General features: G+C 42.2%; 2 protein-coding genes across 2 annotated transcripts; one reads left to right on the forward strand and one right to left on the reverse strand.

The window, feature by feature from the left end:
* Positions 1–2,941: 2,941 nt before the first annotated feature.
* DSCAM (DS cell adhesion molecule) lies at positions 2,942–445,544 on the forward strand. The gene is given in 34 exon segments (XM_050332764.1): positions 2,942–2,999; positions 77,924–78,241; positions 82,491–82,637; positions 269,866–270,012; positions 275,146–275,424; positions 278,143–278,418; positions 280,977–281,273; positions 282,129–282,326; positions 282,329–282,403; positions 295,510–295,788; positions 305,618–305,737; positions 309,137–309,310; positions 341,649–341,845; positions 344,394–344,490; positions 345,902–346,030; positions 351,617–351,784; positions 355,418–355,488; positions 361,083–361,323; positions 362,988–363,134; positions 364,210–364,365; positions 373,092–373,225; positions 387,028–387,181; positions 393,417–393,534; positions 394,366–394,529; positions 397,738–397,836; positions 398,406–398,594; positions 400,893–401,183; positions 405,873–406,049; positions 412,037–412,067; positions 418,366–418,481; positions 420,810–420,959; positions 425,395–425,592; positions 428,272–428,574; positions 444,557–445,544. Coding segments are annotated over 34 exon segments (6,024 nt in total). The 5' UTR covers positions 2,942–2,956; the 3' UTR covers positions 444,898–445,544.
* Positions 445,545–483,779: 38,235 nt separating this feature from the next.
* Positions 483,780–535,721, reverse strand: PCP4 (Purkinje cell protein 4). Its single transcript, XM_050332901.1, has 3 exons — positions 535,628–535,721; positions 515,500–515,551; positions 483,780–486,213 (listed from the first exon to the last, which is right to left on the reverse strand). The coding sequence occupies exons 1-3, from the start codon at positions 535,634–535,636 to the stop codon at positions 486,086–486,088; spliced, it is 189 nt and encodes a 62-aa protein (XP_050188858.1). The 5' UTR covers positions 535,637–535,721; the 3' UTR covers positions 483,780–486,085.
* Positions 535,722–544,098: the final 8,377 nt, after the last annotated feature.

Raw genomic sequence — 544,098 nt, forward strand, 5'->3', positions numbered from 1 at the left:
AAAAATGGTGAGCACAAAACACTGAGAACTTGGAACGATCCTCTCATCATTAAAAAGAAAATACCTGTGCATAATCATCACATTTTAGCATTAAAATACATTTCTAGAAATTCAAGTTTGTTTGAATGAAAGGGTTTGCAGTAGAACTTCCAAGCCACATAACCAGGAAGCCAACAGCAAAGGTATTTAATACAAGAACAACAATGAAACCATCTGACAAGTTGTTTTTTTTGGTTTCCCCCACCCCCCTTTGCTGATTTATGAAGCCATTTTGATAATTTCGAATTGAGGGGAGAATATTTGTTTCACAACTGATCATTATTCCTTTTTGACAGAAGTGTATGTAAAATACCAAGGAAAATGTTTCTGGATACAAAACTCCTGCTATCCATCCTACAGTAAAGAAAATGGTATTGCTCCACAGAATTCTTGCTGGTTTTTTTTTTTTTTATTTAATTTATGTAAGAAGCAAGTGGAAGCCAAGCCCATGTTTAGAATCTTACTAACAATTAATTCAGTGTCTTTGCAGTTTGCCTTAATTTGAAAACTGGTGATTTTTCTTTTGTTTTTCTCCTTTTTTTCCCAACAGTTCTTTAGCAGGTATTATGAAACATTGCATTTGCTTGCAGGGCTACTACTAATATCTTCTCAGAAGAAGACTGAAACTCAGGGAATTCCACTGAATTTAATTTATTGCCAATGAAAATAAACTTTTCATTACTGATTTGGGTATTGAGAAAAAGGAAGACATTCAGCTAAACAAACACTTAGGGAAACATCTTTCCTCCCTTTCCCAAGAGTCAAGTTCAGTCCAGACAATTGTCCTCCAGCTTCTTAGTCTTCCCTCCCCTTGTCTAGCAACAGGTACACTCAGTCCCTTCAGTCATGCAATGGAGATTGGGGTCTGCACTTTGCAGGGGGGTTTGCCACTCCTTTTTATTTACTCTTTTCTTCTGTGGATCCTTCCTTCTCACTCATTTCCTCTGCTCAGGCACGAACTCCTGCGTGTCACCAGCATGGGGACACTCCCTGGTGTCCTCCCACCCTGCTCCCCAAATCCTGCCAGATATACCCATAACACGTTAAAGAGAGCACATGTAAATCATTTAGCTATGTCTCCAAATATCTTGTTGAGCAGCTAATCCTATTGACACCAACCATATCCATCTTTTCAGTTGTCTCTAATTTCCCTCCCCGTTCTCTGTCACTGCCAACATTTCCATCCTTACAGCTGCTCCAAGCCACACTTTGGAGTTTGCTCCTGACAACATCCTCTCCCTCAGCTCGTGGATCCAGAACTTGCTGCCTCTATTTCAGCATAAACACTATCTGCCCTTTTTTCCCCCCCATTAACCACATCATGTGTCCTGTTCTCCACTGCAGATATTCCATCACTGCAGGAGCTTACTCTCTGGCCTTCCAAGAATGTATGTACAGACCTGCTTCCTGCCAAAATATACCCCAGAAGATAATTTTCCCTGCCAGTCCAACACATAAAACGATAAATAATTCCATATTTTAAAAGCTTTGGTAACTTTGCACCTGCTATTTTGTCTTATTAATTGTTTCAACAACTACACTGTCCATATTTTTTTCTGCTGTTGCTTTATTGAGGAGTTTTATGCCTTTATCACAGTCTCTTGCTCAGCTCCCTGTATAACCACTTCAGCTTTTCTTTCATACAGCCTCTTCTGGGTAGTGCTGAGTTGGTGGGACTGGATGATCTCGAAGGTCTCTTCCAACCTTGAAGATTCAGTGATTCTGCATATCACGAAATTCCCAAGACCTGTCCCCTTTTGTGACCACTTGAAAGGTCAGTTTCTACCCTGTCGCCATCCGGGGAAAATAATTTTTAGTAATCTATTTACCTTACCCTGCTGCTTATCCGTGTGAGCAACAAAAGAGAAGATGTTTCATTTTTCCCATGCAGAGAGTGCCCTAAATGTCTGTTTGATCTGGGTTTAGGATCTGTGGTTTGGATCTCAAGCCTAACTAGTGCTGTCACCAGTCTAGGAGAAAGCACCACACTCTGGACAGCTCCAACACCCTCTCTTTGACTTAGAGTGCAAAATCAAGCTCTTCCATTCACTGAAGTATTTACAGCTCAGCAAGGATATGGCAAGTGAGAAAGGTCAGTAGCTGGAATACAACACAACACACACAATTTTGTATGACTGATTAAACGTCCTTTAAAACGAGTAAACACTGTTTTACACGTAATCTAAGCTAACCTTCCCACTGTTTCCTCCAGAGCGCCAGCCGGAATGTGCTGATCACGACGAGGAGAGCACTTTCTGGGCACACACTGACACTGTTGTATCGCAGCATACACATCACAACGACTGTTTCATTCGGTGCTGCCTTCCCTCCCCTCCCGCTGCGCGGACCCGGTGGTGCTTTAAGACTGCGGAGGGCTGGGGTTAGCGCTGCCAGGGGAGCTGAGCGGCGGGCTCAGAGCGCTCCGAGCCGCCCGAGAGCGAGGCAAGCCAGGACAGAAGGAAAGACAGAAGGAAGGACAGGAGGGGAAAAAAAAAAAAAAAAAAAAGAAAAGGAAGAAGATGTGCCCGCCTGCCCGCCCGCCTGCCGCCGGGCCGAGGGGAGCCGTGTGAGGAGCCGTGCGAGGGGCCGGCCGCCGCCGCCGCCGCCGGCGGGGATGCTCGTGTGGCCGCGCCGGAGGATTTTGTCACCTGTGGCCCTGCCCCCGCCGCCCTGCGGGCGCCTCCCCGAGCCAAGGACACACCTGGGCGCCGCGCACCCGCCTCCCGCCCCCGCCGCCGGCCGCCTCTTCCCCCGCCCGAGCGCCGGGCGAGTGTCGGCGGAGCCGCGGGGCTGCAGGCGGGGCTGAGCGCTCGCTGGGCGGACGAGCGGCCCCGCAGGCTCCGAGCAGCCACCAGCCGAGGGAGGAGGTGGTGGTGGAGGAGGAGGAGGAGAGGGCGAGCGGGGGAGCGGCGGGGGCATGTGGATGTTGGCCGTCGCCTTGCTCCACAGCATCTCGCATGGTGAGCCCCCCCCCACACGCCGCGGGGACCTTTTTTCCCTCCTCCCCATCCTCGCCCTCCCCCGGGAGAGGGGAGCGAGCGGGTCGCGGCGGTGCCTGTCGGGGTTGGACGCGTCGCGCTGGCTTTGGGCTCGCCCTGCGATCGTTTAAACTCGCTTACCCAGCGAAGTGACAGCCCCGCGAGTGAAGCGGCATCTCTGCAAACATCAGAGCAACCTGCGCGGGGAGGTGGGGGGGGGGGAGGCACTAAGGGCATCTTCTTCCCCAGTCATCCTCCCGTTCGTCCCCCCCGCATTTGGCAAAAGGACATGTTCTTTTGGAACGGGAGAAATAGCCTTCCCTGCGTCGTTTGCCACCCTGCACGGGATAGAAAACTAACGTATTTTGTATTTGGAAGGTCTTAGTTTGTATTATTAGTTTGTCTCCTACGTATCGGAAAGGTTATGTGTGGTAGCTGCGTGTGTTATTTCTGCTGGGCTCTAACACTTTGCTATTACTCCTTATATAAATGTATCTTCCAAGAAAATGAATTCAGAAGTAGGTTTTTGCACTCGTGGAAGGGTATTGGGTACAAGAAATCACTGGGGCAGGCTTCCAAGGCATGGGGCAAAATTCTGTTTTATGATTATGAAGTACTGACTTCTTGAGAATTCATGTCTTAATATTAACTACTGAAGACAAGTGAGATCTCGCCAATCCCTCATCACCACCCCCCCTCATCTTGTAAAGGTTGTTTAGGGGGATCTGATTATTACTTATGTGAGAAGGCTGTAACACTTGAGCTGGACATATACATGCAGGCATTTTGCCATTTTCCCACAAAGCTTTGCCAGCTCCCATCAGTCACGACCTGAAACAGCTGCTGATCACTTTGGAAAACTCCGAGTGCAGAGATTTGTCTGTGCCATGGGCTTAAAGTGAGGTCACCAGACTTCTTTGCGTATGTATCTGGAAGAAAATCTAAATAGAGAAATAATTAGAAAACTCGTCCTTAGAGTGAAGGTTTTGGTATGTGTATTAAAACTATTTGAAAGACAGAAATTTAGTTCTGTGACAAATGCTAACATGCTATAATTTCAGTTCTAAACTCACAGGAAAACTCCAAACTTAATATGGAAAAATCCCTTAAATTGCTGTGGTTTATCTTATTCTTTAACAATTGTTGTCATTTGAAGATTCCAGTCTAGAAACTGTATTGAAATTCTGAACTTATATGGCAGAATGTTTCAAACATACTGAATCTGGCTTTTTTCAAAAAGGATGTATTCTGCCAATTAACTTTTTGATCAGTCTTAAACTTGTACCTAGATATGAAAGTTAGTACAGTTCAGTAATTCAGCATCTAGCATTTTCTTTGGGTTACTTTTTTTTTTTTTTTTTTTTTAATAAACCTATTTTGATAGAATATCTTCTTGAGCCGTTTATTGACTTGTAACCCATTAAGCATAACTTTGCATTTTTATATCCACGTCTCTGGCAGGGAGACCAAAACAGTAAGAAGTTATTCTCTCAGCATTGCTGTGCAGGAAAGACAAGGAGATGTTATGCAAGACAGGTGTATCTCTTTGAGATTTCTAGCTTAACCTTCAGCTAAAAAAAAATGGCTTAAAGCCCATTGTGTTGTGGTCATATCGTTTCAAAGAAAGAGATAGCGGGAACAGACAGGCTCCAGATATACCCAACAGGAGTGACAGAAGCAGGAAGGAATTCTGTGTGAGAGGAATGAATGTAAGGTGGGGAGAGAGGAAACAGTATGCTCAAGGAAGAGATGAATCAGCAAGGATGTGATAACTGTGTATGAAACAGGATGTATGGAAGGTGCATCCCTGATCGCTCTGGAGACAAACACTGGCATTCTGTGCCCTGTGCCAAGTACCAAAGTCCTCCCCTCCCCCAGGACTGTGGCCTGCACACCCCCTCTGTATGCTGAGGGCTGGGGTTATTTTGTCTATAGTTCTGGAAGGACTATTCCAGAATAGCGGAGAAAATGCATTTACAGCCTACTTCCCACTCCACTGAAGCACAGTCCTCTCCAGGAAAGGCAGGTGAGCTCTTTTTACTCACCCATTTTGTCCCTTGCACGGATGATATTGATGCTGTTTACTCACTTTATGAGCACTTAAACTCAGAGACAACCCACCTGTGGTAACTGTTAGTAAATGTAGGCTTGTTAAATGAACCACCATTATCTAAAAATAAGTGTTGGTGGTGAAGAGATCACTTTTGACAGGTGGCTATACTTAAAAAAAAAATTAAAACCCCAACCAAACCCACAAAACAGTCCCCAAGGAAATGATCAAGAAGTACCACAGCAGCAGTCTCTGCTGGACTCAGATCAGCTTCTCTGTGGAGAATGGAGTCAGTGGTTTTGCTGCAGATCCAAGAGACTGACCTTGGGAGATCTACAGCAGCCCTGCTGCCCAAAGCAGAGCCAACTATGACAGCAGGACTGTGTCCTGTCAAATTTTAAATAATTCCAAGGATGGACACTCCATAAACTCTCTGGGATATCTGTGCCAGTGTTAGACCACCCTCATCATTAAAACAAACACATTTTATTTATATATATACGTACATATGGAGCCCCTGGTGGTCTAGAGGTAAAGGCGCCGCGCTATCACCGCGGAGACCCGGGTTCGATTCCCGGTCAGGGCCACTCCCGGGCAGGTGGGGCTCGTTAGCCCTTAAAGGCAACCCACCTACGTCCTAAGGACCTCGCTGCCACCGTCCAAGCTCGCTTGGCCCCGGCAGATGAACCTTAGGATTAAAGGGTGGGCTCAGTTCCGCGCACACTGTGTCTCACCTAAAAAATCCAATGCGCAGGCTGGAAGGTGGAAAGACCTTCCCTGGATCTTCGCTCGCGAAGATTGGCCATTATACGTACATATATATATAAAATCTTTTAAATAGAGCTGATTGATTCCTCTTTGTGTCTATTGCCTTTTGTCTTTTCACTGAATGCCACTGAGTCAGGCTACAGTTTCTTTACACCATCCCATCCAAGATTTTTGGTCTTCCTGAGCCTTCTCTTCTCCAGACTAAATGGTCACAGCTCTCTCAGCCTTTCCTCATGCATTGGATTTTCCAGTTTCTTAACCAACTTCATGATCCTTCACCGAACTCCCCCCAGGATGTCTTTGTCTTTCTTGGTCTGAGGAGCCCACAACTGGTGCACAGTGCTCCAGATGTGTTGGCACAGGTAATGACAAGACAATTTTGGTTTTTCTCCTTTAACCCCAGTCCAGTGTGCTGCTGTCATTCATGTTTACCCAGCCTTTCATTTTAAGGTGAAACCCTTCACTGGGCAGGATATCCCATTGTTTCTATATCACATGTTGTTCTTCTCCTCTGCTAAAATCCTCTGTAACACAGCCCTACCAAACTTCTTCTAGGAAGAACTTGGAGTCCTTTTCCACATCCAACCAACATATAAATTACCACTTGTTTGCCAAAGTTAGTCAAGTCCTTTTCAGCTCTTGTATAAGAATTTCCTCCCCAAGAATCAAGATCTCCATTAGCTGCCTTCAAATCCTGCCTGTGGGCTTGCTGCTATTTAAAAACTCAGCAACAGTTGGCTGCTGTGGACATTGCTCATCTCGCTTAATTTAAAGTGTTTATGGTGCAATTCACTGGAGCTTCTCCACATAATACATGGAGAGAGAGGAACAGAGGCTTCCAGGGTGCATTTTCTGTTCTACCTTGGACAGGTGCTGTAGGATGGGAGAAATCATCTCTTAAATGTGCTTACTCCTCCCTTTTGGTATTAAAGGAGGCACAGCTTCCAGATGAAAGAAAGAGAACTGTCTGCTTTATAACCTTCTGCATTTCTCTGTGTGACTCCATGACCTGAAAGGCACAGAGAAGGTCTTTGCACTGGTAAAATTTATGTTCTGTTCTCAAAAGTAAATGCAAATGCAGTTTGCAAAGTTTCCTGCATAGTTTTCTGTTTCTTTCCTCTGTAATAACAAACAATGATAGACTGTAGAAAACGCATTATGGAGACAGAATTATTTGTGCAGTGGTGTGTAAGCACACAGTTTGTTGGTGATCTGAGATAATGGGTGTAAAGCGTGGGCAGACAAGAAAGGGTCAGTGAAACAGGGGGATCACAAACAGATTTTTTGAGAGTGGACTTGAAAATGTTGAGTTGCACCAGGTAAGAGGCAGGGCACCACAAGGCTTTGCAGCTGGAACCAGCAGCCAGGTTTGGTGAAAGCTGTAATGTGGGGAATGGCCATGGGGAGCTGGGTTAGTGGTAGACTGTCCTTGCAGAGAGAGGCTTGGGATCTCTGAGGTCCACCTTCATAAAAGTCTTTCCAGTATATGTGTTCCGGCCCTATGAGCTGTCAGGAGTCTTTATTTTTGTATATTCCATCCCCTCTCTAACTGGTCTCCCCTCGCCAGAATAGCTGAAGGTTAAAAAGCTTTTAGGCTCTTGCCTCAACGTTCTGTGAAGGTTTCCTCCTCTACTTCCTCAAATGTTTATGGTCTCGCAGAATAGAAACAAGGATTTTATCTGGAGATAATACACAGGCTCCACTTGTCACATAGAAAGTCTGTATGGCATGAAGGGAAAAATACCTCCTGTACTTCGTGTGTGCCTCTGAGGCAAACGAGGGCACACCAGAAGGGATGTTGCTGATGGAGATAGGTGAAGGTCTGGCTTTCCTTTGCATTCCTGAGTCTTGGGGCAAGCTGTGAGGAGAACCCACGGCAGCCTGCTGCTGTTCCTGCTGTGTTATCCATGACAACAAGTTGGCAAAGAAAGTATTTCTTACGGCTCTCCCTCTTGCAACCTCCTGGAGGAGCCGACTGGAGCTCATGACGCAAGACACGCTTGTGGCCAAATCCCCTCGTGGAGTCCACACCCATAACTCAATGGAAGCAGGAAGAGAAGCAGATGGAAGGGCTACTGTGGCCCCACAGGAGCAAATACAGTTTATATCTGTTTCCCTTCCCCATTTTAACTCCCCCCTCCCGTGGTTGGCTGTTGCTTGGCAACCCTGCATCCTTGCTCCACCGCTGCTCTGCGGTGCTGCTGCTCCCCTCTGGCCCCCTCCTCTGCACCAGGGGTGGGAAGAGCCATGCTCTCACGAGCTCCCAGCAATCTGCAAGCGGAGATATTGTCTCTTCATTGGTGCTTGGAAGGAGGTGGGAGCCATCTGAGGATTCTGTGCATCACCTTTGGCATGGCCAGCTCTGCTCTTCTGGTGCCTCCCGTCTATTGACTCTGCTCAGGGGGGTATTGGCTCCCAAGAGCTCAATTCTTCTTTTGTTTGTGTGGTTGCTATTCTGTGTAAGCCACTGGCATCCTGGGCAGGTAATAGAAATCAGACTTTGGCTCAGGACCAGGGATAACCTTCTTCCCACATAATTACAGCACTTAATGGATTGCACTGTAACAATTATTACAGACAGGTCTGCAGGGGTTTGAAACCATCATTAATTTTTTTTAAAAAAGCCTTGTTGAAGCTGTGACATTCCTTCAAATTTTGTTTTTCCCAACTCTTCTTCTTAATAAGAAGCAGTTACGTGTATATATACATGCTCACATCCAAATCCAGAGTAGTCCTAGATGTCTTCTTAAAAGGTTCTGACTCCTAATCCAAATAATGGAAAATCAGATTTAAAAATGAAATAGTGCTCTTGACTCAGCCCTTTCATGCTGCAACATTAGGATATGTGCTGTGTGGCACAGCAATGCCTATGATTTCAGTATATGTAAATCATTCCATAATATCTTGGCATTACAATCGTTTAGTGCTGTGGTCTTTAATGTCTTGTCTTTACACATACATCAGACACACAGAGGGGTTTAGTTCATCTTTATTTGGAGACTTTTAAAGGGATATCTTCAGTGCCACAATGCTTGTATGTCATGTTATGCCACTTTCTCTTGTGAGAACCAATTAGCACGAAGAGTAGCCTTTCTGCCCTTCTGCAAGCCCAGGTTTTCACCCAAGACAGTTGTTTGATATGTTCTGTGCTGTGTCCCCTGCCCTCATCTTTAGCTATTTCACATGTCCCCCCTCCTTCCCCTGCCCCTTTTCTAAGTCAGGAACAAACTTGCCTGTATGAAGAAGTGAAAATTTAAAAAAAAAATAAAATATTTCTCCTGGCTTCTCCCTTCTGAAAGGAAATATTTTTCCTTTAGTTTACAGTTCTTTAAGCAGCGAGAATCTTACCTTCTCTGTTTGCTTGCAAGGTGCAATGCAAAAAGAAGTCTACACCACCAAAAAAAAAAAAAAAAGAAAAAAAAATCACTGCCCTATGTTTTGATGATGTTACTTTAAATAGAGAAATCTGGTATTCTCTCAAGAAAACATGAATCATACACGGGGCTTTAAAATCCTTCCCACAGACTGGATTTTTCCATGCCTTACTCTAGCATGGTTTTCTAAGAAACATCTTTGCCAGCTCCTCTCCTCCTTCTCTCTAATAACTTTTGAACCTGCTGTCCATTTTCAATCCATTTGTTTGTTGGGTGTAAGCACAATATAATTAAGTCATTGCTTTAATATGTGTGTAAGTGTATAACTATTCACCCGGGCAGAGGAGAGGGGGAGACTAATCCCACTCCAGCTTCTTGAAAGTACTGGAAAAAGTAACAGGCATCTGACTTAGGTCTTGAGTCTTCTGACCAAATATCCAGAGGAAATTCTTTTTTCCCCCTGTTTTGTGCTCACAGAACCACCTAATGGGGTAAGTTTGCTTTTTCACACCTTCCAGATGTTACTGGAACCCCGGGAATGAGCTGCACGAGAAAAGAGTAACTCCAGGCAGAGGGGAAAAAAAAAAGCAAACCAATCTCCATTTTCTGGTTTAAAGCTCACTGTGTATTAAGCCATCTAGAGTGTTTTGAAAGCTGCTGCTTTAATTCATGAGCATATCAAGACTGAATGGCTAATTGTGTGTATACTGTAAGAACAGGTCATGCGAGAGACCACATTTTTTTTGCCAGATAACAATATTCTTGCCCATTATCAGCTTGGAGTAGTCAGTGGTTTTGGATGAAGTATAAGAAGCAAACTGTACTTATTCCCTTGCATTTTTTGGGTGGACTACATAGGTAGCAGCAGCACAGATGCTTTAACAAGCAGTTCCATGCAGATGCCAAGATTTTGTTTCTCCCTCCCGAGTATTCTCAGCTTCACAGTAACAAACAGAGCTTTCCAACAGATATCTTCCTAATGGTACTTAGAGTACTAGAAATTCCTTTGCAATTCTAAAGTGTCTCATGGAAAATATTTAATTTTTGCAGCTTGCCCTGATAAAAATGGCTGACTGTGAGCTTATAGATATAAGCATTAAGCTTGGTAGCCAGTGAATATCAGAAGGTTTAGCGATTGGTTTTGACAAGCATTCAACATTTATCTGAATCTTTCCAGTATCAAATCGGGCATGAAGTCTTCTGAGGAAAACCTGTTCTCACAAGGCTTTTGATTCTCCTGTTTCCAGACTGATGGAAGCTACTGAAAACCTTTCCCACTTCTGCTCCTCTTCCCTTCTTAACTCCTGGTCTCTTAATCACTCTTTGAGATTATCTTCCTTTATTTTGGGTGCAGCGACGGGACTTTGGTTTACCTGAAAATCTGGGGGAGAGTGGTTCAAACTTGCCATCTTCAGCCTTAAAATAGATGTGAATCAGAAAGAAGACGGAAAATGTTTGGTTCAGAAGATTGAGATCTGAATGCTTTGGACTGTATTTCAGCCAAATATTCACAAATCCTTTGCATGACACATCTTTGCGTGTTTTTATTAAAAAGGGGGAAAAATTGTTTACTGAAATATTCCATGTTTTGTTGCTTTACTGTTATCCCAGGGTAATATGCTTCTTGCTGCTTTAGTTTTGTTTTTAAACTGACTGGGACTGCAACTCCTTTTTCAGTAGAAATGAAAACATTTTGTAGTCTTACTAAAATGAAAATTATGAATAAATGTAGGACTGAAGTCAGTTTACTTAGTTGATAGCCCCCAGTGGTTATCCTTATCTTGTCTACAAACCAATAACCAATATTTTCCTTTCAAATAACTGCTCTGCAAGAACATAGTCATGCAGACTACAGTCAGGGAACAAGGTCAATAATGAGGAGAGACAGAATGATTTAAAAACTGAGGGATGGCTGAGCCAAGGTATCATCTCTTCCAGACACTGGGCTGATCAGTCAGTTAGATTCTGATTTCATGCATGTTCATTTTTTACTATCCCCCCACCCCAGGTCTTCTGACTGTTGAGAACTTCCCAATGCTTTTCCCTCCACTTCCTCTCTGCTTCCCTCCCATTCTTTCTTCCTCCAGGTACTTTCAAAACCATTTTCAAAGCTGAAATTGCAAATGAGGGTTTTCTTTTTTTTTACGTCCTGAATGACAATGAAGGGCTGTGTTTGAATAGCTGAATGCTTCAATGGCAGATATTTGACCGAGTTCCCCAAAGCCCAAAGCCTATGAAACCATCCACGATCTGAATAGAACCAATTACTGCTGCTGCTCCCAGCCCGGCCTCTCCTTGGAAGACTCTTTTGTTTTTCTAAAGTCCCAATCAATGCAGGTTTATTGCAGACAGACCATTTTATCTTTTTCTTTGAAACAAAAAAGGAAAAGAATTTTCCTGCAAGACTGGTTACAGAAGTTAGAGACCAGGTGCATCATCTTCCAGTATGGGAACGCGAAACATTCAGCCACTTGGATCATCGCAACCCACTTAATTTTTCACAAAGTCATCTTTTCCCAAGGCAGCTTTTACTCGGTGTGTTGGTCTGCTGTGGCCATTCCTTGTGTGTCTGCTCAGCTAACATGAGAATATGACTTAGGTGCACTGGAAAGTTGGTTTGCAACCTCAACATTCAACCCTTTCCATGGTTTCCCCGTTGAGCTTTCTGCTCAGCTGAAAGCTGGTGACTGGGTGGATTGTTGTCAGACTGGTCATGCTGGGAATGTTTCTCGATGTACTTCATGCTGGTGGCTCAGGGGAGAACTGGAATATGTCTGTTCTGGATATCCCATTGGAGTCAGATGGCTCACGTGCATGAGGGTTTCAGTGAGGTCCTAATCCAGAAGTCTTCCCCTTGTGCTTCCTGCAGGATAATGTGAAATGCTGAGTGTCTGAGAAGTGTCTGAGATGTATTCAGGGTGATCATGAGCTGATGGGCACTGTTGCCATACCTCTGTTAACTTCAAAAGATGTTCCTCACAAAGTTTGTATGGTACCTGCAGAAAGCAAGGATGGTCAGCATGAGGCAGTCAACCAGCACAAGATCTAAACCCAGTTTAAGGACATAAATTTGGACTATTTTTAGATTTTCTACCCTTAATCAAAATTAATTTAATAATTCTATAAGATTTTTTTTTTTTTTTTCAGAGAAGATATAATTGTGTGCAAAGTCTAATTGAGATATCTTTCTGGAAAACGACTGAATTTGTTTTAGGGAGAATTAAATTATTTCCAGCCACTTAATTTAGGACATTCTCTTTAAATCAAACAAACAGCAACAAAAAAAGCATAAATTGGGATTCTCCTTGGTTCATGACCTTAACTAGTCTTGACTGCAATTGAAGCCTTGATTTTTCAGACTTGAAAAGTAGCATTCTGACTGATTTCATGTACTCTGTGTGGAAGTTATCATATAGTCTTCTTACTCCACTTTGACAGATTGTTTCATTTCGGTTTCAGTCAAGTTATTCTCTGAGCAGCAGAACCAGTGAACCCTGCTTTCATGCAAAACTGCATCCTGCCTTCCCCCTCCCTCCTTAAACCCAGCTCAAGACATTGGTTACACTGCCTGGTTGGCTGGCTGCTGCTAAAAAATGTTGCAAACCTGCTGAAAGTTGGTCCCTTTGCCTTTTGGTGCAGAGAAGAACAAATTAAAGTCTTACTCTTCTAATTTGCCACTGCTGTTGTTGTTTTAAAGGAACTGAAAGGCACAGAAACTCTGCTCTACGGGAAGCTGAAATTTGCCAGGGGCTACCAGAGTTATGTAGATGAGCAAAGGAGGTAGAAAGGTATAAGACAACGGCATGTTTATTCTGTGTGATAGAGCATTGTATCTCTTAAGCCCCAAACGTGTTTTGGGCTTCAAACAGGGAAAAACAGCAACCCTGAAAGAGCTGCCTGAGCAAATCTGTCATGAACTTCTCCAAAATGCTCTTGAATCTAGACTTAAACGTTTCTGCCAGTCACTAGCTCTTTTCTAAACAGAGATTAAAGTATTGTTATTTTTAACAGAACTTCTCTCCAAAGAAACTGAGATTTCTCTCCTTTTTTTTTTTTTTAAATTTTTTAATCTCCCTCAAGACATTTGTTCTTCTCTCCTTAACTTTTGTTTAACGGCATCAGAATCTATTTTCCCCTGAGCAGCTTCCCTGGTTACCCACACCTTTTCCTTAAGGGCAACCACGAGTCCCTGCCCAATACTCCTCTCATCTCTCCTATTCTCACTTCAGGGCTTCAGTCCCTCCTGGCTGATAGCCCAGTCCAAGTGAGATGCAGGGAGAGCTCGGCTCCTGCACGATGGCTTTCACTGGGCTGCAGCTGAGACTCTGATTTCCTCAAGAATTAGAACGAAGGGCCTTATGCAACACTCTGGGAGGGCATTATGATCTGCCCTGTATGGCTTTAGAAATGTCTCCAGACAGATATTCCTCCCTGTCCAGTTCTGTTGCTGTGCTTTCTGCTCATGTTCATCCCAATGTCTTTTTGGGGGACGTCCTTTCTTTGGGTGTCATTGCAGAGCACAGGGCAGGGTGTTGGCAGCGTGGCAATGTCTGGTGTTATACAGCATTTTTCAAAAAAAGAGTCATCTCCCAAATGTGAAGTCATCCCTTTGGTAACACACTGGGGATTCTGCAGGTTGAGATTCCTTATTGCTTTGTTGTGTTTGCTTTTCATCTTGCAGCTTAAATTCAGAGTTGCCCTAATGCTGTTATGTATTTCACAATATTGATTTTTTTCAGCTGTCTTCATTTAATATTTTTCCCTTTTTTCTTTTATTTTTTTTTCTTTTCCTTTTTAGACCAGCCTTCACATCATAGATGTGAAGAAAGAATAGACGCAGAAATTGCTTTTAGTTAGAGAGGCTGTAATTTACTCTTTCACTACAGGGGGAAAAAAATTTCTTTACCACAGAAAAAGATGCAGAAGAAAGGCCAAATAGTATCTGGATCTGTGTAAGCACTGCAAGATGTGTATGTGTATATATATATATATGTGTGTTTTCGTTCAGTTTTGCACAGACTCTCAGTCAATTATTTGATGTGCTCGCCTGTCTGGGCTGTGACCTTCTAGAAGGGCCCCCTCCTCCAGTCCCCCCTACACGACTTGTCAACACATTAGTCATATACAACTCAGCTGATGCCAAACGGCCGCAGTTCAGCCAACTATTGAGAGGCAGGGATATTCTGCTGCCTTCTTCTATTGGTCTTGGGTTTTTCCACTGTGCGGACCCGGTGGTGCTTTAAGACTGCGGAGGGCTGGGGTTAGCGCTGCCAGGGGAGCTGAGCGGCGGGCTCAGAGCGCTCCGAGCCGCCCGAGAGCGAGGCAAGCCAGGAGAGAAGGAAAGACAGAAGGAAGGACAGGAGGGAAAAAGAGGAAGATGTGCCCGCCTGCCGCCGGGCCGAGGGGAGCCGTGTGAGGAGCCGTGCGAGGGGCCGGCCGCCGCCGCCGCCGCCGGCGGGGATGCTCGTGTGGCCGCGCCGGAGGATTTTGTCACCTGTGGCCCTGCCCCCGCCGCCCTGCGGGCGCCTCCCCGAGCCAAGGACACACCTGGGCGCCGCGCACCCGCCTCCCGCCCCCGCCGCCGGCCGCCTCTTCCCCCGCCCGAGCGCCGGGCGAGTGTCGGCGGAGCCGCGGGGCTGCAGGCGGGGCTGAGCGCTCGCTGGGCGGACGAGCGGCCCCGCAGGCTCCGAGCAGCCACCAGCCGAGGGAGGAGGAGGAGGAGGAGGAGGAGGAGGTGGCGGAGGAGGAGGTGGTGGAGGAGGAGGAGGAGGAGGAGGCGGCGGCGGCCGGACCCGGTGCGCGCTGCCTGGCAGCTCCGGCCCGGCCGTGGGCGCGGCGGGCGAGGGCGAGCCCGGAGCGGGGAGCGGGGGAGCGGCGGGGGCATGTGGATGTTGGCCGTCGCCTTGCTCCACAGCATCTCGCATGGTGAGCCCCCCACGCCGCGGGGACCTTTTCCCTTCTCCCCCATCCTTCCCCTCCTGCCGGCCGGGAAGGGGAGCGGGTCGCGGCGGTGCCTTTTGTGTTAAAAAAAAAAAAAGCGTCGCGCTGGCGGTGTGTGTGTGAGATCGTTCAAACTCGCTCACCTCGCGAAGTGACAGCCCCGTCACCGGCCGCGTCCCTCCGCGTCTGCCTGCCTCGGAACACCGCGGTGCTCGGAGAGAGCGGGGAGAGAAGCGCTTTTTCTTCTCTTTTCTTTCTCATCTGGAAAAGTACAGAATTTCACCGAGTGCCGTATAAATCCGTCAGAGTACACGGGGATAATTTGAAGGGCTTTCATCCTAAGCGGTCGCATTGAGATATTGCTTCCTTTTACATTTTTTTTTTTTTTTTTTAAGTCGCCCTCTGCTTTCACATTACAATATTTTAAATATATATTTAAGAAGTTATATTTTAAATTTATTTCACTTTCATCATTTCACCGCAAAGGTACCTGCTCTGAAATTTTTTTTCCTCACTCATTTATGTAAAAATATGCACGGATAAGCATTACATCATCTGGAAATGTTGAAGACTTTCAGACAATTATAAAGTTAGGAAGAGGATATTAAGAGTGGGGATAGCATAAGGTTAAATCTGTTCTTTTTCTTCTTTTTTTCTTTCCTTTTTTTTTTTTTTTTTCTCCCTTCTTCATTCTGCCAACTCTTTGACTGACAAACGTTTATTGCAGTTTCTGGGTGTTTTTAGTAGTGGATGGGGGGTATTTTGGAACATTTAGATATATGTGATTGCAAACCATGGCATACGTGAAAATATGTTTAAATTGCTTGAGTTTTAGAAAAATGCACGTTAGCATTGCAGTTTTAAGGACAGAAGACGAATTATGCTGGGGTTCCAGCTATTCTATTGCATTGCCTCCTTCTTCTCAGACTGGAGAATGTAACGTTGCCTGTAATGCTTTACATCCTGACACATAAATCAGAAATATTAAACACACAGTTCTCCAAATAGGCAGAGCAGGTAGAATAGGAAGAATGTTTCTTGTATGGACTGAATGGGAGAGGAGCACAGGGCAAACTGTAAGATTTTGCTGTAAGATAGAAATAATTGAACCTCTGGCAGAGGGTGAGGAATGAATGCTGGATGAGGGTGCCTTCACATCTTCTTAAGGATACACTGGATGAGAAAACACATTGACAGGCATGGCTAGTCCAGTGTGAATAGCTGGGTAGGTCAGAAATTGGGAGGTGAATCTTAAGTGGGTATTTAGAGCGATCTTAAAACATTTTCGCGTTCTGCGTGCCATGGAATGCAAAAGGATCGAAAAAGCCCAGACTATGAACTTCAAAATTTTGGAATTTCTTTTAGCAGTAAGACAGCTGCAACAAGCTCTAATGTTAAGAAATTATCTATCTATTTATTTATCTATTTATTTATTTATTTATTCATGACAGGCAGCACTGTGCTTTTCTCTCTAACCTCTTCAGCCAGGTACCTCGGAGGGAGAGATTTGCTGGTTATAAGACAGAAAAAATCAGCCTGAAAGTGTATGCTCTGACCAGTGCTATTCATTTAAAACTAGATTTGCATAGGAAAGAACCCCTTTTCTTTCCAGAAATCTTATACTTAAAAAAAAAAAAAAAAAAAGGCATGTATTTTTTTCCTACTGTACTGATGCTATAAATTCATGTTCTAACCTAGTTAGTCCTCATTCCAGGGGTTTTTGAAGCACACTGTAATTTTTGCTTTATGAGGTTGAAATATTATGAAAATCACTTTCATTTATTCCTTGATCTATGAAGTCAGTAGTAATTTCACTTTCAGTTTCCATGTGTTTTTGGATCACAGTCAAACCTGAATTTGTATCCCAGAGATATAACAGTATAATGTGTACACGATGGATGCATCTGCATGGATGCTGTGCTGCCACACAGCAACATCTGTACATTTGTGACTCTTGGAGGACTAAAAGGAAACGTTTTTGTGTTTAGCAATATTCTACGATGAAAGCATCGTAAAAACATGTAGTGGGTGGTTCAATGATTCTTCGCAACTTTAAAAAGTGTGTTTGTTTTTGGCATCACACTTGATGTCAAAATGCATGTTTTTAGGGTCTTTTTAGAGGAATTTTTTTGAAAACAGCACGTACCTTCACGTTCAGACTCAAAAACATGGTTTTGTTTATTAGTAGTGCTTTTTAGGACTTTTTTAGGATCGTCGTATTAGAGTCAAGAGTCAGGGAACAATATTGTTAAAGGACTTCAGATTTTAATGCAATGCCATATCAGATATGTATCTCTTGGAAGGAAATGACTGCATATATAAATAGATATGTCACGTACACATTTATTTTCATTATTCTGTCTATAACTATGTCTGAACTCCATTGTGTGACAGCCACTATTCTTTTATGGCTTTATCTGGTGGTGGGGGGTGGGGGCAGGTTTCTGCTTGACTTCTACCATTGCCTTTTCTGAACCCCTTCTGGGGCCATGCTACATTTATTTAAAACATAAGCATATGTATAAGTAGTTTTCAATTATGTGTGACATCTCCTTCTAATTTAACTTTAAAATGTGTAAGTTCGGTCATGTTGGTCTTGGTTTTGATTTTTTTTTTTCCTTTTTTTTTTTTTTTTTTGAGGGGAGAAACAGCTTGAAAAACAATCCCACTCATTATGGTTTTAACTCTGCAGTTGTGGTCTTGGGCTAAATTTCTGTTGAAGATAATGGAAACCATCTGAATAACAATAGCAAGGTTGGCCCCCGTGTTTCCCTCCAGTCTCTCAGCACGAATTCATTTTGTCAAATTAGATATGAGCAGTGTCACTGGGTAGGCTTTATGTTTGTGAAATAGCTTCCTTCTGGGGACAATAAAATACTGACACGCTGTTACATCCAGTTAGTACTTCTGAAGCCTGAAACAAAACCTCCCCGAATAGCTGGCTAAAGTTTATATATTTTGTGAAGGCTCTAAGTTCTCATTGCTGTGAGTTCCTTAAAAACACAGGTAACTATTAAGCATGAATTCATTGCAGCCTTAGAGGGCGCGTGGGACGATATAGACATCAGTGGGAGCTCTGCAACTGAATTCACTACCTTGAAAGCCTGAGTCATGCAGTTATAATCCTGAGCAATGCTTCTGAGTTACCTTCAGGGTTACTCTACCTGCACTGCCTTCTGTGTTACTACACCTGAGTATTCCAGAAGGGAGCACTTCAAATGAACAGCAGAAGTCTACTGGTTGTAATTAGTGAGGGGGCATTTCGCTAACTGGAGCGAGAGGAGGAGGGCAGAAGGCAGGGCAGGCTGTGAGGGGAGAACGGCCTCCTTCAGAATCCTGGCTCTTCATTGTAATTACAGTGATCAAACCAGTCCAGAATTAGGCTGCTGTTTTCAGAAACAAGTGTCTCTCAGCATCATTCAGTCCCTGCTGTAGGTATGCTGAACCCATCTGCAGGCTTCTCTCTGGCTGCATTTCTTATGTGCCTGTTGTCCACGGATGCTCTGCTGAAATCAATTGAGCATCGGGAGGCGCCCAGTACAGCACAGATGACACTAAAAATAAATTTCCATTAAAATGATTTCCTGTTTGAATCCTTTCCCTGCTGTATATCTATCAATATGGGTTTTAGCAGCACGTTGGAAGGCTGAGGAGGATCACACTGCACTGAGAGCAGGGGCTGGGCTGGAGAATGAGGAGCAAAAGCTACCGGTGGTGCTATGATGCTCTCCAAAGAAAATGGTGACTCTCAGTGTTGGGGATGAAACATTTGAGGAAAAGAGCAAAGGGCTCTCTTTGTAGAAACATACTGTGATATGTACATAGCTGATGTGGAATTCTGTAACCAAATTTACCTTAGAAAGTTTAATGCAAGTGCAGAAAGCATTCAGCTTGGCGTGTGTTTGTGGATGGCAGTACAGCTGATGCTGTTTTTAATCTGGTGTTACTTGAGCTATGAATAGCTATTAATTAATCACCAAATGCCAAATAGAGAAAAAATTGTTATTGCTGGGCAGTCATTATCTATAAAAGGTGTGTTTCTCTTCTGCTCGGGGCGTACTGATCCAGCCCCAGGTTTTGGGGGTTGCCGGTGGGGATTCCTCCCTGCGGAGTGGGAAGAGTGCTCTGCCTCCTGCCTGGTGACACACGACACTAGTGGGCAGCAAACCACACGAGTCACAACGATCCTGAAAAGCTGTGGGAGCACAGGGAGCCCGGAGAGGCATTTTGTCCGTGTTTTTCCGTCAGTGCTCACTCAACTTTTAAACTGGCGGACGCTGCGTCTTCTTTCCACAGCGTGGAATGTCAGACGTGTGTGACGATGAAGGTGTTTTTGGCAGCGTTTTAAAGTGAAGTTGTCTTCCAGGAATGGTAAAAACAAAGCCATAAACACTGTTAAATAGGGTTTTATTAAAGCTTTTTATTTTATGTAATCGTGGAATTGTTTAGGTGGGAAAAGACCTTTGAGATCATAGAGTCCAAATGTTAACCCAGCACTGCCCTGTTTACCACTAAACTGTGTCCCCAAATACCACATCTGCAGGTCTTTTAAATACCTCTAAGGATGATGACTCCACTCCTTGCCTGGGCAGCCTATTCCAAGGCTGGACAACCTTTTCCATGAAGAAATTTTTCCTAATATCAAATCCAAACCTCCCCTGGTGCAACCTGAGGCCATTTCCTCTTGTCCTATCCCTTGCTACAACCACCTTTCAGGGAGTTGTAAAGAGTGAGAAGGTTCCCCCTGAGCCTCCTTTTCTCCAGGCTGAGCCCCCTCAGCTCCCTCACAAGACTTGTGCTCCACGCTCTTCCCCAGCTCCATTTCCCTTCCCTGGACATGCTCCAGCCCCACAATGTCTTCCTTCTCATGGGGAGGCTCAAAACTCAACACAGGATTCAGGGCGTATTTCAGTGGCATCTCCTTGGTGCTGCTGCATCTGGAAAAGTTTAGAAGTTGTTTTTTTAACATTACTTGCTCTCTAGTAAACGTTTGTTGTGTAATATACTGATAATCTGAATTATTTGGAAAAATCTCATGGGTTTTGATGAGTAGCTCATCCAGAAAGTTCCTCCAGCTCATGAGCCTCTGGTCATGGGAGAGGCCAGGCTCAGGTTGGGCCTTCAAGTTTTTGTCTTTTCCTGGATAAGTGTCTTAATAAATATGCTCCTCTCTTAGGTGGGGGAGTTGTTTGGGGTGGGTAAATAATCTCCTGTATTTAATAAATATTGAAGTGACAAAAAAAGCAGAAAGCAACAAAACTAAACATCTTTCTTCTTGTGGAAGGTCAGGGTAGTGGATTGAGGAGCAAAATAGATGGAGTTTTTTGCTTTCCCCTTAAAGTTTACTCTGGTTAACAAGTTAAGGTGTGTGTAGGACCAAGGCCTGTTTGAACACAACACTCATTTAGCCTTTGATTTTATTTGCTGCCATTTATCAATCTCTTGATCTAGGAGTCTTTCAGACTTCAAGTAGGAAAGACTAATTCCATCTTCTGCTTTAAAAGCTAAAGGAGGCAGAAAAAACACATTATATTCATCTTAATTATTCTAACATAAAATTTTTTTTTTAATGTTACTTCTTTTGAGTAATTGATATTCTAAACATACTACAAAAATCTATTTAAGCAACATAAGTCTGTAGATCAGAATACTTAATTATTTCAAGGTGAATATGTAGGTATCTGCAGTTAAATGACTTGTTTCACAATATATTTTGAGATATTTCACAGTCCTATTTAAACAGCGCTTTATTTTCATTGAAACTGATACGAAATCAATGAAATTAAGATTTCAAATTATGTTATTCTTCACAAGAAACCATATCTTCTCAGTGTTCACCTCCCCATCCTTTGTACGGATTTCATCAAACAATTGGTGTTTTCAAAGATAAAACATATTTCACAATAAAAGCCTTTCACAGCCCAATATTTTAGAGCACTGAAAAGAATACCTTTAAGAACAAGCCCCTGATTCCTCAGGCACTTGTTAGCACTGTGAGCTTTTCTTGTCATTGCTTGTCTTTTGATACTGCCATTCACAAAAAAAATCTCTATTACCTCATAAGTATTTTTTTTTTCCATCAGAGCATTGAATTACTCATCAGAAAAAGAGAAACTAGGGTAGATAAATATATGCCTTTCACAGTGCTGTGGGCAATGTTATGATATGTTCTGAGGAAAGAAAGAAAGAAAGAAAGGCAAATGGATGGACAGACAGGCTGACAGAGATTAGCAAGTCTTCCCAGCATCCCTATTTAAGCTATTTTTACTTAGAAGGCAGGGAGTAAGACTTAAGAGTGAGCCAGCAATCCTATTTATAGAAAGCCATTTTTAAATGCAAAGGCTCTGGGAGAGTCACCTCCATGCTAAACACCAGCCTCCCTGGAGCTTCCTCATAATTGAGGGAGAGATCAGCCCGGCGACCCGAGCTGCATCACTGATGCGCCTCTGCCGAAGCTTCCAGAAGGACAGAGCTTGCAGAAATCCAGGATATGGGGCCGTGGGGCAGCCCAGGAGCACACCTGGAAATGGCATTCTGCTGCCCATCGATGTGGCACACACCAAAGCACAGATCAGGATCCCCCGAGGAATTTTTTGCCTCTACGTTCATGGCACCGTGTGAGCCGGAGACCAACCATCCTGCTCATGTTGCTCTTATGCCAGGGATACAGTTCCTTCTGGGATTTTAAAATATATATATATATACAAATTTCTACACTGTACATGTAAATCTGGGATACAGTTCTTTGTGAGGTTTTAAAAGATACAGATATTTCTACACGCAAGTGCAGTGGCACTCTAAGGCTCAGGGTGTGACTCTTGGGGATGCTCCTGTGCAGGGCTAAGGGTTGGACTTGATGATCCCTGTGAGTCACTTCCAACACAGCCTATTCTGTGATGTATATATATGTGACTCTGTATAGCTTATAATTGCTTAAAAACTACTGTGTATGGAGAATTTGGCACTTGCTTTGCTGTCTGACTATACGCATGCTATTTCCTCCCAGTTAATTACACGGTAATCCCATGCAGAAGATTTGTGTCTTAAGATTTATGTTTGCACTGGGCTAAAAATTATTCTCAGTTAGTTTCTGCCATCTGATTTTTTTAAAAAAAATTTTTTTTTTTGAGTAATTTTGGGGAGCCCTTCAGTGTTTTAAGGATATCAGAAACATGATTCTCGAGATGACCGGGGATATTTCAATAAACCAGAATATAATTATGTGGCACTGCAGCTACAGATAGTTGCCTATCTACATAATCTACTCACAGTGATTCTATAGATAAGATTGTAGGGTTGCTCTGTCTATATAAATATCTGTTGGCGTGAAATCCTCTCGTGGTTTTGCAAATTGAGTGGCTTAGGCTGAGCCTGCACACTAAGGGAGTTTGTCTCTCAGATTTACAGGGTGCCAGCCCTCCATGGCTCCATTTTATAGGTGCCACAGAATTAAGGGGCTTGGTGGAAGGGTTTGTTTCCTCTTCTGCTCTTTAGAGGTGTCTCCCTGATAATAAGCTGTTGCTCAGTAGAGTTTTCCAGAGGTTCAGCTGTTATTGTGGAGTTCAAAGAACAAATGTCAGCCTTTGACATGTGGCCCTTGCTTAAGTTGGCTCTTGTTTTAGCTGAGAAGAGTCGCTGGGATGCTGAAATGTGCAGGCTTGGAGGAACCCATATGTTGTTGTTACAGTGTGTACTGGACTCCACAAATCACATGGCAGGATTTGAGTGCACAAAATGCTGGTTGGTTGCTTTTTCCCAGACCATGGAAAGGGGATGCACGGATTGTAAGCTCTGGCTGTTCCTAAATTCTCTTCTGCAATTGTTGTTCTATCAGAAATCGTTGTGTGTTGGGGGTCTGTTTGTTTGGTTTTGCTTTATGGTATTACCTTCTGAAGTCTTTGGAGTTTTCTGGATGAGTGTTATCAGGAATTTTGGCCCTGACTCAGGAAAATACTGTGAATGCATAAAGTCAGTCTCTTGATAATTAAGAGGTGAGCATGTGACACGCCGTTAGTCTGCTTCTGGCTTGAGCTAAGGACAGAGGAAGTCCTTGACAAAGTCCTTTTTGTTATGAAAAGCAGATTCTGGTGTCCCTGGAATGGGATGCTGGTAGAAAAAAATGTCATTCAGGCAAACCAGGCTTTAGGTGGACCTCAACTTAAACAGAAAAAACCCTCTTGTCATTCACCATCCAGAAGGTCCTGCACACACTACACATTCTCCAGCTGAATTTTTTCCTCCCATTAGGTGACTTTTCTGTGGGGCAGTTTAAAAGCCAGTCCACACGTTATTTCTAGGCAGGTCAACCATAATCTGTGTTGAAACTGCAGTTGGGAAGCACAAAGCGAAGCATTTGCTAAGTCATGATATGAAGAAAGTAATTTTGGAAACTGTCAGTTAAAGTACAAGTTCTCTAGATATGTCTGTAGACATCCAAAGTAGAGGGGATTTTTTTCATAGTTAAGACATTTTCAAATGTCTAGAGTAGTATTTGCATTTTATTAGTTCATGCTTATAGCTGTATGTATTTAGGAAGCTTTTCTTTGTATCTTCCTGGTTTTATTGTGTGACCTGAAGGTTTCTCTTCCACAGTGACAACTCTTCCACAACCCTGTTGTGCAGGGCTTCTAGAAACCAGATTTTCTGCATTTCAAGGAAAAAGATGAGAAGGATGCAGAGCAGGGTTCACCTCACTGTGGGAGCTGAGTGATGGGCAGTGCTTACCATGTTTTTTCTTGTGTCCAGCTCCCCACTGGAGAGCAACTCTTTGTCCTTACACCACACTGGAGAGCTGCTTGCTTAGCAAGTCCTGAGGAAGATTGAACAGTTAGGGTGGAAGCACAGCCTGGAGCAGGGAATGGTGGTTTTTTTTTTGGTTTTATTTGGTTTTTTCCCTGGGGAAGAAAGAAAGGTTTAGGTTTAGCTTTTCCATCCTGGTCTAGAGCAAAGATCTTGTACATATACCTTCCTTTCTTCCCTGTTTTTTGCCTTTATCTAGTGCATTCATGCTTGAGAAGGAGTAGGGTGACTTCAGAAAGGTGTGGCTGTCCTGGTAAAGTGCTACATGTGCTCAAGCTGTGTTTGTCCCACTAGTGACTGAGCTGGAGGCCTTTGGAATACCTTACCACTGGCACACCTGAAGGCAATGCAGAAGAAAAGAAATGCCTGTCTGAAGACACTCTTGCTGTAGCAGTTCAGTGCATATTTATTAAGTTCAAAAGTTAGTCCCTAGTGGATAAAAGAAATTACAGTATTACCACCACATCTCAAAATGCATTTCTATAGAAGAGCATAATGCTCATTTTTAGTAATTGCTAAAGGAGTTAATGAGGGTTTTTAAAAAACAATTCGCTAAATAATATTGGTCTGACTCCTACTTACTTTCAAGAATTTTTGAGAACTTTCGGTGTCAATAAATGGTGTTTCTCTCTTGCCTGTGTTCAAAGATAACAGCCTTGTTTGCCCACCACGTAATGCAGTTGCTCTCCTTCCCCACATTGTTTCTGCTGCTTTCAGTCCCTGGTGTGGATAAACATTGGAATAATTGGTGTAGGGGTTAAGGTCGGCTGAGCATCTCAGCTCTGGCATTTCCTAAGGCAAGTGCGTTTGGCCTCGTGCTCAGAAAATTTTATATCAAATAAGTAGCATGTATTAAATAGCTTTCAAGTGGAAAATGAAGGCATTATGACATGGCACAGTGCTGGTACCCTTACAAGTGGAAGACATGGGGAGCTGCACTCGTGACTGCAGCAGGGGGTGCTGCCATTTGACTCAGGATTGCTGCCCTCTCAGAGGGCAGGGAGAGAAGAGGGATTTTTAGGGATCACTTTGGGAAGCTGGCTGCTATTGTCTCGTGTTCCAGCCTATATCTAAAGCATGGTGTAGTCTCAAGCAGTGTTACCAGCTCTGTCACTCCCCTCTCGCTTTGCCATATTGCAGTTTTTGAGAGGTGATGCAAAATCTGCTGACTTTGCTTTTAAGTTGTTGCTTGGAAGGAAGCAGGCAGGAATTTAAAGCGAGATGTTTTAAACAAGCAACACATTTGAGAACCCATAACTTCTTAAACTTTAATGGAATTACTTTCACTTTTAAATTAGGTGGACTTCATGTAGGCTGGTATATGATCTCTTTCCTTGAGGCAGGAATGCTGCAGTGTGGTACTTCTACCTTTATGTCAGTGAGAAACAAATTTATTTCCTTTTAATTGGGGCTCTGAGGAGCCTGCTCTAGTGGAAGGTGTCCATGGCAGAGGATTGGAACTAGATGATCTTTAAGGTCCCTTCTAACCCAAACCAGTTTATGATTCTGTTATTAGTTCATTCATCAGTCACTTATTGAAAGTGTGACAGTGCTTTAAAGTGACATTCAGCTCTTTGTTGCTGGGATGTTTTCTGGGCTCATCACCTGCAATGGAGAGCTGCTGCTCTCTTGAGAGTTCCCAGACTCTCCACAGTGACTGCACACAGGAGGAGGTGCCCAGTGTGGACAAACCCTGGGGTAAATTGGCCCCGTGCTGTAACTGCTTACCTTATTTTATCAATGTACAGTCATTCTGAGGAGCTGAAAGGATTATTAGTAATAGCTCTGTAAGAAGGATATAATCAATTTAAATTAGCTCACAGCTGAGCCTGTATGATCTGGTGTCTTTAAAATGTAGGTAAGCAGCTCATCATTTTGCTTCCTTACATAACATCGTAGGAAACTTTTTCCAAGTCCAGTCTTGTGGCACGCAGGGACATGGGTTAGCTGTGGACTTGGCAGTGCTGGGTTTGTGATTGCATTCAATGATCTGGGAGGTCATTTCTAATCTAAATGATTCTGTCATCTTATCTATAAATGTTGCAGCTCATTACATTTAAATGTTTTTAATGTCCGGAAGAATTTTCCATTTGAAGACCTAAACAGTTATTAAGAGTAAGTGAATTACATTGTTTTGGGTAAAAATTCAAGCAAGAGACCCCTCTGAAGATCATTTTTCCTCTTCAGCTTCCTGCTTCTCCCCTTCCTCCTCTCCAAACAGTCGTCCAGGCTTCCTTCTGTCCATACATCTCTTCCTGCCCTCTCTCCAGATACAAGTGACATTTTATTGAATGGGTAAACACCAGGGGGGATTTTTCTGGTCTCTCCAGATTCCTGCTTTACAAAAGTGCTATGATTTTAGCAGGGAGGACAGACACTATTACAAAGCAAAGCTCCCTTTATATCTCTTGCTTTTCCATTCTCACCCGCTCCGAGCCAAAAAACCCAGCTGATTCAGACTAATTATTTCAAATGCAGTGTGTAAAAGGACACTAATACTTTGCTGTATCCCTGAAGGTCATCTGAGTGATCCATAGTTAAACATTCATGTGGGAGACTCTGGGGGAAACAGGCAGGGATGATTATAATGGGAACACAGTGGGCTGAAGTCTGTGCTCGTGCTCAAGTCCTCAAGAAGGCAAACCAGGGTAGTGGGGTGTTCCTGTCCTTCTACAACCTGAATCAACTGAATTCTGCAGACCCAACTTCAACAGCTCTGATGCTGGAGAACTGTGATCCAGGACACTGCTTTAAACTGCTTCTTCAGCGCTACCATCCTCAATCTCTGCTGTGTTTTACTAAGGAGAAAAAAAATTATCTGTGCATGATCTCGCGTCATTAAAATGTGCTGGGTGCCCAAGGTGTTTCTTCGTCTGCTCCTCTAGCAGCTTTTCCCCTCAAGTGATTATGCTAATTAGTGTTTGATCAGATGATTAAATTATAATTCGATTAATCCTACGTGCTAAATGCTCTGAATGCATTTCCATCGCCTCAGTGCCTTGTGCTTAAGCATTCCTGTTTGCAGCTTGATAGGAGGCTGCTGCCTTTCCCTGTATCTAATGGATTTTTCTGTATTAGAAACACTTTGGGATACAAAAGGAAAGGGCTTTTTGTTTTCCTACTCTACTGAACAGACCCAGAAATAGATAGGTTACCCCTAGATGATCTGAATGTTGCTAGGGATTAAAAATAAAGAATCCAAGCCTTCTCCCCCAACCCTGTTAATATATACAGACCTCATGTCCCATTCATAACTTGCCAAGACAAAAAAATTGTGGTACAGATAAATCCTCCATCTGATTCCATTCTGAGTGGTATTTTCCCCAAATGATTCCCCCTTTTTCAAAGCTAAAATGTGTTTTGGTCCAGGGACTCTCTTCTTTGCTGAACAAATTGTTCTCTCTCTGTGTGTAAGAGAGGAAGAGAGAAGGTTGTTTCTCCTCTTGCTACCTGCTCTCCCTTCCCTTTTCATCCAGGTTTATTTTTGCTTGTCATCTGTAGGAGATAATCTCCACAAGGGTGTAGAATGGAGAGAACACACTGAAATTCTAACCTTGGTGCTGCTAAGAGATTAATGCTTAGCTGCAGCATTGCTTTCTTTGTCTTTGGGGTCCTGCATTTTTAGGTCATCTCATTTCATATGACTCGATCCCACATACTGAAGAAAAACAATAATAATAATAGTAAAACTTGTAAAGAAAAGGTATTTTGGCTTTGAATATTAAATATGTACAGGTGTTAGCTAAATATGGTCACTGATTTCTCTGTTTTTATGGAGGTAGACACCAGTGTTTTCCTCTGTCAGAGGCTGTTTGATAGTAATGAGTGGCCTGAGCTCAGAGACAGGATGTTAAATTTAAATCCTTTGGTTTCTTTCCATTCTACAGTGCAAAAAACCACTATCGTGGAGCAACCTCCCTCCCTCTTCCCCTCTCTCCCTCTCCTGAATTTATCTCAGGGGAAGTGTGAGACAGATTGAACACAGGGTTGCCAAGACCTGTCTTGGGGGATTTTGCTGTTTTTGTACCCCAGGTGTGGGAAGGTAGAGCAAAGGGAATAGGGATGTAAAGGATGTTTTCCCTTCCTTCCCCCTCCCTTTGTTTAGCTTAAAAGCTGTCAGAGATTCATGGAGTTCCTCTAACATCTTATTTCACCCCTTTCAGACGGTCTAGGAAACAATTTTACCTGTGAGGTGACTGGCATCCTGCAATCTATTGCCAATTATAAAACGACATGGGGTAAATGAGTCCCTTTAATTAAAGTCACAGAGGCCAAAAGCACCTTCACGCTATTAGTCTTTAAAGTGCAGCTGTGTGACAGTTATGGGATATTGAGATCTCATCAAGCTTATAGTTTAAGCAAACCTATGCCTTGTCAATGAGCTGAGCCTCACCCATGCCCTGTGAGCCTTGTTCTCACCCTTGGCTCACCAATTTACACCTTTGCCTCAGTCAAGTGAGTATTCCAGGCAGTTTTCCCACTTTCCCTCCAGTCACACCGTGGGCAGATGTTTGTTCTGTACACATCTGTGCAGATACAAGAACTTACAGCCTATGCCTGGGGGGTGGGGTTATTGCCCCTGCAGGTCACCCCAAGTGTAGTGGTTTGTGTGAGTGATCCCTGGCCCCACGTGGGATGAATGCAAACCTCCTGGTTTATGCTGAGTTGTCTGTAAGCAGGACCACTGCCATGGATCACTCTGCTGTCATAGCTGTGTGGGGCAGGAACCTCCATCAGGAAGGCAGTGATGAGTAGCTGGAGGCAGTAATGCCTTCAGTTGCTCCAGATAAATAGATCTGGAAGCGGGCTTGTGTCACCATCCTCATTTTAGAACTGAAAGAATTAGGCTAAGCTGAATTAAGGCTCTAATTCTAAATGAAAGTGCTAGCTTAGGATGCTGCTTAGCTTCATTCTTTTTAAAAGTTTAATTTCAGATTCATTTCCTGAGTATCCCCATGTGGACAGGTCCTCAGACTCTGCCTGGCCCTGGGTAAGCTACTTAAGCTTGTGACCTCAGGACGTGGCTGCAAAATAAGCTAAAATGTGTGTGGGAAGTGCATTGGATATTCCATGGGAGTTAATTGTTTGCCTCCTTTTTTTTTTTTTTTCTTTATGGCAAACATCCTCCATGTGGTTCTTCCACAGCAGGCAGAGATCACCTGTGTAAAGGTGATCTTGGAGTGAGGAAAGCATATCCAAGTGGGACACTGGCAAAATAGCTGTGCAGGATGTGGTACTCCAAGTTATTCCCTTGAAGTCTTTAGCTCCTCTCCCTGTCTGTGTAACAGGAGCTCTTTCTCTGCCCGCTAGACAAATGCTCTTTTGGGTGGATATAAATATCTTTAGAGCCCTGAAATTCTAAATGTAGAGGAATTCATGTTGTGCAGCATGCAAAACCTTCTGAAAGTGCCATCTCTGTGTTACTGCAACATCCTTGCCCTTTCCCTGGGAAGTACACATGCAGATAGTCCAGCAGCAGAGGTCAGTGCTGATTTGCATTGGAGAAGCAAACCTAAGTTAAGAGAAGGAAGGGACAACCTATCCACCTCTACTGTGTACAAAAATACAACACTCTTCATTGCTACTCTGTCCCATGCTTAAGACATGTTTTCTTTCCTGTGATGTCTTCATATAAAAACTGGTAACTGTCGATGGGATAATGCTGTCCAGGTCCCCAAGATGAGCTGCTGCTGTTTTAAGCATATAACTCTTCCTAAATACATGTGAAGCAGAGCTCAGCATATCTGGGCCGTAGTTACTCTGACTTCTCACCTCCAGGTACCTACAAACATATAAGGAGAAATTCTGAAGAGGGTCTTCTTTGGGGGAGGGAGGAGGGAGACGTGGATGACACGCAGTTTTGACCTCAGTTAAAATCTCCTAAGTAACACACATACACTTGATGAACTTCCTCTCCTTTTTGAAGTTGGCATTGAAGCTTTTCATGTTCTTTGTTGCAGCATATGCTGAAACAACCCTTAGTACCAGCAAATTTCTCAGACCACTGGTGTTCTGCCTGACACACATATTGCCCTTTCTGGGAAGAGTCATGCTTCCTTGACTGGTTTTAATGGATGTAAACCTTTCTCTGCTGCTCTCCCTGACCTTCCCACTTTCTCAGTGTGTGTGGGTTGGCTTGTTTGTTTGATTCCAGCTGAGTGTGCTGTTTTAAAGTTGGCATCAGCTCAGTCACTTCAGACCAGGTTGTTCATAGTTGCTGGAGTTGTGGTTGGGGCTGCACACGGTTGCACCTGATAGTGGGGAGAGGAGAAAGGACAGGTCAACAAGCTGGGGCAGCCCCTTCCCTCCCATGACACCTAAAGTCATCACCCCAAGGTTATCCCACTCTCCATCCTGCCTGTATCTAGTCTGCATCATTGCTAAAAACTTCCCCCCCACCCCTCCCAGAAATGACCTCTCATGTGTTGGACAGTGTTTCTAAGCTGTGGTAATCTTAGAAAAATATTATCAGCTGCCTCCTTGTCTTGTTTTTGTATGGTTTGTATCAGGTGGAGCTGCAGGCTGCCCCCAAATCCTGTGAGTAGTTTGGAAGAAGCACATGCAGATCGTCCTGTCCAGTCTTACTCTCTGAAAACTCCCTGTACCTTTCAGGTGTCTCAGCTCTCTGCTGTTTGCAATACCTATTTTCTGTATATCTCAGGAGAAAAAGGGGGACAGGAGGTTATTAGGATGAGAAAATGATCCTCTGGCACTAACCTGGATATTTTCTTTATTAAAAATATAAAAAAAAAAGCCTGCAGCTTCTCCTTGGAATTGGGTCCATGAGCAGCTGACTATGCCATGAATGACAATTAGTAATGCCTAGAAACAACAACTAAACAGAGCAGAAATAAGATCGTCTGGGGAGAGGGAAAAAAAAACCCCAAAAACAAAACAAAACACCAAAAGCCACTGGATAACCCATATGTTATATTTTCAAAGTGGAATTAGTGAATTTAAAACTATTTAGCTACTTCATGCACTTAAACTCTGGGCCACCCATGTGTGGAAGATTTTCTTGGCTGGAGGGCAGGAAAATTAAAATTTCTGTGTCTTTTGCCTTTTCCCCTTGCATTAACAGCTAGTGCAGTACGAGCTCTCACCTCAGGAGGAAAGGCTGCTTCTTCCTTCTGTCCTCCCCTCTCCTGCCCAGGGCTGTCTCTGGTGCCATCTCACAGCACTCGTCAGTCCCAAAAAACTGGTTTGAAAGTGAGGAGAGCAATTTGCCTGTGTTTTAACTTCTCTTTCTCCTATTGTTCCCCTTCTGTCCTTCCCCAGTCACACCAGAAATGTAAATATTCGGGGATGATCCATCCTCACAGGTGACTAAAATGGAATAAAAAATTTGTCTTCAGCTCTGCCAGAGAGAAGCTGGGATTCACACACCTGGAGTGGCTTACTTTTATTCCTTCTTGGAAAAACTGACTTAATGAAAATAAATGTGCTTCTACAAAGTCAGTATTCCTTTCAAGTTCTGCTTGTGCTTTCATCAGCTGGGGGTGTGTATGTGCGAGAATGGTTAGAAAGAATATTCAGAAAAATGCTTTCTGGCAAAGGAAGAGATCACAGATCAGATCAATGAAAATTTCCACAGAAAAGAGAATTGGAGTGATTTAATTTCATCAACCAGGAAATCTTACCTCTGGGACCAGTTATGTTTTACTGGTGTCTCTAGCAAATAAACTTCTTTGAGAAAAATATCATAGAAAAATAATTTTCTGAAACCTCAAAAGCGAAGCCTGCCATGCAATTTTCAAAATGAACATATGTGCCTTTGTAAAACCAGGAACGTGAATGGCTTTTGATGGTGGCAAACTCTCAACAAATGGGGAGGTCCTAGAAAAGTGGTGTTTAATCAGTTGTGCTGGGGCACATGATGGTAAGTGTGAAAATGTTTGAGAAAAATGTGTCCCTTTTCACGACTAAAGTTTTCAAGGGACAAGTCGTGCCAACGCTGTCATTAGCAAAAGAGTGAAAAATGCATGTTTTGACTTAGTTTTCCTCACCAGTGAACCCAAACCATTTTAATCCTCTCATTTATGAGACCTTAGGCAGTTTATTGTATCTGCATTAGCTCTCCAACCCTTCACAATTTGCCCTGAACCCCGTGAGGACTTGGCCCCTAAAAAATTCTGGTTTTCCTGTGCTTCTCTGCCCCATCCATTCAGGAATAATAGAGTTATTCTGTATGTGTTGAGTAGGAGCAGTTGGGGGTGATCTAATCTACACTTTTTCTATGCATATAAACAATCTTTTGGGGCTTATTCCAGGACAAGAATGTTATAACCACAGCTAATCACCTGTAAGTACAAAAATTGAGACTCCCTTCTTGACAGTGGCTGTGGCAAATATTAACACCTGACAGACACACAATTGTGCTTCTGGAAAAAAGGCCTCTCTCTACAGTATTTTTTCCCCCCACTAAGAAATAAATGCAGATGGAAATGCTCTTCAAGTCCTCTTTGTATGTGAATTTTCACTGCTGACTTGTCATAGCTCAAAATTCTTTCTGCATGGAATGGGCAATACGCAGTTTATTCCACATCATGGAAAGCTGTGATGCTCCAGAACGCAGGAAACAGGACTGAGGGAGCATTGCAGTCTCTTGAGGTCTTACTAAATAAGAAACATTAATAAAGGCACTTGATTTTGTGCACTGGTGTGTTATGGAAACTCCTAAATATTCTAGTAGGCATAACAAGGATTTGTTTCTCTTGACTGTTGCTCCTTCCTTTTGGGCGTGGCTATCAATGAAATTTGCTGTCATAACTTCCCAACTGATTGGAAATGGATTGGAATATGCAACACCACATAATATAGTATTAAATAACAGCTCTCACTTCCTAGCCTGCCCTATTCTTCATTCAGGAAAAAAAAAAAAAGAAAAAAGGTCATCATTGAGTCATCACATTAGGTCAATAAACAAAAAAAAAAATTGTGCTATGACCATTTCATAGAACTATATATAAAAAAGAAGATACAGATTTTTTGCAAATTTGTGTTCAGAGTCTGTGGTTTAATGTATGTGACTGAAGAAAAACCCCATCATTTTATAGACTCCTGATACACTTTTAGACATTCTGATTGACAAGACATAAGTAGTGCTCCCAGCAACATTTTAGTTCTGTGGATTTACAGCTCATTATCACTTATGCTCTCTGGTAAAGATTTAAAACTGCTACATTTTTAGAACCTGAAACAGGAAAAAAAAAAAGTGAGTAGAATAATTACCTCTGAAATGTGCATTACTGGAGTTATCAAATCTTTATTTTAGCAGAAGGATGTATTGGTGTTTTAAAACTGAACAGCAATTGACTTAAAGTTTCAGTGGAAATATTTCTGCCCAGATTTTGAAACTGTGTTTGATCTTAATGGCTCCATAACGAGGCAGAAGAACAATTTTAGGTATTAGCTTGCTTAGAAGACCTAAGCTCAAATCCTTGCTTGGCTGTGTGTTTTCAGATGTGATGTCACAAAAATCTCCTTGGCTCTTAGGGGTGCTGGTTCCTCAAAACACAACAGTATAATTGTGCTCAGGAACATCATATGTTTACTCCGTGCTGGTGGTTGCTACGTGGAAGTCCGAAAGAAAACCCAAATTAATTTACTGTTGAGCGAATCACTGCTAAAGAAAACAGCCTGCAGAAATGCTGATTTTAAGCAGTATTAGTGCTGTTCAGCAGGCACTTCAGAAACCTCGGAGGGGAACGAAGAACAAGTCGTAGGGATGCAAATAAATCAATCCCCCCTGTGTGCTTCGGTCTGAAAAACGCAGCAAACCCGAGCTGGAGTGTGAGCACAGCAAACTGCAATGCAGCTCATGCTCCAAGAGGGAAGAAAAAAAAAAAAAAAAAGTGTTATTCAGGTGAGAAATAAGCTCCCAGGTATCAATTTTGGTTTGGATTTTTTTTTTTTCTCCCCTGGATCAAGGGAGCTCTTTCAAGGTAATCTGATTTGAGCGTGCCCTGCGAATTCTGCTGGCTGCCTCTGGAAAGCTGTGCTCTCCATGCCAGGCAGTAATTGCGTTAATCATCCATTTTTAAATAACTGCATTTGAAGTTAAGTTGAGAATTGCTTTTCAGATCTTTAATTTGCTTTGGAAAAGCGAAATAATTCCCACAAGGGTTGTGCTAATCAATATTCCGAAAGGCAAGTAACCTTTGCTAATACTTGAACACGGGGATACTCCATATTCTTCTGCTTAAAGAATTCTGGGGGAAAAAAAATACACTGATTCCATCTGCAATTTGGCAGGTTAATAACTTTTCTGACTGCCAGGCATAGGGGTTTTTAGTCAACAGGAGATTCATCAAGTACAAAATTGCATTGTATTATCTTCCTTTCATTGTTGTTGTTTTTATTTTAAACCTTCTTGCTAATATAAATGATGACAAATTGCAGGGCTGTAAATTTGAAAGTCCCTAAATGGCATTTTTGTCAGAGCCTTTCCGCTGAAATGCTTACTTGGAAAGATTTTTTTTAAACCTCAGGAGCTGGGGGAGGGGTTTTAATTATTATTATTATGCATCATGACACAATGCATTATGCATCATGGTTGTTTTTCTGCTTTTTAAACACTTGTTATGGATGGTGAAACTAATATAAATGGACATCCAGGGAGAGCTTCTGCAAAACCTCCTTATGATGTCATATTCTGTTTCTAAGGCATTTCAGTACTTGGAAACCAGAGGACAGCAAACTTTAAAAGGCACTTAGAAGCACCCTAATAATTAGCTGACAGGTAGTCATCAAGAGAAAGTCACCTTTTTTTCAAAGGTGCCCTCCTGTTAAGCTGGAAAACAAACTCATGGCTTAAAAACCAAAAATGATAGAATGGGGGTGTTGCTGTCAAAAGCCTGGGATTATTTGACCCTCCTTCCTTTGAAACCACCTGCAAATTACTCCTAATACTCAGAATCTGTTTTCTTTACCTTGTTTTTTCCCACCCAGACATGCACATTACTAAAAAATGCATTGCTAGTGGGACTTCTTGAGGAGCTGATGGGATACAACTGATGCAGTACTAGAACTGCTTTTTCTTCTTCCTCTCTCCAAGTAAACATCTCCTGTTCCCTTGAAACCAGCTTGATATTTAGGTTTCACACAAGTAGAAGAGGAGCAAAGGGGAGAATTGTGCATTCATTTCTTTAATAAAACCCATTTTTTAAGTAGTCACAGAGATTGGCTTGGCTGCATCCTGTAAAAATTAAGTGAGAGAGATAAAGCCTGAACAGATATTTAAGGAGTCACAGCAGGCAATGGGTTTCAGAGAGGGGGAAAAAAAAAAAAAAGAAATACTGTGCTTCCCCAGAAGGCAAGCAGAATCCAATATTTCATATTTCAGGGCTGGGGAAATGAAATTTCAGTGTCGTTGTGGACATTAAAGATGATACTGCTTGGTGACCCACAGACAATTGGCAACTGCATTTGTTTCCTGAAATACTGAGCAGGAGAAATAAGCAGAATTAATGCCTGGTAGTTGCACCCTGCTTTTGTAGAGGGGAAAAAAACCCCAACATTCTCTCCTCCTTTAAACCACCCGGTGTTTTTTACAGACTGCTTTGGTGCCACAGAGGCTGCTGCAGGGGGGGCATGATGTCAGTGGGAGGATGGTGTCATCCACGCTGACCAAGCTTCAGCTCTGGAGCTGAGTGCTGGTGTCTGAGGAAGGGCTGCAGGTCAGCCCAGGGCAGGGATGCCTCATGCTCTGCACCTCCAGGCTGGAACCGCTGGGTACAATGTGGGGGTTTTGCCACGAAATCATAAAGTAAATTTGTGTTGTTCTTTTTTCTATATTCACTCTTCCCAAATTATTTTTTCTTTCCACTTTGTGGTTACTGATTGATGGTTGCCTACTCCCCCCACCCCACGCTGCCCAAATTTATTGAAACAATAATAATAAAATCTTTGGTGTTACATTTTTGTGTCTCACCTATGCTGGGCTAGCAAAAAAAAAATTAATTCTAAGGTTCTATTATCAGTTGTTCATAGGTTTTGTGCCCTTTCTTCCCCTCTAATGTATATTTATAGAATCATAAAATGGCCTGGGTTGGAAGGGACCTCAAAGATCACCCAGTTCTACCCCCCTGCCATGGGCAGGGACATCTTCCACCAGCCCAGGTTGCTCCAAGCCCTGTCCAGCCTGGCCTTGGACACTTCCAGGGATCCAGGGGCAGCCACAGCTTCTCTGGGCAACCTGTGCCAGGGCCTCCCCACCCTCACAGGGAAGATTTCTTTCCTAATATCTAATCTAACCCTGCCCTTCTTCAGGTTAAGGTCATTCCCCTTTGTCCTGTCTGTTCATGCCTTTGTGAAAAGTCTCTCTCCAGTTCTCTTGTAGCCCCCCTTTCAGGTACTGGAAGGGGCTCTAAGGTCTCCCTGGAGACCTCTTCAGACTGAACAACCCCAAGTCTCTCAGCCTGTCTCCAGAGCAGAGGTGCTCCAGCCCTGTGATCAACTCGGTGGCCTCCTCTGGATTCTTTTCAACAGGTTCAAAGTTTTCTTGTGCTGGGCCCCCAGCTCTGGAGGCAGAGCTGCAGGTGGGGTCTCACCAGAGCAGAGCAGAGCAGAGCAGAGGGGCAGAAGCCCTCCCTCACCTGCTGCCCACAATGTTTCTGATGCAGCCCAGGATATGGCCAACACACACATGTCCCACCTCTCATCCACCTCCAAGTCCTTTCAGTCAGGGCTTGTCTCAATCCATTCTTCAGTCTTAATCCCTTATCAGTCATTAAGAGCTTTATCTGGGATGTTTGGAAGAGCCTTTGTCATGTCAGCTTATGGGTTGAACTCTTGGTGACTTCCACCCCACTGCTGGGTGATGGATGCTGCTGCTTTCTTTCCAGTCTGAAATCCCTGCTGCCACCAGGATGGAACCTCTTGCACCCTTCCTTTTATCAGGAATGGTGTTTGTTACCTTTCAGCAATTTTGCTCGATGCTGACATCCTTCACTTAGCCTGGGGTCTCTGAAGGTGTCCTGTACAAAACTTAAACCCTTATTGTTTTCAGCTACTACCAGCTGAATCAAAGGAAATTCTGATTCTGTGGAATAACTCATGCTGGATTTATTCCCTCTTTGTTGTGCCCCTGCTGTTTAAACATACCTTTTAGACATCTTTTGAGAAGAAAGTGCAACGAGGTTGTGTTGTTGTGCTGTTTACCCAAATCTGAGCAGGTTCAACACATGTGCCTTGTTAGTTTGGGCTCAGTCCTATTGAACTCAGAAGATTCCTTCAGTCAACTTCTGCAGGAGCTGGAGAAAGCTGCTGGTATTAAATGGTTTTACAAAGAGCTGTGCTGGTTTTGTTCCTCCTTATAAATATTTTATGGCATCGTGGCTCTGTAAAAACGCAGTAGTTTTGTACAGTGAACCTAAATAACAATAAGCCTGCACAAGGTATTTTTTTTTTATTTTGTGCATCAAGAGAGAAAAGAAGAGAAAGTTAAAATGCATAATGAGGCACAGCATGTTTCTAGTGCTGGGTAACCTGAATTGTTGTTATAAGATTCAGTTAGAAAGATTTACTAGAAAATATAGTATTCAGACTGAATGCTAACAGGGAATGTGAAGCTATTATTTGTATTTGTTATTCAGGCTGGTGATGGAGAGAGCTGTGGGTAGTTGCCAAAGATGAAATAACAAACTATGACTCAGATCACTTTTTTTAGCCCTTATAACTTTCTTTCCTCGGTCAACTCACCTTTTCCACTGCAAAAACTGAGCAAGACTTCCTGTGGTTATTCTATAGATTGCTTACATTTTTTGTTCTATTTGCCTCTTGTGGGTTTGGGTGGGTTTTTTTGTTTGTTTCTTTAAGCAGCTGGGAAAAATTAAGTTCCAGTGTATTCTTGCTCCTTGGTTACTTTATGACTAATGACTTTGTTTCAGAATTTACCTGTGCTGAGCACAGAACTGGGAAGTGAGGATAGAAGAAAGACTCTATCCAATTCTTTACCATTAAACAAAAATATTCACAAGACTTTCCTTTAAGGAAAAAAAAATAGAGACAAAGGAAACTATTTTGAAAAATTCCTATCACTTTTTGTTCAATTAGAAACTTTTGCTTTGGTGTGTGCAAAACAAAGCCTCCAATTGCTATTAATGCCTGACTGAGAACTAAGTCCCTCCATTTTAAGAATAGTTCCTGAAAGTTTCAGTCAGTTGAAAATGGCATACTGAACATAAGTGTTAAATGGGTTTTTACATAATTAAGAAATGAGCAGCAGGCTGTGACTTTGAATGTTTGCAGCACAGAATGAGGATTTTCCCATTGCTGAGGTTCTATTAAATTTGACAATGAGAGAATTCACGGTTGGCTTGCTCTTGGTGGTCTGTCAAGTCTGAAGCCAGTGCTCTTTATTGAGGTTTATAAACTCTTTACAGAAGCTAGGTATTCCTCTGCACAAAAACACTGTTTTTTACCCCCTTTCTGACTTATCATCTGTGCTGTTAATGTGTATGTGTGTTTAATACCATTAATTCAGCAGCAATGGCTTGTGAGCAAAGTAGCCACTGAAACAACACAGCTCTGTATTTTATTGAACTGAAAAGAAAAGGCTTTGGTAGGTGTAAAATGTTTGCCTGGGCCAAATATATCTGATCACATCCGGTTTGTCAAGTTAAACATAATGCTTTTAACAGGGGGAAGCAAATTTTCAGAGTGTAAAATATCTGGCTGCACTACTTAAGCAGACAAATGCTGTGAGAAAGTGGAGGAGAAACTGATATTTTATGAGATTTTCAAATCTATTTCTTATTGGAACATTTTGTCTACAGAACAAAAAAAGGCTTAATACTAATTTTTAATTTACTTTTGTGAAAGCCTTGAGGTCCTCTGCACTATATTCAAGGGCTGGACAATCTATCTACTTTCTGTTAATGATGAATTTTTCTTGTTTCTCAGATGTTGTAAACAGTTATAATTGAGCTGACATTTATTAGAATTTTATTTTCAGGAAATCTACATTTCCAATAAATCTAGATTTTTATTCTTCAAAATACAGTTCTCATGAATTCTATTCTTTATCAAAAGAAAAATTTTTCTTCTCTTCTTTCCTTGCACTTCCTTTCTTTTGATCTCCCTCCTCTTCCCTGGAGAAAAAAAGGCATTGAAGACGAAGTTAGAGGACACTGGTGTGGAATCTGAGGATACTGAATGAGCTACAAAGCAAACAAGATGAAAATTCCGTTTATATACCAGTAGCACAAAAGTAGTCTTCAAAATTAGAAAGGCCCCATCATGAACTTTGGTAAGACTTGAAGACACGGCTTGGTGTCTGGAGAGTGGGAGATGATGGTTCACCAGCCTCAGCACTCAGAGATCACAGTGTTGTTTTGTGTCCCTAACTCTGCCAATCCAGCTGTGTGTCCTGTCACCAGTTTTGACCTACAAACCCAATACAACTTGCACCTGCATCCTTGTCACCTGCCATGGGCAGAGACACCTTCCACTAGCCCAGGTTGCTCAGAGCCCCGTCCAGCCTGGCCTGGAACATTCCCAGGGATGGGGCATCCACAGCTTCTCTGGGCAACCTGTTCCAGTGCCTCACCACCTGCACAGTAAGGAATTTCTTCCTAATATCTAATCTAACCCTCCTCCCTTTCAGTTTGAAGCCATTCCCCCTTGTCCTGTCAGGATTTAACGTGAACCTTTCCAAAGGATGCACTGTGGTGACGTGTTCCTGCATGTGATGTTTTTTTTTCTGACAAGTATTTTGTTAGACTTAGGAAAAAAAAATAATGATTTTATGTATTTATATCCTTTTAACAAAATGGTATCTAAATTGCTGATGTTTTTATACTTTAAGCAAAATATTTTAAGCTTCTACCAGTAAAAAATTTTCGCAGCTTCCAAGTGTCAGAATGTGGCAAAAAGGTTTGGGTGGATTGATGCAAGAGAGAAGAGGAAGATAGGGTAAAATTGAGCTGTACTTTCGATTCACAGTAGCTAATTCAAATTATATATGTTCTGTAATTATGTTGCCTGGAGCTCACATTAATGTTGATGAGCTAAATGTATTTATCAGTGGAAAAACAGGCTTCGTTTTATACATCTAAATAGTTTAATGTTTTTAATGCAGATTGCGTGATTTGGAGAGGAAGTATCATGGGAAAATGACAAGCTGGATGAGGGATGTGGGATTTTTCTGGAGCCTGTAATATGCTGCCAATTAATTCTTTCTAAGAGTGACTCTTAGTAAGCTGAAGTTGTTACTGTGTGATGGAAAGTCACTGCTCTGCATCTTTATTTGTGGTCACACACATTGGTTGTGTGACTTTGTGGGTGCATCCTAAAAAACCAGGACAACTGGGAAGTTGCCTCTGGTGATAAAAAAAGTGTCCAAGGCCAGGTTGGATGGGGCTCTGAGCGACCTGCTCTAGTGGAAGGTCACTCAGGGGGTTGGAATGTGATGATCTTTAAGGTCCCCTCCAATCCAAACCGTTCTATGATGCTGTGTTGTTGTTTCACTCTAAAACAATGGAATTCTGAGTTTTTAAGTAGAAGTAAGAAAAAGGACTGATTGGAGTGTTGTGGTATTTTGAATATACTTGGGGGCAAGAACCTGAAGAGATACTGCCTTTTGTGGAGGAGGGGATTTCTTTCTCATCTTCCCTTGATGCTTTCCTCTCCTCTTCCTTATAATCACAGATTTTGAGCTGGTATGAAGGATATTCTTGTTTTTCATCACTTCAACATCAGTGGGAAGACTTAAAAACTGCCAGTTGTGGTCCCATCTGTACCTATTTGGACTGCAACTCAACTGTATGATCTAATTAAAACAAACAAACCAACCCCCAAATAATCAAATAAGCAACAAGGTTTTTTTATCTCTAAACTTCTCTAGGGTGGTGTCCAGGTAGGGGGGAGCTGTCTCTGCCTTCCTACAGGTGGTTTCTTATTAGAACTGGGCTATGTTCTGCAAATTTTATTCCATAAACAAAAAAGTTGATGCTGTTAAGCCTTTCTTGGCTGACTAAAATGGGCATTGACTTCCACCCCTGCCCTGTTCCCTTTACTTAAAGAAAATTCTCTCTTATTTTTCTGACTGAGAGATATGCTCTGTAAGTCTGAGGCAAATATTCAGACATAATGATTCAATTCCCCAGCATCATCTTCAAGTCTTTTAAAAAGTCAGCTCTGTAGGTGAAATAAATCTTGCACAACAGAGCGAACAATTACATTTTTCTTTCCCATGTGATTTATATTGTTCTATTAGTCACTGCTATTAGCTGTTTCATCATTCCTCAAAATTCATCAGGATTGTAACAGCATTTTGGATGCCAGAATTCCATGGCATCCCTTCTCCAAAGAAGAATTATCAGCAGAATAGATTGGGATGATCAGCTGGAAAATGACCTTATGGGAGTTCCCCATGTGAGAACTCCCATCCAATTGTTTTCACAAAGCTCAGAGTGGGGTTGTGGAAGTTTAAAGAGAAAATTCCACTGGGCTCCAGGAAATTAAGGAGAGGGAAGTGATTTCCCTGCCTTGTGCACCTTTCCCTGTGCTCCTCAGCATAGGGAAAACCTGAGGATTCCCTCAGCTCTTCCAGCTCATTCCGCTGAGGGCACAAGCCAGCCTGTGGAGGCTGCCCCAAAATCTGGATGCCACAATTCCATGGCACCCCTTCTCCAAAGATGAATTATCAGCCGAATGGATTGGGGTGATCAGCTGGAAAATAAGTTTGTGGGAGTTCTCCATGTGAGATAGCAGCAGCATTGGACACTACGTGGTCTTGCTCCAGCAGTTAATGCACTTCTTGCTCAATTCCATTCTAATTTCCAAAGATGCTTCCACCTGCGTGGACTCTGAAAGGTGCAGAAGGTCTCTAAGTGTCTATGACTGGCCAGTTACACAGCTTTATTTTAGTCTTTTATTATTTCTGTTTGAAAGTGGCTTTTAAAAAGCTGAGAAACGTAATATGGCATAAGCTGAAGTCTGGTATCAAATCACGAGATAACTTATTATTTTCCCTTCTTCCATCTTGCCCTCCATCCTTTTTTTTTTTTTTTTTTAATTATTTTTATCACGAGTGGCCGATCACCTTGAGGTGTCCCCCTTGTAACCACGGGATTATGTTTCTCATGTACAAGTCTGTGTAAAACATTAATCCTCTATCAAGGGCTACTTGCCAGGGAGTTGCTGGCAGAGAGAGGGAATCGTGAGTCTTTTCCCCCAACACGGGGTCCTCCTCGGTGCTCCAGGGTGGCTCCTGCAGCTCTTGGTAGAACGTGGGGTTCAGCGCCAGGCACGAAATCTGTGCCGGCAAAAAAGTACCTGCAAATGATAGGAGAGCACTTGAACTCCCTGCAGCGCCCTGCACCATCACCAGGCAGGCTGCCAAACCCACAGCTTTTCAACTAAACAAACAAACAACAGGAGCCCTCGGGCCAGGCAACAGCGAAAGTTTGTGCTTCCAACAAAGAAAAACAAAAATCGGTTTTGGAGAGGTAGGGTTTGTGCAACCAACCGAGCTGAAACATCGTAGTACCTGAGGGCACGGGAATCCCTGTGGGGTTTGTTGCTTCGAGTCTTATTTGCATGAGGATTTGTAAAACTATTCTTGACCTACATAATGCATCGACCATAATAAGGCTTTATTTTAGGAGGAAGGTTCAATAGAAGGTTGTCTGCTTTGAAAACATTTCTGATATAGTGAGGGGAACATCAAACAAGACTAATCAAAAGGTGAAATAGAGCCCCCCTAAGGGGAGGAAGAACCACATGCAACCCTATATAACTTTCATATTAGAAATAAACAGTGCAATACAGCAGCTTTGCATAGAAGGGCTGAAAATCATATTTAATTTTTGGGACAGTTGAATTGCTCTTGCATTTCAGGCATGGCAGTACATGGTGTATTGCTCCCCTTGGGTTCACATTTAATTGTGTCCCAGAGAGTTGTGTTTCTCACATTTTCACTGTTGCTAAAGATTCTGAGCTATCTGTGCCAGTAAAACACAAACTGTAGAGGAAAGATGGGCCCCCAAATATCAACTGATCTGTTTTCATTATCCTTCTTTTTATGTTTGGGTTGGTTGCTGACCTTTAGCATCCTGACACTCGACTGATCCACTCTACTCAGAGGATGTGTTTGGGAGGTGCATTAAAAGGTGATGGTGGCAGGTGTGTACTGAGCTTTCTCCCTCTCTGTTTTGGGGAGGGGTGAGGTTTGTCATTTTTTCCTTCTTTTTTTTTTTTTTTTTTTTTGGTTTTCCTGTGTGAGACACTGGTGCAGTGGAGCCTTTGCTGGCAGCAGCAGTCAGGGCTCCAAACTTCAGGAGCTCCCTCAGAGAGCACCCGTGAGAGCTTTGCTGAGCTGTGTCTGTGATGAGGAGCAGGCAGGGAGGAAGCTGAAGGAAGTCTTTTATTAATTACTTCCTATCAGTTCAGGTCCTGGGGCCATGGCAGTCTTATACAAAGGGCCTGGAGGTATTGTTAGTAAATTTTTAATGTCAGACAGCAGTGAGGCACTGAGGTTGCCCAGAGAAGTTGTGGATGCTCCATCTTTGGAAGTGTTCAAGGCCAGGTTGGATGGAGGTCTGAGCAACCTGATCTAGTGAAAGGTGTTCCTACCCATGGCAGGGGCTTGGAACTGGGTGATCCTTAAGGTCCCTTCCAACTAAAAGAATTCTGTCATTCTATGATGGAAAATATGTGTAGGTATGTCATTTACAGGCGTGGTTTAGTGGTGTGCTTGTCTGTGTTCACTCAGTGCTTGGACTCCGTGAGCTTAGAGACTTTTTCCAACCCAAATTCTCCTCAGATGTGCCAGGGGGGAGGACTGGGGATGTGTGCTCTCATGGAGCCAATACAGAGGTGATGTGTGTGAAAAGGAGCAAATTCTTCCCAGGACACAGTAACTGGAGGGGTTCAGAGGGATGGCACAGGGAGTGCTCAGGTTATTGTGTCTGTGGGCTGGATTTGCAGTGCCAGGGTCCCTCTGGGCTTGCTGCCAGCTGAGCCCCCAAACTGAACCCTGTTCTTCACACTTCCCACAGACTGCTCTGTGCTCCAGAGCTCAGTGTGCTGCCTGGGGCTGTGAAGGACACCTTCCAGCTACACTGGGATACCTGCCTGCAGCCTCCCTCAAGCTGGGAGTACACAGGGATGCTGCAGCTTTCCCCCTCAGCTCAGATATAGGATGAGACAGCTCAGTCCTCCTCTCTCCTTCCTTGCAGCAACACAACCATCCTCCTGTGCACCAGCTGGAGCCTCCCCTTCCCCGAGTGCTTGCAGCAGAGGGGATTGCACCTTCCATCTCACCCCATCCATTAATTGTGTGTCAGTCCTACGTGACTGGCAGGTTTATCTCCTCAGAGCAGTGGTTGTGCACGGTTGACCTCCTGGTGCAAAGAGGGAAACAGCAGCACCAGCACAGTGAGACTGTTGGGGCTGTGCTGCTTTGCTGTCCCTTCCCACTCCTCCTCTCTCTGCTCTTGCTGTGGCTCCTCGTGTTGTTTTATAAAGCTTGGTAATTCTTTATGTGTCCTCTTTTCTATCTGCTGTAAGACATGGCCATGGGGATCTTTGTTATTGGTTTTGGAGGTTATCTTAAAATCCTGATATCCTTCCCCTCGCTCCCAGTGCAGTGGTGAAGATTTTAATACAACTCTCTATTATTCTATTATTAGGTGAAAGTCTTATTGGTTCTAAGTGAACTGTAAAATTCAGGCAAATAGAAAATATAGAAATATCTCTATATGAAAACTAGGGTGTTAATGTATGCTGAGATCCTACTGTCTTTGCAGTGTTTTTTGCTTTCTTGACACCTCACATTTTGAGTTTAGTGATTTATACAGGAGCCAATGCAGCTTTTGTTGCCCTGTCATTAGATGCCTTGGGAGAAAATGAGGTTTAACAATTTCTTAAACTTTCTTTAAAAATAATATATTTATGAAAATTATCCAGTACTAAGGGCTGGTTTTTTTGGTTTTTTTTTTAAAGTTTCTCCTGTTTTTATAAGTGCAGCAGCTTTTATTTGTCTCCTAGAAAAAACCCCAAACCTTCCTAAGATGCCTTGGATTTTACTGCACGGTGAAATATTTTTTTCTTTTCCTTGAAAAGTCCCACCTGTGTGTGGAGCCCTGCAATTACATACATCGTGTAAAAAGAGGGATTTTTCCAATCTTTGAGACCAGGGAAGAAATCTTAAATATTATAATTTTTACTTAGAATTTTAAAGCTAATAATTTTAAGCTGGGACAAAAAGAGACCTTAAATTTTTTTTTTAAATTTTTTAAGATGTCACTCTGGGAGGGTTTTAAACTCTTCCTCCCTCCACTTATTCACCCAACACCAGTGAATTAAAAACAAACAAACAAACAGACAATAAAACCCCCTCTCTCTCTTTTCTTCCATCTATGATATGGATATGGTTTTCTTCCAGAACAATATGGAAGACTTGATTTTCCTTCCTTTCCTACCTGAAAGGAGGTTGGAGCCAGGTGGGGATCGGCCTCTTCTCCCAGGTCACAAGTCACAGGACAATAGGAAATGGCAACAAGCTGCACCAGGGGAGGTTCAGGTTGGACATCAGAAAGAATTTCTCCATGGAAAGGGTTGTTGAACATTGGAAGGGGCTGCCTAGGGAGGTGGTTGAGTCCCCGTCCCTGGAGGTGGTCAAGAAATGACTGGATGTGTCACGTCTAGACCATAGGCTCTACATGACAGGACAGTGATCAGTTAAAGGTTGGACTTGATGATCTTGGAAGTCTCTTTCAACCTAAATGAACTTCTGTGATCCAGAAGTTCTTGTCTCCCATGCTTTTTGTAAGCAGTCTCCCCTTCATTCCTGGATGAAGAGAAGAAATTGCTTTCCTTGCTCAACACCAGAAACGTCCCTGGGGGTCTGTTCACCCTGTTAACTTTCTCCTCTTGTCCTTCAGTGGAGATGAGGAAGATAGACTGGTGTTTAACTGGGATTGATCCCAGCCTTGTCCTCCTCACCTCCACACCTAGAGCAGCTCATACACGTGTGGTCTGGCACGTGGCTCTGCCTAATGTCCCTCTCTGGAAAGGTTCCTGCTGTCATCTGGGTCTTGAGAGGGTTAATGCATTAAAGCTGACCAAGATGTGAATGGGAGTTCTCCGAATCTCTAGAGCAAACAGAAGCAAGAGTGACATGAGAAGAGCAGTCATCCATTGTTGCCTGATGATAGAGAAGTTTTTAAAAATCAAACGCTCCAGTATAGCCCGACTGTGCGCAGGGAAAAACCTAATTAATTATAAATAGGAGGGATAAATAATTTAAATGTATCACTTATTTCTCCTTTATAGTTTAAGTCATGAAAAAATCATTTCAATTAGAAATTTCAACTCAATCTGAAATGCAGAGAAGCATGATGGTTCAAGATGGATGTGAAGCCCTTTATGAATTTCTTTCAAAAATGTGAGCTGATTCTTTTTTTTTTTCCCCAACTTGGGCGACAAAAAAGAAAAAGAAAAAAAGATTGCTGAGACAGAAAAAAGCAAAATTTCCTTTGATAGGATAACAGAATGTATTTTTAATTTATGAATTAGTAAGTGTGTTGTGAGCGATGTCCAATTTGTCAGAAATGTCTTGGTTCCCTTGGCATTCATGTTATATGCATGGAATGGATGCAGTTTTCCCCATTAATTATAATATCCCATTTCCTCAAGAGTAACGAAAGATGATTCATTCCTCTCCTCTGGCCCTAACTGGCTCCTTGGTATTACTGATGATGGGTTTTTCCATTTATTTTTGACCTTGTGAAACTATTTATGTTGGACTCAGTCATGATGGATGGAGTGGGAATTGGGTGGTTTAAGGGTGAGAACATGGAATTAGCAGGTTCTTGTCCCCTCTGCTCAGTGGTACCACCTCACATATCACTCTTAGTACCCAAATACACCCAAGCTGACTCTGCTCTACTGCAGCATCTTCAAATTTAGAAATTATGTCAGTGGTCTATAACTATAAAAAAATAATTGTTCATGCTGATATCCCTGATGTTGATTTTTTTACCCCCTCTCCCCTAAAGTCTTGCTTCTAATAACTTCAAGGGTTCTACATTTAGGACTGTGTTTATTTCTCCATAGATCTATGTTTTTATGTCTTTTTATTTGTTTTCTTCAAGTTTAAAGAGGTATATATAGTATCTGTATGCTGATGGCTCTCATCTGAAGCACAAAATATGTCCTAATTGCCTCAAATTACTGCTTTTCCTTCCAGTAAATAGTCTCCTGTTTTGTTTCAGTTTCTGCTATGCAATTTTCCTGTTCACTGGAAACTACCACTATAGGATATGTGAAATATGTATATGCTTACATCTGGGGATGGTTGCAAATGAGATCTATCGAATGTGGTGTGGAACAAAGATTTTATTAGAACTTGATTGGAGCAATGTCAAGATGAGACCAAAATCAACAGAGATGGAGTCAGAGCACGGGAGGGACGTGGAGCTGTTGGAGTGAGTCCAGAGGAGGCACCAAGAGGATCTGAGGGATGGAGCAGCTCTGCTGGGAGGAAAGGCTGGGAGAGTTGGGATTGTTCTGTAAAGGAGAAGGCTTTGGGATTACCTGATTGTGTCCTTCCAGGACCTGAAAGAGCCGACAAGAAAGATCGAGAGAGACTATTGACAAGGGCCTGGAGTGACAGGACAAGAGGGAATGGCTTCAAACTGACAGAGAGTAGGGTTAGATGGGATATTAGGAAGAAATCCTTCCCTGTGAGGGTGGTGAAGCCCTGGCACAGGTTGCCCAAGGAAGTGGTGGCTGCCCTATCCCTGGAAGTGTCCAAGGCCGGGCTGGACAGGGCTTAGAGCAATCTGGAATGGTGGAAAGTGTCCCTGCCCATGGCAGGGCCTTGGGACAAGATGATCCTTTAGGTCCCTTTCAACCCAAACCATTTTGTGATTCTATAACTATGGTATCTCTGAAAGCAAGATGAATTAGCTGTGCAGCTGACTTGAGGGCAGTGAGCGATTAGCAGACAGACACCTACTTGAGTTAAATTTAAACACCAGTCCTATAGGCATTAGTTTTTCTATTGCTATTTCCATTAGCAGCAGGAGTGAATACCTCAACCATTGGTTCTGTCCTGTGTGACCCTACGAAACAGAGACTCGTTTGTCAGTATTGAAGAATATCATTATTATTAAAATGATTTTATGGTTACTTTGGTAAAACTCTTAGAAACCAAAGACTTCATGGCAAAAAATATTAATATTCCAGTTTCCTTTTGAATTCTGTTTTATGTTATCTCCTCATGATACATGGAAATCCTGATGCCCAACAGGCCAAATGTGCACATCTATGTTTAATGATTTGATAAACCTCTTCCACCTTTTTCTCTTCTGAATTTCCCAAGGAGAGCTTGTGAGTATGCATTTCTGATGAAGCATTTGATGGAAAAGCATTGTGATTTTTTTTTTTCCTTCCCTTCCTCATTCAAAGTACATTTATTGTGCAGATCTGGAAAGCCCAATTTTCAGCCTAATAAAAGAATCAGACAGGGGATGGAGGGAGAACAAGGTTTTAGAATTAAATTGAGGCTAAAGGTGTACTGGAGGAGAAGTGCTAAAGAAAAGAATCTCTTTGCTGTTAGACTTCCTTACACTCTTATCTGTTCAGTTGAGGCTCTTAAGAGGGTTTGAGGGGCTTATTTTGTTACTTGGATGTCTGAGATTTTAGCATTTTCCCAAGGCTGTGTTATGGGCTCATGGATCATGTGTTAATGATACAGGCATTTTGATTTGTGGCTAATTATTCTTGTGTCACTTATGATAAGTTACCCCATTAAATACTGTGGGCAGCACAACCAGGGCAGTGATTGTCCCTCTGTGCTGGGAACTGGCGAGGCCACACCTCGAGTGCTGGGTCCAGTTCTGGGCCCCTCAGTTCAGGAAGGACATTGAGGGGCTGGAGCGTGTCCAGGGAAGAGAATGGAGATGGGGAAAGGGTCTGGAGCACCATGAGCAGCTGAGGGAGCTGGGGGGGCTCAGCCTGGAGAAAAGGAGGCTCAGGGGAAAACTTAACACTTTCCACAACTCCCTGACAGGAGGGGGGAGCCGGGGGGGGTCGGGCTCTGCTCCCAGGGAACAGGGACAGGAGGAGAGGGAACGGCCTCCAGCTGTGCCAGGGGAGGCTCAGGTTGGACATCAGGAAAAAATTTCTTCACTGAGAGGTTTGTTAAGCATTGGCAGGGGCTGCCCAGGGAGGTTTGGAGTGCCCAGCCCTGGAGGTGTCCAAGGCAGGCCTGGCCGTGGCACTCAGTGCTCTGGGCTGGGGGACAAGGTGGGGATGGGGCACAGGGCGGACTTGATGACCTTAGAGGTCTTTTCCAACCTTTATGATTCTGTGATTTCTCTAGTTCAACATCTGCTTTTATGCCCTCTGACAGTTGTCTTAGCCCCTGTTACTACCTGGTGCATGAAAAGCTGCAGAAGTACCAACAGGCTGCAATGTGGGCATGGCTTTATTTTGTGATAAAATGTCTGGGGAAGAATTTTCCCCTCTAATAATTCCTTTGATTGCAGGATGGGAAGGGTTGGTTGTTTTTAGTGTGGGATTTTTTTTGGTGGTTTTTTTTTTTAAATGAAGAAAAATAAAGGAGATAAAAAAAATCTTCATGGAAGAATATCTAAATCCATGTAGTAGAAATGTTTGTTATGAATTCATTTGCAACCCTGGTGAGCGCCTCAGTTACAGAGCTGGCCTCTTCACTTTTGAGTTCAATAATAATTTCTGATTAGCTCTATTTGATAACGAGCCTCAGCTGGTAATTGACACAAACTAAAGCTCATCAGTCTTGCAAATCTAGTCAAGTAGTCCTAATATGGCAAGTCTCCAAGTGGAATATGATCAAAATGTGGTGGAAACCAGTGATTTGTAGCTGCATGTTGAAATTTTGCTATTAATAATAAACACTGTGATCCTGCTAAATTTCATAGGAGAATCTTCCAGCAGACTGAGACAGCAGTGCTGGTTACACTGGGATAGATTAATCAGGACAAAAATCAGGAAAAATCTCCTGTGGATATTTTTTTTTTCCCCTCCTGAACATGAACCACGAACTTCAAAGTGAGGGTGGGAAAAAAAAAAACAAACCAAAAAACAAAAACAAACAGGCAAAAAGGTTCTGAGGAGAGTGTAAAAACGGAATTGTCCAGGCCAAAATATTTTCTATGAGAAACATTAAAACTAATGTCTAAAATAAGAATGGAGCAAGATTAGATCAAATTAAATCCAAGCACTTGGGAAGCTGGGGATAGGTATAGGAATAAATAGAATGATGGGAAGATTTCAGACGTTCAGAAAAAACTACTAAGAAGGAAATATTAAAATCTTTTTCTCACCTTATCTGTTAAGTGTAGTTTAAGGATCCTGTGGAGAAAACCTTGAATGTCTGGAGATATTGTAGATCTTTGATAAAATCCATACCCAAGCTTCTAATCACTGCCATAACTCCCACATCCATTCTGGTTTTGGCGGTTGTTTTTTTTCCTTAACAACATTTCCTGTGTTTGAAGAGGTGAGACGACCTTTGAGTAACATGGTAAAATTGTGTTGAATGGGACTTTTCCCTAAGAGGGAAACTATTGTTTGTAGTGGCTGCATCCACAGGTGTTGCTGGAATAAAGCAGGGAAGCTGACTGCTAATAGGTAGGCAGATAAACCTATAAACTGTAGCCAAAATTTCTTCTCCATTGCAAAACAGATGGTTATCAGCTAAATACTACCTGAGGTTGGCATGTTAGTCCTACTGTGCTTGACCCCAGGCCCCTGGCACAGCATAAATGCTTGAAGTTATTTTTGCTGTTCAGGCTTTGGGTTCTTCCACAGGGAGAGAACAGAGCTCCTGAAACCTCTCAAGGAAATTTTTTATAGCTTTGATGTGAGGCTCTTGCATGTCAAAGGTGTGCAGGTTGGAGCTGCAGTCTTGGAGATCACTGCATATTGATTGCAGGCTGTTGCATATTCAGAAGTAGGTTCAGCATTGGCCAGACCCCATTAACCTCTTTGGTCTTGGAGATGAAATCTATTCATTACTCCTTTCCTTTAGTTTGTTTTTGCTTTGTTTTCCTTCAGGGAAGTGTGCCAGACTACTCACAGTTTATTTCTTCTGGTAGTGAAATGTTTGAATCTAGATTACTTCCTGCAGTGAGTAGTATGAACTGTGTCCTTATCCCCAGATTTTTGCCTCCTAGGACTTCCTGAAGGCTTCCTTTAGTCCCAACACCAACAGAGTTTCTGTGGTCATTTAACTTGTGACTGGTATCATATTCTTGTATGGTATTTATGAGGACATGAAGCTGGAGATGATTCCTGTTTCTTCAGCTCCAGCCCTCTGTGACAGCAGGCAATCATATTATCATCATATAGTCTTCCTCTTGAATTTACTGGTGGGGTTGTTTGGCCCTTTTAGCTGTATGGAGAGAACTTGACTTATTTTGGATATAAACCAGCCTTTTAATTTCCCACCATGAATATTTTCACAGCCAGCTTTGTTCTTCTAACAGTGTTATACTTCAACTTAAACATCTCTCCTACTCCCTCAGTGTGCACCTCTCTGATTTAATTATGCTTGGAGGAGGACAGTATTTATACATATCCATTAACTTCTGTGCATTAGAAATCAGATACAAACATAATTGAATGAAATTAGATGCACTTTCTTCCAAAGAGTAGCATAGAGTAAAAAAAATGAATCATTGAGCATTTTATTTTAGTTCTGTGTGGGATTTGCCTGGCACCTTTTGACACCCAATTTAATTTTGTTAAATTTGATATTGAAATATACACATGAAAATTCTTTGATAAAACACTGCTCTTCTCTGCTTTCTTTCAATCACACCTTTTATAAGAATCAGCTCTTTTGTGTGTATAACAATCCCCTTTAAAACAGCTGTTTCAAAATGCAAGGGAAAACACTCATTTCATTTAGCAGGAGGATGTAGATATACTTTTGTGGTTTAGAAAGGTATGTGTCAGTGCACTTGTAATCATTCCAGGGCTCATCCTGGCATTGGGACTCACCTTTTTAGTGCAGGAATGAATATATAACCTCAGGAAATAGGGTGGAAAATTTGCCTGTATTGCTGTATTAGCTGACATTCTAATCAGATAAGCAGTTCACCAGTGCGTGTTAAGGTAGTGGTTGATTTTTACCCAAAAATATTCCCAGTTTTACACCTTTTTTAGTTCCTTTATCAGCCCTCTACTGTTCTGCACTGCCCCTGACATGACCATTTGTTGTGCACTGAGAGAACCTGCTACAGCCTCTCTCTGCCTTCTCCTTGCATCCTCCAAAGGGCACAGATGCTGCAGGAGTCTGAGGAAATCTTCTTAAAGGTGAAAAATTATGACTTAAAATTATGTCATAAAATTATCACTCAAAAGCCATCCTGGTAAGATCATTCTACATCCTGGAAATGCGACCCCGTCCTTCTCTGTTCTCCCGTGTCACAACTTCAGTTTTAAAATAGCAGTAAATGTTATGTTCATATCTCCATTAAAATCACTCCTTAATGTCTGTGTTCATGAGAGTAAAATGCACCACCTTAAAACATCGCTAGCACTGAGCATTAACATCAGGAAAAAAAAAAGTCTAAATTCTACTTAAATGAATATTAAAAGCTGTAATATTCTTTTAAGACAGGCCATTGGTGTATATTCTTTTCTGGTGCTTTGTAGCTCCAGCAATTTTTGCTCATATCCTGCATTAAAATGAAGCTAAAATTTTGATCAGTTTTGCTGTTAATTCTGGAATTCTTGGGCATTCAGAGTAATGGGCCTGCTTGAAACTGTCTATTAAGATATTAGGCATAACATATGTTCATTATATCAGAGTAACACTTATCTTACCTTCATTATGCAACAGCATAATGGTATAATAATATTTTGTAAATCATAGCAAGATTTCTAACATCTACATGTAAATGGAATGATGAGTAGATGCTTCTCTTGTCTATGTGAGTGTTTCTGATGTTGTCTGATATTCTGGTTGACCTATATAAGTGTCCTTTCCTGTGGTAATCAAATTTCTGTCACTGTACATCTGCCATATTCATCCATGGGGCTGTACTTTATTGGAGCTCCTTTATTGAAGTTTGAAGGCTCTAATAAAACACACATATTTTTAAGATTTCCCAATTTTCTGCTTTAGAGAGGCGTGTAGTATTTCAGTCCCGAGTCCCTCCCAGTGGCAAGAATTCATGTGGAATAAAAGATTTGCAATGAAAGCTTTTTGAATTAAGATCTTTCACTGGTTTTTTACTTTTAAATTGTTGTCTCTGCACTTGGAATAACCTAAAAGCACTTGTTAATATTTGATGGCACGGTGAAAGCCCTATGTATGGAGATTTATGGAACTCACAAATGGCTCATCTGGGCTTTAATATTCTTTGTCCTTTATCCTTTAACCAAAGCTTGGAAGGTGTAAAGGCAGGGCAAACGTCCCTTAGAAGGGGATTTCCATACTGGACTCAATCTGATGAAAATATGCTCCACTGCATTCTTTTCCTGATAACTTGTAGGCAGTGCAGGTATGAAATAAAAGCCTTTGCATTTCATTGAGTGAGCATTACCAGAAAAAGGAGCTTTTTGGTACATGTGTGGTCTTTTCTTAATGGTTTGGCAAAACTTTGCAAGATTCTCTACAAAAATTCACCTGTTGCCTGAATTTGCCCATTGAAGGAGGGTTTGCTGTGGTTTGAACAGACAGCAGTAAGATCTGTTAGTGTTTTTGATGGGAATGCTCTCTGATTTTTTTAAGCTAATGACTTGTAAGAAATTAGATTTGGGATCTGGAAAATTTGGGTTAAGGAAAGGTCAAGGAATTAAAAGATTATTACAGGCAATAAAAACCAGATGGAGTACAGCATTATGCAGCAGAGAGGAATTTCTGGCCCTGGCAGGGCATAGGACAAGTGGAGCACCCAGGGAAAAAAAAAAATGAATGAAGGACATTAAAAAAGCCCTGACAAGCAAAGCAGCTGGTTTACACATAAAACAACCATGAGATACCGTCAGTCTTTGTTTCCTTTGTGTGGGTGCAGCAACTGGTCTCAGACTGACACCTGTAGCCATGCCCATTGCCACTGTGGGAGAGGAGGACAAAGGGGTTGAGGGAAAAGCGGGCACAGCACGGACAGGCAGCTCTGTGGGGCAGAATTCACATGCAGGCAGCACCAGCAGACAGGCAGCTCAGAGACAGACCCATTAATCTGTTCAACCTTGCTGCCTGTCAGAGATGAAAGTCAAACTTGCAGTGGGAGCCCTGCCAGACCGGGGTCACCCTCGTGCCCACGGGCTGGCCCTGGAGAAGATTTCGGCTTGCCCTGGGAAGATGAGGCAAGAGTGACACAATTATGTTTTTGTTCTGGCTGTGCTGCACAAAATATTGCCAATTACACATTTGTCCTGCTATTTAATTTGTTCTGATGATGAGGTGATGTGTGTTCCTCGTTCCTAATGGCCGTGTTTCCGTGGTGCTTCTGCAGGAAATTATTAGGACAGTGTCTCTCCAATTATGTAATGCAGGTTACTTAAGCCTATGTATGTGTTGTTGGCTGTAATGAGAGCAGGGATTAGAAGCAGCATGTGTTCCAGGATAAAGGAAAAGCTTTGGACTGACCCAGAAATAGTTTATTTTGACCTTATGCAGCTGTAGGAGAATTTAGGTAAAGGTGAACTTTCACTGGTGTTAACTTGTGGCGGCTCTACTGACTGACTTCTTACTTGGAAAAAGAGGTGTTACTTTAATCAGGAAGAGGGCAAACTGCCTAAAGAAAAATGTCTTGTTGCTATAATGGAAAAATCTATGGGCTAAACCCAAAGTATTGTATTTGTATACCTATTCATTTTAGTACAGGGAGGAGGTCCATGCTAAGGCTGGATCCACATCCCTGGCGTGCACAGGTTCGTGGAGGCATCTTGGTGGGCTGGGCTGTGAGTTGGGTGCCTGTGAGGTGGTTGGGTTGGGTATCCCGTGGACTTTTGTCATGAGGACAAAGGATGAAAACTCCTTTCACCCCCTCAATGCATGGCATTTGCTGCCAGTGCTGATGCTGAAGTTGTTCCCGTGGTTTGTGGAACACAAGAGGACAGAGTTTGGACTTCACTCCTCAAAACCCAGTAATGAACCTGGCAGGAACATCTTGGCATGACCATTTTCATGATACGAGGTGGTTTGTGGTGCTTTTGTGTAGGGTGGGGTTTTGTTCTGGGTTTTGTGGATTTTATTTATTTAATTTTTTTCAGTTTAGCAACTGCAAAACCTGAGGCAAAAGAAAATCCCTTTCATTACTGAAGCAAATACAAAATGTCCTTCCCCCCCATTGGACTGTAACTTTCTTTTCTCAGTTGTATTTTCTACTGAGACTTGCTCCAGGTGTAACATGTCAAAATTCCTTTTTAAAATGTAGAAAACTATTTTGATGAAATTCTAATTGAAAAACATATTCAGTAAAATTGCAATTTTTTTATATCACTTATTTTAAAAGTGCAATGAAAATTAGTGCAGCTGAACTCTTACATATGCTTTCAGAATAAAGTTAGGTCCTATTGTGTCATCTTTAATACAAAACTTCCTTATTTATTGCTAATTAGAATAAAACTGTTCTGAAGTATTTTTAAAATTTTTTTTAATTTCCTTTTCTTCAGAGAAAAGTAAAATTTTTCCTTTATACCCTCATTTGGGGAGAAGAATAAGTCAATTTAAAAACTGTTGTTGTCTCCTTCATTATTGAATAACTCAGGTTTATTTCCTGAGCAATCAGGTCTCCAAAACATGTTTTTATACTTCTTTTCCCCCTAAGATTCATTTATTTGATTTAAGTATATGTTATTTCTTGCTGAGTTGCCCTTTTGGCGTTGTGGCTGAAATGACTGGCACCTCCTCTGCTTGGAATGCTATGGCTGGAAAACACACCGTGCCTCAGCCAGGTCTCCATCACAGCTTAGTACTGAATATCTCCATATTTATTGCTTGAGCAGTCTCTAGGGTAAGATGAGCAAAAAATGAGTTTAAAATATATTTATTGCTCATTTTTGCAACAAAGAGAGGCCATACTTTGTGGCAGTCTTATTTTTCAGAAGCTTTTTTGAGGACTCTCAGGTCTGTGCTCGAGAAATGACAGTGAAGTAAAGGTTTTGGGTTTACTTCTGTTGGCCTGAGCCTGGAATTTTTGCCTGTTTTGGATTCAAATTCTGACAGAGATTCCGTATGCATTTTTATAACGACTCTTCTCTTACCCTGTTTTCCCTATTTTTCATCATCTTATTGCCCTCCCTTTATTCCACTTACATCTTTCACCTTTTTCTCTGTCTCTTCTCTGCTTGTTAACATCCCTCCTGCTTGTACTTACCTCTGCCGAAGCAGCAACAGAATCCAAATGGATGAACTGTGAGTTCTTCACAGTAAACTAAATGTTAGAAATGAGGAGGAAAATTTTTGATTGCTTTTTGTGGATGAGCTTCTGAGTTAACAAAAAGACAAAGTTAATTTGCAGAAGAAACGTTAAACACTTCAGCAGGACCCAGGGATTTACATATATCTGGTTCTGTTAAATGTTCCCTGACCTCATCCTCTTACACCAAGGGTAGGTCTTCCTTGCTCCAGCTTTTCTCCTTGGTCTCTGGGGGTTTAGAATTCCTAAAGGCTGGTCTGGCTAATAAAGACTGGGGCAAATAAAGCACTCAGTGCCCCAGCCTTTTTGAATGAAGATGCCAAAGTCTTTGACAGCCTTTTCCTGTCAATATTCAACTTCCATTTCAAAGTAAACATATTTTCAGGCAAACATCTTCATCTGGAAGATGTTTGTGGGTAGAGATTCTGCTGGAAAGAGGACACAGCTGATGGTGGTCCTGATGGCAAATCCTTTCTTCTCGTAAAGTAAAAGCATCTGCTCTGTTGTGCATTTGTTTTGGGTCAGGGGATTTTTTTTTTTTTTTATTTCCAGGATTTTTCACTGCACTGGAAGACTCTTAGGTGTGACACAGCCCAGATTTGGGACCTTTCTGCCTCTTCTGCTCTTTGTTTTTTTTTCTTTCCCGAGTTGAAAGCAGCACCTTTCTGACTTTTCAGAGCTAAATATAATGAAAAAGAATCCATCTGATCGCAGTTACTGCCTTTTTGTTTCCACTGCTAGTAAAATGAGGACATAGGTGCTAAGGGTCAATTTTGGCAAAAGAAGTGTAGCTCTAACAATGTGACCCTATTATTCTACTGTTGTGTTTATTCCCTATTAAATACATTTGTTCTGTTTTCTCCTAGTACCCATTTCCACTCAACTCCTTCCCATAATCCTATTTTCCATGTAAAATCTCTACCTTTTACAATTTTTCTGTAATGTCAAATGCACAAATACTTGGTTTTCTGGTACATTTGGCCTCTAAATCAGTCCCTCTGTTTTGTCTGTTCGTAGTGAACGGAGAGTTGCTGAGGTAGATGTGATCTACAGTTATGTGCATCCTATTATTTTTATTCCAGCTATATTCCTACGGACAGGATGTCAGATTTAGTGTAATGTGGTATGTTGTCTAATCAATAATAATAATAATGATGATGATAATACAGCTTTTTATCCTGGTGGCAGCTTCGTGGAGGAATCTGGAAACCTTTTGTTATCTGAATGGTGATATGCAACCTTAACATTAATGCCAGCTATGCTGCATGTTCCCTTCAAGTTTTTAGAGCTTCGTGTGTCACCTTCCATTAAGTTCTCACGTCATGCAGCTGTGCTTTAAAGAGCTTTATTTGTCCCTATGTTAGAAATTCGAGGCAGAACAATGTGTTTTGGCTTTCCCGTGCTGCCAGTGGGTTGCAGGAAGGATCCAGCTTTCCTCGGAGTTGTGTTCTAATTGCTGCTTATTAAAAATAATGAACTATCTTACTAGTTGTACTTTTCAGCTGCAGATTTAATTAGTGTTCGCCTCCCCTCTCCCCAACTCCTTTGCTGGGCTGACAGAGCTGAGAGGAGGGAAACTGAAGCAATTTGAAACCTTGTTAGAAATTTATGAAGTGCTAAAATGTTTTATTCCCAGAGGCTGGTTTGCCAGCTGTCACTGGTAAGCCATTCTCTGCCTGTGATAGCAGGGGGAGGCAGCAGGCCACAGCCAACACGAGCATGTACATCGTTTGGCAGATTATACACTCTGTAATTAGCAGGAAGTAGAGTGAAACTAATTATTTTTCTCCTCAATTGGGCCAATGACATTTGAGAGGAGGACGGATGTGATGCTGGATGGGGAGAGTTGCGGAGAGACCGCAGATTCCCCCTTCTTCCCAGCTGGGTTTCAGGCAAGGGAAGACACCTGTACATCTCCCTCCCCTGTTCACAGTCTATGGCCAGCAGAAGAAAAAGCTGTTTATTTGCTCTACAGACCTTTTTTTTGGTGTTTTGCACTGGTAGCGCTGGCCTGTGGAAATGAGCCCTTTTGACTGTGGAAAAGTTGGTCACAGTTCAGTGCTGTGGGTGGCTCCCTGGGTGATGCTGTGTGGGGCAGGATGCTTTTGCTGTCCCCTCATGAAGTCTTGAATGGCTCTGAACTTCCTCGTGAGAGGGAAGAGGAGGGGCAGGCACTGTTCTCTTCTCTGGAGTGACCAGGGACAGGACCCAAAGGAACAGCTGGAGCTGTGTCAGGGGAGGTTTAGGTTGGGTATTAGAAAGAGGTTCTTCCCCCAGAGGATGGTTGGGCACTGAACAGAGAAGTGGTCACAGCACCAAGGCTGGCAGACCTCAATAAATGTTTGGATGACACTTTCAGGCCCATGGTGTGACTCTTGGGGTTTCCAGTGCGGGGCTGAGGGTTGGACTTGATGACCCCTGTGGGTCCCTTCCAGCTTAGTATACTCTGACTCTCTGAAATGAGTGATTTGGCTACAAAGTGCACCTCCAGTAGATTATATTTAGGAAAGTCTGTTTGTGGCAAAGGGATAAGCAGTCTATTAGAATTTTTAGTTTCAATTTCCTTAACTAAAATGAAAATCAGTCAGCTTCCATTTTACATTTCTCATTTGCAAGCAATGCAGTCACCCCTTACCTGCACATGCAAGCTGCAGCTTGGAAACCAGATCTTTTTTCTCTCCCCTCTAAGGCTGACCTTTAAAGTTCATCTCTATCTGTGCTTTTCCAAGGGAAGACTTTTACAAGGTCAGTTCAAAGACCTTATTATTTAAGTGGAGTCACTTGAAGTACAGCGCACGAAAAGCACACTGCTAGAATATGAACCACTAGAAAATGCATTAAGGGCATTTAGAAGCACAGAGGTAGCTGCTGCTTTCTGCCTCTACCACCAGGTGAGCTTCAGTGTTTTTAAAAAACCCAGTTGTTGTCTTTTGGCTTTTCATTTTGTTTATTTCTTATATCTCGATAAAAAATGATGGTTATATTTTAGGTACTGGGCCTAGATTCTGTTCTCCACCTCCTGGGTAATTTGGTCTTGATCCCTTGAGTATTGCATTGATCATATTCTTAGCAGGTCTAATGACAGCCCCTCAGTTCCCCCCCCCCCTCAGCAGATCATTTCTTTGCCTAACTGCCCTTAAAGTTAGTAAAAGCCTAATGTGTGTAGCCTGATTATTTTCTTCCCCTCATTTGGTTTCAAAGCGTTTTCTCCTCATTATGCCAAATAGGACTGAGGAAGTTCTATTCAGTGAGATACTAAGACCGGGAAGAAGTGGGTGTTTATGTGTACTCAGTGAGGGAATTCAACAATAACAAGGCATTTTAGTGTCAGCTCTGTATAAATTAAAGTGCATGTTCTGTGTAGAGAATACACATCCTTTAAGAATGATCTATTTGTAAAAAAAAAGATTTTTTTTTTTAAGCAAGTGTCTTTTTAAAGAGCATTAGGTATTTCTTCAAAGTAACAAGGCTTTTGTGTGAAAAATGCTAGTTTTTGTTGACTCTACAAATCAACTGTGAAATCACAAAAGGAATCTGAGCCTGAACACATCAAACAGGTAATGCTGCATTTGCATTAGAATGATTTTCACTGGGCCTTCAATAGCCAGAAACTTAAAGTGTGCTTAAAAACCCCTTGATTCCTCCCTCTTTACCTGCCACTCTTTGTGTATTCTCATTTATGGACTGCTCTTGCCTAGTTTTCAGCTCCCCATGTTTGCCTTCCAGCTGCTCAGCAGGGTCCACAAAGGAACCCCGGGGCTCCTCAGCCGTGGGGGCAAAACTCTGGCACAGTGGGGATGGAGCTGGGAAGGCCAGGGAGAGTCGGGTTTGTGCAGTTTGAGGGACAGCAGGAGTGAAAGAGGAGTCAAAACTGTTCTTCTGGGGAATGTGCCTCCTCCTGGAAGCTCTTGGAGAAGGCAGTGCCACTGGATAGGATTGCTGGCCACATTTAGTGTGCTGTGGACAACAGTGCTGCCTCTACTCCTCTGGTTGAGAAAGCCCAGCAGTCCACTGGCGTGGCCAGAACAGGAGGGGAAAAACCCAGAAAACACAAAAAAAAACAACCAAAAACCTCCCACCCAACAACAACCGGCCAACCAAACCAAACCAAAGCAAATCTTCCTTCATGAGCCAGGGTGCAAGTGCAGACAAAGCACTGTAAGCAAAGGAGACCAAGTGGAGGTTGACAGCAGAAGGAGGGTTCATTGTTGGATGCTGTCAGAGCAGGAAATAGCACAAGTTTGAAAGAGTATGGTGTCGTGGTTTTGCCCCCCAGCCCATCCCTGGGGCTGAGGATGGTTTTGTCCAGGTGATTTCCGGACAAAAAACCAATCAAAAAGTTCAGTGACGCCTTTGCTAATTACATCTTTAAGAAAACGGAAGAGAAGGTTGTGGCGCAGTTGAAATTAAGAACAGCAACCATGTAGAAGGGTAGCGGGCCCGAGGAGGGCCAAGGCCCCCTCCTCCCCGGCTTGGGCTGGGGAGGGGGACCAGGTGCAACACTGAAACCTCTCTTCTCTCTTGTGAGAGAGTGAAGAAAAAAAAAGTTTAAAAGACGAACTGCTTAGATAAGAAACCGCTGCAGAAAAATTCCAGCCATGAGATAACAGGATTTTCAAGGTCAAAGCTGCAGTCGCAGGAGAGAGAAGAAAAATTCGAAGGGGGGAGAGCTGCTTTTTCTCCCTTCCGCTCTCCCTCCCTTAAGCAGGGTAAAGACTGAAAAATAAAACCCTGCCACCTGTAGAAGTTTGTTGGGGTGAAGAGACCCCCGTGTGGCTCACAGAGGAGCTTGTGGATGCACCAGAGATCTGTGACTTTAACAGAGAAAACCTTATGCTAGAGTAAAAGTGACTCAGATGAGGCAGAATCCTGTTAAAGACTTTGTGACCCTCGAAGGGATCGATGCTTATGCTGGAGCGAGACGGCTCAGATAAGCTTGGGATCTCAGTGAGAGATCCATGCTGCTGCTGTTGAAGATTTATGACCCTGACGGGTATTAGAACCTACACTGGAACACAAAATGGTTCAGGTAGGGATGTTGGGATCCATGTGTGGGATCCGTGCTGCTGGTGCTAGAGAGAACCTACGCTGGAGCAGAAAATGGCTCAGGTGGGATATTAGGATCCGAGTAAGGAATCCAGACTAGACCCATGCCGAGAAGTCAATCAAGGACTGTTCTCCCATGGGGAGGGACCTCCATAGGAAAACAGGGGTGAACTCTTAAACCATTATCCCCTGTAACCCTGTGGAAGAAGATCCATAGTAAGCAAGTGTCCCCTTGCAAGTCTATGGAAGGAGGCCCTTCAGGACCTGGGTAACCCTCAGCCTTCGGTTTTAACCCAGGAGGGGGGTAGACCCAGCCCTGGAGGCCAACACAGAATAAGAAAGAGATAAAGAAGTTCCAACTGTGACAAAAGTGCTGCAGAGTTACTGGAGAAAGAGAGAGCTGGAATTCTGAGAACAGAAAAAGACTACTTCTCCTCCTTGGACTGATATAAAGGGAAGTGGGGGGAGAAGTATCTTTTGTAAATACATAATACCTTTTACTTGAGTAGAATTGTTGTAAATATAATTCTTTAGTTTTAGTTTGTTAATAATAAATATTCATACTTTTTTCAATTCAGTCTCTTTTTGTCTACATAAACCTTCTCTCAACTGATAGTAATTGTATGTAGAGGTATAAAAGTAAATTGAGCCAAGACAAAACCACGACATATGGGAAATAATAACAAGTAATAAAATATGGGAAATAAAAACAAGTAATAAGACTGTAAATACTGAATGGTATCCCAGCACCAGTGAAACCAATGGCAGAACTCCCACTTGACTTCACTGAGCCCTGAATTCATCCAGCAGGGAATTTTGTGCACCCCGTTTCTAAAAGAAGTCCAGAGATACAATAGAAATGATTGAAAATAAAGGGACACTTCCAAGTGATGGGGAGAGACAGTAGGATGATTGCAGTTCTTCATTTGAAGAGGGGACTTGACCGAGGTGAAAGATGTAGAAAACTTATAAGGAATATCCAGTGGATTGCTTTTTCTTAAGAGCCAGGAAGAATAGGACACTGAAGGAGATGAAAAAGAAACACCTCTTTCCTCAGAATATAGCCTGCTCAGGCTCATGACCACAAAATATTGTGGAGGGAGAGTTTAGCAGATCCCAAAATAGAAGAGCTGGCTGAAAAATTTCTGTCAAAAATGAAGAACGAGGTAAGGCTATAGTATCTCGTTTTGTTTTCTGAGGGGATGGAGGGCATCCTAATCATCCTGACTGTGAAGACCCCAAATATAGAAAATAAGAAGAACAAAAAGAACTCAACCTCTAGACAGGGATAGGAAAAACCCACAGGTGTAAAAAAAAAAAAAGAAATACATCTCATAATTATTTTTTAATTAATCAAATTATACTTTCATTTTTTAATGGATATAACTGGTCTTCAAAACTGAGTTAAGTGAAGTATCCACCTTCACAGCTGCCTCTTCTGGTGGGTAGTTGTTATTTCAATAAAAAGATGCAGCTCCTGAGCCCTGAGGATTTTCCTGCAGCAGCCATAGAATCCTTCCTGCATATGAGCATGGTCCTGAGAGCAGCCTGTAGGATGTATAAGGAAATGTAGTTCTTAACACAGTTTCACTGAATGATCAAAATTCATTCTTTCCTCCTGAGGGTTGAAGTTATTTGGAGGTTTTCTTCATTTAGCACCCACATTTATCTGCATATGTTTATAGGCCCATAATTCAGATTAGAAAGGCAATCTCTGGAGAATCCTCCTACCTAAAATGCTGGGCTGGTGTTTGTGAGGATGCTCTGTCATCTTTAGCCTCCAGAATGTTTGGTTTGTGCCTCTATTGCAATGCTTGTCAAACACAGGATCACTTTATTTCCCCACTTCCAGGGTTAACATTCTGGGAGGCCTAAAAAAGGACACCCGTGCTCATGAAAACTGATACAAAGGTCAATTCACCCCCTTCCTCCCCAAAGAATCCTTCATGTAATTAAATGTGTGGTACTTGAAGTTTACCCTACTTGCTACTCTATTTTTTGTTGTCCTGATTAAACGTGACAACAGATCAATGGGAGAGTAAAAAACAGGCCATTAAAAATAGGTACAGGCTTAAGCCAAGTGTTGAGTTTCACTGTAGAATAATAAAGGACAATCAAAATGTTCAGAGAATATTTTTAATTGGAATAATCTGTGAAGTGTATATATAGGGTATGGGATGGAGTGGTTTGGCTGGGTGGAATATTGTTATTTTACTTTTTGAAATTTATTTCATTTTAAAGCAAGAAACCTTAGAACAACCAAAGAGGGAGTGACATTTCCTACTGGTAGAACAAATTTTGGAGGGAACACGAACTTTCAATTCTCCTGTGGTTTAACTACAGAGAAGAAAAAGGGGTCAAGGCCTGTGTGAGGGAGCAATGATGGTGCACAGGTGTCTTCTTGCACTCTCATCTCTGGCCATGCAGCACCACAGGTGGACCATCAGTTTGATCTAATGAAACAATTGATCTCATGAAATAATAATTTGCCTGCTTTACTGTAACTGTTTTACTGCTTGGAGTGTAGACCTTGGCAGTTGATACAGCAAAGTGAAAAATTCCAGACATTTTGATGAGGAAATTTAAGTATTTGTACTTTTTTCTGTGGTTTTTTGGTTTTGTTTTGTTTTGTATTTTCCTGTTTTGTTTGTTTGTGGTTCTGGGGGGTTGGTTTTGTTTGTTTGGTTTTATTTGTTTTTGTGTTTAACTCCTTAATAATTCTTTCACTAAGAAAGAATATTATAACTTCTTCCTGTCTTAATTTACAATCAGCTCATCTTATCTGTGTTTTCAGTTCATGCAAGGAAATGGCTTGAGATGATCATAACCATTAATGCTAGATACCTTTCTTTAAAATACAGATGAAGAAAGGGGAGAAAGGGAAAGATGAAAAAGAATTTGCTGGATTCACCCTCAAAACTGCTCTTTTACATCAAGAGCTCTGTATTAGGACAAGCAAAGAGGCCCTAGGGATACCTTGGTATTAGTGAGTGTCCTGAACTCAACTGGTGTTGCTGTACAGTCTGGTATTTCCAAAGATTACATGAAGTATTTTCTGATTCACGTGTCCTTTGTGTCCTGTCCTCTTCCCATGAAGTTTTGGGTGAAATGGCAGCCTGGAAATCAGTATTTTTCATCACTGAGCATTCCTGGCCTTTTATTTATTTTGTTCTTCTCGTGCAACTTTCTCGAGGCAGTCATGAAATATTAGTAAGGCCACGCTCAGGACTTGATGCCCTGGGAAATTCTAACCATGCAAATACTTGCTATCAAGAAACTTATTCCATTCAGTGAACTTGCTGCTGGTTGCAAACCCGCTGCTTGCTGAGGCCCTGATGATGGACAAAACCTCCGGTCATCCTTTGAGCTGGCCATGAAATAAAAGTATTTACAAATATACAGGAAGTTTAAAAGCAGATAGAATTTCTCCTTGCTTTCTTCTGCTCTGTCATGATTTGCTGCTCCCCAGGTCTGTGGGAGCAAAGGAGTCTCATTCTTCCTCCACCTGCCTCTCCTTTACACCTTTAGTCAGGGTTTGTGTGTTAGGCTGTCACATCTGTTTGTGGTTACCTCTATAAATATTAGGGGTGTGGATTTGTTTGGATGATGGGATAGTGGACTCCTATTGTAGCTTTCCAGTCTTAACCTCCATAGTTGCACAGAGAAGTCTGAAAGGATAAATATTAAAATCTCTGCCACAACATGACCTTCTCACATCCACTGTGAGATTGCATTCTGTGTTTGCAGCAGACTGACATGCTACAGGTACAGGTAAAGGCTGATGGTGATGTTTTGTTAAGCATTTGGGGCAAACACATAGTTAAAAAAAAAAAAAATAAAAAAATTAATAATATATCAGACACTTAAATTCACATTCCTATTCTAGCACAAATGTCATTAATCTGTAACAGTGATTACACATAATGACTACTTGATACTTTGATTTTGCTCAAAAGATCTCTTTCATCTCATCATTATTTACACTTTAAACTCGGCTTCAGAATCTACATTGCTGTCAATTTATATGATGCACATACTTAATTGGCTCTGATGAGGAGCAGGAGCGTGTGTGGGAGAAACTATTTTGCCACATACAGTTATTGTATTAAGTCTCAAATATTATGATTTAATGTGACTGGTGAATGAAAAAGGTGTATTTGCAGCTGGGTAGGGTTAGTTGGTGGGTGGGATCTTCCAGGGAAGGTCCTTCCTCTTGCTTTTGCCCTGGTCTGGCGTAGGAAGTTGGAACGGCAGCTGTGACATTCAAAAAAGCAACAGCAACACAGGAAATAGTGGAGAAAGACTTGCTTGAAATAGATTGGTTCAATAAAAGGTTGAATAGTAGGACCTCTGTACTCAGCCTTTTCTTGTAGGCTCCTGTATCGTGAGCTCAGCCCCAATAACTGAAGTAAAAAAAAAAAAATGGTGTTGAGAAGGAGGAAGATTGATGGGAGGAAAGGGAAATCTTTAAGTTGGGATCTCATACAAACCAAAACAGGACAAAGAAACAGATGGTTTGGGACATAAAGACAGGAGGAGCTGAAAGTTGTGGAGATGATTGGTAAGAAGTTCTCATGTAATTGGGGTAAACTTCCAGGGCTGAAATGTGGAAGAACTACCACGTTGAGTCCTTCAGTCTTGAACAAATGGTGATACAGTGATGGTGAAAAACAGTGAGCCCAGAAAATTCCCATATGAGTTAAATGTTTGAAAATGGGCATCTGGGACAAAGCATCTCGATCCCTAAGGAACTGATGCTAGAAAATTAATTTAGAAATAATTTTTAACACTCCTAAAAGGGCCAGATGTTAGATGTATTCCTTCCTGTACAGCCCATGTGAATGTGGTTCAGGAGAACACATAGGGCTATTAAAAGCATCTTTCATAATGTTTGTTGTATCCCAACAGTAAAAGAAGTTAATAAACCTTAGCAAGTGAAACGTTTGTTCACAGCAAAGCCACTAAAACAGATTTTGAGAAGTAGCTTCATCTTGTGCATAAAAGATCAGGTGAACCTGATAAAGAAGCAAAAGGAGTATTTAGGGAGGTATGAATTCAGATGAATTCTCTGTACCAGCCACCTCCTTGACTTTCTCGGTTCTGATTGTCCCACCAGCAGAGACGTTTTAAGGTTGGGGTTGTAGTGTACAGAAGATCCCAAACTAAACTTGTCAGAAGGCAGTTGGGAGGAATGATCCAAAACTGCATTGCAAGTGAAGGAAATTCTAGAAAGATCTAATCCACTGAATGCCAATGAATCACCAGCCATGGATGAGATTCCTTCAAGATTCATAAATAAAAATATGTGTATAATTACTCAGAGAAATGGTGACTGCTGTAACTTTTTGCTATTTTGCTTTGGGTACTTAATGTCAGGGGGTTTTGTTGTCTTAAAAGGCTAAGGTAGAGAACTACAAGCAGGTCTTATAAAAAATAAAGTTTTTAGAACATATAAGTAAATGCAATGCATTGGGGAAAGAAATCTGACACAGCCTTAGCAAAGGAAAGCCACACTTTATTACACATTATTACAATTTTTTTTTTTTTGGTAGGAAATCAAAACAAGTGGGCAAAGAAAATACAGTCAATATAACATAACTAGGTCTTTAAAATGAGTTCATCAAAGTGTCATGTGAAGTAGTATGGAAGAAAGAAGCCATGAGGTAAGGGAGATCCTCATGTAAATTAATTTTGGGCTAGAAAAGGAAAAGGAAACATATAATTGATTTTCATGCTGGAGAGAAAATGCTGTTGGTGATCTGTGCTGGTTTATGGGTTGGTGGACATAAATGAACTGAAGAAGGTTATAAATATTAAAGTCTTCTGGGGTAACACTATTCAAGATAGCCCAACATTCATAGGAAAGGGGCTGCAAAGAGTCAGAAAGATCATGCAATACTGGGGGTTAAAATACAATTAGGGAAGAAGATGAGAGTAGAACACTGGAAAAGAGCAAAGGTAACTCCAGTTGGGTGTGTGATATTGTGAGCTGTCACCACTAGGAAAGGATTGTGACAGACTCTTCCCCAAACATCTTTTATGAGCCACTGTTGGAGCACAGGGGATGGGTACATGAACATTTGGAATAACACCCTTTTCTACTGTTATGCAAAAAAAATGTAGTGGTTTTTTTTATTTTATCTTTTCTAAAAAAACCCAGAATACTCAAGAGTTCTTTTTCCTTTCACTAAGATTTATGTAGAACATTGTCATCTTCTTCCAAGGCCTGTCCAACCTGGCCTGGGACACTTCCAGGGATCCAGGGGCAGCCACAGCTTCTCTTGGCAACCTGTGCCAGGGCCTCCCCACCCTCACAGGGAAGGATTTCTTCCTAATATCTAATCTAACCCCGACCTCTTTCAGCTGGAAGCCATGTCCCCTTGTCCTGTCACTACATGTCCTTATATTACATACATACCCTTATGTTATATTATAATGTTATATTCAGTATTATTGTGCTGTAGAATTTGAGCTGCTCTGTGGCAGTGTGAGCCACTGTTTTATTTTGATGATTACTGGGGCCAAATCACTTCAGGAACCTTTCAGCAATTTCATTATTAGTCAGTATTATGTACAATTCTGCTTCACAGAAGTGAGACTGTCTGCTTACATCTATTGCTACTGGCTGCTTATGCTGACCAGAAATAATTGCTGTGTGGGTTTTGTGGGATTTTTTTCTCCTTTTCCTCCCTCTCTCCCTTTTTTTTTTAATTCTGCACTACTTGAGAGCCATCCCCTGAGCAAGCCAGGCAGCTGTGCCCTCTTCCCTCCTCTGCTGGTGCTGTTTGGTGCACGGGGAAGGGCTGCTCTTGTTCTGCAGTTGTGCTGTTGCTGTGACTCAGCCCGAGCCAGCCCTGTCTAATATGACAGGCAAACTGTCAGAAACAATCCAGTCAAGTGGAGAACTTGTCCCCATGGGTGGAAAAATCCAGCACAGTTGTGGAGCAACATCAGTGCAGCAAAACGTTTAAGATGTGCTGCATGTTCTACAGTGGCTGGAAATCCTGCAGCACACCAGGAAATCCAAATGCCAGGTGGTTGTTCTCTGGAGGGACTTCTAATCCAGGCAAGGCTTTGCTCCACAGAGCCTTTTCTAGAGCCCAGGTTTATCTCCCTTCAGAGTAATTCACAGGGGTATGTATTTTCTTGCCTGTGACTCAGGAATTTTTTCCATTCCTGCATCTTCAAGTACCCTGACCTCTTCCACTTCTGCAGACTTGTGGAATAAGGACTCTTTCTTGCTCAAATTGCAGTTAATTGCAGTTAAATCAGAGATGAAAAGAGAAGAATTATGAGAGAGAGCTGAATGAATCTTCTTGAATGGAAATGCACTTACACCACAATATTATATGATGTGTGAGACAAGTGATGCACCCCACTAATACAACATTTTGTCCTTGATGTGCTGGTGGTGATGGGGATGACTTGGGACTGTTAAGACTACAGGTTTTGTTTAACATTTCCTAATTAGGAAACATAGTAGAGTTCAGCACTGCTTGTCTCTTCAGCAGTTTCTGGCAGAGCTCTGTTTTCTCAGGCAGTGCTGCAGAGGTTGCTCTGCTTCTTCCCGTTTTCTGGGCAGATTTTGCATTTTCCTTTAGCAGGGGCTTCCCAGTGTGCAAAATGGTGTCTGTGTTGGAAATGCTGCACCACCAAAGCTCTGACCTCATTCTTCCTGCATTTTCTTTCAACACTAATGCATTTAGCAACGCTTCTGTGTGATTTCTTAGAGTAAAACCTTGTGCTCTGAATGATGATGGCTGTCAGCACGTGTTTCAGATTCTCAGGCTTGGATTTATTGGAGGAGCTCACTGATGGTGTCAGGGCAGAAGCTGTGCAGGCTCAGCCAAACTCCAGACCTCCATCCTTACCTTTCTTTCAGAGCAATAATTTTCTTTCCAAGGAGAACATACTTTTCCCCTCAAGTGGCTCAGCGTGGAAGGGGAGTGGGATACACTGGGCATCGTCCAGACCTTCCCCTCTGTTTTCCTTTCCCTTTCTCTCCTCTCATAGTTTTGGGACAGAGCTTTCTGTGGTACATGTTCAACCCTGCTTTGGATTTACAGAAACTTTTAACAGAGTCAACTGTCACCTGTGATAACAAAGATTTAACAAACATTGAACCTGCCATCGTTACTAGTGAGAGCTCCTGAAAGCTTCTTGAGGACATGAGAAGCACCACTGATCAGAGCCTCATCCAGCCTGGCCTTGGACACTTCCAGGGGTGGAGCAGCCACAGTTTCTCTGGGAAACCTGTGCCAGGGCCTCCCCACCCTCACAGGGAAGAATTTCTTCCCAATATCCAATCTAACCCTGCACTCTTTCAGTTGAAAGCCATTCCCTCTTGTCCTGTCACTCCAAGCCCTTGGAAATAGTCTCTCCATCTTTCTTATTGGGTCCTTCAGGTCCTGGAAGGACACAATTAGGTCACCTTAAAGCTTCTCTTGTCCAGCTGAACAATCTCAGCTGTCCCAGCCTTTCCTCCCAGCAGAGCTGCTCCAGCCCTGGGATCCTCTTGGTGCCTCCTCTGGGCTCTCTCCAGCAGCTCCCTGTGCTCCCTGTGCTGTTCCCAGGGCTGGAGCAGCTCTGCAGGGGGGGGTCTCACCTGAGGGGGTAGAGGGACAGAATTCCCCCCTTCCCTGCTGCCCACACTGCTTTGGATGCAGCATCCACCTTTTCATTCAATCTGTTATTGGACACGCAAATAAAAGTAAACTTTTAAACTGCAAACAGGTTATTCCTTTTTAGCTGATTAAGGGCTCCCATCACTTTCATCCATTGCATTTTCCACCCAGCATTTGTCTGTGCAGTGGGGTCTCTGCACTGCACTGCCCCAAAACCCCCCAACTTCTCCCCCTTCCAGAGAAGCAACTCATCTGTGAGTTCTGCTTCTTTCTACGGTTTCACCTGAGGACCTTTTCTTTTAATTGTGGAATCCTGCTTTGATTTAATGGAATTTTCTGTCCTGGGAGAATGATAATGGAACTCTGCGTGCCTTTTTTTTCTGTAGTGATTATTATTTGTAGGCAAAACCAACTGCATACTTAATTATCCTCATTAGTGGCTCTGATTTTGAAACTGATTCAGATGAATACCCCTTTGGAACAAAAGGTTGGGCACTGGCACTTTGAATCAGAGTAGCAATCTGAAGAAGCATAATTCATTTTTTGTTCCTTTTGGTGGACACCTCATAATTTTGTACTCTTTAGCCCTGAAATGCTGGCTGCCACTATACAGCACACTACATGGGAAATAGTTCTATCTCTCTAGTTCACTGAGAGATTATACACTGTGGAGAGAAATTTGCCTTTCTGAATGATACCATTTATGCAATCACATAAATTAAAACAGTAGAAAAACTAACCAGTACAATCCAGGTTTGCTAATTTTGACTTCTTTCCCCCCCCCTTTTTTTTTTTTTTTTTTACTGCAGTAGCAACTGGAACAATTTACAAGACTGCTTTGACATCAAAAAGTCAAACAGTCAAGAAATACTTCTTACTTGGAAATCTGATTTGGATATTTGTTAATCCAAGTCTCTGGGATGACCACTCAAAGTAGGCACCTGTTTGGGTGAAGTTGTCAGTGAATAACCCAATTTCTTTGTGCAGGTCCAGGTGCTGGACTTAATGATCCTTCTGGGTCATTCCCTCATTCTTGGGGCACCTTCTGCCACTGCTCCTGGATGTCAAGTCTGGGAAGAATTCCTGGCAGGGAGCAATAGGGATTTTAATGATAAGTTAACTTTATAATTTGGCTTCATCAGAGACTGTGATAGTCACCAGAGAGAGGAAGCAAGGAGTGTTTTAGCCAAATTCAGAGGTTTTGGGTTTCAGAGTGACCCTCTGAGGCGCAGTGGGTCAAGGACAATGAGCATTTCACCCACGCAACCTCCCATTTTCTACCTAAACAACTGGTGATAGAGATTCTTCATGCTTTTGCTCATTCACCTTTAGGAAGCCTCTGTAGGAAGTACCAGAGTAATTAATTTTACAGAGCAATGGATGCTCCAGCATTTGCTGCTGGAAGATAAATTTTTCCAGGGGAAACCAGAAAAAAAGGATCTTCTGCTCTTGGTTCTCATGAACAGCTGTGATCTGACCAGTGCTGAGTTACCTTCACTTTTGCAGGAGATAACAACTGCAGAAAAAATGTGGGCTGTTCTCCTGATTCTCTGAGCAGTTTAAGAGGCAGTAACATTGATCAATGAGATCAAAGTCACTGATAGCAAACAAACGTTTTTTCCTTGACTCTTGTGTTTATTAAATCTGTTGTGGGTGGTGGTGCTTAATTGGTGCTTTTGTATTTATTTTCTAGTGTGTTAGTTTAATACCCTCATCTCTTTGCTAATTATATTTGCAATATGAAATAATTTTGTGCGGTTGGCTTAATTTTGTTTTCCATATTTAAGTTATTTTGATTTTAGCATCCTCTCATCAATTTTTTTAACGTTATTTTCACTTTTCTTCATTCTATTAATCCCTTTCAGTAAGACTTGCTTTGGAGTCTGGTCAGAGCATCTTTCTCCAGTGCTGTTTTCCTGCTCTTGAAGTCACTTATTCCTTGTGTGAGTCGTGTTTTACCCTCCCTCCCCTCAAACAGCGAGGAATATCCAATCCTTGTTGATTTAGAGGGGCAAATAAAACTCCTGTCTGGAGTCAGAATCAAAGCCAAAGCTGTAAAAGGACGTTCCTTTTACCCTGACTCTAATAAAATTTACAATATTTATCAACCTTCCATGTTAGTCATTAGATAAAACCCCTAGAGGGAGACACGATCACAGATGGATTATTGTAATGCCTCATCACTCTGATCCTTCCACGGGAGCTGAAGCAATTTCTCTAGGTCACTTTGCATAGCCTGTTAGTGGATAATTGAGTAGTGATAACAACATTCTTGTTTGTAAGTGTCTAATCAGGTTTGGATTCTTTTAAAATAAGGGTCTTTTTTTTTTTTTTAGTTCAGATGTACTGGAGGAGGGAAAAAAAAACCCCAATCAACCCCCCCTCTCTTTTTTTTCCCCTTTTTAAATCTCAATCATGGTAATACAGTATAGAATCTTGAAAAAAGTAATAATTAAAAATCATTCTAAACAGGGGCATAACTCACTAGCATTGTACCCAGCTACTCACCCAGACCCTTTCTTTAGCAGTGTTCTGCATCAAGTAATCTGCATATTTCTGATTGCATTTGTAATGCTTCCACTCTTGGTTTGAAAGGCACGGCAATGCACTCTGAAATGTTTCATTTATCACTTCTCTGTGTGTGTGTGCTTATGGAAAAAAAAGATTCTCCTACCATAATGTATTGTTTGAGTGCCGACAGGGTAATTAACCTGTAGCATAATCCTGTTAATTCAGTTTCCTGAAATATAACTTATTGTTTAGTTGTCTTCAGTATTTCTTACAAATGTTTTGGGTTTGTTTGGTTGTTTTTTTTGGTTTTGGTGTTTGGTTTGGTTTTTTGGGTTTTTTTTGAGTGCTTTTTAGATGAATTCCATTAAATTGTCTTAAAAGATATTTGTCTTTAGAGTGAAAAATCAGTATTTTATTTTCCTCTGCTAATGAGGATTTCAGTGTTTTTCACTGATCACACGGAAAACGGGGCTTAATTTTTCTGCTTTATAAATTTCTCAATTGTTTTGCTGTATTTGGGGCTTTCAGTATATTTAGGTCTCCACCTAATAACCATATGTCTTTAATGGTTATGATTAAGATGATGCCTCCTTGCCTGCTTCCTACTCTGATTTCAGGCCAGTGAAAAAGGAGGTGTCTTGCTTGCATAAGATCTCTCCTGAGATGTGGGATCCTCAGGACTTCTTTTAAAGATCCCTTCTTGAGGGCTCCTTCTGACTTCCACCTTCCTTTCATTTTGGCAGATAATCTCCTTTATGCCTCCCTTCCCTACACTCTTTTGGGGGCGAAAGGGAACATCTTTGGGTTTTTTGCAGGGATTCTCCTATTGCTTTTTATGTGCTGCCTCCCCCCACCAAACCACAACGAAATCAACACCAAAAAAAAAAAAAAAAGCCTTGACTTTGAATTTTCTGAAAGAAAATTCTGGAGATGTGTTTAAGAATTGTTGGTGTCAGGACTGGCAAAGGGTGGGTGCTTTTAGGCTCGTGCCTGTGCCAGGCAGACTGTCAATATTTTATCGTTTTTCTTAAGCTTTGATTAGAGCTTGGTGCGTTGATAAGAATACCTGGGTTCTTAATCCCTGAAATACTTCAGGGAATGTGCCTCTGCCCCTGCTTTTTGTGGCTGAGAAGGTGCCTGGAACAAATCCTCCCGACTGGCAGAGCTGTCTTGTGCTGGAATGTGTCGTCCCATCATGGTACAAAGCATTCCCAGGCATCTGCCATTCCAGTTGCAGACTGCAAGTGTCAGCACTGGGAAAAACTTTCAGGAAAAGGGATGCTCTTGGATCACTGATTTCTGACAGACACTTTATTCTACGCTGTCCTCTTCCTATTTTCTTTTTTTTTTTTTTCCCCTCTGCTTTTATTGTACTCATTCTGTTTGCTTCTATGACTCTTGTGTTTAGGTGGCTGCATTTAACAGTGAAAAAAATATTAAATTTGAAGGTGACACCTTATGTAATCTGTTAAATCTGAAGAAAATGTTTGATTGTTGCCCAGTTCCAGAGAAAAGGAGATGAAATGTTGATGTCCAAGGCTGTGGCAAACCTGATGTTCCACTGTAAGACAGTCAAGGCTGTTGCTATAAACCTGCTGTAGTGCAGGAGAGCAGTCGACTGCTTAATTACATAATTTATCTTTCCTACTTTGATTTTTATTTTATCTAAATAATCTCAGTGGTCTCTTCGCTCCAGACTTTCACTTTGATTCATATCTTTTATTTTATCTATATAAATATTTCATGCTGGATTTGATTAATCAAAGGGATGAGAACTAATTTTCCTCCTTACTTTTGAAATTGTTAATTCATTTAGGACCAAACTTTCCACTTGCAAAAGCATTACAGGGCTAGTATTTAGCCCTTGAAATGGGCAGGGAAGGTGAATTAAATATAAACTTCAATTAATTGTTCACAGACATTGCCTTAATATTTTTGAGTATGCTGAGTTCTCTGTTGTTTTTAAGAACTGAAGAGAAAAATGGGGCTTAAAATGGACAGTTGCAGGATATGGGAAGAGGTCTTTGGAAGAACACAAGGCCCAAAAAGATAACTACAAAATCACAAAGGTGTTATTTAAACTTACTAAAAGGTGAAAGAGAACATGATGAAAGGGACGTGTACAACACCAAGTTCCTCCATTGCGTTCTGGCAATACAAAATATAACATTTCCTTCTCTTACCTGCAAGCTCCAATGAAGATTTCACTTTTGGTGTCATTTGGGTAAAGGTTCTTGCAGGTTAAGCAGTCTGAAGGAGGGCATAGAGAAGGGTGAAGGAAAGAAAAAACATTTATCCATCCCCTTCCCCCTATCCTTGCTTCCTCCTCCCCTTCCTCCCTTCCTGCTCTTGTATGAGGAGAATGATGGTACCTATTGAACCTTAGAATCAAGAAGTGTCTCCTGTCCTGTGTCTCTTGATCTCACAAACTGTTGATGTGCTCCTTTAACCACGCAGCTGAGGGCACAGATCTTTGTCTTCTCGCCCCAAAATTCTTGCAGGTGCAGACTGTTTGTCAGCCTCTCATTTCAGCTGGGGCATCCACTGAGCACTGCTGTGGTGCTTCCTCCTGTTTCTCTCAAGAATTATTGATTTAGTAATAAATAAACCTTATTTAGGAGGAATCTTTGCCTTTTCTTCTCTTGCACCACCAACCAGTGTCATCTGATGTCATCTCTGTCCAGGTCAAGTGCAGTCACTCGACTGTGAGCTGATTCAGTTCTGTCTTCTCTTTTATGATGACCTTTCATTTATTTATTTATTAACTTGGTTCTTCAGGTATTTCTCTTTTCTTCAGGTATTTCTCTTTGCTGTTTTATATCAGTAACTTCCATCAATTTCCTCTACAGCTCTCCCTTGCAACTCTTGGTCTGAGCTTGCTGGAAAACACCTTGTTTAGCTGGATCATATTTTACCATTAAGTAACATATAATTGCATATCATCTTTGAATTGTCTCAGTTCCAGTCAGGTTGGGATAAATCAATTCTTCTGTTATTCAGTTAATCACTTTCTTCCTATGGAACGTTACAGAGAAATATCTTTTTAATAAAAGGCTTCTGCAATTCAATGTTGTTGAATGCCTCCAAGTAGCTTACACAGTGTTTTCCACCACAAAATGCATCTGGATTGTCAGCACTGTGTTTATGTGTGTGCATTACAGCACTACAATTATTTTCCAGGGATCTTGGTGTGTTTGGGGCTGCCATGAAGATGAATGTGCAGCAGATGCTGCTTCAAAATGAAGCACTATTGTATAGGCTGATGGATGGAAAGTTTGTCAAAAGTAGTGAAAGCTTCTACAGGGGATGCAAAGCAGCTGGAAAAATTCATTGTTATGTGCTGCTGGTACGAGTCTCTAGTTCAGCTGTGCTGCATTTGATTAGAAAGTTAGATTCTATGGAAGTGTCAAATGGAGTTCCTGATATTCCCTAATTTTATGGCATTTCTAATTTGGTATTCACCTCTTTGTTCTTGGCCAGGGAACCTACTGGTTTTGCTTGAATACGTGTTAAGAAGCAGTACAGCATAATAAAAGTTGGCAAATGTGAATTGTGTTTATTACTTCTACACGACTGTCTTGTTGGCCAATGGAAATTAAAATGCCCTGTTGATTGTTTCATTTGTATTTGTGGAGAACGGCTTGAACAGCAGATGAACAATGCCAAATTCTTCTTTCCTTTTTTTTTTTTTCTTTTTTTCAGTTCTCTATTATGTTACCAACAATACTGTTCTCTGCTTCAAAGTACAACTATAATTAGAATTGTGATTATGTAAAAGTGGCACCATCTTATTCAGTCCTGCTTCTTCCTGGGCTTAGTCCTATCATGACTATTTTTGTTTTCCAGGTACCCAGCTTTCTCCTGGGGGGTGCACCAACTAGGTGGAATTTGTTTTTTGCAAGGGACTTTATTCTGTAGTAGCTCCTGTCTTATCTGTATGCAGGGGCTCAGCTCCAGTGCTTGAAATTCCTCATTTCTGAGTCTCCAAGTGCCTTTCATCCTTCTCTGTGGTGCTCATTTATCTGTCTGTCTCCTGCCTGCCAGACATCTTTATTTATTGGGGAGTGTCTCCCTTACTTTTCTATTTCTAGGGATTCCCAGAGCCAGCTTTGCTCTCTTTTGAGTCTCTCCCCATGGTCACTATCAAGATGATATTTAGAGGGCAACACCTTCCCACCTTATGTCTTCTCAGGATACCAAAAGAGAGAAGGATAAAACAGCTTATTTTGTGCTCCAGGTTACCATAAGAGGCAGAGGTAGACAAGGCACTTCATGATTTAGGATTGGGATTACAAGTTCTTTCTGCAGGATAAGAGAATCCATCTTGTGCAAATGAAGGCAAAACTGAAATATGTCTCACTGGGGCTTGTTGCACTATGGTCACCTTTTCAGAAACTTATTCCTTACCAGACTTGCTTTAGAAAATCATGTCAGAATCGACTGCATTCGAGATACATTCGAGACACAAGTTTCTGTGTTTGTGTCAAGCTAAACTGGTGTGTTTTTCACAAGTGAGCACTATTAGGAAATGTGAAGCAGAGTGGTGGTATTGGAATGTATCCTACCATTTACTGGAAAACAAAAATCATGTGTTATGCTGATGTGCTCTCAGACAGAGAAGATTGGGAAGGTAGTTTGGATGAAATATTGGGGAACCTTCAAGCCACCTGGAACTTTGAAGCCCTCTGGGTAACAGCAGAATAACCCCTGGCAGGAGTGTTCAGAGGAAAGAGGGCTAACCCTATGCTCTGAGCAATACAGACTTTTTTCAGTGCAATAGAATCCAAAGTTTCTGGTTGGGAGGAGGACTCCAGTCACATGGGTGGCAGAACCAAGAGCATCACAAGTGTGCTTTTTAGCCAGGTTTATAGGTCTTTGTTAGAAAGATCTGACCAAGTGATATAATCTATTTTTAAGCTGCATCTGTATTAAGTAGAGATATCTATAATAACTGAGGAATTATGGGGATCTCTTCCACTGTTGGCTCAGTTCTTTTTATTACTTTGTGCATCATTTTTGCCATGGAAAGACTGTAGAAATAATTTTAGAGATGCTAACAGAAACTGCCTGTGTTCCAGGCAGAAATTTAGTTGGTAGAAATATCATAAAAGTAGATTACTACATTTTTGCTGGGCTCACAAAAAGTGCTGCACCAGCAAACGCAAAAGCGAACGGACCTGTATCAGTTTACACTGAAAGGAGTTTCTCGTTTTACCTACACTTAGTGTGTTTAATCTGGTGATATTTCCTTTGAAAACAAGGAACATTTTATTAGAGCTTGCCTCGGGATCCAGATGCTTTGATTACCTTCTCTGGGCGTCACATTCGAGCTCGGTGTTGTCGAATTGTTTCGCGCGCGGCCGAAACTTCTTCGATTTTCAACGTTTCTTCTCTTTCTTTTTTTTTTTTTGTCTTGCAGTTTTCAGTGAAGAGCTACACGCCAGTCTATACTTTGTCAATGCATCTCTGCAAGAGGTAGTGTTTGCCAGCACCACAGGGACACTGGTCCCCTGTCCAGCTGCAGGGATCCCCCCTGTGACGCTCAGATGGTACCTAGCGACGGGCGAGGAGATCTACGATGTCCCAGGGATCCGCCACGTCCACCCCAATGGCACTCTCCAAATTTTCCCCTTCCCTCCTTCAAGCTTTAATAACTTAATCCATGATAACACTTACTATTGCACAGCTGAAAATCCTTCAGGGAAAATCAGGAGTCAGGATGTTCACATTAAGGCTGGTAAGGACAGTCATTTATTTGGGTTTGAAGGGGCTTGGGGAGGGGGGAAATTTTGGTGTTTCAAAGGGCAGCAGCAGCTGTAAATCGAGGGAGATTGGACAGAAATGTAACCTCTGAACTCTCAACAATATTCAGTAAAATCCTGGATTCTTTCCTCCTTAGTTTGAATTATTTTTGGGGTAAAAAGTTAGTTTTCCAGTGATCTTAATCAGCTGAGCACAAATATAAGGAAAAACAAACAGATAATGAAATCAGACCATGCTTACACATTACAGAGCTGTGAGGGGAAAAAGATGAGTCTTTGGATGTTTTGTAAAGGGGCTGGAAGAAAAGAGGGATGTTTGCCTAATCACATCCCTTCTCATTTGCCTGTAGTCACTTGTGCTCTATTTTGAGAGGAAAAACCTGTGTCCTGTGCAATGATTCAGCAACTGCTGTGGGTCCACGGGCAGTGCTTCCTCTTTAAGCTGAAAGATGCAAATGAGCACAATGGTTTTGCATTCTGTTTTCTCTACTGGCTGGGTCAGCCAGTGGGGAATTAGAGTGGGATCAAAATCAGGCCTTTTGTTACAACACATCAACACATGATTGCGTGGTTTTTGAAGATTTTTTCAGTTAAATAAAATACTCAAACAAACAAACAAAAAGTAGTCCGGGACTGACCCTTGGCAAATGCAAATCCACAGAACCTCTTTGTTGTTGTTGGAGCTAAGCTTGGCTTTTCCCAGGAGGGAATTATCTTTCCTTTGGAGATCTGTCTTCACAGGACTTTCACAGGGAAAACCATGGACACTTAGCAAGTAGATTTCCCCGTGACTTTCTTTTTAAATAGGAAAATGTATTCTCTTCTTCTTAACAATAAGTTAACATTCAGAGATCTGTCGTTTGGAGACAATGGGGAAGGCGAGAATAAAAACCAGGTTTCCATGAAATTCATGTCTCATTAAAATTTTAGTCTAGAAAAGTGGGTTTTCTTGCACAAGAAGCAAGTTATTGTGTTACATATATGGGGAGTTTCCATAATGGTCTGTGCTTCTTATGAAAATGTTCAGTTGTCCACAAAGAAAAGCTTGAAAATCAAAGATTCATAAGAACACGCTGTAACCAACTTAATGGTTGAAACTCACTTCTGGTTTTTGTGCTTTTGGTTTTACTTTCATGGATTTGTGGGCAAGTTGTCTCTCAGAATTACATTCAGAGACAACATAATATACTTTTTTCATGTGTGGATTTGTTTGTGTTTCTCAATTTTGAACATCTTTTGGGCATCAGTGTTTTTTCCCAGTATTAGTTTCTAATTTTTCTATTTCTTAGATAAATTAAGAGTGACGTAAAGGAGGCTAAAACTTGCAGTGTCTTGCTTGGTGTCCATTTAGGTGTAAAGCAGATGGTAGGGATGATAGGATGTAGCTCTGTTTATTGCCCAGCAGTGACACAGTGACCCCAAAAGAAATCTTGCTCTGTTTGAGAAATAAACTTTGCAAATAGAAAAAGGACCTGGAATCAGGGCTTTGCAGTAGCAGCTGTAGCTGCTTGACTTATAAGTTAATAACTTTTTTTATTTTTGGCCAAGTCAGAAATGCCCCTTTACCTCTTTTCTTTCCCTTTTTTAACCTTTTACCACTTATTTCTCCATTTGACTCAATTTCTCAGTTAATCTGAGGTTTGGATAACAAGTTAAACAAGTCCCCTTCCTTCATGCGGACTGAAACTTTGTGTCAGAGGTGTCATTGTGCCTGATGGCAGACAACAGTTATTAGTGAACATCTTTTCCAAAGGCTTGTGTAGCTCATCATTCACAGCAAAACACAACTTTGAGAGCCTTCAGTGCGAAGCACTAAGTGCATTTCATGCTCAGGTGATAAACCCTGCGCTGCCGAAATGTGGAATTACGAATTTCATTTGTTTATGTGGTGCTTTCATGAGAAATCTGAGCACTATTTCAGGTTGGCCCTGATCAGCATGATTTTGGAGGGGCCTTTTCTAATCCCTTCTCTATCTCCTCCTGCTTCCAGTGCCCCTCCAACAGCAACAGGGTTTCCTAAAAATGCAGCAGCTTTGTGGAGCTCCTGTTCATAGCTCAAAGACTGACACAGCTCTGCCCATTCTCACAGAGAGAATGGAGAAAGTCTGGAGAAAGTCTGAGCCTCATCTACCTGTTTCCCCAAGGGTATGGGAAGCAGATACAAAACTTCCAGCTCACAAATTATTGTAATTGTGTTTCTTCATGTAATTTTGCATGTAGTGCAACACACATCCCCACCCCCTCCAAAAACAAATCTCCCACACCGGTGAACCCAAACCCAACCCTCTTCCAGGCCTGTCCCACCTGGGATTAAAGGTGCATATCTCCTTTTTAACTTCAAGATTCCTTGTGCAGTCGTGGCAGGGAAGAGTATATTTTTTTTAGCAAAGAAATTCTCATATAAATTAATGACTTGGGGACTTGGGATTTAAAAAAAAATAAAAAATTTGAAAGTAAAAATCATCAGTTTATTCATGGGAACTGTCAAAACTACGATCTGGAAATAGCTGGGGGGCCTCCTAAATCATAGTAATGTAAATTTTTTTAAGCTAGGATGTGAATAAACCTCTCTATAGTTTTTGTGCTCCACATGGTTTCTGTGGTTTTGGGCAGATTTTCAAAATGGCCAACTGCTCTGAAAAGTACAAATACCTTTAGCAGTGTGTTAGGATATTGCTGCTAAACAGGCCTGTTCTGTAAATGATGGCTGGAGCAGGAGCCTTAGACAAAAGTCAGCCTCATTAAGATGATCTATGTGCCATTCCCTCAGTGTAGAACAAGATTAGGAGGCTGCTTCATCACAGGGCAGCCACTGTTGTAAAGTCGCTGCATTAAAGTGTTTAAAATATCAGTTTAACACAACAGGGTTAGGAATCTTAACCTTTGATTAAAAATAAATTATTTTCTTAAAAACTAGTGGTGTCTATCTTAAATAGAAAATGGATTTTTTTTTCTTTTAAAAAAGATATTTAATTTTTAATTGAATTTATTTTTATTAAATTTATTTTTTTAGTTAGGGCTTCTAACAGTTATGTTGTTACAGCAAGGTTTGGGGTGGAGAACTTCACTCTTCCTTCTTGCAGTGGTAGCGCTGGTCCTGAAAACTTGATGGTGTTTGCATTTGTGAAGTCTACAGCTACATCTTAGTACCCTGCCTTTTTTTTTTTTTTTCATGAAATGCATTGTAAATGGGGCTGGCTCTTAGAAATCCCAGTGCTCCTGGTGTATAGAAATGCTTTTGTGAACTCTGAAAAGGATTCACTGGCTTTGCCTGTCCTGTCTTACCCATTTACATGTTGTAGTGGACAACATCTGTCTTTTCACTGCTCTACCACCTTCTCCAACCGTTGCTCACAGAAATTTTCATCCCTTAATTCTTCATGGAATTATTTCCGAGCCAAGATTTTCCTTCTTTCCATTCTCCTACACCACGCAACTGCATATCATCCCAGCAATATTGGGATTTCTCCAGCTGTGCTTTTATCCTCTCGGTCCATCCAGCTGTGCTCTTTATTTTCTGTTCATTAATTTAATTCTTTCAGATGCGAGACAAGTAAGTCTGCACCTAAGTGTTTTTTGAATCGGGCTGGTTTTTACTATAACATGTTTTTACTTGCTGCAATAATGGTCTTGTTTCTGTTCTCTTACCATTATCTGATTTCTTTCAGGGCTGGTCAATTCAGTGTAGCTCTTACCTTACGTACTCTCATTTCTCTGTGTTTCTGAGACACTTTGGTTTTTCTCTTGCTGTCACCTCCATTGATTTTTTCCTTTGGTTCTCACTTCTTTAAAAATCCTAAATCACACTGACCTTCCCTTCTCCCCTCTGGATGTCTAATTCACACACAGAACCTGCGTGTTCCTCGTGCCCTTTGATAGGGCAGAAAACCCTTCATGAAGGGAAACATGGCACGACAAACTAGACAAGTGACAGGAGGAGGCATAACACCATTTACCCACATCCACACGCAGTTCTTACCTCAGGATGAGGCGGGGGAAGAGCACAGGAACGGTGACACGCACATTCTGAGGAAACAAAAAGCTCTGGCAACGCTTTCAACTACTAACTTTGCAAAAGGGTGTCCTTTTTACTGAGGCAGAAGAGCTCACAACCTGAGCCACCTTCTCGGGGGGGGGGTGGGGGCTTTGCGAGGCTGACCGAGGAGATGGATGAGGTGTGCGAGGGCAACTTGTTTAATGGCATCTCTTTTTCCCCCCCTCCAGTTTTACGGGAACCCTATACAGTCCGTGTGGAGGACCAGAAAGCCATGAGAGGCAATGTAGCAGTGTTCAAGTGCATTATCCCCTCCTCTGTGGAGGCATACATCACTGTTGTCTCATGGGAGAAAGACACAGTCTCGCTTGTCTCAGGTAGGCTCTTATGGTTTTCCTTCCCAGCTGGCACTGGCAGGGATGTTTCCTGGTTGTTTTTTGCCCCTCCTCCCTCCCCAAATGCCTGATGTTTCCTCAGAGTCAATTATAGCTGGACGGGATGTCATCCTTTCACTTCAGCGTTGCTGCGTCCCTGTGACTGGGTGTGTGACGTGAAGGCTTCAGACAGCCCTGCTTGAGGGGAAAATAACATGGTTTTTGTTTTATACCAGACATAAAACCAGCTTTCTGGTGCTGTGGAAGTGGGTTTGTGTTTTAACTTTGATAAAGGACTCCCACGTGCCAAAGAAATTTGAGTGTCATAAAACATGTGCTGGGTTGTAATTGGTTTTTTTTTTAACTTGCAATGCTACTCATGGATTAGAAGAAATCCAGAGTCTAAATTTGTTTGGTTATGTTTAAATGAGGTATGTAATTGATATTTATGCTTTCACAGCATTTCAATCCCAGATATCTTCACAGATAACACTGGAGGCTTCAGCACAGGGTAAACTGTGCCATAATCTGAACATATTGAAGTGAAACAATCTATGCTAAAGCAGTTATGTGCATTAATCTATTTACTGGCAAAGTGAGGAAATGTGAGGCATTTTTCAGGAAGTACAGGGAATTCAGGCAAAGAATACCTAACATTTTAAAGCACAAACATTCTAAGAAATTTATGGGAGAAGGAAAATGTGGGGATAATATTTTCAGTGCAGTACATATCTAAATTCTATGTGTTGCACACATGCTGCTGTTGTTACACATACAAATGATTTATGTGTGAAGAAATTGGAAATGTATCGGTCCAGGGTTATGCAGAATGGAAAAAAACAGTCTGAGTTAAATGTTGCTGCAGAATATATTTAAGAATACATTCGTGTTTATGATCCTTCAGTGTGTGGAAATGTTTTTCTAATGTCCTCAGGATATTAATGATCTTTTCTTTCTGACAAATTGATGGAAATATCTGTGTCTCTATTATGACTCATATTATAGATTTCATTCCTCTCTGTGTTTTATTGATTCCTGACATCACCTTGTTCTGTTTTTTTTTTTTTCCAAAACTGTGTTTCAAAGAGCTTTCTAAGGATTTGGTAGATATTTAAGTACCATGTAACTGATGATCAGTTGTTCTGCATTACTGGTGCACTGTTTAAGCCTGGTGAATTCACTTCCTTATTATGCTCTCAGATTTTAATAGGAAATGTTATTTTTGTCATTGGGCAACTGAAATGGAGTGTGTTCACGAGTCAGAGTTGTATTTAAATACACAAATAAGCTTTCCATTATTCTTTAAATAACGATACAGAAATGAGCTTGAGATTATCAGAAGTATGATTATTTAATGCAACAGTGGATGGATGTGGTTATTTTCCTTCATCTCAAAATAGGCTGCTACATGATGCACTTTTATCTGTATGTGTGAGTATTGGCTGGAGAAAAAAAGTGTCTGTCTGTGTGGTTAACTACCTTAATTTATTTTTTTAAAGTTTGTTCGTTATGAATCACAAGAAAAAAATGCATATTTTCTCAGTCAACATGGATGGTAACCTCTCAATCTGATTTTTTTTTAATGAGCTGAACTTTAGTACCTTGTACCTTTGTGATATCCCTGAGTGGCTCAATCCTGCCCTTCCCCCTGGAATCAGGAATAGGGCACACAGGTCTCTGTAATCCCTTCTTTAGGGAAGAAAATATGGCAGTTCTGCAGACCACCATGGCTTCTACTTATAGACAATTTCATTTTGATTGGATTATATTGGTTTTAATATGAAACTTTGGGGGATAAAACTGTATAATAACATTTAACTATATAGACCTAAATCTAAGAATTTACTTTTCTTAATGCAACCTCTGGCTGTGGTTGACAAGGCTACCATCATAAAACATCTATTACAAACTTTAACAAGTTTCTAATTATCTCACAATCCCTTAACTCTGCAGTTGGCAGAACCCTAAATGGAAATAAAACATAATTCATTACAACTGATGCTATTAAAAATTTCAGTTTATCCCCTTGGGGGTCATGTCACGGAAGAGATTTAGTTTCAGAAATGAAATCACAGGTTAGATGACAGGTCAGTGCTACCTGTCATGCCAGGGCAGGAGGGAGGCATCGCTCCCCTTTAACCACAGGGATGGCAAGATTTGTTTGTTCACCATTTAATACTCTGTGACTGCAGCTTAATAGTGAGAGCATTTGAAAACCCAAACCCACCCATGTTTCATAAAACAACTGGCTTGAGTTTTGCCCATGATCAATTTTGCAGTAATCTGGCCATGAACCCAAATGAGAGGTATTGATCAAGCCTGTCTTAAAATGCCAGTGCTGATGAATAGGATGCAAGACATAACATGACTATTGAGCTGTTTCCCTAATGATCAATAATCCAAGGAAATGCATATTCTTGCTTATACAGCCCCAGCTTGCATGTTTGGTGTGGTTTGGTTTTTTTTTCCCTTTGTGCTAGACCAGATTAATTAGTGTGCTTTTAATCTCACCATTAAATATCGGAAATATCAAGTTCTGATTTGTTTTCTTCTTCTTGGTCAATATAACTGATCTATTGATTATTCATTAGCATCAGCAAAAATGAGAGTCACCTTGAGGGGAAACCTCTGCCATGAAAGAGCAAGAATATAAAAAGATACACACTTGGAGAAGGATGATTATTGTGGTTTGAGGTGGACAAGACTTTTTTGGGAAAACAAGGTAGTCTTTATGGAACAACAAGAAAGAGCAAAGTCAAAAAAAGGTGGGGAAGAGGATCAAGATGAGAAAAATGTTTTCTGAAGGGAGCTGCAAGAAGGGTGGAGAGAGACTCTTTACAACAGCATGTAGTGATAGGACAAGGGGGAGTGGGTTCAAACTGACAGAGAGCGGGGTTAGATTGGATATTAAGAACAAATTTTTCCCTAGGAGGGTGGGGAGGCCCTGGCACAGGTTGCCCAGAGAAGTTGTAGATTCCTCATCCATGAAAGTGCCCAGTGTTGGACAGGGTTTGGAACAGCCTGGGATAGTGGAAGGTGTCCCTGCCCATGGCAGGGATGAGCCCTAAGGGCCCTTCCAACCCAAACCATTCTACACTTCTGTGATTTTCATTGGGATAATTTATCCATTTAAAATGGAAGACACAAGTAGCCCAGGAAGCTTAAACCTTACAGCAGGGAATGGAAGACCCCTATGGCAGGAAACAGGGAAGCTTTTCAGTGGGGAAGCTTTATAAGCAAGGGGACCAACAGAGAAGATTTTTTTTTTCTTTTCTGCATGACTTAAACTCCAATGCAATATTTCCAAGAACAGTTTAGAGTAAATATTTCATATACCTGTCTATCTGTAGTGCAATTCTGACTACTAGGATAGAGAGATCTGCAGATGAACCAGAATCCTTTATTGCAGCTGTTACTGATCTAGATACCAGCTCTCTTTTTATATACATGTAAAATTTTAAACAAACAAACAAAAAAAACCCACAAGAAAAGCAGTGTTTTTACTTTAATAATGTAAAAATATCCTACCCTTTTAGAAAGAGTGTTTGAGAAGGGTATTGCTTGATTAAAACAGAATGGTGTTTTCTGAGCATATCTGCTTTTGTCTGTATGCTTAATTTTCAGAGAGCACAATGATGTCCACAGTAATCAAAGTGTGGAAAAAAATAGAGCTGGGCAAAACCATCTTCTGTTTCCTGGCTGCAATTTTATGTCATGCCTCCAGGTTATTGTAAAGTAATTGGGAATTGAAACATATTAAGACCTACTGCTGGAGCATTTCCAAGGAGTATCCCAATAGGTCAGACTCCGTGTTCAATAAACGGGAAGGTGCCCATGTTTGGAGGTAGAAATATCAATTTTTATGAAGTCTCCATGTGCAAGGACAGCTGCAGACTGAAAAGGTGTGCATGTGCTCGTCTGTCTCTCAGGGGAACAGCTACATAATTGGAGTTTTGCTCCTACATTTTGTCTTTCCACGTGGCAGCAAATCTGAGGCCAAAAAGCTTTTCCAGGGTGTCCTCTAGGGGCCAAGGTAGCAAACAAACGAAAAAAAAAAAAGATTTTTAAAGCAAGGCAAAACCCAATTACTTGGATGAATCTATTTTGAGGAAAAGTGGAAAGCCCTGGTCTCCAACAGCAAATAATACACAAAAATATTTTCATACTGGAAAGTTCCATTTTGAATAATAATAATGAGATGAAATATTCAGCCATCTCCACTGCATTCAGCTGTTACAAACTCTCTGACAGAGAAGGACAACAGCAGACCTTGGCAGTTGTCAGTCTGCTCCAGATGCATCAAGTGAGTTGTATTTGCCTCTTTGTGTCCTCTAGCAAAAGCAGTCAAACTGTGCAGAGGTGCCTGTGCTGCCTAAGAAGCTGTGAGGTGTCAGCAAAATAGAAGGACTGATGGTAGTTCTGAGAAGTCTCAAGGGGCTCACAAAGTGCAAGTTTACTGCTGCACCAACCTCTGCAGCTGGAACTTCAGGCTCTCTTCTGAAAATTCTACTTTATTCTAAAGAGTTTGATACTGTCATTGGAATTGAGACTGGGTCTGAAACTCATTTGAATTATAACAGGGAAAGTAATGATGTGCAGTGTTCTCTTGGATCAGTAACCAGCTCTTATGTGTTTTCATTAGATGACACTAAACACAAAAGCTTAAATCCTCCTAGAACACTGTATGATGGATAGCTGCATAAACCTCGCTCAAAAGCTTCCTTTCCCTCTTACTGCTTTCCTTCACAAAGCATTCCCAAAGAAAAGAGACTTTTGGAACCAGCTTTGTGTTGACCTTGTAACAGTTGACAACAGCCAAGGTCCTGCAGGACCAAAGGATGCAGCAAAGAATGTTTTTGTAATAACAGCCATAAAACCAAGGAACAATAGTGTAGAAAAGTGCCACAGATTTTGTGCTTCTGCTCTCACTGAGCAAGTGCCAGGCAGGTGGGATTCTATTGCTTGGTTCATTCCTTCTTTATGTACAGAACAGTGAAGCTGAGCTAGAAAGGAAAGTAAAATAACTGCTGGTTCTGCTCTGCCTGGGTAAAAACAGAGAGCAGCGTCCATCCACGCCTTAATTAGTCCCGCAGAGAGCAAAGGATGGGTGTGGCTGTAGGGGAAGGAGAGCAGAAAGGCTTTGCTAAAGTTGAAGGTCAGCGTCCAGGGATCAGCAGAGAGCACAGAGCAGAACGGAGAACAGCTGTAAACAAAGAGAAAAACTGAAGAGTTAACACGGGTCTGTCACTACATACTGTACTTCTGTTATGAATCCCTCCTATCCTGATGCTGATAACTGCAAGGGATTTGGAATTTTTTTCTGTGTGTCTGAGTAGCTCAGTGCCAGGAGCAGGATCATGAATAGGTTCGTGCCCTGACCTTTCTGAATTGCCATGTTCCCGTCTAATGACATCTGATTTATACATGGAGTGTGACTGCTTAAAAAAAAAAAAAAAAAAGGCAGAAAAGGAGACAGACAGATAATATGGACTGTGCACAATGGCATAGTTGAGGCTGCACTGAAGGAGTAGCAGCTCTGAGGGAAGGTGGGTGAGCACGGACGGAATGGAGCTCCCTGAAGGGCTGTGACTGACGTGCTGGTGACAGCACATGAGCCTTCCAGCCGCGGTACTTCCCATCAGCCAGGAATTAGTCACACTGGACCACGGCTTGAGAAGTGTCACTGATGTACAGTGACCTACATTTGATGTAATGAATTGCATTATTTATTTACACACAGTTCCTCAAGTCTCGTCTTTAAAAGGCTCGGGGGCTCTTGGATCTCTTTTGTGCACAAAGGGCTCTTCTGAACTGCTGCAGTTGCCAGTCAAGCAGTCAGTGTTTGCCAGTAGTTATCACGTGGTGACATCTGAAATACAGCACTGCAGTTTGTGCTGGGGTTTGGAGATTACAGCAGAGGTTCAGCTCACACAGAGCAATCACTGTGTTTTCAGCCAAGAGGTTTGTACTTTCAGGAAGGAAAAGAAAATATCTCTTTATGTAGAGTGGTCTTGTGTGCAGAGTCCTGTGATCAGAATGAGATTGCTGTTGATGATCACAAGGATGAAGTCCAGCCCTTTGATTGCAACTGTGTCTACTCATGAGCTATGATCTTTCTTGCTTCAGTTTGACATCAGTGATGACGACCAGAGTTGCCAAAAAACAGGCATTCATCTTACATTTCACCCGTACCACTGAATGCTTTAGATGCAAGGTTTCTCCTGGTTCCACATGGAGTGAGATGAAGAGGACAATTTTTTTATGCTTAGGTATTTGAGCATATGTAAAATAAAAAAAATTCTGTATGTAAACTACCTTCTACCGGAAATTTACCGGAGAGGCTTAATTCTGCTATTCAAAGCTGTGACAGCACAGAATGTTTTGGTTAAAAGTACAACAACCAAACCCCTCCATCTGCTGAACTTCCTTGACTCCCTGGAAAGCTGCTGTGAGTGGCATTCAGCCATGCTCAGGTCAGGCTGTAGGTTTGCTGTTACAGTAATGTGTTTTCCAGGCTTCTTGATGACTTGCAAAGTGCACTTGCCCATCTCCAAAGACAATATATTGCTTCCTCACTTTCTCTTTCAGCAAGGTTATTTTCCTGAGGGACCCAGGAAGAAGTTATTTCCTACATTATTTAACAAAAGGCTGGTTTTCCACTTTTTTTTCCTGAGAGCTCTGCTCTTTTAGGACGACAGTGTCTTATAATATTAGAAAGTGGAAAGGGTAAAAACTTAGCACTTCTTGCTTGTGCAAATATTTTTCCCACTCTGTCTCATTGTAAACTAAAAATGTAACTCAGCAAGGAGCTGTGTTTAAAACTGCTCGTTGAAGGAAGCTGGAGTGAGGTGGGGGTCGGTCTCTTCACCCAGGTAACAAGCGATAGGACGAGAGGAAATGGCCTCAGGTTGTGCCAGGGGAGGTTTAGATTGGATATTGGGAAAAATTTCCTCGCTGGCAGGATGGCCAGAACAGGCTTCCCAGGGAAGTGGTGAAACCACCAGCCCTGGAAGTGCTAAAAACACCCGTGGATGTGGCACTCTGGGACACGGTTTGGTGGTGGACGTGGCAGTGCTGGGTTAATGGTTGGACTTGGTGATCTCAGAGATCTTTTCCAGCCTAAATGATTCTATGACTCTATGGCCTTTCCTCTGGCCACTCTGTGCTTCCTTCCTACTTCACTACATTGGAGTATTTTGATCAGGTGAATCATTTAAAAATTATGGCTGTGGTGTCCTCAGTGCTGGATTCAGCAGGGATTTCGGCAGCTTTATGGGAGGCAGGTGTTTGGAGTGACTTGAGGGGATGAAGGTGGAAAGCATCTGATCCACATGTCAAAGAATCACATTTTGATATCACAGAGGAAAGTGAGTGATGTTATTGTGGTAGAAGAGTGGTTTCTGATCCTTTAATCAGCGCAGGGAAAGCTTGTGGAATGGAGGTGTTAATATCAAGGAGACTGTTATTTTCCTGTGGAGGGAACTTGCAGATTTTCCTCCATGTGAGGGGTGTTTTGGCTGTTCTGAGAGCACAGAACATTGGTGGCTGCTTGTGAGAGATGAAGGAGAAAAGTGTCTTTGGGTGGGGTGTCTTGGTGCTTAAAATGCAGAAAGCCAAGATTTGCTCTGTGTCACTGTATCCAGAACTTTTAATTACTAATGGGATTTACAAATAATAGTAGTGGCTTTGGCATTTTAGTAATGAAGCATGTCTAAGAGACAAGTGTATCATAATTTTTCCCCCCTTCTGTCGCTGCTCAGTTTTGGACAGCCCTCCATTTCCATCACTGGGAGGGATTGTTTTCCTCTGCTCACTTCAGAACCAACCAAAGAAGCCAAAACCAAACCCAACAACCCCCTAGTGCTTTCTCTATTCTTTATCTCAACTCTTTAATTTATTTTTCTGTCTGTTTAAATTAAAGCATGTGAAAAAACTTGATTGGATTCAGGCCCTCTTTAGAATTGCTTTTGCCTTGTGAATTGAAGAGAGAGAGAGAGAGAGGGAGATTGCAACTCTGTATTCTGTGTTAAGGCTTCAAATATTTAATTTTTTTTTTTTAATAAAACATGCCTGGCTCTCCCTTTCCCTCTCTGTATCCATCAGTGTGTGTGTACAGATACATATACATATATATGGGCACTTATCACATCTCTCTCTGGGCCTGAGGGTCTGTTGGACCATGCATAACATTATCCAATCTGATGCCCAAACTGTTCTGTTTTACCACCTTGTTATTGATGTTGCCAGTCATGAAGAGGTTTCTTTCAGCATGGTTGAATCCAGTGACACAGTTAGTCTTTCACTGGAAATATCTGTGTCACATTATTTTCTCCCCAGATGTACTTGAAATTTCTTTCATTTTCCTGGCTGAATCCCATTTCATCGCCTGGCCGGCTTTTTCTGGCCCCTCCAAGTCCCTGCAATATTAATTCTCTCCGGGGGTTTTGCAAAACCTTCAAATAAATATGGCCTGCATTTTAATTAACTGGATGTTTACCAGATCTTTATTAAAGGTGAAATTAGAGCAGACTGGCTGCTAACCTTCCCAGGTGCTCACTCAACATTTTTCCATTTTTGTCTTTCCTCTTTGTTTATGATTTTTTTCAGGTGGTTTTTGGTGCATATACTTTTTCTTAAATAATTGAAGCAATATTTTTATTGCTTTAGTTTGATTGCAGGATTTTTTTTTTTTTTTTTTTGGGGGGGGTGGTGACTTTGTAGACAGCAAGGCTCAGATTTGGTATCAAAATTCTAGGAGCAGGAACACAGTTTGATGAATCACTGTGCTGATTTTAGGTCTGATTTTGTTATTTAATTTTTTTGCCTTTTGAAATAAATAATGGTTGTAGCATTTTCTTCTTCCTTATAAATCTGCTCTGCCAGCAGCTTGTGATCTTGTCACCTTCCTGAAGGCAGTGGATAAGCAGGTGACCACATTAAGCCGCTGTATGCTTGAGGTTTCCCATCAAAACTCTGTCTAACCCGAGCAAACAGCCAATGAGCTCTGACAGTTTTGATATGAGGGGACAAAATTGATGCGTGAGATCCATTTTAATGAGTTTGTGCCTTGCTACTGGGAATTCTTTATACCATACAGCCTCTGCCTGTGTACGTGGTTTAGCTGCACTCTGGGAGGACTAGAATGGCAAAACTGCCACCAGCTGTGATTTGTTTAGGTTATTTTTAATAACCAAAGACTTTTTATCACCAAGGAAATCTTTAGAGGTGACATCTAGAAGAAACAGAAATAGTCTAGTCTTGTGGGTTGTAACAAGTGACTGATTTCAACTAAAACAACATTGTGGAGCACGGTGCTATTAAGTTTATAAATCCCCATTTTTTTAGGGTGGTAGATTTGCCATACAGGTGCTCATTTGGTTTCTCTTCCCTGTTGAGAGTCCAATTTTAATTGAAAGACTCATTAGAAGAATGACTCGTTAGAAAGAACTGGAAATATATCTCTGGTGGAGATTGTTTCATCTGCTGTGGCATCAGTGTTGTACCTGGGTTGCTAAACTATAAAGGCATATTTTAGTTGCATGTATGTTTTCTCTTTGGAGGAAGGTTACAATGAGGGCCAGGTGACCTTTTAGTTAGAATAAAGTGCATTTTTAAAGCTTGTGATGTGGTGTGTGAGTTCGACCTGTGTAATGGTCGATGCTCCATCCTGCTGCAAAAGGTGGTGGATGCAAAGGCTAAACATTTTATGTTGTAAGCAGTTGCTGTACCAAAATGTCCAGAAAACTTAGAGCCAGTGACTTTTTCTTATTAAAGTGAGAGTACAGAAGAAGATAGAACTGTTGAGATGTCACCACCCCCATCAAAATTGCTTTAAAATTGCAATTACAGATATTTTTTTCACAGCAGAAGTAGCCCATCAGTTTGTTTGTTCACATTTACTTGGTTTAAACTAAACTCTGCATGTTCTTACCATGCACTTGAACGCTGTTGGTGTTGAAGGAGCCGAAATGTTTGCTGAGGGCCACGGAGACCAACGTGATGCCAGAGCAGTGTGATCCACACAGACCCGTCAACAAAAGCAGGTCAACAGGATTGAGCAAGAAAGGAAAAAAAAAAAAAATCAATAAATCTTTGAATTAATCATGCAGCTGCCAGAGAGAATTATGGGCTCGTGAAATGAAGGCTGTAGGTACATATCCACTTATTCTTTCCTACCTCGTTGTGTCCTTTCCTGTGCCTGCAAGTTTCCTTTCCCCTGCTGCCACCTGAGCAGCCCTGGGTTTGTTTGGGTGCCTTCATGGAATACTCTCCAGTCATTTTGAAGTAGTTGGTTCAGTTTTGATCCCAGAAATTCCCCTTTTCTCTCTCTCTCTCTCTCTCTCTCCACGCTGCCAATTCCTCACTGACTGTTGTGCGCACTCAGAGTGAATTAATACGGGGATTTCACCTCGGCGTAAAACTAAGATTGCACATCTTGTGCAGTGAATTGGACCGAAAGCAGCTGCTGCTTCGGTGAACACAGGAGGGAGTTAAAAATTCATGCTGGCTCTGCTGACATCTCAGGTGAGGGGATGCTCTTGCTGAGCCCTCGTGCAGCAGCATGGCTGGGCATTGAGCCCTGGTGTGAGGGATAAACTCCCCCTAACCCGGGCCAGATCTTCCTCCCTGGGGCTGACACCCACCTCTGCCTCACAGATGTGGCCAGTGAAGGTCCCTGCCAGGAGGGAATGTTTCACAGCCTGCTCTGTGAAGCTGGACAGTGATCAGGTGCAGCCTTGGAGAGGGACAGAGGAGGGGCAGAGGAGGGGCAGGCACTGAGCTCTTCCCTGTGGTGACCAGTGACAGGACCAAAGAGAATGGCCTGAAGTTGTGTCAGGGGAGGGTTAGGCTGGAATCTCAGGACAAGGTTATTTCCTCAGAGGGTGGTTGGGCACTGAACAGGCTCCCCAGGGCAGTGGTCACAGCACCAAGGCTGCCAGAGCACAAGAAGTGTTTGGATGATGCTCTCAGGCACACCGTGTGACTCTTGGGGATGGTCCCCTGCAGGGCTAAGGGTTGGACTCTGGTCCTTGTGGGTCCCTTCCAACTCAAGGGTACCTCAAGGTGGGGTGATTTGACCTTTGAGAGGACTGTGAGGAACCTGGACTTAAGAGGTGCATCCTGTGTGTGTTTCTGTGGTTTCAGCTCTATGTTTTGGTTTCATTCTCTCCTTCTCCTCAGAAGGATTTCTTTTTCCTTGTGGTGGCCTGGAGGGATTATCCTGTGCAGCTTCCCCATGCAAAACTTTACTGCTGCTCTGTGGGCTGAGAGCAAGAAAGGACAGTAAAATGAACACCTTGGCATCTTTATATCTTTATCTCCCCCGAAGAGGATGCAGAGGTCCCTCCTCTGTCCCAGCTTCACTCTCCAGCTGCAGAACTTGGTCGTGCACCAGGGCGAGGATGTCTCCTTGGCTCCCTGCCCGGGGATCAAGTCTGGCTCTCTTCCAGCTGGGGGACAGCCCAGTGCTGGATGCTTTCACTTTCACTGCAAATTCAAATTAATTTTTCCCTTTTCATCCGTGGCTTTCTTTGCAAAGGGACAGTGATATTCATAAAATCCCCAGGAACGATTGCCCTGCTACTTGTGGAAGGTCAGGGCAGGCTCTGTTCAGGGATTATATATTCCAGCAGGGAAAACAAAGCTGACATACACCACTGCTGTTTTTCAATTGCATGCCTAGGGACTTTTTTTTCCCTTTTTTTCCCCCTCCCTTCTCCATTAAAACACAGAACCAAATTCCTGACACACTCAGAAAAAAAAAGGTTGGGGTTCAGCTGTGGAAATTAATTTAATTTTTGAACTAGCAAAGAGACAAATAGATTCTAATTTTCTAGCAGCAGAGATTTTAATTTTTTTACTGCCCTCCCTTTGTAAAACATCCTGCCCAGCTGTAACTACTGAAATACCATTGTTTAGTAAACCCACATTTTATTCTTTAGGGAGACATAAACCATACAGAAGTAGCATCTTTTTCTTCTGATATTTCTCTTGCAGCTGATCCTCCAGGCAATACCTGAGTGATAATCATGTAAAAAATATTTCCCTCTGTTCTTTTAGACTTACATTTGTTTTGTGCCTGTAAGAGCTCTTTCTCAGTGCTGAGCACAGAGAATCCTTCCATGTGCTCTGTTTTCCCTTCCAATTTAAAGCTGTTTTTCACAGAAAACTGATGAGAAATGCATTTGTTTAAAAACTAGGAGGTGTATCTGAGATGAAAAATAAAATAATGGCACCAACTGAAATGCTAAAAATCACTATGTAGAAATACACAGCTGTGCTGTAGTAACCCTGATCCCTTAAATGTACAAAACAGTATGAAGATTTAAAGCTATTAATAAAATTATATAGATATATTCCATACAAGGAAATAGGCATTGTAGTCAGTGTGTTCTGAAAGCAAAACGTTTCTGTAAAATAAATTTTTAATATAGGATTTCACAAGAGTGCAGGAGTTTCAACAAGCATAAAAATCTTTACATTTATGTGCAGCAGAATTAAAAATATTTTCATTTGTTATGTATTTATCAAAAATATTTTGCAATAAATTCCTAATTACTATAAAATATGGAAGCAGCTGCTGATGTGAGGGGAGAGGTTAGGAAAAGAAAACAGGGGAACAAAAGAAAGCAGGAAAATAATAAATGCTAATATTGTATTGTATTTAAATGGGAAAGTCTTAAGGAATAATCCAGAGAAATACGGGGATTGATCATCTACATAATTTTTAATCTGCTTAAATTTTGGGTTTTTTTCAGTTTGTAAGTGTACTGGATATCATGAAATCTTTGCTTTTGTTTGTTTTTTTTTCCTTTCTGAAAACAAATAAGACATTAATTTTCTTGGAAAAATTAAGTTAGAGCAAGGAAAGCAAAACTGATCTTCTCTTCAAAGTGGACATTTATGACTTGCTGAAAAGCAATTTCAGGGCTGGGAAGCAAAAGTGCCCCCATAAATAAGCAGTGATAGGATAATGTGTGCTGTGTCACAGCATCCATTCAGCACTTCCATGGATGGAGTGAGGAAAAGAGAACCCCTCTAAATATCAGTGGCCCAATGAGACTTTGTGAGATACTCTGTGCATTTTCAAAAGGGATGTAAGATAAAGAAGTTATTCACTGGGTTTTGCTTTCCTTTTCTTTCATGCCTTTTCTCCTTTCTTGTACCAGCTCTATTTATTATTAGGAATTCTTTGCATCCTCCTCCATGGTTATTCATAGCACTTTCTAGAGCTGACTTGTTTTTTGTTTTTTTTTTTTTTCTAAGTGCTAAAGAAATTAAGTATTATCATGAACTCGGTTGAAAATCAAGGCAACCTTTATTTCTGCTTATTTTGAGATCTCCCTTTGTGCCAAACCCGAAGCCTCTTTTGGTTAATTAGAATTATCACCCATTTTATAGAAACTGAAAAGCAAAGAAGTTTCAAGACTTGCTCTGTTCCTCATCGAGGTTTCTGCAAACAGGGAGGATCCCCTAAAACATAGCCCTTTACTTGGATTCATGCTCTGTGTTTCTTGCCAAGTACTGAAATATGAAATGGCAGAGATTAAGTGTGAATGAAGTTTGGAACCCTTGATAATTTGGTGGGAATGCTTTATATATTACATATTATATGGTGATATTAATATATTATTTATAATAAACCTGTGTACTGCTGCTTCAGGTTTCTGTTTATGGAGCTCTTATTGCCTTGGTCTGGAGTTCCCTGTGTGGGGATGTAAAAGGTGAAGCTCAGTGGGAGAGGTGGGTTTAGTAAAACCCGACTTACAACCACGGTTAGCTGAGAGAAGATGAACTGGTTTGGCTCTGCTGTGCCACTTTCATTCAGATTTATTTTCTTACTACCTCTGATACTGATAATAAATTGTTGGAGGGAAACCACAGGAACAGAGGACCATAATTATGAATGCCCTAAATTTTCCAACTCCCTCTGCCCAAACCTTCGTGTTGTTTTAATTAATGAAAATTAATTGCGTTTGGAATCAAAAATCTCTTCCTCCTTACTGTCTTGAAGAAGATAAATTTTAGCCTCGCTAATGGTTGATATCCCTTGCTGTCAAATACTTTGTTGGGAAAAACGTGCACATATTTTGGCTAAAAATCATGTCTTCCTATTGAAAAAGTCATGTTTCAGCCAAAACAAACAAATACAAGCCTGCAAGGGATGCAGAAAAAGCCAGAACTTTTCCTTTCAATATTTTCAAAATTAAATATTTTCTTCTTTTCATTTGAAAGTGAAAACTGTTTGAAATTGTAATTCTTGTAATTCTCTAGGGAAAAAATATTTCTTAGGATAAAGAGGTTGTACGATTTTTGGTTGATTGTTTGATTCCATTGCCAAAATTAGCCGTGGTTTTTTTTATGTGCTACTTATTTTTCACTTTCCTTCATGAATTCCTGTTTTGGGAAAAGGAGTAGTGAGTATTTTGAGGTGTTTAACATATGGACACTAGCAAACACCTCTATCACATCCAGACAGGATACTTTCTATGGAACAAAATTGCCAGAGTTCAGAAAAATTTTGCGTGTAGCCTTTTAATGACACTCTTTATCTGAGATGCTCTTCTGAAATAAAATCAATGCTAATTTTGCATTTCCCTAATGGGAATCTGTTAAGCTGAGCATGTGAGGCATTTTTAACCTCAGACACATGGCAGGGCCAAGTCAGCACTGGATTCAATCTGGTGTATTAATGAGGAACTTTGGAATATACGATCCTGTGTCTGGGTGGCTTGTTTACTGGATTTTTAAGGACTTTCTGATGCTCTATGTCACTGGAGATTCTCATCTAGAGCATATTTTAATCCCTTCCCTCTCTAATACCTCACACAGTATCTCTTTGCCTACTTGACAGTTGTTATGGAGCAGCATTTAATGCTTGTGTTCAGAGTTCTTCACTTCTGGAGTTCATAGATGCCCATAAAATAATAATCTGGGTGGAAACTTGGCTCCAAATTATTTTAATTTGAGCAGCAAGCAATCTGTTAGGCCATTGAAGATCTGCTGGCTTTCAAGTCAATATGGATGGGAACTACAAAGCAGTCTAGGCTGGCTGTATGAGTGTATTCCATGGGCACAGAGTGGAGCAGGAAACTGGAAGAGCAGAGGAAGAAAAAGAGGTTTAGCTTTATTGTTATTACTTGTGAAGTGGCTTTTCAAAACAAGGAATAGAATAAGCAAGTTCAGAACGGACAATGTGGCAAAATGTGTGGGCCAAAATAAAGTGACTTTTTGCTTCCCACACTTTTGCAGGTGTCTCATGAGTTTTCCCCAGAAAACATTGGGGAGACACTGAGGAGAAAGCAATTAGGCCAGGTCTGAGCATAACCAGCTGCCTCTGACACAGTCCAAATGTGCCCATCTGTTCCCAGAAGGAGAGGGAATGTTCCTCTCCACTTCCAAAACACCGGGGAGGAGGTCAAGCCAAAAGTGCTGCAGGCTCAGAGGAGCAGGGGATTCAAATAGAGTTGTTTCCAGGTAAAACCTTTCCATTCAGAACTTCAATATTTAACAGTTCACACTCTCAAAAAAAAAAAAAAAAAAAAAAAAAAAAGAAGAAAAAAATCCCCATTTCTTTTTTGTCTCCTCTCCCACAATATAGTTTACCTCTTATACTAGCATAAAAGTCTGAATTTAAACAAAATTTGTTGTAAAATCACGCCCTAAGTAAGGAAATTTTAGAAATGGCATAATGTCTGCAAATGAGGAAAGAGAAGCTGTGATGGGGAAGGGGGTGGGAAGAGGAAACTGCACATGTTTTCTGTTGCATTCTGTATCTGAAAGCTAGAGGGGGGAGTTGGAATAAAAATCACCATATTATTATTACCCAAATTATCTCCCCCTTTGGGCGTGTGTTGTGGCTGGGAGAGAGAGAGAGTGAGGAGCAATGCTGGGTAGGGTTGAGGAGAACTTTCTGTGAATTATTTCCCTTACTGAACTCTGGTAGCCCTGTGTTGTTACCTGATGGCATCAGTTTGTTCTTCTTAAGTTTAAATATCTGGGAAATCTCTGACTGCCACCCCCTGTGTTAGAATGACTGACCAAAGGGATGAGGAGGCCAGTCTGAGTCAGCATGGGATGGAAAAGAAGGAGCTAAAACATGAAGTTCTTATCCATTTTTTGACAGCTTTTCACCCAAAGCGACCAGCAGGCATGTATCTTAAAATCCCCCAAAATAATAAAATTCAGTTTAAAAATGCTGAAACTGGTGCATCCCCTCAAAGTCCTGCATTGCTTAAACAGCACAGACTCAAGCAAATGAGTTGTGAGTCGTGTTAAAGAACTTTTTCAAGCTGATTCAGAACTTTCCTTCTTGCTGCTCTGTTAAACCAGCATATTTCATCTGCCTCTTCTCCTGGGCAACAAGTGACAGGGTGAGGGGAAATGGCCTCAAAGGATGCCAAGGGAGGTTCAGGTTGGACATCAGGAAGAATTTCTTCCTGGAAAGGGTTGTTAAGCATTGGAAGGGTCTGCCCAGGGAGGTGGTGGAGTCCCCAGCCCTGGAGGTGTCCAAGGCAGGCCTGGCCGTGGCACTCAGTGCTCTGGGCTGGAGGACAAGGTGGGGATGGGGCACAGGGTGGACTTGATGATCTTGGAGGTCTTTTCCAACCTCTATGAGTCTGTTCATTCCCTTTCCCTGCCACCCCTAGACACAAATGCAGATAACTCCTTGGACCTATAAAATGTTGAACTTGCAAAAACGTGAAAACGTTGTTGTGATAAATCACAAGCATCTTCCAGTGGCTCAAAGGAAACTAAAATGTCACAGCGAAGCAAATCAGCATTCTCATTCTTTATTCCTGTCTTTGAGGATACACTTTGCAAACTATGGAGAAAACAGATAGTTGTGTCTAGGAGTTAGGAGAGTCTGAACATTGCTGTACTGCAGTGACTATTAATGATATTTATCTCTCACATAAGGCTTTACCCTTTTCCTTTATAAATCTCTTCTTGTGCAGTAGTAATTCAGTAAGTGCTCTCTCCATTTTGCATGAGCACAGAGAAAACATCAAATCTGCTCCAAAGCTTTACTAGGTTTAAAGTTTGGTATGTAGGCATCATCTAGGCCCCCACTGTACGATTTTTAGGCTTTGTGTTCCAAATATTTCTCTCACTAAGTTTGTGTTTTATGTTTGATTCTGCTCTGTCTTGACTTTTGTCTCTTTTCGGATTTTACTTGGAATATTTTAAGGCATGAAAAAGTAAGAAATCACCTGTTTTATCTTGGTACTCATTTGCTCCCACCTATGAATTCTTATAATATTTATCAATCTGCCTAAACATTGCAAAATGCAAAGTAAGGAATTATAAAAAAGAGGCTAAACTGAGGGAAGAGGAGAAAATAGGCACACTAAGGAAAAATGGAACTATACTAATTTTAGCCATCTTCTTATTTGATTTGGAAAAAGTCAAACCTAAATAAACATTTCAAGGTTTTGAGAACGCTGCAGAAAAATCCTCAGCTCTTTGAGACAAAGGGTGACTTTTATGTTTTGTCAGCACTGTGCTCCCTAAACATAGATAACCACTTGTTTCTGTGGCTGCAGCCTAAAACCTGTTTTAGGACACAGCAGACTGACAGAGCCAAACTTAAAAGCATTTAAAGTGTTTGAAATTGGACTTCTGGAAGCTCCTCCTTGCACACTTTCATTATTTTATCTTTTTAATTACTCACATTTCCCAAAATAAACCAGAGAGAGACTATTTCAGAAGACACAAAAGAGTAATTTGCAATCTAACGAATGTCTCTCTATGTAATTTGTTTCTTTTAATCAGCACTGACCTTTTGAATTGATTGTCTGAGATTTACAGGAGGACCAATGAAAGACCACGGACACCCATGACTGAAGGGACTTAAATGACTTGCATTTCTAAAAGCAAACACTTTGTGATACTAATTGAAAGAGCTGCACCAGGAACAGAAAGCTGTGATTTAAAGTTTCTGCAAGTTGAAAAACATTCGATGTTGATGACTTTTTCTTTGGTTTTGTAAATGGTTTCACGTATTCCTTGACATTGTGGGTAACATGAATAATGACATCCAGTTTAGCTGAATTATTAGACTATAGATGCCCAGGCTTTTGGAATAGCCTTAGACTGTAAATAAAGATAATAAATCAAATTTTTGAATCAGCCTTCCACCTGTTAAACATCCTATCTAGGGCTACACTGGCTGCAGGTTGGAGATCTAGCAATGCCTAGATCAGAAAACGGCAATTTTTATTGCTGTAGCTGTTTGTCACTGGCCCTCAAATCCTAAATGGATGACACAGCTGCTCATTTTGGGGCACTTTTTATGTTTACCTGCCAGTCTGAGGGAAAGCAGCATGTTCTTTCAGTGTAGAATAAGGAGCCTTTGGGGGATATACTGAGTAACTGAGGTCAAAATGTGTGTGTCCCTGTAGACAGGTGCAAGTGTCTTCCTTGGAAATTCCCATAATGACAGAAGAAGCTCACTCCTGGCAAGTGAAATTCTGAAACTTGCCTTATCCCTTTAAAGTGGAAAGCACTTAGATCAGGAAGAAAACTGCCTGGTTGAGTTGGATTTTACTCTTCATCTACCTTGTTCTAAGTTGACTGTCTGTTTGGATGGTGCTCCCCCAAAATGTATTCTGCTCTCTGAGGAAAGGATATTGTTTCCTTACAAAACCAAAAATCTGGAATAGGAAAGAGAGAAAGGCACATTGAGAGCAGTGTTCATAAGATGTCCTGGGTTGGAAGGGACCTTAAGTATCATCCAGTTCCAACCCCTACCATGGGCAGGGACACTTTCCACTGTCCCAGATTGCTCCAAGCCCCGTCCAACCTGGCCTTGGACACTTCCAGGGATGGGGCAGCCACAGCTCTCTGGGCAACCTGTGCCAGGGCCTCAGCACCCTCACAGGGAAGAATTTAATTCTAATATCCAGTGTCAACCTCCTCTGTAGGTTTTGTATTCCCATTGCTCAGTAAAACTTGTAGGGAAACTGCTGATATCAGTGAAGGAGCCTAACATTTTTATCTGTAGTGTTCCTAATCTAATAGATTTACTTGTCTTGATTTCACACCAAATTTCTGCAAATATTATGACTAGACAGGAATATACAAAACACTATAATATAATACCTGTTGCTGATTAAGACTAAAAGCTGAGGAAAGTAAGTACCCCTGCATGTGTCAGAGGTCACTGAAAAACTGTGTTCAAGGCTGCTGATGTAAAGCAGCTCAATTTTCTGTCCTCTATGGATGTTTTTAAAAGCAAGTTGCTCTGTAATGGAATCCTCTTTTCATTGGACTGTCACCACTGACTGCTCTATTATGTGTTCAATTATGATATATTTTAAAAAATATGACTTGTTTTGAAGGATGATAGTTAAAAAAAATGGTGCCATGAAAGTTTGGGAAAATGTCATAGCTGTTACCCAATATGCCACCTGGCTTCCTCTGTTGTGAACCAGGGCAGTTATTGCAGGGTTCCTATTTTATGCAAAGGCACAGCTCTTTTATTTTGCCTCAAAGGATGGATGATTTCCATTTTAAAAGGAAAACATTCTCTTGACCTCTGTAGTTGTTTCGTGTCGGAGAAGACTGAGTCACCCAGATTTAGAGCTGCTGGTACTGCTTCCCCTTCCACAAACTGTGTGGATTCCTCCCTCTTTACAGCATGTGCTGCATTTTAGTTAGTGCATGACCAGACATCACATTGATTAGGAAAATTCACATTGGTTATGTGCAAGAGGAAAGAGGGGGACAAAAAAGAGCAAGGGAATTAGGTATAATGAAGATTTCAGCAAAGTGCCTGCCTGGTCTGGGTGCAATGCCATGCTGATATATAACCTTAATGATGACCCTGCCCATGGAGCCCCTTTTTATTTTACTGGAAATGTCCATCATTTCTTCCTGTGTGAAAGCTGTGATGCTTATTTTTATTATTTTTACCCAATTTCACCTAAAAAGATGCATCTCAAAACCTCCTCAGGTGCTTAACATTCGTGCTAAAACCGTGGTTATTAACCAGAGTGAAAATGAACAGAGCGGCCTCATTTTGCGAAGCTCCGCAATGCTGTACGAGGAAAAATAATTCCAGTGGTGTTTTCTCCCTGTAGGAATCATGGAGACAAGTTTTATTATTCACCACAGTATTCTGATGAGACAAGTCAGTCTCTGGGCTTCAGCAAATGCCGAGGGCAGAGACTGCCAGGAGGGCCTGAGTGTCCTTGGCCTCGCTCCCTGTTTTCCCACAGCACAGGCGAACCCTGGGGAGGATTTAGCAACAGTTTGCATTCCCCCATCACATGTGGCACTGGGGATCTGCAGTGCACACCTCTGCTTTTTTTTAATATCATTTATTTGTTTGTTTGTTGCTGTGGAAGGTAATAATCACTTTGTTTTGTTGCTGTGTGATGGGTTGGTCCGGATCAGGACCATCAACGAAATTTTTCTGGGCTCCACCAAGGTCTCAGTTGTATCAGGTGTGTTGTCCTCCACAGTTCCTGTAGGATTTCTCCTGTTTTTTTTTTTATCTAAGGAGCAAACACAACTTGCTGTTGCATGACCTTCAGGAAGGGAGCTCTGCATCGTACTCCGCTGAGCAGACCTTGAGAAAAATTACCTTACTAAAGATTGAGCACTGTGGGACTGTGACCTGTGTGTGTGTGTGTACAGATACAGGTAAAGGGAAGGTAGAGGAGAGAAAGATGAATGGGAGAGTGTTCCTTATTAATTGCTCCTTGCTGAAAAACCTCTACTTGGAGAGATGCTTCAGCCATAGGTGACAGCACCAGAATATGAATGGGGACAGTATGGTCTTTATGTTGCCCTTTGTAAATGGATTATTGCCTTCTGGCTGTGGTTTGCTGTCACTGGCATGTTCTGCTTGTGAGCAGAAGGTTGTGCCTTCCAAGCAATTGTCTAAAAATGGAAAATCTCTTTTCCGTATTTAAAAAAACCCACAGAGACTGTGGCTGGTTTTGTGCAAACAGAACTTACACAAAGGTAGATGGTGTCTTCATGTAATATGGTTATCTTTGAATTTTGCTTTTTGAAAAAAGCAAGCAGAATTTGGAACATATTTCAGTGTGGAGGTCAGAGAAATGTGTGTCTTGTCTAATGATAAGCAAAGGACATCTGGTTATACCATCCATCAGTCTATTGCCTAAAGCAAGAGATATTCAAGTTTGACATGTCTGTTTTGGGAGGGGGAGGGAGGAGAGCAGGGATGGCAGCCTGTTTTATCAAAATGCAGGAGCTGAAGTTGTTGGTTTCCTTTGTTTTGGTTTGTGGTGGTTTCCTCCCCCCATCCCCCCCAGAATTACTTTGAACTGTATTTACTGTGTTCACTCTTTTCGAGTGCTACCCCAAAATCTAATCACTTAGTGCTCCCCAAAAGATTAAAATACAAATTACCCAGAATATTAATTTAAAATACTTTGAACATTAAGAATATTTGAACACTACTTTGTTTTATTATTCTAGCTTTAGATTGCAAAGGATTCTAGAAGTAATAAGTTCCTTCTCATTAATATTCATAAAATATCCTAAAAGATAAAACCCTTCACTGAAAGATATCGACTATTCTCCCCTGGATTTGAGTCAGTCCAGCTTGCTTATGATTACAGTTACTACTGTATTATTGATTAATTCACTATATTCGTACTGTGGTGTTAATCTCAATAAAAATAAGAAATTAAAAATAGTTCATAATCAGTATTTTACGCTACTAAAATGTGTTTTTTTCCTAGCGTTCTGATATTTGCCATGCAATCAGTTCATACAGATTTCTAAATTTTTAAAATGGAAAAAGGGTATTGAGTAGTCTTTTTCTTCTTTAATTTTTCTTTTTCATTTTTCTTTCTCCTTCAGAAAATATTCAGGAATGTGTTACACTGTGACATTTCTTTCAGATCGTTACTTACATCCCTTTGACACTAAGAAAGTTCCTTGTTTGCCTGGGTTTTGTTTTCTTTACTTTCCTCTTCAGATGAAGAATTCCTTTAGAACAGGCTTTTTGGTTTTATATCTAAATCTCTTTGAATGCTCTTGATTTATTTTATGGATTTGCTTAATGCAGCCTGCTTAGAAACCTCAGTCCAGGCTGGATGGGGCTCTGAGCAACCTGGTCTAGTGGAAGGTGTCCCTGCCCACGTCAAGGGGTGGAACTGGATGTTCATTAAGGTCCTTTTCAACCCAAACCACGTGATGATTCAATGATCTTATGGTTTTTAGCTCCTCTGTGGGCTGCTGAAAACCTTCCATAGAAGGTTTGCTCAGAAATGTAGGTAATTGGTTTTTAGAGAGATTTTGTTATCAAATTTATTAGTATAATTTTTTTTTTTTTGCTGTAAAATCATTCTCTGAACAAAAGTGAAAACTTTCCTCTGAAGCTCAAACCTTCAGAACCAAAACACGTCTAGTTCAAGACAGATGCAGTTTAGAAAATCTTATTGTTTGAAGATAACTTATTTTTTTAACAGCTACAATTTGTTGTCTGTCTGTATATTGGTAGAAAAGGCAAATATAAGTTTGTACTTGAGCATTTAATAGAACTGCCTGTGGCAATGACTGATTTGGTTCTTTAATAGTAGGTGAAACAAGTCTGTAACTGGGCTTTTATTGCAGCTGCATGAATAATCAAATTTCTGTTCAGTTTGCTTACAAAGCCAAATAAATACATCAGTTTTTAAGGCTGGGTTTTTTGTTTGGTTGGGTTTTTGTTGTTGTTTTTTTTTCGGTTTTGTTTTTTGGTGTTTTTTAATCAATATGAATAAAAATCTGCCTTTCCCAATTTTTGGCCGAGATGTACAAAAGATATCAAGCTTCCTGCGAGCATCACAAAATATTTATCACACTGAAGGAAAACCTTTGTCTGCCCTATCAGCATATATTCAGCTAAAGCAATAAACTGCAAAGGATTAGATTTGAACACAACTGATTGATTTTGGTACCTAACACTGAATGTCTTACTGTATATTATGCTCTTCAAAACTGCACTTCTTCTGCCTCACACCCATTTGGAAACCTATTTTGAGCCATAAATCCCCTCTGGTTTCTCTGACTCCTTAGGCAGATGTCCTCTGTCTTTCCTCCTCCCCTGTTTTTTACAGCACTGATAAAACCATTCCCACTTTTCCTTTTGTATTGTAGTGAGCCCCTCTTAGTGCCTGCTGTGGGAACAGTTTCATAATCATAAATATTGTGGTCTCCTATTTTGCAGGTGTGAAAAATTTATGATAAGCAAAGAGCAGAACGAGTCTGTTTTGTTTCTGTTCACCACTTGCTACTGAGACAGGGATTTATAAAATCCCCCCAAAAGATAAGTAACTTAATTTCTGGCCTTTCAGAGCTTAATCGCTGCAGTTTAAATGCAAATGTTATTATTTCTTTTATATTTAAATGAAAATTAGCATTTCAATAACAGGTGCTGCTGGGGAAGTTGGGGCTTTTCTTTTGTTTTTGTGTGGTTTTTTTTTTGTTTTTTTCTCCCCAATGTCTAAAGTTACAGAACCAAAATCTTGTTGAAAATGGGTATTGGAAGCATCCAAAAACATTCCTGCTTCGTGTAGGTAATGAAGTTGTAGGCTTTGTGACCCATATTTTATGAGAGAAGAGTGATTTTCATTATACAATGTGTTTCAAAATATACATAGTTGACATTTTTTCCCCTTTCAGGGTTAAGCTGCTGGAAGTACAGCTTTTGCATTGCCCAGGATGTTGGTAAAGTGTAGAAACTTGATGCTGAATTAAATAGTGGAAGAGAGGAGTGTTTGTTGGTAGGTGGTTTTGGAGGACTTTTAAAATGTAATGCACTAATACATGGGTGAAGATAAAAACCCTGTAGCTGGAAAAAAAAATAAAAAAAGTGGGAAACATAAAGATATACCATTGGAGAGGTCATATAATCTTAAAATTTTGCCCCAAGTAATACATCATCCACTAAATTAAAGGAATTAAAAGCAAAACTCCGCTTACCACTCGGAAATATGCAAACTCTAAGAAAGACATTGGATTGGGCATTAGAGCTTCTGAATAAATAAAAAAAAAAAAAAAAAAAGAAAATCTCATTTCCAAGGGAAAACATTTTTCTGACCTTGTGTTACTTAGTGAATCAGAAGTGGTTTGCAGGCCACCCTTCTGTGAACTCGAAAATAAGAGCATCTCATGTGCTTATAAATAAATAGAAGAAAGCCTAGCGGTGCTTCATATTTAAGTAGTGCTCTTATGTTGCTACAAATGCACAACTAATTAGCACAACAACAGTGGCAACTCAAGGATTCTGCTTCAGTAATGGAAGTAAAAGCTGGAACCTCCAGGACCCAAAAAAGGTTGCCCTGAGCCTCACAAGTTCTCCTGGTTCCCTCTGACAGCAATATTTTGTGTAGGAAGGAAAGCCCTTCCCCAAACCATGAGCAGTTTTAGCCCTGTGTATTTACCTGATGCCCTCTGGCCTTAAATAAGTCAGCTCAAGTGTTGCAGCTGCAGTTTAGTTGCAAAAGAGGAGCAAATTCTTTCCCAAAACCAGACTTTTGTGGGACCGTCCGTGCATGTCAGGCTGAGGAGGAGTCTCTGAAGGACACGTGGAAGGAGGTATTAGGGCAAAAAGGATTGCAGAGCCCAGGAGAGGACAAAACCCTTACAGAGATGACCAAGGTGTCTGAGTTGGAGGTGTCTGGCAAGGGAAGAAAGAAGGAACATAAGCTCCAGACTTTGGATGAGGGGCCACTGATCATGGAAGGTTCAGCTGGATGCAAGGTGAGAAGGTAGCAGGGAGAGCGTCTGGGCTGAGCACAGGAAAAATGGAAACTCCAACCAGGACTGCAAACAATGCACTTTTAAAACAAAATGCTGATGCCAAAGTGTATCAGTTCTGTTTGCTTTGATGGAGACAGTGACAAAAAACACAGGTAGAGACACCAAGTGTGCTTACAGGCTTAAATCTGGCAGAGTTCTCTGAGGGTTCTTGCACTGAAATGTGTATCTTTGAAACTCTGTCACTGGTCACCAGAGAGAAGAGGTCACTGCCTGCCCCTCCTGTGGCAGCTGTAGACTTTCACATCTCTGAATTTTTAGTGAAGGCAGTTCTTGGGCTCTTTGTGCAACAAAAGCTGTCTGGGCCTAGGAAGCAAAATTTTTTTGGGGTATATTTGTTGGGAAAAATTTCGTCAAGCACAGTGGAAAGCACGGTTTATGAAAAAGCTCAGTGCTCTATGGAGGACTCAAAACTGAGATCCCTCTTTTTTTCTTTTAGTGGAACCATTCCTCCACTCCTACTAGAGCTGACACTGAGACAACACCAGTATTTTCCTCCCTTGCACTGCTACCCTTATATTTTAATAATTACATGGGATGTGTTTCATATTTTGAACTTACAGAACAAACAATCTCCGAAGAAAGATCTTTTCTTTTTTTTCTGCATTTTCCCCCCTGTGACAAATTTCAATTCTATTCTGCTTCTTGATGTGCTTTTTGAAATAGGAGAGGGAAAAGATGCACCTCACAGAAACACCTTGCCAGCAGCTAAATCATGCTGGACTTACTTCTAGTCCCTTCTGAAATTACAGGATTTATGGGTAGTTCTTGCAAGTCACCTCTCTGATGTGTAGGCATTAGTTGGGATTTTTTGTTCATTCAAAGGTGTGATCTGGTATGTAATTCTTTTTCTGAAATTGCCTGACCTATAATAGTGTAGGGAATACTTTGTTAGTTAAGTTTGAGGCATGTTCATAGGACTAGAAAAGTAGCTCTAAATATTTCTTAGGTTTTTTTTGTACTTTTTATGTTAATCTGCCTGAGGATTTGCTTGAGGTGGTGGGTAAAGAATGGCAGCTTTCAAAAACAAGCAAGGTGGAAATACCCCCTCAGGGGAACAACAAACTCAGTTTGTTCACCACAGGTTGATGACATGCAGATTCAAATCCTCTGTACCCGTCCCTTTCTAGGACCCCAAGTGCCTCAAAGGGATTATTTAGATATTTCCTACTTAAAAGCCTTTTCTGTCCAGAGATGTATGAATTATGGAGTTGGGATTGGATGTAACGTTTTTTACTGATTACTGTGAAGAAATTGAGCCTAAACTTTTGGGACTGTGGCCAGTTGCCAGCCCTTGCAGGTAATTGTGCATCCTTGATATCACTTGTCTAGTGACAGTATTTTTCTGTTCCACCTGAAAATTGACTTATGAAAAGCATTTGCCCTCTTGCTATTGTGCCTGGCAAAGAAATTCATATTCTTTGTCCCCTGATGCTTTGCAATCTCTGTTTTGTGCTCTACTTGGTGGTTTTTTTGTGATATCCAGGTGACAAGCAGTGCAGCTGCTGCAGACCTTTTATGCCATCAGGTTATACTATATATTTTAAACTCTCTTAATTCCCAAAGCTATGTTAATTCTTCCCTTGGCTTCTGCTCTAGTTCTTCCATGTTATAGGATCTGTTGATCTGTCTTATTTGGTTTTTGCTTACATTTGTGCCTCTGCACATCTTGTAGAGGCATCTCCTGGGAAACATCTTCTCTTTGTTCGTGTTTTAGTCTTGAAATCAGCCCTTGAACGTGGCTGTATTTTACAGATTGGTTATTTTGCTATAATTAAGCTTCATGAATATGAAGATTCATGTAGTATTCCCAGGGTGTCCCGGGAAGTTCAGTTGAGCAATATGATTTTATTTCATCTCCCTGTAACCCATCATCATGTCATTTTTTGCTAAATTGAAATGCCATATTGATTCTTGGGAAATACAGAGTGTGTGCTTGCCAATTTTTGTTTTTATTTTTAAGCCTAAGTAGATGAACTGTGACGACTGTTTTCTGGAGAGCCAAGACAGAAGTTTGGTGGGGGAGAGAAGGGGGGAAATAAGGTCAATGAAAGCCTTAAAATCCTTAAAATATTTTTTTTTTCAAATTTATCCTAATACTGAAGTTTAAAAAACCCTGTAATGGTAGATTGTGTAGTTTACTGAACAAAGCAATTGACTCCAAGTTTCGAGGCTTGACTGTATTTTTAGGACTGTCCTTGCTTTCTGTGTGTTTGTTTGGGAGAGAGGCCTTCTGTGTCTCTCTAAATTTTGCCTTGTTTCTGCCTTGCTCTCTGTCTCTATTTCCCCTCTATTCTTATTTATTTTTATTTATTTATTTATTTATTTATTTTTAAGATTTTCTGGACAGGTACCACCTTTCATTACGTGTGTGTACAGCAAGCAGTACAAAGGACACCAATCTCAGCTTGCTTTTGGGCAGCAGTGTCATGATAATAATACAGATAATAGGAAACTAAAAGAGTTTGTGGAAGTGTTTCTGTATTTCCTATGTGGTAGTTATTTGTTTATTGGCTGCAGCAGAAGAATGAGTAGAAATAAATCTAATCCAACTGGACACAGCTCTTAAGGTTGAATGAAGACATCTGATTTCCAACAGAAGTCTTGCTGGACCCTTGTTGATGATAAAATATAGGTTTATAATTATTTTTTTTGCCCCATTGCTTTGCCTCTATAATTATTTCCTTTGGGATGTACTCTCCTTGGAATGTATTAGTGATATATCAGAAGCTCTGACGTGTTTTCTCTCTACCAAATTTCCACTGAAGACGTGGCAATGAAGAAGGAAGAGGTTTAGAATTGCTCTCAAAATGCATCATGTAAAAGTGAAGGAACACAGTTGCCTTTTATAAATCCAGGTGTAATATAGTTATACATCATTTTATAAAAAGTTTTTATTTTCCAGACAGACATTGTGATTTAAAAAATTTGACCTTCAGCAAGCACTTTCAACCCTCCAAAATTAACTGGAGTATTCCAATGCTTGAGACAACCTGCTTTTTTTTTTTTTTTCCCCTTCCAATAATATTTCTGACTCAAAACCTGCTGTAATTAGTTAATAGATAATTATATGTAGTTCTGCATAACTTGCTGATCACTTCCATAAGTTTCATCTCGTTTATATTCCAGATACAGTTGTAGCTTTCAGCAAAGTGCAATCGCAGTGCACAATAGGGAGGTCTGGCACTAATCAGATTTACTCATTCCCTCAAAATATAGTACAGAACATTAATTTCATGCTAATTCAAAATGCATTAGCCAACTGCCAGTTCCATTCTGAATCACAGACAGGCTGATCTGGGAATAAAAAAAAAAAAAAAACAAAAAAAACTCAACAAAAAAGACCCCCAACCTCCCCAAAAAAACACCCCAAACTAAAGCACTGAAAGATGGAAATGTAATTTTCAGTTTTATGGACAGTATATTTTGTCAGAAAATTTGATCCTGCTGTGTTTTTTTTTTTCTTCTTTATTATTTTTTTTTTCAAATTCAGTGTTAGAAAAGGAGTAATGTGATAATGGACTGTAACATTAAGTAATCGACTTAGTGCCATGAAAGTAATTGAAAACATTTATCAGCATTAAAAAACTACACAGAACTTCATTAAATAGATTACAAAAACCACCCTCAGGCCACACCTCAAATTAATGTGTGCCACAATATTCCTTCACCTTTGGGTTCAACCTTAAGGGTCAAGCAGAGAGGGCAGAATTTAGGATCTGCTTCCTGCTCCATGTCTTGGGATAGTCCAGGGAATGGAAACTAGTGAGGATTTGCCATATGTGATGCGCCACCCTTAAGGGGAGGGGAGCACACGAAGTTTGTGGATGCTTGTGGTCGAAAGGAATGACAAAAGCCAGAGGATCTGCAGAATAAATGGTGTTTTATTGGTAAATTACATGCTAGGGATGGAAATTGATGTCATTTAGTCCCTTATTTTATAGTATAAACACGTGGTGGTGGGTTTTGAATAAAGGGGTAGGGTGACAGGGAAGAGAAAAAGGAAAATTAGAGAGAGAAAGAGAGAAAGGAAAGAAAGAAAGAGAGAGAACAAGAGAGAGAAAGAAAGAGAAAGAGAGGAAGGAAAGAAAAGAAAGGAAAAGAAAGGAAAAGAAAAGAAAAGAAAAGAAAAGAAAAGAAAAGAAAAGAAAAGAAAAGAAAAGAAAAGAAAAGAAAAGAAAAAGAAAAGAAAAGAAAAGAAAAGAAAAGAAAAGAAAAGAAAAGAAAAGAGAAAAGAAAAGAAAAGAAAAGAAAAGAAAAGAAAAGAAAAGAAAAGAAAAGAAAAGAAAAGAAGAAAAGAGAAAAGAAAAGAAAAGAAAAGAAAGAAAAGAAAAGAAAAGAAAAGAAAAGAAAAGAAAGAAAAGAAAAGAAAAAAGAAGAAAAGAAGAAAAGAAAAGAAAATGAGAGAATTTCTGTATTTTGGATTATGAAATGCCTGAGGCAGTCTAGAATATGATCTGGGTTTTGGAAAAAACTGTCTCAAAATGAGAGAAATGAAGGAGTTTACTCTTCAGCTTCTTACTGCTCATCAAGGCAGAAATTATTTGTTCACAGCTGGTAAGTATTGCCAGTGGCTAGAAGGACTGTGGTGATAAAACTAGAGCTAGTTACAATGACAGTGGGAATAAATGCAAGGTTTTCACAATGAAAACAATCCTTTACCAATTAGTGTTTATGTCAAGGTGCAGTGACTTGCAGAAAGATGTGCTGTAGCACAGCCAGAAATTATGAGCTTCGATCACTGGGGTAAATCCGTGAGCTGTGCTGACACAGATGATTATTCCTCTTCAGAGCAATAAATCGCCCTCTAAAAAGAGAATTAAAAAGAACTCCGGCATGGGTGCTGTCCAGGGTACTGATACCAGAGGAGTTAACATCATTAAATAGGAAAATGCTGTTAAAAACTTTAAATATGTCAGTTTAATATAGAAACACACATTGAAATATATATCACTCTCCCACAGGTTAATATATTTGCTTCTGAGAATATTTTTTTTATTATATAGCCCCCCACCTGTCCCAATCCCCCCCGATTTTCTGCCTTTCTCCATGGGTTGAGGTGTTGAATTGTGCTTGTAAACGTTTGTCTAGTCATTGTCCAAGCATGGAAAGATGCATAAATTGTGCAAAAAAAAAAAATTTTTCAAAATAATAACCTTATTTCTGTCCTAGAGTGAGCAACTTCTCAAGGACTGGTTTTGATGTATTATCCACGTCAGCTGCAAAGAAAGCTTTGCAGAGAAGAGATGGTCCAATCTGTCACGCTATATTAAAAATAGTTCCTGCTGTGATGTGCACTAGTGTTCTGCAGGGGTGGAGCTGAGAACCCTCCCCTCATTCTGCTCTTCTGAAGGTAAATTGTAAACTGGATTTCAGAAGTGCTGCCAGAGCTCTGAAATACCCATTTCAGGCAGTGATTTCTGCATGGAAGTTGGAATGCAGGATGAACCCCGCAGAATGTGGCAGTGTTACACGTGTTGTCCTGTCCTGCAGCTCGTTTTGCTGTCTTTGGAAAGTAATAACTTTGTTCTCTTCAGAAACATTTGGAAGAAAATGTTCTTTTACTGAGTTGGGATCAGACGTATTCTCTGCTTCTTATGTTTGGCTTTTGGCTTTGCTGTCTCCCTTTGGCTTGGGGAGTCACAGAATCTGAGAGCCCAGAGAAGGTCATGCCCTGGACATGTGTCAGCCTTGATTGCAATACCATGCTTCATTCTTGGCTTCTCTTTGCCCTGAGGACAGGCAGGCAGAAAGGCCATATTTAATATCACAATTAGCTCTCCTAAAGCAATCATGTTGGGGAACAAAAAAAAACAAAAAAAAAAAAACAAACAAAAAAAAAAAAGACATGGGCAATTGATGGTGGTAATATTGCAAAAATAAACTGCCCTGCTGTCTGAAAAGCGTGTGGAGGAAACTGCAGGAATTGTTCAGGCCATCTTTTTGCACTGAACTACATAATAATGCAATTTAGCTCAATCTTGTCAGCTTGAGGAGGTATTAAAAAAATAATGCGTCTCCAGCTTGTTTGACAGCCCAGTGACTGATGGAGTAAGTGGCAGTCCCTTTGTGCTCAGTGCACACCAGGGAGTGCCCAGAAACTTTGGAAAATGGACAGAAATGCAGAGTCATCAGCGGGTTTTGGAGCTGAAGGGACCGGTGGCATCACTGGGACATAAAGGGGGCAAGTAAGAATGAGCCTGGGGAACAATGAAAAAAACCCAAAAAACAAAAAACGACAATGGTTTTTGGTTGCAGATGAGCAACAGCCTGAGAGCACCATGTAGTGGCCTGAGTTTGATGTGACTGATTTGGACAGTCAGTGGCTGTGGATGCAGCTCAGAATAGCAGTAAAATAAATAGAAATAGGTTGTCTTCATAGCTGCTGAACTTATGAACCTGTACTTTAATGAAGGTATATTCCATATGCTTCTGTTCTTGTTTTGTTTTGTAGGTTTTGTTTGGTTGGTTGGTTGTTGCTGCTATTTTGTTGGTTTTTGTTTTGTTTTGTTTTTATTTTGGGTGACAGTTGAAAGAAAATAGACATTTTACTTGAAACAAAAAAAATAGGGAACTAAAATGAAGCATATTTGTTACAAATTGCAGAACCGTAATTTTGATAGAATTATTTTGAGAGATTTTGTTTTTCCTGCAAACCTTCTAGGCCCAAGCCGTAGTTTAAGTCCAGAACTTTCCAGGTTTCATGATACTTATTAAACTCAGCATGCAAATGTGCACTGAGCTCTATTACAAGATGTGTGACTGTGACAGTTTGTGTCACCTCAGGTATGTAAATGATGCTATTTTCCTTCCTCCTTGGATGGAAAGGGGCAAAGTTTAGTCACACAGACCTAAATACATCCATCAAAATGGAAGAGTTGGACAAGCAGGCTTCATACAGAGTGGAGAGAGCTTAGGTTTTCTAAAAATAAGATTTAGGCTGGGTGGGGATACCTCACAGACCAAAAGCAGGCCTTGTTCCTGTGGAATTTTCCAAGGTATTTGAAATCTGTCTGGGTAGGACTAGAGAGCCTTTATAGATGTTTTGCAGTGCCTCTGATGAGGCAGCAAAAAGCAGTTTTCCTTTCAGTTTGTTCCTAACCACACCTGGAGTCTGAGCCATTCCCAGCACATTGACTTGGAGTTTGATCCTGTGATCTGGTTACAACCCTAACAAACCTCTGAAGTGCTTTAAAGGACATTCTGTACTGCTCAGTGTTGGAAATGCATAATTAAGTCTTACAAATTTAAAGAAGTCTCTAAACAATCCTCATTCTTGGCTTGAAATATTAGTTTATATTCACTGTACCCAGTGTTTTTGTCATTGCATTACCAGTTAAATACATGAGGTCACTGAAGTGATGTGAGCTTTAGATTTGCTTCTAGAACTGAATTTAAACTCTTGTCCCTGAATTACCTGCAGATATTCTTATAAAATAGTTCAAATATAAGTATAAAGTCTAAGATAGAAGTTCATGTGTGATGGTGGGGGTTCAGTAACATTTAATTGATAGCCTTAAATGACAACTCTGCCTGTCCTTTGGACAGACACCACTGGAATCCTGACTCCATCTGATGTCCTTGATATTCTTGGTGAGATATAACCTTGAGAGTACAGGTCTGATGTTCTTGGGGGTGGGGGCAAAAGCCCAGAGGCCACTGAAAGGTGGGATAATGGTTGGCCTGGGGCTCCTTTTTCCACTGTCAGGTAGAGCGGTGATTTTAGGGTGGCAAAGGTTTGGAGTGTGCAGTGGGAAGGGGATAAGGTGCATGGGGTGAAGAGTGTGGTTTGGAAATTGTAGGAGGAAATGTCAGCAAGGTGCAGGCAGGGTTTACCCAGCTAAAATTTTGAAAGTTCTCACAGGGAACACGGCTTGGAGTTCCCTGTATTTACATGTGTGGTACTCCATCCTTTCTGCTTTACCTTTTGCATGCCTGGGATAATGGTATCACAAACAGTTGTCCCTGATGGGATGTTAATGGGAGCAGGCTAGTTTAACAGACCTATTTGTACTGTGGTAGTTCTGGGAAGTCAACCAGATTCACTCTTGCTGACAAATACTTACAAAAATCCACCCATAAATCCACAACACTCCTGTTTTCTGCCATCAGTTCAGTCAGGATATGTTATTTACCTGATAGTCAGCCTTTTTTTTTTTTTTTTTTCCCTTCAGTTAACCTTGTCTGTCTTGCTCAACTCTCTCCATATGAAATATATTTGAAAGCTGATTTATTCTGTACTAGATAGGGAGTACAAGGCGGCTCCAATTCTATGCATCATCCAGATTCTTTTTATTAAATCAACCACATACATCAATAATCGAAAGAAAGACAATTTTCCAATTCTGGGGACTGCTCAGCTGAGTCCTCAACTATATAATCCAGTCTCTGTGTTCAATTTCTCAGGCACTCATTGCCTTTGAAGCTGAGAATCCTTTCCCAGCTTTGCATCTTTATCTAATGTCAACCTTTCTTCTTATCCACAGCCCTGTTATGAAATATGGAATACACTTTGCCCTTTAAAATGGACTTTGTTTAGCTTGTCTGTCTCTGTGTTTCTTTAGACACGTATTTGTATTTACCCAGACATTTTCCAGGGAAGGCATTAACATACCAGTTCCCATATGGCTGACAGAGAACACTGTGAGCCATTCAGAAATACCAGATAAACAGCATTGTGTGGCTTTGCTGGCTCAAGGATACCACCTTGCTTTCATTTTTCTGTTAAGGTATGAAAAGGGTGTGATACCTCCCTTTCTTGATACGCTTTAAATCAAATTTAGTTGCCGCATTTTTATTTTTATTTCCAATTGCAACCTTCCCAAATCAGTTGCAAGCAGCATGACCTATGGAGAAGCATCTTTGCTTTTCGTCTCCTCGCTCCCCAAGTTCTCCTGTGACAGTCAGTCAGTGGTGAGGTGCTTGTATGGATGAGTTTTGCAACAAAGCTGTGGTTGTGAGCATTTCTACTGCACCCCTGTTTAAAGAAAGAACACTATGAAATCAGGGATTTCAGATCTTAATTTGACCGTGACTCTGACTTTGCCTTCCGACTCTTCGGTACAGAAAGCGTGGCTAAAATTCTGTTTGTGCCTGCCAGGGGAATTAAATGTTCACCCACAATTATTCTGTTCTAACCTTGAAGAGCAAACAAGTCAAATATATATAGATCTTCATGAAAAATCTCCATGGAAAAAAAAAAACATCTGATGATAATTTCTTTCTCTTTTCTGAGACAGGGGTCATAATTCAGTCCTTCTTTGGCTCTTCCTGGAGGAGTCGTGCACCTTTGACAAAGGACCTCATTTTATTTAATCGTGCTGGAAAGTTCACTTCTCAGGTTGCTTTTTGCACTCCAGGGCAGGAGTAGCTGGTTGTTTTTTCTTTATCTAAGAACACTTTGCTTATAAAATCACCCCCAAAATGAAATGACCTTTGATGCTCAGCAATATATTTCATGGCGGTGAAGAGCGTGAAACGCTGATCGTGGGGAAAATCTTCAGAGTCATTACCTGGTTCGGATCAAATCAGAAGATCCAAGCTCAGTTCCTGACTTTTCCACTGGTCTTCTCTACGACCTTTAGGCAGGGAGGTAAATAAATGGGACAGAACTAACTAACTACCCTCCAGGTATTTTGCAAACCCTGCTGGGTGCCAGCCTGTGTCTCTTAGGTGCAAGTAGGATGATGTTTCTGAAAGTGTTGGCCACCCCACCATGGGGCTCATTTCTCGTTGGGTTTTCTGTCTGTTCCTGTCAGGAATGTGCTGGCTACTAATAAGTGGAATGAAAAACGCCTCTGTTCTACATTTTTTTCCCTGTGTCTAATTATTTCTTTTACTTTTCTCACAGCAGCCAAGGGAATGAAATGCTCTTGTGTGTGTGACAGTGGAGTAGTTCATAATGAAGGAAGTTTTTCCAAATACCTTAGATTTTGACCAATTCTTTTATTTTACTTTTTTTTTTTAACCAGAGAAGGGCACGTTAAAATGCTTCTGCCTGGCTGAAAAGTCTAAGTAGTGTATTTGTCAGAAATTTCTGCAGGAACCTGACAGAACAACGGTGCAATGTGTGACACAGTACAATTAGTAACATCAATAACTTTGTATTAGCTGTTTTATGGTGTCTGGTTTAGAGCAGCTATTACAAGAGTCACTTGGCAAGGCAGCATCTGTTCAGCTTAATGTTCACCTTCAGCCAGTCATCTTGCTGGTAAAATTATATCTTTTCTTTCTTTAGTACTGTTTCCTGCTTCTTGTTCTTTTTGTGTGACACATATTAGTATAACCTGTACTTGTCTCTAAATTTACCTGTGCATAATTTTTGCAGGCCTTAAAAGCAAACATATTCACTGCTGGTTTTGTCCCTGTTCAGCACCCCTCTGTTCCTCACCATTCCCAGAGCTCTTGGTGGAAGACAAAAAGGGGGAAAAATATTAAAAAAAAAGGCAAGGGATCAAGTAGATCGATTTTTTATGAAGGAAAGCCTATTAAGTGATTATACTTGGAGAAAATGTGTTTTACATTTGTCAGTTCTACCAGAGACTCTTCTCATATTAAAAAACAAACAAAAAGCCCAAACAAACAAACAAACAGAAAAAAAAAAAAAGGAGGTCAAAATGCAGCTTTCCCTTGCTAATCTTCCCTCTCCCTCAATAGTAGACTGAAAAACTCTTTTTTTGGGGGGGTTGTTTTTCTCCTTGGCTTCACTCCATGCTGCACATTTCTAAATGTGAATTTTCTAAAGGAGCTGCAGTAAAAGCTGGCAAAGATTTTCCTCTGAGCAACATGGGCTAGTGGGAGGTGTCCCTGCCCATGGCAGGGGGGTTGGAACTGGGTGATCTTTAAGGTCTCTTCCAACCCAAAACATTCAAGGATTCTATGATATATTCATCTGGAGTGGCAAATAGGATTTGTCTCAATGGTGTTTCCACTTCAGCTTCTGGCCAACTATATTCCTGATATTAACTGCTCGTTTAAAATACAACAGATATATTTAGATGTATTAGTGCAAGAACTGCTGCAGACATGTTGTGCAGCACAGCCTGAATCTAAAGCTGTTAAAACCCTTTAAAAACCAGCTTCTAAACTGCAGGTTGAAATATCCAGGGTTAGAGCTATTACTTGAGATGATCAACAGAATTTGAAAGCATTTGAGAAGAATTTGAAAGATTATCACTAATGACCCTATTTTGTCTATAAAGCAAAACTGAAGGGCTCGTTGTAGTTCTTCTGAAATATCCTCCTTTAATCCCTCAGCATAAAGTGGGAGGAAAAAAATGGGAAAGAGTGACAGTCTCCTGAACCAGCAAGTCATAGCACAGCATTATCCAGATCTCCAAGGAGTTTTTGAATTTCTTCAGAAAGGCTTTCTGCTCTTTTATCTTGATGGTAATTAAATGTTGGTTTGGGTTGGAAGGGAGCTTAAAGATCATCCAGTGCCACCCCCTGCCATGGGCAGGACACCTTCCACCAGCCCAGGTTGCTCCAAGCCCCGTCCAACCTGGCCTTGGATGCTTCCAGGGATCCAGGGGCAGCCACAGCTTCTCTGGGCAGCCTGTGCCAGGACCTGCCCACCCTTACAGTACAAAAATTCTTCCTTGGGTCCAATCCAGGTCTACCCTCTATCACTTTAAAATCATTACAGGTCCTGGTAAAAAGTCTCCATCTCTCTTAAGAGCCTCCTTGTACCTTGTAAGCTTATAAATAATAAGGTTTCCCTGGGGCATTCTCTTCTCCAGGCTGAACAAACCCAACTATCTCAGCCTTTCTCACAGGAGAGGTCCTCCAGTGTTCTGACCATTTTCAGGGCCTTCTTCTGGATCCAGTCCTGCAGGTTCATGCCATTATTGTGCTGGGGCCCCCTGACCTGGAGGCAGAACTCCAGATGGGGTCTCAAGAGAGCGGAGTAGAGAAAAATCACCTCCCTTGACCTGCTTGCCACACTGCTTTTGATGTAGCCCAGGATAAAACTGGATTTCTGGGCTGCCAGTGCACATTGCAGACTCATGACCAATTTTTCACCCCCCAGTATCCCCAGGTCATGTAAACAGGATGAAGCTCAGCAAATCCTACCAACCAGAGGCATCTTGGCACCCAGGAAAATCGTTGAGGAAGAGCTGAGCTACTGCATCTACCAAAAGTTTTTCAATAATCCCCTCCATTTACTGAATGCACGAGTAACTTATGGATGCTTTTCCTCTCACCCACTTCATTTTAATTTTAAGAGGAAGACCTGAATAAATACCCTTAGGACGGAGTCTTTGTGGATAGTGCTTAATAAAGTTGACAAAGCACATTAATAAAACAAAACATTAATGGTGTTACCTTGGATCAATATTTGAAAGAAGTTGGCAGTGAAATTATGTTGGTCATCTGCTTCTTTAATAACTGGAGAAATTATTTCAGTCAGTGCTGAGTCAGAGCTGGGAAAGGGAATATGTGTTTTAATATTGGAGCAACAATTTGTTTAGTTTGCTCAGCGAAGAAGTTGGTGTTCTAGCACAGTCAGCAATAAATACTTGCTCTGAGCCCACTGTGAGTTTTGCTTAGAAGAGTAACGGGAAATTCAATTGTGCTGTGCTTCTGCTGAAGTGAACCTGCTTCCTAAATGTTATTTTGTTGATGAGCTCCTGTATTGTCTGGTCCTGCTTTTCTCCTTAAAAAACTTCTATTCATTAAAATTTTCACGTCATTTAAAGGGCTTTCCCACATAGTTGGATTTAAGATAAGCAATCGTATTTTCAGAGTTTGGGTTAGGAAGAACTTCTCCCTGGAAAGGGTGGTCAGGCATTGGAAGGGGCTGGGCAGGGAGGTGCCTTCACCATATATATATGTGTATATATATATATATATATGTATATATTGCCTTTACTATGTATATATATATATATGTGTGTGTGTGTATGTGTATCCAAACTTTTCCATCCTGCTCGTATCATCTTTAAAACAAAAAAACCCTCTGGTCAAAGCAGGTCACTCTTTATGGGCTTCTAATATTCAAGTTTATCCTCCAGGACGTAAGTGGGATATTCTAAAAATCACTCTGAAAGCCATTCAGGAATGCTATTCAAATGTTATATAACATGTAATTAATAATTCAGGCTCCTGTGGAGACCCTGATGGAACACAATTCTGAGGCTCTGAGAATCTCCACTTACAAAACTGCTCCATATTGGAGCAGGATATAAATTTGAGAGCTATGATCTGAAAAAAATAGATGAGGGGTCTGCCAGGTAACAAGAAGTTTGTCATAATTACTTCAGTTTTACTGAATGCTGTTTACAGCACTCAGTTACAGCACATTCACAAAAATTCCCTTTTTCTTTAACTATCCCTGTGTAGATCCAATTAACATTGTCCAAAATCTCTTCTTCTGCTTGGAGTCCTGGTGCAGAACCTTAATTAGGGGCGAAAAATAAAAGCTTGAAGCAAATGCCACAGGACACGACAGTCATTTAAGAGCTCTTTACCCCTCTGGGTAATGAATCTGTTGTCATTGTACTGATGAAGTGCAACAAAGAAGTGGAGCCCAGGTACAGATGTGCAGATATTTGAGTTGCCATGCGTTATTACCAAGGTTAAGCAACTCTCCAAGCCCTGCCTTTGAGATTTTCCACACTTACATGCACATTAATCATGTAAGTAGGAAAATCCTTAGGAGCCAAAGATGGAGAGTGCCAGGTGTAATTAAGCATGAGTAATTAAATATCATTAAGAGCACAGCTTTACAAACCAGGCAGAAATTCTCTTTCTTTCATCTGTTACCATGAGGAAAATGCTGTTTTCCAAATTTTATTTGAAAATGAGAAGTATGTAACAGCTAGTGGTTTTATTTCATTCCTTTTAGAGCGCAGCTAAAGTGAAATATCAACTGCAGTTATTATTCATTTAGGTTACAAAAATAGAGTGCCCTGACCTTGGTGTTGTATCTTGTGGTTGGCAGAAGGGTATTCCCAAGTGTTCAGGGAGTGAGTAACATTGCAAGGACAACTTTATGGTGGGAAGAAGCATGACTTGGTGTAGTGTCTCAGCTCTGCTGGATATCACATTGGTTCCAATTTCAGAAATCATAGAAACACCTGGTTTCCAGTTCCATCATAAAGTGGAATAAATACAAAATTGCTAAAGGCTGGACATGCCCCAGCTCATGGGCACTCATGGCCCAGAAACCTCCTGGGCTGCATCCAAAGCAGTGTGGGCAGCAGGGAAGGGGGAAATTCTACCCCTCTGCCCCTCAGGTGAGACCCCCCTGCAGAGCTGCTCCAGCCCTGGGAACAGCACAGGGAGCACAGGGAGCTGCTGGAGAGAGCCCAGAGGAGGCACCAAGAGGATCCCAGGGCTGGAGCAGCTCTGCTGGGAGGAAAGGCTGGCACAGCTGGGATTGTTCAGCTGGAGAAGAGAAGCTTTGGGGTGACCTGACTGTGGCCTTGCAGGGCCTGAAGGGAACCTGAAGGAAAGATGGAGAGAGACTATTTCCAAGGGCCTGGAGTGACAGGACAAGGGGAATGGCTTCAAACTGAAAGAAAGTAGGATTAGATTAGATATTATAAAAGAATTCCTGGCTGTGAGGGTGGGCAGGCCCTGGCACAGGTTGCCCAGAGAAGCTGTGGCTGCCCCTGGATCCCTGGAAGTGTCCAAGGCCAGGTTGGACGGGGCTTGGAGCAACCTGGGCTAGTGGAAGGTGTCCCTGCCCATGGCAGGGGGTGGCACTGGATGATCTTTAATGTCCCTTCCAACCCAAACCATTCTATGATTCCATGATTGATAGAACCCTTTTTTTTATTATTTTATTTTTTGTTTCCACAACAGCCTTATATGTAGGAATAGCCTTATGCACAAAAGCACCAGTGGCTTTCACTTTGTATTTTGCTACATCATCTGAAGTTCTCTATTACTGCAGTCTTCTCTCTTTCAGCAATTTTTGACACTTGCCATTTATTTGCCATTACTATTTCCTTGCTTTCTCCTGCTGCAGCAAACTATGGCTCTGCCTCACTGCTGTAGGAACATTAAAAATACTGTAATGATGGGGTTTTTCCCCTCACCATCTCTATCTTTAGGGTTTGTGGAGCCTCTATTTGGTCTTCCAGCTGGCAGTGTAGAAGAAGTATCCACTGCTCACTGCTCTGGAGAAAAACTTGAAGATGTAACTAAAGGGTAGTCAGAAATTACTTAAAATAACGTGCATTCAAAGCTGACCTTATTTTTCTGGGGAAGGAAACCTACCTTAGGGTTCCTGTATGCTTCAGGCCTTGCAAATGCTGCTTCATGTGATGGTGTGTTCTGTGGGGTTCATTCATGTTCAGTCTACTCCTGTGGCATCACAGGGAACACATTTCCTGCTGCTGAGAAAACCACTGGCCGTGAATTGCGAAAGGAGAGGTGGATGCAGCTCCTGGCAGCTTTGTAGCACACAAAAGGCCTGGCAGTAGGAAAACATTCCCAACTATAAGGTATTCCATGACAACTGGCTAATACAGGATTTAGTAGTCATGACGAAATTTTGTTGCTTTAAAGACGTAACCATGACTCCAGTAAGCTTTTCCAAGACATTACAGGTCTGAAGTAAATGGGAGGTTATCCACTGGTGCTTCATGCAAGGTTAGCAGCCACATTTCATGATGGGACTACTTCAGATTTTCTTGGGACTTCATTAGCACCTTAATTCTTTCAAGTGGTGTAGGGTTATGTGTGAGTACCAGTGAATTTAAATCATTTCATCAGTGATGGAACGTTCAAATCCCATGATATTTGCAGGGATATTTGCATTAGTCAACCTTTTTCTTCAGGTTTGTTTCTTTGACCCTTCATTTTTAAAGAACTACGTTTTAGAGAAGGAAGGGGGTGGTCAGAGGGTTGATAAAGAAAATTGTGCTGTAAATATCTGAAGCAAAACAGAGGATGTCTTCACATAAGTGTTTGTTTCGACCTTGATGTAAAGACCTTACAAATCACTGAATAGATTCCTGAGGCAAAGCAGGCTTGATGCACCTCACACTCCCTCACACCTTGTTACAAAGTGTGCTCAATCTATACTGTCAGAAGGATATATTGATATGAACATTTATAGTGCTTTTTTCCCTATCCACTGCTCTGTAAAAAACATCAACATTAGTGATATTCTGGAGTCTGATGCAGGGCAGGCAGGGGCTGTGCAAGCATCTCTGTGTGGGATTGGGGGGGACAGAACAAGTGAGCTGTGACCTGCACACTTTGGTGTGTTTTTCTGTTTGTGTTTCAGTTGGGATCTTAGAAAATCTTGTCAGGGATAGAAGTAAAATAGGAAGTCATTATCCTAAAGTATCAATACTTACAAATCTCTCCCAGTGCCTGGTTTACACTCTTGATACTTTTCTCTGCACCTCAGTCTATCCACAGGTGAAAGCCACCTACTCCCTTCCCCTGCACTATTCCCAGAGACTGGGAGCAAGGCATAGTTTGTGCAACAGAAAAGCTCAGAAATCCAGAATTAGGTAGGAAGGGCAGAAAAGCTCCAGTAATGTGGAATAAAGAAGGCCTTCCAGCCTCTTGTGTTTCCAGACCTGCTTACCTGGGCACTGATAATTCTCTGCAGCTCCTGCCCTGCAGGCTGTGATCCCACTCAGATGCCTCTTTACACTAAAGCCTTGTAGCTGCAATAAATATAAACCAATAAATATAAACCAATTAATGCAATAGCTCAGCAATATGGAGCAGTGCCCACCAGGGAAGCTGACTGTGACCCCGTCAGTGTTTGACTCAGCCCTTCTGGAGAGGGTGGCCTTTCCTGCCCTGTTTTATTCCACTTTCTCATCAAACTCCATAAAGTGCTGCCTCATTTCGAGTGAGATTTTAAAAAAAAGAGTGTGTTCATCTTGGAGAAAATGGGAGAAGAAATGGTTGTATCGCTTTAAAGATGCGAAAATGAAAAGGCTGTTCATTTCTTTCGTATTTTTCCTAGCCTGTAATTATTCCTAATCAAACTACAACAAACAGTAAACACTAAAAATGAAATAAACGCAGTGACAGTTTGCCAATAACAAGCAGAAAATGTTCCATCTGTCTAGCAGTGAGTAAAATGTGTGTAATTACTGCTCATTTTTCTTCTAATTGCTGAGTTATTAGTTTAAAGCTTACGCACAACTGGTGAACAGTGCCGACTACCCATTCTCTAATTACAGCCCTGCTTTGCTGTGCTTGAAATCAAGAAAAGCTAAAAAAAAACAAAAAAGGCAGAAAATTTGCATTTTAAAAGAGTTGTCTGAATTAGCCCCTCTGGTAAGAGCATCTTTTCAGTTTTGGCCTCACAGGTCAGACCCGTGGCTGACAGAATCAAGGTCTAGTTCTGTCAGCTGGAGGTTTGTGTCTCAGTAGAATTATCATGTCTCTCTCTTTTTTTTCCCCCACCCCCTTATTTTTTCCAAGCCTACATTATAATTTCTAATTTCGAGAAGGTTAATGAATGCTCTGAAGCGGACGGTAGGTCAAGGGAAGTAATTCCTGGGAGGAAGCAAAGGTTAGGACAGCCACGAGTCAGTAATACTTGCTGCACTTTGGGCTTCTTTTCCTTTATCTGATTATCTCAAAGTAGGTCACATGAGGGTATGTCTGTGCCCCAGCCTGCTCTTTAGCATGGAGATGGCTAAGCCACCTTCATCTGCTCTTCTTAGGCTGACTGTTAGAGCCAGGCTGGGGATGAGGTGACAGAGATCTTGTTGCACATCTTATGTGACACTTTTATCTCTGTCAGGTGTCAGAATCCATCCCTTCACAGCGGCTTTGGAGTCATCATGGAATCATAGCGTGGCCTGGGGTTGGAAGGGATCTGAAAGGTCATCTCATTCCAACCCCCTGCCATGGGCAGGGACACCTTTCACTATCCCAGGCTTGCTCAGAACCCTGTTCAACCTGGCCTTGGACACTTCCAGGGATGGGGCAGCCACAGCTTCTCTGGGCAACCTGTGCCAGGGCATCACCACCCTCACAGCCAAGAATTTTTTCCTAATACCCAATTTAAGTCTACACTCTGTCAGTTCAAAGCCATTCCCCCTTGTCCTGTCACTCCAGGCCCTTTTAAATAGCATCTCTCCATCTCTACTCTCAGCTCCTTCAGGTCCTGGAAGGCCAGAATTAAGTCATCTCAAAGCTTTCTCTTTTCCAGGCTGAACAATCCCTATTCTCTCAGCCTTTCCTCACGGGAGATGTGTCCATCCCTCTGATCATCTTGAGGCCTCCTCTGGACTTGCTCCAACAGCTCCATGTCCTTCCTGTGCTGGGACACATCTCCAGCCTCCTCATCCTCGAGATGACCCCACAGGGATTGGCTTACTTGCTTTGGGAAGTTCAGTGTGAGAGGTGAAGGACTGAGAACAGACCCAGTTTGTTCATTTTCAAAAGCCTGGAGACACTACTATGGCACACGATTTTGATCCTTAAAAATAACGGTAGAAAACAGAGAATGAAAAGAGGAAAAAGACTTGAGTCAAGACTCAGAAAGCTGAACAACAGAGCTGTCAACCTTGCAGTTCCTGGGATAACCCCCCTCAAAGGGATCTGAGCAGGACAAGGCAGATTTAGTAGCCAGTAGACTGAAACTCGCTGCATGGGATCCACACCTTTACTGGGTGACATTTAGGGACTCACAAACGGGCAAAGATTGAAAACTGGTGTGCTAAGCACTTGTAGCAAAGCCTTTTAACCACTTGCTGTCTTTTTAGGGTACTGGTATTGGGAAGCAGGATGAAGCTGCAGGTGAAAATTATGGAATAAGGTGCCAGAAAGATCTGATGCAGAAGTGTGACACTAATATTCATTTCCCAGTGTGAACTCCCAGTGGTTAGGATGTCCCAAGCCCTCTGGGACCTCAGTGGTATCGCAGTTGTGGCAGCAAGGACTTCACTGCAGATGGTAAAACCACTTCTGAGTACGTGTATAGGCTTCATGTTGTCCTGACCTGATTATCAGCAAGCAAACCATTTAGTCTGAAACATTCTATTTGAATTTTGCCCATGATTTAAAACCTCATTTTTCTCTAGCCAGTGTTATTGCTGGTGCACAAAAGGTGTGAGCTAAACCCTGTGGGGAATCCAACCAGCATAAAATACGACAAAAATCCAGCCAGCTGCCATTTCTTAATAGGATTCCTTGCAGAATTTTCAATCCTGAACTTTTAAAAGGTGCTGTTTCCAAAGAGGGGTTTTGGGGGGGGGACACATACCCACCCACACTCACATTCATTGAGGACTTCTGGCAGTGGAACAAAATACTTAAACAAAACTACACATCATAAAAGCTGAAGGCTGGGCACTATATTGAAGGGCTTTTCCAAGCTGTGGGAATATTATTTCGAAACTAGAGATGAATGATGCAAAGGATTAATTGCTTGGGATAAGATATCATTGAAAAAGCAGCAGTTGGGGTTTTTTTGTTGGTTTATTTTTGTTGTTTGTTTGTGGGTTTGTTGTTGTTGTTGTTTGGGTGATTTTTTTTTTGCAGCAGCAGCAGTTGTTTTTTTGTTTTTTTTTTTATTTTTGCTTTAGGTGTAGCTTCCGGGTTTAGAAGAGCATTTGCACATTTTTCATGCCCAGGAATAAGTTTGAGGAGAACGAATTATTCTCTAGCATTCCCAACTGCCAGTATCCACAAGCAGCCTTGTCTTGACGAGAGCCTGTAACTCTCACAAATGTCAGGGACAAAAAGATTCTGTACATCCATCTAGGGTGGTGTGTTTTGTTTTTTTTTTTCTTAAAAAAAAAGCATCCAGAAACCAGAAAAAAACCCAAACCTTTTCAAGTATTTATTGATTTGGCAGGGAGCAGGGTGGTTCTGGTGATGCTTTTAACCTTGCTGTGAGAACGGAGGTGCAGGTAGCAAGAGGCTGCGATTTGAGGAAAAGGATGGAAGAAAAATAAAAACTGTATTTAAGCCATTTTTTTTCTCCGTGGCTCGAGAACTGAAGCTTTCCTACTTCTTTTCAGTTCTGAATAAATGCTTCTGCTCCATGGGCTCACATGCATATTATGCATAATCCTTTAGATATGCTTGCCAGCTGTGTGGTAGAGATATGGGCTGCTGGGACTTTGCTCTGTTAGAAATGGTGGAGATATTTTACCAAAAAAAGAACAGGAGTGAAATAATTATTTGCATAATCTTTCTAGAGTCACCTAGATTTCTTGAAAGCAGCTTAACGTGTTTAGAATAATCTATTAGGGAAATATTAAGGGGGGAAAAAAAAAATGCCTCCTTTTCCTTCTGACCACAAGCATTTTTATTTCTCTCCCTTGGTCTAACAGATTGAAACTGCTTTATCCTCATTTTAAGAATGATTTATTTCATGAGAATGGCTCGTGTTTTAAATACTGGAGGTTCATTCTCCTCCTGCAGAACAGCAGGGAAAAATAAGGTTTTTCTGCCAAACGAGCTCACAGCAACTTATTTTCACCACACATATCGTGCTTCCAAATATTGTTTCTTTTCCACTTGGTGGATATGACATTTTGTTCTTTGCTGAACTCTTTGTGATGTTTTACCTAGAAGAGAACACCCAGGTATCTGCTGAATCTCAGGAAGAAAGACAGGGCTGTGTGAACATTATGCAGATATATATAATCTCCACTATATTTAGCTAATCCACTTTCTTGCAATAAGCACTATTTGTGTAAAGGTCTTTATTTTTATTGTCTGTTTAAACCATCATTCTCTCCCATGTTGTTTTGTCTTTTTTTTTTCTTCTTCCTTCCCTCCTCCCAGCAATTGAGACGAAAATCAAGTGGCAGAAGAAGAGATATTTTTTTCTCTGAGATTTTCAGATCCCTCTGCAGTTTTGGGTCAGAGAACAGCTGGTCTTCCAGAGGAGAAAAGAAATGCCGCATTTTCTAATATTCAGGGTCTATTTTTGTGCTTGCAATGTAAATATCCAATATTTACAGTCTAAATGTCCAGCAGAGCAGTGCAAATATCCAATGCAAAATCAAAATATACCTCACAGATGTTATTTTTTAATAAAAAGCAGTTCGAACACTTTGGTGAATTGATAAATAAAGACAAAATATTTTGCCTGGTGTTCCACAGAACAACCATCTCTTTAATCTCTGTTTCTATTGAACATTATGTTGTGGCATTGTATTTATATATTCCCATGAAAATAAGAATAAAGAGGGCTGGTAGGTGCTTTTTAATCATCTCAGTATGTTCCAAATCAAACAGCTCTTTAAGAGTCCTTGGAAGCACGAAACAACTGTCTTATCTCCATCAGAGGAGGCCTTTCTTGCTTTCAGGAGCTACATCACAGGCTCTCCAGCTTTGCTGCACCTGCTTTAATCTGTCAGGGTTAATCTATTCATGGACTGTAGTTTTGTTTGCCCAATAAAGTTGCATTTATTTTAATATCAAGCATTTTTATGCCCGTTCGCTCGTCCGATGTTCAAACCCACTTGAAATGTGTTTATTTTTGTTCCAGTTTGAAGTGATTCTTGATCACTTGGGAATGAAAAACCCCAAAAAACAACAAACAAAACTGATTTAAACTTGTATACAACTCCATGTTCCTTGTACTGGTTTAAATAAATCAGTAAGTAAAATAAAGTAAGTAAAAAAAAATTATAGTAGAAATCTATGAGATCATCCACTAAGAAGCCTTGAGAACACCTGTCACAGTCCTTTAGCACTACTGGAGACTGAGGAAATGAGGAATTTAGAGGCAATGAATATTCCTTAAAAAACAAAAACCCAAAAGAAATTATTCATTTCAGGCTCGTGAGATGGTGTTGCAAACCATCCAGCACTGAAAACAATAATAAAAGCTATAAAATGCAGCTCAGCGTCCTCATAAAACTTTAAGAAAAATAAATTTGCTGGGTAGTTAACATCCTTTATAATACAAAGATAATTATCACTTTTATTGTAGCTGTAACATATGTGAGGATGTTTGTTTAACTCCCCAGTTGTCAGACATGAGGTTGAAAGTTTTTAATCGCCTCTGGGTATCAAATCTGTAGCCTCAGGCTGCTGTTTGTAATTTAATGTGAGTAATTTATTATGAAGAGAGAAAAAACAAGAATTGCCCAGTAGCTATGAAAGCACATTTACATTATAATTATTAGGCACATAACAGCTCAGAAATAGATAAAAGGAATTTTAGAGCAGCACTGGCAGCAGCAATAGTATCATCTTGCTAAGATAAAGCAGGGAAATGTAGCTCTAGAGAAATTACTTGTGAGGGGAGCCGTGGTTGTAGTCGAAAGGTCATGCTTGTCTCAGCTGCTGACTTGGTTTTAATGCAAACCACTCATGGGAAGTTGTGTGTAACTTAGAAATATCATCTTTTCTGACCTCTCTGAGGCTGTGTGGTGATAGTTTCATGTTAGAATGAGTGGGGTTTTCAGGGCATACCGCTCTGGCATCAGTAGATCTGTAGGTGATTTCTAATTTTTCTTTTCTTTTGAGGGTTTCCACTTTCACTAAACTCAGTTTCAAAATGCAACTAATATTGTAAAGTATGTACTGGTCCTCCTCTGAAAACTAAATCCTAGGGAATAAATTTCCAGGAGACCCTGGCACTGAAGAGGATCCATCTGCATCTCAAGTTCACAAAGTCTGGGTGTTCACTGTTCTCAACAGGAGAACACCAGAAAAAAGTGTCCTTAATTGAATGTCTGTTGATGCTGATTATTCCCAGAGAGTTTTGTTGGCATTTCCATGTATCTTCTCCACATTTTATTTCCTCAAAAACTACAACATCACAAAACTAGCCATCTAGGTAATTAAGAAGATGTCAAAAGTTTGCTTTCTGTATTTGACACAGATTTACCTCATCTGTGGCATCTTAAATAATCACAGACATGTAGGGGAGCCTGAGAGTTCCTAGAGTGTTCCCTGTGGTGATTTGTCTCCTCTGCCACCCCCAACTCCCCCCTCTTTCCCTTGTCATTTCTCCCGTTAAGGACTGCCATTCATAACTTGTCCTGTCCTCAAAAGACTTGGAATGCCTGCTCAGGGTCCTCATTCATGATTCCTGTTTTGGAGGAGTTATATCCTGTCTTTCAGAAGTGCCTGGGCAACGCTCTCAGGGACATGGTGGAATTCTTAGGGGTGTCCTGTGTGGGGCCAGGAGCTGGATAATCCTTGTGCAACTGGTGGATTCTCAAGTTGATATTTTTGTCCTCTCCCCACTCCCCACCCTGGTCATGACACCAGTTCACTAGTGCCAGTCATTGCTGCAGGTCCGGCCTTCTGGAGCTGATGTTGATACCCAGAATTCAAGGATGGGATTATGGATTTCCTTTGCAATTCTGAAATGAGGTCTGGGAATCATAGAATCATGGAATGACCTGGGTTGGAAGGGACCTGAAAGATCACCCAGTTCCAACCCCCCTGCCATGGGTAGGGACATCTTCCACTAGACCAGTTTGTTCATAGCCCCATCTAGACTGGCCTTAAACACTTCCAGGGATGGGGCAGCCACAACTTCTCTGGGCAACTTGTTCCAGTGCATCACTACCTTTACAAGGAAGAATTTTCCCCTATTATTTAATCTTTCTTACCCTTCTAAGAAGTACATTCATCAAATCCATATCTCTACGACTTAGAGAGAAGGATATTGTGGGGGACCACACCAGAGGCTTTACACAAGTCCAGATAAATGACATCCATAGCCCTTCCCTTGTCCACTGATATAGTCCCTGCATCACAGAAGGCCACTGGGATGGTCAGGCAGGACTTGCTGTTGGTGGATCCATACTGGCTGTCTCAAATCACTTCCCTGTCCTCCATGTGCCTTAGCAGACCTTCCAGTAGGATCTGTTCCATGGATCCTCCCAGGCACACAGGTGAGGCTGACAGGGGTATTTTGCCAATAATTTGGGAACAGCGTGCCAGTTCTCCCCCCTTTCCTTAGAATGAGGCAACTGCCGTGAGTAGGGGCAGTTGTGCTCACAGGTGTGGGACCTGTCCATTTTTAGGATGGTTCTCCCATCCCTGGTGCCCCCAGCAGGTCACAGGGCTCTGATGGAGGCACTGCTGGCCATGCTGGCCACACTGCTGAAATAACTTCTGGGCTAAAACTCTGGGGTTTTTTTTTTTTTCTGTCACTATGAGTAGTGCAGTCTGCACGTACTTGGTCCTGTCAGGATCCTTCAGAGACAGCCTTGTAAGGTCTCAGGGTCCTGTGTGCTCCAGGATTTCTCAGAGGTGTGGTACACAAATGATATGTGGCTGTGCATCACCTGGTTACAACAGCAAAACAGACTGCTCGTTACCAAGGGGATTTCAGAAGGAAGGATCAAACCCATCCTTTACCAGCATAGCTCTTAATTTTGTTTTATTTTTGCACGTGGCCATGGACTTTCTTTTTAAGACTTGAAGAGCTCGAATGTGGCCATTTCATTCCTGCAGTGAATCTGTCTTTATGCAACAATGACTTAGGGGAAAAAAATATCCAACAAGGCAGTGAAATCTGCAAATACACATGTGGGGATGGCAAGGGGACAATAACATCCAAAATTACCAGAATAAAGCAGGAGGGCTGTGGCAGAAAGATGATGCATTGCAGTTCAATTCAGACTAAGGAGTGCAGTGAATCTACAAAGGAAAAACCAGAAGCAAATAAGATTTTTTTTTTAAAGATGCTTATCATAGCACCCTAATCAAGATAATGGGATTACTAAGCAAACCTTTTAAAACCGTTCTCAGAGATATTGCACACCACTTGTCACATCATTAAATGCAATTTGAAAATGGCTGTCAGGTATAAAGCAGGGGCTGTGTTCTCTGTCTACACAGAATTCTCAGAGGCTTTAAGTAGAAAAAAAAAAGAAATGCTTCTGTTAAGGACGTAGGATCAGACTTAAAGAAGCAGCTGTAGCCACGGCAGACACCTAAATATGTGCTTAAGTGCCTTTCTGCACTGGAGTCTTCATTCTTTAATTCAGTTTCACCTTTCTGAACAATTGTAAATACTTTCATCTACTCTGCAGCTTTAATAAGAAAATCCGAGTAGTAAAGCAAGCACATTGGACAAGAATTAAAGCATACATACTTCAGTTTAGGGTGGGTTTGGTTAGATATATGGAAAAAATTGTTCCCTCTGAGGGTGATGAGGCCCTGGCACTCAGGGCCCAGAGAAATTGTGGCTGCCCCATCCCTGGAAGTGTCCAAGGCCAGGTTGGACAGGGCTTGGAGCAACCTGGGTTAGTGAAAGGTGTCCCTGCCCATGGAAAGGGGTTGGAACAAGATGGTCTTTCAGATCTGTTCCAACTCAACCCGTTCTATGATTCTATGGTTTAGCATCAACAAATCACCTTTGGGACAGCTGGATTTTGGTTGCTTTCCTGATGGTGGGAAAGTCAACCATGACTTTTGTTTTATGTGTGCTGTGAGAAAGTCTGGAGCCACCAGTGAAGGATCTGCTTGACAGGGTGGTGTCTACAAAAATAACCCACTAAAATGATCTGTGACCCGCTCATTAGCATAACATAAGACTTTGTTTGGTGCCTTCTACAAAGATATGAGGATGGTTTCTGTTTGACTTCAGTTACAGGTCTGTGAGCATCTACTTGCTTTATACACAAGGTCATGGTATTGTTCTAATTGGGCCCTGCCATATAATTAGATGAAACTTTTTAGAAATACTGATGTCAAGTCTGTTGCTTGCTACCAGAAATTTGTCATTGCTGAATTTACTGCATAAAGCAGAGGAAGTTTTACAAAGGTAACCTCTATATTTCTGGTGTAAAACTACTTGAGACAATTCTGAGGAAAGCAAATAAGCTTAATTACCAAAAAATCAATTACCAAAAGAAGCACCTGGGTGCCCAACACAAAGTTTTAATGAAAAGGAAATTGTCTGGGTAGAAGAAGTCGCTTCAAATATGAGAAGATTTTTTTTTTTTAATGTGAATAGCTATGAAAATAATTTACCTGAACTAATCATTACAGGTCAGGATCAAAATGTGAGAGATACTTCAGAGTGTAAAAAAATAGATTAAATTATTAAAAAAGGAGTAATTTGTGTAAGAGCAGCTTGGGACAGAGGAAGTTGACTAATGTAATGCCACAGAACTGCCATTATGGGGTGATTGCTGTTAATTTTTTGATTACCCAGTAATAGAACAAGCAGTACAGTGATTAACTGGCTCACAGAAAAATAGAGAGCAGTTAATCTGAAGCGGTGCTGTCGTAAAATCCAGAAAAACTCTGAAGCTGGGTCGCTGCAGATCAGTAAGTAGCTGCTGCATGTGCTATGTAGGGCACATGAACGAAGGGAGCAGCTTCCAGCAAAATGAGTGTGGGCCCAGCAGGGACCCAGAGCAAAGGAATTAAACAAATAGTGCCGGGCCATTGTGGTGCATCGTTGTGTCAGAGGTTTTAAAGCAGCTGAGTGATAGGCACGTTTGGATGATCTTCCATGCCCACTGTTTTAATCAATCTTTTATTGCAGAACTGACTGGGTTGCACAGGCAGAGCTGATTCCTTTGGAAATCTGCCTCTAGGGCTCTTTTTGCACACTGGTCAGAAGCAGTAGGGCAAAATCAGGAACTCCTGCCTTGATAAGAAGGTTAGGGATAGGAAAGAGGAGAAGAGGTTTATTTTTGCTTTCTTTCACATAATCACAGGGTGGGTAAGGCTGCAAGGGACCACAGTGGGGTCAACTGGTGCCACCTCCCTGCTCCAGCAGGGTCATCCCAGAGCACATGGCACAGGATTGTGTCCAGATGGGTCTGGAATATCCCCAGGGAGGGAGACTCCACACCCTCTCTGGTCTCTGTTCAGTGCTGGGTCACTGCCCAGCAAAGAAGTTCTTCCTCCTGTGCAGGTGGAACTTGCTGGGCATCAGTTCCTGCCCCTTCCTCTTGTGCCATTGCTGGGCCCCCCCGAGCAGAGCCTGGTCCATCCTCTGCCCCCTCCCTGCAGCCCCCACAGACCTGGGGGAGGTCCCCTCTCAGTGTGTGCTCTGGAGGCTGAACAGCCCCAGCTCCCTCAGCCTTTCCTGCTCCCTTAATCACCTTCAGTGATTTGCTCCAGTCCCTTAATCACCTTTGTCACCCTCTCCTGGAACCACTGCAGGAGCTCCATGTCTCTTTTGTCCTGAGGAGCCCAGAATTCGACACATCACTGCAGATACTTTTAATTTAAGGAAATAATGTGTTTTGCATTAAGTGGTGTGAACTTAGATTATTTTTTTTTTTTTTTACTCTTTCTTTCAGTGTTGAATATATTTGTGTAGATTTGAACTGAATGACCATACATAAATCATTGAACAACAGTTAAGAAAACAACAGAATTCTCTGTATGCCAGAGGTGAACCATTCTGTTGACAATAAAATATTCTTGGTGTCTGTCATTCAAGCCAAACTGGTGGTGAGAATCACCTGAAACTACAACCTTCCCTGATTTGTGCACCTTGTGCAGTTGTTATTCTGTCACTGGCAGAGGATGTTGCCTCTTTCCTCCTCCCCTTTGTCCTCCTCACTGGAAGAGTACAGATAAATGCTCCTCCTCTTGCCACACATAATGGGATAATCATAAATCACTCTGCCCCAAATTTCTGCTGAATGACCGAGCCACTGTTGAAAATATCTCTGATATTCTCACCTCTAAGCCTGAGCTATGGGAATACAGCAGAAATACTGGCTGATGGTGATGCAAGCATGAAATATAATAATGAATATAATTCTCTGTGTCCAAATTCTCCCCAGCTCAGTGCCACAAACCTGCAGCAACTAAGACAATACCTAAGGCTCCCAAATGGGGGCAGAAGCCAACACTTCAGGTTTTGTGCTTCACTCACCACATTACAGATGCAGGTCTGAGTGGAAAGTGTTCTGTTAAATGGGCCCCACGTGGTGCAGAATTCCAAGGAGCAATGAGGACAGTTTAGGCATTTCCAGCTTCAGGGGTGTGTTACTCTCAGATGAATGTTGAATGCTCCAAAAATGGGCGGTTTGGATACTCCCAGTCAGCACCTGCTGGCAGCTGTGTGTGTGTGTGTTTATCAAGCACTGATACCTGTGTGCACTGGAGAGTTTGCTTGCACAAAACTCTTCTAGAAATAGTGCAAGACCACTTGTGCACAAAGGAAAGCTTGGCTTGGAACAACCTGGAAGTGTTTTGAGGTTCATATTTTGGTGCTATTTACTTTTTGTGGTCTTATATGAAAGCAAGATTAAGCATCTTTGATAATGTAATTTTTATAGCTTATCTTCTATCTTTCACTTTTCTACACTCTAAAATTTCCTTCAAAGAGATGATTCATTTGTTTTGAATGAAGCCTCTATTAATTTTTCCTTTGTTCAAATTAGATTCCCAGAAACTCATTCATTTTATTTCAAAGTAATGCAGAGTATTATGAAATATATACAGTACATAGACATTAACCTTTAGCAACTGCTCTATCTAGTAAATAAATGGAGAAGAAAATGTTATCTTCTAGCAAATCCTTTACAATATCCCTACCTTGCAACTTTTCTTGTTTATGATGCTCTAAATCTCTAGGCATCTCTTATTGTTCAAAATGACACTCTCATATTCCTTATTAATCCTGATAAGCTGCGATTTCTATCTGGAAACACCTTCAGGGCCTATTTTCACCATCTGCAAGGTAAAACAAAAAATCATGACAGTAATGAGCAAATGTTAAGACAAATGGTATTTTGAAGTACCAGCTCCCAACATCACGCTTAAATTTTGCTTATTTTAATGGCAAAAATTAAAATTAGGATGGAATTTTATGAGACCAAAGTGCCTTTGTCTTTCTAAATCTCATTTGTGTAGCAGAATGTATGAGAGATGTTCCTTCTCTTAACATTCAAAACCTGTACTCTTTTTACTGCTGGTCTGAGATTCTGCCAGCACTGCAAGATAGATGATGTTATTGTATATATCCTCATATCTGTTGGTTTGGTTTATCTCCAAAGTGCATCCAGCACTGGAGCAAGATTTTCTCCACTTTGGGATACCTGAGAAATGCAGGTAGTGCAGCACAATCTTCCTGAGGTAGTTCCAACTCCTGCCAGTGGTCATGTTCCTAAAATACTAAATAATAATAAATTTATTATTTAAGAACAATAAGAAAGAAAATAATAAATAGTCATTGCATTTTTATTGAATAAATTATGCTAGGCCAGGCAGGCTGATCCACCTGGGGTTCACCGATCGTTAAGTATTGCTGGGTGAGCACTGCCAGAGAGGATAAGTCACCTTCCCTTTCTGACCCAAAAGCCATCCAGGAGCCCATCACCTCAGAGGAACCACTGACCCACACTCCTGAAGCTCCCCAGGTCTCAGGGTCGTTCCTGAATTTCACTGTCAAGGAGTCAGAGTCAAGAAAACCCTCCCAATCAAACAGCATCTCTGTGCCTCCAGTACCCCACTTTGAGGAGGGCAACGTGTCAGCCTCTGTTGTCCAGGACCTGCATACATTGGAAAGGCTGAAATGTGCTTTGAACTTCCCCTGCAAACACAGAAGGAGAATTCGATGCTGTTCTGCCCTCCTCTGTTCCCTCAGACTGATTCTGACCATACTTTGATCACGATGTTGCACCTTTAAGCCCCACATATAATGGTTTTGGCACCCAGCTGCCAGTGCCAGCTGCATGTGGACAATCACAGAATCATGGAATGGTTTGGCTTGGAAAGGACCTTAAAGATCATCTCATTCCAAGCCTCTGCCATGGGGAGGGGCACCTTCCACTAGACCAGGTTGCTCAGAGCTCCATCCAGCCAGGTTGGCAGGGTTTGCAGTAACAGAGAAACCACGCGGTGGGTACATGCAGACCACGTAGGAATAGATAATTTTAACATGCAGTTTAATTACTTTATTAAGATAATAAATGGAAAATTAGTATAGGGTGAAAATTCAGGATGACACAGAAAACTTGGTGACCTGGCAAGTTTATATTGACTTGCTCAAGGGCTTTTATAGAAGGAGTTCATTGTGCAGTTCATATCGAACCAGTTGGAGGATCCTCATTTTAAAGGTGGAGGAGAAGGTGTATATTTTACAGTGCTGAGAATATGTTACCTGTTGAGCTGAGTGTAAACTGACCTTTTATTGGTGTGGTCACAGAGCAGCTGGGATGCCATCTGCATAAAGTAGGGTGGCAGGTGATCAGTGAGGGAAGAGCAAATACTCTGCAGCAGGAGCGGCAGAGAGGACCTTTCAGCTGTGTTTGTTCTACTTTTCCCGGCGTTTGTCAACAGCAGATGTGTTCAGGAAGCTCAGAAACTTGACTGGAAGACAAGTAGGGAGACTCATCCTGCAAAAAACTCAGCATAATAGGAGAAAAGTCAGGCTGAGAACACTGTATTCTTTATTATTGAGCTGTTTCTTTCATACTGCTTTTATATTTTTATTTAGGAGGAAGTCAGTGTTTATCATTTATTAGTTTTACCCTTTAAACCATGCTGTTTAATCTGTATACTGAGAATATCTTTTTAATAAGAGTTATTGCTATACATTTAATATTTTAACACATTTGTGTGTTTTAGGTTACTAAAACCACAGAGAGCACTATTAAAATCTTAAGAAAATATGTTAAAATAGACAATATTGTACCAATCCTTGAAAAAAAAATTGTATTAGCTGATATTTTCACCTCAGAGACTCTTTCAGGGAAACTCAAAATTCTGCAATTTCCTTTTAATTATCATATAAATTAGCTGTGCTTTTGGGAAGGGTGGAGTTGGAGAGTCAAATGGTAAAGGTTCTGGTTATTTCACTCCGTTGTTAATATTTTAATATTAGCTGCCATCTGTAGAAGAAAATGAGAGTGCAAATATCCCTGCATATTCGAATGCCTCAGGGACAGGTCAGGAAATAAAAATTGAGAAGATATTTAGCCATTGCAAGGCCGTGCTATAAATTGCAATATATTAAAAGGCACACTCTTCTTTGTGGCAAGGCAAGAGTAACATTAATACAACAAAAGTCTACTTCAGCATCTCGTGCTGCAAGCAAGGAAGTAAACTTTTCCCATAAAGTGTCATCAACTTTATGGAAAAGTTACCATTTATGCAGATTGTAGCACTTAAATTTCAATTTTCAGTAGTGCTAGGTAACCTCATTTAGAATAATTTGAACTGGGGTTTTGGGAAGGGGATCTATTCCTCTCTAAAAAACTTCAAAAAAGAAATAAATTATGGAAGGAAAGTGCTGAGCCTGCATCCTCTTAATGGTTGCTCCTCTGTATTAGAAGTGAAAATGTTACTTTTTTTGATTGTATTTTGCAACACAGCATCTGGTGGCCAAAGGATTTTCCTCTGTTCCTTGGGATCCACAGCAAACTTAACGCACAATCTGTGGCCCAGCTTTATTTTCCTTTTAGGAGTGTGAGGAAATTTCCAGCCACACACTTGGTTTGTTTGCTTTATTTTTGCAGTCAACAGCTGGTTAAAGCCACAGAAATGCTCCAGTCCCCCAGGGAAAGGTAAAAGGACAGCCTTGTGCCTTAGGGACACTATAAAACTGTCACTTTTTTTTTCTCCTCCCTCTGCCTCTGTCCATGTTTCTTTTTTTTTCTACCAGCTTCTTCCTCCAGCATCCTCTGAAACCCTTTCAAGGCAGCTGAAGGCTGATGGCGAAAAGGAAGCAATAGAAAAAAGGAAAAAGGAATGTGTAAGAAAGGTTTAAAAGGGGTGATGAGAACAAAAAAAATAGGCTAAACCAGTTTTCAGAGAGACAAGGGAGAGCAAAACCAAACAGATTTAGAGATTTCTTTTTTTCCTCCTGATTTATGAATTCCATGAGAAGGGTGCTATTTTAGTTTTCCTTTTGGAGGATGGCAGGAGTTGGTGTGCAGATGTCATGCCACCAAAACTCAGCAATCTGCAAAGCAGGATACTCCTCTGGACTGCCAGAGTGGGATTTAGCCCATCACATCCAAACATCTGCAGCAAGAAATGCCTATCTCCGAGCCAGTCATCTTCTCATTAAAACACAAGAGAAACAGATATTTCTAGAGCATGACTTTTCAAGAGTAAGAGATTTCAGTTTGGTTAGAAAAAACCATTCCCGAAAATCATGTGTGTTTATCCATTTGGTTTCAAGCAAGGCTGGACTGAGGAGCTTCAGAGGTAGAAATTAAAAGTGAAGACGTGGAACATTAGAAGAAAATCCTGGTTTTGCTCTTGTTTCTGAGGAATCACAATTGCCACATGAAGAACGGATCTCCTGACTCCCCTTTAATCATTGTGGGGGGTGGATAAAGGGACAAGAATTCCTGATTCTCTTTCTGGCCCCTCTGGGAATGCTTGTGCCAATAAGATTTATATGGAAAAGTCCATTACTCCAGAGAATCAAAGCACTGTGGAAAAAAAAAGTCTCAGCCTCAGCCTGCCTGTGTTTACATCAATAACTTGCTTTATCAGTAGTCCCATAATGAATGGCAAGGAAAAATATTTTGTCTCCCATACCACACTCCAGGGCTGCCCCAATTGCACAGGTTTTGGTAATGGCTACAGGTGATTTGAACTAACAAAGTTAGAGATGGCAATACTTTGTGAGGCAGCACTTTCCTTTGAAAGTGTAATTTGATTGTGTAATTGAGACACAGCTTGAGGATATTGAATTTCGTTGCTACTTTAGAATGAACTATGGGGCAACGTGGTGGCCTCAGGCCACTGTCATTGATTAAAAAAAATAAAAATTAAATTTACCTAATTCCCAGAAATTTTTAATGCATTGTGGTTATTCACAGCAGCTGGTTGTTTCCTTAGCAGTAGCTTTTAGGACATGGTTTTATTTGTAAGAGAATCTTGTGAGTAATGGAGTGGAGAAAAGGGATGTCCTGTTTCCTAATCATAGAATCATGGAATCATAGAATGATTTGGGTTGGAAGGGATTTTAAAGATCATCCAGTTCCAAACCCCTGCCTTGGGCAGGGACACCTTCCACTAGCCCAGGTTGCTCCAAGCCCTGTCCAACCTGGCCTTGGACACTTCCAGGGATCCAGGGGCAACTCACAGCTTCTCTGGGCAACCTGTGCCAGGGCCTGCCCACCCTCACAGTAAAGAACTTTTTCCTGATATCTCTTCTAGTCCTACTCTCAGTTTGAAGCCATTCCCTTTGTTGTGTCACTGATCTGCCATTGCTGTCAGTCATTGTGGGGTCAACCAAGTGCCTGCTACAGAAATCAACCACTTTTGCTCCTTGCTTTCCTACCAGGTATTCCAAACAAGCCAATGCACAAACAACAAAAAAAGATGCATTAGTATAGGTAGGGACAATCCATCAACGAGTATAACTGGTTTGGCAGACCTTTGGTAATTTGTGCTACCTCAGGATGTGACCTGCACTTTTTAAAGTCTCTGAAAATCTAAATAAAGCCTTGTATGTCAGATTTAACACTTACTTAATTTGAAAAATATCCTCGGCTTTGACACTCCTGGTGAGGGAAACACTCCTCCAAGCACGAGACCTGTGGAAGGCACAGACAACCTCAAATCCCATTCTGTGTTCAGCAAATATATTTGAATCTGCTGAAGCCAGATAGGATACATTTCCTCCCTCTTACCCATCCCTCGTGGGCAACCACCGAGGATTTAAATTTTTCCTCTTTTAAAGAAAAGGTCCTACATTAAAACCCCCCTTTCTTTTTAGGTTTCCTTGCTCTTAAGCTGCAAACCAACTCAAAGCAAGAGCCCTCCCATGCAGACAGCATTTGTTTGCAGAGAATAATCCCCTCCCCGGTGTTTGTCACATATTTATTTTGTCTCAGCACCGCAAAAAAAGGGCCTTGTTGCTGACTCAGAAGGAGCTCATTACAGAAAGACTTCACCTTTCAGTTGCAAAAGATGTTTCCTTGAAATGATAATGTAATGAGTGTTAGATCAGTGTTTGTAGCCGTTAGGCTCTTCTTTTGATCGGCTGGAAATGCATTTGTTAAAAAGCTACTTTATTGATTTGCTGGCTGGTTTTTGTGCTGTTTGGATCATCTGTGTATACACACACACACACACATCACATTTTTACCACTTCAAAGCAGTTAATGAATTCACACTACTCGGGAGATTGAACACAAAATGGAGTGAACCTTTTCTGTGGAGAACTCTGCTGTTCCACCTTTGATGGAAGGAGTCTCAGCAGCACACTGAGTGTCTCCTTTAAAATATTTTTAAAACAATCTACCACAAAGAGAAGAGCATAAGCTGAGGCGAAAGAATAGTGCTCCTGGGGATATAAACATAGTGAGGGGTTGTGATTAAGTTTTCAGTAAGTCCAGATGAGAAAACACTACCAAGCTTGTACAGGCTCCGTGCAGATCTTTCCTGCCAACCCATCCACAGTCACAATTTCCATTTTGTTGTTTCTATGATGTATTAGCAGGAAAAGTTTGAGACACTCTCAGTGTGGAAGTGAAACATTCTCTCTAGTTCAATGTCACAAAATCAGAATCACAGAATCATTTAGGTTGGAAAAGACCTCTAAAATCATCGAGTCCAGCCTGGTCACCACCTTGTCCCCCAGCCCAGAGCACTGAGTGTCACGTCCAGACCTTCCTTGGACACCTCCAGGGATGGGAACTCCACCACCTCCCTGGGCAGCCCCTCCCAGGGCTCAAAAACCCTCTCCACGAAGAAATGTCATGGACTCTGTGGGCCTTGAATCTCTCTTTTAAAAATGGGTGATTCCACTGAAGTGGGGATTTTGTTTGATGAAGTGTAAAGATATTTCATCTTTTTAATTTTATCTTTTATTATTTTGCTTGGGTTATTATGGTTTACTAACCTGCTAATTTTTTGAGATCAGAAACCTAAGCAGCCATCCTTGAATTATTTACATGAGCCCTGTGAATGGAAAACTTCAGGAACTCTTTTAACTGCTGTGTTGTAATTTGTCTTTCTCTGGCTGAAGACAATGATACTTCCTTTCCTCCCTCTGAATAGACTTATTAACCTTTATTTAATACCAAGATGATGCCAGGGTTAGCAGCAACTGTTTACACCACTGTGATATCTATGAAATGCAATCTACACCCTACCTTTGTATTTACCAGGCCATTCAAATGATCATGTTGCTTTAATTAGGTGCTTGGCTTTGGCTGTGTCCAGGATAGGTTAACAAACCACATAAGTTTCAAGGGGTTTTTTTAATGTGTTTAAATTAAAATTCCCAAACTGAAGCTTTTGGTCTCGTGAAGTTATTGCTGTTGTTCAGGTATGAAATTACAAACATGAAATTACCCAGAAGGACTTGAGGATATTTTCAGTACTTTGTGCATGAATCTCCACATATGTGCAGCACCCAGGGAACCTTCAGCACGAGGGATAGAATAGAAATATTTAACAGAAACCATTTAAATTTTGCTACCTGAGTCCTCTATCTATAAAACAGGGATAATAGACTTTCTTGCCTCTCAAAAGGATTGTGAAAATAAATATATTAAAGACTGCAAAGAACTGGAGTATTATGGTAATTGATACCATATGCCCAACTAAGATAGGCTGGAACAATTTCTGAGGAGGCAGGAGTTTTATTCACAGACTCCCAGAATCATTAAGGGTGTAAAGGACCTTTAGAATTCTCCTGGACGAGCTCCCCACTCAGAGCAGGGCTGGCAAATCTTCCCTTTCCCAACCTAATTCTGAGAATAGGAGGTATCTGACCTTGGAAAAGATTGAGGGTCATTAAACAAGTAGGGTTTTAAAATTTTGTTTCATTAGCAAAACTGAAACAAAGCCAGTTAGAATATAGAACACTGTTTTCAATGCAGGACAGAGTTTGATGTTTCATTTATTTGATTTGTAAAATCTTCAGTATTAAAGTTTTTAGACTAACAACTTGTTGAAATTTTTACATTATTAAAATGGGTTGTTTATTTATTCTTCATTGTGAGGAAAAGCTAGCCTGGTTAATGCAATCCCAGAGCATTTTGATGTCAACAAATCAGTATTTTGTCACTGAAAAATGAATGTATTTCACAGAAAAATATTGCCAGGTTCTCTCCATTTTTTTTGTCTTTTTCTTCTTAAAATAATTAAGATCTGTAATTTCTCGTTAACTGGATTTAGATGTATAAAATAGAATGAAGAAAACCACTGTTGCTTCTGAGAGAGGGGTTTTATCTCTGGACTTGTGGCAGCTTTTTAAGCAGTTGAATTTCTCTTTCTTCAATAGCATATAACTTGATCTCAGGAGTTGTATTTTAAAGCAGTCACAAAAAAATCAGATTAATATTTTCAGCTAGTGAATGGCTTTTTCCCAGTCAGTCTTTAAAGTTTATCCCCTTGACTATGTGTGGAGAGCAGAGAAGGGGAACTTGTTACCTGACTCCAGATCTCTGCAGATAACAATATATTTCATTCTTGGATGGAATGCAAATTTGATTCTTGATGATCTTTAACGTCCCTTCCAACCCAAAATTATTATATGATTCTATGAAGGAGACAAAGTGGATATGAGTTTTTTGTGCAAGCAGTGGTAAGGGCTTCAGACAGCTGCCCCATCTGTCAGTAGGTGAGGAGGAGGTGTGAAGGCATGAAACAAAAGATAAAAATCACTCCAACTGACTCCACATATGCTTACAAGTAATTTAGTTCTATAAATTGGTATTGATCTTGAGATAATTATATAATTATTGTTTATTCCTTAATATGTGGTGTGGTTTTTTTTTTTTATTTTTCTTAGTGTTACTTTTCCATAAAAGTTGCTTTTCTTGCCAGAGGTGTATCATGAGTGTAAGGTGTAATGGCCAGTCTTCGCGAGCGAAGATCCGGGGAAGGTCTTTACACCTTCCAGCCTGCGCATTGGATTTTTTAGGTGAGACACAGTGTGCGCGGAACTGAGCCCACCCTTTAATCCTAAGGTTCATCTGCCGGGGCCAAGCGAGCTTGGACGGTGGCAGCGAGGTCCTCAGGACGTAGGTGGGTTGCCTTTAAGGGCTAACGAGCCCCACCTGCCCGGGAATCATGAGTGTAAGGGGAAGTATTTGATCCCAAGGTGTGATTAACAACCCAACAATCTCTCTCTTTTGCGTGCATGGGGAAATACCCAGGCTGGGAGAAAGTTTTTGAGTCAGTCCTTCAAGGCAGAGAGGTTCATCAGCTTTGCCAGTCTACTCATCCAGTATATAAGGAATGGATGGCTTCATTCTGAGGCAAATGGTGCTCATGATCTAGTTATTATTATTATTATTATTACTGCTACTATTTAGATTTTTTTATTGTTGTTACTTGATGTTGTTCAGTCTCTTCACTGTTTGAACTGTGTGGGAAGTGCTGTGCATTTCCCCCTGGAAACAGAGCTGGTGTAAGGCTGTGTTATCTCGTGTTTGTTAAAACTACTGTCGGGTTTGTTCTGACAACTGGAAATCGTGATGTGTCTGATCAGGTTACAAACACCAAGGACTGTTTATGAATGTGTGCTGTGGCTTGGAAAAAAAGCAGAGGGAATGCTAAGTAGAGTTTCTGGTTGTGTATGTTAAGTGACAGAGAGTGGGAGGGAGAGAGAGAAAGAGAGAGAGAGAGAGGGAAGGTGCAAGGAGAAGGCAGCTGCCCTGAGTGATGTGTGATGACTGCTAAGGAGCTGGAAGGTGGCATGTTTAGCAATGCACCTGCAGCCCCCAAAGGTCCTGGATCTCAAGGGCTGCAAAGTTCTGAGTGCTCAGGAGGAGCTGAGAAATTAAATCACAGAAACATAGAATGGTTTGGGCCGAAAGGGGCTTTTCAAGGTCATCTGGTCCAACCCCCCTGCAATAAGCAGGAATGTCTTCAACTGCATCAGGCTGCTCAGAGCCTCCTCCAGCCTGACCCTGATTGTTCCAGGGATGGGGTATCCACCAACTCTGTGGGTAGCCTGTCCCAGTGTTTCACCACCCTTGTTAAAACTTTCTTCCTTACACCTAGGCTGGATCTACCTTCTTTCAGTTTAACACCATTATCTCGTGTCCTATTGCTACAAGTCCTTCTCTGGACCCGCTCCAACAGGTCCACATTTTTTTCTTGGACTGAGGACTCCAGAGCTGGATGCAGGACTCCAAGTGGGGTCTCATTAGATTAGAGTAAATGGGCAGAGTCCCCTCCCTCAGGAGACAATCTTTAAGTCTCTTCACTGATTTTTTCTGCAATAAAAAGGTTTTTCGATCTACCCTAAGTGCATTTCTGTTGCAAACATGTGACAGAGGAACTGCTGTTGTTCCTGAGCTGTTCCCAGGTACATTGAAATCAGTAGTCTACAATCAGCACTTGTGAGATCATGGCTGAAATGGCATCTTAGTCTCTGTGCCAAGGAGGGTGTGGCAAATTAGCGCTCAGAGAAAAGTGCTAAAAAAGCTCCGAAGTGATCTGACATTCTGAAAATGCACCTCACTTTATAGAAGTTAAAAGCAGGATCTATTTTGCTTATCAAAGACTGCTCAGCTTTCAAGAATGAATTTTCCATGATATAAGTGTGCACTCAGGGAGAAACTTAGCTAATTGCAGGGCAGTGCAATGAAATCTGGAAAGTGCAGACTTGGATGTTAGAGTGTTTAGAATTGTTAAGTTTTTAGAGCACCTCCTAGTTCAAAGGTAGCTTTGGCTGGTAACAGCATTGGAACACGTTGGGAAGTGTTGTGGTCATTTCCCTACTCTGTTGTCTCCCAGTCCACTTCTCAGGCAACCTCCAAAAAGGTATGTTTGGGACAGCTAAGAGGTAGTGAAGACAATGCCAAAATCACTGGGGCAAAATTTCTACACCCTGTGATAGGACAGGTGAGGTTAGATGTTGATAATGTTCTTGAGAAATGCTCTCATGCAGGTTAATCGGTTTTTCAAAACAAGGGTGAGAATGTTTCCTACTCCACCTGGCCTTTTTCCAATTTGCTTAATGTAATCAAAGTTGCACCAGAGTGAACAGAATGATTGCAGCCAACTTAAATGGTTGTTAGATAGGGCTCAGTGGCCACATCTCCACTGATAAATAAAACAGGAGCAGGGAGTGAGATGGAGCTCAGCCAGGCTGTCCAGTGCTGATGGTGCAAACGCTGCCCACTTGTTAGTGGGCTCTTGGGCATGGTTTTGGCCAGTGCCAGCCAGATCCCACAGCCTGCAGTGCTCAGGGGACACCATGTGCCTCCCAAGTACATAGTATGGACAAGACTGCACCAGGGATGGGTCCTGCCACTGGGCTCTGTCATCACCTGTGTGTGGAGGAAATGAGAACAGGTGGACCTTGGATACTGCTCAAAGCACGTGAAAAAAAATCCATTTTACATTTGTCTCACTGAATCCCATTTGTGGACTCCTGATCCCTGTAGGTGTTCCAGGCCAGGCTGAGTAACCTGGTCTAATGGAAGGTTCCCTGCCCACGGAAGGGGCTTGGAACTGGATGATCTTTAAGACCCCCTCCAACCCAAACCGTTCTGTGATTCCATGATTATCATTTATTGCCTAAATAGTAACATGGAAAGGGGTTACTAAAAAAAAGAAATTCCTGTGTTATTTTCATAGGAATCAGATTTACATGTGGCCCCCCAGGGCAGGTGGGACACTGCTAGTGGGCAGCAGAGCAGCATTTCCTTCAGGAGCCTTACCAGCCTATGTCCTGCTGAAATTCGAATACTGGGGCTGTTCAGAGGCTTGAAGGGAAGTCAGGCTTTCCCTCCATTTCTGTTTCAATGCTGATTTTCATATTCTGTCATGTGTGTGTGATTCAATGGTCAAAATGGCATCTTTTGTAAAACCTCTTTTCAGTAGCTGGGGCTGAGGCAGAGTGAGGCCTGGATGTTCCGTCTTGTTCCATGTAGTGACAGGACAAGGGGTAGTGGATTTCAACTAGCAGAGAGTAGATTTAGATGAGATATTAGGAAAAGATTCCTTACTGTAAGGGTGGTGAGGCCCTGGCACAGGTTGCCCAGAGAAGCTGTGGCTTCCCCATCCCTGGAAGTGTCCAAGGCCAGGTTGGACGGGGCTTGGAGCAACCTGGTCTAGTGGAAGGTGTCCCTGCCCATGGCAAGGGGTTGGAACAAGATGATCTTAAAGGTCCTTTCCAACCCAAACCATTCTATGATTCTGTGATCCTTGTCTCAGCTTTACCCTTGATAGTGTGATCCTTGAAATACCCCTTTATTTGCTGGGGTTTTGCTGCAGCTGGTGCTCCAAATGCAGGGCTGAGTTTACACTGTTGCAGGTTTGCTTTCTTAAAGGCAGTTTTTCCCTCATGCAGCTGGGCCCTTCCTGTCCCTAGTGTGGCCCATGCAGGGCAAGGCTGGCATTCCAGTGCTGCAGGATCACAGTGCTCACACCACCAGGAAAAGGGCTGCTTGTTCCAGTTGCCTGAAGTACTGCAGCGACACAGACTCTGTAAGCACAGCACTGTAAAATTTACAGCCTCTGCCTGCCCGGTGACATTTTGATAGAGACACCTCTACCAGTTCACAGGGGCAGACAGGCAAATAGCATTTTTTGTGTTTATTCAGCGTTGTCCTCCCTTTATTTCCTTGTGAAGGCGTTTCTTGCCGGATAAGAACCAGAGAAAGGATGGAAGTCTAAACAAATAGGTCTTAGGGGAGAGCAACCTGATGACTCAAAGGAGTTACCTGCAGTAGGTTTAGCAGGTTCTTTGGTTGCAAAGTGCTATTCATATCTGTCTTATTGCAACTTGGATGTTTTCCCCTCTGTTTGGGCTTTTTTTTTTTTTTCCCTCCTGTCTGAAGTCGGTCTTACAGGAATCAACACTAAAGCAAAAAGGTAAAATATACCATTTTTGTAAACAGCAAAACTGAGCAACCTGTGCCCAAAGAAGGGCAAGTGGTGAAGCTGAAATACCTCATTTAGAATGTCAAAAAGGCCCCCAGAAGAAATAGGCTAAAAGTGACTCAGGGAATCTGATACCATTTCACTATTCCATGGAGGTTTCTTTTGTTGGGGAAGATGGTTTATTAATGAATATGTGAAATCTTTGGGCACTCCTGTTTTTAACTCCATTCTCACATGTTCTTTTCACACACAAATACGTTGTAGATTTAGTTTTACCTCTGCCTTTCAAACTCATAGGAAGTGCTTACTGAAAAGAAAGAATAGAGCTCAAGGCCAGGAACCTGTCAGTATTATAATGAGGAGGTGTTTTGTGCTTCCTAACCCTTTCTGTCTCCAAGGGAATGTTTTCTCATCCAAGGTGAAATTTCAGAAGGTGTGTACCTGTGCATGTGCATGCACACACATGCTCATGGCAAAGACTCAGTGCCAAATTTTGTTCTTTTCCCCCACTTCCCCAAGGTGATATACACTGGATTAATAGTCTGTGTTCCCTGCAGTTCATATTTGCCTGGAAAACTGCCACCTGTAAGAATTCACTGACCCAGAAATGGGAGAAACAAAATCAATCAGTGAGTCAGTGATAGCGAATCTGATGGACCTCTGAGCACGGATGATGTGCTCTACTTGCAGGTCCAGCCTTAATGATAACACCAGGAGGGAGACAAAATTGGAATGAGTGTATTGTGTCTTTGCAGACTCTTTTCTCGTGTTCTGCAATCACTGGAACGATATCTGGGTAAATAAAATTCTCAGTGCCGGTTTATCTTGCTGGAAGGTTTGTAAAAGGTGGACAACAGGCCCTGTGCTTAATATCTTGAAGGATCAGTGAAATTAGGTGGCAGCACCCTCAACATCTTAATCTTTTCTTATTTTTCCTAATTTTATGGGGTTTATTTGTGTTCTGGTTTTGGTTTTGTTGGGATTTTTTTGTCTGTGCAAATGATTCAGAAGAGCATCTCATACATGATGTATATAGCACATATCATAGAATCAGAAAATTACTTGGGTTGGAAGGGATCTTTAAGATCATCTTGTTCCAACAGCTTTCTGTGGGCAGGAACACCTTCCACTAGACCAGGTTGCTCTGAGCCCCATCCAGCCTGACCTTGAACAAGGATGGGGGAGCCACAGCTCCTCTGGACATCCTGTTCCAGTGCCTCATGACCCTCACTGTAAAGAATTTCTTCCTAATATCCCATCTAACCCTACTCTCTGTCAGTTCAAAGCCATTCCTCCTTGTCCTGTCGCTCCAGACCCTTGGAAATAGTCTCTCTCCATCTTTCTTGTAGCTCCTTCAGGTCCTGCAAGGCCACAATCAGGTCACCCCAAAAGCTTCTCTTGTCCAGCTGAACAATCCCAGCTGTGCCAGCCTTTCCTCCCAGCAGAGCTGCTCCAGCCCTGGGATCCTCTTGGTGCCTTCTCTGGACTCTCTCCAACAGCTCCATGTGCTCCCTGTGCTGTTGTTCTGTGTGCACTCACAGTTCCAGAGTGGGAAGGCTCGTGTATCTTGTACCTGGGTATCTTTTTGTACCTGTTCCAAGCAGCCTTTGTGTGAGCAGTGATGCAATTCCATGCCCCTGTACAGCAAAGCATGGCTGGTGCCAAGGAGTCATCACACTGTTCCCTGGAAATGGAGGAACTGCAAGTAGTGAAATGACAGGCTGTAAACACAGAAAAGCCAGAAAATTTACCTGGCTCTTTGCCTGAAAAATAAGAGAATTATGCTGGCAAATTAAGCCATTAAAAGCCATAAAGAGGAAAACATACCTTTCTAAAAAGTCAGAGAGGTGTTTTGATGCAGAGAAATGTCCTCTCTAACTTCCTGAAGAAAATGCTATTGTGATGTGTTGTCTATGAGACTGGAATATATGGAATATGAACATCATGAACTTGTCTATGAGTTTTTTTCTCTCAGTGCCACATTCTTTTCTTTCTGCCTGTTTACTCTCATTGTTTGCTACTAGGACTGAAGGAGCAGTTGCCTTGCTCTGGTAGATGACCTCTGTACTCACATCTTTTTAATTTCTTTCCCTTGGTCTTATTTTTCTATGGTAAATTTTCAAGGAGGTGTGTTCTTTGCCCCACGTTGAGTAGATGTTAACACAAGATAAATAAAGAAACAACTAATTAACTTTGCAGCTTTGGTTTAAAACTGTTTCTGACTCAGTTGTTGGGGAAATGGAATAGATCCTCCTTTTCCCTTTCCCTAACTTGAAGGTGTTGATTCTTTTGAGGAGGTGAATACATCTCTATCTGAATATTTCAACTTTGAGGAAAAAAATTAACTGAATTGAGTGCCAACATAAATGTTCTCACATGAAACCGTGTGCGTGAACGTGCCAGGAAAATGCATTAAAGTGACAGTAGGTGGCTGACTGGATCAAAAGAAATCAGATTTGACATACACTGAATTATGATAGCAATGTGTTAACTTTTTATATTGTGACTGGAAGGGGAAGAGATCTATCAGTATGCAAATTGACTTCATGCTAAACCAAGCATCTTCTGGTATGCAAAATTAGGCTGTGTGTGGGGGGGTTGTAGTCCAATTCAGGTTCAAAGGGTTACTTTGAAGTAATGTGTGTTATATGAATGGGAATTGTCACGGGTGAATATTGAGCAAACATCTGCTGGTGCCTTGCAGGGAAGGCAGGATACGCTGGCCTGTTTTATTAAGAAGCAAATTAGGAGCAACTTCTGACGAGATAACCAGGTGCTGGTTAAAAATATAGTAATGTACAGAGTAAGATAACTAGAGGGAGTAGAATTGGGATGAGAAACAGAGCACTTCAGATTGCATGCCAGAAGTAGCTCTGTGTTCAGAAAGTGCTGCATAAACTGGCTGTGGTCATTCAGGCACAGGGGAATCCCTGTGTCCTGGGGCTTCATGAGCAGGGGATGTGGGGATGAAGATGGGATGGAGCAAGTTGTGTATCAAATGAAGATGCAGCAGAAAGAAGCACAGGAGCTTTTGCACTGCTCTGCCCACCTTTTAAATCACAAAGAAACAGAAATCAAAATGCCCTTTGGAGCTTTTCTGGGCTAGCTGATGCTAAAAGACAGAGAGGGTGTAGCCTTCCAGAGCCTGAATGTTTCTATTCTGAGGCTGGCAGGGAAGCGTTTCCTCTCAGCTTAACATCCAGGATTGCTGGGGAATGTTCCTGTGCTGGCAACTGACTGGCCACACGAAACATAGCCCAGAGCCACGGACCACAACTCTCTTTAACCCACGGAAGTTATTTTTGGACCTGTCACGGTGTCTGTCTCTTCTTATTCTTTAACCTAGTGACAGGAGAGTGGCTGCAGAGTGCCCTGTGTGCATGTTTTCCAGGGTGTCACTGTAGCATTCTCTGTGCTCTGGAAATCTCTCAGTGCCTCCACGGGAATGCTGCTCACTGGTGCTTTATTTTGCAGCAGTAGGTGAGGAATGCAAAATGTGGGTGACATCAGTGTAACACAGTGTTTTGCTTCTTCAGCTGGCCCAGAATCCCTGCTCTGTGTAGAGAAAGGAGGGCAGATGTGTCCAGCTGTGAATTTTAGAAGCTGCCTCTTAAAATGCGCGGGATGCTGAGTGGAAGGAACTTTGTGCAGCCTCAGTTCTGGGGCACAGCAGAGTCGTTGTCCCATTTAACTCCCTGTTCTGATGGCCAGGAATGCCTGTCTTTCCTGGTAATAACGATCTGTTTTTATGGCACCTGCTTTGGGAGGCAGCCAGATTACTCTCCTATTGCCAGCTGTAACCTCTGCCTCAATGTGCATCTCATCCAGGCATGAGGTTTGAGGTTTCTGTTTTCGTTTTTTTTTAAAAAAAAGAACAGCAAAGCATTCTGACATAATAATCAATTTGCAAGCAACAAAGTTATTAGCAGCTAGTGAAGTGCGCTGTCTTTTAGTTATTTCACTAAAAAATGCCATAGCTCTGCTAAGAATGATAAGGCCCTTCTCTCATTTTCTTTATTTATTTTTAGAAATGGCTGTATGCCCACTGGGTACAGGATCTGAGTATCTGGACTTGTGCCTCTAATAATTCACTCAGCCACTCGGTGTTTGAATTCAGCAGTGGCAACACCGAGTTAAATACAACTGGTGTTGGATGGTTTAATTTCCCTATTTTTCATTTTTCATGTTACTTGGCCTTGCATTTTAAATGGTACTGACAATGCAGAATATTGTCCTCCACATTTGATGGATGGTATTGCTGGAGTGATGTTTTGTGATCCAAGTAGAACTGACAAGAGCATAACAGAATACAGATAGAAAACAAACCTTCACTGACCACAAAATTGGGTGTGCAATTGTACAGTTTTAAGAAGGGAACCTTCTCTCTTGTTGCAAATGGTTTGCACATTACAAATTCTTTTGCCTAATGAAAAATACCTCATCAAACATGCTTTAGGTGCAAGATCAGTGAGCATTTAACCAAGAGTTAATTAAGTTAACAGGGTTTAGAAATGAACATAATGCACAGTTTGGAATTTTCATTCTGGCACGATTTACATTTGGCTGAAACACCATGTAATTGGCACTGGGAAGGTGAGTTGCTCTTCTCATGCTGTAAATTAATATTAACTGTGCTCAGGGCTTGGGAGGAATTCATTGGTTAATTTTTTTCTGGACATCACTAGAATTTGGGTGCGTCCAGAATTACAGAGGATCCAGCTGTGGAGGCAGTTAAAGTAAGAAGAAAAGAGGTTTCTGGGTTAAAAGTTTGGGGAAAGAAGGGAGGGAAGAGGTGCTGCATCTGTGTGTGTTTAGTTGCAGAGGACACAGTAAGAAACCAAGACCACTTAGACTAACCATTCAAACTGTCTCTTTTTACCAAGGGCCAGATGATACACCCTGATTGACTCATTAAATGAGGGTTTTTACTTGCCTTGGAATCACTAAATAGGCAAATATTGCTGGGGAACATTGTGCACACTTTGGGCAGATCTCCATAAGCCAGAGAATGTCCTTTTTCAGGCCTCTTCTCCCAGGCAACAAGTGACAGGACAGGAGGAAACAGCCTCAAACTCCACCTGGTGAGGTCCAGGTTGGACATCAGGACAAATTTCTTCATGGAAAGGATTGTTAAGCACTGGAATGGGCTTTCCAGAGTGGTGGTTGACTCACTAGTCCTGGAGGTGTCCAAGGAAGGACTGGACGTGGCACTCAGTGCTCTGGATTAGCGCACAAGTTGGGGATTGGGCACAGGGTGGACTCGATGATCTTGGAGGTCTTTTCCAACCTTAATTATTCTGGGATTCTAAACAGCACCTGTGCCCTTTCCAGGTGGGTTGCATTCCTGCTGCAAGGGTGTTACTGTCTAGGAAGAAGTATCTCCATCCCTGGGCAGGAAGAATCCAGGGTGGGGGATGTACCCTGCTGCTAGAAGGCTGAACAAGCTAGTTTGGAAGTCTCTGTGTTGGTATAGGCAGGAGTGAGTGCATCATGCTACATGTGTGGTTATATTTAGGTTTTTGGGTGTCTGAGAGCAGTTTAAAGGGTTTTCCCAGCATATAGGCTTGTAAAGTTGGGAAAAACCAAACCAACAAACACACAACACAACAAATCTCGTTCCAGGTGCAGAAACGCTATTTTTGTGCACGGGGTTCTGCCCATTTTGTCCTTCATCGTTTCCTATTTCTCTTCAGCCTTTTTATTTCTGGTTTCCTTTGTGTTTACGGTCTCCCTGACTGATTAACTCCGCAGTGCCATCTTGCTTTGCTGGTGGTGACAGGCTGTCACAGCGCTGCAGATCTCCCCGTTCCAGAGCCCCGTTAGTGACAAACACTGACTCATCGCCCGGCGCTGGGCCAAAACCACCACTGGGAAAATCAGGAATCCAGCCTTTGAGGATTACCCAAAACTCCTTCAGCTCTCACCCTCTGCTGTGTCTGTCTCTTCCACTCACTGCTGCTACCACAGCCACTGCTCCCAACGTGACTGGATCCCAATCCCTGGGCTGCAGTTCCGGCACCGTGTGAAGCTGCTGAGGGCTTGTTAATTTTTTTTCCTCCCTTTTTCCCAGTTGTACTCAATGCCTCTCTCCACCAAGCTGTGTTCTCTAGGAATACCACTGTTCCCAAAGCATTATCCTGTCGGGCACTTGGAGCAGACTGGAAGAGAAGGGTGGTGGTGGATTTTGCACGCCCCCAGGGAGGGTTACGGACAGGGGCATCGTGGATTTGTAGGGTGCGCTACAGCACAGAGCAGCTGGAAAAATCTGAAAGCTTCACTGCATTTAAAAAAACATAAATAAATCAGATGTGTCATTATTTCTTTACTGAAAGTTATGGATGGTGGTGGTACTGTAGTGGAAAACACTACATCAAGTTGATGGGAAGAACCCAGAGGAGGTGAACGGTGTCACTTGCCAGGGGAACTAATTTTATTTTCCAGAGAGGGAGGAAAAAGGAAGGTCATCCAGTACAAAGCTGGGAAGAGGCAGAAATTGCATTTTGCCACTTAATTAACAACCACCCATGTACAGCCTGTAGCTTTCCTGCAGACCCATAATTGGGAGCAGAACCCGTATTTTCCACCCCTCAGACCTCCCAACACATGGCACGAGGTATCAAGGAGTGTGACAGATTACCAGGGTGGGACACCTGTGCTGTCACATGTGCCACCCCTGGCTGATCACTTTAATTCCTTAATTAATTATTGATAGATTCTGAGGCCTCCATTGCTTTTATTTTTAAAATTTAATTTTAATTGATTAGTGGAGGAATGCAGTGGTTTATTTGGGGGGAAAAAAAAAAAAGAAAAGGAATAAAAAGAGCTTTCCTTAATTAAGTCTGTTATTCAGGGTTGGGTTTTTTATGGGAAAGCATCTGAATGAATGTTTCAGAGGACTTCATCTGGAAAAAAAAAAAAGAAACCCACAAAACACTAAGAAAGGGAAGAGCATTTCAATAAATGGATCCCTGTTCTCCTCAGAAGGTCTTGCTTCCTAACCTGCATCTGCAGGCAGCTCTGACTGGAGAAATGAGATGACAGCTTTTCCCTCCCCCATCTGACTCTGCCCCCGAGGACTCAAAGATGTTTAATTTGATCTGCTTTTGAGTCCTCCCCCCACCCTCCCAGATCTCCAGGGATATTTTATCACTCAACACTGTTAAAATTTAGGTTTTGTTAACCCACTACCTCAGCTGAGTTTGTCCTTGGTTTCTTTCCTCATAAAATGGTAAAGCAAGTGGAGCACCCAAAATATACACAGATCTAAGGTTTTAAATGCAAGCTATAAGCAAATATAGGTTTCAGGAAGCAAATGCTTCTGCAGGCTGCACATTCTGCTTTTCCATGGATCAGTGGGTTAACTAAAGCCTATGAGAAGGCTCTCGGTTGTGTGATGGTTGTGACAGGTATTAGATTGGAGGGGAAAATAGACAAAAAGAACTATCATTCAAAATGACACAAGGCTGGTGCTCACAAAATAGAAGAAAAAAACCTGAGCTTAGACAGGAATGTTCCCCTTGGTTTACTGTTGCTTCAAAGCATCAGTGGGCACCAGTAAATCAGTTTGGATGCTCAGCCTTTCCTTCTCAGTTTAAGTTTATTCATATGGTTGGTTTATTCATAGCCTAAAAATAGAGATTGCCCCCTCCTGAATGAGAAAAAACAAAGAGCTAAAATTAAACCTAATAGAAAGTCCTCTCTGGGTGATCATGAACACCTCCTGGTGTTTATAACTTTTCAGGACTATGGGAAATACTGTGAGATTCAGTGTATGAATTCCCTTAATGTTCTTTGATGAGCCAGTGTTTGGGTGGGCATTTCATTGCAAGAGGAGCTGATGGTAAAGAAGTGAATGATGTACTGCAAAAATAAGCTTAATGAAGCTGCCAGAAGAAGCCCCAGTTTTGAAAAGCTGGAAGAAACTTCCCTTGCTGCAGTCAAGGCCTCCTTGGATGGCAGTGGAACATCAACCCCATTGCCGTTGTTTTTAGTTCCACAGTATCCTGGCAGGAATGGAGAGAAAGCAGCTCACTGGGCCTAAGACCTGCATAAATATGTCTGTGTTTTGTGGTTTCCAGCTGTGGAATTTTGCCAGCAGTTTGTTTTACCTTGAATAAAACAGAGGGTGGAGGGCAACTGTGTAGGGAAGGGAGGAGCAACACCTTGTCCCCGTTGAGGTACCTGCGTGTTTCGTCCCACTCTTGGTGTTATGATTTCAGAATTCCAAGTCTCAACACTCCAGTGATTTCTCCCTGTTGAGAATGCACAGCTGACTGCTACAGAACCATGAGAGAAATCTGGAGATAGGGAACTTAGGGCTTTCCTTAATGGAGAAGGCCTTAATCAGCATGTTACTCCTGCTTTTGTGGGAACAGGTCATCAGAGATGCTCTGGCCGAGCTCACCTTCCACTATCATCTTTCCTCTTTAGATTTAGCACCTCAAAGAAGTCCATAAATAGTCATATGGCTGCTCACCTTAATGCAATACAAAGCTGAGATTCAGGTTAGCACAGGGGCTTTACAATTTCATGGTTATTTTTTACATTATCTACCAGATTGCGGCCTCCTTTCTGAATTCTGCTGTGGTCTCAGAAATGACACTGCCCGAGTTTATATTCACATTTCATTTTCAGGGCTGTGTTCACAGGCTAGAAAACAGTTAAATAAGGAAGCTTTTAGCTTCAGAGGCAGTACTGCTGTGGGGGAAAAATTCAGCAGCAAATTCTGCAAGCATGGGGTCAGAACATGAAACATTTTTGAGCTTGTGCCTAGTTTTGGGGAAGCATAGAGGTGTAGGAAGATATTCACAGTCCAGAGACTAAAAAGACATCTTTTATTTTATTTGTCTTCCATACTTCTATGAGGGGTTGAAACTAGGTGGATACGCAGGCTTATTTTTATTTAAAGCTCAGATGTTTAGTGTTTAATTGAATCAAAAGGCTATTTTGGAAACACATGGAGTGCAGGCTGCAACCAGCAACAGTGCTGGGGGGGGGAATGCAGAGAGAAAAAACTGGATTTGAATTCCTCTGGCTAAGAGACTCCTCAGTGTGAGCTGGTTGAGGTTTTTTTTTTTTTTTTTTTTTTGCTTTTTCCCTGGAACACTGCAATAAGGAACCTCTCTCCTTTTTTCATATGATTGACTTGCAAATGGATTAGTTTGAAGAACTAGGAATAAATGAGATCTGCAAAGGTTCCTCTTTCCTCTTAGGGTTAATCCTCCCCCACCACATTCATTTTCATGCTGCAATATCAACAAAGACTTGACTACAGTAAAATCAAAGCAGCTGGGGTGGGGAGAACAGAGGAAAACAAACAGAAGGTCAGTAGTTGTATTTATTCCTGCGCGTATTTGCTTATTTTGTCTCCCCTTATGCTTCCTTTACATGATTTTTTTAGCAGTTTCCATCAGGTAGCACACTATCTGATGCAGTGTCATTACACTGTAGAAATTGCAGCAGTTTTGCAGTTTCCTGGATGTCATTCTGCCAGATATGTGAGCCTACAGCAGTTTGCATTTGTTACCCTTTCTGGTGTGCTCAAAATATCTTCTAGTATTCATGTAGAGATATGAAAGATTGCTTCCCAGAGAGATGAATTGAACCAGCTTGTCACACCTATAAAAATCAATGTATTTTCAGAAAGGGGAGACATACAAGGAATAAACCAGAATCTGGGGATTCTCAGCTTCTTATAGTGCTGTCAAAACCCCTGAATTATTAGGATAGAAGGCATGGGTCTTAAAATGAGCATTTCCAGTCTACTCTCCATTTTGGTCGAAGGAGATCTCCAATTAGGGAAGGTGGGATTTGTGATTCCATGGATAATGTCTACATTTCATGCACACCTTGTGCTGCATGTCTTGTTCCGTGACACCTGGCTATGATTAATCACTGCCTTTCTCACGGCTCAGAAAGAAATACAAATGTCTGAAAAATAAAAGGTGCTTTTCTCTGCACTTCCCCCTCTCTCTTTAGGCCTTTGCAGAGCACGTAGGGCTGCATTTTTATTTTTTATATTTTTTTTTCAGTGCTGTGTTTTCTGTTCCTCCACACTGCTGCTGTTTTACAGGGGTAGTAAAGGCACAAACACTGCAAAGCACCTGGGGAAAAATCCTCACCGGCAGCAGGCTCAGCTAGTGCTCCCTGCCTTGCATAAAACCAGAGGCAAGCAGAGGAAGAGGAAATAAAGAAAGCAATGTATTGTACAGGAGAAGGCAGTTTGTTGCAACAGATATATCTCATTAGTGCAGTGATGACATTAGATGCCAGGATATTCCATTTTAACTAGATCATAAATTTGACTTTGCCTAAAGGATTTATCATCAGTGATGTCTCTGTTCCAGTAGCTTCTTTATGGTTTGCAATCTCAGCTTCAGCCTCCTTAACCAAGATGTGTTTTACCTAGAAATGGGAACTTGGTGCTCTTTTAAATTAGGATCGGAGTGCAAAGCTGGATTTTTGTTGCCTCCCTCCTGTTGGCAAATGTTCTTCCTTTTAATTTAGCAGGCTGACAAGGAAATGAATTAAACATTAGCTGAATTGGTGAAATAAGTGTTGAAATCCTTGTGAAAGGAGAAAGCATTTCACCTGGCAGGTGTTTAACAGCCATTTGGTAAGTCAAGATTGAAGGCAAATGGGATTATTTGGTTTTATTAAAAATGGAAGAAACCAGCAAAATTTTTCCTCGTCATTTTTTCTACAGCAATTTCTTCCCTTATGAAAATCTCATTCTCTATCTACAGCAATTACAAATGTCATTTTACACTCTTCAGGGGGAAAAGCGGAGAGACAGAGACATAGGAATAAATGCTCTGTGTAATTCATCAATTTAAAGAGAAGTGACATGGCAAAATGTTGGATACTGGTAGCTTTACCTAACTACTGCCACAGAGCTACTGATAAAATTCTTGAGTATTTATCAGAATTTTAATCTATCAAGTGAATCCCCTGCTAACACTGCTGGTTTAAATACACACTTGCTCATATAACTGCCTCCCAGGATGGAAATGAGGTTTATGGTAGGGATTTTCCCATGGAGTAGCACCTCACAGCACTTCTGTAAATCAAATTTGAGTAATTTCAGCTGATTGATGTCATAAGGTTCCCACTTCCCAAGTTAGATAAGTACAGACATGGACTGAGGTAGATGAAATATTGTAAATCATAAATAGCTTTACTCTCACCAAGCCAAACTGATTTTCATGGAAAGTTTCCCCTACACATGGGCTGGTTTTTTAGTACTGCAAAGATTCTGTTATTAATTTATTATTTTTTACATATCTTTACAGAAAAGTGTGTCAAGAGGCAAAATGGAAATGGTGAGGTTAGTAAGAGTAAGATGAAGATGCCAAATACAGAATCTTTTACTTCTACTCCTTAGTATAGCCGGATAATTTTAGGATCATGGATATAAGGGGAAAAAATACAACTGGAGTGATCACTTTCCAATTAATGAGCTCAGAACTCTTTTTTTTTTTATGCATGTGATGCCTTACTAGGGAGTTACTTGATGTACTTGCTCGTGATTCAGTGGGGTTCATTTTGGTTTGGTTTGTTCTCTCACCACTTTGGCAGGTTGGGCTCCTCCAGCTCCTACAGGCCCTTCTGATCTGGGAAATCCCAAGAGATTCCTTTGGAGCAGTGGCTAATTTTCACACCCTAACAATGCAGGGTAGTATAAAGGAATCTCTTTGAAGCACAGCCCATCAGTGCACGAGGCTCTGTGAATTAATGCTGTGGCACCCCCTTCACACAATATCCCTCTGCTGGGGCCTGGGGCAGGATTTCTCCCTGCAAGAAGGTGAATCCATGCCTTACTCCTCCATGGGCATATGTGAAAGGGAGGCTCCAATTAAGATATCAGACAATATTTCAGAGAAAACACTGATGTCTATACATAAGGGAGAGAGCTCTTGGCAGCTGAATAACAATACCTCCTCAGTCCATTGCCTTTTGAAAAGGAAGCACAACTTCCCTTCTTATCCTTATCTGAACTGTGCTTATGAGACAAGAAACATCCTTTCTGCTTTTATTTTCTCATGTACTCAGCATAATCTGATAAAAGTGAAAGAATCAAAATCCATCACCTGATGTGGAGAAGTATCATTTACTGCCTTATTGAGCTCTCAGTCTGCAGCTGCCTAGACAGGCTTTTCCTTGGGAGTTTTTCATCTGGGGCTGGCTGGTCTTTCCCCTCCAGGTGAGAGATGTCCCATGCTGTTTGGTGTGGAGATGCTGGCCTTCTAAGTACTGCTTCCTTTATGCATAGAATCATGGAATGGTTTGGGTTGGAAGGGACCTTAAAGATCACCTAGTTCCAGAACCCCTGCCAGGGCAAGGACACCTTCCACTACACAAGGTTGCCCAGAGCATCATCCTGCCTGGCCTTGAACACTTCCAGGCATGAGGCTTCCACAATTCCTCTGGGCAACCTCTTCCAGTGCATCACCACCCTCACAGGGAAGAATTTCTTCTGTATATCAAACTTAAATTCCCCAGCACGTGGGCTATTAAAAAAATTCAAATAAATTCTGTTCAAGAGTCGCAGAATATGCTGAGCTGGAAGGGACCCACAAGGATCATTGAGTCCAACCCTTAGCACTGCACAGGCCCATCCTCAACAGTCACACCGCATGCCTCAGAGTGTCATCCAAGCACTCCTGGAGCTCTGGCAGCCTTGGTGCTGTGTCCACTGCCCTGGGGAACCTGTTCAGTGCCCAACCAGCCTCTGGGGGAAGAACCTTTTCCTGAGATCCAACCTGAGCCTGCCCTGGCACAGCTTCAGGCCATTCCCTCGGGTCCTGTCACTGGTCCCCATAGAGCAGAGATCAGTGCCTGCCCCTCCTCTTCCCCTCATGAGGAAGTTGTAAATGCAGTGAGGTCTCCCCTCAGTCTCCTCCAGGCTGAACAGACCAAGTGACCTCATTTTCCTTGGAACAGGATTCTTTTAAAAGCACTTTCAGCTCTGAAATCATGCCCTGTTTTCTAGACATTCTGATGTTGTTATGTCCAGCTTTTGATGTATTAGTTACTTGTTGGTCCAGGTCAGTATTCTCAGCATTTTACCAATAAATCCTCACACTATATACCCAAATTTAGATATGTCTTCAGGAAGAGATGAAAAAGAATCATGTGGTTGTTGATGTCTGTAGTTGTCTCTGGTGTGGTCTTCAAACCTTGGCATGAAAGTCTCTGGATGCTGTTGCTTGTGCTTGCTGTGCATCTCAGCACAGAACTGCTGCTGCTGTGCTGCTACAAAACCATTTTCTTCCCAGAGTAGTGGTAACCAAGCAAAACTTCTTTTGGTACCTCCTGCTCTAATCAGCCTTTGGTCAGTGGCATTTTGATCTCTTGGCATGTGCTGTGGACTGTCTTAAGTTAATAATGATGGCATTTGTGTAAAATATTTTGTCTGACACCCTGTAAAGTGTGTAAATATGTCACCTGCCTTTGTTCTGTCTGTTCCCACTGGTCCAGCACTTAATGAAAAGCATTTTTTGTTCCACTTCTTTGAAATCTCAGATATTTTTATGTGAAAAGCCTCAAGATAAGGGGCAGAGCATATTTTGTACTAAACTGTCTCAACTGATCAAAATACTGAGGATGTTCATTACCTGAGATAGTCCTGGTTGGGCTCACATTCTCTTTTCCCCAATCTCCTGGTGAAAGACTTGGATCCATGTTTGTGTCTAAGAGTTTAATTTACAACTCTGGATAACTCCACCTGCCAGTTAAGCAGAGGAAGCTGAAAAAGGAAATAATGAAAAAGCACTTACTGAGGCCTGCTGGGTGATTAGGTGAGCCATAGACATGAATTAGATTTTAAACTCGTACTTTTAGAGCCTTGGATGTTTGAGTCAAGCCTGCCATGGAGATAAAACACTCTGTATCTCCTGCAAGACAGATGCTTGATGTTGAGAGAGGGATCATGGCAGTTCAGCAGGGAGTTCTTTGCCAGCCTCTCAGGAGCAGTCAGCATTTACTTGGATGACCAGCAGTCTGGCTGATAACCAGAAGTACGTGGGACAGAAAATAAAAGGTTTTCAGTGAGACTGCCTTTTCAGCTGACATGCTCTTTGATATGATGGGATTGTATCTCATTTCCAGAATATCTTCACTGAAAATAATAAAAATGCTTGAGTTTGGCTGCTGCATTCGCTGAACATTTCCCTTCACCATATATTTTTACACTAATATTTTATTTGATCATCTGCAAAACCTAATCCAGCCCTGGAAAATCAACGGCAGATGACATTTTGGCTGCTCTCAGATCCAGTGCCTTGCATCTCAAAAGGATGGTAATGCTGGAGCAAGAAGTGTTTGTTTTTGCTGTGGTTCTGCTATTGATAAATGTTCTGTCTTTTCATCTTGCTTCGGGAAGAAAGCATGAATTAAACATTAATTGAAGTGTATTGACTGCCAACATGTAGAAATCTTATTGTAGATGTTGGAGAGTGCAGAAGGCTGCAGGGCAGATCGTTGTTCCTTCATTGATTATCTCAGGGGGGGAAAAGACTTGTTGACAGAGTGCTCTTCTTATGTGAATATTTACTTCCCGTGGTATTCCTGCAGAGGTGAGAAATAGAGGAAAGACAGTGTGGAATATATGCCCTGTGTGACACTGTGGGGCAGGAAACAGTGATCTCACCTCCAACGCTTCTTTGCTTCTCATAACATTAATTTTTTTTGGCATTTCTAAGAGTAGGATATTGTACAAAATTAAAGCCTACAAATGTGAATTTTCTTCCTGTTTGCCCCCTTTTTTATTATTATTATTATTTATTATTATTTTTGGTTGCTGCTACAAATCTCTGTGCCTTTCCTTTCTCTTCTCCATGTACAGTAATAGGCTTTCCAGTACCCATAGTAACGGATAGTGGAGGTGACGGGCAAAGAATCCCAAAGCTGAGATTCCCAACCTCGATGACGGCACTGGAATTTAAACAAAACATCCAGTGGGCTCTGTATACAGAGACCCCTTAAGCACTAACCCAGGGGGATGAATGGAGGATTTTAAAACATGCTGTGACTTGAAGACTTTTTATAATGTGCCCATAGAAGGGGAATCTGACTAAAGTGATGCTTTTTTTTTTGCTTTTGGGGCTGGACAGGCATTGTTTGCAAAGGGCCTAAAAATAAACACGGCCCTGAGATAAACACCTGCCTGTGCTCAGAGCAGGTGGTCATATGCTTGCATAAAAAAAATATAAAAAATAGTGAAACCCCCCCAAAAATGGCACAAAAAGGCTTTTCAGGACGAAAGTTTTGCTATTTTTTTTCTCTGAGGGCTGTTATCATTAACCTTGTAGGACACATGAGCATTTTAAAATAATAAAGCACACACAATGTTCATTATTTCCCTCTGCAATACAGGCCATTAAATAATCCCTTTTTTTCCTCTATTATTTCTTTCTTTTTGACATAAATATGCAAGACTTAACACTAGAAATTCTGCAGGAATTTCTACTGAACATTTAACACCTATACTGACAAATCCTTTGGAGCTACAACAGGTACAAATCCTATTTTAATTTTCCATTCCAGTTGTGTTCATCATCACTTTAATTCAGTTTTAACAGTTGGTAACAAGTGAATAATGCACACTGTATACCTGTACATGCTTTTCATATTACTGAGACTGGATTTTTTTTGCTTCTCTCCTCCCTCCCACGCATTTTCTGATTACATTCCCTTCTTGCTGAGTTGCAAACAGTTGCTGTGAGTCTCAGGGCAAGGTCGAGGCAAGAATCAGTGGACTTAAATCTCCCTGTATGTCTCATGAAATCAACCCTAAGTGTAAGCAAACACCTGTAAGTGTAAGAAAGAAAGGTGAATTTCTCCCTTCATGTCAAAATTTAGGGAAGTCCATCTTCCAGGATTGCCAGTAAAGCTGATCATCAGTGGATTACTGATGTGGGAGTTCAATAGTTTCCTTCACGAAAGTGAGGATTCAGGCTTTGATAAGCAAGAGCTATAAGAAAGGGTGTTTTTGATGCCTTTTTGCAGGATACCTTGTGCCTCTTGCTGGATCCTTCAGGCATCAGGTGCTCAGCACAAGCGTGAAAATGGATTCTTGATTTTTGCATCATTTCGGACAAATAGAATGGATGCCTTTGAATAGAATGCCAGGGCCAGTTAATTTTTTTTTTTTTTTTTGGAGAACTATACAAGATATTTTGAAGTTGAATGTCCTTCTGTCTTGTGTCTTTCTCTACCAGAGGAGAAAGGGCACAGATTACAGGGAAATCCAAAAGCACCTGATGAAGACATCAGATGTCAGTGCACACCCAACTCTGCCTAAATCATTGCAGTCTCCTTCCTCAAAACATAAATCCTTTAATAATATTAAGTCATTTAGCTCGGATTAAAATCAAATGATAGAAATATAAAATCATTAAGCCTGGAAAAGCCCTCCCAGACCATCGAGTCCAACCTGTGAGCAATCCCCACTTTGTCCCCCAGCCCAGAGCACTCAGTGCCACGTCCAGTCCTTCCTTGGACACCTCCAGGGATGGGGAATCCAGCATTTCCCTGGATGGTAAGACCATCTAGAAGAGGTCTGAGCACTCTGAGCAGCAATGCACTGCCAGGTCTTCTCTCTGCTCCCATTTACCCAGGGTAGCTTTTTGTTTAGAAGGGGAAATGCAGTGTGAGCTGAAGACAACCACGACACCCTTTGCTGCCAACTACCCTCCTTATTTCAGCCTTTGCACTCACATCCCTGATGATCTTTACATCAGTATTTGATAAGCACTTTGCTTACTCTGACTCATAAAATGCCTGAGTTCATTCAATCAGACGTTATTTCAGTCCTCAAAAGATATTTATGTTGCAGATTGATTGTACAGTTTGCATTGAACCACCACTCTGCTGTAACCCCAACTGACAGAAGCAGCTGCTTTTAATTGTCTCTGATGGTGACCTGTCAAAAATTGATCCTCATCTTATTCTGAAACCACAGTGACTACTTGCTAATGTAATTACCCAGGTGAGGCCCAGAAAAGAAGATAAATGCCTGATTATAAATTCTAGCATACAGCATCAAGTAATTATCAGCGTGAAGCATAAAAACCTGAGCTGTCCTTTTCTTTTTTTTTATTTCTTGCCTATGTTTATGATAGAACAGTGAACTGTATGTTAAGTTCTACAGCAAAGACCATTTTTCTGTTTGAATGAGCAATATATACCTGCTGTATATCTTTGAAATCTTCAGTGTATGCTGAAGCATGAGGCCTTTTGAAAGCTGATGTTGCAATGTTAAAAATACAGTTATTACCTCTGTTAACTGCAAATACTTCACAGGAGGTTTAGAAAGGATGATTTGAATGCAAACTCACAGGTCTGGTTGCACTCTGGGCACGACATGTCTCTCCAATTTTCCAAAGTCAGCAATTCTGTGGTGCAAAGGAGTCTGGAAACTGAATTTTGACCAGCAGTAATTTTTACCTGAAAAGGTGTAATACCATACACTGTTATAGCAGCACCACTGGGCTCTGGTACTGGGCATAGTTCTTCGTATTGCTTTGAAATCTGTGGGATTGCTGTACTAATTTGAGAATAGATATATTTATCTTTTTTGGCGGGCAATTTTGCTCTCATTAGTCAAGATGTTTTCCCATGGTTACTATAAGAAAAGGTGGTAAAGAAATTATAAACATGTCACAGGGGGGAAAGGTTCCTCTTCAACTGCTCTTCCGCGTAGGCCATTTTAAATACATAGAGATGCATAATTTAAACCCAAATTATATTTGTTATAACTTACTAGGCACTGTTATTAATAATGTCCCTATGTTTGCATATCAGAGAATCATAGAATGGGTTGGAAGGGACCTTATAGATCATCCAGTTCCAACCCCAGGCCATGGGCAGGGGCACCTTCCACTAGCCCAGGTTGCTCAGAGCTCCATCCAACCTGGCCTTGGACACTTCCAGGGATGGAACCAGTCCTCTAAATCCATATTTTCCTTCTAAGACCTTTCAACTGAGCTCTCCAGCCTTCAGATTCTAGAAGCTGCAGAACTTAGTGTTTAAGAGGCACTGGACCAGTGAGCACTGAAGTTTGCTCTGTTTTTCCTTGTGCAAGGATGGATTCACCTTTTCACATCAATGCCATATTTGTATTTATTCCCTAATTAATTTAATAAGGCTCAAATACCAGTTTGTCACTATAATGCAATGTATCATTAAATATGAAAAATGGGAGGGAAATGTGCCTTGAAACTCATGCTTAGTAGAAATTAAATTAGTGCTCTTACATTATGCTTTTTGCATAGTCTGCTCTTTTTATGTATCTAATTGCTATTAATGTGGGTGGTTTTTGTGTTAGAAAAGTACAAACAGACACCTTATTGCAAACCCAACATTGATGGATTTTATAGCTCAGTGGAAAGCATTTGGCTTCAGTGTTGTTGAAATCTGTTCTCTTAGTGTCACTAATCTTTTAACCTATTTAGCAGTTGGAACATTCCAGAAAGCCATACTCTCTCTGCAATGAAAACATCCTTGTGCTAAGTAAATCTGCTTGCTATCAGTGCTTTTTGGCTCTTTTCCTCCCTTTTTTACTGATAACATTAAAAAAAAAAACAAACAAACAACTAATTTCCCATTTCTTATATCTCAATTTAGATATTCAGTTATTTTTGCATTTTGCTGTATATTCATTGCAGTAACTCTGCTTCATTCCAATGTTTCTGCAGTTTATTGTCACATCTTCCTATTTATTTGAAAGTAAAACATGATTTAAACCCGCAGCAGTCTTAATTGGCTAAATGTATTCAATTGCTTTGTCCTGAAACACCATTCTTTGCTCCCTAGATCAGATTCATTGCAGGTATCTGCTTCTGCCAGTGACAGCTGAAGCTTCCTGATCTTTCTTATATTTTTTTTCTCAGCAAGCCAGTGCTATTAAACCTGAGCTTGGTATTTATTTATATTTTTTTCTCCTTTTTTTTTTTTTCTTTATTTCATTTTCCAGGCAGCTTCAATTTGCAAAGGCTGAGCAGGTCAGTCCATTGTCCTTGCTGGCGGCCCAAGATGCTGCTGCCCTGCTGCACAATAGGCAGCCTTTGGGGGTCAGAGCCTGCATGTGGCTGATAACAGAGCTATTCCAGGCTGGAAAACACCATGATTAGTGAGCTCCAGTTCTGCCTCAGAGCGGGGCTGGAGCTCAGTGGCAAACCTGAAACGTGCCACGCTCAGGGATCTCTTCCATCACTTTCTGTAAGGGTGGAGGCTGCAAATTCTGGAGTCAAAATTCTGCTGCTTGGTTTTTAATATTTGTTTAAATTATTTTTATTGAAAGCTGTAATGAATAAGATTGAAACCTATAATAAATAAGGGGGGGGAACAGGGGGGGGAAAAGAGGGCAGATTTCAGATTCTCTGTCCCATCTGTACATGCAGCGTCTGCACAATTCTGCCTCTGACGAGTGGGAGCTGTGCTTCCCGATTTCCATCCACACAAACCCACCTTCCTCTCCCTGGCCCTGGGAGGGAACAGGCCTTTGGCAGGGCACAGGCTGGGGGTGGCAGGAAAGGCACTGGGGGTTGGAATTGCAAGCTGGACATGGGGCCACGGCGTGTCCTGGCACAGGTGGGTCCTACAGCAGGAGATTCCTGGGCAGGAGGATGAACAACAACGAGGAATGAGCCTGGATAGGAGGGAAAACCTTTTCACCCATGAGGGAAAACTTTTTCCCCATGAAAACATCTGAGTGCTGAGGTAGGTTATCCAGAGATCTTGTGCCATCTCCATCCTTGGAGGTGTTCAGGACCCAGCTGGAGCCTCAGAGTCGACCTGGCTTTGAGCGTGAGGTTGGACTGTAGATCATCTGAAGTATCCCATGTTCCTGATACCTTTTCCCTTTAGAGACAGTGTTTGGAGACATGATTTTGAAATGCATTTGAAATATTCATGTTGAGATACATTTGGAATATCAGTATATTTGAGAATATTTTAAATCCTGTGAAGACAGTATTGAAAATAATGACCTAATTAGTGCTAAAATTTAAAAAAAAAAAAAAATCTGGAAAGTTGTAATTTAGAATGTGGGGAAAAATTTATTGTTTCTACAGATTTAAAAGAGAGTTGCAAGTGCTCAGATTACTTACAGTAAGGTGGGAACCATAGAGAACCTTATAAATGGGTTTTACAATTCATGGCCACTTGCTGGATGACTCAAATATGGGAAATCATCCCTTCTTTTAGGTTTAGAGAGGGGTTATATCATGACCCAAAGAAGAGACACTTCAAGCATAGTTGGGACTATCTTGGACCTGCAAATTATAAATAGAATACCTGGTAAGAAATGTAAAATTTGAATGGCAGGAGCTCTAAGTTTATTACATGCAGGGTGACAAGCAAGACTGAACATCATAGCAGTGTAGGATAAGCTTTCAAGAATTAGAATAGGCAGAAATAAATATGTATAGGGAGCATGAGTGATGTAGTGTAAAGAAAGCATATTTTAGAGCAACTAAACTCTCCAGTTTAGTTGTTTGTATTACTAAAAAAGAAAAAAAAAAAGAAAAAACAGTAATAAAGGAACTTTATGAAGAGCTGTTTTGAAAGCAAAAGATAAAACAGGCAAGAAATCAAGATATGTGGTGAAAACAGAACAGAAAGAAATGGTTTTGAAGTCTAATGTTGGGGGAAAAAAAGGAGTATAGAGGAACAGCTTTTACTGGTGGGAAAAAGATCAAAAAGAAAAAGCAAAAAGATCAAAGAAAGATCACCATATTCTAGAAACCTACAAATGCAGAAGTATATCCTACAGAATAAAAATCAATCACTTCACATGAGCAAGCATGCCAGAGGAAAAATAAAGATTAGACTGAAAATAGTTCCATTAATAAAGGAAAAAGGTAAAATACTGATGGTTTTAGATGTTTAAGTTAATTAAGCACTTCAAGAAGTATCTTCACATGGAGTAATATGGAATATATACAAGAATGGACTAAGTGTGTTTAGTATTTTAGTCTAAGCTTATGCAAATCTGAAAATGTCTCTGTTTTGTGCCATTGACACATTGTAATTCTCTTCCCCACTTCCCAAATAAGGCTGGGTAACCCAAGGTCTCTTCAGGAGTGAATTCCCAAATTCCTCATTGCTCTGACAAAACCTACAGCCTATTCCTATTATACTATAAAGCCAGAGAATTAAACCTGGGGCCACACTGCTCAAATAAACAAGGGGGGAAATTGATGTTTGCTGGGTTATTACTGCTGGGTGCATTGTAATTTTAAGATGCGTATATATTTTCTTTGTTTTCCGTGCTCAATAAAGCTTCACCATCATAAATTAGAGGAAAAAAGAGTCAGGATTACTGCAGACTCCTCAAATTGAGGAGAGGTGGACTGGACAGAGCTTATAAAATGCTAGAAATGCTGAGAGCTGTTTAGCAATGAATAGAGCTGTAAAAGTAGAATTAAAAGATATTTTCTTCACAGAACTCTTGTTTTTATTAACACTTTTGCTACACTCATTGAACAAATTAATCTTGGGGGGAATTGAATCAGAATTTTGCAGCCAGTATTCTCACAGGAGCAATGTACATATGCATCCCTAGAGTTCTATGTTTTCAAATGCTGTGTTTTCTTTTGATTTTTTAATGATGTTTCATCTTCGAAAATGTTGATAAGATATGGTTTGGTGTGATTTGAAGTTGGTAAAAGAACAAGAAAATTAGTTACTCTTATGCAATTTTCTACTTATTCAAGTGAATGCTGGTGAACAGACAAGTACTTCTGTTTTTCTTGAAGAATAAATTCGGGGCATAATTCTTGTTGAGGCTTTTGGCTCTGTGTACACGTCAGAGGAAAGCGTGTTGTATAAACCTCAGTTGGATTTTTGTTAACGAGGATTTGTTAATGAACTCACAAAGAAGTGTTGCAGGTAGTCAAAGCCCTGGCACGAGCTCTGAGTAAGGTGAGCAATAAACAGGAAAGACATAGAGATAACAAGTAAGAAATTCTGGGATGACTTACAAAATTAGTCACTGAACGCTTCTTAGGAAATGGTGCAACTTTAATTAAATAAACCTTAGTACAGTTTCCTGAGAGGTCATTGCAATGGTGTGAATGGAAACACTGAGCAGAACAATTTCTCCAGTAATTAGACAGAAAGGCTGACCATCCCTGGGAGTGTCCAAGGCCAGGCTGGACAGGGCTTGGAGAAACCTGGTCTAGTGGAAAGAGTCCCTGCCCATGGCAGGGGGTTGGAACAAGATGATTTTAAGGTCCCTTCCAACCCAAACCAAATTCTGTGTTCCTCTGATCCCTTTCTATCCAATGAATTTACTCAAGTGATCCTTTCAGCCTTTTTCTCTAACATATAGTTCTGTTCTGGTTTAGTTTTATACCTTTGCTACTAGGCAGAAACCAAAACAGAAATTGTACTTTTTAAATCAATAGATCCTTACAGTTACTGAGTGGGTTATTTTCTATGTTGAATAGCAAATCCATTAGAGGTTCCTCTGAAGTTTTACACCTCTGAGGAGTTCTCATACACTGCCTGGTCACATTCCATCAGTGTCCTTTGTGTTCCCTGTCGAGAATCAGTAAGGAATGTAAATCCTATGTTAAACATCTCCTCATTGCATTCCACTTTTCCATGTTCTTTATTTGTGTTTCCAAAACAAGACATCTGCTTAAGGGAGAAAAAAAGTTGTGCAAGACAATTAAAAATTCTTTTAAATGGTTTCTTTGGAATTTCCAAGTTTTCCTTGAAATCAGCAAGTTCTCTGTCTGAAGCACTTAACCTGTGAGGAGTTATTGGGAAAATGCATAATAATATTAATAATATAATAATATAATTGCATCACATATAATATGTTATAATAATAATAATATAATAATATTAATGTTTAAGTAGAGTCTTATTTAAATAGATAAAACTAACAGTACTGAGTTAAGGGACAAACACTTAAATCATATCTAAATTCCTGGGAAATAAAGTCTAAGAGGGAAACAGCAGTAACGAGGGAAGAAAGTATAATACCTCCAATTGGTGCCTGACTATCTCTGATGAGCAATCTCACTATACTGAATTGTATCTGTTGAAAAAAATCTGAAGAAAATAAATTGTGAGGTGGATTTTTTTATGAGAGCTGAAAAAAAAGCAGTCAGGAAATGTTTTCTTGACTGTGTCTAAATAAAATCAGCACAAAATCTGTTCCAAGACCTCAACTGGATAATTATGGTATGAATTTATGAGTTCAAAAACCTCAGGTCTAATAGCAGAAGAACATAAGGCAAAGACCAGCTGGCATAATTTTGTTCTCCCTGGCACGTTTCTTTTTTACACTGTGCTCGTTTTATTTATTTCTTTAAAGCTATTTGCAAACAGTGACAAGTTTTAAGTTGTTTCCTAAGCACAGGCTTCCAGTTTTCAGGTGGATGTTTTGAGCAGAAAACAAAGATTTTTCTTCTGGAAAAAAAAATAAAATTCCTTTTTATGGTCCTTCAGTTTGGAGAAGGGTGAAAACCAGAGCTGTATGTGAAAGGAAAGCACTCACTGGTAGGACTGGGAAACAGATGCAGCAAATCTAATGTTCTAATACCCCTCCAGTTTATATTGTTCTTACCCTCAATAAATGTTTAGGTTCAACTGACACTTCAAATTTGTTCCTGGGTCAGATTCCACCCGACACAAATAATTTCTTTTGAATAACTGGAAAAGAAGGTTTCTTTCTATACAGTGGAAGGCTGGTGATAAAGCAAGAACAGAGAAGCTCCACATGATCACAGATGATCAAATGCTACTCCTGCCACGTTGCCAGCTAAACAGTTTTGGAGGTTAACTGTTTCTCTTGTGTGATTGCCAAGACAGGAATAGCAAAATTATTCCCTAAAATACCTAGAGATGTGTATCCAGGTTGGGTTCATTCTGTCAGCTGTTCACTCCTTCCACTTTACAGGCCAGCTCTGCATGATCAGCTTTGCCTGATGAAATTCCAAATATGAAATGTTTCCTTTTAAGCAATAATAAAAAAGCCTTGCTGCTGCTATAATAATAATAATAATAATAATAATATTATTAATAATAATAATAATACCATCTGATGGGGAGGATCTTCTAAACTGGATCTACCAACAGAGGAACTGTAATGTAGAAATGCCATTTGATAGATGTGGGAGGGGGGTGGCAGCAACATTTCAAGCTTCCAGCTCATCTCCTGTTTCTCCCTTATTGTTGGGTGAGTTTGTGTTTTTGCTTAAGATTCCCCCAGACTCCTTCCCTCTGTGAAAGTTATTTTATGGTCAGTCTACACTGTTCTTTCCCTCCCTGTTCTTCCCAATATTATTATAAAATAGTCATAGGAAAACCCCTGTGGATTGTTTGTATAGCGACAAGAGTTGTAGTAGCTGAAAGAGTTGTTTTAGGATGAATCCATCAGGTTCTGCTGAATCAAAACACACCTTTAGGGCAACAGCAAGACATATTAATTGCTACCAGCTTACATTTTGGAAGAAAATGTCAGCTATCTTTAATAACAGCTCTGATAACAACACCTTTGAGACCACCTTGATTGCCCTCAGAATTGTGACGGAAGGAGAGTCATCAAGAGAACTTCTGTGACTCACATCTCCTCAGAGCTATGTTAAAGTCTTTCTCCAGCACCCAGAGTAGGTTCCAATGTTTGTTTTACAGAAAATATTTTTGCCAAGTTTGCCTTTTATGAAACATGAGAACTGAATATCCGTTGTGTTTACGTTATCCCTTAAATCCTTGGGTCAGTCAAAGTGAAAACCTGCATAAAAGTCACTAAAATCAAGCCCCAAACTGCAGGCTTTATTCTCTTGTCTAAGGTGTTGGATTGGTTGTCATCTTGAGAAATGTAGTTGTCCTTTAGTCCAAACACCATTTTATGCACGTAATAAAAGTGATTTCTACCCAGTAGTCACATCCAGCCATTGGTTCATAAATTCTCACCAACCCCATCTTGTAGTCCCTGATGAAGGACGTTCCTTTACTTGAAGCCAAGAGCAATCAGGTATTAAAATCACTTCCAGCAGGCACTCACATGGTGAATTATGAAACAAACAACTGTAGGCACCAGAATTAACAGAGAAGAGCCGACCAGAACAGCTAAACCAAAGCAGACTTAGCAGCTCAACTTTTATCTTGCTGTGATGTCTTCTGAAGTAAAATATAAAGCTCTGCCTGTGCATACATATATAAATAAATGTATGTGCACATGAAAGAGCAGTGCTTCTCAAAATATTTCAGAAAATAATTTCTCTGTGAAAGACAGATGAAAGTCTTTCGGCAATTTTATTCGTCAGGGGATGATGAATAACCTCAAGCATTGCTAAACGAAGAGTGAAATCAGGTGATAGTAAATAATAATAATCATAGTGCAGACTGATTACTAGACAACTACTCAATAAACCTGGTTTATTGCAGCAGAGAAACTACTTTCCTGGAGCGGTTATGGCCGCTGCTAAATCACATTTCTAAGTAATGTGTCAATTCAGATTCCATAAAACCTTATTGCTCTGACTCAGAACACAGTGTTTTTTAAGGATGCAGTTAAAACATGGCCAGATAGGGCTGGCTCTCCCTGGAAGTTCTTGTAGGGTTCTCAGGAATTTAAATTGAGCTTAGAGAATTCTTACTGTCATTGCCTGAAGATGTACTGCATAAAAACAACGTGTAAAGTTCTTTTAGTGCTTTCTGCAGTGTGTTTTTCCACCTTAGGAAAGCACTTTGGAAACCTTGGAAGGGAGGAGTGGTTGCTGTGCTGGGGTAGAGGAGCAGAGAAGGAAATGGCACACGTGGAAAAAGTCCATCTGCTCCACTGATCCAACCAAAAGGAGCCACCTTGGTCTCCTCTCTCCAGTGAACTGCTGACTAATTTCACCTCCCTGATCTAAGGCACCTTCCTTAGAAAATCACACACCCCCTTTGGGAAAGGTGCCACTCTCTCCATCGATGGGATGGTGCCCACCTGACCACCTCAGACAGCAGAGCTGGAAGGAGGTGGATCTCATCCCACGTTTTTGAGGTGGTTCCCTGATGTAAATGCACACAAGGTCTGGTTGTAAGACTTTGGTCTGAACCACTTTGCTGGTGTTTTCCACGTCTGCAGTGTGGTCCTAGGCTGGTGGTGATGGATTTCCCAGGAATTTTGGCCAGTTAGGCTGCTCTCTTCCTCGGGGATGTTCAGCTGTCCCCATCCCCTGGTGTCATGTTTTGGTTGCCCTTGGTCTGCTGTCAGAGCAAGCAATCAGAGCTTGGTCTGTGCCCTTGATTCCTTAAGCCAGGGAGTCTTTTCTTCCATGTTGGACAGAAAAGTTAACAATCCCTTTGGTTACATAAATTCCCCAGCAGATGGATGGCAAGGAATGAGGAAGAACAGCTATTCCTCTGTTTTCCCACCTCAGTAATAAGCAACTCTTGAGGATGATGGAATGACACTGGTCCCTGCTCAGAAATCTATATCCTCTGAGGTCCATATCCTATTTAGGGAATATGACATAATTTGTTTGACAGATGTGACAGGGTCAGGGAGAGACAGAGAGAGTTATTGGGAGTAGAACTGTGAGTATATATATATATGTGGGGGAGGGAATTCAGTGCCTTGGAAGAAAATGCCAATACAGGTGGTAGATGAGTTGAAAAGGAATGGGAAAAGATGATTTGGGGAAAAAAAAAAAACAAAAACAAACAGAAAAGTGGTAAAACAAAATCTGAGGTAAGTAAAACCAGGAGGGGCTGCTGCAGAAAGGAAGAGTTTTAAGGAGGAGAAACAGCTTGCAGGATAATGACAGAAGTTCTTTAACTGAGGAGAAACTAACCTAAGGGTAAGTGATGTCTTATAAAAAGAAAGGAGGGGACCCTCACAGAAACTCAGACTAAATGGAAAGGAGAAATGAATGGAATTAAAAGGTGCCTTTCTAATTTGATAGAACAGTGAATACCACATTTTATAATAACTTGAAGTCTGTATTAACGTTCCAGGCACTGCAGAATTTCAGTGTCTTGACAAAATGCAAATAAAACTTCCCTAGACAAGATGTGTCTGACTCTCCTTAGTGCCTGGGTGTCAGAGAAGCAAAGGCAATCCTCAAATTTTGGCAGTCTTGTAGGGATCCCAGTTGTGGGTCATGATGTAGTTGAAGTTCAGACTGAACTCTTACACCTGACGGGATGTCCAGTAGGGAATCAATTTAGGGAGCAAGGGACAGATCCATTATATCCAGGCTTTAGCTTCCTCCAGGATTTATACCTAGGCTGATTGTTTTAAGCCAGTCAGGAGAAAATGATGACTTTTATAATCTGGAACCTTTTTGGGTTTGGTTTTTTGTTTGTTTGTTTGTTTGTTTGTCCTTTCTTCCTTCTGTGAGGGCAGAGGTGATATTCAGATATGGACTAGGACTCGTGAAAAAAATCCCAGCTGCTGTTTAAGGGCTGTAAACTCAGACTAGGAGCTAATCCCAGCTACTGGGGGTGGGGTTTACATTGGAACAGTAGTACAACCAGGAAGTTGGGATTGTTCTCTGTAGTTGTTAAAATAAGAGATGTTTCTGGCGGGCAGTTTCTGCTTTTTTAAAGATCTTATTTCTCGTGGTTATGGTGTTGTTTCATAAGAGTTTCTAATCAAAGGAAGAGACCTCTCGTTGCTTAATTTTTATAAATATCAACCTAATTTCTCCCTTTTGTTGCATTCAAGAATCTAAGGGATAGGTTAGGATTAATACAATGCAAGCAATCTAATTATTAAATTAATGTTCATGTCACTATATTGCTCTTAAGCAATATCTGAAAAGCTTCATTATGTAGTATTTTAGCCATAATAACAAATTCTCCACTGTTTGTCTCACACCTTTATTGTTTGGTAATATTTTAACCATAATAACAAACACTTCACAGTTTGTCTCAAACTTCACAGTTTTACATGTTTTTCCTACTTCTGTGCTTTTTGCTTTCCATGCATAAATAGTGGTTTTATTTCCTCAGGTCTACAAGATCAGTCATTTTATGACCTTAAATGTCTTTGCACAGCTGAAAACACAACAGGATCAGGCTGGCATTGTTAGTAATTATAAAGATTATAACAGTACTTCATAGTTGCAAGATTTAACTGTAACAGTTCAACCCTTTCAAGGTGTCCCATCTGTCTTTGAGGACCAGTTTTCCGCTCTGGGGAGGGAAGAACATTGTCATGAGTCAGCTTTGGTCATCCTGGGAGATGCATCCAGGAATCCAGGTCCTGCCTTGGAAGGGAAATGAGAGCCTGAACTGCCTCAGTGAAGCTCAACCCACTTTTCTTTGATTAAAATGGTTCAGTTGGTTTAGGCTTTTTTTTTTTTTTTAATTGAAAATTGGAGAAAATCTTTCATTTCGAGGAGCTTCAATGAACAGAAATTTTGGGTGGTTTTGGTGCTTTTTCCCCCCAGAGAATTTTCTGTTTTCCAGTCTGTGTTATTCTGCAGTCTTTGATGGTAAGCCAACGTTTATCTGAATTTTAGGGATGTTCAGCAGTCCTGGAGAAGCTCCTCTAGAATAAATGAGAATTTTTCACATTAGTCGCTGTGGCACCTGCTCTGAACCCCGGAGAAAAATTAGAAGCTGGGATTTATGAGTTATTCTTGGAGTTCCTGACCCACTTTAGGCAATCCAGAAAACTTGGAAGGTCCTTGATTTTCAGTAAAATGAGCAGATGTGCAGGACCCACTTTTACTGGTATTTTTATTTCCTTTTCCTCAGGGGCTGAGAGGGATCTCAGGAGTTACAGCTTGGAAGCCAAACTCAACTTGGTGTTGTGGCTCCCTTTTTTTTTCCCCCGTTTTTTTTTCTCTTTTCCCCTGTGGATTACAATTGTTTCATTGACAAAAGTGTGGTGTAACTTATGGGAACTTTAATATTAGTTGGGATAATTTGTGTGCAACATGTAGGACAAGAGTGAAGTTGCTGTTTGGGTTTATGTCAGCTTTGTATATTTGTATATATTCTGTATATTGTATATACATCTGTCTGTGTTTTATTAAACAGATTTTTATTTTTTTTTAAACTAAAATAAGTCAGTGAAGTTCAGTTAGAGGTACACAGTGGAACTAATAATTAGCACTGAAAAAAAATGCCTGGACAAAAACTACTCTGCATTATTCACTGTTTCATTTTTTTATAATGTGCAGCAGGCATGAAAAATGGAATTAATTATTAGAAGAAATGTCCTACAGAGCACGAGAGGTTCTTTTTGTTTTGTTTTGTTTCCTAAAGAGACACAACTTTAAAATTTATTTCTTGAAAATGCTACTAGGTACATAATTATCATCTTCTGTATTACTGATGGAATAGGATCTTGTTTAAAAGTATGGAAGTATAAACTTAAAAAATTAGCGTGATTCTACTGAAATGTCCCATTCAGGAAGCCCCATTTTGCCCAGGAGGTATGGAAATAATACACTTTTTTAACATATCTATACAGATTTGCCTTAAAAAGATTATTTCTCAGATCAGTTAGGCACGTGCACAGATATAAAAGAGGATAAAAAAATCAAATTAAACAGCTTCATTTGAGACAAAGGGGTTATGAGGCCACAGACATTTGCCCTGCAGGATGTGCTGCTTTGTGGGTTTACACATTGAGCCTTTATCTTTTAAAATGCAGCCTGGAATCTTAATTGGACTTACGAGATGGCAAAGCCAGTAAGGCTTAAGCACAGCGCTGAATCTCAGCACTAATTCTGAAATAATCTCCATCTCCATACTTGAAACTGGATCCCTGTAACTCTTCATCTTGTCATCTTTTCAAATTATAAGTAAAGTAACATTTTATTTCAATTGAATCTCATAGAGCTACCTGTGTTTAAAAAAAAAAAAAAATTAAAAAATGGTTCCTCTCTATTGTTTAAATTTAAAATTGTAGAACTACCCGTGCCTAAAAAAAAAAAAGATAACTAGAAATGGTTCTTCTCTAATTTTTGTTGATTTAATGAAAAACAAGTAGCTAAACTGAGAATAGAGATATTAACAACATCTGGTAATGAAAGTCTTTGGGGGGGGGGGAAAGGATGTCACCTACCATTTGTATGAATCTCTAATACATTGATCTTAAACATAACTCTTAACTGAGGAAATGCAGACATGGTGTTACTTACTGGTTGTCCAAGGTGATATTTAACATTCTTTTTGTGTTAGAAATAAGAAATGAAGCTCTAAAAATCTATATTTAAGACAAGCTCTTAATCTGGAATACAACTTTTGAAAGAACCCATTTAGAACAATCTGTGTGCCTTGTTGCTACTGCATTAAAAAATGTGCGTGTTTATTTTAAGGAGCTGGTTATTAGTTGCAACATCTTGCTCATATTTAAATATTTTACCAGTTATTTTTAAGGCACTTGCATTTAATTTACTGCATAAGAGATCCTGGGAGACTTGGCACTTAGAGGTTTTTCGGAGGTTTTGATATGTTTTTGAGGTGGGCCTCGGGCACAGGGTGGACTCCATGATCTTGGAGCTCTTTTCCTGTGATTCTGTGATTTCCTCCTCTCTTTCTCAGTTTTACAGCATTTCCTTTTTATGAAAATAATTACATATAACAATAAAGAATGAAGGGGGGAGTGGGGAGAAGGCAAAGAGCAGCAAGGGTGAGAAGCACTGTGGTCGCCTGTAAAGAGGAATAGAGATCTAAGAGAATAAAAGAATTAAAAGAAGAAAGAAGCCCCTAAAAGGAAATCTGAGGTTTTTCTCTTCTGCAGATATAGATTTCTTTGGAAGTTACACCAAGTGATGCTTTAATGAAGGGTGCTGTCCTTGGCTTGTAGGCAAAGTGCTGACTTTGACTGGTCGATGTTAGTTATTCATCTCATGAATTGTTATTTAATTGCATAATATTACTTTCTATCCAGTGATTGAAACAAATCACAGCCAGCAAATAGAATACATTAAAAAGAATGCAAGCACAGCTGAATGAGCAACCCCACTTGAAAACGATTTTGGAGCTGCTTGGTGTGTTGCAGGTATTCCTCAGGTGGAAACGCCACTCAAACCGAAGGCTCTGTGCCTGGGGTGACCCATTTTGTGACTGATGCTTTTATTTCTCCCCCTCCACCCAGCTGCAACCAAATCCCTGTCCCTCATTCACTTGCTGCACATGAAGCATGGTACGGAAAACGCCTCCCATCCTACTCTACTGGCCCAGTTTCTCCAGTTCTGGGAGTCAGTGGAGCAACTGGAGCTCAGCCCTTGGTCTTCTTGCCCCGCATGAACTTCAGGAGTAAATGTCAGCAAGCTCTTAAGCCATCAGTGGATTTCTCATCAAAGTTTAAGACCCTGGTAAACCTCTTACTGCTGCAGTGGCAGTGATCAAGATGCTCTATGTATTTCCATTTTAGAAGATAAACACAGGGGAACTGCAGGGAAATAAAACAAGTACACAGGAAGTGCTGTGATCTTCGCAGTCTTTACATTTCTCTGATATAAACTGGCCATAAGGAGCTTTGTCCTCTTAATCCTCGCTGGTTTTTAGACAATTTGTTGTCTCACAATTAAGTACAGATGGTTTGGAGCTGTAATGCTGATACAAGGAAAAAAAAAGGAAAAAAAAAAAAAAAAAGGTGCTTAGGATTGCTTCAATTTCCGGGTTGGATTTTAACAATAATCCATGTCTGAAACAGAAGAAATCTGGTTTTATCTGATCTTTAATGCTCGTTTACAGATAGCTGACATATTTCAGTGATTACAGCATGTGCATAAAATAATGCCATTATCATATTTACTGCAGGAATAAATCTGCAAGAAGGCTGTACAACAGCATCCAGCTCTTCAGTTCATGCTACCTGGGGCATAACTTGCTGGTTTCATTTCAGAGCACAAGGAGGGTCTTCTGACACTTCTCATCCAGGTCCGATTTTACATCTGGAAAAACACTGTCAGGAAACTGGGTAACACATGGGAAACTCTTCAGTGTAATTATTTAACGTGGAGGAAACAGCTGAAGACTCACAGAATGATTCACTTGGCAACATCTTTTTAGGAAGTTCTGTCCTTCTCTGCTGAAAACATGGACATGAGTAAACGTTGAAGTCTTAAGGCTGGGTAATATTTTTAGTTGCAACTCTTTAGTTGTATCTGAAGCAGGATGGGAACTCCTGATAAGTTTCCAATATTGCCTTTGCCCTGAGTCTATAAAGAGACATTTTAAGCTGTTAAAAGAAGTCCACTCCCTAGATAGTTGCTCCTTCAACTATAGACAATCCTTTCTCCCTTCATCCTCTTTCAACAAATACTCTTGGCTTGGCCTCTATTTGTAGCTGAGCTGATAGAGGGTAAAGAGAAATCAGCATTTTCAGCAAGCAAATCAGCCCAGCTATGAAAAGCCCTCAAGTTTGGATGTAGCTTTTGATCATGCTTGAAGGCAGCAATTCCCAGTGCTTGGTGCGTAAGTTAATAGGGATGAGGATTGGAATAAATGAGGATCCAAGCCACCATCTTCCTGTATTTTTATTCATGTTGGACCTTACCATGCACTGTGGATATTTAAATTTTCAGCCCCCCTAATTCCTCTGTAGGGCTTTGCAAGATAGAAGCTTTTTGTCAGCAGCACTGGTGTTAGAAACCCATTGCACACATGTTCAATGTCACTTGGTTGAAATTGTATTTTACTTGGGCCTGGTGGGTATAAACTTAGGCATAAACTACCTAAGATGGTAGAAGTTGATGCTGAATTAGTTCTCCTGTTCAGGACATTCTTTTGGTGAAATATCTGCATGGAGGTGTTGATGGAGCAAAAATGTGAGCCTTTTTTTTAGCTAAAGACAGCGATTTTTTTTTTTAATTATCATTAATTGAAGATCCTATTCTTTAATGCTTGGACATCAAAATTTAAGGGACTATTTGGTGTGAATTCTCTTTTATTCTTTAACTTGCAGCATTGATCTACAAGGAATTTTGCTGATGCTGCTCTAAGTGCTTTGACATCGGTGATTTAATAACATGTGAGGCCCAATTAGCCCTTTGAGCGCTTCTGGATGAGAAGGAGCAGGGATTTGCTCAGGGAGGGAATCAGCAGAGGACACTGCACACATAAACACAGCCAAGACCACTTTGAACAAGCTGTGATGGAGGATCCCTGCTCCCCGCCCTCTCCTGGCAGCTCTCCGCACTGCCAGGTGCTGAAAGTCCAGAAAATATGGAAGCTTTCACTGCTGCAGCCTTCCCTTCTAGGCTGGCTGGCTGGCTGAAGATCTCCTCCTGGCTTCCCTGCTGCTTTGGGCATTCCTGCTGGCTGCAGTTTTCCTGCCCTCAGCTCCAGGTCTGGACATCATTTGCAAAGTGGGGAAAGTCACCTTTCCCTTCATAAATCGTGGCAGAAATGATCTCTCTCACTTCTGTCTCCACAGGCAGGTCCTGAACATCTCTTTACTCCTCACCTCCAGTGTGTTTTCCAGCCTTTCACTCTTGTCCTGCACCCTTGAAGTGCTGAGGCTTTAAGAGTCAAACTGTGAGAGATAATGCCCACACAAATTAATGCTTTGCTGATAGAATCGAATACAAATGGGCACAATCTGTGTTTAAACATAATTCCTGTAAATAAACTCATTCAGAGCTTAAAATGCCCGCAGAAAGAGGTAGCCATGTCCTTCCATTTAAATGATTCTGAATGATTTTGTTTGAGGAAAAGAAAAAAAAAGAAAAAAAGAGAGTTCGCTTACCTGGCTTTGCTTTGCCACAAACAAACCCTACAATGTGCACAGGAGTTGACAGGTGAAGAAATGTGAGCTTAGTTTTCATTTCAGTGTTTTCAAAGGAAGGAATGGGCATGTTTGTAAAACACTCAAGTGCCCTGGAGAGCAAAACAATATAAAAATAAAAGCCTAAAGTTGAGGAAGAACGAGTTTCATTCAACTACAGTTCACACTTTCGGAGCCCGAGTAAATATTTTAGGAACATCCCTGGGTTTTGATGCTTGACAACTTTCCTTATAAACACAAATAACAGAAAATCAAAAAGGAGAAAAATTAACATTATAGCAAAATGTTGCCAGAGGCCTGCTACCACATGCATAATTCATAGGGATCTGCAAGAAGCTGCAGCTTTCTGCTCTCCTGTGAAGATGGTGAATCTGTTGTTTTGCACTCCTTTTACTTGGAAAGCTTGCATGTTTTTCCAACCTGATGCATAAACAAAACAGTGTTTTCCCCTCTCTATGTTAAATGGAAGTACTTTTGTGTAGAACAGAACATTATGAATAGATTTTACATTCTGAAACACAGTGGAAGAAAGTGCTTTTTTGCAACTTTCACAAAAAACCTCATTATGTTTATATGATTCTACGATGAAAATTTTCATTTTAAGTTCAGACCTACTCTTCCTTAAAGCCACTCTGGCCTGAATTTTGTTTCATAAGCCAGATACAAGTCCCAGAGGCACATTCACAGTGCCACTGGCTCTGGGATCACTCGCAGCGTGTGCTGGACAGCGCCATAGAAAGCACAGCCAGTGTCTGGTGTCGTGATTACTGCTCCAGTAGGATGTGCCAAAAGTGGGTTGTTTTCCCAGAGAAATAAGGTGAGACAGATCCCTTGGTCCCCTCTTTCAAGCTCAGTCAGAGCTGTGTGTGCTACCTTCAAGTTTAGATGGTGCCATGAGCGTCTACATCAGGTGTCCTTCCCACGGTTTGCAACAGCTCTTTGCTCTTCTCAGTGCTCTATTTCCCTCCTGTTTCTTGGTTTGCTGAGGGATTGGCACAAAGATACCTGTTGGGTCCTAAATTATTCCTCATTCATCTCTCATTGGCTTCTTTTTTTGGGCTTGGTGCCACTGTGTGTTGGGGACGGGATTCTAAGAACTGGGATCATCTTTTTTATCTGTAGCTGATTTGTTATACTGCCATGTCTCCAAAATCATACCTGGTTGTGCCATATTTTTTTTTTTAATTTCCTTTTTGAAAAGAAAAATCAGTTTAAATTCCTGTTTCTATGGACACTGTTGAATCTTTGGCCTCTGTCTTGCCCAGTAGCTTGAATTGTTACAGAATTAAATGCATCTGTGCCGACCTGTTTTAAGTCTTGGATATTTATTTCAAGGGAATGAATTGTTTTGTAGTGCTACTGTTCTACTACAGGTAGAGGTGGTGGAAAGAAATATGGGAAAGTAATTTGGAGGAGTATTGTAGGAAATGCAGGGTGTACAGAGTGTTGTAAATGTGAGAGACACAGCTGATGTGTTTGGGTACAAAGAGCCTCTTGTTTCGGTGTTTAATCTCTGCCTGTAGGTAATGATGGACAACTGAGCACAAGAAACAGCAAAGGAAAAAGGTTCTCCATTTCTTTTAAACCCATTTTCTAGTTCATACCAGAGAAGAGATTTATAACAGATCTCTTAACTTCCACATGCCTCGCTGCCAGGGAGATGCAAATCAGAGCCTGGTCTGTGCAGGCTTCAAAGCCAGGCAGGAAACAAGACACTGCATCTTTAAGAAGTGCTTATTTGGCATTTACTTATTTAGTTAAAGATCATTGCCAGGCAGAACTCCCGTGGGAGGAGTGGATGGTTCACTGGGCCTCATGGGGAGGGCGGTAATTAAACTCTGAAGGCAAGCAATGATGTTAAGCTAAAAGCTCATCTTTAAATAGTAATACACTTGCAATGTAAAGTGGAAGGCCCTCGGGTGCCTGTTGACACAGCGTTAGGAGCTGGCACTTTTTTATATAAAAGCTAAATTGAAGAAACTGTTATGAGCTCATCTGCATAAAGCAATATGATTCTGCCTGAGGGTGTGGGCAACAGGGAGTGATTAGCAAAACGTCTTTTTCCCTGCTACTCTGTTGCTCCGCTAACACGCCACTTGTCACCGAGAAATTTGAGATACCATATGCCAACCTGCATCTACAGAGACCCCCTTGCTGATTGCACATTGAAGAATTCCTCTTTAACACATGAGGAGCTGTCAAAAAGCATTTCTGAGATGGCATGAAACGTGCTGGAAAGAAAAACCTCACGTTGCCTTCCCGGTTCTTCCTCTTGTGTTGCATCAAGGCCTTCCTGGTCACAGTTTCAGATGAGAAGCAGAACACGTTTACACAGAAAGAACTGGATACTCTTTGCTGACCCTCATCTCATCTTCATCCCATGTGGTTTGGCCTTGCTTGTGCAAACTAACTTCAGCAGTGTGAGGCTCTAGTTCCCATGGAAAGGTATGAGCTGGCTTGATTTCCATGGAGATCTGGACGGGGCATTCGCTTTGCTTCACAGCAGCCTGAATTCCTCGTAGCTGTGCCTCCTGGGGCAAGGAGGGGATGCCCAGTGGAATGGTATTAATAATTAAGAGAAAATGAACATCAAGCAATAATATAATTTCCTGTCATGCCAGTGGCAGAGCTCAGTGACTCAAAATAACTGAGATAAGGAATACCATAGACTTTTGTTCAAGTGGCAATTTTCTATATTGAGGTAAAAATCACTTTTATCTGTCTTAACAAAACAACCCTAATTTTTTCTTTTCTTCTCAACATTTTGATTTAATTTTCTGGTGTTGAGTGGAAGATGTAATTAGTATGTGTAGCATGTGCATGTAAACACACATCAAACTTTCCAGAAATATAATGCATCCTGGCAGACTTTCCTGCTCACGTTTTGTGCCTCAGTGGAAATGCTGAAGTTGGTCACTTCTAGTTTTTGTTACATGGAAAGGAACTGTCTTTATTGCACTCCATACACCAAAAGTCACTTCCCAAAACCAGTCCCTTGGACCTGTGGAATGCCTTGTTTCAGAACACAAAGAAAACCACTCTTTTATCTGCATGAACATCCCTGCAGTTGAAATCCCAAACACGGCGTGACTCGGTTGAACAAGGATGCCTGGATATTCATCATTAACTCATTGATTCTCATTGATGGGGAGCAAACCCATCTCCATCTGCTCAGTACCAGGTGGGCAGTCTAAAATGAACCTGTCCATAGTGACAGGATGCCTGTATCTCAGATCTTGTATTTGTGATGACTGTTCCAGTAATTAATCAGGTATTGGCAGGGTGCTGCGGACAAACCAGGCTCTCATCCTCGGGAAGTTTGGTTCAAGCATTTAGCAGCAATTCAGAGAATTCAGGGCATGGTCAGTCTGAAAGGAATGTGAGAGAAGATCCCCTCATGAAGAGGACTGAAGGGGAGTGACAGGTTGGATTTGGAAAGCTGGTGTATCCATTATGCCAGCACTGTTTCAAGCCTCTGCATTGAGGGATTCAGTGCCCAAGGCTGCCTGTGTACTGAGTGGGAGGGGGAGGGTTGTTTATTCTTCTTCCCCTGTCATGCCACTCGTGACAAGAAGAGACATGAAAAGCTCAAGGGGCTAATCAGTTTTTAGGCTCTGACCCATATTTTGAGTTAGCAGTAATTATGAAATACAGGGATTCTCATCTTACTACACCCACGGAACTGCACCACTTCCAGTTTCTCTGGACTTAACTCTGCGTGGATGAGGAGGTAGCAGGCACTGATTTTTGAAAGAAACTAAACTGTAGAAAGGAGTGAAACGCAGGTGATCATGGAAGTGAAAAGATTCAGGGTTTTTTGTTTGGGTTTTTTGCTGGTTGGTTGGTTAGTTTGGTTTCTTAAGCTGTTCCAGGCTCACTGGAGGTTGCAGGGAAAAAGAAGACACATGCACAGGTTGACCCCCAGCAATTCCAAAAGATAAGACCAAGCTGTTTTTGGCAATGTGATAGAAGAGGCCTGATGACCTACATTCCACTCTGATCCATGAGAAACTCCTGCATCTCTTGACCTCTTGACCTCTAATGCTTTCACTGTTCAACACAGGTCTGTTTTGCACAGCCAAAGCAAACAAAAATAAATCCATTGCAATTCCCAATGAATGTCTTTGCTGAAATAGTAAAACTCCCCATTTTGTTAATCTGTAAAACTCATGTGACTGCAAAAAGCATGAAGACAAAATCCACAGTGATGTGGACTCACTCTCTAACTGTACCTTAGTCTTTTCCTGATGATCTCGGGCATGGGCTGAGTAGTCCTGAAGTAGGAGCAAAAAGTGCTCTCAAATAAGACAAGAAGGTTTCAGCTTTGTTTTATGCCATAGAACTGCTAATTTCCTCTCTGGGTAAACAGTGGGAAGAGGTAGTTTCTTCTGTGGCTTTTCTTTGTATGCCTTTGGAGTTGATTTTAAAGCAGATTGAGAAGGGCATCTGCTCATAGCACTTGTAAGCTTAGGACATCATATTAAAAGAAAAATATCCTTTAATGTATCATGAGACGAAGCTTAAAAAAATCCTGTTAGTGTCAGTGATGGTACTTATTTCTCTTGTCCTCCCTCTCTCTGTTCTTCTTTTGCTCTGGCGGCTTTGACCATTGATGCTAATTAGTACTGAAAAGGACATTTTTGGCAAGGCTTTTAAATACAGCTTTTATCTTCTCTAGCAACAGACAAAGTTGTATTTAATGGTATTTGACATCTAAGAGTGACTGCAAGGTCTTTTTTTTTCCATGTTGTTTTTTTTTTTTTTTTCTTTCCTAAAGGAGTCCCTTCTTCTTCTAATTTATTAGGAAATCAGATGTACTTTTATTCTCAACGTACTTCTATACTTAGCTGCGACCATGCTGTGTTTATGTGAGGGTGCAGTATTAAAAAGCAAATGCTAATTACGTCAATGTTCCACTGAGTGTTCCTTTTATTAGTTTTTCACTGCATATTCTGTTGAGCTTCTGCTTTCCATATACATATCTTTTAAAATAATGAAATTATGCATTTCCTTTTCTGAAAGGTTTTAAGGCAATTCCTCTCAGCACCACCTAGTTATTGGCCTGTATAGAATTGTTGATATACAGTTGCAAGAGACTCTTGAGAGGCAGCTGATCCAAATGGTTGCTGCAGGTATTTCCTCCTTGCCTTTGCAGTGGGGTTTTTGCCATAAATCACTGTAACTGTTGTCTTTGGAGGGGTATTTCTGTGTGAATGTTGATTTTGGCCAGGCAGCTCTACCAGATGTAACTGTGCCAATGCTGGATTACAAGTACTGCCACTGGATAAACATTTCTAGGAGCAAGTAGCAATGAAATTCCTACAGCCTTCAGAAACTGGGAACTGACTGGGTGTTTAAAAGGAATCCTGTTAGCAGACATTCTTCTCTTTCTGTTTCCAGATAGGACTGTCCCAAATCTAGGCAATCCACCATTAATTTGTCATACTTTTAATAATTTATTACATATGAAATCGTAACCTGCTGAACAGAGTGTAGAACACAGGATGGAAGGAGCATCTCCTGGTAAGACATATTTTAGATTCAGTAGGTGTGTGGGTCTAGAGTTGCTTGCAGGGTGGCAATCAACAATCTGCAGGAACAGGCGCCTTCTCCTTCGGTCATCTTCCTCTTCCATTGTCATAACTCTCCAAAACTGCTAGAGCTCCTGTTAAAACTGGGTTTGGGGATGCAGAGTGGGTGTTTTTGCAACTCTAGAGAAGGCAGTTCTCCAGCCTGGAAGTCTTTGGGACTGTTTTCCAGCTCCTTGCCCCTGGGTGTCTCCCGGGGTGCATCTGCCCAGACCAGGAGCCCGCGATGCCGGTGCAAACCCTCCCGTGGACTCCCGTGAACTTTTGGCTTGGGTTCTTGGCCCCCCAGGGGTTACAGCCATCTGTCAGCAGAGAGTGATCTAACCCACCCTGGCAAACTGGCCCAAGGAAAGGAAATCTGGACAGGAGCTTTCCCTCATTTTTTGCATTTCTCAGCTGCACAGCGTGCTCTGCCGCAGCCCGGAGGGATGATTACAGCCCGAACTGTTGGACTGAATCATGGATGTGGCATGTCAGCAGATCTCAGGATCCTCCCCCCACCTCCAATTCTCTGTGTGCAGGTTTGACTTTTGAGGCTGGTTCCACTTTCAGTTAAATTCTATTTATTTTTTTTTTTTTCAGAGCAGTTAAGCAGGACACGGTTCCCCAGCTCTGCACCTCCTTATTGTAATCACAGCCTGGATGTGAGCCCACAGGCCAGGCTTGTTTGACATCCATATTTCTCAGAAGACAGCAGAGATTTTATTCTGGTCAGAGATTTATTTGGATTACAGCAGATACAGCTAGATTAGAAAGCTGTGCACGGGAAATAATAACAATAATAATAACAACAATAATAACAATAACAACTACAATAAAATAACAACAATGAAATCAATAACAACAAAAACAATAATAATGCCATTCAACTCTCAACTTTTAGTTCCCACAAGGCAACATGTGGCCCCTGCTAAAAAAGATAATTACATTGCCTCTGGGAAATGCAACTCTACAAAGACCTGGTCTGTAGGTGAAAATGGTGAGCCAGACCTCAGCTCCCATAATACCTGTTCATATTTTTGAATGGCCAGAAAACAAGAGTTTAGAATCTCACCCCCTCCCCCCCCCAAAAAAAAATCCATCTTTGGGAATACTGTAATGTTTAATTTTGATTGGGATGTTAAAGTGACATAGCTCAGAATGTGGAACTTTTTTTTATAATGCCTTTTTTTAATACCTGTGCAGTGAAGAATATTGACACATCAGCTTTTAGTTCCCCCTCCCCCAAAAAAATTTAACAGATGCTGAAATGTGATCATTTCTCATGATCTGGAAATTCAGTATTTTGTTTGTCATCAGAAGTGGGATATTTTTTGTTAGATTTCTTTTTTTCCCCACTTTAAATATTTCTATATTAAATATGTGCAGCACCAGGAGCACATTCTAGCCAATGCACAGGCTAACTAATAATTGGCATGGTGTACATAATTGTTCACATACTGAATTAGATATACAATGTTTCCCATATGAAATGTAATTACTGTGACTCAATAATCAGTGTGAAAATAACTGTTTTCCCTTTCTATATATAGACCTTTTCTTTGGAGATGACAATAATGCAGCAATCAGCGTTTGCCAGGTGGGACAATCCCTCTGTTCTGGAATTGAAATTTGTAGCATTTCAAGTCAGCTCTGCTGTTTAAATGTATATTGCATTGCTGCTTTTGGGAACAGCAGAATTTGGGATAATGCTGTCACTGGAGTGACATTCTGTCATGTAAAACCTTTAAATTAAGCTTTTTGAGCCCAATCCAATAATCTAATTGAGTCTCTGAAAAGTCTCCCATCAAGTTGAATAGGCTTTGGGCCATTAGTTTTCAGAACCGCAGTCCTGTGCTGGAGCTTCTCAGGAGGGTGTGGGAGCTAAAAAATCATCTATTGCCATATTTTGGAGCCAGCTTTTCATCCAGTTTCTAGTCAAGATCATGTTTTCCAACAGGTGCCCAAAGTATTCATATGAAATTAGGTTGCAGAATAGTTTATATCCCTATTAAAATTTAAATAGTGAGTATGGGAAGAGTATGGGAAGAGTATGGGAAGATTGTGGGAAGAGTATGGGAGGAATGCAACCTCTTTTGAAGGCATTCAGGAATGTTTTGCAATAGGAAAATGTTGTATGTAATCTCAGGGAAGTATGTATATAAATATTTTTTGCCAGAAACACCTGAGTTTTTAATGAAGCCATCAAATAAAAGAGTCTAGACATACATTATTCATATACATAAGTTCATGTATAAAGTGAGAGGGAAATTAAATATTTTTTTCTGAGGAAAAAAGTCTTACTTTTCAAATTTTGTTAATTTTTTCTTCTTGCTGATTATACCTATTCTTCTTATTAGTAATGGAGTTATTGGCTTTATTTAATAACCAGGTTTTCTGCATAGATGTGAGTCAATCTATTTGACAAGAGAGGAAATATAGCAGAATACTCACTAATATCAGGAATGACTGGACTAGATTGAACAAGTAGTTGAGTTGAAATAAAAAAACCCCACCACCTTCTGCCCAGAGCCAGGGTATTATTTGCAGATCTTTTTGTTCTTTACAATTTTATCTCAGTGCTTTTCTAAATCAAGTTCCACTGCCAACGGGAGGTAATAAAAGAAAGTACAGAGCATGAAGGCCGCTGACATATCAATCAGTGCAATTAACATGCAAGAAAGAAAACACAAAACACGTCCTTTATTTTGCATTTCAATGAGGTAAACATTCCAAGGAGTCTGTGAGCAGCTTCTTCTGGATATGCAGTGTCACTAAAAGCTAAGGGAAAAGGGATGTGGTGGAGGGGAAATACATGAATATTACTGAGTACTGCAGAGCTGTTATTTCCCTGGGAAATGTGATGCCCTGGGATTTCCTGGAAATCCCACCAATTGTTCAGCTCAGTTACCTGCTCATACAGTCCTTGGGAAAGCATCAGTGGGTTGCAAAGTGACCTGTGCTCTGTTCTGTACACCAGGATCTAAGTGTGCTTCAGATGGTTGGGATGTCTTCCAGTTTGCAAGAATGGCAAGGAGATAATTCTTAAGGATCTTAAGAGGGAATCCCTGATGGTCTAATGAAAGGCTGGTTGAGACTGGTTGAGCTATAATCAGTAAAATTTACCATTTCCAGTAGATGTTACGCTCCACAGAGCTTGTTAGATCCTTGCTTTTAGAACCTGGACATGAGCAAAAAAGAAACAACAAAATCACACCAGCTATTCCTTCTCTGGCATTTTCCAACTTAGGGTTGCCTGCTTGCTTTTGTAACCCAAATAAATTGCCAATATACAATATACAAATTGCCATTTCCTACATGGAAAAGAATGCTTAAATGATATCTTTAGCATATGCATCAAAACTTTAGGTTCCCTGTGAATTATCAGTTGGGTTTTGGGTGTGTAGCTGCTCGGTAGCATTGTCCTTCAAGGAAAAGGTGGTAGGAAAAGGGTATTTTTCCTTATAGGGTTTCAGCAATAGGTGGGCATTAAGAAAAATTCTTTGTACCAGTAGTTTCAGAGAAGAATCTGTAGGTATATTCAAGTTCAGAGAGAGACCTTTCTTTTCCTATTATAGACCTTTTCCATCCTTGTTTCTTTTCTGGTTTTGCTGCATTTAGTTTTTGGTGGGGGTTTTTTTGTTTTTTTTTTTGCTTGTGCCCTTTCCATGATCCACCTGCTAGGAGACCTTCTGTTCTTCAGACCTCTTTATCCAGGTCACCTGGTTTCTCCCTTTCCTTCCACATCACCAGAGTGGGAGCAGAGTGGAATATCAGTTGCACAGATGATGGGGTTTCCACGTGACCTGCTGACACTTCGCTCCCCTGGAGGAGCAGGCACAGGAATTGCTCTGTTTGCCCCAGATTACAGAACCCTCAGTGCATTTTTGAGTACTGGAGGCTCTTGCCACTAACTTCTGTTGGCCACAGATATCTAGGTTTTGGTTTAAATACAGAATAACAAACATTTACTTTTGGTGGCAAAGGTATAATTGTAAATAGCAACCCTGAAGTAATTGTATTGCAAAATACTCTTAATTTCTCTGCGATTTTCCTATTTATGGAGAAGCTATTGCTGTGTTTCAGCACCCTAAGACCATCTTTTTGTTTCCTTGTGGCACTGCTACTCCATATCTGTTTGCATATTGTTAAGGACATGAACATTGCACACAGAGACACTTTAAAAAACCCAAAACCAAACCACTGCACAATATTTTCTTGCTTTCTTATTGCCTATACACAAATGTTAATTTTTGGGGTTATTTGCTAATCCAAAACTTATGAAGACAATATATGAGAGGAATGTATTATAGGAATGTATTATCTTACAGGAGAGAGAGGAGGGTCAGAGAGGGAGATAAATGAGTTGAACCCAACTTATATTCTTCCAGTTTAGTTTCTTTGTTCCTACATTCTATTCATGTTGCTGATGTCATTCTAATTGTCTTTGGTTGTCAGAGTAACTATCGTTTTGGGACATCCAGTCACATTAAATAAATAAGGATGTCAAGGAAAGGAGAGTCAAAGAAACTAGACTGGAGGGAGCATTAAAAAGTGAAATGATTCATATCAGTAAATCTGTCATGTGAACATTGATAATTTATTTGCACCAAGGTTGTGTTTTGCACCTGGATCTCTAGGATGCTTTTATTAGACTCTAAATGGATATCTTCGTGCATTCCCTGGTTTTTCTTTTCTATGTCATTTCTTAATGGGAGCCAAACCCAGTGATTCTTGCTACAGGTACAAATTACAGCCTTTAGTTTGCTCAGAGTCACATGACATCACTTGGGTCAAACAGTGCCAGAACTGTGGAAAACTGAGAGCAACTAAACAGCTGAAACACAAACCGTATTCTGCTTCTGACTCGTCTGGAGAGAGTTCACAATATCCCCGAGATGTTAATAGCTGTTCACAGCTTGGTTGTCACTATTATTTGTTTCCCTTTCACTTGTGAATGCATATGGTTTCAGAATGTCAAGCTTGCTCCTAAATGCCTTCCAGTTATGATGGCATTTTAGGAAAATTGAAGCTTACTGCAGAGGAGTGGGGACATTTCCCTTAGATCTTGTACAAGGAAACATGGCCAAGGTTATGGGGTAAAAAAACCCAACCATTAAGTAGGTCAGTTACCTATTTATTCCCATTCAGATTTTACTTGGGTTTCCATTCAGTTGGTTCAAGTCCTCAAGGTGGTTTTATGTTTAAGCCCCTGTTAGGAATGTTCGTGGTCAGGACAGTTTTGAACTTTGACCCAGAGGTTTTTTTGTCTTGAAAAAGTGCATATGTTTTTAAATGGGTAATATTTTAGATAGAGATCTCTCCATCTCTCTGTTGGTTTGGAAATCAAGTTGGAGATGCCAAGTACTTCCCTCCTTCTCGTGTCTCACTGAATCAAAAATGGCATTTAAGGGCTCCTGCAGAAGCCAATCTGATTCAACCCCCTATTCAGAAAAGATCAGGTTGCCATGATTAGTCAAACCTGGAACACCTCTGAGGACAGAGCTCCCACAACTTCCCTGGGCCTGCCTTCCAGTGTTTTACCATCCCCATGTAAAAAAAAAACAACAAAATTGTCAAAAATATACAGCTCCAGTGTCTGAGCGCTCTCTGATCAGAAAGCTCCAGATAGCACTAAAATCTCCTTTCTCCTTCTCTTTTCCAAGCTGAATGGGCCTCTTCTTCCAACCCCTCCTCACATACCAGTCCCTTGACATCCACTGGGCTCACCCTGGTATGTCAGAATCATTCTGGCCCTGGGGAGCCCAAAGCTGGGCACAGCTCTAAGAAATGCTTCCTTCCGTGGAGCATTTCCATCTCTAAATTCCTGCTGTGGAATCTTTCTGCCCTGGTCCTTAACACTTTTGGGCACCCCTCCTGACCTTTGTTTATCTGACAGGTTACAAGGTCATCTGGGAGGAAGAAAATTAAGACAAGTTGCATTATATATTGTCCACGAGCAGTATCTGTTGCCTCACAGCAACACACTGTCTGTGGGTGGAGTAAAGTTTTCTACCTGCTGGGAAAATTTCCATTGAAAGCTTCCAAGCATATGAGAATTTGCTGCTTTATTGCCATAAACAAACAACATCTCCTGCCTGGCAATCCTAATATTAGGACTTTGCATTTGAGTGCCAAGAGATGAATCAAAGCTTTACTGCAGTTTGATTTTGGAGGAGCTGATGGTATTCCAATGCTTTTCAGCTTTCAAGGGGACTGCTGCTGACTCCCACTTCCATCCTCTTTTTTTCTACTCAGCAGGAACTGTAGGTGAGTGGTGCAGAGTTTTGCTGACACACCAACACCTATAAAATAATATGTTGTACCGATGCGTGAAAAGCACTCAGCATTAAGTTCTTGAAATAATCAATTATTTAGCAGCTCATCACGTTTACTGTCCACTGAAGGATCTTTATAGCAATAATAAGGTCACTGCAATCAGGTTCTCTGCTTTTGGCATTTCATCTACAAAGCCTGCACACATCCACCAAAAAAAAAAAAAAGAAAAAGAAAAAAAATAAAAAAGAAAGTAAAAGACTGCAGTTTGGAATCTGGTCTGGTCTCAGCAGGAGATGATTGCTTTTTAATTCTCCCTATCTGGACTATCTGCTTGTGCAATAAAGTGCTCTGAGTTGTGAGAGAGAGGGATTTCTGGTCATTAGAAACAGTGTCTGGGTATTGGCTCCACTGGCCTCGGGTCAGACCTGTGGAATGGTGTTAGATATTCCTTGCCAGGTGGGGAAACTAGTTGGAAAATTGCATTCAAGGAGGTTTGGGAAGCAGCCTTTCTGAGTTAAAAAAAAATAATACCCTTTAAGCACTATATGGGGTATCTTCCCTAGGGGAAGAGATGCTTTTGGAAGAACAGCAGTCGGGAAATGAATCTGAAATATTGGTATTTACACATTTTATGAAAGTTATAGAGAATTCCCCTGATTTCTTCTCAAAGCAAAAAGGAATAAACTTCAAGGCTCTGTGATTCACAAGTGCTCTTTATTTTGCAGACTGCATCTACTGTTAGCGAGACTGCATGGCACTGGGTGGGTAAAGGATTACTTTATGTTAATTGTTAGATGAAGGGCATGAAAATCAGTGGAATTTGGGGAAGGTTTCTGAAATGACAGAGGCATTTGCAGGTGGCTGTGACTTTGTGCTTTTCTGACAAGGGAGGCTGGTGCAGAGGGAATATGCAGGTGCAGACACAGCTGAAGGAGTGACCGTCCTTCCTCACGGTAGCAGCCAAATTCTGCAGTCCTGCCTTCCTGTGTTACTGGTCCAAAATTCCTAAATATAGCTTAAGGAGCTGAAAGAATGGACATTTATGTGTTTTTTTTTCATCTCTTTCCCGTGTTTCCCTGCAATATATGAGGAGGATTTTAAACTTGTGGGATAGCTCTTATTCTTTTCACACTAGGGATTGAAGTGTCTGATGTGGCTTAAACTACTTCAAATACTTGATGCAGCTGGTTGATGACTGCAGAACTATCATCAGAATTGTGTGGGATAAGGAGATGGGGAGTTTTTAAACTGAGAAGAAGGAAGAAAAACAGGCATTATTGGAGTTACTGCTTATTTTTAAGGTACATATTTTAAATATCAATATTTAACAGATACTCTAGAGAAAAATAGTTGAGAATTTTCAGAAAAATCCAAGGAATTCCTGCAGAATAAGTAAAGCCAAAATTAGACCCTTTAAGGTTAAAAATGCAAGCAGAAACAGATGTATTAACTTGTAGTCAGGCAGGCTGATAGGTTGACAAAAAGTGTGATGTATGGTTTCAATGAGGATTCTGCATTGCATGTCAACAGAGAAATATTTATTGGCACTACATTACATTTATGGATGCAACAGCATACAGTGTCCTTTTAAAATACAGGGCTAGAACTCATTAAATACAAGTAGGATGTTTAAAATACAGCTCACTCTTAGAGATTTCTTGGTATTCACTAGTCCTTCATGTTAATACAGTATTAAATACAGGAGCTTGAATTCAAGTTCATCACCACAGAACTCCATGAAAGCTGATGAATTCACCATTTTGTCAAAGCAACAAGGGGTGTGATAAATGTCAGCTCGAGTTTGCAGGTCACAGTTCCAGAACTGAAGCAAAACATCTGTGCTGATCTGGGGAAAGAGTGACCTTGTTGATAAATAAATCTGAGATACTGTGGCTCCTGTCAAGGCCTGGAAGAATCTGAATGTTGCATAGATGTGATAAATGCAATCTCTTGTTACACACAGGGTCCTGGAAGGTCTGATCAGCAGTGAGTTGCAGATATATCCCCTCCTCAGCCTTTGCAGAAAGCAAAACCAGCATTAGAGTAGAAAAAAACTCTAGTGGCTTAAAAAATAATGATTTTAATTAGTACAATGTGCAGAGAACTTGCACAGATTTTAAACCCAAACTGGACAGAGAGGTGAGAGCTGCCCCAGCGATGCTCAGGCCCACTGCAGTCATGCTCTACTTTGGGCAGAGTCAGTGCCTGCACAGAGTTGTTTGTTTTTTTTTAATCCATGACAAAGTGTCTGAGAGAAAATTGAGGCCTCATTTGTATATTGGACTGTGGTTTCATCCTTTGCACTGGGAATATAAAAGAATATTATAGAGCCCAGCAGGAATGCTCATTTATGAGGGAAAATAAAAGCAGTAATGAGAACAGGGCTGGAATTCTTGTCCTGCTGCAGACTCCGGGCAGTTTTGCTGTTGATTCCAGCGTGACAAGGTTTCAATCAGAATCATAAAGGAGTCCATGAAAACTTTTCTCAGAGAAATATCCTTTCCTCATCTTTCTCTCAGTGTTTTCTGACTTGTGAAATCTTCTATCCCATTAAGCAAATCAGGTGAACACGGGGTCTGTCTAAATGCACGTAGGAACAAAATGATTTTTCCACGGTTTTAAGCTGAGGCGTTTCTTCTGGTATCAACATTAATCTTTAAGCCAAGGAGAGAGTAAATGGGAAGTGCTGGTGCATGTAGTTAAATATTTATTAAAGGAGATGTGGAACTAAATGAGGAAGAGTAATGAAAATGTGAAGACCTGGAGGGGCAACGGTGTTTAGATTTATCTAAATCTGGAGAATTTCAGCAAGAAACAAAAGCCTCATTTTCCTTCCTTCATTGTTTTCTAGCTGGTTAAGTGCTGGCAGTCAGTATATTGGAAGATTTTGCCTCTCCCCTCAGATTTGAGTGGGAGATGAAATTACCACAATAGGAAAAACAGTGGGATCTCAACTACACTAAAAAATCTCAAACCAATCCAGACCAACAAAACCCCCAAAATCCTACATGCTGTGCCACAAAGAGCTTATCAGTTGTTTTTAAGTTCTTATACAAAGTGCACAAGCCCTGCTGGCTTCTGGTAAGGCTTCTGCTTCTAATCTGTTCAGATGAAAATCCCAACCTGTTGTGGATTTGTTTCTCCCCAGCATCCCTGTCTCCAGAGAAATGTGCACGGGCTGGATCCTCTTAGTGCAGAAATAACTTCTGCTTAACCCGTGTATTTTTAACTTCTTACTGTGGTTTGTCTGTCTGCAACGAGCGTGATCCTGCTTTAGAGACACGATGAGTTCTTGGCTTTTTGTCAGGCTGAGGTAAATGCTGGAGTTTGCTTTTGGCTGAAGTCTTGGAAGAAGCACGGAAAATGAACAGGACTGATTGTGTCAGTGACACAGTCCTTTTCTGAAATCATCCCTCTGTGAAAACATGATTTGCAGCCCTTTTCAGTGACTTCATACTCAGGCAATTTGAAGAGTCCAGGGTTAACACAGTGTCTGATAAAACAGCAGTGATTACATGACTGGATGGAAACGTCTCCTGGACTGTTTTTAAAGATGGAGACAGGCTGGGGTGGGGAGGTCTCTTGTGGAACTGCATCATCTCGAGGCACATAAATTTCATTCCTGTTGTCATGCAGCTGGAGAGTCCTGCCATATGTTCTGCAGCATATGCAACAGCATAAATTCCTTTATTGCACATTTGTAAGCCTTATCTGCATTTATGACATTCTTTTATGCCCCAGATTGTGTTAATGAAAGCAAACACAACTGTCCCCACCACCTTTGGAAAGAGGCCCATTTTTTGTGGAGTTTGATTAATATGAAATATGCAATGGAAAATACATGGCAGTCAACAACAGACAAGGATTAAATGTGGGTTTTTATTTTGCACCCACTTCCCATTTGGGAAGAGAAACTCAAGTGGTTTGTTCACGAATGACCACTATCTGAAATAGAATGCAAATAGCTTTTGAGCTCTCTCCATGAGTCCTCCTTGTCCTTCATTCAGCTTTGAAAGATTCTTCCCAAAACAATTTCTCTGCAAAGGCAAGTCCAAATATGCAAAGACTGAACTACAGGGAAAGGAAAAAAAAAAAAAAGTTATTCTATTTCCATGGCAACATCAATTCACATTCTGCAGGTAAAACAGCTGCCAGTTAGTCCAGTCAGTAAATGAAAGCTCCTGAAGGCTCTTTATGCTGTAACATTTGGCCAGAAATAACTTGGCATGCCACAGTTTTCCCACAAACCCACAGAGAGAGTGAGATTAAACTGACTGGCAAGCAGACTGTCAACTCGTTCAGTGTCTTCATGCTAAGAGGAAGAAAACACTCTCTCTGAACATTTGAGAGGGAAAAGATGGGGTGTTTATGGTTGGCATGTTATTTTCATAGCCTAAAAGGTAAAATATTTATGCTGTTGAAGGGAATATGAAATATCTTCTGCCTCATTCACCCCAAGGGCACCAGGTAATTTGTTTTTCTGCAGAAAACTCTGGTTTAGAATTAATTAGCTTTTTTTTTTTCTTTCTTTTTTTTTAAGTTAAAGTGATAAAACTAGGCAGCTACTTGAAATTAATTCTAATGGAAGTAAACCAGCTTCCCTGAGTTGGATTTGGACTTTGAAGCGGTGTTTTCTGAGGGAGACATAAAATTATTACTTTCATAACCATTTCGTGATGAAGTTCTGTCAGTAATTAGATATTACCACATGGTACTAAAATTGGTATCACTGTTACCTGTCTTTAGCAGATCTTAATGTGAGGCAGGTGTTGCATGAGGCACGCCACGGGAGTTATTTGATATGAGGCAGGAAGAAAAAAAAGTAGGGCTTTTTTTGGCAAGTGCAGAGGAAGTGTTTAGACCTGTAATTACAACTGATTAACTTAATTAAAACTGAGACAGACAATCCTGAGCTGATTTTTCAGAAACCTGTGCAAATAGGCCATCAAGAAGGAGTTGCTGTGATTTTCTTTTTTTTTTTAAATGGTAGTTTTTAGAAAGTGCAAATCAGCTCCTGCTGGAGAAAAACAGTATGCATCATTTAAACCCAGATAGAAAGGAAAGGATTCTTCAAGGAAAGTGACTGCAATCAGTCTAATTTAAATTAGGAAGGGAAGTAATTTAAATTAATGATAGTATTTTTGGGGAGATTTTGCCTTCATTTATCTCCAAAGCTCGGGAGACCAGCCAGGCAGTTGAGTTTACTGGTGGGTTGTTGCTTTAGGAGGCAACTGAACTACCAGATGAGTTAGATTTGGGTGTAAATTAGATTTAGGCCCTCAAAGCAAGCAGAGTTAGGTTATATGGGAATTAGGATTTTAAAACCTCTCTGCTGATTTTAATGGATTCATACATCATTCACCTTAACTTTTGGATTTCTCACTAATTTTTGATAATGTTTGATGCTTTTAATAATGTAATTTTTCCTATGTAACAATAATTCATGCAATTTCTTTGGCTTCTGGCCAATTTATGTATATTTGAAGTTTTGCCTGTAACGTAGCCAATAACAGGAACCTCATTTTCATGTTTTGAAGATGCACTGTGCAAATATTGCCACCTAAGCATCATCAGATTCCCTGGGGAGTCTTCTGCGCTGGCACATCTTTCTGTGAGTGTGTTCCTTCGGGAACGCTGCCTGTGAAACTCTTCTCACACACGCCTTGGGAATGCACCCAGGAACACTGGAGTGCTTATTTTGTTTTTGGAGCTCAGTTATACAATGGCCACGTGTTTAAAAATTATGACTAACAGATATTTTGCTTGTGGCCTGTGCTTTAGAGAGCTCGTGATGTCTCCTTTATGTGAACACGAGGCACGCACAGGTGTGCCCTCAACATGGGCCTTCACAGGATGGCACCCAGTGGGCAATCCCTGGAATAGCCCTGGAATGCTCTTCCCATTAGGCAGGGAACATTAGCTTTTATCAAATCCACAAACACAGTGTGTGAGAGTAATATGGGAAAAGGGGCATAAGTGTTTCCAGGGAATCCTCACTGCTGGCAGTCTGTGTTGCTTCCATGACCTGTAAGCACCGCTCCTCTGTCATTTGAAGGAACATCAGGCATTTCCCATCTTGTTCACACCATTAGATGCTGCCATCAACCATTAGAACACACATCAGTGCAACCTGGCTGCTTTTAATGGGATCTGTAAATACAGGAGGAACCCGGAGAAGGCAGCTCACCTTCTGGTAATGTGCCATTAAACACAGAAAGAAGAATAATAGGGGGAAACAGCAGGGCCATTCATTCTCCTCGTTTTCATTAGGAAATACAGTGTGGAGCATCACTGGTCATTCTGAGAGAAAACAACCTGCTCAGGTGAAGTGTAGGTGTCTCACTCACTAAGAGGTAACTTCAATTCCACAGGGTGCTCAGAAAGCTGCAGCCTCTCTTTCTGGTGTCTGCAAACCCCAAATCTTTGTTTTGTTCTAAACTGTTTACTCCCTGTAGGAATTTTTGTATCCTATTTACCAGTAGTATTTGAGGGACCTTACTGCATTTTGTGGATTGAGTACTGGCATGTCATTCCAGTGTTCTGAGAAGTAGAGGTGAGCTGGACTGGAAATGCTTAATTGTCATAATAAATATTTAAGCCATTCAAAATGGTAGATAAAGAAAGGAAGAAAGACAAAGAGAAAGAAAGAAAAAGAAACAGAAAGAAAAAGAAAGAAAGAGAAAGAAAAGAGAAATAAAAACAAAGAAAAAGAAAGAAAAAGAAAAAGAAAAAAGAGAAAGAAAGAAAAAGAAAGAAAAGAAAGACAGAAAAAGAAAGGAAAGAGAAAGAAAGGAAGAAAGAAGGAAAGAAAGGAAGAAAGAAAAAGAAAGAAAGAAAGGAAGAAAGAAAAAGAAAGAAAGAAAGAAAGGAAGAAAGAAAAAGAAAGAAAGAAAGAAAAAGAAAGAAAGAAAGAAAGAAAAAAGAGAAAGAAAGAAAAAGAAAGAAAGACAGAAAAAGAAAGAAAGATAGAAAGGAAGAAAGAAGGAAAGAAAGGAAGAAAGGAAGAAAGAAAAAGAAAGAAAGAAAGAAAGGAAGAAAGAAAAAGAAAGAAAGAAAGAAAGAAAGAAAGAAAGAAAGAAAGAAAGAAAGAAAAAGAAAGAAAGAAAGAAAAAGAAAGAAAGAAAGAAAAAGAAAGAAAAAGAAAGAAAGAAAGAAAGAAAGGAAGAAAGAAAGAAAGAAAGAAAGAAAGAAAGAAAGAAAGAAAGAAAGAAAGAAAGAAAGAAAAGAAAGAAAGAAAGAAAGAGAAAAAAGAAAAGGAAAAGGGAAAAAAGGAAGAAAGAAATAGAAAAAAAAGAAAGAGGAAAAAAATAAAAAGAAAAAGAAAATGAGAAAAAGAGAAAAAGGAAAAAAAAAAAAAAAAAAAAAAAAAAAAAAAGAAAAAAAAAAAAAAGAAGGAACTCTCGGTAGTTACCAGTATTAGGAATTAAAAGAGTGGAAAGCCTGTAGGAAGGAGTTCACATCTGGAATACTTAGAAGTGGGGCACCTAGTGGAGATTTAGCCCCTGTAACATGTTCTCCCACTACCACCTCTTGGCTGGTGCTGTGCTCGGGGTCGTGTGAGGACCTTCTGCCTCCCTCTCACACGAATGCCAAATATAGATTTGCCACTACTACTGAGCAGTTTGCAATCTTTAGTGAGGGACTGACCTAGATTTTCATGTGGATCTTCCTGCACAGCATGGCTTAAAGACTGTAACCTCATCCTCCCTCCCCAGGCTACAGATCCCATCCTCCGTGAGGCAGAATGTCAGGCCGAATTCCTTTAATCTTCAACTCACAACTTTTCAAAGCTATTTTTCTCTCCTTGTTCCTCTGTTGCTATGCAGTTCTGCCTCCTCCAAACACAGGCAAGAAAATAAACATTCCAAGCCAGTGTACTTCGAAACATGTGAAGTGTTTTAATGGAATTCATGGATCAGAAATAAAGGTTATTTGGTGGGTCGTGTGGTACAATTTGGCAACACATGGAAATATAATTTCATGGCAGGTAATGAGGTGTTAGACAGCAGAAAGATAGAATGGACATATATACAGATAGGAACTTGTTCCATAAAGGACAATTGCCCCAGCAAAGGTGCCATTTATTTAAGAAATAAACCCAACAGCAAATATTTAAATATGTTTGCGTTATTAAACCTTAATAGCAACTTGAAGTACGTAGGTCTTAGGAACCCGAAATACTTGGTGTTCTACAGTCTCTTCTCCACCAAACCTCTCATTTCCCCTCAGAAAACATTTAATTTTGACTGCTATTTCTTTTGAAGTCAAATTCTTTTTTTTTTTTAACAGGGATAGCCTAGTTGTTGCTAGACTGGCATGCTGTATTTGTCCCATGGGATATAATAAAATAATCATAGCAAAGTCATAATAATGACACACATTCCCCAGAACAGTCAGGAGCACAGTTAATTTAAACACAGAAAGAGTAATCATAGGAAAGATGAAGTAAAATATATTGAACTATTAACATTCAGCATTCACTATTAACAGAGAGAAGAGTTGTTTTGGTTTTTTTTTTAATTTTACTGAAAAAATAATTGCAGTACTATATTGGCTTTATAGGAATAAAACTGGGTTTGTTACTGATTTAATATTATGTTTCTATTCAATACATTTCCAATATAGTCATCTGTTCCATAACAGATTGAAACAATTTTTCTTTGGAATCTAGTTTTTGACTGTGGAAAAAGTGAGAAGACCACTTCCTTTTATAAAATTTGTATCTTGGTAGTTTGTGACTTACTAAAACAGTATTGTCTGGCCTTTTTTGGACTCAATTCCAGGTGTCTCCAAAGTTCTTAGTTAGCAAAGTGTTCTCCACTTTGGACACATACACCACATTAAAGTTTGTGCTGATTAGATAATCTGATAAATTTTGCTCTCTACAAAGCAAGACTGGACTTGTAGGCTGTGAAACCTTGTGTTCCTGAAGTTCCCTGGAGTTCCCTGCATTCCCAGTGTGTCACCAGAGAGAGTTTGGGCATCTAAGTAAATTCCCTGTCTATGGAGTTGTACAAAGCCCATTTCGGTGTTGGCCCAGCCCACCCTGAATTTTGGCACATCCCTCGTGGAGACCAAACCCAAGAAGTGCAAATATGTGATAAGACAACCACAAGAGTTCAAATGCAGCCTGCAAGATTTGCCTTCCCCCTTTTTTTTTTTTTTTTTCTTTCCTATTTTGCAGAGCCACCACTTTAGGTGCACATTAATCTGATCTGACAAGGAATCAAACTGAAAAGAGTCCAAGTTATGAACACGGCCATTAAACCAAGTTCTCTGCAGAGCAGTGCATTCAAAAGTTAATTACAGCTGAATCTTCCTTGACCTCCGACCTTTTTACCTCTTGAAGTTTATGTTCATTTGTTTCTGGCCCAAAAGTAAGAAGTTAAAGAAACTGGTTAAAATCCCACAATCACAAAGTATCCTGAATTGCTTTTCCTTTGGGTTAAATATTTGTAGGTTAACCCTGGTGTTTGGTACTTGCAGTGGCTCATTAATGAAAAATACAGTCCCAGCTCCTGGAATACAAGATCAACTGTCTAAATGGAGTATTTTTAATTACTTGGAATATTCCTTTTCCCCCTTTCCTCAAGAGCAAATGCAGCGTTATTGTCTCAGTGCACAAGTGTTGGTGGTAGAGATAAGTCTGTAACAAAGCCCTGACAATACTCATTTGTCTTCAAGATTAACAGAGCAATTCTGCACGTTGGTTATTCATTAATGAAGCACAAGTGTGGGACCTTGTAACGAATGTTTCTCCAGCAGGCCTGAAAAGATGCTTTGCTGCAGCACGACTCCACTGGGTGTGGTTGTTTCCACTCACTGTGAGAGCCTGTCATAATATTCCTAATTTCTAGGATCACGTGTCCCCGTGAAATTAAGGCCAAATGTTTGTTATTACCTCTCCTCGTTGATTACAAATACCTATTTATCCCTTAATAATCAGCAAGGTGTGGCAGTAAAAACATTTTTCTCACTGGCCCCCGAGAATCTGCGAATGGCACTAGGAGTGGTTTTGGGTTTCTTTAATTAGAAGCAGTGTTTGTCACTGTCACTGGGCAGGCCCCAGGGGAATGGTTTAATTGGAAGGCTGGAAACCTGAAAGTTACTCCCTGACCACCATCTGTGTGTGTTTGCCTGCTTGTTGTTCACCAGCACAGGCTCTTGTGATTGCCGTAAAGGGGCGTGAAATGAGGGAAGCTCGGCCAGGAGAACACCGTTCCAGTCAGATTTTAGTGCTGTGAATTACAGCACCAGTGGAAACAACAACAACAAAAAAGCAGACGTTCCAGTCGGGAAGGCTGCCTTGTATTTCAAAATTATGGAAAAGCAATTTAGGTTAAGTCCCTTGTTTCTAAAGATTACAGAGTATTTAGTGTGAAGTTCATTAACAGCTTGGGGGAAACAGCTACCACTTTTTTTTTTTTTTTTTTTTTTTTTTGGCCCAAAGGATTTCTGCAAAGTATTGTAGCAGTAAGCAACTTTAAAAAATTAAAGAGGTGAAATCTCCACAACTTTAATTGAAGTTCAATATTTTCAGGGGTTTCTAAGGGATTTGACTTGCTGATTCCATCCAAAACTCTCCACCTAGTTTTAAACATTAAAAAAAATATAAAGCCAGTGCAACAATTTTTTTTTTTTTTGCTCAAAGATGATGTGATTTTTCTTCTTTTGAAAGAAGATCATTTCAGAAAGAATGCTGAATGATTCAATCACTGGTGTTGTGTTATATATTCAAACCTGCACTTCTCACCAATGAATATCACTCTGAAAGAGTATTTTCAAAATAGTGATAACAGGAAAACTGTGGCCTCTCTCCAGATGTCTTCTTAGAGCTGACAGATAATATAAAAATATACAGCCAGGTTATCACCATATCAGCTCTATCACTACTAACAGTATTTGGGGAATATAACTTGTTGCTCTCAGGTTCATCACGGGCACAACAGAGGAAAATTTCTCCTGTAATATGAAAATACTTTTAGTTTGTAGCTGGATGAATAAGACAACCTTTGGGAAGTTAGGAATGAGATACGAAATAGATGGTGAAAGACAAACACACCATCCCCCTATGATGGAATATAAGCTTCTGCCTTCCTTTGCCTTCATGACTTCACATGTTCACCAAAGTGAGACAAAGCCTTGATTTAGGCTGAAGAAGAGTTCATTGCTTTAAAGCAGATATCCATGGCACTAGGTATGTAAACAAGAGAGGGAAATACACTGTATCTGGGAAAAAGGCATTGGGAAAGTTCTTCTGCTGACATTAGTGGTTTTTTTTTTTGAATTGTGATGCCTCAAGCTTTGTTTTACTTCAGGCTTTGGAGCTGTTAAGTAAAGGAGAAGAGATTCAACCAAAAAAAGTCTCCTTCTCCTACATCTTTCACCTATGAGGTGTCTACAACCTTCCAATTGCCATTTCTGCAAGTGTAGGACATCACAGGGTTTTAAGCTGAATTGGAACTTTCTTTGGAAAAGTTTTCCACTTTAAATTTCGTAGTTCTTGTAGGTATGTGACATGCTAAGCATCAAAGCTCTGCTGGGTAAGACTAAAGACGTGTCAGCTCAATGAGAAAATGAGCAGTTGCTTACTTGCTTATTCTAGTTATTTTGTGACAGTGACAAGAGGCAGTGCTTTCATGTCAGAAATTTGTTAATAGTTCTCCTTTGGTAATTCAGGGTGGTTGATGACTAAAGTGACTGGAATTTGCCTGTCAAAGGTGTAGTCCCAGCCAAGCCTGCTGTGTCTGCAGGAACATGGAGGCAGAGCAAGTCCAAATTACTCTTGTAGTAAGTTCTGATGTAACAAGGCTGAAAACAGACAGAGAAAGGAGAAAAAAAAAAAAAAAAGAAAAAAAAAGATGAAGAAAAAACAATTAGATATTGTGATATGTGAGAGGACTATGTACTTGCAGAAATAGTAAAGGTAGAAGGAATAAATTATAATCTAGTTTGCCCTTACAGATGGCTGAAGACATATAATTTAATGCAGGTTTTGGTAACTACAGAGTTTAACTCAAGTATTGAAATATGTTTGTTTCCTTGACACTATTAGAGTTGAGATAATACTTGTATTTGCCTTCATATTTCAGGGTAATTAAGCTTTAATTTGCGTTTTCTAAGCTGTTGGATGGAAATATACCCAAATCTAACTTACAGCAATGATTAATGGCCAACTGGAAAAACACTGAAAGAAGGAAGAATTTTAGTTTCTTCCATGAAAAGTGCAGGAATTAGGACTGGGGAATAGTTGTCTCTTGGCTTGGCTGCAAACTTAAAAATGGAAGAGGAAAAAATATCTCCTATTGAAATGAAACTCAGAAAATTACCTGTTGGACTCATGTTGGAGTAGCAGACAGAGTAAAGTGAGATCCTGCCTTACCCAAACCTTTTGAGGCATGATATTAGAAAATAGGTCACGTTGATCTGAGTGGTAGAGAAACTTCATGTTTATTCACAACACTAAAGTAAGTGAAACAACAGGCAGATTGGAATCTCAGCCCTGGATGGGAATGGCAAAGCTTCCCTGATACCTGTGCTGCCACAGACAATGAATTCATGGAGGGAAAAACCCATGAGGGGAAGGGTCAGCCTGGCCTGAAGGGGCACAGACCCAGCACAAAGTGCTGTGGGCACGAAGGTTTTTCCATGGGCTACAGAATCCCAGAATCATCAAGGTTGGAGGAGACCTTCAAGCTCATCCAGTCCCATCTTCACCCAGCACCACCACAATCACCCCTAATCCATGTCCCCAAGGGCCACATCCAGACACCTCCTGAACACTTTCAGACACAGTGACTTCACCACCTCCCTGGGCAACTTATTCCAGTGCCTGACCACACAATTTTTTGCTTTTACAGCAAAAAATTATTTCTAATATCCAACCTGAACCTGCCCTGGTGCAGTTTGAGGCCATTTCCTCTCCTCCTTTCCCTTGGGATGTGGCAGCAGAGCCCGACCCCCCCTCCCTGCCCCCTCCTGTCAGGGAGTTGCAGAGAGCAATGAGGTCCCCCCTGAGCCTCCTCTGCTCCAGATGAACCCCCCCAGCTCCCTCAGCTGCTCCTCCTCACAGGACACGTTTTCTAGACCCTTCACCAGCTTCACTGGCCTTCCCTGGACTTGCTCCAGCACCTCAATGGCCTTTTTGAAATGGGGAGCCCAAAACTGAACACAGAACTTGAGGTGTGGCTTCACCAGTGCCGAGAACAGCAGGACAGGAGTGACCACTTGACATGTGCTTGATGGCAGAAAGGGAACTCCAAGAAAAATAAAGCAGAACCTTGAAAAGGAAACTGAAAGGGTCAGCTGAAAGTACAAAATCTTTGCAGGTGCCCTGGTGCTGCTGAAAGACCACATTTTGGAGGCAGTGTCATCTATTAAAAAGCTATCATCTATCAGATGCTGCTGTGGTCAAACAAGGGGGTGAGGGAGGATAACAGAAGGAAGAATTCATCCTTCAGAAATTTATTGTTATGTCCAAAAGAGGAAAATGGGAAATAATTTCACCTCTGGCAGTTTTTATTGTCTAGAAACATAACATGTCAGGCCACAGAGATTTTCAGCAGCAACTTGAAAAGGTAGTGAGAAAAGAACACATCTACTTACAGACACAGCAGCAGCAGAAATCCTGCCAGAGCATGCAAAGGGCCAGTAGATTTGGAATGTGGGAAAGGACTGCTAAGAGAAGATAAGGCAGTAACAAAAGAACCACAAAAGATCAGTTGCCAAAGAGGAGATCTGTGGAGCAAAGAGACAAAATGAATGTTAGCACGTTGCTAGCACTGCGCACTCACAAGACCCCAAATATAAATCAAACAAACAAACAGACACATGGAGCGCCAAAAAGCACCAATGTAAAACCAGAAACTGTTGAGGAAGAAGAGGATAGTTCTGCACCTGTATAAACACCTGCCTAAAAAGCAGGTCACAGTTTTAAGAGACCTCTTTGGGAAGCCACCAGCGAGAGTGTGAAAGGGTGTGAAGAGCGAGGCGACAGAGGCTCTGACAGTAGAGAGGGCTTCTGAGCAACATGGGTTGCTCAGAAATCAGGACAGATTCAGACAAATATGACACAGCTGGTTGTCCTGAATCTGCTTGTGCACACAGAAATATCATACATGACTTAATTACTATGGAGTGTAGACAGAGGATGACAAAATCCCAGGTGCCGTGGAAGATGTGGTAACAAATTAATATTCTCCTTCTCTCCCCTCCCTCCTCTCGCCCCCCATAAGAACAAGCCATCAGGTTGCATTATCTGGTGGTGGATTTGAATGAGCAGTGGGATGTAGGTCCTCACACCTCGCATAATTAAGCCGGGAAACTTATTGCACAGGATGTCACAGACACTACGAATTTACATGGATTTAAAAGGTGGTTGGGACAAATTCGTGACAGGAAACATCCCATCAGGGACTATTAGACAGGGAGGTCCCTAAGCTACAGACTGCTAGAAAATGGGAAGGTGTTCTGAAATATCAGTATGTGCTTACCCTGTTCTTACAGTGTTAGACCATCCACTGCCATTCACCATCAGAGAGTGGATGGTCTGATGCACTCTGGCTGCCTGTTCTTAATATATATTTTTTTAAATGAAAATTCTGGCTTTTATTATGTTGGGTTTTTTGTTTTGTTTTGTTTTGTTTTTTAATTGCTGAAAAAAAGTGTCTCTTTATGCAATAGAACAGATATAAAACATACAGGAGAAGTGGGTCCAGGTCATTCCTTGTCAGAATGGAATCAGACCCATATTGTTTACCTATCCAGGAGGAACACCACAGTCACACACCTGTAGGGTATATAAGTTCAGAGGAAGGTAAAATACCATTTTTGTCTTTCCTGTTGACACTTTCATGTCATATAAATTAGGAAATGTTCAGTAGGGCACATTCTGGAACCACTGAATCCACCTGAATGATTTCTGAAACTTCCTGGCCAAAGAATCCTACCTTCCCTCTCCCCTCTCTGCTTCAGGTGCTGTTTTGGTTTTCAAGACCAGTGTGAAGTCAGAGCCACCTTAACAAAATAATAACCCTGAAAAACCCCAACAGCAAGGGGCAGGATGTTTATTGCAGAAGTGAAAGAATTATCACCTTCATTTAATCAGTTATGCAAAGCAAAGGAAAAAAAAAATCCAATATGCTTACATGCTGCTAGTCAGGATACTCTCTAAGGAGGGGAAAATTTGTGTTTCAGGCTTATTTAGTCAGAAAAGAAATTGATTGTCTGTGTACTGAAGTGCTAAACCATAGTTTTGTGAAAATCAGCTTTTAACACCTTTTTTTTTTCATTCAGTTGAAAATCTGTGGTGAATTTCAAACAAATTTGCAACTAGGTTGAGTCTGACTAGATGGTACTTTCTTTGGTAAATATAACATTTTCTGAAAATCTTTGTTTAGATCTATTCAGCATTTTCATATTCAGTGGTTCAGGAAGAAAGAGTCTTTCTTTTATTTTATTATGGTTTGAATGCAAATCTCTGTTTTCCCATTTCTCTCAGAAGTCCAAAACAAGGCTGAGTGAAACTCTGGTATAGTTGTAATAACAAGTATAAATTTCCCTGGCATCTAAAATGTTCAAAGACATAAACAGGGGAAGTGAGTAATCTTGAGAATTATAGGCTCTCACTTGTAATGCTGATTTCATGGTGAGAAATTTGCTATCAGGTTCTTAAAGGGTTTTTTTTTGTTTGTTTTTGTGTGATCAATGCAAGGATTGGCTCCTTCATTTTCTTCAGCTGGCGTCTTAGGTTGTCAAAATATAAATGAAAGCAGAATTTGGCTTCAGGCAAAAGATAAATTATGTCTAATTTTTGATGGGGAAAAAAAAATCTCACCAAAATTCAGGACATTGGCCGTGGCTGCTTTGACTCTCCAAGATTAGCCAGAACAAAATCCCTCACAATCCCTGCCGAATTAAGTTTGAAATGGAATCAGACCTAAGGATAGGAAAGGACATTTTCGTTCCTCTGAGATTCTCTTTGTAGCAATGCATAATATCTCAGTCTGAAATTCTGTTATATGCTTTGTCAGAAATTGATAAAGTGAACGCTCGTACACAGAGCTGGACGTTGAAGTGCAGACTTTGTTCCATGGTAATTCCACAGGGAGCTCTCAAGGCTTCTCAGAAGGTGCCTGCTGGTGACAAACAATTCCTGCTCTATGGGAGTTGAGATCCCTCTGCACCCTTTGAGGGATTTCTGCACCCAAAGCGGGGTGGGCAGCAGGTGAGGGAGGGGATTCTGCCCCTCTGCTCTGCTGTGGTGAGACCCAACCTGCAGGGCTGCCTCCAGCTCTGGGGTCCCCAACATAAGAAGGACATGGAGCTGTTGGAGTAAGTCCAGATGAGGCCACTAAGTTGATAAGGGGACTGGAGCACGTCCCCCTGGAGCACCAGGACAGGCTGAGAAAGTTGGGGCTGTTCAGCCTGGAGAAGAGAAGGTTGTGTGGAGACCTCACAGCGCCTTTTGGTGTCTGAAAGGGCTACAGGGAAGCTGGAGAGGGACCCTTCATCAGGGACTAGTGATAGGACAAGAAGGAATGGGTTCAGACCAAGAGAGAGGAGGTTTAGATTAGATGTTAAGAAGAAATTCCTCCCTGTGAGGGTGGGGAGATCCCAGCACAGGTCGCCCAGAGAAGCTGTGGCTGCCCCTGGATCCCTGGAAGTGTCCAAAGCGAGGTTGGAGCAACTTGGGCTAGTGGAGGGTGTCCCTGCCCATAGCAGGGGATTGGAACAGGATGATCTTTCAGACCTCTTCCAACTCAGACCATTCTAGATTCTCTGACTTTGTCTTTTACTCCCACCATAGGACTCAGACCTCAGTGAGACCCTTACCAAGACTGTGCAACAGCCAAGCACTTTTGTAGGTAGTGTTTGTCTCTACCCAGTAGAAAGTGTTTTGTCCCTCTTTTTTTGAAAACTTGGAGAAAGGACGCTCGATTATAGCCCATGTAAATACTCCCAGTTGTTACAGGGGCCTGGAACTGATGGACCCTTTCCAGTGATGCAATATTTCCCTGATATAACTGGCAGTTTGTTCTTTAAGTGACTCAAAACCGCTTTACTACCTATGATTGTGTTTTTATACCGGTTCACCTTGCCAAGGAAGTGAAATAATGGACTTCTCATGCTACAAGTTCTGCAGGTGAGGAAAATGCAGGTAGGAGAGAGAATAAGCATGGTGGGAGTGGAAGAAGTGTGGATGTATGTGGATGTATGAAGGCTCTGCTCAGGGGAAGGAACATTTTTGCTCTCTGCTTCCAAAAAAGCAAACAGACTGTTCTTGCTAATATGTGGAAAGTTCCTTGAGAGATGCACAAATGTTAATTTCCTAAATAATCTCACATTACCACAGTAAAGGCTTGAAGCCTTTTCAGTAAAAGGAGTCAATAAAGAAGGCAAAGCAGAGCTTTATTTGCACACATGGACAGGCACAAAGCAGGGTTTTTAACTGGCACTGGAGTGATGAGGGCAATCCCTGAAGAATGCTTCCTCCAGACCAGTCCCTGAATATTTAATAGTGGTGAATTACCAGAACCCTTCAACCATAATGAAGGAATAAGCAGGCAATTAGAGCAAACTGCAAATCCCTTGCCCTAAAAACCCTCCAACCTTTTAACTCTCTCTGTGCATAGACCATTCCCTTCTGATTTCTTCCACTTACTTAAAAATCATAGTGAGAAAAGGCTTTTTACCACCTCTGAGAAACTCTCCTCCATCCTTCTGCTTCTCAGGAAGAATCAGTATTGGTATCTTCTGCAAAATTCAAAGCCACTGCTGCTTACTGAAGCTCCTGCAGCATCTTGAGTTGGTATCACAGCCATAATTCAGCAACCCACTTCCTTCTCAGTGCAATGTTTAATCCTTGCAGAATATCAGAAAAGCAACTCAAGTTGTCAGGAGCATCTGAGGACGTGAGCAGGCAGTTCTGTGTTGGCCTTCTTTCTGTTAGTTAGTAGTTAGTTAGTGTTAGACAAATCTGGCAAAGCTGAGAAGCAAATGATTTATGTGTGCAGTGATTGCTGCTTACTTCAAAAATATCTCTTAAATCCTCAAAAGTGAGGAGTAGGCTGAGCAGATGAATGAACATTTGGACCTAAACTTGAAAGCAAGCCAGAAGTTTCATATATATCATAGAATCACAGAATGGTTTGGGTTGGAAGAGACCTGAAGGATCATCCAGTTCCAACCCCCTGCCATGGGCAGGGACACCTTCCACTAGCCCAGGTTGCCCCATCCAACCTGGCCTTGGACACTTCCACGGATGGGGCAGCCACAGCTTCTCTTGGGAATTTGGTTTCAGCATCTCACTGCCCTCCTAGGAAAGAATCTTTTCCTAATATTTCATCTAAACCTGCTCTCTGTCCGTTTGAAGCCATTCCCCCTTCTCCTGTCAATCCATGCCCTGGTAAATAGTTTCTCTCCTTCTTGGTTAGTATCATCTTTCATCCCCTTGGAAGAAATAATTGTCCAGGGCATCAGATTTGGAATATTCTTCAATAGGATCTGACCCCCTGGATTGCAAGTCTGAAGATCTGCTGATAGATAGAAAGGATGGAAAACAAGCCCTTGTGGCTTATGGGTGTTACTGAAATGGAATTTAGAGCAAATAATGAGAAATTGCAACCAGACTGAAGGGGATTGGGATCATTTAGGTAATTGGGTCAACAGATGGTAAATAGTGTGGTATAGAAATATGTAAAATAATTAGTCTGGGAAAAAGAAACCAATCATCCAGTACACTGATGAGGAAAGAAGTGTTGATTATTGTGGAAAAGTCATTGGGATAATCAAGGCAGTGCACAGCAGTAGGGAACAATGCAAACAAGTCATTAGGCTGTTGGAGAAAGAGGATAAAGAGATAACAGGTGATCTAATTTCTGTTTGGAAGATCTGACCTTTGCATATGGCCATAGGATTAAGAAGCAAAATCATTATTTCGTTTTAAGTGGTGCTTAAGATCTTGTCTTAATAGAGATGGACTGCACTAAGTATTTGCTACTGAGAAGATGCAAATGCCAGCATAGGAAATTTTTGGACACCATCTAGCATTTTTATGTGGCAGTGCTCTGTGGGTGATAGGAAATATATTATACTCTTGGAATGACCATTTAATGGAACAGAGTAGCACAAATAATAGGATATTTTGCTATACACAGAAGTTACTGTAGTTAAATTTGTTCTGTGTGGCTCTAATTAAAGGTTGTGAGATATTCAGAATTGTGTTCTGTCATCAGAAATACCTTGGTTTTGACGCTGAAAGGTGTCAAACCTCCACATTTAGAGAAATACAAATTCAAAGCAGTAGTCTGACAATTGTTAGTATTTGCCCAACTCCAGATGGACTGAGCTATCTGATGTTGTAAATTCTTAAGCTGTTGAGAGGCTCTGTACTTTGGTTTAGCCAAGGCTTGGGCACTGTGCCCTTTGCCAGCTGCAGAGATGATAGTTTTTTCTAAAACATTCCTTTAAAGCTTTGTCCTTAAAGTCTGATTTCCTGCTGTGCTGAGACTGGATAACAGGTTAAGAGATCTGCACCCACAGTCACTGTCAAACCTTCTTGTTTCTCCACTTAACATGCATAGACATCCCCCAAACTGTACCAAATTGGGCTCCAGCCTGATGAAAACATGAAAATACACATTTAGATTATCCACACAGCTCTGAAAAGTCACTTCTGAGGGAGGGAAAGGTGGGGGAAGTTGGTGGGGAAGGTAAAAGGAAGGAAAACAAACATGCAGTTGTTGCACAACTCCCATGATAGGAACTTTGGGATTTGTGGCTCCTTATTGAACACATTTTAGGGGTATTGGCAAGAAACTGATGAGCAGACATGATAATATGCATTCTGTGCTTGAAATGAACTCCTTTTCACTGGTAATTGTCCAATACCTTACTCCAATACGTTATTGGAATGTTTGCCTCTACATCTGCCTCTCAGGGTCTTTGGATTTCTTCCCTCAGGGCCACTGTTCCACCAAGGGAAAGGGGTGTGTCTTTAGAAAACAACTGCCTTTGACAGGAGCTTCTGGATTATCTGTGATTTGCAATTACAACTTTTTGTGTGAAAGGACTTTTTGGAGTTCTAATTCATTCTGAAAAACCTGTGCAGGAGTTGGCTTAAACTGCAGGTTCTGTAGCCCAGAGAAATGCAAATAATGATGCCCATAAATTCCCTTTCTAATATATTACTTTCTGTTCTCACGTGATGCTGCATTTGCCGTGGTAGTTTGCAGAAAAGGAACATGGTAGATTTGGAATCAGAGAGAGTGATGGGATTTTTGGAAGCTTTTGCAGAAACTGAAGTGATAATATTTGTGACCTGGGTATTCCAAAGCATAGGCCACATTTATTAGAAATTAATCGAATCAGGAAGGACATTCCTTTAATTAAGAGGTTGGATTCTTCATCTGACACCATCCCACGTACATGAACCTTATCTACAACCTCCCATAAAATTAAGGGTTTTCCCTCCCTGCTCATTCAGCTGATCTGTAACAGTAAAACATATTTTAAAAGCTGTTGTTGCTGTTTTATTTGTGAATCTCTGTGTTTGCAGTAACTTTTCTAGACAGCAGATACAATTCCTTCCCCCTCCCTCAATCTATTAATGCTTCCCATGGGTTTACTGTGTGGTGTTATCTAAAATCACAGGGCTGACAATGTTGTTTCCTCTTGCTTTTATAGACTTCAGGGAACAAATTGTGTTTCACAATCCACTCTTCCATCTTCTTCTTTAGATAAGCAGTGGAATATGTTGGAGGTAATTATTTTGAAGTAACTTTTTATTGTTGTGGTAAAGAATTTCTAGTTCTTCTCCTGTTTAATCGACCTCAGTTTGATATCACACCATTGTGGTTATTTCAACACAGTTTTGTATGAGTATTTTGCTAGAAATTATATTCCATCTAAAATGTGTTTGTTCGGGGCTTTGAAACTCTCATGTGATGTGATGATTGTAATAACAGAAAGATAATCACTTTTACACATTCCTGGAGCTTGCTCTCATGTTGCAATTCCTATCAGCTTTCTTGCAGCATATTTAGATGTGTGACTGTTTCATTGTGTTGGCCATTAGGCACTGGAGATAGAAAGATTTTTTTACTGCTTTCCCTTTATTCTTATCCTTTCCATTCCTTTGAATAGTCTCCTCCTCAGAGGAGTTGTGAATGAAAGTGTAATAAGGAATAAAAACGCCATTAATGAAAATTGGTTCGTGTTGGCAACAACTCCAGGAGTCTCTTCTTGTTGCTTGAAATAAATCAATTGGTAAATCAGAGTACTGAGAAGGTTAATACTATTCTGTAACATTTTATCATCCAGTTGCTTGTTGTTTTTACTGATTTTTTTGGTAACTGGTCAGACTGGAATAACAATACTTAAATTGCAAGAGTCCTCCTATCTTCTCTTCCAGTGACTAACCTACTCTATGTAGTTATTTGAAATGTATTTGAAAGCTGATGAGGAGCAGGGTGCCATGGAACTGTAGTTAAAGGTTAAAAAATATGAGAACTTTCAGTAGCACAGCCAGTAGTGGCTCCACTGTGTCAACACAGTGACTTTAGCCAGCTGCGGTGTGACCTTGGACAGGTTGTCTTCTGTGTAATTCAGTTTTCTCTCTATTTCCCTCTGTCTTGTCCATTTATATCGTCCATTTAAACTCTCTGAATAAGATCTTGTGACAGGCTGTGTGTATATTTATACAATGTGGATGATGACATTGCCTTGCTTAACTGCTACAATGCCCAGGAGCTGTCCTGTTAAAAATACTAATGTTTTGCTTCCTTATGTTTTTAGAACTTACAAAAATAAGCGTGAGCTGATTTTTTTCCCCCCTCAAAAGGCTGCTGCAATTTAACTGGACACAGTAAAAACTAAGGAGAATAAAAATAGCTTTCTTGAGGCCCAAAGCAATGATGTCTAAGGCAGGGGAAGAGACAGAACGGCATGTGGCAAACTTGCAGGTCATGGCACACTCTGTTGCATCACTTGATTCATCTGCAGGTATATAAAAGTCTGGGGATCATAAAACTTCCTAGCACTCTGTGTAGCATGAGCTTCTGCAGCCTTTTGGGTTATTTTATCATCTCCTTCCATCCCCCTGCTGTGGGCAGGGACACCTTCCACTAGCCCAGATTGCTCCAGCCTGGCCTTGGACACTTCCAGGGATCCAGGAGCAGCCACAGCTTCTCTGGGCAACCTGTGCCAAAACCTCCCCACCCTCACAAGAAATAATTCTTTCCTAATATCTGATCCAAACCTACTCTCTTTCAGTTTGATGCCATTCCCCCTTATCCTGTCCCTTCAGTTCCTGATGAAGAGTCCCATCTCTGGGTATACCACACTAAAATATCTTTAAAACACTAATAAAGAAAAGGTCTTGAAGTCTGCCTTCGAAAACATTTGTAAAATGTTTGTCCAAGTGGAAGTTCTTGTTGAACTGATATACATGAACCTCAGGGAGTCCTCCTGGGAAGGAACATTGCCAGAATATAATTTTGCAAGGGAAGGGGATGGGGATAGCTCAGCTTCAGTTTTCACATAAAAATGGGATAAAACAACATGTCTCTATTCTTACTTTGGTAACCATGGTGAGATAAACTGATGGATTAATTATTAGCTTCATAACACTGAATAAAAATGTGTTGTACAGGTGGTCTGGTGTGGTTTTATATTAATTATAACATTCCAGCCCAATGATTGAGTGGCAGAGCAGCCAAAGGAATGTCTTCCCTGGAGAAGTAAAACCATAAATTTCAAAATACAGACTGTGCATTATGTTTATAAATTATATATATATAAATTTATATATAAGTACCACTGCACAAGAAATTTTGGGGTTTCAGTCAACAGAGTAACAGTGATTTTCTTATTAACACATGTAAATCAGGAGTGACTTCCTTACAGGCAATGGAGTTGTAGCAATGACCAGAGAACTGGCACTGTAAATGTTGACTTCAGTATCTAAAAGCGAAAGATTTATGTTAAAGATGGCAGTACAGCATCTAAATCCACTGAGTTACACAAAAAGAGAACTTTTTATTTCCTTTTTAGGTGAACAGAGCTTTCAAAATGGTGTGTTGAAGCCAAGGATGGAAAACTAATAATAGGAAATAATGTAGTACAGAAGAAATTTAAAATCTAGCAGTACAAAATATTACATTAATTTTACCAGGCTGCAGGCTTCAATATTTATTAAATAACATGCTTCAAATTTTTGACATGTTTGTTGAACCAAAACCTCATAATGCAGTAACAAAATATTTTGAGGAAAAAAAAGAGCAAACCATGAGTTGAATCAGAGTCAGCATCAGGTCATAAAAAGAAATTACCTCAATTTAAAAATTATGTAGAGGCTATAATTATTTTCTTTTCGTTAATATAAATGCTCTTGTAGCGTGTTTTATTTCCCTTCATTTGGGGAAGTAAAAGGAATAAAGGCAATAATATAAACAAGTGGGAAATATGTTTGTCTTTGTCCAGTTTGCTTCTCATCCATTCAGGACTCGAGGTGGTCAGCAATACTTCTCAAGAAGTGCTGTTACTCCTTTTTCTTCCCCATCTTACCCTTTTTTTTTCCCCTCACAGTGAGATAGGATATCTCCCCCCTGATCACAAAGAGATTTTCAGCTCGCTTTTTCTCAAACCAAACTTCCTGAAATTCAGCAGTGAAAATATTTTACATGTCTATATCAGGCACAAAACGCCTTTGCAGGATCCTGATCGTTCACAACGAGGAGGGAAATTTATGGTTCATTCCCTTCTATTTGTCTTCCTAAGTGCAATCTTGTATGGCAATATGGGGATAAATTATAATTGCAATGTACTTATCTACAAAATGATTCTTGAATGTTGAGGTTTTCTGTGCCATGAAAGGGAATTGTACAGACTTATAAGAAAACTGAAATTATTTTTATTGTGCTCACAGCAGAGAGCCCTAAGGACACTTTTCCAGAGGAATAAATCTGTAAATGGCTGATAATTAAACGTTGGGATTTCATAACCTGTTTGGCAACCTGGGCCATTGCTGTATTACTCTGTTATTAATTTATTTTTCCTAAGTGAGGAGTAACTTCAGTGAAGTGAACAGACTCCTAAGTGGGACAAATGACCAATGAACTGACACTAGAAAATTCATGTTTAAAAGGAAAGAGCTTTTGTTCAAGCCAATGTTGCACTGCCCAAGTCCATTATGTGACAGAAAATCAGTGAATCTGGGCACGAGAAGTCAGAAAAAGGTGACTGAGAATTTCCAGCATGGATTGACACCTGGGCAAACCAACCTTTTGTGGCCAACCTGGTTTCCTTCCGTGATAGGATACCTGGATTTGTGGGTGAGGAGAGACATTTACCTTTAACTTTATCACTGTTTTCAGCAATCTTTGAGAAAATATTCTTATATTCCAGTCAGGACATTGTGGTCTGAATGTGTGGGCAACTTCATGGACTGCAACAGGTACTGCTCTACATCTACCTGACAGGAGGGTCTAGCAAGGTGAGGATTGGCCTCTTCTCCCAGATAGCAAGCGACAGGAGTCTAGGGCACAGGGGTCTTCAAAGTAAGGCAAAGAAATAATTTCACCTCCAAGAGTTTGAATTTATTGAATTCTCAGAGTGGTTTATACTTGGTAATAAATTATCTTCTTTCCATCAACTGGATTTTATTCTGAAACTACAGAGTAATCAGCAGTGCACAAAACAACTGTGCAAGAAAATTAGAGTTTGTCTAAACTCTTTAGTGCATCTGATATCTTTTTGAGTATTTTATGTTTAGGGTCTCTGTTCTGACTGGTCCTTTAAAAAAGGTGCAGAAATTAATAACAGATCCCTGGCGTCAAGACTGGTCTAAAGTTAAATTTATTGATAAACTGTGACAGCAGTTAAGTGTTACCTTAGTCATGCCTTGTGAATAAAAAGAGCTGATTCACCACAGGGCTGGAAGAAGGAAAACAAACCCAAGGTACTTGCATTACACAGAAATAAAAGGCTGGTGCACTGTAGGTAGCAATACTTCAATGAGTTATGCCTAATATGGCCAAATTAAAAAGAACCCAGCATTCACTAGGCTGTCATTCCTCATCCATGAGGAATCTAAATTGGAATTTTTTGGCAAGGATCCCAACTGACTCCCTGTCCTGGAGCCGCAGTCGAAAGCTGTGAATGTGTGCAAAGATTTCTCTCCTCCTCTGCATTTTGTTCACACAATAACATTGTTTTTTACGCCAGATGCCCCTTTGAATCAGAACATTCTTCCAGGCAGACATCAAGCAGTGCTCTAAGATTGCAGAGCTCATTGGAAATACAGGAAGGAGGGTGGTTTGGTGCCATGGTAGGGTTGCCCCAAGGTGCCACTTGCCCACCGGTTTTGCTACAAATGAGGCTGTTACTGAGCCGTGAGAGATCTTGCAGAGAGATCTCATCTCTCTCTCTCTCTTGCAGTCACTCATCCTCATAAAAATTTGCAGGAGCCAGCTATTACAGATTCACAGAAACATTAATGTTGGAAAAGACTTCCATGGTCATCAAGTCCTCCCTGTGCCCCATCCCCACCTTGTCCCCCAGCCCAGAGCACTGAGTGCCATGTCCAGTCCTTCCTTGGACACCTCCAGAGATGGGGACTCCAAACCTCCCTGGGCATCCCCTTTCCAATGTTTAACAACCCTTTCCATGAAGAAAGGGTTGTTAAATTGTTAATTCCTCCTGAATTAACTCAATTACAGCTGAATGCTGAGAAACTAAATCCTTCTAATTTTATTGTGAGTTTAGTGATTTCTATCAACGGGGCCATATTCTTGTCTTGCAAATAGAAGTCATTGCCAATACAAACACATCTTGGTTTTGTCTCTCTCATAAAGAATGCAAGGAAGCCAATCTGGTAACACACATAACATAAAAAGTTGTGTTTCTATGAGTTACTCTTTGGTAAAACCAAGTAGTTTGCTTCACATCATAACAACGACACAAAAGATGCAACTGCATTTTCTCCATTAACGTATTTAGAATGTCATTTTTTTCCCCATGTCCAGATTTATTTCCATCTGCTTAATCCTGTCTTCCCATTTTCTGTGTGAAAATGTTGTCTGAGATAGACAGGATGTCTGTATTTACACAGAGAAAGTATTTAAATTTCAACACATCCTAAGAATTGTTAGATCATGCATCATTTATCCTATATAGATGTTCTGCTTCCTTTAGTAGCTCTTGGGGTGAGGGCTTTGTACAGAAGTGATTTTCTTTTCTTTTCCTTTCTTTTCCTTGGAACACGACAACTTACACTTGGAAGAGGGAAATTAAGTTACAGGAATCTTTTTTTTTTTTTTTAAGTCTTTTGAAACAAAAATATATTCTTTCATTCTGATTTCCTTTGGAGATTTTCAATTCCATTGTGATTTTACCTATAAGGGGAAATGCTTTTTTTTTATTTTAAGACATTTTCCTTCTCCAAATACAACAGGGGTAAACCCAGAAGTTTTCTAAGAGATCCCTGAAAAATGTAGGAAACCTTTGGGGGGATGTTCTTTCTGATATTTTGGATCAATTCATGCAAAATCCAGATTAAACAGAAGCTATCAAAGGAGTTTGTTGGGGTAGAATCACTGGAAAAATTACTGGTCAGGAGGTGTGAATCTCATTACCTGTAGTCTTCCATCTCAAGCCTTTAACTCCAAATATATTAAAAAAAAACACTTCTAAATTTTTTATCTGGCCTATTTAAAATGCTGATTTTGTCCCTTTCTCTCCTTGGCTATAAATATTATTGTGTTTGTAGCACCCCATCTGAACCAAAGCTTCTGCAAAATTCAGGACCACAGTTATCCGTTCATTTGTGGTTATTAGCTGGAATGGGAAATGCTGAAATAACTAGGAAAGATATAATTGTGATTGGAAGGAAAAACCACGAAAATCATATGTGAAAGATTAAAATAGACTTTGAATGACTATTGAAATGACTAATAGATCATAAACCATCTGCTGTTAATTTTCATTATTGCTATGTGGGGGGACAAGGGAAAAGAAGCTTTCCTTCCACTTGAATTTTGCCTGCTCTGAATTAGACAATGATAGAATTTATATTACATTATATTTATGTTATCTCTAAAGTGGTTGCATTTGGGATGCTTTAAATCAATCCCTCCCAGGTGCTTTTATAGAGCCTTATTTTTTCCTTAAATCTTTGGGCCACTCAATTAAATACTGCAAAACAAAGCAGAGAAGGTTTCCACATGTCCCAAGGTGAGGAGCAGGATTAAATGTGGGCACAGACATGTCGTTCCACATGATTCTCCTTTCTTTCCATGTTTTTAGCTGATAGGCCATCTGTGGAGCAACCTCAAGGTGTGCACGTAATTATTAAGAGTATTAAACAGACAAAAAATACATGGTTGTCTGTGTTTTTCCACCACTGATGTGTCCAGATGATATGAGATTTTTGGATCTGTAGTAAGATACCACAAGCATTTAGTGTCTCCTGTTGTGGAGGCATCCAGAACTGCCTGTCTCCATTATTCCTGCCTTCTGCCCATTTTTCCAGAACAATCTTAAACTTGGATTTGATTGACGGTCGAAATCCCCCCTGGCATGAAAGTGTTGATGGGGTTAGACAGGGTGCAAAAATTTACTCCTTATGGATAAGGAAATCAGGGGAGGAAATGGAAGGGTCACGTTTCAGCAAGTAGATCTTGCGTGTTTTAACACTTTCCAAAGAGATGCTGATGGAGTTCCTTGAGCACAGCAGTTAATGAGGTCACCATGTAGTGGAGGCCAAGGCAGTAAATGGATATTGAAATGGGAATGAAAAGGAAAAAGCAGAAGACCTGAAGCAGACACACAGGACAGCACGTGTCGAGGTGACAGCAGAGACAAGAGAAATGCTTTGTTTGACTTGGCAAGCAGTTTTCAAGGAAAAACTTCTGGGGATTGGGGTCAGCTATTTATCTAACCTTCCAAACCTGTGTCTTACATATGTGAGCCCCCCAGGGAAGATTGGACACTGGGATTAGATGAAAGGAGGAACAATGAGGAATTCTTACCATCTGCTTAAGTTTCTAGATCAGGGTTTCCTAAAGTAAGATCATAGAATAGAATCATTGAATCATTTAGGTTGGAAAAGACTTCCAAGACCATCAAGTCCAACCTGTGCCCAATCCCCACCTTGTTCCCCAGTCCAGAGCACAAAGTGCCATGTCCAGTCATTCCTCGGACACCTCCAGAGGTGGGGACTCCAAACCTCCCTGGACAGCCCCTTCCAGTGCCTGACCATCCTTTCCACAAAGAAATTCTTCCTGATGTCCAACCTGACCCTTCCTGGCACAGCTTGAGGCCGTTTCCCTTTGTCCTGTCCCTGTTCCCTGGGAGCAGAACCCGACTCCCCCTCCTGACTCCCCCTCCTGTCAGGGAGTTGCAGAGCCAGAAGGTCCCCCCTGAGCCTCCTTTTCTCCAGGCTGAGCCCCCCCAGCTCCCTCAGCTGCTCCTCATATGACTGACCCTCTAGACCCTTCACTTCCAGACCCCTGCTGTAAATTACTGTTGAATAGAGAGTGTAGGTTTTCACTCCAAGCAAGTGAGAAGTGCAAGGAGCCCGAGGAGGAAGCTGCTTCCTGCATCAGTCTCCTAGAAATCAGGTTCTAGTGTCTAACACATATTGGCTAATGCCAAATAGCATATGGTGCTAGTTACACTTGCAAATATAATTCAGTGGGAAAGAGCTGAGAGCACCTTTAGAGTTGTCACAAGCCACCTAACCTTATTATAAAATGTTGTTGTGTGTTTTGCAGCTTGTCACTCATCCAGCTTTTTTGTCATCCATGCCATCTTGTTTACAAAAATCTCAGACAATAAATGTGTTGCAGAGTGGCAAGGACTTACCATACAATGTGCTACTGAAGCACCCCAGAAATACCATGTGTTTTTTCTCAACTCCCCTTCAACCTGAAGTAATTACATAGATTAAAACATTTATATGACCTGGTAGGATCTTGACCTTTTTAAAGGTCTAGATTATATTATTCTGAAGCAGCATCTTGATCTGACACAGAAAGCCAGATATTCTCCTAATAACTGCATCAGCATCACAGCAGCTCTGCTTTAATTAAACCTTCACAATTAGACAGGCTTGTTATTGTATGTCATTAGTCTTCCTAATACCATTTTACCTATTATCACCTCATTTTCAAGCACGCATCTGTCGCAGGGAAGCTACTTTTCCACCTCACTTCATTGCTTACTGATTTACACCTAAAAGGCTTTAGGCAGTTATGTTAACAATTATGAATTGTCTCAGGGACAGACTAAGGAATGGGTAAAAAAAATGGGCTGGTGCAGCGAGCTGAATATAAACAGATTCTGGAATTCAGGGTGTTTTTTTTTTTTCCTGATGGGTCTTGCATTGCTGTTTGGCTTAATTATTAAAATTATTAAAAGTTCCTGGCAAAGTTATGGTGTCAGTTATAGAATCACACAAAGGTTTGGGTTTGGAAGGGACCTTAAAGATCATCCAGTTCCATCCCTTGCCATGGGCAGGGACACCTTCCACAGCCCAGGTTGCTCCAAGCCCCGTCCAACCTGGCCTTGGACACTTCCAGGGATCCAGGGGCAGCCACAGAAAATGTTTTCCTCATGTCCAATCTTAGTCTACCCACTTTCAATTTAAAACTTTCTGTGTCTTGTCCTGTCCCTCCATGCCCTTTTTAAAAGTCCCTCTCCAGCTCTCTTGGAGCCCCTTTAGGCACTGGGAGGGACCCTAAGGTTTCTCCAGAACTTTCTCTTCTCCAGGCTGAACAACCCCAGCTCTCTCAACCTGTCTTCATAGGAATCCAACTGTGTGAAGCCTAACAGAACACACAAGTAATTCACCTGTGAGATCAATTATTTAAAAAAAAAAAAATAATCAAAAAATCAAGGAAAATAGATGCCATTTTTGGTCTCTGTCACTGCTTTATCAGGTTTACCCACCTCCTCCTCAGATTTTATGTGTAGGTTAAGAACTGTGAGTTTTAAGAATGTCCTAATTTTTTAATTGCTAAAATTTAAATTCAAGTGGATTTGGATGCTTTGGTAACAATTAGAGCCTCTGTCATATCAGAATGGCTTCCAGCTGATATATAAAAATGCTGATAAATCTTCAAAGGCAAGATTTGGGCCTGTCTTACATCTCTTTCTTGGCTTTCTTCCTCTCTTAAATTTGAAACACAGTACTAAAAATACAATCTTTCTTATTTTTCTGGGCAATGTAGTAAGAAGGAATGTGGAAATCACTAACAGAATAAATAACCCCCCTAAAAATAAACAAAACAAACCACATTGCAACTAAAAAAATTCCACAAGGAGGAAATGACAAAACTGGAGGGAAGCTGGAGAGGCTCCATAATGATTTAAAATTCCACTCGGTCATAAAACTCCATAAAATGCAAAAGGAAAGGAAACATTCTTATTGTTATTTGCAGAAATTGCCATTCATTTGCCAGCAGTGGTGAACAACACCCTGCATTCCAGTAGTCAGGTTGTCAAAGTGACCTTTTTTAATGTCACATGTCACAGAATTTCATGTCACACTAAGACAACATGACAGGACAGAGCCAAGCCTTCCTGATGCTTCCCTTTCACCTTCTCACAAGTGCTTCCATCCTAAAGAAGGAGATGGGGGTACAGGATATTCATTGCTTGATGATTCAGTGACCACTCTGATGAGAAAGGTCAAGCAGCAAAACAGCTTGTGCATTAAAATTTCTTTTTATTTTTCTTTTTTTTTTTTTTTAAATAAAAAGAAAACCTACAAAATTGAAGTAAACTGGCAGAGCAGTTGTGGTGCTTTAACATCAGGTGACAAGCACAGACTTGAAATGTCAGAGCTGGTTTGGAATGTCACTCGGGTGCTCTGTGCAGTTCTCACTGCACATCTAACAAATGTAAACCAGATGGAAATGCCCCATCCCAGCCCCAGTTTGCGGCTGGTGGAGAACACAGAGGGACATGGACTGTGCAAATAACAGATTCCCTCTCAGAGACACACAGTGTGGCTAACTTGAGCCTAAAATGTGGACACTTGGTCTCCTGAAATGTGTCCCTGCCCACGGCGGGGGGATTGGAACTGCGTGACCTTTAAGGTCCCTTCCAGCCCAACCCATTCCATGATTTTGTGCTTCTATAAAAGCAGCTTTCACTGTGTCACTGAATAAAATCCCAGATATGAGGTTACAAGAATGTCCATTAATGATCTCTCAGATCTTCTTGTTGTTCTGCTTGAAACAGCAGTACTGAAGCTGTGACATGAAGAAGGCCCTTGATTTGGTACTTTTTTTTGTGTTCTTCATTACAGTGTAAATGCACAGCAGAAAATGGTTAAAATGAATAAAGTGATAGCAGATTTTTCCTGTTTTAAATGTAACAGGCAGATGGTCATTTTTATACATGATTACTATATACAGCATGACCAGTTCTTTAGTTAATATAAGAGTAGTTCATAATTCATGCCCACATGCATATTATATTTCTATTATCAAAGATCTGAATGCAAACAGATACAGAAGAGATAACATTCTTGATAGCATTTGATACCACTTTCCAAATTTGTGCTATTAAATTTTCTCAAAAAGGAAAAAACTCATCCCAGTCCAACTAAAAAACAAAGTGAAACTTGTAAAGATTAGCCTTCAAAGAAAAGAAGAACTATCTGTTCTTGTTGGTGGTATTTCCATCAGTGTCCATATCACAGAGTCATAGAAGAGTTTGGTTTGGAAGAGACCTTAAAGATCATCTCATTCCAACCCCCTGACATGGGCAGGGACACCTTCCACTATCCCAGGTCGCTCCAAGCCCCATCCAACCTGGCTTTGGACACTTCCAGGGATCCAGGGGCAGCCACAGCTTCTCTGGCCAACCTGTGCCAGGGCCTGCCCACCCACACAGGGAAGAATTTCTTCCTAATATCCCATCTAACCCTGCTTTTTGTCAGTGTGAAGCCATTCCCCCTTATCCTGTCACTCCAGGCCCTTGGAAATAGTCTCTCTCCATCTTTTTTGTCAGCTGCTGAGGGTAGGAATTTTCCATGGTTCAACTCCAATTAGATTCGTAAGAATCTGAATGGGAGATGGTTCCTGTGAATACCTAATTTCTGGGAGGAGCTTCAGTCAATAGTGATGCTCTGCTACCTGCCAAAGAAGTCAGCAAAAATAAGAAAGTTGGTTTCATTAGTTTTGCTGGTCAGGTAACAAATGGTCAGCTCTGGGGCTGTGTTTATCTTCTACTTCATGGACAACACACTCTTCTTCTTTTCCTCCATTAAAACCAGAAAGGACAGATTCTCTGATAATTCAAATTACCAGCAGGAAATTCTAACTGAAAAACACACATCTGGATCTTTTCTCTGGAAGGGTTCAAGCCCATTTTTCTTAAATGCCTGAAAGGATTATGTTGTTGTAGGAGCCCTTTCCTCATACAGGGTTTTATGTTCTTTGAGGGCAGTGACACAGCAGAATCTCATTCCTGTGGATCTGAGTAAAAGCAAGGAGTCTCCTCCCAACTGTGTGTCCTAAAAAGAGGCAGGGATAGCTGCTCATCACTATCCAGAGGCATGGAAGAGCAGAGGAGAAACCCAGAGAGCAGGAAATAACCTGGATGGTGACAGGTTGTTAACCAGTCTGTCAGAGGAGCTGGACTTGGTCTCTGTACCTGGATGGTCCTGACTGATGGAGTTTGGGGGGGATTAAACAAGACCAAAATAAATCAAGTAAGGCTGGCACGTAATTTGTATTTCCCCTGATTCTACCTGGTTTGTGGCTTGTTTGTTTGGAAAACCCTCTGGTGAGGTATGACTGAATTAAAGCTTACAGAAGTCAGGCTTGATGTTACAGGAGAAAATTGAAACACAGCAGTTGTAAAGACTAGAAAAAGAAGAACTAGAAAAAAAAATAGCACAGAATTATCATGTTCAGTATTAACTGAATATATTAGTTCCATATATCATTGGTTTATGTTTAAAATACTATCAGGGCATTTATTATATTATAAGTTTTCGTTAAAAAAAAAAACCAACGCACTTTTTTTTTTGAGAAGAGAGGAAGAAGCATTCTATGATGGTCGAGTTACAGCTACAGCTGGGAGTGAAAATGGTCACAAACTTCCAAGAATCTCTCCTAAATGTAAAGCCATGCCATTTTCATGGAGTGGTTTGGGTTGGAAGAGACCTTTGAAGATCCTCTTGTCCAACCCCGATCTTCTTTTCACTCGTTCTTTGACTGAATTATCATTCCCTGTTGCCTGTACTGCTCTCACTTTCCTTCCCACACAGCATTTTGGGATAGTCACATTGCCAGAGCAGAGGCATGGAGATGTTTTTCAGTCATAACAACTGGCTTCCAGCTGCTTTGCAAGGAGGGGTGCCTTCCTGCATGTTTATCCTTATTCATCCTGTAATTATAGCAGAAAGTACTACAGGAGCTTTCAAAAACACCAAAAAGGACCTTTTGCATGTGTAGCAAATAATTTGCAGGCTTTAAAGGGAGTAAGTTTAACGATCTTGATTGGAATTTGAACTTCAGTGTGGTAGTTAACAATTAAAATCTCAGAAACATAATGAATTTGAGTAGTTTTATGTGTTGAGTAATTTGCCTTGTTTGAACTAGGCTTGGCTAGAGACAGTTTTTAAAACATGTACTTTGTTTTTCTGCATTTCACCTTTAGCATCTGCATTTCAGTATAGATTGCACTTTATTTTGAAATCAATGGTACACCCTGGAGAAGCAGAAAAGCCATCATGTTTGTAAAAACTCACACCAAATTGAAATTATTCAGCAGTGTCTCAGCAAGGAGCCACAGAAGGCTGGATCTGCTTTCAAAAATTTGATTTCAGGAATAGATGTTCTGGGATCCTGAGGGCAGATCTCAGTGGGCTGATTGATCTCAGTCCATTGGATGCCACAGCCTGAGCTGCAGATGAGAAAAGGCTGGTGGTTGTGATTGCCAGGAGGAGCTTCTAAAAGTGTTTTTTATTTTTTTTTCTTCCTGTGTTTGCAACAGTGGACAGAAAAACTAATACAGCTCAGTAGTCTGGGTGTCTGTAGGTGTGTTCTCTCCAGTTTACTGTGGAACTTCATGCCTGTCAGGACCGTCAAGAAACTATTACAAGAATTTTTTTTACCACCCCCCTTTGCAGATGGCCATGGTCAGAATATGGACATTTGTAGGACAGGCTGCAGAAATACCATTGAAAATAAGTATTTACATTAGTGCCTGTAGTGAATTCACAAATCCAAACAATGTCCTTCTCTGGTCATTTCCATCAGGTCCTCAGAGCAGGTGCTGAATTTTTCCTCTGTTTTCCATCCCCACTAATTCAGTGGAAACTTGCCCTTGAAAGATGAGCAAACTAAGCCCTAAATCAGAAACCCCAACAGCTGTGGCAGCCAGAAGCAGGACTGGAAAGGTAATTTCAACCCTCTGTGCAGAAGCCCAAAAAGTGCTTTGAGTGTTAGATTTGCAAGTTCAGGGTTTCATTTATACCCTGGGATACTCTTGTAAGAACCAGTTGCAGCCATACCAATGTCCTCACACCTGTGTGAGTCCAAATTTCCCTCCTAATTCAGCTTCTCTGTGCTCATCTAAGGCTCAGCTGCCTCAGGGCTTGGATATGTCTCTTGCTGGAGTGGGATTTGGGATGTCGAGTGGCTGATGGAGGTGTAGCTTTCTGCTTGCTTGGGGGAAAATGCAATGCTAGTTTTCCAGTTTTTGTGTGAGTTCCAATCTGTTTCTGGATTGTTTCTCCTGTGCCACAGCTAAGTCATTCCTTTCTTGGTGATTTGAGGGGTTATTGCTGTCTCCCAGGGATACCAGCTCAGCTGGGATTCACTGATGGGTGCAAGGGTCTTGAATATAAAGAGGTGCAAACTGCTGGAAGGATCTTATCAGTCACTGCTTCCTCATCTTCCCTTGTTGTTTGAAGAGTCATAGAATCAGAGAGTCATCATGGAATGGTTTGGGTTGGAAGGGACATTACAGATCATCCCATCCCACCCCCTGCCATGGGCAGGGACACCTTCCACTAGTCCAGGTTGCTCCAAGCCCAGCCCAGCCTGGCCTTGGACACTTCCAGGGATGAGGCAGCCACAGTTTCCTTGGGAAACCTCTTCCAGTGCCTCACTACCCTCACATGGAAGGATTTCTTCCTATTATCTAATCTAAACCTGCTCTCTTTCAGTTTGAGACCATTCCCCCTTGTCCTGTCACTCCAGGCCCTTGGAAATAGTCTCTCTCCATCTTTCTTACTGGCTCCTTCAGGTACTGGAAGTTACAATTAGGTCACCCTGGAGCCTTCTCCTTTCCAGGATGAACAATCCCAGTTCTCTCAGTCTTAACCATAGAGTGCTAAATTTGCATTGCAATGTATAAAACTCAGATTTTCCCTGGCAAATTTCTGAGTTTGGACAAGGGGGAGCTTGAAAATGGAGGTTAACTCAGACAGTGTCTGGGATTCTTACCAGGGCAATCTGTGCAGTTGTAAAACTTGTGATAGAAGTAAGAATAAAAAAAATAGTAGGTGTTTGCGTTATGAATCCTCTAAAATCACTTTTTGGCCAATAATATTACTGTGCTCTCAGGATCCTGCGTGGATCTATTTCCCTTTATCCACAAGTGTTAGGAGGCTACTACCAGACAAAACTCTTTTTTTTTTACAAACATTAAAATTTCAGTCATGAAAGTAACCTTTTTTTTTGGTGCTGCATAAGCAGAGTTTGGTGAAATACATGTGTACTGTTCCATTTCCCTGTAATAAAAGCATTTCCCAAATAAAAGTGATGTGCAGAGCAGCAATGCACTGCTCTCTGCTGTGTTGTTTGGAGTAATGATGCCCAGCAATTCCTCAGTGGCTGAGGCTTTGCTTCAGTCTTTTGTGAGGGAGTTTTGTGCTCCAAGTTGAGGAATGACAACAAGACTGCCAGACTCCCAGGAAAAAAGAACTCAAAGCAGTCACTCCTGTGGGTGTCACTGTAGCTTGGAGGAAGCTTTAGGCACGGCAGTAAAGCAAGTAAAGCTGAATTATGCTGCTCTAAAGATGAGGGACCTGATTCACAAGAAGTGACTAGTGGTAGAAGGAAGGGGAAGGTGATTCCAGAGGGTCCTGAAAAGGTCTTGGTGCAGCAGGAGAGGAGGCAGGAACAAGGTTGGTCGGTGCATCCCTGAGGTTCCCCTGGGAGTTGACTCCCTGACATGAGGATTGGCAGCATCCAGCAACCATTTTTTAGCAAATTGGTTATGAAGGGCCATTGTTTTGCTTTAAAGAGGACCCAAAAATACATGAACATTATGGTTTTGGTCCCAAAGATCCTAAGATGTAAATAGACTTTACTAATATTATCTCTCAACCACGAGGCATAGCTGGATATAGCAATTCTAATTTTCCATGATACTGACCCAAGCCATTGGAAATGAATTCATGCTTTGTCACTTTGGTATCATAATTCTACAAGTGACATGAAAACGGTTTTCACTCATTATAATGTAACTTGGGACTGAAAATGATCAAATACTTTTTGGTATAAAATGTGGAGAAAGACATGGTGATGAAATTACATTGTAAAATTTGAGCATTACTGCCATTGCCATTTGCTTTCAAAGGCATTTGGATCCTTATTGCTCTTTTAAAGAGGGAATTCAAACTGAAAATCACAGACATTTCTTCCAATCCCATTTTTTTTAAGTGTTTCAGCTAAGGGAAAGAGAGTTCAGAGTCAAAAAAAACCCCAAAAGTTTATTTACTCCTTCCTTTTTAGTACATGCATATGTATAGGAACTTGTACTTAAACAGCTGAAAGGCTGTACTGTACTTCATGTGCCCTTCCTTTTTCTTAAGCTTTTAGACTTGCAGCAATCCATGAGAGGCAGCATGATGTCATTATAATCACAGAACAATTTTCTTCCTTCTGGAAAGAAACGTATTGTTCCCCCTCAATGAAAGAAAATTGAAGCTTTCAGTGTTGCAAATAAAACAAAATACATTCGAGTTGCTGTTTATCCTTAATTACTGCAGGTCTCTGAGAGGGAAAAAGTGTTGCACTTCAAAAGCAAATATCTTTCCTTAGTCTTTGTTCTGCCAAAAACTGTGGGTTTGGTGTTGTTGCTCCCCACCACCTGCCCAGGGTGTTGCATTTGTTTGTGTGTGTGTGTGTGTGTGCAGATATTTTGCTGTGATTTGGGCAGCACCAACGTGGCACCTGGGGCTCTTTCAGGTAGCAGGACTGACTGGTCCCTGAGTGGTTTTGGGTGAGGTATTCTTCGTCCCTGAAGCACCAAAGTAACTCCCTGGGGTGACACACGGCGTCTCATCAGCATTCCGAGCCGGTGCTGAGGAGGGAAAGGGAAGGGGGTAAGGTGGGGAAATCACTCAGAAGTAAGACAAGATGAAAGGAAGACGCTGAGAAGAGAAGGCAGTTGTTTCCTAATTGAGCTGGGGAGGAAGTGAAATGGCCTGTGGCAAACTCCCTCTGATCCATCCTGCCTTCACACGGAGGGATGGTGCTGTACCTGTGAAGTTGTCAGCCCAGTGATAACACGTAAGAACAATCGCAGCTGTCTTCTGTTGCAGATGGTTAGAAACCACGGTCATCCTTTGCAACATTTGCTATGCAAGCACCAGTGCACAGTGAGAGATTTACACACGTGCTGGAACTTTCTGCCTGGGAAGTTTCGTTCCTTCCTCAAGCCAGGACAGTGTTTGCCCTTGGTGCAGTTGGTGTGTGAGGTGTGAGGGGTTGGATCTCACCTTCTCGTGGAGCAGGGGAATGCTATGAGGAAAACTGAGAGCTCAGCTGTCCACGTGGTGATGTTTTGCTTTTCTCCCTTGATCTTAAAAGAGGTTGGGGAGCTGTGAGTAACCTTGTCCTTACTAAATTAGTGTAATTATTAATTCTCTGTGACCCTGATTAGGTTAGAGTGAGGTAAGGGCCCTGGAACTTGCTGCTCAGAGAATTTGTGGATGCCCCATCCCTGAAAGCGTCCGAGGCCAGGTTGGATGGGGCTCTGAGAGTACTCTGGTCTGGTAAAGGTTGTCCTTGCCCAAGGCAGGGGAGTTGGAGTTGGATGATCTTTAAGGTCCCTTCCAACCCAAACCATTCCATGATCCTGTGATTACTTGTTTTCTAACTGTCAAAAGAGGTCACCAATCTTGGAATACATGTTTCTTCGAGGCTGAAATTCATTTCAGGTCCACAAACACAGAACCCAGTGTTAGTTGCACATGGCAACTGCTTCCTTACTCCTTTGTTACAGCAGTGGTGTTGTGGCTTTTCTGGGCTGTAGTGGGTGTGTGAACACCTCTTGTGTGCAGCAGATGAAGATTAAGAACTTGGCTGCTTGTGCAGCACAGGGAGGGAGGGCTTTAATCCTAAAAGACAACGTGCATGAAAGCAGACTGGCTGAAAAGTTATTTCAAAGGAGGAAATAAGGCTTATTGTCTGCAAAAATTAAAACCTGCTTGCAGCAAGTTCTGAGCTCACTGTGAAATGCAAAGCCTGCAGGAAACACTGAACCGGGTGGAGAATTAGGACCTCGGTGGAAATAGCTTTGAATCCCCATTCTGTGAGTGGCCATATTAATTAAATCTATAATATTCTTTGTAAAACCAAAAAGAATCATGCTGTGCCTCAGCCAGGCCAACAGAGTGACTAGTTTTACATCAAGTGTGAAATTAGGTTTAGTGTGTCTGAATTTTACCTCTGGGGAAAATGTGCTGCAACTGCAAGTTAGTAGGGCACAGGTCATCTTGTGTGTGTTCCAAACTACACAGGACTGCTGTTCTGGCAATATAAGGCAACATGATTGTAGCTTTGTACTTGCCATGAGATACTAAGCTTGCCTAATGTACAAGGATCCACCTTCAAATAAAATAAATACCTCGGCTTGTCAAAAATGTTCGTGTTGCAGGGATGCTGGATTCAGATTTAGGGTAAGGAATGGAAAGTACAGAGTGCAAGAACATTGAATTTCTTGGGCCACATTATGTGGTATTATTTTGGTTAAATCCAGAAAACAAAATATGCCCCGATGATTGCATAGCACTGATTTATTTTCCTTGCTTTGTATTCAAATTCTGTCAAAATTCCAGTGGAATTGGAGGGTCATTTGTTCTTTGTTTGTCTGTAGGAAGTTTTGTGTAGTTGCACAAATGGTTTGCAAAACAAACCTATCATGAGATTTGCTTCAGTTTTATCACAGTGACTCGAATATTTCTGTCACACTGAAAATAATGTAATGTCTACCAGACAATTGTACAGAATTACCTGTTTAAATCAGGCTCATGTTTTAATCCCTTAGAACAGGTACAAAGGTATGGCACATTCAGCCAAGCCACAGAAACATACTGTAACTAAATTTCCAATTCAAAAAGACATGAAGTGCTTTGGTTTGTATTTTAATGGGTCTCTGAAAAAAACACTATTTTGTAATTACAAGCTCAAAACTGCTCAAAATAACTAAATGACATTTTCTTTCATTCTCCCACCCCCACCTTTTTTCACTTGAACTTACAGCTACACCCCTTTTCTTGAGACATGGTGGAAACACAGGACCTCCATCCCTACCTTAAAAGCCTTTAAAAAAAAAAAAAATGTTTTTAACTGCTTCCAGCATGGTGCACGTGCAATTCCAGCATCATTCTTGAATTTGGAGGGGGTTGTTTTGTTTAACTGCTTGGTGGGAAGAGAAAAGAGGGAATAAACATGCTTTTTTTGTTATTATTGTCTCCAAACCAGCCTGCAGACCTTCATTAGGAAGCAAGGAGGTTGAAAAGAGCTGGCTGCAGCAAGTTACTTGTTGCCTAGTGACACCATCAGACCTATAAACTCAGGGCTTTTTAGTTCCCTTAACCCTCTCCAGTCCAGAATCTGCATTTTATTTCCGGGCAGTTCCTTTTTTGACCAGCAAAGAACCTGCTTTTTTTAAACAAAAGCTGCACTGTGCCACTAGGTGCCAGTAAGAATCAGAGAGAGAGAGAGGGAAGGACATCTTGCAGGAGAAATTAAAAAATAATTCTTTGATGTAGGTCTAAGATAATTGTTTATGTCCTCTTCCAGCACAGCTGAACCTGAGAATGGAATAGAAATGTAACAAATAAATACAGGTGTGAAGCTGTTTTTACAAACAACATCCTGCCAATGAAAGGTGACAGGAGCACCTTTCTAGTCACTGGTTCGACTCCTGATATCTGTTAGTCCGTGTTTCTTTCCAGGTCATCTGTGAGATAAACTGTTTTCTTCTGTGGTTTCTGTTGCTTGGTCATAATGTGCCCATTGTTGATTTGGGTGAAACTCCTTTTCCTTTTGTGGAATTTAGCAAATGCACTCAAACCCCACCTAATTAATGAGTGGAGTGGATATTTGCTGGCAATTGCCAGGGGGAGGTTGCAAGGCAGAGGTGGTGTAACCGTGTTTCCTGGAGTAATTATTTAGTTATTTAATTACTACTACCACTGATAGTTATACTTGAGCTTATAGTAAGAAATAATTGATTTTATAGGATGTGCTTTCATATCAGAATAATGTTGGGAACTTCAGGTTTTGTGACTTTTTTTTTCTACTGAGCTGTGTTTTAAGAGACTGTAGAACATTTAGAACCATAACCAAAAGCTCATGGCTGAGCTACTTTAGTTGCTCAGATTACTATCTTTGTGAGCGATTTTTTAGCATGACTAACTGTTGCAGCAGTTAGATTTGGAAATTATTTAAATCTGAAATAATAAAAAAAAAACCCAACAAAATAGCACAGATACTGTAAGTGAAGTCTTCAGTCAGGATTGCCAAAAACAATGAGTTTTGGAAAACCTCTTTTCCTGACTCTACCACCTACCTGGGCAGCCCCTGCCAAGGCCTGACCACCCTTTCCAGGAATAAATTCCTCCTGATGTCCAGCCTGAGCCTCCCTTGGTGCAGTACCTCTGATAAGGTCAACCTCTGCCCTCCACCACCTCCCCTGAGCCTCCTCCAGCAGCCTCCTTTACCCTGAAGGCCTTTTACCCTTTTTCCCTCTCCTGAGGGACCAGATCACTTTGTTCCCCACGTGCCTCTCCATTAATTGCCATTCTCCACCATTTTTTGCTCAACACTTAAAGAGAAATCAGATTTCTAAGGTTGCTAAAGTGATGGGTCTGCGTGAATTGTTTTATTTTATTCTCCTGAAAACTTTTTTCCTGAGTAGGATTACTTGTGAAGAGGGGGTTTCTCTGGCTTTCCAAAGCACAGAGAGGGGAATTTCTGGTCCCTAGGGCTGGGTGAGTTACACCAGCACTGAGCCAGGGCTCGAAAATCATCTGCTTCACCACGCTGGCTCTCATCTGGAAGACATTCAGAGGCACTGATTTGGTGGTGCAGCTGTGATAACAGCCACAGGTTGGACACAGACAACTTTGGAGACCTTAAGGTGAGAGCAATAGGGAAGAAAACATTTTTTAACCCATCAATTTTTTTAATCCAGCCCAACCCAAAAGTGTGAAAATCCCAAATTTTGGCTTAGACTGGCTGAAAAAAAAGATACACCTGTCAGACTTATTTTTAATAGAATTACCTGTTCCAAGGGCTCTGAGCCTTCTGTAACTAAATGCAGTTTGCACAGATGCAGTTCAGATAGTAACTAAATGGAAATTAAACGTGAAAGAAGAGAGGAAACTGAAGCTTCTGCTCCATGAATTTTATTTTCTGCTTTTGTAGCCTGTTCTTTTTTGGTAGCTGCTAGTTAGCAATTAAAATGTGATTAGCATATAATGGTAACTGTTAATGTGGAAGCACTGAAATTCTTTGTCCCAGTGATTGCTTTCTCATTAGCAGCGAGAATTACAGTGTGTAGCCAAAGCTTAGGAGCCGTGGAATGCTGAAGTTTCCTTTCAAATCATGGAAATTAGTGATTTCTGTCACAGGATTTGGACCTGCAGAAGGAGAATTGTTGTGAAAAGCAATGTACAACTTCATTTGGAGTATAAATTCACATGGGAATAAGAGTAGAGAAAGGCCTACTGAGAGGAGTTAGGGATAAAGAAAGTTTCTTAAGAAGCCATGCTAAAAGTTTATTAATTAGATGGTTTAATTAGAATAAATATGTCAGGGAAGGGGGAAATACCATTTCATTCTCTAAAGAAAGTAATATAAAAGCATCAGAGAGGGTGAAAAGCTGTTAAAGATAAAGGAAAGCATCAATACAAATTGATCCCAAACACATTTAGCCTGGAAAATGGAAGAAAGCTTCCAGGCATCACCAGAAAGTAAGTTCTGAAACTGCCTTTCCAGAGAGAGCAGGGTGGCTGCAAAAGAGACCTGTGTGAGGCTTCCTTGATCTATCGAAAACTTTATATGTTGTTTCCTGCTAAAGCAGAAAGCCAGTGGTGGGTTATCCAAGAAAATATCATCAACTTCCACTTCTTTCTGAATAATCTTCAAAGAGTTGTGTGAACTGAAGGAAACTGAAATAAAGAACACAGTAAAGGTTCAAAAGGTAATTTATTGTTAAAATAACAAAAATAGTTGGAAGCTTGGAACATGCAGATTATACCATTCTTAAATAAGTGAACTCTACTGCTATTGCAAATTTAAGGTATGACTTCAAAGTTTCCATCCTGAGGTGGCTTTTTAAAGGACTTACTGGCATGGATCATAGGTTTGTGTGTTAATAAAGCCCGAAATTATTGATCAGGTAACTTCAATATTTAACTATGATTTTCCAGTCTGGTATTTTGTTCATTGTCATGATTATTTTCCCCTTTTCCTTGGCTACGTGAAATGCTCATTTGAAATAGGGAATAATTTTTATGCCCTAGAAAAACTCCAATTTAAAGTTTCTTCTCTCATCCTGCAGTAAGGTATCTATAGGATATACATCTGAAACAAGACTGGCTTGAAAGGTATATATCATGCCCAGCTCTCCACCCACAATATTTAAATAAATTACTACAGATATATGACATTTTAAAATGAAACAGCATTCTGAAGCACAGATTTCTGTTTAAAAATGGGGTATTTGGACAAGTTCAGAACACTTCCCCCGGAGGAAATAAAAATAAAGCTTAACCCATATCAAGTTTTCAAAGTTTCTTTTAAAAATTAATTTATTCCAGTGAAATACCATTTTCAGTACACAGTTGCTGACTGGCTCTGTCTATATCAGTGAACAACTCACGTTCCTCAAATAGTTCTGCCTTTTTTATTGTCTGGACCATCTGCTGTGCTGTGAGCAGCTACTATTTTGAGCCTCTTCCCTTTAAGTACAAGTTTCGGATTAAATAAAGCCTTTGTAAAAGCTGAAATTATTGCCAAAGCATGTTCTTCAGTGTTGATGTGCTTTTGTGGTGGTGGTTGTTTTTTTTTTTTTAAAGCCTTTATACAAATTTCAGGCAGTAATGATAGCACATCCCTTCCAATGATCACAGCGTGAGGGACAGGATGATGTAATCATTCCCTGAACTCTCTCTGAGGATGCATTTTAATTAGTTAGTTACAAATTATTTGTGTTTTTAAACAAAAAAAAGCACAACTTGCTGTGGTGTTGAGTAGAACACAACGCTCAAGGAGTCCAGTTATTCGTGTCAACATTACCATAAGAAACCAAAATCGGAGAAATTTAGGTTGGGGCAGCCCTTGTCCTGCATCTCTGATGTCACTGGGGCATTTGAAGGCCTCCGTGCCTTCCCCACACGCAGGAAATCATCTGGGACGAAGACTTTTGATGGATGCTGGTGGATGAGAGGCTGGACATGAGTCAGCAACGTGAACTCACAGCCCCAGAAGGTCAGTTGTGTCCTGGGCTGAGTCCAAACCAGTGTGGGGAGTGGGACGGGGGGGGATTCTGCCCCTCTACCCCCTCAGGTGAGACCCCCCTGCAGAGCTGCCTCCAGCCCTGGGAACAGCACAGGAGGGACATGGAGAGAGTCCAGAGGAGGCACCAAGAGGATCCCAGGGCTGGAGCAGCTCTGCTGGGAGGAAAGGCTGGCACAGCTGGGATTGTTCAGCCTGGAGAAGGGAAGGCTCAGGTGAGACCTGAAGGAGCTCCAAGAAAGATGGAGAGAGACTATTTCCAAGGGCCTGGAGGGACAGGACAAGGGGGAATGGCTTCAAACTGCCAGAGGAGCAGGGTTAGATGGCATATTGGGAAGGAATACTTGGCTGTGAGGGTGGGCAGGCTCTGGCACAGGTTGCCCAGAGAAGCTGTGGCTGCCCCTGGATCCCTGGAAGTGTCCAAGGCCAGGTTGGACAGGGCTGTGACCACCCTGGTCTAGTGAAAGGTGTCTCTTTTTCACCAGGTATAGAGAGTAGGTAAAGATACATTTTATAGGTGCAGTAATGGATTGATCATAACAGGGTCTGTTTAGGCAGAAGGGGAAATACATTAAAAGGAAAGAGAAAACTAAAACCTCTGAGTCAGTTAATTTTCAACTCTAACATGTTTTATTTTAGGTAAAACTGTAAGCTAGTAACCAGATTCAGGTGTGATAAAGTAGTGTTGTTGCCTGATTCCCAGTAGTATGACTAGACAATTTTTATTTCAAACCCAGTTGACTTGACTTGAGTTGTTCCAATAATGTCAGTGACTCTGGTAGAGAACTGGGATTTAAGGTCCCTTCTACACCTATTTTAGCCTCCATCTCAATGTAGCATAAACCCCAAACTTTACTTTTCAGATTTCGTTCCCTAATTCAGGTGTAGGATTCAAAAGTCTTGGTTTTTGCTGTGTGGTCTCTCTGTGGGGTGCTTCAAAATGAGGATAAGAGCACAGCCTCTGCTCTTCCCTCTTCCTTTGCACTTTCCTATTGTACCCAGAGGCAGAGTGAGAAAACCTGAACATGTGTTCTGAGAAATCACTGCTGTGGATTGTGTTTGGTCAAAGGTTGGACTTGATGATGTTGGAGGCCTTTTCCAACCTTAATGGTGCTATGGTCTGACAGGGCAAGTGAAACAGTGTGGAGGTTTTGGTATAACTGTTGTAGCGGGTTTTGTCTGAGAGGATACATCTGGATATGAATTTGAAAGTAAAATTAAGTGTTTGCTTTTCATTTTTAGCTCATATCCTGAGTTCAAATGGCATAAGCAGTTGATTTTAGAATGAAACAGAGGCAAATGTACTTGTTTTCCTGCTTACCCTTGGAAATGTGGTGTAGTGTAGCTTTGCAGCAGTTGTAACCAGAGGAAATGCTCACTGTAAATCACACTTACGGTTAATGCCCAACCCAGGGGTAAAATGATGTCAGCAGAATTGTTCTAATGAAAAGTGCTCTTTTTTTCTCTGCCAGGGTTTTGTTTTATTGCAGGTTCCCTTCAGATTTCTTCAGTACATATGTACGTGTTGATTGTCTTCTATTTGATGCATTAATCTAAAACTCGGAGAAATATTGCCTGGAAACAGGGTATATCCAGCAGTTCTTCCCTTGCTTGAAAACTCGAAGATTAAAACTGTGAATTACCTAAACAATATCAACTAATGCTTCTTTTAGCTGTCTATGAGCACTGAAACAGAGTTTAATTTATCCCTCACTACTTGAAAACTTAATGCATCGTGTCTTGCTTTATTTGCCCCATTTGTGAAATTGCCATGGAATGTTTTGCAAATAAAATGCTCTGTCACTGTGATTTCAATAACTTAGTGATGCACAGAAATGTAATGGAATTTTATCTGTTTTCTTGATTTATAAACCCCCAAAAAAATCCCAAGTGGGCAAAATATGCCAACTAATGTGCTTCTCAATAAGCCTGTTTTTAATATACGTAGAAGTAGGTTAAACTACTTCAGTATTTGTCATTAACACGGTGGAGATTAGTGCATTAAATCCACCAAGTGCCAGGGTGTGGGGGTTTTTTTTCTGGTATCTCAGCTCTGTTAGTGCTGCTCTCTTGCTGCTCACATGTGAGAGTTGTTGGTGCTGCTGTGTTGCTACGTCCAGGTGTAGGTGGAACACAGTTCTTGCAAAATCTGCATCCCTCAGCACTTCATCTGCTTCTCAGGCCTCAGCAGGAGTGGTGCAAGTCAGGACTTGAGAAGGTGGCTGTCGAAGGAAATCAGCACTTCTGCTCTAAGTAGAACGGTTGGGTTTGGAGATGAGTCGTAAATACTTGTGTTTCTAGACCTGCACTCCACCTAAGCGATGGGAGCTCATGGAATGCAGGGCCTGGGAGGGGCACAGCTTCAAGCTCACCCCCTTCTGGCTGATGCTGTGGGGCCCTCGTTGAAGGGATTAACTGCTCATCTGGTAGCTTTGCATTTTGTGATAGTCCACTGATTTTTTTTCTGATTTTTGCATCAGTTCCAGGTCCTACAATTTCCTCAAATGCTACAGTATTTGATTCCAAAGATATCCTGGCAGAAGAAGCACTTCTTCCAGATGACAACTCGAAAATCATGATGATTTTATTGGCATTTCTAATGCTAGATACAGTATAAAATACTAGTAATTTATTCTGGCAAGCCGTGTTTTGTTCCATCTAAATGCATCATTCCTTTAGCAGGCAGTTAAGGACTTCAATATCAGGTTATTAGGTATTTTCTGGGCATGATTTTGACTGTGAGACAAATAGATATGGATCTTGGGGCTGTACAGCAGAAAGAGGGAGCTCTTTATATTCTCCATTTCTCATGTGGTCTGTTAGTTTCCAGGTTTCCTTTCTGTTTGGCGGGTGTTTTTGAGAGATAATAAACAGATGATATCTAAGTAAATAGCAATGAGTGGCTCTTGACAGCTTTATTATGGCTATTATGTTTTGGTACATTAAGTTTTTAATGAAATAAAATATGGCAGATTGCCAAATTGTGTGATGATAATTTCAGGAAGCTGTAAACAGGTTACTCAGTAGTTCATAATTGCTGCAGGTAATTTAACATTCAGGAAACTTCCACCCACTGATAGTAATTAAGATTGCATTTTGGCTCTGTGTGTTGATTATGAGTATCTGATCAAGAGAATCTCTCTTTTCTCCTTTCATGTGCTATTTCACACTTAGTATTTTACTCTGCTGGCAGCAAATCTTGCCTTTTTTATTTCACATCCTGGAATGTGTCAGTGGAAAATATTGTAACAATATGCAATCTACCTGTGAATAACCTCGCTGCATGCGTCTGGACTTTCAGTGTCAGACAAAGCCGAGCTTCTGCTTAAAAGGAAATTTTCCTTTGTGGAGCTGCCTGGTGGAAAGCAATCCCCTGGAAAGGACACCTTTCAGCTCTGGTTTGGCCAACACAGAGCCTTCAGCATTTCCAAATCTTGTTTGTGGGAGAAAATAACCCGGCAGGTGTGCGGGGATGCTGTCAAAATAACCAGAAAAGGCAGGAATTTCCCACCTGCCGTGGGGCCTGTGGGGAGGTGGATGCAGGAGGGTTGGCAGCAGGATCCAGAGGGAACATCCCCAAGGTCACTGGTAACAGGGAAGCTGAGGAAGGCTTGAGCCTGTGGAATGGCACCCCTGGGCAGACCATCTCTGCCCCAAATCCAGCCCCGGCAATCCACGCATCGGTGGCATTAGATGATCCTGCACAACCCAGCTGGGGAAGAGGATAACTGGGTTACCCCAGCAGAGCATCCTCTGCCTCCCAGACTTGTGGAACTTGCTGGAGTTGGAGCCCAGGCCGGGAGAAGCGGTGCTGCCGCGTTGCCAGGGCAACGGCAGGGACCTGTCAACACCTCTCTCCCTAATAGTGACAAATGGTACTTATTACATCAGCACTAATTTCATCTGATCCCTTTCAGATGAAGATACTTAGTCCTTGCTGATCAAATTGTGTCGCTGTAATTACTGAGAACAGACCTTATTAAATGACAGCGCTCCTTACTCATTGCCTTGTCTCATGCCCGAGCTTATCACTTTGCCTGTTTCCCTACTTTTGATGGTGCTCTTGGCTGCCCTCAGGGCATGCTCCCTGCTCCCAAAGTGGTGTCATTTTGCTTAGGCCCAGGACAGTGCAGGTCCTGGGTGGGAGGCTGCATCTGGTTCTTGTAGGTTAATATGTACAAAAGAATCAGAGCCAGACCTTCAGAGGACACGAAGCAAAACTGCTCAGTGTGTGTGGAACTGCACAGTCCATGCCACAAAAAACAAAGCAAATGTGCTGGTCTATGTGTTTGTAGTAACTAACCTAACTTTAGGTGAGGATAATTGCATTTATTAAAGAGCACATGGCCACAGTTATCTTCTTATCACACTACTTGATGTTCCGAGTTTAACAAAAGGCTTCATAAAAGTGCAGAGAAATAATTATGGAAAATCACCGAGAAGGAGAAAAGTAGACTGGAAATCCAGAGGATGCAAGCTATTCTCCCTCACTGACCTGCAGGCTGGAGTCAGCTCCTGAACACACAGAGCTCTCCAGAGTCTGCAAGGCACTGGGAGGTCCTGTGAGGGAAAGGCAGTGATTTATAGGGCATCAGGAAGCTCCACTCTCTTACTAGAGACTAAGTCCTATGAGAAGTGGCTGAGGGAGCTGGAAGAGTTTAGTCTGGAGAAAAGGAGGCTCAGGAGGGACTGTCTGCCTCTCTACAACTCCCTGACAGGAGGGTGGAGCCAGGTGGGGGGTTAACAATTTGTGGCAACTAGTGTATGTCACAGCTAGCAAGAAGTGGGAGATGCCAGAAGAACTCCTTCCCAGGGTGTAGATAAGTGTATTGTTACTCATCCCAACCTTTATCAGATATCTTTTAGCAAAGTTATAGTTTGGGATGGTTGAAAAGTGTTTGTTTGTTCTCAGGATGATAACTTATCTGTGTCTGATTCCCCTATAAAGGTTAAAGGGTTATGTTAGGTCATCAATCACTTCTCTGGGGAACATGTTTCTATATCTGACCACCCCCTCAGAAAAGAAATGCTTCCCAATGTCCAGTCTAAATCTCCCTTGGTGCAGCTTTGAACTATTTTCACGTGTTCTGTCACTGGAGACCAGGGAGAAGAGATCAGAACCTCCTTCTTCACTTCCCCCACTCAGGAAGCTGCAGAGAGCCATGAGGTCACCCCTCAGCCTCCTTTTCTCCCAACCAGACAAGCCCAAAGTCCTCAGCTGTTCCTCACAGGACATTCCTTCCAGCAGCTTTGTCCTGCTCCTCTGAACACATTCAAGGACCTTCACGTCCTTCTTAAACTGCAGGTCCCAGAGCAGCACTCAGAGCTCCAGGTGATGCTGTGCCCACGCTGAGTAGAGCAGGATAATCACCTCAACCAGCTGGTGATGCCACGTCTGATGCACCCCAGGATGGGGTTTTTCCCACACACTGCTGGCTCATGTTGAGCTGCTGCCACCCAGCACCCCCAGATGCCTTTCTGCAGGGCTGTCCTACAGCTGCTCCTCTCCCAGTTTATCCTTGTGCCTGGTGTTACTCCGTATTCAGGGCAGAATCCAGTGTTTTGACTTGATAAATATCATACCATTAATCACTGCACAACTCTCTAATTTGTCTACATCCCTGTGCAAGGCCTCTTGTCTCTCAAAAGAGTCTACAGTGCTTCCCAGTTCAGCATCACCAGCAAACTTGCTGATGGTGCATCCAACTCCTGTGTCCAGACTGCTGATAAATATGTTGAGCAGAACTGGCCCTGGAACTGAATCCCAAGGGACATCCCTGGTGACAGTCACCAGCCAGTTGTAGCCCCACTAGAGCCCTTTGAGCTGTGCCCTGCACCCAGTTCTTCACCCACTGCACCATGAACCCACTCATCCCTCAGCTGCACAACTTGTCCAGAAAGGTGTTGTGAGGAACAGTATCAAAAGCCTTACTAAAATCTGTAAAACTCCATCCACGAGGTGGATGATCTTGTTATAGAAGGGTATCAAATGAGTTGAACAGGACTTTCGCCTTTGCAGCCCATGCTGACTGTGCCTGATGGTTGCTTTGTTCTTTAATTGCCATGAGTCTGGTGTAAATTGGGCCAGGGAGAGAACTTGGTGTTTCCAAATGTCTGGAAGATGGAATCAGCTGTGTTTTGCGTTAGGTCAACACTTGCAGAATTTTTATGCAGCTCATTTTCATTCACGTTAAAGGAAATTCTCTTGTAAGCAAAAGTGTACAGATAGTCCAGATTGCTGAATGCCACGAGCAGATTCCAGGCCTGCCATGTGATTTTTTTTTTTTTTTAGATCTTCATTTAATTACTGGAACATAACAGGGGTATTTTCAAGGCAATGACATTTGGTCGGTCCTCTGGGAAAACGCGGCCGCAAATCATCTCAACACAGGAGTAGGTCAAATGGTAATAATCAAGTCATATTCGTAACTCATTGGAAATAGACTATTCTGAAATTGCTACCTGATATAGAACTAATGCCTCATTAGTCAGAAATACATCAACCTAGGAACACTAGTTATGTCAGCTGGAATTATGAATGAGATTGCAGGGGATGCCGTGTGCAGGGCTGCATTTAGGTAGATGCAGTCTTGTGTGGACTTGCACATGCTTTGAGGACTCGTTTTCATCATGGAAATGAACCCTGAAGTACAGAAAATTATGTTGTGTAAGAAAGAAGCTCTGCAGCTTTACATGTTCAGTGTAAATAGCCTGAAAGAGGAACTCTCTTTGGGGTTTCTTGCAACACAGTGGATGATTGTTTCAAGTAAGTGAATCACAACGTCCTCCTTGTCACTGGAGAAAAGGGGGAGCTTAGCACAGAAAAGACTTCAGGACTGTATAACTTTTTAATATCTACACACACATGTTCACAAAAATATATATATTTGCCTAAACTGGCCTGCATGTTGGGAAGCGATTCTGTCCCTCTGCCCCCTCAGGTGAGACCCCCCTGCAGAGCTGCTCCAGCCCTGGGAACAGCACAGGGAGCACAGGGAGCTGCTGGAGAGAGCCCAGAGGAGGCTCCAAGAGGATCCCAGGGCTGGAGCAGCTCTGCTGGGAGGAAAGGCTGGCACAGCTGGGATTGTTCAGCTGGAGAAGGGAAGCTTTGGGGTGACCTGACTGTGGCCTTGCAGGGCCTGAAGGGGCTCCAGGAAAGATGGAGAGAGACTATTTTCAAGGGACGGAGTGACAGGACAAGGGGGAATGGCTTTGAACTGACAAGGAGTAGGGTTAGATGGGATATTGGGAAGAAATTCTTGGCTGTGAGGGTGGGGAGGCCCTGGCACAGGTTGCCCAGAGAAGCTGTGGCTGCCCCATCCCTGGGAGTGTTCAAAGCCAGGCTGGATGAAGCTGTGAGAGACTTGGTCTAGTGGAAGGTGTCCCTGCCCATGGCATGGGGGTTGGAATGAGATGATCTTAAAGGTCCCTTCCAATCCAAACCATTCTACAATTCTCTGTACTCCAGACCTTCCTTTTCCTGTGCTTTGGGCAGCACACAACTGCGTTGTTGTACACAAGCCAACCACCTACTGTGTTCACGTGTGCTGAGTTGAATTTAAATCCTCAACCAGTCAGCAAAACTTCATCTCCAGGCTCAGCAAAATTGCACAGCTTCCAGTTCAAGTGTGGTGGAAGTCCAAATATCGTAGAGTTTAAGTAATATTTTTATGTGCAGATGGACTCCTAGTGCTGAATTCATTTAATTGGTTGGTGTTTCAATCCAGCTCTGGAATACACCTCTGAAGTCCCTGAAGTATAAAACTTGCACTTATATCTATATATTTATTTAAAGTTTAGAACTACTGTTAGCTAATTACTATAGCCTTTGGTTTTAAAACCGCAGGAAGATCATTCCAGCTGTTAAGCACTGAAATAACAAATTCTTCCATTTCTTCATAAATTCTTTTATGGATGGAAATGTGTCATGGTGATGGACATGTATTAAAACAGTATAAATACTAGCATGGTCCTTTTGCAAAATGTGATCAATAAACTCATTTATTTTCAGGTTCAGCAGCAAAATTGATTATCTGGTTGTGCCATGTTAATGCTTCAGTCTTCCTACCAGTGCAACAGCATCAGAAATATTTGTACCAAAAATTAAACCTTCTCTAATTAAAATAATATTAAGCTTCTGATATTCCCATTACATCCCATTTCTTATGTATTTCTGCTTAATTATTTGCAGTACGAAGACTGTGGGTATTTTATCTGGAATTTTTAGTCTCTGGCTGCAAGTTAGTTTGCTTGGAATATGATACTATTTTTGGTAGAAGGAGGTAAAAGCAAGCCATGCTCCACACCTTTAATGCTGCTTTTCAGGATACAGTCTTTAAAAGAGCTGTCTTACTTGACAGTCCTTTTATGACACAAAAATAAGTGATTTTGGGATACCATTTCTAAAGAATGTAGTCCTTGCGTGTTTGAAATTTTGTAGCAATGGCTGCTTTATTTGTCAACCAATATTGTCTTAGTACCTAAGAAATTAAAAAGTTAAGTAGGACTGTAAAAATTCAGAAGTCCTGCTGCCTCTCCTCTTTCCCTCTTTATTTCAATTTAATATGTGCTTTATGCACATCCCCTTTATGAGCAGCATTTGAGAGGAAAAGGCATTATGTCTGGGAAATATGTAGTTTGTAAACTATATGTGGCTTAGTATATGTGGGAGAAAGAGGAAAGCACCTAGGGTAGATTTAAAAATGTAAAACCATATTAGAAAATATTCTGAATATGCTACCAGTTACCTGAATGAACAAGATGGTTGATCTGGATGGGGGTTGCCCTGAATTTATATGGCAACATATAATGTCATTTAATATGTAATCTAATCCTGACAGAGAGTCAAAATGTTAAAAGTAGTATTTTATGCCACAGGCATGATTAAAGGTATTCTATTGTTGAGGAACGAGAATCATTAATATTGCAACAGCTTTTAACACTACTTCACAAAAGAAGTTACTGATTAAGCATTTGCTAAAGGTCCTCAGCTCTTGTCATTTTTATTACACAGCTCTCAGGAGAATCCTCAGAGCACGGGAACCTTTTGTTTCAGGCTCTGAGTTGCCTGGTTTGTGCTCCATGGCACTGTCCAGCTGCCATAGCAGGAGAGGGGGATAAAGGTGGTTAAGGGACTGGAGCAAATCACTGAAGGTGATTAAGGGAGCAGGAAAGGCTGAGGGAGCTGGGGCTGTTCAGCCTCCAGAGCACACACTGAGAGGGGACCTCCCCCAGGTCTGTGGGGGCTGCAGGGAGGGGGCAGAGGATGGACCAGGCTCTGCTCGGGGGGGCCCAGCAATGGCACAAGAGGAAGGGGCAGGAACTGATGCCCAGCAAGTTCCACCTGCACAGGAGGAAGAACTTCTTTGCTGTGCAGTGACCCAGCACTGGACAGATCACCCAGAGAGGGTGTGGAGTCTCCTCACTGGGGATATTCCAAACCCATTTGGACACAATCCTGTGCCCTGTGCTCGGGGATGACCCTGCTGGAGCAGGGAGGTGGGAGCAGATGAGCCCACTGTGGTCCCTTCCAACTTGACCCAGTCTGTGACTCTTGGCTGGTGGAACATGGCTCTCAGTGCAACCAGCTGAAGAGATTTAGGTCTTCTTCTTGATTTAGAAACCTGTGATACACTGGCCAAATATGAGACTATGTCCTGATGTCAGAATAGCAGCACTGAACTTCACTCCCTGCAGTTCATGTCCACAGTCCTTATAAAGGATTCCCGAAACAATTTGTGTTTATTTGAAATATGCCATTTATGGGAAACATCTGTGCTGTAGGTCAGAAGGGAAGGCACTCTGATGTTGGGTTTCTCAGCAGCATTCTGTTGTGCAAGGGAAAATTTGCATGCAGAAGCAATGATTACTCTTATTAGAAAAGGAATTCAGTAAAGAAAAGAAAATTCTGGTCAAACCAGATGCAAAAGTCCTCAGTAGCAGGGGAAAAAAACCCTCTGACTCTCAACTTGCAGTGGAGAGGGGTTCTTCATCAGGAATTCTAGGGATAGGATAAGGAGCAATGGCTTCAAACTGAAAGAGGGGAAATTTAGGTTAGAAGTAAGGAAGAAATTCTTCCCTGTGAGGATGGTGAAGCAAAGACACAGATTTCCTAGAGGATCTGTGGATGCCCCATCCCTAGAAGTGTCCAAGGGCAGATTGGGCAGGGCTTGGAGCAACATGGGCTAGTGGAAAGTGTCCCTGCCCATGGCAGGGGGGTGGGACTGGATGATCTTTAAGGTCCCTTCCAACCCAAACAATTCTGTGATTCCAACTTTGTATTTGAGTGAGACTTTTTCCAACTCTGTTCATAAAAGCTGAGGGTCCATCTCAGACAGCTTTGACCATGCTGGGAGAAGATTCCGAAGTTGTCCCCCAGTGCTAGAGCTCAGCCAGCCCAAAGGAAGCCAAATGGAAGGCAAATATATTGCTTTATAAATGGCCTGCTGTGCATAGGACGTGGTCTGTGGCAAAGTGTCCATCAGCAAGAGAAGAGAAGAGGAATAAAAGAAGAACTTTAAGTTGAGAGACAAATACAGAAGATTCCCACTGCTCAATTTTTTACCCTGTCTCAGAGATATGTGCTGTTTAGACATCTGATTTGCTTAAAATCAGAGTGGAATAAATTTTAACTACTTACAAAGGATTACTGAAGCATGTAGCTTGGAAAAGCATCCTTAAAAAAAAAAAAAAAGTAGTTAAGAATAATTGTGCCACAAAATTAAGATCTAGTTTTCAGTACTTTAAAACTCAAATGAAGTTTGTCTGGCTTGAATCTAATCCCACATAATTTTCAAACCTCGTGAAAATCTTTTTGAAAAGAAAGGAGAAGACAAACCTTTTTATCTTTAAAGGGGAAAAATCATGAATAATTTCAAGCAAAAAGTCAGTTCTAAGACTGTGGGATCTTGCTAATGCATCGTGAGCAGAAAAAAACCAGCAAAATTGGATAAATAAATGATTTGTTATAAATTATTTGCAGGGAGTGGTACATCTTCTAGTTACCTGTCTATCTTGCTGTCTTGCATTCATAATGACTTTTTCCTGCTTTTGTTGCTGAGGGACCTCTTCATTTTCTGAGGATTTGTTGTGGTTTCTCAATCAGGTGAAAATAAATAAGTGGTGCCTTATATTCCAGTAATAGAATGTCAAACCACAAGAAAGGCATTGCCCACATAAATGAATGAGAAGTTGCTCATTTGTCTGATTGTACAATAGGAGCAGAAGGTAACATAGCTGAGAGCTGAATTTAAGAATATTCATTAAATGTTCAGTTTCCTACATTTTTAGTCAAAATTAGGCAGGTGGGGGTTGCTAAGCTTTTCACATTTATGTTTGGTGGCCAGTCCAAGCTCAATACTTATTGATATTCCCAGGTAAGCTGTTCCTGTTGGTAATTTTGTATGTTCTTGGAGTGAAGGTTGGTTGGAAGGAGACTCAACATCCAGGTTCAATTATAACTCTCTGCAGAAAATCATACACGTGCTGAGTTTGAGTTCCACAATCAACCTGTGGCAGACACAAAGCTTTTACCACTTTTCTACAACATATTTCCGTGGATGAACGTCATCTGGGAGTCATCCCATCCGCTCCTGGTCAGGCAGAAATGCAAAATTGGCCACAATGTCCTGCATAAAAGAAGGGTGTATGGTAGATACTGGTGGCACATTTTGATCCCACTTTAATTGTGTTTTTCCAAGCAACTGTCAGTAAATCTCTTTTTCACATACCACTAGAACAAGTACATTTTAAATATATAATGGGCAGACTTACAGAGAGGAAAGAGGAACATGTGAGCACATCTTTGAGAAAAGTTTCCCTAAATAAGGACGATTTCTGCAAATTTAATGAATTCTGACTTGTCTTGGAGTCTTAACGCCACAAATGCTATTCAGAAGTGTAATGGATCACCACACAAACACAGAAGCACTGGTGGGGTAGATTTCCATGCACTTGGGACCAAAAAAAGACACAGCTTTTCGATCAGACTAATGGCTTGGAAGTGGCTTCAGGAAGAGTGGCTGGTAATTGCATTTGACGGTGGGAATTGATGGCTGATGGCTCATAAAGGGCAAAGCGCTGGAGTGATTTCAGGGAGCTTTTAATAATGCTTAGCAAATGATCAGGCTGCACAGTCAATCACTTTGCACATGCCAATATTCTTTTCCCCCTCCCAGGCAGTTCAAAGTGTAGAAAAAAAAAAAAAACAAACTCAACTTAAAGAGTAAAATCGTGTACTTGGTCAAGATAATCCCACTACCCAGAAGAGAGACAAGCAAGAAGTCAGATTTAAGGAATAAGCTTGAGCTAGATGAGGAATAACTGCAATTTGCACTCGAGACTTGGATGCTACTTGTGGATTCTTCTAGGATCCAATTCTGTTTGTAGTTACACCAGGTTAAGTTTTACAACCTTCAAAATCTGAATTCTTGGCTGACATTAAGGAAGACACAATCCAAGAAGCATCACCCAGCAGAAGGTTGTTGAGGAATAGACTCCAATTTCTGCTTCTTGTCTGTGGGTGCACAGTTTGCAAGATTTTTCATGTCCTTCTCCTCTAGAGGCAAGTGCTACAGCTTGTGGAGAGTTATAACCCTTTAAAAGTAGGATCCAGCCCTTCTGTCTTCTCTCTCGCGAGGTCTGGGAAGAGCTTTTTCCCTTTTTCCATTCAGTTACTTCATGAGCAAAACTTCTTGGAGCAGCTGAAAAACCAAACCAAAGTAGGTCAGTGGCTCCTCCAGAAGATGCAAGGTCAAGAATATTTAAAACATTAATGATTCCTGAATGCCTCCAATTCGAGATGACTTGAAATACTCAAAACCACAATTTTTAGAAGTCATAACACTCACCAGGACACCAACTTAATTGTATGCATTATGACTATTTCATAGCACGCTTTGCTCTCACAGTCTTAGTTCTAACTTTTTTAAGGTCCTTGTTGCCAAGAGCAACATTAGAGAGACTTGCAGGTGCTTTATTACCTGTAGGGAATGGTTTGGAGAACAGCACTCAGGCTACTCAGCACAAAGTAGCTTTGGTAATATATACAACAGGTAATAACATTTTCATTTCTCATGTGTAGAAGGTAAAGAATTTTCCCAGTAGCAGAGATCAGCAAATTGGAGCATTGCCATGGAATGAGGTCCATTATTCACTCACCTGTGAACAGATGAGCCCATTTTCTGTCTTCAAAAATCAGCAGTACATGACCTAACTTTGTGAGTCATTATTGCCCCCAACTTATTTAGATGGTGGACTGCTGGGACATTACATATTAATTCTGACTGGCACCTTAAAGTATTTAAATCTTTTTGTGGTCATCCATTTTGTAATATTTTACAGCTTTGTTCTGATGATTCTGAGGGTAGAGGAGTGTTTTCTTCCAGAGGATTTCCTGGGTCCACTGTAGGTTCCAGTTTTCAGAGAATTGATTGTGAATATTTTTTGGATGTGAGACAAAACCAACAAGTGTTGTCCAGGAATCCCTTAAGAGACACCAGAGTCACTCGGTGTTATTGGTTTGTCTGGATAAATATGATATTTTACAGTCTGGTTTTACACATTCTCTGTGTCTCTGGAGCTCCAAGGAAACCTGAAGAACAAGCCTGTGTTTTGTTGTATTTGTCATTTTCCTGAGGTTCACATTTACATTTTGGTGATGAGATGCTGTAATTTCTACATCATCTGCTGTTCACCTGCATTTTCAGCAGATGCAGTGGCATTGGCAAAACTGAGTTTTAAAAAATAATACTGATTTTATTTTCCAATAATTTTATTTTTTTTAAGAGCTGAAGCATAGGGTCTTAGGGACATGAGGAATTTATTGTGGCTCTTGACTTCGGGGTCCTGTGTAATACAAGATGTATTACACAAAGAGAATTTAAATGAAAATCAGAGAAAGAAGAACCCTTAGAATTTTCTTGTACAAATAACCCTTCACCAAATCATTCCCTGCTGTCCTAAAGGCAGATCTTCAGCTGGTTTATGTTGTTCTTACCCCGTTGTACCCCTAAGACCAACACTACCCTACACCAACTGTCTCTTGGGAATCTCACTGTTTCCCTACTTGCCTGGAATTTCCCTTCCACCCTGTGATACAAAATAAATAGTAAATTCTTGTCTTCCCACATTTCTTCACTGTGCCTTACAGCAGTAAACCCAGCACATCAGTGCATGTTCATTTTATGTAACCTTCAAACTTGGGAAATTTACATTTGCTTTTCGTTGGTTTTGTTGATGTTTTTAGTGGTAATAGTAAGAATACACTCCAAATTTTTATTTTAGGAACAGTTCAAAGAGCAAATTGTTTTATTTGTCAATTGATTATATTTCTTAAAGGACAGTCCTGCATCTTAGTCTCCTTTACATAGGCATCATTTGTGATTAATATTCTTCATTCTAACTGCTCCTTAAAGTTGCCCACCTGCACTAAGAGCAGGGAGTGCAACACCTGACCAGCAGAAATATTCCTGTGGCTATTTTTTTTCAGTGACACTGTGACAAAAATACCCACAGTATCTAAGTTGTAAATTGGGAAAAAAAAAACCAATGGTCTTCACCAGGTACAGGCTCCTTTTGTGATTTGACAAACCCTGTAGTTTTGTAAAGCATGATGTAGGGCATGAATAGAAATATTATTTATAATCCTCCTTGTACTTAAACTTCACAGTACAGTCTTCATATGAAGACTTTCTACTTAATTTCAAGAAATACCAAACAGTTTAATTTTCTGTCTTCAGAGTGCATCACTCTAAACTTACTGCAACTAAATGCAAGAACTACGTCAAATAGATACAATAAATGTCAAATTAGACATTCAGTTTTTCTGTAAGAAAGTGAAGCTCCTCAGCTAAGTTCCAAAAGGGTCTAGTCCTTGTAATTCCTTGCACGGAACTGGAAAAGAAGAAAGAAAGTAAAACCTCACAGAAAAAAAAAGAAAATTGATCTTTCTCTTTATTCCCAGCTGTGAAACTTTCCATGGTCAGGAACTCAGTTGAAATGGGGACATAAAAGCAAAAAATAACTGCAGAATTTAGGAAAAGAATGACCTGGGTCATCAAGTTCCATTCCATGAACATAAATATATAATACCAAAGAGTTCACAGAACATCTATTCTTAATCTCCAAAAAAACCCCCCCTGCAAACTAAAAAGCGCACCCCGAACACTCCCTGAATTGATCTTGGAACATTTGGTCTACAGAAGCTAAATTTACAAAAAGAAACCAAACCAAACCAACCAACTCCAAACAATATGACACAGTGAAGAGGAGGGATGAACAATTGACACCCCACAAACTCCACGGCAGGATAAACAAACCACCAGGTGACACCGAGGAAAGGAAATAACCCAAGCGGGCCTTGCCAGTCGGGGGTTGGTTCCCAAATTAGGAGGCTGTCCATAATCCTGAGCATGCAAACAACAGATGCCAGCTAAGCACTTGAGGTTTTCTAAGCCTTGGAGAGTTGTTGCTCTCTGCCCATCGCCTGCAAAGGGAAGCAGCTTGCTCTGTGCTCAGGGGACAACAGGCATGTCAAAGAAGAGCCCAGGGGGGGAAGGAAACCTCCTGAACCCTACAATTAACGATCAGGTCTGAATCCCAGGATCAATAAAACATGAAGCATGCACAGAAACCTTAAGAAACACCGTTTTTTTTTGCTTTAATTCAATGCCCAAAACTTTACTTCACGAAGCCACAGGCTGTGTCACACAGTCACTGCCAGTTCCGTCTCAGGCTCCATCTTGGAACAAGTAGATTTCCCTGCTGCTCTGTTTGGGAGGCTCTCCATCTTCTCCCAATCTTCTAATCTTCTCCAATTGTCTAGACTAAGTTTCATTAATGGATGATTCAAAGCCATTAAATCTCATTCCTGTAATGCTCTTTAGGTTGAACAATTCTTCTCTCTCTCCGTGGTACATACACCCAAACATCTGTATTTTGTTATTTGCATTTTACATATTATTATTGTTATATTATTATTATTGACACATTTATTGCTACCTTTATTTTGGCAGCCTAAGTAAAATTACTTTTTTGAGTTCTCACTCCAAAAATAGTGTTTTTCACTACGTACTTACATAGCTGATTTTTAATTCTGATTTGAGATGTCCTTTGTGAAGAAAATCAACTTGGATTATAGATGATATCCTAGAGGGGCTATTCCTGCATCTTATTCAGTTGTATTGGTTTCATGTTTAACCTTTGGGTTCCTCTTACAAGCACAGGGAAGCGGGAAGGAATGCAGACAAGGTGGAGGAGGGTGGGTTCACATAATCTATTCTCCTTAAATTATCCCTACATAAATTTTAGATAGATAATAAACTGAATTTCACTCTAATTTTAATCTCTGGGCTGGAATCAATATTCCAAAATTCTCAGTTTTTTAAACCAGACCAGGGACCAAAAATAAAGGAGTGATTTCATAGTTTCAAAGTTAAGCTTTCCCACATCCAGGGCCAATGGTAGGAATTCATATTCACGGGAAACATCGAGGATGCTTTTGAGAAAGGGATTTAAGCACAAAGCACTTCTTTTTATTTGCACACATTCTCACAGAGACATCTGTGACCACTTCACAAAAAAAGTGAAGTGGACCAGCGTGGAAAAATGAGCAAAATGTGGCTTTATATTAACACAAAAATGACTTTTAAGTTGAAAAAGAGAAGAGGATTTATGCTTTTGTAATTAATTCTGAAAGAAGAATAGTAGGAAATCAGAAATACCTCTGCTAATTGTCTAATACAAGTTAGGTCCTAATCCAGACTGAAGCCAGGAATTACAGAAATTAGGAGGAAGACTGATCTGGATCTAAACTTAACATACGTTTCTCACCCTGATCCCTCCAAGTCTCCAAATAAATTGTGTTGAGGTTGTGTCACATGATGCTTGGATTGGGCTTTCAGCACCTCTTGACAGCAATTTTTGCTCTGTGAGAGCAAATTTTCCTCTGTATGGAAATTCTCACAGGAAAGAGAAAAGTTCTGCTTTTTTTTTCCTAAACAATCTTTCCAACTGCTTTGACCTCCCACATTTCTGTATGGAATGTACTGGAGAGTTCCTATGCCCACCTTGAAATTCCTGCTTGAACTGTGGTGCTTTTGTGAATACCCCATTGCTTGAATTTCCCATCTTCTCTCTGTCCTCAGTCAATTCTGTTTTCACCTTCTGATGGGGTAGGAAGTTATGTCTTGACCTGCTAATTTTAAAGTCTTCCCTCTCATCTTTCAGGCTATTTTCACTCTTCTTTATCAGCTCCTTTTTCATAATCAAAGGTCTTTACCACTGTAAAATTGGGCTTCCAGCTCTTGAATCATTCTTGAAGCTCTTCCCTGAATCCTCCCAAATTTTCAATATAATTTCAATGAAGTGATATTTACTTTTTTTTCCCCCCCTATTTTCCTTTCAGTTTCTTTGGTAGAAAAGGTTTCCACAAACAGAGCAGAGAAAGCTGCACAGTTATGGAATCCTCAGGTCTGTTTTTCTGAACTAAAATGTCAATTGTTTGCCACCTCTCTTCTTGCAGCTTTGAGTTCCACCCCCCCAGCTTCTTGTGTCTGAGTGATTTTTCCCGCTGTTAACTTTAATTCATATATTATACATTTCATCCATAATTTAGCATAAAGAGGGACCTTCTATTATTTATCACCTGCATGATGAGGACATGCATGTGCACACATGCATATATGGGGTATTTTCTTACATAAAACTAGAGATTAGTGTATGAATATTTAACAGGGGTTATAGTCTGAGCAAATATTGCTCCTAAAAGTTTTGGGAAATAATGTTTTTCAGCAACTCTGATATGTACCACAGGGTAGAGCCTGGTTAGAAACAGGTGATGCCTTTCCACAGTATATTATTTGTTTGAAAGGAAGAATTAAGGCAATATGAAATTTTTATCACCTTCTTAGAGGTATTTCTACCTCCATGTTTCCCAATTTCTTCTTCAGAACTTACTGTCTTTTAAGAGCTAGTCCTGACCTTAAACATAAGTCGTATTTTAAGAAGAAAGAGTTTTTTTCTAAGCACTGAAGGCTATTTGAATTCTACATGTGCTACAGTGCAGTGTTAGGCTGGGTCTAAAATACATTGAGAGGACCAGGACTGTCCTGAACAAACACATTCTTTAATTTAAGTGGTGTCTCTTGTCCAGAAGACAACCTATCAAACTTGAAAATATTGGCACTTAAATACTGGGCACTTAAAATGGTGCTCTTCCCTTATTAAAAGAACTTCAGCAACCAGAAATTATTTGGTACCCTCACTTTCTGTCACCCGAGTGTGGGGAGTGATGGTGAAACAAAGATTTATTGTGCCACTGATACCTGAGGGTTGCTGATGCAGAAAAAGCAGCATCTGAGCTAAAAGACCATGCTACGTTGAATTCAGGCTTTTGAACACGTTATGTCCCTATTGAAAATAAATGCAGATTATGTTCAAAATGGTGGTAATCACACAGATCACCTCTGAACGTTCAGGTGCTTGCAGTTTCTATTTAAACAGGAAATTGCTCTAGGAAAAGTAAGCTAGAAAGGATTTCAAATTAAGTGAGAAAAGAATTGGTTTGGTTTGGGTGTTTTTTGGTTTGGTTGGTTTTCTTAATTGTAGGAAGAAGTTAATTAGTGAATATCTGTTACCTTTGGTAATGTCACTTTCTTTTCCCATCCCTGTTTTTATCTGTTTTTTTTTGCTGGCTGCATGTCTATAATCGAAATGAAAAGCACTTTTTATAGAGAGCAGGCAGGCTTGGAGTATAGTCCTGTCCACCCAGGTGAGATCAGGTGTCTCCTTTAGCCCCTCTTATGGAGGGTTTCTTCTGTAGGCTCTGCCACAGAGGAAGAAATAACCAGGTAATAATCAAAAAAAAAAAAAAAAAAAGTGCAGAAGAGTTTCAGCTTTAATATCTCATTTTGAAAGATTAGGTGAAAGCAAGTCAATGTAACAGGTTGGCCACACAATCAAACCCCATCTAACCATTGACAATTAATTATTCAAGCCTGTCTTTGTGCTCCTGTCAATTTGAACAGCAGAGCTGTCAGCTGGTGAGTCTCTATTGAAGACCAGCCTCAGATCGTTATTATTGAGCTGCCCCTTCCCAGACTCCGGGGCCAGAGCTACTGTCAGAAAGAAAAAGAAATGAAACACAGGATATTGACTTTTTGGATCTGTGGGATTTTATTTATTTATTTATTTATTTATTTATTTATTTATTTTCCTCCTGCTTTCTGTGTTCACGGCACTCCCTTTGCTCCAGAAAGAACTTTAAGAAGTCCACGAGGCTCAATTTACAGGGATTGCATACATGTTCCACCTTTTTAATGGCAAAGCTCCCGGGGAGGGAGATACTGTGCCTCAACCGTGGTCGTGGTGTAGAATTCAAATCCTCAGGTCAGCGATACAAACTCCTGGGGCTCTGCCTAAGAGGATTGGAATGAGGAAAAATTGGCTTTCTCCCAGGAGATAAAGACTGTGAACTATGAAAGCAATAATGTTGACCCAAATAACAGTTGCTCAAGAGATTGAACCAGTGCAGAATTTGCTTAGAATAAATGCCATACAGCTGTCAGATTTTGCTACGTTAATTTTCTTCTTATAAGATTCATTTATGGCTGTTCACACGCCTAAGCCATTGGCTGCATAAAAGAGTATACCCAGATTAAAGTTGAGTCACTCAGGAAAAGAGAAGAAAAATAGTTTTAGTTCAGAGCTTTTTCTTCATTACTTTTTTGCTGCCTGGTTTTGAAAAAACAGGAATAATTGTTTTTAAATGTCCTTATATAAAGTGACACCAACCAGCCTTTTTTGAATGCTCACATAAAATGTCAAAACTGCACTGTGTGTTCTCAGGAGAAAGAAGTGCATCGAAGCAAATTGGGTGAATATCCTTACTTTAGATTAATTTGCCCAAAAAAAAAAAAAAAAAAGAGTACTTATAGACCTTATGCATTTAAAGCACTGTATGCAGAGAGTCACATCTCTTTTCAGGCAGCTGACATGCACAAGTAAGAAAAACAGACCACTGGTACATGATTTTAAATCCCTTTTGAAGGCCACAGTCTGATGGCTTAAATAAGAGACACACATATATATATATATACAGATCTCATAATCCTCCTCTACTTTAAAGGTGTATTTTATCCCTATGTGGTAATCATAGAATCATAGAAAATCATGGTTTGGGTTGGAAGGGACCTTAAAGATCACCCAGTCCCACCCCCTGCCATGGGCAGGGACACCTTCCATTAGACCAGGTTGCTCCAAGCCCCGTCCAACTTGGCCTTGGACACTTCCAGGGATCCAGGGGCAGCCACAGATTCTCTGGGCAACCTGTGCCAGGACCTCACCACCCTCACAGTAAGGAATTTCTTTGTAAGATCTGACCTAGGTTTCCCTTCTTTCAGTCTGAACTCATTACTCCTTGTCCTGTCACTGCTGTTCCTGATGAACAGTCCCTCTCCAGCTTCCTTGTAACCCCTTCAGGTTCTGGATCAGTCGCTGTTGTTCTACACCTGCAGTTGTGCAGGAGGCTGTGGATGGGTCTGACTTACACTGTGCACCCTCAGACAGGTGACCTGCACCGACCATGGGCGCAAAGGACACACTTTACATTCCGCACATCTTGGGTGGGCTGAATGTGCTGGCCCTGTGCAGCCTCTTCTGTCAGGTCAATCCTGCTTAGGCAACTTCGTGCTCCTTGAACTGTCTGGGAATGCAGGAGAAGTCAATTCTATAGATCTTGCTGTATAAATGTTATTGGCATGGCCAGTGTGCCCACGCCATGTGATGCTGACAAGGACGGTCACCCTGTGACTCAACATGTTCTTCAATGGCCTGTGGAGATGAGGAAAGAGAGGATGACTGCTCAGGGAAACTACTCAGAGTCCAGGCAATGTCTGTGTCTGTTTGACATATTTATTTTGTTTGGTTGGTTTGGGGGTTTTTGTTTGTTTGTTTTGTTGTGTTGTGTTTTGTTTTTAAACTGATGCTGTTTGTCCTGAAAAATAAGTTTCAGAAGTGGGGAAAAATGCTTTGTGTGACTTTCATCCTAAAGTCCAATATTTAGAATATGGGTTTGCAGTAATTTTTTTTTTCTGAAAGTCCTCTATTTCCTTAACATTCATCATTTAAAGGATACAAGGAAAAAAACCAATATAATCACTCTGGTTGCTTAACAAATGCTGCAATGTAACTGTAAAACAAAGCTGTGAGGGCTAACAAAAGAGGTGCTTTTTATCATTTGTAGAGCTAAATGTATCTGTAACACAGGAAAAGCTCAGGGACAGCAGAGGAATGGTTAACACAGCTTGGCTGGAACATTAGTCTGGCCAAAGGCTGTATTTTCAAAATAATTCATTTTGAGGTCTTCACACAAAATGAGCACTGGTGCAAACAAAACAGGTACAGAGCTCTGGTGAACACTCACGGAAAGACAAGAACAGGAGTAACATTTACATACCCATACATGGAGCTTTCCATGTTCAAACTGTGTCCTTGTTGTACACCTGCAGAAAGGGTTGAATCCTATCAGGCAGGTCTTGAGGCACAGCACATAAAATGAGGAGTAGGAAAGGATGTTTTTGTGCTCAAAGCCCAGAACTGGGATACAGGATTCCCAGATTTGCCACAAACATGCAAGTGAAGTTTAGGCAAATCAATTAGCTTTAGTGTTCCTCAATTTCCCAATCGAATAAAAACAGGCCAGTGATGACAATTATCTGAGAGATGTATTTGGGCATATTTGCATAATGTTCCTGAGATCTGGAGAGGCTTCCAAGTGATGATTCTCTGGGCAGTTCAGAGAAGGCAATAAAAAATCCCTAAAATACTTCTATTTCATCTAAAGGAATTATGCTTGTTGATGTTGATGTGTTTATAATGTGCTTCCAGTCTAAGGGAAGTAACAGCACAGAATCACAGTAATCTTTATGAGGTGTTCTCGACCTACACGTCCCTCTTAGTTTTATGTCACATAGATCTTTGAAATGAAGTTGGATTGAAATACCCCACAATCTTGAATTGATGCCCAGCATAAATCACAGTGTGAATTTGGTCCATGATGAAAAGTTATATTTACTGAATCCTTTTAATTGTTAAGAAGTTGACTTTAACAAAGATGTCAGCAAACAGAAAATAAACTGCATGATAACTACTCGTCTACTCACGAGACTGTAACTCTTGGTCAAAGTGTTTCTGATTATTGAGGAGTTGTAAGAATTGTAAAACTTTGTAACCCACAAAAAGTTATGTTAGAGTGGAAATTGGTGTGTGTGAGAGAGGGCAAAGTAGAGGAAAAGTAGGTATGGTTAGAGGAAATTGTAAAAAATAGTTTAGTTTTTAAAGAGCTGTTGAAAAGCGACTCCGTAGACTTAACACCACTTCAAAAAGATAGAAATGATCATCATTAGTTGCTTTTTTATTAATTTTAAAAATTATCCACTGAACTCTTTCCCCAGAGGACTGGCCAAGAGTCTCCAGTGGGAACTATTTATTTTGTCTCAGATTTCTAGTGGAGCTCCTTCCTCCCACAGTGAATATTTTGAATATTTTTTTGTGCAAACAATATAGGTTTGATTTTACAAATTGAGCAAGGAAGATACTTACTCCTTCCCACGTCATTACCCTAAACCCAAATTAACCTGTTTAGCTTTCCCTGATTTTACACTCTCAAAATAAGTAATTAGATAAAAATACTACAGTAGAATGTACCATATGAAGCTTTGTCTCTGCTACTGCACATGCCTTAAATAAAAATTCTGAAGGCTCAGATGTCTTGTGAAGCTCTGAATAGATCTTTTCCTGAAAGGCAGTGGATACAGTTATAAATTCCTCCTAAAACTGTTCCTTCAGGTTGAGATGCTTCATTACCTTCCCAGTCACCTGCAGAATAAATGTGGTTAAACATGTGGGGCCACAGAGCTGCTCTAATTAATGTAGAGTAATATTGATTATTTGCAGTTAGTCAAAATAATTCTGCCGCTGGTGGCACTTGTAATTCTGTGTGTGCCAGGCTGTGATTTATTCTGATCATCCTGTCTATAACAGTTTATATTCTGTGCATACAATGACTTCTATAAACTATAAAGGTGCACGTTTGATGATGGTGACATAAACCAACTGCTGTTCAGGCCAGAGGAGATGGAGGATTTTCTTTTACCTGACAAGCTTATGTTTAAATTTCCATGCAGATGGAAGGAGGGATGGGTTCTGTTCCTTGGTTATATAAAGAGCAGAGCATAAGTTTATTTGTGCTAAGCCACCAGTCAGCTCCAGGCTATTTATTTACATGGGATGCACCAGCAAAAGCTTGAGGGAAAAGATTTTAATCCTCCAGACAGCTCCATATATCATGGGCAAAGCTGAATCCTCTTTAATCAGAGCCCCTAAAACTAGCTGGTGATTTAATATTATCTGCTTGCTTGCCAGCTGAAATAAGGAAAGCAGCTTCTGCAGCAATGTATGCAAGGACTCAAATCATCTAAAACTGTGGTATTAAAGATTATGGCAGTTTTATTTAATATCCTGGAGGACTGACAGTTAACAACAGCAGGTAGGGAACTGTAGCTGCTCATGCCTAACAAATTCATGAAAGATTAAGAGAGGGAACAATTAAATATAAACATTATGTGATAGGTCAGGTTTATACTATCCAATCATAAAATGGTGACAATTGACATAACCTAATCTGTGTACACAAAAATGCATCTCCTGCATCTAGTTATGCTTTATTTAAAAAATAAACCCCCCAATATTTATTCCTCCTTTATAAAACTTGAACTCAGCATACCTAAGTGGAATTGGTGTGGGCACTTGGCATGAAATACATTTTTGCAGTCTCAGAAACATGGAGGGGGCAATAAAATGTGTTCTGATTTGTGTAATTTGCCTGACAATCTCATTTTCAGGATGGCCATGATCCTGGTACCCAAATGATACATTTTCTGAATACTACACTGCACGTGTAGGAGCAAAAAGCTCGTATGACTTTCTGTATTCTGAGGTTACAGAAACATAAATAAACCCACATTACAATTGAATTTAAAGCAGCTAAAACCATGAATGCAGTTACTGCCAGAGTTCAGGACCTGCTGGATTGTGGAGCAGTGTGTTCAGGCCTTTTCTGTCTCCATGAGAAACCAGGAGAGTGCCAAACCTCTTGTTCCTGTCGTAAAGCTGTTAGTGACTCAGCAGATAATCTCTCTCAGTTCAATTTATACAGCCAAAACTGCAGCCCCATTTCCCTCCCTCCTCATTTTGTCTTTCTCTCTTTTTTTAAAATTATTATTATTTTTGCTTTGTTTTTGCTGTTTTTTCCTTTTAACTTTTTTCCTTTTCCTCCCTCTCTCTCTCCCTCCCTCCCTTCCTGTCTTTCTGCCTTCCTCCCTCCCTCCCTCCAATTTTTATTCACCTTAATATTTCTATAGACAAGCAATAGGCAGGTTTGTTGCAATAATTCATGCAAAACATCAGTGGAAATCTGGAAACTATGGCTGGGGCGAAAATCTCTAGTTATAAGACAGGAAGCCATTTGGGAATGGAGAAGTAAACCCCACAGCACCTAAATTTCTTTAAATCCATTTTCTCTGGAAAGATGCACTGCTGTTCCCTAATATTCCTTAGAGATAAAGGTGCCAAAATAACAGCAATTTTGTTGTTAACTGTTTTCCTCTTCGGTCTTTTCTACTTTGAGTTTAATTCTGGGGAAAAAAAAAAACAACCAACCAACAAACAAACAAACAAAAAAAAAAGAAACAAAAGGAAAAGGGAAAAACAGTGGCTTTGGAACTGAGGAAAACTTCAGGCCTGCAAGCTCAGTCTCATGACAGAGGTACATCTCTGGGAGCTTTGAGGAGCCTGAAATAACAGATCAGACATGGTAGCAGCCTTCTTTGCCTTGGACAACCACTTCCTACAGCTTTTATGCTTTTTTTTCCTTTCCCTGTGTCAGGAAAAAACGGGAAGATTTAAGACCCTGGTCCTCCTGAGTAACATCATACCTTGATGGTGCTCGAGTTATCTGAGCCCAGACCCAGGAGAGACAAAGACCAGGCCATGTAATGAATATTTAGTGTTTGCTTCTTCAGCAGGTTTGTCTGAGGGGTGGAGGTGGTAACCCCAGGGAGGGATAATTTGCTTGTAATTAAGAACGTTCATTACCCTTGGGCTGTAGGGCAGTGCTGTGGCTTTCCTCCTGGACGTCAGCTGCAGGTTGTTTCCCAGAAAGAGGGAGAGGGGCAGTGGGCAACATGCTCCAAAGGTGTGGTTTTTGTAGGGTGAACATCAGTGTTATCCCCTGTAAGGAGTGCTGGCAGGGCCTGTGAGCTTGGCTGCACCCCACGAGGGGGAAGTTGAGCTGCTTGGAGGAGCATGGTCATGTTTTGTCCCTCTGCAGCACCTCCCGTGAGCAGCACCCCCCGCGTCTCACGCAGGTTGGGTACACGGAGCGATGCTTAGAAAAGTGAAACCCTTTCCTCCCTCCTTCCCTACGTGCCTGTCCTTCCTCCTCTAATCTCTGGGCTGTGTAACAGAAGCATTCACAGGACTGTGACTTCAGGGTAGAGTTTTTGCAGCAGGTTCTCCGTGCCTGGAGCAGCAGATTGTTTTGCCCTGAGAGTGATGTTGTAGCAGTGCCCTAAAACTGAGGTTTGGGTTACTCTGCTTTGGCTCTCTGGGGAGGTCTCTCCCCTTTTCTGCACAGGTCACACTAGAAACTTGCTGAGCAGAAGCTGTTCTATCCAGTGGAGGTGACAAGTGCTGCTGATAAGAGTTTATTTGTTCTGTATTACCATTTGGCACACGGTTAGATCAGCCATCTGTTCTCTTAATTTCGATCAACCCAATTTAGGCTGCAATAGCATAATGCCTTTAGATGTGTTTCCAACAAAGTAAAAATCAAATATGATTTTTTAAAACCATCTTGAGGAGAACATTACCCCCTATTTAAAGACTACCAGCATGCTGGGGGAAAAGGGCCTGATTAAAGAATAATTAACATTGAGGTTTTAAAATATTCTCGTTTTCATACACGAATATTATGCACTAATTCGACAGGAAAGTGTTCACATTTTCTCATGAATTATACATGAGAACAATTTCACATAGGAAACCTAAACAGAAGTATTTCAACTTATTAGTCAGACCTGTAAAATTTTATTTTAATCTCTCATATTATGCAGTCTAATGGAAAGCATTAAAAACCTTATATAAGAGCAATTTGATAATTGTTAACATGACCTCTTCTCACGGAGAGGAATGACTTGCTAATGCAGCTTAACTTTGATGAAGCCATAGGTTGTTTAGGGCACTAGTCAGCAGATAGTTAAAGGAAGGGTGTGTTTCAAAAAATGTCATGGCCTTTGGGACCCTGAGTTGAGGTTGGTCAAGACTAAACATGATCCAGTTTCCTCCAGCTCTTCCCTGTTTTCTTCAGGAGAGTAAGACCCATCTCTTCAGGGTCTTACTGTGCATCTTCAAGTCAAGTGGTCTGTTAATACATGAGATGAAGACATGAATTTTAAGTTCCAATTAGTGAATGAGATTTTGTTGAGGAAAGGTTTTGATTAAAAGGTGCAAACTGTTAAAACATTGGCAAACGGTGACACAGGCTGGTGAGCTGGGTGGGGAGATGGGATCCTGTGTTAAAGATTGGAACATGGAGTTTTCCATACAGCTGATGTGAATATGACACAGAATGGAGGAAATCTATTCTCTGAGTCTGTGACTTTGAAAAGGAGATCACAATTCAGTGAATAACTAAAACAAGTTAGAACTGATAGTTAGAACTTGTTTCCTGAGTGGGTAAGTTGAAGAAAAATTTGTATAGAGGAGAGTGGTGACATTTCACATTCACTTCAACATTTACTGAACTTATGGCCATGATTCAAACTTGAAAAGGAACTTCAAAAAGTTGTTAAGGTGTTGAGCAAAAAAAAAACTACAGGAATATTTCAAGATATGAATAATTCACAGGAAATGATTTAGGAAGTTCAATCTGTATAACTAATTAAGGAGAAGGATGGTGTAAGAGGTAATTTCCTCATGTTCTGTAAGTACTTAAATGGGCAGAAGATTTCTGACTGCAGAGGAAATCTTTAATGAAGGCACAGTAAGAGCCAATAACTGGGGCAAAGGCAGATGGACCCAAACAATGCACTAACTTTCAAAAGTGAGGATAATTAACCACTGGAATAATTTACCCAGGGGTATCACACGCTCTCCACTTACAAGAAATCTTTAATCATGACTAATGTCTTTTTAAAAAACCTATAGTGTAACTTCCAGATATGGACTTGGTGCAGGAGCTAATGGGGAGAGCATGAAAGGTCAGAATAAATGACTCTAATGGCCTTTCCAGTCTGTGGTTGCTGTATAATTTGTTTCCAGTCTTACAGTGAGGCAGTTATGTGCCAGTGACAGATGGGATGCTGAAAAAAGAGTTATGGGTTCCATTCCCTGGTTTTTTCACTAACTTGTGTACATCTTTCCATGGATCTCACTGAGCTTCTCTGTAAGACATTTAAATGTTCATAGAATCACAGAATGGTCTGGGTTGGAAGGGACTTTAAAGACCATCTACTTCCAAAACCCCACCAGGGCAGGGACATCTTCCATCAGACCAGGTTGTTCAATGCCCAGTCCAGCCTGGACTTGGGTCTAAATATCTAAATATTATTTATAACTAAATTTAATGTTATTTTAAATAGTAATATGTTACTATGCTTGCCTGCACCACCAGGGCAAAAGGTACTGAGAGTGCATGGCAGCCTTTGAACTCCTTGAATGAGACAAATATTCCAGGTATTGGACCACGTTTTCAAAGACCCCAAGCACTGAAAGCCAAAAAAAGATTTCAATCTCTCTGAAAATCAGATGCTGAAATTATTATAATCAAGTTTTCAAGGCATTAATACAAACACTACCGAGGAGGAATAATAAATGGGAATTATGAGCTATATTTTGACAGTGTTCTTTTTAATTGGTGTGAAGGAGGCTTCTCTGTCTTCCTCTCTTGAAGCCTGCTAGCAGCCAAACAAACAAAAAGCTTCAGTTTATCTGAAAGGATGTTTCATTAAAAAAATAAAAAAATAAAAATCTTTATTCGGCATATTAAGTAGATGAGTCAAAAAAAAAAATCAGACGTTGTTACAGCAAAGCAAGAGCGATTAAATTAAAGAAGAAAAAGCACTCACTTGGATCAACAGGGCAATGAGAGGCTGCATTTCTAAACACTTTTTGAAGTACAGAAGGCAGAACACTCAACACTTGGGCTTTGTCACAGCTGACAGCCTGTCTGCTTTAATGAAAATGCTCCCCGTTTAGGAGCTGACAGAAATTACAGGCATTTCCCCTTTTATTTCCCTGTCATCTTTTCTGTCTCAGCAGAAGGAGGGGTTGGTTATTAAAGCATTACATAAGTATGCAAAATATATTAAGGAGAAGAGAGGGAAAGGCAAAGCTTTAGCCCTGCAATTATCCACAATGTCTGGTGGGGAGAAATGTGGGATAACATCTGATATGTGACAATAACTATTTACTTTTAGTTATCTTTAAAGAGGGTGAGGCAAAAAATCTCTAGATAATGCTTTAAGTGAAGGTTTTATTATACTATTGCCTGAGTAATTTCCAGGAGGAAGATGATCTAAGCAGCGTTAGATAGCTCGAGTATGTTCATAACTTCTCTAGAAAATACAGCAAGATAATACAGAACAATTTCTTGGCTCTGCACAGCTTTCAAAAACCTCTTTTATTAAGTGGCAGGCTTTTAATAAGAGTGCCCACTCTCACAGACCCAGATGTAGCACTGCATCTGAGGAAACTCGCTGCCAGGGCTGAGAGGGAAGGCTTCCCTTGCAAATATAAACATAAAAATCAGTACAATGGGATCTGGAAATAGCCCACAAATCTACATATGTTCATCAGCCTGACAGTAGCCACTCCACATCCTCATCCACATCCACAATCCACACCCCAGATGTGACTCCAGAGCAGATATTAGCAGCAATCACAGGTACAAGGCAAAAATACAGACAAAAGTGAGCTTTCAGCAGTTTTAAGGGGAGCTCTGAATTTGATCTTCTGACTTAATTTGTGACAGTTATTTCATTCTTGTCCTGAGAAGAGAAACAGATTTAATCATTAATGATGGCCTGTATAGACCACCTCTCAAAACCGTGCAGAGGATCTCAAAACAGGGAGAGCTTTAGAAAGGCACAGAGAAAGGAATTTATTTTTAAGCTTTGGCCACATTTGTGTGATCTCAAACTCGTGTGTACTAGGAGTCTCCAACAGTGTGGCTCTTTGCAGAAATGGAATTATGTATATTTAGCAAAGGTGAAAATGGACCCCAGGAAAAGAAAGCTCCAGGAAGCCTTTGTACAGGGAGCACATTTCTGCCTCTCAGCTGTTTGGGTTCCACTCACTTGACACAAATGCACAGCATGTGCAGATTTACTGGAGGGACCAAAACAGTCACAACCACCCCATTAGCACCTTTTTATGTGTTCCTGGTCCTGTGATGTGAGAGCACCCTCTCTGCCGGCATCCACCCCGGCACAGTTTGGTTAGGGGGGTTTACATCCCAGCTGGAAAAATCAGATTTAAGTGTGGATTGGGCTGCAGAGGACATGTCTGCATGGTACACACAGCAGCCTGGCAGCCCTGGCAGCAGAGTGGCGTTGCTGTGGGCAAGCTCACGTCTGTGCTGTCTGAAATGCAGAGCTGGTTAATGCTCACACAGCTGGAAACAGCGGCGAGAAGAGACTGCCTTTGCTGCATCCCCCAAGTAAAGCCCTTAAATGTGATTCCCATCTCCCGAAGCTGTCATTTTATGCTGCCCACGGAGCAGGAGGGAGACAACTGCGCTTCAATTACCTGTAGTTCTGGTAACATATTCCTTGGCAAAGGTGGGTTTGCTTTATGAATATTTCAGGAGTGCAGAAACAGCTTTGTGTCAAACAGCTCGTGGTTTTCACGCCAAAATCCTAAATATCCCTCTAACTTAAAGTTAGGGGTAAAGGCAAACCCTGTTAGAAGGTACAGACGCTGAGTATCACCCTGTGATGAGAAGAGAGGGTGGCACAAGTGTTTATGAGCAGCGTAAACACTCGGTGTTCTGAGTGATTGAATATACTTGTGAAAGGTAAAGAAACACTTTGAATAGGATACTACATTATATCTAGGAGTTACACTATATTTTATTGGTTTAACTTATCACTACTAACTACCTTTATCATTTCATCCAAACATTGCAACTAACTATTAAAATATAAGATGTAAGATAGCTTTGTTTATGTTTTTTTCATGTAAGCTTTTCAGTGCCGTGTTTCAGACACCTGGCTGTGAAAATCAGATGTGACTTATTAAGGTGCTTTTCCTGCTACACTCTGCAGAGCATTTGTTCATAAGCCTTCTGCGTGCAAGCAATTAAACTTTCACAGGCCTGTGAATTCAATAGGGCTTCTGTACAAGAAAAAGCCTCCCAGACCATCAAGTCCACCCCGTGCCCGACGCCCACCTTGTCCAGAGCTCTGAGTGCCACGGCCAGGCCTGCCTTGGACACCTCCAGGGCTGGGCACTCCAAACCTCCCTGGGCAGCCCCTGCCAATGCCTGACCACCCTTTCTAGCAAGAAATTCCTCCTGATGGCCAACCTGAACCTCCCCTGGCCCAGCTGGAGGTCTTTTTCTCTCCTCCTGTCCCTTGTTCCCTGGGTGAAGAGCCAGATAACTCCCAGCTGGCTCCCCCCTCCTGTCAGGGAGTTGCAGAGAGGAATAAGGTCTCCCCTGAGCCTCCTTTTCCTCCAGGCTAAACAAGCTCACCAGTTATTTAACCCTGGTGTGGTTACTTATTAATTCAATATGCATGCAAGGATGGGAGGGGTGGGCTGATATTTCTTTATTCAGTGTTTTCTGCTCTAGGGGTCAGTCCTGTCCCGTGACATTAAAAGGTTGTTAATTTTATTTCCCATTTCTTTTATATTATAGTTTAAAGGAGATTGCCCTCTGTAATGATACCATTTCCTTTCTGTCTTCTCTCTGTTGGATTGCTTTCCCACTGATGCATTTGTGAGCAAGCATCCTGACTACACTTAATTATTAAAAAGTCATTGCTCAAATAGAGCTCTGAAGAAAAGGAACTATTTCTTACTGGATATTACTGAATATTAGTTCATAATGGGTTTCATCTTTGTGTACTCTCTCCCCTAATTTTGGAACCAGGTGTATTTTATAATACATAGGTACCAGTATTTATACTGTGAGAGCTACCAGCTGCTAGAAAAAAAATAGAAGATGTTAAAAAAAAAGAAAATGTATTAATATTTTCTCCAATGTAAGAGTTTTAGAAAAGCACACAGAGCTTAGACTACTGTATTTTTAAAGTAGAAAGATTAACCAGGTGAGGTTCAGGTTTTCAATGCATTCCAGACACATTACTTCTATTTACTGAATGATGGGGAAAGCTTCAGAGTAAACATGAGCCATGTAGATTTTAGGATTGTTTGTGTCCCTGCTTTTAGAGTGGGCATTTACAACAGAACAGAGGCACTTCTGCAGGTGTCCCATGATCAAAACTGCACATGTGACCATAGGTACTACGGCATTTCCCACATATTCTAGAGTTCATAATAAAAAAATTGTATTTGAAGAAAACCTAAACTATGTTACTTTCAGTTTGAGTGAGTGCAGGGAGAAATGCTGACCATGAAACACTTCAATCTTGTTCAGTTTTAGGGGGCAGCCACTTTGCTGGCCTTAATTTTTCTCCCTCAAACAAACTTTTCTGTGTAGAACTAAAAAAAAGAAATAATATTTGAATTTTAAATAACACATCCTGAGCTGATTATTTAAGTCCTTCTTTTAGATGCAGTTTGTCTGCCTGTTTCTCTGATCACAGACTGCAATATTATTATATTATTATGTATTAACTCATCTTCTACCAGTGGCTCAGCCATAGAATTCCTGAGGTGCAGAGGGAGCTCAGCCCATCCTGCTGAGGCCTGGAATACATTAACCCCCAGGAACATGGGCAGGGTGGGGTGGGAATGCTCCTCACACTGCTGCTGTTCACCTTGCAGGTATCCCAGGAGTGCACAACCTCACTGTCTTTCTAACACCTCCAGCTCTGCTGCTGAATTGCCATCACCTCATTCTGCAATATTGAATTAAACTGAATTAAATCCATTGGTTCTTTACACTGTATTTTACTTCAGATGCCTCTTATATTGTTTTTCAACTGTTGTATAGACTGGGACACATTTCTTTCTTTCATTCCTCACCTTTTCCTTACAGATTCCTACCTTTCTGCACATGAAGTGCAAATGATAAACATTAATTAATACCTTTACAAGGAGTACTTATTAAACTTATAATTGGCAGCTTCAAGACTGGCCAAAAGAAACCTCCATGACCCTCTGGCCTGTGTCATCCACCCTCCAGTGCAGCAGATATTTTAACCACTGCCAACTCTTGTGTCTTCCAGGACCTAGATTTCTCATCACATCCACGGGAGCCTTGTATATTTTAGACGTACAGAATGAAGACGGGCTGTACAACTACCGATGTATCACAAGGCACAGATACACTGGAGAAACACGACAAAGCAACAGTGCAAGACTTTTTGTATCAGGTGATTCTTTTCTGTGCCCTGCTAAATGAAGCACTGTGTGTGTGTGTGTCTCTCTCTGGCAGGGAAAGTTCCTGGGCCTTTTATGCACCAAAACCCTGCACTCTCTGTCAAATAGAAGTGGTGAGCTGTGAGCTTCTGCAGCTGCAAAATAAAATGCCCCACTTTAAAAGCCTTTCTTTCTGTTTTTCACCTCCTGTTAGATATATCCGGAGAGCCTGTAGGGTGCACTGGACAGTTTGGTGATTTTTAGTAGGTTTAGAGGAGTTTATGAAAGGACTGTGGGTGGGATTCATCCCATCAAAAGTAGACCTGTTCAGGGAAAGCATCTAATCACCTTGACTTCCCTGTTAAGAAGAATCAAGGAAAAGGAAGACTTTCAGGGGTGGTGACCTGATCTACTTCAGCTGCCCACTTTGGGATGAGATGAATTGCCTCACAGTTCCTATTTCCCTGGGTTAACCATAGCAGGAGGTCAGGACATTCATTTAGCTCAGCTGTAGATACTTCCACTGCGGGAGTCTCGGGTTAGCTGAGGGGCATTTCAGCCTTCCTTTTCATCCATCCCACTCCTACCCTGGGGAAAACAGTGTGTTCCCCCTGCTTTTGCAGGAGAGATCTCCAGCCAGATGGAGTTTATGGCCTGTGCCAGTCCACCCAGGCTGCTGCAGACAGGCAAGAGGGTGAGCTGGTGCCTGCCCAGGGCCGAGAGTCCCAAGGCAGTGCCTTTGTGCAGCACGTGGGAAAACGAGAAGGGGGTTGGGGTATTTTAACTTCTCCTAGTAATTGTAAATCGCCTCCTGATGCTTTTGTGTGATGGACTGTTGAGTTCCCCACACACACACACACCCTGAACATTTCAGGGTGTCAGTACAGTGCTGCTCCAATCCCAGCATCTCCCCATTTTTTCCCAGCGAAATGAGATCCCAGAGATGACCCCAGGTCATCTGGAAGTTGCTCTCAAACACCTCTGTGTGTAGGATTAGCACTTCTCCATCTCCCCTTCCTCTCCCACATTTCCCTGTGTTTGCACTTGGGCAAATCCAGAGTTGTTTTCCCACGTCCATAGAGCTCACTAAGGCTGTATCCCATGCTCTTCTTTCTCCCTGTGACCTTGCCTTACAGAAAACATGCCCACCATCCCTCTGAAAGCCCCACAGAGCTTTTTCTCCTTTTCCCTGTTACTGAGTTTCCCTAAAGATCCATCAGAGGGTACAGTGACCTTCCCAACCTGACAGTCACTGGGGTCATCCTCCTTTTGACCCTCTCCTCTGTTGGTCTTTTTGTCAGAATAAAACTCTAATGATTAGGTCTCAACTTTCCACCCCTCTGCTGGGAGCCCTAAGGGAGGCAGAGGTGAGCACAAGGTTTTGCATTAATAACATACTTCCTGCCCTCCTCCAAAATGGGCATTGTTGAAGCATTTTGGAGTCCTCTTAACACACAAGTCCAGTACTTTAATATACTAATGATAAAAAAAATGGTGCGATTGTTCAGGTTAGAATCACTTACCAGTCAGATCCAGGAGTTTCTTCCTTTCCTGTGGGTAAAACTGCTTTTCCCAGCCAGATGAAGAAGTGGTTTTCCTGCACAACAATCTGCCTGCTTTGGTCTTATAAGGGTAGGCAGGGTTCTATCCTTCTGGCTGGCTCCATAATAAGGTCTGCTTCCGAATGAAATCATGCTAAGGCTGAGCCAGTGGTAACATAAATAAAATCAGGCTTGTTGTATCTTGGTTACCACAGGAAAAACTCCAGTTATTTCACTGAACAGAAGGGGAAAATGAAAGCTCTCTCTTGTTTGCAATTCAGGACAAACACCCTAAAAGTTCTGCCCTGTGTGTGGAGTTGCCTTTTCTATTCTCCTCCACAGACCAAACCAAAACAACAAATTTGACCTGTGTGCAATAGCTAGCTTTTTTTTAATTAAATGGGATTAATTATTCTCAATCAGAGCTAGAATGGGCTCTGATTTTCCAGTCCTGTTAATCTACTGAACAAGAGCAGCAATTATGGGCAGAGTTTGCCTCTTATTATTTCTCTAACAGGTTTTCATTTTTCTTTACTGGAATTTATATTTCCTTCAGGAACTGAGATCAGAGAATCCATGAACATAGTTGTGAAAGGTCTACTTGCATGGCACCCACATTTTTGCCTGCCTTTCACATCCATTTGTGTTCCTCACTTTTTGGGGGATAAAAGAGTTTGTGGTGGGTATTGATCATAGTCTCTTGGGCACATGTTTAATAAAAGTTAAGCTTCATTATCAATTTTAAGAGTGAGAAAGGCAATGTACAGATAATAGCAAATACCCATGTGAATAATTAGTGTGGCTATGACCAAAGCCAATTTAATGAAAGAACATCTAGAAATCACATGGACTTTTTAAATGAAATTAAAAACAAGGCTATTAACATGCAACAGGATATTCTTCTAATACTCATTTTAAGTGTGCTTTTCCAATAACAATTTTGTCCTGCCATGAATCCCAGCTCCCAGGCTCTTTAGTGCTTTTTAACCTCCACACTCCAAAAAATCATTATGATTTTTGAAAGCATAATGAGTTTCTTCCTCTGTCCTTTAAAGAGGATCCAGAGTAGAATATTTTTGAATAATATTTTGCCTTAGTTTTTCACCATTGTCCTTGCTAGAAGTCCTTTGCAGCTGACTATTAAAGCATAGTAAAATACTAATTCAAAAGTCAATACCATGTATCATAACTGGCTTATCTTATTTTGCTTTTTGCCTCATTGCAGGTGATTGTGAATGAATCCTGGGATTTCACTTGTGGCTTTTTTTTTTTTCTTAACTGGAATTTATCAAGTGTAAGCTCTAAATAAGCTTGTTCCAGGGACAACCCAAAGAGATGTTTTTACTGCCCATCTAAATATAGAAGTACAAGGTGCAAGAAAGCAGGTCACTGGAATCATTTTGTGTATCCCCGAATATATCTTAAATACCTCCTCTATAAGAACAGGGTCAAGACTTCTGAAGTATGTAGGCAAATCCAAATTTAGCTGTTCTGCAGGTGGGAATCCAGACTGGGCTTCTGCTGCCAAGGCTCAGTTTGAGAAGGGACAGAGTGTCATAAAGTGAACCTGGGATAGAGGACCCAGGGACCGGTGCTCTGTGTGAGCAGGAATGCACAGACAATGCCTTTAAAAGCCAGTTCCACTCTTTTATTATTTAATTATTACTTTCAACAGAAGAAATTGATTTCGCCTTCCTAAGAGCCAGAGCTGTAATTTCTTCCCTGCTTACAGTTTGACTCAGTTAATTCCTCAGGCTGCACAGAGGAATCTCTGCCCTGGAAGCAGAGCTGCCTGATGACCCAGAAGGCGAGGAAGGAGCTGGGTAATCAATTAGTCAAATTGACATTGGCCTCCCCAATAGAGTCCTGGCAGATTGTGCTGCCACTAAGCCAGACACAGACAGCATGGCAAGCTCAAAAATACAGCACATCCTGTTGCCAAATGTGGACCTTGGGGCCACTGATGTGTGCAAAATCATTTGTTTAACCAGTGGCCGACGCGTTTCTAATGAGACAGACAGGACGCTGATGTCAACTGGATGTGGTTCTGCCTTCAGTGGCACCTAGAGAGCAGAGAAACCTCTGCTGTCACCTCTCAGTGAACTTGACATTTAGGGTTTTTTATCTAGATATTCGCAAAATAAATTTATTTATTCCATTTTCTTAACATCGCAATTTTGGTTTCTGGATTGACAGTGTAACTCCCATAGTGCATTGAGCTATTTACCCTCACCTCCCAGGAGTGGCTGCAGTTCATGGAGATGTATCATGGGGATATATTCATGGAGATATATCTAAGCTACTTTTAAACGAACTAGCTCAGATACTGGGTGTGCTATTGATGGAGTAGTTTGAATTAAGCATGAACTGCTCCTTTAATCTCTCCAGCTCCTAAGAGGGACCTGCTGCAGCTGCCCTGTGAGCAGTACCTGAGTTTGTTAAGTTAAAGACCACTTGAAAATGTCAAAATGGTTGCAGTCACGCCTACACCCAGGCAACTGTGATGTAGATACACCCAAAAAGAGATCAGTGTGTCGGATAGGAGCTGATCAGCAAGTGAAGTTTCTCTCTGAGTCAGAAATCTTAACAAAGTGGGTGTGTGTGATGAGAAAACACTTTGATGAATATTTGTTGATTTACTGTTCGGTATTTATGTTGCAGTAGCTCCAGGGGGGGATTCCAGCCCGCTGCAAGAAACTATAAATCGTGTCAACCTCAGTCTTTCAAAGTTTTCAAACTTAAAAATACAAAATCCCAAACAGAGTAGTATTTCTGGTGGGGTACATACACCTCTGGTGAAGGCAATCCTGCCAGACATCTGTGAGATATATAAATATATGGCAGGTGCTTCACAAGTGTGTTTGTCTGAGAGCTGCTTTTGTCAGCAAGGTAAGCACAGAAAGATGCAGGATTAAGCTGTTCTTGTCACCTTAAGTTCTTGTTCCAGAGAAGAAGAAAAGACTTGTCTGTCAGACTGCAGACAGAAATTCCTGTGCCTTTGCCCATTTCTCTCCTGACAAGGGAATAAATTGCTCCTTAAATTCAAAGCCTTCAGACCACCGAGAAGAAAGGACAGTGTGCTGACTTCAGCCTAGAAGAGAAGTAGCAATAATTGTTAAGGCAACACATTTCTGGCTCTGATAGAGAACTGAAAGGATGACCAACGGAATGTTTGCCACCTGGAAAAAATCCAGTGAGAGGATTTCCAAGCAGTCCTGAGTTGCTTTTAGCAGCATGTGCTGCTGGATCCCAGCCACCACTACTGAGCTGTTGCACACTGATGGCTGGGTCAGAGGAGTATTCAAAACACTAAGCTGGTGAGTCAAAAACTGCAGGAGAAAAAAAAAAATCTCAGAATCCCAGAATGTGCTGAGTTGGAAGGGACCCACAAGGATCATCGAGTCCAACTCCTGGCCCTGTACACCGTGAGTCACACCATGTGCCTGAGAGCATCATCCAAATGCTTGAGCTCTGTCAGGCTTGGGGCTGTGAGCCTGTTCCGGCACTCAACCACCCTCTGGTGCATATTTCTTAGTGAATTTATTGTAATGATCCCACTGAAAAAAAAAAACAAAAAACAAAAAAAAATGCTTCTTTCCCTTCCAGATCCAGCGAATTCAGCTCCATCTATTCTAGATGGGTTTGACCACCGCAAAGCCATGGCAGGACAGCGAGTGGAGCTGCCTTGCAAAGCATCAGGGCACCCCGCACCAAAGTACCGCTGGCTGAAGGACAACGTCCCCTGGGAGCCTGACAGCAGGTTCAGGCAGACGGTGACGGGTCTGCTCATCGAGAACACGCGGCCCTCGGACTCCGGGAGCTACGTCTGCGAGGTGTGGAACAACTATGGCACCGCCGAGATGGTCGGGAGGCTCTACGTCAAACGTGAGTGGGGTGGGGTAGGAAGGGGAGCACAAGGTTTGGAAAAAATGTATGGAACGAGCCCTGCTGTTGAGCCATGAGGTGCAGGAAGGACTCCCTTGCTTCCTAAACTCCTTCAGGCAGGAGTCTAGGTGTGGCTGAATCCAGCCTTAGCCTTACGCCAACAGTTTAAATTTAAGGAATTACGGAGGTGGGATCGAAGCGCTTTTGTCCCGCAGGTTTTAGTGATCGGCAGAATGAGAGTGTCCATATGAAATTATTTATTGTTACAAACGATCAGACAAATTTATTAATACAAATGATCAAATAAAATTATTTGTTATTACAGATGATTTATTATTACAAATGATCACCTAATCAGAATTATTCACTACACAATATTAAAGCTAAAACTACCAGTAGTATAGTATGAGATAGGAGAGTGCACTATTTTGAAACAGTTGTTGAAGCAGTTGTATTAAAGCTAGCAATAAATAATCATTAACAAGAGGTTTGATGTGACTTACGCATACCAGTGCTCGTGGGGAGATCTCTTTCTCTCAACCTCGAGGAGTAACCTTGGAGCGTGTCCCCACCCGAGGGAGGAATCTCCACACACTCATCCCAAGAAGGGTTACGTTAGAAGGACCTGACTGCATTAAAGGGGACTGGACTTTTATAGTATAAAGTGACTGACTGCGAGTCACAAATTTCCAGGCTGGCTACCAGCCTATCTGTCACACCCAACTTCAAAAAATCAGGATGCGTGTTTGGAGTTTGGTGAACCAGCCTGGCTTCAGCACAATTCAATGTCAAAACTATTGCCATGGTGCCACCAGTGACTCCTCACAGAGAGCTTGCATTGTTTGCATCCTCTGATTGGATTTTAGGTCATATCTGGGTAGGCCTTCCTGCCACGGTAAGTCCTGGGCTGAGCCAAGACCTCAGGCCACTTCTTACTTGGGTGTTTTCACCAGGAAAAAATGCTGCCTTATCTTACTATACCTTCTGCCTTGTTAATTTATCTTAACAGTGATTAAATTTCTCAAAGCTGTGAAACAAGAGAAAGTCATCTCTGCAGAGATGAGTTAGTTGGCCAATTGAGCGATCAGAAGAGCAAATAGATGCAATTTCTGGCCTAGCTATGTAATTTATCACATGGAGGATATGTAATTTAGAAGCTTGAATTGGATGCTTAAAAAGAAATTGCGAATGTTCTCATAAATAAAGCTGCCAAACTCTCCCTGCCATGACTCGTTGTTCAGCAATATTGAGTACTCATACCTCCGCTGAGCTGAGTATTCATGTGTGAATATCCTGAATGTTTCACAAATTCTGCAAAGATAATTATTACTTGAGGAGCACCTCGCTGGAAAAGTGCCGTTCTTCTATTGTTAAAACAAAAAATTCTTTCCTGGAATAGAAATAATGCTTTGTGAGCTAGCATTTCCACCTCTGCAGCGTGACTAGAGAACTGAAATGGGGCAAGTTTATGAGCAGCTCAGGCCATAAAAATACCTTCACAAATAATAAATACACATCATGTTTTTGGGCAAAATAAAATCAAGGTTAAAGATCAGCAATTCATAAATTATTATGGAGGAACTTTGCTTCTCAGTGTATTTATAAATTGAGTTGAATTCAGTCGTCCTGGGATGATGCAAAGTCCAAACTTCCAGTAGATACTTTCTGAGTTAAGCTGACAGAAAGCAACAGCTGGGAAAAGGAGTTTTACCCTCCTCTGCAAAGGAGGAAGTGGTTCACTGGCATCACCACAACTCTGGGATGTTGGTGATGCCCTCAAGTGTGACTGTTCTGTTTAATGGGTTGTTGACAGTTTTGAGCCTTTGTGATATTTTTATTGGAAACATGGAGATATTCAGTGGTGATAATAATCCCTTATCTTTATAAGGAAGTCAAACCAATATCTACAAAGCATGAGATGAAATCTGTGTTCTGTAATAACAGTTAGGTGGCAGGATAAAGATTGTTTTCCTTGCATTTGTGTTTATGTTTTCTTCAACACTTCATCCTCTTTTTTGTGATATAAAGCTTGCATTATGTATGTCCTACTGTTTCTTAAGGCTGACTTGAAAATGTTGCCGTCCTCCCACATCAAAACAGAAAATCTTGTGAGCCCACACACTAAAACACTTCCATGTGGACAGATCTGATGGATATCCGTGGGTGTACCTACGTTAACATCTTCCACCCTTGAAAGCTGATCTCCTTATCATCGGCTTACACTGCACTGCTTCACATCAGGGAGTCATTTTGGAACACATAAACTGGGCTTCTTCTGCAGGAAACTAAAACAGAACATGATCTTCAGGAATACACTTATTGTACCAGTTCAAAGGTCCACAGTGAATTGATGAGAAATAACATCCTACCCTCCAAAAACATGTGTAGTGCCATGTCTAGGCCCTCAGCACCAACAGTGTTACTTGTGGATCTGCTCCTACTGTTTATTTGGGCATGGGATTATATCATGTGTTGAGCAGGTTATCCCTATAGATCTATTTGTGTTTTTTTTTTTTTGGTCATGGATGTTGGTGACCAAAATCCTTCTTAGAGTGAACTCAGTCATCTGTTATTTGTTTGTTTGGGTGGGTTTCTTAGAAGGGTGTGGCTGTGGTTTTTATTGTTCTCCTTAAATTAGAGTCAATTTGTTACTTGAACAAAAATGCACGTTTATACTTGATGTGTTCTATTTCCCCTTATTTCGACTTAAACCTCCAGAGCCACTGAAAGCCACCATCAGCCCCCGGAAAGTCAAAAGCAGCGTCGGCAGCCAAGTGTCCCTGTCCTGCAGCGTGACGGGGACCGAGGACCAGGAGCTGTCCTGGTACCGGAACGGGGAAATCATCAACCCCGGGAACAACGTCCGGATCACCGGGCTCAACCGGGAGAACCTCATCATGGACGGCATGGCCAAGAGCGACGGGGGAGCCTACCAGTGCTTCGTGCGCAAGGACAAGATGTCTGCCCAGGACTACGTCCAGGTGGTTCTGGAAGGTCAGTCTCCACCTGCTTTTCTCTACCAGCAATCCTGGTATCCACAATAATGTATAAGTTGTCTTTGGCGCCGTCGTTGTAAAGTGAACCTTAAAAACAAGAGGGTGCTCGCAGAGTCCCAGTGGGGTTTGCTGTGCCCCACTCTGGGCAAAAAGTGGTAGAATGGAAACACTGATTTGAAAAGCAAAGATCCCTCCATGAGGGAAGATAGAGGTACCCCCAAAGTGCCAGGCAGTGGAAAGGTTGTAGGAAAACGTGTTTCCAAGGTCAAGAGCGCTGGACTTGAAGAATATGAACCTCAACAGCATTTCGAAAACAGCATTTCAAACACGTGCCTCCAGTTCTTCTCAGGGCTTTAATGGTTCCTGCCAGTCCCCTCTGTGGGGGCCTTCAAACATGTCTGCAAGGACTTAACTTTTTGTCATACCAGGGAGAGTTTCTCTGGAATGCAGGAGAGAAAACATCTGAAACTGTCTCTGGGAAAGATGCCTCTTCCTGGCAGGAAAGTCTTCCTAAGGAGAACAAACCCAGATCTCCTTGCCATAAATCTTCTGGAAGGGTGTTTTACCCTGACAGCTTCCCAAGCAGGTCTCTATTCAAATCCAAACCTCTCCTGGACACAGCTTTTCTGTTTGGCCTTATTGGCTGAAAGCTTGGGGATCATCTTAAGTAAGTGACACAAGGTTTTACGTGATAACCAAGTGGGGAGAGTCATCAATTTGTACAAAGGCTGCTCACTAATGAGGCTGTAGTGCAGGCATGGCATGGACACTATTTTTAGAGTCTTTATAGGAGAAGAAGAGATTACCTGCCTGGACTAAGTTACCTCGGCAACCATCTCCCGTGACTAAGAAAGCCTAAAGAGCATATTGATAATCTATCATGGTGTCGAGAGAGTGCAGGTTATCAGAGAGCAACAGCAGGAAAGATTTCAAAGACACTCAGGTCTCACTGGGAAAATAATGTCTGCTTTCATCTCAAAAAAAAAGCCTGTCACTTGAATTTAAAAAAAGGGAGGAAAAAAAAAAAAAAGAGGAAGAGGGATGGCAGAAGTACATGGTGTGCACACTCACAGGTTTATTGGTCCTGTGTCGGCTTTCTCTCAGGATAAAAAGCTTTTTTTGTTGTTGCTGTTGTTCTGCTTTCCGAGGGGTGACAGTACCTAATACACAGCAAAGGAAAGGAAGAGAGTCAGGGATGAAAATAAATAAATTAATTAGGACTCCTCTGTCACACAACCAGTGGGACAGAAATAAAAGAGAGAGGGGGCAGAGGAAAAATTATGAGATCAAATAAAACCAAATGCTCTTCCAGGGATTCTGAGGTCTTTCAGCATTCTGAGAGTGCCAGTGCTTATGTTTTTTACCCTGTGGCAAAGAAGGGAATTTCGCAGCCCTGTTTTTAAATTCTATTTTGTAGGAAATCATGTGCCAGATTTTTCCTGAAAGGGCTTCCTGTAAAAGATGAGTTTCCAAGTGTCTCTGGCCCCTCTCTAGGTGATGAGGCACCTTTTCCTCCTGTTTATGCAGTCACTAATGCTGTAAGAACACCAAAGTCGGTTAGTTTACATGGCACTTGGCTCTTCAAAACCCATCTTGAGACTAAACTGCTCCCTGTGTTCTTACTGCTCCCAACTACACTGAAATTCCATCTACACACAGCTTGGGAAGGAATATTTTCAAAGGAAGACAAACATACATTGAATGACCCCAGAAAGAACTTCCTAACTAATAGCAGGATGTCAGCACTCCTAAATGTTCCCCCACTGAACTCTCTGGAGAGGTGGGTGTTTAATCCTGCTCTCTGCTTACCAAGTTTCTGTGTCCATCCATTTTCTTTACTCACTTGCCTGGTAGGGGCTGAGTAAATTGGGAGGCAGTTTACCAGATCAAGCTTTTGAATGCTCTCATTCAGGGAAATATTTATCTGTAGCACAAAATGACCACAGAAAGAAATTGGCATCGCTGCTGTTGCTGGCAGTGTGTGTTCAGAAAACCTTAATTTAACTCTTTGCTAAATGGGGTGTTGTGGGTCACGACTAAACTGCATTGGCACAGCTCTGTGGAATTAGCCTGTGCAAGTTATGCCTGGCTGATGGCAACAGCATTCATCCTTAGCTCTCCAAGGAACTAAATCTACCAGGAGAAGAAAAATCCCCAAATGTGTTGAGGTTTTGCCGTATGTCTTTTGTGAGGAATTGTACATGGCTTTAAGAGTTTTCTGCAGGAACCCAGAAGTTCATATAACCTATGATATCTAAATTATGATATATTCATAGAACTTATAGATGCCTGACCCATCCATTAAAGTGTTTTTCCTACAGCAGAGTCAGTACCAGGTTTCTCATGAGATGAAGAAGAAACCTGCCATAAGCAAAGGGTCATTTAAGTCCTCTACTACTAAAAGTTGTTTCTCTCTCTCAGTAATTAAATCCTGGAGCACAATTGTTTGCATCATTTCTAAGAAAGATCTTAGCTCATGTGATAGGCTCCAGGACAGAGGGAACAAGCTTTGCACCTCGTTAAGCACTGTTTTCCTGCTTTTCTTTCCCTCGGCAGATGGAACTCCCAAAATCATTTCTGCCTTCAGCGAGAAAGTGGTGAGCCCGGGAGAGCCGGTGTCCCTCATGTGCAACGTGAAGGGGACCCCCCTGCCCACCATCACCTGGACCTTGGACGAAGATCCCATTGTGAAGGACGGCAGCCACCGGATCAGCCAGATCATCACCTCTGAGGGCAACGTGGTCAGTTACCTGAACATCTCCAACACTCAGGTCCGAGACGGGGGCGTTTATCGCTGCACGGCCAACAACTCTGCCGGAGTCGTCCCATACCAGGCTCGAATAAACGTAAGAGGTGCTTGTCAAATCAGCTCCTCAAAAAAAACAAACAAACAAACAAAAAAACCCAAAACAACATACATAACTCATTGTAGTGGACAAGAAGATTGTTGCATGTGATGAAATGAGTCTTGGAATGCCAAAACCAACTTACTGGGTTTTTCCCCCTCTCCTTTGTTTCCCCCTGGCTCTCTTTTCCCTCCCTGTCTCTCCAGCCCCATCTAGAAAGAGTATGGGATGGTCAAATACTGGCAGAACCCTTTGGCTTGTGTTCTAAAGTCTGTTTTTCCTATACTCACCTCTACTAGTTCACAGTTTCTTTACTTTAGTCCTGCTGTGCATGGGGTATTTTTCTTTTCCTTTCCTCCTTCACCTGTCCAACATTCATTGTAATTACTCACGTATACAGAACTTTAGCTGGACTTTCTGGTTCTACATGGCATAATACCCACCCTCCTGGTATTATACTTTATGCACATAAAAAAATAAAAAGATAACTTTGTCAGTGTTCTCGTGTGTAACAGGATTCTGGCTTTGTATCCGTGTTAGTATTTCACATTAATTAAGTCACACTCAGCCTTTTAATTTGTAAGGCAGCAAAGATTTTGTTAGGCAAGTGCAAACATATTACCCCCCCACATAATTAGCGTGGATGCTGCAGGGTGAGGAAAAAACTAGAGCATATAAAGATTAGGGAAACTGCTTAAGCAGCTCTTACAAGGAAATACTGTCGAGTGCTAAGAAGTGTCATGCGAGGCGCGTCCCTAAATGTCGTCAGCATTTGTACATCTGGAAAAAATTAACGCACGCGTGCTCCCCGAAGCAAAAGTGCCTTTAAATTGTTTCCAAGAGTTTCTTTTCCCCTTTGCAGGGCCAGCCAGCATCAGGCCGATGAAGAACATCACGGCCATCGCCGGGAGGGACACCTACATCCACTGCAGGGTCATCGGGTACCCCTACTACTCCATCAAGTGGTACAAGAACTCCAACCTGCTCCCGTTCAACCATCGCCAGGTGGCGTTTGAGAACAACGGGACGCTGAAGCTCTCGGACGTGCAGAAGGAGGTGGATGAGGGGAGTACACCTGCAATGTCCTGGTTCAGCCCCAGCTGTCCACCAGCCAGAGCGTGCACGTGACGGTGAAAGGTGAGGCGAACCGGGAAAGCTGAGCCGGGGATATTTGCTGTGTCACCTACGGAAGGGCAGAGCTGCACACACACAGGGGTTGTCCCCGGCGCTTAAGAAGGTTAATCCAGATTTGTGTTTATTTTTGATGATGGCACAGATGCTCATCGGTCTCTGTGCCTCGTTCTCTGTTGACTTTTACCCTCCTTCACTCAACTGCTCTCCAAGTGGGAGCCTTGCAGCAGCAAATGTTCCATGAGCGTTTTTCACTGCAACAACTAAGTCAGGAGATTAATGGTTTGCCCCCCTACCTTTCACTGTTTCACTGTTTTCTCTACTGGATAACAAAGTTCATATTTTCATTAGCCAGTGACATTCCAACTCTTAAAAATGAGATGAGAATTTTAATGTCTGTATTTTTACCAATAAGCAGAGACAGGAGCTAAAAGCATTAACCTTGCTTTCCTCTTATTAAGTGATTATCTGAGTGCTCTCCACACTTAGAAAGGTAACGCTGTAAATAAATGTGACTTGAAATTCTAATGGGATGCTAAAAATCTATTCAAATAGTCCAAAACAAGGATGTTCAGATGGCCTTGAAAGACTTCAGCAATAGATGGAGAATAGGAATTTTTTAGCATTGTGTCTTGACTATTCTGATATTGGCAATGCTCAGACCTATTCATAAGGATACAAAAGACAGAAAACCTGATTGCAATAGCACCTACTTTTGAGCAATGGGGCCCCTAAATAGTGCAATTCATGTGAACTTGTAGGAAGAATTGAGGTATAATTTCACTGTTCCTGAAGTTCTTAGGAACTTTTCCTGAGCTTTTTTTTTTTTGGAGGGGGGGAGGAAGTAAGAAAGTTTGATTCCTGTATCCATTCTCAGGCAAGATACAGAGAACAATAAACTAAAATGACTTTGTTACAGATATCTGACCTTTTAACTTCTTTCTGCTCTGGTAGTTTTGCCCTTTGGTGTCAGCCTGGAGTGATGCAACTGCTAATTATTTCAAGAGGTTTAGGGGATTAGCTTTTAAGCCATGAGCAATTTGGACTCTGAAAGGCATGACATCTCACACACCTGAGACCATCAGGGGCACTGGTCACATGCTGTGGCACAAAAACCTACTGTCACCTTTTCCTTTCACATATCTTGTACCTTGCTTGACATCACAATAATATCACACATCTGTTGATACACTTTAGGAACTGAATGACTAATCAGTTAACTGTGTTGCTGCTGCATTAACAGGCCACCGTGGTAAATCTGGTGGGGAATTCTGCCTCTTAAATGACTTCATTCTTCAAATGACTGTCAAAATGAATGTAGCCAGACAAAACAAATCCAGCAGTCTATCCCCACAGCTCAGGCACTGAGATCAAAACAATACCAGCCACTGAGAACAGTAGCTGGTACCTCAAGTGCAATCCCGTTTTATCTTCCATTAGGTTACAATTCGGAACCTGACAATTCCTCCCCCAAGAAGCAGATTGCCAGCCCTCTCCACTTTGATTGAACTGTAGCTTTTGTCAGTGGTTTGAATTCCTTGATGGTGTTCTACTGTAATTCTGGATATTCAGCCGCCAGGGCCATTGGCTGGTCAGAAATCTTGAACAGTGACTAAATATGCTCTGAATAACTTTAACAAATATGTGGCACATTTGAAGAGTGACAGAGGGCTGAGCTGCTGTTGCACGTATGATCTTAGAATCACAGAATGATTTGGCTTGGAAGTGACCTTAAAAATCATCTTGTTCCAAACCCCTGCCATGGGTAGGGACACCTTCCACTAGATCAGGTTGCTCAGAGCCCCATCCAGCCTGGCCTTGGACACTTTCAGGGATGTTGAATCCACAAACTCTCTCTGGGCAACCTATACCAGGGCCTCACCAGCCTCACAGTAAAGAATTTATTCCTAATATCTAATCTAACCCTGCCTGCCTTCAGCATAAGGCCATTCCCCCTTGTCCTATCACTCCATGCCCTTGTGAAAAGTCCCCCTCCTTGCAGCCCCTTTTAGGTACTTGAAGGCCTTGCTATAAGGTCTCCTCAAAGCCTTCTTGGAGCTGAACAACCCCAATTCTCTCAGCCTGTCTTCATGACAGAGGTGTGATGCCTCATCCCACATGTGCTCCATAAGGCAGGTGCATCAAAGCCGTGCAAGCTGCAGCACAGGATCACAGAATATGCCAAGTTCGAAGGGACCCACAAGGATCATCGAGTCCAGCCCTTAGCCCTGCACAGGCCCATCCCCAAGAGTCACACCCTGTGCCCCAGAGGATCATCCAAATACTCCTTGAGCTCTGTCAGCCTTGGTGCTGTGACCACTGCCCTGGGGAGCCTGTTCCAGTGCCCAACCAGCCTCTGGAAGAAGAACCTTTTCCTGAGATCCAACCTAACCCTGCACTGGCACAACTTCAGGCCATTTCCTTGGGTCCTGTCACTGGTTCATGGCACATGCAAAGCAAACATATCAGTGTGGCTCATGTCTATTGATCTGGAGTTGCCAAATTTGGCTGCAAAATGCCCTCCCTACTTCACCTTGCCCTGGCCTTGACAAGACACTGTTATTTGGAAATAAAAACCAAACTAATAGCCTGACCTCGTATGCTGAGCCCCAAATGTCAAAGGTGAGCTTTGTATGTCAGACTTGAACAGTTCTCAAGGTTCTTCTCTTGTATCTGGAGGTCAATATTGCCACAGTGGTTTTTTATATGGCTATGTATTGTTTTCTAGAACTACAGAGTCTTTTTATCTACCATTAGTGGAGAGTCAAAAGTAGCCCTGTTGCTGTGAAATATTATTAATGTGTGCATTGCCTTTCCATTTTATGGATTCCAAAGTTAACGTCACGAGTTTCAGGCACTTGTATCTGATACTGAGAAATACAAAATATGGCCCAGCTTACATACTGGAGGTCAAAAGTGCTCTGAAATATGGCATTGCAAGGGGAGTTATTATCAGTGCTCAAATATCCTTATTTATGGTTCAGCTTCTCGTACCATCAGTATAATTATTTCTTCTCCAGAGAAACAGAGGGAGAATTATTGTCCATCTTCAACACCGTGAGTCCTTTGGTTTGCTCTCAGCTCTGCTACAAGTTTCCTGGGTGACCTCAGCACCTGAAGGGTGATTCGGAATAGGTGATACTTAATGAGCTGTTACTTGGTATTTTATTCCCTCCATGTTCTGTTCTGAGGACATAATTGTTAATTTCTTCACGAGCTTATAACCTCTGTGGTATCGAGATGTTTCAGAAACAATAGGTTCATTTTCAAAACCCACCTGGGTGATAAGGAGTGCTTTGGAAAAATGGCAACTGAGCCACAGACTGAACTTAAAAGTATCCACAGATTTTTTTTTTTATGTTCATTTTCAGAAGCCTACAGCTTAATTTTTCCAGTTCACCTGCTATTACATAGCATTTCTATGTTCAAAGCTCTGCTCCCAGTGAAGTGAATTTGCTTCTGAGAGTTCCCTTTCCTTCTTCAGAGCACTCACATCACCCAGCTTAGCAACCTCCTGGGAAAGACAGATTTAGGTAATTTAATTAGCTTTATCTGAGAGATCTGTGGCAAAGGTGAATGCAGAATTCAGCTCTACAGGGCAGCATTTATCTGCATTAGGTGAACAACTGGCTTTTCTTGTTGGCACTCATCTGCCACATTTACTTCCCACTTTCCAAATCCTCCAGCACATGAAGCATCTTTGTTTTGTCTTGGATGGGGGCTTGCTAAAATCAGCATTTAAATAAAGATATGCAACAGCATGAGCTGTAATCAAATACAAGAGGACTGTCTCCACTGTTCTGTGAAGTATTTTGGGATTTACAAACATCCAAATGAAAGTGAAAACGTTCTTTGAAAATCATGACAAAATCACAGATAGCAGAACAGAAAGTTTCTTGACAACAAGTTTGCATGAAATCCTGGCTGCCAGAGAACCTGAGTGGGGCTTTCAGAGCCTCCCGCCCAGCAGGCTGTCAGGGAGCCAAAAGCTTGGGAGCTGGGTATTTATGTGCCATTCAATCTTAGGCTTGCTAGTTCTTTGCGCTGCTGATCAGAAGAATCAATTAGGCACCTCATGAAATCAGTCATCCCATTTTTAGGAATATCTGGTGCCCTTGTCTGCACCACCCCCCGTGCAGTCTGCAGACTCCAGAAAACTCTGTCCCACAGAGATGTGGCAGGTCAGCCCCACTCCCCCTCCTCCAGCCCTTGCCTGTCCCTTTTCTCTGTCCCAAAACCTGGATTTGGAATCCAGCAGTCCCATGACCTGGCTGCTGGGAGCTGAGTGGATAAGCTGGCAGGAAAACGTGCAGGTTTCTGCTTGGCAGACAGAGCTCTGTTGGAACCGTGCCTGACTCCTAACAAAGTTTTTTTTTTTGAAATCAAGCCATTTTGGCATTATTTTTTTCTTTTTTTTTTTTTTATCTTTAGACAAATGAATTGGCCAGTTCTGAGTTCTGACACAAAGCCATGAAAACTCCCCACCTTGTAAAGCAAAAGTAACAGGGGGAGACTATGACTGTACTTATTTAATTTCTGGTGTTCTATACCTGCAGACCACTTGCCTTTGCAGCTGTAATAATACCTCCTCAACATGTTTTGCTTTGGCCCATGTTAAATGTAAAGTAAACTGAACCCCCTTTCCTCTCCATTCAAAGGGGAAACAGTAGTTACTGGGATCTTGAAAAGTAATCACTGAGATTAGCCTTGCACGGGTCCTTGCCAAGAGCAGAATTATTCTCAGCACTGTTTTCTCACTCTGTGTTTGGCTCTTGTGATTTTTTTCAACGGAGTTCATGCACATCTGCCAGTGACAAAGGACTACTGGAGTCAGAGATCATAAGGAAAAGAATATTCCATGGAAGATGCACGTTTTGTGTTCATTCCTTCTCAGAATGACCCGTCCTCCTTAATTTCCTCCAGCTCATCCTTGCCCAAGTCCTGGTTCTTCTGCTCTGGGTTCCAAAGTCAATGTGTCCCCCATGTCTTTGTCATCCCATTTCTTCACTGCCTTGTTCTCATGACTAGTCTTGCCCTTTGTGAGGAGCTCCCAACCTTTTCTCCAGCCTCCAGCTGCAGCTCTGGTCTAGTTGACAACGTGGTATTTGGTCAAAGGTTGGACTCGATGATCTTGGAGGTCTTTTTCAACCTAGCTGATTCTGGTTGTGGCTCTGTGATTCTGCCAGCCTTCACTTTCTCCATCTCCACTGGGTTTCAGCCTGTGTCCCCCTCACCTGGGTCATTGGTCTCTGTCAGTGCTGTACCTCACCCCCTGTTCCCTTTTCCCAGCCTCACATCCCCAAGCAGTTTCCCAGCTCCGCTTTACCAACCCTTACCACCTCTACAATCCCACCACAAGCCCAGTGCCAACTTCTGACATCCCTCCACTGGCCCAAATGCAATTCTGTAATTCTCTTTTGTTACCCTTTGTGCCGCTTTGAGCTTCTGCTTCATCCCTTGCTGCTGCCACTGCATGCCCAGCAATGCAGACTGATTCCCCACGCTGCTCCCTTGGCCCCCACATCTCCTTCCTTTCTCTCTGCATTGAAACAACTTTTTTCATGCTGTCTGGGCTCATCACAGGCAGCTGTTTGAGCCCTAGAGAGACAAATCTGCTCTGACTTCTCACTTCTCCCCAGGCTGCACCTGCCCCACGTGCCTGGAACTGACTCAGACACTGAAGGAGGTGTTACTCAGGCCCTGGGAGACCTTAGCTGTTAATCACTGGAAAATGTCCTCTCAGGATATGATCACTGGTGGGATTTTTGTCTGTCTATTTACTTGGGTTTACTCAGACAGCAAAATTTGGGCACCCTTGTGATGACTTTTCATCGGGACAGCAAGAATATCTGATGCTGGTGCCACCACCCGCCAAACTTGAAATCCTTGCTGCTAACTGGTGGGACTTCTCAGATTCTCACAATGTCTTTTTTATTTTTATAGTAGAATTTATTCACACTACATCTCTATTTTTCCACTCTCACACCTTATTCTTCGAAAGGGCCAAAGAGTTGTAGCTGAAACTTTCCAGCTGAAGTGACTCAGCCCGAGGCAGACACCTGGCCTGGAAAAATGTTATCCAAACAAAAGTCGAACTGCAAGCACATGAAAATAATCTTATGATGAGAAGTGTTGGCAAACAAAGAAAGAGGTTATATTACCCATCCCATCTGGAACTTTCCTATTTCCACTGAAAAAAAAAACAAAACAAAACAACCCAACCTTCAAGTGCAAAACTGTAAAGTAATAATAATAGCAGCATCTCTTTTACAGCATTTTAGTAGATCCCAGAGCATTTTAAAAACAGGAGTGAGTTATTATCTCCCTTTTTTATTATGCAATTCATAGTAATAGTTTTCCCAGCTACAGTAAAAGCCATCAGTAGTAAGTGATGATTTTCTTGTCATCAGTCTCGTGGGACACATTCTCATGTAAACAGCCTGCTGCTATTCACACTTCTCCAACAGGAATTAATTGAAAAAGAAGCCCCTCAGAGGGAAGGGTACAGCATCATTAAAATAAAAAGTGTGCTGTTCAAAAGGACTGTTTCTGATCTTGTAGAGCTTATATATCTCACTGATTTAGAAGGTTTCTCGTTGCCTTATACCAAAGTGATAGCACTTCACCTGTTGTGAACCACATAAAAGAACTGTACCAGCCTTGTTTCTTTTCAGGAAAACAAGCAAAACAAACAGAGGCTGCTTCTAAATAGCTTTGTGTTGCAACTATTTGAATAGATTCTCCTCATCTTTCCTTGGAAGCATCTAGGTTTTTCTGATATATAACATATTATTGGTAAATTTGCATTGCACTTCTGTTCAGGGAGGGCTGGTTTAAATAGTGAAAAATGTGCATGCATTCCAAAGGGGAAAAACATCCTGGGAAATATTTCGAGGGTTCTTGGGATCATGGTGCATTGTGTCATCAATCAATCTGCTAATCTGTTCGAATTTCAGCCTGTGGCATGGATTATGCCAAGTGTGAACTCAGTTTCATGCACACATCTAAGATCTTACCTGTCCTGCGGGCTGAACCTTGCCAATAAATCGAGTCAGAAAAAGCTTCTGCCCTTGACATCCTTCAGATATTTCTTCCATTACATCACTTTCTGCCTTTCTCTCACTCTCCCACGCAATATGGGCTTGGATCCCTCCAAGCCTGTCACAGCTTCCCCAGGAAGAAACGTTCAGATGTCTCGGAGTGACAGAGTTGTCGCAGGCGGGAATCACGCAAGGACCGTGTGATGAGAACGGGGGACAATGTGCAGCTGTGCAAAACACCCTGCAAAAATGCCCTTACCAGTCATCCTCAGGTCACATAATGGGCATGGGGAGCAAGGAGAGGCAGAGTCTGATTTAAGGGAACGTGGACTTTATTAAGGATGTCTCCTGTGTGAGAATCCCAGCACATAACCTGTGGAAATACCTAAAGAAAAGGCCAAAACAGTCTGGAATTCTTGTAAATTCTTTTTGCCATTCAGCATAGAGCAACTCAAGGTTGTCTTTGCATTAAAACAGCTGACTTACATTCTTTAAAATCTCACAAGTGCAATGTGGATGCTGCAGTCGTGCTTTATTTTACAGCAGTACACTTCTAATGTCACTGCATTCCTAATGACTTTGCCTCTGACACTGCAGGAAATGTCTGTTAAAGTTGTTTCACTGCTGTTCTTATCTTCATGATGGGGATTTACTATGCACAAATATAAAGCTTTTCACTTAAATCTAAAATAGGACTCCTTGGGTTTGTGCGCAATCTGATGTCTTTCAAACACAATTTAAATTGGTGCATGGATGCCTTTATTTATGAACTAAGTAAACAATGTGAAATGAGCCTTAATACTTGAACAAGAGCCTCAGTAAAGGAGTTCAAAAGTATCTGTATATTATGCTTGGGTTTATCAAAAGTTAGCCCTCCTCTCTCACAGTGCAGCTTAATTTATTTCAGGTTTGGGAGAAGCAATGTTCTTCCTCCTTTTTTTCCTATGTGTGTGTTTTGTCAAATATATTTGAAATACTTTCTTATATATCCATTAAAACTGCTCTTAGAATTTTAAGCACTTTGCTGCACCAAGTTAGTGGGAGCTATTAGCAGTACATGTAATAAGTACATACAGAAAGCAAGACTGTGTGTGCATGGCAGTTTTGGAGTGTGCTGGCCTCATTTCAAATCAATGTGTACAACACACATCACCCAAAACCACTCCAAAGTATCAACCCCGAGAAACAGAAGGGTGATATAAAATCATCTGCTTGTGTACAGTCCCGTGGTGAAGGTGAAAGGGATGACCAGTGTGAAACCAAACAGCTCAAGGGAATGATTATCAGAGACAAAGATCACTCTGTTGAAGTCCTCTGTTATCTAAATCTGTAACTTTTGGCTCTGATTTCGTTGATCTTAACTTTTCCCAGTTATACCAGAGGACAAAGATCATTTTAGATCATTTTAGGGGCTTAACAAGGGCAATAGCTCTGGACCAGGTTCCAAAAGAATAGTAAAAGTAACTGCTTAGTACTTCTGGACATGTAACCTGCAAGTGAGGCCTCTAATCAGGCAGCACTTCAACAAAGAGGGTTAACTGCTTATTGTGTTAATATACTCTTGCAGCTGCTTTCTTATCTTCCAGACAAGGTTGTATCTTCTAAAAATGAATAGCAAATGCATCCCCCTGGGCAGGGAACTGAGTTCCCAGCATGCCAGGTTTGCAGGGTGCTTCCATATGATAAGGGCATGCACTTTTCCCCTCACAAAGGGGGCTGAAAGGAGGTGGTTCTATGGATGGATGAGACATGACATAAAAGCACTCTTGGTTTCTGCACAACTGTTTTAAACCCTCTCTCCTTTTGGAGGAGCTCCCATAGCAGCACCAGGAGCCAGTTAACACCAGGGGAGTGGGGGCTAAGGGGAAGGGTGAAGCCTTATCACATGAAATCCAGGGTCACGCAGCTGCCCAAGGAGGCTGCACAGCTTGGTGGTTATTATTTTGCATCAGCCATAAATATTCAGTGCCAGGAATACTTTATATTGCAGACACAGCTCCTGAAATAGTGTTGTTGGAAGAAAATTCACTGGGGAACTGTTTATACTGATAAAGCAGGGGATGCCTTTCCTTTCTGCTGTGCAGAGCCACGGGAGAGGAGCAGCATGTTCACAAGGCTGCTGCAGGAAACAGGCCATCTGCAGGATGCCCTGTTTTAGTGAATCATCTCAGCAGTTCCTTCCAACATAACTCCCATGGAACTGAGGGCAAGAAATTAAGGATGTTCCTCTGCTAATGGAGAGCAGCGTGGAAGCCCTCCTTGCCCTCCTTTACAGCAATCTCCCAGAGGTACAGGAGACCTTGCTAGGGCACAAAAACATAATTTAAATCTTCCTGTGTTAGCACTAATGAGGCTGGCCCATGCTCCCCTTCTTAAACAGACACTTAATTCAAGCACTCATCAATAAAGCACTCCCAAGGCACAGCACTTGGTTGCGTGAAGCACAGATTTTCACTCTTTTGCCCATTGAAGGGAGGGAAAAACATCCCTCCCCTGAACATAATTACACATTCATATCCTGTTCTCCCTTTCTTTAGTTAAGATTTAACAACATATATATATATATAAATAGCATAATTTCCCCCCAGAAAAATCAAATACAAGCTCTGAAGTATGGTCAGATTGAAGCTACATAAAGGGAAGGAAAATAAACACACCTTGAAGTATTTTAAACACGTTTAAATACACATGTTCTGCTTTAAATTTTCTGTCTCAGAGTTAAAATACTGCATTATCTTACATTTTTAGTGCTGTTTGACAATGATACAGCTTCAGTTTGCAAAAAAAACCCTCCACATGCTAGTTAATCAAACCTGGTATTTTCTTCTGTCAAGGATATATGTCAACTTTTTATTGCAGATATAGATATATAGACAGAGAGAGATGGCAACTTTAATGTTTCAGAAATTAATTGCCTGACTCCATCACATATTTATAATAAGTGGTTGTTTTGTGATTCTTTCCTTCTTCAAAATAGCAGGGAGAAAGTTTATCTACCGTGTTAGGTCACCAGAAACTTCCTATATCAAACCAAACTGGTGAATACTCTAGTTGAAAAGTGTTCTTCGATACTTCAGAGTTGTTGCTGGACTATTTACTTCCTTTAAAGTACTGATTTTACATTACATACTGGTTTTTAAAATAAGCTCCTTGTCAGGACTGCAAGCTGCTCCAGGTTGAATATACATTATATTTTATGAGGCAGAAATACATGCCAATTTCCCCTGCATCTTAAAAACCTCAGCAGAGGGAAAATGTGCTGTCCACAAATATTTTAGCCAATTTCTGAAACGCTCTGCAGGCTGCTACTTAAATTTTAGGGTTGTTAAAAGCAGCCTCGCAAATTAATATTTTCTGAAAAATACTTTGGGGTGAGCTAATGATCCTGCTCCCCGTTTTCCACATCAGGGAGATGGAGAGAGAAGATGCACATAACAATCCCTGGGCAATATTTTGTCTGACTTCTGATGCCGTTTTGTCCACAAAAGATTGGTTCAAATTTGTTACACACTCAGCAGAAAGTACAGAAGCAATTTGCCTCCCTGTTGTGAGTTGTAGAATGTCTTCCAGTAATGATGTCTGAGAGTGAGGGGAGGGTTTGGGCACAAATGTTCTTGGGGGAGGGGGAGTTGGCATTTAGCAGATATTTGCACTCAGCAGTGGGAAAGGTTATGTCAAAACCTTTCCACAGACGCACTCGAGTAATTTCTCACTCCCATTTATATTATAAAGTGCTCATCAATAAAAGCTGAGAGAAAATTCGGCCTTTTTCTCCTGGTGCACAAAGAATCTGAGGTACCTCATGTGAGTGGCTTAACTCGAAGAGGCAGGCAGGCATTTTGCCTCACTTTGTGACAGTAGATCCCCACGTGAGAAGAGCAGGTAATTTCCAGTGCTCAAAGTTCAAATAAACACAGCGATTTCCACCGAGTTTCTTTTATTCTGTATGACTGATCTGCCAGATTTTCAGGATGCAACAGGACAGGTTTTAGCAATCCGAGAGATGGCAGCCTGGAAACAGTCTCACAGCATGTCAGGAAAAATTGATTGCAGTGGTCCTTCTCACTACCACAGACATGGAGCCACCCTTGAGAGAAGCCAGGGAAAGCCTGTAAAGATGAGCTGTGTTATCCTGGGCCTGATGTCACCTCTCTGTGGCAGCTGTGCATGCTCATAACTTCTCCTCATCAAATGGCATCACAGTTGTGCTGGAAAACGTGGAGTTAGTATCTGATTTGTGTTGACCCCTTGCACCATCATGTTCCTGTACACAAGGATTTGAACAAAGCCTCAGTCCTTTGGAAGGTTCGTTATCACAGAATTGTGGAATGGTTTGGGTTGGAAGGGACCTTAAAGACCATCCAGTTCCAACACCTTCCACTAGACCAGGTTGCTCCGAATCCCATCCAACCTGGCTTTCAACGCTGGGGCAGGGGCAACCTGTGCCCTCACCACCCTCAGTGTAAAGAATTTCCCCCTAATACCACATCTAACCCTGCTGTCTGTCAGTGTGAAGCCATTCCCCCTCATCCTGTCACCCCAGGCTCCTGGAAATAGTCTCTCTCCATCTTTCTTGGAGCTCCTCCAGGCCCTGGAAGGCCACAGTCAGGTCACCCCAAAGGAAATGCTCTGAGCTGACAAATGATGGTCACAGGTATCTGTCCCTGCATCCCAGACACAGGGCACTGGCAGAGGAGCAAAACTGCTGCTGGGGAAGTCACTGGGCTAGCACACCTTGCAACCCCTTGGAAGAGCTTTCTTGCTTCAGCTCTGAGGAAAGCACAGCCTTAGAATTGCTATTGGGAGAAAGGACAAAAGAAATACAATTAGATAAAGCCACCAACTCATTTTCTTCTGATGATTGCTCATATAGGTCGCTACAAATGTTCTGCTCTAGGTATTATTCCATCTTTCCTGTTTAAGATGTCCAGATGTACTGCAGATTATGTGTAAGTGATCTCTCAGGCAGTAGGAGAACGCACTCCTATATCTAAGGGACATAACCTTCAGGAACCTTCTCCTTTGATAAACGAGGATTTGAGGACTGCTTGCAAAGTTGGTTGTGCAGCCTTTTCAGGAGTGATTGATAGAAACCTATCTCAGATCAATGCCCTGGCTATCAGAGTGCTCCCCTGAGAACTGGAGATTTTGATTCCTTCACCTGACTAAGCATTTGAGTCTCAATTTACCAAATAGTCAGTAAATGTTCCAACCATAACTCAAAGAAAGTAAGGTACTCTCATTATCCTTTCTATATTTATTTAATGTAATCCACTGTTTCATTTGGTTTTATAAAAAAAACCTGAAAACAAAAGTTTTTTAAGACACAGAATTCTTTCCTATGATAGAAAATAGTATACTTTCTTTCATGATTTTTTTTGCTTCAGCCACAGAATATTAAGTAAAGAAAAAAAAAAAGAAAAAAGATTTGCCGGATTTCTCCTTAGCAGGAATTAAACACCATCTTGAATATTTATGATTTTTACCAACCCTCTGATTAGAAATCAGTTTTAACTTAATTTGCTGTCCTACAAGTGCTGTATATGCCTTTCTCTTCCTGCCTCCACCCAATGTTAATGGGAATTGTGACTTGAAACACTTAGAAATCAATACCAGGAGCAGTTAGAGAAGCTCACACTCCCTTTCATCACATACAAGAAGAAAAGCTAGAGCGTCTTCCAGATTTATTCCATGATCTAAGCAAGGCCCATGAATGTTGCTAAGCTCTTCCTGGCAGTGTCACTGTTTACAGACTGGGGGAACCTCGAGCTGGTGGTGTGATTTGTCAAAGTGGTGCTCAGCATTCTTGCAAGACTCTGCCAGTGATGTCAGGTGTCTCTACAGGCCAGGACCTTCCCTGCTTGTCACCTCTGCTTAAGCACTGGGTAGTCAAGGAATGAAAAGGTCTTTTGAAAAGATGTGATTTTCCAAGCTAAACAATGTCCTGTGCCTGCTGAAGGTGTAGCTTTTGCATATTCAACACTGCACATCTGCTCCATTACGTTATTTTCAGAAACCAGCCCCGTGACTTCAACAGCTCCTGTCTCCTGTTTTGTTTTGTTGTTTTCCCAGTCCCACCTTTCATCCAGCCCTTCGAGTTCCCGCGGTTCTCCATCGGGCAGAGGGTCTTCATTCCCTGCGTGGTGGTCTCCGGGGACCTGCCCATCACCATCACCTGGCAGAAGGACAGCAGGCCCATCCCAGCCAGCCTCGGCGTCACCATCGACAACATCGACTTCACCAGCTCCCTGAGGATCTCCAACCTCTCCCTGATGCACAACGGGAATTACACCTGCATAGCCAGGAACGACGCGGCGGCTGTGGAGCACCAGAGCCAGCTGATCGTCAGAGGTGAGGAGGTGGAATTGCTTTGAGGATGAACCCCTATCGGGCGGGATTCATCGGCATTTTATGACGGCGTCTGTTGTGATGGGAAGCGCAAAAAGGGGAATGCGGTAACCCCTCTCTTCATAACAGGGCAATGAAGCACAAAACTAACGTGGTTTTTCTATCTGAGAGTCTGGAAACTCACCAAAAACCCTGAAGTGCACAGGGCACATGGGGGAGATGCAAGAGTGACTTCCTGGAAAACTATGTGAGGCACAAACCCATTCTTTGGGAATCAAGCCTTTGGAACGGTATCAAATTATTCTCTCCTGTTGTTTTAGCCTGGTTATACCCATTTTTTATTTAGATCACTCTCTCCTACAACATTATGTCATTTAAAAAGCAAAGCATCGATGTTGACTTTGTGGGGAAAAGACTCTTTCCTGTTACCAGGTTGTTCTTTTCCTTATTTGTGTTTATTATGCAGTTATCACCATTCATTCACTCTGGTGGCTTCACATTTTGCCTCGAAATGGGTGTGACTGGAGGTTCAAGTAAACAAACATTTCATGTTCTCAAGTCACTCCTTACCCAAATTATCCCTTTTGATATATTTTCAAACTTACTGTGCAAAGCTTCAAGAAGAGCAAGTTGCTTCCATTTCTTTCTAGAAGTTTTTCAAAGTGTTTCAAATTTTCACCTTTAAAAAATGAGAGTGTCTTACTCTTCCCACTCCACCATCTCTTCCTTGGTACCAAGCCATTGGGCTCCTCAGGGAAAGAAAGCATAACCCTACAAGTAACCCTGGTTATTTCTGCCTGCTGCAGATCACTACATTTTATATTCCCTTCTGGAGGTTTATCAGTAGAAATTTTAACATTTTAAAGGGGCTTTTGCAATCTTTTCCAGGTTTGGGGGTTTTTTTTGTTGTTTTTTTTTTTTTTCCCACCTCAAAAAACTCACTTGAAGTAAAATCTTCTGAACAGCTCTTCCTTTTAAGTGAAATATTCCCACTGTCATAAGACTATCCTTAATGGATTATTCCCTAGTTTTCCACTTAGAGAATGTACATGTTTACTTTTTTTATGCTAGTATTCCCAAAACTCTGTGGCACACGGGTCTGCTACTTTTCCGCTAGTTTTGATATAAATATCACTTTACTTTTTTAATTTCCCTGATTTTAATCCTGTTTAATGTTACTCAGTACAGATGTCCATTACTTACCTCATTTGTTCAGTAATTCTTAAACGAAGTAGTTTAATTAACTACGTGCAGTTAATTATTCCTTTCCTAAACTGTTCTGTTAACGTTTAACCCTATAAGAGAGTGAATCACTGCAGCAGCTCTGTGCAGGTTCCTACAGACATTTCTCACACCTGGGATGGTGGGAAGATGTGGTTTTACCACGGAAAAGTGTCTCTCTGCCACCACTGTCTGTCCCCTTCAGCACTGAGACCCTGGAGGCCTTAGGGACTGGGTCAAGTGTGTGGGGATTTCTGTTCTGTGCCCCAGTGATGGGGACAAGCCCTGCCTTGCCCTCACTTCTCCCAGCCTTTCCTGAGCTCCACTTTCCCTGTCTCCTGCTGTCAGTGGGTAATTCCTCCCCTGGAGAGCCCCTGCCTGCCCTGACCTCTGTTCCCCGGACACGTCTGCCTCTTGCTGCCTTGTTGGGCATTAATAAGATGTCCCTCCTTGTCAAGGAGAGGAGTTTTGGGGAACCTTTTCCTCACACACCCCTGACACCAACACCTCCATTTTCACCTCCACTTCCTCCTCGTTTGCCTTCTGCTCTAATTACACCTCCTGACCAGGGCTCTGCCCTGGTGGTGTGAGGACAACTGTTGGTGTGTGTGCCTGAAGGGTGTCCTCATAAACTCATAGACATGATAGAAGGGTATTTTCCACTTCTCTTACCCCCTGGAGTCCTAGTACCCCAACTTTTTTTCATTTTCCCCTCTTGCTTAACTTTCTGCCCAGCTCCTGCTGTGCAGCAGCCTCCTTTAAGCCACTCCTCTCTCTCCTCTCTCTTGCTTTCAGTTTAAATGGTAATGTTTTAATCAGTTTTGCATGTGCATCTGAGACAACAGCTCTCACTCAGAGGAAAAGTGGAAAATGTAATAACATGTTTGACCTGAATTCCCTGCCAAAACCCTACACTGGCCTTTTTCCCTGGTACTGAACTGCTTCAGCTGTCTCATTCCACACAGGTCAGAAGACAAACAGCCACTGTGATTACTCCTCCTCTGCATCCAACCTGACCTATACATATTTAAATTAAGATTTGTTTGTTTGTTTGTTTGTTTTCCTTCTGCTTGTTTATTCTCTGAGCTCTGAATACAGGGAGAAGTGGTGCTTTAAGTCCTCTTGTTTCTAGTCCACATTGTGTGCTTTAAACTTAAATGCTGGCTATCCAAAATGTCTGGATATGTGTTCTGGGAATATCTTAATTATGTGCAGACAGTGCCTTTTGATATGAGGGTAGACAGTGAGTGGGAAAGTGAAATATGCCTGTTACCCACACAGTTCCTGTTTCCTTATCTATCCTGCCCTTGTATTCATTTCAAAAGTAGAGTTGAAAACAATGCAGGCTCTCATGTTTCCAAAATAAATGTGAATCCATATCATTTTACAGAACATGGGTAGAATTACATGTAGAATCTAAATCCAGTCCATTCCTAAGATGAATGAAAAAACACAGATCAACTGCTCATTGCTACATTTGAATTACTAGTGAATATACAAACTCTGCTGAATCCATACAGCCACATAAATTCTTCAGCTTTACAGCTCTTTGATATTTTCTATGTCAGATCACATGCATCTGCTATTTTTTATCATTCCTAAATTCCTGTTAAGTTTTAAGTCTGTTAAATAGATTTCCTATACTCTTCCTACAGCTATTATTTTTGATATCTAAGCTGCACTGCCATTTTGCAAAGAGCATTAAATGGCAAAAGAAAAACCAGCACTGGTTTCTTAAAATCTGTGGGCACCTTATGGTAAATCTTTGCTGCTGTTCCAATTATTTTGTGCTTTATATAAGCAATCAAGTGGTATAAGGAGCCCTTAAAAGCCAGCAAGGCTGGATTTTCCCTGCCTTAAATATCAGCAGAAGATGACAACCAACTTCCACAGCATCCCATAGGGGATGGAAGGCACCAGCTGAGAGGAAGTGAGATGATAAAGATATTGAGCATCTGGGTAAGAAGACCTTAGGACAAACCCAGTTCTCTCCTCCATGGGTTTCTTGGTGAAAGGAGGTAAAGTCAAATGCTCTGGACACAGACCTGCCAGTACTTCTCTCCAAAAATTATTGGCCAATTTTAGATAAATCAGAAGAGGGGGAAACACTTCCAGGGTAGCTAAAAGCCTACAAACTTACTGAAGAGGTGATTGATAAGAAACACCTCCACTGAGGGTAACGCTGGATACCAGAGAACCCACACAGGCAAACCCTTCTGCAAACACAAGAAATGCTCCAGCTGGAATCTCTGCCCAAACACAAGGCACAAACCCATAGAAAATCAGGCTTCATTAGTCCTAATGGTTGTGGAACACCTTTCAAAAGCTTATTAATTACCCACTGGGAGAATTCCCACTGTTCACTGCATCTAGGGACTGCAGGTGGGAAGTTGAGGTGAGCGAAAATGGGGCTTTCCTTCTCAAAATCGTGGGCTTTGCCAGATCCTGGCCTGCAGTTCCTCTGGGAATGCATTACAAAATTGCAAGCTAGAAGGGTTTCTCAAAACCTCATAAATTGCTATTATTTTAATTTTATTCCTTGGCACACTCTTGGTTTGCTAGGCATGCTATTAGGAAAAAGAAAAGAATAGGATCCTGTCATGAGAGCCATACATAGAAATTAGGAAAATATCTTCTCTGTCAACTACTTATATCATCATGAGGAATTAATTAAGGCTTTACTCATTAGGGCTGTCTTCTAAAGAGTGATTAAAAATCTATATACACTTTATCATTTCTGTAGGGTTTCCTAAAATGGGAATGAAGTAATTGCGAAACAAAAAGCAGTGAAAAGAGCTTTAATTGGTAACCAAAAAGAAAAAGCTCTTTAATGTACTATGAGTTCAAAATTTTTCTGATACTACCATAAAAGAGAATTCAAAGATAGTAGTGGATGCATAAATCATGATTTTATAACTCCTGTTAGTGAACACATCATAAGTTAAAACTGAGATAAGGTCTTTAAATACCTAATAACCCCCCATAATGCACTTAGTACATTTAGTGTAAATGTGTTTTCATTTTGTGCTTGCCAGGAGTGTCGAATATCATTAGCTAGTTAGGCACCCAATGAGGAGTCCCTGAGCCTTGGATATTCCTGATAGGAAGTGAGTATCCATCTGCTTTCTGATGTTTGCTGGTGGTGCTGGTGCAATGCAGCAAGTGCAGTTTGTGACAGACAAGCAGGGAGGGAAGATTTATTGTCACAGCTGCTGTCAGATCTCATTTAACTTCCTTTGCTGGTGTTTACACTGAGGCTTCAAAAACACCTCTTAAAAGATTCACTTCCTATTTAATGTTCTCATTAGACAAACCTGATCAACACAAACCACTGGGCACGGTCTCATTTTGCAAAAGTTCATCTCTTTTCTTGAACTGCAGAGCAAATGGTTTCACTAAACCAGCTAAATCGACCCCTTAGGTCCAATGACCAAATTTAATAACTGTTCATCTTTGCTAAAGTACAGTGTTTAATGATCTCATTCATTAATACATCAATGGTTGCTTTGGCTGATTAAATTTCTTCCATCATTTTGACAGTATGATCTAAATGTAAAGTACAAATATTCCATGTAAAAATGAAACATCGTATTCTGGGCCAGTGTCATAGATTATTTCTTAACTCACTCCAGCAGCCCACCAGAGCAGCTGTGTTAGGAGCCTTCAGAATTGCTCCCCAGAGTGATGTACTGATCACTGTGCCTGGGAGCCAGAAGAGCTCACGTGGATTTGAAGCCCAGGAAGGGCTGTGTGAGTCTGTCACCTGGTCCTTGGAATGAAGCACAGGCAAGAAGGAGTTTGGGATTTACACAGAGCAAACTCAAACCAGGGAACTGATGTGGGATCATGGGAATCTCATGAGGTTTAACAAGGCCAAGTGCTGCACTTGGGTTAGGGAAACCCCTGGTACCAATCCAGGCTGGGGGATAAAGAGACTGAGAGAAGCCCTGGGAGGACTTGGGGGTGCTGATGGGGGACAGGCTGGACATGAACTTCCCATGTTTCCCAGATGTGTCCCGGGCTTATCCCACAGCATGGGCAGCAGCGGAGGAAGGAATTTTTCCTGTGTGGGTGGTGAGGCCCTGGCACAGGTTGCCCAGAGAAGCTGTGGCTGCCCCTGGATCCCTGGAAGTGTCCAAGGCCAGGTTGGACGGGGCTTGGAGCAACCTGGGATAGTGGAAGGTGTCCCTGCCCACAGAAGAGGATTGGAACAAGATGATCTTTAATGTCCCTTCCAACCCAAACCATTCCATGATTCCATAGTTCTGTGAATTTTAGAATGCACACATAAATTGATTTTTAGCAGCTTTTAAAGTCAGTCATTGACAGCAGCACTGACATTGGCAAGCAGTGTCTTCTTAGGGTACCAACTCATATTTTATCATCTTATCAGGATTATTTCACACCAGGAGATACTAAAAACATTTTCCTTCCTTTAAAATGGCACTGTGACATGCACACTATCTTTCATATCCTATTCTGATTGCTCTCATCCTTTGTTTTCCCATAGTGAAAGCCTGAGACTGCTAATCAAAATATTGACTGAAAATACCTTTTCTAGGTCCTTTGAGTTCAGCCATTAAATAGTTTGCATCTGTCAACTTATTGCTCTTACCCTAAACAATTCAACAGCTCATTTCTCATTACAGATCCGTGGGCTGCCTTAAATGGGAGAGCCTGGAATAAACTCACTGTTAAAGCAATTTTAAATGCCCTCCTTTACTGGCTCAAGGAACTGTGCTGCTGAGACAAAGTTGATAATAAAAGTAGAACTGTTCAGTCATAATCATGAGCTATTTCAGTGTTTCACTTCTAAAGGGGCAGAGAAATCCCACACCTTCACAACTAAAGAGAGAGGAAGAGAACTAATTGTTTCCTTTTTCCCATTAACTAAAGCACATCAGACAAAGTACCTTTGTTAAATTCTTGCTAAGCATATATTCTTTAAGGGCTAATGAACTCCTGAAAGAGAATGAAAAAGTGAGTGTAGGTTTATAACCTAAAGCTAAATATCAAAACTTAAATCTAAACTAAGCAGTTAACAGCACTGTGTTCCAAACTGTGGTAGCACATAGCACAGAACAAGTTATTAATTCGAAATAAAATTGAGAAGCAAACCAGAAAAGAGGAATTAAAATGTGAAGGTCTCCTCTGTTTGCTTTTTAATCATTCATATAAGAAGAAAAATCCTGTGGCTTTACCTAGACAGCAGTACAGAAACAATTGAAAGGTCATTGAATGAGTAATGTTATTTTGCTGTAGGATCTTTTCTGATGTCTATTGGCAATCCTAAGACTAACTGTCAAAGGTTTGGCTCTTCAAAATCAGAGCAGCAGTTGGCATGTTTGTAAGTAGTCCTAAAATCAGGCCAAAGCTTTACTGAACGTAGAAACTGTTTCTATTATTGGGTGTGAGCTGAGTTTTTGCCAAGTAATGCTGAAACACACTTTGTTTATGGAGCAGAACAAGGAAATCAAATGATTTCTAATCATACACCTCATCCTGGAGCTATAGGGCAGAATTTTTTTTCTGCAGTTACCATTCTGGTGTCATTCTGTATTGAAAGTAGTGATTAAAAATTGGAATGCCAAGAGCATCTGAGAAATGTTTTATATATATATATATCCGAAACACAGTGAAATCAATATGATGAAAAGCCCTGCTCAGAGCTTGTCAGCATTAAAGGCAGAACACCCCAAGGATATCTACGTGAGTTCCTTAAAGATGTGGAAGGATGCATTTCCACAGGAATGCTCACAGAACATTTACACTTGGCATCCATCCACTTTTCTCTGTATTAGATAAAAAGTGTATTTTAGCAGATAACTTTAATTTTTAAAACGGTTTGCCTTTATTCCCCACTGAGTATCTCGCTTAACTTTTCTAGAACTTTCTGCATATTCCTGCTCATATAAAAAAACCAAACTGTTTCCTGAAAAATTAGCACTTCTTGCTAGTGACATCCATAGCAAATGAAAAATATAAAGAAAATGCCTCTCAAAGACAAGGGAAATAAAACAAGTTACAGAAGTTTTGTGTTGTGAGAGAGATTTTAAAGGACATCACACTCTTCACACCCTTCAGTGGTAGAGGAGGCCTGTAATTATCAGTCACTCCACTGCATCATTTGTAACCAGTCATCTCTAGGGCTGTAAGACTGGTACTGCCGAGCTGGGTTTGTGTTTTGTGTCGGTTTTTTATCCCTCTTTATGCATAAGCAGCTTGTAATTGATTTTTCAGAAGCTGTAAATAGAAATTTCCTTACAGCTAGCGAGGTGAAACAAGCTGATGCCGCCGTGCCGAGTCGTACAAAATCAAATTATTGGGGCAACTAACTGTGCTTTTCACCTGCTTTGGAAAATAAGTAATTTTGTGTTTGGGGATAAAATGAACACAGAACAGTGAGAAAGGAGGTGCTGAAGCAAATGCCTTCTCTGAGCAGATAATTAGAACGGGATGGGTGATTGCCCAGAGCTGCTCTTACCGGGATTTCATGTCTGATGCTTCCCTATCGTGAATTAACATAACCTGCAATAGTTTGTTAGTGTGGCAGGCATTTGGGAAGCCAGAAGGGTTGTCAGCAGTAAAGACATCTTCTAGTAGAAAGGTGTCTCTGTTAGTTCCTTCCATCTCCTCTAGCCACGTTCCAAACAGCAGTGGAGCTTCTCTGTGCAGTTGGGTAATAAACACCTTTGCATTGTAGCAACAGGATTCAGTGAGGAAAAGATCCAGGTGGGGGGATTGTTTTCCCTCCAGAGGATTGTTCTCCTCTTTTAAAATGCAGTTGTGTCTATGAATGTGGAAAGAGGAAGTCAGAGGGGAGTCTGGATTATGGAGGCACAGGGAGGAGGACTCAAGCTGTTGTGAGGAGCGTCCTCTGAACCTGCAGAGAGAAGGTTTATTTACCTCCAACTTTCAGCAGTTCTGTCCATGCCAACACTGGCAGCTCCAGTTTCTCCTTAAGGATAACTTGGGACTCTTTGTTGTCCTGGGAGGTGTTATTTGCATAAACTAGGAGAGTGTTTATACTGAAAATAACCTCGTGGTCATATATCACAGCATTAGTGCTTCTGCTGTGTTTCTGCTGCACAGTGTTTCTGATGTGTAATTAGTCCTGTATTCATGGCTATTAAGAGCTGTTTCAAGTCCCAGGGCAAATATTCCCTGTTCTGATCTCCCTTTCCGTGCTGCCTTGCATTTTCTTGTGATACAACCTTCTCCCATCATTCCTTTCTTAATTTCTGGCACTTCTGGGAGAGGCAGCTGGTGGGGTCTATGGGTGTTTGGGTCGGAGCAAGGAGGGGATGGTTGGACCCTTTGTTCTATCTCCCCCAAATTTCAAGGTCAGCACTGGCTGGAGCTGCAGAGCTGTGAATCCATGAGGCTCCATATACTGTGGTGGGTGAGGAAAGCAAGGAACTATTAGGATTTCTCCTTAGTGTGATGCTGTACTCAAGTGCATTTCAAAAAGCAAAGTTACTTGGGAAGAAAAAAACAAACCTGTCACAAGTTCAGTCACCTCACTACATTTTCGCTCTGGCACTGTAAGAAATGACAAAAACACGTGGGATAAGGACACAAATAATTTATTTCTTTCTCAGACATTTGTTCCTTCATGTTCTGAACCAGAGAACGGGAGTTCAACAAATATCTGACTTGAATATTAAAGGTGTTTAATGGTTGTACTAAAGAACTTTTGTGGAGCTTTCCCCATTCTTCACAGCTTTCAGCTTTTCTTTCCAGCTTGTCAAATTTATAGGTTTTTACTGACACTTTGACATTTAGGATCAGCCCTTTGTGGTGAACTGTTGGTCTAACATTGTCACAAGCTCTTTTCTTTACTGTGCACGTGTATTTGGAACATGTAGAGTTTCTCCTTGAGATCAGCAGCTCTTATTTATATATAAGTAGGTAAATACTTGCCTATGTGTGGAAGACTCATTGCAGTGGTTTTATGCTACCTTGGAATAAATCTAATAATATGTATACATTGATGCATTGAAGTAAGAATTCTCCTCTTCAGCTTAATGCAAGGAAATTGTGTTGAACCTTTTTATGGCTGTTTGTACAGTGAAGTCCTATCAAAACTGATGGATCAAACACCTTTACTTTAATGTGATTTGATCCCTATTAAAAGCATTATTTTTTAAGGTTATTTACACTACATAATTATGGGTTTTTTCTGAAGCTTACTAGTAACTGTTCTAAAAAGCAAACATACAAAAAAAATCAGTTGTTCTTAGACATCTGATAAACCTCTATTTTTTTAGAAAGCATTTATTTTCTGGCCACAGCAGCATGATTTATCTATTACTCCATTTTTAACCTCTCCTATGGAAAGATTTCATAAACTTCTTTTTGTATCCTATGAAGACCAATGCTTTTGTTGTGCCTGGCAAGAAATACATTGAGATTGTGCACAGAAAGAAAATAATCTGATAAAACCAGCTGTACTATCTCACCGAATCATCAAATAATTGAATTTATTTTTCTGTTTCTGCTGTGAAATTTTATGCCTCTGTGTTTGACTGGTGTGCCATTTTGAGGTCACATTTATTGTGGTCTAATAATTGTCCCAAATTCTCATGGCTGCCTTTGCTTCCTCCCGCAGTGCCCCCCAGGTTTGTGGTTCAGCCCAGCGACCAGGATGGGATCTATGGAAAAGCCGTAATCCTCAACTGCTCTGCAGAGGGTTATCCTGTCCCTACCATTGTCTGGAAGTACTCAAAAGGTAGGATTTCTGTGCTGAGCGCTGGGGACAGACTAATTCAGGTTTAGCAACAACTTCCCCAGAAGTTGCTGGTTTAATCTCCACGTTGTCAGAGAGTTTTTGGGTGCAATAAGGGATGTATCACTGGTGTTTATATTGTTCTTAAATCATTCCCCCAAGCACAAAGTGCTGGTCACTGTCATGGACACAAGGCTGGATGGACTTTTGTTCTGCCTTGGAGATGTCCCAGTGCTGTGACAGTGTCCCTGTGTAAGCTGTGGCCTCAACGGGCAAACGAAATGGATGGCTGAGAGAAAAGAGAGACAGCTTTAATTCAAACAACCTCAGAACAAGGTTCATTTGGCTCATTTCCCCCTCCCCTTCAAAACTCATGATAACATGGCCAATCATATATTTTCAGCAAAGAAGAGAGGTCAGGTAGCATTAACATAAGCAGTAATTCAGTATGTGCTTTACATAATGTCTGAACATTTTCTTCTCATGTAACAGAGCATTAAAACTGGCCCCACTTGACCCTCAGTAACCACAGGAAATTGACTGCTCTTTAATTAAAATGTGCTGCCTGATAAATTGTGTCTTCTGGACAGTTGTCTTCTGGTAGGTTTTAGCAAAAAAGAAAAAAAATCTCCAAACTCTTTACCCAATCTAAATGAGTTAACTCACTTAAAAAATAAAATGAGGTGCTGTTGAGAAGAAATCTTTCTGTAATAGCCCATGTCAGTTTTGGTTTCCTTAGGACCTAAGTCCAAATTGTATTTGGAAAGGAGTGAGGGAAGAGAAGTCTCATGTAATAGACTATTTTTCCTTTTATTGATAAATTATGGTTCATTATAAGAAGAGCGCAGAGTTCCAAATTCCATTAATCTCAGTGGCATATGGGCTTTTAATTATGAGCACAGGTCACGAAGAGGTAATTCTGTTTAGCTGTGTTTGTGTGCTGAAGGAGGGTGCCAAGCCAAGCTAGACGAGTTGTAATTAACTCTGAAGAGATAAATAACCCATCTTGGGATGACAGAATCATAGAATCATTTAGGCTGGAAAAGCCCTCCACGATCATCATGTCCAACCTGTGCTCCATCCCCACCTTGTCCCCCAGCCCAGAGCACTGAGTGCCACAGCCAGGCCTGCCTTGGACACCTCCAGGGCTGGGCACTCCAAACCTCCCTGGGCAGCCCCTGCCAATGCTTGACAACCGTTTCCCGGAAGAAATTCCTCCTGATGACCAACCTGAACCTACTCTGGCACAGCTTGAGGCCATTTCCTCTTGTTCTCAGTTGTTACCTGAGAGCAGAGCCCGACTCCCACCTGGCTACAGCCTCCTGTCAGGTGGTTGCAGAGAGTGAAAAGGTCTCCCCTGAACCTCCTCTTCTCCAGATTAAACAACTTCAGCTCCCTCAGCAGCTCCTCACATGACTTACTCTCTAGATCCTGTATAAAGCTAGACCCTAAATCATAATGAAGGAGAAAGGGATAGCTGGAGTGACACACTGCCATCAAGTTTTTAAGATTATAATTTAAAACTCTGAAGCTTTGAAGTCAAAGAAAGTTTTGATAGATACATGGAGTCTTATCCGTGGAGACAATCAAGACATGGTCTTGGGCAGCCAGGATTAGGTGACACTTTTTGATCAAATCAGTTGGATCAGGTGGCCACCTGAGGTCTCAATAAGTCTGTGATTCACTGTAGGCTCACCCACACAGTTGTATGGGACAAGCTGCTGTCCCTGCTCAGGAAGGATCTTGGCTGTAATAGCAGCAACAACATGTGTGAAGAGTAAGAAGCCTTTTGCAAACTGCCAGGAAGGATTTTTTTCCCAGTTTTTCCCAGTAGCTGTCCCTAGGAGTACCAGCCTTTTCCCTTCTGTGAATATTAAAGTGTTCCCAGAATTTTCCACGTGGAGAAATACAAGAAGTGAGTGCTGGCATCTACTTGGGCAATCAGTCACAGCAATATACAGTCAGAAAGGCAGAAATATGTCTTCCAACTAAATGACAGGAAAAATGGCTTATTAAAGAAAAAAATAGTCAAAGGGAAAAGTGGGATGTGACTAGAATAGTTGAAAAATCAACAGTGGGAACTAAATTTTTATGAAACCATTATCACTTTAACATTTCTAAGTTCCTAGTATTGGTCAACAGACTTTCTGTGTAACTGCAAGTTCCCAAAGCTGACTATTCTAGGATTATAAGGATTTTTATTATGCATGTCTGGTCTTTGTTAATATTCTAGACATTGTATTCATAGGTTGTTCTAGCTTAGTATGTTATCCTAAATCATTCCCTGTAATATTTATTCATTATATTTCCTCCTGGTCTGACTCAGCCCACTGCTTACAGTAATTAATGCTGACAAATATGTGTACAGAAAGTGGTATTAGAGAATTCCATTGAAACCTTATGGTTTCCCTGAAAAATCCCATCTCCTGCTGCCAAAGCAGGTTGTAAACCCCTTTGTTACGAGAAACATGTTTTAATGTACACTTACAGAGTCCCTAATGCTGGAGGAACCTGAATTTGTGGTGGGCATCTGGACAGTAATATCCTGTTACCTATTGCCTAAATCACCCAGCATCTTATTGCCAAGGAAAAACAAATTCTTTCTTAAAGCCAAAGTTGATACAAAAATCTTTGGCTTCCTGTCTTTTTATGGACCTTCCATTCCTACATTCCTGCCAAACGCGGTGCCTCATTCCTGATCAGTGCTCTGAGCTTTTCATTTGTTACTTTCTTTGTTTTGTTTGGGGGGTTTTGTGGGATTCTGGGATTTTATTTTTTTTTTAACAGTCTGGCTACAAACATGGCAGAACAGAGATTTTTTTGTGTCATCAGTCCATCAGCTGTAGGAGGAAACAAGCAACACTGTCACTGATGTGGTTTTCCGTGTTACCCAGGGTTTTGTAAGCAAGGTCCTAGAGGTCCCTTGAGTTTGCCATGTTTGCTTCAACAAACATCCCTCTTAGTCATAAGAAATTCATTTGGTGTCTGCATTAGGGATGCAGACTTGTGTGCCTGTTCAGCTGTAATTGTCAATAATTCATCAGCCTCTAAATGTACGACAAATGTGCCTTTTCACCCATGAATGGTCTGAAAAATCTTCATTTCCTCCCTCTCCCTCTCTGGTTCTTCATTTCGTGCTCCTTTTGCCCCTTCACATTTAATATGGGCAATTTGTTCCTGCTGTTGCATTCCAAAAGTCTTTCTTCTTTTGAATTGATGACCTCTGTGTTTTGGCAAAGAGCCATTCTGTTTGTTCTGCTGATGTCAGAGGCCACTTGTATTTTGATGGCGTTGAGCCTCCGAGAAGAAGAAGAAGCCAATAGTTTCTTCCCTGTTTTTAGGAAAATCAAAATAGATGTTTCTTTTTCTAACCAATCTATTTCCATGGGTTTCCTGCTCCAGGTGCCGGGGTTCCTCAGTTCCAGCCGATTGCACTGAACGGTCGTATCCAGCTTCTTACAAACGGCTCCTTGCTGATTAAACATGTGCTGGAAGAAGACAGTGGATACTACCTGTGCAAGGTCAGCAATGATGTGGGAGCAGACGTCAGCAAGTCCATGTACCTCACTGTTAAAAGTAAGAATTAAACACTTCTCTGTGATCCAGATATTGCCATTGAGTGAAAAAGGCTTGTCTACTGCGTCCTTAGTTTGGTGGGGAGGGAGGGCAGAGGTTGGCTTGGTTGGTTTTCATTTAATTTTGGTCTTCAGCTGTGTGGAAGTTAGTATGGTTAATAAAAATAAAAAAAAAAAAAAAGAACTGTTTTTTTTTTAGTATAGGAAGAGAAGGGGACTTAGAGATGAAAAGGATTAATGTCTCATTTCAAAAATATTTATTTTCTGTGTGCTACAGTTGAGTAATGAAGGGAAAGTTAGAAAAAAATTGTTGGCCAAGAGTAAAAACCAGTAACAAAGGAGAACACCCACAGCAACTGTTACAAACCTTATAATTTGAAGGAAATATAGATTGAAAAGTCCTTAATCAATCTTAAGTACACCACAGACGGATACCATATGTACAATTACAATCATTATAGGTAGAATACTGCAATATATTACAGCATCCTGTAAGATTTTATAGATACAGCCACAACAGTCATTTTGACTTAGGCAGGTAAATTTTCAGAGAATGCATCTCATTCTGTTGCATCTGGAGTGTTTACACAACCTCGACCTACCTGTACTTTCCAGGCAAAAGGGGCAAAAGCAATCCAGTTTTCAAGTGGGTGTTGGCTGTGATCCCTTGAAACATCAATATAGCTTGGAAAACAGAGGAAACATAATGCAAAAAAAAAATGAAAAAGCTGTTTGAGATAATATAATTTCTCACTAGAGGAAAAAAAAAAAAAGACTATTGTCACCTCAGCATGCCAAATGTTACTGGATGGTCTGTCAGACCAGTATTGAAGGAGGTCACCAAGCCACGCATTTTCATGTTTGTAGGATTTGTGAAGATTGACAGAGTGCTTTGAAGTTCTGGGATGTCAACTAGCCTGAAAAAGGTTTGCCCTTGAAAGTACAAAGATTTGATTTTTTTTTTTTTTTTTCAGAAAGGAAGAACAATCCTGTTTTCTCTCTGTTGGAGAGTGTACTTGAGTCCATTAATGTTTAGGTTTAGCTGTTTTGTTTGTTGTTGAGCATGAATAACTAAATTATTTCAGAGGAAGAGTGTCGACTTTGTTTGTTTTGCAAGCCCCGGTACCTCAGATGTCCTTTCCACGCTAATTCACCGTAGTGGCTTTGTCTTCTGAAAAATAACATGATATCCCAACCTCTCCAGCAAGTATATTAAATCCATACTTTTCCTGTGGATCAGTAGAAGTTCCATCTCCTGTGGTTTCCATAACTGGCCATTTTTTTGGGGGTAAACCTCCACTGTAGCAGCAATGCAGTGCTGCAACATGTTACAGAAACCCAGCTTTGCTCTGGTTGGCAGCTCTGCTCACTGCCTGTCTGATCACTGCATGCAGTTTCATGTGTGATAAAAGAGCATCCCTTATCAAATAAGAGCAGGAGCTTCCCTGGAGAGTCAGCTGCTGTTTGAACATAATGAAAACCCCTCCGGCTCTGAGATAGCAGGAAAGCACATCCATACCCCCTCCCACACCCACCCTGACACAGCACAGCTCCCACCACGGCTGTTGGAGCAAATGCTGGTGGTGTTGGTGTGTGCAGAGGGGAGGCACAGCTTTAGCTTTCATCAAACTCACACTGAGGACAAGATGCCGTGAGAAAATGGGCCACAGTGGCTTTCAGGATCCTGGTGGAGTGGTTGTGCCACATAATACTTGCACTTGTTCACATGGATGGACTCCAAAGTGAGGGCCTGGATCTGCCTTTTATCTCTCTGGCACTGTATCTTGTCATTCATTGTTTTCTTTTTCGCTGTGGCTTCTTTTCCCTCTCCCCACAAGGCTGTTCCTGGAACCTGGTCCTCAGGTTTAGTCATCTTGCCAGATAAAACCCTTGGGCTTCTTTCATGAAACCTGTAGTGTTTTCAGTTAGATCCTTCTCCACAAGGTCCCTCTAAATGCCTTTTTTAGTCAGAGGCAGAAGGTGATGCCTGGCCCATGCAGTCGTTTAAGGGTGCAAAGTCTGTAAGTAAGAAACAGCCTCCCAAAACGTAAACAAGGACTAGCTTGTGGCTTCCTTGTGACAAATAGGTTTCCCACCTTCCTTCAGTCTATGTGTGGGTTGCCTGTGAGCAGGAGCTGAAATCACCTGAGGAGAAAATAGGGGTGGATTTAGTCACTGATTATGGAACTGGATTGACTCTCAGAAAGAACAACGTGGCAGCAGAGCCTTTAGAGTCAAGTCCTTCACTTCTTGACAGTCCCTTGTGCCACAGGTACCTCATGTATGAGGTGCTGACCATTGATAGCATCACTGTGAACTTAAAAATAAACCCTCTTGTGCACAGGTGATTCTTCTCCTCCAAGTCTGATAAAAGTTTCTACCTACCTTGTCAGTGACATTGCTGCATAAATTTTTACCTTTCACAGTTCCTGTTACAAATCTCTTAAATGAGCTGATGCTTTACTCTTCCAGAACTTTCAGCAGCACCTGTATCTGAATAAAAAAGATTTTGTCAAAAGACAGTAGGCAAAATTTTGTTTTGGTAGGTCAGGACAGGACAGGATGAATATTGACCTAATGTATTAACATGACTTGCTACCTCTAAAATTGACAGGCTTTTTTGTAGTGGAAACCCATGTCAAGCTATAAACCACCTTGGCTTGCTCAACAAGACTCTTAATACTCAGAAGGAAATGGTAGTAATTCCAGATATGCATTTATTTAGTGCCTCACTGCTTGTTGTGTGACACCTTCACGTCAGGGAGGCTGATACAACATTTGAAAGGAGATTGTATGAGGAGGGAGTGCAGAGGAAAAAGATGAGAGGAAAAGAAAGATCTTCAGGAATGGTGACAGAAGTGTGAAGAGAGCGAGCTGCCAGTGTCAATGGTGGATCAGGAACCACAGGGCTAGAATAGCAGCCATGAAAGCAGAGAATAATCATTTAGCAGCTATTATTCTTCTCCATTTCTTTTCGAAAAATGGACATAAACACCATGATCAGCTCATTTCTCTCTTCTTCTGAATCAAGGATAAGTAGTTATTGAATTGTGTGTTCATTAAGACATACAATATTAGAAAGTTATGAGAGATCTGGAATAAGAAATCTAGTTCTGTCTTGAGAAATGACTCCTGCTGCTTGGGATGAGAAGACTTCTGAAGAATTTCTATAAAGGATAATGAGCCTTTAACATGAAGGGGAGAACTGAAATTATTTAAAGGTTGCCTGGGAGTTACAAGGGAAGAGATTCTGCCTAAAACAGACTGCCTGCCTGCCTTCATCTGAATAAATGTCACACTTCCTAATTCCACTTTAGGGGCTATATATAACATGATGAAATGGTATTCTGAAAAAACCATACCTCCTGAAAAGCAGCTTTCATTAAGGTATGTATGTTCCCATGTAAATAATCTGTTGGAGGCAGTCACATCACCCTTCTGAAATCTATCACTTGTTTTCATGACAGTGTGGAGCCTGACAAGTTTTAATCTGATCATCTAAACATTTCCAGCAAATCCTGCCTGCCAACAAAACAGAGCTGCTTCATTCACTTTCCTCTCAAATATGCCTCTTAACTATTGGCATTATGTGTGTTTAAGGCATAAACCTAAAGCTGTCAGTCAGATCCACAGCTCCTTCCAGCAGGAGCATTCTAATCCTAGCTAATTCTTTCAATGCCAAGTTTCACCACTTAAACATTTAAAAAAAAAAAAAAAAAACAAACCACAAACTTTAAAAATTGTTACCTGTGACAAGAGCTGGTGGAATAACAGAAGAGGCTGGTTGGGAAGGAGGTGCTGATCACAGTTTAAAGTGAATCTGATGCCCTGTTCCTGCACCACCTTGTGCTTGTGCTGCCCCTAACCTCCTTTACAGTGCCACTTGTCCGTGTTGACCACGACCTCTTCCAGGCAAGATTTGTTTCCACCATCTCCAGACAACTCATGGAACAAACTCAATCCCATAACTAGCCACTGTTGCAAAAGAAATAAAATCTAACAGTAATTACAAACACAAATAACCCTAAAAGATGCTTACGAACGGAGATTCTGAGTCTTGTGAAGCTGTTTCTCTCCACTGCTTGTGGTGAACAGTTGTTCCACCATATGGCTGAAGCACTGCAGCATTTGTTTACTGAAATGGATGGAAATCTATGCCTGGCTTCCTTCATGGAACTTTGTCTGAGCAGGATAAAGGCATCCTTTCCATGTGACCAGTCAAATGAGTTTGCTGTGCTGCCACACCAGCAGTAAAGCCAGCAAGCTGTGATGGAGAACTCACTTGTGCTCTGCTCGCCAGGGTGCCTCTAAATGCTCCTTTTAGTCTCTAGGAAAATAATTCCTTGTTGAGAGTGTGGGAATGTTGAAATCTGTCCAGCTGCTGCTTTTCCTTGTGTAGAAAATCCAATTTCTCATTAAGATGCATATATCACTCAAGACGTCAGTAAGGGTGGCATTCCCTATTCTTCATTTGCAAAGACAGATTGTCCATGATATGTGGCAAAGGAAGCTAAAAATCCCTGTCTCTAATACCTCCAAAAAGCACTTATACAAAGGACAGCAATAATGCAATGTCAAATTCACCTGTGCCCAGTTATTTTGATATTTCTTAATCTGTATTTTTTCTACAGTCCATGGTCTGTAAATACTGTTTTCTGTGGCAATCAAAACAAAGTCCCTGGTCTGATTGTTCAATCTGATTTTGTGGGTTTGTTTCCTCCTGATATTCGACCCCTTAAAAAAAAAAAAAAAAAAAAGGCTTTTTCATTTATTTGATTCTTCATACTTATTTTGCTGTTATCTCAGGTAGAGTACATTTTTGTCCAATGGGTAAATCTGGCCAGAGTTGGTAAAAATCTCTCTCTGGGTGGCTTGCAAATGCCCTCAGAATGAGAGAGTGGAGTAAAGGGATAGAACACAAAAAATATTGTCTGTGCATCGAAACTGCTATTGAGTCCCAAGGAGTCCTCCCTGGAGATCTGATGAGCTGCCCTTGCCTAATTTTGCCCTTGCCCTCATGACAGGCAGTTCTCTCTTTTACCAGCTGTTTCTTGGCAAACAGTGGCAAAAGCTGTGTTAAATATGAGGATGTGAACAAACTGCTCAGCTCTGATTAAACTCCAAGTCAGCAGAGACTTAAATGCCTTTACCTGTTTTGTGCCCCTGCCCAGGGCAAGGGGGTTGGATCAAGATGATCTTTAAGGTCCCTCCTGAGCCAGGTCATTCTGTGATTCTGTGATTATAATGATTCATTTTCATTACATGCACAGTCTAAAAGATGCTATGAAAGTTATGCTGAGTCTCGGGATCCCCCCCAGAAAAAAATCTCCCGAGTCGCCAGCGCTTCCTCTTGTCAGTAGAACAGCCCGGTTTTTTGTTGTTGGTTTGGTTTGGGTTTTGTTTTTTTTTTCCCCCTAATGAGCTTCTCCCGGGATGAGGAACGAGCCGGTTCTGAGTGCTGTTCCGTGCCTCCTCAGACCGCTGGCACAGCTTTGATTTAGGGACCGGCACTTCAATCACCCATCGTGTGTCACTACCCCGACAGGCGCTGGATAAACCATCCTCTGTTGGTTTTCCTTTACAGCTGCTCCGCGGCTGATCAGCTGTCACAGCAACACACCGCCTGTGGCAACGCAGGGAAATTAAACATGAAGCATTTTGCTCAAGGTAGCTGGTAGGAGGAAAGCTGGAATACCCCTTTTTTTTTTTTTCCCTTCTGTACATTCCGGCGCTTTCTGCTCCTCTCAGCGATGCCCAGCCTGTGGCAATTGGCTCCGACGGATGCTTTCTCTTGTAAGGTAATTGCCAGATGTGCTGGAGTACAAATACTCAAGTGGTTTCGTATGCAAATCTTGGCAATTCTCTCAGTTAAAAAAAAAAGGAGAGGTAAAGACTCCTCTCTCTCTTTTTAAAATATTTTTTCTAAGTGCATGTAATAAGAGAAAGTATTTAACAGCCTTTTCTCTTTTCCTCAAGGCTGGTTGCACGGCAATATTTCCAGCAGAAAAGTGAAACAGATTTCTCTCCACACAGGCTCTGTTGCATCTTTTCCATTTGTATCAAAAGTATCATATTTATTGCTCTTTTTTTTTTTCTTCTTTTTTTTTAAATAACGCTGTCTCTCTCAGCTTTATGTTGCCCAAAAGGACGCATGGGTGAGGTCTATTTTCAGAAGTTTTCTTTCTGTTGTAATTTTTATAGTGGATACAGAATCTTAAGAGTTCTCCTGAAAAATAAATAGTTTAACAAAGTTGTGATGATTTAGCCTTTCAAGTACCTTCACATCTTCACAGTTCCTAGAAAGGCTCATAACAGATAGGATTCTCAAGGTTGTGAATCACTGCTGCTTTATGTTCTCCCCTTACTGAACAGATGAGTAATATATAAACCATGGATATTTTAACATGTTCTCCTTTCTCAATAATAGTAACTCTTGTGTTAAATTACTACTTTATTCAGAGGTTTTTAGATGGCTCTCAGATTGCAGTGAACTTGGTGTCCAGGTTTGGCCAACTGTGGTCAGGAGACTCTGTGACACAGGGATATTTTGGATCAAGGACTGCAGCTCCTCTGCCTCTGAACACCCTGCAACAAAACCTAAAAGTAATGTCTGCTCTGCTCTGCTCTCCTCCAGCTGAGAGGGTGGTGTTGCAGTGATTGACAGAAGCTGGGCAGATAATCCATTTAAAATAACCATCATGGAGAAAGTACACATTTCAGTGTATTTATTTGGCACTGTACTGCAAACCCTACTGTGCTAGAATGTAATAAATTGTAATCCTGGGAGGTTCTTAGCTGGGAGGAAATACACTGGAAATTATTCTTACTGGTATTTTGGAAGCTTGTTTTCTTGAAGGAGAATTTAAAACGTGATTTCAGATTTAGACTTTTCTTCACATGAAGTCAGAATGAATACTATTCTGGAACACAATATGTCCCAATAATCTTTTAAGGAAAATATATGCTAGCAAGCATAGGACACTGGACAGACAGAATTTCAGGATTGCTTATCTTGGAATTACTCGTTACTCATCTGTCTACCAGGTTTAGCCAGTTACTCCTCCTCCTAATTTGACAGGGCAGGTGGAACAAACTCAGATCTCTGATGTTCATTGTTTTCTATTCCATCTCTGGCTACAAAAAGGCTGTGTGTCTTCTTCCTGGCCCTTCTACCCTGCCCCTCCTGGGCTTGGCACTGTCCCAAAGCCTCGTGTCAGGGAGTGGCAGAGGCCATCTGAGGGTGCAAGTCATGGCTCGACCCACAGCAGCTCAGCTGGATCCTTTGGGGGGAACAGGTTTGCAGGACACACTCAGAGCATCACCCAGAACACATTAGTGGGGCATTGAGAGGCTGGAGGTGGCTGTGATGGCATTTAGAGGCTGTAGTGACATCAGTCACATGGGCAGAGAAATAAGTAGACAGAATCACAGGATGGGTCAGGTTGGAAGGGACCACAGTGGGGTCATCTGGTCCCACCTCCCTGCTCCAGCAGAGTCATCCCAGAGCACATGGCACAGGATTGTGTCCAAATGGGTTCTGGAATATCCCCAGTGAGGAGGCTCCACACCCTCTCTGGGTTCTCTGTTCAGTGCTGGGTCACTGCCCAGCAAAGAAGTTCTTCCTCCTGTGCAGGTGGAACTTGCTGGGCATCAGTTCCTGCCCCTTCCTCTTGTGCCATTGCTGGGCCTCCCCCGAGCAGAGCCTGGTCCATCCTCTGCCCCCTCCCTGCAGCCCCCACAGACCTGGGGGAGGTCCCCTCTCAGTGTGTGCTCTGGAGGCTGAACAGCCCCAGCTCCCTCAGCCTTTCCTGCTCCCAGAGATGCTCCATCCCTGCAGCATCTTTGCATCTTCCTCTGGACCTGCCCCAAGAGCTCCCTGTCCCTCCTGTCCTGAGGAGCCCAGAACAGAATAATTAAATTTGGACATTTACCTCAGAAATTCTTGTCAGAACACACCACTCTAAAAGAAAAAAAAAACAACTCAGTCAGCTACACAAGACTGTGCCTTAACACACACAGTGTTAGGACAGTGTTCTCATAGGTGGTTTCTTTTTTTCCTTTCATCCTTATGGAACAGGAATAATGACTAAACACTAAGCATGCCCAGAATTCACTAGTTTATTGATTTGTCTAGAATACAGCATGGATACAGCTACACAGTCTTGGTTTTTCTTGAATATTTACCTTCAGGGGCATTAAACGCTTAGAGTGTATACATTTACCTGGATTTTCATGCTATTAAACCTAATAATTTTTCAGAGTAACATTTTAAAAAACAAATGCTGCTGAGAATATACCATTTGTGGCCTGGGAGCTGTTTGCAGTTGTCTTTGCTGGGTTTAATTTCGGCTTCTAGGGGAGGAAGGGAATTCATGATCTATTGCTGCTTGGTTTTATATTTGCAATGTCATCAAAAGTTGGGCCTATATCCTGTTAACAAAGATTAAATAAACTTAAATCAAGAGAACATTGTAAAGCAATAGTGGGATGGAAATTAATTGACTGGGTATGTGCAGCACACACAACTATTTCCACTTCAGAAAAGTCAGCTCTTATAGGACTGTGCTTTTACCTTTCTTTTTCCCTTTCACTTTTCCTTTCCCTTCATCTTTTTGTCCATGTCTAGTCGTGCCAGCTTTAAGGGACATCTCATTTAGAAAGCTCCAGCGAGACAAAACCTCAGGCCCAAAGAGGAAAATATTCCTGTGTCCCAGGAATATTTCCCATCATTTTCCCTTCCCATCCAGTGGTGCATCTTCCACTTCCTTCTCTCCCTTAAATCCTTTTCCATCCTTCACTCATTCATCTGTCCATTTCAGAGCTCTCCCCTGTTATTCTTCTATGAGTTTAGGGTTTGTAGAATGCTCTTTGAACAGCAAAAAATAGTGGTCATAGTCTTAAATGATATTTCTTCTTATATATCGGGTCCTTCTGCACTTTGAATGACTTAATCACAGTCTTTTCCAGTAAAAGACCTGTGTTTCAAAAGGTTATTATTGGATGTTGTCACAGAATCTGCATGATGATTCTATTTTTTTATTTATTTATTTATTTATTATGGCTTGTTGTTTATCTTTATCTTTGATTTGATGCAAAAAAGGCCTTAAATTTTGCATTAAAAAGAAAGAAAGAGGTAATGAGTTATAATAAAAATAATAAAAAATAATAAAAAAATATTTCATGGTATATTAAGAGATATGTAGGATATAAACTACATTTGAGTATCGAGTGACACAGATGCCAGATGAGTTACATACATTTTTCTATATAATTCTCCTGCAGTAAAAGGCGACTGTAAAAAAAGGTAGTTTATATGCAAATATTTTGTGCTTTGGGTAAGAGTGTATTTCCTTTAAAATATAATATCAGCTGTTGCTATTAGTCAACCATGATCTTTTACAGCTGCTTCCATCAGTGCAATTTTAAGCTTTTTTTAAGGAAAGCAATTTTGCCTTCAATCATAAAGAGTAATTTTTTCATAGTACTTTCTTTTTGGCTTCAAAATAGGTTGGTTTTTTTTTTTTTCCAAGAATTGCATGCTGGTTTTATTCACATCCCTCTGTGAAAATCCTACAGTGGTGCTCAGTATGAAGATATGAACTCCCATCCACATTGTTCAGATATTTGGCTTGTGATGTTTGAGCATGTCTTGCTTTTATGTTTCTTGGGAACAAAAGAGAAGGAAGTGCCCACTTATGGCCATTAATTGCTGGGTGTCTTCACAGCATAGATCACTAAAGAAACACTGCTCCATTTTTAGATAAATCTTACTGGAATCCTACAGGGTTAAGGAATCAACTTGGTCTGTCAAACCAGGAGATAATGAAAGAATGAGCTCTTACTGTTGGCCTAATTAGTTATGATTAATGTAACCCCATCCTTTTTTTTTTTTTTTTTTTTAAACTGCCTCCATCAGGCCACAGAATTACATTCAAGTTTTGGTTTTGGTTTTCCATTCAGACTTAGAATATTGAATCCTGTAGGAATGGTGTTGTCCAGGCAAAATGTATCTTTGTGACAATAATTTTACCTTCTCTATCATCAGTTATTGGGTGCTTGGCTCCCACCTGGCAAATTCCTGCCCCTGGGAAAGCAATGTTGTGTATTTGCACGGATGTAATGTCATATAATTGTATGGATGTGGGTGAGCAAATTGAGAAAGCAGAAATGATCCTTCAGGGAGGGAATAAATGTTGTAGTTCTAACTACAGTTCTTGACTCATCAAGCAGTTTTTTCCTTTAAAATTCCCTCGTGCAAACTGATGTGTTGACAGATGGAGTGAGGGCCACAGGTAATGGAAATAACATTTAAACTCCCTGCTTTTACAATTGGACAAACTTCTGCTGAGAGTTTCTCTTCTTCATTTTGCAAAATATTATGTGATGCCATTATGCTGCAAAAGATCTCTTGCTTTTTTTTGAGCTAAAGGCCTCAGTTCCCAATACTTCTGAGTCCCCATGTCCATGAACATGTGAGAATTCACATCAGATTAATATGGAATTATAGAATCATAGAATGGCTTGTGTTCAGTGATTTGGTGACATTTGATTCCTAAAGTTACATCAACCAAAAAAAAAAAAAAAAAAAGCATCCTAAGTATGATGTTCCTAAAACCATTTTGTCATTCTTAAAGCAGAACCCTGACTGATAGAAATAATGTGTGTACAGTTGTCTTTCTTGTGATCAGTCACGTGCTGAGGGATGCTCAGCAAAGCAGATGGCTCTCTAGGAAATTAAACATATGTTTAACATGAGTTGCTCTGGGGTTTTGGTGTTGGTGTCTTAAAATTTGGCATAAACTTTTAAGAAAAAGTCCTTCAGCAAATGCCTTTGGAAATGGGTATTAAAGAAGCAACTGATGTCAGTGGCTGGCTTTCAGTCAGCACTGCAAGTTCTCTCAGTTCTGTTCTGAACTTCTCTTGTATTGGTTAAAATAAACTCCTAAATCACATCATCAGTGACCTAACAAGAACATTTTTCCACTAACAGACTTGTCAGATTGATAGAGAAGTGCCTGGAAAACAGTCCTATTCGCTTGCTTCCATCTCTTTCCTTGCAAAGGACAAAGGTTTTTGAAGGATCGAATGTCATTTTCGGGAAGTTAGATGTTATCAACCTGTGATCACAAAGTGAGGAGGCAGAAAAAAGGGCTCTTACATAAGTACATTTTGCTGCAGATCATCAGAGCAGTAGGAAAAAAAAAAAAAAGCATCTGTTAGACTATTATTTTTTCCCCTGGCTTTTAATTTCTGGTTATTGATTTTGGTAATTGCACACATGTACGTGCACAATGGTGCAGCAGGATCTCACTTCTGTGGTCTCATCTCGAAACTGGCTTTTAAAATAAGTGCCTATTACTCTAAGTGCTCCATAAGCAGTGCTCTGCTGTATTTTTGTCCTGGTTACAATGCAGCCCAACTGTTGCATTTACAACTGGTGTAAGCTGGCTCCTTGCCATGCTCTCAGAGCCATAAAACCCCTACTTTCAGCGAGGAAAATCTCCTGCCATCAGATTTTTTAAGTGGTGGCTTGCCAAGCTGAAGTAAGGAAGAACAGGCTTTTCATAAGTGGTCGCGTATTGTTGTGGAAAATCCAATTACCCTTTGCTAAATGCCCAGGTCTAAGATTTAAATAAGAGCTAAATGAAGTGCCGAGCTCTTGAGGAAAATGGGAACGCACCTGAGGGGTGAGGAAGACCATTCCAGGGAGCACAGCAATCCTGGATGCCCTCAGGAGTTTTGCTGATTCCCAGACAGCTCCCAGACCTCTTACAAGGAACTCACGAGTGGAGAGACAGATGTGAGCAAGGACTTTTGAGTTTTATTTTCATATAATGAAAAAGTGCATTGCACAGAAGTGTTGACTCCCTCCCTTTGGGCTCTTGAGCCTTTCAGCATCAAAGACCTCCCAAAAATGCTTAAAGAGCCATTAAAAATCTGACTTACCATGACTTTGCTGATACACAGCAAGGTCTTCAGATGCTGCAATCAAACTGTGTATTTATGTTCTTTTATATATATAATATGTATAAAATAGATTCTTTCTTCTGCAGTTCCCACTTAGTTCCTTATTCAAGATTATTTCTGCTTTTGCTGATTTTTCTCTCCTATTCTAATGGCAACATTGCTTGGCTGTATTACTTTAAATCTCTCACCTTGATACTTTTTCTTTTTTAATGATCTGGAGGGAGTTCCTTAATTCTTGTACTCTGAAGAAAATTAAGATATGGATTCTGCACCCATTTAATTTGGATCATTGGATGTTTAGTAAAGAGAGTGAGGGCTTTTCAGAGCCTTTGTGCAAGTCATGTAATGATTCTCAAGTCTGGCATCCTCTGGGTGCACCATGTAATGATTTCCCAGCAAAAAATTCCCTGTTTGCTTTAAATCCAGTTTATTCATTTAACTCCTTTAAAGGTCTTGCCTTGCCTTGCCTTGCCTTCCCTTTTTTCTTTCTTAGTACACTGAAACTCCACTTTTATGTCTCTGTAGAGGCCAGGAGAGAATAAAAACTCATATTTTTAAATCCACAGAGGACTTTGTGTGGAAAAGGCCAACATGATTCCTGAGAGTATGAGGATGAGCACAATTTAAAATATGTGTCCTCTATCATCACCTATCTGCATTATTTCCATGGATGTGCATACACATATACAAATTTGAATAATACCTAGAAAATAACTTCATGGCACCACTTGACATATTGTTTCCATTGAGTATCTTCAGGAAAAATATGTTTTCCAGCCAAATTTTGTGCAGCATTAATTGCCAAGCCCATCTGCTTAGCATTTAAAAGGTATAGATCTCATCTCCTTGGAATAATCTTTAATCAGCATGTTTGGCTCCAACTGTTGAGCCAAGTCAGATTTCTAAATTTACACTGAGATCTGATGTTGATGTTTTGAATATGTTCAAGTTTTCCAATTGTTTTTGCTTTTCCAAAGTTAGGCCTCTCATGTACTTGCAATAGAAACACTTAACATATATTCCCTAACTGCTTCTACAACTCCACTAATTCTGTACAGGTATACAGGTTTTATTTCTCCTTTAGGAAGCATTTTCTTCTAAGTTAATATTATAAAGGATGTTATAATAAATAATTATAAAAATACTGCAGTTAGAAAGTTAAGTAATATATGAATTGTAGACTTTGACTCATAAAAGATTCCTGTAGACCAAGACTGTGAATGTCCAATTCTTGTGTTTTGCATAGAATAAAAAGCACATTTGATTCTGAATCAGGGGTTTTGTTTAGGAAGAACAATCATATTTTACTTATTTTTAATTAGATCATGATATTTTTGGAAGACAAGAGTACAGGTATGGAACATACGTGTACAGTTACAGGTAGAACAGGTTTTTGAGGTAGAGAGAATGACTTGAGAGTGTTAACTTCTTAGTTATATCTCCTACATCAACTGGTGTTAATAGTGTTTCTAATTTACTAGTTCAGAAATCCTGATTTTTCATTTCTTGACTTTTTAAAGTTTTTTTTTGTTATTTACATAATGAAACTACATGTTGTTTTTTTATTAACTTTAATTAAATCAAAAGTCACTGAAGTAGACACAGTGATGATTATTCTGGGGTTACAGCATCAGAAGGGCTACTAAGGACGTTCATGTTTAGTGTTTCAAGGCTCAGAGCAAAGCTAATGGTGCATTTAAGTAATTATTTATGCAATATGCTCATAATCCATATGCTCACTGTACAGAAACACGATGTAAGAGGCAACTGAAGTCAAAGAGATTGACTTTGTAGAGTTATGAAGCAGCTGGACAGGAGAGGTGTGCTTGGGTCTCCCAGAGTGTTCTCCTCCAGTGCCACAGGAAGAGAGAAGGAACCAACAGAAGGCAGCAGTGTCTCTCAAAAAAACACAGTTTATTGATTTTATTTTTCAGGAACATATCCCACCACCTCTGTTCTGGAAAAGCCCAGCTACTGCTTTGTTGTCTTTGAAGCCCAAACAAAATTTATGCTTTGGAAAACGTCTGCTCATGGTTCCCCAGCTCCCTCCTGTGCTGTTTGAGTCTTTCTGAAGGATCCAGCATGATCCAGCCTTCCTCAGTTGTAGTTTTTCCAGACTATTTCTGCTTTCAAACATCTTCACAGGGCTCCAGTCTCATCCTAATTCCTTTATACATATTGTAGGCAGCTTTCCTGAGGGCTGGATATGTGGCAGGTTGGAAATTTCATTCATTCACTCCCAGCTGGTTTTTTTTTGTGACTGTTCCTCTGTGCAAATATCCCCATGAAAATATTTTGTGTACCTGCACGTAGCCTTCTGAAAATCCAAATAACACACAAAAAAAGTCCATGTGCAATTTGTGCAGCCTTAAGGGAGAAGAGTGGATTATCAGGCATGTTGAAAGCAAATTTTGGTGGTCTAAACATACCTGTCTTCTTAGGAGGCTCTAAGCAGTGAGGAGTAGAACTGAGTTTGTAGTGACATTATACCAAAACCGTGCTGTGACTTAGGACATTGAACTGGCAAATATACTGGCAAAGATCTGGTGGCAAAAAAATAAAATTGTGTTTTACTTGGTCAAGAGGATGTGAATTTTAACAGTGAGGGATAGAAACTATTAAGCTATAGTTATATAAGCTGCAGTTATATGAACTACAACAAGGCAAGGTCCTACACCTGGGTAGTGGGAATCTCAGAGCAGAGAAGGTCATGACACTGATAAAGGGACTGGAGAATCTCCTTTATGGAGACAGGCTGAGAATGTTGGAGCTGTTCAGCCTGGAGAAGAGAAGGTTGTGTGGGCACCTCACAGCACCTTCCAGTATCTGCAAGGAACACCTTGAAAGGGATTTTTCATCAGGAACTGTAGTGAAAGGGTTCAAACTGGAACAGGGGGGAAAAAAAGATATTAGGAAGGCATCCTTCCCTCTAAAGGGTGGGGAGGCCCTGGCACAGGTTGCCCAGAGAAACTGTGGCTGCCCCTGGATCCCTGGAAGTGTCCAAGGCCAGGTTGGATGGAGTTGGAGCAACCTGGTCTAGTGAAAGGTGTCCCTGCCCATGGAGTTGGAACTGAGTGATCTTTAGGATCCCTTCCAACCCAAACCATTCTATGATTGTTACATAAGGACTCTTCACATGCCCAAACTGCCTTTAGGACAGTTTTCTTCCTTTGTGACAGGCAGACAAGGATGTAAGAAGTGTGTTTTCTCTCTTAGGGGCTTCCAGGAGCAGGAGGGGGCAGCATTAACTGCAGAGGGTTTGCTATCCACATCTCCAGCTTCATTATGTCAGCCATGCACACTGATGAACTGTAATTGTTTCCTGGCTGCCATCCGTAGGAGACGGGGTGACAAAGGGGTTTGGAGCACTGCTAGGTTCCTGTTTCCCTCACTGATCTCTATTAGAACAATCATTATGATAATGATTCTAATCCAAGCTTCTGTAATATAACTGAGAAATAAATGCTTCTTGTTAATATGCCTCAATTAATGGGTCACCCAGTGTAGCTGCAGCAGGTTGCAAGTAAGTAGCTTTCAGGATCTGAGCCCAGCTGATTATAGGTTTTCTTTCCCTTTTTAGATGAAATGGATTCATAAGCCTTACTCAAATGAATTGCTCTTGCAGTCATTAATTATAGTATACACATGTTAATGACATCATTATCAGGAGATAACATAATGTCCCAAGCACCACGTGTTCCAGTTGTTTCCTGTGCAAACAATTGGGCTTGATAGCACAGCCTGTCACCCAAATGTCAAAAGAAACCACATGGTGTCTTGAAATGATTGTGAAATTATCATGTGCCACAGTTACGTGTGTCATAAACAATTCCATCAGGACTGAATTTTTCGTCAGCTTCTTGGGTGAGGGATACTGAGGGGAACAAACAATTAAGATCTTGAACATCTCAAGTGCAGCACGTAATGCAGCACTGGATTGTTTAAAGCACACCCTGTGCCTGAATTAAAATGCATTAGTCAGGAATTGAGGATATGCACAGGAATAGGCAATATTAAGCACCTTGGGAGATTATTTTTTTTCTATTATTTATTAAGCAAAACCAGAAAGGAATTAATCTTTTCAATATTCTACAGTTTAGTTCTCTTTTAGCACCTCCCCTTAGCATGGGTAGTAAGACTGTAGGAAAATTGCCAGCTTAGCTCTCATTTTAGCAAATCAAATCCTTGTTGAGCAAAAGTCAGTGCCAAAACTCCTCAAGACTTCTACAGGACCAGAATGTCATCCATGTGGACTACCAAGCTCTGGAAATGGGAGGAATCTCACACCCCTGCCATGATGCAGCAGCAATTTGAAGCCCAAGATTGGCATGCGGGTTTTCCTACTGGAATTCCCTAGAGCAGAGCTGCTGCCGTGACCTGAGGTCACCATCATTTTACAGTTTTCCTTCTGAACTCTTTTTATATATATATAAATATATATAATATATTTTATATAAATATATTCATATATTTCATATTATTATTTATAATAAACTTATTTAAATATACAATTATTTAAATATATAATTATATAAATATATTACATAATATATATTAATATATATTTAATATATTTATATTTTATATATATATATAAAATAAATATATATATATATATATATTTGGTCTTCCTGGGGTTTTTTTCTGCTGAACTGAAAAATAGGATTATTCTCCTGTTGCAAGGGAGCTGTGCAAAATTGCCTGGAGAGCCCATGGCTCTGGGCATTTTTGCACAGTTTTCCCTGAGGGTTCAAAGGCTGCTTGTTACAGGGATGCCAGGAACTTTCCTCCTCTAGTGCTGCCTCTTCCATAGGATTTTGTGGGACCTTCTGGCAAACAGCTCCCTTGAAGATGCCAATCCCTGTGACCAAGGATGCACATTTGGGAATGAGCCTTTGAGTGTAGGACACACGCTTTTATTGGTGAGAATTTTATCCAGCTGCAGCATGGAACACATCTCTGTGCTGTGCAGCACCAGAGAATTCGTGAGGGAGGTTATTTGCCAGTTAATCCTGATAAATAAATCTAAAGAGCAAACTGAACTAGCTTGGGCCAAGCAACCTTTGACTGTGAGTTCCTTGCACAAGTATCCACAGACTTCACTTAAGAGGACATAATTGCTTCCCAGAAGCTGCTGAATGAATGAAAACACTATCTGCATATGAAACCAGCCAGGTTCTGTGTGCCAGAGGGAGAAGGTGTGCATGGCAGGAGTGCTCCCAGGACAACTGGGCCCCTCCTGAGCCTAAGGGGCTGTCCCAGAGGTTGTAGCTAAAACCATCTTTCTTTTGGAGCAGCTCTTGGACATTGTTGTCTTCCCCTTGGCAAAGCCCATTGTAACTGTCATGGTCTGTTTGGGAGAGCTTTTGTTATTGAAGAAAGGAGGGGGAAGGGACAGAGAAACAAAGAGAGGAAGAGAAGAAAGAGAGAGAGAAAGAAAGAAAACAAGAAAGAAAGAAAGAAAACAAGAAAGAAAGTGTGTCCCTCCCAGCTCAGGATATTCTGTGATTCCCTGATTATTTCTGCTGCCAACACCCACTTTGCTCCCAAGAGGGACCAGGAACAGACGAGCAGGATTGGAAAACTCAGCAACTTTTCTGAGCAGGTTGTGATGACCCAGCCATGAGGGAAAGGGAGCACCGAGAGTCGTAAATGGTTGTGGTGGGAAGGACAACTAGAGTAAGAGAGTCCACAAACAACAGAATTGTTTATAAACACGTATTAACTTTTATTAATAGCTGTTATTAATAATATTATTAATAAATATATTGTATATACTGATAATTGATTTTTATCTTTTATATATTAATATATATTACAATTATTGAATATATTGAATATGTAACATTGAAATAAATTTATTGAAAGAAAAAAGGAAGAAAAAAGACAGAAAAAAGGAAAAAAAAAAGAATGGAAGAAAAAAAGACAGCAAAAAGAAAAAAAGGACAGAAAAATTAAGAAAAGAAAAAAGGAAAAGAAATAAGAAAAAAGAAAAGAAAAGAAAAAAGAAAGGAAGAAAAAAGATAGAAAAAAGAAAAAAGAAAAAAAAGAAAAAGAAAAAAAGAAAAAGAAAAAAGAAAAAAGAAAAAGAAGAAAAAGGAAAAAAAGAGAAAAAAAGAAAAAAAAGAAAGAAAAAAGAAAAAGGAAAGAAAAAAGAAAGGAAGAAAAAAGAAAAAAGAAAAAAGAAAAAGAAAAAAGAAAAAAGAAAGAAAGAAAAAAGAAAAAAGAAAGAAAAAGAGAAAAAAAGAAAAAAAGAAAGAAAAAAAGAAAAAGGAAAGAAAAAAGAAAGGAAGAAAAAAGAAAGGAAGAAAAAAGAAAGAAAGAAAAAAAGAAAAAAGAAAGAAAGAAAAAAGAAAAAAGAAAGAAAGAAAAGGAAGGAAAGAAAGAAAGAAAGAAAGAAAGAAAGAAAGAAAGAAAGAAAGAAAGAAAGAAAGAAAGAAAGAAAGAAAGAAAGAAAGAAAGAAGAAAGAAAAGAAAGAAAGAAAGAAAGAAAGAAAGAAAGAAAGAAAGAAAGAAAGAAAGAAAGAAAGAAAGAAAGAGGGAGGGAAGGAGATAGAAAAAAATGCTTACCGGGGGGCAGTGTTGCCAGCGCTGACCCACATGGTGGCATGATTAATCCTGGTTCCAGCGTCGATCATATCCAGATGATGGGATGGTTAATCCTCATCCCAACGTCGATCCACAGGATGGGATGGTTAATCCTTGTCCCAGTGTTGATCCATATCCAGTTGCTGGGATGTTAATCCTGGTTCCAACGTCGATCCATATCCAGATGCTGGGATGTTGATCCCGGTTCCAACGTCGATCCATATCCAGATGCTGGGATATTAATCCTGGTTCCAACGTCGATCCATATCCAGATGCTGAAATGTTAATCCACGTCCCAACGTCGATCCATATCCAGGTCCTGGGATGTTAATCCTGGTTCCAACGTCGATCCATATCCAGATGCTGGGATGTTAATCCTGGTTCCAACGTCGATCCATATCCAGATCCTGGGATGTTAATCCATGTTCCAACGTTGATCCATATCCAGATGCTGGGATGTTAATCCATGTTCCAACGTCGATCCATATCCAGATGCTGGGATGTTAATCCCAGTCCCAGCGTGGATCCAGCTGGGTGGCTCTGGCCCATGGGCACTCCAGGATCCTGGGGGTTCTTTCCCCATCCTGAGGAAGCCTGAGGTCCATCCGCGGGGAGGCGGAGGAGGCAGAGGAGGCCTGGGCGGCTTCTCCTCATCCATGTCCATTGTCCTGTTCCTGTCGCTGTCGTCCTTTCCTGTGGAGAGAGAGAGAGGGAGAGGGAGGCTGAAGGAGGGAGAGAGGGAGGGAAGGAGAGGGGTAGGGGGAGAGGAGGAGAGAGAGGAGAGAGAGAGAGGGAGAGAGAAGGAGCCGCTCTAGGGGAGCAGCTGGGATGGGCTGAGCTCTGCACCCCTTATATACCCCCGGGGCAGGGCGGGGTCTGCGATGTCACAAAGGTCTCCGGGCACCCCCATGTCCCGCGTCACAAAGGGCCCTGGAAGGCGCCCGTGTCACAAAGGGCCACCCCCGGCCCCCCATGGACAGCGGGACCGCCCGGACCCGGTCAGGGCAGCCCCGGCTCTTGTGGCCTTGCAGCCCCTGCTGTGCCCGCAGCCCTGGGGGGCTTTGGCCACGCTCCCACACGACCCCCGCTCTGCACGGGGCACAGCCCGGCCTTTGCTTAGCATGGGAATTCTTGGCAGATTACCTGTTTTTCCTGAGACCACTCAGTAAGATTAAGATAACGATTCAGATTCCTTTTTTTTTTTTTTTTCACCTGGAGTACCAAATCTTCCAATGCTCCCTCCAAAACTAATTATCCAGGTTTAGAGTCTCACAGTGACCAGCTCGCTCAGCCCTGATAGAGCAATAAATTACCAGTGACCCTTTTTTCACCTCTTTGCCTCAAATTCCCGTTCTCTGAAAAGGACACCATCTAATTAAAAAACACAACAGGGGCCTGCTCGGAGAGGAGGGGGGGGGGGAAATATGTGAGATTATAGGGATTTATTCTGGCAAAATCTGAGGGAAGGAACATGAGCTCTGGAGAGAGAGGTGTAGGAGACGAGTGAGATTTATGAGAGACTGGCAGGGCTGACAATAGAAACTGGGAGAGTTAGTGGAGCTGCCAGCAACTTTGCAAGCTTTTGGAAGGAAAATCAAAGGATTATTATTTGTTAGCAGCAGTATTAAAAATGCATTTAACCGACACGGGGCTGAGAAGGCTTTTCCTCTCTTCGGTGCTGCAGATATGGTTGCATTTATATTTATATTTTTTCCACCACAGTTCAGTAGAGTTCATCTTCTTAATGAGCTGTTCTTTTTAAGATTAGGTCTGGGCACTCTGTCTCGTGGTTGATGCTGCTCATACAGAGCAACTGAGTCAAGTACACAGCATAAATATAAGAATACGTCAGGAATCACAGAACTTTAAGAGGCTTCCAAGTTATCCTTGGAAAACCTTTGTAAAACAGAAGTTCAGATATTTTCTGGCCATGTAACTACTTCAAAAGACAGCAAACATACCCCGTATGTTATCTGAGGAATAATTCACTGTGTAGACAATCAAGGCACATTTTCAGGAAGACTTCAATTGCAGCCAGGGATGTTCAGCAACTCTGCAAAGCCACTTGAACGCCTAGAAATAAATGAAGGAAAAACATCTGTGAAAGAAGGTGGGAAGTAATGTTCTAGAAAACCTTCATTTTGCCACAGAAAAGAGAGTAAAATGAGAGTATCTTGTGTGGCATCCAGCAGGCTTAGCCAAAGGACTTCATTTCATATTTTTTATTATTTTCTAATCAAGTGCATGATCAAAAATAAGGCAAAACTAGACATAGCATCATTCTCTAACTCCATAATCCTGAGCACTGTGTGCTCCCTGTACTAAAGGAGAATTTATCTTGTGAGAAAACAATGTTTGTGTAATTAAAGAATGCATCATCAAACATGATCACAGCAATCTCACTGGAGACTGGCTGGGAGATTTAGTTGTTTTGTTTATTGGAATCTTGGATGCTTGAATTTGCCATTTAAAATCAGTTGCTTTTTTAATCCATAAAAGATTAATCTGGAGAGGATAGATATATATTAAAGTTGTTGTTATTATTATTATTACTACTACTACTACTACTTATTTTTTAAGTCTGAACAAGTAGGTTGGATACTTGATGATCTTGGAGGTCATTTGCAACCTAAATGATTCTGTGCTTCAGTAGAGTCTGAATAGTTACCTTCCAAAATAGACTTCTGGCATTCAAAGTTCAGGATTCAATACTAATAGAAGATGGAACAAACCCTTTAAGACAATTGCTGGAGCTGGAGACTTGGACAAAGCAGCCTGGCTGAATAGTCCCCCATTTTCATTCCTAGGAATTGAGGGGGAAAAGCTTGTCCACAAGATGTCCTGAAGTTGTTCAACGTTATCAGTGATGCATTTATTAAAGGGAAAACAAAGTAAATAAAATAAATTGGGATGGAGAAACAATCTGCTTTTATCACTCTTTTCTTTGCATAAGTGGTGGAGATGATGGGAATCTCGTGGGTTTGTCCCCACCGGATTATAGACTTATAATTGCAGCTACTTTGACAGTGGCAGCACCTTTTTAGAGTATCCCTACTCAGTTATTAGTTTGGCATCATGCTGATGCTGTTATTACTTACATTTATCTTACTGGGAAGATAATTTAAAAAGTCACATCATTTTCCAGTATCTTTCCGCTGTGAGTTCCCAGTGAAACACTGTGGGATGAAAGGGTGGCACTTCTTCAACAACAAAGGATTCCTTCATGCTACCTTTGAAATAACAACCAGATTTCCCATCATTTAAAAGAGAGCAAAAATGGGATTGCTTCTCAAGATAAAGCCTCAGGATGATTTTTTTATGGGATTTTAGGTAATATGATAAATCTTTAATTACCATCAGGTTATTTGCAGGGGAGAAGTTGCATAGGTATACAACAACAAATCCAGTGTCCTGCCCATCAATCCTGCAGTCTTGTTTTTGGCAGTGAACCTGGAAGCATTCATCCATGGGCAAATTCGTTAAATAAGGATCTGACTAGAAGCTAACTAGAAATTAGGGATAACTTTACTTTATGGTAAATAAAAGAATTTTTACTTGATTCAATAATACAATAACCTTGAGTTTTATATTTTACCTGGTAAATCTGTTCTTTCAGTTCCTCATAGAACTAAAAAGTCAGGAATGTATCCCCAGGTGACCACCAGGAAATCCATGTCCTTTACAGTGATTTTAGCTCCATGAATCCGAACCATTGAACTTCTATTGTTTTGCTGAAAAAGATTTAGTTTTGAGAATTTTCATGAATTTTCGTAGCTCTTTTTCCTTTTCCATCAGAATTTGCTCTTTGAAGATTTCATGAGCATTTTGTCTTGATTTTTGAACAAGTTTAGAACTGTAATGTACTTTGCTTTTTTTCTCTCCAATTTTCAGTCTTTTATATCACCTGTAACTAGGAAATCTCATTATTTATAAGACAAGCAGCTCTAACTATTGCATAATGAATGGTTTCTTCAGTTTGAAAAAGGAAAATATCTGATTGGTTAAGTCATTGGTCACGTATGAAATTAGTCAGGTCAGGTAAAGAATTGAAGAGCCTGTGAAGCTGCTAATGGAAAGCAGTGTCTTAAGTGCCTTTTGCCTCTTAGGATTTGAAATCTGTCTGGATTTATGGAGAATGAAGTAGCATTAGTGTCTGAAAAGTGTCTGATGTTCTGAATCCAGTTTTATAACAGAGGCAGATTAACAAGAAGAGAAGTTGCTCAGCAGCTGGTGGGTCTTGCATTTGTTTATGAATAAACAGAAAAGTTCCATGTGAAGAATCATGGAATGGTTTGGGTTGGAAGGGACCTTAAAGATCATCCAGTCCCACCCCCTGCCATGGGCAGGGACACCTTCCACTAGACCAGGTTGCTCCAAGCCTCGTCCAACCTGGCCTTGGACACTTCCAGGGATCCAGGGGCAGCCACAGCTTCTCTGGGCAGCCTGTGCCAGGGCCTGCCCACCCTCATAGTAAAATATTTCTTATACCAAATCTAACCCTACCCTCTTTCAGTTTAAAACCATTGCCCCATGTTCTAACACTGCATGCCCTTGTAAAAAGTCCTTCTCCAGCCTTCTTGTAGCCTCCTTTATTTACTGGAAGGTGCTATGAGGTCTCCCCAGAGCCTTTTCTTTTCCAGGCTGAATCCCAGCTCTCTCAGCCTTTACTCCCAGAGATCCCTCTGATCCTCTTGGTGCCTCCTCTGTGCTCTCTCCAGCAGCTCCCTGTGCTCCCTGTGCTGTTCCCAGGGCTGGAGCAGCTCTGCAGGGGGGTCTCACCTGAGGGGGCAGAGGGGCAGAATCCCCCCCTCACCTCCTGCCCAGAGGGCTTTTGATGCAGCCCAGGCCACAGGTGTTGTCTGGGCTGCAAGTGGACATTGACGGGTTATGTTGAGCTTCTCATCAAACAATACTCCCCATTTCTCCTCAGGGCTGTTCTCAATCCATTCTCCACCCAGCCTCTGTTTAGGGAAATTATAACTGTAAGTGATGGTTTGCTGAAAACTACAATTTCATTTCGGTATCATTTCCAATGTTTATGTGGACAGAGAGAGGTGGAATGTTTTATATTTACACAGGCAACAGTTGAAAAGAACAGCTTAGAAATACGTGGGAAGTTCCATCCATTGGCTCCCCACCAGTAGATTTCACACACAGATTATTGCCCATGAACCTGGGTCTGAGGGACCACACCAGCCATGGCTGACTGTGGACAATAAAAGCTGTGGAGCCCAGAGCTTGATCTCACCCACAGTGTCAAACCACAGGCACACTCAGGGTCCTCAGCTTCATCACAGAGAGCTGGGAAATCCTGAGATCCCAATTTCAGCCAGAGCTGTCACCATATTCAGATTATCCGTTTTGGAGCCAAGGAAATGTAGGGCACCCTACTTTCCCAGCTGGGAACATGAAAGCCCTACAACCAGGGGCCAAAAAACCTTTTCTTTCTGTGTATTTCTTGCACCCCAAGTAATAATAATTAGATATGATTTAGATAATTATTATTATTTAATAATTTAGGCGGCAAGTTTGGATCTGAGCACGGTTTTTGGGTCTGTGCTTTTCGGGATCGGATTAAAAAAGAAACATTTGACAATATGATTTAAAAAAAAAAAAGGCAAAGGAGTGTTTTCACAGTGCCCCTGTAACTGGCTGCTTCATTTATCATATTCACCATCCATCACACACAATATGTCAAGCCATGCTCAGAAGCAATGACTTTCTTCTTGCTTTGCTGCTGGTTACATTATCAGCCAGTGCCATTTTGGCCTCTGCTTTTGGGTGTGGAAGAGGTAATGGAAATTTCTATTCCCTCGAAGCACAATTTAAAGGCAAAAAAAAAACAAAAAAAGAATCAACCACACAAAAAAAATAAACCAAGTCCTTTGAACTCCTTCATGCTGTGGGAAGGTACCGTGGGGGGAAGAAGTGACCCACAGCCCTGTGCCACGGGCTCTGTGCATGAGATGGATGGCTATAATTTACTCCTGCCTGGAACACGAGTATTTATGATGCCTTTCCTCGGCTGAGGGGTAAAAATTGGTCTCTGGAGAAGCAGAAACTTTTTTTTTTTTTTTTTAAGAGCATATTGAAAAGAGGAATCTACAGGACAGCTGAAGGTCAAGGGAAGGAGGCAGTGAAGGTTGCTTTGTCCTCTTTTCCAGGTAGTGAAATAATTATCCTTGTTTGCCTCTGTGGAAAACATCTGCTATTATTTTTTCCCCTTTTCTCACTCACTCCCACACATTTCTGTGCATAAAGTCAGGTGTAAACACACACAGATGATACCCCTTGACCTAAATTATATAGGTGACAAACCTCTGGGCCCCCAGCTATGCAGCAAGGTCCTCCCAGCATCAGGAACAGCGGCGTAAAATTTGGCTTTCAAACTTCTTTTCAGCTGTTCTCTGGCTCACAGCCGGATGAGCACATTGGCAGCTCTGAATAAACCAGAATAACTATAATCTGGGTTCAAATTAGGGTCCATCCACTTCCTCTGGCCTTAGACATTTGGGTGCTGGAGCCAAATTGTCAGCCACTTCTTTTGCCTGGAAATGTATTAATTATTCAGTGTAACACTCCCAAAATACTCAGCACAAAGGCTTGGCTTTAAATTTGATAAAACCATCTAAAAACATGATAACAATGAATGTAAAAGTCACAACAAATTCCCAAAGGGGGGCTCCTCATTTTAAATATAATGAAAGTAAGTGAGAAATTTCCTTTCTGCTTTTCTGCTGTAAGAGCTTCTTCTGTATTTATGGGTAAAAGTAACTCAGGGAATTATTATACTGAAGATCTTTACTTTATAAATATTGTGCTTCTCAAAGACCTCTTTGTTTCTCTTTGCTGGTAATTCCCCCTTTCCATAAGAAACCAGATCGATGCCCATCGAAATAAAAGCATTCAGAGTTTTTTATTAGGATCTCATTCCCCCCAGTTGAATCTCCTTTCCTGTCTTTCCCGAGACTGTAGATTTATTAACATCCTGAGACTGTAGCATTTCTCAACATCCTGAATCTCCTTAGCTGAGGGAATGTAGAGTTTAATATTAGGCCTTTAGCACTTGATTTCCCTGACTTTAGGCTGGGCTTCTAAAGGTTGGCTGCAAAAGTCTGAGCAGCTCACCCTGAGGTGCTTTTATCATCGATAAAAAGGTGATTGTCACCTTTAAGACAAGGTGAATGGCCCTCTGGAAGGTCTTGTTTCGCCCCAAGGACCACAACAGAAGCTTGGATGGCTGAATTTTAGCCATCTGAAGACAGGTTGGGATGAACCCCCCAACTGGGTCTGTGAACATGTTTGACTTCTATGCACAGGTGAATGCTTTTGTAAATCCATCCAATGCAAAAACACCTTTCTATCAGTGTTAATACGCAGAAAATAAATATATTTATGTTTCCTGTGTTTAATGTACTCATATAGAGAATGGCTACTAAATACAGGGAGTGGTATCTTGCTGGCTTTAACTTATTTGATTTCTGTTTCTGTCCTCATGGATGATGTTGGTTTATCTGCATCTATCTAGACAATAAAAATATAATTTTGCTCTGAGTGGCTAGAGGAGATCAGGCCTACCAGAGCTCTCTTTCTTATACATCAGCAGATAGTATTTCATGGCTTTTTAGCTCAGAACTGAGCTGGTATAGACCCAGGTCACCGTGCTTAAAAGTAGAGTTACTTGCATGAGTGAGCAGTGAATGAAAACCATTAATGTCCCGGCATGCTCTGCTCACCAGCACTCATTTCTGTTGTAGCCAGAGTTTCTCAGTGTGTTTCTGCTTCATTTAAACCTGTCAATACCCCAATTAGTGCCTACCTCTCTTCCCCTGGGAGGGACATTTACACATGTCACTTCACAGCCTCCAAAATCTAAAAGACTCATGGGAACTGCTGGGTCATAAAATAGCTCCTGATTAAAGCTTGTGTTTTCCAATGACTTTCTGCCTTTTTTTTGGTTTTGGTTTTGTTTTCTCTTTTCTTATTTAAACTTGTAAACTGTTCAGGTATTTTAAATGAAAGGATACAAATGGAAAGTTTAAAGCATATCAACTTGTTAAAAAAAAAAAAGAAAGAGCTCTCTCCCATGTGGTTCCACAGTGTCTGTTTTTAACTGATTTGCATTCAGTAAGTCTCAAAAAATTAGAGCACTGTACTTTACAATTATGATACCAGTAACCCTCTCATTTAACATTAAAACTTGATGCCATCTCGATGGCAGACTGAATTCAATTTAAGATCAAAGCACTGGAGAACTTATCTGAAATTATGTATTGCTAGTTTTAACTATTTAACATTCCTGCTCTTTCCAGCCTGGCTTTTATACAGGGGGATGAAAGATCATAATTGATTTGGAATAGAAAGTGGCCCAAGAAATTTACACTTAATGGAGATATGTTTCAAATACTGTTTTTAGGCATCCACACTTCCAGCAGTGGTGATGATGATAACACTAAAATTGCTTGTGTAGGAAGATGGTCTTTGTCTGAGTCCCATAAATCACAATTATACACATGCTAATGTAATGTTTTATAGGCTTGTGATCGCTTATTTTTGTTGGGACAATTAGCCAAGCTTTGATGGAGCTGATTTTCCGGTGCCTCATGTGAGTCACAAATTTCCACAGGCTTTTACTACAGCTGACTGCAGGGGACAAATCTGTCATCTTATCACTTCCCGTTGCCTTTTTCCTGGTTATTAGGAAGTGCAGTCAGACAAAATGGGAATTGAAGCTGTGTGGCAAAGCAAAAGGAAGTCACATTCATTTCAGAACCACGTCAGAGGCAAAGGAAAGACCAGGAAATATAAGCAGCTGCTGGTCTCCTGTGTACCATTTGAAGACATCAGTTTGCACTGTACAAACACAGAACTCATGCCAGAAAAGACCTGAGGAAGAGGAAAGAATTGCTTTTGTGATTTGAGAGAAAAAAAAGCCCTTTTTTTAATTTATTAATGTGTCTTTTGGTTAAAATTCGTAGCTGTCATGCAAAATAAATCATCTTCTCCTCCTCTAATGTGACCTGAAACCACTTCTGAGCGAATAAGAGACGAACCCTAAATGTTCACAGCCTTTGCCCTGACACATTCAATCAGATCAGGAGGCTCTGGTGGAGCTGCCAAGTGCTCAAGACATCACTGTCATTCTTATTAAAGCTTGGCATCAAACAAGGCCTGTTTGAGCCTGGAAACACGTGTTTGAATAATACTTATAATCAAAGTACCCTCATTTCTATCAGGGGAAGAGCTGGAATGGTGGTTTAGGGTGTGCAGAATCCACATTCACGCCCACTCAGTGATTTCTTTCTTTTTAGAATTTGCTGGTTGTTTTCTTTTTCCCAAAGATCACCTTGTATGGGTGTCCTAATATCCTAATAATGCAGTTTTTACAGACCACTGAGTCTCTTGTTTTAATATGGGTTATTTTTAATGCCAACTTACGTAGCTGGGACACGGATTGATCATGTCTGGATTTAATTTCTCTCTATTATATATAATAATTCTCACGGACTCTTCACTAAATAGAAATGTAAAGATGCAGCTTCTGCTGTTCACAGTCTCATTTTACACAGCAGTACTGTTTTTTTAGACTCTCCTGTCACTAAATAATTTTGCTAATTGAACTGCTAATGAAACTCTTGCCTATTGTCCAGAAATCTCTTCATCTAACAGTTATTAATGGAAACAGGTAAAAGATTACTAGCCCTCCTTTTAGGGCAGATTGGGGGCAGGGGTAATTTGGTTTGTTCTGTTTTAGTTAAAAATATTTTAAAGAATATATTCATTAATAAATCTTCTGAATTTACTTTGGCTCCTGAAACTCAGGCTGAGTAAATAATTCAGTCTGTCATATTAATTCATCAAATCTTTACTTCTCTCCTCAAATTTCTCAGGTTGACATGCTTGAATTTTTATTTATTTATTTATTTTTTAATTTGGAACATCAATAGCTATTAATTTTAAAACATTGGGCTTTTACATTTAAATTTCATGCTGTGTTGATTATTGACACAAGTCACCCATTATTGTTTCAATATGAGACTTGCATTGCTTACCCAACAAATTATTTCCTAATTCCAAGCAATACAGTAAAATATTGTCTTCTGAATTTACCTTTGTGAAATATTTAAATATTTCAACTGGAATTCTTAAAACATTTCTCCTAGAAGAACACGTCTCTCAGGAGCTTCACAGCGAATGAACGTGGTGAAGTCACATCTTTGATGTTCATTTCCAAAATTTGTGAAGACTGGTAGAAAATATTTGCCACAAATTAGATGCCCTTTATAATAATGTATAATAACTTATATGCATAAAAATTGGATGCTTATTTTTGTGTTGACATATTACTTTCAGCCTTTGAGACAAGCAATTTGCTTCCTAGTCTTGGGCATCTCTTGAGGATGAGGACTGAGCATGATTTTCACCTGCTGAGCAGGTTACAGCTTTACCAAAAAAACTGTGCTTAAATTGAAGAGTTGAAGTTCTATTGATTTAAAATTCCCTTCTGGATTTGAATTCCAGAAAGATGCTATTTAGGTAAAGCTTCTTGTTTTGTCTGAGCAAGTTCCATGATCCTTAAGTGTAACCCCTGCTACTGAATTTTGCACTTCGATTTTTGATGATGAAGTTATTAATGCTATAAAGAAAATATAGTATTAATAAGAAACATAGTTGATATTAATCATATAATCAATTACAATAACATTGCTGCTATACAGTAATATAGCACTAATATTTCATGCTATCATAAATGTTGTTTCGATGATATAATGAATAATAATATAATTTGTTAATAATTATATAATTAAATAATTTTTAATTGCTCCTTACTGGGTTGCCATGAAGAAAGAGGAAAACAGTGGGTTGCCCTTCCAATGGGAAGCCCTGCTTTAAACAGAGAAAATTCCTGAATTATGCTGCTGGCAGGGACATGCATCCCTTGAAAATGGAAATTGCCATGATCTGTAAATTGCAGCTTCTACTTTGTCCGGTTTTGACCAACACATCTTTAACTATGCCCAGCACCACATGACATCCTTCAAGAGAAAGACATGGATGACCCCAGAGGAAACAGGATTGGATTAATTTGTCCCAACTTGTGGGCTACTCCCAATTTGTGGAACGAGTCTCTATGGATTCCTTGAACATGCACAGCAACATGACCTTCCCTTCCACAATTCCCTTATATAAATATATATTATAATTTGTCTGTGTATGATGTTGAAGAGCTATGAAGGACACACACCCTCAATATGGCATCTGAATCATCTTCACATATTCCTAAATGCCTTCACTTATTTTTTAAGACATCCTGAGAGAATATCTCATGCATATGTAGCGCAGATTTAGTTTGCTTATTTACAGTTTTCTAGATTATTTTGTCAGTAAAGCACCAGCACATTTATCTCAGTTATTTGCATCAGTAATTTGATTAAAGATAGTTGGGGGATGAAGAAATACGTTGCCTAAAATACCCTTGGGAATGTGGCTTTGTTACCAGAAGTCTTTTGACATAGAGGAAGATAAAAAGAAGAGCTTATGGTTTAGAATCATTGGAGATAAATTGTGAAGAGTAAAAAATCAGCTTTGGAGGAAGGGGAAATATTTAGCTGTGAGGCATTGCTATGGCAATAAGGAATCTGTGTGGAAGATTATGTGAGGAGAAGGGAAGGATAAGCAGGGATAAAGCTGTATCTGAGGAATAAAGTCATCTTTCTTTACATGTTTTTATGCTGTTCTGATTAAGAAAGTTTGTTGAGGAAAAAAAAAATTGAGCTTCACAAGCTAGACTGGGGTTTTTGAAAAGCAAGAAAGAGGGTTGTGTTTGGTTTGGCACTGTCACCCATCATGGGACATGAAAAGGGTATATGGGGATAGTTCAGGAAGAAACTCAGGAGGAATTTCTTTCAGGAAAGGGAACCATATTCTGGATTTGGAGCAACAAGCAAATGGACACAAAGAGTGATTTTCTAGAGGTAACCTCCTTGTGGGCACCAACACACTGACAGGCACCAGATGAAACTGAAGCTATTTTCATTCTCTGGAAGATGGAATCACATTCATCCTAATTTTCTATTCTGCTAACTCATAATTCCTTCTCATCAAATGCTTCTCTTGGACAAAACTAGTGGGTACCTAATACCCAAACAGCTAAACAAGATGTACTTCATCAGCAGTGCATTTCTGTGCCTAAGGAGCCTCATGTGTCACACAGGGCCTTTCCAAAGGGTTCTTCCTGTAATTAGATCCCATTCCTAACTCAAACCCACAGCTCCACGGCCCCGTTAATCTTCAAATCGGTTTGTTTTGGTTCAGGAAGCCTTCGAACAGGAAGGGCTGCATCCTGACATATTGTCATATCCAAGCATCAACAGCTCTGGCATGTGAAAAGGTCATGCCACCAAGCATTAGCATTACAGACTTGCAATTACAGTAATTAATTTAAATAAGGATTTTTATTCTGCCGTGCAGCAGTAGCGGCAATCCAAGCAGGGAGGGAAGAGCGGGAAGGCCTCAAATCGGGTCCTCTGCCCACGTCATCTGATTAAAACAGGGATTCAGAGAGGTTCAGGTGGAGTGAGGGAGTTGTTCTGGTAAGAAGATGTGAGTGTTCATGCATAAAAACGAGGGGAGAGGGGCTGTTGCAGGAGGCAGCCCTGGAGTGCAGGAGCTCGAGAAGGGATTCCCCACTGACACCTCTGGTGCTTTAAAGGAGAGGACAGAGTCATTCAGAAGAAGATTCACTCTGTGTGCTGCCCAGGGCTTTCCAGCCTCCCCCCAAGAAGGGAAAGGGCCTGAACTGAGAGGCAGGTTCGTGGGTTTTGGTTCTTCCCAGTCACAGAAGCCCAGATGCTGTTCCTTGGTGGACAAACCATGTGGGAAGGAAATCCCAGGAAGCCAAAGAGCTGTCCTGTTTCAAACACGCCGTGTTTGAAGGGGTTTGCAGTAGAACACCCTGAACATGTTTTCTTCCCATTTCCAGAAGGTTTTAATTCCAAAATGTGAAAATACTTGGGGTTTAAGACTAGCTTTGCTAACAAGAGAGTACTTTTTTCAACATTAAAATTTAAGCCCTTTTTGAAAGAATGGTTAATGAAGTTGACAGAAATGTCCAAACTATTCTGAAAATACCTTCTGAATACAGTAAAATCTGAAATCTAGCTTGGTTTATTGTCAGTTCAATTATACTTTCACTTCAGTACAGTTTAGCTATGCACTCAGCACATGCATGGACTGTAAGCTCTTTGGTGCAGAGCCTTTCTTTTAATTTTGTACAGCTCCTGGTTTACTTGAGCCCTCATTTCATTAAATCATTGCTGCCATACACACTTCTAGAACATATAACTGTCAGCAAATAAAACAGTAGCCCATCAGATGGAATAAGACATTTTTATCTGTTCTTTATTCGCCTCATATCTGAATGCTTATTAATTATATTAATTATCCAGTACCTTTATGTGCTGTGAATATTGAATACTGAATTATATTACAAGTCTTCCTGTGAGCAGCAAGCCCAGGCTTCCTTTGGATTCACATCTTCTTTTTTCTACAGCCCCACTGTCCAGTTCCAGCTCCTCTCTGCTGAGCTCCCTTTGAGGCCCATATTCAATCTTAAAAGAGTTTTTTTTTTCCATGAGAAAGAAACACTCCCTCACGTTTATGTCCATCTGGTTGAATATGAACAAGCTGCCTGAGGCACAGACTGAAGGGACAACCCTGCGCCATCAGACCTGTCAGCTCACTGAAGAACAACCTTTTGTTGTTGTTGCTTTGTGTGTTTCCAGTTCCAGCTATGATCACCTCCTACCCAAACACCACCTTGGCGACACAAGGACAGAAGAAGGAGATGAGCTGCACAGCCCATGGGGAGAAACCCATCATAGTCCGCTGGGAGAAGGAAGACCGAATCATCAACCCCGAGATGTCCCGTTACCTTGTTTCCACCAAGGAAGTTGGGGATGAAGTGATCTCCACTCTGCAGGTAAGAAAAAAGAAAAAGGAAAAAAAGTGACCCACAACTCATCCAGATGTGTCAGAGTGCGCCTTGTGTGGCTTGGTTTAGATACCTCTTCCCAACATCAGATCTGCCCTCTGGTGCAGCCCTGGAGAGCTGGCAGCAAGAGGAGGGAGAGGAAACCTCTGCATCCCACCTATCCCAAAAAAATTCAGCCTCCATCTTGCCATACTCCAGAGGCAGCAGGAGAATGATCCAGGCTCAACCTGAATGGCTCATGCCTTAGCCTGCCCTTCCCTGGGCAGCACAGCTCAGGTTGGAAAACACTGCTGACAAACACCGAGAGAATATGTGACCCCCAGTTCTGCTGTGTATCAGCTTTACCCTCACCCAGATCATTAAGGTGTTTTGAGATAAAAATCCTGTCTTTTTGAAGTACTTTTCTCCCTCCCTTTCATTCTGTGGGGCTTTAAAAAGTCAGGTTAGTCACTGGACTCAATGTGGTGTTTTACATGTGCCTTTATGAAATCCAAAAGATTTTTAAAAAAAAAAAATCATTTAGATTCTGACTGAAAAATCTTGATTATCCATTTTCAGTCACATTTAAAAAATGTGTTTGTTAGGCTCAAGGAACTATTTCTCTGTCTCTCTGGTGATTGTCTAAATTCTAGTGTAACTCTTAGAAAAGATCTCTTTATCAGCCAAAAATTATGTTGGATGATATCCAGTAAAAATCTGGATTTGCTCTCTGTGAGGGAGCTTTGTCATTGATTTCTATGATGAAAAATAAACTCCATGTGTGACTTCATTCATATTAGTAATTTTTGTGTTACAAATAATATTTAATTAGAGGAGAGACCCCCTAGGCCTCTTTGCCCTCATTCTTCTTATTGACTTTAATAAGACAATCCCTGCATGCACAGCAATATTTCTGTTTGCAAGGCTGGAGACCTGTTTGGAGAGTTCTCTCCTGAAGCAGCTGTGTGTGGGAGTGGTGTTTTACATCCATGTGTGTGTTAAATACAAAACCTTTCACTTCTGAGGGATAAAATGCCCCAAAAGTAGAAAATGTCAGGACTGAGGTTGTCTCTGAAGCTTTGAGCCCACTGCCTTTGCACTCTGACGTGATCTTTAGTTGCATTTTTTCTGCATTTCTGCCTCGGGGAGGCAGGACTTGGGTTTTCTCTGGAGCTGAATGAGGGTTGATTAATGAAAAGACCCTGTGTGATGCAGGGCTGATCACTGAAACCAAACTTTTCACAGGTGGCCAATAACTGTGTGTTCTTTGTTTCTCTGGTACTTGCCTTGAGCCCTCGGGGGTCTGATTTGCAGGAGGACTAAGCCCTCATAGCTGCAGCTTAACCCAGTGGAAGCTGTTATGGACACATGAAAGGTTATTTATTGATAAGGACTCTGAGGGGGGGGGGGAAAGAAGGCCCTTAATGTGTCAAATCTGGGCTCTGGAAATTTTTGTTTCCCTGTCTTAAAGCTCAGCCACACGGGCACCTTAACACAGCTTGACAAGTTACCACGTCTCTGATGATAAACTCTCCAATTTCCTTACAGAGGGTGGGAAATGAATCCATTTATTTTAACCAGTGCGTGATCGAGAGTCGTGCTCGTATTCCCTTGGTTTTGCTGAGGGATGAAGAGCACGTGGAGTTACCATGGCTCAGCCAATGTGTGGCAACTTGTCAGGCAGCCACAGACATTGTCATACATCTGGTTCCTTAATTCCCTGCATGAAATGGTGGTAATGCTCTTCATGTTGTCGGGAATAAATTCACTCATGTTTCTGAAATGGGTGTTGCTTAGGTGAATGCACAGAAAATGCTGTGAGAAAATGAATGTCTGCTTTCAGGGCACAGTTGGAACTGTGTGCAGTAAACAGAGTGTGGAGCAGCACGCTGAACAATGAGAAGAAAATGGTATTTTGAATATCTGCTCCTTTAAAAAAATAAAAAATCCTTTCCCTATTGTACGTTGAACGAAGAAGTGGTCCTGTAGAAAAACATCATTACGATAATTTATATAAATATTACATGTAAATTTCCATGCTATTAAACAACAAATTGACAAGAAAGACTGCACAAAACTTTCTTACGAAGCACCACGCTGAATGGACGGGGTTCACCAGGGCTTGAACCTCTATTTCCTCCACACAGACTTCAGCCACTTGAGTTACTTTCAGGAGCTGCTGGAAAAAAAAAAATTTGGAGGCGGCAGGAGGCACCATTTTGCAGGGAAAATTTCAGCCAGCAGTTAAAGACTTGGCAAACTTGCGAGTAACTGGAAACAGGAATCCTGTGGAGAAGCTGCAGGACTGGGTGGTGCTCCAACTCCTGCCTACACGTGTAGAGCTGATAACCTTCCTCCTCAGCCCAGGTGTTGCTGGGTTTGATAAGTCTCAGTATTTTGGATGCTTTACTGTACATGTGTGTGTGTGTAATGGGCAACATCTATTCCCTCCTGTCAGGGAAAACAGTTTGTGCCATTTTTTCTTGCAGAAAAGCTGCTGGTTTTTATTTTCTCTGCTTGCTGTTCAATCAGTCCCTTCTTTTCAAACCGCCCGTAGATTTTGCCGACTGTGCGTGAAGATTCTGGCTTCTTTTCCTGCCACGCCATCAATTCCTACGGGGAGGATCGTGGGATAATCCAGCTCACTGTGCAAGGTAGGAAGAGGACAACATAAGGAAAAAAAAAACCCCACAGCTATTGTGGGACAGTAAGTGTGTGCCACCCTCAGAAATCTGCTGGAGGAGGGAGGCTCTGATTCATAAATAAATGCATTCCTCGTTGTCACAGAAGGGAGGAGCCGCAGGAAGATGTTCAGTCTTTCATTTTCCAGCATCACAGATAAAATCAGAATAAAGGATGAGATCAAATCTGTTCAAATTAAGAAGAAGAATTTTTTTTTTAAATACACTCACTGACAAGCTGCTAAATACTTAAAACTATCATCTTCAGTAGGATGTGAGGGTTTGGGGTTTTTTTTTTTTGAGGAGAGGAAGGAGAAGGTTGCATTTGTTCTTAAAGAACATATGTGCTTAAAACCCCAGTCTGAAATAAAACAAGAGTGTTCTCACTTCATCTCTAGAGAAACGTTAAACCCACTGTGGAACTCCAAGCAAAATATTTCAAGTTTAATCAGTCAAAATAAACGGTGAGCAGTTTGCAGGGTGCAAACTCGAGGAACTTATGTTGCCTGGGGCTGGGGTTCCTCTCCTGCAGGGTTTCACTCCTGGCAGGCCAAGGTGACAATATTTGGGATGCAAAGCAAGGGCAGGACTGTTCCTGTGCCTGTTCCTGTGCCTGTGTGCCTTTGAGCATCCACACAGCTCATTCCTTGGACTTGCAAAATTCTTTCTCCCTCCTCTTGATTCCAAGTAGCAGCAGATTCCAGTGAATCCCTGTGGAAAAATTCAGGTGGAGTTTGGGGGCAGGTTCCCAGTTATGCCATTGCTCATTTCCACTGCCACCACCACTGTAAGGGGGCATTGGAATGGGTCTAAACCCTGCTCATTTAAAACCTTAACTCTAGGGACAGAAAGAGTGATTTTTACACTGTTATCAAATCATTCTCTTATTAATTTAAGGCTTTGAAACCCACTCGAAGACGTAGAAATTTTACTCCCCCTCTAATACTCAAAAAGAGCCTCAGAGAGTTATTTTCTGGTTTTTAGGCATCAGGTTTGACCACCACCATATTTAGCACTTTGGAGTTCGGTGTTTATGTTTCTACCCTCATGTTTGGTTTAAAATCTGTAGAAGTGAAACGTGGTGTTTGAGGAAAACCATCTTTTCTAGCATGAAAGGCCAAGCTGGGAGCGCTCTTAAGGAAATGCAACTCTGTGTTGCACGTAGGAAGGTTAAAGAAAAGTCCCCATTCGAGATGACATCAGTGCCTCCTACCTGAAAAGTTACTTTTCCTCCCTCTCCTGAGTCCTTTCAGCAGGTGATTAACTGGGTCGGGGTGATAATGAGCGGCCTGAGAAATAGCTGGAGCTGTGCCAGTGCCACGCTCGCTGGTGTGACTTTGTGGAGGGCTTTGTTCTCACTACAATTTGTGTGCGTTTCGCTCAGAACCCCCCGACCCTCCCGAAATCGAAATCCGAGAGGTGAGAGCCCGCAGCATCGCCCTCAGGTGGACCATGGGGTTCGACGGGAACAGCCCCATCACCGGCTACGACATCGAGTGCAAGAACAAGTCTGGTAAGAAACAGCACCCCTCCCAAGTCATTCCCACCGCTAAGTCATTCATCACCGGGTCTGCATCGTAACAGATAATTCATGAATTGGAGCTGCCTGATGGAAATTTTTATCACGGTTTATTTAATCTTCCCCAGGAAGATTTATCTTCATTTGTTGCCTTTTTTTTTCCCCTCTTTTTTTTTGCTAAACATTAAGTTTAGCAGCTGATGTGATGTGATTTGCTGGCTGATTGTTGGTCCCTGTTCTTGGATTTTATTTCTTTATTTCTTCTAATTTTGTATTTTTCTCCATAGGAAAAAATACCTGCCTTCACAAATTGTCTTTTCCTGTAGGGCTGATTTTTAGGAGTTATTTTCTGTTGCTAGTTGAGTCTATGGCACCTTCCCTGGAAGATTAGCAGTGAAAAAGGGTAGCTATGAGAATTTTTAGACAAAGAAAGCTATGTGGTAGTTTGCTGAACACTGAAGTCAGAAAACTATTCCTGTACATATTAAACCTCCAAAATATTCATTGTCTCTTGAAATCTGAAAACACTCCAAGTTTGTTTGAACTGGGTTCATGGTTTAAGATCACACCTCTAATTAAGCACATTGTTAAACACCGTCCCTGGGTCGTGATTTGAGAAGGGACTAGAAAAGAAATAGCAATGGAATAATATTGTCATATTTCATTTAGCATTAGAAAGACACTGAAAAATTACACTGTACTGTTTCATGTTGGGGTTTGTTGCACTGAATGTAAGGGAACATAATCCGTTAACAGGAATACCCTATGTGTGCTTATCAGTGAGATATTCTGTTTATTAAAGCAGCTCTAGCACATTTATAGATTTCAGCCTTTAGTTCTGAGAAGTAAAAATGAATTTGTTCATAAAATTTTGAAATTCACCTTTTTTTTCTAATTATTATACTACTCATCCTTAATATTCCTCATTTATCTACATTGGGTGGAGGTTTTTTGTGCTTTATATGGCAAATAATGTTGTGATGTTTCTATTACTAGATAAAATGTTTTCCAGAGTGTTAAATCACCAGTCACCATTTTTGCCCTGGCTTTGTAAATGGAACTGACAATGTTCAGGTGAGAAAGGCACCCGAAAGATTAGAAGTGACAATTCTCCACTGAGGGTGTGGTCAGGAACTGCAGCTTTGGAGCTGTAGACTAGGCAAGGATGCCTTCAAGGGACATTTATACCTAAAAGTTGCTGGGCTTTGTTTTCTTTTTGATTATCTTCCTTTCTTTCCAACCACCCACCTGCTCCAGAACAGTTTTTGAAAGCCATTCTTGCCTGATGGGCTCCTTTCTCACCCTAACAAATCACTCATGTAACTCAGCATAATCCCATTTTGGAAAACTGAGCTGGTGGAAAGGGTTTCCAGAGCTCTAAAGCATCTTTCTTAAATTTATTTCAATGTTTTCAAGCGATAATGCAGAATGCAGGCAAAGATTAAGTGGTAATCACCAGCAACTTGCAAGGCAAAATGATGTCTCTCTAATGTGGGATGATAAATCAGCAGCAAGACAGCAAATGAGGCATCATCAGGTTGGAAACATCAAGACATAACATACTGATAAAGGTTAAAAAATTAAAGAAAGGAAAAGAAGGGGGTGTCAGAATTGGTGTTGAAGAAAATATTTATCCATACATGAAGGCAAATCCTGGAGGTCATGTCCTAAAAAAGAGCAGATTGTCTTCTTCTCACTGCAAACCACTGAAAAGTCATTTTTTTAGAATCTGAGGCTGACTGTTTGGAGAAACAGGATCGGGTTTTTGAATTCTTGCACATGATTTTTGTCGTTAATTAAATCATCAAGAAGATGAAATACCAAAGGTGGCAACAAGAGAACTTGTAAAGGGTAGTTTGGGGGGGAGGAACTTTGAACAAAGGGGAGGAATTAAGGAAACCTCTCACAGTGTCCTGTATTAAAGGGATGGAAGAGAATTTGGGTTATACATTCAGAATCCGTATGTTAAACTCCAGGAACATCCTGCCAACACCAAAGTAAATATGGACAGTTGTGTTTAGTGGGAATTTTTCCACCTATGCTGCCCTACCCTGGGGGCCCAGAAATGAGTTTACATCAGGATGCATCATCTAGGCTTCTCCAGAAGAAAAAATGAAGGATTTTAGGTTTCAGAGAATGTGCAAATGACCACAAAGCATGTCTGGGCTTCACTAAATGGTGCTGCTCTCACTGTATCCCATCAGAGAATTTAGGTTGGAAAAGGATTGTTAGCTCCTATTGTTAGCCCAGAACTGCTGATATCTACCCCATTAGACGAAAAAAAAAAATAAAAAGACACATTATTTATCCTCTAGAAGGAGCAGTGGGAGTGAGTCCTCTGTGCCTCTCTCCTCATCCTTTTTAATTGTTCATGTCAGTCGGGAAATCTCAGGCCCAAACTGAGCATCAGCTCCGCTTAATTGCGTTTTGTTTTTTTTTTTTTTTGTGCTCAGAGTGACTTGGGGAATCCCCTTGGCAGAGCTGGGGGTTCCCCCCAAAACCCGTCCCGGGGGTTCCCCCAAACCCGCCCCGTGGCCCGCGGGGTCGCTCCGGGCGCGGGGCTGGTGCAGTACCGGCAGTGGCCACCGGGTGGCAGCGCCGGCCCGGCCCTGCGAGCGGCGGCTCAAATTCCCAAATTCCCAAATTCCCAAATTCCCAAATTCCCGTCCCCAAACTCCCCAAATCCCGCCTGGAAGAGCCCAAAGCTCCGTCCTGCCTTTTAGGGACGGGCGGAAAGCTGGTGCGTTTTCATTTTTATAGGTCATTCCCGTAAGAACTTCTGAAAAGTTTTGTGTAACACTGAGAAAAGTTTGTTTTTTGTTTTGTTTTGTTTTGTTTTGGGGTTTGGGTGGGGTTTTTTGTTTAGTTTTATTATTATTATTATTATTATTACTTGTTTTGGGGGGGTTTTGGGGGTTTTTTTGTGGGGGTTTTTTTGCTTGTTTTGGGGGTTTTTTGGGGTTTTTTGTTAGTTTTGAGGTTTTTTCTCTTTTTTTCTTGTTTGTTTTGGGTTTTGTTGTTTTTTTTTCTTGTTTGGTTTTGTTTGGAGGTTTCTTTTGGTGGGTGTTTTTGGTTGGTTGGTTATTTTTTGTGTTTGGGTTTGTTGTGGTTTTTTGATAGCTGCTTGTTTTCTGTGCTTTTGTTAGTCTTTCTGCATCAGTAGATTTGACAGTAATCTACAAGAAGAATGAAAACCAGAAGAGCCAATGGTCAATCTTAACACCTCATTTACTTACCACTAGACAGGAACAAATATTTTTAGGGTTTGCCAGAAGAAAACAAAATTAACTTTTCCCCCCTCCCCCTTTTTTTCTTAACTAATACCTCTCTTAAAATTAACTCTTTTCCCCTTTTTTCTCATTAACATATTTTTTTTAATTAACCTTTTTTTCCTTCTTTTTTTCTTATTAACACTTAATTTTTTAAAAAATTGAGAGAATTCTTTTTCTCTCTGGACTGGCTCGTTTTAGAAGGATTGCTGTTGTTTATTTTACCCTTCAAAGAAGAGGTTATATATATGAAAATAATCTCCTGAAGCCCAGGCATTAGCCATAAAAAAACACTGTACAGGAGACTATGAGTTTTAATCTCTCTTTCTCCATGGTGTGTCATTATTAAATCTACTAAGAATCACCAGAAGTTTTCAAATTTTTTTTCTTTAATTTTATTATCTAATATGTCCTAGAGTCCTATGAGGAGTCAGCATTTTAAACAACCAAGTGAGATCTAAAGCAATCTGATAATATACAGACCATACTCAAAGAAATTCTCATCATCCTCAAGGGAAATTTAACACAACCTCCATACCAAGGAATTCTCTCTCTTTTCTTTTTTTTAATACCTTTCCTTTTGGAGTTTTAAAGGCAGTTTCCTCCTGTGCATGTATAAAATTTAACTCAGTGGAGCGGAACTGCTGGTTAAAATTCTGTGAAGTTTAAGAATTTCTGTGAAGTTTAAGGATTTCTGCAAAGTTGGAGCAAACTGAGAGCGAGCTGTAGAAGAGCTGCCTGCAGATAATTCCTTTAGATAATTCCTTCTGAAAGCATCCCACAGAGAAATCCGTGTAATGATATATTTCAGATTATTTTAGCTATCACTTAAATGTCTGATTGCTGAATGTTTTCCGTTTAAACACAGCCACGTGGGCGAGCAAACAGGCCCTGTAAGCAGCCAGCACGCAGGTGATATGTCACTGTGGCAACTTCTACATCTTTTAGCAAAAGAATTTACATGGTCTGTGCAAATATTTTGTATCTGGGTGAGCTTTCTATTCTTAAACGAGTCTTTTTTACCTGCTGAGCCTCCTGCAATCCTGCCTACAGTGACCCAGAGTGTAAAACCCTCCCCATCCCCACAGGATGCTGCAGAGGTTAAAGGAGGAACATTGCCTGCAGTAAGGAAGAAACGAAGGATGGCAGCACACAAAAGACATCAAGATGCTTTAAACTGATACATTATCTGGGTTTTTTTTTTTCAGTAATTCAATGCTGGGATGAAAACAGGGGTTGCTGTGTTTAGCCAGTTTCCATCCTTTCTCCTATTACATGTCTGGAGAATTTATTAAAGACATAACAGGCAGATGAATAGTGAGCACAAATAATAACAATGTTATTGCTCCTCCTTTGACAGATGTGCACAGAGAGTTTAGAGGGTTCTACGTTCTCCTGCATCCTAAAATGAGTCAGGGAAATGGCACCAGTCCTGGAGGGTGCTGAACCCCATCTCTAAGTACTCCAAGCTCATGCTCACTGTTTGCTCCTGGTGTTTGGGATCAAACCTTATGATTGCCCCCTGCTAGTTTAAGGACCCTCCATTAAATTCATGGAATCATTAAGGTTGGAAAAGACCTCCAAGAGCATCGAGTCCAACCTGTACCTGATCCCCACCTTGTCCCCCAGCCCAGAGCACTGAGTGCCACGGCCAGGCCTGCCTTGGACACCTCCAGGGCTGGGCACTCCAAACCTCCCTGGGCAGCCCCTGCCAAGGCCTGACCACCCTTTCAGTGAAAAAATTCCTCCTGATGTCCAATCTGACCCTTGAGGCCATTTTGTCTTATCCTGTCCCTTGTTCCCTGGGAACAGAGCCCGACCCACCCTGTCTCCCCCCTCCTGTCGGGGAGTTGTAGAGAGCAAAAACATCACCAGCCACTCCTGTTTATTAAATCACTTCCTCTCCCTTTTGGGAGCACAACCAACATTCTCCCTGAGTGAGGATCCCTTTGGAAGGATCTTTTTCAGAGTAATTCCAATGCAGCAAAGGTAAAAAAGGAGTATATCCACACTCACAAAACTGGGGAATCCTCTCTCACCACCTCCTCAAAGAGTAGGTATTTCCTTGGAATTTCTGGTAACCCCGGAGCTGAGTCACAGCACCCCACTTGGAGCACTCAGGAGTGCTGTCTAGGAAGGTGTCCCTGGATTTGCCTGTGGCACCAGGCATTTTCTGGGCTAATCAGCAACCTTGCTGATTAAAGTGAGACACTTTAACCTCATACTTGTGTCAGCCACGTTAACATCGTTTATTTGTCTGGGTGTTTTTTAACATTTCTTACTGATTCCTCATTAATTTCTCGTTAAACAGACTCCTGGGATTCTGTTCAGAGAACCAAAGATGTTTCCCCCCAGCTGAACCAGGCCACCATCATCGACCTGCACCCTTCCTCCACCTACAACATCCGCATGTACGCCAAGAACCGCATCGGCAAGAGCGAGGCCAGCAACGAGCTCACCATCACCACGGACGAAGCAGGTGTGCCCCGGCTCTGTGGCATCTCAGATGTGCTGGGAATTCTCTTCTCTGGTGAGAGGAATCTTCACACGACCTGCTGCAGCTGCACCGAAGGAAACACCGAGTTGTCCCCGTGGAACGCGGTGACTTTCGTAACTCCGTCGTGCAGGGCTGTAATTAAAGCTGTTCAGTGGCACCTAGTGGTCAAAGGAGACATTGTGCTCCAAGTTTTCAGCCTGTGGGGCTGGAAGTAACACTCCTGTACCTACCTACAGCGTGGCAACTCAAGCAGCAGCATCCTACTTTTAGGGGGTGGTTCCTCCCCCTGTGGGTATTGTGCCTTTCCTTAGATGCTCAGATATTAATATAGGGAATTAATTTAAGTTGCCAGTGTTTGAGAACGTTGCTCCATGTGAATCGAATCTTCCTGAATATTCCAGCTCTCAACCCCCCCACCATTTAGTTTTCTGATCTCTGTACTTGAGTCATTTGGCTGTCATAAGTTACTGCCATCCCCCTGTTCTCTGCTTCCATGTATCATTTAGGTTGGAAAAGACCTCCAAGGTCATCCAATCCAAAGGTTGTTTTTACCTCTAACCTTTTACTCTTCTACATCATTACAGGGTTCTGTCCCAGGAGGACTATGGGGGCATTTTTACTCTGTCTCAGCAATTAGAAATGAAAATGTTGCATGGCCATAAATAGCAGGCCCACCTTGTAATTATATGCAGTGTTCAAAGGTGCTGAGAGTAACCCAAGCAGCTTCAACATCCTTAGAAACTGGATGGAATTACTCTGAAAAGTCTTGACCACAGAGGAAATTGCTCGTTCATATTTGAAAGCATCCCTTTTGTCTTGCCAGTTTTGTTTTTCCTGTTATCTTACTCTAAGCCAGCACTGCTTCCTTCTTTGGGGATGTAGAGAGGACAAATGTAGTGCCCTGGTGGTGAAAACTCTCCTGCTTTTTTATTTGGTCTTGGATTTGAACACTTGGTAGATGATTATCAGTTCAGCTCACGTGAATACAGCTGTGTAATTCCCACCCCTTTTCTCTGTGGGAGAATTTACTGCAGTGAAACTCTACCTTTTGTCAGGAGAACTGCTTTTGGTTCTGAGGAGCTTCCTGAGTGAGAACAGGGCTCATTGTAAAGCTGGAGACATGAGCTTCATTTCTTTTTTCACCCTAGTGAGAAGGAAACCCTTCCGTGAACAGCTTTACTCGTGGTGAAGAGTTGGTTTGCAAAATATTTATCATTTGACTGTGTTTTTCCTCTTCCTTTGTTCAAGGAAAATAGGGAAATCACTGGAGAAAACAGACTATCCATTCTCCCAGTCAGCACCACCCCTAGCCCCAAAATGCCCATCCTCCCTTGTGCACATACATCAAAATTCAGGGGTGGGTCTTGGATCTACTCTCTCGTGCTTATTCACCCATGCTTATAATATTTTTTACTTGCCAAGTTTTTCCTCTCTGATAATTAAGTTGTCAGGATCAGCAGCTGGCCCTGAAGTTAAAAAAAAAAACCAAAACAAAACAGTTTCCCCATGAACAGGGTGGAACATTATCATCACGTTTTGCTCAGTTCTTTGTAGCCAAGTTTCAGAATAAATGATCCTTTTGTTGCTGTATTTTAAGGAGCCTCTGCTGGGAGGAAAAGACCAGCAGTGTGGAACTGTATTCAAAAGTCACTGATCTACCCAGGGAAGAGTTGGGAGAGAGGAGGTCAGGCCTAGGCAGGGTATGTGATGTTTGTCTCCTGGGTTTTCATTTCAGGTGATGTGCAGCATGTGGGAGCATCATTTTTTAATCACTGTTGACTTCTGTTCTCTGCCTTTTACAGCAGGAAGTGGAGAGGAGGGAGTGAGAGAGAAAGTCATGAGAAGGCAACAAAACAGAGGTCCAAGAAAGACAATATAAAAACCAAACAACTCCAGCCACATTGTTGGTAAAGGGCCCAGATTGAGCATCACATATTGCAATGCCCTGATTAGACAGAAAACTGTAAAACTCTGTGGCAAAAAAGGATATTTAGGAGTGGCACGATTTCAAAGCTTGCAGGCCACATCTTTCCTTCCACAGAGCCCAGATGAGCTCATGTGTTGGAAAACAGATGCAGGAACACACTTGCACTAACACTTGTCAGAAACAAAGAAGCATGGTGGGCACTGCCTAATACAAAAATCAATAGAGGAAACTGGGATATCTGGGTTTTCTTTATGCCCTTGCCACAAACTCTGTGTGACAGTAAGTGTGTAAAACAAATGACTTCTTGTTAAACATTTCACCACGGGATGCTGGGAGCAGTTGACTGTTCAGGTCTGTAAAAACTTTGGGGTCTTTCAAGGCAAAGTCAAGATTTTAAGGGGCACGTTTTAAACCCCATTTTCAGGATCAAATGCTCTGCTCAAATTCCACTGCATTATAATGTACCCTGGCAAAATGGCATTCACTTTTGTCAACAGGGGGACAGAATCAAGGCCAGGCTTCAAAAAATTCATAGAGGTCTCTTTTTTACCAGTGGACTTTTTCCTCTTCTCCTTCCTTTATATGAATACAAGAGGAATGGAAATAAAGCTCTTTTCAAGCTTTGGAAATTTCCCATATGAAGGACAGTCAGGAATGGAAGAGAACAGGGCATATTTAATAAATTAAACATATTATAGGCTGTATTCTTTCATCAGCTAAAGGCAAATGTTCTGGTTCCTTTCAGCACAGCTGTCATTTACTGCTGCTCCACCTCTAACAGCCCCATCTCACCCTTTTTATTGCTTTCCTTCCTTTATCATGCTATTAAAAGTTAATTTAATACCTTTTACTGAGGCCATATTCTGCGCCAGGGGAACCCTCTGCAGCAGCTCGAGATGACTCCATCCCTTTCCTCAGATCTCCCTTTTCCAATGATTTACCTCGCTGAGCAAGCAATTTACTTCACATCTCCCTGTCCAATCCCAGCTGATTCCTGATCTGCTTTGTAGCTGCCCAGATGACAAGTAGGTTCCCCCAGACTGAGGGCCTCCTTTTTTCTCACTCACCTTTAAAGCCTCATGCACACTTCTGGCAAAGTGCTGACAGCAAACAAAACTTCTCCTGACTCAGGTGGTTTTTTTCCCTTTCTCAGTTATTTTCTGTCTGATTTCCAGGCTGGAATACTACCCTGAGGAGGGGGTAAAGTGTGCAGGGGTTTGTGCATAAAATATTTGATATTGGACTGAAGGTGCTCAGACTCTAGGATCCCACTGGAAAGTTTGAAACATGGTGTAGGCTGGATTAGGAGCTCCTGTCTCACCTGCTTTAAGTGGATTCTGCTGCTTTTCTATCACCCCCAGGGTTCTGACTGCTGAAAATACATCTTGACTATTTTCAGTGCAGAAACAGCACCATGAGAGTATCTCTAAAGAAGAAAAAACACTTTTACTCACTTATTTCATTTAGCAGCTTGCCATGTTTCAGCATGTGTTGCATTTCCCTGTTGGCCAGGGTGACACCTGAGTATGGAAGGTGCCAGGTTTTACTGGATGAAGTTCCCATGTGACCTTGACCCAAGTCCAAAACTCTGTGACATTGAGTGTTAAGATGGTGACATGTCACGTGAAGGGCTGGATTCTGGGGGCTGCAAGGGCCAGTTTTGATGCATCTCTCTTCTGTCTTGCCAGCTCCTGATGGCCCCCCTCAGGACGTCCAGCTGGAGCCCATATCGTCACAAAGCATCCGGGTCACCTGGAAGGTAAATGCTCAAACCCCCAAGAATGTGGGATCTGGCAGGATTTGGGTGCATTCCAAGAGGTCCCACAGATGGAGAGTATTATAACAACTGTGCCTCAGTTATTTTATTTGGGAGAGTCACTGCAGATGCTGACAGGAAAGATGGAGAGAGACTATTTCCAAGGCCCTGGAGTGACAGGACAAGGGGGAATGGTTTTAAACTGATAGAGAGTAGGTTTAGATTAGATATTGGGAAGAAATCCTTCCCTGTGAGGGTGGGGAGGCCCTGGCACAGGTTGCCCAGAGAAGCTGTGGCTGCCCCTGGATCCCTGGAAGTGTCCAAGGCCAGGCTGGATGGGGCTTGGTAGGGCTAGGGGAAGGTGTCCCTGCCCATAGCAGGAGGTTGGAACTTTAAGGTCCCTTCCAACCCAAACCCTTCTGTGATTCCCTGATTGTATCTTGTCCCCATCCTAGATTTATGCCAGTGCCATCAAATGGTTTCCAAAACAGAAAGGTTATGTGTTCAATAGTCATGGACTTACCTGGTGCTTGAAGTGAAGCACAGCAATGTATTTCCAAAATTCATCCATCAGGCATGGATTTAAATCCAACACACAGTCAGAGGAGCAAAGGAAGCAGCTGTTGAAGCCAAGTAGGAGTGCACAGTGATTCTCAACAACCAAAATATATCCTTAATATTTTTTTTTTTTAAATCACTTAAGAATTATGGTTGACATCTGATCTGGCCAACTAAGCCTCCAAGCTTCTATGCATGAACTTGTTTTTATGGATTTATGGGTAGGCACACTGAGAGGCTTGCCTTTCATAAAGCTCACTTTGGGGGATATTTTGAAAAGCAGCAAGAGAAGACAGGCACCATTGGTTCACTGCTGGAGTTTATAGCTGCTATTTGTGACTCTGAAGGTTTGCCATTAAATTTCACAGATGCAGATGTGAACAGGCAAATACAGGACAAACAAAATTCCCACACCTACATTTTAGCAGCACTGTCTAAAATATGGTTCAATTTGTATTTCCAGGACATTTCAAGTACAGTTTATTTTCCTGATCTCTAGTTATTGACTGACACTGAGGCACATCACATGAGCTGTGTTCCCAAGATCATGTTTGGAATTTGATTTGTGAATTCTTGCCAGTAGCTATCAGTACCTAATCAGTATCTAATATAACAAGACAATCACAGAAATGATCTGTGCATTCAGTGTATATTCCATTACCCTGGCAAGTCTCGTGAGCTGAAGGGAGAGATGGATTTTCACAGTGGGTTTGAGCTACCTGTGACCTTGGTAATGCCTGCTTGCACCCATGCAGCAACTTTCCAGCTCAGGAAAGGTGGGTCCACGCTCCCAGAGCTGGGCACCAGCACGTGAACCTGGTGCCAGTGATGGTGCAGACGCTGGGTGGACATTTGGAACTTGCTGTGGATTGTGCTGCCAGACTGTAATACACATTCTTCTGGCTCCTGTGAACCTCTAAGACATTATTCCTGCAGACCCAGCATCTGTTAAACCTGTTAAATCTCTTGATTTATTGACCAGACACGGTCAAGCAGCACCAGGGGCACTGTAGCAGTGTCCTTTATCCCAGGGCTGGGAAGGTGCTCCTGGCTCCAGGAGCCAGAGGCACCCTGTGGCCCCATGAGGTGCTGTTTTCCAAGCAGTAGAAAATCTGCAGATCTGCCTGTTAAAATTTTGGACAGCCTTGGTTTGCAGTCCTTGCTTTACCTGCTCAGCTGATGGTTGCCAAGGTTCTCTGGGGTGTGGACATCGCTGAAATTGTTTTCTTGACCTCAAAGTTCCTTTGCAGCCAAAGGTGAAGTCACAAAGTTAGACCTTTTGTAGTCCTGACTTTACCAGAAGAGTTTTTCCTGAATGACAATTTGTCAGCTGACTAAAAAGGGCCTTCAATTAAGAAGTCCCAAACCAGGAGTGAGCTATTTACTCCCCCTGATATATTGCAGTTTTCTCCTGGCCAGAGCATTTTTAGTCCATTACTCAAAAAAACTACATTAAGATGGTCCCACAGGCCTAATGTAGTTTGGTCCTGTGCTGAATCCTAACTTTTGGGTAGGTCCCTGTGCTGCTGTGCAGAAGGCCCTCACTGCAGTGTGCAGTACAGTGTAATTCAGAATAAAGAAATACCCCCCATGAGATCAACTCTGCATTGTCCTGAAGGTAAAACAGGGAGAAAAACCCTCAGTGATAACCTGGTTATTTTTATTTTGGAGGCACATGGAGCTTTAGCCATGAAAACCCAAGATGACATCACACAAAAGGGGTTGTGGCAAACCTCGCTGGAATTCAGTGTCAACAACAGCAAAAATAACACATTGATTATCTTTCATCTTGTGTTAAATTCCATTTCTGCAGCTTGCTCCAGTTGTAAATCTTCATTTAAAGTTCCTCCACTTTTAGAAAATCCTAGTTAAGCAAAGTTGTTTGGGTCTGTGGTCTATTTAATCCCATTTCTGTGCGTCCACATAGAACATTGGGTTTCAGACTGAGTTTTTGAATAATGCTCAGCACTTTTCAGTAGTTTAAAATAGTGCAGAGATAATGTAAATTAAGCAGAAATTCTCATTTAGCATGAAAATAACAATTAATTTTACTTGTAGCACTTTACATTAGGTAAATAAACCCACTGAATTTAGGCATGGGAAATATTCCTTCTCCTCTTTATGAATCTATACACACACACTCAACTATAAAATGTTATACTTTAGAGAAGCCATCAATACCTTGTTTTACAAATACTGGATTTTGTGAGATAAGCAGTAAGGTCATGGAAAGAAACTTATGTTTTCATAATGTTCTATGACTGTTGACAAGGTTAACAATGTTTTTCCTCCTGAACAAACACGGACAAACATCGCTTCACTCCATTTTCTACCAAAAAAATGTGTCTATGCACAAGATAGCATATTAATCAAATATAAGTTATGAGTGCAAAAAATCAACTCCAAACAAAGCATTCAGATCATGCTAACAAGGAATATTTAAATTTTTGTGTAGCAGAACAATTCAATGCTTTGTCCTGCAGTGACTTGGAGTTTGTTTTATATCATATAATGTTTCAAAGTTTAAAAAAAAAAAAAAGAGATGTTATTATTTTATTTAAAGAAAAAAATCCCTGGACCTAAAACAATTATAAAGATGCTTCTGAAAAACAGAAAGTTTGCCATTTTGTTCCAGCTCAAAATGAGAAAGTTCAGTTGCAGAATTCCCAGTGAAGAGGCTATTCTGGCTTTAGTCCTGCTCTGAGAACATTTCAGTGCGCAGTAAATGTATGGTTGAGTTTTATCATGATGCGGTGATGGCGTTTTAGGCACCTCGGTTGTGATTTCAGTTTGCAGAGCACGTTTTGTGGCAACAACTTCTGTTCAAAAGCCACCCTGTGGTAACTCTTGGGAATGTTCCAGTTGCAGCCTTCAGGCTCTGGCTCTCGAGGTGTGGAACTCTGTTGGTGTTTGAGACAAGAAATCTCCATGGAGACTGTTGAGGGTTTGCCAAACTGTGATGGAATCCAACACTGATGGAGAGAACTGGTGTGATCCTGGAATGATCACACTGATGCCTCCACACTGACAAACATTTAGCAAAGAGACCTGAAGGTCATTGAGTGAAGGCACAATCCTGGAATAACACTTGCTGGAGTTGTGTGCTGCTGTGGCCAAAGTGTTGTGTCTTGTAGTCAGTTTGTTGATCCGAGGGCTGGAGCAGCTCTGCTGGGAGGAAAGGCTGGCACAGCTGGGATTGTTCAGCCTGGACAAGAGAAGCTTTGGGGTGACCTGACCGTGGCCTTCCAGGACCTGAAGAAGCTCCAAGAAATATGGAGAGAGACTATTTCCAAGGGCTGGAGGGACAGGGCAAGGGAGAATGGCTTCAAACTGAAAGAGGGCAGGTTTATATTGGATATTGTGAAGAAATTCTTTACTGTGAAGGTGGTGAGACTGGCACAGGCTGCTCAGAGGAGCTGTGGCTGCCCCCTCCCAGGTTGGATGAAGCTCTGAGCAACCTGGTCCAGTGAAAGATGACCCTGTCGTTGTCAGGGGTGCTGGAACTGGATCATCTTTAAGGCCCCTTCCAACCCAAACCATTCTGTGATTCTATGAAGGTATCTGAACTCAAACAACAACAACAAATATCTAACTTTACTTTCCACCCCACACTCCATCTTAAAACCACCACCTTTTGCAAGCATTCAGAGGTCATGAGGCCACAGAATTGTTCAGAATGGGGAACATGCTTGCAAAGTGCTTTGATAATAAAAGAGCCTTATTCTACAAAGAAGTTTTTTAGTTCCAGTGAGACTTTAGGCTGGTGGACTGTAAACTCACCAAAACAGACAGGTCCTGTGGCAGGAAAAGAGTGTTCTTCTTGAGAATATGTTCCTCAGAAGATTTAATGGGATTTAGTAGCAACAGGAATTGCTCCCTCTGCCAGTCCAACTCAGCTGACAAACTGCGTCACCAAGACCTTTTCTATGGGTCAGTGGAACTGATGAACTCGTGGGCATCTGGCGGGAATTTGAAAGAGGTTTGGAGGATTTGGAAGAGATTTTTCCCCATGGATTATAACCTGTTCCTTAAAATCTTATACTAATTATACCCTGTACATGTAGAAAATCAGGCAGGGACATTATTACATACTGAAATTAGTCCAATAGTTTTTAAATGGAATTTTAATAGGTATTGCTGTCAATAACTGGCTTTTCCCCTGAGCTGACAATCCCTATTTTGCTCTAGATTCTATTTTATATTGCAGAGTACACAAATGATTTCCAGGTACAGGGAATCTTGCACTGTGATGGAGAAATAGAGAAATAGAGCCCATAATTATGGCCAGCCACTTTTTACTGTCCATATTCCTGAATGCCAGATATTGTAGCTATTCAGGATGCAAATCCCTGCTTTCCAAATCATTATTGCCTTCAGCACTCATCATCTAATCCTCTTTCTACACTACACACTGAATGAACAGCAGCACATTTCAAAGCAGGGTGTAAAAGTTTCCTAATGCATCTTGCTGTTTTCCACAGATCAGAAAATGCCTTACTAAAGATTTAGGGAATGGTGGGGGCTTCTGGTAAAAACACAGTTAGTAGTAAATGGTAGGACTGTGATGCAAATATACCCTTATCAGCTCAACTTTGAATGATTCACCTGATAAGAGAACACAACATCCCAAATTCACACTCAAGAACATCTCCTTATCAGATTTTTCTGTGTATGAACCACTCACAGGTCTTTCTTTTAGCACAGGAATGCACAGATTTGAACAAACCACACCTGAAATTCATGGACCATTGTAAAAAGTCACTATTTCGTGTGCAGGGAGTATTTTTGAATTGTTGCCTAGAAATAGACTTGCATTCAGCAGGAAAAGAAAATGCTAAATTTGGGTATTTTTCAAAAATTTTGGGGGGGAACAACTTGACTTTGGATGCTTGTGCTGAATGTGTAACCTTTCATTTTTCTGTTTAGGCTCCAAAGAAACATTTGTAAAACGGAATTCGGGTATTTTTTCAGAACTTCTAAGGGAACAACTTGCCTTTGAATGTATGCACTTCATGTGGAACCTTTCCTTTTCTGTTTAGGCTCCAAAGAAGCACTTGCAAAACGGAATTATCCGCGGGTACCAGATCGGATACCGGGAGTACAGCGCAGGGGGAAACTTCCAGTTCAACATCATCAGCATTGACACCACCGGGGACAGCGAGGTTTATACACTGAACAACCTGAAAAAATTCACCCAGTATGGCATGGTGGTCCAGGCTTGTAACAGGGCTGGGATAGGACCTTCTTCTCAGGAAATCATCACCACAACTCTTGAGGACGGTATGTTTTGGCAAACAGCTCCAGTGGGGAGTATTATTTTTATTTCGTGTCTTCTTACCTTGTTCAATTTGTTGTTTGGTTATTGATTATTATTGTGTATTAGTGATTATTATAATATATAATGGGGGGTAATAGAAGACCAGATTTTAGAGGTGTAAGGTACAGCAAACAGCTGGACTGGAAAAGACCAGCCAACGATTTTCATTGAAAGAGATGCAGAATCATCCAGATAAACAAAAATAACTGTACTGATGCAATAAATCCTGCTGTGAATGATAGTGACTAAGAGCACAGATTTCGTTTTGAAGTCTATTGCTCTGGTGTTTACATATTTGCAGATTTTGTGGTCTTTATAATGATCATATCAAAGTTTTGAGATGCTAAGTTGTGAAATCCCGAAAGGTGAAGCAATACTGTTAATTTTGTTGGTTTTCTTTTGTTCTCAAATGAACCTACTGTGTAACTAAAGCTCCTGCACTGCACAAACCCTTTTCTTGTCAGTCTAAACAGAGCTGTGTTGTTTTTTTTTTTTTTCCAAGGATATCCAAACCAATGTGAGAAAAATCATCACTGTTTCACACAAAATGTCTAATCCAAGGAACAACTTAGACATTTTTTCCCAACTACATAAAAAGTACTTCTCAAACAATGAGAGGGAGTCCTCTAGTGGAAAAAGAGAAGGATCTCATATCCAGAAAAATAAAGGGATCAATATTTTAGAGGAGTGTACCTGCAAATAATAATCCTAAAGGATAGCATAGGTCAGATTTTCAGCTCCTGTGAATTGGCAGCAGTGCACTGAAGTCAGTGCCAGCTTAGAATCTGACTATTTACATGGAAAAATGGAATAGCACACACCTAAAATCCTCAAGACCTACAGATTTTGACACATAAGCTTCGTGGAAGGCTGGTGGGTTTTAGTCTAAACATTTCTAGGCCTAGATAGATCACTGCAAGACCTCAGAAAGCAGTATGCTCACACAGGCATGTATTTAATATTACAATAAAAGGATATTTTTCCTTCAGAATCCAGCATGCTTGTTTTTCCTGACAATTCTTTTCTGTTGTTGTGGTGGCTTTCACTCAGTTTTAGGTCCCTCTTAGAACTGAAGATGCCATGATCTTTAAAAGCAATGCCAAATGCTAATAACTGCAGTGTTGCTTTGACACTAAATGGCCAAGAGAAAATGCCCTAGATTTGGTTGACTTTTTCCAATCATTCCAAATGTCAGTGAAAATATTTTATGAACATTTTTTTCCTTTTTTTTTTTTTTTTTAAGGAAGTGCCCGCTTTGTCCCTCCACCAATTTAAACAATTAGAATTGTCCTGAAAGATGCAAATTTGGCTGCACACTTTAAAAAAGTACATTTAAATACTTACAGAATATTCTGCACATTTCAGCACTAGGACACATCTTTCAAAAGGAGAGACAAAAAGCCTATTAAAGGGCCAGTCATCAAATGGGGAAGCAGTACATCAAAAGTTATTCCAGGGAAAGCAGCTGGTCTTGCAGGAACATGTGGGTTGTAGCAAGAATAGAGGTTCTGCATTGTTAACAGTGTGTAACTGATAATTAAACAATGTGTGGTGGGCTAGCAGTGAAAATGAAGGGTAAACGTGGACTCGTATTCCTTGTGTTCAAATGGTGAATCTCTTATTCCAGTGCCCAGTTGCCCTCCAGGGAACGTGCAAGCCACTGCCACGTCACCAGAAACCATCTCTATTTCTTGGTCAACGCTGGCAAAGGAAACCCTGAACGGGATCCTGCAGGGATTCAGGGTCATCTACTGGGCCAACCTCTTGGATGGAGGTGAGAGAAATCAATCTCTTAACAAGGAATGGCTTTTATATCATTTGCTGTCTGGTGTGGAGTCAACATAATTCCTTTTCTCTTTGGTTTAGGGAAAACTTTGTCTACCTGTGAGGAAGCTGGGTTTTTTTGTAGAGCTTTAACAGAGGGTCAGGTTTTGCAAACCTACCTGGAGGAAGAAGCTTTTCCTCAGGGAGAGCTTCCATTGAGGGTTTGCAACACTCCATAGACCTACCTTGGTATATCCAACATGACCTGAGCAAATTTCACCTCATTTATAAACCCCAGAGTGGATTTTTTTTTTCCCATAAAGAATGATGACCTGAACCTGGAACATATTAACCCAAACCTGTATTTCACTTTAATTTGGTTGGTTATCTGTTTGCCTACTTGATACGCTATCACTTATTTTTTTAATTTTGGGACGCAGTTCATCTCCATAGCTGAGGGCAAAAGAAGGAAACTTTTCTTCATTTGTTCAGCTTTATTTTCTGCCCCAAATGTGTTTAAAGCTTTTTTGCCATATGGGTTGTACTTCATATGAAGAGCATCATCTTTCTGCAAGTAAATCTGATTTTCCTGTGTTTAAATCTCTTGTTAGCCTGTATTACTGCCATCAAGTGCTTTGCAGCAGCACTTGCTACATATTTTAAAATAACGGGAACTTTTCAATTTTCTTATGAGAAATGGTCTTTCTCAAAACAAGAGAACCTTTATAAAGATAACTTGACTTTCTCATTTTTTCTTTAGGGAATGTTTTGCAATAATCTCTTCTTGTTATCTATTCTTTATGAAAAATCTTATTACTTGGAGAAATTTTTCAATTCTCTGCACTGTATTTTTTAGAAAAAAATGGCAAAAATAGAGTTTGAAAATGAAAACTGGGTCTGTTTTGAAAGACAAGAAGCCAGGACACCAAGGAATTTATGTTAATTCATTACAATTCAGTGCTGTCTTATAATAATGAAGCGTTACTTGTCTGGGACACACTTTAATCCCCGAGATTTCCACAGTGTCAATAGCTCGGAGAAAACTGAGCTTGGCAATAACTCAATTCCCTTTTTCTCTTTTACAGAGCTGGGAGAGATAAAGAATGTCACCACCACACAGCCATCCCTGGAGCTGGATGGCCTGGAAAAATACACCAACTACAGCATCCAGGTGTTGGCGTTTACCCGAGCCGGGGACGGGGTGAGGAGCGAACAGATTTTCACCCGCACTAAGGAAGATGGTAAGGAGGAAAGCCCTTCCCATCCCCTCCCTTCCAGGAAATGTTGGTGTGTCTCAGGCAAACACTGTACACAAACATGCAAAGGGAGGTTTCTGTCTGGAGGTCTGGAGTTGGGAGCACGGGGTGAGGTGTTTGTGCCCACGGCTTTGGACTCCAGTTGAGGTAGCTAGCACTGATAATCTTGGGAAGTTTGTATTTCATTTTAATTTTTTTTTTCAAAATACTTCAGGGTCTTATTTGAGAATGTTGAGAGTTTGAGTTAATTCTTTCAAAGTGCCTGAAAATCCAGCTCTAGGGTCCTGAGCAAAAGAACATCAGCCTGTTGGAGTGAGTCCAGAGGAGGCCCCAGGATGATCCGAGGGATGGAGCCGCTCTGCTGGGAGGAAAGGCTGGGAGGGTTGGGATTGTTCAGCTGGACAAGAGAAGCTTCTGACTGTGGCATTCCAGTGCCTGAAGGGAGCTGACAAGAGAGATGGAGAGAAACTATTTAGCAGAGCCTGGAGTGCCAGGACAAGGGGGAATGGCTTCCAACTGACAGAGAACAGGGTTAGATGGGATATTAGGAATCAGTTCTTTCCTGTGACGGTGGGCAGGCCCTGGCACAGGTTGCCCAGAGAAGCTGTGGCTGCCCCTGGATCCCTGGAAGTGTCCAAGGCCAGGTTGGACGGGGCTTGGAGCAACCTGGGCTGGTGGAAGGTGTCCCTGCCCATGGCAGGGAGTGGAAATGGATTATCTTTGAGGTCCCTTCCAATCCAAACAACTCTGTGATTCTACAAAAATGGGCGAAGGAGGAGAAACTATTCTGGGGCTGTCTTATATAACTTATATCCTTCTAAGAGTATTATTTTCAGTACATACAGATATATATATAAAATCCTCTGAATACCTCTTCCTTCAAAAGCAAAATGAAGAACAAAAATGTCTCACCTTTGTTCATGGACTAAAGCATGGAAAATTTAAGCCCTAATGCTGTAAGTTTAAGAAACTTATAATTATACACAGACACATACACAAGAGATTTCATAATTACTTTCTTGTAACTTTAACTGTAAAAAATCCCTTCAGGTCCCCTCGGTAGGATGCCACACACTGATCTATTTCTGAATGACTAGAATTCCAAATTCAGTAGCAGTTTTGTCCCTGACCTGTTTAATGCCTTGAAAACCCTCTGAGATGTCCACGTATCTCCTTAGATCCCCAAACACTTTTGAAAATCCGGACAAAGGATTTTTTTTTTGGCAGAAATGAAAATGCACACAAGCCCTAGCAGTGAAGTTACGTGGACAAGGTTTGATTGGTAAATTCTTCCATGAGTTATGCAATATGATTTGAAGGAAATTAGTCAATGGATTTTTCTTTCTTACTTTAGGTCACTCGTGAATATATAAATATATTCATCAACTTTTTTTTTTTTTTAATTTGTAATGAGATTTACAGAAGTGCCAAGAGATTAAGTCCAGTGGATTAACTGACCTGATGAAAGTTTGGTGGGGTTTTTGCCAATAAACAAAAAAAAAAAATTGCTTGATGAATGTTATTAATTTTTTTCAATAAAATGTTAAAGGGGCTCATTCTAAAATTTACATATGTTGTAAGGTCACTTGGCCCCAACTTAGTTTTATCCAGAGGATGCAATAAATAAAAATTGCTCAGCTTTAGACTTTTATGTCTTAAACACTGGATGTCAGGTTGTTCTGATCCCAGTATAAAGTCCTTTAAGAACTACTTTGGAGCACCTGAGTCGTGAGTCAGATGCTCTTGGGAGGAGATGGTTTTATTTCAAAGAATAAATCTAAAAAGTAAGAGAACCTCAGGATCACGTGCTGCACTTTCAAGTTATTTTTTGCCAAGTGGATCCCAACGTAGTGAATTGTCCCTGGATTTTCTCTCAACACAAAGGCTGAGCTTTGGAAGTGGCACTTAAGCCAGCAGCAGACAATGTCCCACACAGACTGGGGCCAGGCTGGTCCTGGGGACATGCAGTCTGTGTCAGAGGAGCCCTGAGAACAGCCAAGAATGTTCCCTCTGGTCTGTGCCTGTGAGCAGCACTGCTGCCTGGTGTGCCAGGAGTGTCTGGATGTGGCCCTTGGGGACATGGTTTAGGGGGGATTATGGTGGTGCTGGGCTGATGATGGGACTGGATGATCTTGAAGGTCTCTTCCAGCCCTGATGATTCTATGGTGTTGACCAGCCAGTCCAATGTCAGAGGACAGTAGGACGCATTCTTCCAGAAGTGCCTGAAAGGCCAACCTGTAGAGACAGCTCCTGGCTCCTGGATCAGCATTTCATGGCACACATGCTGGAGAATTCACAGCAGCTCGTTGGGAATGCCAGGCATTGGTTTCTGTTGAGTTAAAAGCTTGTTGAGAGCTACAAGCTACCGAAAGCAGAGACCCTCTTGTCTCTGTGTGAGGTTCCTTCAGCTTCTGGAGTTGATCTGAAGGCAGAAGTGGTGCCAGCAATGCATTCATCTCTCACTGGGGACAACAAAAATATGGTGCACTGACCCTGAAAGGCTGCTGACACCTCTCCCCTGCCCTAAAGAGAATCAGATACATCTCATCCATGACTGATATTTATTGATTTCCTCCAAAATCTACACTGATGAGGACTCCACAGCCTCCCCAAGTGGCCTGTATCAATTAGGGAGGCACCATGAGGCAATTTCTTCTGCTGCAAAGTGGCTTGAGTACTTCCCTCTGCCCTGCTGTCCTGGGAAAGTGATGGATCACTTGCTGCTTTCTAATAGTATTTCCTGTCTGAAGGGTTACCGTGCCCATTGCTCTCTCTCCTGACACACATCCATCTCCTGGGACAGTTCTCAAACATCACAAACCTCAAACACTCTTTTTCATTTTTTTCCTATTTTTTTTCTCTTTTTTTTCTCCTTTTTTTTTTTTTTTTTCCTCTTAACCCACCTGTTCCTAGTTTCCTTCTCCCTAATTCTTTGTGGTCCTTTTTCTCCCTCCCTTTCTGAGATCAGATGAGGGAAGCACATCTCCTCAGCTCGTGTTTGGCAGCTGTGCAAGGGCTCATCTCTCATCTTTAATCCTCCTGGCAGCTCGGCAATAATTCACCCTGAGGCAGCATGACTAACATTTTCAGATAGTTTCTGATGCCTCTCAGTGGTTCCATTCATTAAACCTTTTCTCCAGAAAACTAAACAGAAAGAAAACACAATGACTTCATGTTCTGCTTCAGCTTCACAAGTAAAGTTTAGGAGTGAAATATATAAAGGTTTGGAGTTAAGCATAAGCCAGCCCCAAAGTCCTGAGTCTAAACATACTTAAGGCTGTGTTAGAGAGGAAAATTAAAGAAGATAAAGAGGAAAAAAGAGCATTCCCATTGCCAAGCTATATGCATGAAACAGGTACTTTATTAATTAAAAGAATGGACATTTCTTCTGTAATTTTCTAAGGAAAAGTCTCCTGTAGAGGATTATTCAGCAGGACTAATTTCAGTGCACCTACAAGATCCTGCCCTGAAGTGAATTTAAACACTCTCTTGGCAGGTGAAATAAATGAATTGCAATCTTAACAGAGCTTAGAAGTAGAAACCTGATATCTCTGCTCCCAGACCTTCTCTGGCTAAAATTATGACAGCAGATATTCCACCCTCCTCTAATAAAATCTGTAAATTTGAGATATTTTCAAGTGGCTGCCAAGCCCTCCACATCATTATTGCTATGGGGCCATATCACATCATTAATTCCTTGCTCTTTTTTTTTAATTTCTTTTACACGAGGGGAAACTTTTCTTTGTAATGTCAACGTTCCACTGCTGCTGTGGAAAGGCAGATCGTGGCCTCCCCTGTGACTCCTCCGTTGGTCTTCAGCTAAAAGCATCAGCCCCAAAATTTCTTTAGCAGGCTTGAAATCTCCAGTGGGGCAAAATAAGGGTAACCCGGGGAGCGATGCAGTCAGCCTGGATGAAATTCGAAGTCTTGTAATGTTTGATACTGATTTCAGACACCAGAGGTCAGACACTGCCGCTGAACAGCTTGGGAAATGGGAACAGCTCGAGCAAATAATAGGAAATGAGCTTTCAAAAAAACGAACTTTTCTTTCAGTGTGATCATATTTCTGGGTTTTGTCTGGCTTTTCTTCTCCCCTTGGCCTTCAGAAAAAGGAACTGCTCCTTTTGGAGTTATTTTCTTTTGGAGAAAAATAAACCCAGCAGAAATGTGCAATTTCTAAGAATTCATGGTGGTTTTGCCCCTTACCCTTTCCACTTTACAGCTTCTAATACGCTGCTCATCCCCTTCACCTGAAGACTTGATTTACTGAATCATTAAAAATTAAAGTAGTTCTTCAAATTCTTTTCCTCGCTGTGTTCAAAACGAGGTTTCAGAAGCTGCTCCATTTTGCAGCGAGAGGGAGCGTTGTGTGACGAATTCCCTCTCTGTTTCTGTGCTGCAGATGCAATATGAGCAAAATATAGTTGAAACTATTAATTTGTTCCCCAAACAAGGCCAAAACGTGACCTTGGCTGGGAGCATCACCCCTGACCTTGAGCAGAAGTGGCCAGGGCAGGACACAGCCCCCAGAGCCTGCCCAGGGAAAGCTTCCTGCAGTCGGGAATTTTCTCTTGAGACAACGCATTACTATGCACAGAAAGCTGTTTGCATTCACAGAAGGCTTCGCTGGGTGCAGCAGTGCTGTTCTTCCAGCTCTCTGGAATTCAGAGCAAGGGGAAAGCTGCAGGAAGGGAGCAGCAGGGACCAGCTGCAGGGAGGAAGGAGGAATAGCATTAAACCCCTCTGTCAGCCTCACTGTGAAGCTGCCTGAATCCAGAGAGATTTTCCTCCTCTCCTTTCTCTCTCTCTGGGCACCAAGCTTCCTGGTGATTGGCATGAGGGAGATGGATGTACAGATACCATCTAAAAAAAGCTTTATGATTATTTTAAAGTGAATAAACATAAATCAAAACAAGTACATGTTCAGTACTGTTTGGAGCTGAGCTCTGCTTGGGCTGATGAGGATGGCTGGGCTCTGTGATGGAAAGCAGCCCTTAATGACCCCTTAATGTATTTTTTTCTAGTGTGAAAGAACTCCGATTTTATCTTTTTGACTAGGGGGGAAAAAAAAGTGTAGAATAATAAACGTTCCCCTTGTGAAACTGGCAGGATTTGCTGGAGATGGTGTGCTAAATATGAGGCCACTCCAGCCTGAATGAGGGGTGGGCAGCACATGCGACTGTATTTAGGCTGGTTTACGTCTGCACTGTAGGTGGGACATGTATTTAAACAAACAGGCAGCAGTCAGGAGCTTATTTTATTTTGATTTTTCTAAGTGAAGCTGGCAGCAGGATAGTCCTGTGCTGTGCAGAATTAAAAAGCTGTTAGAGAACAGGGTTGAGTCTTCTGATGTATGGGTGATATCACTGTTAAACGCACCACGCTCCTGTGCATTTGCCTCCCTGCTGTTCAGCACTGCGAAGAAAAATGGTGTTAATCTCTCTGCTTAGGAAAAGGGGAATGAGAAAGTTCCTGGAGCTCCTCCCCATTATCTGGCGCATCTAAATGCCGTTTCCCAGCCTCTCTGTATCAGTATAATTGCCTTCTCCGCGTTAGCATTTCACTTGCACTGTCAGGAATACAAAGTGTTCTCCTCCACATGAAAGCAGCACGCTATTTCCGTGGCTTTCAAAGGCTTGCTAGCTGGAGAATGAGGCCATCTTTGATCTTAAATTTGCCAAATCTGCTCCCTGGAAGGCTGAAAAGTTGTCTAGAAGCAGCGCTCTGCTTCTCTGTGCTCAGCCCGGGTTGTCCTCTGGCTTCTTAGCACTGTTTTACCCCCAGTGACCACGGAAAAAATAAAAGAAACCGTGGCATTGTGTACATTCAGCTGGGATCTGTGGGAATCAGTGTGCTAAAAAAAAAGGTCCATGGAGAATTCGATCTCTTGATGCTGCTGCCTCATAATGACTGAAGCCAGACAGGCTGCAGGATGCAATGGCAATGAGGGGAAATACCTTAAGGTAGGTGAGCAAGACTCAGGTCTTTTTTTCTCTCCAAGATGAGGCAGGCGCAGCACTCCCTGACCAGAACTTCCCCAAGAAACCCAGTTTTAGTAAGAAATTTTAAGTTAATGTTGAGCTGTCTCATAATAGCCTTGTTTAGGCACAGGGGGTGAGTTTGACCAGTGACTTTACCCTCTAGACAGAGGACAGGGGTGGTCTGGGAGGCTCCAGAAACCTCAGGAAACCTGAACACTTCCACACACACACACACAGTGGAATGACACGCAGTGGTTTCCATGTGCACAACCCAGCAAACAAAGACAACGCATCAGGAAGAGGACTAATAAATGAACATTCCGAATAATTTTGGCACCTCTTGCCTGATCCCAACCCCCACACACTGAGGAGGGGTCCTTGGATTAGAAATTTGAGTTTCCCGAATTTCTTTCTGCTGGTCCCCTACCAGATAGCAACACAGCAGTGACAAGAGATGTTTTCCATGTATGTCTGTTGACTGGAAAATGCTTGATGAATTCTGAGTTAATCCCTCAACACTTGACAGCCATGACCAATTACCATCAGAACCTGTCCCTATAGATCACACCCTAATTTAACAATAAATTACCTTAACCTCATACATCCATTTGCAGTGATTTCCAGAAAACATTGCTAACCATAAAGGAATCCTCCTGTGGCTTAGGTAATTACCCTGGAGAGCCAGCTTTCACTCTTCAGCAGCGGGAGCAAATAGCATTTCTAACGAGCTGGGTATAAATAACAAGTTGAATGCTGTCAAGCATCAATATTTACCCTGCAATGGATAGAACTGCTAACTGAATTAGCCCCTTTGCAGCAAGGGGCTGGGTTTGCATGCAATTATCATCATGACGTTCTCACTTGATGCCTAATTAGCTTTCTCAGCACACTATAAATAGAAAATACATATTCAGAGATGTTGCACTGAGTGGTGCCTGTCATGTTTTTGTGGGTTTTTTTTCATCTTCCAGTAGCACCTGTGCAGATATAAAATTGAAGTCTTCCTTATATTATTTTTACAACTTGCCACAAAGCCAGGAAAATTTAGACCCAAGTGTGTCTGTCTTCTCTCTGTAGGCAAAGTTTTGTAGCACCATAATATCTACACACTTAAATGAGGTAAAACAAAGAATTAGAATCCACCTATGAAGATTGGCTTTATGGACAAGGGGTTTGCATCTGTGCTGCACAGTAACTGTTTTCTGTTAAACTAAAGAAGGCTGGCCAAGCCATGCAATTTTAATTTAATGGAAATTTTAACATCTTGGTCGAAATTAGACCAAAATAGTGGATTCCTCATGACACCAAAGTTCTGTACAGAACAGAGTCCACCAAAGAGTTTCATTTTGCCTTTCATACCATATGTAGTAATTTCCAACACAAAATGCCTATTTTAATCATTTGACATGAATATTGACCACGTGCAGTGTTAAAGTATATTTCAAATCATTTATTAGTTTTTAAAATGTTCTCAAATATTTTGATGAAAGGTGTGTTTTTCAGGAAACTTCAAAACCATTTATTCTGGTGTTAAATGTAGCCCTTGTTATTTTGTTTAAGTACAAGCTTGTGTATAATGTGCTATTCTTGCACACAGGAAAAATCTAGATTTCTGCAAATTATTATAACAGTGTTTCCAAAGTTGGAGGACATTGTACACTGTAATGTGTGTTTGAAAAACAACATATGCTCATGAAATTAAAGCCTTTCTCAAAATGAGAGCGTGCAAAGGGATAGAGTTGAGATTATGTAGCAAGATTTTGGCATTTCCTAGCTGAAGCTTTTTACACATGATTTTAGACAGGATTCCCCCCCCCTCTTCCTCTGTGACAGTTTCTGGTGGCTTACATGGATAGCTGCTGTAATTAGAGAAATAGATATGTGTTCACAGACTGAAGTGCCAGATAGAGGTCTGAGCTGTGGAGGGCAGGACAAGGGACAAGGACACTCCGTGCCCTGATGTCTCCTCACACATCGCAGCACTTGCTAGACCTGGGTCGTGTCAGGGAGCGCTGACTGCTCATTTACACTGCACTTCATTAAAGTCACAGCTCTAGCTGTGCCTGGCCATTAAACTGTTCACATGTGTATTATTTATACAGTGAATAATAATTTGGCATGAGTTACGTGTTCGGAGTTGACAATTTGTAGCCTTATGTTGCCTGGCAATTTCACTGACCCCAGCCAATGTGCATTTGGGTTCGAACTGAAAGAGGGGAAGCTGAGGTTAGATCTACCTGTGAGGGTGGGCAGGCCCTGGCACAGGTTGCCCAGGGAAGCTGTGGCTGGCCCTGGATCCCTGGAAGTGTCCAAGGCCAGGTTGGATGGGGGCTTGGAGCACCCTGGGCTGGTGGAAGGTGTCCCTGCCCATGGCAGGGGGTGGAACTCGATGATCTTGGAGGTCCCTTCCAATCCAAACCATTCTAGGGTTTATTCTATGATTCTATGCAGGTTGAGAGGGAAACTGCTCAAAAGTTTAACCATCAGTGGCAGCTTCTTCTTTGGGGCCCTCTGAAGCAGAGCCTCTCTCTCTTCAGACGGGGGGCACAGCGCTCCAAACCTTCTCCCCTGACGGAGCAGGGCGGAGGCTGCTCCCTCACACAGCGTCCATCTCAATCCATGGGGGCCCAGCTACCAAAGCAGCACGTTCCCCTCTTTCCTCTTTCCTCCTCTGTCACCCTGGGATGACTCTGTCACCTCGGGCCGCTCTAACACACCTTGTTTCTCCAGTTCCAGGTCCTCCCGCTGGTGTTAAAGCAGCCGCGGCTTCGGCCTCCACCGTCTTCGTGTCCTGGCTCCCTCCCCTCAAGCTGAACGGCATCATTCGGAAATACACCGTGTTCTGCTCACACCCCTACCCCACAGTAAGTCCCTCAGCACTGACTGGTGGCTCTGGAATGTGGTGTTTGAACACACTCAGTGCTTGATGTTCTCCCTGCCCCTTCATCCCTCGCCATTTGTTCACCCTAGGGGGGGATCCTGAGGCTACGGAGGGGACTGAGAGTGGGGTTTGTTTTTTCCCACCTGCCAAACTTTTGCACTGTTCAAAACCTACTGCAGAGCACTGGCTTACAAATAATTTCAAAACTCACAATGGAAGTGGAGCATCTTTTGAGGTTTGGTTTGTTTAGGATATGTACTGAGTCGTGTTTTAGAGGACCAGCTGCACGAGCCCTGTTGCAGCTGGAGGCAAGTATTTATATACCCATCCTTGACATGTTTTTATCTAAGTTCCTGCCTTTTTGGCTTGAGTATTCATGTGTGAAGGAACATAATGACTTATAAACAAACATTTGCTTGTGAATAAGCTTATTTATGGCTGGAGTATTGACCCACTCGAGCACTACTTGCTGAGGAAGTGACAAGAGGAAATTTGAATTGAATATCAGGTTATCTTTCTCCTTCTCTGAGTCACAAAGAAATCCAGTTATCTTTAAACACAAGGGCCAAATGCTCTTTGTAAATAGCCATGCATATTTATTTTCATGTACACTGAAAAAAGTACTTATTTGTCTTACATCTGAGGTTTGGATTTGGGCTTACCAAGGTTTGGATACAGTTTTTAAGCAGGATGTCCCATCAAAGGTAGCACTGCCAGTTGCACAATGCAATCCTAGTTTAACAGACAAGGAAAATATTGTTCCAGCGGTTTCCAAAAGTGCCTCAGGCTTGTTTTCAGAGCTGGTTGAGAGAGAGAGAAGGCCTGAGGGTGTGTCTGAACAGGACCCTGTGGACAGGCACAGCCTCACCCAACCCACTCTTCCAGCAGGTGAACTAACTCTGCAGGTACTCAAGGCAGGAGAGGCTAAAACACACATGTCCATTGATGGGTGTGCTTAAACTGATGTAGGATTTATTATCCACATCCCAAGCTAAGAGCTGGAGTCTTTGCTTCATTTGCCCAGAGAAGTTGAGGACTCCCCATCCCTGCAAGTGCTCAAGGTCAGATTGGAGGGGGCTCAGAGCAACCTGTGGTTGCTCAGTCTAGTGGAAGGTGTCCCTGCCCATGGCAGGGGGTGGAACTGGGTGATCTTTAAGGCCCCTTCCAATTCAAACCATCCTGTGATTCTGTGATTTATGTCTTGGGACTACTGCCTCCTAACTCTGTTACTTCCATGACTGTAGCCGTGCAACCCCAGCTACCTTTAGCCTACCTTTTGAGTGTAAATGAGCTGGAGATTTTCGCATCACGGTTCCTACATTTCTGTGGCACTCAGAGGGTTAAACAGGTCGGAGTTATAGAGGACTGGTGTGAGTGGGGACCAAGCTCTTCTCTGGGGGCTTGGAGAGAACACCAGGTGGTGCTGCTGGCCCTCTCGAGTTACTTCCCATGCACAGAGCTGCAGTGTTTCTTCCTGGGGCTTTGCTACCAACATTTTTCCCTGCGTTTACATCACCAGCAAAATAAACATCCTCAGCTAAAAATACTCTTCTCTGATATGCAGTTCTCTCACATACAAAGCTGTTTATTGCACAGCTACCTTTTGGAGCACCTCAGTGATGGGACAACAAGAGCAAAGGCATTTGGAGGTGTGGCATGAACTGTGGCTTACAAAGCTGATCTTCTGTATCAGTCCTGCGTGGTGAGTGAGGCAGGGATCACACTGAGGGCTCAGTTTCCAGAAGCCATGTGTGATATCTTTAAATAAATGCAAGACCTCAGGACATATTTAATATAAGACACACACCCCCCCAGCTTTTTTTCTGACAAAATGCTCTGTTACCTTTCATTCTTGAAAGGATTGGGAAATAAAGAGCTGTTTTACTCAGAGCTGCTCTGCAGTGAAACAAACCTGCTGCAGAGATGCTCAAATGCACACACTGCTGTGCAGATACACTTTCCACATCCCAGGGAAGTTCTTGTTTGATTCATTGTTGGCAGAGAGAAGCAGTTGACAGAAGAAGAGGTCTTAAATTAGGGTGAGGAGGAGAATAAATAAAAGACCTCTGCCTTTAACATCTCTTCTGCCACCATAAGTAGCAGGTGCTGTAGCTGCAGGTATAGAGCCATAAAAACTTCATCAACAGACTTTTTCCATCAATCACAGCCCTGTTTGCAAAATAACTTTGCTAAAAGTCTGCTATTTAAGCAGAAAGGCAAACTCAGTTTTCAAGCACCAGTGAGGAGAAAGACAAAAGGGGAAGGCTGCATTCTTTGCAGATTGTATTTTACAAGCAGTAAGTCTCTGCTGGGAACAAGTCAATGCAGTGCATTTTAGACAGTCCTTTACACAGCAACGCTGTTTTGTTTGGTGTTTAAGTCACCAGCAGGAAAACTAATTAACTCTGTTGGTCATATTGTGCATATTTTTATTACAAGCACAACCCTGGCATATTATAAAATGAAAACTTGCTGCCTCTTGCACTGTTCAGTTTGCTTTGCAAGGGAAGAAACTGTTAAAACTTCTGCTGCCCCTGTGTAAGACAGGGGCACTTCATCTTTAAATATCATTTCCTCTTTAAATATTTTGAGTCCTGAAGACAGCACTTGCCTGGGATGTTTCAAACCACAAATATGATTAATGTGTGGAAAAAAATAAGAGAGGTTCTCCACTGCAGTCTGCTCTTCAGCCAAGACAAAGGGCAAGAAAAGATCCAATGTCACACTGTTTAGTTGTTATGCCTATAGTGTTCTACAGGCATAATTAGGCAAAACTTTCTCTTCTTTTCTTTCCTTTTTTTTTTTTCTGAAAATGTAGGACAAATGCAGAAATACTTTATGGGTCCTTCGTCCTTCAAATATAAGAAACAAACAAAACTCCAAATAACCAAACACAGAATGTGTATTGGCAGGGCTCTTGGAAGAGGTGTAAAAATTGAGATTTAAGTGTTTTCTGATAAAAAACAAACACTGCCGAGCTCTTGCTGCATTCGGGTCAGTCTACTGCTTAAGGAGGAATCCGTGGGATTAGAATAAATAAAATTTAGGTGGCAGAGTCTGTAAAAGGTCACTGTGACACACATTGTGCAGTGGTTGGCCAGCCTGGGAAAATTTGATCTCGGAACAGGGAAAATCCAACTCCTAGAGAAGCATGGAGTGTGCTGGAGGCAGGAAAATGAAGGTTAGGAAACAGGATTTCCTGGTTCAGGAAGGGCTGAGAAAGTGCTTATGTACAATAACAGGCTGTCAGCCCTAAGAAAAGAAGGCTCAGGAGAGACTTTATTGCCATCTACAACTGTTTCATCAGAAGATCCAGAGAAAATGCAACCAAGCTCTTCTTGAAGCTGCAGAGTGGGAGAAGTTTTGACATGGGGAAAAAAAGCTCATGAGATCATGGTCAAATATTGGAACTGGAGCCCAGGGGGACTGTGGGATCTCCATGCATGGAATCCTTCTAGACATGTCCCTGAGCAACTTGATGCAATTAAACTTGCTTTGAGAAGGAGGTTGGACTAGGTGACCTCCAGAGGATCCTCCCAACCTCAATTCTATTATTTTATGGAAGTTTAAAATTGGAAGAGTTGGCCCAAAATATATGTTTACAACAACTGAAACCAGACAGTGGTAGAACTAATGTGCAACTCTCTGAGAAGAAATGTATTAGATTGGCACCAAGATGTCTCCGAAGTCAGAGAGGGGAAAAAGACTCCAGTAAAACTTGTATGACATTTTAGGCCATTGGCAGGACAGTTTGTCTTTCCCATCTGAACTCTTTCTATGCCCGGTTGCCCAAACAAGATCTGCTTTTAGCTTTCACTAGTCAGGAAATCAGAGAGTGGTAGTGAGGTCATCTTATTTCACATCGTAAGTGAGTTCCACATGAGTGGAAGAAATAATAATGACCTCACTTTGCTGATCAACAAGTCAAAATAGATTTTAACATGTGTATTTCTGATTAAATGATGCCATACTGTTCATTGACACACAACTGATGTAACTGGTCTGTATTTTCTCAGCTCTTAACCTGACTTTCCACCACAAGTAACCAAAGACTGGCAAATATGACAAGAAGCTTGCAAAACATGCAGGTAGATATTGAAAACCCTGATATTTCTGATCAGAAGAACCAGTTTATTCTCTGCTCTTTAATCCGACAGTAGTTTTGAAGTGTTAGCCTATCAAACTGTTGCTAGTTGGGAGACTGTGCTAAGATATAGGATTTGTCCCTCAAACCACCTGGACTGAGGTCCCAAATGACCAGGTCTGGAAGGAGAAGAAATTCCAGGGCAAGATGCTGTTGAACCAGAAGAATGGAGCAAGAATATTCCTGCAAAGATCCCAGATGATGCTGTCATGATAAAAGCATCACCTGGATTAGCTGGATGATGAACCAGAACCAGAACACCCCAAATGCTGAAATAGGGGTGATGAATGAGACTTACCTCATAGTACAAACCTTACAGTCAGCCCCTGGTACCCGTGTTGGAAAGGATCTTTGGAAACTTTAATTTACAGTTCTGGACTTGTCCAAAGGATTTAGAAAGAGCCAAAAGCTGAAAGCCCAGCAAGGATTCATGTTGGCTTGGAAATACTTCTGTGAAACAGTTGGGTTTGGAATATGCAGTAGATGAAGAGGTGTGAAGTAATGATGGAGAAGAAGGAAATAATCTTATATTTGGCCAAAGCTCAAGTTAATTTACTTGGAAACATAATTGGCACTGGGAGCTGACCAACATCTGGGACTGTTTGGGGCAGGAAGATACTGATTTTTTTTGGTTTGCTCATTTTTCTGTGAGAAACATACTCTTAAGCCTGTTAGACCTCTATATTTGTTTCATTTTTTTGCTTTGGTTTAAACCCACTAAGAGGAAAAGAAAATGACATGATTTAACTGGCTGTCAGATTAAAAACCAGGGATGTGATGTCTGCACAAAAAAACCCATTCCCCTGGACATTGTGTCTGCTCAGTCCTTTGATAGGATAACCAGCAGCAGCAGTGATTAAAATATTAATCTGTTTCTCACATCTCAATGGACCTTTCACTGTCAATCTGTAGAGCATCATATTGAGGGAAAAACTGTAGGACTGATTGCTAGTGAGGGTGTATTACAGTGGGGTTTTCTCTGTCCAGTAGAAGTGGCATCAATCACATTGTTTCTCCAGGTTTCCTTTGTCTATCCCACAAATCCATAGACTGAAGCTTCCCAATTCTGGTCACAGAGTTTTCAAAAGGTCCCAGTGGAAAACACTTAGGCCAAATATCTTGGTATTCTTATTAAGTCCTGTATGACATGAATGCATTCCCTAATGGCAGAATGTTCCAGAAAACACATGGAGGGTGTTCTTTGCAATTTGTTACTGACATTTTGTCAAAGGCATATAAAGGAGATTTTCAGGGTTGCCCTGCGGAAGAAAAGAGTCGTCTCTTCTCTCTCTCTATAATTTGTTGACTCAAAGTGGGATTTAGTTCATCTGACTTCAGACACTTCAAATGGAGACACCTATGCTTATTCTGGGGTCACCAAGCCTTTCCTTTCATTAAAGGGAAGAAGCTCGAGGTCTGTGAGAAGCTGGATGAATCTCCTTCCCAAAGCTTCCCTCCTCTTTGTTTACTCAGAGAAAGTACATGTGGTGATCTCAAACCAGATGACATGCAGCTTAAACTAGATGTGGAAGTATACACAATTATATTTAACTAAAATCTTTAAAGAACTAGCTGACATAAATTCCCAGCATCCAGGTATTTTCCACACAATTCTTTCAGGCAGACACGAGTTTCCTCTTGATTTGGCATAGGATCTGTCCAAACTCAAACTTTGGGTTTGCATCACATTTTCTGACCCTCAGTTCCTCTCCAGATAAAAGACTTGAATAAAAGGCATGGAAAATGGAGGGAAAGCAATTATAAGCCATCAATGATTTGTTGTGGAAGCTTCAGTGATTGAAAGGAAAGTCTCTGAAAAAGGGGAGAGGGAGATGGCAGAAGTTGGCTAAGCAGATAAAGTTACTGTTGAACAGAAACTTACTTAGAGTCAGCAGAACCTGTAAGGCTGAATTTAAAATATATGTTCATTGATTTGTATGTTACAAGCAGTATTTATCACTTTATCTATATAGTACTTTTTACAGCATGAAGATATTTATGTTTATTAATTCTCGTTCTTTATTTAGCACAGAAATAGTGTATAATTTGGGGGTTATTTTAAAACCTCATTTTGGATGGTACTTAAAATGTGACTTTTTTAATTTACCATATGTACTATTTTTAGCTTTTTCCGTAGTTATTTATCAGCTTTGGTGCCAGCTCCCAAACATGGCACATTCATTATTTTAATTGCTTTGTCAACTTTACATTTTTTGCCTATCTTGTTTTTGTCAGGGAGCAGACCTCAGGAGAGATGGGACAGAGTACAAATTGACTCTGATGATGTGCTGTTTCTATACAATTTTTAAAAGGTCTCCTTGTAAAGCCCCACTAAAACAAATTTAATATTGATTTTTTTTTTCGTAAAACTCCCTCCTTGTCTCACTCCCAAGTCTCACATGCAGGTGTATCAATATAGTCTGGCAGGGAGTCCTTGGTGGCAGTTCCAGTGGATTCCAGAGGGTTTCAATTCATCCCATTCCCTTCTGCATCCTGCAGGGACAGAGCACTGGGGACCAGGTGGTGTCACACGGTTTGTGAGGGGGCTGAAACGCTCTCAGCAAACCTGGTGATTTCTTGGGGCCAACAAAGAGGCAGCAGAACCCCTGTGAGTGCAGAAGGTGGTCTCTGACCTTCCCGTGGCTGCTTCCCTAATCACAGGATATGCCCCTGAGACAGGCACAGGGTCACAGGATCATTTACTTTGGAAAAGACTTCCAAGACCATCGAGTCCAAGCTGTGCCTGATCCTCACCTTGTCCCCCAGCCCAGAGCACTGAGAGCCACGGCCAGGCCTTCCTTGGACACCTCCAGGGATGGGGACTCCACCACCTCCCTGAGCAGCCCTTTCCGATGTCTGACCACTCTTGCAGTGAAAAAAAATTTTTAATCTCTCATCTGAACCTCCCTGGCAAAACTTCAGGCCATTTCCTCTTGTCCTTTCCCTTGGGATGTGGCAGAAGAGCCCAACCCCCTCACTGCACTCTCCAGTCAGGGAGTTGTAGAGAGCAATGAGGTCCCCCCGTGTCTCTTCTTCTCCAGAATATACACCCCCAGCTCCCTCAGCTGCTCCTCATAAGACATCTTCTAGACCCTTCACCAGCTCCAGGAGGCTGATGGACTCTCTGTGTGTTTCTATAAAGGGATAGGCAGGGGGTGTATGTCAGTGGGGGTGTATGTCAGTCTGTTCCCCACAACAGACTCCTTGACCACGTGGAACTCCAGGCAGCGGGTTGTCTTCCAGGTGTAATTCCTGGAAATGGGTTTGCAAGATTTCCCTGGCAATGGGAAGGTGGGGAGTTACCTCCGTCATTTCCAAAATTTCCATCTTACACTTTCTAACATTTCAGTTTCATATATAAGGAAATAAAAAAAAAAAAAAAAAAAAGATGAAATGTTATATGCTAGCTGCATTCTTCTCTGTGCACAGCTTCTGTTTCCAGCAGTTGCCTTCCATAATGTTGAGTGAAGAGCAGATCCTAGAATCAAAGAATGGTTTGGGCTGGAAGGGACCTTAAAGATCATCCAGTTCCAACCCCCTGCCACGGGCTGGGGCACCTCCCACTAGGCCAGGTTCCTCAAAGCTCAGTCCAACCTGGCCTTAAACACAACCAAAGATGGGGCATCCACATCCTCTCTGGGCAACCCGTGCCAGGGCCTCCCACCCTCACAGGGAAGAAGATGCTGTGTCCAAAAAATGAGCCCGAACAGAAACCTTTGTGTGACCAAAGTGGCAGCCAAGAGTCTCTACTGGAGACTGTGGTCCAGGATTGGTGGTTATCTGCAGCTCTGACAGCCTGTTCATGTGTGAAAGGAAGCAAGGCAAAAGCCAGCAGTCCTCAAGAAAAGTACAACTCACGACCTCAGGCAGAGTTTCACATCTTCAGGGAGTTCACTGGGAGGGCAGATCAGTGGTCTGTCTACTCTGTTCAGGGAGGCAGAAGTTGAAGTTCATTCTCTATAAATAGAGAAATGTATTGATTTTGTATTACCCCAGTTTGCTTCCAGGTAGAAACAACTGGTTACATCCCACGTTACTGGACAACTTCTGAGTCCAGGAGACTCTAAAACATCATTTTTAAAATAAAACATCACAGTGCTCCACTCCTCAAGTACTGTGTTCAGATCTGGGCCCCTCACTTCCAAAAGGACACTGAAGTGGTGGAGTGTACCCAAAGAAGAGCAACAAAGCTGGGGAAGGGTCTGGAAAACATGTCCTGTGAGGAGCAGCTGAGGGAGCTGGGGGGGTTTATCTGGAGCAGAGGAGGCTCAGGGGGGACCTCATTGCTCTCTCCCTGACAGGAGGGGGCAGGGAGGGGGGTCGGGCTCTTCTAACATGTCCCAAGTGAAAGGAGGAGAGGAAATGGCCTCAAAGTGCCCCAGGGCAGGTTCAGATCAGATATTAGAAAAAAAATTCACTGCAAGAGTGGTCAGGCCTTGGAATAAGTTGCCCAGGGAGCTGGTGGAGCCACTCTCTCTGGAAGTGTTCCAGAGGCAGCTGGATGTGGGTTGTGTTTTGGGGGTGATTATGGTGATCCTGGGGTTACAGTTGGGGTAGATGATCATAAAGGTCTCTTCCAGCTGTGATGATTCTGGGATTCTGGGATTTCCAGGAACAACAAAGGCCTGAGGTAGAGCCGGGCAGACAGTTCTGTGACTGTGTTCAAAAAGATGGATCTTTGTGTTTTCACCACACAGAACTAAAAACTTACTTTAATTACTCAGTGCTTATTACAGGCCTCATCTGCACTACTGGTTAAACAAGGGCCAAGGAGCAGCACCGGGCTAAAGCAGATTTTGTTTTGAAAAGAGCTATTTAAAGCAGTACAAAACTGAGCTAGAGACCAAGTTTAAAAGCAGTGTGGATCCTTGGGATGGAGATTTCAACACACTGCCTGGCTGTCTCCCACTTAGCAGTGCAGATAAACCCAGAGGACTGATGTTTATTGAGAGAAACCCAGCTATGCAAACAGCATTTCATTGATTCAACCCAGGCCAGATATAAAACTGATTGCTGCTCTGTGGGAGCCTGCAAAACCAGTGGTTTGTTGTTGTGGGCAGGAGGGAGAGACATGAGTATCTCTCCTGAGTCCACTTCTGTGCAGTGGTTCCATTAGTGACCTGGATAATGAAATAGGGAGGCTGCCTATTAAATTTGCAGGAGATATAAGGCTGGGAGGGATTGCACGTACACAGGAGACACAACTAGAATTCAGACAGATCTTGATGAGCTGGGAAATTGGTCTGCAAAAAGTTAGATAAAATATAGCAAGAAATTGGGCAGTAAGAATAATCAACTCCAGAAGTACTGGGTAGAGAGCAATTGGCTTGGTTCTTCAGAAGAGGGTTTTGAGGTTATTGTGCATCCCAAGACGAACATCAGCTGCCTTTATGATCCTGTTGTGAAAAGCCAAATGAGAAAACCTGGAATTGTTGAAAACAGGTTTGGAAACTGTGTTTGAGAAAGCCATGGACCACTGTTTGACAGTCTGAGGGATAACAGCAGATATTCTTAGAGGAACTGCTGGAGAAAATGGGATTTCTGGACAATGTTGAAAGCATCAGGGTTATTTAGTTGTAAAAAGATAAGGGTACTGGTGGGGAAAGGAAAGATAAAACTTCATGCAGATTAAAGGCTGGTGCAAAGATCAAGGTAATAATCTACTCCCCGTGTTCCCTAAGAGCCTGGAAAAGAAGCTATGGGCTTAAAGTGCAGCAGGAAACTCCAGCTAGATTACAAGAAAAGATTTCTAACCATAAGATTAAGCAATGGGATAGGTTGTGCAGCCTAGGGAGTTGCAAAATCTCCTTTTATTGTAAGTCTCCAAAGTCAGGTTGGAAAAACACCTTTTTGAAATTGAGCAGATACAGTTGAACCTGGTTTAAGAAGAAATATAGACTTGGGTGAACTCTCAGGGTCCTTTAGATGATGCTATGACCATATTTTCTACCTAAATTCCCGGGAAAACACACTTGCTGCTCTCAGTTGTATGTATATGTATTTTTTAGTTTTCAAGGTGAGGCAGCAAATACACAGGTAACCAATTTATGCTCTTACTTCACAGCACACACCACAAACCTGGCACATTTCTTGCTTTTCACTCACGTCCTTAAAGTCTCCTTATGACTCCTCCAAGTTTCCTGGAGGATGAGGAGATGAAGACTTGCAGTGCATCCATCTGACATCACAAGTGATGTAGAACCAGCTGTAAGCAAGGTGCACGCTTTCTTTCCCTAAATAACCTTCCAGTCCACAGTAGATGGTACCTGTTGTCTTAACTCTCTTTTTGGGAAAGTCTCTGATCACTTGGAAAATTGTTAGAAATGGTTTTTTAATTTTTTCTAAAGCAACCTTTTACCCAGGCTGGGTTAAAAATAAAAAAAAAAAAAAGAGAAAAAAAACCACAAAAACCACACAAAAAACAAAGCAACAAATAAAAGAAACAATCAAAAATAAAAGCCAGAGGCATCAGAGTCTCTGCACATTACCCATTTAATTGTGCTTTAAAGGAGTCAGAAATGCCAGAAGATGGCATCCTGCTTCAAAGTGTGTGAAGGAATGCACACCAGCAGAGCTGAAGTTGCATCAGAGGAAATTGATGTTCCCTGCAGTGGCTGTTCCTCAGCATATCTTGCCGTTGCCTGGTTTGGGAAGTAGATTGACTGCATCCTGATAAAGGGCTTGGATTTCATTTCATTTCATTTCATTCTTCACAGCCCTTGCTGGCTTCTTAGAGACTGATCTCTGTCTGTCCTTTCTGGACAGTGAGCTAAAGACAGAAGAAAAATTAACCCATCATCTATAAGCTGAAGAAAAATAGTGATTAGAAGAAAAAAAAAACCCTTGAGCAAGCACGTTACTGCTCCTGAGACAGAACTGCAGCACATGTTTTATACTGGCACATGCACAGACCAATATGTGACAAGGTGACATTCCTTTAAAATATTTCTCATTTCTATTGTTTAATCTTCCCTTTGCTGACAAAGCTGCCTTTTTTTTTTTTTTCTCCTTGTGTAATCAAAGTCTCTGGCATGTTAGTCTAATTGAAATGACAGGCAAAAGTTTAAAGGAAAATCGATTCTTTGTCACTGGAGCATCCCCAAGTGTTTAAAAGGGAATGTGAGCTGAGGAAACAGAAGATGTATGTTAACCAGTTAGAAACTAAACTCTTCTGCTATAGCAGTTTGTTTAAAGAAAATGAGAATCATTTATTTAGTGAAGGTACATTTCCCAGATTCAATTAATAAATTAATACTGAGAATAATTGATTTTATGTTTGGAACAGCTATAGATGCAAGTGCGTGACTGATGCTGGTTCTCTGTGAGTGAAAGAAAGGAACTGAAGACAAGGCATTTTAAAGCTAAATCTGTGATTCTTCCATCTTTGGGGTGCCAGGGAGAGGGAGAGAGCTCCTCTGTTTTGAGACAATTTTGCCATGGCAGGGAGGAGCAGGGCAGTGAGGCATTTCAAGCAGGAGATTGGCTGTATTAGGAGTGGTTTCCAAAGACAGCCATATGTGCCTTTCATAAACCATAGGAATCATGGGGAAAACAGTGTAAATTTAACTGGTCTGATGTTTGCTGGAATGAAAGTGAGCAATGAGGAATTCTGTGATGCTTAGCTGTTGTGTAAATGTTCCTAAATGCTGCATCCATGAGTGGTTTAGAAGTAACCTCTGCTACATAACTGCATTAATGAGTGGAGCCCAAGTGCCACAGACAGCCTGGCCTGCTTGACTTTCAAATTAACCCTAGGATATGCTGCCTCATGAATATTAAAATTCGGCCTCCTGTGCCATGATCAATACATTAATTTTTATGTATGACCTCACAAAGATCCAGCCTGTCAAGCTACGGGCATTTGTCCAATATCCCCGTATAAATGTCAAGACAGATGGTTCTCAAAACCTGCTGCAGTATTTCACATAATAATAGGAGTGTCTGGCTGCACTGACATCTTCATATCAGAAGTGGGAACCCAGGCAAATGCTTGTTAAATGGGACAAGCTGACTTGGCATTTTGACAAGGAAAGGAGCAATGAGATGGGCTAGAAAACAAGGCAAGGTCCCCATTTGGGCTTGTGCTGAGCCTGAGTAACTCAGCAGGAGAAAACCAGTCTTCCCAGAAAAGTTAGTAACCATGGAATAAACAGAATGTGTCCTTGTAGAAGCCTCTGCATGGTCTGTGAAGGGAGTCTGGCTCAGGTACAGATGTCTTCAGTCTAGATTTCCAAAGTGAGATGAGATGAACTCCCCTCTTCCCCTGGCTGTGGGAGATGCCAGCTCAAGAACAGAGAAGTGCAGTGACCCGTTCAGTAGCTGAAACTCTACCAATTCACACTGGAGAGGTGTTTAATGATACCTCAGAAACATCCCCTGTTTATTTGGAATTCACTTTGAAGGACTACATATTCCAATATTTTCAGGTCAATGTGCCTTTTGAAATGCTAATCAGATGGAATTGGCCTTTACCACAAGCAGATTATTTGTATATCAAAGAGACTCCTTGCACACTTTCTGTCAGTCTGAACCAAGTTTAGATTACAGTGATGCATTATTTTTAATGCTGATTCCTCATAAAATCTTCTTTTCTACGTCATTAACGTTCTAATTATTTTTAGCCTGGTGATAGTTAGCTGTTACCATGCTCAGCATTGCACAGGGAAGTGAGTATTATTCATTCTAATGCTTCATTTCCCCTCTATTTTTACGTACCAGCATCACAAAGCTCATATCAGAAATAAAAGTGGCTCTACTGAGCAGCGTTGAGGTTTCCCTTCTCCTCCACCGAGCTTCCTGTGGAGGGATGTGCTGAGGTGCACAAAGCCACGTTCCCTGGAGGAATCTTTATGTTTCTCCATGCTTTCCCTTGCACAGGTTGCTCCAAGGAGGCTGCAGAGCCTCTCAGAGATGAGCAGGTACTGCAGAGCAGCTGCTCGGCCTCGCCGCAGCCCCGCGGCCGAGGCACTTTGAGTGACAGTGTGACAACAGACTGAACTGACATTTCTTCCAGCACTTGTCCTTCCTTGCTAATGCAGCTAACTGGCTGAGATGACCTTCAGCTGGGAGCCTTTGAATGGAAGTAATTCTGTGACTGCACAGAACTAGACTTGGGAGGGGGGAGTTCGAACAGTCTGTTACAGAACACAGTTTTTGTTTCTTGGTTCGCTCCACTACTGAAGGAATAAACCACCAAAGCCAAGAATAAGGAACACCAAAGCTTCTAGCAGACATATCTCAACCAGTAAACTCCAGATTTCACAGCAGATGCAGGACTGAATCCTCTGTTGGGAAAGTTTTGTGTAGACGCAAATCATTCTGTCAGAACTATTGATGGTAAAATTTAGTCAAATGTGTTCCCTTCAATTGTTTTTCCAACCCTGTAAAAATAAACAGGCCCATAAAACTCCAAATCTGAATAAAAGCAATCTGTAAACAAGACATAGGCCCAAATTCACTGAATAGAAATGGATTGCAACAAGTTATTGTGCCTGCTCTGTTTATTGCCATCTGCCATCTGTTCGGAGCCATTGATATTCAGGAGAACCCTGAAGTAGCAGCCTTTCGTAGCGCTCAGCTTGGCAGGCATTGTCCTAACGCTGTTTATTTTAGTCTGGAAACATTTGTCTCTCCCACCACAGGTAATCAGCGAGTTTGAAGCCTCTCCCGACTCATTTTCCTACAGAATCCCCAACCTGAGCCGGAATCGGCAGTACAGCGTCTGGGTGGTGGCGGTGACCGCTGCGGGCAGAGGCAACAGCAGCGAGATCATCACGGTGGAGCCGCTGGCTAAAGGTACAGCGACAACCCCCTTATGGAGCCACGCAGGGCTTTGCAATGCTAATTACTGTGATAATTGGCACGTGGCCTCACCGCTCACCGAGGGCGGGATTTGTCAGTTCTCTCTCTCTCTCTCCAGAAGTGACAACTCCCAGCTAATTGCTCGAGCTTTTGCTGGAGTCAGCACAGAGAGGATGACGTGCTCCTCTGGGGGGGTAACTCGTCCTACCTTTCCCTAGAAGGAAATATATTGCTTTTTTTGGAGGAATTTTTTTAATCTTCTTTTGTGGGGTACAGAGGGTTTGCACATGATCTCTCTCCCCCTCTGAAGATGTTTCTTTTTCTTGCTGTACAAGGTAACTTCTTTATCATTCCCCTCCTTAGTTATATCTCTTGTGTACTCCACAAGTACCATCTTCTGTGTAAAATGGTTTGATTAACATATCTGAACTCTGAACAATTGTTCTCTACTTGCATTAGCTTTGAAGTTTGCTGCTTCTATTTCAGATGTGATGAAGGGATAATGTGCCTCAAATCTTGCATATTTATTTGCAGCTGTACTGGTTGTTCTATTAAAAGATAGTGCTGGGGCCTAGGAATTCTGCCTTACCTGTTCTGTGAGATGTGATGCCTGCAATATCATAGTTACCTTAGCTTTGAAAATAGACAGGAAAGTGAGAAGAGTTCCATCATATTTAATCTCTAGGCGAGGTCTTCAGACTGATGTTTTCTCCCCACTCAACTTGGTACCATCACAGCCTGTGCCAATAATGAGTAGCAGAGACCCCAAAAGTTGCAAAATTACATGCATTTAATTGACTTTGTAGTTTTACAGGCCTGCTAATTCTTCACTCGTATGCCTAATGATGGAGGAATGTTAAAGAAAGTGGCTAGTGCATTATGAGGAGAGATACTTTCTAAAAAAGCTTTGCAGAACTTCAGCCTTGTGCCACTGACGTGAAGGCACTTTCTGCTTGGAAGAGCAAACAACCTCACCATGGGAAATCTTGCATTCCTGCCAGTCTGGGTGGGAGATCACCAGTTTGATGGTGGTAGATTAACTATCTGAGCTTTATCCTGGGCTGCATCCCAAGCACTGTGAGGAGGGGATTCTACCCCCTCAGGTGAGACCCCCTGGCAGAGCTGCCTCCAGCCCTGGGAACAGCACAGGGAGCACAGGGAGCTGCTGGAGAAAGTTCAGGAGAGGCACCAAGATTATCAGAGGATTGGAGCAGCTCGGCTGGGAGGAAGAATTGGGATTGTTTCAGCCTGGAGAAGAGAAGGATCTGGGGTGACCTAATTGTGGCCTTCCAGGACTTGAAGGAGCTGACAAGAAAGATGGAGAGGGACTGTTTAGAAAGACCTGGAGAGACAGGACAAGCTGGGATGGCTTCCAACTGAGAGAAAGTAGGGTTAGATTGGATATTAGGAAGAAATTCTTCCCTGTGAAGACGGTGAGGCCCTGGCACAGGTTGCCCAGAGAAGCTGTGGCTGCCCCATCCCTGGAAGTGTCCAAGGCCAGACTGGATGGGGCTCTGACCAACCTGGGGTAGTGGAAGTTGTCCGTGCTCATGGCAGGGAGTTGGACTGAGATGATCTTCAAGGTCATCTCAAGGATGGCCTTCCAAGCCAAATCATTCCATGATTCTCTGATTGTCAGGGATGGCAGTGCTGATGTTTGGAGGGCACTGTTTGAACAGAACAGCTTCACAAAGTATAGAACCTGCAAACAGGATTCCTCAGGCTTGGGATTGGAACTTCCATGTTTTGTCTTTGCCACTCCTCTGGGCAAAGCTTCTGTCATGTGAGATGAATATTTTTCGACATTGCTGTGAGAAACCTGCAGGAACTACAGTGTCACTACTGCAGATCACAGGGGAAGATATATTGGTGTAAATACAGGGAGGTCTGGCAAGGTGAGGAAGACTAAGCTGGAAGAAGCAAGGAAATCCTTGCTTCCCACACCATTGCTTATAGGGTTTTTTCTGTCAATTAAGAAGACTCACCTTCTTTCTGGCACTTTTTGTACAGCCTTTCAGACAATTTTTTCTCTTAGTATCTACACAGTGTTAGTGGAATGACCTGGAGGATGTCTGAAAGGCCATGAAAAGTCTGAAGGATCTGAAAAATCTGGAGCTTTTGCATTGATGACTTTCTTGTAGGATAACTGAACAGTGCACTGTGAACATCAGTATGACCAAAGTTAAGATCTTAAAAGAGGGATGAGGAGTAATAAAGGACATCAGTGAAGGAAGATTTTGAATAAACATCTCAAGAAAACAGGGCAAAAGTCTCAGTGTGCTCCTCTTTTTTCCTTCAGGTGTCACCTGTGCAGAGTGGATGTGTGGTGATGAAATTTTAAAAAAGGAGATAAAAATAGGCATAAAAATAGATGCTGAAATAAAACTAAAACCAATCGACCATCAAAATGGTGCAATACTAATACACTGAGGCTGCAGGCAAACCCAGCAGAGCTCAGGGACCCCTGCACAAAATGCACGAGAATTTCTCTCTTGTGCATTTAAAGAAAGAGGGAAGTGTTCAAAGATGAACACAGATCAATGCAGGCTGTGCAGGTGCCAAGATTCTTAACCCCTGCTCAGGAGGAATTGCAGGATGCAGCTGCTCTCTGTTTGCCAAAAAATTGAGAAGTCGCAACTTGACCCACATGTACTTAAACTGATCCAGCTTACCAGATTTAATTCTGCTCCTCTGAAGCTTATGTAACATAATCCATGATGACAAATAAGGGAACTTAAAAATAACTTCTTTGAAGAGAAAACATGACTTTAAAGAAAAATAATTAATTACTTCAATATAGACAGGTCAGTCTGGACAAGACTTTATTTCAAAGGACAGTAGAATGCATCCAGTCAACCTCAGAGCTTGCAGTGGTACTCCAGTATAAAGTCTGCATTAGATGACGCTCAGCAAAAGCCTCTTACATGCACTTAGGACTGAAAAAGTGGTGAATAATCCATTTGTGGAGGCTTTGATGGGCACTAGGAATACTGATAGATAGCAATTTTATGAACTTTGAGTGTAGCTGGGTTAGAAATTATTGTATTGTGTGCATGATTTCCTTTATGAATGCATCACAGGGCTTTTTAGAGAGCTGGGAGGAGGTGCTGATCAGTGACAAGGGCAGTGGATGCACAGTGAAGAAGGGTGGGCAGAGCTAATAGTCTCCAAGACCTTTCTCACCCCCCAGTTTGTCAGAAGCAAACAGCACATCACAGGGTTAGAAGCAGTTCTAGCCTGATTTTGCCACAAGTTCCCGATGCTGAAACATCCTGTGGGCCGTTGTTTTGAAGTTGTTTGCTTCTTTTTTTGCTCCTCTTACTGCACAGTAACTGTCCAAGTAATGATACCATCCTGACAGCTAATGAGAGTTAACTTTGAATTGAATTATGTCAACTTAATTATAACCCCTTTAAGAACTCCTTTGAGAACAATGAGAATGTCTAGATAGGGGTTTGATGTGAAATGGATAGTCCAATTTAAATGAAAGCTTAATTCAAGTTAACATTTCTTTCTTTCTTTAGTGCCTTCATTTCTCAGAACAGATTGTTATTCTCTGTAATTAACTGCCAGAAATAATAAAGAAAAAACCCAACAAACAGAAAATAATCACGGCAATGAAAGTTCAGTCTGGAAGTAAAGCTCTTCCCCTGCCCCTCAAATTACACTTCATTGTTGACTTGAAAGACGTGGGTTGAGCCTATCAAACATATTCAAATGGCATAAAACCTTGCATGCTCCTTGTTCCTATTATTTACTGCCCATGACTGATGGAGAATGACATTTGCTGTCAACATGATGATAACAGATCTGGACCCATGGCAGTCTGATCCTCTGGGGAGAACTCTCTGACTTTAATGTTGAGCTTTCCCTGTTCTTTTAGACCACCTGAGCGTTAATTTTGAACACGTTTCCCCCTTAGTCTGTGTTGATTTGTTTGTTTAATGTTTTTAAACAACATGTAGGGCTCACATGATTGTACACACACACCTCAGTGGTCTGTTCCTTTAATGGTTCATCAGACTGGAATACACAGGATATTATAACCACAGAACCATGGAATGGTTTAGGTTGGAAGGGACCTTAAAGATCATCTCATTCCAGCCCCCTGAGAGGAGAACCTTCCACTATCCCAGGTTGCTCCAAGCCCTGCCCAACCTGGCCCTGGACACGTCAAGGGGTGGGGCAGCCACGGCTTCTCTGGGCAAGCTGTGCCAGGGCCTCCCCACCCTCTTCTGTGAGAAAGTAAATGAAAGAAACTCCTGTCCCAGAGTATTCACTGATGGATCATTTATTTGTTATAATCTGAGCTGGAGTGAACTGTCATAGCTGTTGTTCAGTTTGCCTTTAAAATGGAGTTATGTCCTCTGGAGAAAAAAACCCAAAAACCTGTGTTGCAGCCTCTTGCAAACAATTCCTGCCCCGTTTCTATTTCTATGACAGTAAATGCAGGTTATAGGACTTGTAATATAAGCAAACAAACATGCAGAAAACCTCATTAGCATAAGGGAGTTCACTGTTCTATGAAGGCACCTCTTTCTCTTCAATTCATGATTGGGTAATTTGCAAAAAACAGGAACAAGCACAGCCCCAATCCATTGCCTTGCCATCAAATTTAAGGCTGGAGGGAAGTCTGTAGTCATGTGGGTGGCTTCAACAACACAGGTAAACCCTTAAACCCCGCAGCTGAATTGCCCACATGCTTCCTAAAACTCCCTTTGCTCAAAAGAGAGAGGTCTGTGAGATTCCAGGCATTTTAACCTTATGAATTCCTGTTGGAATTTCAAACCTTTTAGATTTGTCTTCTTTTTTTTTTGGCTCTTAGGTGGATTTCAATTGACATTTATTTCGTTTCTACTTTTCTTTGTGTACCTTTTATAAGTCTCGGGACATTATTAGAAATTAAGCTACAAAGAAAATTTGACTTGAAAATTTTCATGATCTCTTATAAAAGCACTCAGTGCATGGAAGGAATGGGATAATCCATAGGAACCTGTGTGGACACTTTCACAGGAATAGTGCACTGTGCTTTTGGAGTCAGCACTTCTGGGTTATGGTCTGTCATCTTACCACTTCATCTTCTTTGAGCTTTATGTTATTTCCACCCATCACAGTAAAATGGGGGACACAGGATGTGGAAAACCAGGAACTACAATGTCATTGTTGCACTTTCAGTTACTGATGTCCAACCTCTGACTTGATGAAGAATTTGTCCTAAAGAACAGTGGGAGAAGAGAACAGAGGCAATACAGCCCAAACTGATCATATCATCTATGAAATCTTTTCTTTTTATGAGTATCTCGAGTCCCATTGCAGCCTACTCAAGTAATTTTGCTTAATTTTTCAAGGCCTGTTCTTTTATGCATGATTTTTTTTTTCAAGATTAACCATCCCAGTTACATTTGAAGCTGGGTCTCATCTTCATGTTTTTCTAATTGGTGCAAAATGGGTTATTAAGTATAAATTCTGATCTGTGTGCATGGCTGAAGCAGATCAAGCCTAAAAATACAGCATTTTTTCTATCTGTAGTCAGTATGTACCTTCAAAATGTATATTTAGAGGCCAACAGCAAGTCTATTTCTATCAAGGGTCATTCTTAAGTAATAAATGATGCTCTAACACAACCCCAGTGTTCCTCTATATTATAAACTGAAACTACAGGACTGATACTTTCTGAGAGCTGACACGAATTCAACAGACTGAAGAGTTTGTTCATATTTGTAGACTCCAGGTAGACTCTGCAATGTATGAACTTGTACATGCACGAAGGTTTATTTTGCTTAATAAGAAAACTGTTGTAGCAGTGATGTATCAATAATTTAGCTTCTGTAAGACACCTGTCTGTTTTGGACTCTTCTTACTGAAAGTTTGGAGAGAAGCATCCACTGGACATAATTTTCATCTGTAATTTCTGCTATGAAATATATAAAAGTCAGTAAAGATTATAAATAACTGGATTTTTCTCTTTTCTCTACGAAGATTGCTCCATTCTGTCCCTTATATTTCTTTTAGATACTTTCCTTCCAGATACTGAAACTGATACTTGTGCTTAAATAAATAGACAATATTACGAGTTAAAGGGAATTAGTTTCTTAAAAGCAGTGTTTGAAACAGATTGTTTTGGTTTCCCACCTTTAATTCCGGGTGTCTGCATTTCCTTTCCAAGGGCTGTATGAATGGACACCTCACTCCAGTCTTTCTTGCTCTCTCTCTCTCCCTCCCTCCCCAGCTCCCGCCAGGATTTTGACCTTCAGCGGCACGGTGACGACTCCCTGGATGAAGGACATTGTTCTCCCTTGCAAAGCCGTGGGGGACCCAGCTCCAACAGTCAAATGGATGAAGGATAGGTAACCAGCAACTAAATGTATAGCCCTGATAAAGCCCATTTTCCTTAAAATCCTGAGGGTTGTGGAGTGGGCGATCCTGGATGGCTGTCGGGAAGGAGAAGGGCCATCTGTGGGCACTTGCACATGGCCCCAGTAGAAGAGGAGTTTAGAAATCCCTTGAACTAATTGGCTGTGGTGGTTGCAAGGTACCAAAAAGTAGAAGAATGACGAAGAAGGGGTAAAGGGAAACATTCAAAATGTGAAGCCTTGGAGTGTTTTTTGTTCTCCCTTCGGGCAGACAGGATGGTTTTATTCTGAGGAAGCGAAATGCCCGATACGCTGATCCGTGCCGAGGTGTGTCAGTGTGTCTTGCACTTGTTTCATCTTCCATTATTCTCTTTTCAGCTTAGGTTTGACAGTTTGACAGAGTCACTATGAGGCACACACAGGGACAGTAATTTTCATCCAAGCACGGTGTAAGCCATGCTTTGAAACCATCCTGGGCATTGGTACAAATAGCTGTCATTTTATAAAGGATGAACTTTGCAGTCAGGAACTGATTTACTCATATTTTGTCACTTCTGTGAAACAGCAGTTTAGTTAAGGAAGGAGTTTATTTCCATTTTCACTCAGATTTGGGCCAGATAATGTGAATTTTTAAAGCAAATGGCAGGTGTTTCCCAACGGAAAATATTCCTTTGTTTTCTCATTAAAGAGAACACACCACCACCACCACCACCCCCTTTTGCTTTCTTCCCATTCTTAGTCACTTCAAAAAAAAAAAAAAATCCAATTCTGAGTAATTTTGATTGTAACTTCTTTAATGTATGCACTTTGTTTCCTGTGAGGTAGTAACGGGACACCCAGTCTAGTGATGATTGATGGGCGAAGGAGCATCTTCAGCAACGGGAGCTTTGTCATCCGGACTGTGAAAGCAGAGGACTCTGGATACTACAGCTGCGTGGCCAGTAACAACTGGGGATCAGATGAAATCATTTTGAATTTGCAGGTACAAGGTAAGACTGTTTGATCCACCTTATAATTGTTACCACAGCTGTTAACTGCTACGTGTTGGTAATGCAAAGGGTGTGCAAAATATTGATGTTATTGTGTGTTAATGCCTATCTAATTCTTCTGAATTAATAAATAAAATAGTATGCAGGTCATTCTGACTCAGCCATAAACATTTTATGATCCAGCAAGAGGTGCTTTTAATGGAAAAATTCACATGCTTGCAGTTAAGTCGCTATATGAGTTTTTGTAGGATTGACAGCTGAGTGCTGGCATTCAGTTATCTTCTAGTTCTTCACCCAGAAAGTAACAGATTGTACCTTCTCCTTACAATAATTACATGTACTCATTTAAATATTACAAAATTCCAAAAGACCTGAAGGCCTTTCCTTCAGCTTCTGAAAAGCTCTCAACAGAAATTTGCCCCAGTACTGAGACCTTGGACAGAAGCTTCATTAGGGAGGAGCAGAATTTTATGGATGGTGGATGTGAGGAAGCATTTAAAATGAAACATCAGTACACCTGCAACTCATGCATATCACCAGCTACTTTTTATATGCATGTTGAAACGCCTGAAGTGTATCCATGATGGGGTTGGTCCATATAAAAGCAACGACAATATAGGAGTACACACTGACAGTAATGTGAAGCAGAGCCTGTGTATTCAAGAATTCTCTATGCAAGAGATTTCCTTGCTCCCTTGATCTAAAAAAGATACTCAAAGTGCTTCAACTGACTGCAAATTGTTGTGCTAAAGGGAAGAAAACACCTGAGTTGGGAATATGGGCCATGCTGTGCTTCAACACTCTCTGGATGTGGAATCTAAACTTCTAGTGTAAACATATGAGAGCACAGAGAGAGATTGTTTCAGCTGCAGCCCCACTCTTCCTGCATAAACCATTCCACTAAGCCTTGAAACAAATCTCAGCTTACCTACAATCCAACAGAAACTAAAGATGCCCTTCTGCAATGTTTGAAGCATGACCACAACAGGAGGGAGGCAGAGAAAACACCATCAGATGGAAACCTTTATATTTATATTTCACTAAGTACTTCTGTAATTGCATATCTTTGCTGTTATTGAACTGCAGTAACTAAAAGCCAATCAATATTATTTCCCTCAGGGACAGAGAAAGAGTGGCATTTAATATGTGGGACCACCATTTTTTGTAGATAGGGTGAAGCTGTGATGGAAGGTTTCACAATCAATCTTTCCCAGCGCAGTGTGTGCAGTCTCTCTCCATGGAATCAGCCAAGTCAGTCAGAATAACAGAACAAATCCATCTCACACAGACAATTTTCCTTTAGAGTATAAACTGTCTCTTTGGTTTTCTTCAGCACTGCTGGGCCCTGTGAGGGCAGCAAAATGAACTTCCCTCTGAACTAGTCCACAGCTGCAAACCAGCAGCCTCTGATTTATATCAGCATCCAAATTATTCTGCAATCTGCTGACTTGAGCATGAGCTGCAGAGGGGAGTCTTTCCTGGAATTCCATTCTGCAGGTGGAGCTGCACCTTAAACATGGGTAGGGCAGGCAGTGTCCTCTGGCAAACAGACTGATGGACATTTTGGACTCCTGTCCTGCCTTGCTGGTCTCTGACAGGCAGTAACTGTGTCAGGGCAATGGCAGCTCCTGCCAGCAGTGGTCACCGACACCACTGCCCTCTTCCCATGCCTGCAGTGGCAGAGACCAGAGGGATCTGTGTTCTCTCCCTTCCCTGATTTTCCATCCCAGTTCTTCATCCCTGCCCATGATGGACACTGCCCACACCTCACTTCTTGTTCTTAAGGCAGCAAAGCTCCCTTTTGTCTGTGTTTCTGAGGAGCTTGGAGGTCTCTGGTCACACCTGTTCAGAAAACACTTGGGTGACGTGTTAGCAAATACTGACCCTCCAGGGCTCCAGTAAATTTTCGACCAGCTCTTTAAAGTTTCACCTGCCATTCTTTTCAAACCTCCTCCTCCATGACATCACTGCTCTTGTGCCATGGTTCCGGTTACCTCACCCCTATCAACATGGCCAGCTAAATGATTCAGGCAGAAGTCTGAGGTGACCTCCCCAGACCATAACTGGTGTATGATCATATTGGCACATGACAGAGTTGTCAAGGTGCAAAGAAAGCTGGTTGCTTTGGCACTCTCTGTCCCTGAGCTCTGGAAACCCAGCCACTCTGCACTAGTGCAGTCTGGGATTACTTAACCCTGAGCCTAAACTGTCAGAGTTTATGGTCCCATTTCCAGTCTCAATTCCCTGTCCTGTTTACCAGTCCCAGTTTTTCTTATCCTGGGCAACTCACTGGGATGTGGCATGGCTGTTTCTCTGCCCTTTCATGCTGGATTTTCATAGAATCATGGAATGGTTTGGGTTGGAAGTTACCTTAAAGATCACACAGTTCCAACCCCCTTGCCATGGGCAGAGATTCCTTCCCCTAGACCAGGTTACTCAGTCTCTCATCCAACCTGGATGGAAATGGGTTTTCTCTGAAGGAAAGTGGGCACTGGGATGGTGGGTGATGACACTTCTGTCTTACTCCTGTGTTCATCAGGAGCTGGTCCTGGAAACCACACATAAGAACCTGGTTCTTATATCCCACAGATTAAACACAGATAAAATGTTATAGAGAGCAGCAGAACTGAAGGGTTTCCAGCTTTTGCTATAAAATTGTGTCTTCTTTATACCCATAACCTCAGTGGTGTGGAAGAGGTTATGGATCTGCCTCCCATCACAGATCTAACTATGCTACCTAATTGAGTGGCAGAAACTCATTATACACCCTTCTTTTTTTTTTTTTTATTTTTTGCTATAACAGCCTGCAAACACAGGCATGCATGGGGCATAATTTGCAACTGCACATCTGTTTCCTGCCACTAAAATTTCAGCTTCCCCCTAAAACAGATATGAAAAATAATGAAAATTAATGGCTGGGTAGCTCATATGCCATTTAGGGCTGACAGGACAGATACAAAAAAAAAATCAGAGAAGAACAAAGGTTAAGAATTGAAAGACAAAATTGTGTAGAAAATTAAATGTAAAAAATGAGAGCTTGTCTGCTCTTGTTTTAACCAAGGGTGTCAGCTAAACAGGCACTTTGACAGAAATCATTTGCATTTTTTGCAACTCAAAACAGTTATTTGATAAATGACTGTGAGAAGTGATTAAGATCACATCTAATCATTTGATTGCATTTTCTATTTTTAACTGTTTTCCTATCTAGTTCCACCAGACCAGCCAAGACTCACTGTATCCAAAACTACATCTTCCTCTATCACTCTTTCCTGGATACCTGGAGACAACGGTGGCAGTTCTATTCGAGGTAATATAATTCAGGTTAATTGCTGCTTCTTACTAAATCCTCACATGTTGATAGGATTAGGATATAATTATGAATGGCTAAAAAAAAAAAAAGAAAAGAAAAACAAAGCAATCTGTATTGCTGTCAACCCTTGATGTGCACTATCACCGCGATCACAGCTTTCAGTAAATTGCAGTTTCTCTTTGTGGTGGTTTATTCACACATTTAATCACTTTCTTTCAGCTGTTGTGACAGTTACTCTATCTGATTTTCCAGACATGTAATCTCCAACCACTCGTTTCTGAGGGTCCAGGTTCATCATCTGCTTGTTGCTGATTGAAGGGTGCTTAGAAATATCTATCCCTTTCTTTTCCCTTTGAAGCGATCATAAAAGTGGTATTTAGGCTGTTGTAAGGATGGGGAAAAATGCATTGCCTGAGATCTTTTAGTCAGGGGGGAGCTGTATGTCTTCCTGCAAATGGGCTTTCCCCAGTTTTTATTAGGCCTTTAAAATGACTCGTGGGATTGCCTGAAGGATCTGTGGTTCGTGTCCGGCTCATCGCTGCCATCTGTGCTTTCTTTCCCTCCAGGGTACATTTTGCAGTACTCTGAAGATAACAGCGAGCAGTGGGGCAGCTTTCCCATTAGCCCCAGTGAGAGATCCTACAGGCTGGAAACGCTGAAATGTGGCACCTGGTACAAGTTCACTCTGACTGCCCAGAACGGGGTGGGGCCGGGACGCATCAGCGAGATCATCGAGGCCAAGACACTGGGAAAAGGTACGTGGATTTCCACCCCCTTCGCTCCCCTGAAGCTCTTGCATCCTGCTGCAGGTCTTGGTTTGGTGAGAAGACAGGCTTGGATATTTGATATCACTGGCTTTGGAAGCATTTCCAGTTGTGTCCATGCTGTGAGAGAAGAGGCTGTTGCTGCAGGACTTTACGCTCGTCCTGGCTGATGTTCTGTCCTTATTTCTCCAGGAATTTTTTTCTAAGATGAGTTGGGTGATATTTGGTGAGAGGGTGTCTCCCCTGCCTCAGGCTATAGCAATTCCAACTGCTTTATTGCCACGAAGAAATCGTTTCTTCTCTTCTTATAAAAGTTCAGGGGATTATTTGGATGTCGGAAGAAGACAGGGAATAAATTTATGTATAAAGGAAGTGCGGCCAATGTTTTATTTCTCCTCCAAGCTGGTGTTGCAGGAGCCATGGAAATAGCATCCTTTCATCAGGGTCAGTGTAAGAAATAAAGGAAAAGTTTGCATTAAGTCCTGCAAGGCAAAACAAACAAAATTCGTGGAATTCTTAGTTAACTCAGCAGTGGGTCCCTTGGTCGTGGTTGCTGAGGGAAATTCCACATTGCAAATGTGTGTCAGAACTATGAAAAAATTTGACTACAGCCCCACTTTGAGGGGCACTTTAACACAAGATGGTGCAGTAGTTTTACCTGGTGCTCTGAAGTGCACCTCATCTTGCATCTCCTCACCAGTTGTAAGAAACACTCTCACTTGGTAGCAGTTTCCCAGTAAAAACATTTTATTTTGGTAGGAATGTCAGCCTTTCCCCACTCTCTCCATCACACCGGTGCTGTTGCAGGGTGAATGTGAGTGGTAGGACTTGCTGAAGCTCAGGGGAGACTGAAGCTCAGCTGCAAATGTCCTGAGATTGTCATGGTCAGGGAGAATCATCTGCTGACCTTAAAGCAAAGGGACACTTGGAGAAGCAGAAGTTGATGTGGGTTTTTTTATTTCATTTTCATGAGATGTTTCTTTTTTGCAAGAGATGTAAAATTTAACCATGCTTCAAGTAACACCTGAATCATAGCACTGTTTAGGTTGGAAAAGACCTTTGAGATCCTTGGTTCATGAGAAAGCAGATCTCCCAACCTTTTGAGTTCCTCTGGGATTTTATATAAATGCCTGAAAACCACCTGTCTAACATTTATGGACTGAACAGGTACTGTGTGATTTAGAAGGCTGAGATCACTCTCCTTCACATTAAAGCTCTAAAAACATCTCTATCCAAAGCTGTTAACAGGGAGAATTGAAGTAGTTCATAACACATGGCAGGAATTACAAGTTTCATTTAGATTCCTGTAGAGTTTATAAAAGGGTATATTTTGGGACAAGGATGGCAAGAATGCCCCTATTTGGAAAAATTATGCTTCATTATTGAAAATAAAGTAGCACATCACAGATAATTTTCAGTACATTAAGTATGACTTCCAATAGTAAAGATACTGGGTTTGCTAAACAGTTTGCAATAATATTTTAGATACTCTGCAGCAATATTTAATTTAAATTACATTTGTTGATGACCTCCCTTGTCCATTTACTGTTGCTATTTCAATTCTTAGGTGCCATTTTGACTGTCGTTACTCCTGTATTATGTAGGACTGTCAAAAAAACTTTAACCATAAACCATCATTTGAGCCCAGAGTGTGACAAGGAAATAAAAAATGTCATTCCCTTTCTGAATGGAAACATTTTAACTCAGAAATGCAAAATTCAAAATATATACTATTTTCATGTATGTTGTGTGCAATGTTAGCATTACTTTTAATGTTTTTTTTTTCTTGCAAGTTCTTAAAATTTGTCTTTTTTGGCAAATGAAAGTTTCTGTACTTGCAAAAAAGCCTTGTTCAGTTCCACTTCAAAAGAAGACTGGAGCACCAGTGGACAATCTTCAAGTGCATTTGTCTTTTGTAGTTTTTTTGGAGGAAGTTTTGAACTCTTTTTCTCATAGCAGTGAGCAGGGGCATTTATTGCTATGAAGTGTCTGCACTAGATTTACAAGTCATGCCAGACCATGCCAAACCAGCAGGTCAGGTCCATCTGGAGATGGATGGGTATTTTTTTCACTTGTAGATTTGGAAATCTGAGTTTGTGAGTCTGGCACAAAGTGTGAAAAAATAAACCACAAAACATTACAGGAGGAGGAGGAGAAGTTAAATATGTAGCTACTGAGTTCAAGATAAAGTTAAGAACATCCTATAAGTTATTCTCTTAACTTTATAATTTGAGAGCCCTTTATCTCTAATATTTAAGCATTTCACTTGAATTACACCATTTCCTCCAGAGCCACAGTTCTCCAAGGAACAGGAGCTCTTTGCCAGTATCAACACCACACGAGTGAAGCTGAACCTGATAGGCTGGAATGACGGTGGCTGTCCCATCACCTCCTTCACCCTGGAATATCGACCCTTTGGAACAACAGTCTGGACAACGGCTCAGAGGACATCCCTGTCCAAGTCCTACATCCTGTATGACCTCCAGGAGGCGACCTGGTATGAGCTGCAGATGAGAGTGTGCAACAGTGCTGGCTGTGCGGAGAAACAAGCCAAATTTGCAACACTCAATTATGATGGCAGTAAGTATTTGATTTTGTTTATTTATCTCACAAACTGTTTTATTCAAGTTTCATGAGTTCGACCTTCCTATTTTCTAGATTTTTTTTTTTCTCATCTTCCATTTTGAGGCTAAGGTCTCAAAGATGTAAAATATCTCCTGATTTCATGACAAGGGGCTGCCAGGCAGAGAAGAGGAATTGTTTATTTGTCGTCACTGCAGAAAAGCTCCGGCACCAAAGTCAATCAGCCATAGGACACATAATCACAGGACACTAAGTGTCATTAGTTCCAGTGCTTACAGAGGCACTTGCTGGTAATTCATGCATCTCTTCCATGAAATTTTTGTCTCCCACACAATTGGTTCCTGCAGCCATTCGGGGTGCGTGACCTCCTCGATATTCCGTGCGATGTCCTTGTGACACTGCCCAAAACCCATTATGTGACACAACGGAGCTTGTCTGCCGGGAAAGCCTCTGGAAAGCAACCTCCAAGGGCAAAGCAATGGCAGTGCTTTACAGACAGGGGAGAGTGAAGCTAATGGCCATGACAGATGGCTCGGTCATGCCCACCAGCAGGGCGCAGGGGAGGCAGGAGTTGTTGCATCCCGCCCTTCTGCCAGGGGTTACTGCCCACCCTGCAAAAACCAGGACAAGAGGGCAAGAGCAAACATGCCAGTTTGTCAGTCACCCCAGCTCATCTCCTGGCAGGCTTGTGGAAAGGGAGGGTGGCTCTGCAGTGGGAGATGCCTGTACTCCTGGCAGGAAGGCAGCACAGATGGCTCCAGATGGCAATCCCTTGAATTGCTCCAGTGTGAATTGCCAGAGCTTTTCTGGAGACATCCAGTGCAAAATCTTGCTGGGTTGCCAGGGATATTGTGCTGTGTTGTGCAACCGCTTGGTGACATCTGTACTGTTAAATTAACCAACAGAACCAGTGAGCAGGTTCAAGCAAGAGCTGACGGTTGTCCAGTGACAGCACCAAGCTGGTAGTTGTTCGTCACTCTGTGTTGGTAACACATTTCCCTGGCACGGATTTGTCCCATCACTCCTCATGTACAGCTCAGGGCAGAGCAGGGGCCATTCCCAGTCAGAAAGGTGGGATATGACTCAGGCAGAGTTTAAACCTCAGCATCCTAAACCATTACATCTTGCATTATTACATGTGTATGATTGGGGCACACAGTCTTAAGCCATACCTTAACATGAGATTATATGAAAATGCAGGTCCGGAGCCTTAAATTTCCACTGATAGCACTAAAATCAAATGTATTCTTGCAGTGATCTGATTTCAAATGTTGTCAGGCTCTGCTTTTTGATTGGGTGATGATACCTACCTCGGTTTCACACGCTGTGACCTGCACACCCTTTGGTTTTTTGATGTTACTGTCTGGCATCTTTAAAAGCGAGAAAACAAAACAGTAAAAACTGTTTGTAGCATTAAATTTCCTGGGCCACTGCTTCTGGTCAGCTGGAAAATTTCTCATTTGTGACATTGCTGGTTTTGTTTGTCAGACATGCTTTGCCAGGACTGTATTGTGCCTTAGAGAGGCAGCGTGATCTCAAATACTGACCCCAAGGTTAAGGGAGGGAAACACGGATGGAAAAGCAAATTTCAGCTTTCAGATTTTCTAAATTTGCTACCTTTGGTGCAGAATTGAAACGATAAACTGGTTGTTATTATTATTATCATTGTTATTGAAAATTAAGACAGTCTATTCCCATATAAGAGATTTCATATATATATTTCAGTGCTTCTAAACCAAAAGTTGCCCCTACAGCTCCCTGTTCATTTTTTCCTTGGTAAACTGCATAGGCTTAAGGAGCTTCAGAGTTGCAAAATAGTGTAGTATTATAAATCAACATTTCCTATCAATACTTCATGCAGGAAGTTTTTGCTTTCATGGAGAGGGAATTTTCTGTTTGCAGAAAACACATCAGTGGAAACTTCTTGGCCAGCTCTGCTTTTGAGCATTACCCCCACCTCTACCTTTGATTCATCCTGTGATGTGAGATTAGCTCCTTCCATCTTCCAGGAGTACCAGCTGCCCTTGGGATAAAGCAGATACAAGGACAGTACTTTGAAGATCAGATAATATGGTGCATGGAAGTTCTAGGATACCGAAAGCTGAGGACAAGCTCAGGAGCTTTAGCGGTCTTAAGATAAAGCCCCTGTAAACTTTGCAGAAATCCTTGAGTTACGTGGTGTTTGGGTCACTTTGGGCTGCAGCAGCTGATTGCTGCCTGTGGCAGAGCTCCTGAGAAATACCCTGGCTAAGCATCCTTCACCTGAAATCTCTCCATGGGGAATTAGGTCAAAGGGTTAATGACAACTCTGTGCTCTCACTCCATTCCCAGGTATTTCACCTCGCAGATTTCCTGACCTCCCTGCCTCTTGTTTTTTGGAACGCTTGCACTCAATACCTGAGGAGATATTTTTAGCCCTGTAGTGTGTGGCACTGCAAAGGAGCTTCCCTCAGCTGGCCAGTAGCCCTGACATTAAATCAGATCAGCTCCATGGCTGTTCTAACTACGCTAATTGGTTCCAGCCCACCGAGGGACTTCCTACCGTGAAGAGCAGTGGGGACACAGGAAAACACTTCCATTAGTAGTCCTGAATTCACAAGGTGCAGTGGGAGATGCTGGAAGGGCTGCAACAAAGGGGAAAATGAGGTCAGAGACATTCCAGTTACAACTTCTAGGAAGCACCAACCAGGTGGATTGACCTGGAAAATAACACAAACCCTCCCAGTTTGTCTGGGACTTAGCACTGAGGACTTTGGCTATTCCACTCCCAACCAGAACTCAGAATGCCAGTAAATGTTGCTATCCATGGAGAGCAGGATTAGTTTTTGGTAATTCCTAATACAATTGCTGAAAAGCCACAAATGGATAATGTGAAGGTTATATAAGCCTACAGCATGATTTTTAATTAAGCTTCGAGTGCCTGTGTATAATGTTATGAGGTATACATTTTACTTGGAAGAGGTAGGGATAATGATAATCACATACCTAAACACTTAAGGTTTAACTGAAATTAAGGCCGCTCATAATTTGATTTTCATCTAAGTATTAAGGAAAGCAAGACATAATTTTAGGCAATCTTGAACCCAACAGCCTTTAGCCAGAAATCTGTGTGACTGTAATTCAGAGAAAACTTTGGCCTCTTAGTATTCATGAGGGTTTAGGAGAATTTGGAGACAGTTATTAGTATTACCTTCAGGAGCTTGAAGTTCTTTCCATTTCTTCATCTAATAATTTTATTTGCCTTGAGAGTAGTGCAAAAACTGAATCTCAATTGAAAAAATCCTGCTGTGTGTTTATACTAAGAAATGGAAAATTTGGGGGGGAAAAGAAAGAAAATTATGGGGAAGAACTGCAAAGAAACAGTAGAAAAATATTCAAAATGCAATTGTAAGAAAACAGATTTTCCATAGTACTTGATAAAGGTTTGGGTGGTTGTAGCTTTTCTTTTTATCCTCGCCCCTTAAGGGAGCTGCTCTACTCTTTAAATGCGACTCAAGTGGATCTGAAGAAACCCCCATGACTTAGGATTCTACATTTTCACTGTGGTTCTGGCACTCACATTGTACTGTATTATATCCCAGTTTTTTATTCTGATACTGTATGGTACATAATGAGATATAACTAAATCACTTAATGCAGCAATTAAAATGTAAAAAAGGATGTGCCTGTTTTTCTCTGTCACCCTCCTCTCCTTTCAGCAAGTGAGGAGCCACTTTTATGTCTCAGTAGCCGGTTAAAATTTAATAGCTTCCATCCAGAGTCATCACAGTTCACAATACTTGCGTGTTCCTACCCATTCCAAACAAATCTGCATTTTATAGCCTCATTTGTGGTTGCATTCAGCAGTTTAATAGTAATCAGGAAATGAGGGAGAAGTCTTCCATGACTAAACAGCCTTCCCCAGAAAGCCCTGCATTCTTCTCACGTCCTTCAGAGGTAAAGAAAAAGAGAATTGAAAAGTTCAAGTATTATATATCACCAGGAAGCCAGGTATATTCAAAATGCAAATATGTCCCAGAATGAAAAAGTGAGCTGCCTGCCAGTAGTTGGTAGATTCATTTCCCTGGTTTCCCTCTCAAAATTTGATTGTTTCTCTCCAGCATTACCCTCCTGTTTTACTGATGAGTTTAATGTCAGACAGTCTTTAGCAGATTAGTATCAGCTTGGCCATCTGAATTTCAGATCCCTATCACTGCTGCACCCCTAGACTTGATGTAAGAACGTTTCTCTGCGAAGGATTGATCTGCTGTGTGTGGCACAAAATGAGCTTTGTCAAATACAAAGAAAAGCCCAGCAGAAATGCTGCAGCAGTGCTGTTTTCCCAAAGTAAGGAGTAATATATAGGTAGGGATTCTGAGACCTCTTACAGCCCTGTAATGGTTTAACAGGACTCAAAATTAATCATAGTATTTTTGACTGCTTAACGGGCATGGCTGTGCTTAATCAATTAATGCAATTCTTCTTGATTTCTGATAATCGCTGAGTCTCTGCAGTCAGTACCTGTTATCAGCGTGCCTGGATGCCTGTGCATGGCCATTAGACACACAAAGGTAGCATCCACCCCAAACAGAAACATCCTTATTAGTGTTCTGCAGGCAGCTGGAGCACAAGACCTGCCTTATTCCCCGCGAACTCAACCTTTTGTCTTCCTTAACAAGGCCTCTAATGTCATGACACTGTTTCCAGGTACAATCCCTCCACTCATTAAGTCAGTTGTGCAGAGTGAGGAAGGGCTGGCGACCAACGAAGGGCTGAAGATGCTGGTGACCATCTCCTGTATCTTGGTTGGGGTCTTGCTGCTCTTCGTGATGCTGCTGGTCGTGAGGAGGAGGAGGAGGGAGCAGAGGCTGAAGAGGCTGCGAGGTAAGAGGACATCTGTGGCACTCATTTCTACACACACACAGTCCCTGAATGTGAAAGCACAGGTGACCAAACTGTTCAATCCCCAGCTGGTACCATTTTCCTGCAATATCTGATAGACCTGAGGTGACAAAGCATTGTGTGTTTTCTACAGAAATTCCTTCTTTTTCACTTGGCGCTAAGCTTCTAAAAAAATAATTAATTGTTTCATTGTTGTTGTTTTGCATGGGGGAAAAGAAAATAATTCTCATGTGTTGGTGTTTGTTTATTTCCCCCCCCCCTTTTTTTTTTTTTGCTGGTGTTTGTTTCCCTTGTGAATGGTTTTGATAACCTAAAACTGGGGGTTTTTTTGAAGGATAAAATCAGGTGTTCCAAACCTGAGGGAATTTCAGCTTTCCAGCAGATGCAAACCGTGATTCCTGAATTTTAAAATGAAAGTAGCCATATATTAGTAGGCTAGAAAACACAGCCAGATAGTCTCAGATGTGTTGCCACAGCTTTTTCCCCTAATATGTTACGGCAGAGCTGTTGCAACACTTCACTGTTCACTGGCCTTTCACTGCTGCTGATCTGTACTATGCTCTAATCCTCATTGAAATTCAGCTGTTTGCCCTGTGAATAAGTTTTAGATCTGTGAATTCATTCAGCTATATCAATCTTCTAGTAAATACCCCTGCCTGAGCCACAGTCAGGTTTTTGGCTCTTGCAGCCTGGCACTTGTGCCCTGTGGATTTTGGCACAGAATGGCAGACCTTTCACTGAAGGTATGGGGGGAAAAGCCTCTCAGATCCCACACTGAATAAACAGCAAAGCAACTTATCCTCTGCAAAAAATTATCATTTCCAAGAGCCACCGACTTGTTTAGCTATTTGCATTTTGGCAAATTATGATCCTATCTATTAAAACCAGGGGCAACTCCTTCTCACCTTAGCAAATACTCATCTCTCTTTTGGGTCTCATTTTGTCTTTTGTAACAATATTTTGGATGGTTTTGCCAAAAAAAAAAGAATAATAATATGCAGGACTCTTAGGCATGGGCAAACTCATAGATTAAAGAAGACAACTGCCCTTATGGTTCATAAACAGCTCTGCAAATCAGGGCATCTGGAAGCTTTTTCTTGTATCAGAACTTTTTCATTTGAAGCCTTAGAAGTCATTTACCTCTGTGAAGTTTGGGGTTTTTTTTTGTTGTTCGTTTGTTTGTTTGGGGTTTTTTTTAATTAAAAATACGTGGTAAAGAAACAGAAAGTGTTATCTTCTTAGAAATACTGTGGAATCCCATCCAGTAATGAGCAGGACATTTCAAGCCCCCTGGCTCCAGGAAATGATGGCTGTGCACATTATTTTTTCATGGTTAATTTACAAGTATTTATATATTCTTGAGTTACAGTCCCTTAAGGAAGGCTTATGATCACTGGCCAGTACAGCTTTTGCGTAACATCAGACTCCTCTGAACTATTTCCTCTCAGAATACAGGAGTTTAGAAAAATATCTGAGCTTCACTTAAACATAGTGAAAAAGAATTCATCAGTACTTTTGATAAAAGTAATCAGTTAAATAAAAGTATTTAACTAACATTTCTGTAAAAGTTCCATTTCACTTATCTGAATTTGTCAAGCTAGAGCTTAACATCCCATCTGGTCCTGTTTTACTTCTCTTTGGGGACTGAAGTTCTCGTTTGGATCATTTTCAGCCTCCGAGGATATTCTTTTCACGTGGTGGCATCCAAGTAATTTCTTAATGTGTTCATTGGTAAATGAAACAGATGAATATTCTTTAATTTTCCTCTGTAGTTTTCCCATCATTTATTAATGTCAAGGCTTTTATCTGGTCCCTTTGCAATCTTTAGGTAGGTTTTCTCAACCAACACAGTATTCCAGCAGCCTTTATATCAGCATCAGACAGAGAGGTAACAGCCTTTTTTCTTTCCCTTTATGGTCTCCTAAATGAAAAATGGCTCCTGTGGTAATTTTTGCATCGTGCTACTTTTTATTAAGATACTTTGAGGTACTTTCTCACTTTGCTGTGAGAAATACAAATGTAAGATTTTACTGTTATTTAATCATATCACAGTGAGAGACTTTTCAATGTCGTCAATTCTCAGTGAACTTAAGTCTCATTTTTAAAAAGCCACTTTGTTGGACATGGCTGCTTGACCACAAATCGTTATTGATTGGCCTCAATTATTCCTTTAGTTCATTTCATTAAGCTTCATTCAATTTTTTTTGGTCATTTTGCTCATTGCCAAGATCAGATTGATAGGACTTCAGTAATTCTAATTTATTTTTTTGTTGTTCATTCCCTTTGAAGGCTGATCCCATGTTAGATATTTTCTGAAGTTACTTCCTGTTCTAAAAGCATATAATAACAATATAATAGGTACAATAAGTATTGTCATTCCAGAGCACTCATTACTAAGTTCTCTATGACAGTGTGAGCAAGTTTTTCTGCTCTCCTAACTGAAAAAAAAAAAAAAAATGTTTTGCTTTAGTAATTGTTGTGATCAACTTCCGTATGGATTTTGAAATAGAAATCATGCCAGCTTTCCTCCAGCCTACATCAAAAAGAATAATTTCCACACTGAGACCTTCTAGAAGAACTTGGGCAAGTTACAGGTGTAATTCTGGCTTTTGTGGCTGCAGATGTGTTTTCTCTGAGCCTGCTGGACAAAGAGGAGTGGGAATTGCAGTTTGGTTTGCAGTGTGTTCTGCATGCAGACATTTGTATCTGTGCTTATAGACAGGGTTTGTGGTTCCAGTCTCTGTGGTAAATGCAGCATAAGAACAGCAGTCTCTGCATTCTTAATCCTTTCACTCCTGGTTTAGCATGTAGGGACAGTTAAACATTTGCCTTCCTCCCGTGTCACAGTGGAGTATTCTGTTTATTTAAAAAAGGCATCGTTTTTAGGAAAGTCCTGATTTTCTGCCCAGTTTAGTGGTTCCACCAGCCAGGTCACAAAAACGGTCAATTGGCTGCTGGAGTTCAAGCAGCCATTCAGTAGGTCAACGTATATAATAACACAGAAACCTGGTGGCTTAATGCTCTTTCTCCCTACTATTAACCCAGCTCTGCTACTCCTGTAATAGTTTCCCCTTTGTTTTTAATTCCAGTTCACCTTCACACAGGCAGTGAGTATGAGCGTGGCGTGCTAGTTCAGAAGTGGCAGGATGCAATCACTGTCCCTGATTTCCCAGGGGGGCCAAACCAAATGTGTGGAGAATTTTAAAGGTGGTTGCCCCAGCAAATGGAAGCGAGGGCTGTCTCTGAGTCAGTGCCTGGTGGAGCAGTCGTGTGTCAGACCCACGCTGAGGAGCAGTTTGGCTTTTTCACTAAGGCATGGGGGTGATGCTTGGCTGGAGCAGAGATCATCCCCTTCACTCTCTCATCCCTGGCCTTCACTCTCTCATCCCAAGCCCTAACAACTGGGAGATAGGACACTGGCAGGGATACTGGTTCATTTTAGGAAGTATTCTTAATTTGCTCAACAAGAGTGTAATGTAGAAAACAGACACTACAATCCATAATCTGTAGTCATCGGATTGTGAAAACAGCATTTGTCCTGTAGCAAAAGGACATGGAGCTGTTGGAGCAAGTCCAGAGGAGGCACCAGGATGATCAGAGGGATGGAGCAGCTCTGCTGAGAGGAAAGGCTGGGATAGTTGGAATTGTTCAGCCTGGAGAAGAGAAGCTTTGGGGTGACCTACTTGTGGCCTTCCAGTGCCTGAAGGAGCCGACAAGACGGAGAGAGACTGTTTAGGAGGACCTGGAGTGAGAGAACAAGGGCTTTGAAGTGACAGAGAGTAAGGTTAGATTGGAAATTGGGAAGAAATTCTTGGCTGTGAGGCTGGTAGGACACTGGCACAGAGAAGCTGTGGCTGCCTCATCCCTGGACATGTCCAAGGCCAGGTTGGACATTTGGGGGGGCTTGGAGCAACCTGGGCTAGTGGAAGGTGTCCCTGCCCATGGCAGGTGGCACTGGATGATCTTTGAGACCCAAACCATTCTGTGATACTCAGTTATTTTTAAGGGACACGCAGGGACACTGAGAGCACCCTCAGCACGAGGACAGGGACAGGAGCAGGATCCTGGGGCTGCTGCAGTGACAAGGAGCATCATAAAATCTGCTGGAAAAAACGGGATTTGGAAACAGTGTCATTGTTGTTTCGGGTTTGGTTTGTGTGGTTTTTTAGTTCTTCAAAAGAACTGGGTCCCTTCCTGGGTTTTTAGAAGTCAGCAGCAAAACTGCCTCACTTGGGAGCTGCAGTGTTGGTGGTTTGGTTTGTGGCTGGTGACAAAGACACTGTCATCTGCTGTGTCTGTGGTACCAATTCCAAATGTTAATGGCAAAAGGCAACTCCACACAAAGTGAAAAGCGAAGTCTGAGTGCCTACATGGAGCACTGTTGGGATTTGGATTGGATGAGACACCTCAGATGAAGAGCCCTTCCCTCCACCAGGAACATGCCCTGCTTGGTGCTGGAAAGCAATAGGAGGAGGTTAAAAATAAAGAAGTGGAGCAAACAGACCTTTAAGAAGGCCCAGAGATTCAGCTTCTCCAGAAGTAGGTGAGGCATGAAGGCTAAGACAGAAAAGCTGGCCCTGTGTCAGAGAAACAGAATGAAGGAAGTGGATGGAAGGGGTTTTGTTGAGATTTTCAGTGAATAAAAAGAGCCCTTTGTCCATTCCTTTTAAAAATTAATGCAACTCAAGGTGAAGAGCTGTGTTAAGATGGTGGTTTGTTTCTGCCTTCGTCCTCTAAATTTTAAAGGCAGGATATTTAATAGGATCACTGGTTAGGAAAATGTTGCAGGTGTTGGAGACCCGAGAGGTGGTTGAGGAATAAAAAAGGTGAGATGGAGAAAACAAAGACAAATTCAGTAAATGCCTTGGCTGGTGCTGGTAGATTTACAAAAAGCAGACAAAAGAAGTAATGTAAAGTTTCACATAAGAGGAGAGTTGTTTGAAGACTTGGAACTTGGAATTGTTTTCTTCACAGATTTGCTTCACTTGGTTGCACAAAAGGCTGCTTTGTTGCTGTGTGATATACTTAAGGGCTCTGGAGTCAGCATTTTTAAGTGAGTTTGTTTAGCAGCAGATTGCAGGAAAACAAAGCAGAGCTGTCTATTTTTACTGAATGATACAACAGAAATTATTATATTATATTGATAAAGTTTTACAGAAACCTACATGAAAATCCAAACTTGAGCTGTGTCTTTTGAACTCAGTATTGAAATAATTATATGCCCAAAGGATTTTCTGCTAATAATAGCAGCAGTGACAACAACAGGAGAAATATTTTTCCTTCAGCAGAGCCTCATTTTGCAGGGCTGATCCATGTGGGAATAACCACCTCCTGTTTTGTGTGTTGACAGTCCTCTGAAGACCCAGCAGCAGTTTTGAGTTATTGCTAATGGAAAAACATTCATATTTGAGAATAACCAAACAAGTTTGTGCCAGGGGAGGTTCAGGTTGAACATCAGGAAGAATTCCTTCTGGAAGGGTGGTCAGACACTGGAATGGGCTTCGCAGGGAGGTGTTGGGAGTCCCCATCCCTGGAGGTGTCCAAGGAAGGCCTGGATGTGGCACTCAGTGCTCTGGGCTGGGGGACAAGGTGGGGATCAGGCACGGGGGGACTCCGTGGGCTGGGAGGGCTTTTCCAACCTAAATGATTCTGGGATTGAACAGAGATCCCCATTACTCGTTGAACTCTTCCTACTTGTAATAAGTTTATGTAATTTTTTTCCAGTTAAGCCACTGGTTACTTGCACTTCTCTAAGCATCTTTTGTCTTACTGAGGAGCTAATTGGGCTGTTTGGGGCTGAAATGCAATTTCAGCAAAAGTAGGGACTTTTGGAGGCTATTTTGTTCTTGCCACTGATCTGAGAAACAGCAGTGGTCTTACACATGGCTGATTCAAATCACTTACTCCCTAATAATGCATCTATCAAATAGATTTTCATTTGTGATGACATTTCTTCTATTTTCTTCCAGATGCAAAGAGTTTGGCTGAAATGCTTATGAGGTAAGAATAGATTTTGATTTTTTTTTTGTAATTGAAAAATGTCTGTCAGCTACAGCATCACATTTAAAAATGATTGTATGGACAAATGGGGAAGTAAACTTTCTATTTCTAAACCCTTTTTAAAAATACATAATATGACTGTCTGTTAAAGAGCTAGGACACTTGATGGTTAGAAATGGGAGAAAGGAGACAGTTTGTGGACAGTATCTGTGAGGGAATACAATGATACAAAAACCTGATAACTTGTGCTAGTAGATTAAATTATAGAAGCTCTGTAGGTCCATTTGGACATTCTTCCTATTCCAAAACAACATTTTCATAATATGTATCACAGTAATTGCTCTTCAGAGATCATCTGATTAAAGGCAATAAATTTCTGGATGTGAATATCTCTAAACTTTACAACAATGTTTATGTAATTCACTATTGTTAGCTGCTTATACCCAAAGGTGTAGAAGAGCAGGTAAATCCATTTATTATTTTTCAGTTCTGTTCCATCGGCTCAGCATTCAGAAATCTAATTCAGTTGTTGAATTGCATCACAATGACTATTCTGGCACCACAATTCTTTCAGAGTTGGAGATTTCATATCTTCAGTGTTTATTGTTTTGTCTAGGGAAAATACTGAACTTTAGAACTGCTGCATATATTTGAAACCGGGATCACCAGGGGATTATTTTTAAGTTCAAATGAATTTTTGGTTTGCTGGGAAATATCTTCATATTGGAGCCACAAATTTGAGAGTGTCACAGATATTTTACCAAATGAACCATGCTCAAAAGTTCCTCACCCGTGATAAACCTCACATCCCGTTTTAAGAACAGACTTGCTAAAGACGTGGTGACAGATGGGTTTAGTGTAAATTCAGCTCTGTGCCATCAGCCTGCAAGTCCATCTGAATAAGCCCACTGATGTTAACAAGACTAGTCATGCAGGGCAGGTCACACCCTCCCTCTCTGCCCGTCGGAAAGCCCTGCAAGCGGCAGACTGTGGGTCTCAGCAGCTCCAGGAATGTGTGCTCTGCTGGTTTTGGTGTCACAGCAAACAGCCCAGATTAGCATATGCAGCAAGTCTGTTCCCTGAAGAGACCCAGCTCGGACTGGCTGAAGCTCCTGCATGAGGACCTTCAGTCCGAGGGGCCTCCACTCAGAACAACCCTGCAACACTGGGGAACCTCTGCCTTAACCCTGGGCGGCTTCACAAGCCTTGTGGCCGCCTCTGCAAGGCTGTTTCAGAGTCTCACTCCTCTGATACTGAGAAAACTCCATCAAACTGCCAGTATAAGTGACCAGGTTTGACCCACTTTTTCCTTTGGACTTCAGATTAAAGAACTTTCTTCTCCTCACCCAGAGAGCAGCCAGGTCCCTTCTCAACCTTTAGTTCAGAACTGGTTTTCGGGGTATCTCGTCTGCCACCATTCCATTTTGCTTTCCCTTGCGCCAGCGTTGAAATATGGTCATCAAGCCTGTTTATCTCATCTCATTTATTAACAAATAATCTTGTTTTTATTAAGTGGTCATATTTTATATTTCATTTCTAAAAGTGAGAACAAAAGCAGGTGGCTATTACATCAGAACTTCAGAGGAAGTAGGGGATATAGGACGACCTTTGCAGACACATCAGAACTTGGAACTCTCATTTGTGATAAATCTGGGAAGTACCTTCAACCAAACCTGAGCTATCCCCCAGCAATAGATATTCCTGAAAATGCATCATATTAATAGTCAAAGTATAATAAACCCTATCCAAAGCAACAGTCACCTATTATAAAGCCCTGGATTTTTATATCTTTTAGATTTCACCAAAATCCGCTCTGATAAAAATATCAAGAAAGGGCGTATTTGGGGAGAGGGCAGGAAAGATGATTCCCTGCTTGGTAGGAAGGTGTGAGGGCTGGAGGGAGCTCTGTGTATCTCTCCCTTGGAGGAGATTTTTGTGAGCGTGCATAAAGCGGATTAAGAACGGAGCTTTAGTCTCTGCTTTGAAAGGAGCTGGCTTTGGCTGTGTAAGTCAAATGTCTGTGGAGCAGGATAAGCCTCAGAAGTCAGCAGTTTAAAGGGAGCTGCACAACTTGTTGTTGATACCTTAAACTCACAAATAAAACCCCTCTGCTGCTGGACAATCACAGCTTTTTTTTTTATGGTTCTTTTGGGTGAAAGCACCAGTCCAGCCACGCTCTTTGAAACAGTTCACTGTGAATCAATTTGGCAATTCACAGAGCCTTTAAATTTTGAGCACAAGTTGAAGAATCTTTTCTCCCCAGATATTTCTCTGTCAGGTTGGTTATTTACAAAGATTTATTTTTCCATATGTTTTTACAACAACCAGCTTGGGCAATCCGGAAACTGTGGGGTTGGCCTGACTCTCTGCCAAGGACCCAGAATGACTCTGAATTTCCAGAGCATCATATTCAATCCCTTTACATAACTAGCTTGACATGTTTAACCTTCTGTGCACACAGATATTTTCAGTCACTCAAATAAATATTTTTGTACTAAAGATCCAGAAAGATAGCTTAAAAGGGGGTATTATGTTAACTAGACACTCTTTCTAAATGCCTTGTCCAAAGTACTTCCTCTGGAAAAGGCCCTTTTATCCACAGACTGTACATAAAAGCTGTTCTCGATCAGACCCAAAGGCCCACGTGCCCAAGTACCTGTTTTAAATAGTGGCCAAAAGCAGGCACTTTAATAAAGACTGTGGAGCCCCTGGTGGTCTAGGGGGTAAAGGCGCCGCGCTATCACCGCGGAGACCCGGGTTCGATTCCCGGTCAGGGCCACTCCCGGGCAGGTGGGGCTCGTTAGCCCTTAAAGGCAACCCACCTACGTCCTAAGGACCTCGCTGCCACCGTCCAAGCTCGCTTGGCCCCGGCAGATGAACCTTAGGATTAAAGGGTGGGCTCAGTTCCGCGCACACTGTGTCTCACCTAAAAAATCCAATGCGCAGGCTGGAAGGTGGAAAGACCTTCCCCGGATCTTCGCTCGCGAAGACTGGCCATTATTATTATTATTGTATAAAGACTACAGCAAATGCTGAGAGATCTGAGGTTGTTCAGCATGGAAAAGGCTTTGGGGAGATCTCACTGAGGCCTCCAAGGGGCTTTTGAAAAGGAGGGAGAGGGACTTTTTATATGGGCAGATAGCGACAGGATAAGGGGCAATGATTTTAAACTGACAGAGGGAGGTTTAGATTGGATATTAGAAAGAAATTCTTAACTCAGAGGGTGGGGAGGCCCTGGCACAGGTTGCCCAGAGAAGCTGTGGCTGCCCCATCCCTGGAAGTGTCCAAGGCCAGGTTGGATGGGGCTCTGAGCAACCTGGGCTAGTGGAAGGTGTCGCTGCCCATGTCAGGGAGTTGGAACTGGATGATCTTTAAGGTCTTTTCCACCCCAAGCCATTTTGTGATTCTGTGATTCATTCCCCAGACAAGGCTCCCAACAATTTGGAGCTCAGAGGTTCTTTGAACCAGAGGAAATTAATTATATTCTGCACAGATCCTTACAAGGGTCTGACAGGTAAAGAATACCACATGCTTATATTTGGGAATTTTATAACTGTAAATATAGAAAAATAAGGGTGGAAATATTTTCTCCCTTTAAAGAATTAATTATTGGACTTCTAATCCCCCAGATGTTAAAAAAAAAAAAAAAATGATGCCTGAGTTTTCCTAGGTTAGAAAATACTTGGGCACCAAACTTCAAAACTGAAAGCCTAAAGCTCTTTGCCTTGTTTCCAAGTCCTAGAGGCACTTCATTGCTGTTGGCACTTCAGGCTCAACTTGAAAGTTGAGCCAGTGTGGTGTGCAGAAAATAATTCAAAATTCCTCGAGCCAGAATGAGGCAACCTCCTAATCAGCAGCAACCCTCTTGCTTCTGCCAACTGCCTGTGTTGTGTTTGGACACCCCATGTCACTGCACTGCTGTGTAAAGTGGAATTAATTAGACCAGCAGGGAGGAGGAGAGAGATCCCACAAACCAAGGCAGGGCTCTCGAGCACAGTAGGGAATATTCCTGACTTTAGAGAGCCCTGCATTCCAGTTAGGGCTTGAAAGACCTTCCATGTATTTTGCATAAAGCTGCCCCTGGAGACAAAAGTGGGACTGGGAATTCTCTCCTGGCAGGTGAGCAATGTAACTGCAAACCTGGGGAACTGTCCTCCTGCTCCCTGTGGTCCAAACAGTATTTTCTGTGCAGTTGAGTGCCTTCCAATAATAGAAATACAGAGAGCTGGTCCTGCAGAAGAGATTTCAAATCTCACTGGGATTCTGGGATCTGCATTCCTTGAACAAGATGTCTGATTTGATCCCTGTATTTCCTGCATCCCTAGTGAGTGAAGAGGGGTGTAATAATGCATTTACTAGACTCAGTTTTGCATTGCACAGATTGTACATGTATCTGATTGCGTGTCCAATACCCAGTATCATTATTGAATTATTGAAATTGGACCTCTGAAATTCAGTTTCATACATGATCATAGCTTGGCTCTACAATCCTAGGACAAGCCCAAAGTAGCCCAGCTTTTTAAGGGCATGTCTTCAGGCATATCTGGCACACAGGTAATATATTAGTCTTTGATTCTCTCAGTATTTCAGCAACTTGAGTGGAAACCAGTAGGACAGTGGCCTCTAATCAGTGCAGAGACTTCGAGACCATCAGTGTGGAATTTATCTGCATTTGACAATACTAAATGACTTTGAAAAATTATGTACTTAATAAGACACTGTGACTGCTGTTACCCACTGATTATATACGGAGAAAATTCTGGCAGCCCTTGGGTCTCTCTTCTGATAATTTGCATCCATGATGATTAAATGAGGCACAAACCAGGCACCAGTTGTGGGCTGTTTGACTGCATTTCAGCTGCCCATCTGCCCATATGGAAACACTACCACCTAACCCCCCAGGAAAAGACAGAGACATTAAATTTGAGATGCAAAGATAGTGTGGATGCTGGAAGGCCAGAAGGTGAGACTCAGCCAGAGAGGTGAACCTGTTTGCATTCAGGTCCCACTCTTGGACGTGGAGCAGAATCACTGACCACAAGACTAGAAAACTCCTCCTAGAAAGGACTCCAGAGAACCTCCAGACCTGAGATAATCAGGTCTTGCTCACATGGAGGCACAGCAGGAAATTAGCCCACATTTCCTGGAGATGTGGGCTCATCACACAGGCATTCATCTCCGACGTCGAGGCCCGTGCTGGGGAAGAGCAGAGCTTATCATCAAGCAGCTTAATAGTCCTCTGCTGATTCCATTAACAACAATAATTCATTGCCAAAGCAGAATTAAACTGGGTGATCTACAGCTATTTTACACCAGAAAATGAGCCTCCACTTGCTTTTAAAGCTCTTTGAAGTTGGAGCACTTGGATCGCACCGCTGGCTGATTTGTCATAAGTCCCCTCAGCCTCCCTGCATAAAGTATTTTCAAATATTTCATTTCATCCAAAGAGTAATTACATCGAAAAGGGCAGAAAGTTCCTGGGTTTTTAGTGCAGTCTGAAGGTTTCTTGGTGCAAGCTCTGTGCTACAAATGACTGCAGCACTCAGTTTTACTATCCATTTTCATTTTCTTTCAGTAGACAGCTCATTTAAGAAGTCATTTTCTGGTACACAAACTTTAAAATGAAATTGTTTCAATTTGCATGATGGTAGAATAATTGGTTTATGTTCATTTTTGGAGTATTGCATCAATCAATTAGATATAATCCATGAATATAAACAAGATTTGCAGTTTTAGTCTTGGAACATCAATGGAACTAAAACCTTCCTTTATTTTATGCAATCTATTAATAGAATTCCTACTTATTAATTTACTTTTTAATTTATCAGTTAAAGTGATATTTGGGACTTATATAATGAAAAATAATGAAAATATAAACAAAAAATAATTAGAAATTACTCAAGACATCCTTTTCCTACCAACCTGTTTGATCAGCTGTGTGTTGCTTTACTCAGATGCATGAGGAAGGAAAGAAAAGGTCCATCTTCCAGAGGGTTTTCCCTAATTTCATTATGTGACAACACTTGAAGAAAACTGTATAAAATTTTCAGGAGATTCCCACTGATAAAGGATGGAGCAAATCCCTGCACACTGTGCCTTCATCTAACAGCTTGTCATGTGCAATAAATTAATACTCTGCACTTGTTCTGAAGAGGGGGAAATAAGATCTTATGAGTGTTTTTGATGATTATGGCGACATTATTTTTGTTTGAGCTGGACAGGCTTAAAACGAGGATGTTTGCAAACATTTCTTCATTGAGGCAGAGAGTTAAAATGTTCAATTCTCTTCTGTTTTCAGCAAGAACACCAGGACATCAGATACACTTAATAAACAGCAGCAAACACTGAGGATGCACATAGACATTCCCAGAGCACAACTTCTGATTGAGGAGAGGGACACCATGGAGACCATTGGTAAACTGGAGTTTATTTTCTTTTCATGTAACAGGCACTTTTAGGTGGAATTCCATTTCCTCACATCTTTTCCTCACTGCACACATCAAGGAAAAAAAAAAGAGCTACAAATCAATTCCCCACATTTGAAAACTGAACTGACCTTTTTTTTTTCCTCCCCTTTGAGTCATTTCCCACTTTAGGTAATCTCAGTACAGTATTTAAAATAATGCAGGACATTAGGAAAATGAAGCTGTTGGAAAGAGCCTCTTGAAGAGAATGTAATTGAAGACTGGCAGTTTTTATGATTTTCATTTTGATTTCTCTTTTGGCTCTGAGTAGGCAGTTGGATCACTGTCGTTACTTAAAAGGAAAATGAAATTCTGAATCTGCAATCTCAGTATTTAAAGATTTGCCACAGCCAACTTCCAAAGCTTACATGTTGAATATTGTATCCACCTGTTCACAGCAAATGATATTTCAACATTTTGATCAGTTTTCAGCTTTTGTATATCTATGCAAAGTTCAAATCTAAACTGCTTGATACAACAGAAAACAAGATTTCTCACAAGGCTGGCACACAGCTGAACTGTCATGAAAAACAGAACTGTTTGGTGTTGGTTGTTTGGGATTTTTTCCCCCAAATAATTTAAACACAAGATGTCTGGAAACATAGCAGAATAAAAATCCAACTTTACTTTTTAGGGTAAGAATCTGTGTAAAAGCAGCTTTTGATGGCTGAGAATTAACAGCATCCCAGGGGTGCTGTGGCCAGAGAGGAAAGTCAGCAAGCTGAGAGCATCATCTCTGCACCTCCTGCCCATGCCCATCCCAGATTTGAAAAGGAGATGCTTCCCCTGAAATACAGACTTTTTAAATCATGATTTGAGCTTCCCAAAGCCTGCCCTTCACCCTAAAGAACGGCTTTAGAATTACAGCTGTTGAGCAGAGGCAGGGGGAGGGTCATAGTGAAAATACTATTAGTGCCTTAACTGTAGCAACGTGATCATGACCTGGTAACAGCCAGCTTTCCACACAGCACCCGGAATAAGCTGGGATTTTGGCAGTGTTTGACAGAGTCTGCTGCCAAGAGGCTTTATTCCCAACCTGAATAAGGGCTTGTCTCTTGCCAGAGACGGAGTGATTTGATTTCATAATGCCCATTCTATTTATGGCCTTCTTTGGGTAAAAAATGCTGGTTATGTTGTTGTGCGGAGCTGTTCACCCTAATGGTGTCTTGTCGAGTTAAAAGGAAAACCAAAACAAAAAGCAGGAATGCTCAGAAGCAGCAAATCAACCTCTGCTGACTGGTAAATTCCCAGAAACCCTACTGCTGCCAGTCCCCTTGGAATACATTACAAATCCATACAGCATAGCACAGTGGGAAATCCTCGTGGCTTTTATTGCTGTTCTGAATGGATAAAAAGACTGTGAAGAATGCAAAAGGAAGTCTGATAGCACAGCAAATAGTTGTTCTGCAAGCAGTGAAAAGATTTATTGCTGTTAAGATTTATTGCTGTTGAACCATCCATGGTCAAGCAGACCAGATTCCCCTTTGGAACAAAAAAAAAAAACCCAAATCACAAACAAAAATAATAATAAATGATAATAAAAAAGCAAGTGCTGCATAGCACTGGTTTCCTGCAGGGCCTGTGTAGAAATTTGGTGAATGTATCCAACCCCACAGGGAAGGAATAGCAGCAAAACCACAAAGCAGTAAAGGTTAGTGCTCACCTTTTTTCTTCCTTCCCAAGGTCAGGCTTCCCACCTTTCTTTCCACCTGCAGGAAAAGCAGTCCTGGGTCGTGGCCATCCCTCCTGCAATATCCTGTCTCTGGAAAAAAGGAGGACTGGTAGAGGGTTCATTGGCAACATTACCTAATGACCTCTTTTTGGGGAGACATGGGTGATTTCACTGAGGGCATTAAAAATCACGTTACTAAAAAGAAGTAAATTGAATATGTTGCTGAAAAAGCTCATCTGAGCTCTCTGGAAATGAAGGGGAAGACGGCAGTGTTCGAAAGATGGGAATGAAGGAAATAGGGCTGAAAATAATTGCACACAAATCAGCTTTTTGGGAGGGTGTTTAACAGTCTGCCTCGGTTGCACATCTCTAAGGCGAAATCACAAAGAAAATCACACTTTTTCTTTAGTTTTGTGTGAACTTTGAGTTTAAACCCAGAGGTTCCTGAGCTGTGGTGGCTTCAGAGCCACTCCTAGTCCTTCAGAGAAAAGGGAGCTGCCTCTGCCCATGGTGGTGCCAAGCTGGAAATAAGTTTGGGGACTTAAGACAGCAAACCCAAAATTCACTATACATTCTCTGATGGAGTTTTTTTTTTTTAACTTACAGATGACAGATCAACAGTTCTGCTCACTGATGCTGACTTTGGAGAGACATCCAAGCAGAAGTCCCTGACTGTCACCCACACAGTCCATTACCAGTCCGTGTCACAAGCCACAGGACCACTGGTGGATGTTTCTGATGCCCGGCCAGGAACAAGTAAGCACATGAGAAAACGGGTTTTTCTAGAGAGGAGAAAGCCATAAAAAATTTAATACTATGCTCCTGCACATCCTTCTGTCTGAGAGTTGAGAGAAATCTGTTTAGGCCAGCAGAGAACTTTTCTTAAACAATTGCACTGAGAGGTTCAATAAGGTAAAAATTGCATGTGCATCTGAAATGTAGGTGTCATTTGAAATAATTCATACCTGGCTTTCATTAAACCAAAAGCATGCTGGATTTTAATTTCCTGAATTTATTGGGTAAATTAGCCTAATGGCTTTTAGTGTCTAATATAATTTTTTTTCCTCTGTGATCGATCTTTATTGTGTTTCAAAATACATCTTTCCTCCCTACCTCTCCATCAGGCAAGAAATACATTACTCATTATCACTTTTTTTTAAAAAAAAAAAAAGTTTTATTTCTGGTTTTAGTTATTTTGCTAAATTACTTTTCCCAGATATATTCATGCTGAGTTATTCTTATAGTGATTAAAATACTATCATAAGTTAATATACTGATGCAATCCATTCTGCTCCTTCATCTCACGAATATGTTCCATATCTATGTAAATGGAGAAAAAAATATTAGATTGAAGGATTACTTATGAGTTAGGACTTTTACATAAGTGGAGTTCACAGCAGTGTGCAGTTGCTAAAATCACTTGGATTATTTCTATCCCCTGATCATTTTTGAATCTGTTTATTTGGTGAGTTTGGTGAACATAAATACTGACAGTTCAGTTACTAGAAAGCAGATTGTTTGAAAAATCTTCATCTCATCCCCATTTCTGCCCCAGTCTTTATAAAAAAAAATAGCTGTTCTAGTCCTGGCCTCACTGCTTTTGTACCTCTGTCAGCTTTAAGATGTGGTCAGTCATTTCTTGAGGACTAGACAAGTACCACAGCACTAATATTAGTACCACATTTTTCCTCTATGGACAGTCATGGCCTTTGAATTAGAAGAGTCAATGTACAATTTTTGTTTTCCTCCTGGGACCGCTCTTGTCTCACTCCTCTAGTTCATGTTCGTGCTGGCTGGCCTGATCACGAAGAGCAAAAACACCACGATATCATTTTTATCATGCTGGCAGATCAAGATTGTCTGACTGAACACTGTTTTCCAGACCTGCCTTTTCTAATAAGGAAAGAGGCACCACCCCAAAATCCCATGCCTGTATCAAACCACAACACTTTGTAGCCCCAGCAACTTCTTACCTAATGCCTTTATTGTGTGAAATTGTGTCCTTCATTCCACTGCAGCCAGGGAGAGGATTCTTTCAAATCAAACATGGGTTTAACTCCTTTGTAGGAGTATGATCTCTGTCCAGCCCTGCTTTGGAAATAAAAATCCACCATCACCTTTATTGTGCAGTAAAGATCTGACTGCAGAAGGGCTGGATCAAAGAATTCCAGAGAGTTCCCTGGATAGCAGACACCAAGACAGCTTTGACAGAGGCTGAGCTCTGAGGTTTTGTCCAGACCCACACCTTTCTCTGAGAGAGGAGAGCAGTGCCCAGCTGGGTGTCTCAGAGGTTATGGATCCTCCCACCTGAGCACACTCACACTCACTGGGTGGCAAATATTCCCTTACAGCACTTTTTAAGTTGTTCTCTTGTTCTTATTTATTTATTTATACCAGAGATGCTCTGTGACCCTTTGCCTTGCTCACCTCAGCTCTCTGCAGCTCTGTCTCAGCATGTGACAGCAGAGCTGGGGCACCAGATGGGAGCTGCTTTCCATCACACTGCAGCTCTGGAACTTGCTGTGTCTGTGCTGCAGAGCCTTGCACAGGCACAGCACAGCTGGGGCAGAGCTGCTGCTCAGCACATGCTCAGCAGGACGAGGACTGACCTCCTGCGTGCTGGCAGGAGGCTCTCCCAGCTCCTTCAGGCTGCTGACAAAATCCCATGGGATCAGAGAACAGCTGAGGTTTGAAGGGACATCTGGATATATTGGTTAGTCCAGCCCCTCTGCTCATCTAGGGCTGGTTGCCCAGGGCCATACCCGGATGACTTTTGGATGTCTCCAAGGATGGAAGTTCCACCACCTGTCACGGCAACCTGTGCTGGTGCTTGGTCACCCTCACAGGAAAGTGGTTCCTGGTTTGCAGAGGGAAGCTCCCATGTTTCACCCTGTGAAATGTCTCTGGTCCTCTCACTGGGCACCACTGACAAGATCCTGGCTCTGTCCTCTTTGTACTTTCCCTTCAGGTATTTTATATACAGTGATGAGATTCCCCCCCGATCCTTCTCTTCCCCAGACCAAGCAGCCCCAGCCCCATGCCAGCACTTGTCCCACCAGCACTCTCCTTCTTTTCTTCATGTTTTCCCTCAGAGCAAGCACAAGGTTCACTTCTGGCCACTCCACAGCCACGTGCCAAAGTCCCACAGCTGGTGGGTGCAGTGGTTTATAAAACCAGCAGGCTGGGAACATCATGCCAGGAGTATTTTTGGATGTTATCCACGTGAGGCAGCTCTGGGCTGCACTATCAGGAGGATCAATTATCAATTATCTAATTTTTCCACTGCTGTAGGGGAAGATGAGAAATAGGACAAGGATCAGACCATAGCTGGTATTTGTAAATAAATACCTTGTTTCTTTGAAGCAGCAGAATACAAATTCTCCCTGGGAATGCTTAGGCAGAATCAGTGCTCAGAGTCATTATCTGGGTATTGGATTTTTTTTTTTTAATTGCTTCTGCTAAAGTCTCTTACCTCAAAGACTGACAACTTCACCATTTGAATGTTAAAGAACATTTAAATAGCTTTGAATTTTTCATTTCTAATACCCTTTCTCTCTATTGTCAGCTATATCCTTTCAGAAGCTTCGAGGAGAAATCCTTCAGTGCTGATGTAGTCACTCTCTGTTTGCCACATAGTGATTTTTTTCTCTTGCACTTGCTTTGTTAGACTCACTTTTACAGAAGAACAATTTATTAATAAAATTAAGGAGGTCAATTTTGGCACATAGTTTGCTGTTACTCTCTTGGTCACCCTAGGATAATAAAAAAATAGAACATTGCTGACCTTAAACAAGTAGCAGATTATTTTTAAACTTTAAGAAATTGTATTAATTTACTAATTGCTTTAAAGCAGTCAAAGCTTTATGAACCCATTCCTGTAACTCTGATGGCACTATTACAACTTATATTTTATGTCTTGGCCACTTGTGGAAATAAAATTGGGAATCTGTAGCTGATCAATACTGTAATATAGTAATAGTGTGTCCAGAATAGCAAATTATATCACCACATTTCTGAGAACATCTTTTTAGAAACTGAGAGCAGGTATTGTGAGGTACTTCTGGGGGCATATCTGTGCTGACAATTTACCTTACACTTCACTTGAGATGTGGTGTGAAATCCCTCACCAAATCTACTTGCCTTGTGCTCTTTCACATCCCAAAATGGTTTTAGTACTGGAGAGAACCACTTGTGTCAGAGTAAAAGGATAATGAATGTGTCAGTGGAAGACTGATGGGGCTCCCAGCTCTCCATTGCACCTTCTTTAAAATGTAGAGTTTCATTAGAAAGAGGGTATTTCAAAAAAGCATTAGCAGTTAGGTAATGATGAGCACTTTCACTGTTCATTTCACACAAAACCCCCCTAGAGAAAGTTTTGGGTTTGGTTTTTTATTAACCAACATCATTTCAGTGGCTATCCCCTTCTGGAAGGGGGAAGCGAAGGGCCAAGTGACAAAAAAAGGCAAATAAATGAGTAGATGATTAAGCAGAAGAAAAGTCTCAAATATGATAAAGGTTAAAAAAGAAGAGAGGTATAATACCATTCACAGGTATTCCTGATAAAAGTGAATCCAGGCTTACTCTGGCCTCCTTCTCCTCCTCAGAAGGAACTGCCTTCTGTCTATCCTGATTTTAGGGGAAAAGCGTTCATCAAATGTGTGTTAGAGCTAAAAAGTAGTAGGTGTGACTGGTCTTCCACTTTGAAAACCAGTATGAATGTTTCTGTTCTCTGGATAAGAAGACTTCACTGTCTTCTGACAGTGAAGCATCTGACTTCACTCACATCCATTAATTTACAGGCTGGAATTCTCATCTCTTCATTAATTCATCCTCTGAAATTTGTAGACTCCCCAGGTTGCCTCCATAGGGTAACTGGTGAGCAGGGACAGCCCCAGGGAAGGGCTGGAGCTGTGCCAGGGCAGGCTCAGCTTGGAGCTCAGCACAAGGTTCTTCCCCCAGAGGGTGGTTGGCACTGCCCAGGCTCCCCAGGGCAGTGGGCACGGCCCCAAGGCTGCCAGAGCTCCAGGAGCGTTTGGATGATGCTCTCAAGGACAGGGGGGAGTGTTGGGGTGTCCTGGGCAGGGCCAGGGGTTGCACTTGGATGACCCTTCCCGCTCAGGATATTCTAGGATTCTACAGCTCCGACAGGGCTTGTTTCCTTACCAAGCCCCTGTGTGTTACCCCCCCACAGATCCCACCACGAGGAGGAGCGCCAAAACCGGGCCCACCGCTCGCAACCGCTACGCCAGCCAGTGGACCCTCAACAGACCTCACCCCACCATATCAGCTCACACCCTCACCACGGACTGGAGGCTGCCCACCCCCAGGCCAGCGGGATCAGTGGACAAGGAGAGCGACAGCTACAGCGTCAGCCCCTCGCAGGACACAGGTACGGGGCTCTCCCCAGGGACAACGGGCACAGCAGCAGCTGCAGGAACGTCCTTGCCTCCTGCACGTGCTTCGTTTGGTGCTTGGGTGTCATTATTCTTGCCCTGCTGGGCTGGTTTTTTCTCTGCAGGGTATTTATAAGGGGTGCCACGAAGTGCTTGTGGTGCTAATGATAACAAATGTTGCGCCCCTGGTTCCTCACGCACGTACTGGAGTTCTTCGAAAGGTGATTTTTCCTGTAGCTTCCTGGAGGAGAAGGAAAAAGTACAGGGAATTTGCTGCCTGAAATGGCACTGACTAGGAAGGGGCAGTTTTAGCAACCAGGAATGTCCCTGAGTCACACATGAAATGGTTTGCAGGTTTGAGCTACATTCACATTAGCATTTTTGGGTTTGCATTCATGTAATATGTTCACAGGGTTTATTTTAAGTGGGGGAAAAAAAAAAGAGAGGGAAAATTCTGGAAGGAGAGTCTAATTCCAGATCCATTCACAGCACTGAGTTCTGCAGGATCTAGCTCTGATTTTCCTGGGAAACAGCATAGGGTTTATTCCTCTGGGTGATAAGTGGGGAGACACTGAATACATGTTCTGCCTGCAGTCTTCATCTCTTCTTGCTGCCTTCACATTATAAATGCAACTGTAACTGAAAAATAAGCTTTATCCTCTGCCCTGCACTGAACAAGTGACAAAAAAGGCAAAGAAATGCGTAAATGATTAAGCAAAAGAATAGTCTCAAAACATATATAATAAAGGTTAAATAAGGAGAGAGATAAAATAGTGTTCCAGAAATTGTATTAATTAAGGTATTAATTAATTATTCTTGATAAAAGTGAATCCAGGCTAAATCTGGCCTCCTCCTCCTCAGAAGGGATTGCCTCCATGTCTATCCTGACTTTAGGGGAAAAGTGTTCATCAAATGTGTGTTAGAGATAAAAATGTGTGTTAGAGATGATTTTGTAAACAGACTTCAAAATCCATATCTTAGCGTGGCTACACTCCTACTCTGTGTCTACCTTTGAGCACAGTCATTCATGTAATGGATAGCAAGCTTTAGGTCTTGCTGAGGAAGGGTTTTCTTGTGCCAAAATGCAGCTCTATTATGCCACTTGTTTCTGGGAAAAGAACAGGGTTGGTTTAATCTAAATTTTCAAATAAACATACGTAGCCAAATTATGTGTTCAAGAATCAGTTGAGCTAATGGGCACATTTGATCCCTTTTCCAATATGGAATTCAGATTCAAGCTGCAGGTCCTGAGCTTCACAGACCAAACTTTCACTTTTATGATCTTTGCACGACCATCATATTTACAGACACTGCTCTGTGGCACTGGGCAACTGCTGCCTTCTGGGAGTTTCCAGCTGACCAGAAATTTGGAAAGACGTTCCCGTGGTCTGATTTACAAATCAAATGTGAAAAACGGAATGATGTTTCCTGTGGGTGGAAAGGGAAAAAAAAAAAAAAAAAAGCCCTGTTAAGTTCTGGTCAACTCAAAATCTTAAGCAAGTTACTGCATATTGTAGAAGTACTTGTCATTTTAAATAATGTATGGCCCTATTTACAAGTGGCAGGAGTGTTGTTCTTTGTGCACGACGAAAACTGATGCAGGCACGCAATAAAAAAGATAAAGATTTGCAATAACGACACTCTTGCCTCTGGCTGCTACAGGAGGCCCATTTTTATGAATTAGCTATTACACTGTGCCTGCTTATTGAACATCTCCAACAATGTCTGAAATTGCACAGATCTTGTGATGAAACGCGGCTTCTGCCCAAGGAACTTTTAGAAGTCCTCTGCTCTTCCAGCCCACTGGAGTAGAAGAGCGATGGGAGCAACAGCCCAGTGATTTGTCCCCGCAGAAATGAGCCCTGCTCTTCCAGAATGCTTTTTAAAGTATCAGTGGCCATTTACATCTTCAGTAATGGTGTTGTTTAAGAGATATTGGTATTCTCAGAAACTCATCAGCAGAAAAGAACAGCTTGTAGGTCATAATGACCTGTGTGTCAAATATGAATCCCCCATTAGCTTCAGGAGCATTGAGGAAAGGCATTGAGTGACTGCAGGCTGCACTTACCAAGTATTGCTTTTTTGAAGACCTTTGTTCCCAATGAAATGAGTTGGTGTTTTACCTACTGTCTAGGGAGACAATATCTGAGACATACTGCCTTTATATTTGACCTTTGTTCTCAGGACTTTCTTAAAAAATGTATGTATAGATACAAAATGGAAAACGGGACCAAAAAAAATCTGTCCTTTCTCATCTAGACATCACCTCATCAATACACTTCTGAGATGCATTAAAAAGTTAATGTAAAGAACATGTTCCTTATTTTGCAAAATCTGGGCTGTGGGTTTGAAGCATTTTTGAGGCATTTAGGTTTCAGAGAAACGGATTTTTTGGTTAAAAAAAAAAAGTAACATTTTTAATTTGCCAAAGGTTGTTTCTTCTAAAACACTAATTTAATGTTAAGCCACATGACGCTGCTCACAGAATAAGACTACTGTCAAATGAGTGACTGAACTAACACTGGTGCAGGCATTTCTAGTGAAGCAGATTCTTTTAGACTGCCCTGATAAACCTGCATTTTGTTCTGAAACACCACCGTGCTCAGAGCCTTCCTCCCGGGAAGGACAGGCCAGCTGTTTCCTTTCTCCCACTGTTTGTATTCCCGCCACTCCAGATCGGGCGAGGAGCAGCATGGTCTCCACGGAAAGTGCCTCCTCAACGTACGAAGAGCTGGCCAGGGCGTACGAGCACGCCAAGATGGAAGAGCAGCTGAGACACGCCAAGTTCACCATCACAGAGTGCTTCATATCAGACACCTCCTCGGAGCAGCTCACGGCAGGGACTAACGACTACACCGACAGCCTCACCTCCAGCACGCCGTCGGAGTCGGGGATCTGCAGGTTCACAGCGTCCCCCCCCAAGCCTCAGGATGGAGGGAGGGTGATGAACATGGCAGTTCCAAAGGCACATCGGCCAGGTGAGGCTTTGGAGGTCGCATTTGGGGTCCTTGATGGGGGAGAGTTCTGCCTCGTGTCCGGGCTGGGCAGCAGGAAGAGGGTTTGTCTCAACGGGAGGCTTTCCGTTCCCAGCAGGAAAGAAAATCCACAGTATATCCTGTAACTGCATACAGAGATAACTGGTTTTGTCCCAGTTAATATAACATTTGAGCACGTTCTCCCATCTACAGAAAACATGGAAATTTAGGAACAGAAAGAAGCTGTCTGATCCATCAAATCCACTCCTCTACACTTGCAGCCATCAGGCAGTTGACCCTTCTGGGATAAATAAGACCATATGTGGGTACATCTGCCCATCTCCAGCTCAAACCACCCACTGATAAAACGTGTCTCCCTGCAGTGCTTCGTGCTGGAGAGCAAAGCTCACTGTCATAGCAGTTCATAAAGACAGATTGTAGAAGTTGTTGTACCATCCCTTCTGCTTTGTAGCTTGTCACATGTGTAATAACCCTTCGGTGATGTTCTGGAGCTGTTACACTCTCTCTTTGATATCACCTAATATCAAACAAGGACTATCTAAAAGGGGGGGAATAAAAAATGGAGGAAATTAATAGCTCAAGGAATATGGAGCCTTCTACCTTCAGACAAATTGAAACCCACTCCAACTTCCCACTGACTGAAGGTGCCTGAGGGACATCCATGTATTGGACTCAACCAAATTTCCCTTTCACAAAAATTCTGGTTTCAAGGGATCCCCCAGTGCCCAACAGCGTAGGGAGATTATTTGTGATACTCTGAGATCAAACACTTCATAAAATCTTCTCAGAAGATTTATCAGTCTTTGTTACAGGATCCATGAAGTGACACTGTGGAGAGGGATTCAAATGGGGAAAAAGCATAATTGTGTTTGTGGGCTTTCTGAAAAAAATGATTTGGTTTATTTTATTTTATGTTATGTCATGTTATTTTATATTTCGTTTCCTTTTATCTTATTTTATTTTGTACATTTGCCAGTGTGGATGGGGCTACTTATATACACAGACAGTAATCAGTAGTGGCCACCTGTGTAAAATAAGAGTAATGATGAGCTATGTATGGCCTTTTTCTAATTATTCACCATAAATGGAAAAGCAGTGAACGCAGAGGAATGGGAGGAAGACAGTGGTATCACCTGACACTGAAAAGAAAGCATAAAGGATTTGGCCAAGAAAAAGCTCAAAGAAAAACGTGGGAAGAAAAAGACCAAGCAGAAGGCAGAAAGTTATAATACTCAGGGCAGGAAATTAGTGTGTCACCCAGATAGATAAGAGGGAAACTAAGTAGGAAATAAAATAGTGAGAGAAATTGCTGATTTCTGTGTAGTCAGAGTAGAACCACAAACCCAGGAGCTGTAGAAATAGATAAAGATAAAAATACTTTTCATTTCTAACTCGAAAGAAGGAAGATAAATATTTATCCCTGCTCTGCTAAAGGGAAGCATCTGCATTCACAGCTAAGTCAAAATTGCAGCTCTTTCCTTCCAGTCAGTCAACAAATATTTTTTATCATTTCTTTAGCAAATATCTCTTCTTTTCATGTTCCAAATAGATTATTTATGCATATTTAGTATTTGGAAGTATTCTAATATATTCCATATAAAGATGATTTTCTTGAGGGCAGATAACACCAAAACTTGGTCCCTGTGCTTGAGTTAAAAACTTCCAGGTTTGGAACATCCTTAGAGCCCCTCTAGTGATTTCCAGACTTGTAGTCATATTTAGCTCTGTTAGTTTTAATGGCTTTCTTTTTTTTACCTACTTTTCTTGATTACCTTTAGCTTTCCTTTGCAGTAAGGAATTGAAATGTATTATAAAATTAATAATTAGCTTCATTACTTTGGAAAAAAATTTGAGTGTTCCAGTGGAGCAGCTTGAATGTTGGCCCATAAATATTGACTAATACATTATTAAAGGTCACTTTATGAAGGACTTTACACAAAACATATGGACTGAAAGGATTTTCAGTAGTAGCAGACAGACCAATATTTTAGTGTTCAAATCAACAAGGAACAACTTACTGGGCATCATTTTTCTTTCACCCACCACTTCAGAAATTCTCCAGGGGTAATTAGTAATTCAAATACAGTTAATCAAAGTAATTCTCCATTTGAGAATACGCAGAGGAAATAAAAAAAACTTAAGGTATTTAGATTCAGTAGATTACAACATTTGACATAAAACTGCTTCAGCCCACCTTTATTCTTCCTTGAAGAAAGTCTTTTCTTTCAAGATAACTTCTACCTGTTTTCATGGTGCTTTGCTTTTCTTCTCAGCCAACTCAATCCTTCTTGGACAATGTCACTTCCAATTACTTCTTCCTCTTCCTTCCTAATCTCTGGTCTCGCTTTTCAAACTCTTCCTACTGCAGCTTGTGGCTGCAGTAAAGCTCAAGGGTTTGCAATAAGTAACGTTTGCTTTTCCAAATTATCTCCCAGCACTTATAAGACACTCTCAGAAAGACTGTTAGAAAAAGTTATGTTGATAAATGGGACATTTGGAAACTAATTTGCCCCATGGCAAAGCTGCAGCTTTACACGAGAAAAGGAAGGGAATTTACTGGTGAAGACTTTATAAAGCAGCTTTCAATCCACCTCATTATCTGCTCCTCTGTCCCATAATTCATCAGCTTCTCCATGGGGATCTTACAGGAGACAGTGTCAAAAGCCTTTCTGAAGTCACAGTAGACAATATTTACTGATTTCCACTCATCTCCCAGGCCAACCATTTCACTGTACAAGGTTATCATGTTGGTCGAGCGTGACTTCCCCTTGCTGAATCCATGCTGATTCTTTGTTCTGCATGTGCCTAAAAATGATTTCCAGGATTAACTACTCCATCCCTTTCCCAGGGGTGGAGATAAGGCTGAGTGGCTCGTTGGTTCCTGCATCCTCTCTCTTGTCCTTCTTGAAGGCAGGAGTGACATTTGATTTCTTCCAGTCTTCAGGCACTTCTCCCAACCACCATAATCGATCAAAGATTGTTGAGAGTGACCTCACAAATATATCTGCCAGTTCCCTCAGCACTTGTAGGTGGATTCCATCCAGGTCCATGGATCTACATAGATCCAGTTTGCTGAAGTATTCCTTGACATGATCCTTGTTCACCAAGGGTAAGTTTTTCTTGCTCCAGACTCTTCCACATTTTCCCTGGCCTTCCTGCTGTCACTCACAATGACAATATATATCCTTACAGAAGACTTTCCTGTTGTCTTTGACTTCCCTGACCAGATTCAACTTCAGTGAGGCCTCGACTTTCCTAACCACATTCCTGCATGTTTGGACAGTATCTTTGTGTTCTCTCTGGGTTATTTGTGCCTGTTTCCACCCTCTTGGGTGCTCCCTCTTTGTGCCTGAGTTTTGCCAGGTGATCCTTGTTCATCCGTGCAAGCCTCCTGGCATTTTTGTGCTCACTGAGCTCGGAGGAGGTGATCCTTGAACATCAACCAGCTCTCCTAGACATGAGGCTACTTCTGGTTGGCTGTACAAGCACCTTCAGATGTTTCCATGGAAGTGTCCAAGGCCAGGTTGGACGGGGCTTGGAGCAACCTGGGCTGGTGGAAGGTGTCCCTGCCCAAAGCAAGGGGTTGGAACTGGATGATCTTTAGGTCCCTTCCAACCCAAACCGTTCTGTGATTCTATGAATCACAGTCAAGTGTCCAGGAGGCACCTTAAGGGGGAAAATGGAAGCAGTAAAGACATCACGGCAGTGTTTCAAACCTGTGGGATTAATCAGATCCTTTAGAAAAGTGGGTCTTCTCAACCTCTGTGCAGTGTGAATATTCTGCATGGTATAAAAATGATGGCAGTATGTTATTATTGCATCTTTCTCTGCATCAAAACTCCCTGAAGTTTGGGGTTGGAATGACTCTTCTCCTCCTCACAGCTGTCACCAAAGAGAAGTCTGGTTAGAAAGATCAGCTCCTCAAGGAACAGGAATATGGAACAATCATCCCAACAGATATAGTAGGTCCTTCCAGAGCAAAACTGAGGCAGTTTTCACATCAATATTCATAAATTTCAACAATTGTTACCCAAAGTTTATCTGAGAAGTTGACAAATGAGCTGGTCCTTCATCCTTTAAAGAGGGACAGAAATTTGAAAGAAATGCACTCTCTTCCTACCTCCCACTGTGCCATCAAAGAGTCTGTAAAGTAAAAAAAGAGAAGATAATTGTGGAGGTTCGAAGAGTTTTATCGTAATGTCTCTTTTTCTTCTGCTTTAAAAATAATAACCACAAATTGAGTTATCACAACAATTATTCTTAACTGCAATAAACATTGCAGTAGCACTTTATTAAAAATAGATTCCCATTATTATCATTTTAAATCTCAGTAATAGCTTCAGCCAAGAAGCCTGTTGGGTTTTTTTCTTCTCTTTCCTCCTAATTATTGTGCTGGAGAAAAGAACAGCTATTAACTGGGAAATATTTTGATATTTCTGTGCTTCCCAAGTGCTATTTATGTTTTGGGTGTTTTTTTTTGTGGACGGACCTCTTATTGCTTAGTCTGGCAGTGGAGTTCGTGCTTGGAAGAAATAATATCTGACCAGTGCTCGAACAGGAAATATCTAGAAAGTTTTCATCAGGTCTCTTGCCATTTGCAGAAACCTCCTTTCCACAGGGGTCCTGCAAAACTCAGGCCCCAGTTGTGTTTTTCTCCCATGCTAATCAACAGTAAAAAGAACCTCTTCAAATATATGATATTAAGCATTAGCTTGACTTAGACCAGGTAGAAACCACTGATTTAACCTCTCCAGCTTTGCTGGAAGATCAAGTTCTTTCGGTATTTCAGATGCCCTAAATTAGGATTCTTGACCCAATTTACGAGTGTCTCACTGCTTTTATTAATCCTGTTGACATGAACAGCAAAGTCCTGATGTGTAGATAAGTATTAATCTACAGAATGCAAGCACTTCATTAAATAATGATTTACAGGGGTCCCTTAAAATACAGTCTGGATATCACCTGCAGTGCCTGACTGTTGTTTTAAACACCCAAGTCATGAAACAAATCTTCTTTTCCAGCATTCCAGTCCCTACAGATACAAAAAGCTGCTTAGCACAATAAGAGAAATAAGAGCCATGCAGTAATAGAAAGCACAGTGTTTTTCCAATGTCAGCCCTGTAACCTGAGATGTGAACTCTTTTCCACTGACCTACGAGTTCAGGGGTGCAGGAGTGATTTCCCTCTTCTATTTGATGCAGGCAAGTGTGCCCCAGTGATTGGAGTGTATTTAGAGACTTGCTTTCTATTGGAAAGCTGCTGACAGAGCTCTACAGGCTGAGGCTGTAACTGAATCCGATACAAATCCTGCCACTGGGGATTCACCAAAGGCTGGGACTCTTCCCAGCTCACCTTTAGCCTCCTTTTCCCATGCCTATTATATTATCCTGCATTGACTGAAAGTGCAGTTCCACAGTTCCACAATTTCCAGATCCAAAACTGAGGAATCAATGTTTGACCTGCTTTTTTTGTCCAGAAATCCTGCAGTAAAGCATGTAAAGGCTAAGATATGGATTGTTTTCTTTTTTAGTTTTACACTTGCACTGCTTTCAAATACAATACAATGGTTTTTTCCATATATATATATCTATAATAGAAAATATACAAATATAATAAAAGTATATGTGTATATACGCACTATATTTAACATGTACATAGAACAAAGGAATCACCATCCTGACTCAACAAAGGGAGGCCAAGGTCCAGTTCAGACAGAAGTACTTAAGGAGGCAAATCAAAATAGGCAGGTGCAAAAAGCAAACAGCAAGACAGGCAGAATAGTTGTTAAGTGGAGAAAAAAAAACACCTTCTTGCCTACATTTTTAACTGTAGTAAACACTCTTAATGTGCATGTTAACTTTTATGTGTACTTACATACGTTTATGTGACATATTTTGAATTTACTCCCCTGGATGAGCACCTCTAATGCTTCCATATTAAATTCTCCTGTGCCTGGAACACCTTCTTTTTATTTTCTGCTGCACTGCTGGAAAACTGGGAACATGTCACAAAGAGACAGACTGTGCCATTTGCAGCTTATCACAGAAATGGCACATCAGTGATGAGAGGAAATTGTCTTTATCTTGTCTCAGGTTTTATTTCTGTGGAGTATCAGGAGCTTTTTCTCCTTCAGCTGAGAAAAGCTCAATGTTCTGCAGGGATGAAAACCATTTAATTCTCCATTTAATTTGACATGACTAAACGCTTGAAATCGTTGGCTTGCATTTGTATTCTGGTGTGTTTACAGGTGGGAAGGTTCACACTGCAAGCTTTTTAACCTTGCCAGTGCAAGAAAAATGAGCTTAAAAAGGTTCAGATCAAAAGTTAAAATATCATTAGGTCACAAAAGGAAAACTATATCGATGTGAATCTTGAGTTTAAATAGGTTTTTTGGTTAAATATACAAAGCAATTGTAACGTGGAAGTTCCAATTTAGGTAGCATACAAGATGTCTGCAAGCTAAATTCAAGTCATTGATGGCACTTGGAACAAGTTGCCCAGAGAAGTTGTGGATTCCCCATCCCTGGAAATGTTCAAGAACAGGGCTTGGAGCAACCAGCTCTAGTGGAATTTTGTTTGTTTGTTTGTTTGTTTTGCTTTGTGATAGACTAAAAGCTGCATGTTAAGGGAAACCCCCTCACAGGAATGCCCATTTCCTATCTTTTGATTGCTAACAAAACCTTTCCTCTTAAAAGTGATATTTTTTCAAAATCTGAATTTAATTTAGTTTTATTAAAGCTGATTATTTGCTTTGTGTTTCTTTATATACATATATATAAGCTGCATTTATTGTTGAAGTAGACTACCCTTGTTTTCTGTAGCTTTGGAGGCATTTGATTGAACTGTCAGTTAGTGGAGAGTTTTCTGCCTAAAGCAAGGATTACATTTATCAGTATTTTTCAGCTACTTTCATGTCCTTACAGTCATAACTTCAGTGTTACATTTCTAAAACTACCAGCAAATGTCCCAAATCGAACCAAAGACGCTGCGTCTGCTTCAATCAAACACCAGATTTTCAGAGCAGTCCAGTTAAGAGTCTCAGTCCTATAAAAAACCAGATTTTTGCCTGCTTGGGCCATTTTAATTTTGAAAATGTCAAACAATTTCACCCTCACAGTGTTGAGACACAGTGTGTGTGATTTCTGTGGGGGCTTTCAGGCAGCCCAAGGTAACCAGCAGCGGTTGTTTCCTGCAGACACGAACCAATCTAGCCTTGCTTTAAGGTCCTTGTAGTCATTTACAGCCGTTCCTGATTTAAGTGGCTTCAGGCTCTGCTCATTTCCCCTGTGACAACAGGGCCTGAATGTAATCTGAGATCTACAGGAGAACTGAGACTGTGACATCTGAAAACATAAAGCAAATCTCGCCTGCACGAAAGGTCACGCTCGTGCTATTTTTTGAAATTAAAGTAGGAAATCATATCGCCAGAGAAACCAACTTTTGTTGTAGCAGTACATTCTTCACCTGACTGTAGTGATGGTCTTCTTGCCATCCATGAAAGGGCTTCTTTACAGGCTGGCCTTTAAAGCCCAGCAGGTGTGTTTCAGTATTGCTCACCTTTTTGTGTCAGCATCCTTAATTTAAATGTGAGAAGTTTCTGGTTCCGGTGGATTAATTAACAAAAATGCCAGGATGCACTTCGTCAGCATCACTCAGGTGACTCAAACTGATGGACACGTGGAGATCCAGTGGCACCAATTCATCCATTAATTCAGCAGAGCAGAAGGGCAGTGCTGATATTGGTTTCCTTGTTGTAGCCTGACCTCCCTGTGCCTGTTAGGAGAGTCTTTTGCTTATCTGTGTCCTTGGCATGCCCAAGTTCATCCCTGAATTCATGGGTATGGCCAGAGCCTGTTGAGGTCAACAGAGTTCTGATTTCATAAATAGTGCTTCAAACTCCTCACCTCTCCATCCTCTCTGCTGAAATCCAGCCTCTTAACTGGAATTAATCCCAGGAACAAGCCCGTGAGGGATGCCAGTTTCCATGGAGCCGCGATCGATTTAACCCTCGCCTGAAGTGCTGTATAATTGAACAGTTTCTGTTCGCTGCATCCAGGAGCAGCAAATGAGTTTTAAAACTCCAGCTTTGCTAACCAGGGTCACCTGAGCCAGGGCTCCAGCACAGTTTTCCTGAGTTTTCCCAGCCAGTGGGCAGGAGAGTGCTGTCTCAGAGCATCCTTAAAAATGCATGAGGCCGCTTGCGTGACAAGGCCGAGGCGGAAAAGCAGCGCTCGCGGACTTCGCTTTTATATCATCATTTCATTATTTATTGACAAATTTGCTGACTTTAGCTCTGGAGCGTGTATTGATTCACACAGCGAGGCCCCTTTTACGTGTTTTTATAACTTGGACATCACATTAAATCGAAAGAGGAGGGCATCAGTCCTGCAGGTGCCCCAGCCGTGTGAGGCTGAGCATCTGCGTGGCAGATCCATAGGGCCTAAATCTATCTGACCCCTGGAATTCATCGATTTTTCCTTCCTTACACAGCTCAGTGGCAGAGAGGCCCTTTAAAAATAGTCACTTCTCCTTGAAGTTACTTCTGAAAGGTACAAAGCATCTGACAGATCTTCTGAAAGTGCAGCACTGAATTAGAGACCAAAGTGCTGCTGAGAGAAATCCAAACCAAAAACGTGCTTCAGTTCCTGTTCCGTCGAACCTTTCAGGAACAGGCAACAAAGTGATAATCAAGTCTCCTGCCATTCAGTCAGACAGATGCACAGACTGTTATGTTGAGGTAGTTCAGCTCTATATCCTCAGCTGAACTACAGCAGTCGTGCTTTTGCTTTAAGACACTTTGATCAAAGACTTTTTCTTGGAATCGGAAGGTTTAACTCTAAATGACAAAATGAATCACCTTTAAAAAAAGTTCCAGCATTAGTTGGAATCCTCATTTTCAGTCACTTAAACCTAATCTCCAAGTAAGTATAAATCAATTTATAGTCTTGCTGAAATCAATATAGCCACTGATTTATAGCAGTGGCAAATTTGGCTCCTGAACTACAGTTTTACTGATATCCTGGTGTTTCTTAAGAGATAACTCCAAGGATTGCAGTCAACAGCAACTGTTGGGTTTATTTTTTTCTGTGAAACACAGCTGGTGTTTTGAATATTTGTATGAAAATGCGACTTTTAGCAGACTGCAACGTGCAACATTTAACTAGGTGTTATGGATCTTCAAATTATCTGTGGAGGTGCAGTTTTCCCGGAGAAAAATGCCAGTTATAAAGCCCCCGCAGGGATGATGGGGAATTCTGATTTCTCCATCTAGAAATGGGAAAACTGGCTATTTTTCCTAACACTTTTCACCTGTTTCCATATTTAGATGATGACAACTATAAACAGCATAAAGGTGGGGTGTTTTGCTGTCTGCAGAAACACAGTGAGAAGCCCAGGAGATGTGATGGTGTGACAGGGCCGTGAAGGGCAGGTTGGCAGCTAGAATGAATCCAGACACCTCGCCGGCCTTGTCCAAGAGCAATCCATTCAGTCAGTTTAAAAGTGTCCCCCAGATGCTGAGCACTTCAATCATTTTTCTTGGGCAGCTGAGCAGAGGTTGAAGCTACTCTGGGGAAGGGAAGACCCTGTGCCTGCTCTGGCAGCAGCTTTTTCACTAATGAGAAAGCTCTGCCCTGCCCTCTCCCCTGTTCCTTTTCCCTTCTGCTGCTCGGCTGCTCCTAAGACTGTAATTTAAGGGAGCACTCAGACCTATTCGCCATTTATTCTGGATCACCTCAGAGAATCATTAAATCCACTTTTTTGTCTTGAAAAAGTGGGCTCAGAAGGAGTCTGTGAGCTTCTGAATGTGCTAATAATGGTGTGTTCCTGTTGACTGAGAGTGAGCTGAGTTTCCCATTCATTTGCCCTGTCAGTAATTTGCACGTGGAAAATTTCCCCTCCATTTCCATTACTGATCAATACTGGCCTTAGAGAGTGGAGCACTGTCATTCAAAGCATCCTTTTTGCTGTTCACTTACAGCAGCATTTGCCAGGAAATGATAATTAGCAAGCAAAAAGCATTGGGGAAGCAGTTCCACATTGAACAGATCCCAACATCAGCCGAGCAAGGAGGTGCAGGACTGATCCTCTTTACCATTCCTTACTTGGCTGAGCAGGACACAGGATCAAAGTAACCAGATAATTGGCTTTATTGCTCATTAAGTGTATTTATACCTGGTGTTGCAGTGTGCTGGGAGCCTGCAGGGCTGACTCTCAGCCCGTTGGTGTGGGAATGGTTGTGGCGCAGTGCGGAACGCCCTGCCGGATCAGTGCAGGATACACGGACAGGAGATGGACAGAGAGGGAGCACCAGCAGGTTTCAAACACTGACAGCAGCAATTGTAAGGAATGTTATTGTGCTGCTATCAGTCTGGCTGCAGATCAAGCTGCTGCTGTCCAAGAAAGCTTTGCCTGCTCACTTTTAATGGCGTGTCAGGTTTTGATGTGACGAACACCTCCGAACATCACTTATGCTCTTTTTTTTTCATCAAACCTCTCACCTTGCCCTTGCAAACCCTCTTCTCTTTCTCTGCTTCTGATGCAAGTTTTTCTTATAGGCAGCCTTCGTGCTGAAGAACAGCCTGTGAGCAGCAGCAAAGGCTTCACTGCTTTAGTAACTGTGCGAGTGAGCTGGAAAAACCCACATAATTTTTTAATCCCCATAAACCAGGACTTAAAGCTGTTTGTCAGCAGCTCTGTCTCCTTTGCTTCCTTTCAAAGGAAAACACAGTATCCCACCAGTGCTTCCCCTTCCAAACTCAGGGCAAGCCAAGAGATTCCCAACGTAGTGGCATTCCAGCTTCACCAGCACCTGAACACCCCCAGCACTGCACAAGGTCATGCTCAGGTCTCAAATTCACAAAACTCCATCAGCACCTCCCCTGTGCCAACAGAGCTGTATGGATTCGACTCTGGCATGATTTTTGATCCCATGGGATCATTCCAAGGGGGATGTATAAGAGTTTTTTTTTACCAACTGCCTATTGAAGTAAGATGTGTGAAAGCCCGACTCAACCTGTCTCATTCCTACCTTTGTTAAATAGAATATCCTGTCATAGTCACCAGCCCTACTTTACAAAATTCTGAAAAACAACACTTCAAACAGCCCAGAATTTCCTTCACATGGCAACCAAAACTTGAAAACCATCAGGCTGTGCTGGAGTGTTGTGAAGACAAATTGCTTTTGCTTTAGTGGAGGTTATGATTCACGAGAAAATGCACAGAGCTATCATGTAAAAGCTTGGTAAGAGCCTCTTTTTTGCAGTCTGTGATGATCTGTGTATTGAAAATAGCACAAATCCTTAGATTTTTTTTTTTCCTGGAGCAGATGAAAGAAAAAAAATATACAAGCTCTCTGGCATTTGAAAGAGGAATGAGGTAAATCTTTTGGGAGAAAAGAGTTTTAGTTCTGCAGACAAGACAGATATCTTGAAGAAAATCCAAGAAAAGTTGAGCAGTGATATTTTTCCCTCCATGTAGCCTGTCAAATTGATCCCAACCTTGCCCATGCCTGAAGCTGACCTCTAGAGTAAGGCTAAAAATATCTCTTGTTTTTTGCAAAACTTGTTTTATATCAGCTTAGCTGTACTGAAATAAAGGGAAGTGTTTATTGCCCAATGCTGCATTAACTCAGAAAATACTCCCTTTTTGGTAGAATATGTTGCTTATGGTAAATATCATCGTAAGTTATTTTTAGCCTTTGTTTACAAATATTTATTTGAGCCAATAGTTTCTTAAATGTACTATACTAAATAATTCATTAGAGGGTTGGCACTCAGAAAAAAACAGACTGAGGTAGCTCTGCCTTAAATTGCTGCATTCATATTTCACTGGATGTTTATTATTTCTCTACAAACTCAGAGTTCTAATACAGCAAATTTCCCTTTTTAAAAGTCTCAGAATCACAGAAAGGTTGAGCTTGGAAGGGACCTCGGGAGATCATCCAGTCCAAACCCCATTTTTTTTCTTAAAATGCATCAGAAAACCATAGTTTTAGAATGTCTTTTGTACTAATTAAGCCAAAAGTGCATGAATTATTAAACATGCTCGTTTGCAGTGCTCATGCACTTGAAAGGTTTGCTTTCATTACTAATAAGGCACACACACAGCTGAAAAAAGGTAATTAGAGCATCAAAGGCAATGAACCATCCTGAAACTTCGTAATGCTTTCCCTTAAAAAACCCCCACCATTCAGCTGAATAGCAAGAAACCAAAAAAAAAAAAAAAAGAAGTCTCCACTGTTGTGTCCAGAGGATAAGAACCAAGGTCTTTCCAAGCAGCTCCAGAGGTACAGCAAGAAGCTTTTATTCTGCTCAAAAGTACCTTCAACATTGATGCCGGAATGGCAAAAGTGAACCCCTGCGGTTATGTTTCAAAGACTGTGTTTTCAAGTCAGAAACCCATTAGTTCTTATAAATCAAAGATCTTTTTTTTTTTTTTTTTTGTTATCCTGTGAGGCCGTTTCAATCCAAGCAGAGAAGAAAAAGTCCCATTCTCAAAATTTCTCTTTTCTGCTGATTTTAATAATGTGCTTTGTTTTACGAGCGGTTGCAGGGAGAGATGCTTCTCGCGGATAAGAAGGAGCAGTGGGCACTTTTTATGATGGGGAAATGTGCACATCACGTCAAATAATGAGGGCTCTGTGTAAGCCACTTGCTTTGAGCACCCAGCTTTGGAGAGCAAGTCACACTCTGTGGCTTCTCATTACTGCAATCCTGTTGGAACTTCGCCCCCAGACATTCAGAAAATTACGGCGAAATGACTGCATACTGTTTACACAGATTATTGACTGTGCTTTCTTATGTAGATTGAAGGAGGGGGTAAAAAAAAAAAAAAGTCTTTTTTTTACATAGCCTGGAGCTCCTAAATACACATGAGAAATGTCTAGACGGCAGCTTGAAAACGAACCTCCATCTCTGCAAGCTTCAACGCTCATATTTTATAGTCCACTCAAAGCCGTCGCTCTGAAGGACTGGGAATGTGTAAGACACGGGAGCAGCTCTCCAAGGTATCCACAGGGAACTGCCAATGAGCCGTGCTCCGGCTGCTGCTCCGCTCCAGCTCCTTCCTGGAGAGTCAACCGGAAAGCAGAACACGCAGCAGGAAGAGGGAACGGGTGTGAAAGGACATGGCAGGTGTTAACAAGGCAGTGGGTGTTGTGCTGCCTGGCAGCAACTCGTCAAAAACGGTGTTGGGGCGACAGACTGCTTTGGGAAAGGGCTGACTGTTGTGGGAAATAGGATCATGGAATGGGTTGGGTTGGAAGGGACATTAAAGATCATCCAGTTCCACCCCCTGCCATGGACAGGGACACCTTCCACTAGCCCAGGTTGCTCCAAGCCCCGTCCAACCTGGCCTTGGACACTTCCAGGGATGGAGCAGCCACAGCTTCTCTGGGCAACCTGTGCCAGGGCATCACCACCCTCACAGGCAAGGATATCTTACTAAAATCTAATCTAACACTACCCTCTTTCAGTTTAAACCCATTACTCCTTATCCTGTCACTCCATGTTCTTGTGAAAAGTCCCTCTCCAGCTCTCTTGTAGCCCCCTTGAGGCACTGGAACAGCTTTTGAGGTTTCCCCAGAGCCTTCTCTTCTCCAGAACACCCCCAGCACTCCCATCCTGCCTCCAGGACCAGATTCAACTTAGGAAATTTGTCCTCTTCTTCATGGGCTGAGGGATCCCTATTTAGCATGGGATTGCTGAGCCCAGCAGTCTCTGAGCATCCCTGACAAGGGGGAAGGTATTCCTTTGGCACTATAATTAGTCACAAAGTTTTCACACTGCTATTGCCGTGTCAGAGGTGCATTTTGCCGCCCACCTTCTCAGGGACCTGCCAGTGAAAACCCACACCTGAGGCAGCCAAAACAAGGCCCTCGACAACTTTGTCAGTGGGCAGAGACAGGTCCATGGGGCAGCATCACTCACTCCTACACTCCTGCCTCTCTCTGGGGAGGAGCGGGGAGGAACAGGGCTCCTTATTTAGGATACCGGGATGCTGCCCAAGATACAGCCCCAGGGAGCAAGTGATAGGAGCATTTCTCACCCAGGCTGTCTCCTCCCTGCAGCCCACAGGGAATGGTCTTGGGAGCAAACTGCATTTTGGAAGGACTTGGGCTAAAAGGCAATGCAGAAGCGAGGAACTGAGAAGCAGTGTGGGTGACCACAGGACGGGGATCTGGGTTCCAAGGGGACAGGGTGGGTTTTGGGCAGCACAGATGTACCTACAGTTCAATGGCTGTGAGTAAGTGGAGTGATTTGGTGCCTCTCTGCACCTGCCTGGCCATGTGTCCATGTCCTGCTGCACTTCACCCCAGCAGCAGGTACGTTGCTGTCGCAGCTGAAATCAGTCTCACATGCACAACGTGTTTGGCACGAAAGGAAATGTAGGAGAATAAGGTAAATAAAGCCCATTGAAGTTAACACAATTCACTTTTCCAGTGGCAATCAGTGGGCTTATAAGTATAAACCTCCCTCTCTTTCCAACCCTGCCTAAATGTTGCCAAGGTGCGTGTCAGCCTAATCTTGAGATACTCACATCTTACTCCACGGGGGTTAAAAAATGTGTGCCGTGTGTCTGTGTTGGAGATGGAGCCAGAATAAAGCATATGGTGTCAGACAGTGCTTGGGGATTTCTGTAGGAATAAACAGGGATTCTGTCCAAATGTAACTTCTCAGCAATTCTCTGCCTGTGACCTGAAATTAGGGATCGAGCAGATGTTGTTGGTCTTTTAGGTAAGACTTGCAGTGCCTTGACTTCTGTGAGAAAGCAAAGGACCTGTTTTATTTTAGGTCATGGGACAGCTTTTACCCGGGTTAGGAAAAATGCAGCTGTTATGCACTGTTTTGTTATGAAGAAATGCTTTCCTGCTCTATTGTTTATGCCACTGGCACAGGTCAGCCTTAATTTACAGCTGCTGTAAATAGCTCATGCAGGCTCAGGTGCCAAGAGTCTCAGACTTTAAACATTCAGGATGCATCCCATCTGTAGATGAGACTGTGGGTTTGATGTCTGCACCGAAAAAAGAGAAGCTACACACCTGCAGAGGTCTGCAAAGAAGGGGGAATACTCTTCTTGAATGCTCCTGTAACTGCTTTTTTTTTTTTTCATACATACGTGAGGTTATACCATCAAATATTTTTAGAAGGGAATGTCATTATGTGCCTGATTACCTCTCATTTCCTTGAAGGAACATCATGAATACCTAACAGGCCCAGGAATTGGGGGAAATAACAAATAAGAGGTTTTCTTGACAATACAGAACAGAAAGAAAGGCTGCTGCAGGAGCTCGGGTGCCCCAGTGCATTTTGCTGCCACAAAAACAGCAGCACATTGGTGGTCACAGTGGTAAAAAATCATTAGTGATTTAAACCCAAGTGATGATGGTCAGCGGTTAAATGTGGGTATATTCAGGACAAGAATGTTTCTGATTATTCAGCAACCCCTTTAAGACTATAGCCTTAACACTCTCACATCCATTTGAAACATCTGAGTCATTCCACTCAAGATTGGGGGCCAATAATTGGAATTATGAAGGTTTCCATTTAAAATAGAAAATAAGAAATGGAAAATAAGAAATTGAAACATACTGAGCCTCCATGAAAAGGAAAATGGCCTTTTCTTTTAGGATTTTGAGGAAAAAAAAACTTCCTGGTCTTTTCAGTTTTATCTTCTTCCCGCCTTGAGTGCACGTAAAGCATGTCGCACTCCTCGCTGTTGTCATTCTATCCTGGAAACAAATATTAATAGTGAATTCTTATGGATGTGCCCAAAAGGATTGTGTTGATGCACGATTCTGGATGATCCTAGCGTAGTGAAAGGCTGAAAATCAACATGCCAATCATAAATGCTGCAGTTGGATTGATCACAGATCCTCCACTTTGGTTGGCTCCCCTCACCAAACGAGCAAAAACCAACTTTGTGCTTACAAATAAAGACTTATTTTTCCCTTTTGCCTCCCCAGGTGATCTCATGCATTTGCCACCCTACCTTAGGATGGACTTTTTATTGAACCGTGGCGTGCAGGGCACGAGCAGAGACCTGGGTTTGGGCCAAGCCTGCTTGGAGCCCCAGAAAAGCCGGACCTTGAAGCGCCCCACCGTCCTGGAGCCGATCCCCATGGAGGCATCCTCCACGAGAGATGTTCAGTCATGGCAACCTGGTGCTGTGGCAACGTTACCTCAGCGAGAAGGAGCTGAGCTGGGACAGGCAGCAAAAATGAGCAGCTCCCAAGAATCCCTGCTGGACTCCCGGGGCCACTTGAAAGGAAACAACCCCTACGCAAAATCTTACACCCTGGTATAACGAAAAGAGCATGGCTGGACAGTGGCTGTAAATATTTACACTGAAAACAAACAAACAAACAAACAAACAAATCCAATGAAAGCTACCTTTTTTTTATCGAATTCCAATATTTATAATTAAAGAAGAAGATTGCCAAAATATTTGACAAAAAAAAAAATAATAATATGAGCGACAGACAGTGCAAAGACTCTCTTGCTTTTTTTCTGTCTGAGTGTGAGCTTCATCTGACTGGACATCTGAATTTTTGGGTAAAAGAGTCCAGTTTTCTGATCTTCACAAGCGTTTGTGTTTTTACTGATTTTCTACGAAGTGCATGGAGACTTAACTAAAATATTTTAACTGGAAGTTCCATCAGACAAGATTTAAAAGGGAAATAAAAATCACAAAAAAAAAAAATCCACCCTATTTGTGAATTCAACAGGAACATTGGTTTGGAAAAACAAAAAGTCTTTTGTCATGTTTGCACTTTTTTTTTTTTTAAATTAGAAAATGGGTCCTTGATTGTTCTCTCTTTTTTTTGTTGTTAATTAGGATGAGTGATGTCAGTGGAGTGAGGAGATTGATTTGGTTTTTTTTTTTTTAACATTAATTTAATGAGACACTCTTTGCATTTTGTCTATGCGAAATAAAAGGGTCTTCTGCCTTTATTTGTGATGTCTGATTCCGTTGCCTTTAGCTGGGCTTGTTTTTCCCAAGTGTAATAACCATGTCAGTGCTGTACTCTGAACATCTTCTTGTGCCTTTGGGCAGAAAAGGGAAGCAGGGGTCACACCTTTGGAAAAAAAATGGGATTCACTTACCCACCACCTTTTTCGCTGCCATGGGGCGGAGAATGGGGGCAAGTCCTGAGTGCCCTGAACCAAACTCACCCAGGACCCTCAGCATGGGATTCATCTGACACCAAGAGGCTTTTGCTAGGCTTCAGTATTTGTTGGATCAGAAGAAATGTGCTGATGTTGCTTTACTTACTCCTTATGAATGGATCTTGAGTCCATTTGGGAGCAGCTCTTACAGAAATGAGTTGCTTACGTAAAGACTGGGGGGGGGGGGAGGAAAAAAAACCAGCTTTTCCCATAATAGGAAAAACGGGATGAAAAAGTTATTCCAGGTCTAAGATCAACGTGCCTTTCTTCAGAGGGGAAAAAAAAAAATCTTGTTACGTGGGAACTGTCAGCTCCTATTACTTTGTTGCATCTTCTGGTTCCACGGGAAGTGATATTGCTTGTTTTATAGGAAGCATAAAAGATTGAGCAGCACAGTCAGGGTTTTTAACTCAACAGCGTTGGGAAGTGCCTCCCTGTGTGTGTGTCCTGGCCACCTTGGCGTGCCCTGACCAGGAGAACAGGGAGAAGAGCACCCCAAATTAGTCCAGACATGCTGGATGGGAGTATGAGCTGAGGTGTGGAAGTAGCAGAGCCTCGGAATGCTCGGGCAGGACGGGGAATGTCCCGTGATTTCCCCCGCTGATGACAGTGTGGGCACTGCAAACATTCCTGCTGCAGGAGCAGTTCAAGTTGCTGGAAAACAGAAAAGTGCAGCAATGTATAATTGTTTCATTGCTTTCATTAATGGGGTTGTGCTGCTGTAAGGGCAGTAAGTTAGCAAAGTGCTTGAAGTGAATCAAGCTGCGTTTGCATCCTTAGCTCTGTCAAGCCCAAGTGGTAAAGTTTGGGAATTCCAGCAGGAGAAGCCAAATGAGGACATCCCTGAGGTATGTACTTCTTCTGGAAATACAAAGGAGTGCTGAGATGTCACTCAGATAAGGAACCACTTCCCATCTAGTCTGTCTATTGGACCAATACGATCATAAACCAGGTTAAAAATTAAAAAAAAAAAAAAGAAAAAAGAAATACATCATAAAAACCAACCCACCACCACCCCCAACTCCAACAACAAACAAAACCCCAACCTTTTGCCTCCATAAAAAAAAAAAAAAAGAAAAAATTATTTTCAAATAGAATGAAAAAACTGTGTGATAGTGCTATGGTTTAGTTGGCATGGTGGTGGTTGGTCAAAGGTTGGACTTAATGATCCTGGAGGTCTTTTCCAACCTAAATGATCCTGTGATGATTACACGAAAAAAATATTAAGCCATTCATTTGCTTTGGTTTGTTGTGTGGTTTTGTTTTCCATAGGGAGAAATGTAGTTGATGAGAACCTGATTTAATCATGCAGAAAGAAATCTCTTTAAATATTTCCCATTGAAAAACTCCACAGAAAATGAAACTTTTATAGAAGGTTTCAGTTCTTTTTGATTCCCTCAAAACTCTTTCTGCTGTGCTCAGCTTGAGCTGGATGGGGCATCAGCACTGCATGTACAAATAAAAATTGATTTTCTCAGTAGCATTCAGGACTTTTGAGTCTCAGGTCAATTTTATATTCCATATTCCAAGCTTCCTTTTTGTCCTTTGTAAAAAGTTGAAAAGCTTTTGGGCAAAATCGAGGCTTGATTCACTTGCTCCCATTGCTCTCGGCTGCCCTCAAGCACAGGGGTGGTTGGTCCTGTGGCTCCCCACCAAAACCTGCCTTGAGCGAGATACAGGGAGGAAATACTCCCATTGTAAACTGCTGGTGACTGCTGAGAGTGTAAATATTCCAGTATCTCCCCACATCTACCTTTGTGTGATGATCTGGAAAGTGCTACCGTCCTTGGCTTAGTGAGACTTGCCCCTCATCTGTATTCAACGGGCCTGGCAATATCCATCCTCCTTAGGAAAGTGAAGACGCCTTTGGGGGGCCCATATTCAAAGAAATTCATTGCAAGGCTCCTGCTGGTTGAAATCAGAGTGGAACCAGGGCTGCTGCTTCGCTCGGGGAGGCTCAGCCCTGCGGGGTTCCTGGCTCCGTGCCCCGCATCCAGCCGGCTCTTCGGGATGTGTGAGTGTAAACATGTGCATGGCCCCCTTGGCGGGGAGGGGGGGGTTTATTGGCTTTTAATCTTCCAAACTGGAGCAGCAGAGCTGCATAAACATGTAACAGAGGCTTTAAGGAAGTGACTGTCCTCCCATCCAGTCAGGGTTTGGAGGTGAACCTCAGATCGGTGCAGCTGGGAACAGACAATTCCCTGCAGGATGACAGGAAACGTGCTGGTGTGTCTCTATCCAGCACTACTGTAAACATTTCCCTGTAAGAGAACCACCAAAATCCATGGATCCTGTATGCCTGCATCCTGGCATGTGGTATACTTAGAAACACAGGATCATTTAGGTTGGAAAAGACCTCCCAGATCATCGAGTCCACCCTGTGCCCCATCCCCACCTTGTCCCCCAGCCCAGAGCACTGAGTGCCACGTCCAGTCCTTCCTTGGAGACCTCCAGGGATGGGGACTCCAAACCTCCCTGGGCAGCCCCTTCCAATGCCTGACAACCCACTCTGTGGAGAAATTCTTCCTGACGTCCAACCTGACCCTCCCCTGGTGTCAATTTTTGGCCATTTCCTCTGGTCCTGTCTCAGGTTGCCTGGGAGAAGAGGCCAACCCCCACCTGGCTAGAAACTCCTTCCAGGTGCTTGTAGAGAGCAATAAAGTCCCCCCTGAGCCTCCTTTTCTCCAGCTGTTCCTGCTGCTCCAGGTCCTTCCCCAGCTCCATTCCCTTCCCTGGATGTGCTCCAGCCCCTCAATGTCTCTCTTGCCCCGAGGGGGCCAGGACTGGACACAGCCCTGGAGGTGTGACCTCACCAGTGCCCAGAGGGACACTCTCTGCCCTGGTCCTGCTGGCCACACTATTTTTGACACAGGCCAGGTGCCACTGGCCTTCTTGGCCACCTGGGCACATGGTGGGCACATTACTTCCCCCGCTGCACCAAATGCCTGCTTGGAAAACATTCACAGAGGTGAAAACAACAGTTGGCATCAGCGTGAGGTCTCGAAAGAAAAGCCCTGAAGCACCAGAACATCATGGTATCAATGGGAGCACATCTTGCACAAAACTGTGACTCCGAGTCCCCAGGGTGATGGGAGACTTTACTTCAAAAGAGGAATTTAAGAGCTAAAATTCTTCCCTGTCTTCTGCCTGCTAGAAATCAGAGCTCCTTAGAGAGACCCACTGCTTTTCACGTTATACTTTTCCTCGTACCCCAACCTCAGCTAACCCTTTAATGACTCACAGATAGCAATTAACGCTCCCTTTTTGTCTCAAATGAGTTAGCAACTCCCTCACTCCTGCCTTTTCTAAGAACCCTTTTATCCTTTATTCCATTAGTGTTTCATTTAAATTGTCTGATTAACGCAGTCTAGTTAAACTCAGTGCAGTTTTTCCCTCTCCTTGTTTTCAGGGTGGAACTTGCTTTTCCTATTCAGAACCACAGACATTTTGACTCATTAAAAGTTTATCTTTTGGTCAGTTGTTTTTTCAACCAGGTGAGAAATTTTTTTAACCATAGAAATGGTACCATAGCTAAGAAAAGTTAGGAATTATAAACAAGGTGAGGTATTATTTTACCAAATAATGCAGCTGAAAAAAACCAAACAAAACAATCCTCGGCTGCCATTTGGCACAAAAAAGAATCCAGAGGAGCTTTGTGCAACCAGCTCTCCCACTTTCCCAGGCAGCTGGGGGGATGCAGGTGGGCAATAAGTCTCTCCTGATTCCTTGCATGAAGTAATTTGGGGTAAATATCTTCAGGCTTTGACACCCAAACATCCTTTACCATCCCAGTCAGGGGGAGTTTTGCTTGGTTGGGCTTAGGGTGTTTTTTAGGGAGTGTCCCTTTTTTTATTCTGATGATCTGAACAGCAAAGAGGTGGGATTAGGGGGCAGCTGGAAAGACAAACTGCCAGGACACCATTTTCTTAGGCAGGCTGGAAAACTCTCCCAGAGAAGGAAGTTTTATTTTAAAAGGAAGGAAAGGTATAAAAGAAGAAGAAGGGGGAAAAAAAGCATACAGCCCGTTCATAGTTTCAGTGCTAGTCAGGTTATTTTAGGTCACAGCAGTTGCTTAATGGGCTCTCTTGGTCGACTATGAAGCATTCCAGCAGGGAAAAGAGAGTGCTTTTCACCATTAATTTTCTCTGAGCTTGCCTGAGCCTCCCAACGGAAACGTCCCCACCTCCCCAGAAGGAAAATGCCTCTGTAGGAAGTGCAGGAGCCCAGCACACCCCACCAGCACTGCCAGGGGGGTCACGCAGTGCACTTCCCTCGAGGGGGTCTTGTACTTTCTCAACTACTCCTCCTGTTTTCACAATGAATTTTATGCTCCTTTCTTTCAGCATTTCAGGGCAGAAGGTGCTAGAATTGACACTAAAGGGCTCTATAACTATTTTCAGGGTTGACAAGGACCCAGCAGGACTTCAGTACGGGACAGTCTTGCTCCTCACCCTGCAGCACCTTCCTCCCGGCTCTGCCCTCCCAGGTGAATGATTTTCCCCTTCACAGGCACCTGCTTTTGAGGCCAGATGGTGGATGAGGGGACAAGTGGCAGGGATGACCCTGAGTGGAGAGCCACAGTGAGAGGGGACAGCATTCCTGCCTGTTGGAAGAACCACCTGAGCATAAAATGAAGCCCTGTCTGCCTGCAAAGTGCTTGGCAGGAGGAAGGATGCTGCAGGTATTTGCTCTGATGCTGCTGGACACACACACACACACCGCATTTCTAGCCAGTGATTTATTTTTTAATTAATGGGAAATATATACCCATGAGAGATTTCTAAAGCTCTGGGACTGAGTGTGAGAGAAATCGATTTCTCAGAGTACCCAAACTAAAAACATGCTTTGAGATAAACTGGTGAAGTTACTGGTTTTACATCGAAAGCTGCCAAGTTTTCATTCTCTCATCCTTTCAGAAAGCACAACCCACCCCCCACAGTTCAAACCTCTGGACTCCTATTTAATTGAAAGTGAGAAAGATAGAGGTGTTTCATAAAAGGATAGCACATAATGGTGAGAGAGCAGAGAAATCCACAACACAATGGGAAGAAAAGGTGGAAAACCTGAAGAAATGGTGTCATTAAGGCAACTTGCCATCAGAGCTGCACTTGAGGTGCAAAGAAAAGGTGCAAAGATGTAGTTTAACTGAACGTGGGCAATGTTCCAAAATCATATTACTACATTTTTGTACCTTTTCTTTGCACCTGAAGTTTTTCCAGTAAGCTTTCTTTCAGGGCTGCAGTCCCAGGGGGGGACAGGAAAATCACCTGGTACAACAGTTTGACAGAGAAAGCAGTGGTGTCAGTGCTATTTGTAGTGCAGTGGAGGCCTTGGATGGAGTGGGGAGGGAAGGGAGCACTGCAGCTGGGGCTTGGAAACACCAAGCACATATGGAAACATGGACTGTGATAAATTTTCCACTGGCTGTGCTTGATCCTGCAGATTTTCCCTAAAGAAAGCACTCTGGCTTCATGAACAGCTTGACAATCCTCTCTCTTCCCATCCCCTTCCAGGTCTCCTCCTTTCTTCCCCTCCCATCCTGCCCTCGGTTTTCAGAGGATTTCAAGGCTGCAGAAACTCAGTGCAGCTGCCTCTGGGTCCTAGGGAACGTTTTCTTCCCTTCAGCCCTTCTGGAAGCACCTCCAGCCTCCCCCAGTCCCTGTCAAGCTGAGCCCTTGCAGTCCTGGGGCAGCCAGCACCCTGCTCCTGTAAAACCAGAAAAACGGGATCAGCGGCTCCCCTGTATCCCAGACAAGTCTCACTGCAGATCGTTCACACACATCCCAGAGCCTGGAGCATGGACAGCTCAGCTCTGATGGATAAGGGTCATTCCAGAGGCTTGAAATGGATGCCTGCCTCATCCAGAGCTGCAGCTGCCATTATACTGGAGAGGATGAATAGGTTGGTGATATTAAAGACTCCCAGGTGGGGGCAGGTCTGCTGGAGCCTTTGCACACCAGAGTGATGTCCAGCTGTCACCCCATGCCTGTCTGGTGAGCCAGGGACTCTCAGGGAAGTGGGAGCTCGCTGGGACTCCGCTGGATTTAAATAACATTACCCCCAAAGCACAGGGCAGGGACACTTCTGCTCGTGCAGAAAATCATTAGAGAGCTGAAAGGCTCTGCTCTGTACCAGATTCTTCACCTCCGTGTAATTGCTCCAACATTAGTAATAGTAAAATTATATGCTTCCATAAGGAAACTTAAATTAAATGCAACCTAAATCAATTTGAACTTTAAAACATGGAGCTCATACCACCTGTTCTTCCTATAGAACAAATTATATCTAAGCCCCAAGGTCAGCAGCGAAGGAAAAGCTTAATTAAAGTTGATAACAGACTACATAATCACACCTGAACCTACATACAAATAGATGAAGAAGCACCAGAAGCCATTTATTTTATTCAGGTATCCTTGCCTGGGCTCTAATAAGATTTTCCTTTTAAAATGGCAGCAGCTTCAGTTGCATTTCATCTTCCAGGCACAGAAATGAATGGATACCTTGGCAAGCCGCTCTCCACCAACCACAAAAGGTGGTTCATTAGTCTCTGCTGCGTTGGGCCATAGCTCTTTGCACTCCTAATTAAATCCTCCTCTTTGAAGGTGAGCCCTTTCCAGCATCCATGTGAGCAGAATCACCTCGGGCGGAGGAGCCAAAGCAATCGGGAACGCGGGATTGATGAGGTGCTGCTAAAAATAGCTGCGCAGTTTTCCTTGTCACTTCAAAGAGAGCTAAAACAAAACGCTGGAGAGGGAGCGAGGGGCTCGTTTCGGGGCACGCTTTGTGCGAGGAAGGTGTGGGCGCGCAGGCACAGCTGAACTTTTTGTGGCCCATCCCCGTAGCCATTACTGCCCTATCCAGGAGACAATGTCTCCTGGTTATTTTTATAACTCGGCATTTCATTCTTTACTCCTCACAGCAAGGAGCTGAGCTCCTGAATGCGTTCAGCACAAGATCGCAAGCCAGAGACTTTCAGAGACAGAAGCTCAGGGCAAGGTGAAGGGAGTGATTTACTCTGACTAGAAGAAAAGGAAAAGAATTGAAGTCTGAGAGTGCTAGAAAGTGCTCTGCATCAAACCTTAAAAGTATAGCAAGCCCATGATCTCCCTTGACAGCTGTGAACTTGTTTTCAGACACTCAAGCACACAGCAGGTCCCTGCCAGCTGTATCCAGTGCTGTCCCATCCCTTCCTAAGATGGCAGAGCCAACTGCGACACCACATCCATTTCCATATGGAAATGGTCAGTGTTTGCCTCCTCAGGAACTTGCAGAAAGCTTCATGCCAAAGCTGGCAGTGCCAAGAAGAATATGTTTGGTCCAAAGATCACTGCTCCTAGTTACGATTATCCTCATGAGGCTCGTTCCAGTGCCTGTTGATCAGGGAACTCACTGGAAAAGACCACTCAGCGGACACAAAATGTTCATGACAGTCTCTCATTTTCAGCCACATCCAGCAGAAAAACAGCCTGGTCTCCTGCCAGTTCAATCATCTGGCCCAAGATAAAGGAGAGTTATCTGAGTCTGAGGTCCGAGGCAACAAACCATCTCCCAGATTCAGCCTGGCCATCCCATGGCATCTGCCTGTTGGGAGCCTCTTTCTCCTGGACTGGGGGGTCTAACAGAGGCTTGTGGGAATTCAGCTTTTAAGTGGGAGCTTTGAGAGTCTTTTCCCACCATCAGGGCAGGTCTCCACCCTTTGGATGACCTTGGCAGCTCCCCTCAGTTGCCAGGAAGCAGCCCAAGCCACCATCTGTAACAACAACAGGCTGGAACCAGAAAATAAACATTTGCATCTATGGCTTTGCAGGTTTTTTCATTATAAAATGAGGAAAGGCAAATTTCAGAATTTCCATTCCCCTGGCAAGCCACACATCTTCTTTCTCTGTCCTGGGAGGCAAATGAAAAGATTTCCAACACTCACATTCTCTGAGAACAGACAGTGGGTTTGGCCACATCCAGTGACGATCACATTGACATGTTTTCTCTGTGCTGCACTGTCTGGAAAGCAGAGCAGCCAGGACAAGGCTGGACAAGGGCTGGGGCTCAGCAGGGCTGATAAAATTACCCATTACAGAGCCCAGGGTACAAACAACTCGCCTGGAGCTCAGTGAGGGCTCCCAAGCAGCACATTTTCAGCTGAAAGAGGCTCGAAATTTTGTCATGCAAATTAGCGATTGCTCAAATGCTGGCTGAGCCGGCAGAGCTATCAGCTGGTGCTAAACACATTTGAACTTATCAGAGAGCTCAAGATCCATGGACCTCAGGGTCTATCCCAATCCCCGGGGCAACTTCCAAACACACCAACAGAAAGCACAGTTCCTGGAGGGAAATGGCACATTGTGTGCATGGGAATGAAACAATTTCCCAGACATGAGACCTGGAGCAGCCTTTACAGCTCAGTAAAGAAGATCAGCCTGGATCCCATAAGAAGAAAGCAAGCCTTGCCTGCTTACCTAGCAATATATTGACTTGTTTCTTACACGGCTCCGTAACAGAAACTCATCTGCTCAGTCCCAGTAAAACACACATCTAGGTTTGACAGGACAAAATTTGTCTTATTTTTACAGTCACTGAAGTGCCAAAGACTGCAGTAGGGGTTTATGATAAGAGAAGCAGGTGTGTAATAAAGGAGGTAAGTGCTCCACTTGGAGAGGAAAAATGGCAGAGACCGAGAGTGGAAATTCACCACCTTGGAAAAATTCACCACGACTTTAAATTCACCAAGTTTTGCCATGTAAACAAAGTTATGCATAGCTGATGCCTGTGCCAAGATGATGCTTGACAATACAGCTTCTGTCTTTTGCTGTTTTAATCAAAATTGAAAACTTCTGCATTTAGTAACAGTGGCAGTGTCAAATATTATTGTGACCCTGACAGTGACATGATGTAGCCTCAAAGGTAGCAGAACATTAAAGTCAGATGTCTCTGAGCCTTTCATTTAATCTTATTTGCACTAAAAAGATGGGACACTCCCCCCTGAATTGGGTACAGCAACATTTCTAGTAATAAAGGCTCAGGAGCTGCAGAGCTCAGAGAGAGAAAGCTGCTGGTATAGACTCTCATTGGCACTTTTACAGCAAGTTATCAAGGAGTGGGACTGAATAACTCAGAAGTCTGAGTGTTTTATGGGCCCCCATAACACTGTCACAGAGGGGAAGGCTGCAGGGATCAGGTGGTTTCTTCAAGGTCATTCCGTAGGCACAAGACTTAAACCTTCACTGTTTGTCTTGCAGGGCTTTGTTTTGCTCAGCTGAATTTGGTGGCAGGTTTGGGTTGGAAGGGACCTTTAAGATCATCCAGTCCCACACCTGCCATGGGCAGGGACACTTTTCACTAGCCCAGGTTGCTCCAAGCCCCATCCAACCTGGCCTTGGACACTTCCAGGGATCCAGGGGCAGCCACAGCTTCTGTGGGCAGGCTGTGCCAGTAGTTGTTTAATTGATGAGGAAGAGGCTGTGCATGTTCATGAACTGGACCTTAATAAAGCCTTTGACACTGTCTCCCACAGAATTCTCCTGGAGAAATTGGCTGTTCATGGCTTGGGCAGGTGCACTGTTTGCCAGAATAAATTGAGGAGACAAAGGGAAGTGCCAGAAGAGAAGGGGAATTAAGATGAGGGGAGGAGAAAAGGAGAACGAGGAGCAAAAGGAAAAAGTCCATAGAAAAGGAAGAAGTCAAGGAGTCAGAGAGACAACTGACAGTGGCTCCATCTGCAGACCTGAGGGAGACAGTTTCCCTCAGGAAGGGTGGGTGTTCCCCCCACCATGTAAATTTTCTAGACCTGGGCTGGAGTATCCTGATGTTCCCAGTGCCAGTTCTCAGAACCCTTCTAGTCTCACTGGCTGGCAGTGGCATGGTCTGGGCCAGAAGAGGAGCAAACAAGACCTCTGTGGTGTCCTGAAAAAAAGAACCACAGTTGTCCTCTGTGTTCTCCAGGTGACCCCGTGTCTGTGCTGCTTCCCTGGCCATCGCAGGGAACCAGTTTGGGCTATGCAGGGAGAAAATCAGAAGGGTCAAAGCCCAACTAGAAGTCAATTTGGCCAATGCAATAAAAGGCAATAAAAATGTTTTTATACATATGTTAGCATCCAAAGGAGGGCTAAAAAGGGGAAACAGTGACAAAGAGAGAGGCTGAGGTGCTTAATGCAAGTCGTGCTCGACCAACCTGATCTCCTTCAGGGTGACCTGCTCAGTGAAGGAGGGAGAGGCTGGGGTTGGTGTTTCCCTGGACTTTCATAAAGGCTTTGACTCCATTTCCCAAAGCTTTCTCCTGGAGAAACTGGATGGTCATGGCTTGGACAGGTGGACTGTTCACTGAACAGAGAACTGGCTGGACATCCAAGCCCAGGGAGGGGTGGGGAATGGAGCGACATCCCAGGGCTCAGCACTGGGAACAGCCCTGTTATTAGATATTAGAGTCACCTCCTCTTTTCATACACATAATGCCATAAATATTTTCCAGGTGTGACCATAATGGGAGGTCCCAAAGATCAAGTGAAATGTTGCCCTTCATTTGCAGGCATTTGCTGCTTCCTCTCCCCGTGACCCCGTGCAGAGGAACCCGGGAACGTTTGTGGAACACTTGGACACTGCGGCAGCGGCCGTGAAGTGGGATTTGAATCAGCAGGTCTCCAAGGAGACAATGAATAATTTTATGTTCATTTCAGCCTCTGAAGAGGGAATTCTAAATAAAATACAGGTATTCGAAGGGAGAAATTTGCCCATTCATAAGGAGTGGGTTGGGGGAGGGGGGGATGTGGGATTGTGAAGTCAAAACCTGTGTCATAACACATTTCATCACGGAGGAGCAAGTACCATTAATACTGCAGGGGTATCTAATTCTGGCCTTTCTCGACTTCAGATGGTTGGCTTTGCAACCCAGTTATTTTTGATGTGCTTTACAGTGTGCAGAAACTTTCTGATGGTTTCCTAAGCAATGACCTTGCTCGGGAAGAGCATTTCTGTGACTTTCACATAACTTTTATAGCTGATGTTTTCAGCCAGCAGGGTCCTCTTGGGTCCATATCTAAATATATTCTGTCTGAAGAAGTGTCAATTTTATTAAAAAAAAAAAAAAAAAAAAGCAGTGAGGGATGTCAATTACAGCTCAACATTCCCCAGAGTGCTGGAAAATATCTGCTGAATCAATACATACATTTATTAAATATATACATTTATTAAAGAAAAAACCAAACAAGATCACCGCCACAATCACAATAAAGTATGTTACTCTGGGGGAAAACTTGCAAAACTGACTTATTTACAAAAATTCAAATGTTACCTATACCTTTAGGAAAAGCTTGCTACTTATCCCTCCTTTTCTACTACAGTGTTTACTCCATGATTTTTACAGGCATTATTTTCCTTATCCAGGTAATTTTTTTATGCTGTCTGAATACATTCAGAACACATTCAATATATGAACATTTTCTGAAGGCATTCAGAATATATTTAAGAAGGCTTTTGCTCCAAGACACCTTTATTCCAGCACTCTTCATTATCAAAGTAACAATCTCATATATACAGAAAACATCCCAGGATTTTCACCCAGGAGCACTGGCCACAGCAGAAGATTTCAGGTGTAACTTTTAATTCTTCAAGCAGCTGAGCAATCCCCTTGAACAAAAGAAGCCCAGAAGGACAAACACAGACATTTCTTTGACACGTGCAGCCAAAGCACCTTCCAGCTGCAAAGATGTATCTTTATTTGTGGTGGGGTTTTAATCATTAAAAACTGTTTTCTGGGCACTCTGCTGTGGAGGTGATGGGTAGGACAGTGGTGCAAGCCTGTCCTGGCGGCACCCACGGGTGAGGACAATCCAGGAGCAGTGACCGGCACTGCCCTGGGTCAGGTCCCACCACAGAGCACTGATGGTGAGGTCACTGCAGGCTGAAAACCCTGCTGCAGGCTGGGACAGCCACGGGTTTTTGAGCAGGGCTTTGGGGGATTTTTTTTCTTTTTTTTAATTTTTTTTCAAATGCAAAAGCGTTTGAAAGGTTACAATCTTTGTGACATTTTCGTGTCTCTTTTCTTGCTGCTTGCAAACCGAGGCCAAAGTGTAATTCAAATAACTGCTCTCTGAAGTCCTCTGCTTTCTGTCCTTGGCTTCCTCTGAGAGCAAAAAACAGCCCCTGACTGACAGAGAGAAGAGCAGTAGGAGTATAAAAATGAGGATTTTAGGTACCATTTGGTCATATGAGAGAAAGTCCCATGAGTCTAATCCAAACTGACACAAATTTCCATTTTTTAGCAAACATTTAATAATTGTCATTACACTTTTTTTTGGGGGGGTGTGAGGGGGAGGCAGGGGGGCTGTTCACAGCTTTTCTGTCCCAAAGTTGACCTTCAGAGAAGCTACAGCTTCTGCAAGAAAGCTTTCACTAAACAGCTCCTGCAGAGAGTGATCCCTGCTTCCCTTCCTTGGGCCCCATAAAGTGGGAATTCATTCTACAGGCTAGGAAAACTGAACACCACTCCTTTTTGCAGCTGAGAACATTATATCGATTTACACTACTAATAAAACTGGTCTTCTCTTTTTTTTCTTAATATTTGTTTTAGGGGATATGTCCACAGATGCAGAAACAGTTTAGTAGTTTTGTATCTTTAACACACACACTTTAAGTTACAGGCAGTTATGTATGCACATACATTGAAATCCTTACCCCCAGACCTTGTTTTCATCATGGTTATGACAGGGCTGCTGAACACAAACTGCTGCTTTCTCAAAGCTTTCTCGTGGACAGACCAAAATGCCCAGGCCTGAAACAGCCCCCATTTCCTATCTGTGGGTTATTTTTATTTTTCTGGGTTGTTTGTCCTCCCACAGTCCCACAGTGCACATCACACCTCCACTGGTGAGTACGTGGGACCTGAGATCTGCTGCTTTCTGTGGTGGCTGAGGAGAGAAGGATTAATTAAATCTGTCCATCAACAGGTGAAAGGCTTCCCTTTTTTTATAATGGGAAGACACACAAGTAATCTCCTTTTCCTTTTATCACCTCCTGTATCCTGGCACAAGGCATGGAGGTCTCGTATTCCGGGAGTCAGAAAGAAAAGGGGAGAAGATGTGGGGGATTTTCTCCAGCAGTCAAGTTTGGAAGAGCACCTGGAAACAGCCCAGGAGCAATTCATCAGCTCTGCAAGATGAAGCTCAGAAGCTGAAGCCTTTTTCCTTCTCTAAGAGCCAGCTAAAAGTAAACCAGATTGTGCTGCAATGAATTATTAAAAGGAGTTCATTTAACATCATTGTGATCTGGCTTAAGTACAGACAGGGCAAAGTGGTTTCCCAAATCTTATTGACTTCCCTAAGTGTCCTATTAGAGGACAAAAATGTGAGCTTGTCAGCAAAAATATCTGCTGGAGAAAACCTGGCACAAAGTAAAATGAGCTGTGGATGAAGGTAAATAGTTAAATGGGACCAGCTGGTGAGAAAGAGAAATTAAAAAATTGCAGTGATTTCTTTTTAAGTGGCTCAATAAAGGAAAATGTGCTCTGACAGCCCTTGCATACACCAGTGTCTGTGGGGCATGAGGGTCTGCAGCTGGGATCATTTATTTGTTGTATACACAAGGTACAACTGCACATATGTGACAATATAGAGGGGGTGTATGAGGAACCACCACAGGTCATCTCTGCATTCCAGAGTCAGCAGAGGTGATTCCCTCTCTCCTTTGCCCCCTTCTGCCTTGATCCCTACTTCAGTAAATCTTATTTCACCATCTGTCTTAAGAGCTGACTGTGCAATAATGCACATGGTAGAGTTCATAGAATCATAGAAGGATTTGGCTTGGCAGGAACCATAAAGTTCATCTCTTTCCAACCCCCCTGCCATGGGCAGGGACACCTTCCCCTAGACCAGGCTGCTCCAAATCCCATCCAACCTGACCTTGAACATTTCCAGGGATGGGGCACCTACCACCTCTCTGAGCAACCTGTTCCGGTGTTTCAACCCCTCATCATAAAAATCTTCTTCCTTATATCTAGTCTAAATCTCCAGCTTGTCCAGGTCCCTCTGGATGCCATCCTGTCCCTCTGGCGTGACAACAGCACCACTCACTTGGTGCAGAGCAGCTGGAAACCATCAGGCACACTGTTCACAGCTTTCAGGATAAATAAGTTCAATTAAAAAAAAAAGACCAGGGATTTTGTTTTATCAATTTTTTTCCGTTGAAAACTAAAGGAAACACCAACATACAGTTGTTGTCTTTACATAGCAAACTAAAGAGACAGTATTTGGAAATATGAGAAGACTGCAAAGACAGCAGAGCTTCACATGCCAGTCCTGCAAATGGTAGGACTCTCCTTCTCAGTTCTTCCAGCAGAATTTTTATTTTCTCCAATTGTCCCTCTGTGCTGTGCTGTGTAATTCCATTTCTCACAGCCTTATTAGCTTTGTCAGCAAGGCTTTTAAATTCTAGCTTTTGCAACCACGAGTCCCAGCCACCAGCAAAAGGAGGGGATGTTAAAACCCAGGCTAAGAAGCTCAGTCTCCAAGGCAAAGCTCCCATTAATTCAGTATGGCCAGTACTGTTTGTAATGGGTCTCACATAAAAATGTGTGGCTAACACACACTCTTAAGTGCTTTAATAAATGGATAATGATGTAGAAAGGCTTTAGGGCTCCTCGTCTCTTTCCCTTCCGCCTTGTGTTCATTAATATATGACAGCAAATAATAGCTATCTCTAAGACAATTAATTAGAGAGATAAACAATCTGTAAATATACTGTAGAGCTGGGCTGTTAAATACACAAAATTTAAAAACAGAGTCCCTGAAGACAGTTCCAATCTGTTTTGCTTTACTGCTACTTTTAGGAAATAAGTAAAATATGCAAAGAACCATACTCAGCTCACATCTCACTAAAGATTTAAAAGGCTCTGTCAAAAATTATCACCACAAACATTTGTTAAACTTTTTTTTTTTCCTTCTAATTTCCAGTGGGACAGACCAAAAAATTCTCTGTGGAAAAATGTCACATCTTTCATGTGAACTGTTGATTTCAGAAAGCCTAATCCAGAGAAAGGTGCTGGGTCGACATGAATCACGATGCTTCTGAGGGAGAAGAGCTGCTGAAATTCTCTATTTTCATCTCTTTTTGTCCTCATTTTTCTTCCCACTTTAACACCACTTTGTACAGCATGGAATGGTGGGAGCTGTGGTGACAACTCTGCCCCTCTGCTCAAAAGAGACCCCCCCTGCAGAGCTGCTCCAGCCCTGGGAACAGCACAGGGAGCACAGGGAGCTGCTGGAGAGAGCCCAGAGGAGGCACCAAGAGGATCCCAGGGCTGGAGCAGCTCTGCTGGGAGGAAAGGCTGGCACAGCTGGGATTGTTCAGCTGGACAAGAGAAGCTTTGGGGGGACCTGAGTGTGGCCTTGCAGGGCCTGAAGGAACTCCAGGAAAGATGGAGAGAGACTATTTCCAAGGGCTGGAGGGACAGGACAAGGGGGAATGGCTTCAGACTGCCAGAGGGCAGGGTTAGATGGGATATTTGGAAGGAATTCTTGGCTGTGAGGGTGGTGAGGCTCTGGCCCAGGTTGCCCAGAGAAGCTGTGGAACAATGGAAGGGGAGGGGAGGGGAGATTGTCCATTATCCTGTGCTTGTCCATTGCCATCATCCTTTCCTGCAAAAAGAGAGGGAGAGGGAGAGAAGGAGCTGCTCCAAGGGAGCAACTGGCATGGGCTGAGCTCTGCACCCCCACCCGTGGAGCAGGGCGGGGTCTGGGATGTCACAAAGGTCTCCGGGCACCCCCATGTCCCTCACTGGGATGATCCTGGTGGGTCCCTCCCAGCTCAGGATATTCTGTGATTCCCTGATTATTTCTGTTCCCAACACCCGCTCTGCTCCTGACATGGACCAGGAACAGCCGAGCAGGATTGGAAAACTCGGCATCTTTTCTGAGCAGGTTGTGCCGACCCAGCCATGAGGGAAAGGGAGCACCGAGAGTCGTAAATGGTTGTGGTGGGAAGGACGACGAGAGTCAGAGAGTCCACAAACAACGGAATTGTTTATAAACATGGATTAACTTTTATTAATAGCTGTTATTAATATATTAATAAATATATTGCATATATTTAAAATTCAATGGTATACATTATATATTATTATATACTACATTTACCTAGGATATTCAATACATAAAATTTAATTAAATTTATTAAAAGATAAAGGAAGAAAGAGAAAGAAAGAAAAAGAAAAAAGAAAAAGAAAATAATGAAAAAAGAAAAAATAAAGAAAAAAAAAGAAAAAAGAAAGAAAAAAGAAAAAGAAAAACGAAAAAAAAAGGAAAAAAGAAAAAAGAAAAAGAAAAAAAGAAAAAAGAAAGAAAAAGAAAAAAAAGAAAAAAGAAAAAAGAAAAAAAAAGAAAAAGAAAAAAGTAGAAAAAAAAAAGAAAAAAGAAGAAAGAAAAAAAGAAAAAAAAAAGAAGAAAGAAAAAAAGAAAAAAAAGGAAGAAAAAAAAAAAAGAGAGAGAAAAAAGAAAGAGAAGGAGAGAGAGAGAGAGGAAAAATGATTACCGGGTGGCAGCGTTGCCAGTGCTGATCCACTTGATGGGATGGTTAATCCTTGTCCCAACGTCGATCCAGATGCTGGGATGGTTAATCCTGGTTCCAGTGTTGATCCACAGGATGGGATGGTTAATCCATGTCCCAACGTCGATCCATATCCAGATGCTGGGATGTTAATCCATGTCCCAACGTCGATCCATATCCAGATGCTGGGATGTTAATCCATGTCCCAACGTCGATCCATATCCAGATGCTGGGATGTTAATCCCGGTCCCAGCGTGGATCCAGCTGGATGGCTCTGGCCCATGGGCACTCCAGGATCCTGGGGGTTCTTTCCCCATCCTGAGGAAGCCTGAGGTCCATCCGCGGGGAGGCGGAGGAGGCAGAGGAGGCCTGGGCGGCTTCTCCTCATCCATGTCCATTGTCCTGTTCCTGTCGCTGTCTTCCTTTCCTGCGGAGAGAGAGAGAGGGAGAGGGAGGCTGAAGGAGGGAGGGAGGGAGGGAGAGGGAGAGGGGGAGAGGGAGAGGGGGAGAGAGAGAGAGAGGGAGAGAGAGAGAGAAGGAGCTGGGATGGGCTGAGCTCTGCACCCCTTATATACCCCCGGGGCAGGGCGGGGTCTGCGATGTCACAAAGGTCTCCGGGCACCCCCATGTCCCACGTCACAAAGGGCCCTGGAAGGTGCCCGTGTCACAAAGGGCCACCCCCGGCCCCCCATGGACAGCAGGACCTGCTGTGCCCGGAGCCCTGGGGGGGCTTTGGCCACACTCCCACACGAGGGTTGTAACTGGATGACCTTCAAGGTCCCCTCCAGCCCAAACTGTTGTCTGATTCTACTCTGATGTGTTTGTTCCTAAAGCATGAAGGCCAGTCAGGATTTTTAACACCCATAAGCAGGAAGATCCTTGGGAAGCACTGCAGTTGTACATGGAACACTGTACACACTAGAGCAAGAAGGTAGAAGAAGACACATGGGGTTTTTTAATTTCCCTAACAAACATGGTAGTTTCCTCAGTCTCCTCAAGCATCAGTGTAAATTGGTTTCCCACAAGAACTGTGTTCTGCAGCTATTGGGAGTGCCTGGTTACCACATGATTATTTCCTAAATGGAAAAAAAAATAAAATGCACATTAGCATGAATATTCAAATGAGGCCGAGAACCATTAAAGACCCATTTGTTCTACAAATAGAACTGCAGTGACTTTTTCAATAAATTCCTCATGAAAGGCAGTTTTCTACAGATGTGAGAGGTCAGAAAGTATTTACTGGTCTAGGAAAAGGGCAGGTATCTGTTGTTTTGCAGGAGAGCAACTAAAAGCAACTAAACAGACCTAGGAGACCAATCTGTTTTTCTGCCTGGATTTTCAGAATTTCTGGTTTTCCCCATTTTTATCAGCATAATCAAATCCCAAGATGAACTTGAATAAAATTGTGTGTTCTTTTGAGTTTGATGGACTAGTTATTTTTAGCCAGGTTTAGACGCTCGAAGCAAATTCATTTTTTTTTTTAGAGACAGAGTTTGCACAGATCCTTAAGGATTTTTATAACACTTTAGAAGCACAGGGAAAAACATTCTCCAGCACTTATGATGCTTTCGAAGTATTTTAAAGGCTCTAATGAAAAACTTCACGAAATCTCAAAAAGCCCAGAGAGACAATGTTATACATGTCAGGATATTAACACTTATATTTTAGTTCAGTTACTGAAATTCTTTTTTTCCTTTTTTTTTTTTTTTCTGTTTTATCCAAAATCTGATACTTCACTTTAATAAACTCTAAAATAGTTTAGTCTTATTTTCTGCTCTGTCTAAAGCTGAACCCCAAGCCTTTGATTCCTCACACTGCCCAGGAAGGTGCAGAACTTTTCTGGTTTGTATACATGAATGTGCATACACTGCATCCAGCTCTGGGGAACAGCACAGGAAGGACATGGATATGCTGGAGAGAGTCCAGAGGAGGCACCAAGAGGATCCCAGGGCTGGAGCAGCTCTGCTGGGAGGAAAGGCTGGCACAGCTGGGATTGTTCATGCTGGAGAAGAGAAGCTTTGGGGTGACCTGAGTGTGGCCTTGCAGGGCCTGAAGGGGCTCCAGGAAAGATGAAGAGAGACTATTTCCAAGGGCTGGAGTGACAGGACAAGGGGGAATGGCTTCAAACTGACAGAGAGTTGGGTTAGATTGGATATTAGGAAGAAATTCTTCCCTGTGAGGGTGGTGAGGCCCTGGCTACAGGTTGTCCAGAGAAGCTGTGACTGCCCCATCCCTGGAAGTGTCCAAGGCCAAGTTGGATGGGGCTTGGAGCAACCTGGTCTAGTGGAAGGTGTCCCTAACCACAACAGTGGAACGAGATGATCTTTAAGGTTCCTCCCTACCCAGTCTATTTTATGATTCAATATCTCTACACACAGATATGTGTCTATATAGACATGTGCATGTGCACTGTTACACACAAATAATTGATAAAACAAGAGACAAAAGAGATGGGGTGGGGCACAAGTCAGCACGCTCAGCGTAGTTCCAAGTATTTGGGCCTGCCAAAATTACACTTTAGTGTTGTTACACCCTCGCACATCAAACAGTGTTTGTGTGCAGCCTGACACTGCAAGACCAGGCTTTGGCAAACCACAGCTCTCACCTCATAAACACGGCGGAGATCCTGTTCGATCCTGCCCCACGAATTTCCCCTCTTATTTTTTCCTTCTTATTTTGCTGAGGAAACCTACACACACGGGGGCTTAAGCACTAAAACACGAGGTTTGTCCTTTCTCTCCCCCCTCCCTCCTCGCAGAAGCAGGCTGAGAGTGCGTGTTTCCCTCGTTAGATGGCTTTTTTACGACTCGGAAAATGGGTTTTGCCATCCCAGTACACAACCGATGCACGGCGCGCAGATGCAGTGCCTCGGAAAACATTTGCACTGACTATCATGATGCTTTCCTAATTAGATGCCTCTGAACGCAGATCTATTTCCAGCGTGGTTTTTGCGTCGAACTGCACAACAAATTCAGTTCAACTGGCAGTTTAGCTTACCCAAATGCCAGCCACGGAAGTTGGCTGAAATAAATTAAAGAGGCAGTAATGTGCTCGTAGCGTTAACATTAGCATTTCATGGCCTTTAGCGAGCTCAGGCAATAAACAAACCGGGATTGTGAAAAGTTTCCTGCTTATTCAGACAGAAGGGTGTCTGATGGCTGAAGGCTGATTGCCGCTTCTCATCAGGCACCACACTCACTTGCCTTTTCTGACAGGGGTTTTGAGAGCCTTAACCGTGGGCAGGAAGGATTTTGCTGTCCAAGAGAAGGTTAAAGTGGGGAATGAAAAGGTTCGGGGGAATCTCATGGGGTTTAGCAAGGGCAGGTGAAAGGTGCTGCACCTGGGTCAGAGCAATCCTGGTATCAACACAGAATGGAGACCCCCCTGCAGAGCTGCTCCAGCCCTGGGAACAGCACAGGGAGCACAGGGAGCTGCTGGAGAGAGCCCAGAGGAGGCACCAAGAGGATCCCAGGGCTGGAGCAGCTCTGCTGGGAGGAAAGGCTGGCACAGCTGGGATTGTTCATCCTGGAGAAGAGAAGCTTCGGGGTGACCTGATTGTGGCCTTGCAGGGCCTGAAGAGAACTTACAGGAAAGATGGGGCAGGATTAATTCCAAGAGGCTGGAGTGACAGGACAAGGGTGAATGGCTTCACACTGACAAGAGTGTAGGGTTAGATGGGATATTTCTTAGATAGATGGGAAGAATTTCTTTACTGTAAGGGTGGCAAAACACTGGCACAGGTTTCCCAGAGAAATTGTGGCTGCCCCACCCTTGGAAATGTCCAAGGCCAGGCTGGATGGGGGTCTGAGCAACCTGGGACAGTGGAAGGTCACAGAATCACAGAATATGCCCAGGTGCACAAGGACCATCAAGTCCAGCTCCTGGCCCTGCACAGGACCATTCCCAAGAGTCACACCCTGTCCCTGAGAGCATCATCCAAACACTTCTTGAGCTCTGGCAGCCTTGGTGCTGTACCCACTGCCCTGGGGAGCCTGTTCAGTGCCAACCACCCTCTGGGGGCAGAACCCTTCTCTAGTACCAACCTTCCCACAGGTCAGGGGAGCTGGAACGAGATGATCTTTAGGGTTCCTTGGAACACAAACCGTTCTATGATTCCATGAAATAGAACAAAAGAAGAGGTAACAATGAGGGATGGATGTCAAAAAACCCTTGCTAATAAGCTGATGGAAGGCAGGGCTCAGTAGCTGGGGATGCAGCAGCTCTCCCTCCCTGGTTCCTGACTGGAGTGATGGAGATTTGCTGACAGAAAACCAGCCAGCGTGGATGCAATTAAGGGTTTCTCCCTCTGGTTGTCCTTCAGCAGACAGCTGGTGTGAAACCAGCTGGAGGGAGAGCCAGACAATCCCTTTTAGGATTTCTTCTGAAATTCAAAAGACATACCTATATTTTCCCATATCTTCCTACTCTTCCCAAAGCTGATGGAAGCAAAAATGCTTTTAAGCTCCTGGAGCTGCATATGTAAATTACAGCTGAATTATGATTTTAAAGCAGGTTTCCTGGAGTCACAAGCAGGCAGGGACATAGGTGGTTGTGCTCTCAGAGGTGCTGAGCACCTAGCAGCTCTCCCAGCAGAAGAAAACTTGCTACTGATTGAAAGTGTTTCTTCTAGAAATCATCCACCATGGAGAGAAACATGATTTCACCCAGCAATTAATGTTGTGACTTTATCAAGTGATGACACAGGAAGGTAGGGAACGGTGCAGAGCTGGCAGCAGGCACAGAAGTGGTGAAGGAGCTCTTCTTGCAGGACAGAATGGTGCCAGAAGCTGAGCTAAGATGGAGGTCAGATGAGGGAAGAAAGAGAAAAGGAAAAATCTCACCTTTCTTAAAGTCCAAACTGTGTTGAATTGCTGTCATTTTATATCAAATTGCCTCTTTTTCTTTTTTTTTTTTTTCCCCTGAGGAACATGAATTGCTTCAAGTATTGGGAGTAAAGAAATACTGGAGCAGAGTAAAAGCTCAAAATGGAGCTATTTAAATATATATATATATAATGGCCAGTCTTCGCGAGCGAAGATCTGGGGAAGGTCTTTCCACCTTCCAGCCTGCGCATTGGATTTTTTAGGTGAGACACAGTGTGCGCGGAACTGAGCCCACCCTTTAATGCTAAGGTTCATCTGCCGGGGCCAAGCGAGCTTGGACGGTGGCAGCGAGGTCCTTAGGACGTAGGTGGGTTGCCTTTAAGGGCTTACGAGCCCCACCTGCCCGGGAGTGGCCCTGACCGGGAATCGAACCCGGGTCTCCGCGGTGATAGCGCGGCGCCTTTACCACTAGACCACCAGGGGCTGCCTACTATTTAAATAGGTGAACAAGCAATCATGTGTTGGAGCCCCGAGCTGGGGTAATGAAGGAAGAAAGCTGCTTTCTGCTCCAGATTTAACTTCAGATGAAGAGGAATTAAGCTTGCCTCTGACAAGAAATCCTCCAGCAGAAGGGAGCAGGGGACAGGGGTGGTGGGTTTATGGCTTTGTTGCCTGTGGGTGAAGACCAGAGACAAAGCTCCTGGGGCCTCTGCCACACCCTGGTGCTGAGGCTGCAGCTGATGGAGGACTGGAACACCAGGCAGAGACACCTGGGATGAGCCAGGGAGTGATGGTGAGAGCTTCCCCTGCCTGCCACCATCACGGGATCATGGAATGGCTTGGGTTGGAAGGGACATTAAAGCCCATCCAGTCCCACCCCCTGCCATGGGCAGGGACACCTTCCACTAGCCCAGGTTGCTCCAAGCACCGTCCAGCCTGGCCTTGGACACTTCCAGGGATCCAGGGGCAGCCACAGCTTCTCTGGGCAACCTGTGCCAGGGCCTCACCACCCTCACAGTCAGGAATTTCTTCCTAATATCCCATTTAACCCTACTCTCTTTCACTTTGAGGCCATTACCCCTTGTCCTGTCGCTCCAGGTATTTAGAGGATGAAGGCAGAAACAATGAAGCATCTTAACACAGCTCTCAGCTTGAGTTGCATTAATTTTTAAAAGGAATGGACAAAGGGCTCTTTTTATTCATTGAAAATCTCAACAAAACCCCTTCCATCCACTTCCTGCATTCTGTTTCTCTGACCCAGGGCCAGCTTCTCTGTCTTAGCCTTCATGCCTCACCTACTACTGGAGAAGCTGAATCTCTGGGCTTTCCTAAAAGTCTGTTTGCTCCACTTCTTTATTTTTAACCTCCTCCTATCCCTTTCCAGCACCAAGCAGGGCAAGTTCCTGGTGGAGGGAAGGGCTCTGTAGGCACTCAAACTTTGCTTTTCACTTTGTATGGAATTGCCTTTTGCCATTAACACTTACAAGTGGTACCACTGGGGGTGGCCCTTTGTGACACGGGCGCCTTCCAGGGCCCTTTGTGACGCGGGACATGGGGGTGCCTGGAGACCTTTGTGACATCGCAGACCCCGCCCTGCCCCGGGGGTATATAAGGGGTGCAGAGCTCAGCCCATCCCAGCTGCTCCTCTAGAGCGGCTCCTTCTCTCTCCCTCTCTCTCTCTCCCTCTCTCTTCTCCTCTCCTCCTCTCCCCCTACCCCTTTCCTTCCCTCCCTCCCTCTCCCTTCAGCCTCCCTCTCCCTCTCTCTCTCTCCACAGGAAAGGACGACAGCAATGGACAGGAACAGGACAATGGACATGGATGAGGAGAAGCCGCCCAGGCCTCCTCTGCCTCCTCCGCCTCCCCGCGGATGGACCTCAGGCTTCCTCAGGATGGGGAAAGAACCCCCAGGATCCTGGAGTGCCCATGGGCCAGAGCCACCCAGCTGGATCCACGCTGGGACCAGGATTAACATCCCAGCATCTGGATATGGATCGACGTTGGAACATGGATTAACATCCCAGGAACTGGATATGGATCGACGTTGGAACCAGGATTAACATCCCAGCATCTGGATATGGATCGACATTGGGACATGGATTAACATCCCAGGAACTGGATATGGATCAACGTTGGAACATGGATTAACCATCCCATCCTGTGGATCAACGTTGGGACATGGATTAACATCCCAGCATCTGGATACGGATCGACGTTGGGACACGGATTAACCATCCCATCCTGTGGATCAACGCTGGAACCAGGATTACCATCCCAGCATCTGGATAGGGATCGACGTTGAGACAAGGATTAACCATCCCATCCTGTGGATCAACGTTGGGACATGGATTAACATCGCAGAATCTGGATATGGATCAATGTTGGGACAAGGATTAACCATACCATCACGTGGATCAGCACTGGCAACACTGCCACCCGGTAATCATTTTTCCTCTCCCTCTCTCTCTCTCTCTCTCTCTCATTCTCTTTCTTTCTTCTCTTTTTTTTTCCTTCTTTCTTTTTCTTTTTTTTCTTTTTTCTTTTCTTCTTTTTTCTTTCTTTTTTTTTCTTTTTCTTTTTTCTTTTTTCTTTTTTCTTTTTTTCTTTTTCTTTTTCCTTTTTCTTTTTCTTTTTATTTATTTTTTTCTTTTTCTTTTTTGTTTTGTCTTTTTTTCTTTTTCTTTTTTCTTTTTTTTTCTTTTTTCTTTCTTTTTATTTTTTCTATTTCTTTTATCTTTTTTTTTGTTTTATTCCTTTTTTCTTTTTTCTTTCTTTTTTCTTTTTTATTTTTCTTTATTTTTTCTTTCTTTTTTCTTTTTCCTTTCTTTTTTCTTTTCTCTTTCTTTCTCTTTCTTTATTTTTTCTTTCTTTTTTCTTTTTCCTTTCTTTTTTCTTTTTTCTTTCTTTCTCCTTCTCTTTCTTTTTCTTTTTTTTAATCTTTCTTTCTCTTTCTCCCTTTATCTTTCAATAAATTTAATTAAATTTTATGTATTGAATATCCTAGGTAAATGTAGTATATAATAATATATAATGTATAACAATGAATTTTAAATATATGCAATACATTTATTAATATATTACTAAAATCTATTAATAAAAGTTAATACATGTTTATAAACAATTCCGGTTGTTTGTGGACTCTCTGACTCTCGTCGTCCTTCCCACCACAACCATTTACGACTCTCGGTGCTCCCTTTCCCTCATGGCTGGGTCGGCACAACCTGCTCAGAAAAGATGCCGAGTTTTCCAATCCTGCTCGGCTGTTCCTGGTCCATGTCAGGAGCAGAGCGGGTGTTGGGAACAGAAATAATCAGGGAATCACAGAATATCCCGAGCTGGGAGGGACCCACCAGGATCATCCCAGTGAGGGACATGGGGGTGCCCGGAGACCTTTGTGACATCCCAGACCCCGCCGTGCTCCACGGGTGGGGGTGCAGAGCTCAGCCCATCCCAGCTGCTCCCCTGGAGCGGCTCCTTCTCTCTCTCTCTCTCTCTCTCTCTGTCTCTCTCTCTCCCTCCCCCCTCTGTCACCTTCCCTCCCTCCCTCCCTCCTTCAGCCTCCCTCTCCCTCACTCTCTCTCCACAGGAACAGGACAATGGACATGGACGAGGAGAAGCCGCCCAGGCCTCCTCTGCCTCCTCCGCCTCCCCGCGGATGGACCTCAGGCTTCCTCAGGATGGGGAAAGAACCCCCAGGATCCTGGAGTGCCCATGGGCCAGAGCCACCCAGCTGGATCCACGCTGGGACCGGGATTAACATCCCAGCATGTGGATTGATGCTGGGATGATCTCTTTCTCTTTCTCTCTTTTTCTCTTTCTTTCTCTTTCTCTTTTTCTCTTTCTCTTTCTCTTTCTCTTTCTCTTTCTCTTTCTCTTTCTCTTTCTCTTTCTCTTTCTCTTTCTCTTTCTCTTTCTCTCTTCCTCTTCTCTTAAAAGGACCTTGTAAAAGGTTTCTTTTCCCCTCCTGAGTGTCTGGGCTTGCTACCACCTGCTGCTTCATTTCCCCCAGGTAAGGTCATTGCTTGAGAGCAAATCCTAAGAAATTATCACAAAAAGTTTTACGCCTTATCCCCAAAGACTCTTCAGTTTTTCATGTCATTTATTCCCACCACGGGAACTGCAACTCCAAAGGGCAAAAATTTTCATCGTGTTCCAGAAGACTGCAGTTTCCTTAAGCACCTGCCAGCTTTATCCTGGCAGGCTGGGCTGGGATTGCTCTGGCATTCTACTGTAGCTTGGTGTTTGATGATCAATTTATTCCATAAGCTTTTTTTTTTTTTTTCCAGGCAATAAATCCTGGCTGTATGTGGCAAAGCATCTGGAGCAATTTGTTAGTCCTACACCTGAGGGAAGCAGAACAGTCAGCACAACCACGGTCTAATTTTGAAGCCGGGGTTTATTTATGTCAGCTGGTCAAGATACATCCTTTCATGTGACTGTAAAAGTAACTTTTATAGTCAGGGACTTTTAAAAGTGGGAATGGTCCATCCCTAAGGCAAACTGCACCTCCAAAAAGGAGAGAAGGCCCTGCAGTTTCTGCAGTGAGTATGTGGATGGGTTTGCATGGCTGAGGAGAACAGCCAGGAGCTTTAGTTCAGCTCCAGCTGAAAACATCTCCAGTTCCTTGGCATGGTAGTGAACCAGAGATATGAACTGCAAGGCAGCCTGCAGAGCAGCTCATCAGTACAGATCTAGAAGATTTTGTGATAAAAACAATTTAGAACCCTGTTTTGTTGCTTAAAAATGTGGGAATACAGCAGGCACCACGACCATAAAAAACACAGCACGGTATTGTCCGTCCTCGCTCTCATCAGCAATTAGACAATGACAAAAGGTTTCCCAAGACTTTGCACACCTTACAAATTAATACCTTGATAACAAATGCATTTCAAGCATTACCAGCAATGAGGAAGTTCAAAGTCTGGTTGAAAAGGGTGGAGCTTGGTTTGGTCTGCTCAGTGATGACTCGATTAAAAGCAACATCAACGTTTTTCTCAAGTTTTTCTCTTGGTGTACAATTATTTTAAAGGGGAACAGGTTTGCATAACTATTTTCAAGATGGAAGTGGATGGTCAGTAGTGTTTGTAAATACAAACATGATGCCACCTTTAAATTGTCTTGCTTGGACCACGTATCACGACAGAAGTTAAATTTTGAAGAGAGCACCGTGTCTTCAAGTAGAAAAGGGAGTTACTGCATGTTTTTTAGCTCATACACTCCAAAAACAGCAGCCATGCTCTCTCTAAGACATCAGCTTAACTTAAAAGAATATAGGACAGGAGGTTTCTGTCATATTTTTTTCCTCTCTGCCAGCAGATTGTTCGTGTCAGCCGTGTAAAAGTGGAAATTTTGAGGCACGGAGTACTCAGCTCTGCACAGAAGAACATGAAGAAACTGAAAACGTTCTGCAGACACAACAAATTACTTTTTAATATTAATTTATATTTGCTAAGTTGTAACTCTCAAGTCTTTGGTGAAAATGCAGATGGGTAAATGTGGTTATTTTTAATAATAAAAATTGTGGTGATCTTGAAAATAGAATTATCTCATCTTGTATGTGCTGAAGTTTGACATAAAGCATTAGATGAAGGTCAAATTAAAATGAAGAAGATCTGGAGGTTCCTGGTTCATTAGAGTAAAACTTCCCTAAAAAATTCCACAAAATGATTTAATTCAGTGCTGGATATTTGCTCTCCAGCAGCTGAATTCACAATCTGATTTCTGGGAGGAAAATTTTTTATTCCCTGTTCAAACTACGGTTTCTGAAGGAGAGAAAAAGGTCACTTTGAAAACTGTAGACGTTTGCAAAAGGGGGAAAACTCCTGATTGATTTATGTTTGTTTGTGCCATGTGTGATGGGAACTGAAATATTAAGTAAAGGGTGTGGGGAGGGCGTCAGGAATCCTGCATGAGAGAAGGTCAGGTTCTATTTTCAAATGTCTTAATTTTTCAGAACCCTGCCTCTCCCTCACACTTAATAGTTATGGCATTTGCTGTGTAAATTCCTAACTCAAATATATATCAGCAGAAAGATGACCTTGCCAGATTGCAGAAATATGCTAAATATTAAATCCCTCAAGGCTCAGGCTTCGCTCACACATGCAAAGAAGTTTCAAGAAGCGATTATGAAATACAAATATGCATCACAGTTACACTGAGCTTACATAACACCTTAAACGAGAAAGTGAAGTTTTAATAACTGAGTTTCGGGCGTCACAGCCAGAGGAGAAGCCGGGGGGAAAAAGATAACCCCGGGATGCTGAGGGAAACACTCCTCGCTGGTTTTCGTGTTGCCCCTTGTTTTCACCCAGGGAAGGTGAAACCTCTCTTGCTGAAGATCTGTGTCACTCATTTCCCCTCAGGCAGAGAAGCCAAGGAAAGCTGATGGGCCACCCTGCTTTTCCTCTCCAGGATTCCAATTAGAGACAACGACTGCTCGCTGAATACACTTGCCATCAGCTTCCCCCTGCACCTCCAACTAAGCTTCATTTGTGAAGCAGAAATAACCCAGTCAGAAGGGTTCTCCAAAGAGCCGTTTCTTTCAAAGGTCATGCACAGGCTTTTCAAAGAACTGAATACCTGTGCAGGAGGAATTATTAGAACTCTCATGTGAAATGCAGATTTTTTTTTTATTTTTTTTTTACACCTCAGAATGTCAAATCTGAATGCTTTTACCTTCCAGAATTGCTAAAATGCTCATGTGTTTGTACCCACACGGGCAATTTATGTAGCTGAACACAACAGCTGGGTGCACTGGCCAGAAACTCACCTCAAATCTAAATATCTCAGAGACGACCACGGTCTTTAATTGATTGTTTATCTGCAGAAAAGAGCTGAAAATAATCTGTGCTCTGACTGGCAGTTTGGTTAATGAACTTAACTAGATAATCCTGCAAGGTCTGAGTTAAATACCATAGCTAAGAAAAGGCATTACCCCTGTTTTTCTCCTCACTCTGACTTTGCTAAGTGTACAGTACCAAGAGGTATAGCCCAGTTGTCAGAAAAAAATCCCAACAACTTAAATTGTTTGCTTGATGAAGAACAACGACACTCAACTTCCACCAGCACGTCAACAAAGCTTTAAAAGGTGGCTTCTCATTTTTTCCAGGAGGAACAGTGCTTTCTGTATAACTCTTGAAACTACTCCAATAAAATAAAATAAAAAAAAAGCCACAAACAACAGGAAAGAAAAGAAGAAAGAACTTTTAACCCCAGACACTGAGATTTGCTTCTTATTTTAGCAATGCAACTGTTCCCAAGGCAGGTAGCAGAGGTGCAGCACACTTTTCTGAAACTTCAGCTGAATGCAGAGCCTCTCATGTTGCACTAAGTGGGAAAGTTGTTCTGCTGAACAAGGTATTTAGAAAGAAATTTCTCTTGGATCAATTAACTTGGTTGCCTGAATGTAGGCGAGAAACAGATTTCTCTGAGATAGTCAGTCCTGGTTAATCAGAGAAGTGAAGTGTCAGGCTGTAGCAATCAGCTCTTTTACCATCTTTCTTGTCAGGTTACAGAAGAAAAAAAAAAAAGATTCTGTGAAAATTATCAATTTCCCAATTATGATTGCCGACTAATTTTTGACTGTGGAATGAAAATCCCTAAATTGCTATGAAGACATAAATATCCTGGGTTATGTAATGCAGCCTCATACCCTCATTAAAAGTGATGCCTTCAGTATCAGTTACTAATTCCTGATTTTTCCCAAGTTTGGTGAAAACTGGTTTGCAAGCAGTGCACCTCCAACACCCGGCCTCTGCCGCTGAGGGATTTATTGGATGCATTTCCAAGCCTCCATTAACTGTGACTTTCCAGTCTATTAACTATTTACATCGGGTATCACACAAGCATCTCCAACATAAGCACTGCTGTGGTGGATGCAGATGCTGGACATGAATAATGAAGGAGTAATGGATTGGATCAGCTCCATCTGGAAACAGGATAAACTCCTCTCTGTCCCAGGCAGGAGCTCTTTCCTTAGGAGCAAACCAAGGTGAGAGGAGGAGGTTGGACACTTTCAAGGCTGTGTTGGAAGGGCAGAAATTACAGCAGGAATTACTCCTGCTCTGAGCTTTCTAGACACGAAGCAGGTTTGAGATTAATTCCAGCAGCAGTGAGGAAAACACCTGTTCCATAATACTGGTTCTTTCTCAAAACTCTCTTTTTGCAGGCAATTGCTGCCCAGTAGATGATAGATGCAGATATGTAACAAGACCCCATTTGTTTGGCTTTATTTCTGATGCAACAGACATATCAAAAAACAATCAGATGCCACTGCAGCTGTATTTGCAAAATGGGAGCTGGTGCAAATTAAGTCAGATTTATTTTGCTTTAGGTGAGAGCTTGTTAATAACAGCGAAAAGCACTATGAGGAGAGACGCTGCTAAACCTCCCTGCTTGGCAGAAGCCTCATCCATCACGGAATTGCTGCAGCTGAATGTGGCACATTTCACGGAGTCTGCGAAAGATTTGCAAAAGCACCCGGGGGATTAAAGTGCACGAGTGCCAATGACTTTAAATGGTACTTGCTTTTGCAAATTTTATCCCCTGAGACTCCAGTAAACTTAATAACCCACAAAAATACAGTCTGAAGTGTGATCCAGCTTTACATAAGCTTGGCAAGTCTTGCTTTTGTTTTAATTTGACTGATGTTCTAAGGACAAAACAGAAATGACTGCTTTTGGTTTTTAGAAATTATCAGCCTGGAAAGTAGCCTTTATAACGAGAGTTAGGCTCACTAGTCCAAGAGTTCTTGCCAGCCAACAGATCAGATGTTTTCCAGTGGAAATCAACAGGTTTATGTCAGAGAAGAGATGGGCAAAGGGAATTAACTGGCCTTGACTAATCATCTCACCTAAAGAATATCACTGCTGACAGAGCACAGGAAAACGGAGTCACAGGAGGGAACAGCATAGCCTGAAGCACACAAACAAAAGTAACCTTTTAAAGTTGATTTGCATCAGAGCCTTCAGACTATCGTCTAAAAATAATAATGTTGACTCCAGCAACCCAATCAAGCCTTATGCAGTGTATCAACAGCAAAGCTATTCATCTGGGAGTGTTTCAGCAAGAAGCAGCGGGGAAATTGAGAGTGAAATTTGGTTGCTAGGACAAAGAAGAAGCAACCCAAGAGCGTGCCTGTTCATGCCACGATAGCTCAGGCCTGCCCTGACAGACTGGCAGCAGCTGAGAAAGCAGCTTTCTGTGTGCGTGGGTCTCCCTTGACCGGTTGGTTTTGTGTTCCTGAGATGCAAAACATTTCTCAGTGGCGTTTTGCAGGTCCCTGATCCATCACCTGCACAACATTGTCAGCTGTTTCCAAGGCAGAGAGTTAGGAGGGCACTGCAGAAGCTCATCAGCCACGAGGATTTCAGTGGGCACTGGGCGGTGTCTTCAAGGTTTTCTGATGAATCGTCCTTTGGAATGAGGTGGCTGCTTACACACACACACACACACAGAGGTTGTGATATGTTTTGTTATCACTCAGCTCTGGTTGGGTGAGAACACAACACACCTCACATGGGGATGCCCACCTGTGCCTGCAGGCACAGAATCACAGGAACATTTAGGTTAGAAAAGACCTCTGAGATCATCAAGTCCTCCCTGTGCCCCATCCCCACCTTGCCCCCAAGCCCAGAGCACTGAGTGCCACGGCCAGGCCTGCCTTGGACACCTCCAGGGCTGGGCACTCCAAACCTCCCTGGGCAGCCCCTGCCAATGCTTAACAACCTTTTCCACGAAGAAATTCCTCCTGATGTGCGACCAGGACCTCTCCTGGCTCTGCCTGAACCACTCTGCCCCCACCCCCCCCAGTCAAGACCAGGCTCTGGGGAGGTTGAGCTTCAGCAGAGTCTGAGACAGACACAGAGTGATAAATTCTGAGGTGATAACTTCCAGTACCTGCAGTGGGGAAGCAGATCCAAGAGTTCTATCTCACCTTTCTGCAGCACATCCCGAGTTGTGCTGCAGTCCTGCAGCCCTGCAGCCCAGCCCCCTGCTCCTCACTTGCGCAGGGAGGTGGCACGTGATGAAAATCAAATTCAAGGGCAGAAACAAAGCGTGAGATGTGCTGGTGCACCCCGGGGTGTTCTCCAGCTCCTGCTTCCCTGGGAAGCAGCTGCACATCTCTGGCATGTGCCTGAGCCAGAGCTCTGACTGTGCATTGGCACTCAAGGAATGCTGTGCAGATGAAAAAGGGATGTTTATCATTTCGTGTTTGTTTCCTCAAAGGAGAATTATCTGCTTCTGTGCAGGCAAAAAAATGTCACAAAGAGAATTCCCCTTCTAACTGGATACTTTCAGGATTTCCTTTATTCTTTTTACTCTTACTTTTACTTCGTTGCCAGTCCTTGAAGCTTTGGCAGCTCTAAACTATAAATACTATTGAAAATTAGCACTATTGACTACAAAGCTTGCAGGATTACAATTTCAATGTGCAGCACAGAATCAAGATAATGGACTTTTCATTCAGATGACAGGCACTAACTCATGTACATGTGTGAGAATAGAGCAAAAGTAGGTAGCTCTCTGATGCCAAGAAAACTTGTATTAATGGAAAACGCTTCCATGAAAGGACCATTTACTTCTTCTGTATAAAAGTATGAAGAATATGATGCATAATGCATGCTTTCCCCTTGTGTGCATCCACAGAGCAGAACTGAGAAAGAGCAGAAATAGAGGAGCTAATCATCCATCTTTTTGCTATGCAGCAGATGTCAATAAACTGGAGTTTGTGTTCCATTCCACTAAAATCCCAGTGTCCCAGGCAATAACCTGTCTTTCAATAAACTCGGGTCTAATGTCCATTGAGATGTGAGCTAATGCTGAGTGGAAAATGACTTCTCTGTTTACCTACTTCCAAATTGTATTTTATTCATTTTCATTTACCAGATGAAAACAATTGATTGCCCTGGCTTATCCTTTGTGAAGAAAAAGCCTCTGTGATCAGGGGAATATTGATGGCACCAGAACTCTTGTGGAATAAAATTGCTCTCCCTGCAAACAAGGATTTTAATTCCTCCAACTATGACTCACTTCTTAAGCCCTGCATGCAAGAGGTGTTTCAGGGGCTCTCCAGGGGCTGTAGGTGCCATATGTCAGGGGAAAGTCTAGAGGGCACACTGCAGGATGACTGATCAAAACCCAGAGACTTCTTATTTTTAACTCCAAGACAGAATTTACACTGCACAGCTGTGATCCTCACACTCCTGCCAGTTGCCTTGCATAACTCGAGCACATTGCAACGCCTCGGTGCTCTCAGCGTTGCCCAGGTATCCCTAAAGACAACACTGGGCTGTTTGGTTTTACATAACTGAGCGGGAAGCCTCTGAGTAATTCATTCTATCAGCAAGAGAGTGAGTGGGAAATGAAACGCTCCAGCTCTTCAACATCAGGCAATCACCTCCCTTCCCCTGCCACCGCTCCCCCTCCACCCACCTTTTCTTCCATAATTCTCTACCCACACCTTATGCCTCTTCATTAATGCAGTTATTACATGTGTCCCCTTCACCTTTTCCATACCCCTTCCCTTTCCACTCCAGAAATCACCTCCTCTCACCCCTGCTCCCACACTTTGCTCTCAGCTCCCACTTTGTCCTCTTCCCCAGGGGCCTGATGAGTGGTACCCGATGCTGGGACTGCTCTGGGCTTCAGGGGAATGTGTTGACTCCCCAGCCCTGTGGCTGATCAGCTCCAAGCTCTAATGCTGAGGCTTGGTTTTGGCCTTCCTGGTGTTTTGGCAACGAGATTTGGCTGTTCAGGTCAGCCAGGCTGGTGTGTCCTCACCAGCAGGCCCCACCTCAAGGTTGTGCAGGACCAGGCTGAGTTTTATCTAAATAGCTGATAATTAGAGATTTAACATAGTATTATAAAGGGCACCTCTATGTAATATTAAAGTGGGGACCAGACACTGCATGACCTGTGCTGAGGTGGGGAAAGTGGGACAGCACCAGCCCTGGGCAGGGAGGGGGCCAGAAACATTCCCTGCTGCTGAGAGGAGATGATTTGCTGCCACCACAACTGGGTGTGGTCCCACCAGCAGAAAGGTGCCAGGTATTCCCCTCAGACACAAGGAAATGTGTCACCTGTGTGTCTGATCTGAACTATTTTAACGTGCTTGGGAGAGGTCACAGACTCACAGAATGGTTTGGGTTGGAAGGGACCTCAAAGATCATCCAGTCCCACCCCCTGCCATGGGCAGGGACACCTTCCACTAGCCCAGGTTGCTCCAAGTCTCATCCAACCTGGCCTTGGACACTTCCAGGGATCCAGGGGCAGCCACAGCTTCTCTGGGCAACCTGTGGCACCATCCCCACAGTAAAGATTTTTTTCCAGTCTCTAATTTAACCCCACTCTCTTTCAGTGTGAAGCCATTCCCCCTTGTCCTGTCACTACCTGCTCTTGTGGTGCCAGTCTTCTGCAGACCTGTCAAACTTCCCCTTGCTTTAATTATTATTATTGTCCTAATTAATCATTGCCATCCCCTTGTGGTTAGGGATTTTTTTTTTAATAATTCACTATGTTAAATGCAGGCTTGGCTGCCAAGAAACAAGAAAATTACAATGCTGCAAGAAACACGGTGGTATCATTTTGCCCAAAATCTGCAAACTAAGCACAGAAATTCACTGTACTTTTTGCACTTGATGAGGCCAACAGATCATCCACTAATGCACCCTCCCTCTGTCACATTAGTCCTTAAGACATCATCAGGAATATTTATGGTGGAAACTACTACTGAATGTGAGTAATAGTATCAGTTTGGCCTTTTTGAAAGCCCATTAAATCACAACACACTGAGAAGGGGCAAGAGTCCTCAGGCTTTATTTCAAGAGCTAATTTTAGCTATGAATATGAAGACTTCTTATCAAATAATTAGTCATCACAAGTAAAGGCAAGTTAACTTTTGAGAATAAAATAGGAAGTCATTGAAACCTTTTCTGAGCTTCCAGAAAAGGTTGATTTAGAGATCATTGAAGCCTCTGCACCTGACAGTAATTATTTAGTGGTAGAAAATGAAAAAGCACAAAAAAAAAAAAAAAAGGAACCAATTACAATTCTTGACTGATTTGAAGGACAAAGTGCTACAGAAAAAGACATTTTCCTGGATTTCTGTATCTTCCCAGCGCTGCAGAGAGGGGGTTTATAAAATGAAGAAAGGTGTTTTACATCCACTGAAGTGGCAGAAAAGATAAAAGGGGGAAATCCTGACGAACCAGAAAGACCTCAGAGAGGCTCCACATTCACGGGAAATGATGTCCTGACTACGAGCCAACAAAATAACACCGTCACAAAAAATGCCAAAAGCCATGTAAATTTGTGGTGAGGGGACCATCACTCGTAAAACAGTGGAGATAATTATTCTGCTGTGCTTGGCACTGGTTCCATTTCATCTGGGTGGCTGCATTTCATCTCAGGCACACAGATAAACTGGCAGAGTTCAAAGGAGAATAACAAAAAATAATGAGAAGGGTTGAAAAGGAGACCTACAAGATAAGATTAGGGAAACTGGGTATAGCTGGACTGGAACAAATTAATCTAAATGGCAGGAGGGAGGATTTAGGTTTTAAGTACAAACCAACCTTTACAGCTTTAAGAAAAGTTCAGCCACGGAACAAGCTGCCAAGGAAGGTTTTAGCCTCACCATCACTAGAGATACTAAAAGGCAGGAGACCATCTGTCAGGGAGAGTTTAGGGATTAAAAAAAAACCAGGGGGGAAAACCAAAAAAAAAAAGCACTGCCACAATTTAAGAGTTGAGCTAAATAACCCATTCGTGACTAGGCTTTACTGGATCAGGAATGGCATGGCTTCTCTTTTTAGGGTGTGTTCCTGGATCTTTTCACTGTGAAGATTGTCTTGAACATATAAACCAACACAAGTGAATTCTGCTCGTTTCAGACTGAGCAGGATATTTGCATTTAAATACTTACAGGAGAGAGATGACTGAATATTAACTTAATCATATCGATAGCACACTCTCCTGTTTTTCCCATTGAGCTGTGAACATGTGTATGAAAAAAGAATCATAAAATCATAAAATATCCTGAGTTGGGAGGGACCCACAAGGATCACCCAAGTGGAACCCCTGGCCCTGTCCAGGACACCCCAACAATTCCCCCCTGTCCCTCAGAGCGTTGTCCAAATGCTCCTGGAGCTCTGGCAGCCTTGGGGCCGTGCCCACTGCCCTGGGGAGCCTGGGCAGTGCCCCAACACCATCTGGGTGAGCAATCCAGAATATTTAATTTAGGCTAAACCATAAAGAAAATCTAGGGTTTGCCAAATCCCTTAGTATTGCAAGTAAACCCCAGACCAGCCCAGGCCTGTCCAGTGACCTGGGTCTCATGATCCCACCTTCAGAAAGATTTCAGGTCAGATCAGAAACGGAGTGAGTGGTAAAATCATGGCAACTGAGATGCTGCTAGAGTCAGAGCATCTCTTGCAGCCCCACAGCAGTCCTGCTGACTGTCAGGAGACACCCCAGGAAGCTGCTGCTGCTGCAAGGCTGCTGCCAGATCGTGGGTCTTCAGGAAACGTGGGCCATGGGCAGGCTGGGGGAACCCCAACTGTGGGCAGGGGCAGTCAGGGCTGTCAGCGCCCTCATGGCCCTGAGATGACCTTCCCCTCCTCGTGGGCCTCAGGCAGCCTTCTGTAAGGAGCAAAGAGTGAGATTTTTCATATAGAAAGCAAATTGTCCCCTTACTTTCCAACATCCCCCTTTTCTGGTGATTTTTAAGAACGTTGCACGGCGCAGATGCTGTTGGAGTCCCACTGGTGTCATCCAAGTGCTTGTGAGAACTGGACATGCCATCCCACATCCCTGTCCCTTAACCACTTGTTTTTCTGCGACAGGACCTGACCATTTGTCCCCACACCTCTCAGCTTCCCTAAGGGGCATTCATGGGAGCCCTGTTAAAACTTCCCGAAAATCCAGCTGCCTCTGGGTTACTGTGACCCACCTGTTTATTCCAGCAGTGTCCACGAGCAGATTTGTGAATCCCAGCTGCTGTCAGGCTGGCCTTGATGCATCACAGCTGTGTTACATCACATCAGAGTTGCTCTCAAGCCTCCTAATGAAGCTGCTTTGTGTAAATCTCTAAATACTGCTAGAGCCCTTTCTAAATAATGTTTCTGAAATATGTTATTAATTTCCCGTGGAATTTGGGCCACTGTGAGCAAGGGGTTGAACAAGGACAGCTGCTGTGGATCTGACATCCTTCACCTCATGCAGTCCTGCTGATCTCTTACTTACTAGGAGAGTAGGTTGAGATTGGATATTAGGAAGAAATTCTTGCCTGTGAGGGTGGGGAGGCCCTGGCACAGGTTGCCCAGAGAAGCTGTGGATGCCCCAATCCCTGGAAGTGTCCAAGGCCAGGCTGGATGGAGCTCTGAGCAACCTGGGCTAGTGGAAGGTGTCCCTGCACAAGGCAGGGTGTGGAACTGGATGATCTTTGAGGTCCCTTCCAACCCAAACCATTTTATGGCCTAATTCAAATGACTCTTTGATTTTGCCAGGTTGCTCCAAACTCTGTTTGACCGACACTTCAGCTCACCAACAAATTCCCCAAAATCCCCAGGTTGATGCATTGCAAAAAAAGGCCCCTCTTGTGGGAGCCTCTGCTCTGAGCATTAATCCAAGACTCATTCCTACTTTCTGTAAGACCTCCATTTCCCCACACCGCCCCACAAGTTATCTTTGGCTTGCTTTTCTGTGTTTAGCTTGACAGACTTCCCATTCTTTGCTGCTTTCCTCATGTGGGCATTCCTGTGCTTTTTGATGGCTTTTCTTTACTTTTAATAGCCTCCTCTGTGTTTACCTCTCCAGGTCATTTTACAGCCCAGGCAACGATGTGAACTAAGGATTTGAGAGGCTCAGGCAATTGTTCTGACCACTCAACTGTAGGTTACTCTCTTTTGGGATAATCTGACAGTAATTTGGAGCAGCAGCAGCATGGATGTGTCTGGGGAGGCTGTGGGTGTCTGTGGTGGGAGCCATAACCCTGTTTCCTGCAAAACCTGCTGCTCTGAATAATATTTCGTGTTACCTACAGGAACTTTTGGTTTATCAGCACAGATATCCATTTAAATCTTTCTTTCCATGGCTTGGTTACTCAGGCAGTGGCAGTGAATTGCAGAGCTCAGTGAGTGCCTGGTAGTTAAAAGACCCTGGAATGTTTAAGTGTCCTCCTTTACCCCTCTTGGTTGAATCAAACTCCTTTTCTTACCTCAGCAAAACCCAGACAGGTCTTTGAAAAGTGGAACTTAGTTATGAGAAAGGAAATAACAATTTCTACATTGGATATGGACAAAGGATGAGCGAAAAGCGAGACTCAGGAGCGAGAAAGCTCTCCTGGGAATTATGAACTGAATCTGTGATGCAAAAACATTTACATAAAAAGGAAATTATCTGACAGTGGCAACCACAATTAGTCCAAATTCCATGCCAGTTCACTATTTCCTGATTATGTGTCTCTGTGCATTAAGGCTGTCTCTGTAAGATGCACTCTGAACTTCCCATTGAAGGACAGCCCCGCTGCTGAAAGAGCCATAATTCATTTACTAACAGCCCCTGTTGCTGTGCTTCAATAATGTAATCATTTTCTTTGTGTCCCAACCATATGATTATTCCTGTTGTGTAGGAAATTTAAGTCCAAGGAATGTCAGATCAAATATAAAAGCCTAGTGCTTACCCATAGTTTTTATTCAATTAAGTAGCCATTACAGAGCTCATGCTGTTTCAAATGACATAATGCAGAACACAAATGCAGTTTTTTTACCACAAATATATGTTCATCTAAACAAAATGGCACCAACACAATCCAAACCCATTACAATCTTTAAATGATTATGCTAAGGCAGTTATTATATGGTGAGCAGTCGCTGTGAAAGACAAGAGGGGGAAACTGGGGCCTCCACAAACCACACTTTGAGCACAGCAGCGGCGTTGCTGGAGGTTTATTTGGGAAGTTTTTTAGAGGGCAGAGAAACAGTGCTGCTAAGAAAAATATGCTGCTAGAATGAAAACACCGAGCTGCAGCTTGGAGAGCTCTGATTTTGCAGGGGGTGAGCTGGTAGGTTGTGTGGGGCCAGGACCTGACACACACAGAGCCCAAACTAAGTTCTTAAAAGCCCCTTCCATTCCCACCCAGGCTTGGGCTGTGCTTATTAAGCACCTCACATGCCATCTCTGCATGTGCCTTCTGCATCACCCACAGGATCCACGAGGCTTCCTCTGCTCAGCACCCCTGGGGGCTCCTCGTGGCCAGCAAAGTGCCAGAGCTCTTGGCACCCACCACCAGCTTTGGGCTCCTCACTAAACTCTTGCCTAGCACCAAAAGTGACTTCACCTGCACAAGGCTGAGGGCCTTTCCTCTGCACCCCTCCAGCATTCCCATGGGAAGCCAATGCCACTGGCATGAGATCCCTCTATTCCTACCCCTTGGCTGTAGCTCTCTGTTTACATGAGGGGGATAACGATGGGTTTGTCCCTGGTGATCAGAATCCTCCGGTAGGAGATGGGAGAGGAGGAAAAGAATCCCTCTGGGCAAAGCTGGGAGTGACACCTGAAGGAGTCCCAGCTCCAGGCTGTTCCCTGAGAGGCTGGCAAGGCTGTCACCACCCAGCACTCCTGCCTCTGCCAGCCTGGAGGTGAGGCTCACTCTGCCTCCCTGGAACCACTGCAAACATCCTTCAAAAAACGCTTCTCATTTCCCTAGGGACAAAGATATCTGCTGGAATCCCTAAATCTGCTGATGAAGCCAAGAAGAGGATGAGATTTTTAATTTTTTTTTTTTTTTTAAACCATCTCTGTGTAGTTCATGTCCCACTTTAATCTAAATAGCTCCTTTTCTCTGAGTACAAGGTACTTGATTAAATCTTCTCTGAACCTTCCATATGGGCAGCCAGTTCCTGATCGGGTCTGAAGGCAAACAAGGTCCTTACTTGATCTGAAACTGGTCTGTTGCTGTTTTACAACAGGGAGAAAACAGAAATACTTTTCAATTTAAGACACATTGTTGTGGCTGTTTTTTGTTAATCAAGAGCTGGGCTAACACAGTGATAAATCAGGGGGTTCACAATTGATACATAATAGACTAAATGGAGACAGGCAGTTTGTTATAATTTACTCCCCAAGTCCTGAAAATAATACGAAAAGAGAGAGATGGCATAGAAACAGTTCCTGATTATTTCAAGGCTGAAAAGCTGCATCAGAACCACAGCTTAGAGAGTCAGTTTCTATTTTCACGAATAAAAATCAAACCCCAAACTTCCAAAGTTAATTTTGTGTCCGGTTTATTAATTTTTTATTTTTTCCATAACAGTCAACGTGGCCCAAGCTGGGTAACTCTGAATGTCATCATGCAAAGAGGAAGGACAGGGGACAATCTCCCCACTTAAAACCCCCTTTTATTGACACAACTGCAAGACAACCATAAAGTGCTCGCTGCTTCCTCCAGCTCCTCCCCTCACGCCCCGCTTCTGCCTGCAACTTTTTTTTTTTTTTTTTTTAACTTCCAGCTCATCAGGAGAAAGTAATTTTTTTATTGTCACATTTGGCTGGCAGCTGGAGCTCTCCAAATGAGGGAAGCAGCGCTCTCATCCCTCAGCACAAACCCTGCAACATACGGTGCTCTCTCGTTGTCTCCGAGCTCCAAGTGGGGAGGGGGGAGAGGCATCTGGGCTGGGCTCATTTGTAACGCTGCACTTGCTGCATTAATATGAAAAGACAGATGAAGGCAGACGCTTTCATTACTTCACCCTAACTTTTCTTTATTACAACATCAAGGAAAATGGTGAAGTTACAGAGGGTAAAACGGGCGTGAAAACACCTGGGGATGAAGTCACACGACAAGCTCACGGGGTTGTTATCTGCCGATGGGGTTTTAAATACTGATCGTTTCTGTACATGCATCTTTGTGTTATTTCTGGGTTTTTCTTCGATAAATCATTTCGGGGTTGCTTTGTTTCCACGCTGTGAGGTAGCTACTAGGACTGGGACCCCGCTTTTTTCTTCTGGAATTTTCTGAACTGGGACTGTATCGCCACGGCCGCCCGCTCTGTCTCTGGAGCATCCATGTCTATGTCAAACTCCTCTTGGACCTTCTTTTGCCCATCTGCTCAAGGAAAACAGAAGAAAACGTCAACAGTTTTTTTTTCCAACAGTGACGATCACGGGTGAAAAACTCTGCCCCTTTTCTCCTTCACAGGCACGGCCGTGACGATGAGGAGCATGTTCAGGTTAAAAAGTGGAACCAGTTTTGTCAGACACAGCTGATCAAATCCCCCCTACCCCTGCCAACGTGACAGCCTGGAGGTGGCTGGGCACTCAGGAGTGGGCATCCAAATGGTGCTCAGCACTCACCCAGCATCACCTCTGTCTGAGCACAGAATCACAAAATCAACGAGTCCAACCCTTGGCCCTGCACAGGACCATTCCCAAGAGTCACACCAGCAAGTCCCACCCCTGCCTGGGGAGCTAAAAGTGAGGGGAAGAGAGAAGGTACAACTTAAAGGTCTTTTTAACCTAAATGACTCTTTGATCCTGTGTTTAGTCTAAAACAAAGGCAACTTAAAACATTTTAGTGTAGGGATTAAGACCGTGTTCCTACCCCACCTCCCACATCAGAGGAAGAGATAATATCTCCTAAGGCTAATTTCCATCCTTTTCACTTGTTTCCTGCCTCATCCCTTTCAACACTTACTGCTCTTCCCCTTTGAATCATTTATGTCCAATCTCTCCACCACTGTGCTGCTTCCCTCACTTCTCTCCAGGCTCTGTTGTTGCCTTTCATCCTCAGTCCTTGGCTCTTTGCCTTCCTTTATTCCCAGTCCTCAGCCTCCCCTTCAGCTGCATTCGGCCTCCACGTGGACAACCCAGCCGACTTTGCTAAATTTTGCTTCGCCCACCTCCATGTTAAAAGTGCAGCCCTGGCAAAATCCCTGCCCTCCTTGGGAAGATAACCCTAAAAACTGCCTGGACTAAGGAAGTGAGAGCACGTGTTCGCTCCACTAACCCCGTCACGCCGCCGAGTTTCTCTTCCCTATAAACTCGTTTGTTCAACTCACTTATGTAAGTGCTGTATCCCAATCCTGCAGTGAACGTCACTCCAGGAGTCTGCAGGCAGCTCTGCTTGGAGCAACCGGGGGAAATGGTCCCTTTTGAACCACTTGGCTTTTTATCCTGGACATTGATACCTTTGGGGATGCTCATCCCCAGGTATTGGTAACGCCAACGAAAGGAAACGCTTTCAATGTACTGTTAAAACGAAAAGAAACTCATTCCCATTGTCTCTCTCCTTCACACTAAAAACCTGGGACACCAATCCATGATTGTAGCATGAAGTCTTGCAGTATTTTGTGACTTTACTTCTTGTTCTTCCTCAGAACTCAGTTTTTGTGTCTATTTTCTATGACCGCCCTAAGCTGAGCAAATATTCAAAGGGAAGGTTTTTCCAAAATTCCAGCCTGATTTTATTTTAACTGCAACAACCAAACAAACACATCTGTGTTACCATGAGAGAAATATTCACTTATTATTTTATTTTACTTTTTTTTTTTTTTTTAAATTTTTATTTTACTTTTTTGAACAATTAAGAAGAAAGATGAAAATGTAAGAAGAAAAAGTCTGGATGAGAAGAATAGCTTGAGAGCTCACCAAAACTTTGGTTATACAGTAAAATAAAAAGCTAAATTATCAAAACAAAGATTTGTATGGAGGAAAATCAATCCCACTAACATTACATCACACTTCCACATCCATTTAATGCAAGAATCTGCATGATTTGTGCAACTATTCAAGCAATACAAACATCTTAAGTACAGAAATACAATTATTGGGGTTTTTTTTCATAGGGAAGGGGATGTGAAGGTCAGAAGTGACACAGCCCAGGAGAAATCTGAACTGATTTTGGTTTGGTATTTATGGGTTAAAAGCAACTGAACAGTAGAAAATAAAAGCAGAGTTTATGCACCGATTTCAGCCTCTCAGCATATAAATTCCCGTCCTTTGGAAATGTCAATAGGGAAAACCAGATGGGTGGACGAGCAGACACAATTGGTTTGGTACCTCTTGATGAAATCTGGCTTGTACAACTCACTCCCCACTGCAGCCAAGTCTCAGCACTGTGTTAACTCTCAACAGTGACTCAGCAATCTCATGTTAAGATCTCAGAGACTTAAGGAAATCCAGCATTTAGGATTTTTTTTTCTCTAAAATTTCCAGGCCAGTTAAATCTTTGCTTGATGTGAATCACCATCACTGCCTTAAAAATCAGTTGTACTACAATCATTTACAGCACCTGCAGATAACAATAACAATTTACAACATCTTAAGACCCGACTTCCTTTTTTTTTTTTTTTTTTTTTTGACCCACTTTTGTTGAAATCAAAGCCAAAATTCCTTATGAGCTCCTTGTGGATTTCTCTTTTTCCCAGCACTATGGTAGGATGAGAAGTTTTCAGCCGTGACTTAGACTTGTGATTAAGAAATTAGGAGCGTTCAAAAGGGCCAAGACATTTATATGAGTAAGAGAAAATTCATCACTAGCAGATGGCATGGCAATATATAAACAATGATTACACATATATGCCTAATGTACATTATAAAATGACAGGTATATCATCTGTATATAATGTATGATGACACACCTGTATTTTCTTTCTCCCCATGCCCATCTTTCTCTTTTTATAAACATGTATAAATGTATAATATATATGTATAAACAGTACATCCACATTTGAATATATAGAGAAAATATATGAGTATATATATATAGTTACAGAGATAAATTTGCTTAAAGAGTTTCAAGTCCTGTGTTAAACCGAAAACAGCTGGATGGAGTATTTCCTAAATTTTGGGAGTGGATGTTCTTGGAGTTCTCCCCAAAACATTTCCTACTGATGGCTGCCACAGCACAGATACTTTAACAGATGAATTGTCAGTCTGAAGAGAAAATTCAGTGATGTGCCAACTTGGGCTTTGTCTAAAGGAAAAAGATCTCAGCTTTTACCTTGAGCTGCTTTACTAAAAGCAGCCTAGTGAATTAAAATATATCATACCCTGCTAATTACACTGGGGTTTACTGGTTAATTATGGTTAGCCACTGTCAGAGTGTTGTCAGCAGACTGAAACTCACGATCTACTCGTGGCTTGTGGGGTTTAGAACTAAAAGAGGGTTGATAAACACTGGTCTGCACTTCCCGCTTTCTGAGGGGATCTGGTTTCATCAGCACCATAACAAATGAACCCCTCTAACCTTTCCCACCACCTTCAGCTATTCCAAGGTTTTCCCTGAAAGATTTCTTCAGGCTCAGTCCAAATTCCCTCTCTTAGACTCCCACTCTTCTGAACATGCCACGACAAACCTGGGGAGTCATTCTGTGCCCCCCCTGGGTTCTGATCACTGCCAACAGGGATGGGGAACAGAACAGTCATGGCTTGGCCATCACAAAAGTCTGGTATCCAGTGAGTTTTCCAAAATCACGTGTTTAATAGGGACTGACCCTGTCCGTGTGTCAATTTAGGTAAAACTGATCAGTGGTGGAACAAAACCCCTCAGAGCACGACATCAACTGCTTGATTGATGAGTCCCACCATGACAAGGGACCCCCCAGCCTGGTGCTGCAGGACTGAAATCAGAGACAACTTGCAGGGTGAAGGTTTTACTTCACTACACCCACAGTCATCCCAGCAGGAAAGCCTGAAAAAAAAACCCCTAATTAGCTGTTTTCCAAGTCTACCATCATTTCACATCATTGCAACAGAAAAAAAAGATCTATGTGTTCCATTTCCAGATGAAACATTAGAATTCTGTCTCTGTAATCTACAACAGCACCTCATAATCCATTGCAAACACTGGATGGATAATGAAGCTGAAAGAAAACAATAAAATCTTGCACATAAATCTACCCATCAAACTCTGCAGAAATGTGGTGCAAGTGTAATTATTCACAAATGTGCCTTCAGCTCTTTCTTTCATTTACTTTTCAACTAGAAAGTAAAATGAATTGTGACAACACAGGGAGAAGAAAACACTGCTTATTCCACATGGGGCAAAAGTCTAAAGCAAAAAGTCTGTCTTGTGACTGCTGAACTCGGGCTGAACAGACCAGACATTCCCAAAACTGTTCGTGGAAGGGCAAAAGCTGGTGGGGTGGACTAGGCAGAAAAGGGGACTCCAACTTTATCCTAAGAATTTCTCCATCCTCCAGGTGAAGAGACTCTCAGGATAAAGAATTTTATCCTAAGAAGATAAAAGAGAGATTGTTTGTCACGTCCTGGAAAACCAAACTGCGTGGGCTGGAACCTCTCAACTGGCATTTCGTGTGTTAAGTGCCACCCTCCAGCCCTGCTCACACCCAACAGGAATCACAGGATCACTGTGAAGATGGAATATACTCATAAAACCACTGCATTTTTCAGGGGCTAAACTGCAGCGTTTGGAGAAAAAAAAAAAAAAAAAAAAAGATTAAATGAAGTGTGGGACAGAATCACAGCGCCCCATAACATGCCAGGAGCGGTATTTTGCCTCAGGCAGGATCATTACCTCCCACTGCTCCAAAGATTCCTCAAGCTGTGACAATCTTTATGCTGCTCTGATCCCGAGCTATTACACCAGCCCGTCCAATGAGGCAGAACAGCCCCTAATTAAAGAGGACCAAAACAGGCAGAAATCTCACGGATGTCGACGCTCGTGTGGAGCGTTACCTTCATCTTTATGTGATGGGAAGAGTCATTTTGCCCGACCAGACTCCACAGAGCAACCAGCCAGCTGGAGAAAACATATGGGTGCTTGGATGTGTGGAGGCCACGCTTAACTCCTTGAAAGCAGCAGTTTGAAAAGCCAAGAGTTCACGTGGCCGCTCTTCCCCCTGTGCATTTAACTGAGGATGAGGGAGTAAAAGAGAGGGGCTCATCTTCTAGGGGAGTTACAGAATCACAGAATGGCCTGTGTTGGAAAGGACCCTAAAGATGATCCAGTTCCAATCCCCCTGCCATGGGCAGGGACACCTTCCACTAGTCCAGGTTACTCAGAGCTCCATCTAACCTGGTCTTGGACACTTCCAGGGATCCAGGGGCAGCCACAGCTTCTCTGGGCAACCTGGGCCAGGCCCTCATCACTCTCACAGCCAAGAATTTATTCCTATTGTCTAACCTTACTATAATCTCTGTCAGTTTGAAGCCATTCCCCCTTCTCCTGTCCCTCCATGCCCCTGGAAATAGTCTCTCTCCATCTTTCTTGGAGCTCCTTCAGGCCCTGCAAGGCCACACTCAGGTCCCCCCAAAGCTTCTCTTGTCCAGCTGAACAATCCCAGCTGTGCCAGCCTTTCCTCCCAGCAGAGCTGCTCCAGCCCTGGGATCCTCTTGGTGCCTCCTCTGGGCTCTCTCCAGCAGCTCCCTGTGCTCCCTGTGCTGTTCCCAGGGCTGGAGCAGCTCTGCAGGGGGGTCTCACCTGAGGGGGCAGAGGAGCAGGATCCTCTCCCTTGCCCTGCTGCCCACACTGCTTATGACACAGCCCAGGATCAATCCAACCCTTTCCATCTGCGAGATGACGTAAAATAACACCATAATAGAGCTTGTGGCTGAAGAAAGGAGACAGCCAATAAAAATCTCCAGTCTCTGAGAACGAGAAGGTCCCCCCTGAGCCTCCTTTTCTCCAGGATGAGCCCTCCCAGCTCCCTCAGCTGCTCCTGCTGCTCCAGCCCCTTCCCCAGCTCCGTTCCCTTCCCTGGATACACTCCAGCCCCTCAATGTCTCTCTTCCAGGAGGGCCCAGAATTGGACACAGCACTCAAGGAGCCTCCCCAGTGCCCAGAGGGACAATCACTGCCCTGGTCCTGCTGCCAACAATGCTTTTGACACAGGCCAGGATGCCATCAGCCTTTTTTGTCCACAAATGTTCAGCTACTTCATTATTAAGGACAGAATTTTTTCTCTAATTAGCTTAGGAATAACAACAATTTTCCTTCCTGCTCACAAAAAGTGCTGCAGGGTTGAGATACTCCTTTTGTGACCGGGATGATCCTCGTGGGTCCTTTCCACCTCAGAATATTCTGTGACTCTGTGACTACAGCACTACAGTTTTTCATCTTTCTTCACCCCACAGTGAACTCAAGACATTCAGGAGCCACCTTCCAAAGTGAAAGGCTGCCTGTTCTGTTGGAGTCTCAGGAGGCTGGCACTTGATGGTGGGGAGTTCTGGATTTACAGATGGGTTTTTGTTTCCCATGATCAGTTATTTGAAGGTGGTGGCTGCTGGGGAAGTGTAATGTCCACGTGGGAACCATCTCTGAAGCTGAAGAACAACCCCTGGAGCTCAGCAGTCTCCTGTGACTTCAAAAGCTTTGTGTGAAGGGAAATAAAGGTTATAATTAATTATCAGATTAAATGTAACAGCTATTTTTCCTCCCAACTACACCAACTGGCCCCATAACATCACTCAAAGCAAGGCAGAAATAATTAATGTCTTCTGATTCAACTGTAAATTACAATTTGGTATAAAGAAGATCGACCTTATTAGGCAACCAGAATTCTTTATTTTTCGAGCTGACCTTTACTTTCAGAATACAGGGTTGTTATCTGGAATTTGAAAAATTAGTTTTGCAGTAAAAAATACCGGTCTTTCCTTCATGATTTTAAAAAAAATGTTACTTCAGCATGAGGCGTTGAAGTGTCTGATTAATTCTTTTTTGTTTTCCTAGTTGTAATAATGTTCAAGAGCAGCAATATTATTTCTGACATAAGATAAACGAAGTAGCACAGAATTATGTACATGGGGGGTGACATAATGGAACAGAAAGGAACGGCAATAAAATTCAGTTTACAAAAATCGCATTTTCAACTAATTTGTAGCCAGCTACAGATGAATTGATTTTGCTCAACAATTAATACAGAGACAAATATTGTTTTCCTTTGAATGCTAATACTATTGAAGCAATCATTCCTCACCTTCAAAATAATTAATGTGCCACTGACAGCCTTTTAAAATGGCTTGCAAATGCATAACTGAGCTTGCATGGGTATGTATTGGTTCATGGGGATCTACCAGGTGTTCTGGGAATGAAACTAGAGAGGCCACAATTCACATCCTCACACGGAGATCAAACTTTGAGGAAGTTTAACTGGGAATAAATAATAAATATAAATGATAAAATGGCCATCTCAGCTGTATAATCTCATCTCTCAGTGTTAGACTGGTTGGTAAATTCCACTGAAGCCTCTGGGATCTAAAAGGAAGCGGAGCTGAGGACCAAGTCAGGTCCCTCTGCCCCACCACCTTAGCCCTGACTCCTCTCCTCCAGCACAGAATGCCAAGATCCTCCTCCCAAATCCAGCCCGAAGTTGTGGGAGCCTCATCCTGCACCCCGCACGTGACCCCCAACGCGCCGGCCGAGTTTTAAACGGCGATTACGATGATGTGGTTTTAATTTCCTCCACAATTTCCAGTTTCCTCACTTGCCCGTAAACACTGTGCCTTTAAAGAGCTTTGCTGTGGAGGGAGCTGCATTTCAGCAGTGCATGAAGCAACCAACCCTCTTGACTCGCTCGTCAGCTGCTTGATTAATATATGATCACTTATTTCCCTATTATGGAAGCACTCGGGCGCTCGGAGCCGTAGCTGGGAGCCCTAATGTGGTTACAAATGCACAACAATAAATTCTTTCCCCTCCACCACCCCTCAGTGCTGTGACCTTTGCAAAAAAGTGTCTTCAGCAAGGAACGCTTGAAATAAAAACAGGAGGACTTCCTCAAGGCTACCCCTGCCCCGGCACATCCTGCGAGGCCACGGCACGGCTCAGGCACCGTCCACGGCTTCCCTGAGCATGGGAGTCTTTTTATTCTAAGGGAGATGTTGCCTTCCAGCACTTCAAAACACTGTTGTGGCTCTAGACTGCAAGAGAACTGATGCAAAATGAGTTGGCGCTCGCTATTAATTGCGGGATGACCGACAGGGAAAGGAGGAAGAGAGGTGTTCGTCTTCCAGCATCTTTGTCTTGCATAACAGCTTTGCTTTCCAGGAATGCCCCCTCACCCCAACCACCCCCCTGCAGCTCGTAAGAGCAGGCAGGGAATCAGCTCAGAGAAATGGCAGCGATCAAAATATGCCACACAAGAAGTGGCAGGAAAGGGGGCTCAAAGCCCGAAGTGACACGAGCTGGGGAAGGAGGCACAGGTTGCAGAGGAAAACCTGTCAGTCACAAAAAGGAGAGGAGTCAATCAGAAGGATGTTTAGCAAGAGCTTGTAGTGACAGCACAAGGGGGAATGGCTTCCAACTGAAAGAAAGTAGGTTTAGGTTAGATATTAGGAAAAAGTCTCTTCCCTGTGAGGCTGGTGAGGCCCTGGCACAGGTTGCCCAGAGAAGCTGTGGCTGCTCCATCCCTGGAAGTGTCCAAGGCCAGGCTGGATGGAGCTCTGAGCAACCTGGGCTAGTGGAAGGTGTCCCTGCCCAAGGCAGGGGGTTGGATTGAGATGAGCTTTAATGTCCCTTCCAACCCAGGCCATTCTGTAGTTCTGTGAAAAGCACCATAATATGGAGTCAGAAGATGTTTCTCTACACTCACAAAATGAAAGCAGTGAAGAGTGAGATTTTGCTCTGCTCATCTTCAAAGTGGAAAATAAGGGCAGTTCCAGGAGTCACTGTACACCAACAGATCTCTGTTAGCAACTAATGAGAGGCTATTTTAGGTTTCCACAGTAACTTTAATAAAAACTGTTACATGAGCACTTGGAAAGTCACAGTGAGAAAACACCCTCCTCTCGTGAAATCCATCACCGGGTTTTAATTACAAATATTTTAATTATCCATTTGGAGGTGGACAGTGTGAGATACAGGAACTGAGCTTTGCCATTCAATACCACATCCCTAAGCAAAGGAGTTATTACAGAGAAATTCTTCCCTGTGAGGGTGGTGAGAAACTGTAACAGGTTGCCCAGAGAAGCTGTGGATTCCCCGTCCCTGGAAGTGTCCAAGCCTAGGTTGGACGGGGCTTGGAGCTACCTGGGATAGTGGAAGGTGTCCCAGCCCATGGCAGGGGGTTGGAACTGGATCATCTTTAAAGTCTCTTCCAACCCAAACCATTCTATGATTCTATGATTTTATGATTCTCTTGCAGTATCTTCTATGCCTTGTAAATAAGATGATCAGCAAGAAGCATTCACTTTACTGCACAGATAAAATGCAAGAAGCAAACAACTTAAATAATGGCCAAAGACCACAGTTTTTATTTGCACAAACGTGGGCACTGCTCCAAGCTGGTAATGGGCTAATTAATTTGGCACAATCCCACCATGAAAAATCCACTGCTTTAATACCAGTATTTACCACGTGTTTTTAACGTCCTGCACTACCTGCCAGCTTCGGGATGCTTGTGGAGGCAGCTGGGCAATTATCAGAGATATAAGTGGGGCTTGTAGGATTAAAAATGCCCAAGGAACTATGTGTAATCCTTTAGGGACAGAGCAGAATTGTCACAGGGCACAACACAGGCTGAGCTGAACAACTGGGCTCTGAGAGACTCTTTTAGGAGTTCACTTGGCAAAGGAAATCTTGTTACCTCTCTGTAAAACCAAACCAATCCACCAGTGATGGATATAAACCCTAGACTTCTGCAGCAGAACCAAGGTAGCCCAGTCACAGTCTGAGCAAAGCCCAGGATGCTCTGATAGACACGGATTTACCATGAAACTTGGCCTGCCAGAAGGTCTCACCTGCTCCTGCCTCACTGGGCTTTGCAACTTCTGCTCCAGCATCCACGAGTTCAACCAGAGCTGGATCCAGGGGGTCTGCCCAGAAGTCTTAATGAATGCTGTGTAGTGTGAAATTTTCCCCACCAAAGGGACAGAATTTTGACATCTCCTGCCTCCTGAAAGCAGTCACCCCCAGCTGTAGCTTTCCACCGCAGAGCAAAGGGATGCTGTGGCAGGAGGGATCACGGAAATTTCCACTGTTTCCCTTTCGCTTGGGCTGTTACCCAAACAGAATCATTAATTTGAGTTTACCCTGTCTCCGCTGAACGCAAAAAAAAAAAAAAAAGCCACATTCTGTGTTTATTTCCCCTGCAGGCTGGTTTGCTTAACTTTCTTAGGAAGAGGGGAGGGGCTTCTCAGGAGAAAAGCAGGAGAGCACTGAAACAGCAGTTCAGGGGAGATAAATTAAGATCCTGTGGCAATAGGGCTCTGAAACAGGATGAGAAGGAATTATATGCTGGAGGCTGTTGTTAGTATATTCCAGGCTTGTGCAACAGCCACTTGGAAAACCACATTACATGTTGTGCAGAAGCTCATTAGGCTGAATATTTCAAAAACCAGATTCCAGATAAAAATCTCTGGCCGATTCCTAAGAAAAAAAATTGCTTAATCTAATGTAGAATCATTTAGGTTGGAAAAAGATCCTTAAGATGGTGAAGTCCAACTGCAAAACAAAACTCCCAAACTTGCAGGTTTGGAAACACCGGAGCTCAGCAGCAGCAAGCTTGAGAAAGAATCCAAAAGCGGACACTTGAGAGGGTGCAATTCTTCCGACCTATTTTAGGCAGACTTTTTAGGACAGCGTGGATCTCACCCTTCAATCCCCCTCCTGTATTGGCTAGTTCTCAGGAGGACTAGTTCAGATGGAGATATTGATCCTTGACCAAATAAATAACATCTCATGAGCCTGAGTGGTGCCCGAGCAACACGCTGGGGAATTTCGGATGAACACACTTATCTGCTGTTTCATGTGAAATTCCTTCTCATCTAATAAATTATTTAGCCCTTATGAAAGGTACTACACTTGAAACTGTAGCAGCTCAGAAGTCTTATTTTTGTTCAGGAAGGAAGAGAATAAAACAAGCTAAAGGCAGGCATACCTTCTCACAGTGCTCCATCTGCATGCTCCCGTCCCTCGGGAGGGAATGGCTCACCTTCAGTAGAGGGTCAAAATGAACATTTGTTCCCTCTGCTGAGATGGGCAGGGAAGCTGATCTGGACCCTCTCATGTTCCCTCAGGAGCTGATGGAACAGTCTGCATAGATTTCTCTTTTTTATGGATATACAGTTGAACAGGCCCCCCCCCATATCAGCACCTCTTGCTCTCCTTTCAACTCCTTCCAAAGACAGTGAACTTTTGTCTATGTGTGTGTGCCTGAATGCCTCTAAATGTACATCAATAAGACTCCTTCTCTATCTCTAATAAGGGATTAGAGTTAACACCACGACAAGCCTGTATCAAATGCTTCACACGAACAAGCAGCCAAATGACAGTTTCTGTGAGAACTGTAATTGAATTCACAAGCTGCTGCAAACACCAAACCTCAGCTCTGCTACTGAGCTCACAACGAGCCAGGGGATGGCTGCTGCCATCCTGAAGAGCTGGAGGTGCTCAAGGCAGCCAGTGTGGAGCTGCAGGGCTGAGAATGAAGGAAAAAGGAAAGAGAAAAGGTGAGGCAGATGTGCTGGATGTACACCTGTAGGAGACAGGAATCCTTTGGAAGGTATTCCTGGCCGGTGCAGCACCCCTGGGTAAGGAGGACACGAGGCTTCTGCACTGGAATCTGAGCTGATGTGCCCTCAACAGACAGCTCTGATTCTACAGGACAGGTAAACCCACACGTTCTTAAAATGCCAAAGCACCCAAGTCACTCCTCCATCATTCCATAATGGGAGAGACACAATTCCATCCCACATCCTTGCCATCTTTATTTTTCTTTCCCCTCTCCTGCTGGAGGAACTGATGCTGGGGTGAACAACGACTGTTGGCTCTGAGACAGAACTCGAGCACAGCTCTGCTCTTCCTCTAATTTTCATCTCACAGAGTAATAGAAAAGACCTTATTGGCACACAGGACAATTCACAGTTTAGCATAAGGGAGTGAAAAATGGCCATGAATAGATTCCATAAAAGAGGGGGGAATGAATCCAGAAGGGCAAGGTGTCCTTCCCAGCAGCTTGTTCATTACTTATAGGCAGTTACTGTATTGGAAGCCTGGAATTGTAACAAGTCAATACCAGAGCTCTGTGGGATTTCTCGTCCCTGACTTTAGTGTCTGTATTTATTGAGTGAGGACTGATGGTATAGGGTAATGTAATTTTCCAAGCTTTTTCAAAGGAGCAGAGATTAATGAGCAAGGTCAGGCACCAAAGGCACTACACAGTACTTCAAATCCCCGTTGTTTTGTTTTTTTCCCCATCTCATAAAAAACCAAACTTCCAAACCTTCTAGGTCCCAGGCACTGACTCAGCGACATCCTTTTGAACTTGCTGCTATTTCAGATGAAGGGTGGAGGGGCTGTTCTCCCCTAAGAGAGCAGTTACATGTTCTGACAAGCATCTGACAAGCACCTGACTAAAGTGTAGTTCATTAAGCCTGGCTTGCAGTGGGTTTATTCTCAGGTGTGTAGCAAGGAGAAGGAGTACCCACCTTTTTATAGCCTGTGTATTGATTAATCACACCCACACACCTTCTTATTTTTTTTTTTTTTAATGTGGGTAAAAGCAAGCATGTTTTTCCAATAAAGTCCCCTGTGAAAGGAGAAAGCTGGTCCATATTCCAAGCTCTTTATCGACATCAGGAGGTTATGGAGCAGGGAAGTGAAAATGGTCTCATTATCCTGACAGATGGTGCACTTAACAAACCCACACAAGTACAGTGAGGACACAAAGGAAGGGTGAACGTGCTCGAAGTTCAGCACATTTCTGAGCTGTCAGTGAAGTGGTGGCTGTGGGACCACACTGGCCCACCACCCAAGCTGCTTTCCAGTCCTCAGAGCTGTAACCAACCATTCTGGGGGCATTATTCCTTCTCCAGAAAGGACTGTTCTCCCTTTTCACCCTCCCATCCACAGCAGCTCAGAAAGGAAACTCAGAACACGCTGGAATGGTTTGAGTTTACAAATATACAAATTATCCTTTTTTTTTTTTTTAATGCAAACCCATGTTAAAACAAAACAAAAACCAAGCTTTATAAATGTGAGTTCCCTGGAAGAAAAGAAGGGTTCCTATTAATCCTACCTTGCTTTTCACCTCCCTAAGTTTTCACCCTGATGCCTTTTAACAACGGCTATTTAAAATCAATTTTATCAGGAAGGGTGGGCATTGATCTAGCTAAGTGCTGCAATGGCAATTAGGAAGTTATTAAACCCAGTGCCAGATAATCTAATTGACATGAAAATCTAACCGAGGCCAGGGGATGAAGGTTTCCCTCCTGCTTCAGCTGCAAGTTCATTGCACACATAAAGCTATCTTAAAAGGATATTAAGGCTGCAAAGTTGAACATGAAGAAGTTAATAAACGACTAAAACTAAAGTGACACCACTATGCAAAATTAACTGAACTCACGGGGTGGACAACTTTTAATTCTTGACATGGCAACTTTCGTGGTGTTGGGAGCACGTTGTTTCCTGGATTTAAAGCAAAGAAAAAATACACTCTGTTACAACATATGGGCACCCACATGGCTCCTCAGCACGACTGCTTGGAGCTGTTAGACCCACCACCTCCTGTTTTAATCGTCCTCTCCTTGACTCAGCAGGAGACGGAACGAGCTGCGTGTTTTGTCGGTGGGTTTCATCCAGGACAGGAGCAACGAGGCACTGGGAGGTGTGGGCAGCAGGCTCAGGGGGTTCTTTGCTCACTGATGCCTCTGGATGTGGTGGGTGTTTCTGTTCCATCTCCTCTCTGTGTCAGTTTGGGTCCAGCCCCATCCCTTCCCCAGCAGATCTCAGCAGGGCTGTTTCTTTAATTGGCTAGTCCTAGTCCCCAGAACTGCACCAGGGCATTCCCTAACCTCAGAATTCCAGCCCAGCCCATTCCCACACCAGCTAACTGCTGATCAAATCTGTTTCTCACATCTCAATTCATATGCCCCCTTCCCAGAACCAGTTTCCATCCAAAAGTATCAAACCCCGCCCAATACTCCGTGGTTCCAGTTTCCTGAGGAGACCTTCTTCGTCATTCCATCCTTTGACCTCCCTGCTCCAGCTTCTGTGACCCTCTGGTTCCAGGGAAGGAGGAACATCTCCTCCTGAGCAACTGTGGTCTCTTGGGAATGCAGAAGGGGCACCACCATTCCCTCAGCTTCAGTTCCTGACCAAAGCATCGCTTACAGAAGCAGGAAGTGGCAATAAAGGGAAAAAATTATTTCCCTCTTAAGCCTTGCAAAGACAGTGTTGGTTTAATTTCTTTAGTGGTTACTATTTGGCTCAGTGATGTTGAGTTTTCACGGGGAAAAAAAAAAAAATAAATAAACTGCTTCACTGAACTCACACAAACGCAAGACTTTTGTCTTTCTAAACATTTATAACTTGGCCAGTTTTGCAACGTAGAAAAGTCACATCCCAGATGGCAAATGTAACATTTCTGTTCAAAATGACGAAGGCTCAAAGCAGTCAGGAAAAAAAGGCCACCAGAAATTGTTTTTAATTGCTGGATGTGCTAACATTTTGTGGGAGCCTCATTTTTGGAAACTGCTGGAATGACTTTGCTGAACCCTTCCAAAATAATTCTGCTCGAGGCAAGCAATCAAAATGACAAATTTCAGCCTGAGCAATTGGATTTTGGCAAGGTTGTGTACAACTGAAAAGGGAGCTTTGAACCAGCAGAGTTCAGCAGCTGTTAATTGGCCTTGCCACCAATCCAGACTGCAATAAACAAAATAAATGTATATAATACGAGGAAAAGAATGTAAACTAAACGAAATAAAAGTTATGGATGGCTGGAAAATCTTTAAGAGGGATCAAAACCAGAGGGTGAACGTTACTCTGCTGGTGTTTTGAGAGCTACCAATAATTTCTTGAACGTTTAACCACGAGGAAAAAAAAACAAACCCTGAAAACAGTTGAGTCACTGAAAATGATTACTTAGAAGAAAAAAATTAAAAGCCTTAGTCAGGACCCTTCTTCGGGTGAATAAATATAAATAAATAAATATAAGTACACTCTTTGTTAAAGGCCCAGCTCAAACTCTGCCTGGGAAAATAAGAGGAGGGAAAAGTAGGCAGATGGAGGGAAAAGTAGCACTTGACCTGGCTGGGCTGAAGAAACACAGAATTCTCTGGGGGAGGAGAAAGAATGAGGAGTGAGGTGGAAACGCAGCATGTGGGAGACAGGGAGAAAGCAACACAGAGAAAAAATGAGAGGAAAACCTCTTTTTATGAAGATAAGGAAGAAAGTAAGGAATCACTGCCAGAACAGCTGTGGTGATCTGAGCGTTTTCTGCTGCTTAACTCAGTCTGTGCAACCTCTTCTGACCAGCAAAACCCAGAATATTTGGTGGGGTTTTTTTTAACAAAAAAAATAAAAAATAAAAAATCAGGCTTTCTCCTGAAACAAGTCACCTGGGGGAGCAGAACACCTTGGGGTTTCTTTGAACTGCCTGCATTGAAAGTCTACATCGAGTTCTGCTTTTTCCTGGCACGCTTGGTCGAGCTTATCAAGTGTTTTGTCACATCCAGACAGCAGCACTTCCAACAGCAAAAGGTATCCCTGACACTAGCAAAGGTTTCTGGCAGCTCTGGGCTGGATCACTCCCCATCTCAACAATTATTATACATTTCTAAAACAATATAAATATTATAGCTTTATAAAACAATTATGAAGTCAACGGAATTTTTTAAGTTCTGATAAACCAAAGTCAAGGCTTTGCTCAGCCTTTTTTCGCTGCTTGGCCAGAGACCTTCCAACACAGCAGAATAAAAACAGCTGCTCTCTGTCTCAGCTCAGGGTTAATTAGATGCTGGTTTCTGTTCTGCAAGTTCAATCAAGAAATTTTGCCCCCCAAATATGCTTCATATACTACACAATCCTGCAGAAAACTATTTGCAGCCATAGAAAATTACTGTGATGACCAAAGAGTTGTGGGAAGCCTGAAACAAGGGCCAGATTTATGGGAGTTATAAAACCTTCCCATGCCAAGTTTCAAGTAAATTTGAATCTATTTATACTTTTGGAGAGGAAAACAGTAACTTCTCAGTGATCTTGCATAGTGCCCACTCCAAAAATAATGGCAGTTGTGGATGTGCTTACATTTAGGTTCATTAAAACCCGAAATTTAGAACCAAACTGAGTTGGAATTACAAGCTCACACAAACAGATAGATGGGGAAAGACTACAAAGAAGCACCAGTATCCCTTGATGCAGCTTCCTTCACTGACTTTTTTTTTTGCATGCATCATCCTCTACAGCAAAAAGAGGAAGAATTAATAGAAGGAAAAAAAATAAGTATTCTAATTCCAACTCACCCTGGACCTCAGCCAGTCCACCATGTAATAGCAAAATGCTAATGTTGGCTGCAGTAATCTTCTTAAGATGATGAAGAGAGACCAAAAACCTACACTAATTGTGCTGCATCTCAGAACAGCCTCTAGACTGTGTTGTTCACAAAGTTTGCCTGTGGCAAGGGAGGAACTGGGGGGAAAACTGCCAAAAATTACATTTTCTTTTTGATGTTCTTCCATAATGGAATGTGTGGGGTTTTTTTTAGCTGAGAGACCTCCAGAGGACTCCACCTCATGACTTGGCCTTTCGCTTTTGATTTCTGTGGTCCTCTCATTTAAAAACCCATAAATAATTGAACAGCAAGTTGTGCCACTTTTCTCTGTGGCACAGGGAAGGGTTTCAGAGAGGTCCAGCAGTCACTGCAAAGCCCACCAGACCTCCCACACCTGGGCAGAACAGCTCCAGGTCCTGCACCTGGTCCCACCGGGCACAGGACACAGTATTGTTTCTGGACCATTACTCTCCACATTTCCTTTCCACTGCAGTCTGGCAAAGCTATTTCTTTCTCTTGGATTTGACAGAGAAAGGAATTTAAGGCAAAGGGTTGAGTTTGTCTGAGGAGAGACAAAGTGGTGCTGATGGGCAGAGCAGTGACTCACGACTGACTGGCAAAGCCCTCTGTGCCCTCTGCTGACAGCATCCATCACCCTGTGACAAAAAGGTCCAAGCCCACACATCTTCCATTTGTCTTCTTACCTTCTTGGCTTAAAAAAAAAAAAAAAAAAAAAAAAAGCCAGGAATGTGTTTTCCTTTTCCCATCTACTCCTAGGCAAGCACACGTCATCGCCTCCCAGAGGCAGAGCTCACAGGAGACACACGGAGTTTAGTTAGGAAGATTCACTGGAAAGGTCACCCAGAAATTTCTGCTGATGCAAAATCCAGCTGTCTGCTTTCTGGACATCATTAGGTGAGATCACAACACACACACACACACTGTCTGATGGGAATTAGTTTGCTGCTGCCAGACCAAGAGGTGGCTGCTTCAGGACACCAAAGAGCCTTGAATCCACCTGCCTCAGCCTGGTCTAGATGTCCTTCCCCAGGTGGGTTCTGCCCCCTGGTTATCTGAGGTGGAAAGGAGGTTATCTGATCCTCATCTGTGCTGTATGAACGTGTGTAAGCCAGGATGGGAATGTCTAGGTTGGATATTTGGAAGAAATTCCTTACAGAGAGAGTGATCAGCCATTGGGATGGGCTGCCCAGGGAGGGGTGGATTCTCCATCCCTGGAGGTTTTTAAGATGAGACTGGATGTGGCATTAGTGCCATGGGCTGGGAACCACGGCGGGGTTGGATCAAGGAGTGGACTTGATGATCTCAGAGGTCTTTTCCAACCTGGTTGATTCTGTGATTCCATGGCTCTATGATATGTGCTCCATCATTCCCCAGGATGGGGCCCAAATATACCTGGAGATCTGGAATTACATGAGCTTTTCTCACAGGTACCACACCTGATAACCTACATTCAAGTCTGAAATCAGCCTGAGGCCAGGGGAATAAACTTATCTTCACACTCAATTAATCTCTCCACTCCTACCCCTCTGTTCAGCTGTAACACACAACAGAGGATCCAGCCCAGAATCTTCTCCATAGCTAATTCCTGCTTCCTGTCAGAAACCTGGGTCAGAAACTCTCTGAAGTGTCTACATGGACCATAAGCCAACTTTTAGGTGTCTATCAGCAGATCTGTAACTTAGATTAGAAACTGCAGAGCCACTGTTGGATTAGCACCGACACGTAATGAATTCCAAAATCCCTCAGTAATGCATTGTGATCCTGGCAATTAGCCTGGATTTTAATTAGTTTGTGCTAATGAACATATTTGTACACGTCCATTTTTTTATTGGCAGCTTTTAGGGGAGTAATAAATTGGTCACTGTGGAGTGCCAGTGTTTCACTAAAACCTAAGAAATAATTAATGCTTTCTCCACCCAGAGTCAACCAGCAGTCTCAGGGGTTTTTAGGTATAAATTAGAATGAAAGATGAGATACTCAAAATACAGTCAGAGCACTCATTCATCAACTGTGATTAAATATTGTTACAGGGAGACCCTGCAGAAGTGCTGCGAGCTGAGTTCCGCTCACTGGACTCCCCGATCATCTCCCAGGAGCTCCCAGAGCATCCTCGCCCTGTTTTCCACTGCGACTCTTGAAATGCCTTTTCCATATCTGGTGCTATCCCTCTTTCTTCTTTCCTTCAGAATTCCTCCTTGGAAAAAATCTTTTTCTCGGTTCTTCCCATTCGTAACCTGCTGTGGGCTGGGGGAGAAACGAACCAACACCAAATGTGCTTGGCTGAAGCAAATGTTTCCCTCAGATCCAGCATCCCAGCTAGCAAAGACCTCGAGCCAGAAAATATCTGGATGTTTTCAAATCCATACTTTTACAGAGAAAATGGCTGCGAGAGCTGGCACGAGGTAGGAGGAGCAGCCAAATCTAAATAAGGATGGAGTTGTTCGGGATGGATTTAAGGAGAAATTAAATCAGGTTCAAAGCTGACACTCTGAAAAGCCTTGTTGAGCATCCACTTGACTCCAGAGACAGTGCTCTAGATAGAAGTATTTTTATTTTTATTATTCTTTTTATTATGTTTTATTTTTGTTATTTATTAATTTTAGTATTACCTAAAAATTCCTCAGCCTTGACAGAGCTGAACAAATTAGAAGTCTAGACTGGATTAAGATCTACAAACACCAGGCTCTCCAGAGAAGCTCATTCTGACAAGTACCATGTCACCAAAAAATCACATTTTTCTGTTGATAGCAAACAGAGCTTTATGTCCCTCACACAGGTGCACACCCAGAGAGCCAGGCAAGAAGAATTTCACCCCTAACCTGTAGAGAGGGAGCTTAATAATATTATAGAGCTTATATTTTTTATATATATATATTTTTATATCTTAGAGAGAGAGCTTAATATTATTATAATTATTATTAATATTATTAAGAGCTCTGTCTCAGCACAGGAACCCAAGACACAGGTGGGCTGACTTTGAGACATCCTTCTCTTCCCTTGCACAAGCAACCAAAGCATTCCAAGATCCACTCTAAGCACCAAGACTGCTGTGCCAGTTCCTGCTGCAGCATCTCATTCCTTCCTCCCTCCTTAACTGCCTTTTGTTCTGGTCACTTGTTCAGCCACATTTCCATCATGTCTGTAACACTCCTGCTGCTCTGAATTCTGGTGCCTGCTCACACAAGGGAGCTTGATAACACCAAATTACCAGCTAATTTTGGAGCACGGAGCTAAGTGCACGAAGACAGCTGTGTGCTGCAAATTAAAGTCTTAAAAACCTTCAGGAAAAAAAAAAATATGATTAATCATTTAGCAAATCACCAGCCCTTAAGTAGAAAAGTATTTTCATTCCATTTACAAACCCGAGCTTTCTGGAAAACTGAACCAGCAGAACAAAGAGAAGGCCTGTGGTGTGAAGGAAAGCAGATCGTGTGTGCAGTCAAAAGAAAAGTGATGTTTCCACAACAGCAAATCCTGGTAACCGCTGCTGTGCATTGATTGTGTTCCTCTTCCATTTTTCACCTCCACTAAATTAACAAAAACACGCTGCTCAGCCGTATCCACCTCTTGTAGCCTTTTAATCACTTGTTGTTAAGTGTCTGGGAACAGGTATAAATTGATCTCCAACTTGGGCAAGTCACTCCAGCTCCATGAAATTCCCAGGTAAATATTCCAGCTTATACTGTCTCAACAGCCCCAAACCGTCCTTGAGGATGTGGGGGCAGATTAACTTCAGAGGTGACTTCATAGCTTTTACCAGGGTTATTTAAGGACTGCCTTGACCCCCTGTCCTTGCTTTGGGTTCCTACCAGCACCAAGGCAGAGCTGAATCCCTCCTCCCAGGAGTGTTGATGGCAGCAGGTTTTCCAATCCCTGCACAATTGTGGAAGGCAGCCAGTGCGTGTCAGCTCCGTGCCAGCCATGGAAATAGGGCTCCCTCTCCCTGGTGCACAGTCAGGCAGCACGCTGATAATTGCAGACTGATTTCCAAAAGAAATATGGCACTTGTCAAAGGCATAATTTCAGTGCTGTCTTTCCTCATTAACACTTGACGGGAACTCCAGCGCGTTTATGAGTCACCCAAAAGGCAAAACCCACCAGCATCACCAAAGCTTTATTTGCTTTTTCTTAATTTGATTTTTTCTTAATTTCTAATTGCTGATTTTTTTTTTTCTAATGACCTAGGCTAACTTTTACAGCCACTTTCTCAGAAAGGAGCAGGGCTTTTACCACCTTTCAGGTGCCCAAATGCCCACTGAATTAGGCAGCTCTGAAGTGCCACGAGTCCAGAGCAGCAGGAACTGCAGGGAGTTGGATCCAAGTCACTCTGCTGTTGTTTGAAAGGACAAAACTGAGACAAAATCTTACCCAACAGGGAAGAAGGGAGTGGCTAAACTGAACTAAAAGTTCGGAAAGGCCAAACAAAGAGTGGAACAGGCCACAGAATTTTGGAAAAGACCTCCAAGAACATCGAGTCCACCCTGTGCCCCATCCCCACCTTGTCCCCCAGCCTAGAGCACTGAGTGCCACGGCCAGGCCTGCCTTGGACACTTCCAGGGATGGAGACTCCAAATCTCTCTGGGCAGCCCCTTCCAATGCCTGACCACACTTTCCAGCAACAAATTCCTCCTGGTGTCCAACCTGAGCCTCCCCTGGCACAGCTGGAGGCCGTTCCCTCTCATCCTGCTGCTGGTTGCCTGGGAGAAGAGTGACCTCCACCTTCAGTCAGTGCAAATATGGAAATAAAACAAGGACAAAGGAGCACACTGACACCCTTTTTTTCCAGGCAGTTCCACTGCTCCTCCATCTTCTTGCTGAACCAGGTTTTCCTGGCAGTACGGAAAGGTTCCAGATGTGTTTGTGGGGGTTATTAGCACCCCCAAAACCAAACCGAGATGGGATTCACTATCAACCACTGAAACTAAGTCACAAACCAGAACAATTCACAGTGATTTCCTTGGGCTGCTTCTCATCTCAGTACTGTAGGAATGCTGCACTTCTACTGATTTCCACCTCCTGCAAAGGAGCAGGCAGTGAGTGACCACATGCAAGTACATAATATTTAATTTTACACACGTGCTCGTGTCTCACTTTCTAGAAACGCAGCCGAATTTTTGGGTGTGCCCACTTTGAGCCCCTCCCCTGTAAACAGGCACACAACGTTCCCAAGCTGCACTGCAGGCACTGTGTGCAAAACAGAGATCCCATAAATTAATCAAGTTATTCCTGTAGCAAGCTGGAAAAAAAAAAAAAGAGATGAACCAGGGCAAGAATTGTTATTGTTATCTCTATTTTTAAATACTTGGAAGACACTCAGTTACTACGGTGGTGAGGACCATATAAGTACCTAGACAGTGTAGCAGGAGTGTTAAGTGTGAGGATTTTCCATCTGAAAGGTGCCAGCTAGATAGGACCTTTTCCTCTATAGAGAAGAAAAAAAAAGGGGGGAGGAGAAATATAATTTCCTATTTTTAAGTCTTTAAAAAGCAAGTTTAAAAAGATGAAATTGTTCTGCTATGGTCGTGCTGTTCTGCTCTGGGTTTTTTTTTTCCCCCTGTGGGATTTCTGCATTTAATTTGCTCTCCTGGTACTTTCATGAGATAGGAAACCATTCCTTTCCTCTCCAGTGTGGTCCCAGGAAGGAAAAAAAAAAAAACAAAACAGAGCAAAACATGCAAGAAAAAGCTGCATAATTAAGATTATATAGCAACATACAGACAGACACCCTTCATGTGCTCCGTGTGGGAAGATGGACTTATTTGGGAGTCATGAGAGCAGCTATAAATGACACACCAAATGAAAAACTTGTGGGGAATTCCAAAGACAGGACACAGGCCAGACTACACGAGCACTGCTATTAATTGATGAATTTCTTAATGCAATGCTTTTTTTTTTTTTTAAATATTCTTCTGCCTAAACGTTTAAAAATGAAAGTTTTTCATCACCAAAGTGCAGCTGTAATGCACAGTAGCAAAGCCATCTTGTCAGATAACAGAAAGAAAAAGGACAATATCTGCTCTCTTAGAAATATTACTTTAGTTTAGATTAGTTATTCTGATTAAACCCCACCAGAGGGTCCTCTCTGAGAAATCAGTTGATGAACTGATGATGATGTATGAACAGACACGTGGGGACAGGTGAAGTCCCAATGAAGGAGTGTTTGTGTTATCTCCTGCTTATCCCCGGCCTCCAGAAGTGCAAATTCACCTGGCAGAGGAAATGAAGTTCATGGATAATTCCCCTTTTTTTCCTCTCAGCATCCTCCCTAGGGAAGATCTGTGAACAATCCAAGAACCTGCTTATTAAAGACTCAATCTGCCTTCGGCTGAGCCTGCCTGGAGGGATGGGCAACTTCCAGCCTGGGAAAGGGGAGAGACACACACCAGGAGAGGACCTGAGACATACTTGGTTTGGTTCTGGGTAAACTTTCTGTGTAGCTGTGGCCAGGCAAGTGCCTAAAATGAAAGCAGATGAGGTTTCCTGCAGTGTTTTTGCCGTGCCTTGAGATGGGATTTGCCTAGAACCGATCACTTGGTGAATTTTTCTCCTGACTCCCATCTCCACTCCCAGCTACAGATCGTGGTGTGGAGCTCTCACAGGGTTTTTACACCTTTTCCCTGAGCCTGAGTGATCTGGACATGGCCAAATACAACTTGTGTAACCCTGCTGAGGGTTCAAACACTTTTGCACTGAGGCTCTGTGAAGGTGTTGTGTTCTCTGGTGGTTGCACACACGTCTAGGAATGTTGCTGAGACACGGACCTTCTATTTTAAGAGATGGAGTGGATGAGGTACAACAAACCATTCTCATCTCACTTCCCAAATTCCCACTAGTGCCAGCCAGATTTGTGTGAGATAGGACAGAGTTTGGCTCTGGATACAGATTGAGAGAAGGAGAGGAGAGGCTCCATTACTGGCAGAGATCATATTCCATGAAGCACCACTTTTAAGGGATGAGGGAATTTTAGAACACCCCAGTGAAAAGCGACAATGCAAGGTAATTTTCCTCCCAACACTCAACCTAACACCCAGGAAAACTCAGTATTAATTAATTATCTTCATATAACACTCCCCGTTGCAACTTCTGATTAGTGTTGTGGGGATGAAATATTAGAGAGAAGCAGTCTGAAGATGTTGGGGTTTTTTTTACATTGATTCAGCAGCTGCTTGCAAAACCCCGTTCATCTTTTGCCACACAAGCAATGTTCTGTGGGAAAGACAAAATTCACTAGCCCAGGCACTGTCCCCCTCCTGTGACTAAGGAATGTGACTTCTAGACCCTGGAAGACACAGCAAATCATGTTCCATGAGATCCTCTGAATATTTACACAAATTGCCCTCATGTGTTCCCTCCCTCTTTTTTTCCACAAGTAAGTTTATTTGTAGGGCTGTTCCCAAAAACAGCACAGTGGTTTTGGTTTTTTTTTTTTTTTATGCAGTCATTGGAGAATATTAGTGGAAAATTAATTTTGAGTTCTTAAACAGATATTTATATTAGGCCATCCTACAATAACGATCCTGGCCTCTAGCCAGGAATGGAAGCTCTATTAAGCAAAGCACTTTACATAAATAACTAGGAGGATGATTATTTACTCTGTCAGACCTGGAAAGAGTTTTTTATTCCTGAGTGCACCGTGAACAAAGAGCAGAATTTCCCAAGTTTCTGGAGTAGAGGAAATGGGTGTATGGAATGTTGATAACATTGGAAGATTCACATCCCTCTACCAAGAAAGATTGCTAGAGTGATCCCTCTATTGCCACACTGGTTTACAATTCTTTACCATGTTTTCTAGAAGCATTTGGGCTAAAGTGAGTTTAGATGACTCCATTTTTAAGATGTAAAATATAAGAATTTACTTATTAACTTCTCTGTGTCTTTATCCTTATGTAGAGGCATCCCATGGAGAGGGCAAAATGCAGAGTGTTTATTCATTTGTAGCTTTCTGGGTGGCCCCAAGCAGAGCTCCTACACTGACAAGTGCTTGGGAATGCACGAGGAGAAACTGAAAAGAAGGGATTCACCTTTCCAATATAACTGAAATCATGCCATGATTGGCCTGATCCACCATCACATCCATAATTTTCATTTCGCTCGGAGCCGGGAAGTTACAGAATTCATCCCACGAAAACACGTATTTTGTTGTTATAAATATCCCACGTTACTGAATGATAAATCTGATATTCCAAGAAAATTATTAACAGACTCCAATTAATAACCACATGCCTCGTGTTCCAGCAGAAGAAAGAGCGAGGTCTATTAATAGGAGCAGGAGTGATTCTAAATCCGAAGATGGAAATAATTGGTTCTGATGCAATTGTTTCCCTGGCAGTTGTGCTGGGCTATTAAAGAGTAGATTGTATGATAGCAGCTTGCAAATTACATTGAAAAAAAACCCCAAAAAAACCCCAAACCAAACCAAAAAAAAAAAAAACACCACAGGGCAATGTGAAACAGAACAAGAAGTGACAAGTGCTAACCTACAAAGGAACTTGGTGACATTGCCAAGGTAGCAGGAATAGTAAGGGGGGAACATTCTGTTTTCATTTAGGATGCATCTGCAAGCGTTGATTGTCCCAGCTAATCAAACCAGGTGAGCAAAAAGGAAATTACAGCTTCTTGTCCCGCATTGAGGTTTGTGGGGATAGCACTGCTCTTTTCCCTTTGGATTTTTTACCACAGAGAGCAGCTTTATATTGTAGAGCTTAGAAGGTCTGTTTGCAGAGGTATTCACAAATAAATAGCTCTTGGGTTTCAGGTAGACTGAGGTCCTTCCAGACCCAAAGAGGTTATGGCAGCTACAGTCATATGGCTCCTCTGTACAAGTTGTTTTTATACAGGTGCTTCTGTACACAGAGCATTGCTGTGTGTAATAATTACATTATTAGGGTGGTGTTGCTTTAAAAATAGCCCTTTGACCAGTTTTCACCCAGGAAAACCAGTTTATGTGATTTACTCCAAATAACACTTTCGTTCTTCCCACTCTAAGGACAAAATTAAATTACATACACTTTCCTGACAGCAGGAGAGAATGTTCTGGATGGAAATGCTACTCAGCATTACACAGTGCCCACTGATGCACCAGAAACTCTTCCACGGACTTCACCAGCCACGGATGCACCGTGAGAGCACATTGCAATGCAACACAAATCACCACTTGACTTTGATCATAACCCGTAAAAGGACAAACCACAACTTGTTTAAAAGGTCAAGATTGAAAAATGTCATCTTGGAACTTGACCAGCATCCAGTAAGGCCACTAAAGATTAACAGCAAAACCCTTAATGTGAGCAGAAGTTACCCCAACACGAGTGGTTTTGCAGTATTTACAGTACTGATGCACTCTCAAGAACTGCCAGGCTCGTTGCTGCAAAACATCCTTGTAGGCAAACTGGGGAAGTGAGGGCTGGATGAGTGGGCAGTGAGGTGGATTGAGAACTGGCTGAAGAACAGACCCCAGAGGGTTGTGACTCATGGCACAGGATCAGGTTGGAGGCTGTCACCAGTGGTGTCCCCAGGGTTCACTGCTGGGCCCAGAATTGTTTAATTTGTCTGTCAATGGCTTGAATGAAGGGGCAGGTGCCTCCTCAGTAAGTTCACTGGTGACACAAAGGTGGGAGGAGTGCCCAATACAACAGGTCCTCCCTTCAGGAGGACCTTGACAGGCTGGAGAGATGGGCAGGGAAGAACTGTCTGAAATTCGAACAACAGCAAATGCAGGGTCCTGCACCTGGGGAAGAACCACCCCAGGCACCAGCACAGGCTGGGGATTACCTGCTGGAGAGCAGCTCTGGGAGAAGGACTTGGTGGACAAAAAGCTGTCCCTGAGGCAGCAGTGTGTCAGGGGGCCAAGGAGGCCACTGGGATTCTGGGATGCATGAGGAAGAGCATTGGCAGCAGGTCAGGGAGGGGTCCTGTCCCCCTGTGAGGCACATCTGCAGGGCTGGGTCCAGTTCTGGCTCCTCAGGACAGGAGGGATGTGGAGCTGCTGGACCTGGTCCAGGGGGGGGTGATATCTGCAGGGATGGAGCATCTCTGGGAGCAGGAAAGGCTGAGGGAGCTGGGGCTGTTCAGCCTCCAGAGCACACACTGAGAGGGGACCTCCCCCAGGTCTGTGGGGGCTGCAGGGAGGGGGCAGAGGATGGACCAGGCTCTGCTCGGGGGGGCCCAGCAATGGCACAAGAGGAAGGGGCAGGAACTGATGCCCAGCAAGTTCCACCTGGACAGGAGGAAGAACTTCTTTGCTGGGCAGTGACCCAGCACTGAACAGATCACCCAGAGAGGGTGTGGAGTCTCCTCCCTGGGGATATTCCAGAACCCATCTGGACACAATCCTGTGCCATGTGCTCTGGGATGACCCTGCTGGAGCAGGGAGGTGGGACCAGATGACCCCACTGTGGTCCCTTCCATCCTGACCCATCCTGTGTGGAGGCAGCTCCTTCTGCTGGAAGGGAGGTTTGCTGAGAGCAACCACTGCTGCTGTGCTTAAATCAGGAACCAAACACAATTAAGGATATCTTGTGCTGTCTGACAAAGGTCAAACAAGAACATGCATTCCTGTCCATCAAAACTATCCCTGCTATCACAGGAACCTTCAGAGGTTGAATTTCCCTGGATGCTGCACAGTGACAGCAGGGCCATACACGTCTTCAAAGAGGGACAGTGCTGATTGTCACGGTCATTAGTTTTATTTTCTTCAGTTTCAGCCTAGCCCAGAGGCAGACCCAAAGTTCATTTTCTGCTGCAATGCACGAACAAAGCTTGACCCACAGCGGTGTCCTCACCGTGTGAATCAAACTCTGACAACAGCCAAGCATCTTTATTTGTTGTTTGGGCCAGTTTTCAGCGGCTTTTCGTGATCTGTAAACAAGAGCAAGGACAGCAACCAGCCTAATTTGCCTTTGCAAACATTGTGGTGGCATGACTTTCTTCCCTTTTTCTTTCTTTTCGAGGAGATGAAAGGGCTTTTTGTTTCTCCACCCTCCCCCCCTTGTCAACAAGAGGGAAAGTTTCCTTTTGACAGGGAAACAAACACTCAAATAAGATGCTAATAACATCTAAGACATGGGCATATTGAAGACTTTCTGGCCAAAACACATGCAAAAAAAAAAGATTTATATTGTGTATGAAGGTTTACAGCACACCCCAATTTTCAGAGGAATAAATTATGTCTGCTTGAGTTCTAACTACACAGGGCTAATAAGGACAAAGAGTTATACAGTTCTGCTTCTTTGATTTAGAATTCAATCTCAGGTTCAAAGTTCTGATTCTGCTTTATTTTTATGCAAGCATGTGGGTTGGGGAGATCAGAGGAATCTATTCCATCTCCCCTGCTGCTCCTGTATTTTATGTAGGTGACAGTTTTTCTGTTATAATTTCATTACAAAAAATAATTGGTATCTATTTGCCCAAGATTAACTGTGCATCTGCCTCTATATTATACAAAAAATTATGCTACATCCAGAATCATATATTTCTGTGAATTAATGACACAGCCCTTGCTCACTCAAAATCCCCGTTGAGGAAAAAAAGAATTTGCTTTTAAAAAGGACTGCAGGATCAGTAAATCTAAGCTAAACTTGACAACAGGACCATTTTATTTGGGAAGAAATTTTTTTATTTGGGAAGGAATTCAAGGCAAATGAGCCCAGCTCATAATGTGCTCAAACAGAAAAGAGAAAAACAGGCTTGCAATGCTGCCCCAATGGCTGACATAATTTTGCTTGCTTTCCTTTCCTGTTAACTTGAGAATGCAAATTGCTTTGCTGTCAGGGTACATTTGTTCCCACTAATTCAAGACGCTATAACAAGCCAAAATATTTATTCTTTTTTTTTTTTTTTTCCCTCCGCTCCAATTTGTGTTTTTTATCATACTGGGAGCATCATCCACGGATTTCATTTACTGGAACATTGTGCAAACAGCCCTGACGGGAAAGTCACCTCCCTGTGATAGGAAAACTATCCATAAAGGAGGCTCTTAATGCTTTGGGATGTGTTGCCTCAAAGGGCCCCAAAATTCTATTTAGACCGACACTTAAAGGCCAAATATCCCAAATAACTGCTCAAATAACCCATCTGGAAAACCCTGGGCTTTTCAGAGGATTCTTCCTGCTTTTCAGTAGATGGGATGGACACCAGAACACATCCTTTTAATTAGAACTGGATGAGCAAACAGAAGCAGAGGGGATATTTGTATAGTTCAATCCTCATGCTGTTCATGAATATCTTCCAACTGATGCTGCCTCGTTTTCAGCTGGGTATACAATAGCACTGATCAAATTGTTTTCCTCTGAAAAATGATAACTGGATTTTGATAATTTCATCATTTGTATGTAAAGCACTTCTGCTCCTATAGGAAATGAGATTTCAGCTAAAAAAAAAAACCAAAACCATTACTGTTTTCCCTGAAAATTCAGTTTTGCATTTTTCTTGGGGGGTGGAGGGGGAAAATCAACATTTCCCAATCAGAATTGTTTGGGCCACTTAAGGGGCTGAAATTGGTTTCTTCCAGCTCCTTTGTTAATGTCTGAAACAACCCAGTGAGTCACCCCCTTAGAGCAGTGGGTACAAGTCCAGATTCACTCCTGACAAGTGCTGAAGTTCAGAGCCTGTTTGTCATCTGCTCCTTCCCTGTGAGCTGCTCCATCCTTGGCCTCTCTGTAACAACACTCAAACGAGCTCTGCACAAGTGGCTTCTGACTTTGGTATCTTAGTTATGGGCCTAAAATTAGAGGGGGGGATGAATCAGACCACAGAAATTCATGAACAAGTCCTTTTTAACCAGATTATTTCTCTTCATCTCCCCCATTCACGGAGCAGCTGCTCATAATACTTAACCTCATCTCCTGGTGTCCTTTCCCCACGTACCTCATCTTGTTTTTTAGTCTCATTTTGATCTGTTCTGACTTCCATGGAGTCCTTTGGTTTACCACAGTACGTGCTCAGAATCAGGTCTCTGCTTTTAGTAAAGGATTCAGACATAAAAACATGAAGAAAACAAACCCACTGAAGCCCTTCCAGTCTTGAAAACACAATCAAAAGATAAGATATGAAACCAAAGCCCTTTGCTACCAGACATCTATCAAATATTTTGGCTCAGTCTTATTCAATATTCTCCATCAAGAAATAAAGTCTGCCCTTACCATTCTCACCAGACGTCTTGTCTTTTCCATTTGTAGCTCCGGTTCCTTGTCTCTGTCAGGGAGAAAAAAAAAACCAAAACAAGTGGTTAGAACACACTTAGACTTGCATTTTCCTCTTGGAATTACTGGAAGTTACACCTGGATTTCTCCTATTAACGTTGGATGATCACTGACTCTCATGAAACGTTGCTTTAAGCACGACCAGTCAGGACAGGAATGTTTAGTGCCGTTTAAAGGTTGGACTTGATGATCTTGGAGGTCGTTTCCAACCTAACAAAGGACTTATATTCTGTGATTCAGGTAGAGCTGCATCACTGTGTGCCCCTGGATATAATTATCCCATGTTAATGATGGGATATGTGTAATGAAGCTTCCAGCAGTGTAAGGGTTTGATCTACAATCCATCTCATCTCCTCATCTCCCTTCTGTGCCTCCCTGTCCGTGGCTCAGGAGGATTACAGGGATGCTATGAGATTTTGCAAGGAGCAAATTCTAAGGGCCAAAGCCCATGGAGAAGTCAATTTGGCCAATGCCATAAAAAAAAGACAATAAAAATGTTTCTGTAAATATATCAGCAACAAAGGAGAATCTCCTTCCTTAAGAGATCCATTTTCTGCTTTGGCCGCAGGAGAAGATGGAACTTCCCACTTCAACTCACTCTCTGTTCAAGGAACAGCCTCCTGAATTTCCATGAGACCAACTGATTTAAGTCACCAACAGCAGTGCAGCCCAAATATTCACAGTGGCAGGGCTGGACTAGTGTGGTTACACTGCCAGGGAACTTCCCAGCTTAGGAACGGTCACCCTGTGAAAATTATTCTGTGTCCCCTAGAAAGCATCTCCCAGGCACTTTATAGCATCTTAAGGTACTTTGGCAAATACAGCAAGACTTACATTTCTTACACAAAATTATTCATATTTGTTTAAAGAAATCATCCTCAAGGGTTATACATGTAAAAACCCAGGAGTGTTAAACTCAGGGAGCAAATCCAGCTGCATTCAGCCATCGGAGGCAGAGCACCCTCCTGCATGAGGGAGGTTGAACAGCTACAGCAGCACTGCAAACCAAATGCTTTGTGCCAAGACATGGACAGTGTCGGTTCTCTAGTGAAAATTCACACAGACATATTTGTCTGGAGTGTATATTATATATTTATCTGCTTAAAACCCTCTCTGCTGCTCTGCTTTCTGCCCTTCATCTCCCAAACACAGTGGTGTTTCCAAGGTGCTTTTTGTGTATGGAGACGATCGCGGTGCACAAACAAAACCTTCACGTGCCCTTAGCTCTGACACAGAAGGGGGAAAGTAAGTTCTTCCACCCTCTCAGGAGAATACAAGAGCTACACATGGTTTCCAGTGGTGTCCCATCTCCTTCTCCAGGACAGATTTCAGTGCACCTGTCTCGTCTCTGCTGGCTCTGCCTCATCTCTCCCAGAGAACACAACTCTGAGTCTCAGCCTCCCCCCAAAATGAAAATGCATTATTTGTTCCTCCCTGGAGCCTCAGAGCCCAGGCAGGACGGAAAACTTCACCAGTAACAATCAGAGAAGGGGATTCTGAAGGGATAAACATCTTTGACAAAAGCATAAGTTACCAACGGCCAGAAATCAATGAATCCACCCAGCAATCAGTTTTGCTAAGGACATTAACCTTTATGACTTTGTTTGGTTAATATTTCAACTCCAATCAACATTTTAATTTTAGTGTTAATTTATTAGGACCTCCTCCCTCAAAAACCCAAACTACTGGATTTTCCCTTCAAGAAAAAGGTACCTATATTGCTTTTTCCTCCCCTGTACATTTTTTAGTGCTTTTCCAAGTTGTCTTATTTCCTGAGCATTTGAGGCTGTGCTACTTAGGCTTTATGAAAGCTTCTCTTTCCTCCCCCGGCTATACCTGTCAGGTTTAGTCTGCTATTGATGGAGTGCTGGAATATGGATTCACACATTTATTTCGTGTCTCCAGACTTCCCCTCGGGGAGAGGGGAATATTGTCAAGGAAAATGAATAAAAACTTGGGTTTGGTAAATGAAGGTTTTTCTATTCATGAGGTCACGGTACTTTTCTTTAAGCCTGAAATCAGCTGAACTATTTTACAGCCATTTGGTTTGATTGGTGACCAGTGGACTTCTACAGGAGGAAGCCTGAAAGTCTGCCAAACCAACTTCTGACAGCTTTTCCTTTAGTTATATGGGTATTTGGATCCATAAACCCTGTGCTGTCTTCCAAGTGACTGCAACGGATTTGAAAGTGAGAACCAGATTCTCATTGACAAGGCACTGAAACTTAGGAAAAAGCCACTTAGAATGGGATCATCCTCCTGCAAAACCTTTAGCCTTTCATTTCAATACATTCAGTGGACCTGCTTTTCAAAACATTTTCAAGATGTTGGTGTTATTGGCAGCTGGAGCTTCTTTGTTCTTTCATCACCTACTGCAGGCTCAGAACAAAGTTGAGCTTTCCAATGTGCTTCAGAGCACAGGGGGACTAAACATGAGGGGGAGTTACTGCAGGTGTTTTCAAGAGGCAGTGGATGAAAGCCCTCCAAGAGTTGGTGTAAAAGGTATTGTCCTCAGATGCAAGAGATCAAATTTAAACCACAGAAATACAAGAAAAATGATATTAATTTCTAGGGTCTGATGCTTTCACAGGATGGGTCAGGACGGAAGGAACCAAAGGTCATCTGGGTCCCACCTCCCTGCTCCAGCAGGGCCATCCCAGAGCACATGGCACAGATTGTGTCCAAATGGGTCTGGAATATCCCCAGTGAGGAGACTCCACACCCTCTCTGGGTGATCTGTTCAGTGCTGGGTCACTGCCCAGCAAAGAAGTTCTTCCTCCTGTCCAGGTGGAACTTGCTGGGCATCAGTTCCTGCCCCTTCCTCTTGTGCCATTGCTGGGCCCCCCCGAGCAGAGCCTGGTCCATCCTCTGCCCCCTCCCTGCAGACCCCACAGACCTGGGGGAGGTCCCCTCTCAGTGTGTGCTCTGGAGGCTGAACAGCCCCAGCTCCCTCAGCCTTTCCTCCTGAGAGAGGATTTCCATTCCCTGCAACTTTGAGCAGCTCCCTTCATTCAGAGCTTGCTTCTAAAACTCCCCAGCATTTTCTAAGCCGAGCACCAGGACAGAAACACTGAATAAACTTTCCACCAGGCATCAAAGAAACAGCAGAGCTAAAATGAACACGAGTGCAAACCCGTAATGATTATCCAGTAAAACAGGATCAACAGTTTTGTTGCTGTGTTGCGTAGGAGGAAACACAGTTTATGACTGCTTGGGGCTATATTAATTTTTAACTCAGTGGTTTTACAGAACACCAAAGACACATAATTAAAAATGTCTCCAAAAATCAAAGTTAGTCCCAATTTGTTAGCAGAGGAAGCAAAAAAGACTGCTGCCATATGCTCAAAATCCCAGTAAGAAAGGAACAGGTTCACTTTCCTGTTAAATTCTCAGTGCTACACACAGCACTAGTTAATGTGGGATGAAAAACTGTACTAAATTAGTCCCCCAGGCGTACAAACTGAGGTCAAAAGTGAATTTGCAGCCAGGAGGACATTTCAAGAAGAATGTCAAATTACTGCAGCAGCTTCTCCACTCATCCTTCAGCCCCTCCTGCCCCCCCGAGCCTAATTTTTGCCTTTAATCTTACATTCTGTTCTCGTCTTGAAATAGCCTGACCTTTTCATTTATGCTTTTAATTATCACCTCAGTGATAGGGATCGTAGCCAGGTGTTGATTACAGAGTTTCTGGGGGGCAGAAGGGTTGTTTGCTTTATGATGGAGCCACAGAAAGCCCAAGATCAGGGTACATGAAGCTGCCAGAAGGTTCTGAGAAATGGGCAGCAACAGCAATACCATCATCCTGCTGCTTCATCTCAGGGCAGGGTCAACGAGGCACAGCGAGCTGGATCCCAGGAAGGCAGTGAAGAAGCATCCAAGGGTGGGATTAAGAGAATAAAAACAGTGGAATTTTTTTGTACGGTGGACAGCAGAAGGAGCCAGAGTGGACTTGACTCGGGACACAGCCACATGAGAAGTTATTAGGATGTTCTGCACTCCCTGGCAGTGAAGTCTGTGCATGTCCTAAGATTTACTTAAGCTTTGTTTTCCTACCAAGTCCATCCCTGACGTGTGACAGAAGGAAATACATGTTGGTTCTGTGCAGCAGCACAAAAATGGTTGTGGCTTGGCCCACTGTGTGCCAAGAAATCTTCCCTCTCAACTACCATCCCTTTTCCATACAAAACTTTCTCTGTAAGAGACATAAATCAAATCCAACTCAACTACTTCATAAGCACCTTCTTCTTTTTTTTTTTAATAGCCTTCTGCTTTAATTAACAAATTCAGCTGTTTCAGCCTCGAAGTGAAAAAAAGTACTGAAAAATACATTTTAAGGATTTATGAAGTTTATGACCTTTCTGCAAATAAAAATGTCACTGTAAATATCTGCTGAGGGACTTTCCATGTTTTCCAAGTAAGGAAAGCTTCCTAATCACAGCAGAATGAACAGGATAAACAGGAATTTCTACCTACCGTTTTTCAGGACTAAATGCTTAGAATCACAGAAAGGTTTGGGCTGGAAGGGACCTTAAAATCTTCCACTTCCAACCTCCTGCCACGGGCAGGGACACCTTCCACTAGACCAGGTGGCTCCAAGCCCCATCCAACTTCCTGCACAATTCCTTGAATTCAGTTAGGGTTGAACTACCCAGAAACAAAGTAAGAAGCAAGAGTTCTTACAAACTGATCTTGTCTTGTGTTGGTTGATCTTTGCAGGTACTGAGAGTTTTTGGGTACTGAAGGAAGCTCCAGATGAGGTTCATTAAACTACAGGCAGAGGCAGATCCCAAAGCACATCTGTTATCTAACCATTACTGCCTGAAGGGTCATGGTGCATTTATTAGTTTCCCCCAAGTGGAACTTTGAGGACATTCCACCAGCACGGAACACTTCTCACAAGTGAAGAAGGAATTAGAGAAATCTGGTTTAAAAACACGTAACAAATGTGGGACTACACACTTCACAGTCTCAGTGTGCCTTCTGTGGAGGCACATGGTATTCAGCTCTCCTGGTTCTAAGAATCATAAGGTTTGTAGAATCATAAGGGTTGGAAAAGATCTCCAAGAGCATCGAGTCCAACCTGTGCCCCATCCCCACCTTGTCCCCCAGCCCAGAGCACTGAGTGCCACGGCCAGGCCTGCCTTGGACACCTCCAGGGATGGGCACTCCAAACCTCCCTGGGCAGCCCCTGCCAAGGCCTGACCACCCTTGCCAGCAACAAATTCCTCCTCCTGGCCAACCTGAGCCTCCCCTGGCACAGCTGGAGGCCGTTCCCTCTCCTCCTGTCCCTGTTCCCTGGGAGCAGAGCCCGACCCCCCCCGGCTCCCCCCTCCTGGCAGGGATTGCAGAGCCAGAAGGTCCCCCCTGAGCCTCCTTTTCTCCAGGATGAGCTCCCCCAGCTCCCTCAGCCCCTCCTCACATGACTTACTCTCTAGACCCTGCTCCAACTTTACTGTCCATGTTTTTTGACACCATGTCTAAATCTGCCATTGAAAAAAACCCAGAAAGACAACAAACATATCACTGAAAAAAACACGTAGTGGGCACTGAGGGAAACATCAGCTTTGCTGGTGGATCAACACATTGGAAAACACGCCCCTGGAAAACAATCATGTGGTGAGGTGACATCCTGAGTTGGGAATTTTGCCGTTGCTTTTCTTTCATACTCCAGCAAAGAACACGAGCTGCACACCAGAAACGAAACGAAGATCCAAAATTTAAGCAGAGGGAGAACCAAGCAGCTCTAACCTGGCATGAGTGGGTACACTCAGCAGAATTGGGGATTTCAAAACTATTAATTAAGTTAAACTCTTCTTCACTGGAGATTTCCTTTTCACTGTATTCGACAACCTCTTTCTAATGCCATGCATTGAAACTACAGCACTCAGCATTTCACATTTTAAAGTGTGAAAAACCTTCCTCTTTAACCACAACACAGCAAATAATTTGGTTTAAAAAATTAAATAAATTACAAAGTTTAAGAAAATATTAAGAGCAGGAAAAAGGATTTTGCTGTGAGGGAAAGATTTCTGTTTGCTGTGAAGCTGCAAAGGATTCACGGCCTCTAAATAACGGGACTGGAATTTTAGCACCACTGCTATTTTTTTTTTTTAATTTTGAATTTTTTTTTTTTGGAATTATACATCAGAAAGCATGAAAACGAACAGCTGGTCGAGATAAAGTGCACTGCTGGAGAGGCAGGCACGAATTCTGCCATTTCACTCATTCTCTCCTAATTATGTCTTCTCAAAGCTGGGCTGCAGACAGATGGCAAATCCCAAACCAACTCTGTGACGTACAGGTTCATGCACATCAGTCACAGCCAGGCACCTACAGAACATCTGCAGGCAGAAGTGAAGAATCCCAGGGAGAAGGTTGGATGGAGCAATGAAAACTGCAGGAGAAGCTATGGAAATAACCCTTCCTCGCCCCTCTTGTGCCTCCCCCCTCCTGCCACGTTTTTATGGATGTGGTACTGAATATTTATGAGGAGAAAGTGTCCTTCAAAGCCCACATTTAAGGTAATTGCATCAGGTACAGAACACCCAGCCAAGATTTCGTCTGAGTGGTGGGTAAACCTGATAATGTGCCCGTTACTTCTGTCTCACACATCAGCGTGAGGAACCACAGACCACATTTTCTGGGCACCTGGCAGAAAGGGAAAACAATATTTATCAACTTCTACTTCAGTGCTTCCTCTCACCTTCTCCCCTGCATCCCCCTTTACACCAAGGAAGTTTTCCACAGCCAGTTTTCTGCCTGTCTGGTGTTGCCAGGGCAGCGCAACATTGCCTGAGCAAGAACACCGGAATCCATCTTCCCCTCCTGGTTGTCAAAGCTAAATGATCCCTGGCACTCTGACAAACCCTGTAATTATCCTCATGGGTCAAGCAGTGTTCTACTTGACTGGCTCTTGATTGTCCCTAATTTTATTAAGGCTCTCCCATAGCTATTTTAATAAATTAAAACTGCACAGGTGGGCTGAGATGAACTGATGGGATTCAACCTGCAGTGGCTAAAAGCTGGCACAGTGACAGGGGTTTTCTGGGACTTTTTTAGTCAGGTGGTCATGCACATTGTCATCCTAGAAACCACAGTAATATTGGTCAGGAATTAATAATAGGAATAATAATTCTGTGAGAAGTGCCCGTGTTCTGTTTTCAGGGTGGTCACTGCCCATGTAAAGCACACATTTTTATTTACACAGAATGACTTAATCTCAGGGTGGTTCACAGACTTTGGAAATTGGCCTCAGTTTAAGAGGTGTGATTTGCTCTCTTTTGTCCAGACAGAGCTTTTGGCTTGAGGTGAGTCCTCAGAAGAAGCATTTCTGAGTGTACACAGACAGCAGGGCTTCAGCATCCAGCACACTTAGAATCATGGAATGGTTTGGAAGGGACATTAAAGATCATCCATTTTCAATCCCCTGCCATGGGCAGGGACACCTTCCACTAGCCCAGGTTGCTCCAACCTGGTCTTGGACACTTCCAGGGGCAGCCACAGCTTCTCTGGGCAACTTGTGCTAGGGCCTCACCACCCTCACAGCCAACAATTTCTTCCTAATATCCCATCTAACCCTACTGTCAGTTTGAAGCCATTCCCCTTCTCCTGTCACTCCAGCCCTTGGAAATAGTCTCTCTCCATCTTTCCTGGAGCTCCTTCAGGCCCTGCAAGGCCACACTCAGGTCCCTCCAGAGCTTCTCTTGTCCAGCTGAACAATCCCAGCTGTGCCAGCCTTTCCTCCCAGCAGAGCTGCTCCAGCCCTGGGATCCTCTTGGTGCCTCCTCTGGGCTCTCTCCAGCAGCTCCCTGTGCTCCCTGTGCTGTTCCCAGGGCTGGAAGCAGCTTCCAGGATAAAAGAGGAGGCATCTGACGAAAACAGGCAGAGAGAATCTCTGTCTGGGATAAGGAACCTACTTACAGTGCTGGGTCTGAATATTCTAATAGCACAGGAAAGAACTTTCCCTGTGCCCCACTTTTGCCGATGCTGGGCTGTAATTTATAAATCAGCACAGTGAGAACCTGCTGATTTTGTATTCAGATTCCATATTATGCTCTAAACAGAATATTTACACCAACACCAAGTGTAATCAACGTAATTAGCACAAACAGTGGCTTGCTTAATATTTAGTTTATTAGCATATTTTGAATTAAAACATTATTTCTCCGAAGACATTGTAATCACAATTTTTTTTTTTTTCTGAGGCAGGGATTAATGGAATCTTTGAAGTTAATTTTGAAAGCAGCTGCAAGAATGTATTTCCCAAATCCTGTTAATTACCATGCCAGCCATGAGAACTAATCCCTTTTTTTTTTTTTCTTTTTTTTTTCTCCCTGCAGGAAATGGAGGATTTGATCCAGCATGGCTTATTTACAGAGCTAACTCATACGTGGGCAAGGGGTTGTCTTGAATTCAGCAGAATTACTTGCATGAGTGCAGTTGAAACCTCAGTGTGGGACTGTGGAATTTCTCTAAACTGAGTGTCAGGTTTTGTTCAGCAAAGGGCAGAGAAGGTAAAATCAACTCCAAAATAAGCCTTCTCGCGCCACTTGCCAAAAAATTACCTCAGTTCTCATTTGGACATGGGTGATCCAGCCCGGATCCTAATTACACTGTTTTCCCTTTATCCATTTCCAAGGTGACCCCTGAGGAATATTTCAATTACATAATAATTGATTAAGCTCAATGGCATAAATAATAAGGGACTGAGGTCCTTAAGGTGGCCTCTTCCTTCTTTTCTCTCGTGATTCCTTATCTACTGGCAGCATCAGACCTGGCATTAGAGTTCCAGAAAGGGCATTATTGGGCAGGAAACCTGCCTTAAGAACTCCTACTTCCCATTCCAACCCCGAGCCAGCCGCACCTTCCCATCCCCAAGGCCTCGTTTCTTTGGCAACAATTGTTTGCAAGGTCACCCAGAAAAATGGGAGCACTGAAATCATTCAAGTTAAAAATAACCCTTCGGCAGGGCTGCGTTGAAAACAATCATTGCAACGATCCAGCTAAAAAAAGAAATCCATATTTTCATCTGTTTCTGTTGATCGTTTTCAGCGGTGAGTTGATGTCTCTGATCCACAAACAGCTGTACCAGGGCAAGCTAAATGATAAGCCTTGACACCTGTGCAGGCAGTACAGGCAGTTAATAGGAACTGATTGGGAGCAAGAAAACCCTGGAAAAACCATTTGGATACAGGCAGCGTCTTGGTTATCCTTTAATATCAGCATCTTCAGAAAGGAAGAGTGTCCTAAGCCAATTAAGAGGTCAGGGACCTTGCCTAAGCATAATATAACTGATTATGGATGGTGCTTCTGTAGCAAAAGAACTCTCTTTAGATTTCATTCTTCCAAGCCCTTCTGAAGTTTGGGGTAATTTAATTTGCTGAGCTGTAAACCCAGCTGTAATTGAGTTCCAGGCTGTCTTCAAGGGACAGCTTGGATTATTCATGGCAAAAAAATCTGCACTGACAAATTGCTTCGTATCTGATCATATTGCCTATCATTATTAAAACAGGCTGCTTCTTCCCAGACTGCAAAAATCCTGGTGGTTTTTTTGCTGTTATTTTTTTTCCCCCCCTGTTGGCGTGTTTTTATTTCTAGTTGTTCGATTTAAAAAAAAAAAAAAAAAATTAAAATAAATCTGTTCATATTTTTTCTCTGTTTCCCTACACATTTCAGAGGCAAACAGATGCTATTACAGTCTGTTGGGCTGCACTAGGAACTGGCCGGCGAGGTTTTCCAAAGGTATTAATTATGGCAGCTTTGAGTCACCCTGAAAAAAATTTTAAAAATTTAAAAAAAAAGGAACTTTCTGCCTCCGCCTTGGGGCAAAACATTTGATTTCTGAGACAAGACCTCGATTTCCAAGAGGAGAGCGAGTGTCGAGGATGTTTATGCATCGCTTAACTCCGCTCCTGGGGCCAGTCTGGTCGCAGGGAGCAACTCCCAGCAGCTCCCCCCAGCCACACGTGGGGATGACAGGGATGACAGGGACTTCTCCAGGGTTATTCCAGCGGCAGGGAATCACTGGAGTGCGAGCGCAGCGCCGGCTGCCCCGGGGGCCGCACAGGCGGATGACGCAAACCCCGTTATCCCTGGCCCTGTGCCACGGGCGCATCCCTGCCAGGGCAGCCCGGGATCGGCTGCTGGAGCTGCCCTGGGAACAGGGCAGAGGATTTGTGCCTCATTTTTTCCAATCCAAGACTGGGGGAGCTGCTTTGTCGTGGCGGGGGTGATGCGGTTCGGAGCAAAGCTCCTGGAGCCGGGAGCCGAGAAAGGGACAGGATGATGCACAAGGTCACCTTGATCTCCAGGAATCGGGAGCAGCAAATAAATAAGCTCAGATGCAGCAAGCAGAAGAAAAGTCAGGGCACTAGCTCTGTCCAAAAAAAAAAAAAAAAAATCGGGATTTCCACAAACCAGGAACTCCCAGGACGCTGCAGCTGCTCGGTGGAAGGGATGCTGCTCCTCATTTCCTTGCTAACAGCAGCTGAGAAAGACAAGGAAGCAATTTTCACGGAGTTTTCAGGGTCCCTGGCCCCAGGACAGGCACACCAGGTTACCTGGCCCAAGACTAAATGTTCCACAGTTCCTGTAGTGCCACAGCCGTGGAACAAGTCCAGGTAAAATGGGCTCAGGCAGATGCAGCAAAAGCTCCCCGGCATTGTTTCTAACACTCTCCCTCCACAGACCTGAAGGGAGCAACAAAAAAGATGAAGAGAGACTATTTACGAGGACATGTAGTGACAGGACAAAGGGGAATGGCTTCAAACTGACAGAGAGCAGAGTCAGATTAAATATTAGGGGAAAATTCTCTACCTGTGAGTGTGGAACAGGTTTCCAAGAGAAGTTAAAGACGCCTTATCCCTGGAAGTGTTGAAAGACAGGTTGGATGGAGCTCTGAGCAACCTGGTCTAGTGGAAGGTTCTCTGTCCATGGCAGGGGGTTGGAACTGGATGATCTCTAAGGTCACTTCCAACCCAAGATATTCTGTGATTCTACCAACTGTGTTTTCCAATTCAAGTTCATTGAAACCTTGCACCTTTATGCAATCCAAGTAATCCTTAGTCATTCCCTCTGTTTTTAGTTTCCCAATATGTACCAGTCTCCATTTTGCACTTTGTGCCTTCCATGTGAAGCAGAAGAAAAACGTCACCCATCTAAACATTTGCCCCTCACTCACACACGAACACAGTAAACCATCCTGCAATGCCATTGAAAAGGGAATCCTGACGTGCTCCTCCAGGAAAGTCCATAGTAATCCATACTCATCCCATGACTAGACAGAAAATAGGTTCCTGAGAAGTTTGATGCAGAAAGCAGCTGCAGGTCCAGCTGTGCTGCCTGACACGTTGCAGCCAGACCAAAACAGCTATTAAAGGCTTACACGGCCTGACTGCAAAAGCCATTGCCCAAATTCAGGTAATTTGCAGCTTGGGCTCTTTGCAATTCACAACATTAACGCCAGATCCTTTGCTACCAACGTTTGTATCACCTGCAAATCCGTCCCACAAGTCCGGTTCCAGGATGGAAGCGCACCAAGCTTTTGATCCACTCAAGGAACACAAAGCAGTGCTGAGAATCAAAGCCCTGTGGAACGGAGAGGATCTGCTGTAATCTGAGTGGAGAGGTTCATTCAGCCTGGCCTGGCTGTTGGTGCTCTCCAGTAGCTCACTGAACACTTTCCTGAAGGAAAGGAGTGATAACCAGCCAAGTCAGACTGGCAAATTAAAATTGGCATCAAGCTGGCCTGCCTCAGGCATTTGGCTGCCCTGCTTAAACTGCAGCACATGTGTGCTGGCACATGCCTTTTGAAGTGTGCCAAGCCAACAATATGTTTGCTCTCTTCCAGGGGTGTGTGCCTGTCAGATCTGACTGCAGCAGTGATATGTGTGAAGCAGCTCGGAAGCCACATGCCTTATTTTTCTCCCATGTCATCTGCAGAAAGCTGCCTGCCTTCCCATCCTCTCTTCCTCCTCCTCCTCCCTTCCCATCAAGTTAATGCTTCTAATTTGCAGCAGTTTATCTCCTGCCTCCCTTCACCTCCCATTTTACAGATACATGGTTGGAATTCAAGGAAACCGATTTCGACTTCATTCAGGTTTCCTTCCAGAACTATCCCCTAAAGTTCAAATAAAAGTCGTTCTTCAGAGCGCTTCCATTAGTGTTAAAATTATGTACTGAGGAGTCAGCATCCAGAGTATTCAGTATTTAAAAAAGAATAATTTAATACTGTGTATTTGAAAGGGAAGCATATTTCCTACCAGAGAAAAGGAGGACAGAACCACATTACTTGCAACATTCAAGCTAGAGAATGAAAACACCTCAAATTCAAGGGAATCACAGAATCAATTAGGTTGGTAAAAAACCTCTGAGATTATCAAGTCCAAGAAAATCACACTTGGGATTTTTATGAGGATTATCTTTCTGCTTCTGAAACTCTCCTGTCCCAAACCTGGTGACTTCAAGACTTTTCAAATGTGCTTTCACATTTATCTGGGCATTAAACTCTGGTTCATCTCACAGAGGCTTCTCTCCTTCACCAGATTATGTTGCATCTGCCTGATGGAATCAGCACTCACTTTGTTTGGCCCATTTTAAAGACAGATCCACCTTGGACATCCAAAGCCCAACTCCCTCATTCCCTGGTAGAAAAGGGCACTCATCTAACCCATCCAACCTCACCCCACTGCCTGCTGAGGCTTTGCTAAGCCCACCCAGCTTCTGGGTAGAGATGCAAAGGTCCAGCAGTACTTGGATAGTGGCTCCCATCAGGGATGGATCAGTCGAAAAAACCCGGATCAGGAACGCCAATTCACTAAAGGCAAACATTTTGTGGGAAAGTGCCATGATAAAAACACTCTCACGAGTCACTGGCCCTCCTTCATATCCTGAGTGCCACTACGAAAAGGTCTCATATCATCAAGATCCTCAAGAAATCAATCATGTCCTCACATCTGCTAATTTTTGCTTCATCTGCAAAAGATCCCTGGTTTTCCTCTAAGGTCTCCTCCACCCTCTACAAAGCCAAGGGATTTTCTGTGAAAAACTGCTTTTCACGTCCAATCCCACTCCTAGTTCCTGAAAGAGATGCTGACTTGGAATCACAGAATGGTTTGGTTTGGAAGGGACCTTAAAGATCATCCAATTTCAACCCCTGGCACGGGCAGAGACACCTTCCACTAGACCAGATTGCTCAGAGCCTCGTCCAACCTGGCCTTGACAGGACTTTTCCAGCTGATTCACTCCAGAAGAACCTGCTAACTCCTGACAAGCTGAACAAGCTTTAGTCATAACATGGATTTCTCTAAGGGTAGTCCAGTTCCAGTTTCCTTTTGTTTCTTACTTTCAGCTCTCACAAAAGAGCTCTCTAACATCACTCCATCTACTGTTACAGCACTCACAGGGTCAGCTACACTCCTGGTCAGGGTCCTATTTCATGCACTATATACCAAGGTGATAATACAAGAACACTCTGTGTCTGTAAAATAATACTTTTCTCCTTAAGAGGAAAGGCTGTTCAGCTGTAACTAATATTCAAGGCATGTAGGCAACCAATTTTCATTTCTTCTCTGACTAAACTTGTGCTTCATCCTGCAAATTCCATGTTAGTGCATAAGTAAGGCCATATCCCACTTGGTAAGAACTGATGAGTTCAGACAGCACCAGCCAAGAACCTGGTCTGTGTGACACTTGCCCAATTTACCTCTAAGTAGACAAGTCTGGTCTCCAAGGGAGCAGACACAGAGAGTGGGCTTGAGTTGTGACCTCAAATCCTGCCACTATTAATGTTTCACAATTGCAGTTTCTTCTTCTTCTGCAGTTTCTTGCTATTTGTTTTCCTAATAAGAGAAATGTAGCTTATATTATAGTCTGTCTCTCTCTTCCCACAAGAGAAATAAAGACTGGTTTTCTTAATTAAAATTAGAGAATGATGGGGGAAAAAAAAGGGATTGTTTGTGATTTGACACAGTTTTGAGTTATCTACCATATCTCTTTTATTTTATTTAGAAACCCAGTATCCAAACAACTGAGGCAACGGAACACCTTTTCTTAGAAAGAGGGTGAATGCATGTTATTCATCTTCATTAAAAGATCCTGTGCCTTGCAGAGAGAAAAGCTGGTTCCTGGCTCAGAGAATTTAAGTCTCTGGTGCAACTTAAGAGGCTGAGGGAAGGCATTGTCTTCCCCTGATTCCTCCAGCCCTCTTCTCCCATCCTCTTCAGTGGGTGGCAGGATTTATATATCCAGTGTCAAAGCCTCTCTATCACCAGCTCTTCCACTGCAAAGTTAAAGAGGCAACACATGTAAACTCGTTTTCCAAGCCATCCCTAAAAGAACTGACAGACAACAGCAAATTGGAAATAAAATATTTTATTCCAGTAAAAAAAAAAAAAACCAACAAAAAAAAACCAAAGAAAAAAGCCACCCAGAAACCTTGGATGAAAATGCCACAGCTGTTCCTGCTGCAGTTAACTGCCACTGTGCATCACATTTCATCATTAGCATGATCTAGTTAATGTAGGAACTGTTGGATGACGGCTCTTACAAACTTGCCAACTCACTACAAATTTGAGGATATTGGACTAGAAACTGATAGGCTTTACAACCTGAAATTATATTATCAAGTGCTGCAGTGTGAAGGCTGGAGTTTTCCTGTTGTACAAATGCAGGAGTTCCTGCTCCAAGTTGTTCTTTCACAATGAAAGATGATATCTGAAGCATACTATTGAAGCTAAATGTCCTTTTTTTTTTTTTTTAAAGTGTTTTTTGTTTTAATCTCTTGGCACTCCATACATTGCAAGAAAACCCGTGTGCTTCTGCCAGTTCCATCAAATTAAGAACAATTTCCAACATGACTTCTAAGAGCTATTTTAGAAGATGCTCGATCCCACTGAAACCACACTGATGGAAGGAGTAGGCAAAGTGACAGATGTAAAACTTATTGTTCTCCCTTCTTCCTCCTCTTTTGAGCTGCAATTTACCACTCAGCTAATAAATAGACATGAGATAAAATTAAAAACTGATGTTCATGTGCTTATCTATCCCACCCCCATCCTGGAACAGCTGCAGAGTTTCCTCCTCCACCCTGCCACGTTCCTGCTGTGGTTTCTAGAGCTACACACTTCTCGTACCTATGGTGGATAGAACCTCAGTGAGGCAAATAATTAACACTTGGGGGTCATGGCAGCATCCAGAAGGCCCTCCCTGAGAGGAGTGGCTGGTTGAGATATCCCCCCCAGCACTGGAAGCACCCAGAGAACAGGAGCTCCTCTAAACAAACATGGTGTGTTCTCCCCCCTAAAAAAACAGTTCTTTGACTCACTGCCATCAGACTGTCGTGGCACAACCCTCACTTGTGTTTACCTGGTTCCAAAATGCTAAATATTATTTCAATGAAATGGTTTTGACAGAATTTATTAGAACAAGCTAAGAAAGAGCTCCAGTGTTGCCACTTGGCTACCTGAGGCAGCTACAGTTTCAGACAAAATCCTGCACCTACCCATAATGTCTCACGCTCAGATGTGTCCCTCTGCTTCTCCAAGAGCCTCCTGCTGCACACATCTGGCCAGAGGGACAGAGACATGTTCCTGGTTCTCCCCTCAACCTGGAGGGAAGGGACGTGCCCAAACCACCAAGCCATGGGGTATTTTTTACTGGTTTGGAAAACAGACTGCCCTGGTGATCAGTGCCTTGCAGACACAGCTCAAGGACTGGTGAAGCTCCACTTCCAGAAAAATACCTCTTATCCCAGGGTTAGCCCCTGTCAGCCTCCACCTTCGCTGAGCTGGCTGCCTGGGCACCTCCCCCTGAAGTGATCTGAGCTTCAAAACAAAGATTAGGTGCTTCAGACTCCTCATCCCACTGGGAATTCCCTGCACATCCCTGTGGCAGGACACACAAACACCCTTCAGGATCCTGTTGAAGGTGGACACACAGCAGTGGCTGCAGGATTCAAAAGCCAGAGGCAACAGAAGGCAAAAAGCTTCATGCAGCTCAAACAAACAAGACCTGCTGTTCTCTGTATCCAACCCCCCTGTGTTTATGCAGAGATGAAAGTTCCAAACTCTTCAGCTTCCTGACTGAGAGACTCTGTGGAGTCAGAACCCCAGCATCTCTCTGAATTGCCTGGTTGCTTGACACCTGTTTCCAAAGGCAAGGCCAGAATATTGCATATTCCTGCTGCTGTCTGGCAGCTGGGCCAGTTCACAGATGTATCAAGCTGCTGGCTCGGACCAGCACAGCACTTGTGGTGCCCATCAGCACCCTGGCAATCAGCACTGCACTCCTCTCACACTGGGGGAGGCTCTTCCAGAGCAAGTTTTTCCTCTGAAATCACAGGTGCCTCAGGCAATCAGAAAGGATTTCCCAAATGGCTCTCCCAAAAACTCGGACACCCAAAGAACACGTGTTAAAGCTGAGCTCCTCCCCTACACCAACACTACTGCTACCTGCCCTACAGCAATACTACTCTGACCTTTAATATCAAAATAAAATCGGTGCATCCAACAAGACAATCTCTGCTAAGGCTGTTTTAAGCTCTCATTACTCGTGTGCCTCAGCCCTGAACCGCTGGAACAGCACCCAGGGCTGGAGGACCTCAGTGTTTAAGTGCACTCCTTCCCCAGGTCCAGGTTTCTGATGACAACATTCCACACAGGAGGCAAGAGGGAATGTTGTAAAAACGTCTGTGTGATTAAATGCCTCTTGTGAACCTCCCTGGCAGGGGAATACCATGACTTAACACCATCTGCACCACGTCAGAGAGTTAAATGACTGATAAGATGACAGGAATCCCTGTGGTGAATCGAGTTGATGCCAGGAGTGAGTTTAGAGGCTCACTGGTGAAACAACTGGCTGTGAAGAGCAATTTGGCACTGGGCTGTGAGCCCATTACCCAAAATCACTTCCCCCAGTTCATCCTGTGTGACTGGAGAGGTTTAATGGAAGACAGGCTGCCTCTCATGGCTGCTCATTGACAGCAGCTGATGTCTCCCAGCACGGCTCTTCTCTTTGGGCTCATAAAAAAAATTACAGAAAACAGCTACAGATCCAAAGAAAAGGCTCCTCAGTTATTTGAGGGCAGATTTTCGAAGCTAAAAACGCATGTCAGGATACAGTGACATTCCCAAGAAGTTCCCTGTGCAGCTAAAGGATCTGTCTGCCACCAAAAAACGGGCAGCAGGAAGCACTAACCATGATTTGCAATGCCACAAGATCCAACTTCTACACTTCACGTTCCCTGCTACTTATGGGGCCAGATTTCTGCCAGGACTTATTTAACACATTTTCAGACAAATATCCCTGAGGGAGAAGTGTAGAGTTTTTCTGTAGAAAAGCTAATTCTCCCTTCTGGAAAAAAACCAAACCAAACCAAACCAAAAGTTAGCTGCTAGAAAATAGAAAAATACTACAACCAGATGAATTACTGCTTCCTGGTCAGCTTTCTCCACCAGGAGACTGGTAATCATGGAATAGTTTGGGTTGGAAAGGACCTTAAGGATCATCCAGTTCCACCTCCTGCCATGGGCAGGGACACCTTCCACTATCCCAGTTTGCTCCAAGCCCTGTCCAACCCGGCCTTGGACACTTCCAGGGATGGGACAGCCACAGCTTCTCTGGGCAACCTGTTCCACCACTCTCCTATCATAAATCACCACAATCACTGCCCATAAGTTAATTTTGCATGGAGCAGTACAATGAGAACCCATGCAAAGTCGCAGCAAATAACTCTGAGGGAGATCCAAGCTCCTGCCACCGCGTTTCAAGCGCTGCTCAAATCCTGACAATCGTTACCATAAAGCAAAATAACCCTTCCCACCCTCCCAGCACCTTCCCACCCTCCCAGCACCCTTGTGTTTGGGATAATCTTTGGATGGCTCTAATTGAGCCTCTTTCCAGTCACCCTGTCCACAGATTTTTTTAGCAGATTAAGCCAAAGAAAATAAAAATATCTTTCAGTTAAAGCATTAGAGGCTAAATCCACTAAGATCCCCATGGCCACAAACAGTTGTCTAAGGAGCTTTCTGCTCATGGGGTTTTGTTTTGGTTTTTTTTGCTTCATTTTTTAACAACAGCCTTTTGCAGAGAGGTTTGGGGTGGTCTGGTTGCTTCCATCTGCTTTTTAGCAGATCTTGCTGTGAGTTGTTACTCCAAAGGGCAGCAACAGCAGGGAGGCTTCTCTTCACGGGGTGATAAACTCCCCGATATCGGCAGCTGAATGGCAGTGGCACCGAAGGCACAGCGCTGAGTGCCACAGCTCTGCACCAAAGGAACATCTCCCATCTCCCAGGGTTTGCCAGGAATAGTGCTCTGGGAGGCACAAGGAGATGCACTATGAACAGAGAACTCCTGTGCTGGTAGCAGGGAGGATCTTGATGTTCACAAAGTCTTTTAAAATCCAAAGGGCAAGGAATCTAATTCAAATTATGAAGGGGAATTACCGAGCAAACGCAACCCAGCACAAAAGCTGTAACAAGAACGCCTTGTGGAGTTATAAGGCGTTACAGCAGCACCACCCAGACATTACTCCTCACTCTAAGATTTCTTCCCAAATTATATATTTAAGTAGAATGCATCTCACAGCATCCTTCGGGGGGAGGACTGAGGAGATAAAAAAAGCAACAAAATCCCCCAAACTCACACCGCCTGAACTCCATCCAGCTGATACAAACACAGGCAGCAGCAGAGGAGAGCTCATGGGAGAGCCTGGTGCACCGCACCTGGGCTGCCCGATCCCTGCAAAGCACCGCGAGGATTTCCTCTGCTCTCCCCTCCTGGCACGACCTGGAAGCCAAGATTTAAGGTGCTCCTCGTAAATCCCTGCACCAGGAACACGCCACTCCACTGCTTTTCACCTCGGGTTTGCGCCCCGTGTGTGAAACCGCAGCTGACCGTAACCCCAAGGAGGCACAGCTGATTCGGTGTCACTCTTGGTTTTGCTGCTGGGAAAGGAAAAACCCGTTTAAAAGAGCAGCAGGGCTTTTATAACAGCAAAGAACCGCGAAAAAAATAAGTGCCGGGTTAGGGCATAGTTACTGGTGCATCTGCTGATTCCCAAAGAACGAGCCGCGCTAAGGAAAGGAGGATCTGCCGGCTGAACCCTGCCTGGCACTTCACTGACTGCACCGTCCAGGAGTCATCCTGCCTGGTAACACTTCCCACTAAGAAAATTCTAGTCGGAACTTTTCCAGTGAGAGCAAAAAAAGGAAAAAAAAAAAAGAAAAAAAGAAAATCAAACGAAGAAAAGCCTCAAGTGCGAATTCTCAGCTTATTTCTTTACAAGCTGACAAGTGATCCTTATATGTTTGGCACTATTTACATTTTTTCCCCCCTCAATTGTAACCCTTCCCAGGACACCACTTGTAAAGTTTACATCATCATTCCAACCACAAACAGGGCGGGTTTTTTTTTTCCGTGAGCTCTAACAGGCAACTTTCCCACAACTTACTAAATCCTTTTTTTTATTATTATTAATTTCACTTGGAAAGGATAAATAAATAGATGAATAAAGGATAGATAAATAGATAGATAAGTAGACAGATATAGGAGAAAGAATCAGATAGATAGATAAATAGATAGGAAAGCATTAGATCGATCGATCGATCTAATGTTCCAGGAGAGCAGTCCTTTCCATCATTTTTCTGAATGGGTAATTAAAGCAAAACTTGGGAAGGGTGCTGTTATGCTCCAGCATCCGTCTTCTGATGGAGCACCATTCCTCTATTCGGCAATACACACACATATATATATATATACATGAAATTATTAGTGGGTTGTAACTAAACAATTCTCCACTTCGTGCCCGGTCCTTCAAACGGCAAAATACCTCCTCGCTTCACGCTCTGCAGGCACACACACGCACACCTGTGGAGATCTATTTGTTAGGGTTTTAAAGGATCTGGTTATGACAGATCCGCTCCGAGCGCAGCGGAGCCCTCACCGCGTTCCTCGGGGGATGCGCCGATCGGGGAGGAAGATGCGAAGGTGACACTCACCCTCCGCGGAGCTACGGCAGCCCCCCCACCCCGTGCCCCGTTCCCGCCGCCCCTGCCCTGCCGGCCGCGCTCACCTCGCTCATGTCGCGACAGTCGCGGTCCCCTCCGGCGCGCGCCGCTCCCGCCGCCCCGCGCCGCGCGTTAAGAAGCGGCGCCGCGCGCCCGGCCCGGCCCGCGCCGGCCAATCAGCGGCGAGCCCGCGAGCGCCCCACCCAATCGCGGGCACCTGCATCCCGAGGGCGCGCGGCGCCCCCTGGCGGCCGGCGGCGGGGATCGGGCCCCTCAGCGTCCCGGCCTGCCCCGTGCTCGCCTTCCACATTCCCGTCCCCATTCCCGTCCTCCATTCCCGTCCTCCTCCTCCTCCTCCTCCTCCCCGGCCGGGGGTCCCGTGCGGTTTAGCAAGAGCGGGTCCAAGCAGTGCTGTAGAAAGTGCCCCTCTGTCCCCTCAGGTGACACCCCCCCCTGCAGAGCTGCTCCAGCCCTGGGAACAGCACAGGGAGCACAGGGAGCTGCTGGAGAGAGCCCAGAGGAGGCACCAAGAGGATCCCAGGGCTGGAGCAGCTCTGCTGGGAGGAAAGGCTGGCACAGCTGGGATTGTTCAGCTGGACAAGAGAAGCTTTGGGGTGACCTGATTGTGGCCTTGCAGGGCCTGAAGGAGCTCCAGGAAAGATGGAGAGAGACTATTTCCAAGGGCATGGGGTGGCAGGACAAGGGGGAATGGCTTTCAACTCACAGAGTAGGGTTAGATGGGATATTGGGAAGGAATTGTTGGCTGAGAGGGTGGGCAGGCCCTGGCACAGGTTGCCCAGAGAAGCTGTGGCTGTCCCTGGATCCCTGGAAATGTCCAAGACCAGGTTGGAGCGATCTGGGCTAGTGGAAGGTGTCCCTGCCCATGGCAGGGAGTTGGAACAAGATGACCTTCAAGGTCCCTTCCAACCCAAACCATTCTATGATTCTATGACCCCCTCATCATCACACACCCCTGGTTACAGGCAGAGGGGCTGATGCCTTTCCCAAATGCCCAGCACAGGGTGAAGCCCTTTGGGATGGTTTTGCGGCATCCTTGCAGGGGAGAAACACAGTGGGGAGAGGGGGAGGAGCAGCCCTTTACACAGCTGTGCTGGAGGTGACCTGGAAATGGGAATTATTGCTGCAGATTGGATAAACAAATGATATTAGGAAGAAATTTTTTTACTGTGAGGGTGGTGAAACACTGGCACAGGCTACCCAGGGAGGTTGTGGATGCCCCAACCTCAGCACTTCTCAAAGCCAGGTTGGATAAGGCCTTAAGCAACCTGGTCTAGTGGGAGGTGTCCCTGCCCATGGTAGGGAGGTTGGGACTAAATGATCTTTAAGGTCTATTCCAACCCCTTAAAACTCTAAGATTCCATAAACCAGGCATTGTGTCACTGCTCTCACCACTGGGCTTCGCTCTCCATTGCATTAATCTTGCTGCCATCCTTGTTAAAATACACAGCATTTCTTCCATGGACACGTGGAGGACAGGCCTTTCCATCCTTTTTCTGAATGGTTAATTAAAGCCAAACTTTGGGAAGTGCTGTTGTGCTCCAGCATCCGTCTTTTGATGGAGCACCATCCCTGTATTGGGCAGTGCACACTCAGATGCTCTGGCTCATGTATCTGTGAAGAAATACAGGTTCCATTAGCTCTGGGGATGTGTTTAACTCCCTCAGATTTTTTTCTCAGATCAATAAAAAATTTAACACACCGTTTTGGAGGAGTTTGACAAGCCCTTCCCCTCCCAGGGATTACCTGGCAGCAGCCTCTTCTCTTCACCACTTTCTGTCCTCAGGGCCAGTATTTATGGAGCCAGTGAAATCAATTTGGTGAGAAACCTCCTTTCCCCTTTGAGCTGCAGAGACAGGGTGGGCTGGGCTCCTTCACCTGAGGATGAGGAGGCTCCACAGGCACTGGAAGCAGGGATGTGTATCCTGGGATGCTGCCCAGATATGTGAGGATGGGATCAGGAAAGCTGAGGCACAGTTGGAGCTGAATTTGGCAAGGGATGTGAGGAATAATGAGAAGGGCTTCTAGGGCTACATTAGCCAGAAGAGGAAGAGAAAATAAAATTTACCCTCATGGGAAATAAAACAGGAAAGATGGTGCCAACCAGGTACTGAACACATTTTTTGTCTCAGTTTTCCATGTTAATCCCTCCTCCAACATTTGTTGAGCCCCCAAAACTCCACAGGAATGAGGTGTCACCAAAAGTGAAGATGAGGTTCTAGACCAGCTGAGGAACCTGAACACACCCACGTTCATGAGAAATGGCAAGATGCATCCAAAGGGTCCTGAGGGAATTTGCTGATGGAGTTCCCAAACCACTCTCCACAATATTTGACAAGTCATGGCAGTCTGGAGATGTCCCAGAAAGAGAAACATCTCCCACTTTTTACCAGGGCCTGACCAGAGTTGTGTACATGGGGTATGAGGCAGAAAATGAATTCTACCTTTTAAGAATTTCAAGCCTGAATGAGGTTAACCCCCTTTTTATTTCTTTTTTTTGTTGTGAGTGGACCAAGCGGGCAATGAGCACAGGAAGAGTTCACGAGTAGCTTCAGGAGCTCCAGTGTAAGGCCCCAAAGCAAAGATGACAAAGTTTAGCCCCTGGAGAAGCCGTGTTTCATGTGACAACATTTTCCAGGGAAAAGTAACTGTGGGTGTGTTGCATTAGCAATCCCGCTCTGACAGGAGTGCCACTGGTCTGTCAGCTTATGGGCACGAGGCACAGTGCAAACATAAATCATCAACAGAGTGTTCCTGATCAAAGGGCTCCCAAGCACGTGGGAAGAGACACAGAACGCTGAGAGAAAATCTTTTCAGCTCCCCCTGACGCTGAGAGGAGTCGTATCAGTCTCGCTCTCCATCAGCAAAATAAATCTGTCAAATTCAGGCAATAAAATCTCCTGGTGGAAATTCAGTCTGTGTGTGCTCCCAGGAGAAGGTTGGCAGAAAAGGCTCTTTGCTCCAGAGGCTGCAGGAGAAGAGGCAAAGTCTTTCTTTTCTGGCCTGTCTGAAGGAGGTCAGAACTTCCAAGAGAGGCACCCCCAGAGGTCCATGGCATCCAGCCCTGTGCCACCCTGGCAGTGCCACCCGCTGCAGGACATCCCCTGCGCTCCCTGGGGGTGGGATTGATGTCAGCTGGCATTTTGAGGGGTGAGCTGCCCAGATTAGCCAGTGGGAGAAGTTGTGGAGGGTGGAAATCCCTCCCTTTTTAGGCCACTCAATGTGTCCACTGTTTTCAAACACAGTACCAGGACCTGTGTCTCTTCTGGATCAACAGCGGTGATGGCAGTGCCCTCCATGCAGTGACTCTGTTTTGATGACCACTTGTGTATTTTCTAGCCTGCAGTCATGTTGTAAGATGCATAACCTGCCCTCAGACAGGTTTCTGAGCGAGCACAGGACTCCCCTCTCCCCTGGGAATTGATCCACAGGGATGCATCTGTTCTCTCTTTCCCCCTCTGAATCTCGTTCCCTGCAAGAGTTTAACAGCTCTTGAATGTACAAACACAGAGCCACAGATACCTCCTAAACTTGGGGGCAGTCAGCTTGGTTGAACAAACCTCAAGTTCTGGAAATGCAGCAGCAACTTGAACTCTTCAAAAGGATCTTACTATAAAGGTAACCCTAATATTTGTTTTATTTATACCCTGTCATTTATGATGTGTGATGGCAGCACCTTTCAGTTTTGAGGCACCCCCTTTTCTAACCTGTGGCAATCCTTTAACTGAAAGGTGGCCCAAAATTCTGCTTTTACTTAAGTGCACAGCTAAGCTGTGGCACTCCTAAAGTAGAGAGAATGTTCTAAGCAATCTATTTTCAAGAACTGTTACATGCTGAAAATTGACTATTAAAATGCCACCTTCTTATTCATCACGTCTGCACTCGGGGTGTGCTCAGTCTTGTCTGCTGCCACATGACTGCAATTTTACTTCCTTTTACTCCCACTTACCTGAGAGATGCAGCAGAGAGAAGAGCATCTGAGCTGGATCTTGAAACAAAAAGTCCCTCAGGCTTCCAAGGAGTTTCACCTGTGCAAAGGGACCGAAGATGGCTCTTCTCTGCCACACTCTGTAATTGAAGAATGTGTTTTAGGACCATGTAATCACAGGGTGCTTTGGATTGGCAGGGATGTTAAAGATCATCTCATTCCAACTCACCTTCCACTAGTCCAGGTTGCTCCATGCTCTGTCCAGCCTGGCCTTGGACACTTCCAGGGATCCAGGGGCAGCCACAGCTTCTCTGGGCAGCCTGTGCCATGGCCTGCCCACCCTCACAGGGTAGAATTTTTTTCCTAATATCTAATCTAAACCTTTTGTCCAGCTTAAGGCCATTACCCCTGGTCCTTTCATTCCATGCCCTAGGGAGAAGTCCCCTCCAGCCTCCTTGCAAACCCCCCTAAGGCACTGGAAGAGGATCTGAAGTCCCTCCTGAGCCTTCTCTTCTGCAGTTGAACAACCCCAGCTGTGCCAGCCTTTCCTCCCAGCAGAGCTGCTCCAGCCCTGGGATCCTCTTGGTGCCTCCTCTGGGCTCTCTCCAGCAGCTCCCTGTGCTCCCTGTGCTGTTCCCAGGGCTGGAGCAGCTCTGCAGGGAGTGTCTCACAAGAAGGGGACAATCCTCTCCCTTGACCTGCTGGTCACACCTTTTTGGATGCAGCCCACGACATGGTTGTCCTTCCAGGCTGCAGGTGCTCATTGCCAAGTCATGTTGAGCTTTTAGTCCACAAACACCCCCAGATTTTTCCCCCCAGGCCTGTTAATCCATTCTCCTCCCAGCCTGTGCTTGGGATTGATCCCACCCAGGTGCAGGACCTTTGCAGTTGTTCCTTGGACACCTCCAGGGATGGGGACTCCACCACCTCCCTGGGCAATCCCTTCAATGCTCAGCAACCCTTTCAGTGTAGAAATTCTTCCTGATGTCCAATCTGAGCCTCCCCTGGCACAGCTTGAGGCCATTTCCTCTTGTCCTGTTGCTAGTTCCCTGGGAGAAGAGACCAATCTGGTTCTGGCTACAACCTCCTTTCAGGTGGTAGCAGATAGTTCAGGTAACAGGACAAGATCTCTCCTTAGGCTGCTGTGTTTTCTGTACAAAATTTGCTTCAAATCAAATCAAACCCCAAAAGAACAAAACGAAAATGTGGCTGTGCCTTGAAAGGTGTTCCATATTCCATCAGGGCACAACTGCTCTGTTTGGTAGGATATATTTGAATTCTGACTGCAAGGACTGAAGTTTCCCAGGGCCTGAAATGGGCACAGTGAAGTGAAACCTCGGCCTCTCGCTGGTTTTGCACTCCATGAATTTTTAAAGAGGAGGAATGATTTCACACAGGCTTTCTGCAAAATAAAAAAAAGCTGAAATCAAGGCTGTTGATCTCAAATGGGAAGCTTTTGTTTCAGAGAGAGATGTGTGCCTTTGAAAAATGGAAAATGGGAGAGGATCTGGAACACAACCTTAATTACAGAGAGTATGCTGTGGTTGTAGGCTTTGGTTTGCTCCTTGATAGTAAAAGATTTAAGAAGCATAGTCCTGGATGCTGTGTGATGTGGGACTGCTCATATCACACATATCAGCTAACTCTCCCAAGAAAAAAAAATACAAAGCCATTTTCCACAGGCTCCCATCGGTATAACTTCTTACCTCTTAATTAAAAAGCCAGTGGCTGTGAGTAGTTAATCAACAAAATACCTTTGAAGACCTGGGCTTTGGAGCCCTCTTTGCCATCCAACCTGTGCTCCCATGGGAGAGAAGTGAGTCAAGGCTTCCAACAAAATCTTATCACTGTCTGTGTCACAAAAATATCAAATATAATTTGAAAAACTGAGTCTTTTCTCAGGAGAGTTCCATGACATGACTTACTGTGCAGCGTGAGTCACCTCCCATCCCAAAAAATGTACAACCTGAAAACCCAACACCCAAATATATGTCAGTTCTTCAGTCTGGCCAAAGAATTTCGATGGATGCAAGAAGAACATGTAAGAGTAATACAGATGTAAGAAGATGTAAGAATAATACATAGATGTGTCCTTAACTTTGGTGCAAAGAAAGCCAAGTTTAAGCCAAATTCCCTCCACTTTTCAAAGCCTGAAGAATGTTCTGGGTTTTCAGTTCCTGACTGACCCAGCTCTGCAGAAACCAGGGGATGAGGTGTGCAACATTCAGGTGTTACCTGGTGGCAGTTAACTTCTTAATTAAAAGGTAAAAAGACATAATAATTAGCAGGTAACAATTTTCAATCTCTGTACAGACAAAGGAATTAATTGTGATTTCAAAGATCCACAATTATACATGGAGAGAGAGGGAAGTTTAAAGTTTAAAGTTTGTTCCCTTGCTTTACTTCAGTGAAAGGAAATTAAGTAGGGAAATTAGGGTTAAGGGTAGATTTTCAGGGAGACTGAAAAATATTTTAAATATATTTCTGGACTGATATGTCAAGTTTTGGAGTTCTCAACATCATCTCCTGGGGCTTTTTGAGCCATACATTCCCAATTTTTAAATGGAGCTGGTTAGAATTAATGTTACATCGGGTGAGAAGAACAATATGGGCTTGTTACTTCAAGAGGCCCTTTCTAGGCCTCTTTCCTACATTTGGTTTATTCAGAGAATGGGATCTCTTCCACTCAGCAAGGTAAAGATATTTACTTAACATCCAGAAAACTGAGCTAGTCAAGGGAAAGGTGAGATCAGCACTTTTTGTTTTCTGAGCTGTGAAGTGCAACAACAGCCTGAGACAGATTGGGCTGTCTTACAGAAATACCCATTTAATGGGCACACTCAGAGACCCCAAAGCAGGCATTTTATCACAGCCTGTTCTGTCCCACTGGGTTAAATCTCTCCTTTTAGCAATGGTTAGTTTGCTGAGAGGAGTGTGAGGCATGGGAAGGAAAGGAGACATTAAAGTATGCTGGAAAAAAAAAACCCATCATGTTCAGCATCTAAAACCCCGAGGTGATGAATAGGTGCAGCTAATCAGGCCAAACCTTTTTTAATGATATTCTTTGTAATTTTTTTATGTTAAAAAAAAAAATGATAAAAATGGAGGTGGAAATGAAAGCAGCTCCCCTGCTGACTGATGGCAAAGGATGACCCCTCACTTTTAGCAGAAGGAAATGCTTAGTTCTCTTCCCTTCATCTTTCTTCTCCAATGCCTGTGTTACCAATAATAACACCTCATTTAGCAATTTCCTATGGACTGATGGTGACATTTCAGTTGAGTGGTTGATGACTTTTCTGAGGGCCTTGCCCACCTTCTATCCTTGCTAGAAAGTGCTCTCCCCGAGCCAGTCTCTTCATCTGAGGTGCTGTGAAGTGAAGGTTCTTGCAAAGGTCAGCACAACTCTAAAATAGATCCACGAACACAAAGGACCAGTGGTTCTCTGCCCTGGCTCACCGTGGGGCCGTTTTATTGAGCACAGAGTTTTCCCACGGTGGTATTTCCAAAGCACCACCAGAAGGTGGGCTGGGAAGGTCTGGGCTCTGGGGGATCTCTCTGCAGACCATGAAAGGACAAGTTTCCCCCGGGGTGATTTCGGGACATTCTGCCCAGCCTGATTTGTGCCCTGGCAGAGCATCTCTCCCTCCCCTTCCCTCTCCTTTAACTTTCTACTTAAACGAGAGAAATAAAAGAACCCAAAGCTATTTTTTGGTTGTGTGGACCCCCAAGGGCTGACACAGAAACCCTTCCCCTAAAAGATGGAAGTTTTCTATGAATGGCACTGGGGGAAGGTAAGAACAAGGCCAAGCCATGGGATCCCCCAGTTCCAACCTCCCAGGGCTGTGTGGCTGGCACTGTGCAGCTTCTACAGTGTCTCCTCTCATGTTCCCCCTTAAAAATGCAAGTTGGATCACGTGCAGCTTGTTTAACACTTGCTGCTGCACAGAAGCTCAAAGGAGCTGCATCCCCTTACTTAGGACTAGAAAAGAAAACAACACAGTGAGGTTTAATGTGTTTTTTGTGCAGTTGGTTTTGTCCCTGTGCAGGGCCATGAAGCACAAAGGGGTCCAACAGTTACCCTGTACACCAGGATTTGGGCAAAACAAAAGTCCAAGAGGTGCTCCCTCAAATGATCAGATAATTCTGAGTCAATCAGAAGCAGTTCAGGCTCTACAGTGGCCTTGGCAGTGGGATGGAGCACTGGCCATGGGCCTAATGGAGTCACTAGCTCTGATCTCAGCTGGAAAATCCAGTGGCAGTCCTGGATTTGCATCCTTTTCATGCACTTTTTTTGGTGTGTGAATAATAAGTAGGTTCATTTATCTAAATTACTCGAAGGAGTTTGTGAAGGTCGGTGGAATCTAATCCCAGGTCCTCTTAAATATTTAGTTTATTATCTCTTTGTATTTAAAGTTTCTGAAGCTGAAAGTTTAATGATGTTATGCAACTGTAAACAGATGAGTTCACCTGATATTGAGGAAGGGAAGGGTGTTAAATAACATAGCTCTTACCCAGGAAAGGCCAAAAACTCGCTGGCTTCTTTTCCAGAGGACATTGCCATTTTGCTGAGCATCTATCTACCTTGTTTCG

Source organism: Myiozetetes cayanensis, unplaced genomic scaffold (genome assembly GCF_022539395.1).
Source record: "Myiozetetes cayanensis isolate MyiCay16 unplaced genomic scaffold, myiCay2020 scf5-8, whole genome shotgun sequence".
Lineage (NCBI taxonomy): Eukaryota > Metazoa > Chordata > Aves > Passeriformes > Tyrannidae > Myiozetetes > Myiozetetes cayanensis.

Coding starts and splice junctions, on each gene's coding strand:
- PCP4 (XM_050332901.1), bottom strand. Junction 486,214..515,499: donor CAAGACGTCTGGTGAGAATG/GTAAGGGCAGAC, acceptor TTCCTTGAGCAG/ATGGGCAAAAGAAGGTCCAA.